Below are 414,707 nucleotides of genomic sequence, written 5' to 3'. Positions count from 1 at the left end.
CCCGCGGCAAACACCGGCCCGGAGAGCCCCGAGCCCCCGGGCCAGCGGCGCCCCGCCCGCGGCAAACACCGGCCCGGAGAGCCCCGAGCCCCCGGGCCAGCGGCGCCCCGCCGCCCGGCAGCCGCCCTCCCTCGCCCGCCGACTGCTGCCGATTTGTCCCCACCGTGATCTCAGTTTGGTGCGCTCAGAACCGAAGCACCCGGCGGCACAGACACCTTCTGACAAGCATCGCGGTGCCCCTTTGTAAAGTTAATTATAATCCCGCCTTGTTCTCTGCTTCTCCCTTTTCTTCATTCGGGGACACTAAGGAGAACTTCAGAGGAAAGCGGCAGCATGTTTCAGCAGGAGAGCTGACAGTGACAATAAGATGAAAAAGTACAGAAAAGGTTGAGGTCTGTGGCTATACAGAAATTACTGCAGGAATTACGCACAGACAGTGCTTTGTTTTCTGTATCCAAAAGTTCTCTGAGGTAATGCAATCCAAAATAGAAAGACATAAGAAAAAAAATTTAAAAATAGAAGCATAGACAACTACACTCTACAGAGAACACAAACCCTACAGGAAGAGATTTCATGAACTCTCATGCTCCACACATGACTTCCCTAAGCAGCCTTGCCTCTTCTGTGTGAACCCTGTGCCAGCCAGGTTTATGACAGTCAGCAGATTCCTTACACCTGAGCCTTGCTCCTTCCCAATCCCATTCACAGATTCAGCTTCTCCTGGTGAAGCACATGTTGTGTACACATCTTTCACCTCAGCTTCAGCACTGACAGGCCCTCCAAGCCAGCCAAGTAACACCTTCCTGTCCCCTGCTGGCAGGAGCCACCAGCACCTTGCTGGGTGATGAAAAGTGGGTTTTTTCACTACAGCATGAGTATTGAAAAGTTGAACTGACCCTCAAAGGAATGCTCTACCCCTATGGATAATCAATGCATACATTCCCTGCATGCACAGGTGCTTTGCTCAATACATGTTTTCTCCCCCAAACCTCAGAGTACTTTTAATTACTAGTGAAGCACGTAAAGCATAATGAGGCAATATAGAACCATTGCTTATTAGAAGCAAAACTAAGGTTCTTATGCTGGACTGTAAAACAAGGTCCAGATCCTCCTCTGAGCTGCATGCAGAGAGATCTACAAACCAGCACGGAGCTCTACTGGAACCATTGGTTTCTTTTCCATTGAGGGCTGGGACCTCAGCTGGAAATTCTCCAGTTCATCTTCCAGGGAAATCACTAGTGAATGTTGCTTGTGAAAGCTTTCAATTTAAGATCATCTGAAAAATATTTCTTGCAGAACCAAACTAAATCATCTTGGGGTGGACCTGTCAAAGAGAAGTTCAGAGCCGGCCCAAATGCCAGCTTCAAGGATGGGGAGTAGCACCACAAGTCTCTCTCTTATCAGTGCTATTTTTGAGGTTTTGTCGTTGGTGAAAACCGTGTGGCCTGTTGCTATGAGAAGATGCCAATGACATGTGCTAAAAAACCTGTAACTGCAAATTAATTTTGCACTTGGAGAGCAGAACACTGTGCATCATCTCACAGCTTTATTCTCTCAGCCTTTGGTCCACACGAGAACAGCTCTGTGGCCTGTGCCCCAGCTAATGGCTCCACCTCCCCCAGAGCATCTGCAGCAAAGCCTAGCAACTAATCAGGATTTCCTACCCCCTTTCCAGTGAACATCCATGCCACTGAGCCCCCTCCTCCTCCAGCATAAGCCCTCCTGTAGCTCCTGCTTGTCAATAACCCTTTTAACCATATGACCAAATTCACACTCTGCTCCGGGACTACCTGTTTTCCCTCTGACTGCTGCAATTTGCATGACTCATTTGCGACATGAAGAGCTAAATTGACTTCCTTTGCCTTTTTTTCTGAATATGAGCAATTATGAGAGAGTCTGAGGCTCATGAAGGAAAGCCCTGCTTACGCAATTACACCTGTGGTGTAGCTGTCAATCCCTGTGGGTACAGCAAGGCAGCGACAGCAGAAACTTTGTAGGAGTATCATGTTTGCTCCAAGCTGTGGCTGCAGAGATACCACTGGGCCAGGAAGGAAAGAGTGAGCACAAAAACAGATTTTTAGCAGGTTTTGCTAGTATCTGGTATTATCACGCTAACAAAAATGCAAACCCTCAGGTGTGGGTTCTCATCTCTTAAGTGCTGTCAGGTTAAGTGGAGCACCTCACATCACTCCCTGGTGCCTCCCCTGCTTGTCTGAGAGAGCTGACAAGGTTCAGCAGGTGGGGAGCTCTTTCTCCTGGGTGGAAACTTCTCACCATACTGCATGCCATGAATAGCAGGGTGGATGGTGGGAATGACGGAGGAAATGCAGCGAAAGGAGGGATTTCAGCCTTTTGGAGTACAGCCAAGGGAAGGTTTATTCCATTACTCACTCGCAGGCCTGTAAAATCCCATTTTGAACATTCCACTGTGCACAGACTGTGTGCACTGTGGTAAGTTTTATTCCGAGAGGGAGGTACTAAATTTCTTTTTCTAATAGAAAAGAGATGGATATATGAAAAGGGGGATTGGGGAAGAAAAATGGTGAGACAACCTTACTTGCTCAGTGTGCCAGGCTAGCCAGTGAGAAGCCAATCTACTTCAAATGCTCCATATTCCTTAAGGTCACACAAAATTCATCCCCAGGTTAGCCTTCAACTTTCAGGAAAAACATACAAAACATATAAAAATATATTTATACACATACATATGGCAGGTGTATGCATGTATTTGCAGCTCCTCCAACTGTAAATCTTTTTCAAAACACGACATAAGTGGCCAACTTCCCATTCCAGATCCAATGGTGATAGATTGAATCCACCCACAGAAACATTCCCTTTTGGTCCACATTTGAAGGTCTAGTAGAGCACTGCTCATCCATTGAGAAACTGAGAGATGTTGAGGCTCAGCGAGGAGGGACCAACCTCAGCTGAGCAGATAAAACAGGTTTTTACCAAAGAGGTTTAAAAAAGAGAGTGAACCAGAACTGAGCATTTCTTTAAACAGAGAAAATGAGACAAAACAGTCATGAATTTATTCTTATCTTCCCTCAGCCGTGCCACAGAAAAGATAGGAGCCTGAAGTTTTAATTTCCTCCTTACTAGAGATACACAAAATTGTAATTTTATGGCAATGTATAGAACTCATGCAAATAGAGTGTAAGATTAATTCAATAACAAAACGTTAAAGAAGTCATTCCTAGGAACAATTTGAAGCCCACAAAGAGGAAACACCAAGAAAACGAGAAATCAAATAAATTACTTTGACCTTTTGAGGCACAAAGTGGAGGCAGACAAGACACCTAAGCACCATTATTCATGAGAAAGGAAATATGCTTTTGTTTCCAATTGCTATCTCCTTTGGATCACCTTGCTTTGCTTAATCTTAGTATGATTTACAGAGAGGAAACTACCACTGGCTTTGCAGACCAGGAATCTGAAGCATGGAATAAATAGGGCAGGCCAAATTCACCAGCATGCCACAACCATGAGGCCCATGTTTCTAAAAAAAATCCCAGAGCAAACAATCAGGAAAGGGAGCATCAGGAATGAATCTTCCATGAAATACCTTCAAGGAGGGTGAAGTCTGTGCTGTTGTAAAATAGGTACAAACAATAGCTAACAGCACAAGGAGAACACTTTCTACCCAAACATGGCATGAAAGGCATCACGAGCTGCTTTTGGACATCCTTCCTGCAGCAGGAATCAGCCTGCAAAAAGGAGTATCAAAATCCAGGCTTGAATTCAAACAGTAAGATGCTTTTCCAAGAACAGCATGTCCTGGAGGCTGATAGGTAGGGAGGCTGACAGCTCATCACACAGCATTTCCCCATTGTGTGGGGGTTTCTGTTTTAATCACAGCCTCCCTGCAGCATCACCTGCTGTGTGATGCTTTAAGGGTCACATGGAGATCCAAGGAGATTCTTAACCCATGGCTAATCACCAGCCTGTGTTTTCTTTGCTTGGAGGAACTGAGCTCAGCTAAAACTAAGCTGAGGGTAACTTTCCCAATCAGTCACAGTCTAATGATTTTTCTCTAAAAATGCTATATATGGCTTGATGCTGCAAACAAGTGCCCTGGATCAATAGTCCTGGCAAGTGAAATTGCCTGTTTGGAAAGCAAGAGGCACGAAGGCTAGATCCCTGGAGAAGAGCCTTTTTTTTTTTTTTCTTCCTTCACTGCCAATTTCTTTTGCTACTTTAACCTTTTCAGCCCAAAACCAAGGTATTTCTGAAAATCCACATCAGCCACAAATTTAGTGCAGGCCCTGGTGTTCCAATTTCCATGGTATATTGCCTTCCCCAGGCCCTAAAGCAGCCTTCTTTAAGAGGCCTTGGAAAGGAGGCACCAAAGCCATCTGTCTCACTTCCATTTTCAGCTAAGCTGGAACTATTACTTCCACAGCTAGTGTTTGCTGTGGAAGATAAATTCTTGGTTGCTGCTGTAGGGATGCATGGTACTCATATATGAGGTCTCCCCCCTAGCAGAAAAGAGGTATAAAACAAATTACTGTACCATTTGTGGTGCCAGCTCTGCACAGGGTGATTTTCACAGCTGCACAAGGTCATCCATCCAGTTCCCTGGATGACCAGCAAAGCCACAGAGTCCCCAAACTGAAAGCAATCAGGCATTTTCTTTTCCATGTCTCCTCAAAGTAGCAGAGGTCAGCTCTGTGCCCTGGCTGGATGCTGGGTTTGGGCTCTAGGGCATAATATTGGGTTTTCACGCAGGCAGAGCAGCTTCCCAATTGCTGGAGAAAGCTCCCGAACTATCTCAGGGGTGAGGCAGGCTAAGGAAAGGAGCTGAGGCCAGCAGAAGAGCCAATCCCCAAATGCCAAAGCAGAAAGTGCTCTTTGAAGAGCTCACTCCAGTTTAAACAAGGCCAGTGCAAAGCCAGAGCAGGGAAAGGCCTTGTCCTCCAGAGGACTGCTCGGCCCACAGAGATGAGCCCCAGCAAACTGGTGTCACGGGGCTGAAGCAATGCCCCCTGGAGCATCAGCCTTCCTGACCCCACTTGTACAGGGAATTCCTGTTAACGGGGCTGGAGCACAGCACTGCACTGAGTGGCACTGTCACCTGATTTCCACCCATCACTGAGCTGTAATCCCCTGCCAACATCCAAAAGGGAAGGGGCAGCCAGCTTCAGTAAACCCCCACATCCCAGTCCTTTACCCTCCTTTTCTATCACTAAATTACCAGGGCTCTCCTGTGTTGAAAATGGACACATTGCACACGTGGGAAAGTCGAGGGCCCAGATTTTTTCCGATCATCATGAAATCAAACAAGTAATACTTTTTTTTTTTTTTTCTACAGAAAATATTTATTTGCAAGAAATGAAAAGCATAACATACTTCACTACATACATATTTAGGCTACAAAAGCAGGTAGTCTGTTCTCCCACAGAATCAGGCAGATGATTTAAAAAGGAAAAACAGCGATTTCTTTCCACCCAATGGACATGCCTGCAGTGTGAACAATCAGGTGGGACTGTATCCAGATGACAGCACTTGTACAAAAATAGACAGGCCACTGAACACAGACACAGAGTTAAACAGACATGGCAAGAAAATAGAGATATCTGCAGTCAGAAGAGGTCCCAGTGAAGTTTACCACGGAGTTTGCGGGGGTGCTTTTGCACTGTCCCTGTCATCTTAGATAGTTTCAAATGTTTGCACAAACCTGTACTGCATTCACATGAACAGAGGGAAAAGGAGAAATCAGCCTAAGTGCCCCAGGGGTGTCACAGCAGAGTGACTTAGTCCTGTTCTGCATGGCACATTGCAATGGAATTTGCCGTAGATACTTCTCTTCAAGAGAGCAACATCAGGTAATTTACCCTTGGAAGGCCTAGTGAATCTCAGGGAAACTGGGATGTACTTGCACCACGCCCTGAGAGGAAACTGCTTCTCCTGGCTAACATCTCACTGTGCCCAAGGGGTGGCTAGGGCATCAGTGCTCCCAGGGGCCACCTTTTACAGCTAATTTATATCACATAAAGTAAAAAAAGGAGGAGAAAAAAAAAAAGGCATTCAAAACCATAATTCTGCAGACCAAAAATGATACCAGAATATAATTTTTTTTTTTTTGTACAAAGCCAGAACTGTTCTCTAGAAAGGCCAGACAGTCTATGCACACACAAAAAATGATACAGTGCAACAACATTCAGTTGACAATTAATCACAGGACAGTCTTCACACAGCAATTCACACAACAATTTTATGAGTGCTCGGTGATGTGGAATGTGAACAGGTTTCAGAGAGAAATGCCTGGACTTTCTGCTGCATGTTTAGGTAAATGCCTTTATTTATCAACACTTATTACATTAGGAAAACTCTGTGTTTTTTATACTTTTTGATCATTCACTATGCACATGTGCACAGATGCACACACACTCACTCTTGTCCTCACTAACTGTACAAATGAAGAAAGCAAGATGCCATTGTATCAGCACCACTGAATTAAAATCTGTTATGGTAAAGTCAGATATGAGCAGAGTTCTGTTAAAAAAAATTCAGTACCTGCCTCTGCTTCCCCCCTCTCTCTCTTCCACTCCCTTCATTATGGATGGCTGCGGGTCAAAAAGATTTTTACCTGCTGTTTAGAGGGTCAAGTGGGATATAACATACAGGTCAGGTATGCACAGACAGGACTGCATAGCATTAAAGAGCAAGGGGAATAGGAGTAAAGCTAGATCTAGCAGGTAACTAAGGAAAGAGGCTTGCACTGCTGATTTATGGAATCAAGAACTAGAAGGTTTCCCTGTGATGCAAGGAGTCCCTTCACCTGCCTTTTCTTTCACCCTTTCTGTAAGACAGGTCTACAAATCCAGCTTTCCCATGTTCTGTTCAACCTCTTTAGTTGCAGCTCTTGGAGGAAGAATCTAGAGATTGGTTGTAGGGCAGACAAGAGACTACTGCTAATAAAGAATATACAAACTCCATTCAGCATCAGATCCAAACAGCATCACAAATGTGTTTCCTGCATGATGCACTTTTTTCTACACAGGAATTTGATTCATACATATATACACACCTTGGTAAAGCAGAAAAAGACCTGACAGAAAAATGAGAAAACCAAATTGCAATTTCCCTCTCAGTCCTGGGGTCTCCAATGGATGCTGGTCACCTAAGCAATGCAGTATTAATTGGGATCAACCTTCAACAAATTCTCTGAATGCCCAATGTCACTTTACTGGCCATGAGAAAGCTACAAGATGGATTGGATCCTTACTTTTTTTTTTGTAAAAATCTTGATTACCACATACATCAGTTCAATCCCCTTTGCAACCCATAAAGTTGTTAAACTTCAACACTAGATAGTGCAAAGCAGCAACACATCATAGCACTACACTATTATATAGGCTGGGACAACTTTTGTGGCTACAAAGTACTGACCTATCATTTCACCTTCAGAATACAAAATGTTCCCTTTTTAATTAGTGACTCAAGAAAGAAATATTTTAGTCACCAAGAGTATAAAAATACTCTGTATTCCTCTGTTCTTAGCTGCGTGGGTTCTGAACAATGGCCTCTTGGCATTAGCTAGAATCTAGAGCCCAAATACTCAGTGGAAATCCCTCCCAACGTAGCAATTAGCATCATTCACTGACTTGACCTACATTCTAAAAGTGTCTAGACAGAATTCACCACTGATAGTTTGGGGGCTGGGAGTGGAGAGGTGGGTTGGTTTCTTTAGCAGGGAAAAAAAAGTTTTTAGATTAATTTTTGGTCTATGTTAGAAGAATCAAGAACACATCAAGACATACTGTTACACAGAGAGATGTGGAGGAAGAGGTCCCCAGTCAGTATAAATCAGACCCCAAGAGCAGTGTGTGAGAACCATGCTGGTTGTATCAGCTGGGATCTGGCCTAAGAACCTCAGCCTAATCCATTAGTCTGTGCTGCTGAAAAATATTGAGTGGTACAGATGAAATGAAAGAAGTGCAGCAAAGAACTATAAATAGCCTGGGGAGAAAAAACCCAACATTATCTACACACTGGTAACAAGGTTAGAAACATCACATGCCCTGTGCTTCAGACTTTTTAAATATACATATATATAAAATAATGCCCTATATTCCTTCATAGCTTATCTCCCTAGAAGCAAAGACATGTCGACAGATCTAGACATGCTTTAAAGCTATAGGCCAAAAGGTAAGTTTACTAGTGTGCATAAAATTGTGCTGATGAGGAACATAATCTTACAGCTGAGGACTCTTTAAGTTTATCACTTAAGTCCTCTATTGGAAATGGAAACCATGCAGCACACAAGGCCTTTGCTCACCCTGTCCATACACACACATATGATTCCACAGCACCAAGTCACTGATCACCAGAAAAAGCACACTGGCAGAATGCTAAGGCCTCAGGTAATAGAGCTGAACTAACTAAAAGCACTTACTGGCATCCTCCCTGAACATGCCTTACTACTGCTGCCCCATGCCCTTCACTCAGAGCACAGAAGCTGCCTCTCCTCTGCATTCCCAACATTCCCACCAGGGTCACCCCCGGATGCTGAGGCTGGCAGTGCAGTGGCACCTTGTCCTGCCTCCTCTGCCCCCTGCCAGGTACAGAACATGGGCACAAACTCCCTCTGGAGACTGTGGGGTCCTTCCCACACAACAGCCTGTGAGCAGGTGACGACAGGGGATTCCTCGGCCCCTAGCAGAGAAACCTGTTCTGTTAAGGCCCCTGAAGAAAAATGATCACAAACATACCAAAGTGAAGCAAAGCTTTTCCTTATTATAAAGTAACATGTAATACAATAAATCCCCAACCAATCTGTGTGCTAGGTCAAGAGATTCCCTAAAGGAGTACCTAAAAATAACTTAAAGGATTACACAAATTAAGATTATAGCAATAGATTATCAAACACTTACAAGAAATCAGTATGGCCATACTGGCTTGGATGAATTAGTACAGAGGCCTGAGCCAGACCATGGCCAGTTTAACATGCTCAGGATGAAAACATGATTATCTTCCAACTAGATTTGTACCAATATGCCCAAATTAAACCAAAAAAAAGGGCAAAGTTTTAATGGTGGCCAGTGCAGTAGGTTTCAGAGAGGACATGCCCTTTTGGTCAGGCAAAATTATCTATCCTGTAAGAGCTGAGAAATAATTCCACTTTGGTTTTCACACAGTGAAGTCAGCCAGCTGTATCTGAAATGGGAGGTGATCCATTTAGCTGGCAATGGGGAGGAGCTCAGGCTGCACAGAGCAAACTGCAAGACTGGTAAGTGCTGTTGTGCTTCACAGCCTGGAGCCTCTTTTGCAAAAGACTTAACCACTTGGTTACCCTCAAAGGCAGCAAACCAAGGGTGCTCTGGGAAGAAAACAAAAAAAAAAAGACCTTTTAAGGAATTTTCTAAACTATGAGTTTGCCCACTTATGCTGACCCCTTGGGGTCAATTCCACCTTTCTCCTATCACTTTGCTGACCTCAAGTGGCTGAGCAATGCAGCCATCCCTTGTGACACTCACAACCAATCACTGTTTATGTGAAGCCTTAAACCATAAAAAAACCCAAACCCACAAAAGTTGTTAATGGATACTGGAATGATTCAAAGAACCCAGCAGGATCACTGTGAAGGGAAACAAGACTTTACAGTGGAGGTTGACCCATGCCAAGATGGTAACACTTGCAAAACAGACTACAACAGCATTTCTCCTCTCATTGTCACCTCAGGTAAAATAATAAGGCACTTGCACAGAAGAATAGGGCATTACCTAGAAAAGCACATCTGTACACCAGAACTCAGTACTAGCTCATGGAGTCAGGCACTTGTTTCACTCTCGCTGATGTGAAACACATTCTTAAAATGGCACAGAGGGGACTGATCCACAGTCCCCTCCAATCCACCAAATCTCTTCCTTTCATTTCACTGAATTTTGATTCAGGTCTGAGGGTGGCAAATAGGATGCCGAAGGAAGAAAATCTAAGGAGAATGAAGAATAAGAAAGAAGCTGGTGTGACAGCTGCTGTAATAAAATACAAATTCAATATATTACAAAATAGAATAGTTGCAGGAAATATCTACTGTACAGAGTAAAAAATTATTGGTAAGGCTAGGTTAGATTTTCCCTCATGTATCATTAGGAAAAAAAAAAAGAAAAAAGAGCTTCAAATTATTTTTTTTTTAATTGACTTCTTCTGGTGAACTGTAAAGTAGCTATGCTAGCCTGCTGAATTAGGGTTTTCACATTAGATCCATCCTCAATGGAGCACAAGTGCCCTTCTGTAGGAACCAGATAAAACCCTGCTCAAATCCTGGACTGAGTTCAACTATGCCCCTGCAAGGACAAATTGTAAGAAGCACAGCTCAGGCAAAGGCACGACCAGGGTACTGAGAGAAAGAGAGAGAGAGAGAGGACACTTGAAGACAACAACAACACAGGACAAGAAGGAAACTAAGCATGAAGAAGAGTACTGGGATCAGACCTTAATGCTGCTCTTGGCTTTCTCAATGAGCTGGGGCCAGTCATTCGCCTCCCCACATGTTCATCTCCCTCCTCTTTCGACAGGTCTCCTGCCTACATAATCAGCTCCTCAGATCAGAGGGTGCCTTGCCATACAGTTAACACAGCATCCACATGAGCTGGGCCTATCTGTACCCAAAGCAGATCACATCTCTGGAAAAGCAGGTAAGAGGAAAGGAAGACACATGGCTTATTTTAGGACAATTCAGGCTTAAGGGGAGGAAATGGGCGTTCAGTGATGTTTCTGTGTCGGATTTCAGGGTCTGCCCAGATCACTTGCAGGGTTAGGAAAGCTCAGTTCTCTTCATGGCAACTGCTTGAACAGAATTTTTCAAAGCTAATAAATACTATTTACAACAGTAACAGGAACATGGCAAGGAAAGGAAAACACAAGACTGGGTCTACACAAGAATTTTCATCAACCAGCTAGAAGCCAATAAATTAAATCCATATGGTCCTCTCAGGAGGCACTTCTGGTTTAAGCCTTACATTGATTTAGTTTGTTGGGAAGGAACTGATTTCAGCTAAATAGATTAGCCCTACGCAGACTAAAGGGCGTCCATCTAAAATACTGCATAAATGTCACAAAACCTGCTTTCTAAACAGATTTAGTTAAACTAGTGTAATTCTCCCACACAGAGTGTGGTAAGACAGTGACTGATCTTCGCTTAAATTCTCAAGGGTAGAAGCAGGGAAGCCTACCAGGACTGCTTTAATGCACAGAGAAACCTACCCTGCTAAGTGATGAAGAAACTGGAGGGCAGAAGAGAACGAGCTGGGGCAGGACAATTCAGCAGCATCATGGACCAGCCCTCTCCTGCCTGTGCTGTGAACTCAGCAGTGTCAGGGCTCTTTCTTGTCCCTTCAGAAGCAGGCTGCACATGTGCTTCTCTGTCCCTCCAAAAGGCTCAAGTGCTGTAGACCAGTAGGCACAGAGCTGTGGGGAGACCCTAAGCACCATCATGCTGCATCTCCTCTCTCTCTCCATTACCTCCTCCCAAGAAACCTATCACCCACGTGCTCCCACTGGTTTCACACAACTCACCCTTCCCCAGAATGTCTTTGTGCTCAGATCAGGCTGCGTGCATGTACAGGCACACGCACCCACCAGTCACTGGCACACTGCTGGCATCATCTGCCATCATAATTCAATCCTGCCCTTGCAGTGGTAGACAGGAAAGGTATAAAAGCAGAGACAGGGACTGTGTGCAACGTGAGGAAGGGAGTTACAAAGACAAGAGATCCCATCTGTAGTCACAGCCTCACCAGTCAATGAAGAAGTTGAACTCCCTCTCTTTTTGTACTTTGGTTCACTGAGGATGACAAGTCAGGGGAACTTTGGTTGAAAATATGTGGGAAAGAGGAAAGTCAAGAAAAAAGGCCTTTTTTTATTTTTAAGAGGTGGCGTTGACTCTTCTATCTATTTCAATTATCTTCAGTGTTTCATTTCCTTCTAGTTCGGAGTTGACTCTGTAGGGAACAAAAAACCAAAGGTTAACACTAATGGTAATTTTTAAAAATACATATCCTGCTTGTTTTGAGTAATGCTAAAGAGCCACTCAGTATTCACCAGGTATGTATTTGTTCAGTTAGCTGAACCTGGTAACATACTGAATTTTACTGAAGTAGTCATCTCTTTGGTTCTAGGCAAGCAAAGGTGCAGCAGAAAGAAGCGCACGTATTTAAACCAGTAATTCTCTCTCTTTTCAGAGGCCTGCAAAACTGACATTTATGCTAAAAAAAAAAAAAAAATCCCTTACATTTATGCCAAAAGTGAGGGAACTCAGTGTAGGAACTTAAGTAGTCAGATAATTTTACATGTCTGTCTCCTGAGACCGAGTCCTGCAAACTTTCCGCAGTAATGCTTTGGTAAGATCACTGCTGTGAAAAACTCCAGCTCTTCATGCCCTAACCTCTTTGAAATTCCAGTGAGTCACAACCTCACACTTCCATACAACTGCCAAAAGCTTATGCCTTTGGGAAGCACACAAGTGCGTGCTTTAAGGAAGTGTGTAGGCCCAACTAACAGGCTTAGGGTTAGGTTTCTGGCAGAAGTACCAAGTTTGGTAGCTGTATTACTACAATTCTATTGCAACCACTTCTCCAGAGCAACAGTGACTGCCTATAGTCTGTCCAGATAAAAACCAAACTCTTACATTATGCCTCATGGTGTCAGCATACTGAGCTGCTAGCCTAGCCTCTGGCCTTCAGGCATGAACAAGAGTGACCCAGAACACCAGTGTGACAAGCAGCCCACCCTGCACTCACCTGTGCTGCTGCAGCCCCAGCAGCACTGATTTCTCTAGCCTCGTCTCATTGGCTATTGTGAACTGCATGATATCATCCTGCTGTGTCCCTGACACAGCTTCCAGGGACAGTGTTGTGAACTTGGAGGTGTCTGTTTGCCTGTCATTGCGATCTGCAAAGGAGATCGGGCTTGATGGCTCCTCCAGTTGGTGAGGCTCTTCATAAATTAGTAGACTCCTTGACCTCACTGCATACAAAAACAGAAGGCAAAATGAGACGAGCAACAGACAGCTCAGAGAACAGCCCTGCTCATTTCAGGAAATGGAAAGGTTAAGGCAGAGCCAAAGCTGCAAAGGCCTTTTCTTTGCATAGTGATTAACTGGCAATTTGATAGGTGAAGAAAGAAACCACAGGAATGGTCCATGTAGGGATCAAAAAGCTCTAAATTATTCAAGAAACAAGAACAAAATTAAATAATAACTTTTGATAATATATTGGTTCATTATGGTTATGTAATACTAAGAGTTTCCCACTCAGTACTTGGACTCTTTGGTAATACTGGCAAAGAAAACAGCAACTGAAATAATTTATGCATTTTAACAGTATGAACATTTGCTACTGAGTAGAAACCCTGCTACCTTTCACAGACCACTACCTTTAGTTCCACAAACAGGCAAAAAACCCCTTTAAACAGAAGTACAAGCAGGATAGTGGGGAAAAGGTTTTGCTCATTTTTATGAAGTCTGCTGCCATCAGCATAGTTTGCCAAGCTATCCTTCTTAGAAAAACACAGGTGTATATATAAAAAATGGCTATTTTAAGGAGCAGAAGTGCAAGAGGTGCTGGAGAAGGGGGTTAGGAATGGGAGTTGAAAACAAGTGCTTAAGTACAACCAAGGAAAGAGCAAGACTGGAACAGCTGTCACTTACCAATGGAATCTGTGTAGGACTCTGGTGAGGAATGCTGCCTGGGCAACACCATCTTTGTAGCAGAAGGATATGGCCCATAGCTCTGAGAGAAGCTGCCAAAAACTACTGCAAAGCACAGCACCACCATCTGGCAAAGGGAGGATGCAGGAGAGGTGAGTGCACTTGACCCACATGCGCACATGAGAACTGATACTTTATCAAAATAAATCATTTGGGGCCATTCTCATCACTACATACCTAGCAAAGGCACCTGCACTATAACAATTCAGTGTTTTAAAGGGCAGTTTCAGTGCTGGGGTTTGTTTTCAATGTCTGCACCATTCTGACCAGCTGCCTTATTTACTCACAAAGTTGAAATGCAGATAAAGCTGCTGTGTGTTTTACAGGTACTGCTGAGGATTTCCAAGGTTGTCTCTGCTGCTGGCCCCAGTCTTGCTTCCAACTGACAGTGAGGCTAGATTGGGAGAACAGCTTAGGCCTTGTAAATGATTTCCATCAATTTACACCACTTTAGGCATAAAGAGAACTTGCTAGCTGAGTGTAACAAGGGAAAAGGAAATGTTTCATTCTACTCATTTTCTTATCTTGACTACTACTACTGAAATAAAATAGAGGTAAATTTACAGCCTTAGTCATATTTTGATTTGGTTCAGCAATTTTATTTTTATTGGTATCAAAAGCACCGAGTCTCAAAGGTCACCCTCATTTTCATTTTACAACCCCAGGCACCATTTCCACCACATAATACTGCAGGAAAGTGGGTGACTTGGAGGAACATTGCTCCTTCTGTCATCACTGCAGCACCCTACATAAAAAGCATAGTCCCAGTCTTCTCCAGAATTCAGTACCCTCCCACAATCATTAATCTTCAGCAATCACAAGTCTCACCTCTCTCAAAATTGTCAAGGCATGAAAAGGAGTTCCCCAAGCTGCGAATTTGCCATTGAGAGGCTTTGCAGAACAAGAGATGTGTCTTTGAGGAGTGGAAAGAGATTCTGATCCCCTTACAATTCCCAGCCTTAGGGACACTCACCATAAGACAGGTCCCTGTTTGTGTGCTAGCTGCCTTACACGAGCGGGACACTTTGCCAGCAACCATGGCTTGGAGTCTCTGCAACTGCTGCAGAAGTGTTCTGGAAAGCAAAGACAGCAAATAAGCATCACACACACTTGGTTAAATAGACTTTTGTTTCAAATTCCACACATAGAAACAATACAGCATTTAGGATAAGGCAGAGATAGTTAAAGTCTTCTCCTTAAAATTACTAGCAAGGAATGTTTTAAATTTTACAAAGTTTTTACATTAGTATTACCACTGGAACTTTCAAGATCTTTTGTTTTTCCCTCAGCTGATGTCCCTGAACAATTACTTCTTTAGTACTTTCAGTAAGTTCTTATAAATAAAAACTGCATTTTCAGTGTTTCTATATAAAATGGCACATTGACAACTGAAACTGCTCTACGTGCAAGTGACCAGCTGAATGTATTATCTGACTCTATATCATGAATTCAGCAGGAGTTTTGCCATAATTTTTAAAGATGCAGAACTGAGCTTCTAACTGCTCTAGTTAGTTATCAAAACCTCCAACTGCTCTAGTTGGTTATACAGTTGGTTATCAAAACCTCCTTTTTCCCAAAAACCTGCTGTTTAGTGGTTCAGAGCACATGCTGGCTGACTTTTGACTTAAAACCAGACATAGGGACAGACTTCATTTCTCATAATCATTTATTAAATAAAACACTCTAATGCTATTTTTTAAATCCTGCAGAGTTGACAAAAATTGCAGATGCTTCAACTGGCTACTCTGACTGGGTCTTTCAGAGGTCTCAACCACAATGTCAATTCTCTTGTGGCTAGAGTCAACAGTCCCAGACCAAAAGAGCCTTTCTGACTGTTTTTTTTGTTTTTTTTTCTTTTTCTGCTGTAGCATCAATTGCTACAGTCAGAATACAAGTAATTTAAATGGAAAATGATTTCAAAGTATGATTGGTACAGAGTTTTCACAGCGGTTTTTTTAACAATCTATGAGCAACCCAAATGCCTGTCCTCAGCACAAATGTCTAATTTTGTATCAAGATGCTAAATTTGCTGTTTGTATCCAAGCTTACTTTTCACTTCTCCTGTAAGTTTCACAGTCTACAGTGGAGGATACCCCATAGAAACTCCAGACGACAGTTTTAGAGGCTGTAACGTCAAAAGCTAAAGCAAGAGGCAAGGTCAGGATGTCAGAGAAAATAGAAGGGGTATTTTAAGACCAAACTGGCTAAAAGCTAATTGTAGGGCAGACCCAGAGGTGCATTCACAGCTCAATATACACTGGTCTGCCTATTTTCATAGATTTTTTTAATCATCAATGCTCATTGCTAATTAGGGTTTAATGAATTCAAGGACTTCAGGAATACATTCTGAAATGAGCACAAGGCATTCTCACAGCACAGATTTATCTGGGCCAGCAGATCCTTCTCAACTTGTTAAGAAAGGATAACTTGCATGCTCTTGAGAGCATGGCTTACTCTGCAACTCAGTATTGAAAAAAGAGAGCGATATGCCCAGCGCAATCCTTTACTCAGTAATACAGAGACCACAGGCAAATTCAGAGATATGAACGGTGTCCACCACATAAATGAGACCACTCTAACTCCCTGCTCCCTTTGGCACCTCTCCCCAGTTCCTCCTGACATCCACTGCATGGCACAAGGTTCACCAGACTTGTGCACATCATTTCCTGGCACAGAGCGCATTGCCCACAGTATTCCCACCAGCTGCCACCAGCTGTGTTAGATAGCAACGCTCTTTCAACCCTGAACTTTCTGTGCTATTTTGGAAGGCTACATCTTTCCCCCATGTCAGGCCTGACTCACTGGGCTCGATGCAGAACAGCTCTGCAGTGAGGAGGAAGGAGCTCTCCTCCTCCTCAGCTCGGGGGCTGGCAGCAGCAGCAGCCTTGAAATGCTGATCATTCTTGCCACTTTTTGTGGAGGCGTCAGTGAGAAAACAGCTAATGGCTGGTGAGGAAATCAACAGAGAAGAGGCAATTCTCCTCATTTTGCTCATCTCTGCCTTTTCATGCTCAATTTAAAAAACCTGTTGGGCAGAGTGGGCCCAGAGAGCTGATTACAAAACAGTCTCTTTGGGAAGTAAGATCAGGCAGGTATTCTGAGGTCTCCTAAACACAGAGGAAGATTCATCCCCCACCTTATTTACCAAATACCTTCACGTAAAATGTCCTTCTTCCCCAAGTCATTTATCTGTTTGAACAGAGCTCCTGGTTTTTTTCTTAATCAACAGCAACTCAGTGTGTGGAGTTGATGGGATACAAGTGCATTTGCAAACTGTGAGCAAGAACCAAGGCACGAACAAGAAACAAGTTTGATCAGAGACAACGTCAGTTTATCCTGCCATTGCCAAAATGGGACACACCTTGGTGCTTTTATTCTCTATTTGAATCTGGAATGGTGGAAGACTGGATTCTGAGGTCAAAAGATTCCCATGCAAAAGCTTGTGACTGGACACATGCATGGGTGATCTGGACCAGGAGAGGCAAAAGGAGCAGATTTCTGCCCTGCAGAAAAGGGACTTTCCTAAACTATGATGCTGCCTCTAAATTGCAGTAGAAAGGCCACAAATGCTTTTAGTGGAATTTACTGCCTGTGGCTAAATCCTAACAGGAGAAAATGCAATCCCAAGACAGCATGCTAAGGGGGTTTGCACTCACAGGGATTATTTTCACTGTGTCTGACACCTTTCCCAGGAATTTTCAATTAGAGGGTCAATTCTGTAGGAGGCGTGAGCGCGCTTTCACGCTTTTCCCTGCCAATGGAAGCACCTCATAGGAAAGCTGTAAAGTGACTGAAGACTCCTGCACTTCCTTACACATACTGCCAGCAAACTTGGTCTGTCTGTGATGTCTTGGTTTTAGTGCATATTCATATATATTCATCCCCAGAAGACACCTTTTCACTACCAAAGTATGGACCAAGTCAAGCCTTCCCTTCTGCTTCCAGTGATACTTTAATTAAGAAGAGAAATCTTGTCACTACAGAACCACCTGGGAAATCTCCTCAAGTCAGTATTTCTGTTCAAAATCCAACATTGATCCAAACAAACAAAAAGCACCAAGCACTTTATCTTAATCAAAAGCTTTAAGAGGATTCTTGTGTGAGGAACAAAACCTAATTCTGATAAGAAGAGAGAAAAATTATTCTGTCTTTTAACTCTACACAGAAGTTCCTTGTCTGTCTGTCCCATCTGTAGAAAAGGGGACAAATTCCAAAGTAACGTTTTATTTAAAATACACTTAAATTCACAGTTTTCCCTCATTTGAATTACAAAGAAAATCCCCAGCAATTTTTCATAAAAGATGTTTCAGTATGAAAACCAATGTCTTGCTGGTCTGAAAGCAAGGAGCTACTCCAGGGCTGCCAAGGTTTGTCAAATATTGTAAGGGTGGCCTGAAATTACGTGCAAGATATCTCATTGCAACTTAAACCTAGATCCTTTACTCCTTGAAAATTATTTGGTAAAATGACTTTATCAGTCTCGAATGAAAGAACAACCAAGCAAATCAGTGCAGTCTGGCAGCTTTGGTGCTGATAAACCCTTTGTGGGTCAGCCTGATGCGCAACTAGATCTTTAGATGACTGGGAGTTGGAGAAATTGAAGAATATACCATTTTTATTTATAAGGCACTGCCTTTAAGTGCTTGTTAGTGCAGCTCTACACAGCTGGCTACTGTTACTCCAGGGCAGCAACTCTGGCAGCCACTTGCATTCATTGTTCACATGTGACACTCTCAATCACATATGCACTAGATATGTCTATCATTTCTCCAGGAAAAGGGATCACCAAGATATTTATTAATTCAGACTCAACAAAAGTGAGAAGCAAAAGCAGTTTTCAACACGTCATACCCAGAAACAGATGTTTCAAAATTGTCTTTAAGCCCAAACAGACCTGGCTCCCAGGCAGACAACACCGGTGTCAAGAGAATGTTTGCAACACTCTGGATCACTGGCAGTCTCTGCCCTTGGTCTCAGTGCCAAAATGTGAATGGGTCAAGCCTTCCTGGTGACTGGGACAACTTAGTTCAATACCCAGCACCAGCTTCTTCTCACACCCTTTGCCTTCTAAGAGAGCAGTGCCCCACATGTTCAGATGCTACTCAAACCAATGGCTCACAGTGGCTATAAGACAAAACAGATAAACGTGCAATAACGTGCTTCCTTAGTTTTGAGAAAACTGCCTAGAAAGGAACTTGGATGGGTTTCTTTTAAGGGATTGAGTCACATGAATTAGGAGAGGTAACATATGCTAGTGTTCTAATACTAAAGCTGACAAAAATGCTGCATTCACCCACTCAGAGTAATGAGAATTAAAAACTCCAGCATCTTGATGCCCAGCCTTCTGCCTTGTCTTTTGAGATGTGTGAATGCCGAGGGAGATGCTTCTGGATGCAATTTTTTGATCACACTTGCACCTTTGACATTACATCTTTTGAAACCCAGATTTTCAGGTTAAGGCTGGCTTTCAAGGAAGAATCTTCTAAATTTTTTCATGTTACTGAGAGTAATGAAGGAACACTTTTATCAGAAAAAAATTCTAGTGTTTCCATGGTTTGGAGCCAGATTTTGAAATGCAAGCAGGGTTTCCCTGAAGTCTTAGGTATCTATCTATGCAAATGTTTTCTATATATAGATTAACATACTCTTAAAATCTGATTGCACATACTGAAAGGAAACTGCTGTTCAATAGTTGTATGTTTTGGAAATTGCCCTTCAGTTCCTCTCAATCCAGCTAGACTATACAAACACGAGAGTGACTAACAGCCATACATGTTCATGAACTTTTAGGTAAGCAACTATAGCCCAATTTTTCAACAAGGTAAAAATCCAACTTTGTCTGCCTCTACACTTGAATGCATCATTTTAACATGCAATCATAGCTCTTATTTTCCTGTTATCTTTCTTCCACTCTTACAATCTTTCACAGTGGGAGAACAGCCCTGATGTTTGTAGATCTACTTTTAGATAATATGTTCAATAATGTCTTCATTTTTTACTGCAATGAACACTCAAAGTTACAGCTAAAGTCAACTAGAGCTCTGCCTTGGGCATATGAAATAAAATATATGTGTGCATAACTGTGCCAGGTACTTTTGAGAAATAAAGGCCTAAACATATAGATTCAGGTGTCTGACACACCAAACTGACACTAAATAGTTTTGACCACCACTGCTCCTAACTTAGGTTCCTGACTGCATGTAGGGGATGAAAGTTCCAGCTATAAGATGCTAGATGCTGTGAAGACAAGTTCTGAAACATGTGAACAGTTTCTGGATGCCATGCCAAGGCTCTGTGCAAATAACAATGAGGAAATGAGACATTTTGAATTCATTGTAGCATGTGGATAATGTACATTAAGCCAGAGCCAGGAACCAATCTCTGAATGAGACAGTTGCACAACTACACAGTAAATATAAAAAGTGGCTTTTTGGAGTTAAGGTGGAAAACTCTATAATATGATATGTTACAAAACTGAGGTTTTATGGATGCAGGCACTTTAACCAATTTCTCAGTACTTCACATGGAAGCTCTAGCAGATTTTAGACACAGTTGGTATCTAAATAGCCAAAACAGCATTGACATGAATTACAAGAATTTCTGTGCAGAAGGATGAACATCTGCTTCTCCGCATGAAATTACAGATCAATATCAATGCTATTGCAGAGGAAAGGAAACCATGCAACTCATCCCACGTGGCCAAAGCATGAAGGATTTGGAGATAATATCACTTACCTAAAACTTTTTAGAGCATTTAGCATGAAAGAATTATGATAAGCAAATAATAGATAAGATGCAACAGGTCCTTTCTGAAAGGATGGACAACACCAAAAAAAGCTGTTCTCATGAGTGCACCTTCAACAGCTCAGAGAAGAAAACAGCTGGCCAAATTTATCTTAACTGGGGAGAATTCCAGGGTTGACAACATGTTGCCCCCAAGGGGATAATCTACAGCTTCACTTCTTCTTAAGAGAAGTTGGTTTCAGTACCTTCTGGGACAGATTCTGGGTGAGACATCCCTTCTCCACACCTACAGAACAGTTCTGGTTCTTTTATGTCAAACCCTGGCCAACAGTATAAGAGACAGAAATGGCTTGGCTCTCTTCAGGCAAGCAGCAGATGTCTTTATGCATGAGCAGTGTGTGGGAGACACTCTCCAGCAAGTCACAGTACTACAGGGTCTGGCTTCATGAAATTAGAGATTGGATCCAGAGATTAGAAACAACACATGCCACTCAATTAGCAATGCACTGCCTGCCAGATCAGCTCTAGGGCCATTTTCCACAATCATGGGTCTAATCCTCAAAACCCAGCCTCCTCCCACACTTCAGTGTCACCATCAGGTTCCTTGGTAATATTCAACCATCACTGCAAATGCCTCTAACTGGGAAGTGTTAAGAGTGGGCTCGTCTAGTACCTACTCACTGGAATTTGCCACACTGAGCATAAGTCAGGATTGACACTGCACACTCTCAGCTGACACTCAATTAAAAGCTTAGCTATTCAACGTTTTCTGCCATGTGTCCTTTGAAAAAGCCACCACTGAGTCACCCATTTCTTCAGAAATGAAGAGACAAGGTGATTTTCCCCTCTAAATGAAGGAAATTCTGGGGTGTGAGATAGTTAGAAGGGTGCACAATAATTGCAAGGGCATCTAGTAGTGCATAAGGAACTAATAATGACTCTCGAGTTTCAGCACTGTGATTTCTGGAAGAGTCATGTCTCAGGTTAAGGATTCCTCGCAAAAATTCACTAAATAAAGAAAATTGGAAGAGCTGGACTGTAGGGGTTTTTTTTTGTTTTGTGTTACTCGTTACATTCCCTTGGGCAGTGGAAGAACTCAGAGAAGAGTGCTGAAAGGTTTCTCAAGCACACAACAGGCTGAGGAGGCAGTTTTAAACATGACATCAAAACGTCTACTTTACATCCCACTGCAGGCACAATAACTGGCCTTCCACATCCTTCTCTGACATAAATCCCATCAGACACAGCTATTGTTCACATTTCAGTTGATCTCTTAACCTCCAGATTTTCACTTTCCATGGTAATATCCCACTGCCAAGTTTTGGTTGATGATCTCCATACCTTACCTGTTAGTGTTCTCCAGGACTTCAACCTTCTTACGCAGCTCACTGTTTTCATTTGAGCAGGTCTCAACTCTGGAGACAGCACAATGAAAGAGAAATATAAACACATCAGTTATTTATTCAACTGACTGTAAAACAAGCTAAACTTGCTTTCACTGAGAGCTCTATGATCTTGCCTACACTTAAAGAAATGTTACACCAGTGAACTTCAGTCGTAACATTTAATCACACTCCATAGTGTGAAACACACAGCAGAAGTTGCATTAGCTGTCTGGCAAATGGAATTCTGAAATGATTCTGAAATCAGAGCCTCAAATTTCAAGTTTATGAGGGCTGATAAGTCACGAGATTAAAGACAGTGCTCCAGACTGTCCCAAGATACTACCCATTTCCAAACCATGCCTGGAAATCCCCAAACTAAAGGAGATTGTCATGTAACATGTAAGAGGTCCAAGTTAAATATGTGACTCCTAAGAAGCCAAACAGGACCATCCTGAATAGCTTCAAAAAGAAAAAAGGGAAAAGGAAATAGCCTTGATATCTGGTATGCATGAGGTGGAATTTCAGAACAAACTCTGAGGAAGTGAGACAGAGTTATACAGAGACAAGAAAAAAATGGAAATTACATCAAGGATATAACCAAAGATGGTACAAGGGTTTTAACAGAACCATCTGGTGAATTGCATAAGAGTAATACTAGAATATTCATCTCCTGGAAGAAAGATTAATTTGGGATATAAATCACTAGCTGGGGGTTTGGCTCCTGCTTGCTAAGGGAAATTGATGGGTCATATGCTATTTTCCTGAGTCCTGCTTATTTTCCCAGGCTGTCCTGACTCACCCACTTCCTATTTCTGTTTTCATCTGTACTAGAAGACAGAATATACTCACTCTGGATTCATCTTTCCCTGAACACTCCCTGTCCACTAGGCCAACACGGTTGCCTGAGGTGAAGGCCAATGCAGCTGGGTCTTGCCTAATTAAAGGTGTGAAGTGTTTGTTGGCACTTTAGCGACCTGCTGCAGGCAGGCACAGTGCTGACCCCGACAAGCAGCTGCCAGGAGCAAGGCCTTTTCTCAGTCACTGCCACGAGATGGCACCTGGCACTCTGTGCACGGAACTGTCCCAGCAGCCACAGCTGGATCCCTTCCCACTCCCACAACTAGTGCTATTGGCCTGCTTGAAACAGGAAGGAGGCTGGCTTACTTTTTTTCCAGACTGTCCATGTATTCTTTCTTTTTTCTTCTACTTTCCTGGGCAGAGATCTAAGGAGAAAGTAGGAAAAACACCAAATATTTGCACAGAAAACAAAAGCATCAGAGACGAATTAAGAAACTGGTAAAAAGCCCCAGTGTTATTAGAGTCAAGCCTCCGTCTTGTTCTCATTTCTGTTCCTGGCAACCAAAGCACTGACTTGATCTATTTCCACATTCTGAAGCAAAGCTCCTCCTTTCAATCACACACACACACACAAAAAAAAAAAAGATCATCCCCCCACTAAACTTAAAATGTAAATCAGATTCCCCTGGAGAGAATATCCTAGGACAAATACCAAAAGATGATCCCATGACCATGTCCTGCATCCAGGAGAGGAAAAGCCCATGAATGTATTAGAAAGCAGCTTTGCAGACAAGGACATAGGGTCCTGATGAACAAGTCAAACATCTGTCAGCAGTGTGTCCCTTTTGGAAAAGCAGCCAACCAACACGGGTCTGCATCAATGAGATTGTAGTTAGCAGGTCCAGAGGAGTAGCTCTTCCCCCTCTGTTCAGTGGCTGCAAAACCACAGCTGAGTGCGGCAGTGCAGTCCGTGGCTCAGAAATAAATCCTCTGGATGTACAGAAGCAGGGCCAGAGGCAGATCTCTGCTATAATAAGCATGCCAGAGCACATGACATTTCAGGAAAGGCAGAAAAAGCTGGGCTTGTTTAGACTGGAGAAGGCCAAGGAGGGAATCTTACTGCTGTCTTCAACTATCTCGTGCAGCAAAGATGATCCCAGAGCTCTCAGAGGCACATAGCAAAATGGCAGAAGGCATCAAATACAAGTTGCAGGAAAGGAAATTCCAATCACACATTAGGGATTCTATTTATTTGTTTCTACCACAAGAGTGGCCTAATTTGGGAACACAATGCCCAGAGACACAGGGGACACATCAACCTTTGGGGAAGTAAAACATGACTGGACAAGACCCTCAGCAGCCTACTCCAAGCTGACCCTGCTTTCCAAGCCAGGGCTTTGTTCACAGGAGATCCTATATATAAATGACTCTGATTCTATGTAAGTGGTACATGAAGTGCACAAGATCATCCAGAAAAATTTGAAAAAAAGCATTACAAGACTAAATTCCAATTTAATGTGTCCAAATTTACGCCTCTATCTGCAAAACCAGTAGCAGAATACAGTAACAATGAAAGGTGTGCTAAAATCCTCTAGAACAAATGAGCTGGCCATGTCTGAAAAAAATTGCATTCCTCCCTATCACTAGGATCTTCCTCATGTCAGAAGGGAAAAAAAAAAAAGATTTGTAGGATATTTGACATCTTCAGTACCATCTTTGGCAAGTCACTGAATTCAGTGATCAGAAGACTAGTGCACTGAAATACACATCATATTTTAAAACAGGAAACAGAAAAGAACACACTCCTCACCATGCGAAGAATACAGAGCTCTTTGCTTTCCATAAGGGTAGGATTGTACTGATTTTAAAATGGAGCCAAGCCACAGCAACTTGATACCCTGCCTGCTAAATACTCTATTGTTAATGGGGTCAGGTAAATACCTACTCTGAGGCACACTCACACTGACAGGCAATTTGATGGATGTGTTTAGGAACAAAGAAAAGCATTTTGTTTAAAGACAACTTTGAGCATGCAACAGTACCACAGACCATTACCGCCAAATTCTGCAGCATTTTTAAAAATGAAGGACAAGTAGGACCCACCCAGCAAAGCTAACTAACATTTACCTTGTTTTTTATTTTCCTGCGGATTTTCTTTAGAACTTTCTCCTCTGCTTTTGTCAGGGGCAGTTTGGTGGGGATTGGGTAGCCCTCTGCTATCAGTGTCCTCTTCTCTTCCTCTGTCAGGATGAGGGGGCCCGTCCCCTGTAATTTCTTCAAGGGTCATGGAAATGAAATGAAACAAAACAGTAAGTGCACACAGTCCTAGAAGAAAAGGTTGTTAGGGAGGAGAGGCAGCAGGTCTTCCACTGCAGAGAGGACAAGGCCTACTGGAACAGCCTCCTGCAACTGGGAATGTGTGGAAGATCCTTCAGGTAACTTCTACTCAGAGTTCGAACCTTTGGGACAGGATTCCCTCGAAATAGTTGTTCTTGGCCCAGCTCTGTACACACTGAGGCCAACAGTAAAACTGCCTTTGGCTCAAACAGGGAAAGAGACACATGAGAAATACTACTGAAAATCCCTCCCTAAAGATCGCCACTTGCTAATGACACGAGGAGAGGACAGATGCAGATCTACCAGAGACAGGGCTGGGCCCTAAGGCAAAACACAGTCCACAACGGGATAAACCTAATAACACCAGTGAACCCTGTCTCAGCTTAGAGGAGAGGCACACACTGTTCCCTGTGGGAACAGAACAGACCAGTGAGCAAGAATTACTGGATCTGCAGTTTTGACCAGAGATGAATTAATCAAAACAACAACAGAAAGTTAGCAAATATCTGTCAAAACCAGTAATTAGAAAAAAAAAAAAAGTTTAAAAAAAAAAAAAAAGAGAGAAAGGAGAGAGACACACATGTAAACGGTGGAGAAAGCCAGCTCAACTTACATGTGGTGCAGTCAGGAGAGGGGAATTGGAGAGCACTGAAGCTGTGCGTGACACAGCCTTAGCCGTGGCCTGGAGCTGGATTGGGCTGGAAGGAGGGAGTGATCGAGCCGGGCTCTGCCCTCCTTCGGAGTCACTGCCATGGCTGCTCGGAGGGGTGGGAGGCAAATGCAGGGGATCCACTGCTACATGGCCAGAGAGACAGAAAGTAATACAAGGGTTTAAGGCGTCGGTTTAAATCACCACGACGGTCCCCACCATCACCACACAGTTTCCAAGACTAGGAGCGTCTGCTAAAAAATGGATCGAGCAAAAGTGGCAACTTGGAAAAGGTTCGGAGCATGCAGGTCTCCAAAGAAGGAATGAAATGCAGCAGCTATCTTTAGGTTTGACAGACAAAACAGGGCTCTGTGCATATGCTCCAGTCACTTCTACCTACACTTCAGCTCCTTCTTCAAATGCTTTGAGGTTCATGTATAATGTAAAGCACGAGTTCCCTGTTCCTGGGAAACCACAATTAACAGAGGGGCTCTGAGCCAGCACACTTTCTCTCCAAAAACAATAGTATTTTCGAACTTTGCTGTGGATTAACCAATTTGCCAGCATTTGCAAGGGAAGGGATTACATCCGAGGAGTTACATGATCAGGAAGGAGAGAAAGGCCTCCTAAGGACATGATCTGGCACAGCTGAGAAGCCACTGACAACCTAGTGACAGCAAAGGCTTCAGTGCACTGATGGAGCAGGAGCAGCACAGGCAGCCACTGCAGGAACCTCTCCCACACTATCTGTCCAGGGCCATAAGATAACCTCAACTGCAGCCAAAAGAACCTGTTCTAGAATTGTCAAAGTGCTGCTCATGATGAAATGGGCCCGGACTGAGAGAAACGGGGCATGTCTCACCTACTCTTATTAAATGGACAATTCAGCAGATGCTCAAAACAGCCATAAGTAAGTCACTTTTTCTGTGAGCTAAATTTACAGCAATTGGATTTTGAAGTAGGAAGATACAGGGCTAATTTTCCACCTTCCACTTCTGTTATGCTTTGCAAATTTGAGTTGAAAAGATCAAATGCGTGGTGAGGGAGGATGGAAGAAAAATACTAATTAAAAAAATCTTTAATACTCTTTTTGTCTTACATGTTAGCTCTTGCAGTTGCCAGATGAAGAAACATATTTGGCAAACAGAAAGGCCCTTAATCCCACAAAGTGAGCAAACAAATCTATACCTGGGTTGAGATACAGCCTCCTTTTATCCACCTGCTACATCATTTGCTTCTCTCCCTAGAGCAGTACTACTTACCCACAGAAATTAATTCACTAGCAGAATATCAAGTGTTTCTAAATGAAATGCAATTATCTGCTCAGATTTCACACCAAATATTTGGCTCTTCTAAAGTTTTCTTGGCTTTAATTGTGTTTAGCTTTCAGGGTAGGGATCTTTGCTTCTCCTTCCACATTAGAGTGTAGTACAAAGAGGTAACGATTGTTCTTAAAACTAATACGCTACAGACAGATTCACCTAACTTTTACTTTTATATAAACTCACATCTTGCTTTTGCAACCGAGGTTAACAGTAAAGTTTCTTATATCTTAACTAAGTCTCCTCAAATTAATTTCTTTTCTATCCTAAATAATCCTATACATGAATAATTCAAGTTCCCTTCAGTACAATTATTAATACCCTACAGAATAAAAAAAAAAAGACCATTTTCTTTGTGAAGAAAAAGGCTGGGGAGGGGGGAAGAAAGAAAGAAAGGAAAAAGAAAGCCCTCACATAAAGACTCAGATAGACTCTGGCTCTTCAATAGCCTGAGTTGAATCGCTATAAAACAACAGCTTCAGCCTAAAAGCTAACATGGTGAATGAGAAATCCAAATATTTTATTAGCACATTTCTTGTACTTTCTGGATGTCAACCCCTATTCTTTCATTTGGTATTTAACAGACCTTCCTTAGAAGAGAGGTTCAGGAACTGATCCACTTCATGGGGCTCCAATTTAATCTCTGGAAGAACTTTCTGAGTCAGTGGTTTCATCTAGAAAAGAGAAATTAACAGCATGAAAACCTGGAGTACACATATTAAAAATTTTAATAGAAGGACACGAGGATTACTTCTCCATAAATGGAGAGGTTTCCTCTCCTGCTCTTTCACAGGCAAAGCTTTAACTGCTTCACACAGTTTGCTAAACCAGGCTACAGAGAATACTGCCCTGACTAGCCCCACTATGGCTTTTCTTACTACTATATTTAGCTAAAATAAAAGATTACGCCTCAGAGATGACATTTCAGACTGAAAGCTAACATGTAACCCACTCAAATTACTTCTCTTAGCAACAGAGCTGCTGCTAGGATTTGCTGGACTGCACGGTCTGTTTGAGCAAGGACAGAAACACCCCCCGGGAGGCAGGGAGAGCCTCTTAAAGGCCATTGTCATCTGGGAGGAAGAGCAAGGTGCTAGACACTGAGCACCAGGTTTTGGGACCCAAGTTCCTTCAACAGTGCTCACAGAGGAGCAGGAAAAGAGACAGTCACTACTGGCTGAAGTTTGGGAGACACCTGGCTTGCCAGGGCTGGCACACCAAGCTGCTGCCCAGAGCCTGTCTGTGTGCTACAGACACAGGCATGAGAAAGCCAGCCTGGCACACCAGCAGGTTAATTGCAGCCAAAATCCCTCTCAGTAACCTGTGTAACTAATCCATGCAATAGCAATGAGCCAGCAGCAAGTCCCAGTAGTCTGCAAATCACCGCATCCCAAGCTACAGCAGGACTATGTCCTGGGAACAGCACATTCAAGCTAGGAGAAAATTATGGGAAACTTGTGCTTAGCTTTTTTCAGTTTCTCATGAAATATTTTCTGTTGCACATATTTCTCATCCACATCCAAGTGGAAACATTTATTTTCAACTCCCTCCAGCCTGGACTGAAGTTGCATCCTGGGGGCTGACAACAGCCATGCTTCTTCCTCCACTGGCTGAGGACCCTGGTGAGCCACCAGCTGCTGCACTTCACTCTTCTCTACCCAACCACAGCCAAACTAATGCTCTTTAGAATGCCCATTGGCTGCTCTAGCTGTGGTCAGAAAAGCATCACAAAGCTCCTTGTAAGGCTGGTTGGGCCGGAAGCAGCAACAGCTTGAAATGCCAAAGCTTCACGTATCTGGCAAAAGTAACTTTGCAGGCAAACAGGGAAACTTTGCAATCAATCCAAACAAGGAGTCTTGTTCTGCTTAGGGGAAGGCACAGCAGCATTAAAGCAAGTTCTTATCAAAGACACTTAGCTTGTCACAGGCTTGATAGAGCAAATGGATTAGTGAGTTCAAGTGCAACTGGTTCATTAGAAACTATTCAAATATTTCTATAAACCCAAGAGCCCCAGGCTTCAGGGCTAGCATAGAAGACAGAATTGCATATCCAACCATTAAGAGCTAAAGATGCAGACAAGCAGCTTGAAACACAAGCTCTTACAGCAATAGTGGGACAACAGCAAAAATTAAAAACCATTAAAGCAGACTGCAGTGTGCACCCTGAGCTGCCAAGCTCTGGCACCATGGGGGCTACACTGGTGTGCAGCCTTAGGAGAACCTGCAGCTAGCTGTGCACAGAGAACAGAGAGTCTGCAGTACCAGGGCATCCGTCTGTAGTTCAGGCTGCTCCCCCTCCAGCGACGTGGCTGTGACGGTGAGACTGACTGAGGGAGCAAGGCCTGATGTCTCACACAGCCCTGGCTCAGTCTTTATTGCAGCTGGAGTAAACTCTGTAGCCAGACACCATTCCTCATTTTCCAGGTCACCTGCCAGGGAAGGAAATCGGATGCCACATGTTTAGATCAGACACAGAAAGAGTACAAATGAAAATAATGTCATTCCTCCTCCACAGAAGGGAAACAAACACAGAAGACATTTTAGTCTATCAACAAAACTCTGCCCTTTCTATTCAGCCCTCAATCAATGCAGATAACCATGCCATTTCAGGGCTGTAACCTAATCCTAGCCCCAGGATACACAGAGGAGCAGCGAGGAAAGACACAGAGCACTAATCACCATACATTGCTGAAAGCTGCTAATGCGTAGCAGAACAAGACCAAACAAGCCACTGGGTACAGCAGCCAGGGAGCCCTGTCCTAAACAGGCTAATGCCCACTGACTCAGTTTTATCCCTCCTTCCGGAGATAGCCTTTAGCCAGACTTCTGCTTCTTCTACTGCTTGCAGCCAGCAAATAGCTCAAATGGTGGGATTATATATTTAAGAACAAAGTATTTGTCACAGCCCAACTTCATGTTTTCTCCCCTCAAGGATTCATTTAGTACACACAAAAGGATACGCACAAGATATAGGCTTTGATGATTTCACAGGAGCACCAGTGCCATGGTGACCATGCTAATTTCCTCCAGAGAGCCTCTGGGAAGTCACAGCACAGAATGTATATTTTATCTGGGAGCAATGAAAGGTGCATCATGTGTTGGCAGAATTATTCCCTAACTCCACTTATTGAAAGCTCACTAGTCAAGAGAAAGCCATGCAACTTTTCTCTAAACAAAGTTGAAGGGTTCACCCAGCATTGCCAAAAACTGGAAGAAGGTCAGCGTGGCAAGTTTAGCTCCCCGTTTCCATTCCATTTCCATTTCCATTCACTGTTTGACTTCCTGAAAAAAGACTTATTTTCCCAGGTCTGAAGTATAATAGAATACCAAGAACTTGGAAAGACTCAACCTTTAAAACATTTCCACAAGGCTATTAACAACCTCTTTTAAAAATACAAAATAAACAAATGCATTTTTGGCAGTTGCAATTCCGCCTTAGAAAACCTCGTATTCCAACTGAAAGACTTTAGTCGTTCCTCTTGCAGGAGAATATCCTATACCAGGTGCACTGCATCCCTCTGCCACGACTAAGCACTAGTTAGAGGCATATCCATTAAACAGAGCAGCCGGAATCTGAAAGCAAATATACAAAAAAGAAAAAAGAAGAGTGCCGATCTTTCTTTCAAAGCTTTCTACTGCCTTCTAACAGATTCTTTACTGCATATACAAAATTAAAACAGAGAGATTAATACATCACTGCAGGGCTGGTAAAAGCAACGGAGCTTTGAATTAACTGTGTGCTGCAGCAACATCCTGGGAGGCAGCCACGGGGCTGTGGCCGTGCCACCAGCATCCTGCAGGGCTGCACAAGACCCTTCATTCACAGCTGACTGTGTCAAGCTGCTGAGAGGCCAACAGAGCTCAGCTGCAAACAGGTAACAAAAATAAGGGTGGGCTCACAGCCTCTGTGCTGTGTGTCCTTGCCATGAGGACCACACACACACAGAGCACACAGGCACTGGGGCAGAAGCTGGGTGCCTGGAAGAAGGGAGAAGAATGTCCATCTCCAGTGCTAGCAATTACTTTGTGGTGGGACCTAACCTCCACCACTGGCAAGGAAGGAGGTAATTTGAGTAAAGACACACCAAGGAATTAAAAATGAAAAATACGTATCCTGTAATCAGAAGCTCAAGAGCAACAAGGCCAGCAGCTCTGCCAGATTTAACTGCAGAGTAAGGGCTAAACACCATATTTAAGCTTCTGGAGAGCTTACTCCCGAAGTTTCCTGGGAAATGCAAAAATGCAAAACTAGAAGTATTTATGAACTGAAAAAAATAGGCAGGCTTGTCTAAATATTAACTCAGGAGAGAGGACATTGCTCTTTTTCAACCATCCCTGAGCCTCTCTACTCACAGACACAAGAGCACAGCCCCCTCCCAGCTTGCTGTGTATGTATCACTCAGGTAAAACCTTTCAAGTGGTATCTGCCTGGAAATCCAGAATCCTTTGGCAAATGCAACTTTCAAATGCCTGTTTGGATAACCTGGGTCAAAACTGGCCCCACACCACCTCCTGCAGAGCCTCAGTTTGCTGCCCCTTGCACCTCTGGGTCGAGCTACCCTTGGGGCAGCACTATTGTGAGGGCTGTGGATAAATGAGAGCTATTAGTGAAGCTATCAGTGAAGAATTAATTACCCCTAATTTTCTCAAATTTGTATCATCATGCAACTAGAAGGGAAATCCAGCCATGGGTGACCAGCAAAACAAGGCATGCCCTCTAAGGCTGAACTTTATGATGTTTATCACCTCTAATCCCCAGACTCATCATGAATATTCAGCTGCTCTAAGACAGCAAGATATTCTGGCCTTTGGCTGGTCATTTCACTCCTCTGGAATCCGTCATTTTACTCCTCTGGAAGCCGACTTTGCTGATTAACCTGACATCCCTGCCATCACCACTTAGATCTGCATAAACTCCTCAGAGTTATTCTAGGCTTTAAGCCAGTCTAACCAGTCCGTAGGGTTACAGATGGTTTCCAGCAACACGCTGCGTTCAGCACTGAGATAGCTCTGAAGAACTGCAGCTGGCATTTTTTGACACTGCCTCTTACAATGCATGGTGACAGCTGTCATTCCAGATGAACAATCCTGTGAAAGGAAGGATGGAGGACTGGTCAAATCTCACCTTGATACTCTTCTCCCTGGCCTTTTCCAAGTTGCTGTTACACATTCCCTACCAGGATCAGGGAGTGTTGTGCTACAGGTTACTTTCCTTAGACACATTCTAGCTTCTGAAGTCACCAACCATCCCTCCTCTCCTCCAAGGGAGCTTCAAGGACATTTCCCACTCTCCTTTCTCCTCTTCCTGAACACAGCAGGTTGAAATTATCTTAAAACCATTCTTAGTTTATTCTTATAATAGCTCCTTAGCATCTTAGTGAAAACTCTGCCAAGCAGCAACCCTTCTCCCAAAGCCCTTGAGAATGTAACACAAAATCAGAAAAACTTAGGCAAAGAGGAGAAGTACACAGAGGTATGGCACACCCTCCAAGACAAGAGTATTTCTGATAGAGGGTTATAGAGAACCATGAGAGAGGTTTCATGGAATAATGAGAACAAGCAAGAACGTACATGTGAAGTATTGAAATGAAAAGGACAACAAGGGCTGGCTCAAGAGATACACTGGAGGGAAAAGGAGGTAGGTGTCTTTTCCAAACCAAGCAAGATGTGCTGTGATAAGAGTAAATGACTGGTGTCAAGAAGTTAGAGGTCTTTATATTTATATTTGACATGATCCAGGAGACACACATGAACTTTTGAGCCACAGTCCAAAACAAGAAGCTGAGACTATAATCTTCATGATGGTACAAATTCTAGACAAAAATGAATAGGGCAAAAGTGCATCCTCAAAGGTGAAACAAAATATGCTGCGAGTCATTCAGATACAGAGAGAAGAAAGCTTAAACAAGAAATTTGGCTTTCCAAATGGCTCAGAAAATACACATCCTAAGTATTGTCACTTTGGCTCTCTTTAAAAATCTCTTCTCAGGCTTCAAAACAGTTCACTGTTGAATAAGTGATCCTGGCTGTCAGTTCCCTCCCCAGCTGAAATTTTCCACAAACCTCAGAACGCCATCATGCAATGTTTAGATGAATAGCATTCCCCTTTACCTACACTTTCGTAAGTCCACGAATACGAGGCATTTTGGCACATGGAACATGTAATTTAGGGAGTCCACACAGTACTTAGCAAAATCCCAGGCAACATTTCTGCCTGGAATGCACTGGTGCTGGTAAACTGCACATGTGAACTGAACATTCAGGTTGCAAAGCACCCAGGTGTTAAGAAATACCTATGAATGTTTAACTCGGTGTCCTTTTGCACACTACGTACACCTAAAAATAGGAATGTTTTAATAAGATGACCAAACAATTTCTCTACAGAACCCATGCTTTATTCAACAAGCCAACAAGCAGAATGCATGGTGCTTTACTAATTGAGAAGATATTCCATGTTTTATTCTTTGCACTGTCTCATGTACAGCCTCACCTCTTTCACCAAATACAATTCAAATTTTGCTCCCACAGGGCTATTTAATTACCTCCTAGGGAAATGCTCCACAACCTGAATTCGTTTATTAATGGAGCTGAAAATTCAAGTGAGACATGGAGAGACTAAGGCTAGAAAGTAACGAGTAATTTAAAATGGCCAACTGGAGACAACTGGAATTGGATTTTTCAGATGATTTAGCCCTGGTTTTGGACTTGATCAAAATCCAGTATTCACTGAGCTTTCAGGTTGGGCCGTGAGCATCTGCCACAGCTACAAGCTAAACATCAGAGTTTTGACTCAGGCATTCAAAAAACCCATTCATCACAGCCATCCAGGGTCTGTGACACATGCTCCTAAGATCTCCTGTGTCCAAGACTAAAATTACATTTCTTCAGAAAGCTTCTGTGTGCTTATTTTGTCATCAAGCTTGTGCCTCTTGTGCAGACTCGTTTAGCATGGATCTTCCACTGCACAGCTCACACACTGTGATGATGATTATCAACAGAAATGTGCTCCTCCAAGCATCACAGCTGTAGCTGTAATCAGGGTGTGTGATTTAGGCACACATGAAAAACCCACTACCAACAACAGCTGTGTTTTTACGTGTCATAATTAATATATACCATTTCTGTGTTGATAAAAGCATTTTAAATATATCTGTATTTATACACAGATATAAAAAAAATCTACATAGTGGCTTAATAAGACCAGGTGCAGCTTTCTAGGATATTCAGACCTCTCAGAAGAACTGCAACGTTTTGCTTCTTTTCTTGTTCCATGAACACAAAGTAGAAAACAAGGTCCAGAAATGCTTACTTCAACTGTATAGTTTTTCTAATATCAGAGTTCCCAGGATGTTTTGTTTTCCTTTTTTTTTATTTCTATACAAATAATTCTTCCATCTTGTCTAACATACCACCCCCTTCCCTGTGAAAAAGTAGATCTTTTCCAACATTGACTAAATTTCACCCTTTCTGACAGATGTACAGAAAAACAGAGCTTAAAAAAATAACTAAAATTGTGTCCCTTGCTCCCCACACTCTTTTCAGCACTCTTCATTAGAGTTTACAGACTTATTGCTGGATAATTAAGTTGCGTATGAATCTACTGTGCATTTTTAAACAAATGAGAGGTGTACTCTGCATCTCACCCTCACTCCTCTCAGGTACAGAGAATGCAAGTATCCATAAAAACAACACGGGTTTCACTTTTTTCCCCTGCAGTAAAAGGTAGGATATAGCACCACTGTGTAAACAACCCACATGAAGTGTGCACGACTGAACCCAATGTTTAAGGGGAATGCAAGCCCATACCACCATAACAGATCTCCATCACAGGAAAAAGATGCAGGCACTAAATGTCATTTCCAACCAGAGTGCAAATAAGACCTCAAGAATCAGCACGGGATATTTCTTTATCTGTATCATGAGAATGAAGAGGCAGCTTTTGCCTCCTCCTTAAAGTTCACTGTTCAAGGGATGGATAAAGTAACTTGGAGAAAAACAAAACTGAAAACCTAAGGAGATCACAGATTATCAGTCAAAGTGCTCTGCACAGGTATCAGAAAATCTGTCTCTGAACAGGGTAATGCAGGAAGTTCCCTAATGAGTCAAGGTGTTCTCCAGCCAAGTGTATTTAAATAGCCTTCCTCTTCAGCTCTGTTACAGATTCAAACAGGCTAACAGGGCTTCTGCATGCTTCTGGTGCACGACAGGCCAGGGCTGTCAGCATGCATCCCAGGGCTGGGTGCACCTGGCTTCTGTACTGCCCTGCCATGGACAGCCGTCTGCAGTCTCAGGCTCAACTCACCTGTTAATGACACACTTGGATGCAGATGGTGCTTGAACTCCACCAAGGGTCCTGTGTGCAAAGCTGGCCTTTGGACAAGTGTTCAGCCCTCACCTGAATCCTCCCTCTGAGGGGAGTGCCTCTATACATGGAGCAGGAGGATCTAGGGGTGCTCACGAGCTCTCCACCACAAAAGAACAGCTGCCAACTGGGAGCCAGTTAACTGCAAAGGGAAAGCAGCTCTTGGAGGGGGCTCACAAGTTGTTAGTGGGGAAAATGACTGCTTGATCTGTCAGAGAAGCACCTCTGCACCATGAGCCCCCAACAGGGGTGCTGATGCTCACATTTTGGTCATGCTGCTGGACGTGCTACTTGCGGGAAAGAAGCTCAGGGTCCCTAGCTTTGCAGTCTGAGCCTTTCCATCCTCCCAAAGGCAAATAGGACCTTCCTGGAGACATAACTGCTTCCCTCTTTATCCCCTGGGTTGGGATGGTTCTCAGTGCCCAGCTCTGGGCTCATATACCGCTCCCTGTCAGACACAAGCCCTGTTTATTACGCCTGAAATGCTGAACTCAAACGCCTCTACCTCTCCCCCTCTCTCCTCTGGGAGGTGAGAGCCCACATTCATCGACAAACAGTTCTTCTTACAGATTTTCCAGATGGCATTTCCCCCTCCCGGCGCGCACACACACGCTCCCACCGCCAATAATGAAACCCAAGCCCTCAGAACTGCTGCGACAAAAGAGATACTGTTTGACTACCAAACATTGGGGTCCTTTTAAAGTGCCAGGAAGGGAAAATTAAATAAAGGGGCAAAGATGAGCAGCAGTGATACACAGTAATTACAATACATAGAAGAAATAGCTTTTTTCATAACAAATGATCATCGTTCATACCGGCATCTCCTCTGTGATTAGCACGGAGCCCATGTAAAACCCACCGATAATTTTCATCACTATCAAAGTTACTAGCATAGAAACAAAGACACATCAGCTTTATATACCTGGGAGTCAGGCACAGACTGAGGTTGTACAGATTTACAGCCTTAAAGTTGGATACCATTAAATGTCCAATATAAGATTATCTTTTTTTTCTTTTAAGGTATGAGAAAGTTATCCACAGAAGCACTGTGGTCAAATAAAATAGTTCTCTCTTTCTCTCTCAGGTCTGAATTTTTCTCCTCACACCCCACACATATGCTGTGAAGGCAGATCTGTATTACAGCTTATATTTTACACATATGAAATGAACTTGATGCTCACAGTACATAACTAAGTGAGCACAAGCTGTCAGTGCAACACCACAAAAAAAACAATGAGATCACTGGTTTCACAAACAGCAGGACTGGAAGTGGGAGGAGTATTCCCTTAATATGCATCATCAGGGAAACTATTCCTGGGAAATCAGTTCCTGTAGTCACTTGACAAAGAGTTTGAAAAAGAAACTGCAAAGGTCCCTGTATTGAACAAGGCATGACAATAGCCGAATGTCCAGAAGTTTCCACCTAGGGGGAATCATCAAAGAAGTGCAGTTCATTTAGACTGTATCCAAGCAGCAATCAAGAGGGAACTTAATTGCAGCCTACAAACACCTAAGGAAAGAGGTTTCAGAGAACAGATGGCACCTTAAAAGAAACAACGGCTATAATGAGATCTCATCTATGTGTAACTGGAAGCTAAAGAAAGCCAGACTGCAAATAAAGCTGACAATTATTACAGTAACCATAAGTAAACGCCCATCTCTAAATCAAAACTAACATTTTCAGACATGCTGCTGCTCAAGTAGGAGTTACAGGGTTGATGCAGAGTGACCTACTGAGACTGTGGGCCTTTAGATACAGAGAAGTTCAAAAATCTCATACTCTGGTGTAAATTTAGTTGTCCTCAATGCTCTCAGGTACCTGGTGTGATTCTTGGGGTGTCCTGTGCAGGGCCAGGAACTAGACTTGATGATCCTCATGGGTCTCTTCCAACTCAGAGTATTCCATGATTCTATGACTTTAACACTGTAGACGGTGACAAGGATTGACTGCTATCTTTCCACATAAAAAAATCATTCAAATACAGCCCACTCCCACTAAATGGCTTTCTCCTCATTTCCCAAATAAATGCATAAAAGAAAAAAAATGACGCCGAAAAAAAGTTGCAGGAATATGCTCTAAAAATTATCAGTATGGCTTTGACAGCAACTTTTGAAAGCACAAGTGAATTTCTTTGTTCATTTCCATTTTCTCCAATGTCAGTGCAGCAGAGATTCCCATTTTCATTGTTCACTGTATTGGGAGAAAACCAGACAGAAGCAGGACATTGCACTGTTCTATATGTAGTCTATATAAAAAAATAAAATTAGGATAGGTAATACAACCTACTGTAAACAATAAAACTCTTCTGACTCACATATACACCACATATACACATGATTCTTATATGTGTGCCTACATATGGATACAAATAAAATCTACGAAGACCAACCTGAACCTCAAGCCCAGAGGTGCCTCTATGCAAAGAGACAGTGCATGACACTGAGTACTGCTTGCAAACTCCATCCCTAAGCAATGGTTTTCCATAGCCCTGCCTGAGATGAGGGCTGGATTTACTGTCGAAGGACTGCATGCACTGGAGAACTGGGAGCCATGTTTCCAAGGTTTTGTTGGGCTCGTTTGGGTTTCTTATTTGTTTGTGTTTTTCAAACCGTGTGCGGAAATGGACTTGAAGTTTAAAAGTTGAAAAAGAAAATTCAAGTTTTAAAAGCACATTACAGAAAAACAACCTCAGCAGTAAAAAACCCAGTAACAATACAGGCTACAGTCTGGGGCCAGCCTCGGTTTTGGCTGGGAGTAAAACAGAAACACACCATTTCAGCAATCAGTCTGTCAAACCTTCCGCCAAGACAAGCCTCTTCAAATCCAGGAGTAACTTCAAAGCATTCCTGAGGAGGAAAGCACCAACAGGAGGGGCAAGTGGAGACTCAGACTAGTCTCAAAAGCAGAGCCCTCGGGGGACTGGGAAAGGAATGCACCCAGCCACCCCAGCACAATCTGAGGAGACACAGCACCCAAACGACTGGTCAGCTGTCCACTGCCTCTGCCCTGCCAGGTCACAAAGTGAAAAGCACCAGAAAAATTAAACACACACCCACCATGAAACACCCCCAGCACTTGAACTCACCTCCGGGCATGAAGAGCCCCACACGGATGGTGCAGGCTCTGCCTTCACACTCCTGATACACACCAGCCCCTCAGTATCACCTGTACTCAGCTGTCACCTATGCATCTCACACGTCCAAAACAAGAGACAGCCATGACCCTAAGGTCTGTGCCCACAGCTAACAAGATCCAGCACGGGAAGGAGCCTACACTCATCTCAAGTCACAAGGAGAATAACCATAGTGCCTGCAGAAACTTGGGTGGTGCCTTGCTCCTGGCTGGCTGACCCACAGCCCTCCCTTTCTAAAAGGCTGTAGAGACTGGAAAACTGAAGACAAACCTGCACCAGCCATAACAGAAAATCAAAGCTTCTATCCCTATTTTTTGACAGCTGTCAGAAATGAATCTGTGCCTCAAAAGATGTGCGATGAGATCTCCCTTACCCATCAGCCCTATTCTCACTCTGTCCTCCTGGCTTCTCCATGTCCTTTCAAGAGCATTTTCCACTCCACAGCCACCCACTGTCCTCCTCCACAGTCTCTCCACAGTTGTTTTAAAAACCCCAGGGCTCAAAACTAGAAAGCAGAAACCTGGTGGGAGAGAGGCAGCAGTGCAGCTGGTGTGGACAGTTTGTAAGCAGGACACAGCTTCCTTTTTCATGCTGCAGCCTCAAGCCCTCCCCAGGCCGTATGCCTTATTCACCAGTTCAGGCAAACAAGTGATCAGTCAGCTGCAAGAAGGCAGGTCACGCCTGTAAATCTCTCTCCCTCGAGTATCTTTAAAGTTTATGCAAAACTGAAACTAAGAACAGATTCTCATCATGGGGAGAAACCAAATAATGCATTAAACGCCAGATGCCTTGTACACATGTGCCTTAAAACGGACACCTTCAGAGAGCCCATACTAGCAACAGGCTGCAAGTATTCAACAAAGTTATTCTGTACAAAGCTGGGGAAAGGGCCTCAGTACTGTGAAGTGAGAAGAGTAAGTGGGGAAAGCCAATGTTTGGACCTTGGCTTTATGGACACTTAAATGCGTTCTCACACTGAACTTAACAGGACTTCTCGGAAAAGTTAAACCCAGGCTTAGGAGTTTCCTGGGTTTTACAGTTCTAGCAGGTTTGGGGTTTTTTTAGAAAAACTTTATATAAAATTTACAATTACAGGAATAGGTCAATTCAGCAGCTGCAGAAATTACGGTAATGGCCAGGCAGTGGCCAGCAAGAAACAGCTCACAGCAGAAATTACTCATTCCCCTGCAGGAAAATGGAGTCAGAGCAACCAATCACTCCACCACAATGGCTGAGAGGAAACATTAGATAACATTTTCAATAAGGTGGTGGGAGACCTGGGGGGAGGTAGGAAAACAAAAGATGGAAATAGACAGCAAAAGGCTTAAACCTGTCCTGAAGATGGTGTGCTGAACAGTACCCTTTCCTCTCAGCCTCCCTGCATGCTGGAGCTCAAAAACCATGCCTCGCCATGGAAAAAGCATGAAAACACTGCAAGAGCTCACCAATCTGCTAATTGGGGTGGGTACTTGGAGAATGCAAGGTTTTGGACATTCCATGTATGTCTCAGCTCCTGCCACTCCACAAAACCCTTCCCAGTTCCCCAGCAGCAGAGGATCATGCTAGAGCATATGGACCTTCTCCTCCTCCAAACTCTGTACTTTCTGGTCCCCAAGAAGACATTGGTGCTCCCAGTATCTGTGTCCTTACTTCACCAAGGGGACTGGCCTTCATCAGAGTTGTCAAAGGCACTGTGTACCTTCACTGTCTAATAGCAGAGCTGCCTTCAATTTCCAGTGTCAAGCCCTGCAGTACTGCCATCCACAAAATCCTCTTTTCCTGCTCTTACAGATTTAAGGAATAAAAATCATCAGGGTGATGGCTCTGAATATCTATCAGACAGCCAGGTTCACTCTAAAAACTGCAATTTCCTTAATAATCTCTCTGAGCTTCACTGTTTTAAAGTCAATAGGTGTGGAAAGGTCGTGAGCAGGATTCTGGGGTTAAAATTAAATAAAATTCCAAACTCCAAGAAAAACTCCTCCTCCTCCTCTCTTATGAAACACTCTGCCGAGTGAACATAAGATGAAATGTTTTCCATTCATTTTCTATTTTTAAACCCACTTGTTAATGTTTCTTGGCTTTTTAAAACATCATTTGACTACAGCTCTATTACAGTGGTCTCAGCAGTATGAATTTCTTCAGGAATTTTCCCCTAAGGAAACTCCCCTCACTTTTAGCCTAATTTGAAGTTTCTCCCTATTAACTTTCAGAAAAGCTTGGTTTCTGATGTTCCTTGTGCTTGTTTTCCCTTCCACAATTAACATCTCCCATATGTGTTAATTTAAAAATATTCACATAAAACATCTAGGAAATACAGGAGTGGAAGACCTTCTATAGATGATGTTTCCCAATAATTTCCAAACATCCTGTCCCACACTGAAAAATACTTCTCACAGGTTTTATTAGTTGCCCCCTTGTAAAATCTCTAAAAGATTTCATCTTGTTCCAACAGAGCACTTTGGACTACAAAACTGTCAGCCTTTGAAGACCTGTCTGGTGGATCTTCACAAACAGCTTCGCTGGTCAATGCTTAGCCACAAGCACTAATCTCTCTCCCTTTTATTGTAATGCAGCTTAACACTCCACTGCTTTGCTCTCTAAAGCTAATGGTGAAGATAAACCAATTATTAGGAGGCAAAGTCTGGCATTGCAATTATTCCTTATAGTTAACAGATATTCTTGCTCCTCCACCAACCACTTCACACCAGAACAAGAAGGTTGAATTTCCTCCTCCTACCATTCCTGCCTTTCCCCTTTTCCCCCTCCAAATGTTTATAACTGCTGAAATTACAGAAAACTGTTACAAATGGTATAGGTTTTCATCATTCTCTATGCATCACCATTTTCCACAGCCACAGTTCCACCAGGAGCATTTCATTACTGCATCATCACAACAAATGAGCATGGGCTCAGTGTGTTGTACCTTCATTGAAGTTGTCCTCAGTCGAGATGTGGGTCAAGGGAGACTGGGGTCGAGAGTCCCCACAGAGGGAATAGCTGTGTTCAGCCTGGATGAGGGGTGCTGGGGATGCTGGAGACAGCTCCACTTCCATTATTTCATTCTTCTCAGACAAGAAGGGATCATTCAAGAGCTGGCCTAGGACATCAGGTGAAAATTCATCCAGGAACTCCGTGAAGTGCTGTGGAGACAAAAAGGCAGGGGAAAGGTTATCTCCTTGCCTTTCTGTCATGCCAGCCACAGGAGAGAACAGATCAGAACAATTCTATATGTGCCCTGGTCATCCGTGCCAGTCAGTAGCAGGATCTACCAGCCCTGTCTAACAACCTCCTCCTCCAATCACTACAAGAGGAAGAGCTACAGCTAGAACAAAAGTCCTCTCAGAGGCATACATTACAACAGAAGAGCCTGTCATTAAACTGCAACAGAAATGGAAAATGGAAGCATGGTACTCATGTCCTGAAGCAGTCTCCTCCAAAGGTACTCACTATAGTGCACCACCAAAAATGGGAAAGCACATTTCCCTCAGACAGTGTGAAAGATCCTGCAGGATCTATCACCTGAACATATTGTGTGTGGAATAGAATATAGAGGGTTAATGCTCACTGAAGCACAGAAGAAAAATGAAACACGTTCCAGCACAGACTTTGACACCACATATGACTATTTTAGCTGAGCAGAACATTTCGTGTGCGCCAGGAAAACGGGTCCATGCACATCCACAGCCAAGCAATTAACACATTTGGTATAAAATGGGTTTCCTGGTTGATTTATGTATATATTTCAGAAGTAGCATTCCACCTAGAGCCCATATCCAGCTTCTAGGCCCCAGAGCTAAAGCTCCTGACAGCTAGTGCTAATTACCACTTTGTCTACTGCACAGAATTCGTTACACCAGCAGCACATTAGATCTGTATGCAGCATTTCTTTGTTTATTATTCAAAATGAGCACAAACGAAACCTTGCAATCTATTTCCTCCAGACTCCAATGCAGTTCCCACCAATAGCTAAAAACTTTGTCTCTTCATCTTCTTTCCAGTGTCAGAAAACTACATCTTTGATGGATGAAAAATCTGCACTGCAACAAATCATTCCTGTTCATCTCATTCACACAATGAATTCTATTTTAGTATAAAAATACTTACACAGTGAATTTTAATGAGATTTTCTGAACAATGAGGCATTATCTACCATCTTATATAGGAATCTTTGTCGGCTGAGGCATGATGCTATAAAAGTCTAAGTTTGTTTGATTTGTTTAGTTTTTGCAAGCAGTATTGATCTTGGCTCTTCACCATGCTCTCTCCTGCAGAAACAAACACTGAAATTCAAGATTCAGCTTCCTGTAGGCTAAATTAGGAATTAAACAAGTCAATATTGTATAAAACCACAAGGGAAGCAGCGTGCTCACACCCTCACGCACTCACATTTCACAGCTCCAGCAGCACCTGTGGCCTTGAAGCCTCATGCTGAAAAGCCTAAGCACAGCCAGCTCTCAGAGCTCCCTGGATGTGCAGGCACCTCTTCCAAATGCTAACTGTACCTTTTTTCAAAATCAGTAGGTCTTGAGTCAATTCTGACCGACACTGAGGAAAAGAAAATATTGACTGAATACAAGGCAGTAAACAGAAGACCACAGCTGCTTTGCTGGAATAGCAAGCTAGCTCTAGAAAAGCCTTTTTGTGCTGGCAAAACAGATTTGTAGCCTCATATTTACTTACTGTAAATGATAACACTAATAAACTCTTAGAGGATTCTGCAAGAAAGTCATGACCACCGTACAAAGCGTCGTTTATTTTAATTTTGATACCCAAGGACTCACTAGCGTCTCACAACCACATGCTTCCCAACAAGGATAAAAGTACAAACTCCACACCCCAATATACAAGGAAAAAAGAAAAAGCATGCACAAGAGTAGTTGAGTATCCTAGTACATCAGTAAAGACACTGAGTAAAACAGGGCAGGAGCTATTAATGTGTAAACAAGGTACAGAAATATTTCCCAGCCATGAAAGAAGTCGAAGATGAACACAGAAAAAAGCAATGCCTTTCTTAGGGACAATGTTTTTTCCCTCCAGTGTACACATTTCATTTCATTTGGAGCAATGGCAAGAGTCAGTTACATTTGTTTACATATTTTCCTAAAGCTGGAGCATTTTCTTCTTTCTAATTCTTGCATGCATTACTCTGACTGATGAGCAGCAGATGCTGGAATGTGGCTGCTACAATATTTGGGTTCTACATGCAGCTACTTTACCACCAGCATCATCCAATTTCTGGATGTCATCCTTGAAAATATCATACCTAGGTGTTGACTTAGTCTGACATTATTTAGATGTTATAACTTAATAGACTGAGCTGAAAGAAACATGGTCACAGGCTACTCAGCTATTTTTTGCAAATTCACCAATAAAGATTTTTTTATTAGCCTTCTATCTATCACTGTTTTGATATGGAATAAAAGCTTATAAAATGTTCTTTTACTTTTCCATTTGACTGAAGTTAGGTCCATCAGATTTTATTTATTTTTTCCTTTCTGAATGGGGAACTTTCCTAAAGCCACTTCAGGAAAAGCAAAGGAGGAAACCAACATTCAACTTCAGAAAACCAGAGAGAAAGAGGACCTTGGGGTGGGGAAGGATGTTCAACATGTTGGTCGATATTTGTGTTTTCTCCTTTTCATGTGCAGCTGCAAAGCAGCAAGCTGTGAGCAAGAAAACAATATGCATTTATAACAGAATTGTCTGACAGAAAAATAAATGGTTGATTTCTAAAATGATTTTTTAGTTTCACTATAATTCTCAAGTTTCTTTTTAATGGTCTGTGATATAACATTGTACATTGGCCAACAGAGACCGCCACAGGTCACACTGTGCAGCTAGTGAACGCAGCAAACAAACAATTTTAGGGATCTAGACTTCTCACTCTGATTTAAAAAATCACAGCCTCCTTGATTTACAGCAATCTTTCATATGTTATATACTTCTCTGCTACAGTGAATGCTTAAGGCCAGATCACTTTTTGTCCTTAAAAAAACAATTGTTTCATTGAAAGTGGCTCCATTTGCTGAGAGAACTAAAGGAGAAAAGGCGTCTGAGCAGCAGCTAAAGCAGTAACCATCTGGAAGCAGCCAGACCTCCAGCTCCCCAAAATTTCCACCTACACCTAAGCTGCTCCTTCTGTCTTTTCAAAGCACATTCTCCCACTGCCAATCCCCCTCCTCCTCCTCCTCTCCTCACTGCTGCCACATGCTCCTCAGCGGTCATCACCCACTTCCATAGCTGGAAAGCCCCAGAATAACCCTCAATTTTGACACAGTAGCAGCCACCCCTGGGCTCAGGAACAGGAAAGGGCAATTTGGGAAGGAAATTGAGATTTTGACCCTTAGAACCTGTATATAAGTTTGCTTCCAAAAGAAAAAAATTCTTTCCCTATGGCTTTCAGCTGGGCATCTTTCACCCAGACAGTTCACCTCTACAAAAACTCAAAAAATAGAGGAAAGAGCACTTGCACTGAGAATCTGCCCTTTTTTTTCTTCTTCTCTCTTTTGTTGTTAATACCACTGTAGACAGCTCAGCTGCCAGGTTCCTGCTATCCTCACACCCACTGGCAGCCCCAGCACTAACTGCAGACATATGTTGATACAAGGAGTCTATCTGAATTATTAAACTATTCTCACCACATAGCAAAGAGATGTGTTCAGCTGAGATTTTAACCTCTGTAAAAAGTCAGGGATTTAGGACAGATGTAGCCTCATCTCTCGCCTCCCCTTCCCCCAGAACTCTGCAAAGACAAACAAAACAGCAGCACTCCTGTTTACATACAGAAAGTGAACTGCAGCCCTGAGGAGCTTCAGCACTCATCTGGGTGGACATTGGCTAATGCCTCTATCCGGGGTGTTTCTGGGGAACACAAACACTTACAGACATCACACTGCAGTAAGCAAACAGAGGAAAGCTCTCACATCCGGGTGCACGGCGGATTTTTGGATAGCTCTTCGAAAGTGTTATTTGGCTGCAGACCAGTTGTGCTGCGGGCTGCAGCTCTCCACAGCATCTGCCTGTTCCTGCCACACAAAGGCCCTTTTCTCCAACTGCCTCAGGGACCAGGGATTTTTTTCCTCCTTGTCTGATCAAATGAAGATCTGGGAAGCAAAACACTCAGGTTTTGCTAGGTGCATAACAGTGCTGGCTTCTCCACCTGAAGCCAAAGGTGAGCAACACTGGCCCAGTTGGTCGTCTGAATTTATTACCATGCCTAAAAACTGAAGTCATCTTCAGAAATTTGACCTTCTAAGAACTCATTAAAAAAGGAATCCAGAGAAGTCAAGAGCCCCAAAAGGCACTTCCCAATTATACTTAAATTGTTAAACAAGTAGCAGGCTTTGCTGAGCCTGGAAAATGCACTGCATCAGCTACAAGTCCCACACACCGATTGTGGCAGCACAATCCCACCTTTTCCAGCAGAGCCATGCCAGAGGGGAGTTGCAGTGAGAGCACCTTTCACACACTGCAAAACAAGCCCAGCTCTCCCAGCAGACCAGGGCAAGGCAGCCGGGGTTACATGCCAGGGTTATAAACCACTCAGGAATTCAAGATCTTACCCTCCAGGGAGTTAGTGGCTCCCTCCTGGCTCACCCCTAAGTCTCCCCATCCTTGAGGGATCAGTCACCCCTCCACAGGAGGAACTGTCAGGTACACAACAGGCACTCCTAAAAAAAGAAATCCCACCCTCCACCTCTAGGTACAAACAGCCTGGGCTTTATGTCTTTATTATACCGTTAAATCATTTGATGCCTACTCAGTAGCTATACTGAAATTTCCTCATATGTGGGAGAATATGAAGAGTAACACGAAACTGGCATTTAAAACCGGCAAAGAGATCCACTGTAAGAGCAGACACAATTGTTTGGTCTCTCACACCAGCATTTACTCATTTTAAGCACTGAAATAAAAATGTGGACAGATCAAAAAAAAAATCCACTAAATGAATAACATACAGGTTGTGTCATCAGCAAAATAAATGCCAGGAAATTCAGAGCTAATAGATTTACATGGTAATTAAGTCTGCACATCTTCTCAACTTGCTCAGGTTACACAGTTGGAAATGCTGAAGTTCATGCTGAGCAAATCTTTTAATCCACTCCATTATATACACATGTATGCACACATTTCCATTGTAAACACTCAAATATTTCCACCCCACAACTAGCAAAGACATGCATTTTTTTAATTTCTCAGGGGGATTTTTCAAGAACCATGCTTACTTCACTGCCTGTCTTCCAAAATATTCTTTCCCTTTATTCTTTAACAACCTCGCACCAAAAAAAAAGGATTTTGTATTTAAAAAGATAACTAAAACCTAAATGAAACTCTTAAGTACACAGGACAAAATATAGGTTAAAAGAAAAAAAAAAAAAAAAAAAAAAAAAAAAAAAAAAAAAAAAAAAAAAGAAGCTCTTGTGCAGCTGAGGCAAGGGTGAGAAACAACCCTCAAGTTCAGTCTTTAAGTCCACTGTCTGCAAGAAGAGAAAAGGATGCTATTGCTCATTCCTAGCCCAAGCCTCCTGGGAATCATGCAAAATAGGAAAATCCTCCTCACACTCCCCTGCCCCTCTCCCAGCACATAGCTCTTGGATCTAGCCTAACTTTTCAACAGGCTGGGTGCCTGTTTTGCTGTCTCCCACCCTCTCCCCAAAAAGCCAAGGGAGGAGTGAGTCACTGGGGCCAGAGCAGTGAGTCAGGGAGCTGGAAGCCCTTCAGAAAGGCTCCCCCCATGTGAGTCCCTGACTGAGACCTCAGAGTACATCACTGTGCTGCAAGTAAGCATTTGGATTAAGCTCTCAGGTCAGGCATAGCTGTCCTTTTGTCTCAGCTCTTCCCCCCGCACTTCCCCATCTTTATTTTTTTTGCCAGCTGAGCAGCAGAAGCACAGAACACTGAACCTCTCCATTACTTGTCCCCATGCCCTTCCCCTCACCCAGTGAGCAGCAGGGTCACAATTCCTTACCCCCAGTGCTGGCAGAGGCTGCAAGTCAGGCCTGACTGACCCACCTGCATCTCACAAGCCTCCAAGCTACCAAGAGCAGGGGCAAACCTCTCCTTGCCTCCTCCAGCCACCATGGCTCACACTACACAGGGAGGGGAGCTCAGCTTCCAAAACTTAGTCACTGGGGTCTCCAATGATTTTTGGCACCCACACAAGATACCTAAAGAGACTTTCATGTACCAAAAGCTGTGTAGTGAAGAAAAGTATGTTTGACTGGGTTTTATTCCCTCCAGCTATGCTCCAGCCATGCAGTGCCAGTAATAAATATTTGCTGTGAGATAATATTAATTTGCTTCGTTACACCCCAGCTACACCTCCAAGCTCTGTGGAAGGAACTTGCACTCATTGCAAGTTTTACATCAAACTAGTGTCTTCCACGTAACTCACAGGGTTAAGCCAAAAAACAAACAATGAAGAAAGTTTTCAGATTGTATACAAATTTTACAGTTCAATGGTGGGCATTTATGGTCTTCTTTGTTGCCCAAGATCTCGGCAGCAGGGATAACACATTTTGGTTTTGCACAGCTGGTTCAACTTACAGTTATTTTTAAAAGAATGTGGTTGCTCCAGTTCCTTCTTGACAGATCCTCAGATAGACATATCTTAACAATACAGGAGAGTTTTACACCATTTGGCCACACTGCACGTGGCTTCATTTAACATCTTCCCTCAATATGAAAATGGGAGGGGATAGAAGCAAACGAAATACATCTCAGGCCTCATCTAACAGCACGCTCTTGATGGGTACAGATGAGCCCTTTGTAAAGGGCACAGCCAGCACAATTCCTGTATTTTGAACAAAACCCACTAGTCTTGCATGCATCTTAGAGATCACAGAGCATCTCAAGTTACGGGAAAGAACCCATAAGGATCATCAAGTCCAGCTCCCAGCTGACTGTAGAATTGTAACAGGAAGGAGGAAAAGATAACCACTGATACTATTAGGAGACCTCAGCAAAACCATAATTTCACATCTAGGTTCCCATTAGTGCAGGGGGCCTCCTGCAGAACACAGATGTTTTTCAGTTCAGCTGCTTCATGTTTAAAGTGTTCTCAACAGCCTCCTCCCTGAGGACCAAATTAGTATCTTTCAAAGGAGGATTTTTCACTAGTCTGACTGGTGTAGGTAGGAAACAACTTCTGCTCAATCAGCAGTGCTTGCTATCCTGACTGACAGGACATCTGACATTTAAACCAAAAATCCTTATTTTTTCCTTCAAAAGTGTTTCTTCTTTGATGGTTGCAAAGTTTAAATGGCAGGGTTCCAGCTTGCAGCAGCCATCATTCTTGCTTTTTCCTAACACTGGCTGCAAACCTACACACCACCCATCAAAATCCTGCTCTTTAATTAAAGCTGTCTGTTATTATAAAATAAGCAAGTCTTCATGATCACTATTGGCAGCTTAAAGACAGATTGGGCATTTTATTTCACAAAAGAGTTAGTAGTCTTTGTTGTACAGATTTAAAGTACTGGGTGGGGGGATTGTTGCTGCATTGTTTGTTTTTTTTTTTTTTTGTTTTTAAGAACAGAAACATAGAAGCAGAGGCTTGAAAAGACACAAATTTAAGCTCCTCAATGTTTATTTAGGCTCTCTTCAATTTTGAAGAGCCAGACTATCAAGTGTCTAAATGCAGACAGCCTGAGTTGATGATGAAATATATAAATTACTTTTTATAAGAACTACCAAAAATTCATACACATAATGGTTGAAATTGCAGATGTGGGTATAGTTTTAAAAAGAAAAAACACACCACGCACATATAACCCTTTCCTGAACTCAAGAAACAGGCGCTTGAGCACAGTGGAAGGAGAAAAAAAAATGGAGTGGTTTTGTGAAACAAATGTAAAGAAATCGCCAGGTCATATTGCCCTACCCAGGATGATGAACTGCCCGACCCTCACAGAGCTCAAGGATCAGCAGCCTTTGGCTACAATGACCTCAGCTGCCACAGGGTTTAGACCCTGCCCAGCAGGACTTGTGTCCCTATCACACAGATATCTACTATGAGGGCAAAAGGAGAAACACACTGGCAAGGACTTTGTGTTCAGTGCTGCTGTCACTGAGGGTTACAAATTAAGTATATAGTGCACTAAAAAAGTTGGTTGTGTGTCAAATACTATTCCAGTGTGTGATCTCACCAGACAGTCAAACAACCAACCAGACTTTCCAAACAAGTCCTTTGCTTTGCCTTCAGTAGAAACATCCTGGGCTTTTATCTGACCTACCTCTCACCCTTCCCACGAGCTTGCACTAAGCCCAGACACCATGGATGCTCGCAGGGCCAGGACTTCACCAACAGCAGGTATCACAGACTTCCCATTCTGACTGCCAAAATGTTTCCAGTTTGCAACTTTGCAGCAAGTTCCATGTCCAAGCTGCCACTGCCCCAGCAAGCTAATGAAGAGCAGTGTGACAGCACTTGATGATGACAACACCAAGAACACCCCTAGCCTCTACATGCTTTTTGAAGCCATGACACTGGAGCTGCTTCAGATGAGCCAGCCCTACCAAATGCATCCCACAGCAAAAAGCCTTGCATTTTAAAGTCACCCCCAGTGGTCCTCTGTACCATGAGACAGAGACCTCAGGACACCCACATTGCACATGTACAGCCTTAACTCTGCAGACATTCAAACAGGAAGCCACAGAAATGGTTTTGGCACCTCATTTTGTATGGACCTGTACTTCCATCAGCACTGGTACTTTGGCACCCTTCCTCTGAGGGAAGACACAATTCACTTTATATCAAAACAGGAGTGTGGGTGGATCACTTGGTTTTTACTCGTGTCAAAGGCAGACAGTTTGTTTTGAAGCCCTGCTGAAATCTGCAGAAAGGAAAAAAGGAGACAGGATATGAAAAAGATCAAATAAATAGACACTTACAAGCATGTGTAGCATGCATCTGGACAAATCATTTTAAGACACCCCACACTTGAGAGCTGGTATTCCAATTTCCTATGACAAGCCTTTTGTCACAGTGCCAGTAAACATTACTTCACTCAGGTTTATAAAAGATAAATAAATAAACCACAAGTGGTACTGGACTAAGGTTCAGGACCCAAGATAGCATTAGATGGATACATCTGTACCATAAGACCAAGTCTTAAACAAAAACAAACTTGTGTGTTTATTTCTCCTTTCTGCTTCCTTCCAGAGATGCAGGAACTTGGGGAACAGATTATCTAGCAAGAGGTATGGTGGCTCTTTCTCCTCATGAGTCCTAGGAATACAGGGGAGATTTCAAACCAGTGTTGCCATCATTTGTCTGTGAACTGATATTTCAGCTTCTTTTTATAGCCCTCTGCCAACTCAGAGCACCCTCCCCGTCATCTCTACCTCCTCTCTGTACCTTCCATTTCCAAGCCTTTGCTCCCAAGCAGGCGAAAGAGAGGCCAAGCTACTCCTCTCCTTGGAGGACATAAAGAAGAGCAGCAGAACTGGGAATGAAGCTGCAAACTGCAGGCAAAGACTCTGGAGGAGCAGAGTCAGAACAGCAAGGAAGCAGAAAGAAAACAACAGGAAGAGTCAAAGTCACAGCACCTGGAAAGGGATAAAATAAACCAGTGACAGATAAGCAGCATATTAAGATTGTGCAAGAACTTCCTCCATCCCCAGCTGTGTATTTTTGCCAAGTGTCATTGACTTTGGTGCACTGCCATTTAAATCTGGACGTATTACAGTGTTTACTCTTGTGAATGCTCTCAACTTTCTCTCATTTGTTCCTCCCCACCTGAAAGGCAGAGTGACCATGACCATCTCACCGTGGCAGGTGAAGAAAAAACACACAGGGAAAACAAACCTGCTTCCCATGAGAACATAAATATTGTATATTTGAGCTACTGAGAGAAAGGAAAAATTACCAAGAATTAACAAAAATCAGAATCTAGAAACCAAGAAAGAGTTAATAGAAAATGCAGTTCAGAAGGAGAAAGATTGCTTCTGAGTTTGTCAGGATCCAGAGGAATGTTAATTATAGATCAGGCCATTGCTTGGCTACAGTTATTGGGGGGAGAAAAAAGGAGATCAAAATGTTTAATTGAATATTCCTGGGAGGGGGTGGTTCTGAATTACTGCTTTTTATAAAAGACCAGATGATACAGCCATCCCACAGGATGGTAATGAAATGACTTTTATCCCAACAATAATGGAAGAGACTATAAAAACAGCTTCTCAAAGTTGGCCATTTTAATTAGTAGACCTAGAAAACTTCCATCTGAAGAGTCTAAATACAGCTTCTAAGGAACTCTTGAAACTATTTTCAGTAGGAGGCAATACTAATGGACTGTAAGAAATCATATGAAAATATTTAAGTGTAAACAAAGCAACCAAAGTAACAGCAAGTTAACCTACCTACCGTTCATTTCTGATGAAGGGAAAAGGGAAGAGAGTAGTAAAGAGCCCAAGAACTTCCAAAAGGAAGAGAAATCAAATTTATGCTTATAATTCTACAATAACTGACAATTAAGCTTTTTAAATTTTATCTCATTCTGAAATAATATTACAAGCTTAATACCCCTTGTGCTGTGAGGCAATTGACTTGGGGCTATACAAAGCCAGAGTGAGATGAAGTCAACAGGCCTCATTCAGTGTGACAAGGAAATCAGAAACCTCCAGATGTGCAACACAAATGAGCTGATTGTGCCACACATTTTCAGTGGGTTCCCACAGGGATCAGTTCTTGGCCCAAGACTCTTTAATATTTTATCAGTGACCTGAGAGGAAAAGCCACCGCCACTGAAGGTTGCAGATAATGCAGTATCAGCAGGGGCAGCAAATAACAAAAAGGTCAGGTCACAAAACCAAAACACAGAGAACTTGGTAAGCAGCCATAAACAAGAGAATATCTTAAGTAAAGCTGAAGGTAAAAAAAGAAAAAAAAAAAAAAAAAAAAAAAAAAAAAAAAATAAAAGTATCTTACGGTGCACACGAAAGGCTCCAAGTCACCCCTGGCACCTGACAATCAGAAGCCAAGAGCCCAGGACTCTGGGAGAGACATGGCTGAAGGAACGTCTGTGGGACAGGTACCTCAAGGCCTGGGTCCTGGGGAGGAATTACTGCAGATGTGTGCTCATGCTCCAAAGGCACCCCTGATGTACTCAGCCAGTCCCGGGGTTTCACACAGTTCCAGTGCAGCCGAGCTCTGGGGACTCCTGCACGGCCATCCCACGCTGTGGGGCCAGCATCCAGAGAACACCAGGGTGGTACCATAGAAAACTTGCCTTTTTTATTTATTTAGGACTTCTTTAGTTTGTACTTGTTCCTTAAATGAGAAACATCTTCCAAATTTAAGAGAAGTGTGTCTGCAAAGCTCAAACCCCCCCCCGTACAGCTTTGTACTGCAGCCTCAGGCCAATCACACAACCTGCTGCACAAATCTGTGTTCCCTGCAAAACCCAGAGCATACAAGTTTGAGGATTTCAGAAGACCAGAGAGGTGTGAAGCACAAATTTCCCCGTGCTCATGCTGGATGCAGCTGCTACTGGCCACAGCCAGGCTCCACTCCTATGCCACCAAATTTCAAAAAAAAAAAAGGAAGTGGAACAACAGGAGAAAGTTCAGAGAATTACAATAATCACTATAGAAAGGGAAATCTTGACTAAAACAAAAAAAGTAAAGAAGAAAAGAAGAAACCAACATGTTCATCTTATCAAAGAGGAAACAAAAGCAGAACATGAATGTTCCTAAGTAATGAAACAGGGAAAAATGCTTAAGAGCATGGCTCCACCAGCTTGCAGCTAAGTTTGCCAGCTGGAGCCAGATCCATTCATTGTGGTTCACAATATTTAAAAAAACGGGAGAACAATCAATCATGAAGGAACAGTATGAATTCTTTGACCCAAGCCATCCTTAATTGAAGACTAGAGGTTACCCTAGAAAGATATGCAGGAATTCAAACAATCTGGGGAAGTTTTATAGCCCTTGATTTACATAAGGTTAAAATAATTAATCGTAATTGTTTCCTTTAGCCTTCTGGCAGCAAAACAAGGCTGTTTTCTGGAGAAAGTGATGCAAACCCGGGGCTGGGAAACCTGCTGATGCAGCTTTGCACTCCTGTATTCCGATAACTCGGTATCCTTATCAGGAAGGCAGCTGGGGCCCTCGGTTCAAGAGCCCAGGTTTAAGAGCAAAGGTTGTCCGTGTCAGACACAATGCCCCTGCTCCAGCTCGGCAAACTTCAAGCGGCCGGCACATCCCCCAGTGCTAGCCCACTGAAAAGCCTTTTCCCCCGTTTATTTTTAGCGTTGATTTTTAAGGCTGGGTTCTCCAGCTCTGCTGCACAAGCGAGTCACCTTCCCTCCCCACACCAGAGCGCTGGTGAGGGCTGCACACATCTCCCAGCTGGGAGAGGGAGCCCCTACCACTTGCCATCACTGCAAGAGCTGCACCTCAGTGAGCTGGAACGAGGTCTCAGAGGAAAGATTTGGCAAGCCTGCATTGGACTTTAGGGTTTCTCTATCAGAGAGACTGAAAACACCAACACACGCACGCAAACTAGCCCCTATTCTTCTGAAACTGAGTCGTTCCTCAGGATCGGAGGGGCGGCTGCAGCCACCCCACAGCACAAGCAAATGGTCGTGACAAACAGTAAGAACTCACAAGCACAGAGCACTGTGATCATTTTCAGAGCCCACATTTGATTTCCACATCCAATAGACGGCCAGTTTCAGTGCTGACTGGAGATCCCCCATGAGTCCAAGCGAGAAGAACGCTGAAGTGCATGTGGAAATTAAAAGAGAGCCTCCATGTGAAGGGATTTGCTTCAAAAGAAGTCATTTAGCAGTTGCTCATTTCAAAGTCTCTTTTAAGTCTTCTAGTCAGTAAAGCTGCATGTGTCTGGGCATCTCTTTCAGGGCCTATAATCGTTTCCAAGTGCCAAGTTTGCAGCAGCAGAAGGCTGCCCATAGCAGAGAAATCAAAGGCAAGTAACTTCATTCTTGCTTTAAATCTGACAAAGTGCACAAACACAAGCGCATAATGTGCAACCCTGTTCAAACAAGGTTACTTGTGCTCTTATTTTACATTAGAAACAAGCTTTATTTTGAAAAAAGTTTTTAAAGCTTTTTTAGTTCGGTAAAGAAAAGCTTTAAAAGCAACCAGCTGACGGAATGAAAGGAGAGGGAGCATTTAAGGAAAGGAGGAATTTCATCCAGTTTTAAAGATTAATTACAAGATTAATGCCAGCCAGCGATGTGAGTTTCTGGCACTAAAGCAGAAGGTTCTCCAGCCAGCACACACACACAGAGCCCTGTGCAGCATCTTCTCCGTCCACGTCTCTCAAACACTAATGCGCAAACAAAGCCGCTTTCACTTGCAGCACTGAAATTTCATTAATTGGATATACTGAGCAAGCGAGTGAGCTGTGCAGTGTGGAAGATGCCTCTCCTGAGACTGCAGAAAGAGCCTGCCAGCGTCCTGGGGACAGAGGCGGCGCAGGGAAGTATCAGACATTGCATAAGCGCAGGCACACGTAATCGCTCATTCCCGCTATCCCGGCCAGCGCCAGCTCAGACCCCTGCAGCCTCGGCCAACATCTATTCCAGCTATTCCGAGGTGGCTGGGTGCCTGAATGGGGAGCAGGGAGGGGAGGCCCAGCCTGGGGGTGTGCCTGGGGAAGGACACAGGACCTGTCCCAGCACCCAGCCACTGCCTCCAGGGGCCCCTCAGCCCCTGCTCGTGCAACCATTACCCAACAGTTGAGAAGCAGGGGGAGCAGGGTGGAAAAAGTGGTTTTTCCAGACTTTGTCAACACATTTTCCCTCTTCTAAGGAAAGAAACATGGCCTGGTGGTTAAAGGGCTGGGCAGGAGCTGCAGACACACACCACCCAGGCCAGCCTGGGGCGCCTGTTCCCTTGAGGCAAAGGCGCCCTTTGCCGTGTGCCCAAGGGCAGAGAGGATACGATACTCTCCAGCCACAAGGGAGGGATCTCAAGGGTAGTGGCATGGAAGATTGCATCACATTCAATGCCAAAATTATCAGGATCATAAGAAAACCAAAGCCAGCTGGAAGACAGAGAAAGCCCCTTGTTGCAGGGCACAGCACCGGACACTTGCAAGAAGGCCAGGAGCAAGAGACACACACACAAGCACTCGGAATTGTTTAGGTTAGAAAATACCTTTGAGACCATCAAGTCCAACCCAGCGCTGCCAAGTCCAACACTGAACCTTGTCTTTAAGTGCCACATCTGCACATCTTTTAAAAATCCCCAGGGATGGTGACTCAATCCCTTCCCTAGACAGCCTGTTCCAGCGCTTGACAACCCTGTTGGTAAAGCAAATTTTCCTATCATCCAATCTATAACCTCCACTGGGGCAATTTGAGGCCATTTCCTCTTGTCCTACCGCTTGTCACTTGGGAGAAGAGACCCACCCCACATTGCTATGACTTCCTTTCAGATAGCAGGGAGCAAGAAGGTCACCCCAGAGCCTCCTTTTCTGCAGACTAAACAATCCCAGCTTCCTCAGCTGCTCCTCATAAGATCTGTGCTCCAGATCCTTCACCACCTCTGCTGCCCTTCTCTGGACTTGCTCCAGCAGCTCACCTTTCCTGTCATGAGGGTGAACACTGGATTCATGATGCCACCTCACCAACACCACGTACAGTACTTTAGGCTCTGAGGGCTACCCAGAGGTAAAGTGCAAGCTCAGGAGCTCAGGAATCAAAACCTGCATTCAAATTGCAGGCACTGTGATTTCTTCCATGCCTGTAAGGCACCTGTGGTACATGGCCACACAAGAGCCCGCTGCCAGGTACCAACCCAGCACAGCCCCCTGCATTACACAGTCCAAACAGAGAGCACCCAAAGGGAGGAAAACTCTCCCGGAGCTAAATGAGTCTGTTTGGCTCTAGGGAAACTCAGGTACAGAGCCAGAAAAATAATCAGGGGAACCTCGTACTGCTTATCAGCAGCGTGTGACTCCAGAGCCAACTAGGACTATATATACATAGATTTATATACATGTGTATGTGTGTGTGTGCTTGTGTGTGTGTCTGTGTGTATTAAATATAGACCACTTTTCTAACACGGCACCGTTGGCTGCGTAACATTTCGGATGAGCATCTGCTACAGACCATCTGGGCTGGGAGGGAGGGAGACCAAAATGCTATGGGACTCTTGAGGAATCTGAAACTTGCAGCGGATTTTACACAGAAAGCTGTTGCGTAAGGGACACGGACAAATGTGTGGTATCAGGAAGGTTCTTTAACTAAAAGAAGGGGGAAAAAAAAGGAAGAGAAGTGATCCTAAAACTGCTGCTTCCTGTGGGGGTTGGAGCTAGCTGTAGATGACAGGACTGACTTCCCACCACCTAAATTCAGCACCATGAAATGAAACCAAATCAAGTTGCCAGGACAGGCATCAGTGTGCCAGAAGATCAAGCACTGAACTGATGTTGCCCCAATGAACTGAAAGTGGTACCTGGCACTCAGCGAGTCAGCAGTGTTTTTTGCTTCCGTCAAAGAAAAAAGCACATCAAAGTCACACAAGTTTTACTTCATTAAACTAACATACAAGAACAAATGGTTCCTATGTAAAGCATTCCCACATCCTTCTAACCAAGACAGCTTCACATTCATAATGCTTATGTGTAGAAAGAACCTCAACCACTTCCCTGGGCCGACTGTTATAACACTTGGCAGCCCCTTCTACAAAATTTTTTCATATTATCCAATCTAAACCTGCCCTGGTACAGGTACTGGTACAGACCATTTCCTATTGCTTGTTACCTGGAAGAACACACTGACTCAACCTCCTTTCAGGATGTTATAGAGAACACTAAGGTCCCCCTTGAGCCTCCTTTTCTCTAGGCTAAACAGCCCAATAACCCCAGCCACTCCTCAGAAGATTTGTACTCCAGATCCTTCAGCAGCTTCTGTTCTCCAGAGACTAGAGCAAAGTTTCATAAAGTAGAAGATTTTACAAATCAAGGCTCACAATAATCACATCTTATGCAGTAACAATAAAAGACTCAGACATGCCAAAACTAAAACCATCAGATTTTCGTCCTCCCCTCTATGCCTCTATTTTTTTTTTCTGGTTGCAAGAGCTGCAAAGTCTAACAAAGGAAACTAAAGACCATGAAATAAGTTCAAGCTTGCAGAGTCCACAAACTTCCCCAGAAAAGCGTTGGGTGTGCAAAAACAGCAAGGGACTTAAAATCACTGCTCTGTTATACCAACAAGTTGTGGTTTCAGATGGCTTTGGAAGATCTGGCCTTCAGCAAGCCAAAATGAGCATGGCTGGCACTAATGTCAAAGAAGAACTCGGTATTTCTGGGATTTCTGTAAGCTGAGTTATTCCTGTGTTGTAACATGTTGCAATCGTGCACACACTGGAGTAGAGAGAAATAGCTCTTCTTTTGGAAAGAGCAGCTATGCCTCTTTTCCCCACTAAATTACCTTTATTTTTCCAATAATGCAATAAAAAATATCTAGTACCATTTCAAAAGGTCCAGCAGGGTATCATTTTGTAAAAGGAACACACTAGACCATTTTACAGAAAGACCTAATAGTTTTGTTCCATGAAAGGGTTCCGTTACACAAGCCTCCAGTTTGAGCTTTATGGGGACAGCCAGGCACACCCAAAAAAGCCTGCAAACAGATGGAGATAATAGAAATTTAATTGGACCGTCCAGCTTTTAGTAGAACTCCTGTATGTGCTGTTCTATAAGCTGCCAGGTGAGTGGGATGGGGGAATAAGTGGAAGAGATCATCAATCTCCCCATCCTGCCTACAGTGCTTCCAACTCCGGTGAGTGTAGCTGCAGTTACACCTACCACCCTATTCACAGGATTTGTTAAACCAGCCAGAAAAGGTCAGGACAGAACATGGAAATAGACTTAAATCAGATTCCCATGCTACTAGCAATTCAAACTGCATATTCCCTAACTAAAATGAAAATACTAAATAAAAGCAGCGACAATCTGATGTGATATGCCTTTAAAGGTTTAGTGCTATAGCCATTCTTACTCAAGCAGATGATTTGTCTGATCCCGATGTAAATCCATTCTTAAAAGTTCAAGCAGTAAGCAAGGATATATGCTGAGAATCAGCTTTCTCTGATGTGTAGAAATTTGTATTCCTGGCTTTTCTGTTGATAAGAGAGAGGCCCTGCACACAGTGCTGTACCTGCAGGAATAAAAGCTGGACAGGATTTTCACACCATATCAGGGTATTGTTAGGCAACACATTGCATTATCAAAAAACACCATGACTCTGCACCTCAAGAGGGGAAACTGGGCCAATAAATAAATAGGCTACAGACCTAACCTAGGGCTGTGAAATGTCTCACTGCTAAGGGATGTCCACGCACATATTCACGTCTCCTCAGATACTCTGAAGTTGGTGTTCTGTTAGAGAAAAAAAATCCAGCACCTAAGAAGGACTAAAGAGAGGGTCCCTACCAGGGGAACACAACACGGATCTTTTAAAGTCTTAAGTGATAAGACAAGAATAAACAAGACCCAAAGACACAACTGGGGAGCACAAGAGGAACGTGCACAGCTCCCCATCTTGCCTTTCAACACTCAAATTCCCACGGCAACGACTCTTTTCTTCCCAAAAACAAGAGCACACTTGTGAAACTGGTGCAGGAATACCATCAGCAAGCCTCCTCTGCTGATATACACAAGCTTCATCCTTAGCAAGATAACCTCTAGCAGCAAAAAGGTCTTGTGGTCATTCACCTTGTTCAGCCTCTGCCAGTGGCGGCAGAAGAGCACATTCGTGAGCCTGTAATGGGCAAAGGCCTGGGGATGTTGGGGATAGTATTTCACCCACAGCCACCCAGAACACCCCAGGTGCTTCTTGTGTAAGATACCTATCTAGCCCAAAGATACCCAAACCCTTCAGTCACTGCCCAAAAACTCAGACAAACAAGTTCTTAGAAAAACGTCCAGAAAAACAGCCCTGGTTTAAGATAACATCGTGCTAGACACCTGCAGGACTATCACTCTCATGCCTTCACCCCTGCCACTCCTGTTCTGAGGAAGGGACAAGGTGCCTAACCTGCCTTTTCCTGGGCAGGGTTAAAAACACCGGTGAGCAAAGCCCAGGCTCCTCTTGCCATGACAGTCCCCAGCAGAGACACGAGAGGGACAACTGGAGGCAGCAGGACGGAAAAGCAACACCGTGCAAAGAAAGAGCAAGTATGTGCCCAGAGCAGCTTCAGGTCTGCCTCAGCCCTAAGCACAAACACAGAGTTGTTTTCCTTGGAAAGAGGCAAGAGCATCCCCATAATTCACCCCACCGACGTCCCAGCCGTGCTCTCACACTTTATATTTAACTACCAGTAACCGACGTGGTTTAACCCCTCCCTGGATTTACATCATCCAGAAAGAAACCACACGGATTCAAGGGGGTTTGGTTAAAAGCTATGCACACACGCAAGGCCCCGTGGTCCCAGGGTCTCAAAAGCCTGACTGTTGTTGCTGACCCCTGCCCCTTCCCCTGCAGATCCAAGGGAAACACAGAGACATTTGTTGTGGAAGCACAGAGCGGGTTCTGTGCAGGCAGGGTGGAAAGCAGAGGTGTGCTCCCCGCCGGAGGGGAGCTGTGCTCCATCTGCCTTTCACACGCATTTCTGAGGCTCTTTCTTCCCGCAGCGCGGCCCGGCCAAGGCCCGTAAAGAGCAGTGAGACATTCGTGAGCAGAGGCAGGAGCAGTCCCAGCAGCAGCCCTCGGCTCTCCCCCGTGCCCTCCCCGGCACAGCCCGGGCCGAGGCAGGCGCTGGCAGGGCTCCAGCCCGCCCGCATCCCACGCCAAGAGCCTGCAGCTGCAGGAATGTCTAGGACCGGGCACACGCAGCTTTTTTTAATTGCATGCCTCTGCCTCCACCGCCTCAGACTGCCCTGGCCGGGTACGTTTTGGGGTCGGCTTCTTTGCCGTCTTTCTCATTTCTTTCCCAAGTTCTACTTTTAAGTGGGTGGGGAAGAGGAGGGGCAAGGGGAGCGATTATAAGGCAGCCTCTTGTGACGGCGTGCTCCTCTGCCTATTCCTGGGCTTTGAAGGGACCCTCTCTGGCCTAAATGACCACAGTCTCATCCTACTCCCATTTTTGGGTAGCGCCCGGGTTTTTTCAAACTCGGAGAAACCATTTCCCTCTATTGATAGTGGTGAGGAAAGCAGGGATCTGAGTCGACACAAACCAGCGTGAACAAAGCTGAAGGAACGCATTTCAGAAAACCCAGCATGCAGGAAGGAGTGTTACAACAATATCAAGCGATGAAACATACTTTGGCAACCTCTCTTTAACAGCTCAAGAGTCTAAATGCTGCTCATATCCAATGGATGACATCTTGAAAACTGAGCAAGTCCTGGCAAAGTCACATGCAAACTACTCAGCTACGCCAGCTCTGTCATTAAAACTCAGACTGAGCACAACAAAGAGGCACCTTCCAACTTGCAAGACTCAATCTGAAGCCATCACACCAGACTACAAATGCAGAAGGAGTTAATAAACATGCAATTTCTTATGGCCTGACCTTCCATCCTACCTGTTTCACCTAAAGGTGCAGTTCAGCCTCTTTCCAGCATCCCACAGCATCACTAGACCACGTAAAAGGCCACCACCAAGAAAATCCTAGTATTGCTGTCTCACTGGAATTCTGAGATCAAAATGTTTAACAACCATAACCTGCAGAGATCCGTGCCCTTCTGCCAGAAACTTTTGGTTTATTCCTCAAATTTAGCAGAAGGCACCATCCTTCCCAGAGGTCACAGTTCTCTCAGAGCGAGCAGCTTGACTCCACATCCGCTGCTCCAACTCTGTCCCACCAAGATGGATTTGTGGATTATTCAAGCTAACAGAGACCACCTTGGCAGAGCAGTACAAGGGAGCTATTCCAGGTTCAGTTATGCCAGCAGCTCTGAAGTGGACAGCCAGAACTCCTAACTATGGTTCATTTCTTGCTCTCCCTCCCACTGGAGACTTCAGCTTTATTTCTACCTGTTTGGTTGATCAAGACTGACCTCATTTAAGAGATCAGCAAGGTTCCCCAACTTTGGAACAGCAGCAGCCCAAGCACTCAGCCCTGTACAACCCAAATTATGCCAGCAAAACTGGGATTTCTTTTTTCTCTCCACCTCTCAGAACTGCATCGTTTACAGCAGCAGCTCACTTCACAGCCTATTTCTTCTTGGAAACGTAAGAGAATGTAGAAGTAGGTATGTAACTCAGCGTTTCCATGCAGAGTCTTACAGTGACATGATTAAAAATCATGCAGTCTTCCTGCATCATCTGGTGTAAGCCTTTGTAAAATGAGACATCATGCTGTAGGTTGTTAAGGCTGCTTTATCTAAATCACACTGCCTTGCACAGATCACTGCTCCCTTTACAGGTGTTACAAATGACAGGATTTGGTGATTTAATTGCAACAATTGGACCATTCTGGCTGAGGTCAGGTGCACAGAACTTCACAGAAGTGAAAAAGGCACTTCCATAAAAAAAGTAAAAAATAAGACCTGTATTTTTGCTGCAGATCTTTGCCAATAACTCTTCATTTTCTAATTATTCCATAAAACACAGTGAGATATGTATATATATTTTCCAGATACGGTAGTGCAAGAAGTGACCTCCTCAAACTAGACCAGCATTTGGCATTGAAAATGCAACAAAAACTCGAGTATTCCCGTAAAGGATCTGCAAATCTACCTAACCCCACATGCCTAAGTCTGGAAAAGAGATACTCTGTCTTCAGCCTCAGTAAGAACTAAATCTGGTAGACAACAGATATCTTTAAGAATTCTTCTTAAATTCACAGAAGGAGCAATTGGAGCTCTATCAAAGACTTCACAAAATTTCTTTGTGTGAAGATGCATTTGAAGTCCAATTTCACTAAATTGTCATGCCATGATCATAGGAAATGAAAAAAAGCAGACTGATCTGGATATGTTGTCCAAGTTTGCACTGTGTAGCTGTACTATCTTGGGGGTGGAACAGCTCTTCCCTAGAGAAGAATGTGTGGTTTGTGTGGTTCCCTATCCTTATGATCTCATGGATTGGCCCCAAACGCCTCGGGCTACAGAGCATCCTGACCAGGACATACTGTTTCTTATAATGTTGCAACAACAAAACTGAAGTGCCGAGTAGACTTCCCAGGAAGAGACAGACTTCCCCAACCCTGAGTCACCGAACGGCTGGAGGTGTCAGAGTCACCATAAATCAGCATAATCCTGCAGGCTATACCGACAGGACTGACACTGCAGGCTCTGGCAGCGCACTAGCAACGCTGCTTCCTCCAAAACATGTGCGTGCTTTTGTTAGAGCGCACACACAGGACTGTTCAACCCTTCCTACTGAAGGGAACATCTGCTTCTGGCATGTCATGTTCCCAAATCCCACCAAAAAAGATTACTCTAGGTAGCCACGTACTTCATGATGGCAACAGATCAGCCTCAAACCGAGCAATCTCATCTCTGGGCCATCCGCCATCCACCAGACACAGAGTACCTGACTTTCTTTTTTACTACCGAAACAAACCAGACATGCTTTAGCAATTGGAAAATAAAATCCAGCTGAAGTTCTTTTGGCCTGACCACTGCAGTGGGTTGGGTTTCTTTTTTCTGGTCTTCCATATATAGTTGTGACAGCAGCAGTAAAACATTCGCTCAGCCGCCCTCCCGCAGCCCAGTCTGTACCCACCCACACCACAGATGGACTCAGAGGTACAAACCCCTCCCTCCCTATTTACACAGCGTCACAAGGCTGGGATGCCTCTTGCTGCAGGCCTGTTGGTGCTCCAGCCCTCCCACAAGATCCCAAACCTGTGTCTCCTGTGCAAGGCAGCACCTGTGCGAAGTCTAAGGAACAGGACGAGCCTTGTACATCTCATATTCCAGAGCAGTGCACTTCTCGTGTTGCCCAAGATCGTTGTGGGATCAGAGCTGGCTAGTAAGTATCAAAAACTCAGAAATTATTTCATTCTCACAGAGTTATCAAGTCACATTTTAAGCACTGCATATACAAGAGTAGATGTAAAATATTTCACACTTCCATGTTTTCTTCTTCACATATGCTTCCATCTAGCAAAATCCCACCGCATTAATGAGCAAGATCTTTACCTTCCTTGCGCTTATGCATAATCCTAACTAAGCAAAACATGCACCTTCCACTTAAATGTCTTTAAGTTATTTAAGCTACATTAGTTAAACATTATCTTGCTAACGTGCCAGTGCCACATTCTGACATATTCTGCTTTGGATGGTGCACTCCCACTCTTTTCCCAAAATACAGAAGCTGTCTCCAAAATACTGCACACCTCCAAGAAAAACAACACACTAGTGGACAGATGACAGTATCTTGCTAAGGCTGAGTACACTACTTCCCATGTTGAAGAGGGAATAAAATTTGGATCTTCTAAGGTTTGCATCACTTCCTGGTAAAGGCACATTTCATCTTCTTTTTTTCCCTGTCTTTAAACCCCACCAAGCCCAACCAGAATCCAAACCAAAGTGGCTGAGCCAGCTTGCACTGCACTTTATCAGTCAGCCTTTGACCAAAGCAAGCAATCCAGACTTCACAGAGGTGCCTCTGACCAGCAGCCCCAGCTTCCCACAGTGGCATCAATAGACACAACTGCATGACGTCTGCCAGGGAAAGATAAAAAATCACAGTCTGCAGATAAACATTCTGCTGCTAAGTCACAGGTTCATCATGCATATACTAGAAATAGGGAATAAGAGGAACCCAGCCTCTTATAGTGATAACTCTTGCTTTAAGCAAGATTAAAGACAGTTTCTGCTTTCTTAAATCTCTTCCTGGTCAGTCAACTAGCCTTTTAATAAAGTTGTAAGCTAGGAGAGCTCCTTGCTGTTTTTAACTCCCAAATTCTGTTAAACTGACTGTTGTCCAGTACATGCCCTGTCCCTTAGTCTGAACCCCCTGAAGAGTTCTCCCAAGATCAATTTGGAAAAGGAAGAGATTCTCCTATTAAAACATACAAAGTAGGAGATGGCAGGTCTGGGTTAGATACAGAAAAATTTAACAATGAGAGCTCCACAACGCCACCAACACCTACCAGATCAGGAAGGTAAGGAGCAGAAGTGACATCCTCCTACACTGTGGTTTCTAGGGCAGGAGTTGCTGAAAGAGCACACATTTCTCAGCTCTTCTACATCTCTCTGCCCCTTCCCTGGATCCCCTCAACAGATCTACTGGCTATATCCTTTTCCAATAAAATAAGGAAACCCTTTTTACTCCCCACAGTGGTTACACTTGTGCCCTTTCATATGAGCCTGTCCACCAGTGTAAGAAACTGTGCACCAGGCTATAGTGGAGAAGACCTAAATGAGGCAGAGCTGTTCATCCCATAAAACTATTTAAAAAATGACATTTTATAACCTTTTTTTAACTCCCTGTCAGAGAGGAATGGAAAAACCCTCTCTTTCCTCCCAACCTTATTTTCTTATCTGGTTTTTAAAGGAACAGCACCAGAACACAAAGACTATTTGCTAAAAAGAAGACTGAGAAGTTAAGAGTGATGTCCAGCCTTTGACTCTACTGCCTGCAGTTACACTAACTATTGGGTCCTAAGGATCCCTGCTCACTCCCTAAATGGGGAACTGTGGGAAATGGATTTGTAGAGTATCTTTAAAGCTTGATAGAAAGTTTACATGCAATACATACTGTGCAACCCTTCTATCAAGGTTTTCTTTTACTATCAAGTAGGTCAAAAAAAAAGCATAATCCAACAGGGAACATCCCTGTCTGGCTTGGCTCAGATTCCTGAAGCGCTGCCACTGACTGGGAACAGGCAGGTTTGCAGGGAGATTCCCAGAAGAAGCCCAAAGGAGCGATGCAACCACGGGCACCACTCCTCAAGCCAAATCAGGGGAAAAATACAGGATGCTGAAGAGCCCAGGTCTTTGCTTGGCCCCTGGCTAAACTAACAAAAGAGGGTTTAAGTGTCTCCGTGTTGCAAACAGCCACGGTGAGGAACCTGAATGTGCTGGCTACATTAATCATGCCCTCGTACTTCAGAGACAAGTAAACACCATGACCTCTCCCTGTTTAGAGACAAGAAAACACCATGACAGCTACCTCCTCCCTGCTGCTACAAAACAGCACCAGGCCATATGTAACCTCAGGGCTACTTCTACACCGGGCCCCTCTCCTCTCCAAAATCCAGAGGGAAAATCAGCTCCTCTATGGGTACAGCTCCAGTCCGAGATATGTCAAATATCTCTGCTTAATGCAAGAGCTCCGAAGCAAAGCATCACACAGACACATTTCAGATTTTGAGGCAGTCACAGCACTGCCTCAAAGCTCACACACAGTGCAGCATCTGCCAGTGACTGAGCTGGTCAAAGAGCAGTCTCCCAGCAGCAGCACAGCCATCTCTCTTTGGTACATGGTGCACACCACTGAAGTCACAGCCTGGGCTGCACACAACTCATTACATTTCCTCATCCCATCTGCCTCCACACTTCTTCACACCCGTGCTTGGTCCAGGTTTTCTCAGGTATTTGCTCACTGACTTCATATCATCTCCACAGAATTCTGACTCCCATTTTTCCCTGTTGCTTGACTAAACTGATGGAATGCAGCCTGCCTGGCTCTAACACCAGGCCTCTTGTTGGAGATCTAAGCAGACATGGGAATTGAGATTTTTGGGACACCTGCTGGAAAGTGCCTTCAGCGGGCTCAATTAAGAGAGGGCACGGAAGTCGAGACCCCTGGAAAGCCTTCTGGCAGTACTCTGAAAAGTCAGGCATGTCTTGTCCTGTGGCTCCACTGCCACAGGTTACCTTTGCACAGCAGGATGACAAAGGCAGTCACAGGAGGAGGACTTGCCCCACAAATTAACTGGTAGGTGCTGAATGACCAGCACTGCTCATTGATTCCATCCCCAGACAGGCTCCAGAGGTGACTCCCTGCAGCACGTAGCTTCAGCCTCTCCTGGTGGAGCCTGACCAGCCTGACAGGATCATCAGGCTGAGGAGCTTCATTCCTTGCCAGACATTCTCCAGAAGGCAGTCCATGCTGAGCAGGTCAGGAAGGGGCCACTTCACGAGTGGAACAGCATTCCCACAAACACCATCACATCACAGACACACTGGGACTTCAGGTCAAAAGAAGGAACACTACTTTAGAGAAGATGGGCACTCCCCTGGTCATTGCCATGTTTCCAATACAGCCTTTGGACACTTTCAAACCACATCTACTGTCCACACTACACCTGAATAAAATATTTTTGCTTCTAGCATATTCCAGAGGAAAAACAATACAGCATTTCCACTATAAAAGGTTATGTCATGCCATGGAAGCAGTTTAAGGCAGTATCTCCTGTCTGCCAGCTACCTAAATACAGAGATGCCAAGGGAGAAAAATTACTTGCCCTTCCCAAATGTCCCAGGCACTGTCCTTCTCCTGTTTCAATATACATGTCAGAATTAAAGACTATTCCCCTGTAAACTATTAGGAGATTGACCCTGGATCACACAGAGGTCTCCAGGCTTGTTAAAATGCTGCAGAAATTATGGACAGGCACGAATGAGGTAAGACCTGCCACAGGCAAGAGATTTTAAGCTTCCTCCAGCTGATGGTGTAGAAAAGTACAGGGTTGTAGTGTGATGCACAGAGGCAGAGGGACAAGAACAATCTTCCACTGTTCAACAATGGGGTAAAAGTTGGTACCATTAGTACAACTGGAACCACATCAGCCACCACCGTCCACTAATTATACCTTTCAAGTCAAAGCTACAAACTTTGCTTTTCTATCTGTATATTTATCCCACCTTCTCACACATCCCCTTTTTTCTCATACCTCACCCTAACTGCCTTGCTTTCTTCTGTTCCTCTGCCCTTCACTTGTCAAGGTTGAAGCCCCTTGGCACACTGACACCAGTCACTTGTGTTTTACCCATTCTGTCCCACACAGAGGCTTGGACAATACCAGGCCACCTTTGGTACTCAGCTTCAAGAGGGAATATACATAAAGGTGAGTTTGTATTTTGGGACTAACACCTTTTTTCTAGCAGAAATCTTACCCTTCTCCATACACCTTGTACATTTTTCTCCTTTTTATGTGCTAAAGGGTGTCATGATAAACACATGCAGCTCAAAAGCAGCTTGAAGCAATCAAAGCACTTACTTAAACTCCACTGAAATCAACAGTTCAGGACAATGACCAAATGCTGTGATGCATGTGATGTATGTTACACCTTGAAGTCAACAGGCCCAGCAATAAAGTTTTATAGCATTTCAAGCTAGAAAGGACTATGAAACCTCCCTAATCTTCCCCATCCTAATCCACTGTTTCCATGAGGTACCCTTATACAGGATGTGATAATTTGTTGAAATATAACTGCCAGAAGAGCATATGGGTGTGCCTCAAAGATTGAGGAATGAACATTTTTCTTGACTCAAGTATATTTTAGCACTTTTTTTGTTACTCTTTCCAAGTCTTGATTTCCAATATGTACTCACCTATCTAATAGGCAGACACATTTTTTTGTTCCTAGTCACTTGAATTTGCTTCCAGACCATGGATGAAAACCTTGAGAAGCCTCCTGTCTGGTACCTTTTCGCAGAATCAAATAAATCTATCCTCTGGCACCAATACTCCGTTTGCAATGACTTTGAGTCAGTCCTTTAATTCCATACACTTTGTAGTACAATCTTTCGACCAATACAATGAAATAAATAGCCAATTGCTTGCAAAATGTCTCCATTTACTACCTTTTTTTTTCATCTCAAAGAATAAAACCAGGTTTGTCTGACTATATCTGCTTTCCATTAAATTCTACATCCCAAGGTTAAATCCTATCTATATTATTGCACTCTGTGACTGCAGAATCCTAAAAGATTCCAAGTATTTTTATATGTCTTTGGTACCAGGATCTCCAGTACATAGTTTTCATTTCCTCCCCTTTACTCCATTAATTGATATTTTCAGATATTTCCTCATGATGTCATGACCCAACAAAAATCAATGTCAACAAGACAAACTTCTCCTCTGGGACCTCTCAGCCTATCTGGATTTCCAGTTATCTAGATTTATTGGTTCATTTTGTAACCTGATTACTGACAGTGGTTAATTTTCATATGACACTAGGAAAGTCCCCTTTCTACCTTTACACTGGCCAACATTGTGTTTTCCCCTTGGATATTCTTTGCTGATTATCACCAGCTTCTCTTTACTTCACACTGGTCCTTTTTTACCCTTCTCTAACCTGCAAGCATTAGATCAGAGAAAAAGAGAAAAGGTACTACCAGAGGACATCAGCAGTTTAAAAAAGGCACAGCATAACGATATCTTAAGATTCCTAATCCTCTTTATAATAATTTTAATTTAAGCACAAAGCTCTGAAGGGATCTTGCTGCGAGTACAGAATTATTCATTATCTGTGTGTTACGAGAACCACAGCTGAAATCAAAGTTTTCACAGACACTCTATTCTGGTACTATTACTGAAAATGATATTACAGTCATCACATGAAACTGAGAAAGATGCCTCAAGAATAGCAATGGGAGCTTAACATAAACTGTTCTGATCACATCACTTCCTCAAACTCCTCCAAACACCTGTCACCTTCAAAGCAATACACATTTAATGTTTGTAATCATTTCTCACAAACATGCTACTTCAACTACTTACTTTTGCTGCTGTTCCTGGAATGCTCCCAAATTAGCCTCTCTTTCAGATATCCAGGTGTCAAGAACTGAAAACTCCTCAAACTGTGACATACTGACACCTGCAAGACCCAGGTTTTTAAGAATCTCCCAAACCATACTCCTCAACACTTTCATAACTGCAGTGGCAGCAGCACTGTTAATTCCCAGCAACAACCCTGGCTCCTTTGCACCCAGACTTCACAGCTTTCTGCTCTCAATAACTGCTTCAAAAGCCTCTCCAGCAGTGCAAATTTCTGCAGACTCTCAAATTTCTTGCTTACAGTTCCAAGCTCCCTTTTCCCTCTCAAATACCTGTGAATTTGAAACAATTTCCTCCTGGCTCCAGTGGCTCCATCCCAGTCACCACACCATGTAATGTCCCTCTGGAGCACTGAAGCCACATCTTAAAACCAAGTAGGGTTTTCCTCCATCCCCAACCAATCTTGTGAGCAAACTGTCCCAAACTCGGTTCTTTTTCATTAAAGCTAAAAAAAAAACGATGTTCTGGACATGAAATGTCTTTAAACGTTTTAGAAAAGTAATCAAGATTTTAACTGCACAATTTTGAAACTCAGTGACACTTTTCATTTTGATTTTGCAGATCTTCCAGTGTTTGTAGTTGAGAAAAAAACCAACATAAATTAAGTTCATCTTTTCCCTGTGGTTTTTCTAACATATTTCTAACAACCCAACAAACAAGCAATGGCAATAGGGAAGCATTCCCAAATCACAAAGCAGACTCCCCCAAGCGTTTTTCTGATGGAAATTTAGCTGAAATTTTGCTCTGAATTAGTACAGCCGAGTGAGAAGTCACAAGTCACCCGGGGCAAGTACAAAACACTACTTTTTCTCTTTTACTCCTTTTGGCAAGCGACAGCACTCACTGAAAGCCACGAAGAGCAAAATGAACTGAATTGAAAAAGAACTGCAAAAGCACTGAGGCTCGAGGAGGAGACAAATTCGACATCCAGGAAGCTCATGCCTTAAAAGCAGTGCCAAAACTCATCCCTGCCACGGCCGTTCCTGATCCCCAGGGAGCAGCACCCACGCACATCTGGAGCCCTCCTGCAGCTGCCAGCTCTCGTCCTCTCCCGGTGAGCCCCGGGTTCAGCCCCCTCTGGAGTGCCCAGACACGCAGGCATCCGTCTGGAGAGGCAAGGGGGAAATGCTCCCCAGTGGGAGGAAGGGCAGATGGCTCAGAGCCAGCACTAATGGACATCCCCAGAGAGCCCTCAGTCCCTGCGGTGCTTCACCAGGGAGCACGCATTACAGCCCTGTGTAGGAAGTGCCAGTTTGCTTTGCTTTCCTTTTTCTACAAAGAACCCTTCTTTATGCCCTTTTTCTAAAAAATACATCTTCCCAGCCTGCCTGAAACCCCACAGGGTTGAGTCACACACCCAGCTGTGCAGGGGGAGGCGCAGAGGAGGAGGGGAAGGGAGCTGCAGCACCAAGGAGCTCAACCAAGACATACCATCAGTGCTGATGACGAGGCCAGTTACACCCATGATGAGAAAGACAGATGTTTTCCAGAAAGTCAGCCACTGCCTCATATTAGGAGTTATGAAAGTGTACAGTTCAGACATCATATTTTCCCTCAGTTTTAATCCTTAGCTAGCCAGGACAGATCCCAGAAAGCCAGGTGTCTGGCTGCAAGAAATACCGCAGTCTTAGTTCTCAGCTCTTAGTCTTGGCCCCTCCTGAAGGCATCACCGTGGCCGTAATATCACAGGCTTTCTAAGGCAACCCTGCCATCACTGCCTCAGCAGTGGTGAGAAAACCCAGGAGAGAAGGTCTCTGCTGCTCCTGAGTTTTGGCTCTGCACACAGACAAATCTCTTCTGTGGGTACTAGACGCTCTATAAATGAAAACACGCATCTTCAGATAACCCCCATAAAATCAAAACACTGCAGGCGGATTATTGAAGCCAACAAAAGAACCTATAGAAGACTGGGGAAAAAAGCAGCCCCGGGATAAGCATTCTCTTGTGCACAGAATTTGCTGCAGGAATGAAAGAACAGAGATCTGCTTGGTATTCAAGGATTGGAGTTGGGGGGTGTTTTTTGTTGGGTGTTTTTCAGGTTTTAGGTCTACAAAAACTCTGCCATGCTATGAACATGAGCTAATGTGGTCTCTCTTCCCACACTCATTGTTTCGGGGTTATCCACAAAAAGGAAATAACATGGGCATGAGGTAGCATAGACAAACAAACCAGTCTGCTGCCCATCTCAATCTGAGCAGCTCAGTGCCTTGAGTCCAGACTGCTGTGAAAGGAAGCACAGCACAGCTCCAGCTAGAAGGGGGCTCAGCTTGTCTCTAGCTCAGTCTTCTGCCCAAACAGGGCCAACACTATGCTACGACCAGCTTACTCATGGCTTTAGCCAGTCAGGCCTTAAAAACTTTCAAGGAAGGAGGTGGTGCAGTCTCCCTGGGCAGCTCTCTCCAGTGCTCAGTTATCCTCACTGTGAAGCCCTCTTTCCTTACCACTCCGAACACCTCTCACTGCTGCTGATGCCCATTTCCTCTCACCCTCCTGCTGTGGTGTAAAGAGCCTGACTCTTTTTCCACTCTTTCCTACAGACCTTCACATCACAGCATCCAAACTTTGGAGAAGAGAAACTAAACTGGGCACTCCTAAGCACAGCAACTGAAAGATGATTCCCTTGCTTCACAAGCCACCATGTGCTTCAAAGAATTTTGCCACAGCTGAGGACTCTGCTCACATCCAAAACCAGGGGCAGCACTCAACATCTTTGGTGCAGAACAAGGGTGAATGAATTTCCTCCTGTCTACTGGAGATCAGCCCATCTCACCCAAAAAAGCACACCCCTCACCTCTGCAGGAAACTTCAGCTGCAGCAAGAGCTCAGACATGAGTGCTGCAAGGTTATCATCAAACAGCCTGGGCTCATCCCAGCAGAGCTGCAGGAGTGCAGTGAGCCCAGCTCCAGGTGAAGCCCATCAGGAATATTGCTCTTTGCCTTTACACTACAGGAGAGGAGGCTCCATCAACTTCTGCCCTGCATCGCTGCTCAGGACACATCCAATCTGGCAAGGAAGGAGGCTTGAAGCTCCCTAAGAGGTTATTAGAGCGGCCTGGTCTCCATTTCTCCCCCCATATGACTGACAGATTGCATGAAAGGACAAAGCCAGCCCCAGCACAGCTGCAGAAGAATGTTTTTCTTTGGCAGAGAGGAGAGAGATGAAGTGGGTGTCACGTTTTTCCATTAAATTTTTGCCTGTCACCACAGCCGAGCCAGATCGCATACAGAAGATTGAAAGCCAGTTAGCAGCAGATGGCAAAAAAAAATAGAAGGTAGTCATTTCCAAGACATAGAGAAGGCACAGAGAGGTCACTGGCAGTATTCAGCTCCACATTTGAATGGATGGCACCTATGGGGACAGCTCTAGCAATTAAGGTCTCTTCTATTTAACCACACTTTACTTTCTCACATTGTCCTCTCTGCTCCCCTACTCACCCTCAGGAGAGGGAATGCTCATTATTTGGTAGAGTATGTGTATCCTTCCTGCACACATTTAGCACTCAACTCAATGCAGTGACTTTTTTTCCTGCAGCTGTGATCTGTGTCTGACAGCGCACAGACAGAGAATGAGGAAAAAATCCCTGCTCTGAAAAGCTCAACATCTCAGACTGAATGTGCACCTCAGCTATGCCTTGTTAAACCCCACCATTTTTCACTTGTCTTCTCTTCTGCCTATCACTTGTTTCCATGAGGTGAAAGGGAAACATATTTGCGGGCAAAATTGTGGCCCTAAGCCAAGCATATTCTTTGCATGCCGTTCCTTTCACTTTTATGAAAGAAAAATAATTTGGCATCCAAGGCAGCCTCCACTTTTCACCAGCACTTGACATCATGGAAGGGTGGTGGGGCCATGGACCAATCCAACATCAGTGCTTCCTGGAACATCACATCTATCTATTTTCTGCTACATACCCATATCCTTCTCAAACAACCCTTTTTCCTTCAACAAACACCTCTTCCAGGCAAACCCTGTTCTTTCCAGCGATATCCAAATAATTGTCTACTGGTATCAAATAAATGCACACATGCACATCAAACTTGCATCTGAGCACAACTCATAAATGGACTCTGACTATTCCCACTGCACATTCCTTTAGCTCAAAATGCAGTTCCACGACCCCTTCCCCAACCAAATATTCCTACCTGCCCTTTCATGTCAGCATCAGTACCTGGGCTGCTACAGGGCAAGCTGTGGCAGGGCAAGTTGATACCCCCTGAAAGCTAATTTCTGGCAAAAAGTCATTTTAAAACTGGACGAGCTCCCAGGCAGCTGCCACAACAGCCTGTGGTTACATCCAGGTGCAGAACTGCACTGTTAGGTCTTGTCACCCACAAAAAAAAAAGCACAGCCAGAAGGTATCTCCATCATTCAGAGAGAGATGAATAGGGAGCAACAGCATGAAAGAATGTACCCTCCTGAAAACAGACACTAAGAGCTCTCCTGTGAGAGCACCCCTCAGGGACATGCCAGGAACCCATTTCTCTTGGAAAAAGGCAAGATGCTCTAGGGAATCAGAGGAGTTAAAGGGAGAACCTTGTAAGCTCAGGGTTGGCAGCCAAGACAGCCTGTGACAGATGCCACCAAGCCAGGTGAGACACTCTGTGCCTGACAGCAATTTCAGCTATCACTAATTGCTAACGTCTCACCCCCAAAATGATCCCTCTCCAAAAGCGAGAGAAGCAGCCTGAGACAGAGGATACAGATGATGAGTGTGTAAACCATGTATTATGAAGTGACTGGAAACCAGCTTTTGGGAATGAGGGGAGGAAGGTGTTCAGGCAGCACTAAGGACAGCAAGGCCTGATGACCAACATTTGGATACAAAATGCACAAAAAAGCAGCACCCATCTCCAAACGCAATCCCAGCAAGAAATCCTGCCTGGTCAGAGACAGGGGGCTACTTTCCAAGGATTGTGTCTTCAAAGCAATCAAGTCTCTCAGAGGGACCTTCTGAGCTGAGGGACCAAGGGAAAATGAGCCCACAGTGACACAGAGCTCCCAGCTCTTTGGAGGGAGGAGTAGCCAGCAAGGCATAGCACACACTGGCCTCCTCTACAGACACAGATAATCCTAAAAAACCGAGACTGCTTTAATAAAAAACTGGTCCCCATCCCAGGATAGGGGAAACTCACTTAGCCCGAGCTAAGAAGGGACTCTTCACATTGCAAACAAAGACCTGCAAAGAGCACAAGTTCCCACCAGCCCTGTAGATAAGCTGAACAACTCCAGACACAGGAAAGCCCTGTCTGGTAACACCATAAGTGAAATTCCTCTAGCCCTGCTGTCGTGCACAACCTGCTCCATGTGTAAGGACTGGCTTTCCAAAGGAAACATTTACAGAGGACAGTGCACATCGGTCATGTCCATTAGGAAAAACAATAAATAGTGGGTTTGTGCATTAAATGCTGGCTCATTCTTATCTACCATGCTTCAAAGTCAGTCCCAGGACAGAGTAACATTTTTTCCAGTTCCTGTCTTCACTGCAGACCAAGCACTTCACTATATAGTTACAGCCAGCAACTTAATACCCCCATTTTTCTAATTTTAACTGTCAGAAAACAGCAGAGTAAAGTTTCAAGGTCTCCTACTTGTGTTTATCTCAGCTTTTAGAGGAACTGTAGATCAGTTAGACCATTACAAGTATGTGATATGTCTCTTGGCAAATTGGAATAGTTTTCTTATTTAAATTTGGGAAGAAAATGGGGATAAAAGGTTTTCAGTGCACAGCACCATGTACAACTAATTTTGCTGTTCAGCAGTTGTGATGTTGACCTTTTTATTGATATGGAAAGTCATTGACAAAATTTAACACTACTCCTTTGTATGAGCTCTGTATACAACTATTTAAAAATCTCACTTTCTCATTTCTCCTCTTTGCTGCAATTTTGGAAAAATCTTTGCAAGTACTGACAGTACAAATATTTTACATAAAGTCAGCTGCAGGTGTATAGAGGAAAAAGAATGAGAGACTTCAGCTTTATGGTTTGCAGGCAACAGACCAAACCCCATGTGCAAATAAACGAAGTAGTTCTCCCCCTACCAAAATGAAACAAAATTTGGATCCAACTATACTGACACCACACAATAAGATACAGCCAGCTCCACATCCACACTCGCTGCAGTAACCACAGCTTTCAATTAAATACGCACAGACTGTAAAAATCAAGCACTGTCATCCATTAAAATAACGACTGCCGTACTCCAAGAGCTCCAGGCACTCCCTGGCAGCTCATCCAGAAGCAGCTTTCCTGCAGAAGTCATTAGATCCACAAAGTACAGCAACTATGGCTTTTCTGGCAGAGGAAATGAGTCACCAGGCAAGCACAGCTGAGGTTCAGAGATTTCTACAGGGGAGGAGAGAAGGCCAGCTCAGTGTTTCCCAAACTCATCTTAGATGACAATCACAACCCTGACCATTAACCTTCACCTTTGGTTTTGCTTTCACAGAGAGACAGAAACTTGGGAACTGTGGCTTGGGAAGCCTCCTCCTCACACGACAACCTACCCTACTCCCCTGTCCCAGGGCTGAGCTGCCCACAGCATTGCCAGCAACATGGAAACAGGATTACAGGGCTCAAACCCCACTCAGACAACAGCAATGGGACATTTCACTAATTCCAATTTTTTTCATGAGTTCCAAGGTCAACAGCCAGGCTCTTTAAAGAATAAGTCATTTCGGCTGCTTGGCATTTGAAGGTACCTTCCAGTTAGCCACTCATCCAGACACCCAGGATATGACATCTAGGAATCAGGTCCTAAATAGCTAAGCCAGCTGCTGTCCCCCCGTACCTGTAGGGCAGCTGCAGCTCTACCTGTGCCACACCACCTTCACATCCATGCTTGCATTTGGCTGCATCTTGCTACAATCTGGAAGCAGCAGCCAATGTGTTAAAACAACCATGAAAACGTAGGGGAGCAGAGGGGGAAATAAAACTGCCTCCTCAATATTACATAAAGAGGTTTTAAATGTCAAAGGCTCCTAAGAAACACCTGCCTTTGAGCCCCTATCCAGCAATGGGACAGGTAGTTGGCATTTCACGGCGTGTTTGTCAGATTTATCCGTCTAGATCAGATCTGGTACTTGCCACAGGAGACAAGTCCCAGCTGAGCCATGTCCAGCCACAGATCGATTCCAGCAGAGCCCCACGGCTCACAGCAGAGCTCTCCCACTTCAAGCCCACCTGTGAGTTTTCCTGTTAGGCAAAGTAACAGCAGCAGCAAGAAGCTGGAGGTTTTGCCACCTGGTCACGCTCCTGCTCCCCTTGGACAATGGCAGGTGTTGTGTTTCCCTTCTGTTTGACCACCAGGAAAAAGCACACAATAACAATAATAACAACAACAACACAGCCTTGCACAGTGCCAGCACACAGCACTACCAACACAGTCACAACAAGCTACAGCACAGATGAAGATTATATAATGCAGACACGTGACACATACCATGAACACGCCTCTGGGAAACCTTTCAGCTTTGCTTTCATGGGAAACTAAACCACTCTGGAAAAAAGAACTGCTATAAAGCTGTCTGGCATCCAGGTGAGTTCTGTGAGCACTTTAACAAGACACCTCCAGGATTGCTGCCTGTCAGCAGCAGAGCTGAGCTCCTCGAGGCCCCACTTTCTCCAGGTACGATGATCTCACTGACAGTGGAGTGAGGGAATGGCTCCTCACACAGCTCCAGGCACTGGTGAAATCATCAGCTGTTAAAGAGAAATGTAAATCCCCAGGAGGTTGGATTTCAGCCCTGGTAATTAAGGCAGGCTGGAACAGTTTAAAATAGAGGTCAAGTTTTTAAGTGTATGCATACTTTCATGCTTGTCTGCTAGTGTCAAATCAACAAGAGCCAGGAACAGCTTTTTTTGGTCACAGAAAGGTTAAATTTTAACTCAAAACACACGAAAGGCAGTTGGCACAGAATTCTCACCCTCCCCAGTCTGTACACACAGGTCTGACTGTGGAATGACACTGATCCTTCTTCCTGCTTGTGAGCTCTCCCCTCAGTCATCACCATCTCCTCCCCCTGCCAGCCCAGCTCCGCTCCCAGGGCTGCATGACTGTCCCGGAGACCTTTCCCAAGCCTGTGGTCTCCTTGGATGCAGACCTGCCCATCCAGCTAAGGGGCACCTCAGGAGTGTGTGAAGAGCAGAAGAAGCTGTAGGACACATGTTCCTTGGCTGTGAGGGTGACAGCACAGGGTGTGGGCACTCCTGCAGAAGGAGCATGGCAAGGATCTCCTCATCAGTCCAATATTTCCAGAAAGCCCCTGCAGTCAATTTACAAACAGCAGAGTAACTGGGTCATACCAGTCCTCCCAGACTGACAGAAGAACAGATGTTTCATCCAGAGAGCTTGTTTCTTTGTTTGGGGTTTTTCAAATGATTCTATGAAGTTCTGGCCAGAGGTAAATAGAGACCTTGTGTTTCATGGTATCAAGCACAGTATTTTTCTCCACATGGCAGGGCACGTTCACAAAAGTAAAAGTTCAACAGGCAGAAGTATTTTGGGGTTTTTTTTTTTCACTTTAAAGAATGTTAATTTCATAAACATTCTTTCCTCCTTTAAAGATTGCAATACCTCACTACACCTACTTAATAGCACTTAGTTGAGCTCTTCTGTTCTGAAACTTCTTCCAGAAGAATTCCAAGAACAACCAAAAAGAGAAAACGATTTCACATTTTTTATTTGGCTTCAAGGGGGGTCTCTGAAGAAATCTTAAACTCTTGAAGAGACCAAATTAGTAAGACAGCAAACACAAACAAATCAATGACAGCGTTACTCCAACAAAGGTCATGAAAGCCCAAGATTTTGCAGATCCAGCTAGGTACTGCCCCTTACAAAATGCTCATCATCATAGCATTTGAAGCTGAAAATCCTCAAGAAAACTCGAAAACAGAAAAGGGAAAAGCATCCCATTTCCATCCACCAGACAAACAGGATGTTTTCTTTATCACGACACACTTCATTGTCAGGCTTCTTGAAATAGGGCAAAAAAAAAAGACACATGTCCATCTCATTGTAGCCACGAGCTGTAGCCCAAGTGTAAGACCTCCTTCAAGGCACTAATTAAAGAACATATGCAAACACTGTGTAAGAAAACAAAAGTTAAGAGTGGCAACTCCATTCTCATCACAAGGATCCAAACAGAGCAAGAGGAAGTATGTCACCAGAGCTGTAAAATCTGAAGGGGAACGCTCTCCAAAGAGCCTCTCATTTCATTCACAACATTCTTGTTGATAAAGGAAAAAAACCCCACAAGAAAACAGCTGTTTGAAGGAAGAGCTCTCCATTGTTAAGTGCTCCTGTTGGCTCTTTTAAAAACCCAAGCCACCATAACATGGTTGCTTTTTCCCCGGATCTACCCAAAGATACAAGATTGTGCAAGAAAGCCCCAAGACTTTCAAAGACAAAGAAGCCAAACACTGTTTCATGACCGTCACGCGTGCAGCAGGCTCGCTTCCTGCTGGAATGGGGCTCGGAGCTTGTGACGGACCCGATCCCGGATCAGTTAGACTACCACATACCACAGAGAGCAAATAAGATTTCCTTGTTTGCCTTACAAGACTAACGCCAAGACCTGCCCAGGGGCAGTGGCTGTGGCATCACCGCTGCTCCCACGGAGAGCTGGGCGCCTCACTCCGGGGCTGCATTTGCACATCATCCTCAAGAGCGAGGAAGAAGCGCGGAGCACGTGGCAGCCCCTGCCAAGCGCCGTCCCTTGGGCACTGCCACATCCCATTGCCATATCCCACTGCCACCGCCACGCTCCTCTGGGTCTCCATCCAAGCACATGCTCGGCAGCCGCACCGAGCGTGGCTGCCCCGTGCCTCGCAGCCCCAGCGGACTGGGGGAGTCTTCCTGCTGCTGTCCCAAGGTGCTGTGGCACGCTTCCACTCGGGATTTACACCTACAGGGGTTTAACAGAGGTGTATCCTGCGCTTGCGAGGAGCCCCCGAGTAACAGCAAACCAGCGGAGCAGAGATAACAAGACGCATTTCCCCTGAACTGTCCTAACTACGCGTTTTGCGCCAGCCAAAATATGGGGATTCCAGCCAAAAAATAAACAACAAAAGCATCGAAACTTGTGTCACTTCCTTCCTGCGCTTGGGGAGAGGGACGGAGCCGGGACAGTCTCCGTCTTGAAGAACGAGACACGGCCGGCGACTCCTGCGCGGCCGCCGGGAGAAGCGGCAGCGCCGAGGGCGGGGGAAGCGGCGACGGACGGAGCGGGGGCTGCGGGACCCCGGTGACCCGCCGCCAGGCTCGGAGGGGAGGGGGTTGAGACCCCCCGGCGCACAGGGGACCCCACGGGCCGCCCGAGGACACCGCGGCCCCGGAGGAGCGGCAGTCACGGTGACAGGGAGCACCTGTCGGCCAAGCCCGCCCGGTGCCGACCCTGGCGCCCGCCGGGACACTCTCGCCCACGGGGAGCCTGAGGAACCCGGCCGCGGCCCCCGAAACGCAGCCACCCACGGCGAAGTGTCAGCCATCCCACCCCCGGCCTCCCGGCGCCGCCAGCAGCCGCCGCCCGCCCCCGCCGCTCCTCACCGTGCGGCTCAGCAGCGTCTCGGGGTCCGCGGGCTCGCACAGCTCGCTCAGCTTGCGGTCCCAGTGCAGCAGCGGCGGCTGCTCCTCGCCGCTCTCGCACACCTCCATGGCGGCCGCAGGCACCCCGCCCGTCGCTCTGTCTGTCTGTCTGTCTGTCGGTCCGTCCGCCGCCGGACCCTGCCCCGGCCCGCGGAGCCGCGCGCTCGCCCCCGCCCCGGCGCGTTCCCCCAGCCGGCGGCAGCGCGCGGGCGGCGGCCGGGCGGGTCACCCCCGCCAGCTGCGCGCCGCGCCCCCGCCCCGCCCCCGCCGCCCCGCCCGCCAATCGGGGGCGAGCAGCGCCGGGCGCGGGCCAATGGGCGCGCGGGCCCTGAGCGGCCGGGGCCGCGGAATGTGGGCGTGGCGCTCGCGGCCAATGGCGCGGCGGAGCGGCGGGCGCCTCAGCCAATAGGACAGCGACAAGACTGCTGCCGGCGCGCGCTGCCCCGCCCCGCCCGGCCCTGAGGGAGGGACCAAGGGCGGCCGGGCGCCGCGCCCGGGATGGCGGGCCCGGAGACGGGACGGGGGCGACAGGGACAGGGGACATGGACGGGGAAGGCAGAGCAGAGAGCAGCTTGGGCAAAGCTTCACAGCGCTGGGCAGCCGCACGGAGGACGCTGCTGCCTGCCTCGGATTGCTCCCAGAGCGCTCAGAGCGGCAGTAAAAATAACCCCAGGCAAGGGGAAATTACGGTATTTTAAGACTTGTATTCTTGCCAAGCCATGGCAACAGTGACATTCCATTGTCCTTTAGAAGTGAAAAGTTGCCAAATATTTAGGATTCAACACGCTGGGCGTTCCTCAGTGGGGCCGGGCGCTGCGGGGTCAGCTCAGCCCTCAGCTCCAGGCGGCCCTGTGCAGCTCCGGCAGTGTCATCTCTCTTTAGACATCAGCTCCTGGGGCAGCCGCTTCTGCCCACCCGCAGAGCCAGCCCCAGTTAGCCAGCCCCGACTGCTGAGGAACACAAAGGCAAAAGGATTGCCCAGCACTTAATAGGCACAACGGCAAAAAAGATAGGGAAAATAGCAGAAAACAACAGGTCATTCCTTTAAAATTTATTAAAGTGCTGGAGCTGATTAGGAAAAATAAATTAAAAATGTAAAAAAAGTTACACTATCTAAGATCTCCTGCAACGAAATGTTATTTTAAGTTAGTCGTTGTGAAAGAAGTCAGTCTGATATTTACCTTCAGCAGCACAGAAATCATCTAAGGCCAAACCTAAAGCCAAATTACTAGTGCCTGAATTGCTGCCTTCCACTTTGGCAAGCCCAACCAGAGGTACAAACTTCTTGTGTCCTGGCACTGCCAGGCACTGTTATCAAAGCAATTCCATTGTGCCAGTCCAGAGATGCAGATTGTGAAATTTTTTAAAGGTCAGTTCCTCATCCAGGAGCCTCCGTGTTTTTGTTGGATGTGTTCTTCCTTTCAAAGCTTGTGATAATCCCTTTAACAAAAGGCTCTCCATCACCCTGCTGGCTCAGATTAGCACCTTCTACAATCACTGCTGTGACTAGATAACTTCTTGGGGCCGGGGCACTCAATGAATGTTTTGCCCGTATGGAAAGTCTAAAGGGAATCCCACGTTTGCCTTGTAAACCAACAAAATGAAAGCCACCTTTGAAGAAGGTGGTCCTGGCTGCGTGAGTGCAGCTTCCTTTGCTGAGCATGATGAGACAAGGACTGGTATTTGACCAAGAGTACTGGGCTGAATTTTTCTCCCCCTAACACATTTCGCAGGCAGAAATATTTATTTAAGGAAGAAGTTGCACATACTTACTTGGGTAAAGCTCTCTTACAAAATTGGGAAAAGCAGTGTGCTGTTTACCCAAGGTACCTAGTGATTTCCACCCTTCTGCACCACATAAAGTTGTGTCCTTCTCCCCTCTGCAATTCCCCAGGAGCTCTCTCTTTATCATTGGTACTGAGCACTGCTGCTGCGTGACACAGAGCTGCTGAGAATTCATAAGTGTGCTGGAAGACTTCTCTGGCCACTGAAATATTTTGACAGACATAATTATCCATTTCTGGAGCTATAATATAAATATAAAAAGACAATATTGGTACCCGGGCATCTTGCCCAGTTACTGACACATTATTAAAATCAGTGTTCACAGCTACACGTAAGTTTTGAGCTTCAACATCTCTGAAACAATTACACAAGACTTTGTAAGGAAATGTGACCAATTTGCTTAGCACAGTGGCAACCAACAGCATAGAGACCACACTGATGTGTTTGTGCTTCCAAGAAGGAAGAGACAAGAGTGGAGGAAACTAATCCTTTCCCAAGAATATTAATTATTCAGCGTGCTGATACAACACATGGGACAGCAGTCTAATGTGCCACATGTTGCTGCCCACAGACTGACACTACACCAGAAAAATCAGGCACTGGGGAAAGCACCTTAAAACCAACAAGAACATGATACAGACACAGCTATTCCAACTTTATCCTGTACTCCTTGAAAGATTTAAATGGTGGATTTCAATAGTTAACAACCTGCTGAAAAAAATCAAGGCTGGTTCTCCATGCTTCATTACTTTTCTCTTAGAGGAGCTATAACAGTGTTAAGTTCCAACTCATGTAATTCTGAAAGCATTTTTGATTTCTTCTTTTGTGCAAGACCCTGTCCTTACCCCACTCTTCTGAAGCGGGTTTGAATTCACTGTACGGCACAGAGGGAGAGTGCAAAAACTGACCAAAAATCTACAAGAACATAAAAGGGTGGGGAGTTATTGTCTGCACCTACAGGGAAGAGGAGAGCTCAGCTTTTGTTTACCGAGAATTCTGTTCCCTTTCTGCAAGGAGCAGAAAGCCCACGCAGAAAACACACATCGAAAACCTACAGAGAAAACCAAACCAGCTGAGAAAGAGGAGGCTGCTAAGGCAGAGCTCCAAACAAACACCACTTACTTAAAATATCAAAGAACAAAGCAAGGAACAGTACAAAGCCTGGCAAAGGAAAGGTACTGTCTCTCTCTCCTTGCAGATCCAGGTTACAGAAGCCACAACTCCTGCAACCACATCATTACTCAGTTCTCGATCAGGTCAGCTGCACAAAGGTTCATTAAATATTTACAGGTGACATTTTTCTGACTTGTGACAACCAGGATCAAGATAACCAACCATTTTCTACAGCTGCCCTGTTCAAATCAGTTTGAGAAACCAACCAGCAAGGAAAGAACAAACAGCAACAGAGCCCACAGGATGAAAACTGCCTGGTTTCTGACCAGCTACCAAAAAAAAAATCTTACCCCTTGAAAGCAACAGAAAACAGCTAGAGATTTCTTCAACAAATTCAGCACCTCTTAAAGAGTGCAAGACACAAATCTCAAGTCTAAGAATATACAGAATAATAACCAGCAATCACTTTCTAATCACAGTAATTACTGGAGATTTTTGTGAAATGGCCAGGTATGGTAATAAGCTGAATTTTTTACATGGGATTAAGCAACAAGCAGAAGAAAGAAATCACACACACACACTGACGCATTTCCCACAAGAGGATGTCTCAGGAGAAACCCTGTGAAAGTTATTTCTTTGTGTGCTGTGCAAAGACTTCACTTGCACTGCCCAGTATCTAGCAATGCACTAACAAAGCAAATTCCTTGTGTAAATGACATCTAAATCACACTGCTGTGCTGAGAAGCTCACCACTGCCAAGATAAACAGACATCAAGTCTTAGTTGGTACATTCAGACACGCTCAACTACTTGGCAAAAAGGCTTCCACCACAGAAATTTCAGAGTTAAAAATAGAAGGTGAGCTTGAGAATAGTAAAGTTTTCTTCCCACAATCCTGGCATCTTACTCCTTTTCTGACATATGAAAAAAGTGGGATGGCCAGCCCTGAAGACAGCCTGTTACTAAACCCACATAATTGGTACACTGACAGAAATACAGGCTCCCTTTATCAGAATCTTCGTTGCTGTTGTACCCAGGGGCTTACCTAAGCTCTGATTCAGCTTTCCTGCCTTTGCAATTCCTGCCCCTCTGCAAGGCCTTTCACCAGCTCCCCACAAGCACTGCTGGTCTTGAACTGAAGCGTGACCTGCGTTTGGGAACACAGACACAGTGCCCCCAACCTCACAGAAGATAACAAGAGGACTATTTTGGTGAAGTGGGACTTGAATTCTTTGGCTGAAGCATCTTCTCCTACTTCTTTTTCATACCTCATAATCCCTGTGGACAGAGCAATTTCTGCAGGTTAATAAGAATTAAAGTTGAAAGCATTCTTTGCTGTGTGACACAGGCACAATGCCATGGTGTCCTCCTCGAAACAGCCACAAAAACAAGCCGAGGAGAAGAGAGTTCCCTACATCTTACAGCAGGCTGACAGAAATAACTGAGTGTACTGGAGCTGCCTCGCAGACCAGAATAGCTCTGCCTCAGAGCTGTCCAGAAAACTCTAAACACTTGGTGAACACGCTGACATTCTAAAAAGAAGTCATCCATACCTATATTTTCTAATTATCCTCATAAATACGTAAAATAAATTCCTTAAGATCAAACACTTCTAAATATCCTGGTTGCTGCAAGCAGCCAGGCTTTGCCTCATCAGGTTTACACAAGATGCTAACACAGACAAGAAAAAGCAGAATGCCATTTTTCAGGGGACAGTGTGGGAAAACACTCATTGCCTAGCTGTAAACAAGGAATCACTGTTTTTCACTCAGGTGATACCATTCTCCCTATTCCGCTTCCCCACAGAGCAAGTACCTGTCCATTAGAACACCAGATGCTACAGGAATGCTGATTTCCCCCAGGATTTTGTCATAAGTGAAATGAATTAGTTACAGATTAACTTGGTCCCAGAGCAGCAGAGCAGTCGTAAGAGATGGACATACAACAAGCCTTTGCTACTGGTTATTTTTGCTGTAACTAAGGCAAAGCAGAACCATTTGGGAAGGCCTGCCCTGCTGCCAAGCTGTGCTGAACAGTGAGCACACGCCTTCCAGTGTGTGCTCAAAGTCAGTGTTTGTTGTCTTTGTAGCAGGTCAATCTTTAAAAGTGTACTAGCTACTTTAAATAGAACTGGAAGGGCAAGAAAACTCAAAGTTCTTGAGCAAATATTTTTCCTTGCTGGCACCTAATCCTAATATCTTGTGTTAGCTCTCCAACTTGAGCCAAGGGCAGAGATTAGCAGGAGCCATTCAGCAGTTGCAGAGTTTTGGCAGTTCTGGCCATGCCATTCTGGTGGTGAAGGGAATCCTTACTGTCACTTCTGTTCAGTCTGGAGTAGAAAGGCAGTTCTCAGGTTCCAAACCATCAGCTCCACCACCGCAGCAGAGTGCAAACGAGGTGACCACTGAACCAACAGAAACTCAGCACATTTGCTCAAAGCCTCCTAGCAGAAAAACTCAAGACAAGCCCCAGCTTTTAACAAACAGGAAAAGTTTGTGTGGACCAAGCACAAACTGTACTTGGATCATTACTGTGCAAGAGCACCATCACAATTCTCACAGCAGTATAGCAGGCTCAGATTAGACAAGTAGTTAAAGGAATTGAAGTCAGGACTTTCTAGTCAAAAAGACAATCTCCTGTGGATAACAACCCATTGATGTAGCTAAGGCTTTGCAAATATATCTAACACCCCAGTATACCAGTGACAGGGGCTTGGATACTTGTTAGAGCTTTAACATCGACCAGAAACAGATGATGAATTGAAAGAATTGAATTTTTTTGTTAGTACAGACAATGTTCACAGGGCATTAAAAAAAGCCAAAATTCTGTAGGGGGAAAAGCTCAAAGGCGATTATTAATGTGTCTTGCATTGGGCTCAGAGAGATGAGATACAAAACCCCAGCAGCTCCGAAGGCAGGAAATTGTCACCTCTAATATTTTTTCCCCTGTTCACATCATTTTCTATTACAGTGGGAACTTCACCTTCTCTTCTTCATGTAGTAGAATCAAACACCTTTTAGCTGATCAACTTCTTATCAATAACACAATAATTCTCACTCTGACAACAAGACGAAGTGAAACAAGTGCCTCTCCCACACTAAGAATCCCGGACCTGGAATGTTTTTCACGCAACTCCCCAGCGGCACAGCCGAGGCCGTCGCTCCTCCAGCTCCTCCTGATGGTAAACCATGGGCACAGCACCCTAACGAAGGACGGTATGGGAATGCTGGGGTCATCCTACACCAAATACCACGGCAAACAAGACCTAAGCAGGGTCTGGTGAAACACAATACCTAGAATCAGCAGAGGGGCAGATGAAAATGCACAAGAGGTCTGCTCTGGACAAATCTCCAGCTGAGCACCAGTCAACGCCAATAGCTCTGCTTTAAACTTGCTGTCCAACTGGTTTAGTGAAGGGAAAACAGGGAATGACACCTATAGAGCAGATAAGGGATGTCAACAGTGAGAGGGGATCAGGCAAGCAGGCCCCACAAGACAGGAGGGAGATTAAGGCAGCCAAGGACAGAAGGTTTGAAAATAGCTGAAGATGCAAAGAGTGGCTCCTATTTACATATCTATCAGCTCAAGAATTGATACAGCTTCCAGGGATATCTTTTCTTTTAAGAAGTAACAAAAGAAAGGAATCCAAAAGATCATAACAGAGAGAAAGCACATGTGAAAACAAAACACACAGAAGTGCTCTCTAGGTTACAAACATTTTATTTATTTCTTAAAGAAACTACAGAAATATACGTGATTGCAGAATTACAAAGCACTGAAAAACCAAAGGAATGAAATGGCCTGGATCCAAGCACTAAGGACATCACACCTTGTCTCTTGTTGAGCCATCACTCAGAAAAATCACATTATCTGAAAAGAAATTAAAAAAACTCATCTTGAGCATAGTTTTGCCTTGTTGCAAGCCTTCACACCATGAAGCTCAGGTATTTGTTTTAAAATAAGCTGCTAAGATGTAGATTTTGGAACAGAATAATAGTTCATGAAACAACAGTGTTCAATACAGGGCTCTTTCTCTACATCCCCTGAAAGCAGACAGTTCAAGGTGATCATACGTACTATGAAACAAGAGTGCTAAAACTGATGAAACACTACTGAACAGACAAAGACACTAGAAACACTTTAAAATAACGGTTTAATTCTTTGCCTACAATCTCTATCAGTTACAGCTTATTTCCTTTCTCTTTTGTCATGTTCAGTCTGCACTACCATGTCAACAGTCTACAGGACTATAGCAAGCTCCTACTTCATCAAGCCTAAGGAATTTCTGAAGCATCTTGAGACTGGGCCTTTTGAACAAGAAACCATTAGGAGAACACTAATTAAAAAATAATTGCTTCACCTTTCCAGTAGTTTATACCACTGCTAGTTTTTAAAGAGGCTGCAGAAACATCCAAGAATATGACTGTTCTTTTTCCTTGTTTTTTCTTCCTTTTCCTCCGTCCTAGTTCTAGACATACTCACAAAACAGAAGTATTTGCTCTACTACTACCCAATTAATTTACCCCTCACTCAAAAGCAACACAGTAGCAGCTCTATCCACAAAAAATGTAGGATGCTCAGGCTATTTAAAGGCTCAAGGAAAATGCTGAGTTCCCTAGCTTTCTTTGTTGTGTCAATCCAAGACACAAGTCTACTCATCCATTCTGTGGCGTAAGCAAATAACACCAACAGTTTGCAACTGCATACTTTCATTTTCTGTGTGCTCACAAAAGCAGTGCCAGAGGAAGCCTTCTGGTACACACTACCCATTCTCTCAAAATCCCTGAGTGGATACTGAGGATGAAGACAAACCAAGCTCCATTTCAGAGCTTGAAATCCACCCCCCCCCCTCCAGCCCCTTTCCCTTTTAAGGGGGCAAGAGGCACCTTGGTGCTTTGCTCCTTACCTGCAATAATCGTTGTGGCCTGTCGTCTCACATTGTTCTTATCTGTATATTCACCATAATCTATCTTCCCTTCAACAAATATTCGAGAACTGAAAAAAAACAGGAATTTGATTTTGGTCAGAGAACTGCACTGCTGTTTCCCACTCTGCAATCATAGAATGGTTTGGGTTAAAATAGGATCCTAAAGGCCCTATGTTCCAACCCCTTGGCCATGGGCAGGAATACCATCCCCTAGATCAGGCTGCTTAAAGCCCCATCCAGCCTGACACTTTGAACACTTCCAGGGATGGGGCATCCACAGCTTCTCTGGGCAGCCTGTGCCTCACTACCTTGACAGTAAGGCTTACATCCATATATCCAACCTAAATTTCCCCTCTTCCACTTGGAGCCCTTGTCTTAACACTACACTTCCTGACGAAAAGGCTGAATCCAGAATCTGATTCAAAGTACCCAGGCTTTTGTATCAGTTGCTTGTAGCAGCTCTGCTAACTTGTTTTATGGCACCTAAGTCTTACTACAGTTCCTGGTCACCACAACCATTCCAGTAATCCATTATTAAGGTATTAAATCCTCACCCACACTTGTTACTCACTTACCCCTTCCTCACATACTGATAGGTGACATCCCTGAGGCCCGGTCTGAAGACAGAGATCCTGTGCCACGTTGTCTTCTGACTGATATCACCTAAGGTATATAGACATAACAGAGCTCGATGTCAAATCCTCTGATACAAGACTCAGAAATTAGTTTCAATACATTGGTATTCTCAAATTATGAGAAGTGATTCGAAAACAGAAGTATACTAGCATCCCATCTCCCACTTCACTCAAGAAATAAATGTTCCACTCATTTGTGTGCAAACAAATCCTTGCACAGCACAGTTCAAATCAAGACATCGCTTTTTCTGGAAGACAGTGCTCATGCTATTAACCCTTTTTCCCCCCCCTCAAACACTCCACACTGAATTTAGAGAATGAGACATCCGTAGATACAAACTGATGACAGAATCAATGAGAAAATAATCTGTTTTTTATTTTTCTCATCCTGAAATACAAGTAAGAGTACAGAACCTGCTATGCCTCTGACAAACCCCACCAGTGACAAACTGCCCACTCAACACACTCTCCTCTCCTCCTGAGAGCAGATCTCTCTTCAGTTTATGCTGCTGGGGATCAGTAAGAGACACACGAATGGACCAGCACCTCTGCTGACCTCAAAGGCACTTTCCTGCACCCCAGAGATTGGCAGGTGTGGTGCTGCTGGCCATGCAGCCATGACATGGGACACATTGCTCATGCAGACTCACCTCCCTGGCCCACTTCACTATCTCCTGTCCGCCACATCTCATTGGTTGCAAGGGAAAATATGGTAACAGGATTTTTTCCTTCCACTTGCCTCATGATAGGGTCCTGTCCAACCCGACCAAGCAGCTGAACACGATTCATGGCTGAAACAAGAGAGCCCAAACACACACAGAGGTGAATTATGATGCATCTAAGCATGGCAAGCCATTAGTCAGCAGCTTTCCTCAAGGATCACAGCTTTCTGTACCTCCTAAGCACTTTTTAAGCTCTTGTAACATTTGGCTTTTTTGGGCCACAGCAGATGGTTGATTGTGGCTGTACTGTCCTTATCACTATGAAATAAATGATTTAAAAAGCCAAAGGTTCTTTAGTCTCAAGTGACACATGGATGTGTCTGTGAAAGAGATGGAATGGAAAGAATAATGTGCATTTATTCATCTTGACTTTTCATTTGTTTCATGATGATAAAACAATGCAGAGCAGTACCTTCGAAACAAAGTTGCATTACTACATTCCATCCTCTGAATGAGGGAGTCAGTTTTTACCCAGGTACCAGGCCTAGGCAGACACATTCTATCCCTTCTCCATGTTCAAGGAGAACTGGAAGAGGTCAGGGAAGCATCCCTTGTGCACAATGAGCACATGAAGTCAATAGTGCAGGCTGAGCAAATCCTGCTGGGGCAGCAGCACACACACAAGGGACCCAGGAGTCTGAGACACAAGCACACAAGACACCTGAGGGCAGGTGTTAGAAACCACACCAAAAGCAGACCCAAACCACTGCCACAGACAAAGTATAACTACCTGCCCTGTAGAAGTGGTAGTCCTTGTCAGGGCTTTTTTCCTTCCCCCTGCAAAGTGCTGCTTCACTTGACAGAGACCAGACAGGGAGCCACTCAAGAGTCCATGTGCTTGAAACACATTCTTAGCTACTACACTGAGGAGCTACTTCTCCCTGCCCTATTTCAGACGTTCTAAGGCTGAGATAAACACAGTGAGTAACAACTAAATTGCATCTCAGGAGTTACTTACATCTTTCAAGTACCAATGAAGTAACCGTATCAGAGTCATGTCTTACGAATTGGCGTAGCACCTGAAGGGACAGAAACGTGAGTTTCCAAGACAAAAACTATGAAAAGCATTCACAGGCCTTTAGACCTCATTTCCTGAACAGTTGCAGAGGTTCTGCAAGTATGTTCTTTTCCAAGTAATTAATGGAGGAATTGAGGAAAGAAATCTGTTCAGCCAAATGAAGCTAGTAAGATCATTTAAAGAACATCTGGCTAAATCAAGGTTAAAGAGCTGCCTAGAAAGAAGTGTGGCCCAAAGGCACACCACCCCCCAGCAATTATTTCTGGGACACGCAGTAACTACTGGTTTTCTGCAATACATAAATAGGAGAGGAGAAGATTTGTAGGCGAGTGTGGATTTTGCTGTTTGAGCTTTAGTCTTTAGAAACAGGTCCGATAGTTCTGCTCCACTTCAGAGATTAACTAGGTGTGCCCAGAAACTACATCCATCCACTGGAATGAGCAGTGGATGCACTGACACCCTTGTTCCCCTGGCAAATCTAGGACACAAAACTCTTCGTACTGCAAGTGGGAAAGCAGTAAAGGAACTGCCATTATTCCAGCACATAGACCATCCTACAAGGAAATAAAACTCCAGAAACACTTCTGCTAGAGGTCCATGCGCAGGAATTGGAAAAAAGGCTCCTTTCCCGTAACACGTGGTCCAGGCCGGTGAGAGAGCTCAGACTTTCCCCCCAAGGGCAGAGCCGGCGCCGAGGCCCCGTCCAGCGGGCACGGCCGGGCGCGGGCTCGGGGCGCCCCGTCCGCCCTTCCCTTCCCGGGGAGCCGCCGCCGGCCTCTCGGCGGGGCGCAGGGGCCGGAGCTGCCGCTGCCCCGCCGCCCCTTCCCCGCCGGGCCCTACCTGCCACGCCGGTCGCCGCCACATGCTGCCGCCGAGCCTGCGGAGGGAAGAGCAGGGCTGAAGCAGCGCCCAGGGAGCCGCGGCCCGGCCCCGCCGCCCGACCCCGCGCCCTCCGCGCCTCCGCCGCGCTGCGGCCGGAACAGGAAAGGGACGGCGGGAGGCTCCGGGCGGAAACACGGCCCCGGAGACAACCAACAAAAGTCCATCACGCCGTCATCGGTTTAAAAAAATGATAAAACCTTTATTCGCACCAATCCATGGGATCTAACAGTTAAAAGCCAGCATGTGCAACACCATAAACCAGTCAAACCTGGGAATAACCGAGGTACCGAGTTCTCCCTCAGAACAGTACGCCGCTCTGCCCGACCAACACAAACCAGCGACGAGGACTCCCAAAGTTAGATTTAGCGGGGAGAGGGGGAAGCGTTTGTGAGACCTCAGATATGAAATACATACCAACATTAACATGGGCAACTCCAGAAAGCTAAAAAAACCCTTTCTAATTGCCCTCATTTTTGCTGAAAGGCTGCAGTTCACAGACAGGCAGCTGCACCACATGCGAGATTCTGCAGGGAAAACAGGTGCAGACAGACCCAGCTACCAACACACTGCAGTTGTCTCCCCTACACAAACAAGGAGTCCTCCCCGACTGACAGAAAACAAGTCAGGCATCAGAGATTAACTAGTCTGTTAGAGCAGTTGCAAAAGTTTTGTTGCTGAAATCCAAAATAATGTTTTTCTTCATCTCCCATTCCTCAACTTGAGCTATTTCCTCTTACTCTGTGTTCCCCCTCAGTGAAACACCACTCCAGCTGCTTCCCAAGCCCCCCAGGAGCGCTGTGTAACTGGCCTGGCTCTGATGTGTAGCTGAAACTGGCTGCCATAGTCTCTGCCTACTTGTTCCTAGAAGGGGCCAGCTGTAGATGCTGTCCCCCTGTACAGTCATTATCACCCCTCCAAAGATATAGTCAGCCCAAGTGTTAAGACCACAAAATCACCAGTAACAGGGCCCAACTCAAGAAAGAGGGAAGTGAGTAAAAAAACCATCATCCTTTCATCATGGCAGAGTTGCACTGAGTCTATAGCTAGGCCAGTTAGACAAGAAATTAGACAGGTAAAAGACTGAGGACAACCTTAAATCACATGATCCAGCACTTATAAGCCAGTCATTCTTTTCTCAGCCAACATCTCATCATAATTAACAGGGGAACAAAAAAAACCCAATAAAAAAATGACAGGGAGACAATATGGGGCATTGGTCTGTGCAGACCCTCTGCTTTCACAGGGCCATTAAACAGTCTTTGGACAACACAAATTCAGTAACCCAGAGTAAAGCTAAACGAGCGACAGCTCTTCCCTCCCACCAGACGCTTGCTCTTCTGCTTAGAAGAGGTTTCAGACTCTTGTAACTTGGCACTTCCTAAGGCTTGGTCCTTCATGAGAGTCTGGGCAAGGCGAGCTGCTTTAAGTTCCCTGCAGGGGGGAGATGGAAGGAAGAAGAAAGAAAGAAAACCATGTCATGCATGAATCCCCATCAGCTACAGAAGCAAACTATGAACAATCTTGCACAAGAGGGTTACTGTAATACTTCAGCACTGCTGGAAGGGGGCAACTTCTTGGCCCAGAGAGTAACATTAAGCTTACTGTAGCTGTCTCTAGAGTTTCTGCTTGAAAAGGTATGAACTCTGAAGAGTTACCAGAAGAAAACTATGTATCAGGTCAGCAACACGCTGGCACCAGAATGAGGAACCCCTAGCTCAGTTTTTCTCCCATTGTTTCAGGTACCTGATAATGGTTTAACTTAGATCAATGTCATCTCATGCAGCACAAATAACCTAAAAAAGGCATATGCTTCTCTTCCAGTTCCTTTTTTCCTTAATATTTGCTGTTCTTCCAGAGCATTCACTCTTCTGTCTACACAGAAAACCTACTCCTCAGCTGACTACTGCGCTTAGAGAGGTTGTGGGGCAGTTCTTAGATCCCAGCGCTTCAAAACAGTACTGCCAACAGCAAGGGAAAAAAGGATATCTGCCACCACCTGATAGTGGGCTAAGCACAGAAGGAAGAGAACTATCTCAGCACATTATCAATTCCTCATCTGCCCACTCCCTGCAGGTTGGAACAGCATTTGGCATCACCAGTGGTTGCAAGAAGCTCACAAGTTCACTGTTGCAATTGAGCCAGCAGCTCCTCCAAGCAAGAGCTGAAGCACAACTGCTGCCTGGGCACTGCAAGTCCCTGTTTAAATCCCCATCATGCCCCCAGCTCCACGCAGAGGGGCTGACCAGGGATATCTGCACGTGCATTCTCCCAGCACTGCCACCCTCCCTCCGAAGCTGGTGACCAGCATTGTTGTGCCCATGCCTTCTCCCCTTCATGCCCAAGCCAGCCCTACCTTTCCAGCATGGCAGTCTTGCATTTCTCCACGTTTAGCTGCTCCTGGAGCTGCACAGCTTTACCACACGAAGGACGGAGAAAGGGGTGTTTGGTGAGAGCTGTGGCAGAAGGCCTCTGCGCTGGATCCGGGTGGATCATGAGCTAGAAGGCAAAGGAGTTCAGAGTTTAACACTCCCATCACGTGCCAGCTGCAAAAGCCACAATCCTGTTCAGACTGCTTCCTCACCTTAAGGAGCTCAAGAAAGCAGTGGGGAAGCTTCTGGGGGATGGGTGGGATGTTGCCTTTACGGATGTGGTGCCACATGGCCCCGTTGTGAGGCAGCGGCGCTGCCCCAGCTGCCAGAGCCACCGTGAGTGCCAGGGCAAAGATGTCTGCCTTGGGCAAGTAGCAGTATTGCTGCAGAGAGAAGGCAGACGTGTTAGAAAGGAACATCTTGCTACACTAAGCAAAGGTGAGCTGGGCTATGAGCTCAAAAAGAAACAGCTAAACAAGGGTGTGTATACGGCACCACCTCAGTGAGCTGTTTTCATCTCTTCAGGAAAAAAAAGATTGGCAGCAGGCAGTACCACTAACCAACAGCATGTTGGACCTTGCAGGCCACGTTGGGATCACTGCAGTAACTCCAGAGGATGGCCTAACACGTGTACCTCCAGCCTTCACCACGAGGCACAAAGCTACCCACGGCCAGCTCAAAACTGAAGGCTGCGCTGATACATAGGCCTAACAGTTCCTAAATCCACTTGCAGCACAGATACTGTCACCTAAACACCTGAACTGAATAGCACATCCAGGAGGCTTGTTCAATACTGATTCCCTTTTCACGTGATGACAGAACTGCAGTCAGTTTAAGAGGTGTGTTGTGCCTCCCACCTCTTGCCACTATTTGTTCTGTGTTTTACAAGGCACCTGTCTGGGTAAATATATTCCTCAATAACCACATCCAGTAGTCTAATCTCAGCTGGATATGCAAATCAAATGTCTTCAAACGGATAAAGGTTTTGTCTCACTGAACCCTCAAGGGGAAGAGTTGCAATAAGCCAATGATAGCTACTTATGAAATATTTACATGTGAAGTAAGTATTAACATGATAAGACCCACACCACTATTGCTCATGATAAAGTGCTAATTTCACAGATTTCACAGCCAGACCAGACAGAAGGAAGAGGAGATAAGGTGAGGAACAAGTTACCCTACAGTTGATCTCTCCCCACTTGCTTTCCCACCCCTTTCTCCCCACTGGCTTGCTCTAGCAGTTGTACCTCTTGCAAAATCTCATTGGCCAAAAAACGCCTGTCTCCTTCCTCCACCTGAGGGTTTGTTATTGATGTCACATGTCCAAGGTCACCTAAGACAAAGAAAAAAATAGCTGAAATACAATGAAGAAAACTGAAGTCATTCTCCAATAAAAGCTTACATTTTATAGGCACCAACAAAGAAATACTGAGTAGGAGAGCAAGCCTGCTCCTAACCCAGGAATCTGCACTTGGAAACAAGCACATGAATATTCTGTGGCTCATCTTCATAGAGGAATTAATTCTGGTGAGTAATTGGGGCATTCATGACTATCCTATCAGTTTTGTGTGCAAGTCTCTTCAGCTGCAGGACACAGCAGTCTCAGGCGGTAATGGACAGCCCTAATCTTAGGCCAGCTGTAAAGTAGGCTAAAACCTACCAATCTTATACACCACACCAGGAGAGGATTCATCTTCACTGTCACTCTCCTCCTGCCCAGCAGGGCCTGAAACTGCCAGCTTGTGACAGATGAAGATATTACCTGCAAGACAGAAGTTTAGCAATAAGGTGATATCAGTAGTCAGGCTGCAGCAGCCTGACAACTGTAAAAATCCCACCTGTCAAAGTAGTTAAGCTTTGCAGCCAGAGAAAGTATGCACATACTTCCCACCCAGTAGTCAGCTTTCTGCCCAGCTCACATTCAGCCACACAGCTGGCATAAGACAGTTGGGTCTTGTGCATAAAATATCTCTGTGAAATCAACTTTCCCCTCCCTCTGCCCTCTAAATTACGAGCATAAATTCAGCGGTAAAAAGGAGCTCCATTCTAAAAACATTAACTATGTGACAGAGGGGGAGCATTTCCCTGGAGGTGACCATCCTGAGCTGCAGAGAGGAAACCTTGTTACTATTTCTGCAGGAACTTAATCCCTCAAGGTAGGTACACACACAAAAGCCGAGTGTTGTGCAAGACAGCAGTAAATAAGGAAGTGCCCATCTTCCCTGGCAGCCCTACTTGCTCCACCAGGATACAGGTGATTCCCATGAGCCAGGATTACAAAGGTCATGAGACAGGAGAAAAATGCTGCCAACTATCAAAGAAGGCTTAGTTTTAGAGCAGCAGTAGCGGCACAAATCAAAATAAAAAATTAAAAAAAAAAAAAAAAAAAAAACACACCAAAAAAAAACCCCACAAAAAACACCATTCACAAGATAAGGGCAAGGTCCTCTTCTCCTTGAAGCACTACAGTCAGTCCACTCAGAAGGATTTGTCACAGGTCCTAACCCCTGAGGGGTCACTAGGAAAACCCTCCACAAAGGAGGAGGGCACTACACTTACTAGGTTTGATATCCAGGTGCACAAGACCAGAGTTGTGGATGTATTTTAGTCCCATGGAGACTTGCAGCAATATTTCCTTCAACTCTCCTTCTGGGAAATACTGCCCAAGCTTTGCATTTTCCAGCAGCACATCTTGGAGGCTCCCACCTAGGGGAAAAGAGTCAGTCTGAGACCTGACAGAGGTTTTATGGAACAGCATGTTAGAAATACCTTAGCTGCCCAGAACACTTGGAGGGTGGCTAGTGACAAACCCCAATCACACCAGCTCTGTGTGCTCTAGTGAGCACACTCGGCCATCACCTTTTGGCTCCAGCCTTTCCACTGCCCTGGAATACTCAGCCTCCTGCTGGACAAGGATGAACTGCAGTTCTACCTCCAGCCTACCAGGAGGGCTGACCTGTTAGTGATGCTAGTGTTGCTGCAAGGGAAGAACAAAAATTGCTTCTGCTGTGCTTAGATGCAGAAAGCATGTATAGGAATGTGGAACGAGGAAATTAAGTTCACACTAGCAGATTTTTGACTGAAAAGCATTAACATTCAACACAGTTTTGCAGGTCTCCATTGAGATGCACCACATATCTCAGAGCTAGAAAATGTTGCCTCTGTCTAAATCAGCTTACTTTTCATCACCTCTCCAAGTCTCAGACGTTCAGCCACCAGAACGCAAGCAATACATCAATCCTGCAGCAATGAGCACTACATTTCATGGTTGCCTCCACCAGATTTGAAAGCAATACTCCAAACAGCTGTCACCACTCTTCATTGAACCCCAGGACTAGAGGTGCAGTCAAAAGATGAACATTACATATGTGCCTTCAGCAGCTTTGGTAGTTAAAGGTATCTTTTCCAATTTCTCTCAAGCAGTGGTATTGCCAAAGGCAAACTCAAGTAGGAGTTTACCACCCTGCCTGCAGCACCCCATTTATATTTTGCCTCATCATTTGCTCCATTCCTCCACAGCTGTCAACTCCTTCCTTCTACTCAGGATGCAAGGTGCCTTCATTTCAACCCATCTCCACTAAGAGGAGGTGCTTGCCAAGATACATGGCCCTTAAGTCAGCAGCTCCTGAGTCATTCATATCAGCTGTTACCTGGACAGTCCCAGCACAACTCTAAGCATCAGAACGGGGAATGCTTTTCCAGGCCAGGCAAAACAGAGAAACAGTTTTCAAATCCCAGAAATACGAAGGTATTCACTGCTTCTAGACCATTATTTAGATGAAGCTATTAGTGGTGCTATTCTATGCCTTACTGGATTCTCCACAGAATGCAACCCCAGAGCAGTTTGCTTTCTTCTGAGCCAAAATATCTCACATTTAAACACAAAAGAAGGCAGCTTTGCCCATGCTGAGGGCTCGGCCTTGAACGCTGTCCAGCTCTTACCATTGCAGTGCTCATTCTGGATAATCATGTGATCGTCCTCCGCCCAGGCTGAGTAGTAGCGCACGACGTGGGGGTGGTGCCCCAGGACAGCGTGAGCATAAACCTCGCGCAGGGCCAGCTGCCTGGGGAGGGACACACACAGCAGAGGTGACAGGCTGCCAGAGGCTGCTGGTTTGCAGCCTGAAAGTCCTGAACCCCTCTGTTCCCCCTTTCTCTCAGGTTTTGACAGACTGACTAGCTCTCACAGCTGCTGAAGTAAAACCTGCCCTTGCTCAAATGCCCTGAGCGGCTGTTACAGAAAATAATTGCCGAGCAAGTCTTTTGTTAAAGAGGTGAAGGCGGCAGCAGCAGCTTCAAAGACTTTGCTTTAGCATACAGGACGCTACAAGCTGGGCAATACAGATAAGAGTAGCACTGGCCATACAGCAAGGCAGGGATAGCTGTATGGCTGTCAAATAAACTTCTCAACAGTCATTGTAAAGAAACTATGCATGGACCCAAAGTGTTCAGGTATGTCATCCTCTCACTTTGCAGTGCATGTGACTTCTTCCCTCCCTAGACATTTATAGCCAGTAGTTGTATAGTGGTATCTTCCCCCACTCTCCCCAGCTGTTACTTGGAAGCACAGCAGCAGCCAATTTTTGCTCATGCCACCCATCAGATACCTTTAAATCCACACTCCCTCCTTCCCATCACACCTCTCAAGAACATGCCCATCATTTCCACTGGCAGTTTTCAGCAAGCACACTCACTCATCCGAGGATCCTGCCAGGGGCCTTTTGGAGCGTTTGATGGCATAAACACATCCATCCAGGCGTTTGATGCACTTGTAGACAGAGCCAAATTCCCCCACACCAATTTTCTCTAGTTCCAGGAACTCCTTCTTGTACCGGGAAACCATATTGCTTGCTTTCAGAGTGTTTCTCTGCAAAGTCACAAAACCAGCAAAGACAAATAGGAGTTGAAAGACCTAACAGCTGTCATTGTTTTAGAGGTGTGTAACTCCTGCTGTCACTGAGCACCCACATTGCTCCCTCTCCCATTCTGGATGTTCATCCAGGCATATGTACAGGTGTGTGGCCAGTTACTGAAATCACCTTTCACTTGTGTTTTTTCTGACCAGTTAAAAGCCACCTTTCCTGGTTGGGCCAAGTTGCACGGCTGTTTGGTTGGTTTCATAAAAGCAGGACTTGTCAGCCACAGAGGTAGAAATTGTACTTAAGGAGAAATTTAGTCTAGTTGGCTGTATTTGCCTAAGCCTCCTTGGGTTACTGCCATGACATCCCAGACCATTTCCTAGACCCACAGCTGATGGAGTCAGTCAGGGATGAACAGTGAGCAACAACAGTGTACTGGCCTAAAGACAAGACTTGAGAAGACCTTACATCTATTGCCTATTTTGAGCTCAGGAGAGGAGCTTGAGGTGTTGGCTTCCTGTGACCCCAGCTATGCAAGAGCCACTTGACCCTGGCAAAGGTAAAGGTTGCCTGCAGCCAAGGGCATTCTGCATCAGTTCAGGCTCCCCAGGTTCAAAGCACCAGCTGTTGGCTAATGGCAGATTAGCTGGTCTCAGTGTATTTGTTTGTATTCCCACTGATATCTCACCCGGAGACACTTTTCCACAAAGGGTTGAAAGCTGGCAGAACAGTTGGAACATAAATATTGCTACAATAATGGCCACTAGGGACCTAGGAGCTGCTGGTACTGCTGGTAGAGTAATGCCTACTGGCAGGGAAAATAAGCAAAGAAGAGATGAACACTGGAGCATGAAGTGAACAACAGGAGTGGACTAAGTGATTTTTCTCCATCCTCCTGCATCCCTTACAGCAACAGCAGCTCATGTTGCAGTGTGGTTTCCACAGAAACCGCTGCTGTAATGTAGTTTATGGTACATGAGCTTACAGAGGAGGTAGGAGTTGGTCCTCACAGCCAGTAAAATGCGGCTCACATGAAACAGCAGCCCTTCCCAACAGGTTGCAGTGCGTAAGGCAGCTATATTTTACACTATCTTAAAAAGCTTGGCAGTAAAAATACCTCCTAGTACACTATTTTATACCTATATTACATACTCAATCTCATTAGCACTCAAGCAGAATAATAGTTCAGTAATTCACAAGTTACTTGAGGCTTTCTTGTAGGTAAAACAATAATTGTGGCAGCCCTGGATGTTGCCTGGTAGCAGATTCGCTCTGCAGGTGTAGTTTTTCCATGGAGACCATTTGCCTGCAATCCCAGTCTCCTCGGCTAGAGGGTACCGTTATCCTTCCATGAGCCTGGCTATTGCACAGCTACAAAGAAAAATTCCATCTTTTCCGAGTTTGTCATCTCGAACAAATGTTAACAAAACAGTCAGCTTAGACCTTTTCCGTCATAGGTATTAATCCTCTGGCACAATGCCACGGTTTATACTCCAATAACAGAATAAATTCCATCAAACACCAAGCTTCTACAAACACCCACTCTGGGAGGAAAATGTAGCAACACTCACCTTTGTAGATATCTCTTGTTTAATCTGGCTTCCTGGATGAGGATCATCCCTGTAACAGAAGATCAGCAAAGTTTGGTGTACAATTTTAATGCAGCAATCCAACTGGATTTTAAATTAAAACATCTTTCAAACAACCTCCAAATCTTGCTTCACAGCCTAATCATGTACTATGTAGCATTGATAAACAAGCTTTTAGCTGAGGTCTTAAAGACTGCAGTCCCAGGTTAGGAATTCCTTGTTTCCATTTAGAAGACCTCCACAAAGCAATGTCAGTACTGCCTGTAAGACAGAGTGGCATTGTCCAGAGGAATCATTGTCCTGGCCTCCTTGTCACTGGTGAAGCTGTAACATAGCACTAAAGAGAGCTGCTGATCCCCTACTTACCTTCCTGAACAAAGGCAATGATTGGTTTTTATTTATATTTGTTACCTTTAGACGTCTGCTAACATTTACTCTACACCAATGAACACTACAGAAGTAGATGATTCATTGTTAGCAAATAACTGCAGATAATGAACATCTCCATTACTTATCTCCTTCCAACAGCCTGATTTCAGTCTGCTGCTAAGCACAGCTCACTTACAGCTCTCCTCTGGCCTTCCGTTTGCCATTAGGATGAAAGAGCATTTGTCGGTAGGACTCTGGTGTAAAGGGATTAATGTTGACAAGAGAAGCTTGGGAAGAGTCATCAGAGTCAGCACGAGGAGTAAATCTCAGGTGTCGGAAGCCTTTGGATGGGACCTTTGTTGCAGATGAAGGGAAAGCTGTCTTTGATAACAGGCTCTGTATTGAGAGGAAAAAAAAGTGGCAAATAAACTAGGAATTTTTTGTTGTTGCCGCTGTTTCAGAATAAAATTATTCTTCTCTTGTAAATTAAGAACTCCACTCCCTTCCTTGGAATAGCTGAATCATGAAATCCCTGTGTCCCTAGTTTAGTCCCCACAGTTTTCATTTTCCACAAAGCAATTCATTCTTTGTTAAGCCCTTTCATATTCTATTCCCTGCTCACTTGGGTGAGGCCTGCAGGGCCATTTTGGCAAGCACAGCCCTCAAAAGGAGCCAGCTGCTCCCCTTTCCCTCCTACAGAGAGGTAGAAATTGCATCATATGTTGCATTAACATGGAAGACCTAGTTCTGCCAGGCATGGACTGTTGCCTCAGTTTGGTCAGGACAGGTTTGTCAGGAGATGAGCTAGAGCACCACCCAAGTTTCCCAGCACTAAGCAGCATTAGGATAGGGGAAGATGCTAGAAATATTTCTTTATATGGCTAGTAGCAAAGCAAAAAGAACCCATTTCTCCTCATGAATGGAAACCAGAGATTCAGAAAGAACCTCTGGATCTTCTATAGTTCACCCTGCCCCAGAACACAGGCCATTGTGTTTCACGCACTAGTCCAGAACCTTGGGCAATGGAAAGCACAGACACCAGTCTTGAGCTGAAGACAAAAATCTACTCACTCTGATTTGAATCCTTCAGTAACCATCAGCTTTTAAAAAAATATGTTTAGTTTTTACTTGTTTCAGCTTCAAGAGGGTGGTATAAGGTCTAAAGGATTATTTAACATCATGCTTTCTTAAAAGCTTTTTAAGAACACAGTCTCCCTGTTGAAGATCAAGGTAGTCTTATATCTTTCCAACCCCACAGTGGTCTCACTATCGTGATCCTGGAGCCACATCTCCACTCACATCCGGTGGCTCTGCAGTTTTAGGCAGGGCTCTGCTCTCTCATCCTTTCTATCACTTTCAATGTTCTAAGGCAAATGCTCCCAGCTTTGGCTACAAGCAGATTTAGGCCCTTTGGAGCCCATCTTTTGCAGCATGCTTGGAAAACAAGACCTTTATCAACCAGGAGAGGAATGAAAAGAAATTGTTGATTTCATGCAATTGCTGCTTGTTGGCTACAACATGATGAACTACAAGCAGCATGTTTTGAATCATCCAGCCAACATTATCTACACAATGCACACCCTGAAAGCAGCCTTCACTACCTGCAGCCCATCTGGTCTGGTAAAGGTTTTTATAGACTTGTATCATGGTTTAACCCCAGCCAGCAACTAAGCCATCTGCTTGTGAACCCTTTGCTCACAATTGCAATGCCTTCCCCAGTGGGACGGGGAGCAGAAACAGGGAAACACAGGTAAAACCTGTGGGTTAAGAAAATGACAATTTAATTATTGTTTAATAACAATTAAATTAACAATTATTATTGCTCTTAAAAGAGACAACAACAAACAAAACCCAAGACAGACAAGTGATTCACCACCTGCTGACTGATGTCCAGCCCATCCCTGGGCCCTAATCAGCCCCTCCTGGCTAATTTCCTTCTGTTTATATGTTGGGCATGACATTCTGTGGTACGAACATTCCTCTGGTTTGTTCCTGGCAGCTGTCCTGGCTGTGGAGCCACACAGCTGCTGGTGCTCCTGCTCACTAGCAGAACATGGGAAACTGAAAACTCCTTGACTTGGGGTAAACACCAGTAGCAACAACCATGTTTTAGCAACACTGTCCTTAAGCCCAAAATCACAGTGCAGTACCAGTTACTAGGAGAAAACTCCATCCAAAGCAAGGACAGATTCTCACCTATGTTAAGGTGAGGTTTAGGGAGATTTCTTATAAAGGGTCACTACTGGAAATTTTTGGACTAATGCCCTTTAGACTGCTTTCCCCTAGAGAGTGGCAGGCCATTCCTCAGTAAATCTTACACACAGTCAATCATATAAGGCCAGAGGATCATCCTTCTCTCCCCATAATCAGGTTTTTGGATGAGAACAGAAGTCAAATCCTAGCTCAGAAACATTAAAGGACTGATCTTCTGCGCACCACTTCAGCAAAGGAGAAAACAATCTATCAGCAGAGCAGGAACATTGAGAGAAGACCAACAGCTACGCTTCACTGCGGGTCTGGACTGCTTGGAGCAATGCACACACCAGAAATTATCTAGGAACAGAGAAGCAGGTGCCAAGCCTCCACCTGTGCTTACTCAAGACAAAAAGCAGCTGTATTACACTCTCTCCAAGAAGTTACACATAAAACAGGGCCTGGGCTCATTCTCCCAAGAAACTGGCTCAGTAGCTAAGCTGCATTTTAGGATAGTGACACAGGTGAAGAGAGGCTAGCTTCCCTCCACAAGCACACACTGGTTTGCTACCTCTTCCATAAGAGATTTGCTACCCTGAGAACAAAGCCCTGCTTTCCTCAGATTCACTGAGCAACTGTTTCACACAAAAGGACAAACTGTGGCACCAGACAACAAGCTGGTTGGAGCTGATTGCACTTGCCAGGCAAAGTACACATCCCAGCCATAACACCATTTCCAATTCTCAAGACAAAACCCACTTGCATTCAGAAATGGCTGAACAGAGCAGCATGTGCAGCTGCCTATCTCCAAGTTCCCCTCAAACAACAAGCCTCTTGAAGGGAAATACATTTATCTTCTACAGAGGTGCTGCAGACCTGCCATTACCTTAGGAGTGTGTGGGCTGTCACAGAGCTGCAGCTTTTTCCAGGTGATGTGCAGAGGTGTCTCAGGCTTACTCCAGCTCTTGCTCACAGATGGGGAAGACGTCAGGGTGGGACTCATCCAGGCTTTTGTCTTGCTCAGGAAAATCTCACTAAGCTTCCTCTGAGGGGTTGTTGGCAGTGGGCTGCTCTCTTGCCATTTCTGGAACTCTGAGCTTCTAGGGGGGCTCAAGCTCAGGGAATCCTCCTCATTCACACTTCTGTCTTCACTCTCTTCACCACAACTGGAAAAGTCCAGTCGCTGAATGAATTCATTGTTGTTGTCCCAGTCATCCATGTTACCACATGAAACGGAGCAGGTGGAGCTGATACTGGCCTGTTTTGTTAGAGGGATAGAGGGAAAGACAGCATTATTTACAGATAAACTATCTTCTTCCTTTCTTCATCAATGGCATCAGTTCCGCTGACCACACTCCTCAATCCCATGTACACAGGAGCCTTGGTCATCCATCAGTGTAATTAGACAGCACTGGTTAATGAAGAGCACCCCAGAATAACCACATACAGAAGCATACAGCTACTGCCCATGTAACAACAGATTCTGCTTTTCGCCTTATTGTCATAAGTTAGATACAACTCAGAAGCCACTGCCTTTCCCAGTAAGCTTCCAAGAGAATTCTTCCATCCACTACTCTCATCACACAAGGAAACATCCCAAAGAATAAAACACATAGCCTCCACTCCCTCTGTTCTACATTAAATTTCTCAACCAGAAGAGGAAAAAAAAATCCATGCTACATACAGCTGTAAAAGCAGAGGGTGCCCCAAGGAGACACCAGATACCCCACAGACAGCCTTGCTCCTGCCCTGGACCATTTATAACCACCCCACACCTGAGCCAATGCTAATAGGAAACATCTGGAGCTTGGCAGCACCTGTTCACTGTTACCTGGTGGATGAGGAATTCTCTCTGGATGTGGATTTTTGGTGCCAACAACCAGCTCTGCAGAGAGTCAGGATTCCCCCTGAGTCTGAGTCATCTCCCTGCTCCTGCATGCTCTCCTGGGGCCTGTAACGGGGGTGATGTTTGCTGACAGCCTGTCTGCTCCATAATCCCATCAAAGATCCAGTCTTTGTGGGCTTTACTTATATGAGTTGTCTTGTGGTGATGGGGCCCTGTGTTTCCTTCTTTAAATCTGAATTTCACTTCCTGCATTTAGGAATGCGTTAGTTTGGGCAAGTGTTGCACCTTAAATGGAGAGGCCACTAGCCTAATTTTAATGTATAGATTTATGAATGTATAATTTATAATACTTCAAGAGAGAGTTAGGAGCCATACACAGGTCTCAGTACAGCTTCCCATTTGAAGTTTCAAGGGAGAGGAGGGAGGAGCTGTGTTGGTGAAGGCAGCCCCAGTGATGGGGTGACTGTTGGTCCCCGGGAGCAGGTCAATGTCTCCCCTCCCTGCACCTCTTTGTAAAAAACAGGAATCTTCTGAGCCTTTGGGAACCTGTGTTTCAAAGTGAGACTAGAGCAAGTTTTAACTAATTGGGAACAAGGTTACAGGAGCCTTTTTTCTTAGCCTTGAGGAGAGCTGCTAGAAGGATGTGCAGAGATTGGAAGTGGCTGCAGCCCATAGGAGATGGGTGTTTGGCAGAAGCAGCACCTACTTTCCTTCGCGCACACATCAAGGGCAATTCCCAGCAGAACACACAGGGTCTGAGGTCTCTGTGCTCTCCTAACCCATTCCTTAAATCAAAAATATGGCCGTACAACTGAAATTGCCTGTGAAGAGTGTGATGAACAGTTCATTTGATACAGAAATTAACTGTACCCAATTCACTAAAACAGCCTCAGGAGGACATGCCAGGAGCCCAGTCGTGGTTGTATCTTGCCAGAGTTTGCAGTATTTCTTGCAGGCACCAAGCTGTTGCTGCTGTGCAGCCTCTCTTAGTCTGAAATGCAGCTGCTGCCTCTCCCTGTGCCTTATCCTGAGCAAGGTCCAGAAGCCTGGCAGTGCCAGCACTGGCTGCTATGACAGGTTTGTCTGCAGCATCTGGCCAGCTGAGACCCTGGACCACTTTACTACTGCCGTGATCTGACTGCATTCATCGGATGTTCATACCTGAAGCATTAGATTGGAATATATTAATTCTGAAGAATTAAGGCTTTTAGTCCCTGTGACTACATGTTTTTAATAACACAGCAAGGAAATTTCTTCAGACTGGTTTTCAATCCCGCCTTAAACACTTTTTAAGCTTTTTTTTTTTTTCCCTTCAGGATTCAGAGGCAGTATTAGAGGCATTTTTCTAAGGAGAGATGTGACATGTAAAGGAGAAAACTCGGACCTGCTGTGTAAAGTAGGCCCAGCTTGTTCATCTTGCATTTTAAAAATAAAAGCTGCCACACTTTCATTTACATTTTTTCTGACAATTTTCTAAACCCTCAGCTGGAGGGAAAAGGTGTTCATTTTCTTTTGAAGTAGAGTTTTTGTATCTAAAAGGATAATTTTCAGTTTCAGTGAAATAATAAAACTGTAGAAAATGTGGCCTTTGTTTTTTGCATGTATCCAACAGTATGTCCTCAGCAGGCCAGGATTGCTGGCCAGAGCCATATCCGTTGCTCTGGTACCACCAGGTCACTTGTCCCATGGGTTTTTTCAGCAAAGCCAGGAGCTCAGAGCATCATGACGTTTCACACATCCCACTGGCAGCCCCTGCTCCTTGTCACTGATTGCTCTTCCCACTGCATCCCTCCCTCGTGCTGGGGCAGTACTGGGACCAGGAACTGCTCTGCACCACAAATAGTTCGTGTGGGTCATGGAGGAATTCTTAGTTGTCATTTGTTTCCTGCCTGGATGGCTGGGGGACAGGCACTTGACATTTGTAGCAGCACTACTGTGGAGATGAAGTTAGAAACGAGCTGTCACTTCAGCGTCACCAACATGCAAAAATATATTCATCCAAATGAAGATTGGCACTGTCTATACAGTTAAAGCAAAGCATGTGGCCAAGTATTTGCAGAATCTGGCTTTTCTTTACACAGTAACAAAATATTGTGCAGGGTTTGTTTCTTTTTTTCTTTGCCAGTCACCTTCTATGAAAAACTCCATCTGCTAAAAACCACCTACTCTGGTCTATAGCTCTGCAAAGTAAACTTGTGCATGGGCTTTGTGAAACAAAATGCCCACTCAGTGTTGAAGCTGTCTGCAATGAAGCTTACAGCAAATGGATGCTAATGTTACCAAAAAAAAGAGAAAAAACGCAAACCTCACTGCTGGGGAAACTGGCTGATGGGTTTCTTAATGGGGTATTGAACACTCAGAACTGCTTAACAGGAAAAAAGTTAGACAATTAGGGCTTTTATGACAATATCTTCCTTTTAATTGTGTCCTGCTTAATTGGGTAATTCAATTAATCAGAAAGACCTAGGGAACCAAATTAATCCTAATGACACTTAATGACATTGGTGGTGGCAGAAGGAGGACGGTAATTACAAAAGGTTGGCTGCCTGCGGATGCCTTGGTCATGCTTGTGTCCCCATCTTTCAATCTCAAGCTGATTCTGTTTGTTCCGCCAAAGCTGTTTCACAACCTTCTGTAGCACATACGTACGCGTATATATATATTGGCGTATATACGTATATACACACACACATGTACCAGCATATACTGGATCAGTGTTCCTCATTCTTTCAGATTTGTCGCTCGCAGCTTCTACCACAGCCATTTGGGGCTCGGGGGAGGGTGCGAGCCGGCCGCGTTGCTGGCTCTGAGGCCGCTGTGCCCAATTCCCGTGGCTTTCCCAGCAGGATGGCTTTAATGGGGCCGAGGGAAGCAGCTGCTCGGCATTGGAGTCGCGGCCGGGCGGGAACAGAAGGCGGGCAGCTGGCGGTGCCCTGTGCGAGGAGGCGAAGCACGGGCAGGCGGACCGCCCCCAGCCCGCCGTGCTCCCGCAGGAGGCGGCAGCGGAGAGCTCGGAGCCGGGAGCTCCGCCGGCTGCCCCGGGCGGCCCCGGCCGCTCCCCGCCCTGCGGCCCCGCCCCACCGGCGACACCCCCGTGCTCCCGCCCCTCGCTTCCCGCCCGCCGCCGGTGCGGCGCGGGGGGTGCGGCCGCCTCGGCTCGGCTCATCTCCGCCCGCCTCGGCTCGGTTCATCTGGGTCCGGCCCGCCGCGGCTCGGCTCGTCTGTGCCCCGCTGCGCTCGGTTCCCCCCGGCTCGGCTCCGCTCGGCCCGGCGCGGCCATGGTGGAGCGCTCGGACGAGGCGCCGCTGCTGTTCTGGGCCGAGGGCCCCGCCGTGTCGGCGCCGCCGCCCGCGGCCGAGCAGGGCAGCGGCGGCGGCGGCGGGCGGCGGCTCGGCGGCGGCTGGAGCGCGCCTCCGTGGGACGGCGAGGGGCCGGCGGAAGCGGCGGGGCCGCCGCGGGCCGAGGCGGAGGAGGATCAGATCGTGGCCGTCTTCGTGGTCACCTTCGACCCCCGCACGGGTGAGCGGCGCCGGGGGCGGGCGGGCCGGGGTGCGGGGGCCGGGCCTGGGGCTCTTGGCGCCGCTGGAGTAAGATGGATGCGGCCGGGACTGGGCATCCCCCGGGGGCCGCTCCCCCCGCATCCCGCCTCCTAGGGACCGCTCCTCCCGCCGCGCTGGGGCAGCGTCGCCGGACCCGGTGTTGAGCGGCCGGCGGGAGCGGGGCTGCCCTCTGCCCCACGGGGGACCGCGGCTCCACCGCGCGGCTGCCAGTGTCGAGACCGGGGGCCGTGGGCATTTGCCGAAAACGGAGCACAAGGGGGATTTCTTTCGGTCTCCATCCCGCCGAGAAGTTCTGGCGGGAGGAAGAGCTCGCGTCTGGTGGCGCTCCGAGAAGAGGGATGGGTGTATCTCTTCCCCCCAGCTGGTCACGGCACGGGCAGTTTGTGGACGGCGATGGGGTATCCCCTGTCCCCCTCACAGATTTAGGCCGAGCCTCTGCCCAGCGCTGCCTGGAGCGCAGCAACCTGTTAGCAGCATCTTGAGAGCATCCTTCCATCTCCGTGGAGTGGCGCAGACCTGCCCGCAGCTATCGCTGATGGATGGCGTTTGTGGCAGGCGTAAATCCGGCAGGCTCGCAGGGCACGATCACCAGCAGCAGCAGCTCGGCTGTGTATTTCTTGGTGACCGATGTGTTTAGAGGCTGGCCTCTGATGGGATCTCTGGGACTCAGCGCTTTGAAGGATTGCTGCGATCCAGGAGGGCAGAGGAGAGGGGAAAGGGAATGTATTTTCCACTTCTCGCTGCCATATCCATCTCTCTCAGTGCTGTTAGACTGTGGTGTTGTACCGCTATTGACAGAGGTTATTAATTTCAAGCCTGTAAATCAGCATTTCAGAAAATGTCTTAACTTTGTTTTCCAATCCTGCTGCTCCCACAGTATCCACAAAACAGGATGTTAGGACACAGATATGAAGTTAGCACCCGTCTTGCACCTGTGAACACAGGTACTACTGTGCAGAGAGGTTCTGATGTCATGAGACATTTTTGGGCCTTTTGGTTCCTAGATCTAGGGTTCAAAGGCAAGAGAGGGAGATTCAGGAGCCCATTTGCATCCGGATGTGAGACCGAGCTTCTCTTTCTTCTCTACACAGGCACATCCTTAGCAAATCCATAGCAGAAGTCAACCAGAGACAGGAAAGAGGTCTGTAAAGCACAGTGAGGTTGGTTCTTTTGTGGGAGGGGAAAGTAACTGACCTACTCACAGGAGGGCCTTGGTAGTGAAGACTGAAGGCCAGTGTTGAACTGAAAATCCTAAGGAAGTAGTGAACAGGATGTAGCCCCTGATGTGATATGCTGTCAGCAATGCCCGCTGTCAGGCAGCATGGCTGTTGTGTCCCACAACACCCAAGGGTTTTGAGAAGTTACCCTTTCATACTGCACCAGAGACAGGTGTCTTCAGTCTAGGGGTCAGAGGCTCTTCACTGATAAAAATCTGAAATGAGATTGGAAGTCATCTTTCCACCGGGAGATGGAAAAATGGAGGTGTTTCTCCTAAGTATCCAAAACATGAAGGAGTCTGGATGACTGCAGCAACAGCAGGTTGTCTTTCAATCCGACAGCATATGCCTTCTATGAAATTGTGAAATTTTCTTGAGAGCTGGCAGAAAGCTGAGCTTTCTCAGGAGTTTTTCTGAACCAGCTGTTGCTTTGAATGAAGTCCAGGGAAAGTTGGGCAACAGCTCTTGTCAAATCTGATGTGCAGTTAATGCTGGGTGTCATCAGCCTTGGAGTAGTCTCTCAAGTCCAGGAAGATTCAGCCTCCTGCCGCTAGCCAGCATGGATGATAGGACTGTGAGCAATATACCAGCAAACATCAGCTTTACAGCTGGGGAGCAAAGTGCCCTACAGAGGGTGTGGACTTGGAAAAAGATCATGAAGTTGCATGATGAACGTGCTAGGGTCAAAAAGAGAATAAGGGCATTACTGGTCAATAGTAGATAGTGTGAAGGATTTCTGTAGTGTTTGCTGTAAAGGATGTTTGGTCTTTGTGTATGATTTAAAGGGAATCATCCAGTTAGTGTCTGAGCTGGAAACCTGCTTGATCCTGCCCAGGAAAAGCACAGCACCTCTGGCAGCTTGCTGAGGCACAGGAACAGCCGAATTTCTGGTGGTGGCTTGTGCATGCAGGTGGTTATGCCAGGCAGTGTCTGCTCAACTACAGGCAAGTAGGTGGGCAAGAGGTCTTTTACTGTAGAAGGCTGAAGTGATGACTCTGCTAATATAGAATGTAACAGCTTCCCTCCTAAATTTATCAGGGCTTGAAGCAGAGCTCAGTGTATAGCAGTTGCATGTGATGAGTTTCCAAAGGTAGGTTATGGGGTTGCCAGGTCACTGTTACAGTTCTGGTGTCCTGTGACTGTCAGTGCTCATGTGAGTGACTGAGGTAAGAGCCAGAGCAGCTTCTGAATCGCTGCTGTCCTCACCTGCAGCATGGTGAACCCTGTGGCACTTGAGAAGGAGCTCTCTTCACTGCTGTTGTGGGGCAGCTGCTAACAGTCACCTTCGTGGAGGTCCCACAGAATCTGTTAGCTGAAAGGGTCTGTAAGTAATGGAGAGACAAAGAGAGAAGAGAGGGAATTAATGTGTTTTGCACATGAAATATTCTGGTTTTCTGTCCCACATTTCTTCCATGCAGGAAACAGAGCAAATGTGATGGTTAGGTTACACTCTGTGCTTCTCTTGTCCTGGCACAAATGGTAGCATTCACAGCTGGGTAAGGAGGGCCAGGTGATGACCCCCAAATGCTGGTGCCAATATCTCATTTGTGAGGATGTGAAAATCCAGTGGAAAGAAAATACAAGGGAAAAAGGAAGAACATCCTTAACTTTGCACACTAGAAAATGAGTGCTGGCTCAGACCTGACCTTAAGGTGGGAGACAACTTCCAGGAGATCAGATCCACAGATCTGACTCTCAGCAAAATCACTAGCCTGCTCTCTAATAGTGGGTGACTCTGACTTGGAAAGTTTCCTGTACTCAGAGAGCTGCTTTCTCTATGGGGAAGGGCAATGCTTCCTGTTTTTCTACAACATTGCTCCCTCCTCCCTCCTCTGGTTTCTGGGGCAGGCTGGCAGTCGTATGGCATCTGGCTGAAGTCTCTCCTTTGTTTGCTCTCCTGTTTCGCCAGACCAACTTTCCGACTTTTTAATCTCTGCGTTTGTTCTCTGACTGCCACGTCGCTCCTGTGTTCACAGGGCAAGGTGGCGTGAGGAACAGCCAGGAGCTCAGGTGCAGGTTGCTCCTGACGGATCCCAGAAAAAAACCAAACCAGCTACGTGATAGGCGAGCTGGTTTTGAGGTCACATGCAGGGTAAAGATCTGTTTCAAGGCATTCTTTCCTTATTGCTGCTACAGAACAGGCATTGTTTGAGCCAAGTCCACCTCAACATCTCTGCAGTGGACACCTCACAGCGGCTAAACTAAGCCAAGCCAACCTTCTTTGCTCTTGATGGCACTCTTGCCTATCGATCTATTAATCTGCAGATAATGACCAGTAAGGGATGCTCTGCGGGGAAGGCTTAAAAGCACATCTGGCCTTAACCACAATTTTGTGGTTATGAGGCAATATTCTCAAGAGCTGACTTCGTCACACTTTCAAGGAAGGGTCTTGCGCCTTTAAAAAGCAAAGCAAAGAGGCGCACACAAACCCCAAACAACAGAAGCCACCGTCTATATATAATCTGCCAGCCCTCCAGGGGAGCGCGCGGGCTGCTATGATGTCACTGGCTCTCTCTGCCAGCCTTTCACACGCCTCAGAGGCCCCGGTGCACAGCAGAGCTCTGTGGTTTGCCTGTGACTGCACAGGGCTGTGCCTGGGGTCACCAGGCTGCCGCTGCTCCCCGGCCAGCCCGGCTCTGCGGGACAGCTCTGCCTGTGCACTGCAAGTGGGCAGTTGGATGCACAACTTCTCCTGTTGCCATGCCTAACGCTGTTGGTTCTTCTGAAGTCCCTGCCAGGCAGGGCTGGGGGAGGTCTACTGAATACAGCATCTATGTGAGAAGAAAAATAGCCTATTTAAATGTCAGTAGCTAAGCCCTATTCCTGTGCAGGCATATACTTGTGCAGTATGAGTAATGAGACAAAAGACAGGCTTCAGAAATGACGCCTCAGATTTAAATATCTCCAAGAGTCTTGGCTGAGTATAAGGCCCTTCCATGTATATGCTGTCCATGCAAGCACAGCTGGAATGCTCATCCCAAAGGGCAGGGAAAGGAGTGAACCAGTAGGAAGCACCTTTGTGCTGCACCCACCATTGCATTATGGTGAAGAATTTTGGTTTGTTTGCCTTGTTTTTAAAACTAAGCCACATGACTTCAAATGCTGTGGGCAGACTGACAGAGAACAGAAACTCGATTTAAAACAAACAGATTTACCCACGTAAATCTGGAGCACATCTCAGTGCAGTGGGAATGTCCAGGTAAGCAGGCTGGGCTCTGATGTGCTGGCATGGGAAAGCGTGAACAATCACCCCTTTTTTGGTCTGTGGTAAACCTGCTGGACTTCATTTGCTTTAGGGACATTTTGTGACTTCTCTGATATCATCTGTTCCAAGATCAGGCTCCTCAGGTGGCCTTTTCCCCTGAACAAGTGCACGCTTTCTGCTTGGGTAGGCAGGTGACAGATGTTTGCTGATCTCCATCTAGCTTGTAGTTTATGTACTTTTTTGTTGGTTATCCTAGCATACACAAACACATTGCAGTACTTGGATCAGTTCAGCCTCCAGATGAAGCTTCAGCTAAGTCTTCCTATCCTAAAGAAATTAGGAGAAATTTCAGGGAAGAGATTACTTGGATGATGGCTTAGGAGTTTCTGTTTGACCAGGCCTGCCAAGCACAGGCAAAGGACAACTCATCCTAAAGAGCAACAGTCTGTCCTTTGGTTCTTTCGGTATGGGATGGATACTTGTATAGACCAAAGCTTATCTGCCATCAGGAAAAAATTTTAGCTGCTCTGTGATTAAGGTTGTCAAGGATAAACCCACAAAATAGCATTAGCTGCAGAAGTGGTCCCAAATGTTCTGCAGTGTCTGTGTGTTGTGCTAAAACAAGTAACATCTGCAAGAGATGTGTGGTGTATTGTATGTCACCTTTCTGTCTGTGACAATTTAGGAGTTCAAGAGTTGTGTTAGGGCACTGTTACAGGTATGCCAAGGTTAGAAAAGCAACAACTTGCTATTGATGATGTATGCATTTTAGAAACGAATACTGTATTCAAGCTTACCCAAATTAATTTTCTTCTCTGCAGGCAACATGGTGGAATGGTGTTTACCCCAAGATATAGATTTGGAAGGTGTGGAATTCAAATCCATGGCAAGCGGGTCCCACAAAATCCAGTCAGATTTCATGTGAGTACATCTGAGCCATATGACTTCTTCCTTTCTCAGTCATGCATCTACACCACCAGCTCTTAATTCAGAACATGCAAGAAAAATACCACCTGGGAAGCTAGGGTCCTACAGATAAACTGTTTCTACCTGAGCCAAAGATACTTTTCAGACACTTTCAGTATCATATGAGCACCAGCTAGCTGCAGTGATCTGCTGTATGACTGCTTTGCCTGTGGAGGCCAACTGGAGCAGGTCAGCTTCTCACTGATGTGCACATTTTAATGTGTACTGGGCAAATGATCTGCACTGCCACTATTTGAGACTATTTGTCAGCAGAGGCCTAGGGTGAAGGGCAAGGAATGGCAGAACTGAAACGGGAAGGATTTTGCAGGAACAGGACTTAGAAAAATGTTCTTAACTCTGCCAGGGCTTTTGGTTCCTTTAACTGTTGTTATAAACAGGTCTCACTCACTTTCTTCTTTGCTAGCTCCTTCAGTGGAAACACATAAGAGAGGAGTTTTCTGCATTCTGCTAACCCAATGTTGCAATGCAGCAGTGTTTAGCAATGAACTGCAGTGTCACAATTCCTTTTGGTCAGGAGTAACAGTTACTTTCTTAAAGGCATGTGAACTGAACCCCTGCAGTCTGATAATCAGTGTGCTTCAACGTGCTGGCACCCAAAATATGACCAGGTAGCTGTACTGTACTCAGAACTGCATTCACTGAAGGCTTCTTCCTTGGAGGAAGGTGACTGACTGAATCATGCATTCTGCTGGTCTTCCTTCCAAGTTACTTATTTGCATTCCTTACCAGCCTGTGACATGGCTGGTAGGGGCTTTAGTGGGAATTCCTGAGAACTCTTGCCTTAAATATTTGTTCTTCCTACTGAGAAGACTGGGGCACCCAAGGCCTGTCCTCAGCCCTTCAGCTAGCAGGACAGGATTTCAGGGAACTCCTTATAGAAGAAAATATGATCTCAAATCCGTAATTTTAGCACTCAGCTACTTTCTTTCCTCTTCTTTCCTTATTTTAATGTTAACCCTTCTGTCAAACCTTTGTCTCCAGTTATTTCCGGAAAGGGCTCTGCTTTGGCCTGGCCTGCTTTGCCAACATGCCTGTGGAGAGTGAGTTAGAGCGTGGAGCCCGCATGAAGTCCGTGGGCATCCTCTCCCCTTCCTACACACTGCTGTATAGGTACATGCACTTCCTGGAGAACCAGGTCAGGTAAGTTCCTTGGGGATGAGCCTGGTCATTTCCCACCTGGGAGAGGTAATGTTCCTTCTCTGGAGAGCAGTTTTAGGCAACTGAGAGTTCAGTGACAATGCTCTGCTGTGATCTCCTTGACTGGCTGTTTCTCCAGAAAGTATTACAGGTTCACAGTGTGAAGGAGACAATGAACTGATTAGCAGCAGTCTGTTCCTTCCTAACAGTCAAATGCTACCCAAACCCTAGTTATTGTAGGCAGACATAGGTGTCACGGAAAGAGTTGAGAGAACAAGAAGTTCCCCTTTTCACTTCTGAAAACCATTTTACTAAGGGCTTCTAATTGTGTAATGGTGATCCTGGCTAGCTGTGTGCTTCAGTTGTGTTGAGTGGATCTAGCAGTGAAAATGGTGATGATAGAAAACTGTTCCTACCTGAGTGTATTTAAAACAGGATCAGTACTGTGCAGGCTCCAGCTCAGTGCCTTTGTCAGTCCTGTGCATGTTCTCTCTGGCTGCACTGAGAGCTGGTAGTCCTGATGTTTCTTTAGCCCTCCAGTGTGACTGAGAGACCCAGGATCCCCTTTAGCTGTGAGAGCAGATGTTTGCTGGGGGCAAGGCACTAAACAAATAGTCTGGAGACACTACAGATCTCCCCGTTTTTCCTTTCTTTTCCAGACACCAGCTGGAGATGCCAGGGCACTACTCCCATCTAGAGGCATTCTATGATGACAAGAAAGGTGTTCTCCCTGATAGCAAGGGCACCCCCAGCTCTCAGCAACCTGTCCACTGGCTGCCTTCCATCCACAGATACATGTACCCAGAGATGAAGGTGAGGCAAGTGCCTGAGGCCTGCAGGAATGGGCAGAGGGCTGCTGCTCCTTGCTGGTGCCTCATACTCCTTTATGTAAGCAGTCACTTCTGTGCTTCGTGGGCTGCTTTAAAAAAGATTTTGTTACTTGGACTGTTGCAAGCTGTGTGCTGGTCTTGCTCCCACATTTAGACTTAGCATGTGTGCATGTGTCCCTGTTTCACCTCTGAGCTGTTTTCTTCCCTTTCGCTCCACCTGCAGATCACACACCCTGCTGGCTGTATGTCTCAGTTCATCAAATTCTTCGGTGAGCAGATCCTCGTCCTCTGGAAGTTTGCCCTGCTGCGCAAGCGCATACTGATATTTTCACCTCCCCCAGTTGGAGTTGTCTGCTATAGAGGTATGTTTCCAGGGACACTGCAGAGCTCTGGTGTAGGCTGAAGCATTGCAGAAAAATGCCTGTGAGTACTGAGGGGACAGACGTCATGCAGGTCTTCAAAATCTATTGTGACTGTGCCTCGTGAAGATCCCGCTCGGTCTGCATTTACACATTTCCTACCAAATGCTTTTCTTCAGGCCTCGTAAGTAAGGACACATCTGGCACTGTCACACTCATTCCTGTCAGCACAGGACAATAAGAGCATTGACTGAATTTGTGGATTCTAGAATGTGCGATTCCTATGGGAGAACTGATTATTTCCTATGCAAAACAGGATGTCTTCACTTGAGCAGTTCTGGTGTTCAGGGGCATTTCAGAGCTCTGACCATTGTTTTCGTAGAGACCTGTGGGAGAACTGGGCAAGTGGGGTTCAAAGTGCCCTTGAGGGAAACCAGAAGCATCTCAGGATGTACTTCTCTTGTCCACAGTGTATTGTTGCTGTTGCCTTGCAAATGTTTCTCTGCCTGGTCTTGGAGGAACTGTCCCAGAGTCCAAACCATTCTTCTACGTGAATGTGGCAGACATAGAAATGCTGGAGACAGAAGTATCATATGTGGCCTGTAAGTATGATGGATTAGGCGTGATGTTTTTAGCTCCAGGCTGCAAAACGTCTTGAGACACCAGACTGTGGAATAGAACTGATGAGAAATAGGCTGTGTGTGGAATGACTAACTATGCAAGCAGGAGAGAACAGTTGGTCTGCTGGGAAAGCAACACACTGCTCTGAAAATCTTCTCTGAATTTGGCAGGTACAACAGAAAAGATCTTTGAGCAGAAACGGGATCTCTATGATGTCTACGTGGACAACCAGAATGTGAAGACGCATCACGAACATCTGCAGCCACTCCTGAAAATTAACAATGCTGACAAGGAGAAGTACCGACGGCTCAATGACCAAAGGTAATCACAGACATCTGGGTGGTCCTGATAGGAGAGGTGGAATACCTTCCTCCTTGTACCTTCCTCCTTGTAGTATTTTCAAAATATCCCACTGGTTCAGCTCATCTCTTGAAGATTCTGGTCATCTCATAAAGCTTTCAGGTTCACAGTAGGTATGTGCAATTAACCTGTCTCCCTTCTCTCAGGCAGATGTTAATGTATTCTCAAGAAGTGGGTGAGGATTGCAGTTCCTGTGAAGAGGACCTTTTCATCTTGTGAGTGGCTACCTCTAATACTTAGCTGGACACTGCTAGTTTTAGGGAGCGTCTTGCACTGATTTTGTGTTGCACTGTTTGGCATATTATGAAACAGGATGTTTGACAAAATTCCATAGTGAGCTTTTTTCCTCCAAGGTTCAAAAAACAGACTGGGTCTTCCTCTTCAGATCATCTTCTTTTCATTCTGAGAAGCCAAAATGTAGTATCCACTGGGGTTGCTTATGTGCTGCGAGGGAGAAGTGAATTTTAGAGATGTAAGAATGTCCTCGCAAACATAAGCACTATAGGATTTTTCTTGCCAGAATATTTGGCTCTGGAAAGGACAATGTTCATGGGAAGTGGGCACTCTACCATGCTGGGGGTTGGTACAGTGTGGAGATAAGACCTGCATGTGAAGGACTGGCCTACTGCTGTGGCTGACTTCATACCTGGCAAACAGAGGAACCAGAACTGGGTGTAGAGTGGGAGGTACAGAATTAGATAAAAACCACATGTATACCACCTCTGAAGCCCTTCACTGCGTGTTGCTATTCACATTCTGCAGCAGCTGAGAAGTAATGGGATGAAACTGTGTCAAGGGCTGTTGGGGCAGAGATCTGACTGCTGAGCTTCACAGGCGTAGCCAGAGCTCTTTCTCAATAGCTTTGCATGTTTCTAGGAAAGCAACAGGTAGGAAGTAGTTCTCACTGCTGTGTTCTGCACCAGCAATGGAGAATTTATTTACCCGCTGGCTTACCGGATGGGTGACAACACTTTCCTCCCCTACATTACGGGAGCTGTAGGTGTGATGTACCTGCTTGGTGACCACAGAACACACTTTAGCTGATAATGTGGCTTCTTCAGAGGGAAATGCCCCCCACAGATGGGAGCACCACTGCCAATTAAAAGTTACTGCTTTATCTTAGTTTATCTGGGTCACCTGTAAAGTGAATGGAAAAGTACTACAGCATCACCTAACAAGGTGGGATCTCTGGCTAAAGGGGCTTAAATGCAGTTCTGGGGCTCTGCTGCCTGTTTGGTAAACAGACTGTCCTTATGGAGGTCCAACACAATTGGTTCCACTGACTTTACCCTATAGGTTTTTCATGGAGCAGAACAACCGCATATTCCAGACGCTGATGGAGGTGTCGGCCAGCCAGGACAAGACACTGACAGCTGACCACGCACGAGGCATGGGCCTGGATCCCCAAGGGGATCGAAGTTTCCTTATGGACCTCCTGGAAGTGTATGGCATTGATGTTATGCTAGTCATTGACAACCCCTGCTGCACTTAAAACAAGGGCAAGAGAGATGGGGAGCAAAGATGACTTTTTAAAGACTACCAGACATTGCTTAGGAGGATCACTGGAACTCACCACAGCCACAGCTATTTAATAACTTTATATGGAGAGTATTTATAATTTTAAAACAAAATGTGATTTTATTTTCTCACACAACTTCCTAGTAAGTACCTGCTCTACAGTTCCTTTGGTTTTGTCTCCCTTTCCCTTTCATTTGTGGTTTTTTGTTTTGTCTAGCTAGGACCAGTGGCACTTTTGCACCAAACCTCACTGTTGCCAGTGATAACTAGGTTTTGGCCTAGCCTGGATACCTGAGGGCTGAAGACTTCAAGAAAGCACTTTGATGACAACCAATGTGAAATGCTATAGCTGAGCTTTCCGACTTGGCTGGAAAATCTTCCTATCAACTCCCCCTTCCACTGGGGGACTGAAGAGGGCTTCAGCACAAGCTGTTAATGGCCCAGTCTCATTAAATAGCTCCTACCGAGTTTATTGGTGGGGACAGTTAAACCAATGATAAGAACCAGGACTCCTTTAAACATTCCTCACCCAACTTTAAGGGGAATTGGAGTAAAGCTACCCTTCCTTGTAAATGGCAGAAGCAAGTTTGGGATCGGGGATGCTACAGGATCTTATGACTTTGCTTACTGGAGCAGCACGGTTTCACTTCCAGCATCTGAGGTGGTCTAAACTGGCAGAGACTGCACCTACCTATCTTATAGCTGCAGAAGAGCACCTTCTCTCCTCAATCCATCCTGCCACCTCCTTTGTTTTTTAGTTGCATCACACCTGCTGCTTTGGTTTAAAATCTTCAAAGCATCAAGATGGCCCTCCATTTAACAGGGACCAACACCACTGAGCCACTTTGCAGTCACTTTGTTCTCCAGCCTCAGCTTGGATGGTGCTGGGCTGGATGGGATAGAATAAGTATGCTTTAATTAATGTCACTAGCCTTTCCTTTGTAGCTGATGTGGCTTGTTGCTCCTTTGCTTTGACACTGTCTGCTAATCCTTCTTTTGTTGAGCCTTCAGAACTGCCTGCTACTATCCCCGGCTTTCTGTGTGAGACAGAGAACAGACCTTTCAGCTGGAACAACTGAAGTTTGCAGGAGATTCCCTCGGAGTTTGGTACTCTTAACTGGCACAGCTGCTAGAAGCAATGTTTAAAAGCAAGTCTGTCTTTTTTCCTGGGCAGAGCTGTACAACCAGATGAAACAGATGTTTTCTCATGCTGCGGAAAGAATAGGTTTCAGTTCTGAAGGACTAGTCATTACCTCCAGAAAGGTTATCCCAGTAAAGAGTAATCCCTTTGCCATGCAAAATCCAGGAATGATACTGTGGCTTCTAGGCCTGACATACTACTTTGTCCCAAATCCTTCAGCCTGTAGCAATATCAGCTTTAAGCTGACTGTTCTTCCTGAACTGTGGCTATAGCTGATTAGTTGCTGCTTCTACCATTACAGATTCCAGCACCCTTGGAAGTTTTCTGTGTGTTGTAGGAATGCAAACTGTAGCTGATATAGCCATCTGTCCTAGCATTTTATAGGATGAGACAGAGCCTGAACCACCAAGATTTCACCCACTCTAAGGCAGGCAAAGCACCTTTTTGAAACAGGTGAAGCAAATGTTCTCCAAGTATACACTCTGTAGATTGTTTCCCTCTGGAAAGGAGGAGGCAATTGTTCCTCCAATTTGCCTGTCTCCAAGCAGTCACTCCCCTGGCTGCTTTTTCAAGACTTTGGATGTTTTTGTACAGAAGAAAATACGCTGTTGTTCATACTGTCAATTGCTCACAACAACTGTAACATCATCATCCTTAGAAGGCTGGGGGAAAGAATATATAAAGAGGTAAAATCAGCTGAGTATCATTTAATGGAAAGACCAGTCTCTTTTCCTTAAGAAATGGCTTTGTTTTTGAACTGAGGCCTTGAAGTATGAAACAGAACTGAAACTAGTCTCTAGCAATTTCTCCTCTCACTTTCTCGACGGTTTGCTACATAGTTTAGCCGTGGTCAGTTGTTAATGACTTTCTATTCTCTTTGTCAGTTTTTTTGCTAAACTAAACAGAAACAAACCTTTGATTTAATATCGAAATTTTAGTCACTGCAGTCAGAGGCTTCCTAACACCCTGCATTAGAGCACTGTTATTTACAGGCTGTTGGAACAGGAGGTCCAGTAGACAGCACTGCCAGAGCCCACTGAGCAGAAGCTCCTGAAATTCCTATTTTACATTTATAAAACCTCTGCTTTCCAGAAATTAGGTCCTCATTAGTTAGCAGTAGTATGGGTGCAGAAGCATCAAAGCAAGCAGATTACTGTAGTAACATCCATGTGCTGCATCCAGTTGGACGGCTGCAGCCTATTTCGGTCTTCCTTGTAATTTTGCTTTTCTACCAAATCTCTCTTGGCAGGCAACTGCTACGAAAGTCAGGACACCATCCCACAGAAAACAGAAAAGGACACTTCTCCCCTAACCCTTCCTTACTTGATTAGCTGCAAAAGTGCTTTCACCTGCACTCATTTTCTAGAAGAAATTCCTTTTATTTTTGTCACATGTGGAAAGTTCTCAAGAAATGGGTAATGGATACATAATAGAAACAAATTGTTACAGCTTGGAACATGAAGGACTGTTCTGTGGAACCAGTTTAACTGAGTTTTATCTTTCCAGGAGATAACATAATTCAAGGTAAAACAGTTATGTGCAAATATTCAAAATCCCCTCCTAGGCACTCGGTGCTTTGTTGCATACTAGCAGTTGGGAGACATTAACTGGGTGTGTTTTGAGTGAAAAGAGGGAGGAAATCGTGGCATAAGATAGGACATTCCTGATTTCTCCTTTGAAGTACTTTGCCTTTACAGTGGTGCCTTCAGTTGCTGTGATCAGAGCCCAGGTTTGAATGGTGGTTACAGTAACCAGGTCTATGCTGCGCCCCAGGTATTCTGCAAAACTCAAGTCCTTGGATAGCCAGTGCAGGCTCTCAGGTGGTACATGCTTGACTTTAACCAGAACTAGAGCTTCCTAACTGCATCTTAACTCAAGCTGCACAAGAGATGTGTAATCAAGCAATGAATTATTAGTGCTTGTACTATCTGCATTGAAGGGCAAAGCTGATGAGAGACATAAAAGCTAGGTTTTCAATCTGAGCAAGCAACACCACTTTAACAGACATTTAAATCATCCAAAAGTCTTCTCGCTGCAAGGTTAGGCCAAGCTGGACAGAGCCAAGTACAATAAAGAACTATAATGGATACTAGGAGAAAGGCACTTTATGGATTCAGAATTCAGATTTGTCTTACAGACATGCTACTACTTTCTTTTCCAGCACATGTAAGGTACTTACTGCAGTGTATCTTATTACCAGTGGTCATGACTGTCACAGGAGCTGAGCTTGCCTGTCCACCATCCTTTTGGGCAGAAGAAAGTTCCATCTACTCTTCAAGAGAAAGTAGCTCCCTGTACAGGTTATTCAGTAAAGCAGGGTTACAGTGATACCCCATTTTAACACCTGTCAAAGTTAATAAGCAAAAGACTGGGAGCAGCTGTGGCCCTCCTGGCTACAGACTATGCAAGGGACAGACATGCTTTGCTCTGGGAGGTGGAAAGACAGTGGCTCCTGGATAGGCAAAGAGCACTCTATCCTAAAGGAAAATTCTAGGTACAAAGCATGTGCACTAATCCAAACGCTCATCCTAGCCATTACTTCTAAGTTAGTTGCTGTCTTCTTCCTACCTTCCCAAAACCAGTGCTGTAGTGATTATGGGAAGAGACAACATAAATGTCTTTTACAAGGGACTGGAATGTATTGACTTAACAGTGTGATCTTTCTAAAGGGTACTAAATGCCTATGAACCAGGATTTTAGATCTTGGTTAATGCAACATGCCATTCAAATGGGAATGTTTAAATGTGGTCAAAATAAACAGGTGCCTTGAGCTGGTCTATCATTAGATTGTTATCCTTCCTTTTTATTTATGTTACAGTATTTTAAGCCCTTCTAGAATGGACTGTAAGTTAAAGCCAAGATAAGTGTTTTCATGAGTGGGACCTAGGATTCTACTCCTCCATCCTATCTTGGAGTTTGTACAAAGAAAACTTTGTGTTGATGTCAGACAGAAACATGAGAACTGAGTCTTTTCCTCAACACTGCAGATAGTGGGTTCAGCCCCTGCCTATTTTATATAGTATCTATCTCACACCTCCCCTCTGAATGTTGCAATTCAGAAGTCTAGAATTACCCTATACTGGAAGAACTCTGAACTGCAGAGGAAGGAGAAAAATTACTTGAATGGTATTTGTACAAGCTATTCAACTTATGCTGATATGAATATTTAAATACCAGCCTGTGTCTCAGATGATCCTTGGTACTTTAACATCACAACAGCATCAGCAATACCAGTTCTGAAGGGATCTCTTGGTTACCCTCAAGCAAGGAATCACACTGCAGTGGGAGCTATGGAAGAGGATTAGTGATTTTCCCTGTAAAATGATACAGATGAACAAGGAGCCAGTTCTCACCATCTCACCCCTTGCTACAACCTAGGCTGGTTGTAATTCTAACAGCTCTGATGTTGTTTGCATCTTGCAGATGTGTGGTTGCTCCCATAGGCCTGTGGCTCTGTAGAGAAACTGCTTACTAAAACATGGGTATTTTTTAATACAATTAAAGCTTACCTTTTTGAAATGGCTGCTGCCTTGTCTTTCCTGCCACTGGAGAAAAAGACACATTGCTGATTTTATTACAGAAACATCAACTTGAGGGAAAGCTCCAGTGGTGAGAACTGCCCTTGACTCTGAGCCAGGGGCTGCAGCACGATGTCCCAGGTGTCTCTGTGGCAAGCAAAAAGAGCAAAGCACAACCACCACGTTCCTTGGAGAGTGACCCAGGGCTGCACTGGGCACTTTTCATGACTGCAAACCAAAAGACAGACAGCATAAACCAGGTCCTATCACCAGCATAACTATGAAAAAGAACTAGCAGCCTTCTAGCCCTTTCAGTCTCAGTCAAGAGTTATGGGACTTTAAAGATCGCTAAATTTAGGTAATTTGCCTCTCCACAGTGTAGATCTGGGAAGAACATTCTGTTTGGTTTCAGCATCAAGCAGAAACCCAACTCTGCTTTCCTTTAAGATGTCTCCAGCAGAGGATGCTGTTGGAGCACAGGCTGCCAGGATTCCAGTCCTTGACAGAGCTTCTGGAAGCCAACTCACTTATTTTGGTGGTAGCAGAGTCAGCAAGTGAATTTAGAGTAGACCACAGCATAATACATTGACTACAAACAATCATATCAGAAAAATAGGGATAATTTTCTTTCTTCCAGTAAGCAAGGCAGAATCATGTGAATTTCTAAGTTAAAATAAGGGCAACAGATAAGCTTGCCTAAGTCAGTAATACTTCCTTTCAACAATTAAAGCAAAGCTTATAAACAAAGGCTCATAAAAGCAACAAAACTAATTATGGTACTGAGGCTCAAGGGGATGGAGGTTGCATATGGAGTGGTGAGCACTGTTTACATTACAGAAGAGCAATCAGACACAATAAATAATAAATGTTATTTGGATGTCCTTACTAGTGTTATACCACTGCAGGAATAAAAGGAGTACTTACAAAAAATAGACTCACTCAGCTTGTTAAAGAGTTTCCAAGTGTACTTCATACAGCTTTGGGTCAATGATGTTTTCCAATTTGCTTCTGTGTAATATACCTAAATTGATCAAAGGAACACATTTCTACTATATAATTACTGCAACTCTGTGCTGTTGAATCTGGCAAGATGAAAAAAATTAACATAAATACCTTATCCAGATATGTACGGGGAATTTTTAAACTTGCTCCGAAGCTTTGTATCACCAATCTCCAGTTTATTTTGTGACAGAGTAGATAACCAACCATCTGTTTTAATGTGGCACTTCCAGTGTTTCATGGAATTCCTTAGCATTACTCCCCCCCCCCAAAATATTTTTTCCAGGATCCCAGGTTTTGCAAGATTTTTTACATGGGTAAAGTAAATGTAAACTCTTAGAATACAAGGACAAGTATACTTAAATTTTACTTTAATATACAATGGCATTACAGCAGTAGCATCTGGCACACAGCACTCATCCTGTAGTGCTGTAAATGGAACGATGATGATTTCTTAGGAGAGGGGGAGAGAAAGATACCATCAAGTTAACATGCACTTTTCAGAATTTTCATTTGCATTTTTAACCCCTTTGACACCAGTCAAATCATACACTTCCAATGGAAGTACCTTGCACATAAAAATAGCCAAAAGGCTTATTAGTCTAGTGGGGTTAATAAAATTAGTTAGGTCTCATGTGCCTCTCTCCATGAAGAGACCCAGGCAAGACTGGTGAAGACTGGCCCCTCTGCCACGAATTCTCACTGTACTGCTGCCTGCAGCAACTGCTCTCTCATCCTGGGATCACAGAAGAACCGGAGTTTGCGGGGTAAGAGCTTCACCTCCACAGGCATAGCTTCATACTCCTCATTATCAATGCCAAAGAATCCCTCAGTGCCCTGTGTGCAGATAACAGTTAAACACCAAACATTATTTCAGCAAGGCTGTAATGCTGATTTTACTAATAAAATACAATTGCATACTTAGCTCACTCTCAAGCAAGATGACCCCCTGCCTCTGCCTTCCAGCCCATTTGCTCTCCACAACACAGGGAGACCCATCCCTCACTGCACAGAATGTATCAAGAATCTGGTGCATAAGATGTTACCTCACTTAGTTACTAATTAGTGATAATTAAACACTAGGAAGCTCTAATGACCCACATTGTTTATACTGAAGGATTCTTTGCTATTGGAACTACAATTATGTGCACTTAGGTCTGCCAGTGGTGACATAAACTAATCTGCAGAAATGCCCCTTAAGTAACTTCTACTAAATCCATGTTACAAACCCCTTTCAGCGTTGTTTTACTGTATTGATCTGAAACATGAGATGCAAAGTAATTTACTGGCCAGGAATTACTCAGCAGTAGAATTTTCTCAAGTGTTCAATGCTGGTAAAGTCACCATGTGATTAAAACCATTCATCAAAATGGCAGGCTGACTTTACCTAAAAACAACTTCAGTGGCTGCTTTGCATGCCCTTGAACTCACAGGAAGGCTGTGCTACATGGGTACTTCAACCAACTCCAAGGGAACTCAGACACCAGAGCAGCCAGCACAGACTAGAGGAACTGGTACAAGTTCTGGCAGTCAGAGGTACAGCAAAGCAGTCCACCTTCATCAACATAACCTGGTGAGGCTCATCTGGGCTGCCTCCAGTTCCTCCACTGGAGCTGGCCCATGGAGTTGAACAGCACTGCTCTGTACCATGCACCCATGTTCTGAAGATCTTAGCAGCAGCTGCAGTATGAACAGCTCATTTTATACCACAACCCTTACTTATGGCCCAGCTGTACTTAGCCCAGCACTGCAGATCATTCTTACAGAATCACAAATCTGCCATGATCTGAATTCAGTGGAAGAATTAGGATGCCGGTTAATCATGACATTGCAATTCATGATTTTTACTTGGAAGCAACAGATTTTTTTGCCTTTCAACACATTCTTTCTCCCTTAAAATAGAATTTTGCTAAATGATAGATCACTTGAGGACAGAAATTATCTATGAGATTGATTTCATGTCCTTGTAAAAACAAGAAATTGTCCTCCCAGGGTTGCAATAACAGCTCAGAGGCAGGAAAAGACAAATCTAAATTACACAGGCACAGCTTTGCCTTTTTTCTCAGCTTCATAATTTTAAAGTTTTGAGGCACTTCCTTATACTGATCTCAGCTCCCCTGCCCTGTCTTAGCCTCCTTTGTCTCTAATATTTATCTTCTTCTTTACAGCACAATGCCTTTGAGGGCAAAATGTACACCTCTTCAATGCTAAGGAGAAGATCTGCATATCACAGCATCACAGAATGGGTATGTTGGAATCAACAGTGGATCATCTGGTCCAACTTCCCTGTTCAAACAGGCTCATCCCAGAGCACATTGCAAAGGATTGTGTCCAGATAATTCTTAAGTATCTCCAGTGAGGGAGACTCCACAACCTCTCCGTGCAGCCTGTTCCTGTGCCTGGTTACCTGCACAGTAAAGAAATTCTTCCTCATGTTCAGGTGGGAACTCCTGTTTATATACAATACACACAGTTAAGAGGCCCTTTAACCACCATGCCTGTCTTCATAATAGATCTGCTACTATTTCCTGGCAGAACAGAACTCCCCCTTCAGGTTTACAGACCACTTTGGGAACTGCAGTCTGTCCGTCCTGGCAAGGGACTCATTGTCAGCACTGTGCAACTGAGTGTCTCACTTGCAGTGTAATCAATCTCCCAGATTTAGAGTAAGAATTTATTGAAGTGCAGCATCAACAGGTACAAGAAACAAAGTGAAAAGAGTTTTTCAGCTCTCTCAGTTTCTCACCTCTGGAAGCTGCAAGATGCATCTGCTGGCTTGGATGTGCTGACTCCCTTCAAGGCACATGTGTGGATCACGCATCTTTTGACTTCTGTCCAAACCAAAAGAGAGGTGAGGTAAGGACATGCTTCTCTCAGAAACAGCCTTCTTCAGGGATGACATTTGGTTGTGGTAAATCACTATGTATTTGGTAATCCTAGAGGTTTTATATATATACACACACACACAAATATTTGTGGGTTTAACGATGAAAAAGTAGAAGACTCCTTTCCTCTTCTGCTTGCAGTCAATGCATATCAGAATGCACCAACAGCCTCCAACCAGTTTCTGCTCTGAGGCTCACTGAATATATCTGAACATAGAGCAGTTTTGTGCTCTTCACTTCTGTGCTGAACTGTGCACTTCCTGCATCTCCTGGTATCTCATGCACCTAAACATACTAGCAACCTAAACAAGCTAGGCCAAAAAAACTTATAAAATATAATATATAAATATAAAATTATAGTTAATCAAACCATTAAATTACTATCTAAAAACAAACAAAACCCTCACATTTTTCATATCAACACCAATCTGCATGACATTTCTTATCAGCTGCTTCTGTTATCACTCACGAAGAAACCCCCATCATTTTATCCATTCCAAATAACATATCCAGTTTTGACAGTTTCTCTCTTCTGGTGCCTGTGAGATTCTTATTCATGTACTGTACTTAGATAAGTGCTGTTTCCTTTCCTGCTTCTGCTGATGTCGAAAGGGAGCACAAGGAATGCAGTTTCCTGTCTTGAAATGCTGGTGTTGCAAGTGCCACGTGGTTTTTTTGAAGACTTAGGCTGCTGTCCTGTCACAGGCTCAGCTGTTAAGAGAACAGCGAGTTGTGATTCCAATTGCCCCGAGTGAGCACAAGCTCTGGGCTGTGCTGACCTTCCTCTGGCCTCCTGACTGAGCACACACACCACCTTCTGACTGACCACTGGCAAAGGGCACCCTGCACCCCACACAGCCACCTCAGTTTGGGCCCCTCTACAGAGAGACAGCAACACACAAATAGCAACGACAACAGCACATAATTACAACTCTCAAGCACGGCAGAATTATCACAGATATTTATTTCTCTGACAGGCAATGCCTGCTGTCCCCAAATCTCCATCTCTAGACTGATATGAAGGAAGGGTGTATTTAAATACTGCCTAGGAAAAGAACTCAAAAAAGCATGTCAGAATCTCCCTGTACACCAAGTCTTCTACACCTCGAGGAAGGCAGCGCCTCTAAAGTCACAGAAAATCCCACAGAAGGAACATGAGAAAAAAGGGTTGAAACAGGAGATGAAAATCAAAGACAAAGGAAGAAAAACGAAGGAAAGGGCAGGGAAGGACGGCAGCAATATTAACTGTGGAAAGTTTGGTTTTAATCAAATATGTATATACTAAAAGATTGATGAGTGACTGTGAGGGAATTAAACATCCTCCAGCAATATAAATTATAAATCATTGATGGCATGCAATCCTGTCAGTTTATACAGTGCTGTACAAACAAGCAGCAAGATTCCCCATTTAAAGTTTAACCTGCTTGGAGTTTATCATGCAAGGTCCTAGATACTAGATACATACAAGCCATACTCTGGTGAGTGAGCAGATTTTTTTGGTCAATGAAGGCACACTATAGAGATGTAATTGTGGGGTCAGGGTATAAACTCAAAAGAGCCAAGAGATGGAATTAAAGATCAATCAAAGGAGAGCACTGGTAGAAGCAAGTAAGATACAACTCCAATTGAAGTGACTGCCCTTCTAGCGGTCCAGCATAAAAAAAATCGTAATTGATTTCCCTTAGACTCTGCTCTTCACTCAAGACCACAGAAAGAAGTCTAACAAGACTAGATTTCTTGAAATGGGAACAAGACCAAGAAATCTAACAGCAAGTTTCCACTGATTGTTGCATCTCACTCTATGCTGAGCGAGAACCTCATCAAAAATACAAGCAGAGAGAGAACCACATCACTTCCTGCACATAAGACACAACTGGAACCTCATTTTCACACCCAGAAGCTGCCAATGTTAAATGATTCAGAGTAAGACCTCTAACAAAAAGCTCCCAGTTTTCTGCACTGTAGATGATAACTGTACTCATGCCCTGGAGTGACACTCTCCATAGTTTCATATATAGAATCTAAACTGGCTACCGGGAGGTGGATAACTGATGCCACACTTTCCATGCCTCCTCTCCTTCCCTGCAGCACTTCTTAGCAAGCACTCCATTGTAAACAACTCTTCTTCCCCCACATTATCGAAACACCAGCTCTGTGGCTGCTATGCATGCTCTTGTTCACACAAATCTGATCCACAGCCAGAGGGCACTTTTATATGCCTGGGATGACCTCCTCCTTTCCTGGAAATCCAACAGCAGCTGCCCTCCAGCACACTGATGCACCCCCACACCTCCCCAGACACAAACTGCCTGAGTCTCCATGGTAGTTTCCTGCCGGATGTGTGGTTTTCTCTGTGTGACCTATCAGTTCTCACCAGCTCATGTCAGTGCCCTCTCCAATAGAAAACCCCCTTGATATCTGCATTGATAAGGTATTTCCCCTAAAAAGCTTTTTCAACCCCCCAAATTCTGGTATTTAAACTATGCACTAAAAAAGAAGAAAAAAGAAAGAGCTGTTTCACACATTTCCAAAGACAAACCCTGTTGGTGCTAGGCAATGGGGGCCCTCTGATAATGGGCTTAACTCAAATCCAGCTGGCAAAGGCACAGCAGGACCTCTGAACACCCTGATTCTGCCTTGAAAAAACAGGGCACCTTTTTTCTGCTGTAACTGCTCTCTGTACAACTAACCATCCCCTCCCACTGCTCCACCACCCCCCCACCCCTCTTTGTCTTTCTTTGTCACCTACAGGCTTTCTGGCACTATTTAATCAAAAGAGCTTGTTTCTCTGAACTTTGCTTGAACAGCTCAAAGCTTTCAGTACTGCCTCTAATTAGCTCTCAACAGCAGGGCAATGGTAATGCTCCTTAGAGGCTTTTTCTGCACGACACTGTAACTGCAGTCAGAAAATGTGCCACACTACTGCAGGAAGCATGTCCCGTCAACACAGGAGATATTATTTACAGTGGGAATACACTTCAATATGCCTCCCTCAAGTCACACAAGCTCATCTACATTTTTCTGCTAGCAAAGTGTTCAAGAAGCCAGAATTGCATCTCCTTTCTCTCTCTCCTTTACAAGACCAGACTCCCCTTGCTTCTAATAGGAAAGCCACCTCCTCCTTTCCCTCCGTAGCCTTCAAAGCAAACATATCAGTCCCAAGCAATCAGGGTCCACATGTTCATGCAATTTAAAAGCAGCTGCAAGTGGCAACCTGACTTACAGTGTATGCATAAGTCAAAAGATTCTATTCCCACTGAGGCTTCCAGGATGCTCAAATAAGGGGCATTAGTATCATAAATTAGTATCTTGCAGGAATTACTAGGGTGATGACAAGCAGCTAAAACTGCACTGAAATCCTCCTATGGATTTCACTAGAGGGAGCTCGAAGACTGAGACAACAGCAAATTAAAAGGTAAAATGGAGAGGAGCTCCCTTGGATTTAGCAGGAAAATCTGCTGCTGATCAAACCTGCACTGAAGACACAATGTATTAGTGAGTGGGACTGTGAAGAGCTGGGAAAGGTAGCTCTGATTTGTGTCTCGTGAGAGCAGGAGGAACAAACACATTGCAAGAAAACATCACAAGCACAGAGGAAGCAGTAACATTCACTTTGTCCACACGGTGCTGCTTCATACCTGCAGCCTTCTAATTCCACATACTAGCAGGACCAATACATTTGCTTAAAGTCCCTGTTTAAATTCACATCTTCCAAAGTTCTTCCAGCTCAGATTTAATTTCTCACAACAGTTAGGAGGCAAGGAAGCTCTTTTCTTAGAAGAGGGCCTGTCTAACCACAGCTCAAGAATTCCCAGGTACCACTAGTGCAAACATACCAGCTCTGTGACCCACCTCTCAGTCCACTGAGCAGCTAGGGCTAAAAGATTCTGGGGTAAGTCTGCACAGCTGCCCACAGAACTCAGTAATGACAGCAATACCCAAGCAGTACTGACTTACAGCACAGAGGAAAAGACACAAGGTATAGCAAACTCAGAAGCTAGAAAGAACCCCAGGTTCTGAATACCAGCACGCCAAGTTCTGGAGTTCTGCCTTGTTTACAGAAACAGAAGATGAGTATGAATTTTAAAGAACAAAAGTATTAGTCCCCATGAAGCAGTACAGACTGGTATGCATTGCAGTCCTCTGCTGAATTCTGCAGCACAACATGAGAGAAAACCAGCACACTTTTCAGAGATCCTGTCCCCTTTTTGCAGCCTTCCCATACTCACCCTCTGTGAACAAACTGCCCTTTGCTGACACTCTCTGCTTCGATGCAAATGTCCATGAAGTCCTCAGTGCGCTGTGCAAAAAGAGATTCAGAAATCAAGCAGTTAACATTTGAAAATGCCACACCCATGATACTGCAATACGTTCACACAATGGCCAGTCCTTTGTCCCACAAAAGGAGGCAGAAGATGCATTTCTGCATTCCATACTTTATTCAAATCTCAACTTATTTGAATTAGAAATTACAGATAGTATTTTCCCATTAATAAATATTCAATAAATACCATGAGAAGCAAAATAATGAGTCACACGTTTGGCTTCTTCTACATTTAAAGAAAATAGCAGATCTCTTAGGTTTACTTATTTAATTGCTATTCAATGGGTTTTGCATGAATTTAAGCAATACTACAATGATACAAGATTTGGCCACCAAGCACCACAGTAAGAGAATTTTAAACAATACAAATTGGAAATCAAAGTGCCCTTGATAACAATCCTTTAAACCCCTTACTTAGCTTCTTTCATATTTACAGCCTGCCCTAAACTGAGTATACAGTACAGCTTTTTTTCCAGGAAAGCAACTTTGATTAAGATGCAACTTATTTTTTTATTTATATTAATATTTCCGTCTTGGAAAATGTCCTAGTGCAGATGTAATCAAAATGACAAATGTAAAAATAAATGCACCTATTAGTGTAACTTGGTTTATTCCTTTGCTGTTCTGCAGAGGCACTGCCTGAGCTGTATGGCTTTATCAGCTTCTCTTCATCAGGGCAGCCTCTGCATGAAAGTGAGGTGAGAGACAGGGACAGGAGTGGCTGGCAGCACTCAGCAGAGAGCTGCTGTTCAGCTTTGAGGGCTACAGGGACAATGGTTTCAAGAGAGGGACTTTAACACAGTTATAAGGGATCCACAGTTGTAGAAAAAGAGATGCAGTATCAAGATGCTTCCAAGTCTAGAAACAGGAAAGTACAGCTGGTCTAACATGAACTTGTCCATTTTTCTAGGCTATGCAAGAGACCTGAGAACCCTACATCACTTCCTTCTTTTCAGAACCAATATTAAAGTGCATCTTGAAGGCCTAAGGGAGACAAAACAAACAAAACAATAGAAAGAGCAAAGGGCTGGTTTGTGGAAATCAGACTCTTTCTCTGTTCTTGGTAGGTCTGTTTTTACTTTACATCACTGGCTCCAATCCAGTTCAACAACCAAAACTCTTGTGTTTAAGTGTCACCTAGAAACCACTAAAAAAAACCCCCAAGTACAAGACTTCGTCTAGCTTCTACCATTACTAGGATACTGACAAACCACGACAAAGAAGAAACTAAGTTCATGTGATATATTCTCAGGAGAAACCAGGACAATATTTAAAAAACTATATTGGCCTGTTTGGGTTTTTTTGGCTTGATCCTACAAGGTAACATATCAATGTAACTCATGTTTCCGTGTTCTTAAAGACCCTGATTTTAAGAAAGAAATATGTTGCATTAAGTTCAACACCTCCTCTTAACCCAGGTATAGTGGCAAGGCTTTCCTGCAGCCTTGAGGAGGAAATGAAGGGAAGCTCACAAGTACAGGATGACTGTGTTAGCATTTTCCTGTACAATTAAAGATTGACATCTATCCAAACAGCTTTCAGAGCAGTAAAATTGCACCAAAACGCAGGCATAAGCCAAAGACAGGTTCTAAAACAGTGAATGAACAGCATGAACATGCTGAGAAGGTTATGACAGGAACAGTTTTCCTTTCCTGCCTTGTTTCTATTCTTTCAACCACCTGCACTTCCTTTCCTTCAAATCAGTGTAGCCCCTGTCCTTTCCCTAATACAAATTATATTTAACTCCAACTCTGCAAGTCTAAAAAAGAGAAAAATCAAAAATTCCAGCCAGACATTTCAGGCCCAGCTTTCTTCTAGTGCCATTGATAAAAGAGAAGAACTCTCACATAGGTGAAAAGGGAAAGGAATGCTTCTTGGTGCTTTGTTTACTTATGGGAAATCCTAAAACTTCTGTTTGGCTCCTGAAATCTTGTACAAATTCTTTCTGATCCTCCTGTATCCCAGTTTTACACTGGTCTCCAGTGCTTTTACACTGCCTCTGAAACTTGCCCATTCCTGGATTCAATTATGGACCTCTTCTTGCATGAGGTAGTAAATGTTATTTATGTAGACACAAGAATGGGAGTTTAGCAAGACAGGACACTTTTGTGGGCAGGCAGCATTTGGAATCCAATTATGTTATGGTCTTACTGTTAGATCAAGCTGCCTGTTCTGAGTTGCAATGCAAAGCTCAATGGTGGACAGCTTCAGTTCTTCCCAGTCCTCTGGGGCTACCTCCTTGGGGCAACCTGCATATCAGGAAGAGAAGGTATCAATCATTAAGTGGAATTTAATTACACAGATCACTATGAAGCAGATGCCAGACACAAAAATCAGTCTGAGCCATTTTGGCTACTTAGTTTTGTTTCTCTAAAATGTCAAAATCTTAAAAAATTAAAAGGGAGCTTGGGAGTACGGAAGAAAAAAAAATACAATCAGCATTTACACAGTAGCAGACAAGATTGTCAAGCACAGTGTATCACAGCCCTGTGAGTCCTATGTCCAGGGATTAACAGATCTCCTGGGCTGGTGACAGGAATATTTAGAAAACCCATGAAATGCTAGTACCAAAAAACCAGGAATCCAATGTTCAGGTGGCTGTGGTAACACATTTTCTACAGGAGGCAACTCCACAGTTCAGTTCTCATATTCAGGTCACTTGGTTCATGCTCCTGCACGAATCACCTCTGACAGCCAAGGAGGAGGAATGAGGACTTTGCACCAGACTGTGCAAAATACCCAATCTCCTTCTCCTGTGGCCTGCCATGTTCAGTGCCCAGACAACAGCCCAGCCCAAGAGAGGCTCAGAGAACACCAAGGTTATGGTACAGAAAGAATTATGGTACAGAAAGTACATATACTAAGAGAAATTTAGGGCTTCTGCGCGGCCCAAATTTTACCATTCTATTTAAAGGAACTTTTGTTGCTCTGTGTCAGCAATTCTCCCCACCCTGGAAAACAAGGGCTGCTCCTCTGTCCCCAGCTCACTAAGAAGCCATTCTGCTGGAAGATTTCAAGAAGTTCACCCAAGTATCCTCTATGGATGCCTCCACTACAATGGCAACTGTGAGTCCAGGGAATGCCCTGGGCTCTTCACAAATGAGTATTTGTTTATGAGACCACAAACACTGGCAGGACTACTCTGTCCATTTCTGCCACTATCTTGACAAAAATCATAGTTTAAATAAATAAAAAGGAAACGAACAAAAAAATAAAAGTAATAAAAAGAGAGTAGTAAAGTAGACATGCCCTCCACACAACACACCCCTGGATCTGGTTAGAGGAATAGAGCCTGCAGGTGAGTTAATGCCAGAACACACCCAGCCCACCTTTTGGAGAAAACCAGTACGATCGAAGTCGTCTGTAAAGCCTCACATGCAAAGGAGGTCTGGATTTGTCCTCTGGCTCTTCTGGAGGTCTCTCAGTTGGACCCAGGTACATGAGAGCAGCTTGATGTTTCTGAGGCCACTCCTTGGATTGACATGGAAAGAAAAGACAGAAGATAAAGGGCATTACCCGTTTATTCTGTCTAGTCCTGTAGCCTATTTATTGTGCACTCAGATGTAGCCCAGCAGAGCTACTCCCCCACCGCCTCAGCCTACTTTATGGCTCTCCAGTCTCCAGGTTCGTTGGTGACATGACATTTCCGCAGTTTCAAAAAGATTAGCCACACTTCCCAAATACACTAATCTAATCCTTCCCTGCACAGAAGTGAGAGTATTCTCCCCTCTGTGAACAGAGGGTGAAGAGATGTTTCCTTTGCTGGTGATGTGTGGCAGGGTGACACAGCTGTTTCTGGCTGGAGGGAACAACCCAAACCAGCCAGGTCAACAGTAATGTCTGAAAGCTCCGTTGGTTCCTGCACGGCACAAAGGCAACCTCAAAGAGCAACTGCTCAGCAGGATCCAGTGCAAACAGACAAAGACCACAGTGCTCTGTGCAGCCAAGGGGCACTAAAACAGGCCTTTGTTCTCTAGCGACTCAAACAATCCAGACCTGACCTGATAGTCAGGTGCTTCTAAATAGCAACACAACAGCTCCCAAGGCAAGTCACATGAGCTTTATAAAGCATATTAAAAAAAATAAAGAAAAAAAAGAAGAAAAGTACTAACACATTATTCTTGGCAATATTTCAGATTCCAATACTAGGGCTACAGAAGAACCTTTTGAAATATCTCCAGATGCTGACAAAGTTTATTTCCTGTCATTGTTTTGAAAATAATTTCCAAAAGGCTCCAAACATAGGACTTGGGGAGAGAATAGTTTAATTTGTTTTCCAATCTATATACTAAAACAACACAGCCAAGAGCCCACGTGAACTCAGTACAATTATTTTTCTACGTACAAAACTTCAGAAGTAGTTTTGGATCATATAGCACAGGTTGTTAAACTAATTCACCTCACACCCTGAGAGCAAGGAAAGACTCCACTCTCATACTGACACAATAAGCAGGAAAAACAGAAGTTGTATCATAGGGCAGCAGACAAAAAATAAATATTAATGATTAAATGGAAAAGCAGCAATGCTGTGGTAATTCAACCCTGTATATTTTAGAAGAGATGATAACACTCATAACAGCGCCCCTACCAATATCAGAGGTGGTATTTCCCATTACATTTTTTTCCCCTCTACAGGTCATCCTGTTTCAAAACACACCCACAGTAAAAACAGAAAATATGAAGTGTGGAGCAGCAAACACAAGCCAGGAAGAGATTAAGCTCAACAGGCTGGAGCCACTTCTTGTAGAAATTAACAAAACGATAACATAAGAGGCACATAAAGCAATGAATACCACAATTAGGTGAGATCAGTTACAAAGTTTTCTATCTAAATGGCTGAAGAAGCAGGCACTTCTCTTTAACCTTCAGCAGGTTAAACAGATCTTTTTAATGCACAATTAATAGCTCACCAGAGAAATCCACTATCACCACCCCCAGCTGAGCCTAAGGACTCAAAAGAAGTGAGAAAGGAGGTGGACAGAAATGAAGAACAGGTTTCTACCTAAAATGCCAGCACACAAAAGCATAACCTCAAATTTTCTGGGGATAAGGGTGGGAACCCACCCCAACTTTCCTGGATACATTACTATTAAGCCCTCCTTTACAAGAGTTTCCTATAAAGGAAACATTGGCACTGTCACAGACAGCATGGCTAGACTGCACTATCTGATCTACTGTACCAGCTCCTGTGTGTTTTCACTGCCTTTCATGAGGTTCCTTATATGCTCAGAGAGCAGGAAAACCACGTGAATGAAAATGCCTTACCTTTCATGCCGGTCAAATTTTAATCTTTCCAGGATCAATTTTAAGCAACAGAAAAGTTTAAGGTGAGATAAAAGCTATCCATCTTCGTGTTCATTTTACTACATAAGGGAGCTTGATAATCAATGTGCAAGAGCAGTCTAATTATAGACCCTTCTGCCAGATGAATAAATCAGAGAGAAATGTTATTACAGACTGTTGAGAAAGGGTGGCTGAGCACTTTGGTGCTCAGTACTTCACCACTGCTGCTCACCAGTTTCACAGGGGGTTATTGGCTTTCCCCAGTGATCTTGCAGCAAAAAAAGTTAATTTTCTAGAAAGTATTTCTCTTCCCCTTCCTCTCTTTAGAAGTAAGTCTATCAATTGGTAGGCTTTTTAATGAGATTTAGTCCTATTCTATATTGTTAGCAGAATGCTTCACAAAAGCTAGCAGATAGATGATACGAAGCCAAGTCAGTCTGTTCATTTCCCAACCAAAAACACTTTCCTCACAATTAATATTTACCTTAAATGTACTGAAAAAATGAGCTGCTTTGGTTTTCAGAGGCCCAAGGTACCAGTACCTGAAAAAAGAACAGAAACAGAACTTCTAACATATTCAGAGGTCAATACTGGGAAAGGGAGAAACCTTGCACGAAGACAGAGCACACAGACTTGTCTGCTACTGAGTTAGTGCTCCCTGACAACCTTTAGATTTTGATACTCTAAGATACTCCCTACACATCACCAGCAGCCTAGCAGTGACATCCCTATCCTGAGTTACACATCACCAAAATGCAGTGTATAATCTTCACTATGGGCAGCAGGACATCTCACTATCAGAATTTTACTTTGTTATGTGAGACAACTGGGGATGATTTAAAGGGCTGTGGTCTAACAGCTGGTGGTGTGAATCTCCACAATATGCAATACAGCATATTTCCAAAGGTTGGAGGAAACAAACAAAAAACCAAAAGCTTCAGTGACTAAAGAACCAGTAAACATTCATTAGTCCCAAAGGATTCTTATATCAAAATCAGGGTTTACAAAATAAAAATCCTTCCAGCCACACAGCACTGCATAGAATCTAAAGATGTGACTGTATTTAGGCAGGCTTAGCATAAATTTTTATCACCGTTTTTCATCAGTGAGAGTCAACAAAGCACATTAAACACCACCAGGTCAAGAGTACTGCAGATCTGAGGATCTCATTAACCATTAAGGCATGCAATTGTGCCACCAATCCCCTCAAGCCACGAAACAGTCTGTAAAACAGTAACCTAAAACAGCACCATGTCTCCAGCAGCACAGTCCTTAGCAGAGGTATAGTCAGAGACATTTCTGGAACTCTGTTCCACGGCTTAACTCCCTTTGAGTTCTTTTCAGTTTACGATCAGCTGCACTGGAACACACCAAATGTTTTTAGTCCAATAACTCATCTCTCACAGGGAGCAAAAGTGGAAGAAGTGGGAAAGTATAAGAACAGGACAAGCACATGAGGATTTTGTTCCAAGCAGACTCTGAGCATCTGTTCATTTGTTGCTGAAGTGCTGGACGTGTTTCTCTGCATTCAAAAACATCTATGGAAGGAAGCAAGGCTTGAGGATGCTTGTGTGCCTCATGTACCAAAGGTGCTGTCATGCCTCCAGCACTGAGTCCAAAGGACTCTAACAAAAGGGAAGTGCCGCAGGGAAAAATGTGAAGGCTGACAACAGGAGAAAACCAGGCAGGAAGCCCAGCAGGAGTGCAGAGCAGAGAGAAGTGCACTTCCTTGAACTGGGGGCTGCAATTAACAGGAGAGCCTGCAGCACAGCTGAGTCAGCATCTACACAGCCTACTAAGCATGTCCCTGCCTTCTCAGGGACAAACAACCTGACCATTTACTGCATCTCTCCCATCCCACATCACCTCTCAAACATTTGCCCGACAGACTCCAGAGGTCTGCTACCTCTTCCTTCCTGTTAAAGACAGCTCATTCACCAAGCACATGGTTATTTACTTACAGCTGCATTTCCTCCACAAGAGTTCGAGGAGTGAGCTGCTTTGGCTCTGCTGCGTTTTCAGCAGATAATGCCTGTCATTTGATACACAGACAGCGACATGTTAAATGTCCATTTGGAGAAAGCCCAATAATTATGACTTTAGCATTCAGAGAACAGCCATCAGATAGCACAGTCCATGCCATTTCTGGCAGGAACCTAAAGGGAATTTCTACTGCATCTGATGTCCCTTGCTGGAATTGAGTTTCAGAGTATGCACGCAGCTTTTCATTGGCAGATGATGAAAAACAATGGCCAATTACTTTACTTAAGACTTTACTCAAGGGAGAGATTTTCCCCGTTACAATCTGAATAAAGTTCCAGAAGTAGATATCACAAAGCAAGAAGCAAGTATATACTTAAAAGAACGGGCCAGCACCAAATAAGTTTTATTTCAAATTACAAGAATCCTGATATATCTTACACTCTCATGTGTAATGCAAGACCTACCAAGAGTGGGTGCCTCTGCTGTCAGATGCCTACACTCAAAAAAAAAAGACTTACTTGAGAGAGGGGAGTGTGTCTTTTTAGGCAACAGATGCTAAAAAGGGTACAGTTTCAAAAAACAGTATTTTCTTACTTGCTAACTTTAACTCCTGCATCTCTGTAAGATCCCCATCGTAAACCAGAGACTGCAAACACAGGCTGCTCCTTTTCTCCCTGTAAAGAAAAATAAACATTGCAAAATTGCTTTCTCTTACCTTGTTTCCAACTTTATTTTCTGAAGTTGGGAAAATAGCATTTCTACTTAAAAATTCTGTTAAATTTCTACAGAGAAATTTAACAGAAGAGGTATGACAAAGAGCTAACAGCAATAAAGCCTAGCAGAATTTGAGCATTGTACATGCCATCTGCTCCAAGAAGGAATATAAGAAGCGAAGTTTTGAACAGGTAGCCTGAGTTTGACTACACACCCAGCAATGGCCTTTTCATTTTGTGGATTTGACTGTTAGCCAAAAGCAAGGAGCTCTGCACAGTGACACAATGCTCTTGCTGCAGAAACGTCCATTCTACAACTGAACAGAAAAATAATATTCAGAAACCATATGAGGCATAGTCAAAGGTTTTCCCATTTTGTATTTTTCAGTTTGTCAAAGAAAGCTATTAACTTCACAATACACATGAATGCATCAAATCAGCAGACAGCTACTGCTATCTCTCACCATTGCTATAGAAATATTACTGTAATAAGTTTTGTATTCATCAATACTCTCTGAGTCTCAAAGAAACGTGATGTTGTGGCATTCCAGTGTTTTCTTCTGTTTAGATTGTCTGATGCCACATGGCAGAGAAATTATTGCCAGCAGAATTGCTGATATCAAACTAAAATTCTTAACATGAATACACAGTGGAAAACCAGTCCATGTAAACATAAAACCATGAGAACAGAGAAGTTTAAGGAATGTTGGGCTCCAAACAAGTAGATGCTTTCACCTTGATCTGCAAGACATCAAGTGGAACTGTCTCTCCTTTCAAAATGGCCAATGTAGCATTAGTAATATGTCTGCAAAACAAACAGAAAAAAAAAAAAACAAAACAAAAACAAAGAAAAACAAACAGGAAGAAAGGAAATGAGTAAGCTTTAAAACTACTTTTTTTTTTTTTTTTTTTTTTTTTTTTTAGCAAATTCCACTGAGTCCAGGTAGGGGTTTTTTTCAGCAAAAGTAAAAAACCCCAGGGAAATGTGCTGCACTTCACTGAAACCAGAAAGCAAAACGGGTTGTTGCAACACATGACAAAACCTAACAAACAGCAAAATACACAAAAAGCAAAAGGAAATTATCAGCCTAAGCTTTTGAGATATTCCTCCTTTTTGAGCTAACCTGACAGGTCAGAGGCCAACTGTGTTACCTCCTGTTTCAGATGCTTAACACACTAAGGACCCAAATCATGATTTTAGTGGTACCAAGTATTACAGCCTGGGAGAGAATGGGACAGCTTGGCTGGTCTCAACTCACATGTCTGAGATTGAACTGCACTAATATGTGCCAATTTATTTTGAAGCTTTTAATCAATGTAAATTTACCTATCAGCAGTGCTCATATCATTTAGGTCTCCATTATGTTGTGGACAGTAGCCAGGGCACTTTTTCATTTCAAGCTGTAAAGATTTTGGAACCAAAATGTCTAAGTTCACTAAATAGTCTATGTTCAAACCTTGAAGCTTTTACTTGACTGAATCCCATTTCTTGTTTCCACACTGCATACATTTCCAGTGTCTCAGCTGGACAAGGAAAAAATGCAGTTTTCAGATCTGGCCCAATATTCATGTGAATCAGTGGGAGAAACTGCCCTTGGTTTCATCAGGATTACTATACTGAGACAGATAAGGAAGCTGTTCTTCACACGTCCCATCTTCTCTCCCAGCTCTTATCTTTATCTAAGACCTTCACAGTTCCTACACTCCAAAGTAAGAGAGTGCTGAAGGAACCAAAGCCCAAATATTTCTTTGAAAAATATCACTTCTGCACTTCTTAACTCAGGTTCTGTTACTGGTGCGGGTTGTTAAGCAGTCTATTGACCAAATTATCTTCAACTTCACCAGTGTGCTGCAGTCCCACCTGCACAGCTCATTACCTTGGGACAAGAAGATCATCCATTTCAAACAGCCTCTTTAGAACCCAAACATAAATTATTATTTTGATCTTAGCCGCTGATTACAGCCTTGTCCACCTTTCTGAGCTTCAAAGAACTCTGGTAGTTTAATACAGGATGTTATGCCAGTTGGCTTGTGAGTTTTATGTATGATGGATACCAGCAAGGGTTCCAAAAAGAACAATGTTAATGAGTTACTGGGAGAGTAAGAGTGAAAAGATTTCAGGATCAAGAAGAAATATATTTATTATTATCAGAGGAGAAGGGAAAAATTGAAAAGAAATGAAGTGTGGGGAAAAGAAAGATTATTTGACTCTCTTTTCTCTTCTTAAGTGGACAAAACAGTCCTGCAATAAACTGAACCGCAGGCAACAGATACCACCAGACTGCATCATATCCAGGATGCTGAAGGTAAGAATTGGGTCGTTGGACTACTGCCAGCATCAGTCCCATCACAGGGAAAAGTCAGTCCTACCCTGCAAAAGTCAGTAATGGGATCCAACCTTTCCCAAACTGTTGTATGCCTTATTTTGCAGGTCTTAACCAATCTATATGTGGACCGGTTTCTAGGATTCTTAGACTGGAAAAGGGTCAGAAAGAGGACTTATTTTTGGCTTATTTTGTCATATCCTTGCTATATCCTTGTCATACCCTTTGTGCTATTCCGAAGAGGCTGATCCTTTTAATCTCTTTTCCTTTTTAAACTCTGAGCATCACACGATCACAGGGAAATTAGCCACAGCAAATGATTTCTAATAATACATACATTTCCTTCTTTTAAGTTTTAGTCAGTTTTTGGAAGTCATTAACTCAGGCAAGTCCAGAGAATCATCAGGCTCTGCCCAGAGACTGCCAACTTCTATGTAACACAGAAGAAAAAGAAAAACATCAAGCTACCAAGAAGCACTGCTCCTTGAAAACAAACAATGTTTCAGAAACATGTCATACTTACTGGACTTGGTTCGTGCTCTCAGGATACAGTGTGTGGCTCAAACTGCAAGTTTTTCCAAGGGGTATGAATCCTATAGGAATCTTACTGAAGGCAGCCTGGACACGTAAGGAGAGTAAATTAACATTTGCATGAAGCTTCCTGTGTGGACATCACAGCTGTGTCTGGCATCACCCCTTTGGCACTGAGCAGCCAGGCACTTCCTCACACAATGACTCAGAACATGGCACCCAAATCTGTGAAGCCACCACTGCCAACTGGGTACAAAGGAGCTCTCTGTAATCATTAGGAGCATTGTTACATGCATTTTGGCAGGCACATCCCAACTAATGCATGGATTCTGTCAGCAATCTGCCATCTTTCTTAATACTGATGGCGGCATCACAGGCTCTGAATCCCATTTACCACTGCAGAAATCTCCCTCTGACAGAGTAACCTTGCATAGCAAAGAGATTTTCTCACTTGAGGAAAGGAAATTAATTGATTCCTCTGCCATCCAAATCATGAAGCAGCAGAAGGTTTGATTTTTGGAAGTCACCAACCATGTTATTTTTCTGTACTGCTGTTCCGCAGAAGGGCTTGTTGAAGGAGCAAGTTATTATCCTGTACTTCATTTTAAACCTTGCTTCTTGAAGCATGTCAGCAAACCAGTGTAAACTACCCCACACCCCAGTGCCCCACAGCCCTCCTGGGCAATGCTGCCAGCAGCACCAGGACACAGCCAACGTGCAGCCACTCAGGAATTCCTGTCTCACCGCACACCCAGCCGCTCTCCCCCACTGTGTCCCTGTCACCTGCAAGTCCTCTCAAACGCCCTGCTCCCATTTCCTTCAGCACTGCTTTACAGGGTGCAGATGAGAGGCTGTTTGCAGCTCCTGCAGTCAAGTTCCTCTCCCCTGGCTGCTAGGAACAGGGCTTCTGGAATACCTTGCACAGGCTCTTATGCAGGCAACAGTGGTGTGACACCCCCGAGAGAAAAGGGAAGCAGGGCACAGAGAGAGGGAGCTCGAGTGCAGATCTCTGCTCCTAGGACAGAGTGACAGGAAGGACAAGAACTCCTTGGCCAAAGACATTAAGTGACAGAGTGGCAATCCTACAATGCAGTATCCCATCCATAACTGTGCTGGATGCAGAATTTCCTACACTACTGGTAAAATGATCCAAACTGCATCAAGATAAGAAGCCAAAAAAATTAAGATAAACTAGCCAGTAAAGCTTCTAAACTTTTCTTCCACTGTTGTCAGATTATAAAAGTCTCAGGATCCAACTATAATAATATTAGATTTAAAACAATGATGTCTCAGAATTGATATAACTAACCTTCCTTTAAAAATATTGACTTGGTTGCAGAGTTCCCCTTGTCACATTCAGACAAAGCAAATGCCTAAACAGATAGAATTCTAGCTGCCAAGGGTATCATCATAATCTTGTCTGGATCATTTAATTGAGTTTTTGCCAGCTCCTGCCAGAAGGTTTTGGGAACAATGATTCCCTCCTTTCTTCAATAACACTGTCCTCCCACTTTAAAAAGAAAAATCTCTCTCATTTTCATTCAGAGTGATCCACCTTGAGAGGTTAAAATTTGCTTTGTACAGCCATCTGCACAGGCAGGTATGCACTGCTTGAAGAAATAGCAATGCCATCCCAAAGCAGTAGGAGTGTGACCATAACTGAATTTGGTTTCAGGCCTGTACAAATACAAGAAAAACATGTACTTTTGCCCAATGCTTCAGCCAAACAAAGTGGCATGCACAGCTGGTCCATGGGTCTTTGAAAATTGAGCATTTGGCTTCTCCACAATCCCTGCTCTGACGCTGGAAAATTCCCAAAGCCACGGCTTGGGAGTCACTGCACTCCCTCAGAAAGGGAACAAAGAACAACAGGCAGCATTGCAGGCCAGCAGCCCAGCTGGATTGTTGCACAGCAAGCTGGCTCCAGAGTAGTAAGCAATGCATTTGCTGGAGGCAGCTGAGGCCAAGAGATCACAGTCACTCCAAGAAATAAACACAATTTTTAAAGTGACACCTTCTCACCTCATCTGCTCTACGGAGAAGTCCAGTTACAACCTGAAAAACATGGGAAATGCTCAGCTCCAAGAATTTAATTTTTCAGTTACAGTAAAAAGCTACAAAATTTTTACCACATGTACTCTTTGAGAAGATTTAAGGAGTAGCTACTCTTTTACAGAAGGTGCTACAGTTGTTTACATGGGAAAGGAGGAATTTTCAGCCTGCAAACATGTTGGAAACAGTAGGTTTATGAGTGTGCCTGGATACATGCTGGCACCAAAACCAATGCCACTGTAAATGTTTTAACACTGAATGATGCTCTGCATAATGCAAAACCAGCACTGGTCACTGCAATTAACAAAAGGCCAGAACAAACCTGCAGATGTATTCTGATCACTTTCTCTGATCATTGGTCAGAGAATGAATGCAAGGTCATTGCATTCATTTAGCCATTCTCTTATGAAATCAACAGTTAGCAACCAGGAACTGCTTGAATAAAATACAGTCTTGAAAAAGAGTATCCCCCAGTTCTGCTCCTGTCATTAATCATTTTGACAATAGGCATTTATTAAATATGTTCCATGCTTTGTTATCATTCCCACGTAATGTTTAAATTATCTGATTCCCACTTAGCAAAATAGGCATTCCTCTTGGGGAGTATATAAAAAGGAAGGAACTTTGAAAATCAAACCATTACAACTACATAACACAGAAGGAAAAAGTTAGAATCATGTCCCTCCAAAGAGTCTGCGCATCCTAGAATAAAGTTCTGGAAGACAGTTATGTCACACACTCTTTCTGCCCCCACTCCCATCATCTCTTTAAGACTAATACCAATGAGCAGAGTGTTCTGTCCCCAGAATATTGTAATATTTACTGAAAAAATAGATATTAAACTGGACAGATCTCTAGGAACTCTTGTTATCATGCTGCTACATTGCACAGATTCAAATCTTCATGGCCTCAGCCCAACTATGACTCTCAACAAACCAGACTCATGCAATACCTCTTGGACTGTGCCATCTCCTCCTGCAATAATGATCAGATCCGTGTTTTCCATTAATTCCAGAAGCTTTTTTGCTTGTCCCTCATAATCAGTCTGAAGAAACAGAGATTCAAATATGAGGACTCAAATTACTATTTTTAGTGTATCTCTTTTGTAGAAAAAATAATCATCTATCCATCTGGTTAGTAGTTATTTTTATACAAGCACACAGTACTGTATATTATTTACATTCAGGGATTGTTTTTTCAACTTATAAAGCCAGTTTGATGCATAATATAATATGTGCAAGTGAACAGACACACACAGAGGTTAAATGAAGTATCAAAGCAAATGTTACTCAACAGATCTAGAATACCACAGCAATCATCTTCTTTCCAGTAATATTACACTGAAACAAATCCAGAAGCCAACCACATGTAGAAAAGCTCACAGTATCTTTAACAGCCAAAGTGCTCAAGGGCATCTCCTGAAACACAACATCAACGACATAAAAGGCCACTGCCTCACAGCCACTGCCAATGGATTTAGCAGTAAAGAGTACTGACTTTTTAAACCATCAAAACTGTTTTCTACAAAAGTGAAGTCTTTTACAGAAGCATCTCAGCCTCACTTCCTTGCCCAGCCCTGTTTTGCCAACATGTCAGGTCTGATGCTACCAAGCATCAGTTTTAAGTCTTGCAAAATAGTTCATTCTCTTAGGGTGGGAATAGGTATTTTTAATGATCAGAGAAAAGGATTAATAAAGCCAGCATTTTAATACTAAACCTTGTGGAAAAGATTACAAGACAGAAAGATGCATATCAGAGTACTTTGCTGTTAGGAGACACTGACTATTATGCAATCCACATATCACAGCCTCAAAAAAATTGCAGACAGATCAGAATCCCTTCAATGCCTCCTTGCTCTTCTCTTTCCAATGAAAACCTGTTTGTTAATTCACATCATTTACAGCTCAGCTTTCTGCTTTCATGGTGGGCACACTGAATTATCTGGAGAGCCACAGAAATAATTTCAGTGTAAAGACAGAGGCGATTTTTAAAATTAATCTGAACAGTTCAACTGCATGTCAAAATTCCTCACTTTTCAACTGAAGCTTCAAGTTGAGGCAGAAATGACAAACTCAACAGCAATGGGCACGCACCACTAGCCAGCACTCAAATATTTAGAGAGTTTTCTCTCAAACATGAATTATAGAAGGGCTGCTTTAGACAGACAAACAAGCATATGTACTGCTTTAGCTGAAAATTAAAATCTCACTACACTGTTTGAAAACTAACTGTGAATTAAAGTGATTAGGTATTGGCTTAATATCTCAGTATTTATTTCTTCTTGTAAGATGTCTAAGGGACAACTGAGAATTCCAAATGCATACAGATTTGAATTTCAATTCTTCAGGAGGAGAAGGAAGAGCAGTCAATATTTCTATAGTAGCAGAACCTATCAGTTCTTACCTTAACCACAGTTACATCCAAGCCAGATAAGTGCAAAATTGGTGCAGCATTCTTTTCAAAAAGGTTCCCAGCTTTGCTAGAAACAACAGGGTAAAAACTGTTTAATGAGTCTTGTGGCTAAAAAAAAAAAATTAAAAAGGAAAGAAATAAATGAATAGCAAAAAGGAAATCTACTTAAAACCGAGCATTCAATCTCCACAATCAGTCATTCAACCTGACAATCAGGAAAGATGAGATTTCATGTGGTTCAAATGTATTACACTTCTAGTCTTATATCTCAGATGTCAGAGTTTTGTCACAGTTTTAATAAACGCACAAGATGCTATCTAACTTTTGCCAAAAATAATTTAAAAAACTCATTAAAACAAATGAAGATCTCCAGACAGAAATTTATGAGAAAATAAATGACTTATAAAGCATTAGCCTTTACAACCACAAGGAAGGCCCATGTAGGCTGTAAGAAATATTTTAAAAATCCCAATTATTTATTACTACATGTTATGAAATAAGGTTAGAAGCAAACCTCTATATGACCTTTTTTTGTTATAGGACTGACAATTTTATGCCTGTCACTGCATAATAAAATAATTATATCACTAACTATAAATTGTTTACAAGTAGAAACATGAGATTTGACTAATACTATGCATTTTTCAGACTCACAAAAGCATGAGTCCAAGCACCTCCACGTCAGCTATAATATCCCCCTCATATTGGAAGTAACAACTCTCTGCCCCTCCACAAAATGCAACTATTCCAAAGCTTAGCTGATCAGCAGAAACAGATACACATCACATCCAAGATTATGGTTTGTCTGCTAATGAGCACGTAAAAATAGCAGCCAACCTCTTCCAGGAGTCTTGCTCCATGCCCATAATTAGCCTCTCAGTTTGTGGGCACATCCCTTTCAAGGGCAGGTTCCCACAAAAGTAAGATCACTTCTTGCCAACTTTAAGTCTCGAAGCAATCAAGGTCATCTCTTGTTTCTTTAGTTTTTGAGGACAGAAATATACCACAGGCAAAAGTCTGGAAGGAATACAAAGGAATTCTACATACAAAGAAAAGACAAAGGCCGAAACACAGGATTAAAAAAAAAATTAAATATATATGTTTAGAAATCATTCTTCCACCTCAAGCAACTAATTCGACTTCTCATCCCTATAGTTTTGGTGAAATAAAGTTTGGCATAGTTACATAGCACCAGCTTGGCATCAGAGGGAGGCAAAAATGAGCTCAAAAACCTGGCTGGCTTTTATAGTGGATAGCAGAGCAGAAATGCAGATAGAGTGGCTCAAATGAGAATGCTGAGAAGAGGGAATTTTACCCTTTGCAAGCTGCTGGGTTGAGGAAGACTGTTGCTTTCTTCAGTGGCATAGTGGCAGGGATCAGCTGGTTGCCAAAAGCCTAAGTAAAAGAAAAAGAGCAGGGCTCGGTTTATCTTTTAAACACACCACTAAAACAGTTCAAAATAATGGACCTCTACAAATGTCATGAGGCTTTCAAACCTCACGACATTCAAATGACTTCCATCTTCAGCCATTATACAGGTCTTTCATTCAAAGACCTGCACTCTTAGCAGCAGCTCACATCACGGTCGTAAGTACTCTTTAGCTCATTTTTACAATTCCACCACCATTTCGATTTTGTCAACCTCTGGTTTTCTGCAATGGGCAGAGATCCAGGGAGCTCTCCTTGACTCCAAGGTTACTGGATTTCCTTTCTTCCTTATGTAATTCTCATACACCTGCCTGCCACCTTCTTTCTGCATTCTTTCCAACTTCTGAACTTTAATTCCTCTATCTCTTCTACTCATTTTAGTATTTTCTATGCTTCAGTTTTTGAAGACAGGAAAGATAATTACAAGAGAATCTGCCTTGACCTATAAGCAAGTCCACTGCTTCTTACACTTTTTTTTAAACTAATCTCTCTCTATAAAAATCATTCAATTCCTCTTCAACTTTTAATCCAGCTCTGAAGAGGTGTCTCAATTTTAAATTCTTTGAGAGTTCCTCCACAAAGCCTCTTGCACTTTGTACCTATTTCCAAGGCTGTTCAGCACAGACAAGGAAATGCAAAATCTCCACACATGTTCCATCTGCTCTGTAAGCCTCTAGCAGGCCACTTAAAGGCATCCCCATTAACACACCAAATCAAACTGGATTGAACACAAGGAATTCAGCAATACCATCCAGAAGCCCCAGAAAGAGTATGAACCAACGACTACTGTGCTGAACACAGCTCAGTCAACTGTCCCTGGCTTTTTTTCCCCCTTCACTTTGGAAGTTAACCCCCAGCAGGAATTTTCACATTGAAAGTGGTGATACTGTACACAAAGAACAGTACATTTTAGTGGTTATTAGCTGTTCAAACTTATTATTAGTTCCACTTGCAAACTTTGCTCAGGAAACCTCAATTTAAAGAAGGGTACAGCTGGCTGTGCTGCTTGAAACATGTGAATTTCTTCTTCAGGACAGAAAAAGTATGAGAGAAGTTGTTGAGAGTAAGAAATCTTCAAAGAAAGTGAAACAAATCAACAGCTCTTAAGCTTTACCCAAAGATCAGCTGGAAAACAGACCAACTTATTATATTGCAATTGTTGGGTGGGAATTGGGGAATAGGGGACCTCTAGCATGTTACAGCTGTTAGAAACAACTAATTATTTGCTTAGGGGGCATAATATGATGTATTTGCATGCCCCAAACAATCTAACAAGGCTCTAAACAACCCAACAAGGCTCATAAAGATTTTATTAGTAGTGAAATAATTGCTTCTTTATGTAATATACTTGGACATTTCTAAAGCAAATGCTGTTTTGTAAGACAGGAAATAAAAAAAAATAATAATGCAATATTCTAGAAGTCTTCCAGAGCAGAACCATAAGTAAAGACAACTAATAGTCATAAGATAAAAATGGTTATCAAACATATACATGAAGGTATAATTTCATTAAGTCAATGCCTTTTTCACTTTCTTGTCAAGTGCACAGTTCTAGGTATTGTATTTCTGGACTTCTAAAATGACAATCACTATTTAACAACTATGAAAAACCCTTTCATACAAAGCTTTTATAGTGCTTTATGAATACCACCAAAGAAACTACATCCTATTACAGAAAACTACCCTTTGAGTGAACTGAAATTCCTCTCAGTGAATTGTTTGCCAGCCAAACAGCACCTCTTTAATAACACATGCCCAGAGTTCAGCAACAAGGTCAATCAGCAAGACTGATTTGCCAAGGAACTCCAAGTTAGCCGATACTGACTTATTCCAGAGACAGAGGTGTAAAATGTTAAAAATATTATTAATGGGTTCCTTCTTATAGAATCTTTCCATAATCGTTTGCCAATTCAGGGCTGTCACCATAAACTGGTATTTAAATTCAGACACACATGGCAGAATCTTTTCAGGAGATACTGCTGTGGTGGATACTTTCTCAGCAAGGCAGCTTCCTCATCAATTTGGTAACCTAACAGGATTAAAAACCAAAAAATCCATGTAAAAATGGTAAGAACTTCACACACACTTCATTCAGACTAAACTTTTTCTTTGATAAGTTTGCCTCTATTTTTTTCCAATACTCATCTACAGCACTATAAAAACAAGTAGCATTTTCCAAACAATTTTAGACTGTTATTATTCTGAAGAACATACCAGACACTTAATGCCTTAATGCAGTACTGCTGTGTGTTTTCAAGCACTATTTGGCACTGACACATCAGCGAGAATGGGAATTGCAGCAAGAATTGATTACGAAGCTTTCTGGTTCATTCCCTTCTAATGCAGGAGACTTCTGCAGGACATTTTCCCAGGCTTTAACCACTAAAATCGTAGGAAGCTATACTGACATTTGTATTTTCATTTGTAAGAATAAGCCATAATGGAATAGAACCTGTCACTTAATAACTGGATTTAAGAAATTGGAAATTCAGGACTTCCACAACTGAACTATCTGCTGGTACCAGTCTTGTCCTCGGCACTTACACCTTTTTGATAATACACGTGAACCACTTCATCAGCTCCTTTTAAAAAAATTGGTTTAATTTGGTCAGTATGCTATTAACAGCTATTTTTTATTATATAAAAAATGTGAAATTTGTTATTATGCAGTAAAAATGAATATTGAAAACATAAGACTCTGAGATTACAAGTATTGTTTACGAAAGCAGTATTTTCAGGGAAAGATTTTCCTTGTTTTTTCCTGAGCAGTGAGTTCGCTTACATCTATTCTGGCATGAAGATCCATTGCACAAGACAAGTTGCTATGAAAATCTTTCAACAGCAGACAGGCTGAAATTGAGATAATTCAGGTGCACAACACTACTGAGAAAAATAATTTTCACCATTCTACTCAGGCCCCAGTACGAAGCAATGATGGGAGCAGTGTTACACCCTGCAAAATGTCAAAGATCTGTCATGAAGAAGCAGGTTTAGAACAAACTTTATTTGTGGGAGGTAAAAAACTCTTAAAATCCCACAGAAGTGATGTCATCCATGGGCAGCAGCACTTACACCTCCAGAAGACTGCTTATTAAGGACATGATTTCCTTGTGGGAATATTAGAGTATGAGATTTTGTTGACTGCTGTTCGCCCATGCAGGCCACAAACTATGAAATGCAACAGTCAGTTCCCTAAGAGGGCAACTCTCCCCACCCTGAACAGTGGCCTTCTTGTCACTGATCAGCAACCAGGCTGCCCCCATTAAGTTCCCAGCAGAGGGGTCCCAAAAGAGCTGAGTCAGTCAGTCATCACAGCTGGCATCCCTGATAAAAGTCACTCAGGGTTAAACAGACAAGGGCAAGTCTCTGCAGCTGAGCACTGACACCAAGCAGTTTGTGCTGATTCTGCCCAGACTACACCCCCCCGGGGGGCTGGGAGTTCACCCTTATCAACAAATCATCTTCCTACCAGAACTTTACAGGCACAGAGCAATTGCATGTGCAGCAGTGGAGGTCTGGGTAGCTCCAGCAGTGCCTAAGATCACCCCAAGGATAACGCTGCACTCCCCTACAGCAGCAGCCAGGACACGCAAGGGGCAGTACTCCCTGTGCACCCCTGGGCATCAAGGGAAAGAACACAGATGGCATCTTTATGAGGCTTGTCACGTAGGAAAGGACTGCTGGGAAAATCTCAGGAGCCCTGCACAACCAAGATAAGAGGGAGATTTTAATCTGATTTTATTACTTTAAAAGGCATTACCTGGGCTTCTTGGCATGCAGCTCTTCGTAGCAGGTTATCGCTATCAGGTAAGACAGAAAAAAGAGGAGGCATTATATTGTGTAAGTTTAAAACAATTTGCTCATTTTTAAAATGTAGGTACATACCCCTTTTACACACAGCTTGACAACACTGAAAAAGAAAAAAACCCAAAACATTTTAAGGACAACACACCCTCATTTATGCACACATGATTTTTCTTGGGTTTTTTTGTTTGTTTGTTTTGAATGTGCACACAAACATTATTTCTAAAGAAAAGCAGAAAACAAAGACCAGGATGCCAAGTGTGCTGAGATTACATAAACTCTGCACACTACGTAACTGTGATTTATTTGTTAAATTGCTACGTAACTGTACTCCAGAGCTCAGGTGTGGGTTTTTCCAATGTTCTCACTGCCTGGCGTTTACACTGAAGGTACTTACCATTCTGGCAGTGTAGAAGGGTTCCAGAGAGGACTCAAGTCTTTCTGCATTACACCCGTGAACTCCTCTCTCCATCAGTTTGCAAGCCAAACACACATAAATAAATGCAGCACCTTCCACCCACCTAGGTCTGAGCATGGCCCAAAGCAGCACCTCGAGGAGGTGAAAAACACTCATCTCATGAAGTGAAGTGTAGAAACAAAAGAGAGATAATCAGTGTAAGGTATGTCACAGACGGTCTTTTAAGAAATACATTCCTGGCTTGTCATAGCAAGCCAGGTATATAGACAGCAAGCCTCAGAGAGACAGCTACTGAGTGAGGAATGAGTGTCTATTCCTTCCTCAGCCCCAAAAATGCCCTATTTCTCCTTGCAGACAAAATGGCAAGTACTGCTCTGCTGTGCCCAGAGTCTTGCCTGTACCCCAGGTACCAACACCATCCGTCCTTCAGCTTGTCCTTGCTAGTTCCTGGCAAGACTATGTATTTTTGTCTGAAAACATCACATACAAAAAAACCCACTTACAGGCAGGACACCAAAACAAACACTGTATCAACAGAAAGGATTAAAGGTCAACCAGACAAAAACAGGTGACTGGGAGAACAGCACACTTCTGCCCCAAAGTGTGGCTCACCAGGCTAAACCCTGCCATGGAAATGGCAGAAGGCAAGGCAAGGCCAAACCCAGGTGCCATCTATTTGATTCCACTGGTTTACAGTATTTATCTGACACTGGAACTACATAAGCTGCTCTTTTTGGCATCACCAAGAGATGCTGCAACGCCATAAAATGAGAAGTACGGTGACTGCAGGTGAGATATAAAACTGGGTTCTGAGAAAATAACTACGGTATAAAAGCCACAGATTTATTCCTGGTATAATGAAGAGACAAAGGAAGAGTTCAAGCATGGAAAAAGAAAATATGTGAACAATACCTCATCAGGATAACAAGTACCTCGAATATCTGCAAAAAAAAATTCCTCAGAGGCATGCTGTCATATTTGCTCCTTAAAACCAAAGGAGTAGATAATTTGTATTAAGCTGCAATATCACTTAGAGGAGCGACAGCCTTGGGTTTGATTGCAGTAGTATGATGGAAATGCACCAGGTAAAATAACTCTGCAAAGGCTGGTGTTCCAAGCTTTACAACAGCAGTGTCCCAGCTAACTCTAGCTCAATTAAGGCAGTGTGACAGGCTGAGTCCACACTGTGCAACTGAGGGCATGAGCCCTTATGCATTTCCCCCCCTCGGTGACTACGTGTGGCCAAAGCAAACAAAATAATAACTGGGATTTCAATACATAAAGTTGAAATATTACAGGATATCAAGGAGCCCCCACTGTCAAATGATGGCCACGCAGTTGATGTCTTTGAGAAGTGCTGTCCTAACCTTCTGAACAAATCCCAGCCAAACCCACATTAGCTGTTTATTCCACACTGATGCTATTTTGTTCAGAAGTCAAGCTCTAGCACACAGATGGCCAGTCTGTTTTCCTGGTGCCCCCAGCTTTATGCTGCAGTGTTAATTGCCTTTAAAACGAAGTCCAGCAACACTTTTGCTAGCAAATGCTAGCAAAAGGCACTGCGCTCTCTCTCTCAACCTCAAAGATCCTCAAAACAACTGTCAAGAATTCACCTCAATGAGTCTTACCCATAAAAATTAAGCTTGACAGTTTAGACGCCAACATTTATGCTGATTTTCCCCTGCACTGAAACACTTAAAGAAACAGCAGAAGCCTACTTCAACACTTACCATTTTGGTGTCAAAGGAAAAGTTTCAATTTTGAGAGAAGAATTGTTTACCATCCAGCAATTTCCAGGTGATTTGTCTCACTTCTCCAGCAGCACAGCACCCAGAATCTCGCATCATCCCAGTCATACTCATAGGATTTCCACTTCATTCAACTGGGACATTTCAAAGTGATCAGAGTTTGTCAAGGACGCCCCAAGTTTCGTTTAAAAATGCCAGGTAACAGCACTTTTTTTTATTTCCTTAAAATATTATGTCAACACTTAACTAGCTTCAAACCCCAGAAAAAAACAGCTCAAGTGCATTGACAGGGATGCATCTGTAAGAACAGCAGCCCTCCTCCTGCATCACAGCTGTTACATTCACTCACCTCACATGGCTCACCTAAAGTACCCCAAGTGGGCCTGCAAGTCCTCTGCAGGTCATAACAATCAATAAATAGAGCTAGAAAAATGTGAAAACCAGCTAAAAGGTAACTTCTTAAAGCCTTCTGCCTCAGCATGTATTCATTCTCAAAAAATGACTGCTCACCACCTCTCAGAGAAGATGAGACTTTAATAATAAATGTGAGATTTTGCTGATTTTTTTTTTGTACTTTATTGTCTACAGTTAGGTAGTAAGAAAGCCTTTTCAACAATGCTCAAACATGAGCAGGCGGAGGCTGAGGGAAATTGCTCCACTGCCTTAAAGAACACACAGAGATTTCTTCTGACTTGCACCATATCCACAGCAAACTAAAAATCAATTTTTACTTTACGTTTCCCCTAAGGGCTTATCTACACAATTCGGCCTTAAAGTCAAGCAGACAGGCAGTGTTGCATCTGCTGGCCCACTCAGGGCTGTCTTCCTGCTGTGAGAATTAAGCATCACACAGCTTACAGCTGGGCCAACTTGCTAAAGCAGTAAAAAATTGGGAACCGGAGAGGAACAAACAGTGGCAGCAGGGTATGGAAGAAAGAGGCTGTCCTAGGCTGAACCCACAGACAGAACATTCCCAGCAAAGCCTCCAGGCCGGCAGCCACAGCAGCACAGGCTCTGCGGAGAACAGAGCAGGCTCACACCAAAGAATGGAACCAACACAGAAAGGACACAAGAGCGGCTGTGCAGAGCTCCCCACGCCCCAGCCGTGCCAGGCTGCCAGCACACAACACTCTGAGAACACAACATCCCTGTGAGACGCCTGGACAGGGCTCTTCTGATCTCTCTGCAACACCCCGAGGGCAGGACAGCTGGCCACTGCTCCTGTCCTGAACATTCTCGGCTGGAATAGGGCATTAACATTCTTAAACATAACACAAGATCCACACAACTTAGTATGGATGCTCCTGAAGATGAGGCTGAGTCCTGTGCCCAAGTGTCAGCAGAAGCCAGGGTGGAAGGGACAGTTCCCATGAGGAAAGGTCACCCAGGGCAGCAATGAATGCCACAAGCAGAAGACAATGAAGTTGAAATGAAGCTGTTTGAGGCTCCCAGCTGGCAGTAAGGGTCTGTGTTAGAGCCAGCCAAAGCAACTCCTCTAAAGGTGATCACACTACAAATGTAAAAAGAAGCTCAGGATCCCATTCCAAAATGGGCTGTCAGCATTAAATCTAAGACTATTAAATATATTCAAATATGAAGAAGCCTAAAAACTTTAAAGTTCAGTGTCTTCATCAAAACACAGAGTTTTCTGAGGAGAAACTTGACCAAAGCTGTGCACACAGGATCAATCCTCAGGAGCTGTATCAGAACTCCTGAAAAAGATTTTATCTTAGCAGAGAGCTTTTTTGGCTGCTTCTAATACAGCAAGAGCACAGAATCCTCTTTACTGGATATTAGAATTTACTTCCATCTTGGCCTTGGAAGGGCATGAAAGACAAATCTGAGGTTTCATCAGCTTTACCTGAGACTCAGAATCTGCACTCTGTTTTTTTGACAAAGTTTTGATGAAATAAAGTCAGCTGCTCAGGAAGTATATGCAGAAAGGTGACAAAGTGAGTTATCAGCTGGCAAACACACAGAGACTAACATTCAAATTGTAGATAACAGCACCACTCAGGATTACTGGCAGGCAGTCAAAGGCTCAGGTGCTTTGCCAGCATTTTCTACTGAGAATGTCAATACTTTAACAACATACAGAGTAAAACTAAGTACGTGATGAGTCCACTACCTCAGCAGAATATCCAGGGTCTCCATCCTGACATGGTGATGATCACTTATGCAGTGACATCACTGTAACAGTCTGGTCAAATCTGACAACCAGTTCAGATGATGTCCATCATGCTAGAGATTCAATTTCTGCTGATTTTACAGAGCTGGTAACTCACTGCACCACCTGGGCATGCAAAGAACAGCTGCAGCTCAGTGCAGGAAAGGTGACTCAGGACATAAAGTTGAGAGGGGATCCCAGACTTGGGGAAAATTTTAAACCATATGGTAAAGAACAATCTTTTTTGTAACCAACCTCACCTGTGTATGTTAAGCAGATGTATGTTACTGAGTATGAGCGCACATCTGACAATCTGCATATCCTGCAAGCTTTGATCTAGAATATTAAATTAAGTGTCCCTTCAACCTGCAGCATGATATGCTATAGATTAAAATGAGCCTATTATAAATATGAGCCTAAATATATAAATTCATGCAATCCACAGAAATTAAAGACAACTTCACACATAGCAACACCGAGTTACCCTCCTACTTCTCACACAGCACAAGAGTATTTGCTATCCTAAATGCAAGACAATGGATTTTTAAAATATATTCTTTCATGACAACAAGACGAATTTTAAGAATGGAAATGGGGTTCTAGTTAACAGTAGTTCAACTTGACATAACTTCTATCATTGGACACATTAAAAACCTCTGCCACCTCCTGACTGACACCCCTGTTGAAGAGGTACCTCCTGTACTATCACATACTTAGAAGGGCTGAATAACACATCAGGGAGGGGGAAAAGCTCAGTGTTTCCTCCTTTTATTCTTCCTGCTCATCCAAAACTCCTTGCTTTCAAATCAGCCAGTATCTGAACAAACACCTCTCAAACGGAAAGGCTAATGCACCGATCCAGAAACTAAATGCTGCAGGAAGAAAGTACCAGGACTAAGCAGCTCCTCAACCTTTTCAGTTATTGCCATTCACAGTCTTTAGCCATGATCCACTGCAATCCAGTGCCTCTCTTCCCTTTACAGCCTAGGGAGCACAAGAGCATCCAGACCAGGCTAAACAGCACAGTCTTCAGGGTGTGCAAGGGGGACTGCCACGTCCATTTCCAGGCAGGAAAGAGGCACTGGGAACAGGCCTGGAAAAGGTAACATTCTTCTTGTCCATATAGTACCCTCCAAAGTCCTAAGGAAGTACTTCAGAGCTCTTCTGTCCCTGTGAGCTTGTAGAGACTGACTACAGAAGAGCTGCCATTTGTCTGCAGGACAGATTGTTATTTACAGTAGCTCCACTTAATGCAGGCATCATGGCTGCTGCATCCAAAAGAAGAAGGAACCTTGAGAAGTCAAAAAAGCAAATCACCTTCTCCTCGCAAGAGAAATATTTCAGAAAATCCACAAGGACAGAAAGAGGGATGCAGGATGGCAAACAAAAATCTTCTTTGGCTGCAAATGAACGACCGACATCTCAGCTACTTCCAAGAAGTGAGAGGCTAATCTGAACCAATTCTGTGCTAAAGCAAGGCCCTTCATCAGGAACTCGTGATGCCAGAAACCAAAGCACAAGACCTCACCACGCTTCAAATGTGTTCTCGAAGGGCAAGTATGAGTCTAGCCAGGTATGGCTCATGCACAGCAATTGAGCCTCCGATGTGGATAACAACTAGCCCCAGCGCCAACACAGCCCCTTACAAATCCTTCATTAACCCCTCCCGCCGCTGCCCGTGGCAATCTGGGCATGGGGCAAAAGGCACCTCTGCTCCCCAGCACAACTGGGACACAAAGAAACTGGGAAGAGGGAATGTACAGACACACACCAAAAGCCATCCTCACAAGCTGCAGAGAGGGATCCTGGCTACTCCCTGCTGTCCACCTGCCACAAGGTAATGTCCTCACCGTTCACAGAGTATCACAAAGGGCTGTTGAGACCACCCTTGAATTCTTTTTTACGCTCTTGCCATCAGGCTCTTGTTGTTCCTTGTTTTTCTCTAACCTGGATAAAACAACTCTCCACAGAGAATGGCCCAGAAATTGCTGAACAGTTGTCAATGTTTCCAAACAGTGTTTAAAACTCTGAAGGCAGTAGCTAAGGCCTACATCAAAGTCTCACTGAGCCGTCTGTCATCACAGGATTTCCTACCTTGCATTTCCAGTGTCTCCTAAGGAAATGCTGTATTTTCCTTCACAGATAAAAGGGAAATTGGAGAATGGGAAATGTAAAATTCTTCTGCCCCCAGTACATCACATGGCTTAAAGCACCATGCCTACACTTGGGGCAAACCACCCCCACACACTGAAATTTAGATACCAAAGAGTCCCTTTTTGGTTGTTTGCCTTTCATATTTTCCGCCTTATTCCCCATCTCATCACCTGTGGCACACTCCACATTCTCTGTGATCCAAACACAATTTCACCATTACCACACAAGAAATCAATGTACATCTGAAACCAGCAGCACATGGGCACAACAACTCTCAGACACGACACAAAGGGAACACTGAGCCTCAGTGCTTCAGGTAAGAAGCAAGCAACTAAAGCAGATGTAGCAGGCAAAACAAAGGCTGATTTAATGCCAAAGTCCCTAAGCAAAAGGATGTGAAGAAACAGACCAAAAAACAACATAAACAAATTTATTTTCCTAACTTTCCACTGAGGCTTTGGCAGCATTGCAATGTAAGCAGAAAAGAGCACTGTTAAAAACCTGACTAAACAATTAAATATCTTTAGGACAGTGATAATAAACAGCGGAACCAAAAGCAACAATTTTTAAGAATAATTTGGTTACACCTGCTTTTCAGTCAAACGCACTAACCATAATCTCGAAGGTGAAGGATTAAAACATAAACTCATCTTTTTAAAAAACACGAATGAGGATTTTACTTACTGCAAGGGACATTTACTCCACAGACAGGCAGCGGGAATGACACCACTATACACACGAGATCCAAGTCATGGGAGGAGCAGCTGAGGGGGTGACAACAGCAAAGACCACACCAAGGAGGGACAGCACAAGGCTGCCGGCGCCAGGCCAAGAGAAAGAGACGAGGACTCCTGCTACAGCAAAAAGGAGGTGGGGAAACCCACCACGTTGGGATGGGCCACACTCAGCACATCCTGCAGGCCTGGTTCCATCCATCCTTATAATACAGGCTAAAGGCAGGCAAGCTGAAGTCACACGTATGTCTCACGACATCCTTTTCCAGGTTCGAGGACAGAAAAGCTCCTCTCCAGGAGGCCCCAGCACTGCTCATGCCAGCCGGACATTCCCTCAGTTTAAACCTCCCGCCTGAACCCGCTCCAGTCCTACAACACGGCCGACGTGGGGAGGCAGGAAAAGGCGCCGAGCTTCCCACGCCCAGAGCTGCTGAGGCGAGGAGCCCCATCCCGTCCGGCTGCCGAGGCCTCCCGGAGCCGATCCCCATTTCAGGCGCTCCCCCTCCCGTCTCCCGGCCCAGCCGGCATTACCAGTGCTTGCCATAGAGCCAGTGTCCGCCCCAGCCCAGCAGGCAGGCGCCGAAGGTGGATTTCTTCCAGTGCCGCCGGAGCGCGGCCAGCACCTTGGCCATGGCGCCCCGCGGCCGCGCCCCGCTGCCGTGCCCGGGCGGAAACCGCTCCCGCGGCCGCGGCGTTCCGCGCTCGCAGCGGGCACGGCCGGACGGCAGCAGCCCCGGGAAAGGGGTTCCCGCTCTCCGAGCCCACAGTCCCGCCGCTGGCTCCAGCCATTGCCGCGGGCTCCCCTTGCCTCGCAGCGCCGACGCTGCCCGGAGCACCGGGAGAGGGAGCGTGGCAGAGAACACAAGTGAATAGGTCTTTTTTCCGCGTCGATAAAACTGTCCGCGGTGTTGCCCCTTCCCGCACCAAAAAAACCCCCCCAAACCTGCCAAAACCACCAAACCCAAACCAAGCAAACAAAACGCAACGGCAACAAACCCAAAGAAAATCAAAACATAACTCACAAGTCAAACAAAATCACAAACAAACAGACTCACCAAGTCAAACAAAATCACAAACAAACGAACAACAAACAACGAAAATATTCCAGAATACGCAGTTAGGAGAAATGTTGTCCGGGAGGTAGCTGGGGGCTGCTGTTGTCATAAATGCATATTATAAAGTTGGCTTTTCACAAGATGTGTGCTATATGATTAATAACTTTGTGGTAAGGATGTAAGTTTTTATTTCTGCTGTTAGTAAAGAAAATTAGGCAGAGTGGTAGCAGTGATATAGTATGTTTAAACTGTCTGTTTGGCTGGGATAACATCCAGTGAACATGTGAAGACCCTGCTATTGATACACCAGCTCTCAGCATCTCCCAGCTGAAGAAAACACGGACCAAGGCCCAATCTGGAGGTGATAATGAAGACACAGCCAAGAAACACACAGCTCTAAAAAGGCGGACCCAAGGAGGGGCCATGAAAAACAGTTCCTGGAATATGGAAACTAATTTATGGAAAAATATGAATATTCAACAGATTGAAACTATAGAAATGGTATTTAAAGAATGTCTCTGATCTAGCAGGGTGTGGACTTGGCTGAGTGCCAAGTCACCCCCATATACTTTGCTTTTTTCTATCTCCTAATTGTCTTCTTTTCTATTAAACCTATTTCTTAAGATTTACATAGAAAGTGAACCTTGTTTTTCACACTGTTTAAGCCTAACCATCGGGATGGCCCTAAGAACCTGAAGAAATGTCTCCAATCACATATGGAAAACACTGATATCACGAGGGTGCCATGCAGCCACGAACATCCTGCCAGAAGGTGGAAACATAACCAAGAGGCAAGATCTGACCTCATCATGGAAAAACCTTTGGGATAAACTAGTGGTGGTGCCTCTCCTAGCATTAGGTTGTAACTAGTTTTCTGTATAACTATTTTTCACAAGGTAACCCACCCAGTTGATCAAGGGAAGCCTTGATTTTGGATTTCGGTAAAGCTTTTTGTCAGGAAAATCCACAAGCGCCAGAAGTTTATGTCCAAAAGGAGACAGAATCCTGCAACATTATTCGAATAAAGGGAGAGAGTCCACTGGGGCACACAACCATGGAGTTTTCTCTCCCGAGGTTTCCGAGGGCGCAGCCTCCTTTTATCCTAAACTCCCAGGCACATGTTGCCCTTTTCCTTTTCCCACTGGCTGAGGTATTAGGAAGGTACACCCTTCCCAAACTGCCTGCAACGTATCCTCCCTTGAACCTATCATTTTACCCCACAGTTCCAAAGCTCAAGCTTCTGCAGACCCTTGTTTGTTTCAGGAGCCAAACTCTCTGAGCTCAAACCTGCCCAAAGTCAGTAGAGACATTAAGACCCATTTCAAAGACGTTAAAGACCCACACCTTCACCCATCCAATTGTTATTAAAGAAATTAGCATTCCTCTCAATCCCTCCTCTTCTTATTTCTCAATTTGCCTTTACAAACCCTAGTTATTATTAACTTAACCCTTTTCAACAACCTGAAACACATAAAACACTCCCTCCTGACTTTTCCACCTCTGGTCCACGCACCAGGCCAGTAAATTCAGAGAATAAAGTAGATAATGACAGTTCATATTTGCCTAATTATCACCAAAGGTCCTTGTCCCTGGCTGCTGGATAGTGGAGGTCTCCCATCCTTTTCTTCCAGCTGAGAAGTCCAAATCTCCAGGGCTTTGGAGAACTTGACAGGTCCACCCATGTCCAGCTGTCCTGGCTGCTGTTCCTGCAGTCCTGGATGGATGTTCTGAGCAGCACAGTCCAAAGGCAGCGTCTGTGCTAACTGGACTTCCTATTCAGGGAACCCCAAATGACCTCAAGCAATCCCTGAGGTTCTGCACCCTCAGCTCTCAGGGAGGAGCAGCCTGTGCCCCCCCACAGAAGCCCATCATAACCAGGCTGGTAGCAGCAGGAATGCAAAGCAGACTCTCTCTCCCAGCCTGGTCCCTCCATTCATCATCTTCTCAAGGAGTTGGCTCCTCAGCAGCAGGATCTGAGCAAGACAGAGAACTCACCTGGCTCATGGTAGCCCTTCAATTTTGTTGCACCCAGTCAGTACAGAGTCTTAAACTGGGTTAAAAAAAAAAAAAAAAAAGGCAATTAATATTGTTACACAGAGAAAATGTACAAAACAGCAACTCAGTGGACACAAGCCAACTTCCTGTTCATGTCTCGTTCTTCCTGGCCTCCCCCAACCCTGTACAATGTGTTTGAAGGAAGGGGCAAAGGCAGCTATGTAGGTAACACACACTGTGGGAATTCACCTATCCACACCCACATTCACCAATGGTGGTTGAATAAAATGCACCTGCTCATCTTTCCCACTTAGCAAAAGAACATTTGGATAATTGCTCCCCCTTTGGCATCAAATTCAAATGAGAGAAGTTCCCGTGTCTACTGGGAAACACACTTTATAGTTCAGCAAGGGCTCCAGTGCGGTGAGCCCCTGGTACAATAGCAGATCCTGACACCCTTACCAATCCATTTCTAATGTTCTTTTTACAGATGGCACCTTGATTCCTTCCCAGTCACTGTCCTGGTGGCCTCCCCCTTCCCTTTGGTCCGGGGGTTCCTTGCACTTTTCCCCAAAGTTTCTCATGACACATGAGGGAGGGAGAACAGCCACAGAGATTTCACAAAAGTGCCAAGTTATTCAGACAGACCCCATCCTATAAGAAAGGAAGAGGGATATTGGCCATTCCTAATGATCTTTTGGCTAAATAAGTGATGTGAGGGAGCAGTGCTGCTTTTGTAGACCACTCTTGACAGGGACCTCAGTTTGCAGACTCAGGAGAAAAAGGATGCACTCCAGCAGGGACCAGCAGGTCAGGGCAATGAAGGTAACACTGGACAGATTATTTTTTTTTCTATTGTTTTTTCCCTCTTACAAAATGCCATTTTAGCAATTCAAAAACATCCAAGTCAATAAAATGGCTTTTTCTTCTTTTTTTGTAAAAAGCTTCTCCAAATCCTTCTGCTTAAGAGTGTCAGGATGGGATATGAGTTGTAACATAAGGTGACTGCTTGAGGCCAAATTTGGGATTCTGGGTATGCAAAAGTCTGTTCTGCAAAAATCAACATGATGCAGAAGATGGTCCAGAACACATTCTGCTGTTAGTGCTAAGAAAAGCTGATTAAACCCTCTGGATTTGTTTCCTTACTATGTTTTGGGTTTCCTTTTCCCTTTGTTTTGTAGAGCATAAGATCTGGGATTTTTTTTTCTTGAAGTAAGAAAATTAAATTATCTTCTTCTGATGAATATTTCAGGCATAACCTCATACAGTAGCCATTGCTTCCCACTTAAATATTCCAGGTTCATCTGTCCAGTGCATCTCAGTGTGCTGAGTACATGCACTTGATGCAATGCTGAATATTCCAGGTGGTGTGGAGTGATTAAACGTCCCACTTTTCTTTTGATGTTTGTCCTACTTTTTTAGAGGATTCAGGTGGTATGGCCAACTGCTAACAGCAATGATAGCCACAGATATTAGTACTCTCATCCTTTTCTTCACTTATGAAAAGATTGTGTGCTGATAAATGCTTTTCAAATTCATAATTCTCATGCGGTGTCACAAATAATTTACAAACATCTCTAACTTCCTATTTTGCAACCAAGTCTACTGAGTACAGTTATGTTCATTAACGATGTTTCCAAAACAAACTTGAATTTTTAAAATAAAGCCTGTTTAGTATTCCAATACATGTTCAGAGCAATGAAAAAAAATGCTGAAATGTAACCCATCAGAGTTAGTATAAGTGAGAACTCTTACCTCAGTTGCTAGTTGTCTTCAGCATCCCTAGCAGAGGGACTTGACCCTGCTTTGGACAGGGTGGTTGGACAGGGTGAGGTCCAGAGGTCCCATCCCATCTCCCCTACTGGGACTGTGTGGCACTATCTGAGATTTTAGGTTGGTGATTTTTGATGTGGGGCTTTTTGAAGAGAGCTGCCCTTAGGAGAAAGAGACAGTGCAGACAGCACCAACAGATTGTGCGCTGGTCTTTTTATTTGGCTTAACATAGAATGCAGCGTCCATTCTGAAATTCCTCCTGGCAAACACGTATGTCCTAGTTTTTGGCTGTGGCTGTCTGATCACCCCCAAGGTAGATCACACCTGCCATGCTGCTGCATGTACCAGGTACTTCTCTTTTAGCTGTCCTAGTTTTCTGCATGTCAGATCAATAGAAGCAGGTATTAGAGTGTGTGCAATGGAAAATGAGAGGAAAAAGGACTGATCTTGAGCATCCACTAGATTATGCACTGTAGTAATTTTTTAGGCCAAGTAAAATTCCTGCTCTCTTTTTCATAACACTGTTCAGAGGAGGCTGGAATGGATGGTTTTGTTTTCTTGTGATTGCTAGGTGTTTTTTGTAACATACAGACTAATTCAAAAAGCTTCTCTGTAACTTTTAATACTTGACTGGGGACATGTCACCTAAAATTATCTCACAAGTTGTATATGAAGACAGGTGAACACCTCATCCTGGTTACTCATGTCTGACTCTTTTATGATGAGTAATTTTTTATTATCCTGTCTGTATCATCAGTTCCAAGCCTGCTAGCAGAAGCTTCAGATACATGACCATGCTTCAAGCACATACTTATTCGTTACTTTGGAAAAGTCACATCCTCATCATCTCAGTGCTCAGCCACAGAATGTAAAGGAGCCAGTGGAGAGGTTTTTGTCTACTGCTTGGAAATGCCCTACAATTGATAAGGACAGAAAATCATTTAGTCTCCATTTCTGTTCAACACAATCTGTGCCCATGTTTGCATAAAAAGGTGACCTCCCCAGTCCAGTGTAGTCCTCCTGTCATCCTTACAGCAGTGGAGAATTGGGACGCCTCAGCCTGCTGGTTATTCTGGCATTTGAGACTTGTTTATCGATGGTCTGAGGGTATGGAACAGCAGCGCTGTCAGCACATCCCATGCCATCATGGCAATTCTGTCTCTTCAGGTGCTTTCTTACAAGTAAAATGCAAATAGCTACTTGTGTGCAAAGAGACCAAATTTACCACTCTGCAGGAGCTGTGTGTTTACTGCAGCGATGCAAGTGCGTGTTCCTGCCAGAGCGAGGCAGCGTTGGCTGTCAGAGCCCGCCTGCGCCCCCCGCTTTTCACATGATTAATATCCCTGTGGCCAGAGTGACAGGGAAGAGCATCCTCACACAGCCTTCAGGCTTTTGTGCAGCTGACAAGGAGAAAAATGGAATCTAAATATTTCCATGTCTCTGACGCAGCAAGGGAGATTATAATTTGTTTTGTTTTGATGCTACAACAGCTGAACACCAAGTGTGGTTTAAACTTGAGGGAGAGTCCTTTTCCTTGGCAGATGTGAGCAGCACTAACTGGATTCCTCTCCAGAGCAGGCCGTGGGATGAGAGCTCCAGCCTTTCAGGCACATCCATCTCTGACTTTTCTTAACCACAAGTCACAGGCATAGGCTTGGCTGCAGACAGAGCTCTTTTTCTTCCTATCCAGGAGGGTCTCTGGGCCAGCTGAAATCTCTGGTGGGCTTCCCAGTCTGTGTGTCTCTACTTCTGTTCTCCTGGTTTTGTGTCCAGGGCCTGAAGCTCCTCCTCCACACTGTGTCCCAGGTCCCACTCTAGTCTACCCATGCCAATGATTTATGTAAGAGAGAGGAGCACTGCAGCCACTGAAGCTAATCAGAGAAAGTTCCTGCCTGTGAGAGCAGAGAAAGTTCATGATGGATTCTCTTGCCCTCATTTCCAGCTCTGCCTGGAGGTGTGATTCCCTGGGGCAGTCATGTCTGCAGTCAGTGCCTGCTCCACTGGTTTAGAGAAAGAACTGAATCACATTGGCAGGGTTTTTGGTTGGGTAACTCAGAGAAACTCTGCACAAGAATAATTTCTCCCTTCTTCCCCCTCCTTGCTCTTCCTTGGCTCTTCTGTAAGCAGAACATGACCTGAGCTTCACTCTCCTTAGAAGGAAATTCAGGAGCATGCCTAGCGTATTTATATGGGAAAACCCACCACCTTTACACCCTGCCCCCTTTTCCCACAGCCAAGCTATTACACAGAAATATTCCCTGATTCTCTGAGTTTATTAAGCCTTTTTCCAAGGGAATTAATAGAGATATTCACAGCTTTTGAGCAGCAGCAGAAACCCATTAAGTTGCTCTGTGGCAGTCTTGTCAGGAACTTGTTCCTTTAGCAGAGACATGTTTCAGAAGGCTCTACAGTCACTCCCAAACCATTTGGATTTAGTAAATGCAGGTGCCACTGAGGCATTAGTGTGAGGAGGCCTGGACCCCAAGCTTTGAGTGTAGTTAGTTCTCCTCTGGGTCTGCTCCCAATGGGGGAACAAGGCCAGTGCCCTGGGACTGGGATCTATCCATTCAACCAGCAGCATAAGCCCCTGCACAGAAATGTCTAGCAGCTCCTGTGCTAAGCCTACCCTCTGCTTCTCAGTGAAGGTCTCAGTGAGAGCTACATCAAAGACATCAATTTTGTTGCTGGTACAGGTTCCTACCCTCAAGAAAGTCCTGCTGGCTGAGGCTGAGGTCACCCATCTCTGAGCTCATGCTGTTACCATGCTACTGCTTCATATTAGAGGACTCAGCACAGAAAATAGTAGGATAGCAGGAGGGACACAGAAGGAGAAAGCCCAAACGCACAGTGCAGACCTGCCTGCAGGATGTGCATTCTCCTCTAAGCAGTGCCTATTTGGAAGGGATGTAACTTCCACCCGGCAGGCTGGAGGCACCAAACCTCTCCTGGCCTTACATCTGCAGGCAGGTGCCGTCACTTCTGCACTGAATCTGAGTGAGGGATGTAACCCATGAGACTCCTCACTCAGGCATTATGCTTTTGGCAGAGATTAATGCTCATTGTTTAACAAAAGAAATAAGTCATATCCTCTCCTTTTATCCCCGTTGTACAGCTGGATGAGAGAGGAGGAAATTAAGGTTTTTACACTGTTTCTTGATTTCAGCGCATCCACAAATATCACATATACTTACCTATAGTCACACTGAGATACTGCCTACCCAAAAATCCAGCTGCTGCTATATACCAAAATCCAGCTGCTGCTATATACCATCCTGGTTATATCCCATAGCCAGATGATCTCGTATTCAGAAGAGCTCCTGAAAACTAATAATATATCTGCAGCAATGGTTCATTTTTCATTGAAGCAGTGACATCCTAATCTATGGACCAGATGGAGTGGGGCCCTGGGCAATTGTAATCAAAGAGCAACAGCCATAGTTTCAAAGAATGAGATTCCCTGTTGGTTTTCTATTAAATGCTTCTATTTTCATTTTCTTTTGACTCAATTGTGTGCATCACCATGGCCCACTGAACACATCTGGCTGACATCTTAGATCACATATCCAGCACATTACTGTGTTTGCTCAAAGTTTCACTCCTTCCAAAGTCAGTAGCAATGCTCTGTGACAACGACTTGTTTTATCCTTGTCCTTAGGTGGAGTTTGGAGATCAACAGAAGCAGTTGCAGTCAAAGGCAGGAGAAAATCCATCAATGTAATGATGAACCACTCCCATTCCTTTTCACCAACCAAATACCTTTGCTGCTGTAGAAGGCAGAAGATCAATTTTTCTTGGATGCTGGAGTGCAAATATAACCACTTAGAAAAAGTGTAATCCCACTGAGTTATATAAATTGGTCTAATTCAGTCCCTGCCAAAAGACACATTCTGCACCTTATACGGACAAGGATCTTTGCTCACAAATTGTAACTGGCTGCTTTATCAGTCTGTGAAGTAGAAGTCTTAATGTCTTCAGATGTTGAGGAGCACATAATTGTATTTTGTCTTTTTATTTTCTCCCTGTAAATTAGTTAAATTAGAATAAAATCTGATATTCTGCTTTCTCATAGCTTTCAACTCTTTAAAGGTAATCACTTTTGCTGTGAGAAACAAGTTGCTGGAGTTACAGATCTTGACGTATATACTGCTTCCAAAGGTTTGGGAATACATTAGAGGGCTCTTCCAAACATTTCCTTTACAAACTTTGTAGCATTTTCAGCAAATGCACTTCAACAAGCTCTGTGGCTAATTTGGTTTTGAACAGTTTCATATTGCATTTATCTTCCAGAAAGTTACAAAGTGATATGGTTTTATAAATTGGTTTTGCTGTTTTCATGTTGTTAATTGACATGCTAATTATGACTGACACATGCATTGCTTTTAAATCTCATGTTGTTTCTTTCTCTGCATACAGTGCATATTCTTTGAATTCCTATCGCATTGTGATCTGGTGTCAGTTCAAAGACTGGCTTTGCTTTTCAAGCTGTTTAGACATTCTTTTCACTTAATATGCTGCTTTAAGGATCTATGATAAGATGTTGCTGAGGGCTGTGTGAGACTCTGGGACTTGACTAGGCTGGATTAGAACAGCCATGTATTTTACATTAAATGAAAGTGGTTTGAACCACAGAAACAAGCCAATACTTGTTATCCACGCCCTCCAAATGCACAGGCATTATTGACTCCATTTATATGACATCTTCGCTTGCTTTGTTTTCTTGCTTTCCATAGCTAAGAACAGATGGGAAGAGTAATTTAAATACCGAGTACCATAAGGTAACTGGAGTAAAGTAAATTAAGGAAATACCGTAAGTGAGAGAATGAAGTGTTAAACCCCTAACAGGAGATTTACAATTAAGAATTAACAGAGAAGATAAGCTTTGCCAAGAAACAGAAATCACTTCACAGAGTGAATCTTGCAGAGTATGGGCAGGGCTCTGCCATTACAAATACCTGGAGGATCCTAGGTCATAGAAAAGAGGAGACTCAAGATGTCAAACACGTAAAACAGTGTATGGATTTATGCACACTGTAGCAAGCAACCTAAGTTGGGATAATGTCCACTCCATGATGAAAGAGGCAAGGAATACCAGACTTGACTTTGCTTCACAAACCTATGTGAATACCAACAGAAGAAATGCATAGGATGGGTAATGAAAACAAGGACAGCACCACATGCTTAGATGAAAATTATACATAGTGAAAATGTACAACATAGCAGCCAAAGACGAAATGATCTAACTGGAAATAAATCAGACATTTCTTTTTTAACTGTTATACAGTAGCATATGTGTTGCCAGAAATACTTTTGAAAGATACTTGCAGGAGAGTCACACGTAGCAGAAAGTAAATATAGAATCAGAACGGACAGTGATAAGCTTATTAAGCACAAAGAAGTATGTGAACAAAACTGGAAAATAAATGGGCAATACACTGGAAAAGGCATAATTTGTTATATTGACCCAGAAAAAAACCTCAATTCCCTTAGCATTGTGCTATGTGCTCCCTGCTGATCTTATCTTTAGGAAAGATACTCTTAAATCAGAGGCAAAGAGGGGATATTGGTAGGACCACTGAATGGAGGATGTTAGAACCATCACATTCATTTCTGTAGGAACAAAGCACAGTTTCCTCTAGGAGCAGGACAAAACTAAGCAAATAAAACAGAAAATTCTACATAATGCAAATAATGCTGGAATAAATAACATAACATAAAAACTGGAACGAGTATGTCACGGGTGAGATGACAGGGGAGAGCCTGTCCACATAGATGAGGAAAATATGGAAAGATTCATTGGGAAGGCTGCTAACATTTGCCCCTAATCTGGCTGCTTGCAGCAACCACCTGGAGCACTGCTGCTCGCTGATGTTTAATGGATGTGCAGTGTCAATATTAATACAGAGTCTGAGAAACTGAAGGGGTTTATATGGGGAGTCTATTCCAATGGTTCACAGGACAAGAGTTAACCTATGCATTCATTTCTCCAAGGACACTATTAGTGGTCCTGCAAAGCTTTGCTCAAAGCTGCAAAGCAATGACTTCTGTGCCACAAATGCCAATGAAATGTGATATTGGTGTGTTCTAGTAAATAAAGAGATTTGGGTTTTTTCACAGAAAATGGTGTCTGCTGAAATTGGCCATGTCACACTACTGAGATTGCCAAGCCAGTTCATCCTGGGAATTTCTACTTGCAGTTAAATACACAGCTGGCAGGCATTTGGGGGCCTAGAGCTACTCTCAGCTATCTGTTTGAAAATGCAGTAGGTACAGCTTAGAATTACATGTTATGTGTAATGATCTGACTTTGAAAAACAACAAATCTACTATCCAAAGTTTTGCCCAACCTTTAAAAGAAGACAGACTGAGATTGCCAGAGATATGACTACAGAGAGACTACAGAGAAAATAAATGCTATTAGCAGAATTGCTTTTAAAATTCTGTAGAAACTCTCATTATTTAGGACCAAAATGGATCCGTGAAAGTCCTTAAAGAGACTGAAAAATTTAAGTGAAGAGCCAGGAAAATGACCAGACAATTCCACAGACTGTTAAAGGCACTAAGGAAGCTGGTGAAATTCACTAAATATACCAAAACAAACAAGAGATTTAGATGGTTCAGTGGAGGGCAAGCTGCAGAGCTGTGCATCTGCTTGTGACTGTTCCCATCACTTCACTAAAAGAGAGGGACACAAGCAGCTGTGCACTCAGTGGAGTTTGTCACCTGGAGCACACAGCTGGTTGTGTGAACACACCTAGATCCAAGAAGCGAGGGAGGAAGGGGATGGTGAGCCTGTTGTTTCAGCCACGACAGCTGGGCAGCCTCAGGATCTGCAGGTTCATGGGTATGTGAATGCTTTGTCCTCAGTCAACCCTGCAGATCCAAGAAGCAGCAGATTCCTTGCACTAATACTGATCCTGAAATGTCACTAAGCATTGATTTAGAAAGGAATGCGTGGCTTTAAGGTTACAGCTTTGATGGCCAAAGCCCATCCCTGTCACTGCTGTGCTGTCAGGCTTTAGTGGCCATCACACACGGGTAGTGGGAGCCAGACAAGATGTAGGGCACAGCTCTTAAAAGCCAGGAACAGTGTGATCACTTGGAGCTCACCATTCACAGCCCGTGGGACGTCTGCTGGGTCCCACCTCAGCCACTACATCCTGGGCTGTGGGAACCATAGCTGCCTGTCCATTCACACCCTGGGCAAGGCTTTGTCCTACAGCCTCACGATGGATGGGAGAGCCTGGACCAAGCATCAGTCACCAGTAATCTCACTGTAACGAAATGAGTATCCCGGTAATTTGGGAACAATTGTATCTTAGGTTCATAGCCATAGATATATTCCCTCACCAAGTTTATTTACTCCATGACATAGTTATGACATCTTAAACAGAAATCACCCTCAAGGTATCATGTAATTATCTTCTCATCATTCTGCAAATCTGTTTCATATTACCAATAATCTTATTACTACAACTGCGACATTCATTAAGCAAATGGAGAACAATAAAAATACATACAGTAATAGCAATCAAATTAGGTTTGAATCTCGCAGTGAGTGATGGATAATTCTGGATCAGATAGTTCTCATAGATTTGTTTCCCCATTATTTTCTAAAAAGGTTTAAATGCCTCAAAAAAATTAATTTAGAAGGTTCTCTTCTATAATCTGTCCATTTTATGTGACCTGGTCACCACAAAGTGGCACAGTCAGGACCAGAATTGGTTGCAGAAGCTTCCCCACGTGAGCAGGGAGACCTCTCAGCAGAGACAACATTGCTGGGCTCCCATGGCAAACACCAGTCCCTGCACAGGTCAGGTGAACTCTGTGACAGTGATCCAACACCTTTTGGCTATGTCAGATGCTTCCAGGTGACATCCTGAATGGGCTCACATGGGACTGGGAAGCCATCGCTTTCTTCTTGACACATAGTGGCTTCTGATGTTGCAACGAGCAAAGCAAAACCACAGACTTGTTCTGAGACATGCATATTTAAAAGATTTGGGGCTTGATCCTCAGCTCAGGGGAGTAAATGGAAATGCATTCATGGAGTGCAGATGGGTAGATTTCCAAGCTGTTTTTGCCTATCAGCTGTGCCAGTTTATATTTAGGTCTGTTACACCTGCACTGAGCCACTTGAACATGTATCAAAACAATTCCCATCCCTAGCTGTGATCTGTACCCTCTAGTCCAACGACAGATCATCATTTGTCTCACTGGTAAAATAACTGCTGAGGAATATAAGTGATTTTTTTTCCATCTGCAAATGCACAAAAATATATTTGGAACATTTTATGGGTACATTGCACACCTGATGGATACATTTATGACTGTTTCTTCTCTGGGTACATCAAAAAATCCTCAGCCAACTTCACTGTTTTTATCAACTCTACTCTTTTATTTTATGTTCATTCTGGCCTGGATTTTTTTTTATTATTATTATTTTTTCTGAGCATCACAGATGAGTTTGTGACCACTTTGGTATGCTCTGCCAAATGGTCATAGAAGAAATCTAGCCTCTGAAGTACAGTATGTCCCATTAAATCAGTGAGGGGATAGTGTGATATATGCTTATGTGATACATGCAAATTGCTGTGTGGGAGGGGGCCAAGGCAGAGAGAGGTGCCTGGATTTGGTTTGGCTCAGGAGAGGCCACTGGTCATTGCCTTTTTGTGCTGGCCCAATGCCTTCCTAGTTTGTATTCCTCCAAATAATTAAAATCCTTTTTTGTTTTAATATGCATGTTTGCATTTACCTCAGTGATTCAGTACCACTACTAGAAATATAATAGAAATACAGCTATGCCCAAGGACATTTTTTAGCAAAATGGGCAAAGTGATAATAAATAAGAGTTTTTAAAAACATAAAACTTTCCTGGATCCATAAAGAAAGAATAAAATGGGAAGCTGGAGCACAATATCCCGCCCCTGATGGTATGACAACCTATAAATCTCTTGTCCTTTTCCCACTTATGTTGTGTGACCCTCCCATCTGGGCTGTACTTGCCCAGTCATAGACTGTGCTCCTGTAGAGAAATACATCCCAGATGATGTATGCAGCCAGTTTTAGGAGGACTGAGGCAGGTTTCAGAGGCTCCCACTATGCTGTTCAAAGAGACACAAGTCTTGTGGTGTGTGTATAAAGGAACAAGAGGTCAAAGGGAATAAGCTCTCTGGCCAGCTCCCCCCTAACTTACATCCTGTACACACACTGCCAGTGTTTGTTCTGCTGCAATCCTATCTGGGCTCATCAGGAAATGCAAAAATGCAGTCAGCTTTATAAGAAAAAGTGATGCATGCCCCTGGTGTAGTGTTTGCTACGTGTTGGGAGCCACCTGCCAGCCCAGTACTCTGCCTGGCTGGAGGTTCCACTGAGGACCCTGCTGCATCCTCCTCCTGTCTCCTCTGTCTGGACCTGCTGAGGGAGGAGCTTCTGATCTCCAACACCCTCACACAGTTTGATGTGGGCTCCCCAGCATGCAGAATTTGTAGGAGATCCTTTTCCAGCCAGCCCTCCTGGGCTGCAGGAGGGAGCCAGGACAGAGCAATACTTTGTCAGTTCTCACTATGGTTTGCAAATTTGGAAATGACTCACGAGGAACTGGAAATCAGTAACGTGGCTCCTCCTGGCCATTCTCTTGTGGATGGAAGCTGAGCTGTAGACCTTGGGAACTGAGTTTGCCCTCAACCTCCTTGGATCTCTGCAAGCAGAGGGCGTGTGTTTCCCGAGCTGGCAGGAGTGAATGTGACAGCAAAGGAGAAATGAGAGAGGAAGGAGAACAAAGGGCTCTGCACAGAGATGACACCCTTGAGGGCAGAGCTGGCAAGCTGAGACCTTGGTCTATTTGCACCAGCGTTGCTACTTGTGGCTGAATGCAGACAACAGTGAGGCAGTAAAATGCCTTTTATTTAAGGTGCTGACACCTCAGGAGAAAATGAGAAAAAGAGAGGTGCTAAAAGAAAAATACATTGCTTTTCATTCTTCTATCCTTTCACTTCTTCCTTAAATTTTATAGGATGAACTCACTCAATTTAAGTACTTGTCAGCAAAGGTCTGACAGGACAATCAAGAGCCATCCACTGTGCCAGCTGGGAGCATTTCCAGGGGCCAGGTGCCTGAAGGGAGAGCACTGCTTCCCTCCTCCCCTGTCCCCTCCCCACCAGGCAGTGAACCTGCTGCACAACCTCCTGCATTCCCATTAGCAAGTCCCACGAGCCCCTGGGCTGCAGGAGAACATTCTGTGTTCAGGAAGGGATGAACATGCTCCTAATAAATGTGCAGCTTGAATCCAGCTCTGCAGAGAAGTTGTGGGGCTGGGGAAAATTAATTTGTTACTGGCAAAGTGGCAAGAAAAGGGACTGTTTTATACAGACTGGGACTATGCCACCTGGCATTTGAGCAGCACTACCTCAGTCGATTTCACAATAAGCTCTTGCAGATGTTAGCATCCATCCTGCTTACTCGTGGGCAAAGCAAGGCTGGCAGGTGGGTTGCAAGGTTTCCTGCAAGGCCGTTCTGGATGGTGCTGTTACAGCTGGAGGAGGGGGGAAAGCCTGGCTGACTGCCTGTCCTGAGATACAGCTTTCCTCAGGGCATCTTCCCATCTCTGCAGATGTGTTTCAACTTGCCAGGTGTACCTTGGGAACATTCAGATCTTGACTCAGACAAGGTAAATCTCTGTTCCAACCGTGAGTGATCCCATATCATCGTCCCTGGTGGGCTCCTCTTTGGGACTCAGACCCAGAGCAGAGATCTCAGCAAGGACAAAGCCTCCCAGATGAAAGGAAGAGCCGATGGGACACACTTTTGGCAGTCCCAGCAATGACAGCTGCGAGGAGCAAAGGTGTCACCCAGGACACAGAGCTGCCACTGCCACCTGCGTCCCCTGACTTGGCTGGGCCTCCCGGGAAGCTGCGCATCTTTATTGTAAAAGCTGAGCTCTGAACATAATATTTTTAGTCTGGTTTCCTTAGGAAATGAAGGTTCTGTCGTTTCATGTCTGCCCATCTGTCCTCATCAAACTTTGGATCCACTGGTTATTTGCAAACAAGTTTGGTGGAGCATAAGAGGTTTCAAAAATATTTAGGTTTCTATTTGTGAAAATCGGTAGCTGGGAAGAGACAAAGAAGTGCAAGGTAATGCATGAATCTCTGTCTGACAGAGGGGAAGGAAGGGACGACTCAGAAGTCACCTGTTCTGTCTGAAAGCTCTTTATGAACCTCAGCACATGGTATTTCTTGCTGCAAATACAGTGGGTAGAGAATTCCCAAAAGGAATGAGTTAGGTTAAATGAAGCAGCAGCCTGTCAGAAACACCCCAAATGTGAAACTGAGAACTTGAAGCTTTGTTCAATGCACGGCACGACACGTTCGCTCAGCCTCCTTTGCTCTGACAGGTTTGCAGGAAGCTTGTAAGAAAGCATAACGGAAAAGAAGGAAATCTGCACCACTGTGAAGGTGGTTATTTGGGGTTGTTTCATGTTTTACCCACTGAGGGCCTTGTGTACCTGCATGTGTGTGCTCACTTTATTTAGTCATTAGAAGGCATTGAAATACAAGTGGCTTTCTGTGCATTGTGGTTTCAAATATATATGGCCAGCTCCAAGTGCCAACTGCTGCTATGAAGACTTTGCCTTTGTGTTTTATTCCCTTCTCTCACCCTCTGCCTGCCTCTGCTTTTCCAAATCACATGCTCCTTATGGCAGGGTTTATTATTTCTCCCTTTATGTTCCTGGCATGCTTTTTGAGTATTGCTGTGAACAGTTAGCAAAAGCCAAAGCAGGATACCTAACACCTTCAGTCCTCCTGTTTAATACCTCCTGAAATACCCACCATCACCTCTGACTGAAAGGGCTGTCTCCAGGGAACTGAGCAGGGGAGAGATGGTGGCCCAAAGCTTGGACTCTGTGACCTCTCTCCAAGCGTATCTGCTGGCAGAAGAGCTCTGCTGCTGCTGGGCATGCCCTTGGGCCACCAGCTCATTTCCTGGTACAGAGCTGAGCTCTGTGAGGGGGCTTTGCTATCACAGGCAATGCAGGCTTCACTCTGAGCAGCCTGCTCTCGGTGAGGTCTGTTTTGAATTTCAGAGCTGAGAAGGCCAAGGGTTTATCTCAGGACAGGAAGAAATAGCAGGGAATTAAACAGTCAAAGGAGAAGTGCAGTTTCTTACAAAGAAGTGGTCAGTGGTCAGTATTTGCAAGTCAATAGCAGATGCAGGGTAGCAGAGACAGTGTTTGAGGCATGCTGGGGATGCTGGGGCAAGTCAGGGGCCTGCATGGTGAGCTCTGGGATGGCAGCAGCCTCTGTCACTCCTGGCTGGCCACAGGCTCACGGCTTTGTTTGGCCTGGGTTAGCAGGCTGATAAAATCAGAGCTGAGCTGGCATAGTTCTTCCTCTTCTGTCTCATGCAAATGAACAAGACCACTCTCCCTCTGAGCAGGGAGGGAGCAAAAATTTTAGTAAATGTAGCTTGTTAGGTGGTCTGGTTTTGGTCTCTGCAGGAAAAGAACTCAGCCGTGACTCTTTAGAGGGCCCCTGGGGAAGAGCCTGGTAATGTAACAGAATAATGAGTGTCGAGCTATGAAAGCATTTCATTAACCAGCATCCTCACCCCATGCAGCCCCAGTCTGCTGCAGTTACCATGTGTGTCTGACAAGAAAGGTCACCGTGAGATTATCCTGCCTCTGAAACAGAGCGTTTGCACTCCAGCGAGGGGGTCCTCACTCCTGGGTGGGCACAAAACATTAGCAGATACTCAAAGCAAAGGGAAAGCTGAACTTTGGGATGCTCCTCAGGGGCACAGTGGGCGATTTCTCTGCTCTGAAGAACTGGAGTTGTTGCTGCCTCTCCCTCTGTTCAATCTGCTGAGGCCCCACTGTCTTGCGGATGAAGCTGACAAGTGATTTCTTTCTCCTAAACCGAATTCTCAAAATTTGCACTATTTCCCTTCCTAATTCACTAGTTTTTTCCCTTCATGACCGGCTGGAATCTTGAATAGATGACGTTCATTTGAAACAGGAGTTGGACCACAAGAGATGAGCACTCCTCCTACACCTCCCAAACTGAGCTGCCAAATCCAGGTGCCCAGAACTGGAGAGGGAGTATCTGCTGACACAGACAGCCTCAGCCCTTGCCTTTCTGACTGATACAAGGGCACAGCAAACCCCTGCTCTTCCATGGGTGGCTTGTGTGATTTGGGGTTATTGACATCCCTGTGTTCATTTGCTCCGTGGTGAACTACAGTTAATGAGTTTTCCCTTCTCTAGCTGCCTGCTTTGTCTAGCTGCATTGCAGGCTTCTGTGTGACCCTGTGGCTCTCGTGTATAAACAGATTGATACAACAGAAAAAGTGTTTAAAGAAAACCTCTGAAATAACAGGTTTTGGACTTGGCTGAGTGCCGTACTTTCCTTTTTTTTTTTTTTTTTAATCTTCTAATTATCATGTTTTCTATTAAACCTATTTCTTAAAATTTACATAGAAAAAAAAAAAAACAAACAAAAAACCAAAAAACACAAAAAAAAACCCCAAAAACAAAAAACAAAACAAACAAAAAACCACCTTGTTTTTCACAATGTATGAATCTTTCTTGAAAGTCAGGCCACTTTCTTTCCGAAATGCAAGCCCTTCCATGACAGCATCTCTAGCTCAACCTTCAAGGACCAGCTGGCTTTTTAGGTTCTCGTTCTTCTTCCCCCTTCGCTGTACAAGCTCCGAGCAGCTGAGCCCTCTGCCCCCGCGGCCGCGCCGCTGAGGCTTCCCGTGCCCTCGCTGCCACAGGAGAGGGCACCTGCTTTCTCCCTTGCCACAAAGCAGGCTCTGCACGGATGAAGCCCCTTTCCCTTGCTGATGGCAGAGAGCAAAGACCCGAGCAGCTCTGACCACCGGCATCGCTGCCAAACGTGCGCGGTGTCACCGAGGAGATGAGGATGGGCTGGGCGGGCGGCTGCGCTCACGGGCGGGAGCGGGCAAGGAAGGGAGATGCTTCGTCCAAAAGGTTTTGACAGCTCGTGGTTACAGCTGGATATGCCACTGTAACACCTCTGTTCCCTTCATTTGCTTTCTGCACCCCCGGCCAGCTCTTCCCGCTCTCTGCTTTGCCCCGCAGGCAATACGAGTGGGTTCTTTTGAAACGTGGCAAAAATAGGCACATTCTTGGAGTTCTGTGTTTAGTGTATTACCAAGATTTCTCCCTTCCTCAGCCATTAGTGCCAAGGAAGAGGTCAAGAAATTTATGCCAGCACTGATGGAGTTTTTGACAGAGCATTGTCTTTTACAGTTCTCCATTCTGATTCTTCATTTGGTTCCTTACTACCGCTGGTGTTTTAGACAGGACCAAACACCAGTTTTTTTCAGGAGGGTCTCCATCCTGAAAATTGCAGAAGACTCTCTGGTTTGCTACAACTCATAGTCTGTCACGACAAAAACTGTCAGCTTGGGAAGAACCATCAGGTGCCCCCTAATTTTTGACGGTCAGGTCTTTATAGGTACAATGCCTAAATCAGGCAAAAAGAGTAAACACAGACAATTTTGATATTTAACACCATAACCAACAAAATAATCAGGTTGAAAAATACCTTGCCATCATTTAAAAACAATTTTAGTTCTAGATTAATTAATTTAAAACTCAATAATTTAAAAAAATAATATTTGTGCTTTTCTCTTTGATCCACTTTTTTGCTTTTCTTCTGCTAGGACAGTTGCGAGCACTTTTGTCTATTTCTTTTAATGTCCTTTTTATACATTTGAGGTAGTTTTGATACTTTTCCATTTGTTGTGAGTACTCTGAATGTTGGGTGTTCAGCCTGGGACATCTGCAGCCCGACTCTGGCCGCACACTCCAAGCCCTCCAGAAAATTTGTGTCTGATGCATGATTGTCTGCTGCACTGTTGTCAGCCTGAGGATACAAGGGCAGTGAGGAAGCACTAATATCAGTGCAGTGTTGTGCCTGCCAGGTTTCCTGAAGCCTTTACAGCTTTACACTGGAAACCCAACAGGCTCCAACCCATATTCAGTTTTAGTTGTTTATTTGCTGGGGGAAGGTGGGAGTTAAACTCCTCTGATGTCTCTATACATTTCAATCAAATCACAGACTTCAACACATTAAGTGGCTCCAAAAAGAAATTAATGGTGTTAGAGTACATGCAGTACCCTAACATCAAGGCTCCAGCAGGAATCAATCCCTTCTATGACAGACAGAAAACCTCCTCATAACGTCATGTTGAGATCCTGCTTGTGTTTGTAATGTTTTGTACAGTGATTCTGATCAGAAGCCATCTAATCTTTCTTATCGTTAGTTTTCAAAGAGCATTTCCAGTACCCTGTAACTCAGAGGCCACCCACAGCCCAGTTTTGCTCTTTGTCCTCCATCCTTCTGTGAGGATGGGGATGGTGACAGGTGTCCAGTCCTGCTCCTGACACAAGCAGACACAACCTCTTAAAACACACAACATGTTTTTTTTTATTTGTTTAATCAGTTTACATTCCACAACTGACAGTTTACTTATTTATTTTTTAATTTTCCATGAACAAGTTGTTTAGTTAGTTACCAGACAAGATTTTAATCGATGGAAATACAGTATTCTGTGCCAATCTGAATAAAACCAAAACAAATCAAAACAAAAGGGAAATTGTAAGATGTAGCCAGTTTTTTTTGGCAAAGTCCTGTGATGCTTTCTGCAAATCTTGTCTTTCAAAGCTATAGGGGCTTGTTCATTCTCCCTATTAGTTCCCTGATCTCAACCCTGCCACTAAAATGTCCCTTCAGGGCCACAGTCCTGCAAACACTTATGCACGTACACAAACACCTGTGTGTCTGCAGATTAGCACCTTGGATTAACAGAACAAGAAATCTGGGGGTGTTTCATGTTTAAACAAATTCTGTTCACCTCTGCTGCAACAAGTTACAGGAAGAAATGGAAAAGTACAATACACTTGATGTCACATTACTTGTGAAATTAGCCACCACACTCACATCTCACCAGAACAGCCTAACAAAATAGTCAGTGGTTGTTGATGTATTAGTTAGCACCGATGGCCACAGGAGCCACTTCGCCTCTATCAGCAGCACAGAGGTCCCAACCTCACAGGACATGTCACTCTCTATTACTTCTGACAACTGGATGTTACTACCCAAAAGTCATAAAACTCTGTGTGTATTGGCTAAAAAATGCTCTACTTGTTTGAGCAGCTGCATACACAGTTCAAACATCCTTTACAATCAGAAATGGACATGGTTTTGGACTTTTCAAAATATGTTAAAGTTTTATATATTTCAACATATTTCCCAGTCTAGCAAAGCACTTAGGCATGTGCCTAGCTTTAAGCATGACAGTTGCATCCTTAATGGGAAATTTATGCTTGAAATTAGGCAAGTGCTTTGTGGGATCAAAGCTCTGTAGCAGCGCTCTGAAGAAATCAGGATCCTGAGTGTCCTAATCCTGGCTTTCACGTTTACAGCCACTGCAGATTTGAGTAAACCCAGCTACAGTCTGGATTTTCAAAAGTGCTGAAAAGAGAAGGCTCCATCCGCAGCTGGTAGAACTTGTGAAGGGGCATCAAACCACTAAATACAAGATGTTTCCCAGGCTTTTGGCTTCCCATCTTCAAAATGGCTATAATACATACCTGCCTCAGACATGTCTGATGGGACTCATACTTGTAAAATTTTCTATAGAGAAAATATGCCAGATAAATATGATGTATTGCTGCATTTCTCTGAATATGCCTGAGTATTGTGGCATTCTAGGTCTTTCTTAATCCAGCTTTGATGTGTGTACTGCACTTAGAGGAAACATAAACAGCTGGCCAAGATGTACCCGCATGACAAATGTCCTGTACCAGTCATATTATTTTACTTGGAATGTCCTAGGAAAGTGCTGACATAGTTCAATTTGCAGGCATTTAAGTGAATTATTATCCTAAGCCTCCCAAACTGTCAATTAGAAACAGTGATGACTGCAACTTTCATCATCATCAAAGGATGATTATGGGAATTATTTCATTTCTTCTGAGCAAGAAAAAAAATTATAAGGAAAAAAGGACCAATGAGAAAGTCATGAAAGGGAAACCCTCCAAAAACTTTTGGCCAGTGTGGTAGCATGTGGTTAGGCTGAGTATTACTTGGGGCAGAAGAAATCCTGAAGAGCAAATATCCTAATGAGATTTACCTACAGTGGATGATGGGAAGTACAGCGTGTCTGGTTTCTCCCTGCCCCTGCTACCCAATGCTCATGCCCTCGCAGGGGAGTGTTTTGCATACCCACACACATTTCCCATGGGCACTGGTGGGAGAGTGAGAGTCAGACCCATGAGCTGAACTGGCTGAGAGGTTCATGAGCAACAAGGGAGCTTGCAGGGGAAGGTGGCACTGGAGCTCTGATGGCCTGAGAGCCCCACTCATTCTCCTGCCTTACCACCAGGATCACCCCAGTGCCAGGCATTGCCCTATCCCATGGAGCCTGGCAGTCGCTCCCTGCGGCAGGGTCACAGGAGTGGTTATGGCTTTCATTAGGAGGTCACATGGGGTTTTTTGGAGAGAAACTGGAAAGTTATCCGAGAAGATAATCCAAGTGTGTCATGGGGATGAGAGGTCAGGCAGCCCCCACCTTGGCAAGCCACACCTTGGCAAAGTGAACCCAGCAGGGAGGAGAATGTGCATGGCTGGATGCGAGGACTGTTGTAAAGAACAGGAATCAAAGATAAACTGGTATGGAGTCACCCCTTAGAACCTCCTCCCATGTGATGTTGTGCATTGACTTTATCACCTTTTAAAACGAGGTTTTCTTTGACATTAAAACTCTGCAAAATCCTCGTGGGGCACAGTGAGTCAACAGTTTAAAGAGGAACCTTTGAGAGTCCCACATCCCAGTACCTTCCTCATCCCTTTCACAGAGAGGGAGGGCAGAAGAGTGATGAGAATTTAGGAACATTCTGAAAACCTTGAGGAAAATGGCTGCATCCTTAAATTTGAGATATTCTCAAGCTCCTCCTCATTTCCAGAGTTCACTCTTAAAGCCTTTATTTCTTTTTCACAGACATCTCAAATAACAAAACAGTCACATATGCAAGAGCTGGTATGGAATGAAATTTAGAGAAAAATGTCTTTACAGGAAGCATGTCTGTATTCTCACACATGGGAAGAAGAGAGGGAAACAGAGATATATATCTTACTCCTCAAAACAGGGAAAGGGAGAACAGGAGAAGAATGTCAGGATGATACACTACAGCTTGGGCAAGGTAGTACCATGCTGAAAAATAACATTTGATCCCTGGAACTCAGCTGTATCTTCAGCTTTCTAACTAAAGTCTTTCCTTAAGTACTAGTACACAGTATTGAATCTTCATTTAACAGTTTCCTGCAGGTCAGCTGAAGTCCCTCTTGTCAAAATCTTAACAGTCTTTTTAAAAATATAGTTGTTCTGAGAGATGGGTGAAGATTGTCAAGTCACTAACTTAAATTTAGCTGTAGAAACACATAGCAGTGACAATACATTGGCACAAGATCCAAGTTCACTTAGCCTTAGAGTTTTCCGAAATCAGTTTAATTTTCCCACTCCTCTGACTGTATTTATTTTATTCAGGTAATATATGGGACTATACAAAAGTTCTAAAGTTCTAATACTAGATTAAATTGCTGGTCCCTCTAGACAGACTCACTATCAATAAGCAGTTCCAAATTTTAGCTCTGAGAGATTGTCACCATAAGATGGAGATGTAAATTCAGCCTTGTCAAAGCAGCTTTCTGAATCATACAGCCACAGTTCATCTGCTTGTCAAGCCCTCAGTTTGGTTTTTCTGAGGACAACTATAATCCCAACAATAAGGGATGAAATTGCAATCTCTTTAATCTCCATGTAAGCTGTTTGTAAAGCAGTTATTAACATTGAAAAAAAGAATATGAAACTATCCAGACTGTGTCCTGGAGGAGAATTTTTTTTTATTATTATTACTATCAGCTACTTGACTTTTTTGGGCCAGTTTGGGGACAAAGCAAGAAAAGTAACCTTTGAAGAGCTCAGCTGTTCAAACATTTAAGATGTAAATTCACTCTTTGAACTGCTTCAGCAATGCCCAGGACTGGCAGAGAAAGGTGAAGAGTTCAAACCAAAGATCTCTGACCTCCAGCACTGGGACCAGCCAGTCACCTGTGCCTGGAGGCCACCACAAGGCACTCACCTCAAATGCTGTTTCCGAGGGTTGGGACAAGCCCTATCCTTTGTAGTCATGTTGTAGTTTGGGAGGGGAAGGCTGTTGTGAACATCTTTTGTTCCAACAGGCTTTCACAATTAAAAGCTGTGTTTTACAGGTGAGCTCAGGCCATGCACTCGAAGCACACAGACATGGCTGATCTCCATATGGATGTTCTTCTGCACCTGATTCACCTCACCAGGATTTAAGATCTTTTAAGATCTTGGGATCACCCAAGACAGGTGAGTGGTCATTGCATGAAGCAAGAAGGAGCTCCTAAAGCTTAGATGTCAGTTTTGCTTGGTCACCACCTGTAAGCAACTGTCTCTCTTCACTACCTGTACAAGAAACCAAGGGAGATGAGCCCATTAACATCATGAACTCAGTTAAGTGTCTAAAGTTAATGGGGACAAAGGCAGGTTAAAAATCCTGGCGTTTTGGTGGCTCAGTGTCATCCACAAAATTGCTCCTCCCAAATGTACAGCTAAAGAGAAAAACAGCATCTGTACAAAGGGCCTCCTAATAAAGGACAAGAGAATCAATTGAGAGAGCTAATGCTGAACAGAAACTCTACCATTGCTTTTTCAGTCCATTCCTCTTCCTTAAAAAAGCCCTTGAGACCCAGTCCTTTGACTGGATGTACGTGTGTGGATGTGCGTGCCACTGACTAAAGTGTGGTACCCCTCCTCAACTGGTGCAATGGCAAAATGAGGATTTTCCTGGGAAATAGTAATTTTTAGTTTGTTTTGGTTTAAATCTGAGATACATGAGGATTGTGAAAAAGAAACAGTCCTTTGCCTGAAATTCTGTACATCGATCTCAGGTTATTTCAGGCAATCATGAAGATACAGACATTTTTCATACATTTACAAATATATATACAAATATACACATATGTACAAGTATATGTGTGTCAGCCTACGGGCTGGATTTAATAATGCTTTATTCCAGCCACACACACAAGTATAATGTTTGGGTTTTTTTACAAAAAGAGATTGGTAGAAAGTTGGAGTGACTTAGCAGTGACTTTTCCTTCATCTATGCAAAAGATCCTTAAGTGGGCTGACATAGAAGTGCAGCCCTCTTACCTAAGTCCCCTCATCACATATACACATAAATAGGACTCAGTTTTACATCTGCTAATAAAACAAATTTCTCCTTGATCCCAATGACTTTTAGTCAAAGAGAATTTTACTTGAGAAATAACTGGAAGTTCAAGCCCATTTTAGACACAGTTTACAGTTTTGAAAGCTGTAAAGTCTGTCATACTAAGCCTCAAAATGCTTTAAAGTAATTTAAGTTACTGCAGAAAAATACTTTCAAAAGTTCCCAAATATGTTTTTCTGTGTAAGTAGGGAAATTTTGTCCTGCAAAAGATCAAACCACAAATACATAGATATAAACACTCTAAGTGATGAAAATTGCCAAATAAAAATAGTAACAGTTTAAATTAGATATCTGTGATTGCTGTTGGTGCCCAGGAGTTATAAATAATTCAGTATACTCTACTGAACAGTCTAAGGATGCACTTTTGTTGTTCTGATTACTCAAATCTTTTTTCGTATGATCTATATTGTTAATGAATAACTCTTTGTAAAAAAAAAACAAAAAAAAAACAAAAAACACCAGCCTTATACTCTACAGCCAGAAGAAAACTCTTTGTGAGATAAAACATCATGAGAGCTTAAGCAAATTAGGAGTGTGTAAATTTTTTAAAAAATATATAGGCACCGAAAGCATTTAGTGTTTCACTCACTGTCTAAAGAGGAATCGGATGCTGAAGCTGTTTGGTGTATTGGGCCCCAGGAGACTAAAGCCATGACTGATTCACACTCCTTGGAGTCTACATCGTTTTGAAACTGGGGCAAAACCCACAGGTTTTTGAAGGCTCTACTCTTTATCTCACCTAGTGCAGAACTGCTGTTGCTGCTTGAGTATTTCTGACCCGCTGGCATAGTAACAAGGCCACTTGAAGGAACTGCCTTTACAGAGATATTCCTGTGTCCTGCTGCCACGGGTAGGGCACAGACCCACGGGATGTGAAGCTCCCTGCTGTGCCCAAGAGCTTTAACCACAGTCCTCATACTGCCAACAGCCCACAGAAGCCCTCTGCAGACTCAGGAGTGTCCTGCCATGGCACTGCCTCTTGGCACAGTGGGATTGTTAAACTAGGGATCATAAACATTTCTGATTTGGAGGGGATACACTGGCATATCTTCCTTAAATATCCAAATACTTCTTGATGGAAAATACCAAATTTTATCCCAGTTGTATTTCCATCATGCATCTCCAGCAGAGAGTCTGCATATGATCTGCACGCACAACCTAACAGGGACACAGATGCTATGTGAATAGCATTGCAACTCCTGAGTTAAGTAGAAAAGAACAGAGAACAATTATGCTGCATTTTGCTATGTATTTTCTCTCTATGTAGGACACATGTTTTACAGGTTCCTGGCATCCACATCATGTGCGATGTGCACGTGTGTGTTTAAGGAAAGAAGGGAGTGAGGGTGCCTATGTGCACACACCCTATGCAAGAAAACCTTGGAAGTCACTTTTTGCCACTGTGCAGGAGTGTTAATCAATGACGGAAAAATGTGAAAGGGCAGTCCATGAAGGGTCTGACAATTCCTGCTGCTGATGCTGAGGTTAACATTGGATTATCCTCACAGAATTCTACCCATTTTGAAGTAGCTGCTGTTGGGTCTCCTTTTTTACACTCTCCCACTTTTCCCTGGAGATAACCTATCTAAGACTGGTATTTTCATTGAAAGTCTTCCCTGAATAAGGGAAGGTCAATTGATCTGTGATTCTGGAGTGCTTTACTAGAGGTGACCAGAATTTAATTTCCCTCTTGTAGCCTATATTGAGTCAGTCGTCCAGACTCTTTCTCAAGTTAAATCCTAAACTTCTGCAAGGTGTACTGCAATTAAATTGACAGCACTGTGTCAGGCTCCAGTTCTCCAACTGATGTCAACATGGAGCTTGTCAGAGCCCCCTGGCACCAGCAGCATTTGTTGTCAAAATACCGCAATCTGTAAATATGGCTCTGAAGAAGGCTGTATGATTGGGGTGTTAGTGGGGCAAGCAGGATGGAAACCCTAAGCTGAACTGGAGGGATGGCAGGGAGGGAGGGGAGGTAGCATCTGATGACTCTCTTTCTAAAGCCAAAAAATAGATGCTGTGAGTGTGCAAGCACACATTTAATTTCCAGTGTTAGCTAAGACAGCACTACAATATTTTCTAAGGCACCTGAGCTTTCTATGAACCTAACAGACTATGGAATAGTTGCAATATATTCCTGGCTATGACTGGAAACAGTGGATTATATGTTTTGAGCCAAGCCCTGATTTTTTAGTTTTTACCTTAAACTAGAAGAATCAAGATTTTACAGATCTGGCCTGGAGTTAGCAATCAAATTTTAGGCTTTTTTGAACTTCAGTTCCTGACCTTGGAAATTCATCTGTCACTAATCTTTACATGCTGTTTGTGTTTCATGCCTGTTTTTTACTTTTTGTCTGTTGTTGGTACCTGGCAATCATTCAGAGCTGTCTGTTTTTCACCTTGAGTCTTCCCTTGCTGGCTGGATGAGCACAGTGGTGTGGACCATGAAGGAGTGGGAAACCTGGGGGCTAGAAAATGCAGTGGTGGTTCGTGTGAATGTGCCTGAGCACTCCTGTAGCCCTTCTAGGCCTATGTAGAGACACACAGAAGAAAAAGCCCAAATGATGCATGTCTTTATTTAAACTATACTTGGTAACATATAATTTTCCCTTCATTTCACTGCTGGCAGTTAGCGTGGTGCTCAAGAATTAAGGACAGATTACAGTGATTTTCTTCTGAGCTCTGCTTATCAGTGAGGCTCCAGGGATGAGCCTGATTCAGAGGTGCTACACAGTGGGTGAATGGACAGTCATGGAGACAGTCTTCCAGGAAGGCTTGGGAATCTGAGATAGCCACTGCACATCAACCCCCTCCTTCACCAACTTTGCTTTATTCACCATCCATTGAACTGCACAGCTAACATGCCATAGTTAAAAATGGTCCCAAATGACTTGCATGCACAGGAAAGCGAATACCTGCACTTTCACAATTCACTCTTGAGAGGATGAGGATCCTCTCTTTAGAGGACTCTGAGGATGCTTTTCCCCCCCTTTCATTTGTTATTGCAGCTGGAATAACATTTTAAAAAGTAATGACAATTTTTCAAAAGCAGTATTTCAAAGAAATTGTTCTGGTCACTGGTGGCTTGTGATCCACTTGTGACTGTCCCTGGGGTAGAAGAAAAAGAAGTGGAGGGACTGTACTATTTAGATGAGGAAAGATCAGTTGTGTGTTTGGAGAGAGGAAAAAAGGATTGATGATATATATACAGGCAGCTAATACGGGTCAGGAAATTCAAGACACAAACAGCTTTAGCTTGAGGAAGGAGATGTCCTATAGGGTATACAGGATACAGGGCACATGTGCTGCTGCCACATAACCCCTTCACATGTGCAGCATCCCAGCAGGGACAGACAGCAGAACCCCTGCAGCTGGCTCGTTACAGTCACAGGGCAACACAACTGAGTCACGACACACAAAACCTCAGCCTGCAGATCGCAGTGGATTGAGCCAATTCATCCTGCATCCTTAGGATGGGCATTTTAGGATATCTGCATTCACTGCACTCCAGTGGCTCTGTGGTCCCTGGAGCATAGAGATGTGCTGTCCTGCAAGTGCAACGTGAAAGGCTACTTGTGGGAAAGAGCCTCCCAAATATGGATCCTGCATTCCCACCTCACAGAAAGGGGGACCAAGAGCGTACTGGTTGCTCAGGCTAGGACAGAGTGTCACTTTATCTACAGGGGAAGGACAGGAAAAGAGCGTGGGCTGGTCTCTGCAGGAAGCTGAATGTCACCCAGGAAAGCACATTCTTGACTTTAAGCATGTGAATAGTCAACCAAAGTTAAAGGGATTAGTCACATGCTCCAAGTAAAGCACATGCTCAGGCCCTTGGCCAGAGCAGATCTGAGGGACAGGGTCAAGCCCCTTAATGCTAGGACCACTGATAACAGATTTCTAATTAGCTGCTCCTCCAACTAGGAAACCATGCACTAGTCAAAAAGCTTCAATCTCTGTTCAGAAAGACACTTCAAAACCTCCCCCAAAATGCAGAAACTCAGAGTAGCTGTGGGTGTGCTTCAGCTCAGGAGAGGTGGAGACACTAACCATCACAAATTTGCATGTGGATGTATTCTGGATCAACCCTGATCTAAAGGCAAGTCTGAGCACACAGAAGGCGTGGTGGGGCTGTGACCCCTGTTCAGGGGGATGGAAGCACATGGGACTCCTCCCAGTTCTTTGAAAAGTATGGAGGGAAATTCACAATCTTCCAAAGGGGTTCTGTCCTTACTTAAAGCAATAAGAGAACTGATGTTTGGACAAATGGCCTTTTTGGGGATTGAGCTGGAGATTGAGGTGACATGCTGCTTCACATGCTGCTTCAGACATTCCCATCACCTTTAAGATGCCTCACAGCCACACAGGCCTTATGGACCCTATGCTAGAGCAAATGGAAAATCACAGAATGGCCCAAAGATTCAGGGTGAACACTTTCCTGCTGTAAATAAAAATAACCATAACCCTCTTCCACCACTGCCACACACAGACAGACACACGGGCTTATATACAGCTTGTAAATCAACACCATCAGAGAATACTTCATCAAGGCAAAACTTTTTATGCCAGCAGAAAAAAGGGAAACCTTTGAAAATCCATCAAACGGCAAAATTACTTCTATTTCTTTAAATCTTACTGCTATACCTCTTTCAAAACTGTATCTGTAGAATACACCCTGGTTCACCTGTGTCACTCCAGATATCTGTATTTACATGAAACACCTTTCCTATCACATTCAGCACTGCAGAGGAGGAAGAAAGTTTGTATTCAAAGCTGTTTTAATTAAACAGCTGTAATTTTCCTAATAATTTCTTACCAAGAAGCTGGGGTTTTTTTCCAAATTTTTCATGCTTTGAAGAAATGAACAATTTTTATAGGTCTTTTTGGTTTCCACTCATTGGCTCTCTGCATTCATTTAGCTCTCCAAGGCTGTTTTTGTTTTATATTCCCTTTTTCTGTTCAATGGTAATTCATCAACCTTACCAAGTAGGCACTTGCACAGTCAAATTATTTCAAAACTTTTCAAAACCACTCTATTTGAAAACCTTCCCAGAAAAAAATAAATAAACCAATCTGCTTAAAAAGGAAGTTTCTTCAAAAGACTTGTATTTTCAACTCGAATAAATAAGTAATTTCTATGGTCACATCTAATGGAAAATGAAATTGTGGAACTTCATTTGACATGGATGGCACTTCAGTGGAAAAGCACTGACTTAGCAGCTGGCATTGACATATTTGGGGAATCTGCAGACAACAGAAGACAAAAGCTAGGTAGTTGAGCAAGAATGGAAGAAACCCAAATCTACTCTACTCCAACATGCCCTCCAGAAACGTCATTTCTTTGAGCACTGTTAATACAACTACATCTGTAAGAATTATTGGTTAGCTGGATATTTTTAATCCAAGCAATACTGTTTTTTGCCAGCTGTGCAAATGGCATGACCTGGAAATTACTGCCTACATTTCTGTGCAGCAGGCACAGGCTCCTTCTCCTGGTGAGATATTTTAGATGGAGAGGATGACTTCCTATTGACTAATGAGGACTATATCATGCAGCTATCATGTAAGAAATGATTGCTGGTACTATCCCTGAATTAAGAGCATGTTGGGTTGGACTGATTTTGGGGAGACCTTTTTTCTTTGCCCTGTCTCCCTTTGCCTGCATATTTTGTCAGTGGTGCCCTCACTCTTGCATATGGCAATTCAGTCATCCTTCTTCAGAGTCCTGTTGGCTACGCCCTTGGCCCTTTTTCCCTACCTTCCCCTCAGCCACTGGTACCCTGCAAGGACCCGCTGTCCTCACAGCCAAAATATTCTTCTTCCTCTAATGGCATTCACCCACCTCTCCAGACTTAGCTGTTCATTTAGCTCAGGGATCTATGACCTGAACAATGGGAAGAGCAGAGGGAAGGAAAAAGGAGACAATAGGAAGAGGAGTAGCAGGAAAAAGAGAAAGACCAAAAAAAGAGAGAGAGTTCCATTTGCAGATTCACAGTTATATCATACAATGCTTAAGCTCATGGGAAATGGATCTCTGTTCTTTGCATCTGACCCTTTCACATCCATCTGTACACAGTTCTCCCAGATGGAGAGAGGAGATGTCCAGTGAACCGGGGCAGTTTCCAAAGACAAGATGCGGGAAGGTCTTATTTGGCATACATTAACACAATGAGAGGCATCTCTTACTTCTTTTCTACAGAAATTAGCTCCCTTTTCCTCCTCCACAATGGCTTTTCCCCAATTGTCTCAAACATCCAAACTGGAAACTTGATGAGATCCCATTCCAGCAAATCCCTGGGAAGAACAGCTATCCAGCCTCCCCCCACCTCCCTTCTCCTTGGTCAGTCTTCCCCTGGATCCACCATCCTGAACTCTCAGGAGCTCCATGAAAAAAAACCTTCTGAAATCCACCAGAGAAGACGTGCTGTCTCAGACCTGACGGCTTTCCTCACGCTTCTGCCGTTGCAGTGCCTCAGTCTTGGGCCACAAACACAGCATGGATGGTTGAGTGGACAATCACATTGCAATGTTTTAAATTTTTCTTTTTTGTTAAAAAAAAAAAATAAATAAAGTAAGAGGGAAGAAAAAGTTATACACACATGTATCACAGCATTTTCAAAAGGCCTTCTCCTGCATTTACACTAGCAGTTCAGCCTCAGTTGTAAGCCTGGATGTAAGGCAGCTGGAAGATTAAAACCACATTGTTGGCAAGTCCGCTGAGATGTCCTCTTGGAGATTTTTATTGTTTTCTGGTTTTACTTTCTTAGATGTTTCTTATTATTATTAATAATTATTATTATTTTCACTTGTTTGCTTCTCTCTAAAGTTTGGCAGGCAAAGAGAAAATGCTTTTTTACTTTCCTCACACATTCTGTCCATTTTGTTTTCTGCTTTTTAAGGAGGGAAAAAAACCAACAAAACCCCAAAACCAATGACATGACAGGCTTCTGTCATTTTGTTTTAAGAAAGAAAAAGAACGTGGGTGGGTTTCTGCTAACGGTCTTGAGGAGGTACGTTGTTGAAGTGGCTCAAATACTTCATTTGTTCCTTTGCTTGCTGTTTGCATTTTCCCTTCTGGCTGCAATGGACGTGCTTTTTGTGTCACCCTCCCCCACGCCTCTGCCCCCACCATGTCCTGTACAGATTCTGCTTCCAGATTTCCCACATGGATCCCCTGTTCCCTTTCCCAAATGGCAGTAGGTAGGTGCAACTGTAGGTTCATTTGACCTCTAAGGTATGATGCTGAAGTTAAGAGTTGGATGGAAGAGCCACGTGAGAGAAAAGCTTTCCCATCACTGTGAGAAAGAACAAAGCAACACAGAGTCCAGTGGAGATGTGAGTGCCATGTTGGACTCAGCTCTACCTTGGCACTGGCATTAATTTGAGATTTTATATATATATATAATTATATATACATATATATGCATGTATAGGCATACATAGGCATATATATATATGTCTGTGTGTGTGTGTATTTGTTTGCTATTTGTTTTAGCACACTGTCCCGTTCTCAGGTCTAGATTTGGGGCAGTTGGTCCTGGGGACAGGTTGGACAGAAGGGGCCAGAGTGCAGAAGAAGCCAGAGATGAGAGTGAGGCCCAGGCCCCCCCACGCACAGAACATGGACCAGCCGTAGCCGTGGCTGATGTCGTCGGGAAGTCCGTACAGGTAGCGGGGGTAGCGGGAGAGCTCAAAGTTGATTCCAGCCACGCACGTGCACAGTGAAATGATGCAGAACGTTCCTGGAGGAGAACGGGAAGGGGAGAAGGAGGGAGGAAGAAAACAAAGAGAAGTTAGAAGAGTGACAGACATACGCCTTTCCAAGCTGCCCGAAAAGAGCTGGTGCAAGCAGTAAGGAAGTGCCTAAGGGAAGATGTTTGTATAGAGAGTGGCTTCGTCTGGAGGCTCCATGGGGAAAGAACTGAGTGCTACCAGAGCCTTGAATATTGATCTCCTGCTGAACAGAGCTGTATGGAGAAACCTCAACAAGAACACTTTTTCATTATGAGCACTCCCTTGGGAACCAGAATGCTCCGTGGAACCATTGATTTTTCTGAAACTTTTCTTTAGACAAATACAGAGTGAATAATCTTGTTTTGACATTTTGGGGAGGGAAAATAACCTTGAATTTTTTGTCTCATTCCAATTTTTCAGTGATAGACTTTATAGAATATTACAATATACTTGACATATCCTGGCTCTGTTGAAATGTACATTTGAACTTGTGTGGGAGATTTTCTTCGTGCTTTCCTTATATCAAAAACCAGAATTTTCCACTATACAGTCTCCTTTTAAATATCACTTTAGAAGTCTTTAAATCCTTCACAAAACTTGGATTCTGCCCTCTGCATGACTCCAGTTTCAATCTAGATGCCCTCTGCCATGGTGCTAAAATCTTCAAAATATCCTGCTCTTGTTTTCCATCTCTGCGGGAATATTTCATTTCTTATTTCTTCCTGAGAACACTGAGAGGACAAACTTCATAACTCTGTCAGGTGGTGTTATGGAAAGACACACATATCAGATGAGCCTGAACCTTATCCCACCCAGATGAGTCTAATTTTGATCTTTGGCCTCCAGCTTCACCAAAGCTAAACTCTGAGCTCCTGAAATGTCACAATTGCCACCCACACACCAAATAATGGATAGATACAGATGCTACACACCTGCCACAAGAGATAACGACTCAAGTCAGCATGAAGTTAGCACTTTATTTTTCCTCTGTAATTCCTCCCTTTGTGGGCCTCTGAATTGCCTGCAGAGCCCTGAGCTTAGAAGGCAGGACTCATGCTACAGCACACCCACAGTCAGTCCTGCATGTCTTCCCTCTGTTCATGCATGGATCAGCAACATGTGACGTGTGTTAACAGCGCAGCACATTCTGCATCTGTTCACTTGCAGCTGCTGGTGAGGAATCTCCTTTTCTTCCTGGTCCCATCCCTAAACCAGCACAATCTTCCAAAGCAGTCGCAGTCAGCCTAGTTTCTGTGACACGCTCTTGTCTTCAGGTGCCCTTGCTTCCTTCTACTCCTTCCTGCCCCTGGCTCTGCCTCTTTTCTGCCACACTTTTGCTGTTGTTTCTCTGCTGCTTTGCTCTTTTTAATTACAGTTGTATTGAATAAATGAATTTGACACTCCCCAGTCGGAACACAGAGGTAAGATTATTTGGTGAATTTACATGGAATTTGGTTCAGAAACTGGGAGCATTGCAGGAACATACAAACATCACCAAAATGTGTGAATTTTCCACTATTCCCCATCTCCTTTATTTAGTAGGAACCTCACATAGACATTGAATCTACAAATCTCTATCATGGACCTGCTGTAAGATGATTGTTATGGTCCTCTCTCTATTCCCTCTTCTGATCACTGCTGTGCATATTTGGATGGTCTTTTCTCCACTGTATTTTGGAAAGTCACTTGTAGATAGTCTTCTGCTGTAAAGGTCAGGTGCCTTGACCTAATGCCACGTACAGCTGCCAGATGGCCCAGGATATTCATAAATGCTCAAATAAAGAGAGTGCCACCGGGTACCAGTGAGGACCAGCAAGCTGCTGCAGTAGGTACCATGCCTATTTCATTCAAAATAGCCTTCTTGCTTCCCACCAGCACCCCATCAGTCTGCAATCGGTGATCCGGATTCTTGCAAAAGCCTTGTGAGATCCCAGGCTCTGGAGTTGTCCTATAGTACTTCAAAGCACAGAGTAGGATAAATGGAGAGATCTCCCTCTCACAATCCATTAGTCAAAAATCAGGTTGGTTGATTAGAAACTACATGTTCTTTCCATGTTTTACTATGTTACGTGGGTTATTCAGTAATATGAAGGTGTCTGCCAAGAATGCAGTTGTTCCTTGTGTTCTGCGTCAGAATGACTAAGTACATTGTGGGATCAGGGGCAATAAAAGATGCCTCAGAGGCACTGTGCTCTGAACTGAGCTCTGTGGCTCATTTCAAATGGTTGTGGTCAGAAAATGACAGGGAAGGCCTTTCTTTGCTAGTAAGAACATGGTCATTTCAGCTCTCTCAATATATATAAGACTGTTAGGAGACGTGAGTGGGTAAATGTGTGGCCAGACTGAAGCTGCATTTGCTAAGGTTAAAAGGGAAGGAAATAACTTTGGATTTCAAACACTCCTGTCCTTTCATGCTTTGTCTTGGCTATTTTGATTACAAGCTCTCCAGTGCAATGAGTGTCGCTTACTCTCTGTATTTGAACAGAGCCCAATATATTGGGACTCCACCTTGCTGAGGGTGTTCTGCCCCTTAACAAAGGAACAGCAAAGAGCAAGTAACAACACTAGAGAACTAAGCAAAGCACAAGCATGAGACTTCTCTAAAAAAACCTGCCCCCTTTCTGGAGAATGTGCTAACCCTTGATGACAAAGACTGACTGCCATGCTCAATGTCACAGAGTGCAGAGAATGGTCCTCAGCCTGTCAACCCCCTGTGCTTCTGCAGGATGTCTTTTACAACACAGAGTTATCTGTCTCTCTAGTGCTGTTCATTGCAGACACAAAAAATGCCATTTTACCCCATCTAGAAAAACTTTTATGGCCATTCTATGAGTCCTATGTGTTGCTTGTGCTCAGCCAAGCAAGGAAGTTCCTGCTTATCGTTAATCTGGCCTCTCACCAGGAAGACTACTGATGAAAACCAAGTAAGATTCCTACCTCATGACTGTTCAGTAGCTTTCCCTCATGAACTAGCAATCATAACACAAAAGATCATGCTTTCAAATTGCACAGCTGTTGGCTATTGTAGTGAAAGTCATGGGTAAAAGGGATGCAGAACCTGAGCTTACCAGTGGAAATGAAGCCTCTGCTAGTCCAGGTAAGACATGGAGCTGAGGTGACAGGAGAAGGGAGGCCGTCACTCCTGCCCATGACACTGCACTACAGACACAGTGCTTCAGAGGCAGCAGCACTGCAGGAAGTCATGACCATTCCCAACCCTATGATCCTTTTTTTACCCAGAAATCACTGAACCCTTATGCAGTTTCCTCTTAAGTTTTTGCTGTCAGTGAGATAAAATCCTACATGTGCACTAATGCCCCAGATCCCCTGGAAACCCATTGACACAAACTTTAATTTGTCAAAACACTCCCCGTAGCTGTGGTCCAAGCAGATGGCCAGACCTGAAGGCTGGTGGTCCAGCCATGGCCCTGATGCACAAACTGTGAATGACAGGTGGCAGTGAGGGTTTGCTGGTACATGAGCTGCACAGGAAGATAAAGGCCATCTCCTTCAGCAGCTGGGGGGAGCAGAACTCGCAAAGTCCTTTATGCTGGGATTTACACATTATCCTCCTATGTGACACCCAATGAATGACACAAGGCAACAGTGGGATTTTTGACAGGTAATTCACGTGTCATTGCAAAATGCTTCAATCAGGTGAGAGACGAAATTTCATGTAAAGCTGTGTCTGTGCCACAGAGACTGCTGTTTGACATGCAGCCAAACCTCCATCCTGACGCCTTGTCAGGTAGCCTCCCTTCATCTTGGCCTGCTTCTGACAGTGCCTGTCCTGCTAATAGGCTGATGATCATCAGTGGTTTGAGAACCTGAGCTATTAACTATCTCTTGGTTATCTTGGTTGCCTGTCTTTCTTCTATATTACAGAATAATATTAAACATTACACTGAATGTCCCTTTCATTTAGATTAGAAAGCTTTTTAGGACAGAGATGAACTTATTTGCTATATATGTATAAAAGATTGGGGTCTTACCATCCTTGCTGCAGGAGCAGACATCATCTGAACAGGGATGACAGAGAGAGCTAATATCAGTGTTGGTCAAAGCCTAATACCATGTGGATTATGAGTCAGAGCCTTTTGCTGTAGCTGTTTTCAAGCATGATTATATCAAGCAGTGCCATGGGCCTCTGCTGCAAGGAATTAATTTTTTCTTTTTTGTAAATGTCCCTTTCTTTCCAGTCAGCCCAGCTGTGTGCTGGGGTCTGCAATGCCTCCACAGTTTTTAAACCTCACCTCCAGGGGAGACCAAAAATGCTTGTGAGTGAACTGATTTAAACACAAACAGGCTCAAATCATCCATACCAAATCTGTTTGAATTCTCCCTAACGCTAGTATCCTCTTGAACCATGTCAGAAGCCACATCCTTCACCCACAGACCTGCTCGACTTCCACAGTGATGGAGCTTGAGGGATTTCCCAAGGTCTACAGTGTTTTGTGAGACAAGAACTGGTGCCTTTCTTTGAAACATTGCAGATTAAGATGAGCCTTCATGGTGCTAGGGCACAAACAGACCCTGTTGCCAGGACCTTCATCTAAACATCCTCGTCCTTATTATTAGGAAGGAGGTGTCTGACAGGAACCTGAAGGAGACATCACCAATGTGAAGGCATGGGAAACCCAAAAAGCCAGTAATTAAAATGATCTGGGCACCAAGCCCATCTCTGAGACCCTCCTCTTACAGATCATTTGTCTCATGATTTGGAAATCACTTCTTTCACAGCTGACAGAATGATGTTCATTCTCTCCCTTCCCCCCCCCCCCCCCAACAGATAGAAATGACTCACAAACTGTGCTGTCAGATGTACAAAGTAAACAACCTCAAAACCTGACTCTTCTTGCCTTCTGTTATTTTAAAAAGCATATAGAAATGTCAAGTATTACTTATAAATTAGTAGATAAAAAGAGAATTGCAAAGGTATGGATTTTAAGATGTCCTTTGAAACCTTGCAGTTTTCAAATAAGTGTAAATCTCTGCCTTTTAAAGTATTTCTAGTAGCTTCTTGTGGCCACTAATGTCTTTGAAAGGAGTGCTGTTTACTTAATTATCATCACTTTCTTTTATTACAGGGCTATGGTAGAAAAAAAAAATTCTCACAAGTGAAACATTATCTTGACTTTCTCTCTGCCCTGCTAGCTTTTACTATTTTCAAGGTACATCAAACAAACAAATAAAATTAGGTCTGATCCTAAAGAGGAGTGTGTAGCATTAACTATTTAAATTACATACCAATCAAATGAAATTATGAAAGAATACACCAAATTCCCTCCCAATACAATGATGACAAAAGGCTTTTGGAGGGAGGGAGCAGCTTTGCAGTAAACTCCTTCTGTGCACGGATTAAACGCCTCAGCAGCATGCAGCTCTTGAGAACATTTTATTGCTCTGTGCATACACGCACAGAATATAAATTATTGCTTAATTATGTACTGTTCCAGCAGAAGCAGCTTGCAGCATCACCAATAGGCTGCAGAAGAGCAAGGGGTTTACTGGAAAATTGTCCTTATGAAAAAAGTGGAGATGAAAGGATAAATCTGACTGGGTGATGGAGATTTAGTGCAGTGTCCTTGTGAGATTACATCCCCACCTGGGCTGGGACTTAATGCATTTTTTATCTTATACCATGGACTAGATAAACTGCAGGGTCTGTCGTGATATTGCATTATAACCACTCTGAGAATGTGGTTTGCATTTGGCCCTTGGCCTCCTGCCTCACAAGGTGTCAGAGGCGCCCAGCGCACGCCAGAGCTGTGCTCCTGCTGTGTGTCACCTCCCCTGTGTGCCTGTCTAGGGACTGCTGATGGACAGGCTGTAATGTCTTATGGCACCAGAGGATTAAGTGTCCTCAGCCACAACCCCAAACCTTAATGGGGACCATGCTTAGGCTTGTATAAATCAGTATCTCATATACAGGAACAATGTCACAGCAGCTGAGGGCTGAGCTCCAGTTTGCTCTGCTGATACAAGTATCAGCCCATATTTCATGCTGCAGATTTGCACATGGTGATATTTCTGTGATCATATCCCTTGAGGCTTGGGACTGCACAGGGAGTGGACATCCATGCTGTGCACAGCTGCAGCCCGTGAGCTACAGCAATGAGCAAGCACTCTCTGAAGCTGTGAGTTGGCACGTAAGGCAAAAGCAACACTACTTAGCTAAAAGCTCGGTGGTTTGATGGACTGGGGAGAGAAGAAAGCTTTCAGATCAAAGCCTGAGTGAATAAACTTGGGAGTACTTTAGCAATGGTGATTCCTATGACCCAACCAAAATAACCTAGCAATAATAAAGTGGGTTGACTACAGCCATTAAGCAAACGTAATGGGTCATGAACTTGCAGCCACAACACAGGAGACAGCAAAAATTGTGCCAGTTGTAGTACTGTGATATTATTCTGATTTTACTGGAGCATCAAGGAAAGAAAGGGCCTCAGTGTCAAAATGAAGAAAAATTCTAATCCAAAGTTAGGAAAATTATCCCATCCGTGTGCTGGCAAGCACCATGCTTGGCAACATACAGAGGCTCCTGGCAGGTTCCTTCATCCTCACAGCATGACCCAGCAGAGGCCAAAAGATCAAACAGAAAGAGGCACTAGAGGTCTGAACAAACTCATGTGACTCCATCACACCTCAGATTTGCCTCAGATGATGACACATAAGTTTAGTATCAAGTTGTATCTCAGGCAGGTGCTTCCCCCCCTAGGCAATTGCAGGCTAAAGGGAAACCTGTGGAGTCAGGTTGGGTTTGCCTTGTCACAGGACATGTTCTGTAGCATGAGGAATCTGAGCACCCCATTGCATTTGGCCTTTTACTAATGAGGTCATTACGCCTCTAAGTAAGACTTCCAGTCAAAAAATTGGACATCTCTCAAAAAAGAATTCGTATAACCCTTCTTTTGCAGGAAATCCTAAATTGCTGAAAAGGCTAGCGATAGATGTTCTTCAATACAACTGAGAGTGGAGAACAGGTACAGCACAAGTAAATTCAATGAAGTCTTCTTCCATATTGCCTACTGTGTGCCATTATAAATACTTCTAGAAGGAATACTTTCTGCTCTAAAAGGATAGTTAGTCACATGCCTTTTTAATCCTTTTGTTTGCTAGCAGTACTACAGAAGCCACTGGGAGCTTGGGGTAATGGTGGTGACTACCATTTGGATATTTTCCCCTTTAGGTGCTGGAGAAAAGCCTATCCATTCGTTTTTGTCAAGTCACCAAAGGACTCTTTGCTTGTACAGCTTTCAGGATCTTTACTGCAAAAGTCTCTGGGCTCTATTACTGTTTTCCTGAGTTGACCTGTTATGGACAGAAAAATCCTTTTTGTATGTGCTGATACAGTTACTGAGATAGAATAGTCAGAAATCAAAATTAGATGCAATTTTGTCTGGTCAACAAAAAGCACTTAGTGCAGGGCACCCATATGAAGTTACATCATCCACATAAATGCTTGCAAGCAACAAACTAGACTGACCCTGTACAGCCTGAAAGGATCATGCTGAAATCTTCTTTCCTGATGCAGAGGAAATACCTGTTCATCCTCTGTAGCCCACACAAGTACATTGGCATGACGGATCTTTGTATGCCCTGAAGAGCCAGGCTGGGCAGAAATGAGGAAGGCCCTACTCATTTATACTTTTTTCTAGGTCCAGTTGTTTTTTAAATGCAGTTTCCAGTGTCCAGTTGGACTCTGTCCAGGTAGATTAGACCAAGTGAGCGTGGCAGTGATTTGCCCAAGGGGAATGTTGTTTTCTAAGCTGACAACCTGAGGAGCCAAGAAAGTGAGTCTAAATCTTGCTTCAGCCTCTGCATTTAACAAAAATATCTGCCACACAAAGAAATTTCCTCCCCATTCCCTGTGTAAGGTTTTCCTTCTGTCTAGCAAATCATGCCAGTATTAATCTTCTTTCTGTTGTTTGTGCAGTCTTTCCTCTTTTATGCCAGGCATGCAAACAACTCAGCAAAATTTCCTTTTAAAAACACCAACCCAATAATAAATGCCAGTTTTGTTTTCATTGTCTTCCTTTGGGTTTGGTGCATCCTGCCATTGGAATTCAGAAGCCAGCAACAGATCAAAGACCTAGTGACATTATTAAAGGATATGGAACAACCACTGAATTTTAAAACACACAGAACTTGTTTTCCAGGGCTGTGGGTGGGAAAGCATTTTGTATTTCTACAGAATCTGTCTCCTCTGCTTTATTTCTACTTTCTTTTACCTTCTGTCAGCCCCTGAAAGACCTATTGACATCCCTGAGAAGCAACTTGATTGCATGCCCTTCATGGACTACACTAAGTTGTCTGTTCTCATAACTTTAGAAGATACTGATGCTTCTGCCAGTACCTCCCATCCTGGTGAGGGAGAAATTACAAGTCAGTGTAGCTGACTTAAAATGAACACACAGAGGAATATGAACAGTTCTTCTTGCTGAAAAACCAGACAGAGCTGACTCCTTAATTTACTGCACACCAAGTTCAGGGAGATGGATTTGAGCTAGGACAGAAAAACAATTAATTTAGAGGTGTGCATACACTACTTGCCCTGTCTTTTGCTCCAGACTATAAGATCTCTGCACCTCATTAAAGAAGCTTTTTCTCTCCTTCTTCTAAGTGCCAGTGCCCTCCTGTGATCAGGTACAAGGCTGGTGGAATTGTGTTGGTATTTCTTCCCCCACAGTCTGCAAGTGCACATCTAGGAGCATCAGGAATAAGCCACAGGGAAAAAAACAACCCACAACATGTTTGAAGGTTGACTTTGAAGTCAGCTGATAATGTTTCCATGGAGATCAAATGCTATGGAGTTGACAATGAATTCTCTTGTTGAGCCTTTCCTTCCAGGGGAAAAAAAGCCCCAAAGAACAATACTTCTAAATGACTACACTCTGCACTACAGTTGTGTTATTGACTTGCAAAAAACACATCAATATCCCACCCCTGTTTTCTTATGGAGGTGTTAACTCTTACGCCTCAACATTTCAATGCCAGTTGTGCCAGTATTCACCTAGAGAATCAGATATATTCCTGAGGAACTGGTGAAAAAAGACATCTAGTGAAAATAATATTCTATGAGAAAAAAGATATTATTCTGCATTTGAACTTTTATCTGGACTCATTACTGCTGTAAATGAGAGTTATGATTCCCCTTGAGGAGTATTATAACATGAAATTATAAAAGAATATTTCAGTTGCTATTATGCAGTGACGCACAGATGTCTGTACTACAAAAGTGGGTGATGTTTCATATTTCCAGAGAGTCTCCTATTTCCTTTTCAAAACAAGTGCCAGCATAAATAAATAAATGCAAAATGTGTTGCTGGTGCATCAGAGAGCAGAGAGAAGTACTAGAAAATGTAACATGGACCCTCAGCTCTGCCTTTTGAGCCTTGTCCTGCCATCAGCTGAACAACTTCTTTCTACGCGGGAAATGCTCAACAGGCCATTTTGGCATTAAATAAACCCCAAAAGATGGCAAAGTGGATGTATGTCTGCCTGGGTGATTTCTCAAATTTATTTTTTTTTCAGTGAAAATAAGAAATGAGATAGCATTCAAAAGGCAAGTGGTAACAGTTGCTAAAGGCAGATTACTAATGGTTCACTGGTCTGGTTGAAGGAACACTTCCAGTTCTACCCCCATATCAGGACGTGTGTATGTACAGTGAACCCGTATCCATCCATACATGTCTGGACATGTATCTATCAGTATCCTGGTTTTGAAAGACATAAAGAAAAAAAAGCCTCACTTCAGACTCCAGAAACTTGGCCTAAAATGGGACCAAGGAACATGACCTTCAACCAGGTCTGTGAAAGACACCACACACTGTGCAGGGAGAGATGTTTTAAAGGAATCATAGGATTGGTTAGATTGGAAAAGATCTCTAAGATCATCAAGTCCACATGTTAACCCAGCACTGCCAAATTCACCACTAATCCATGTTCCTAAGTGCCACATCTACACATCTCTTGAATGCCTCCAGGGATGGTAACCCCTTCTCTGGGCAGACTGTTCCAATCCTTGACCACCCTTTTGGTGCAGAGGATTTTCCTATTATCCAATCTAAAGCTTCCCTGGTACAATTTGAGACCATTTCCTCTTGTTCTATCGCTTGTTACTTGGGGAAGAGACCAATCCCTTCATAGCCACAATTTCCTGTCAGATAGTTGTAAAGAGGAATAAAGTCTCCCCTGAGCCTGCTTTTCTCCACAGTTAAGAACCCAAATATCCTAGTTCACTCCCCAGAAAGAGGGACAAATCCTTAAAAGCAACGAAAAAGGAAATTTTTAGAAACAGGTTGACTCTTATTTCCTGAATATGAATGCTCTTGGCCTTGTTACATTATTTCCTGATTGGTGCAAAGCCTGAGTGACTGCTCTGAGTTCTGCTTCTCCTCACAGGTCCAAAAAGATCCTCATCAGCTCCTTTTCTGCCCCCCACAACACCATTGTCATGTGTTTGAGGGTTTCAAACAATCAAGAGCCTTTGAGAGGTTTAAACATTTAAAGCCTATTAACACTGTACATTAACTCAAGCTTGTTCCGACTCAAAGTCTTAAATCACTTTAGAGCATAATGCAAATTTAACCAAAAGCACAAGTAAGAGCCAGAGTGTTCAGGTGTGTGGTGAGGGAGGCATGGCAGAGGGGAAAATCATTTTGTTGTGCTGAGGCTGGTGTCAAAGACTTTCATAACCCATTTATGGCATCTCTTGATGCAAACCAGCCTTTGTCTCCATCTGGAGGTCAATCCACTTAAATAAGTTCTCAGCGGTCTGTAGGGAGTTTTGCCAAATTTTTAAGCTCCTCTGCAGTTATCATTAATTTACTACCTCCTAGAGAAATAAAACATGATTAGTATCTCATTTTTTTCCAGTCTTCCAACTTTTTTTGAATTATAAATACTCTTTAAAATGGCCAAAGGTATTATGCCTTTGGGAAAACTATATTGATCCCAAGCTTCACAGTTTGTGTTCCAGTAACATACTGCAGATCTTGCTGTTTCTAAAGATCACATGCTGCTGTTTAAGATCTGTCTGCACACACTTGTGTGCACGGATGTGCATTTACACTTGCCTTTCCATAGGGAAAAAAATAATTGATGCAAACTTTCTGAAACTATTGCTTTTTTTGGAAGAAGCACAAGAAACTGAATTCTTTCAAAGAATAATGTTGTCTAAATGAAAAAAAAAAATAGATATGATCACAGGAAATACCTTCCATATTCAGTGTTGTGGTTGATCATGTCACCATAAGTAACAATTTTGAAGAATGGGTAGAGATCTTGATTATTAAGGAAAAATAGAAAACCTAGTTGCCCTGTGGGAGAATATCATATTTCTCAATGAATTCCAAAGAATTGCTCTTACTTTCTCCCTTCGTTGATCTTTCTCTTTGCTTCCTCTTTGCTGCTACTATGAAGGTACTTCATAACTGCCTAGAAGATGTCAGCCACAGAGCTTTGCTTTACACTTGCTGCATTAAATTGCTCCATTTTTGGTCAAATTATTCACCAACGGAACGATTATTTTGAGACAGCGGGACCACAGTTGTGTAGAATAAACACCCTTATTTTCTACTGTTGCGTGCTATTTTCACAGCACAGTGAGTTAAATTTGAGACTCAAATGATCAAGAGCTGGTAATGATCCACAGCTGCAAATATACAGATGCCTTGGTTGTCATCTCCTGAACCATGCACAGCACAGGCAGAGGAAGCACAGCACAGAGGCTTGGGGATGTGGAAGACAAGACTCTGTGGAGGTGGGAGTGAGAGAGGATATGGATGTGTACAGCACAGCTACACCATCAGCAGCGCTGCACTGGCTCCCAGGCCCTGTTTTGCAGCCACATTTCCTGATGGGGTTGGCATGCCAGCCTGGCCATCAGCTCCTGGGCACAGCAAGTCGTGCTGTGACAGCTGATGGCACTGGCACAGAGCGTGGCCTCATCCCTGCTGGCACCTTGCCACAGCCCCGCATGAAGCGTGGCACAGCTGGGGCATGAGAAGGTGACCCAGTCTGAATGGTCAATCCATCCTCTGGCTGGGAGGATAATAAAGCACTTTGTTGCCTTATCCCTGGACTGAGGAAAGGAACATTTGGGAGGCATTTCTGAGAAGGCTGGAAATTACTTATTAGAAGATGTTTCTCCTTAGTTTAGAATTAAAAAAAGAACACATTCATAACATACATAAGTGGGTTTTTATTTATTTAATAAACATTCTATCTTGCATATCTGAAATAAAGCATTACATTGTGCCAACACACCTGCATAACTTAATTTTTTATTCCTTCTCACACGTATTTCCTGCCTGCTTATCTTTACTGCAGCAACCAGCATTGGAAAGAATAGGTGGTCACCTCTGCTGTGGGAAAGATTTGAAGATTTTCTAACCCTGATCTAGGTCCTCTGAGTATAGATGGGCTACAGAGAGTAATGTCTCTGCAGCCCTCTTAGAGAGGGTCAGAAGAAACCCAAATCAGTGGGAAAAGTGGAACTAGCAAATAGCACTTGAAAGCCCCAGACTGGCAGATCATCACTGGTGAGGAGGGAGGAGGAGAGGATGAAAGAGATTCCTGATGTTTTTGAAAGCAAATGCTAGAACAAAAAATCAGGCCAGAAGAACTCCATGGTACATGTGTACAGCATGACTTCCAGGCCTTTCAGCACCAATAGAAAAGGAAGTTTCAGACTCCCAAGCAAAGCTCCAAGCCCAGTACTTTATGCAAAAATATCACTAGGCAAAGACAAGAAATGAGATGCTATACGAGACTTCTGATCATTTTCTTACAGATCTGCATGGTGAAGCCAAACCACATACGAGGGCATTTAACAGCTGGAATAATTTCCAAATAGACTAATTAGAGACTGAATTATTAATGGTAAAATTTCTAATTGGCTCAAAGCAAGGTTACAGCAAGAAACTCACTTGACTTTGCAAAGAATAATGAATATTTGCAAGGCTAGTAAAATTACATGCTTCTCTAAGGAAATTGTTAGCAAATGGGGAAAAAACCCTAAAGTCATCCTAAAGTGTATATCAAGAGACAAAACTGGCAGAGACCTAATAAGAGTGAAGAGAACAGGTAAAACCGTAAACAAGCGCAGAGATGATTTATTGCCTTCATTTGCAGTAAATTTGGAACAAAATGAGACAACACAGAAGTCTCTCTCTAAAGGCGGCCTTGTTAGGCATGCAGTAAAACCCCTAACTATTTCACTGAAATGTGTTCTCAGTACAAATTACAGACTTACAAAAGGAAAATACATGGATGTGCAGCTGAAGGACAGAGCTGTGATAAGGATGATAAAACGTCATTCTTTGTCAGTCTTTTAATACATTTACAAAGGCAAGTGATGTAGCTTTGGCCAGGGATAATTGTATGCTGAAGCGAGTACCAGAACATGATATTGGAAGTGCCATTTTGTATTTCCAGCTAGGACGACAGACAGCAGTTCAGCAGGGAGGTGCACAAGGTGGGAAGGGGGAGGATGAAATCACTGCCAAAACACTGGATCGTGCCACCAGGAGGCAGGCATCCCACTTTCCCCACAGCAGGCACTGATGAGGAGGAAAACGGCTTTGAAGCATTTAGGTATGCCCTGCCCTCAAATTAGAAATAATGCAAACCATATGATATTTCAAAATAGCTGACTGAAATCAGCTGACCTGGGAAAACATCAGGCTATCAGAGATTGTCTTTAAAAGATGATTTTATAAAGCAAGTACAGTAACAGAAGATGTGGTGAGGTTGCAGTCATGCAAACCTAGCAGAATCTGAGATGCTGAAACAAGAAAATCATATGAATGAATGTGCTGGACAGCAGGTAGAAGAACCTAGGGTTAGATGGATCAGCTTGTTTGCTGATCATGATACAGGAAATATTCACAAACAATTTGACAGAGAATTGAAAGAAGGGATTCCTGGAGACTATAGAATTTGCCTTGGTAGAGTCAGCAGTGTGCAAATTCGTAGCATCTCAGCTCTTTGGAGCTGGAACTAAAACTGACATTTGACCTTGACAATATTGGCTAAATTAGATGTTGAGAGAGTGAAGACACCAACCAAAAGAACTGACAGGTTTGCCATGATAAGAAATCCAAACAAGTCAAGGATTCAAAAGAACTGCTCAAAGCCAGAAAATGTGAGCACTACTTCCTGGTAACTGATTAGGTGGCCTCATCTAGACTTGAAAAAGTGAACATAGTTTTGGTGCAAATAAATTTTCTTTGGTCAAAACACAACATATGAAATATTCCACATGCATTTCCTCAGGAAGATGTTTAACTGCATTCCTGTCCTGTACTTTATGAGCATGAAAGCATCACATTTCCTATAGGACTCTGACATTTGGAAGTAGTGTTACAGATGCTCTTAAGGTTCCAGAAATTGTTATAAAATTTAAAAATTACTGGTTAAAGCTTTTACTGGTGCACAGATTTTTGGTAATTTGCATGAACAGAAAACACAAGAACCTACAAGAAGATGTGCTTGGAGTCATGCATAATTTGAGTGTGACCCACTTCTGTAATAGAATTAAACAGTCTCCGGTAAGATGAATAAAATGAACTAATAATAGTGAAATTTAAGAGCACAATTCCAAATGGAGAAACTCTCAAAAAGGAAAACTCTCCCACCCTGCAAGGTAAAATGATACTGACAATACTGGAATGTAATGACTACAGATAGTGTAATTCTGTGTACAGGAGGCTGTGCAACAGTACCATCATGCAAAATGAGATAAAAAGTGCTAAACATAATTTACAGTATCCATCTGGCTCTGTAGAATATGAGGGACTGAAAAAGCCACAACATACTGTGGTCAGGCAAACACTGTCATTCAAGATAAGAAATCCAGTAGAAACTGTACAATAAACACCAAAAATTATGGAAAAGAACTGTGGAAGCCGTAAGGGATATGTGATTGCTGTTGATACAGATACATTTGGACTAAACAGAAAATATGAATTATTAATTTTTAGCTTGTTACAAAACATGCAGAATAGCAGTGTAAAACAGACTCTAAATCACAGTTTACATGTCTTGGATTCCGGATGAGCTAAAAACCCAATAATGGCCTGCATTTCTTAAATTACTTGTTTCAGCAATTTGCTTGAGAAATTAGATCAAGCAAAGTAAACCAAGTCCTTATGAGGCACTGCCACATGGGTTAGCAAGAGGACTGTTTGGTAAATATAATAAAGAACCAGAGGTCCAAGCAAACCACGTCTGGTCTTATTAGATTATTATAGCACACGTCTCAGTGCTCTGTTGGGATTTCCTGTTCAAAGAATTATGGGCAGTAAGGGACAAACCCCTTAGATATGTTAAGCTGGCAATGTTTAAGCATTGCAGAAGAGCTATTTGTCTAGAAATAAAAACAGAACAAATGCTACAAACATAGCCAATACAAGTGGTGTTGAAAATGGAAGGGAAGGTTAGATTAGTCTGATTCTGTGGCTACCAACTGAACAGTCTCCTCTCAGCTGCAATGAGATCAGATGGCAGAAACCTTCCAAAGCAGTTTTCCCATTATTGGACCTGAGAAAAATTTAGGCAAATTAAGAGGCCCTCTGACTCCATGCATTTTAAGAAACAGTACAGTAATATGTTGACAGCATTTATGGCATGACAGAAGCAACAGTTTTGATTTCAAACACCATCCAGCAATAAAAAAGTTTAAATTAAAAGACTCACTGGCTGTACAAGGAATGACTGTGTAACATGTGACACAGTCTGAAAACATTAATAGCTACTGACTTTTAGATTAGATGGCTCTAGTTGTGTATTTTATTAACTGACTGCTTCAGTTTGTAGATGTTACTTTATGCCCATTTACTGTTAAAAGAAATCAGTATAGCAGTTGCTATTGACTTGTGCAAAACAAGTAAGAGAGTAACCTTTGGGTAATACTGATCCACGTGTCTGTGCTGAAGCAGAAAATAAATTTGATCTCCTCCCAGCACATCTTTATTTATAATATTACACATCTTGACAGAATTTGTCAGATAAAATAATCTGGTACCTCTCGTTTCAATTAGTTTCAGGTTCCAACTGCTGGATCTGGTTATTATTTTGTCTATGAAAAGAGCATGCTACTATCAGAGGGTTTCTCACTACATAGGTACTTCCACTCTCTGTTCAAGTCAATTACAAACCTTCTGGTAAACAGTTTCAAGCAATTGGCATTTTGTGGCATGCTGCCTTTTTCTTGTTTTTCAAACCACAAGTCATTTTTGTAGCTGTTCTGCAATCCTCACCCATTCTTCCCACATCCTCCTTTAGCATCAACACCTGATTAGGATGCCCAGAAATAGTTTTGCTTAGCCCAGAGATAACCCCACCTCGTGGTCTCATTGCATATTCCATAAAAAATAACACATTTAGCAGCTACATTGCTCTGAGAGCTCCTGTGCAGCTGGATGATCCCAGCATCCACGATTCCAGAGACCTTTTTAGAAGCCACTGCTCTCTGAGAGCTAGAGGCTTGTTCCATGGGGATGAGTGAAGCTGTTCCCAATTGCATGACCTTGGCTCTGTCTCCACTGAAATGTGTGTTGTTTGAGCACGCCAAAAGATGGCTTTGGAAGCTGTGGGTGACCCATTCCACTGCACACAGTTAAAACTGAATCTTTTTTCACATGAAAACTTTATCAGCCATCTTTCAAATTACTTATAAATAACATTGAGCCAAAAGGTAATCTCTGCAGCTGCACTGGAAACCAACCCATATATAATGACAATTTCTGAATAGTAAACAAGACATAGCTAATTTCCAATAAATTTACTTTTTCTGTATTTATTTAGTATACTCTTAATGTTTTAACCTGAATGTTGTGCTGTAGTAAGTTAAATACCACACAGATATCTGAGCAGATTAGGGCAAAATGGCCCCTGTGGAAATTAAGCTTTTAAATAAATAAGAAACACCAAGCTCATCTGGCAAGCCATCACCTACAATGTTTTAACACCCACAGCAAACCATCTACAGACATCCCCATGAAGACCAGTGTGTGCTTGCACACAGATTTCAAATGTGTTTGTGGGCACAGAGAGAACTGATGTCTAATGTCACCAGTACAACATCACTAGAACATAAATACTTGTTACTGCAGCACTAAACTCCTCTTCTGGGACTACAGAATCTTTCCTCTATGTCACACACTGATCTGTGTCACACCACAGTACAGATAAACAGATGATAAAATGCACTGGAGTGATGATCTGCCTGGAGGGCAAAGACCCAGCTAAACAAAAATCACCAGCAGAGAAAAGAAGAGAAAACAGAAGTAGCAGTGTTGACTTCGAGACATTCACCCAAGTGCTGTGTTTTGGACTTGACTCTCACCCTTCAATGCCTTGAAATTTACTGGTAACAGTAGTAAGGAAGGCTGGTACATTACATGGGAAATGTTGGGTGACTGAGGGCTGGTGTAGTAGGAACGGGAAGAAGTTCAAAGGCACAGAGTTTCAGGGCATGTACCTGGGGAATCATAAACAAAACATCTGCTGTAAATTGGGAGAGCATCAGTAGGAAAGCACAAAGGTGGAGAAAGGCCTGTGTGTCTCATCCAGCAGCAGGATGGCTGTGGGCCTCCAATGTGATGCAGCATGAAAAAGGCAAATACAACCACAAAATATTTCAGGCAAGGAATTACCAGCAGGGGAAGGAAACCATCACACCACTTACACAATGCATTGATTAGACCTTGTTAGAGAATGGTCCTTCTCATCCATATTTGAGAAAGGCAACTACAAAGAGGAACAGGTAGCAGAAAGGGCTGCTGGATTGACAGTTGTTCTTACAGAGAGAAGTCTACCAAGAAAGTATATGTAAAGTGGGAAAAAGAAAATAGAGAATGCTCTTCATAGGTACAGCAAAGAAAGAGAGATGTAAACTAAAGGTTACATTTGACTCAAGAACAACTGGTGAGTAATAAATACAGATTATAACTCTCAGCACAATTTCTAAGTATCAAAGTGTCCCACTGTGAAATAGGATAGTGGTGGGAATAACATCTGCACAATCTTTGGATTTTTATTACTGAGCTTACTAAATTACAGTGTTACTTCCAACGAGGGTGTACTGTACTAAAACACTCAGATTATCCTTTCGACAACCATGAGTTACAGACACTCCAGACAAGTTCTGTGATGCAAGTTAAATGTGGAAGCCAAAACTATGGCTGTGTGATCCCTGATATGCACCAGAAGGAGCTCGGAATGAAACCAAGCCCAGATCAAGCAAAGAACTCTGAAAACATATTTTCAGTGACTTAGAAAAGGAGGGACATGTGGAAAGAGGGAAAATGAGAACAATGAGAAACATGCATTTCTTCAAACACCACCATCCTTACCTCCCATGAGGAAGAGAAGCCCTGCCACATACTGCATAAGGCCTCGATCCCAACAGCACCCCAGCACGCCGATAATCCATCCAAAGAGGATGATGGCCACAGCCATGCCCATGAAGCCAGCTGTCATCCTGCGCAGATCTGCAGTGAGGAAGCCAGAAAAACAACATGAGTGGGAACAGTGATAAATCAGCATCATCAGGGGTCCATAACAGTCTTAATCCAAAATGCTACTGATCTGCAAGGGCTTCAGTGTGTGTTGGTATGGGATGATTTAAGTAAGGATGATTCAGAGCAAGGACAAACCATAAATTAAGTCACTAACTTGGACTGGGGAGAGAGAGAGCAGGTGACAATTTTACCACACAATGGAGCTCAGTGCAGATGCACCCAAGTGACTTGTGACAGCTTTCTCAGGAGCTAGAAGTTGTAAAATGGCCTCAGTGCAATGTTGTGCTTAATAACTCCAGTCTCTGGGCACCAGCACATCTGTTTACATCTTGCCTTTCCATCTCTGTCCATTACTCCTCATCACCCTGCTCAAACTGATCAGCAAAGCAGGTTCTGTGCTTTGTGCCAGAGAATTCACAGACATGAGAATTCACCTCAGTTGTGACCCTCTATGTGATTTTGGCCAAGTCACTGAGCCCCTTTGGGCCATAGCACCCAGTGGTGGTAGGAGTAAGAGGCAGTACAGTGAGGCACACCGATACTCTGGTGTCAGACATCATTAGATGCACTCCAGATACACGGCTGGGACAGAGGACACACCATTGTCCTCCCCTGTACCCAGATGGTGACCTTGCCAGATGATTTTTGGTGAGGACGTTTTTGACTGCTCCAGGGAGCACTAAGAGTAGGAGGAGGGCAGGGCGCTGGAGCAAAACATTTCCTCTCTTCTAGTGGGCACTGAGTACATCTTATGTGGGTGATGGGGGCTGATCTGAATTTATTTCATAAATAAAGGAAAAGGGTCCCCAAGTCCTAATGAAAGGAATCCTTAAATAAAGACCTGGCTATGTTGTGTATTTGCCTTCTGCAAAAAGGATGGGATTTATTATGAGACTGCTGGGAAACCTCTTCCTGCATGTGCTAGAAAAAAAAATCCTTCACAGTTGGTTTGGATGTGAAATCTGGGCAGTGAGACCACCTGGCAACTGAAAGAGCAAGGACTATGTGAGCTAAAGAGCATCTTCACACTCTCAGATAAAGAAACAGATGGGGGCATCTTCACTAACATTTGATTATTCCCTGTCCCCCCTTCATGCACACATAAAAAGTTTAAGTACTGATATGTCAAGAGTATATGTACAGAGAAAATTCCAGCCAAGTCAACTCTAAACATTTGCTTCCTTCTTGAAACATGTTTTTTTGCACAGCAATGATTTTACTTTTTTTTTCTTTCTCTCTCTCTCTCTTTTTTTTTTTTTTTTTTTTTTTTTTAAGAAACAGAATGCTTATGACAGAGGAGAAAGATTTGAAAACTGTGAATCATCCACCAGTCTCTGTGGCAGCTTTTCTCCTTGGCTGGCCTTTGACTATGTTTCAGTTTCTGTTATTTTTTATGCTTTTTCCACAGCGGATAAAACGACCAGCAATACCCACAGCGCAGATTCAATGAATTCTGTGAAAAGTGACAAATTACCATCATCAAAGATTTATAAAACTTCAAATCCAAAATGCTAAGTGCCCACAAAGTCTATCGGTATACTGGTACAGAATGATTGAAGGCACTTTTCTCAGGTCCACATTCATTATAGCGCTTTGTATGCAAGATCAAATTGCAGAACAACCTCTCCCTTGCAGCTATAACTCCTTCCTGTAGATTGTCACTGATTTTCCAAGGAGTCTCTCTGACAATGTAAAGATAACCAGGTCTTCCATCCACCAGTAACCAGGCCCTTTTAACAAGATACACATCTTAAAATACGTACTTTTATTATAGGTTTTGTGACTGTCCCACCACATTTGAGTATGTTCAAGGAGCTCTAGTACAGAAAAAAAAAAAAAGCATTTCCTGCAGAAACTTGTACCTCCCCCAGGCAATGTCTCTGCTCCTTGGGAATTTCTCAGAGTGCTTTCTAAAAGAAGCAGCAGGTGTTAGTAAGCATCTTTGATGGCCAAGTGTCCTCCTACTTTTTCAGTCCATGAGGGCCTGGGATCAGTTTGACAATGAAAACATAGTATCTTTACTGTTCCTTATATCATCTTCCACAACAGCACAGCACATCTCTCAAGGTGCAGCACAGCTCTTTGTGTCAGTCCTGCAAACCCCTTGCAATTTAATTTGTGACTGCTGACTCCAAGTAACACCATTTTCCTGTCCTAATATACCATACCAACAACCTGCTTCTAATGAGCTCAAATTAAATAGCTTTACTCAGCTACAAGACGTCCAGAGCCCCTCAGATTTACCCCAGTGCCTGGCTAATGGGCCCAGTTTTCACAGGCCCCAGAGTGGATCACAAGCATCCTCACATCATGTATGCCAAACTCAGGAATGGTGTTCGTCCTGCTAAAATCTCTGTGAATTTTGCCATTAAATGGAAGACTTATAGGAACAGGACCAAGATTTCTAGGCCAAATTTTGACATTTTTTTCCCTCAACCTCTTTTGATGGAGCCTGAAATTCGCTTTCTAACACAGCGAAATTCAAGTTGAAGTTCTTAATGAAATCTTAGTTCTCATTAAGTTCAGTGAGCTTAGTTTAAGATTGTCACTGCTTAGGCCAGTTGCAAATCTGCTCCTCACAAGTCCATCCACCAGGTATTATCTGAAACAAATAAAATATAAACTTTCTTTTCTATTTAAAACTATTTGGCTTTTGTCCTGCCATAATATTCCTTGAGGAGAGCTTGAGGGGAGCCCTTGCAAATGGCAGTTTTGGGAAAGGGGATTTTAAAGTTGGTTTCAATATCAGCCTGCACTTGTCCAACAGCATCTTCCTGGCGCTCCTCACCTGTCAGTGCCCACATGAAGCTGAGGTCAGTGCTGGGATCAGGTCTATTCAAAGTGATTCTTTTGTGGAAAAGTACTTAATGGATGTAAATGAAACATCCACCTCAGGCTATTTAGAGGAATAGGAGCCTATATTCCCTAGATTCAGATCTCTATTAATGGGGTTGTTTTTGATTACTGTTTGTTGGTGTGGTGCTTGACATGGAAAGGACAGAAGAAAAGCAAAGATTTGCATTGTGTACTCGAGGCAATATCTAAATTCGTTCTGCTAATTTAGGATGGAGGGAATGACATATAAATAAACAATAGCTCATCAGTACAAATTGATGGGGTTTTGTCTGAGTTTGATTGGCACTAATAAGACCCTTCCTGAATGCATCCTGCAAAGGTAAAAAGGGTCATGCTGTCATGTAACACCCCTTTATGATGTTTGAGCACATTCTGGGTTTAGTTTATTTTTCTGAAATTGCTTTTATTTATTTTTAGACTATGAAATTATTAGTTCTCTACATTCTTTCACTTTTTGAAAACTTCTCTGAGTAATAGGACCTCAGGGTCACGGCATGACAACACCAATCAACTGAAGGAGTGACTATGCCAGCAAAATGCATTGTTGAATCTTATCCAGCCAAATGGGAGGTGCAACAGCAAACAAACTTATCTCAGTGCATTCATGTGCATTGCTTAGCTGGTCCTGCAGCTGATCCTCTCCTGGGTACCCATCCCAAGTCCTCACACAAAGTGCATAGATTGCAGGGACACTGAATTCCCCTTCTCCACCATCTAGCCAACCAAACCTTTAGAAATGTAGCTACAAGGTGAAAGTAAGGAAGGTATTACATTGCTTATTCCATAACCTATAACACAGAAATTAATTTTTAACACTTTGCCTATATGATTACTTCTTTCAATTATTTACTGTGTGGACATAGATATCAGCATCATTTATGGGTGAAAATACAAAATTATCTTTCCAGACATTTTTTAGAAACTTTCTTCATCCCTTTTTCTTTTTAATGTAGACTAAAAGCTATGTGTGAATATCTTCTCTTCAGGAGACTTTTCATATCTAGAACAGCTACAGGTGCTGCTGCTGCATGTAAAAGGCAGGGAACTCAATCCTGACTCAAAAGCAATGCGAATCATCAAGCAAGGAATACAGGTATCATGTTTGTGAAGGCTGGGAACAACAAACTTCTTGACTGATAACATTGGAGAAGGGACAAAGAATGGAGTAATCCAAGTCCCATGATAGAAGCTGAAATGATAAAGTTGAAAGCCACAAGCATTGTGAATCACGATGAAAAGAAAAACATTAGCATTTTAGACAACATCCTTAAAATACAGACAGATTCTCATAAACCAACATGCATTTTTGTTTTCTGCTGGGAATATTAACTCTATAGGTTTCCTGAAGATATAGAAAGGCAGAGAAGCTGATTAAGAGTGATTTATTTCCAAGCAACATGTGATGGAAGGTTCTCTCCGTCAGTTTGCAAATGCCCCTGCCCTTCCTTTCACCCTGATATCTGTCCATCTGTATTTGTTATGAGCAATAAAGTAATTCATGCTGGTTATCACATCATGGAAGAAGTTTCACACCCCAGCAGCTGCAAACATAACATGTTCTGATTCAGCTTTGCTTTTTAAAAATTTCAATATGCTTTTTTGACTTCTTATCTTCCACTCTCTTCCTTGAAATTGCAAGTCATCTTTCCAAAGCAAGGGCTCAGTCTTTCTGTAGATACTTATCTTCCTTTCCACACAATTTAACAATACCTCCAAAAAACCAGAGATTGCTTTCCTCACAAGACATACAGGAAGGACTGCATGAGACTCTTCTGAAAGGTGGGGAGACCAAGTCAAGGATAGTCAACATGCCCCCAGCTACATGGAAAGTCTGTGGGGAGTGTGTAATTAAATCTGTATTAGCAGGATTTCTGGACAGCCCTTGAACCACACAGCACTGCTTTTGCTTTCAGAACTGCTTGTTCCCAAGTGTTTGCAAGCAAATCAAAGTACAGTGTTGTTATCAGACTCTCAGAAAGTACAATATTGCTGCAAATAATATTTCAGATAATCCATCTTCCATGTCCTCCTTCCTCCTCCCAATAGAGGAAGGTCTGAAGGGACTAAGCACCCTGAAGTCTGTATCAAGAATGTCTAGAATAGCTTAGAAGATATTCTGGGTACAACACAGTTCTTTCCTGAGGTGTCCCAACAAATGGGAAAATTGTAAAGGAAATCACAAATGCATTTCTGTGCCCCTCTAGGAACAGATGTCAGGATATAGTAACGTCACAAGTAGAAATAGACTAGAGATGGCGTAATTCTTTAGCATAATCCTTCACTGCAGGTCACTGTGATCTATACCCTCCTGTACTAAATCCCCTCTGATTTGTCTTTACCAGGGATCAAGAACATTTGTACTTGAAAAGAGTCAAAATCTCTCATTTTTCTTCCTTTTCCAAACAAATGTATGTATTGGAAATTGTTCAAGAACTGCACACAGCCCTAGAGCACAATTTACCAGATTTCACTGAGCTTTGTTTAAATTACTTCTCTTACAAAGAATCAACAGCACAGAGGTATCTTTTCCTGGCATAATCCCTTCTCTTATCTCACCCTGAAACTTCAGTGGGGGGCAAGATAGAATTGGACAGACATGTCTTTTATTGAATGTCAGCCCTAGCAACTCCAAGGTACAATGGACAAGTGAGTGTTAATGCAGGTGATTCTGAGTGGCATCTTCTGCTTCTCACTATTCTCTCTGCAGAGCTAAAAACTATATTTTGGATGAAGCTGGCAAATAGAGGGCAAGGGTTTTAATCTTTTCTTTGCACTTCAGGTAAGAAGAGATAAAAAAAGAAATATGTATTAGTCTACCTGAGATTCTGTTAAAATCTCTTGAGTGCCTTTCACTGAATCATGTGGCAACTCAGTCTTCAGTTTAAAGATTACTCTAATGCAATCTCAGTGAGTACAACCCACTTCAACCAAAGTAACAGTAGATTATATTTATATGTAAGTATCTGCACCAGAGAGACTCAGAAATATGCATGTCACAAACATACACTAAAACACAGCTCTCTCAAAGCTGAGAGAAAGAAGAGCAGAAGACCCTCAGCAGTTCTTTCCAGAAGGGAAACCAGCTCCATCAAGGATAAAGGGAGCCTTCATATCCCAAGAGGTACAATGGCCTTTTTAGGACAAATGCATAATTTCTCCTAAACCACAAAATCCCATCATCTTCTGCTGACTAGAGATTGTTATTTGTGTGATAAATTGTTAAGTGTTTGATTGCCAGCAAAGTCTGAACCCACTGATAAGGAAAAGCTGATAGGAAGCTTTGCAAGCTGGCTGTGGTTTGTGCTGGTTAACATGTCCATCAGGATGAGGTGTATGGAGGGTGGACATCATGAGATTGATTTTCTTCATGTCAGGACAGGCCACCTATATGGATTTCCTCCACCAGAGTTCTTAAGTGTTCTTACATTTATTTAAGACAGAAGCAATCACAAAAGGAAGGTGCCAGCTATGCATGGCTGGCACTTCAGTCTCCCTTCCTTCATAAGAAATCCCACAATTTCAGAGTCAGCTGAATAGTTCGTCAAGGGAGGAATGAAGTCATGTCTTCTACAAAGGCTGGCACCTTCAGAGGTTTATGCTGGCAAATAGTAAACCCCACATGACACTGCAATTTCTTATCTCTGGTGAACTGTCATAAAGCACCAGAGGAAAGGGTCATCTACTGGAGCTACTGTCTGAAAGAAATTCCTCCACTATTTGGAGAAAAATTACAGGGGCCTAAGAAATTCTGCACTGGCTGCAAGCATTGTCTGGAGCTCAAATAACAAGTTCTGATTTTATTCTTGGCTTTTCCTCATGTAGAGCATCGGAGAGGCAAAAGAAACCCTGTAGATGATAAGGGAGGGATTTAAGAAGGCGCTAGAGAAGGAAGGAAACAAGGCTCGTTAAACTACAGGGCAGAAAAGGGTGAGAAAAAGTGTCTCATGAGGGTGAAAAGATGGATTTGTCTTCAAGAGACTTCATGATATGGATATAGAGAGTTCAAAGCATAAAGGGGACATTTCTATAGAAGGAATTTAACGTGTCTGAAGCAGTTCTACCATAGAAGGCACAAGACATGTTCTGGGAGAAAGATGGCTGTGAATACCATCCCATAGAAGGGTTCAGCCTTTTGCTCCAATCCTACTTTCCTTTATAAAAAAAGAAACTTTGGTCAGAGAAGAAAAAGGATATTTTTTTTTGTATCTGTTGTGCTGCTACTCAGCTCTGAGTGACAGCAGAGTAGGAAGAAAATAAAAGCTTTGCCCTCACAACCCCTGACCTAGTGGGCCAGAGTAGCTGAGCCTCCACCAAAGCATCCTTCAACTCAACTTTGCTCTGTCATACCCTATTCTACCTTACCTACTCCACACCATTCCCTATCCTTCCCTGGTTCTGGTGAGGAGATTTTATTGGAAAGAACCTGAAGCTGATAATTTATATTTCTTCAGTGATATTCAAGAGCTGATCTTAGAAAGTCTTTTTCTCTCCAGATTTACTATCTGTGATTTCAGCATTGCAATATATCATTGTCTAGGAATATTTCCAAGCTTGGGTCCCAGCAGAGTACACTTGCATTTTTTCCTAGTCAACCCTTTCATCCCTCTTTTCACTCTCTCCTCAGAAACAGGGAAGTCTGAGGCACCTGCAATTTTGGCCACTCTTCTTCTTATTCATAACTTTAATCCTTCCTGCTCCTGCTAGGCGAGACCACACAAAGCAAACATTTCTCAGTTGTGACCAAGCTAAGAGGCTTTTCATTACACAGCTTCCATGGATTATGCAGGTGTTGAAAACCTGAGGCATTTAAAATAAAGTGGCTTTTGCCCAATTTCAATGAGGACTTTGGGACTTTATGACATCACAGCTGTGCCTTTTTCATTTTCCTTCTTTCCTGTACTTTTGAAAAACCCAATTAATACACACTTCTTTATGCTGGTCATCTCTTATTGGGAGTGAGCTCTACCTGGAGCCACCAAAGCCCAAGTATGATCTTGATGGGGAGGAAGGACAACACAGTCCCTCAGCACCACATTAGCCTGACTAGAGGGATCCTTCCTGGAGGATGTGAGGTGCTATTTCCCTGCTCCCAGCACCTCCACCCCTGGTGATAGTGGGAGAGGGCAGGTGGAAAGCCCATTTCTAAATGGAAGTTTCCCTAGTTTCCCTGCATTCTCCAACGGTCTGGAAGAAATCTGTGATGGGCTCTGGGTTCAGAGCAAAGGTGACTCCCTTTCATTGTAAAGTGCTTTCAGTGCTGGTGAGAAGTGCTGCTCTGACACCACTAAGACTGAACACTCCGTTTGTGCCCCCACAAGGCACAGTGCCCAGGAGGCAATGCAGAGCAGGGCACCAGGGCCAGCTTCACCACACAGCCCTGCTGCCAGGTGTCACAGGCACCTAGAGACACCTTGGGGGCAAGGTACTGAGCACTGGTGAAGAGCCCAGGGAGCTCTGCTTTCCCTGAAATCAGTGGGAGGGTTGGGCACTCCAAAGCTTTCCTCTGAAAATCAGACTTTCTCCTGTCTCCCAAGGGGGTTCTGGAAGCCAGTTTACCACTTTTTCTTCATAGGCACTCAGGTAATAATGACATACAGTAATATTTTTATTAACATAATCTGGACAAAGAAAGCCCTATAACCAATTCTATGGATTAGTTGCTTTATTATTTACTTAACAGAATTGCCCTTCTGCTGCGAGCAGACTCTGCCCTGTTACAGTCTGCTTTTTATAGGCTGGTCACCATCACAGTATCTACATATCCACAAATCACATGGGATTTTATTAAGATTTAATCTTCTGTTATTATCTCTTGAGCCACTTCTTGTAAAGGTGGATAAGGCTCATCAGGGCCAGAAAGAAGGAGAAGAAAATCCAGAACCAGTTTTTTTCTTTCCTTTTTCTTTCAGTGAGGAAATAGGAGTGGACAAAAACAGATGGATAATTGACAAGAGTGATGAGAAAAATTAAAGGAAAGTTTACATTAAAGATGAGAAATGGAGTGTGACAAGAAGCGAAAAACATAGTTTATGCATGACTCCAGTATCAGACAGTGTTAAGTGTCTTTTGTTAAAAGCAGATTACCCTAAGCTTCTCCCAAAGATAAATGAAGTTGGAGACATGCAGCAATATAACAGAGGAGGAGCAGGAGGGGCAATACAGAAAGAGAGAGACTTGGTAAAAGCACCTTTTTTTATCTTCTTCTCTTTGCATTTGACTTCCTTCCTCTGCTGCCTGTCCCAGCATCAAAGCTTTGCTCACAATCAGCAGCAACTAAAATATTATGCAAAATGTTTTCCTTCCTTTTCATCCCCTGCCCCAACCACTGCATGAGCCTGAGCATAATCCCAGCACAAAGCATTCAGAGCAGCACGTTTGATAAATAGCCAGCATGAAAAAGGCTGGAGGTGGAGGGATGGTATCTCTGCTTTATCAGTGCCCCAGCACTCTGCTCAAACACACTCATTCCACAGATCCCAGCATCAAACATTTCATTCAGGAACTCTGAAAGATGTATTCTTGTTTTTAAAAAAGACTATTTAATGCAAGCGAGGCTGGGCTGAGGGGTAGGAAGAAAGGAAGGAGGATGGAGGAGAAGGAGAGAAGAAGTAAAGAAAGACATTTAGAGCTGTGAAAAAACACTGTCCCTTATGGAGAAATTTTGATTTTGAAGTTTACTCTTCTATTAACATTTAAATTGAAAGGCGTTTCTTCCAAGCTTCACATATGAAACCAGAAAATCTGCATTTAAATAGATACCATTTAAATGTGGGGGAAAATATATATCAGCATTGAATGCTTTCCCATTTGTCTGAAAAGAACTTCTCTTATAGATGATTATTAATTTTTTTTTCTTTTTTCTTTGTGTGTGCTAAAAAGAGAAATTGGAAGTACATTAAAATTCTGCTTGGCACAAAGGAGAGGTGGGGGATGGTTGCTTGCTTGACCAACCCCCTATTTCTGAGCTCAGATTTTCTCCAGGAGGGCTGCTGGAGCCTGCAGGAGGCAGTCCAGCCTGCTACCAGGGTCATGACCAAGAGGGGCTTCTCCTGCCTGGCCCTGGAGACTCTGCACTCATGACCACGTGGCTCCAACTCCTACTGCAATGCCCATCTCACTGGGGATGTCACCAGGTCCCCATTCCCAGCAGGAGAATCAAAATTGCTGTAGTTTTGTTAGACACCTCTACGGCTTCAGGACACCATCTAAAACAGGGATACACACTTCCTCAAAAACCACAGAAAGTCAGGCTTTCTGTGCCTCAGTTCTCATAAACTGGAAAATTCTCACCTTACTAGGTAATTTTGAGAATTAATACATTAAAGACTGCCAGCTAGGTTCTCTGTATTGGTAGAGAGATTAGAGGCCCTAAAAAGGCCTTGGACAGACAAAAAAACCTGCCATATAGGTATTTTTTTCAGTGGTGATTTGGAATTCATTCCAATAAAATAAAAAAAAAGCAGAGAGATGTAAATAAGCAAAACAGTAGCTCTCACCTAACTACAGGCATCTATAAACTTCAGGAGAACAACTGGAAATCATGACTCTTATGAGGCCGAGTGGTATCATGGAATAAAGAACCCACAATCTCCCACTTTGACACTGGGTTTTCATCAGACCAAATTTTCGCAGCATTGATCTCATCTCTAGCCACTGGATTGGTGTAAGTAAACATCTGTTGTCACTCAACACTCAAATGAACTTGGCCGAGTTGCTCCCATTGCCTCTCCCTCTCCCAGCTTGCTGGAATCCCACAAAGAACAGCCTCATTCTTCATGGGGTCTCCAGCTGATTTTTTTCTCCTATGCAGATAGCAAGCACTTTCTGAAAATATATATGTAACAAGGAGAAATGTTTAGTAGAGAAAGCAGGTGCCTGGAAAATGGATTCCCATTTGTTCTTCCCTGCCCCTCTCCAAAACCCAATCACTTCTGTGTTAATAAGCTCGCTGACTATAATGTGGTACTAACCTTTCACAACTGATGCCAATGACATTTTGACAGTTCCACATATGGGCCTGCCAAAAGCAGAAGGAAAATAAATTTGCAATTTGGTAAAAAGCTGGGTGAGCAGCCAAAGCAGCTTGGGGGAAGGAGAAGAAAACTGCCAAAGAGCCAAACAAAAACCCACCGCACAGATGTTACACACAGCAAAAAGGAAAAGCACATCCACAGCTGGAGTACTCCAGCAAATATGTTCTTGGAAAAAAAGCCTTAGGCACCTATTAAGCCCAGTCTAGTTTGAGATGCCTCCCGATTCTTCTCACATGGCAAATTTAGAAGTCTTTCCCAGCAGAAGGGAAATGGGACACAGCCTTCGATCTATACAAACTATCTGGTTAACATCAGATACCACAGGACTCAGCAGTTGCTCTAAGAAGGAATCTTCAGTATTTCCACCAATCTGATCAGCTGTAGGGAAACAACTATTTTCTAACACTGTTTTGTGGGGTATCTTTGAATTTACTTTTCAAAGTATCACTGCACAAAACATCACTGACAGTTCACAGATTGACTCAACTTCTTGGTGCCTGTATCAGACCCCATCTTCTTTCAACTTACATATATTAAATCTCATAATATTAGGCTAAAAAAAAAACTTCCAGAAAAAGGTCCAATCATCATGTGACAAAATGAAGAAAAGAAGAATGTTGCACTCAGCAGTTTGTTCAAGTGGTTAATTAACCCCCTGTTTGGAGAGGCAATTTATTCTTTCAGCTGAATAGGTCCAGTTTCTGCTGCCAAGCAGTTACTGATAGGTGGCGAGGTAAGTGGTGCTATGATCAGTCTCCTTCCTTCTGATTCCCATTTCAGCAACACTGAAATAACTTTTCTCCTGAAATTAGAGGACTATGGTTTTTATGATGGTGCACTCATGCCTTGGTGGAATATGTGGAGGTGCATTTGCTGTATTTGTGTATGTGAATATTCATGTGTTATAATGGTACAGCTGCTGTACAGGGCTAACCAGAGATGCAAAATTACCCCTAGAAGATAACAGTTTATTGAATTTTCCTTAGGACATCGTAGGTCTTCTTGGAACACCAGACAGAGAGGCATCACAAGGGTCTAGACAAGCACACGGCAGCCTTCAACTGAGAGGAAATGGAGCACACTCTCTCCATATTCAGAAACACAGAGCCAAACATGGAGCCCAAAAGAGTTCTAACAAACCCTAAAATACTCCCTAAGCAAGGGCAGTGGGATCCACTGGTAAGCAGCTGCTGGTGAAGGCGGGCTGACACTGAAAGCACAACTTCAGAAAGCTAAATCTTTGCACAGGCTGAGGACAGTGAGCCCGATGAAAATGTCAGATAGACTCTTTTCGAAACGTTTTCCCTGAAGCATTTTTGTGTTGAAGAAATAACTGCAGGGCAGCTGCTGGACCACTGTATTAACCATGCCCATAGAGAGTGCGAACTCTAAGACCTTTTCAAAGTAATGTCACTTGATAGGCAGGGGACTGTGGCAAAGGTTGGACTGCATGTAGGTGTTTGAAGCGACTGCAAGATACAGGTGACTGCTTCCAGTGTGACATTTGTATGGGGTTACACCTGATGGAATTGGGAGGATGATGGAGGTCAGAAGTGCAGAGTGTCCAGAAGCTGTGACAGAGAGCATGCTGGATTTCACTATGTTGAGCTTGATTTGAAGCCATTTACCTGGGAAACAGCATGGAGCTGCTTCCAAAGCTAGTATACATAGCTCTGACTGATTCTGGCAACACATTCCTTCACCTAAAAGAGCTGGTAGAATCCAGCTTGGCATGTGAGACTACCTGGCCTCATCAAAATAAAAAAAAAAAATAAAAATAAAATAAAAAAAAAAAAAAAAAAAAAAAGTGAGAACTTAGTCATTATTTGGCCACAGCACTGCAAGCAGCTAGGGTTTCCACCCATGGCAGGGGACAGAGTGAGCCCTTACCTTGTTCTGGCAATGCTGCTGACACAGAACAGTCTGTAGGTTCTTAGCCAAAGCTTTCTCCTAAAGTCAGCTTGTTTTCAGATTTGCAGAGGGTCTCCCTGTCCCAGCACCCAGTTCCAACTCCCCAGAGGGCTTCATGTCCTGCCCTCATTTCCCATGTTGCTATTCAAGCTTTTTCAGGAAAGATCTGTACTTGCACAGGCTTCCCTGACGGCAGCAGCAGTAGAAGCACTGGTTAGAAGCAGATTTTTCTTCGGCTCACGTCAGCAGTCCTGCTGCTGATAATAATTTCACAAGCCCACACCAAACTGGAGCAACTGTGGGAGATTTTCTGAGAAATGACCTCATGCTAAAGGAAATTGTCCAGTCTAAACAGCCTCCGTGCAGTGACTGACAGGGTAGGAGACTGAACAATGTTGGAGCTGTATGTGGTCTCACAGGACCTGTTACCTTTTCATGGAAAGCACCCCTTGATGTTTGCTAGGGAGAGCAGTGAGTGCTGCTAATGTTGCAGAGTCCTGTGAGCAGCACTCTGGCTCGGTCTGACACAGTGAGAGGTGTGAGGCCATGAGACATGGCTTGAGGTCTCTGAAGGGACCGATAGTTACGTGGCAAACAGGATGGAAGTGCCCAAATTCCTGAGGATACCAGTATATATTCTAGCAAATTATCTAAGATCACCTAAACCAACAAACAATTGTCGCAGCGAGGGTGGCTGCAACCAGTCTTTTGAGTTCCCTGACTTCAGGGCAGATGCAGCACAGAGAAAGGAGTGGGCTACAATGGAGTGCCCCAAAGGAAAATTTACTTTAGTGGGAAATAAAATACGGACTATGCCAAAAAGCTGAGCACAAATATAGGGACGAACTCCAAAGATCAGAAACAAGCGAGGAGTAACGATATATAGACTTGGGATGGATCATTCTAGAAATGTTACCAAATATGGAACAAAAGCAAGCAATAGGGGAACTGAACGTGGATTCATTAACACAGTGACCCTAAAGGCTCCTGGGAGGATATCTCCATCTTACCCTGAGTTAGATGAATTCCTCCCGGAGCTTGAAGCCAAGGCCTGGCCTGCCAGAGGTGAAGTCTGGCTGATCTTGTGTCTCAGGCAGGCTGACACCCATAGACAATTCCCCCACACCACCACCAACAGACCCTGGTGGTGTTGCTTCATACCATGTGTTTTTCAACTATCATCCCAAATTGTGGATTACTGTTGTTGTCATATACTCAACACTCCTGAAACCAAAAGTCCCTGTACACTTCTGTCTCTGAAGTCTGCAGAATGCACAGCAACGTGAGGACAAATGTGACCATCCCCCATCTACCTCATCAGCCAGGAGCAGGGCTGATTATGTGTTTGGAGACAGGCAAGAAGAGAGACAGGGAAAGTGGTGACAGTTATAAATGTTTTGCCACCTGAATGTGACATTAATGTATGTATGCAGTGTGTTCACAATGTTAGGAATTTGTGCACAACCCTAATAAATACCATATTTGACAGCAGTTTCACAAAACCACTCAATGAGCAAGAAGAACATGCCATGAGACAGAGTTTTATGGTGAAAAAAGAGAGATATCCCTGTATTAGTCAGATCCTCAACTTAGTGGAAATCTAGAGCAATTCCAATGAGCTCCATATAAAGTTTAATTACTCAAAACCATATTGAAATGACCAGAGAGATAAGTGATAAAAGCCTGCTCCATAAAACACATTTCATTTCTATTCCCCAGAAGAGAGCCTTAGTAAGCTTCTGAGTTAGTGTTGTGGTTTAGGTTTACTTATCCAAGTCATGGCACCATTTGTGTGGTGGTTTTACATTTGCCAAATTTGTTTGCTAACTGAGAGATAGGATTTTTGGGAGAAAAAGGCAAAAGCAGGCTCAACTTAGAAGCAAAACCAGATAGATTTTATTAACATTCACTAAGAGAAGAAAAATTAGAAAAGGAAAGAAAAAACCAACACAAATTAATTTCTAAAACCAACCCCTTCTCCCACTACAAACTGTTCATTTTCTACAAACAGTGTAAAGAAGCAGACCTTAGAATTCCAGGTCAATACTATTTATAAAACAATCTTTCATTCAGTCTTCAAGAGAGAGAAGTCACTCCTGTGGTTTGGCAACTTTCACCAAAAGCAGCCCGCCCAGAAGAATCTGCATTTGTGAACCTTCCCATATCATGTAGCCTTTCCCATGACTACCTATGGGCCATGGACTTCACAAAACTGGGGTAGTACCTTTTAAAAATGAGCTGTTTCAAAAAAACAAAAGACCTTTTTTCAACTCAAGGAACAGAGATAGTCTTAAAACTTTTTCTCAGGCAGAGTGAAGATAGTCTTCTCATCTCTTTCTGTTCAACCGCTCATGAGGGCACAAAAAAGTTCACTCAGTTCATCACAGATACCCTTGCTCAAATCCACAAATCATCTCCCCAGTTTATATCCCCAAAATCCATACAAGATTTTCAGCCTAGAACTAAGGCAACTCGTCATCTCTACTACTTAAAAGTCACTCTTCCTTTACTGACTTTGAGATCTCCATATTGTCCCTTTGCATGTTTCCAATTTGGCCTTTTCTTTCATCTCCAAGAAGGGTAAGGATTTAAAGTTTCAATCTGTGTAAGGAAGGAGTTAAAACTTGCCCAGGCCTGTAGTGGTCAGGCATCTCTGCTGCCAAATGTTTCAAAGCCATGCCCTGGAGGAGGAGGCTGATGGATATATTGTTTGCCACCCCTGGATCTGATGGTGTGAGCCGCTGGCAGCTGCTCTGTACGGCCTAGTGTAGAATGGAGGAGGGAGAGATCCCATCCTTCTCCCCGGGCCAGGGGTGCCGGCAGCCAGGGGTGCCGGGGCACAGTCCTGCCATGACTGGCCCTGATCCCCACAGCGGCCCCAGACACACGGCCGGCCCTGCCGGACTGCAGCCTGCCTCCTCTGGGACAGCGGCTCTGGAGTGCCAGCCCTGCCGGACTGCAGCCTGCCTCCTCTGGGACAGCGGCTCTGGAGTGCCAGCCCTGCCGGACTGCAGCCTGCCTCCTCTGGGACAGCGGCTCTGGAGTGCCAGCCCTGCCGGACTGCAGCCTGCCTCCTCTGGGACAGCGGCTCTGGAGTGCCAGCCCTGCCGGACTGCAGCCTGCCTCCTCTGGGACAGCGGCTCTGGAGTGCCAGCCCTGCCGGACTGCAGCCTGCCTCCTCTGGGACAGCGGCTCTGGAGTGCCAGCCCTGCCGGACTGCAGCCTGCCTCCTCTGGGACAGCGGCTCTGGAGTGCCAGCCCTGCCGGACTGCAGCCTGCCTCCTCTGGGACAGCGGCTCCCGCAGTGCCAGCCCTGCCGGACTGCAGCCTGCCTCCTCTGGGACAGCGGCTCTGGAGTCCCGGCCAGCCCTGCCGGACTGCAGCCTGCCTCCTCTGGGACAGCGGCTCTGGAGTGCCAGCCCTGCCGGACTGCAGCCTGCCTCCTCTGGGACAGCGGCTCTGGAGTGCCAGCCCTGCCGGACTGCAGCCTGCCTCCTCTGGGACAGCGGCTCTGGAGTCCCGGCCAGCCCTGCCGGACTGCAGCCTGCCTCCTCTGGGACAGCGGCTCTGGAGTCCCGGCCAGCCCTGCCGGACTGCAGCCTGCCTCCTCTGGGACAGCGGCTCTGGAGTGCCAGCCCTGCCGGACTGCAGCCTGCCTCCTCTGGGACAGCGGCTCTGGAGTGCCAGCCCTGCCGGACTGCAGCCTGCCTCCTCTGGGACAGCGGCTCTGGAGTGCCAGCCCTGCCGGACTGCAGCCTGCCTCCTCTGGGACAGCGGCTCTGGAGTCCCGGCCAGCCCTGCCGGACTGCAGCCTGCCTCCTCTGGGACAGCGGCTCTGGAGTCCCGGCCAGCCCTGCCGGACTGCAGCCTGCCTCCTCTGGGACAGCGGCTCTGGAGTGCCAGCCCTGCCGGACTGCAGCCTGCCTCCTCTGGGACAGCGGCTCTGGAGTCTAGTCCAGCCCTGCCGGACTGCAGCCTGCCTCCTCTGGGACAGCGGCTCTGGAGTGCCAGCCCTGCCGGACTGCAGCCTGCCTCCTCTGGGACAGCGGCTCTGGAGTCCCGGCCAGCCCTGCCGGACTGCAGCCTGCCTCCTCTGGGACAGCGGCTCTGGAGTGCCAGCCCTGCCGGACTGCAGCCTGCCTCCTCTGGGACAGCGGCTCTGGAGTGCCAGCCCTGCCGGACTGCAGCCTGCCTCCTCTGGGACAGCGGCTCTGGAGTGCCAGCCCTGCCGGACTGCAGCCTGCCTCCTCTGGGACAGCGGCTCTGGAGTGCCAGCCCTGCCGGACTGCAGCCTGCCTCCTCTGGGACAGCGGCTCTGGAGTCCCGGCCAGCCCTGCCGGACTGCAGCCTGCCTCCTCTGGGACAGCGGCTCTGGAGTGCCAGCCCTGCCGGACTGCAGCCTGCCTCCTCTGGGACAGCGGCTCTGGAGTGCCAGCCCTGCCGGACTGCAGCCTGCCTCCTCTGGGACAGCGGCTCTGGAGTCCCGGCCAGCCCTGCCGGACTGCAGCCTGCCTCCTCTGGGACAGCGGCTCTGGAGTCTAGTCCAGCCCTGCCGGACTGCAGCCTGCCTCCTCTGGGACAGCGGCTCTGGAGTGCCAGCCCTGCCGGACTGCAGCCTGCCTCCTCTGGGACAGCGGCTCTGGAGTGCCAGCCCTGCCGGACTGCAGCCTGCCTCCTCTGGGACAGCGGCTCTGGAGTCCCGGCCAGCCCTGCCGGACTGCAGCCTGCCTCCTCTGGGACAGCGGCTCTGGAGTGCCAGCCCTGCCGGACTGCAGCCTGCCTCCTCTGGGACAGCGGCTCTGGAGTGCCAGCCCTGCCGGACTGCAGCCTGCCTCCTCTGGGACAGCGGCTCTGGAGTCCCGGCCAGCCCTGCCGGACTGCAGCCTGCCTCCTCTGGGACAGCGGCTCTGGAGTGCCAGCCCTGCCGGACTGCAGCCTGCCTCCTCTGGGACAGCGGCTCTGGAGTGCCAGCCCTGCCGGACTGCAGCCTGCCTCCTCTGGGACAGCGGCTCTGGAGTGCCAGCCCTGCCGGACTGCAGCCTGCCTCCTCTGGGACAGCGGCTCTGGAGTGCCAGCCCTGCCGGACTGCAGCCTGCCTCCTCTGGGACAGCGGCTCTGGAGTCCCGGCCAGCCCTGCCGGACTGCAGCCTGCCTCCTCTGGGACAGCGGCTCTGGAGTCCCGGCCAGCCCTGCCGGACTGCAGCCTGCCTCCTCTGGGACAGCGGCTCTGGAGTGCCAGCCCTGCCGGACTGCAGCCTGCCTCCTCTGGGACAGCGGCTCTGGAGTGCCAGCCCTGCCGGACTGCAGCCTGCCTCCTCTGGGACAGCGGCTCTGGAGTCCCGGCCAGCCCTGCCGGACTGCAGCCTGCCTCCTCTGGGACAGCGGCTCTGGAGTGCCAGCCCTGCCGGACTGCAGCCTGCCTCCTCTGGGACAGCGGCTCTGGAGTCCCGGCCAGCCCCATCACCCATGGGCAGCCAGGGCCTAAGCTGGGATCTCCTCAGCTGCCCATGCCCTGCTCACCGGACGGGGGAGAAAGAGGAAGTCTCCAACTCAGCTTCAGCTTTTACATGGGTACTACCAAAAGTCACTTTTCGTTTTCTGAATGGTCAGAACTGCATGTGAAATCTAAAACCTGCCCCCTTATAGGTCCCTGTCCTTTCCATAGAATTTTAAGGTCCTAGCAGAGAGATACTGTTTCAACCCATGACAGTTAGACCAATGGATGAATGGCATTGCAACATCTCCATCTCAAGGATTCTTTTTTCGGGGGCAAGGAACAGTTGTCCTGTTTCTTTCACTGGATGATGATCTGGTGGCTGCACTCCAAGCACAAGTACATCATACTACATGACTTGCCTCATGTGGTCACCTTAAAGGCCAAGTCTGTGATACTGATGTAGATCAGAGATGTTTTTAACACAAGTGGGAAATCTGACTGGAAAACTACCCTGGCCAATTTCCTCACACTGCCCAAGGGTTGTGGTGCTGCACATGTCCTGGCTGAGTGCTTTCCTCTCTGGGGGACAGCCTCACATCTCCTTGTCAGCAGAGCACCGCAAAAGCAGTGACACGTGTCTTTGCAGTTACCTGCTAGATTCTGCCTTTCTATTGGTTTTGAGATGTTACAAAAGAGGGAACATTAAGTGTCACTTAAAAATGTTGATGTAGTCCATATAACAAATCCAAAAGGTCTCATATGAGCATTTTCTTCTAATAAAGCTTCTGACTTTTCATTTCAAACAGCCTTTTTAAAAATTGCACCTACATTTAAAAGGAAAAAGATTCAAGTGTTAAGACAACTAAAGCACCTCAGATCAGCCAAAACTCTATTGGCTCCTCCAAAATAAACTGTTGTTCATTTTGCAGAAAAACTTTTAAAAAGCCACCTGCAGCTCTGCCATCATGCTGTTTTATTCACTTTGCCTTTCCAGCCAGAAAGGCATTTTATTTCAATAGCCCTGTCCATCAGTGCAGCACCTGAGCAGTAGCAGAGGGCTAATAATATCCCTGGCAAGAAAGCTAAACTGGGAAGTCAAGCTTTGACAGCAGTGGTAAAACCAGAATTGATCCTCAAATATTTTGTTTTCGAGATGACAGATGGTTCCATTTTTGTGCCTCCACACGAGTGACTCAATTGATTTGGGATCTGAAATCCTTGTAGCACATTTTCTCACTTTTAAGAAGCATCTTGGTTCATCTGTATTGGCTGGTTTGCTCACTTCCTAATGGGTCTCCCTAGATCTGATAAAGGATTTGAAGCTATGGTGGGTACATATGTGAAGGAGGGGAAGCAAATGGAGGGAAGGGCCCATTGTGCATTGCTAACAGTCACACATTTCCAAAAAGCTGTGGTTGGGAGATCCCTAATTCACTTAACCTCTTTGATCTCCTTATGCAGTACGAGATGCTGAAAGGGAAAGAAAAGATTGCAAGCAGCTCTGCTACGTTTGCACATCAAAACACGCGCTTCAACCTAGTATAGAGCAGCAGACAGATATTGTAAACACACTTGTGAGAGATGGAAAAAACAGCTTTTGATTGGGAAAGAAGAGCTTTCTTCCTGGTTGTGTAGTACTCGTGTATGTGCAATAAAAAAAAAAAAACAACCCAGAAAACTCAAACTGTTTCAGGAAGCTGTGTACACGGGGGCCAGGATTCACTTCTACTGCATTCCACCAGGCTACAGGCAGGATTTAGCTCCCTTTTTCCCTTGGTAATTAGCAGCACAGTACAAGGCAGATAGTTGCTCCTCAGACAATGACCCACACCATAAAAGAGCCTATTCTGCCCAATGCCCACCAAAACATGAGATGCATTTTATCAGGGTCTAGAACCCCATTCCCTTTTCCTTCAACTGAGACCTGTCTATCTAGAGAGCCAAGATACAAGTCCAATGCATGCCAATATCTGTATTTCAAGACAATAACACCCTTCCCTCTACAGCTGCCAACCTGCCACCTCCAACCATCTCTGCACCTTCCCCTCTATCTGTCCCTCCATCCCCATCTCTGGTGCAAATCCCTCCTTTTCTCAAGCTGTCCTTCTCTGCTTGTCTTCATTTTGCACTGTCTTTCACTTCTCCTTTCTTAACACACACCTCCCTTTCCTTCCTAACATCCCCCTATAATTTCCTCACATCTCCTTTCTCTTTCTCACAAGGCTGACACATCTTAACATCCTCCCTGTGACTTTTAAGACATGTGAAAAGCTGTAGCCAGGTATTAGATTCCTTATCAGGTCAAAAGAAAATATTAGGGAAGTCAGTGGACAGATGCAATGATTATGGTTCAGTGTGGACAAATGACATCAGTCTCTATGCTTCCAGATGGGATTTAAATTGTTGGTAAAATGCATCATCATTGATTTTCCACATCCTCCCTTTGTGGCATCTCTCCAGGGCTAAGGTAAGAGAGTTTGGATACCTTATCTTTGCATTTCTTATCTCAATGCAGTTGCTTTCTCTTATATATGAAGTCAGCTATGAATATCAGGAATTTGTGCAGTTAGATATTGTCCTCTACTATTTTTATTGCTAAGTTACTGGTACTCTTAACTGTAATAGCACTTGATGCTTTGCTTAGCAATTTTTTTACTGTGCTTGCTTTTATTTTTTTTTATGTTTTAAATCACACCTAGTGAGGTATAAGAAAGCCCAAGAGAAGCCTACCTTCTGATATTTCTAGAGGCTTGATGTCCTGAAGTACTAACTTTGCATCACTCCTCCTAATTTAACATTTTTAGGACATGTTCACTGTGTTCCTGCGGTGTCACACTCGTGACTTCGGCTTTTCACCTCTGAACAGTGTTCCCATCTAGGACCCGACACATGAGCCTCTCTCTCAACACGGGGTGCAGAGGATACTCAGATGAGTCTCAGTGTCTCTGTGCAGGCTCTGTTCTCCCAGAGGCAGTGCTCCAGCCACATGGAGCCATCCCCAAGGCACCGTGGTCTTCCGGCATATCCCTGCCAATGGGATCTCCTCTTTCAGGGAAGGGGCGTCCCTGTTGCCAGCAAGTGCCTGCAGACCACTGTCCTGCTGCGTTGAACAAGCCACAAAGGAAACACAGCAACAGCTTAGGCTCCTTTGTCTGCAAATCTAAGTGACCCAAGTCTGGCACAGACCCCGATCACCACAGCATCTAGACATCATTACCAACTTAGCTTAATTACATCCTAATTTCTTTACAAAGAGCCTATGAGCAAGATTTCAATTAATTTTAACTATATATAAGTTTAACGTGTCTGTATCATTCCATTACGATGATCTGGGACAAGACAAAGATAAACATAGATGTTAACATTCTATAAAGTATGAGATTCTTAATTAATTTTAACAAAAAATTAATTATCAAGTTATTTATAATGCTCATAAAATTCATTTTCTACTCACAGAATGTACTATCTGTACATTTGGTATAGATTTGTTCTGTTTCTCAAACAAAACCGAGATTCTCAACCCCTTTTGATCTAATCTGGTTTTACTATGGAGCATAATCAGCAATTCTTATTAAAAGGAGCTTTGGAACCCTCAAATCAAAAACCCATCTAAGTGCACAGTCTCGTTAATTTATTCAGTGAACATTTTTATTATCATGTGAAGAGCAAAATAAGGTTTGGCTCAGGCAGGAGCCTGTTAGACTGAACCAGAAACTCATCTTTCTGGGAGTAACAGCGGGAGATCCACCATGCCCTTAGTATGAAGCTCCTTTAATGTCAAGCTCTGCTCTGGCCCAAACAAAGTCACTCTATTCCCAGGACAGGACTTGAAGCTCTACAGGCACATCATTAAGTAGGCGTTTTCAAGCAAAGAATTCCACATGATAAATCAGAAGATGCATCAGTCTGTGGAAGAGGATGCGTCCTGGGTCGAGACTTTGGATTCATTTATTAAGAGGGCAGCTCAGCTTTGGAACTGCCAGGTCAGGGTTTGCTTGCCATTAAAGCTGCCCAGTTTGCTGGCTGTTAATTTTAAACATGACTGCATAAGCAGCCAGGTTTTCTGGCCACAGAGCTGTCACTTGTAGAGATGCTCGGAGACCAGGGGTGGCATCTCGAGGGCCGCACCCAGGGACAGCCATTCCCCACATTAAGGGCAGAGTCTGACTATGCCCACCGGCAAATACATTTATGGGTACGTTTGTCAAGCTGTGGGCATGTTTTTTAGTCCATCCCCTGCCCCCACAGATGATTCTGAAAAAGCCCAAGGGGTTTGCTCCAGAGGAGCTAGACTTCTCTCTCTGGCACATGGCAAACGCAGCTGTACCACTGGGCTTGGTGCACCGAGAAGCCCCAAGGCTGAATCTCCTTCAATCCTCCTCAGACAGGCTCTGGGGTCAGAGGCTGGCTGCAGCCATGCCAGCTGCCATCCCTATAATCAGGGCCCTTAGCAGGTTGCTATGGAAGTTTCCTCTCTCTGGAGAAGGTGTCAGGGGAGACAGGAAATTAAAGAGGAGGAAGGGAAAATGCAGGTGGACTGGTGGAAAAACACTGTCTGTTGAAACTCCCCCCAGAGCATTATTTCCTTGGCTAGAGCAGTCCACACACTTTGTAGGCAGGACTGTGTATTTTGTCTCCAGAGGAATGCTTGCCTTGGCATGACTAATACAACAAGCAAACCCAGCACAGCAGAAATGTCACAAAAGTCTCTCCCACACAGGACCTGTGATTACCATAAGTGAGTATTCTTAACCTGCTGCACCCTTAATGGATAGCTAAGGAAAGATGGGAAGGAGGAGAAAATTATGCTGAATTCTAGCATGTTCCTGACTCTCGGTAAAAACATGGCTTCTGGGGAAAAAAATAAGTTGGAAGCATCAGGCAAGTTCAATTCCCTTTCTACTGCTGATTCCCAGCTTCCAAGTACTGGAAAGAAACAGAGCAAATCCCTCACAAAACCATATCTCCTGATTGGGAAGAAAATGCAAACAGACCGAGGGAGAGCTTTAGTTCCCAATCCACAGTGACTGCTGTACCAGTGGGTAGAAACCAGCTGGGGAATGAGACTGGGAACGAAAAGTCTTTAAATGGTTTTTGCTCCTCCAGAGTTGCAGAGAGTGAGAATCCATAGTCTAGGTAAATCTGGATGTAAAACAAGCAGGGACCCAGCTGGAATCAGTTTAGTGATATAAAGACACATAGTCTTAATTAAGAGAATTGTGATTTGCCAATGAAATCTCAGCAGGGCGTCTGTCTGCCTGATCAAAGACTCGACTTTCTGATGGAATCTTAAGGGCATGAGCCATGAAATTACTTTTTGAAAAGGGAACATGCAGCACAAAGAGGCAGAGCGAGAGGGGAGGAGGTAGAGGGGAGAACAGAGGGAGGTTGGGAGGGATGGGGAGCAGATTGGATCTCCAAGAGATGCTACTGGGAGCCTCCATTACCTGCCTCCATTACCTCCCTCCTAACAAAGCTGGAGAGGGGCAGGCTGGGGGAAAAAATGATGTCAAACTACCAGCAGAGTCAGCACCTAAAATCATTACCCAGCCCACTGAATAAAGACACATTCCTAACTTGCCTTTCTTTCTTGTGTGTTTTGGGGTTTGTTTTCTGTTGTTTGTTTGAGGGGGTTGCTTGTTTGTTTGGCAGCAACACAACACATGTCCCTCCATTTTCTTGCAGAAGAATGAAACAATAAGAATATTTGCTCTGAAAGATATCAAGCTTTTCAGTATACATGGGAAGAGTTTTGGATCAAGTCCCAAAGTAGGAAAATCCTGCATGATCTGGAATTATAGTGCTGTGGAGCCATAGAACACTGAAAGCTCCCTAAATCAAGACACAAAGTTGACAGAAGAGACACAATCCACCAGCTTCATTTATCATGTCTGTACCACATAAGCATTCCCACAGCACTCAATAAAGTTTCCAAATCCCATCTCCTCACGTAGCTACATGGAATTAACCCAGAAAAGACTCTGTTTATGAAAGTCTAGCAAGGCATCCAGAGGACACGACATTTACAAACACCTTACACAGGTCTTCTCTGACATTTAAATGTGTATCTTTTAAAAAAGCTCTCTCATCACCAGACTAAAACCCAATTTAGTGGTTACAGAAACTATTATATCAGAAAAAGCCAACTGTCACCTTGTCATACCATCCTCCTCAAAAATGAGGTCAGGCAACATCATGAACCTAATAAATCTCAATTGGTATGCTGATGCCATGCCACCATCTAAATTAAAAGAGAAAATAAGCAATCAAGCCCTATGAATTTCTAGCTGTGCTAAAATATCTGGAAGAAAGCAATGGAATCGGTAAAATAAAAATAATAAAATAAAGATTAAAGCAGTGAGAGAAAACACTCCATTTTCAAGCATCTCAAATCATTTGGGTAGCAAAAAGCCTGCAGGTTTCTGACAAGTGGCTGCACAGCACAGAGGGCAGCTCTGATCCCAGCCTGGTGGAAGGAACATGGTGCCTCCACTGCTCCCCAGTTCACTTGGTCCTTAATGATGCTGTTAGATCTACAAGGAAAACAAATCTCAGCATCATTCCCTGAGTCAGCTTTAAAGCTCTGCTTCAGGACTGTATAGCCTTCAAGCAAAACTGCAGGTTGAGCAAATAAGTGGATCAGAGAATTCAAACATTTACCTTAATTACCCTATTTAGACATGGGGGTGCCACCCTTCATGCCCCACTCAGAAAGTGTGAGTCATCCCAGTAACTGGGTAAGGTATGGTCAGCTGAGCAGCAGCTTCTTCATGAGAACACCTGCTTCATGAGCCAGATGGGAGCTGCCACAAACCAGAAGTGGACCTTCTGGTCATGAGTGCTTTGCCTGCAGTGGTGGAACAACTTCTGAAATTTGCACTGGTGAAAGAAATATTTTCCTTGCTGCTTTTTGCCCCACAACATCTGCTATCATGAGGCCCTTCTCTGCAAAGCTTCACCACTATGGGATGAAAGAGCCTCCTTCACCACAGCTGTGGCCACCAGCTCCCTTTCACTCAACCAGCTTTTCTCACTTCTCAATCTTTTCAGAGCCCAAGGAAGTGGATTTATTCTCTTGCCTTTTTTCCCTCTCCTCTGCCACTCTGTGGCCAAATGTTCCTGTACTTGAAAGTTTTAAAAAGCAAGTTTATATAAGAAATACAGCTCAAAGTATAAAGGAAGGCGTTTTCCAGGAGCATATAAAAAAAAATAGGTTGGTTCTAAGGAGGATTAACAGCCATTTCATATGTACCCTCTTCAAAACACTTTCTTCTCACTATTAGAACAGGCTTCACAGCAAAGCAGCAGTTTACAAGCTTGGGTTTTCCAAGTAGGTTCTATGCTGTGCTTGAGGGGCTAATTAAAAGCACCAAAATACACTATTAATTTGTGCATCCTTAGTCATAAACTACTGGCTCTGCTGTTCATCCCCAAGCATGCTTAAGATCCAGAGGAAAATACCACAATATAACTCCACCAAGTTCTCAGTTACTTACACTTCATTTTTTGAGCCAAAGAGCAGCGAGTGGCTTCTCAGGGTCAGGAGAAAATCTAAGCTTCCAGTTGCCTTGATAAACAAAATTTCTTGTGCCTGGGACTTCATGTTTTCTCAAGGTTTCTGACTCAGCAGTGCCCAGAACCAGCTGTTGAGCCGCCACCTACATCTGCGTGTGCGTATATGGCAACTGCACACATATAGTTGTTGATCCTAAAATATGTACACTACACAGTCTTTGAAAATTTCTTTGAAAGGCTTCCTTTAGAATAGTCTTCTGTATTTCCTTGAGAAACATAAGGGGCCAGAGTCTTGTAATGCCACACTAAGTGCCTTTTATCACTACAGGATCAGATCAGGAGGAGGATAGTTTTCTAGTCATGGAAAAATATGAATACCAAGGAGAGGTGAGTCCTGCTCCTGGACTTCAGCCCTCCACCCCAGAAAGTGCACATCCACCCTTCTTTCCTTCCCCCCATCCCATAGTATGAGTCCTGTCACCTATTCAGGTGCTACAGCTACATCAGACCAAATGAAAACAACAGGAATGAGGTACTCCTGCTCTTCCCAAACCATGTTTTTTACTGCTCTCCTCGTGGTGTATTCTTTCAGAGCATTTCTGCTTTCTCAGAAGAACTCAATGAGTTCGGTCAGCAATTTCTCCTTTTAAGAATAAGGGTTGCTTCTAGAGAAGGTGAGATCAACAGTCACTCCCTATGTGCAGGTTCTAGCTCTCTTGCAGTTCATTCTTGTTTTGCTCATCAAGAGATTCCCTCTCCCACCCCATTATTAGGACATAATGAAAAAGTCCTAATCCCTCCCTCCCCACAAACACTCTGCTTAAAATCAGTGCTCATTGCAGTTGGTACCGAGATCTCAAAGGGCATTAATTATTCTGGGCTTCACCTCAGAGCTGTTGAGTACTGATAGTACTGATACTGATGGTTTGCCTGGGCTTAGTGTCTAAATAGCTGATAATTACAGTCCGAGAAGAGCAAGGAGCATGCTGTCTTTCTGCCACAGCCGTCTGTCTATCTGGTTTGCTAGGCATCTGTCTGCCTGTCTCTAGGCAATTGTTCCTATTTCTACTTGACTTTCTTCTCCGTCTCTGTCCTTTATTTTGCTTTTCAGTCTCTCTTTTTCATGGGATTTTTTTTCAGAGTTCTGACATCTTTGATCTCTTGTCGACGAAGAACACAGCTACAAGTTCAGAGATCCAAACATTGTATAACCCCTCCAGAAGCAGGGGTGATGTGCTCACTCAGGATGTGTCAGGTGAAACGTCAGAAACAATTAGAGAAGGAGAGAGACTTTCCAGCCCCCAAGGGAACTATCCTGTCTGCATTCTGTGCTTCACCTCCTGGCTCTGCGGGAATGGGAGCACGGAGCTGCCGCAGCACCCATCCAGAGAGACTAGTGGGAAAAGATAGAAACATGCAGGGAAGATGTTAAAGGTTTGGGAGGATAAAGCAGGGGGGGCGGTGTCCTGCAAGGGAAACCATCTACCTTCCTCTTTAGCTATGACAAGATGCTGTCATCCCTGTGCATCTGAGAAAAATGTGTCCCCAGCAGAGACAGTTTTCATATAACCTCACTGTGTTACTGTGACCATCTGCTCCCCCATCCTTGCCAGGCTCCCATGGACCAAGAGGATCACCATACTGACCAGGGAGTAAGGCACTGAAATAGAAGCACAGTGTTACAAGCCAGAAGGGTGATGCAGGAATTTGGGTCGTGCTCAGTACACTGGAAACACAGAAGGATAAAAAGAGCACAGAGGCGTACTGGTAATGTGGGCCAAAACCCAGGGCTGGCATACTGGTTTGCAGACCATGGTGAGAATGCATGGAGCCTCTGATGTCTCCAGAGCCTGCTGGGTACAAGGGAGAGAGGGAAGGGTTGCCACACCTGCCACTCTGTCACACCATCTGAAGAGTCACAGGCCACCTGGGACTGCTAGGGTGTGTTGTTTGTACATGCCAGAGCTCCCTACTAGGACTGCCGTGCGCTGAGGGCTTTTCTAGTAAAGGAGCTTACAGAGCCAAAAGGAGAAGAAGAAACACTTGCAGATGGTTTGTCTCCTGACACAGACTGATACAAATCCAGGAGACTGATAGTTAAGCCTCTTGCACTTGTCCTTCATCTCATTTTTTCCTGTGCTTTGATCTGTGGGAATAGATGACTGCCAAACAACAGAGGCTGGAGAAAAGTAAAGGTCCAAGCTCTTACAGATGCTGGCCTAGTGTTAGAGCTTCATGTCCTGGCTGCTGTTTTCCAGCCCATGGCTGTTTTTAAAAAAATGGATGGGGAAAGAGAAAGCCCTTCCAACTCCAGCTTGATAGGCTTTCTCTATAGGTCATGCACCCCTGTCCAGAGGTGGGATGGAGGCTGCATTTGCCTGGATAATTGTTGCAGTGTCACAGACAGTAATTCCTTGTTTGCTAACTCCAATCAGGGTATCTGGGATATGAGAGATGTTTAATCACGTTCTTGTCACAACACTCTGGTTCTTTACTAAGGCTGTGATAATATGGATCATGTCTTCTAAGTCTACCAGGGAAAACAGCCCCAGAGCCACCTGTATCTCCATCCTACCTGGCATTAAAGACTTCACCTCAAATTCAGACCTGAATCTGCACCTCGAGGGAATATGGGCTTAACCTGATGCTGACGAATGCATATACAGCAGCATTACTGCTGTGGTCTAAGACACCTCAATTATATCCTCCACTGTTCTGGTTTAACTAGCTCTCAGTCAGCCTACAGCAAATATTGCATATTTGAAAACCACCTTTAAAATGTGTGTGGTGTGTGTGTTCAGATATGATTTTCTCCTGTTGATACTGAAAGATATTCAGTTTGAAAGTCTCCTTCAATCGACACTGTACCTAAGAGGACAAGGACAAGTTCCTTGGGAAGCACAGATCTCTGTATTCCTAGGTCATCTGGAGAAGAAAACTGCCTGGCATCTTAAAATTTTGAATGGTTCAACCTTTAATAGCAGTGAATGCAAAACAAAGCGAGCCTGACGCCATTTTCTCCAGTGATGTGCCATGGCTTATTAGGAAAGGGTTATAAGCTGCTTTCCAGTGAACTTGTTCTCAGACAGATAAGCTGACTAGTGGGAAATCAATCACTATGAATTTTGATAGCAGCGCCTGCTGAAGTAATTACTTCAAACATCAATAATGCTGCTCACCTGCCTGTGCAGTTTTCAGTCATGCTGAAGGTTAGATTAATGCCAGAGAGCTCCTGGGGACTTTTGTTTGTTTTGTTTATGTTCTCCCTATCTTTTTCCATCTATTTCCTTAAATATTTTTATTAAGCACCGATTTAATTGAAATGTCACTTTGTCCATTCCTCTCCTTCTCTGTCTTCTCGCCCAAGTTATCAACAAGAGTTTTCTCGTATCAGTGAAATTGTCTCTGCAATTCTGTGTGTATGGGAGCTGCTGCTGATCCCTCCTGGCAGACTTACTGAGCGTTGAAAGCTCACGTCACATCTCTCATCAGCTGTTTGTGCCTGTGTTTAAGTTAATATGTATTTAGAGAGGTCAAAAACACTTCAGTGCCAGATGCTCTTAGAATCATGGAACAGTTTAGGTTGAAAAAGACCTCTAAGGTCACTGAGCCCAACTGTTCGGCTAGCACCATCAAGCCCACCATTAAACCATGTCCTTAAGTGCCATCTTTACACAGCTCCAGGAATGGCAACTCCACTGCTTCCCTAAGCAGCCCAGTCCAATATTTGACAACTATTTTGTTAAAGACATTTTTCTTATATCCAATCTAAAACCTCCCCTGGAACAACTTGAGGCCATCTCCCCTTGTCCTAACACTTGCTCCTTTGGAGCAGAGCCCAGGTTCTGTGTTTCATTCAGGCAGTGGTAGAGAGCAATAAGGTGCCCCATGACCCTGCTACCTTTGGCCTCATCTCATCGATTCAGCCTGTCCAGATCTTTCTGCAAAGCCTTTTTACCCTCCAGCAGATCAACACACCCATCCATCTTGCTGCCACCTGACTGAGAGAGCACTCACCCAGATAACTGATCATGATATTACACAGGGCTGGCCCCAGCTGAGCCCTGGGGAACAGCGCAAGTGACCGGCCACAAGGTGGATGTAGCACCATTCACCACAACTCTCTAGGCCTGATCATCCAGACAGCTTTTACCTCCCAAAAAGGGCACCTGACCAAGCCATGAGCAGCCGATTTCTCCAGGAGGATGTTGTGGGAAGTGATATCAAAGGCTTCAACTAAAATCTAGTAGTCAGCATCCAAAGTCTTTTCCTCATCTACTAACTGAAGATCCTCACCCTGGCCTGCATACAATGTGATTTTAGTTCCCACACAGATAAGCTTGTCAGTTCAGGTTTTGCCACACAGACTGGGTGCACTGATAATTCATAACTTAAAGCACATCTTACCAAAATGTTAAGGTGATACAATATCACCTAAATGTCCCTATCCCAAAATGAATTCCCTTTGGAAGCAACAAGAGAATGGTTGGTAAAATGTGTGTGCATCCTTGTACATTCAGCATATCGTAAATTAAAGAGGGTATTAGTCCAAAGAGAAATTAATTATTTCATCCAGTTACTAAACGCCATGACAAAATTATAACATTATCCAAAATGTGTATCATTTTCATTTTAAATACAATGAATGATCTGAGTTTTGGACTACTGTGCTTCACAGACTGCAACCTCCTCCATTTGCCACATCTCCTAAGCCCCTGGATATCTCCTGCTGCCTTATGCTAAATATCCTCCAGGTCTCCCACTGCTGCCACTTTTATACCCAAATTTCACGCAGCCCCAGAAGTTCTGCTCTCTCTGCTGGAGCAGCAATATATTTATTACTGTATTATTATTGTATTTCAGCTCGCAGCTATAGTAAATTCCATCCTGCTGTAACCCCTACCTCCATCTACCATTAGACAGGCTGGGATTCCCACAGACTTGGCAAATTTGATAGATTTGTTTATCAGCTCATCAGAACTGATGCGTGCATGGACTTACTGCCTGACTGAAACCGAAAGCTGGCAGGGATGTGCCAGGGGGTGCTTTTCTCACTTTCCTCTCCTGATCTTTCTCCATCCAGCGTGGAGAGCAAACAACAGTGATACTCTGGGAAGCATTAATTTGCATTTGGGTTTCATTCCAAAAAACAGCCCACTCCTCTCCAATTAAACATTCTGGAAGCTCCTTTTATTGTCCATTATACTGAGCTAATACAGCTAATATCTAGCTTATATAGATGTCCTTTGTTTATAGCAGTGATTGAATACACATCACAGATTTCATCAGAGAAAGTCCTCCACAGACCCGATTTCAGATCCAAAGTGTCCAGCTGATGATTGCCCATATAAATTAAAGCAAGGAAAGAATGAAAAGCAAGTGCTTTCCTGTCTGAAGGACAATTTCCACTCCCAGCAGAATATGGCATCCATCACTTTAGTACCACTTAGCCAATCACCACAGACACAGTAAGAAGGAAAGAGCAGGGCAGGGAAGAATACTCAAAACAATGAATAATCAAGATTTTTTCATGTAGGCTTCTTACTTACCACTTAGCTGGAGGTAGCCAAAAGCAAAAGTAAAAACTGCACCTTTAGCTAAATTCTAGTCCCATTATCTTAATACAGCTTTACTGAAGTCAGGTAACTGAGAACTGAATTTGGTCTGTACTGTTTATAATGACAAGTCAATCTTTGCTGACCTCCTGTGAAAATATCCATTCAGTTTATGAATAGCAAAGTGCTTTTAGTTGACCTGACACTGTTTATCCCATTGTCATCAGAACTCCCCCAGAATTAACTGTTGGAAGAAATGAGGACATCTCTGCAAAGAGGAACTTAAGTAGAAGAAAGAAGCTTTTGGTGGCTGAGAAGAGGATTTCAACACTACCCAGACAGGTAACAGCAGGTCACCAGAATGGTTCCTAACTCTGATTTTACCAAAGATTTTACACTACACCAAAATACATTTAGGATCTTTAAAACATTCTTCTCTGTATTTGAAGTAGCAGGGAAATTGCATAGTAAAAGACTTGAGATTCATTTAGTACTTCACATAAACATGTTTAGAAGGGATCTATGAAAATGAGGGAGGAGGAGGTAATTAAACCTCCAAACAATGCCATTTATTTATTTTGATCAAGAGTGAAGAATTTGATAAAGACTTTCAGTTCAACATGGTGAACCTGTAAATGAGCACAAAGACAAGAAATGAAACTTGCTGCTGAAAAATGTAAGGTACCAGAAGGAATTATTAGAACTCATTGCACACATTACTTCTAAATTATCTATGAACTCCACGGACAGTTCAGTGTGCAACAAAGGCGGTCTTCAGGACAAATTAAATATCAAGCTGTATGAAGAAAAGAGGAAAGAAAAACATTGAAATATGATAGCTTCTTTACAGTAATCCATGATATCTATGTAGGGAAAGAATTTAGTTTAAAAATTGGAAGGGTATGATTGGAAGGAGAAGAATGAGGGAGTCAGTTACAGAAAGAGCAACTGTTACAAGTCTGGAAACACTGAGGGAAAAAAAGACTATAATGACTGTTCAGAAGAGTCCATTCCATAGGGAAGAATTGTATGAGAACAAGAAATGGTGAAGAAAAGTTAAATTAAGAGATTCTATTTCTCTCTTCTTCCTATGAGAAGATAAATAAATCATTGGATTGAAAAATGACAGTTTCCTGGAAACCAACTATCATGACCAGATTACAATCAATAAGGGCAACAAAAGTTCAGCAACTGCAAGGAATACTTACATACCCATACCCACATGCATACAAAGTACACAGCTATCAACAAATGGTCTTAAGGCTTCAAGAGAAAGTATTTGAAGAAAATTTCAGTGAAACTGAGAAAGGACCAAAGATTAGAGAGGTAACACAACTGAAAAGTAGCAGTACTTTATATAAAAAGAGTTAATTAACTAGTCAAAATGCTGGTATCACAGTGAAAAGCTTACAACTCTGGATAAGAAAACAATGCTTGGTTTGATGGCAAATAAAGCAGTAATTAGAAATTAAAGCAGCATATGGCAAAATGTAAGGCAGCAGTTACAGGTGGCAGTCAATAGCAATGAAAATGGAGTTGCGTAAGTAACTGATGAGTGAATCTGAAGAAATTAGGGAAAAATACTTGCTTGACAAAGTTACAAATAATAAAATCATAGAATCATTGAGGCTGGAAAAGACCTCCAAGATTACTGACTCCATCCCTTGACTGAACCCCAGCATACCAACTACACCACAGCTCTAAGTCCAGTAATTTCTTGAACACTTCCAGGGCTGGTGACTCCAACAACTCCCTGGGCAGCCTGTTTCAATGCCTGACCACCCTGTTAGTGAAAACTTTTTCCTGATATCCAGTCTAAAAATTCCCTGGTGCCGTTTGAAGCTATGTCCTCTTGTTCTGTCACTAGTTGTAAGGGAGAAGAGGCTGGCCTCTCTATTCCTTGGGCTTCTACAGGCCAAACATGCAATACCCATAATTCTTGAAAGCCTGACTTAGAAACATCCCTCAGCACCATGATGTTAATTTTTAATACACTGTAGAATGTTGAGGAATTTGGTAGGACTGGGGTAATCTTAATGTTGAGTCAACAGTCAAAAAGGTCAGAGGAAGGGAGGGTTCTCAGCTTGACAATACTCTCAGGAAAGGTAATAGAAATGCTGAGTCAGTGTTAAATATATATATATAACATTATCAGTAAAATTCATGGCAAGAAACACAGGATTATGGGGATGAAGTATTTTTAAAGCAATAGAGTTTCATACTCTAATTAAATTACAAACTCTGTTGACAAAGGTAAGAGAATATCCTACAGAAATTTGGGCTTTTGTAGAGTTTGTGACTTATTATCTCATAGTAGTGTGATTTAAATTGCATTATACCTTGACAATAAAGTGCCTATTCAATGAATTGAGGACTGTCTGAGGAATCTCAAAAAGGAACAAAGAACAGAATCATCATTCATTAGGAGGATTTGGGGTAAGGTTCTGCATATATCATGAGTAAACGAACGTGATTTTACATCTCATCACCGATGTAGAAATAAATGCAAAAGACTTGAGGTGAACTTTGCAAAGACTGGTAGAGAAGAAGAAATATTAAATAAAGTGGATCCCTTCTAAATCATACCTGTTCAAACTGAATACATTTTAATTCAGCCAAATAGAGAGTAATATGTTAAGGACCAAGGAATGCAGACAATATCTATGAAGCAAGACACTGCAAGTGGAAAAGTAGGGACCTTGAGGAAGATTAAGGTTCACTGTGGATAAGCAGATCTATAGAAAAATGGGTGAATGAAAGCCTGTAAAGTGAAACATCTTCAAATGAGAAATGAGGCACAAATTACGCTGCAAGTGTTTAACTACTGGAACAAACTATGAAGAGAAGCAGTAACTTCTCCATCTCTCAGACTCCTCACATCAAGAGCTGATGCCTTTTTGGAAAATGTGCTTTCACCAAATACAAATTATTAGCCTCCATACAAATGGAAGTCAATGAAATTAAATAGCCTGTGTTCTATAAAAGGTCCTGCCATTACAATGTCTTCTATCTTCTGGCCCTAAGGTCTTTGGATTTGCAAAAGAAGGCTTTTCAGTGAACCAAAAAAGTAGCAACATAAAAACTGCAAATAGCAGAGACTTTCAAGCCCAGAATATAGAAACTTTTTCCCCCACACTCTGCTGACTGACTATTCTATAAGCTGCTTCATTCTTGGTCTCAACAAGGACACTACCTGCAAATCACTGCTATTCTCACTCTGGACTTCCAAAAAATCTGCTGTTTCTGTGCAAATCCTAACCTTCTGTAGCCTGCCGTGACTCAGGGCTGAAGTAAACTGAGCTTGGGTTTGGTTGTTTTGTTTTGGGCAAGAAAGGAGCGCAGTGGGAAGGCACAGGAGAAGGACTGCTGCTCTCATGACTATAGGGTAAAGAGCCTGTACCCTCACAGCTCTCTGGCCTTTGGAAAGGTGCTGAGACTATGGGCCACCTGATGCAGTTCAGTGGGAAACAGGAGCCATGGGGCTACTGGGAGAGCACATCTGTCCCACAGAAGAGGTCTCAGGATGACGCCAGGCATAGTCCCATATCTAGAAGAGCTAATGGACCCTCGCTAGCTGCGGATGCACATCTCAGAGCAACTTTCCCAAACAGTTCTGCTGATGTTCAAGGAGTGGTTCCTGCAGGGGTTCTCTAACCAATTTGGCCAAAGAGGTTCAGACTGAGTTAAGAGGAAGAAGTAGCTCTAACTCTCATTCTCTCTCAGTGTTAGTATGTAAATAGTTTCCTTAGAAAACTACCTGAGTAGGAAAAAAATCATACCTGTACTAAACCCCCCAAAAATACAGTGGCCCAAGAGGGAGCGGAGAACTGTAAATGCCTAGAAACAAACTCTGACAACATACAGTAAATACAATCATTCAAAAAAAAAACCAAATTAGGCTATTTAAATGCCGTTTTGACACCTAGAATTCAAGCTATAAGGCACTGAGACATGCAGATCTTTGGCACACACGCTAAAAGGATGTCTTGTTTGCCCTCACACCTGACAAGAGAGATAACAGAGTTATCTGTTGTCAGCTGTGAGAGCAAAGAGAGGGCAGTATGAAGAGGAGTGGGCAAGAGGAAGGGTGGGGCTGCAGTGAGTGTCTGAGGCTGGTGTGGTTTATCATGACAACTTGCACTGCCATATTCTGTTGCACCAGGTCCACTGGTATTGCACTCATGAGCACGAGACAGCCGGAATTGAGGAGTCCTATCTCATGGTGTTAGTGGTGAAGTAAACCAATCCATTCCCATGACTCCATCCTGCCAAGTCATGGGCTGTTTGCAGTAATGGAAAGAGAGTTGTGAGAGGACACTGGAGGAATGTAATCATGTCTTTGAGTCTGAATCCTTGCATCAAAGCAGGCAGTTTGTCAACTACAGTATGAATAACACCCAAGTTTTGTCTTATGACAAAATTAACTTGTTCTGGTTTAGAATACTGGGTATATGCATATACACACAAACACATATGTGTGTGTATATATATATATATGCACATTTTTATTATTCTCAGTGTGTACATATAAATAAATATACATATACAGGGAATAGTAGGACCCTGGTGATGCACAACACCAGAGAAAGAACCTGTGATATCTGGACAAGGAAGAAAAGTCCATGAAAAAAACACAAATTGGTAAGAAAGAGAAATGTGGAAGAGAAAAAGGGAGACACTGGTTATGTGTCTAAAGACATAACCAGAGAGCCTGAGAAAAGTCAGGAAGGATATGTAAGGGAAAAGGGTGTAGAAAGGGCTTTTTTGCTGAAGCAGAACATGGGGAAACAGAGGCAAAAGAAAAGTACAGAAGGGGCCAAACATAATGAAATGTCAGAGAAATAAAATAACAAACATCAGAGGGGAATTCACAGATTAAAAGATAGGAAGGGAAGAGGACATTTTCCCCTCCATGCTCACTAGTTATGCTTCTCCCTCTCATGTCCTTTATTCTCTCTCGTGCACTTTTTTTTATTTTTACCAGTTCCTTATAGATTTCTCTTAGAAGCATTAATCTGCACACATTCCCTCACTGTACCTCTGCCCCTCCACTTCTCTCCCTCACCAGCACACAAAGATGGTAAGAGAGAAGACCTCTCACCTCTACTTCTCCCCAGCGTGAGCTTTTGTCAGCTTATGAACCACTGCCAGGTACATGATGAGAAGACAGGACAATTTACCATCAAATAGAAAGTCTCATTCTGACACACCCAAAGTTTGTTTCCATCAGAATATGTTCCCCAGGGGATGGAGTTTTACAAATCATATCCAGTGTAATATTAATTTTTTACTTCAAGCTGACATGCTGTCTGTTAGGTGTTTTTCCTAACTAGACTATTCTACTGGGAAGAAAATTAACTCTTAATATGCATTTTTCTTGTACTCTGACAGGTTCCTTTTCTCACTCTCTTTCAGTCTCCCTCATGTATTCCTTCCATCTGCCATCCTCATCCTTTCCCCCGATGGTTGCATCCCACTTTCACCTTTCTTATTCCTACCTTCCTTATTTTTCTTCACTACTCTTTTTCCCTTCTTCCATCCTGCCTCTTTCCCCTGATTTTCCCATTCTATACTTTCCTTCTTTTCCGTTTACCTTATTTTTCTATTTTGCCAGTTTTTCTTACTCCCTTCTCCTGTCCCATTCCCTTACACCCAGAAAATAAAGTTCTAGGTAGTTCTGCAGACACAGAGCCATAAGAAGAGTCAGCCAACCTATTTAGAAACCCAGCCAGTCAGCCCCATAGAGCAATCAGCATCACATGCTATTCTGTAGGCTGGTAATTTCAGCTCCCATAGAACTAAGGGAATCAGAATAAAAATCAGCACCCTCTGGAAGCAGGGATTCAGCATCTTTGGGAACTTAATTCAAGAATCTGACCAGGCCTACACAGTGCTACAGGCTTTGAGATGAATGTGCAAGAGACTGCCCTTAAACTTCAGTAGTTGTCTTGTCAAACCCTGCTGTATGGTCCTATAATCAGTGGGAAGAGAGGGGGGAACAGTTCCAAAGAATGAATTATTCCATTATGAATAGTTGTCTTGAGGTGGCTGTCAAGAAATCCTCAAAACTAGCCTCAATTAATAGCCTAACTTTCAGACAATAAAAGCTATGTAACATGAAACACCTAAAACAGGGGAGAAAATAGAAAGGGAAGTCTTCATGAGGGTAGAAAAATGGTAGAAAGTGGAGGAAAATCAAGAAAGATGAGAAAGCTACCTTGCTTACTAGTAGACAGACCAAAAAAAAAAAAAAAAAAAAAAGACTTTGCTAAATCAGCAGTATATAGAGGGCCAGAGTTGCAGACAAGCTGAAGAGCTCCCATTGATTTCTCCCACATTTCAACTGCTCAGCGTTTCTAGAAGGCAGAACCCTAACACCTCTCCTGAGCTGGGGACTCATCTAAGAGACTTGCCTTTCACAGCTACTGCTCTGGCCATGTCAGCCCCAAAATGCTGACTTCATTACATTTTGCATGGAGCTGTGGAGAAGAGCGGAGTGAAAGAACAGAGAATTAACGCTAACGCGTCTCGCAGGAAAGCGGTCAATAGCTGAGAAATCTGTCGCCGGCTATTTCCCTCACACCCTTTTCCACAGTATAATTTAATCTCCTGACAGCACAGCCTGTCAAGCCCCGGGAGGGAGTGCGTGTGGACACACAGGCTGCTGAGGCAGCGGCAGCTCAGCTCTGTGGAGATGTACATGGCAAACTGCCTCTCGCCAAGGAGAAGCACATGAGTCTTTTTGAGGGGCTAAAAGCAGTTCTGCCTTCTGCAGCTGCTGGGAATTGGCCATGTCATGTGTTTATCCACTCTGTATGAAGACATGGGATTTAAATCATCATGGAGTGAGGTGCTGCTTAGCCAGTGGTACTGTCTGCTCAGGTTCCTGCTCAAAGCTTCTCTTCAAGGCAGGTTACACAAAGAGCATGTAGGAGAAAGGGTGAAAGGTAGGAGATGGAAATTTTGATGAAATTAAGCACGGAGGAGGCCAACATAAACCTGCAGCATAGGATAATAACAGTTCTGTGAATAATCAAAGCTTTCTATGTCCAGGACATCCCAAGCCACTGCAAAACTGGTGGGTTTTACAGATGGCTTAGTCCCCGGCCAGGATCTTCACTGCTTTTCAGAATTAAGGGACCCAATACACTAAAAAAGTAATGCAGTGTTAAAAATGTTGACTCTGATTTAGAAACAGCATAACTGCATGCTGACTGCACCAAGACTTCTGGTTATGCACAAAACGTTTGTGGCTTGCAGCCTCCAAAACTCCAGATCCTGGCTTGAGGGTGGCTGGGAGGAGAGGTCAATGGAGAAAACTCCTTCAGTTGTTTTGGTCTACAGAGTATTTGCTGCACAGTACCTGGGGTGTTAAGAATCAAACCTCTGGAGAAATAAAAAAATGTATCTATAGAAAGAAAAGCAAGTAATTTCCAGAATACTTTCATAGATAAAAAAGGATATAAAATGGAATCTATAGTATAGAGGTTTTTGGTTTTTTTTTTTTTTTTTTACTTTTCTGGATTTTTTTCATGGGTTTTGTTTTTCTGTTTGTTTTCTGGGTTTTATTTTACTTCACTTGTGTAAAGCAGCTTCAAAATAGCCTGTGAGCCAGTAGATCAGTAGAGCCCTTCGTCCAGGAATGCTTTTAGTTTGGTTCCCATGCTTAGTCTCTAAACTATGCTGCCTTTTCACTGGTCTCTGACAAGTGAGAGCATTGTGACTTTTAAGCTGAGATTAGGACATCCCCACAACAGACCCTCAGTCCTGGTGTTCACTTTCTTTGTTGGCACTGGTCAACCTGGAATTTAATAGCAGTCACTTATATGATTGATAAGGAGTTCTGGAAATCTGATTTTACCCTAATGAGAAGGCAGTTTCCATTTCCTGAAACAAGTTAGTGTGTAGAAGTGTGTGCTATTCCTACCTTAGCCTTCATGATCAAAGACATATGACTTTTCTGTAATTGTATGTTAGCCTCATCCTGTGAGGATGAGGCTAACATATCTTCTCACATTTTTTCCATTCAGTACTAGAATCTGCACTGGAGAAGCTTTAGAAAACAAAACAATTACACTATTTGAGAGTCCTGGATGCCTCTGCTCTGTGGCCACATATCATCTATTAAGTTAACCTGTAACCTTACATTTTACTGTTAACATTTGAAAGATTCATCTGGCATTTCTTTCTTTTAATTCAGTGTTAATAAGTTTAAACAGGAAATGTCAGTCTCAGTTAGGGAGAACCTGGGTTTGAAGGAAATGCAGTGTCTGGAAAATGTCCCAAAGGAAGGAACAAAGATGGGGCATTAAGTATTTGCCTCACAAGTAGGGGGCATTCAAAGAAGCCAAGATACACACAGAATCACAGAATAGTTTGAGTCAGAAAAGACCTCTGAGATCATCAAGTCCAACCAATAACCCAGCACTGACAAGTCCACCGCTTAATCATGTCCCTAAGTGCCACATCTACATGGCTTTTAAATACCTCGAGGGTTCCACCACTTCACTGGACAGTCTGTTCAAGTGCCTGACAACTCTCTAAGTGAAGAAATTTTTCCTAATATTCAATCTAAACCTCCCATGGTGCAACTTCAGGCCATTCCCTCTTGTCCTATCCCTCATTACTTGGGAGAAGAGACCAATCCTCACCTCACTACATCCTCTTTTCAGGCAGTTGTAGAGAGCAATAAGGTCTTCCCTGAGCCTCTTCTTCTCCAGGCTAAACAACCCAAGTTCCTTCAGCTGCTCCTAATTAAGAACTTAAAATACATCTATTACAATTTATATTGCATTTACCTTAATATATATTTCAGAGGACATGGTGAGTACAAACAATAGCAGTAATTTCACTATTAAATATAGATTTCTGAAAAAAAACCCCAAAAACAAACCAGGCACCACCTATGAGAAAGTATGAGTGGGAAGAGGAAAAAAGAGATAGTGTTTGGGCTGGATCATTGCTGGGTGAAAGGAGACAAACCAATGCTTGTGTATATGGAATTTAGTGTTACGTGCCCAATTTCCAACCCCCCCCTCCCATTTTACCTTTTTTCTCCATTTTAAGATGAACGATGATGCTCCTCAAAGCTGTTGTCAGTGGAGAGGCTGAGTAAAACAAAACCCCTTTGACTCTACGTCACACTGTACCTTTCCATCCAATAAAAACTACAGGTGGTGGGCCATCTTCTCAAGCCTCTTGTGACACAAGGACTGACATGGCAGAAAAAGACCTCTCCCCATCCCTCATTCAGATCAGGGGGAGGAATGTGAGGAGACAGAAAGAGAAAAGATGACAGAAAGTGGAGCAGAGATAGGAAAAAGGCATAGACAGAAAACAGGGTAATAGAGTGACAAAGCTATTATTCTCAGTTTTAGAGAACTTCACCCTCAGGAAATTAGGTAATTTGGGGCTTTTCAACAAAATGATTAAGGAAAGGTAAGAACTATTACCTAATATAATTTATTTTATAGAGAAAACTGAAAAAGATAAATAAGATGGCTAAAAAGGAAAATCAAAAAGGTATGTGCACAAGGTGACCTTTGTACAGCTGGATCACAGAGGACGCTAGTCCTGGAGCCCACTGCACAATATCATTTTATATTAAACTAAAAGAGGAGATATTTAGATTAGATTATCAGGAAGAATTTTTTTACTGTGAGGATAGTGAGGCACTAAAATATGTTGTCCAAAAAAGTTGTGGATGCTTCATCCCTGGAAGTGCTCAAAGCCAGGTTGGATGGGACCTCAGCAACCTGGTCTAGTGCAAGGTGTCCCTGCCCACAGCAGAGGTGCTGGAAACTTGTTGGTTTTTAAAGTCCCTCCAGCCCAAACCATTCTATGACTCTGATCGTGAGACACAGACCTCAAAATGCTCTACACACAAGGTGCCCACCTAAAACATGCAGAGGAAGTGCAAAAGGCAAGCAATCAGTGGTGGAGAGTAAGAGAAATTCTCCAGATGGAACACAAGTGAGTGCACACCTATCGGCATGTGTTTTTTTCTACCATGTGTACTTAAGCAAATATTTAGGAACAATGGGATGAAAATTAGCATAATAAAGAACAGAATGATTTCCATGGAAGCTGCTCTGATTCTGAAGACTGACTGACCCAGGCAAAAGCTTCTTTGCTTCCACATGAACATTTAAGCTTGACTGAAGACTGTATTTGAGGAAACAAGAGTGAAATATATTATCTAGGAAAGGGACATGCAGTGATCACTGCACCTTAGAGAGGAACCTCTTGCTAGTTCAGCTCTTGTAGGCACCATCTCCCTCTCCTCCTCCTTTCATACACAGGCTCATGAATGATGCTATTAATCAGCACCAAGTCCCCAGAGCACCTCCTGCTCTGGAATGCCACTGATGAGCAGATGGGATTTTTGGCAAGAAATGACCTGGCACGAAAATGAACAAAGAGTACTAGAAGGGAGGGACAACTGCCTGGAGCTCCTAATTTAAAAGAATAGAGGAAAAGAGATTTATCTTCTCTGCTGATAGCACATTCCAACGTACAGTCATATAAGGAATTATCAGAAGCCACCTGTGCACATCAACACAGGCCAATTCCTTTCCTTAACAGTCTGGTATATCTATATTTGTGTGGGTATATCTAACGGGTAATGCTAGCAGCTACCTACAGTGGTTCAATTCAGGTTAACTAAAAAATGTTGACTCAGTGTCTTGGCTGAGCTCTGCAGCTCACACTGATGTCCGGGCAGATGCTGTGCTAAGAACTCACCTGGCTATTTTAAACTAGCAGGGCCACAAGTGTCTGAAGTGCAGCAATGTCAGCCTAGAAGAAAGACCTAACCCAAAGTCTTTTGAAGCCTGTTGCTCATTGCTCTTCCACATATCCTTTTGTTCAGAAAATAACAGACAGGCTTCCCCTGACACCCATGAAATTCATATACAGAAGGTGTGAGCTCATATTCTTCAGTCATAAAATGGGCAAAACATCTCAGGAAGTTTTCCCACATTAAGCATTGCAGGAAATACATCATTGTAAGTAAAGAGAAGATTGAGATCTGACAGGTCAGGGAACACTTCGTTTTAATTCTGTAGGTCTCACTGGTGGTAATGGAAGCTGGGGAGATACGTCCCAGGTTACATTCTGCAACTCTGGAGTGCTACAGTGCTGAAAATCACCATTACACATCTTGGATTCAAATATGAATACAATACTTAAAACATCAAAAAAGACTATTTATTTCTGACATATTTTCCTTTCCATTCTCCTTTTTTTTACAAAACCTTATGTCTTCTTGCATTTACTGAATTATAAACACACAGCAGAACACAGAGTTATTCTGTCAACAAAGCAGTGTGTGTGCAGCCTAGAAGACAAGCACTTGCTCAGGGATCATTAGTGAATGGAGAGGGAAATCCTTTCCTGTCCCACGCTCTCACTTCACATACACTTTGAAGAGACACATGGTGCATCATCCAGTGATGCACATTGCACATAAATACTTCTTTCTATAGCTCATGCCATACAAGGCTCAAGAAACACTTTACAAACATTAACAAATTAAGCTGTGTCTCTATAACATCAGGGTTATCACCTCTCTTGATTTTATCATAAGTGTGTCAACTTTACTTGTTCTACTCTATTTTACATGAAGCCCTAACTCTCAAAAGTCAAATGATGTGCAAGATCCATAGCTACATAACTGGGCAGCAGCTGGCAAAACTCCAGTCTTCTGATTCAGAAATCTGAAAGTAATTGAAAAAGTTTCCACTTGAAGGGGGTGGGGGGAAGTCTTGCTTCTTGAGTAAATTCTCTTACTGCATGGCTGGCTTCTGATTTCTAATTCTTGAGCTGGTAAATTCAAGCATTTCTCCATTAATGGGCAAGTAGTCTTATCCCTAGCTGGCAGATGACAAAATTACAAGGTGGCACTAAACCTGGCTACAGTATAAGTGAGTATTCAAGGTAGTTAAATTCCTGTTACATACTGCGGTGTTGAGCTGCGCCTGTAAAAAGGGCAAATGATGCATTTAAGAACAAAACATGAGCAAAGTCTGGAGCAAAATCCAACTGTCTTACTCTTAGCCCAGTGTTTCAACATCCAAGCATCCTCATCTAAACTCTGAATTCAGAAAAAAGCCCTCCCGTTTTTAAATAAAAATCTACAAGCCTCCCTGCAGAGATATTTGAGGAAAGAAAAACCTAGTAAAAAGCACTGGAGTCACTCATACTTAATTAGGGACCTGAAGAGAAAAAGGAGTACATTTTAGAAGATTTTGAAGGTATTGCCTCCTGTTCAGATTGCAATAAACTAGGGATGATTTCCTAGCCCTAGCAGCAGCAATAACAGGAGCAACACTTCTAGACCCACATGATGCAAACCAGCTCAAAAGACAGCAGAAAACAACAGGATTAGGGACATTCGCAGGAGCTAAGGAGTTAAGCAGATTTCACTCCCATTCATTACACATTCTTAAAAAGTCGTTACAGAGACATCTCTAGCATATCTGGGACCCAGAGAGCTTTTGTTTGGCTTGTAGTGTGTGACCACTGAACAGGGGGATAAGAGTTGTCCCAGGCACTGAGGAGTTTGCACATCATTCCCAGTGAGTACATTCCCAGGCTAAGTCCCTGACTTTTCACGGACAATACCTTGCTGTAAAAAACAAAACAAAAATCACACATTCTCCTCTGATCTATCCTGCTGTCCCCCTCTGTTCCACCTCCCCCTGGATGCAACTGAAAGCTGGACACCTGGAGGAACAGAACAAATGGCTTACACCACCCAAACATGAAGGAAAAGAAAGAGCAAAACAAAAATTTGACAAATGCAAAAAGTAAAGAAGCTCTCTTCTAAAAAAAACTTTAGAAATAAAGAACCTTTGCAGGCAGTTTAATTTCAACATCTATCTAAAGGGAGCAAGAGGAATGAGGTGTTAAGGTCCATAAAGTAGGTTATAAACAGTTCCACAAGTGCAACACCATATATTGTAACATGCAATTTTATAGAGGCCTTCACATGAAAACAAAACCACTGGGTAGTTGAGGCTCTCTCACATGCCTACAAAAGTCAGGAAAGAAGAGATGGTACCAAGAATTGATAAACTTCAGAGGACAAAGAAAGCACCAGAGAAAAGGAGCTAGTAAACATTTTATTTTAAAGCATGGTTTTGTTTCATAAATAATTTGGTGGATCACCTAAATTTATTTCCAGGTTAAACAAACTGAGTAAGGCTTCTGTAAGCTCTCTTCAAGGTATAGCTGTTAAGAAATGGAAAATACCCCCCTTGAGTAATAACTAATCGAGCCAGGGAACAGGGAGGCATTTTAGGAACAAAACACCTTACACAAATCAGTAGCCATCTCTTAGATGTTCTCTTCTGTTCTCTTTTAACCCTGGGGAAGAGAAGAGTTGAAAGAGATAAAGAAAACAGAAACAAAATTATAATAATGCTTTGCCCTTCCTTGCATCTGTCAGGATGAGAGTGAAAGCTTTTCTTGGAACGTGAAGGTCAGGCAAGACAGCTACAACACACGGGTGTGCATGTCCAGGAAACCAGAGGTCTTTCAGACTTCCCATGAGCTTGGCCTCACGTGCCCTGCATTGATCTGCTAGCACTTCCACACATAAAAATTGATCAGATTGAATCCATCCATGCTCACCCAAGGGATTCTGCCTCTATGCCACTTCTGTTTGCTCCCAGACCAGCAGATAATGTGAGCACACTTGTCAGAGCAACAGTGTGGGCACTATGGCAGAGCTCACTGCCATTGGCCCTTTGAACTGGATGTTGACAGCTCCCACCTCCTCACAAACCAGAGCTGAATCCATGAGAAAAAGCACTGAACTTACACCAGATAAGGAGGACCTTCCTGATCGGTGAAAAACTTCATGGATGAGCACAGACTGCCCCTCCCAAACAACCTATAGCTTCCTGGGACACGACCACTATCCCCAGCACCACACATATGGTCAACTGGAACAAGTGGAGCAGGTTAATGAGGGGGCACAAATCATCCATGCATGTAAGGAATAAAATCTGCCCTGCAAATGAACTGTTTCACAGTCTGAATCCCTTTCTGAGAGGGTAAGTTTATCTTTCCACAATGGGAGACAAGTCTTTCTTCTTTTTGTCTTCCTTTCAGCTTCTCTTTTTTTCCTCCAGTAGCTGTTGTGTGGGCCACATTCCTGTCTACTGCAAAATCCTCTGAGTGCAAAACAGAAGGCTGCAGCAGAAATACAATTGGGCACTGAGTGCCAATTCCCTCATTTTCCTCCTCAAGTTCTTTCTCTCCATAAGTCAAGCTCTTGCTCCCTGCTTCCACACATGCGAGGAGCCTGGCACAGCACCCTTCTGTATGAAAGCAACATTTTGTTAAAGCATCCTAAATTCTAAGTGAATTCCTACTCCAGCTTTTACCCTAACACTATTCTCTTTGTCCTAAATCATGTAGCTTTTCCCTAGGTAGTTCCAAAATAACAACACTTCCTAACTGTACCATATGGCTGACAAGGGACAGCCAGCCATAGGTCACACTCAGACAAATTCCAGCAAAGGCTTATTCTCTGCAAAGAAACATTTGAGCACCTTTTATTAACACTGCTGTTTGCATTAAGCTATGGAGTCACAAGCTCAAATAACAGGAAACATTTGCCAAGGAGACAAAGGAAAAAGCCAACAGCCTAGTTAAGGTCCAAATCCCCACTGTTTTAGTCTGGGTTCTGGTTTTAAAGCCTTCACTACCCTTCACTATATAAACTGCTTAGCTTTATCTAACTAACAACCCTACTATTAAGATTTCTTTACTTCTGACCACCTGGTTCAGTACTCCCAAATGCACTTATATAGGAAGAGGCAACTGTACAATTAAAAATGCATCATTTTGTTGTTCATATTATTTAATCTTTCACAGATCCCAGTTCTCAATATCCTATAGAGGGTAAATCATCATGTCCCAAGAGCCCATATGAACAGACCCAAGAAGCTTATTCACTTGAAACCTTGTTTATCTCCTGTTCTGATGATTAACGCTGTGAGCAAGGAGGGACTGATGCAATCTGGGTTAAAACCAGTATTCATTAAGTGACAGTAATGACCTTCACGCTTCCAACAGAAGCAGACAGATGCTGTGGGTCAGGCTGTTGCTTTCCTCACATCTTTTATTTCAAATGAGATAATGGTGCTGAAAAGCACTGTGCTAGCAGCCTTAGAGATAGATGTCCACCATGTGCATAGACAGGTAACTCAGGAAAGCAGCGGTGGTGATAAAACATCTGAAAAACCTGACCAAGGGGGTCAGAGTTTGAGGGGAATTCAGCGTGCTTAGTCTCCAGGAAGCTGAAAAGTGGTACAGCAGTCTTGAGATGTATGAAAAGAAACTGTGGAAAGGCAAGCAGTAAGCAGTTCTCCTTGTTTGACAGGGAACAGGTCAAGAAACAAGTTTAAATTGATTGTACTGAGCAGGACACAGGTTAGACCTTAGGACACTGTCTCCAGTGAGGGTTCACCATGGGAGCAGACAGCCTAGGCTGACTGCAGAACTTTGGGGGCAGAACAAGCCATGCAAACATCTGGCAGAACAGGTGTGAGTGTGGCTGGTTCTGCCTCCACACAAGGCAATCCTGCCTGGCCAGCAGAGATGTGATTCAGGCCTTTTTCCAGTGACTCTCAGATGTCAGCATTATAACCTTGGCATTGCCAGTGTGCTTGTACTCTCAACTGGCAATGCCAACACCAAAGTTTATGGGCTTTCTCCCTGCCCATGCCTTTCAGTGGATGGCTGTACTGCCCAAAGTGCCAGCAGAAGTGCTATGCAGTGCAATTTGCACTTCTCTTGCTAGCATCAGTCTATTTGCAAAGGAACTGAGATCAACTAGTGCAGGGCATTTCAAGTAATCATTAAAAAAGGGCTGAAACACACAAGAAGTAAAAGAAATCACTTCCAAAAATCTAAACAACATCCATACTGTAGTGCTCCATGCCTTCCTGTGTTTTAAAGACCTGGTCCAGACATGTCCATCAAAGAGGCCAAATACTAGCTCATTATGTAATAAGAGAGTATTAAAGGACACCCAGGCTCCAGAGGCATGCACAGCACATGTACAGCTGAGAAACTGCCACAAAGTTCTCCACGTGTGTCTATGGCTTTATCATAACCCTGGCTACTCCAGATAGCTCTGAACTGCACTTGGTGGCTATGGACCAGAAAAGCTATGCCAGTCTCACCAAAGTGAAAAATGCCTCTGTTTTCACCAACGTCACCATAATCTCTGCTGTGATTGCCACTGCTGGGCCTCAATGCCCCTAGAAACAGAGTGGAATAATCTCTGTGATCTCTAGCCCTAACACCAGGTTCTGCCTTCTGAACAGAGTGTGTTGGAAGAAACAGGAGAAAAACAGAAAGATGTTGGTGTCAATGACAATGGTCTCCTTGCTGCAAATGATGAAAAATAAAGATGGCATTGACACATCATGACAACAGTGATGATTATATTGCCTGGAGTTAAACAGATGAGGGAATAAATCAGTCTTCTGTCACTGACAGGATGACAAAAGGAGTTTGTAGAGGATGTAAGTAGCACTCAATTTTCCATTTTGACTATTTCTCCTCTTCCAAGTTTCCCCACCTCTGCAGTTGTGAGTGCTAAGAGAAGTGGTAACCATTCAAGGATACGCTGACCAAGCTACTTTGCTGGACTTGCTCCCAAATCCCTCATTCATCCACTATATCTTAAAAGGCAGCTACTAAGCCACTGGTCTAACGAAGACATTATTGCTATTAAAGCAGGGTCTTTGGCACTGTGGTGCAAATTAGCATAACAGCATCACACCCTGTGGGGGCATTAAAACAATTGCTTTTATCATTTTAGTTTAGGTCTTCAGAGATTGAAGCCTCTGATTGTGAAATTGCTCTCAAAAGTCTCATTGAAGTCATCCTGCTGTATCTTATTAGGATGAACCAAACTCCAAAGAGCACATCCATGATTTTCTTTAGATAAAACTGAAAAGATCCAGCATGTCCTAGGTCTCATAAAACATCAACACATTTACAGCTACCTTGGTTTTTCATTTATGTAAATACTTTTTATCACAAAATTATAATCTGGTTAGTTACAGTGACTTTCTTAGGGAAAACAACAGTATATAAGTGGTTGGTCCTGCACTCTGTAAACTGCCTAAAATGCAAACCGAAATTATTCTTGTACACAACTGCAAGAGAGTAAGTTATAAATCAGCAATTTTTCAGTTGCTGAATAGCCATATATTATGCCTACACATGCTGTCATTAATTTTTTGCAAAGAATAGGAATTCCCTCACCTTCATGCATGAATGTCAGGATCCCTGGTACCCTGTGTTCCCTGCTTACAGAAGGAACCAATGCTGTGGAAATGCCCTAACCACACTATACAACTGGGGCAGGAGTCCCAGCCCCTCCTCTTTCTGGCCCCCTTTAATTACCTGCAAGTAGACTGCATGGTCTGGGAATAAACCAGACAAAGGCACAGAGATGTGAGTTAGCTCTGTCTGTATATAGATGCAGGCAGGAGGGGTAACCATGACTCCAGCACATGGCCCTGCTTCCAGACCAAGAATCTGCACGCATGCTCGGCATCCTTTTGTTACATACACAGCTCAAAACAAGGTTTCCACTGCCCTGTCAGTTGTGTAGAGGACCCTCCTTTTCCATGCAGAACATGGGTCTGCTGGTGGAGCAGCCAAGAAATGTTTAAGCACAGAAGTTCACTTTGCTGGATGACACCAGTCTTAACTGCCTTCCCAAGACTCACTAAACCTTTTCTAGGCTACTCTTCCAGCCTGGAAAGTCCTGCCCAGAGGTGGGATATCCACCAAGCATCTTCCTGTTTTCCTGGGTCTGTGCAGCCCCAAGTACTGGCTCATCCCTGAGTAACAGGTCCTGGGCAGGACAGACCAGCAAGCTTGGTCAAAGCACCCAAGCTAGTTCTGTAGTAGCTTTTGAGAGTAGAAACTAATATGGTCTGTGGTTTTCCATACCTAGAATTGTCATTAAATGAAGGATCAGGGAGTTTACAATATACAGTCAGCACTGATATACCGGTGCAACTAGAAGAGCAAGGTTTTGCTACTCTTCTCATGACTATTTCAGCTGCAAACACCTCAAAACAGCTGGTTCTTTTTCAGGCCAGACCAATCCAAAAGAGATTCAGACCTTTCAGTGTAAGGATTTCTCTTGAAGTCTGGTCTTTGGATCTTACTGAGTTCAAGTGGTTAAGAAGAGCAGTCATTGCATTTCTGACTCTGGCTTGGGGACTCCCTTTGCACTGCAGTGCTCCACTTCTCAGTGCTGGAGTGAATATTGCTTCTGTTTCTGGCTTTTCAGTGAGTCTCCCAAAACCACTGAACTCTAGCTGTGACCTTACCAGACAGGGTGGCAAACTCCAGCACACAGTTTCTCCAGAGACATGCCACAAACCATGTGTGTCTTGCTGAGCATCAGCTGCTTGTTTACAAAGAGCTGCCTGATCATAATTCCCCACCTAAAAATACATTACATGCCCTCTTAAAATTACTTTTTCTTCAGTAGGCAGTTGCCACTGCTGTCACAGGGAAATAATGTGTTTTCCAACATCTGGAGGTGTTTGTGCAAGATGGCAAATTGGAAGGAGAAGGGCACAAGCAACTCTTTTTATATTAAAATATGGGAAGGAGACAGCAAAGACCTGTAGTGCAGTAGCTGGAAGGGGCTGATGTTATGAATTACACCTTGTCCAAGACAAATAACAAGTCCTGTGGTAGTCCAGCTGAAGTGGGACACAACAGGATTTGTGTTACAAAAGATTGAATGCCATTTCCACTCTAATTTGAGTGTCTGGATGAGAATGTAACACTGGGTGCTTTCTATGGTGGTAGGCAGGTGATACAAAGTCACTTTCATGCTGCTTTCTGTGCTTTCCTCTTGCCTTGTGTTTATATAACTGAAATAAAATGTTTTCCTGTTTTGACTGTGCCAAATAAACCATGAGCAGCTCCGCTTTGCATGGTTATCTTGCAGCCCTAAGAACCAGACTGCAAAAGAGCCATACAGTATGTCCTGCCCCTTTCTTCTGCCATCCTGATCCTACCTGAGAAGCTTCCTTAAGGTTCTACAGCTCAGAATAGCAGCAGGCCTATTACCCAACACTGTTAGCATACCTCCGTGACCTAAAATCCACAATCAAAACAGCAAATACTGGCCTGTGGTGTCAGCTCTCCAGCTACTGTGATGACAGCTCAGAATGAGCTGACACCACACACAGCCTTGATATGAAGGTAGACTAAAATATGAGGCGGGAAGTGAGAATATCAAAAGGAAACATGAGAGGATGCTATGCATGGCAAGGTTCTTTGAAAATAAGCTGAAAGACTGATGGCGAAATAAGAAAAGTTTTCAGCTTCCCACTGTGAGACTTCTCTGTTTTGCCCTCTGATAGGGGCTCAGTAGGGACTGACCCAAGCTGGGTAATTTCCATCCCACCACCTGCACAGCTCTCTCCTAGAGCCTGAAAAATGATCCTTATGATAGCCTTGCAAAAATAATGACAAACAACTGCAACTCAGATGAAGCAGCAAAATGCCGAATTCCTGCAAAGTGTGGTGGGCAGCACTAATGGGGAAATGGGATTTGCAAAAAGAAGGCAAACAGAGAAGACCATGGGTAGGGAGCTGAATGTGGCAGGTGACTCAGGTAGAAGAAGTGAAAGAAGGCATGTGGCATCTAAAAATGAAGAAAAAAGAGCTGGGTAGGAGGCAGGAGGAAAAGGGCAAGGCTGATGCAGCCACACAGACTGATTCATTCCAATGGCAGCTACAGTGGCACAAGCCTGAGCCTTAATGGAGTGGTGAGTCAGCCCTTCATAATTAGCCCTAATTAGCAACCTAGTGAACACAGGAGAGTGGGAGAAATAGCAGAGCAAGTTCTGTCCTATATGCACTGATGCAAATCCGTAACGCTTAGTTCTAAAATTCATCTTATCAAAGTTTTGTTCAGAAAGACTAAATAAACCAAATGCTGTATAGGCAAAGGGCTTTTTGAACCACATGGAGAATCCTAAAAGTTTACCATTTTCCTTTTGCAGTACAGCCATTTTCAGATCTTCAGGATTAATATCATGGGGGTTTTCATATTTCCAGTAGTTTTTCAGGACACATCACAAGCAGAAAGGAAGTTATTTCTCATGGCACAAAACAGCCACTAAAAAACAGCCTCTAACTATTTTTCATTCAATACAACCTATTTACTTGACAACTTAAATGTATCAATACAAGTTGAGAACTATATTTCTTCGAAGACAGATTTTAGTGTGGAATTTTCATCAACAGCTATTTACAGAAAAGTCATGGCCCTGTGAGTCAGGACACTGGCCTCTGGGAACCTGAGTTCACATTTTAACTGAACACAAGTTTGATAATTTAATTCTCAGCCAAAAATCCCATGAATACATTTCACAAACACACGTCCTTATCCAATGTGAATAGCAACTTCTCCACAAGATCTAGGAGTGGAGCACAGAAACATTTACTACAAGTAAAATTGCTTGGGAGATTTAATATGTCTGCAATAGGGCCTTTCATCTGTCTACCACATGGTAGCATATCATTGGTATCACCTCTGTTCCCATGTTAGTTTAATGAGAGCTAAACACAGTCATGATATGCTTGTCATAGAAGAAAAGCCTTTCATCCCTAACGAGTGACAAGGGCACTCAATGTCTATGAACCCTTGTGGAAACTGAACTACAGCCCATGTTCTACTATGAGCAGTAATGGGAGACAGGTTGGGTTACACCAGAGAGAGACTCTTCATGCCTCCAAGTGTTGGCTGCATGTGTGGAGCCCCAGTGGGTCTGAAACTTCTAAAAGCAGCTGGATCCACAGCTTGTCCAAGTGGAATAACTCTCCTGACACTGCTCCCTTCCCCACTACCCCCAAGCACAAGAATATCCCAGAGACCGAAGTGGCTGCACTCCTGGTGGAGGTGACGTGGCCGACACACAGAGCATCGTGCCTCACCTAATGACCCTTCTGGGTTCAGGCTGCCCCTACATCCAAACCATGCATAAGCAGCAAGCCAGGAAACACCTTCCTATGTGTTCGCTCTGCATTGTGTGGCAACAGAGGCAAGGCAAGGATCTCTCAGCCACTGAACTCACAAGGTAAAATGGGAGCCTTCCCAAACTGCTCCACCCATGCTGACAGACCCCAAATGACACCCACCAGCTGCAAAGCTAAGTCCAAACTTCTCTTAGAAGTGGAAGACTGGAGTAAACATGACACTGAAGTAAACGAGGAATTTATCTTGCGGAAAAGGGAAAAAGTCAGCACAGAACAACATGTTTCTTTCTGTCAAGCTCATCAGCACCAGGAAGGTAACTGTCCCATAGCTGCTACCCAAAGGTATTTCTCTCATAGCTGTAAGTAAAACTCAGTACCCTATTTTGGATGACAGTTTTTTATATTAAAAAAAGAAAAATAAGAAAAAAAAAAAAAAAACCTCATTCTAGAGAAAAGAAATGAACAGAGAAACAGCAAAAAAGGCAAGTGAAGGTGCAAGATAGAGCAAGGATTTATTGTTTCAGTGCCACACTTCCCATTTGGAAGGACAAAAAAGTGGAGAGAAACTTTTTTAAAAAGTCGTCTATCAATTATTCTTTCTGACTTAGAGCCTTCAAAAATCAAAAATCAAATGGGTTCAATGGTGCAGGACACCTGCTGAGCCAGAGACCATCATGCCAAACTGACCTCCAAATGTACAGGTTATTTACAAACTAATGGAGGCAGCAAGCAATTCCACTGCTGCAAGGACTCTTTCCAGCAAGAGGCAGATCAGGAGACATCACAGGCTGATTTAATAGATCATCGAAGGCCAGTGATTGAATTTCCACATCAGACATCAATCTTGCTCCTCGGTCAGTCTTTATTACATAGAAACAGTTATAGAAGGACCTCTGTGAAGAAGCCAGAGAAAAACCTGCATTTCAAAGAAGTGAGTGAGTCAAGGTGGAAAAATTATATCTGTGATTCACCAGAGAAGAAAACTGCTCATTTCAGTCTGGAGGAATTACTGACTAACCTAAGCAGAAGGAGAAGCAAGAGATTGGGGTGGCAAGGGGATTAGTGTTTAACTGCTCTTTGGATTTTTATTGATGTATCAATAATTTCCTTTTACTTTACTAAAGGCTCACTGGAGTCTTCGGAAGGACTTGTAATGGGATCTCCTGTTGGAGAAAAAGTAAACCTAATTCCATCTCAAACCAGTCTTCCTTCTTTCTAATTCTCCTCATTAAAACAAGAACAGATGTCAACAACAAATTCATGTCTGTCTCTTAAAAATTACTTATTTCCTGCTTGGGCCCCAAGCCTGGAGATAACAAATGTTCTCCACTGCTGCCGGACAGTGAAGCTCAGAGGAAGGCCTTGGGGAGATTAGACACCAAATGTCATTAGTCCTGATTATCTCCCCACCACCGAGAGCTTCTGCGAGAAGGTTGGAACTGGGATTCCTGGCGGTGGGTAGGAAAAGGCAGAATGGGAATGCAAAAAATGAAGATCTCAAACAGATCAAGGAAATCTTTCCTCAACCCAAATTTTGTTAGGGCTGGAGCTAGTCCCATCAAATCTGGTGAAAGAGGAAAATTAGAGTCATTTGAGGAAATGGTAGAAAGAGCAAAACTTTGAAGACTTCTTTTTCTGACCTTCTATATTTCACCTTTGTGTACAGCAATTTTCTTCTCTCCTTGGTCTTTTAGAGCTAGGGCCTGGAGAATGATTTAAACAATGTGTATTCATGCTGTGTGCTACCAATGAGGTATTGAAATACTCTCTCACAGATGTGGAACTGTGGAGAGCAAAAGAGGTGAAGCAGGTTTGGAGGTAGCATTTGGCTGAAGCAGTGGGCGCAGAGCCTGGGCCTGGCTGTCGGCAAAGTTCAGTTTCAGGAGGGCTGAAGGCTGAGATGAGAAGTCCTTTTCTGTGGGATGCTGCATGCTAAAGAAATGATGGCAGAGTGGTATTTGGAGGGACCCTGGTCACAAGTCAGTAACCAGGTCTCTACACCCATCTGTGGCATTCAAGTACCAAGAGCAAAACTAGAGTATTCTGTGGCAAAAGAGGAAGCATAGAAAGGTCTAACAGTAGAGATGTCTAAATGGGAAAATAAAATAAAAAACCTATTTTACACTAACAGCACAAAATAGAAAAAAATACACAAAAAATACATGTGGTTAAAAAAAAAAAAAAAAGAAACCAATCTGAAACAAACTGAACACTTCTAGAAAATTTCTAGTTGGAAATCTAGAGAAAAGGATGAACCTGTTCCACCTCCCTCCCTCCTCTTTCCCCAAACACATCCGACAAGAAGACACAGGTAACAGACATTGTCAGTTCCTGATTCACACCATCATTTTTGATGGAGAGAAATTAGAAATTCACTTCTCACCCACCTCCACCCACCCACTGGAGCTGAAAATGATAGTTGAAATCAAAATTATATTTCCCTTTTAGTCTCCAGGGGAGTGCAGAGTTTTGGGGGTGGGAAGAGCAATTTTACATAGTCTTTTCATTATTTTTACTTTTTTCCCTTTTTCTTTCTATTTTTTTAAAATTTTTTTGGACCAAGTGTGAGACAAAAAAAAAAAAAAAAAAAAAAAAAAAAAGTGCTGTATTTGTTTGGTTGAGTTGTGAAAGGTGTGAAAATAACCATTTCTTGAGATAAGTAAAGAGCTGCTTCCCCCCTTTCCATCAAAGCTACTACACCCACAGCCCATGAAGAGCAGAAACCAGTGAGAACTGGGATTTGGGAGCATGAAGAGCAGGAATACCCTGTTTTTAATTCAGAAGTCGTCTCCAGCAGGCTTTTGCCTCGCTTGTCTCTGCTGGTCTCCATGACAACAGCAGCCCAGCAGAAGCATCCTCCTCCTGCCGGCTCCAACACAGATGAATTCAACCAGGGGTCAAAAGCAGCCTGGCTTTCACGGAAGCAAGAAAATGTGCTGTCTTCCTTCTTTTCCACTGCCAGCCTCTTTTGTGATTGTTTTTTTCTCTTTTGTGCACCGGGGTGGGGGCTAACCTGTCACACTTGTTTTTCCTCAGAAAACAACAGAAAGAAATGTGTTTTCTTTTCAGTTGTCTCTCAATCAGACAGCCTGATCAGCCATATTGCATGTGGGTCGGGAAGCTCGGGACACAGACATGCCAACAGAAAGCCAGGCTGGGATAGTGGCCTCCAGCCCAGATGGTTGGACACACATGTCATGAGATATGCTGTGGGAGGGCTGCTCAAGCAGCCCCCACACCGGATGGATAAAAAAAGCAGGGGCTGCACCGCTGAGCAATTTTAATAATTGCTGCATTGTTTTTTGTTGTCTCGTTCCTTAAATAGCTTGTTTGAAAACCCAGGAAGCTCAACTGACATCATCCAAATTGACACGACAAATTTGTTACTCTCTACACTCTCTCTGCATTTCTTCTACTTAAAATGTTTCAGATACCTGGTGAAAGAGCAAAAGCACCACCGGAAAACCTACTCCATGGACGAGTCAGTTGTGCAGTGGAGAGCAGAGACCTTCATTGAGCAAAAAGTCCCACACTACTTGGACAATACTCAGAAAGAAAGCATTAGCCAAAATCAGAATCAGTTTGCAGAAAGAAATGAACCATTTTCACTGAATATTTTATCTGGAGCTAAAAATTCTCCCAATTATTTTTCTGATTTCTTTGGGTTCAACAATAAGCTTTATGTAAGGCTACAGAGACATAAAGATAAATTGTTAAATGGCTCAGTATTTTCTGAACACATCTGTTACCACAGGGTACTCATGAATATTAATACAAGGGAACGACATTAGTCCTACATGCAAAACATATCACCCTGTGCTGAGTGGTGTTTAACATCTTGCTTAATCTGAAAGCATCCTGGAGGAGAGGAGGGTGGCTAAACTGCACCCTTGCTTCTCCACACCTTCCTCCTCACTTTGTCTTTTACAAACTCACCAGCCCTCTCAATCCCTACCACAGCCTCTTGCAAATTTTAGACAAGGCTAGCACCAGGAGATATGTCTAGGTCTGCCTTGGCTCCAAGGCCAAGCTGTTTGCTGTCCCACCCTTCTGTTGCAGGGGTGGGCAGGAGGAGCTGGTGTTGCTGCTTGGAGTCAGGAGCACTTCAGGCCAACAAAGTGTCACCCATCTGCGTGATGGGGAACCACCCCTGGGCAGCAGCAGACTGAAAACTGAGACAAACATTTTCAACACTGTCACCACTCATGATGCTGCGTGAGGCTCTGCTGCCAGGAAGTGTGGTATCTGACAGTATCCTGGGATCTGGTTCCTTGCTGGAGAGCAAAGCATTTAAATGCTTCTGAAATGTCTTATGTCCTCTCTCCAGGCTGGGAGGTGCCACCAGCTGCCTCTCTCCATGCTCTCATTACCTTCAGATGTGTCCCAGAGAGGACACTGCTTTCCAACACCAGAAAGCGAAGACATCTCTCAGAAGTACAAATGTGGTCTTTAGGTGGCTGCGGGCCCTTCCCACTCTTGCTCCATTCCCACTCACGCCACCTGCTCCCAAACTTGTTTTCACATGTCACAACCACTCCTACTCTGCTTCCACAGGCCCCATGTAGTCTTCCTCAGCTTCCACCTGCCTCCCCCTTGCTTCCTTTCCATCTCCACTCACTCGACCCACTCCTGTTCCACTTCCATGCGTCATTCCACTTCTGGCATGGGGAAGGGCTGACAGCCTTAATGCTATGCTATTACAGACTTCCCCCACTCCTTTCCCTCTTCCCAACCTTGCACCTATTTATATTGATGATAAACTTCCATCTCCCCTTCAGTACTCCCCTGATGGCCTAAAAAGCATAACTACTAATTTTGATTACCCATTTGGTCTCTGTTTCACAAGCAACCCTCATGGTAAACTGCAAGAATGTTTTGGAAAAGGTTTTAAAAAGCCAGTATTTCCTTAGCCCAGAGGTCACCACTGCATGAAGCCCTTAGTTACATTACAGCATTAAAGACAGACAACCCCAGAGCTAGCATGGGTTTTCAGGATTGGGGAAGCACTGTGGTGCTTCCAGAGAAAGTAAAACACAGCTTTGTTTCCTCAAGATAACCAATATCGAACAAAGCCAAGGTGGGATGAAAGGGAACACAAAGGATAAGAGGGACTGTGATGAGCTGACAAGACTTATTCCTTCCCTATACAGCTACATTGAGGTACACTCTCTCACATCTGTGGATTCTGACTGACATCCAGCACACCAGTTAATAACCCCCAGAACAGCAAAGCCCTGGATGTTTGGTCAGTAAAGCTTTCACTCATAGGCATCCTCAAGCTATAATGGAAACAGATGTCAATTTACCTTGGGAGGTTTTATTGTAAGAGACACTTGAGATGTCCTGAGAGGGTGTACTGAAAGACAGGAATGCACACAAACACACACACTGTCACCTTTTACTTTTAAATAATCACAGTGGTGTGGTGGAGGTTTTAAATCATCCTGCTGTTGAAGGGAGAGGTGCACTGACTGGAATGAGGTTGACCCAGGAGATGAATTTAGAATTAGAAGCCAAGAATAATACGTCTGTTCTTCTGATTTTCAAAGTAAAAAAACAAGGTGGAGAGTGAAGAGAGACTGGAAGAGAAGTAGAGTATATAATTGCTTAATTAACAGGATTTTCTCCACTGATTATAATCACTTTCAAATTAAAGAGAGTTTAACTGCATCATAACCAATTTTTTTTTTTTTTTTTTTTTTTTTTATTAGACAAGAGCCAGCAGCATCCAGAAGACCAGTGCAAGGATGGAGCTCCAGAGATAGAGCTCTCATTAGTGACCTGGGGCCAAATTGTCACAGCTGGCCTAACCTGGCAGGATTCCAGTGAAGTCAGCAGATTAAATACAACCTCAAGACTCATTCGCCTACTGTGCTGTGGAAGAGTGGAATGCAAATCTTATCTGGGTTGTTTGGCAGCATGCAAGAATGTTCAATCAAACTGCAGAAAGGATTTCAGCAATTATTTTGGAAAAAGATGCTCAATAAGCCGTACACTATTGTGCTGTGAGATGGGAGAACAGGACATGCTCTGCAAGGCAACAGCCCAAACTTCATGAGATGAAAATTTCATGCTATGCTCTAAACTGCAGAATTTTCATGCATGTTTCTTTACTGCTGCAGACTGGTATTTGGGCATCCAAACCTTGGACTGATTGCATATTCAGCCATCATTTATTTGTGTAAGTGAAACATGCCACAAATTTGCATTCATTACCTTTCAAGCTTAGTTTGCTATTTTTTTTTTCATTTCAACCACAAGCAGGCAAAACTAACAAACTTTTCATAAGCATTGTCTTTTTGAAATTTCACCTTAGCTATGGCAAAATTAAAACATATTGCAAAAAACAGCAGCATGTTGCACCAAATCTCTGAACATTTCAAGTGGAGAACACCCTTGGAGACAGATGATAACCACAAAAGGGGCAGTATATAAACTACTTTGCTTGTCCTGGTTAATTTTTTTCCTTATGATAACTGCAGAAAGATCCAGTGATAGCTCTTTTCCAACCAAGGAGAGGAACTGGGCACTTTAAATTAAAATTTTTATGAGTGAAATGGACTTTGATCACTTACATGTGGAATGACCTTCTACTGCAAAATGAAGAGCCATCTTTAACTAATGAACTGATGGCTCCCTGCAGAGAACATAATGCCATATCCTGCACTATACCGGATCTTTCTCTTCCTTTGAGGAACTATCATAAATATTATCAACTTCCCAGCAGAATAGAAAATGACCTTAGACAACTACACTTATATTTCTCAGTATTTTACCATAAAAATACACCTGTATGCATAATTTCTTCAATAAATCCACAATATTCTTATATTTGAAAAAGAAGACTACACAAGGACACACAAAGCAGAGTGTAAATATGCAAATTTTACATACAAATTTTTACCTATAGCTCTGGCATCTACAAGCACTGACTTGGGCATATCTAACATACATTCCCACTTCTGAAACATACACCTTACTTTAACAAGCAGTAAATAATGATGGCAAATGTTCACCATGCTTATTCAGTAATACATTTTCCCTCCTGCCTCTTCCCCCATGCACACACCTGTAGGGCACTGTTGTGATCTCATAGCTGTGAGTTAGCATCATGCTGTGTGAGCCACAGCCACGTGCAGATGGGACATTACATTCCTGTCATGCCATGCAAGGGTCCTGCACCCTTTACTAAAACATGCACGTGCAAAAAATCCCCAGGGATTCAAAGAAAGGCACTGCAAATAAGAAATCTCTTCAGGTTACCCAAGCCATTCTCTGCTAGTATAGCATAACTCCCTCGAGATCACTTCCTATTTACATTGTAGATGACAAAGGCACATCTGACTGTACACAGAGATGCAAAGTATTTCTGAGGAGCACTGAAAGCCCAAACACATCAAAAAGCCAAGTGCACGTATCAGTCTCCACAGAAGGCAACATACAGAAATACAGCATGTATTGTCTCACATAAAGCATTTCCCCCCAGAAAAAGAGATATAATGAATGTCTGACCCTGGTCTCCCTGGGGAGCTGAAATGACATCTCCAGCTGCCTGTTTATCACCTCCAGTCCTTGACAGTACTGGCAAGACCATCCATATTGCTGACACTTTCCTCCGCCCTCACCTCACTGCCACCCTCGCTTGCTATGGCTGGGTAGTCCTGCTAATGTTGCCATTTACAAGAACAGCTGAGACAGTAGTGCTGATAAAGCATTCCTAAATCGCCATTATCGATTCCACAGGCGTACTGAAAGCCGGGGGGTGCTCACAATTTGTCTGTGTACTTGTGAGAAGGAGGAAGAGCTGCAGAGCGCAGAGCCGCCTCCCTCTGTGCCGATATGCCCGGCTCCCTGCGTCTCCCGAGCACACACCATCCCCAGGCTGGCCCTGGATGCTGAACACGTCTGCCAAACCCATCAGCAACTTGGCCCTCTGCCATAAATCAATAAGTTCTCTTTCGAATTCTACCTTCCAAAAATATTTACTGTACATAATTTAATATAATACTCTCTGGATAAAGAGCTGACATGTTTAATTACCGGCTCAAGTGTTTTTCTTCTAGAGAATACTGTACATCCAGCCTGGAACATGGACAAGCACAGCAAAATTTTAATCTGTTGTGAGCATGGGGAGGGAGAAATTTCAGCCTAGAGACTCCCCCCTGACAGTGTCCACCCCTCCTAGGGTGAGTTTGGCCCGAGGAGGGAGCAGCATCCTGCCCGCACAGCTGGAACAGGCTCTGCCTTGCCAACACATGCAGGATTTTCAGGAAGAGAAGAGGTGATGAAAAGAAAGCTCATGTCTCAATCAGCTCAGCAGATCACTGTTGCCATTGATTCGACGGTATGACCACTTATTCTGGAGGGACTTCTTGACCAAAACACACTGTCAAAATCGTATATCACCCACTACGGCTTTGTTGTTTCAAATATCCAGGACCCTCGTTGATGGGTCAGCCTAATCACACAGAAGAAATCCATCATTTCTTCCTCACAAATTTTAGACTGCGGTTCTGCTTGAAAACAGTATTTTTATATTTAAACCCTCATTTCCCCTTAGTTTTTATCTTCCATCTCAGCATGTACATACTGCCATTTGTGAAATGTGGCATCCTTGTCAAATGCAATGCCTCCCCTCCCACACTCAAAATGCAAACCTAGAGACTACCACCAGCAACCGTGGCTTGGGTTTAGCCCTTCTGCAGTCTCCTCACGAACAAGCAACGCAGCTGGGGAGTTTAAATTTCAAGATCAGGTTCTTTGATCACTCATCCTATGCTGCCTGCTCTAAATTGCATAATCTCAGTAAATCACACTCTGAAGGCATGGTGGGAACCAGGTATGAACTGCTGAATGCAGGTGCAGGAAGAGAAGGTTGCTTGTGAGAACACTTGTAGGAGCCTCAACAAATACAGTTCACACATACTTTTGCAGACTTTAACTTCCGAATATCCAAAAGCTCCAAAACTTAAGAAAACTCGGCAGTGCACACAAATATAAATTATATCACATTCGCTTTTGTGGGAACGAAAATATCCCATTTTGCTAGTGCAGCTGAGAAGTTCCTAGCGACCTCTGCCAACTGCTTTGCTTTGATGACCAGATGGAATCGCAGCTCTGCATCAAAAGCCAGAAGCAAAGTCAACTTTGTCCTAGTACGTTAAGAGAAGATGTCCTTTTTTTTTCCTGTGTGATACATGCCAGCAAAGATCCCACTTGTCGCACATTTTCGTGAAGAGGTCCAAGTGATCAAGGTGTGAGTGAAGCAGCTTCTCTCTATGTATACTTTTGTTATTAATATTGCTGTTGCTACTGTGTGTTTCTTATTCCATTGCTGCTGTCTTTCAGTAAATTGTTATCTCAATCCATAGAGTGCCTTTGTCTCTCTCTTGCCAAAGGAGGCGGGGGAAGAGGAGTGGCTTATTTGGAGTTTAATTTCCAGCTGGTGTTAATCCACCACAATCCCTCATTTGAAACAGAACCCAAATTTCATCTTGTTCTCAGAGGAATCTTTTGAACTAACCCTCAGTGACATCTGATCGCAGTTAAAGCTTGGTGATCACTTCTAAATGCAAATCAAAACATACTTCCAAAGTAGCAGACATGTACTTTGAGCAGAAAGGTATTAACTTAGACTCCAAATGTTTTCACAGTAGGAGCTTTATCAGATTTGCTGACAAATTTGCTCCGTCTCTCAATAATGCAGATACATTCCCAACAAAGACTGAATTTTTCTTGGTTAGTTGGTTGATTGAGGGGTTTTGGCACCAAGGCTGGTCTTGGTTGGTAAGATTGTTCACTAGCTTGAACATGGCCTAAACCTAATTGGAAATAAAAGTGCCCTGCCTCCCTTGCCTCTGAGGAGAGCAGAGTGTCCTGGCACAGTGCTGTGGTGGATCCGGCACCTTGTGATGCTGCATTGGGTGTAATGCTGTCATATGTGACATCCCGTGGTGACGACAACATGCATGCCCACAGCTCACAAAGCTGTGAAAAGGATTCACTACATAGCTCTTGAAACGCAAGGAATATGAAAGAATTTGGAAGCCCTTCTGCTAAAGACAGTCTGAAACCTTCAGAACAGCATAGCTGTGGAATGGATAGAGAAGCTTATGCTACGTGCACCTCCAGTCATGCACCATGCAATTTCTCTATGTGTAATAACAGATCACTCTTGACAGTGCACCTCAGTCTTCATCTGCTGCACTTTCTGCTTTTCTTGTCCCCAGACACCCTTACGCAGAGACTGCCTATCATGCCAAATTTACTGCTAGTGACAAACATCTCACATGTAAAAATAGCCCTGAACCAAATATCTTTTTTATGGCCAATTCCATAGGGCTAAGAGAATACAAATTAAGAACAAACATTTGGATTTCACAGCTGAAGTAAAAATCTTCCTAATCTGTGCACTGTATAAATCTGGTGCTCCTTTAAGCTACATTCAAATGTTTAGTCTCCAGCTCACCTCTAATGACCAGTTCTAGATAGAAACCATAGATTTGTTTGGTTTGTGACTTAACAACAGTCACTGGAAGCAGAGTGAGGGTTTTGCTGTATTAAGAGGTCTGAATCAGGCACTACATCAGCTTATGAAACAGATTTAAGATGCAGCCAATGTATTTACCACTGCATTCGTGTATCCTTGTCTCTGGTCTCTCTAGAAAAGAAGAGGGCTCTACTCTTCCATAACATACTGCATACCAGCTCCCTGCTTTTCACACAGGCTAACTCCTACTCTCCCCAGGAATAGCTTATCAGAGTCTCCAGCATTGTTTAGCTGGCTATAAACCAGCAAGCAAGTTCTGTCTCCATGGTGAATGATTCTTTGTCATCTTCTCCTCAAAGCTTTCTAATTAGACATCCTGCAATTTGCAGCTTTTCTATAACATATTTGCAGTGGGGTAGGCGGCTGTGTGCGTAGAGAATAAAAATTAAAATATGGCAGTGAATTGGCAGTCTGTAAATAATTGCAATAAATAAACAAATTTTTAATTTTTTTGTTAATGAGACAGGGACTGCATCTTCCTTTCATGCAAGCAGCTGGTCATTTTATTCCTTCATCCTTAAATCCCCAAACCAATCTGTCATAACAAACAACACCAGTTTCCTCCTATTCTCAGCATTACGGGATGACACGTCCCATTTTGGAGGTCCATTCCACAGTCTGGGGCTGAAGCAAAGGATGGATGTAAAGAAAGTGAGACCACAATAAAAAATGCTCCATTTAATAAAACATTCACCTCCAATTTTGAGTTTCTTCTCTAGTCAAGACCTGATCAAAATTTGTTAGCATTTACCAGTCATCTATCTGGCTTTTCCTTTGTGAAATGTGCTGCTGATTTCATCCCTTTGGACCGGCATTTACCTCACAAAAGCAACCTTTACAGCAGGTATTACTTATCAGACCATAGAAACATGCCAAAAAAAAAAAAAAAAAAAAAACCCCAACAAAACAAAACAAAAAAAAAAAAACCACTATAAAAAAATCCCACATTGAAAGGGGTGGGGCAGGGGGACAGAGGAGAAAAGGAAAAAACAGGTCTAGTGATTCAAATTACTGCTTTTCCCACCAAAGATCCACATAGCTTAAATTCTTATGGCTGTGTCCTTGCCCTTCTCATGACCACTGGGCCACCTAGAACTTGGAGTCCTGGATACTGGTGCAGTCTCCTCTGAGAAGGCTCCTGGGCTGCACCAAGAGAGTAAAGACTGCACTGTCTGGCAGACCTCCCTGGGAATCCTCAAGCAGGGAACTACTTCAAAACCTAGACCCTTCTCATATCACAAACTCAATCCTGACAGAACAATACTTTCTACTAAGTGTACTTTCCATTGGAGTATTCACTCCTTATTCAAGCAGTGAGTAAGCTCTCTACTTCTGCCTTCTAACCTTCTAAATAAAATATTCATATACAAAATAATGTGTTTTTACATGATACATAGGCTTAGATGTACATCACTCTCTCAAGCTTTTTTGATATTGCTAGGAATGCTGCAAAGAAAAACTGAAATTTCATCTGTGTCTGACTCGTTCCCTGGCTGAAGTTGTAAACCACTGCGTCTAATAATGCAATCAACTCCACAGAAATATATAGCATTGTCACAAAGACAGGCTTACGATTTCAATTTAGGAATAATTAGAGGGAACAGATGTGAATGTCAAGAGTATCTGTGTCTGCAAATTCTTCCAATAATGCGTCTGATGACCACAAAATGTTTTATGAGGTTCAAGCCTCATCCACAGCTAATGGCTCCCAGTTAATAGAAGCAGTCAAAGGGCAAAGAAAGGAGAGAGGGCGTTCATGAATATTTATGAAGCAAAATAAGCAGCCAAGATATTCCCTTTTAACAGGCTTCATTACTTTTTTCACTCTCCTGATGAAGTAACAGTATTAAAATACAGGCATTTGAGTGTTTCTTGTCCGCCACTCACAATCAGACTCATAAAATCATTTGAACATACATATATTTCTATCTGCAAATGGAAACAAGAAAAATCAGACAGTCTATTGTTTTTAAACTATTTTATTGCTTGAGGACAGGACCAGATTGACAGACAGCCTTCTTCTGTGCCTTGTTCTACAAGCTGCTGGGTGTCTCCTGAAAACACTTGAGCCCTCTCAGAGCCACAAACAGAAAATGAGAGCTGAGCTTTCCTGAAAGATGTTCAGCAGTTGGCAGGATTACTTTCTTCATCCTCAAACCAGAGGCAGTCTGGGAAGGCTTCACCAACACGGCTTGTGTCTGTGCCCTTGGGCAGCATGGCTAACTTCTAACAGAAGGCTAATTCCTTGTCAGCCTTGGTTACTCCTTAACAGTTCTGCTGAGAAAACTGATGCGAATGGGCCTGTATGTCTATAGGCATGGAAAAACTTAGGGGAATCAAGGCCTAACAATCCTTATTACATTTGCCTATCATTAGCAATGATTTACTACTCCACGCAGATTGGAGCTGCCTGGAACCACACCAGCCTGCTTGTCTGAAGCAGTAGGTTAACACCAGCAAACAGCTCTACAGCTGGACTTTGTTAATCTCCTAGAGTCCCTGAATGCCACAGGTTACGGGAGGACTCCCTTCACCCAGGTATGATGCCAGGCAGACATCAGCATATTGGAAGGCAGAAAGTGATGGATATAGGAGTGGACAGGCCCTCTGTGTGCTGGGTTTATTCACAGCACTGTCATAGTTCACCACAGACTGCTGGCAAAAACTGCAAACACATCAAACCAGGCATGAAGCTCTGAGTTCCTGCCCAGGTCTGCAGAACCTGTGCCGTCAGAGAAGTGTGCTTGCAGAAAACACACTCCATGTACCACCAGAAGATACAGAAATGTACCTAAATTCAAACCCCAGTACACAGAGGTGGGTTACGATTGTAACTGCAGCACATCTTGTCCTCTCTCCTGCTCCCTGCAGCACACTCAACACGGAAATGGCACTGCAAAAAACAAAGTTTTGCAAAACCTCAAAGAATAATACTCAGACACACTAATTGAGACAACCTACAGAGAACCTTGGGCTGAAGTTCAATCCCAAGACCTTGGGAGATGAAGGCTCCAACCAGCCCTTCTCTGCCTCCCAAGCAGCCTTGATCCTGAAAACCTGTGGGAAAATGAAGGTAACACAAGCTCCGTATGCCCAGCTATATCCTTGCAAGCTCTAAGGATCAAACAGAGAATATTTAACAGTATTAAAAGCCTCTGTATCTCGAGCTTCAAAAATAACTCTTAGTTGGGTCTGATTCCAGACTTTTAAATTCGAAAATGTGCTGAGTCGGGAGGCTCTCAAACTAAGCCCCTTGATAGCACCATATAAAATCCCCATATCCTGACACTTGGTTAGTCCTACCAACTCTGTTCGATGAAAGAAGGCAAAAAGGAAGACAGAAAAGGGGACAAAGACCATAGTATCTTCTCTTGGTGTCTTTCAGTGTCTTGGTTACCATGATGAAGTCCAAGTGGGAATATTTACGCACATTTCCCCAGAGACTGCTGCCTAGAATGGTGTGTCAGTGATGTAGAAGGTTTGAAATGGCAGCTTGAGAAGACACTGATTTTTTTTCAGAACTCAGCAGCACATGCACACAACCTACTGACACAGCCTGGGCAGCTCCTCCATACACCAAGCCTTGAGAAGCTCCCAAAACCATGGTGCCCGTAGACATATGTCTCAGGTCAAGGCCAAGCTCCTCACTAACTTCTTTAGCCTCCAAGCTCTTCAACCGTTCAGGAGGCTGAAACATGGTTTGCTTGGGTTTCTTTCCGATGGACATGTCTAACTACAAAAAATTTAGATTCTTCTCATCAAAAAAGTCTACGAGTAATGCAAACTTCTATGAGAAAATAAAACTTTAAAATGTAGGTTTGGATCAAACGCTTGTCTACATGTTCTAGGTTTTGGCTAATGATTTGTAAACAGAGATATACTCTTGTAAGAAAATGTTGAAAACAAGAAAAAAAGCATAGTTCAGGCCAAAATTAAATTTCATATTAAAAAAAATCTCTTGATAGGTAATTTTTCTACCCATCTCTACCCAAAATTGTATGCATCAGATATGCCATTTTGGCACCTCTTCCACAAGGGGATAAAATGGTACATCTTTTTAGCACTTTCCTGGGGCAGCTTCTCAAGCAGCTTTCAACATCTACAGCCATATACCCTACTGTTCACACCTTCTGCTGGTAAATCTTTCAGTCTTGATGCTCTCAAATTATCAATGTCTTTACCTTGTCATAAGTATACACAGTCCATTTAACAGCTCTTGGCCTCTTATCCTTACCTGCACATGTAAACCACATTAATTCTGGATTTTTAGCGAAGAGTAGACAATTAATGGATATTCTAGAATTAAGTATGGATCAACCCAGCTATGCCATTTTAACACCCTGCTGTTAAATGTGCAATGCCTCAGCAAGACATATACCCTGAAAAATCTGATAGAAGCCTGTATGGCAGAAGCAGAACTGTCCTTCCTGCAGTAGGAAAGTGTTCCTTCTTCCTTTAAAACTCCCTTTAGTACATTGTATTTGCTGAATGTAATTTTTTGTGTTTGAAACAATGAATTTTATCTTTGTCTTGCATTAACATAATAAGCATGAGACTCGTGTGATATCTGTGCAGCTATTTTTAATTTATTTCAATAGAAAGGAACTAGGTTTTCATTCGGCACTTATCCTCATACACAAGAGATATTTTTTTCCGTATATTCCTCACATCTGAAAGCCAGTGCAATCCTAATAATCAGATTATATCACTTATTTGTCTAACATACAACTTTTTGCCAAGATGAGAGGAATAAGCAACAACCTTTGCTTCAGCATAAATTGGGATAGATTTGGCATTCAAGGCTCACATCTGTTACACTACACTCAATACTGCAATATTGCAAAATGTACTTAAGTCATCAATGGATTCTGAAATATATACACACATGGTCTAAACTGGAGTTTATCCATAAAGTATTGTTCCCAATGACTGGAAATATTTGGGGTCAAGTAAAGTTGAAAGCTATTAGTCACTTCTAAGCTACTGATTCCAGTCTGCTCCCTCTGACACCTAGCTGCAAGCAATGGTGGCTTCTCAAGTACTTGTGCAATTTTCTGTATGGATCGCAAAACTGTCCAGAACCTTTTAATGCCTTTAGTAAAAGTTTTGCTAAATGTATTCAAATTGCTGCTTTAATTAAATTTTCAACATACAAAGAAAAACTTAAGTTTGCATTTAGAGTTGCAGGGGCACAACTTCTGGGTTTTGACAGTACTGGAGCTCATTAGGAAACAAATTATTTCCCAGATTAATAGGATACTGGATCCCACACTGCTACAATTTCATTTCTGAAAGATTTTTACAATGCTCAAGCCTAACAGAATTCTTTCCATAGGGGTATATGTTAATTTTAAAAAGGAACGGAAGAGTGGAGGAATTTTAAATATAAACTAACAGTCTGCTCTGGTGATTGCATCTCTGTGTTGGAGCATAAAATTTAAAATTGAAACTGAGCAGAAAATTACTATATAGGCAGAAATGAAAACAGCTAACACCTCATTAACAGAGGAAACTTGCATAGTGGTCAAAAATATGAGGACTGACAAATCAAAACTATCATTTTAATCTCCAAAGGTTATTTTAAGTACCGAAGTAAGTACACTTGTTTCATTATTACTTTTAAACACAGAGACAAATTATCTGGAACAGCTCTGTGATATAATACTGCCCCATGATTTTTCCCTGATCAGACCCTTTTAACTTCTCTGTTTGTAAGGAAATCCCATCCTTATTTTGACAAAACCCATTATTCTCTTTAGCATGAAATTCTACGTATTTAAGCGGAATTCTCTCTAGGACACAATTCAAGAAAACCTATTTGGAGATGCAGAAACTGTCTGTGGGAAATCTAAGGTCAAAAGTTTCTGCTGGAGCTTTCTAGATGATGTATCAAAGATATTCCCCAAATAGATGTCAGAGTTTCCTTTCAGAACTCCTTAACTTTATCAGAGACTGTTCCCATTAGCTCCTTTAGAAATCTGAGACATCTAGACAAAAGTGCCGGAAAAGCATTTCCCTACTTAGCTTCTTATTCACAAACCCTTTTATAAACCTAACCTGACACTTGAGGCTCCAGCAGCTGTTTTACTTCATGAAGAGGGTCATGGCACCTGGAAGGGCTTCACAGACCAGCGCAGAGGAGAGTGGCTAACCACAGTCACCATCATCTGTGACTTCTCCTAACTGGACAGGCATGGGGGCTGTAGTAGAGAGTCCTCCCAGCAGAGAAGATTGCTACATGATTTAGGAAGTGAAGAATCTCACATTAACCATTAGACAGCTGGCTAACACAGAAATCACAGCCCACACTGGTCACCTCTCAAGCCACCAACTTCCCTTTTCAAAGTAGTCAACTGAGAATCTGGCACAAACCCAGACTCATGGCAGGGTACTGGATGCTCTTTGGTGCCCTTTGGACCAACACACAGCATGAAGACAGGAGCTGCTGAACACTGGGGGGATGGGCAGGCCTGGTGTATTTCTGTTCTCCCGGTTTTCACTGTCCTGTAAGGTTGTAGGTATGTACAGGGACATCCTTGTCCTTGTACAAGGTACAAGGGGAATATATAGAGAGATGATATCTTTTGTTTAGGCTAACTGATACAGTTGGAAAAAACAGAGAGACCAGCTCCGAGTTTGAAAAACCTTTCTGTCTTGCTTTCCAGCAATGCCAGTTGAGCTACTATAAGATATTCTCTCCCTATAAAACTTGGCCTTACTTATGTGCTTTAGACAATCATGACTACAAAAATCCTAGCACTGTTTACTTTAACCACTCTGAAATGACCCAGGGTCCTTCCTCTTTGGTCTCAGAGGTTAATTTTTTGTCAAACTCCACAGACTGTGTGGGTGCATTCCTCCCTCACCCAAGCTGTTGTTGTTAGTAATGAAACCATACAGCATGCAGATGACTCCAGTATGTATTATCTTCCTTTTAACCAAAATAAATAGCACTGTTCCCAGATTTTTGAACATAGGCTTGCAGAAGGAAGGAAACACACCAAAGACTTCCCACTAACACATCAGGTTTTCTACCAACCTGTTAATCCCACATGATCTCACAACCCACTGCCATAACAGGCACCTTTGCCTTCCCCAGCCATCCATTCCCTTCACTGTCCTCTCCCTCATGGCAGGAGACAAGATTGAGAACTGAACCCACATGAATTTAGTATGTCTTTGGGCCACCAATAGCAAAATAATGAAGTAAGAAAGAGTGGTCCCTATATCCATTTGATGCTGTATGGATTACATCCCATCTCATCAGACGTATCTATTATGGTGCCATTATCCATTATGTCAATACTTGCCTGTGCCATGGTTAAATCCCAGCCAACAACCAAGCCCCACACAGCCATTCACTCACTGCCCCCACCAGTGGGTGCAGGAAGAGAACAGGAAGGATAAAAGCTGGAAAACACATGGGTTGAGAAAAAAAAAATTAATAGGGAAAGCAAAAGCCGCACACACAAGCAAAGCAAAACAAGTAATTAGTTCTTTGCTTTGCTTCCCATGAGCAGGCAGGAGTTCAGCCATCCCCAGGAGAGCAGAGCTCCATCAAATGTAACTGTGACTTGGGAAGACAAACACCATCACTCCCAACATGCCCCTTTCCTCCTTCTTCCCCCCACTTTATACACTGAGAGTGATGCCATACAGTATGGAATATCCCTTTGGTCAGTTTGGGTCACTTCTTCCAGCTGTGTCACATCCCAGCCTCCAACTTCCATACCAGTGTGACCCTATGAAAAGCAGAAAAGGCCTTGGCTCTGGGTAAGCACTACTCAGCAATATCCAAAACATCTCTATATTATCAACCCGGCAGCACAAATCCAAAACACAGCCCCATACCAACCACTGGGAAGAAAATTAACTCTACCCCAGCCAAAAGCTGCACAGTGACAATTAGTGGTGTTTAGTTATCCAGCCACATAATTAGAATAAGCTTCAATTCATGTAAAATGAACCTGCTTACTTATTAATAACACTGTCAGGTCATTGTACACATCAGAGACTCCTCATTAAGTTTGAGTCCATTTCAATTTCTCTGTCCTTCTCTAAGTTTTTTTTTCCACAGTACTGACAGCAGCTACTCAAGGGACCTCACTGTAATCTCCAAGATAACAGCGCCACACCTACACAATTACACCACTGAGTAGCAGCGGGAGGCTCACAGGATGCAACTTCTGCACACCAGAGCCATCACTCACATATTTGTTAGTGCAGGTCTGCCCACATTTAGAGCTGAACACAAACCACATCCCTGTTAGAGCCTGTCTCTTTGTGGAATTGCAAGTTGTGCTTTCACCTGCTGCAATACACCAGATGCATATGCATGTACATGCACAGCCTGTGGAATGGGAAAAATTATTATTAATATTATTTCACTCTTAATGCCTTAGCAAAAGTTCACACACTGGATCTATGAAGACATATAAGCATTAATGTGCCTGATCAATCAACAGATCAATAGCTCAACTGATCATCTGTCACCTTTAATGCTTTCAGGATTATATCTCAAGACAAAAGACAGACGGTTCTTTCAAAAGCCTTACAAAAAGGCAGATGTATCAGCTGTTTCTCTGGTCTATTATCAGTATTAACAATCACAGGATCCTTGTAAGCTTCTTCTTGTCTTCTGCATCTTTTAATTTCTAGCAACATTCAGTTGCTGCATAGAAATAGATGTATTTGCATCATTTGCTACAAACACCAAGGATTTGAATGAAGCCACAGTTAGGTCTATGAATGATGCTCAACCCATGTTTCATTGCTTTTTATAGTAGGTCCTCCAGTAAACTGAGTTCTTTAGCTAGATTTGACCAGAAAGCAATCAAACACTGGTGCTTTCTAAACTATCTCACATCACTCCAAACATCAGTCAGTCCGGCTGTTACAGGAACAGAGTCTAGATTCTCAGATCCTCCTCTTTTTTATGCAATTACTTGCCATTGAATTTGGAAAAACTATCCAGCCTTGCTCTGTCCAATCACTGAGCTTATGGAACGGATGTGCTGTAGCACACTAGGCATGGCAGGCATTGCTAACCAGCATCAGTGAAGGCGCATGTGAAAGCCTCCTGTCTGGCTTACAGGAGAATCTGAACAAAGCCTTGCGAGTGCTGAAGGCATTAATCCTTCCAGTTTCAGGCAGACAAGAGGCTACCTATGCTGCCATCTCACCCAAAAGAGGAGGCACAGAGACAGAGTGCAGCCCATACATGCTGCCTGCGGCACAGAAAAGTCAAAGCTCCTACAGCCTTCTGTACCTATAAAGGGTCCTGGCTCTGGAAAACAAAGCAAAAACAACGATTTGAAGACCCCTTTCCAAGGGCAAGACATGCTCTGGGGAAGCTCAGAGAGTCAAGAAACTGGAGGATCTGCAGAGGGCAAGGGGTCAAAGCAGCAGGAGCTGTTATCACAGACAGTGATATATGATCCTTGATTCATGGTGAATGAAGAGTGCTTGGGGCAGAAGCTGGCACTTCTCCAGTGCCAGAAGAAAATTGAAACATGAAGAAGCGATGGCAGGTCCATCCATCATATCTGGATTTCTAACCACCCCACTCACAGTGGAAGGTCCCTGGTAAAAGAGGCATACCATGTTTCAAGTGAAAACATTCAGTGACAAGGATCCTTACAACACAAACTACTGACTCTTTAAGTTGGGATCACATCTTGACACTGAAGATCAGGCAGACAAGACACCACAGGAAAGAGTTAAAGTAGTGTGGTTAATTTCTAGGAAAGTTATCTTATAAACAGAAAATAGAAAGGACAGCAAGGAATCCTCTCCAATGAAACTCTCCTACTCCTGCCAAAACAGTTACAGGTTTTGTTTTTCAGGAATTCATTTAGCCTGAATAAACTTACTGCAGAATTGGCCAGATGCTTGGGTCAGCAAAAACTGGTGCATCTCCCCTGATTTCTGGGTGCCAAAACTCAGCACAGGGTACACTTAGAGTGCCAGACATTCATCATTACTGACATAATACATCACTGCTCATGAAAGTAAAGGTTTTAGTGGTGCTTCAAGACCCACCCAGCTACAGTACATTTATCTTGCCTGCTGTTCAGTTGTTCTCTGTCTCCTTGAAATTAATGTGCAGATTTGTAAAGCTATTGTTGTAATAATACAGTAAGTACTTACTTCTGGAAAAAGTTACACTTCTTTCATTTATCTCACAACACACATAGACACTCAGAGCGTATGCAATCAGTTTGTAGATGTCTTGTGACCTAGCTGGCTGAAAGGTGCTCTATGAGTATCATAAATCATTCTTTATCTGCCTTAGCTCTTTTTATAAATATCACATCTTGGCTTTGTATGTCTTAAATGCTTTGGACCATTTCTTTTGTTTAGGTGGTAAAAACAGCTATAAGAATTTGTTTATGAACAGAGAAAGGACAGGTATTAATATTTCTGTGCTGTGCCTGAAAGCACAGTCCCCACAGGGGCTGAATTTCCAATCTTTTGTACGAAAGCCATCAACAACCTTTTTCACTGGGCTACCTGGGACATTGTTTAAAGCTCAGTGCACACGAGAAATTCCATGTAAATTATTCACCTGAGGGTATCAACATAAACCCATGATTATAATAGAAACATATTGACATAAAAAAGGCTAATTAACTGCTTCCTTTCTGCCAGCTGCACACTGTGCCCATCATGCTCAGCACCTTCTGGGCTGCTGCAGACACACCAGCAAATACCCTCCTTCCATGGAGCTCAGCACAACAGCTGCTTAAAGGTGTGCACAGAAGCACAGAGGAACAGAAGTGTGAGGGAATAAGTACTCCACAAGCAAAGGTGTAGAGAGTTCAAAGTGTATCCCTTCGCTTCATGTGGAGCAAAGCTCTCTTGATGCATGCAACCATTTCTGAAAAATCAGAAATGACTTCATAATGTTTTTATTCCTCAGTATAAAGTGCCACTGAACTGCTGTAGTCGTATGCAGCATGTTAGGGGCTGATAAGAATAACAGCGTGTGGGGAATTTAGTCCTTCATTTCTCACAGAGGAAGACAGACTTTGTGGCATTTCTTGCTGAAGAACAACCCAAAAGAAGGCTGTGAACTCACAGCATTTGGAGGTTAAAGTCAGACAATTCACCCAAGAAGTTGCACATTCTGATTAGAGAGTCTTAAGGTGTTAAGTAAAAACCAGTACCCTTCCATGAACGCAACTGAAATAAACTCTGAATTACCAAAGTAATTCTCAAGCTGTACAGGGCTTGATTGCATTGTAGAGTGATTTGCACTCCCACACTGTGAGTATCAAAAGCAGGTGTAAAATGCCTGCAGTGGAGAAATAGAGGATGCTGATTAAGGGCATTTTATACACACACTGCCCTGAACTTAACAGATATGAAAGTGTGCAACAAAGTAAAGAGGAAAAATTCAGTCTCCAGAACTCAAAATACACATCCTTTGTGGCTATCGAGCCCTTTATACTTGCAGTTGTCCTGCTATTAATGATTCTTCTTACAATGCACTAGAGAAAAGTCCATAACAAAATCCGTTCTAAGTCCCAGAAAGACCTGGACTACCTGAAGCCCATTTTCAGCCTATCTTGTTCATTCCCAGTTTTGCAGTTTATAGTCTCTACAGTGTTCTTTGACTCGTCTTTTTTCTATGTTACGCACCACAGAAGATGAGCACCCCTTCAGTGTTTTCTCTGTAACTGTTCTGCATCCACAGCATCATCTTCCACCCAGAGAACCTTTATGTAGCCAGGAAGGTGATGTAAGAAGGAGCAGCTGCATGGGTCAGGTCAGTGGCAATGGGACAGTAAGTTTTTCATTCAGGATCACCAGCAAGAATCCAAATGATCTCAACATAAAATGAAAGTTGTTCCCTTTAATGACTTTTTGGTCAACTGTGAAAAAGGAGTTCGCAGTTTCACAACAGACTGAAATATCATAGAAAATAAATAATACAATATATATACAGAAAACAGCGTACTCATGTGACACCAACACTACCACACAATAACAAAGCCAGGTCTGAAAACCAAACTACTAACTTCTCACCTTTTATCTTCTAGGTAAGGATGCAGGTGCTCTGGTGGGAGGCAGAAACATACATTTCTGTCGTCTCTGCTGTCCTCATTCAGCACTAAAGCATGGGACTCAGTGTCTGGGAATGTAAAGCCTATACCAAAGCCACCACACAACAGGGGAAGAAATTATGGAAATCAGGGTACCAGCAAGAGAGATTATCTGCTTGTTCCTTCCACAGTTGCAGTCCAAGGAGGAGCATAAAATGCTTCTCTCTAACATCAGGTCCTGCTGACTTAGCATGAAGATGGACAGACACAGTTCTAGGGTAAAGCTCTTTATGTGTCAGAGAGCACCAAAACCAAAAAGAGTAATTTGTAAGCAGCCAGCACGCCTACAAAGCTAGCTCATTTCACATTTTTATATTCTACACACTCATCGTAGAGATAACACTTTTCCCTCTGGCTAGAAATGAAAACATCTTTTTTCTCTTTTATTTCACTGGCTCTGAGAAAAAAGCAGCATGAGAAAGATAATGCTATGGCAAATGCACAGTGAAAATGCTCAGAGTTAACAAAAAACTTTGGCTAGGAATGGGAGATAAGGCTAAGGGCAATGACCTTCTTTTTGCTCCTAAAAATGTAGAACAAAGGTTAGCTGTTCTACTAACCCTGCTCACTGTTATTTTTTGACTCCTCATGGCCCAAAGAAGGCCCTGAAGCAAAAAAATTGCCTCAAATCCTATGGCCTATTTGAGGTGCATTCTTTGAGAACCTCTTTCTTTCATCAGATACAAAGCAGTCAATGAATGAAGACAGCTGTCCCTGAAGAAATGAGAGCACCCAGCCACACACTGGGTTCAAGGTGCTCGGGGCACTCCAGCAGCCATTGGCAAAAATTAGGGAATTTATTTCTCCTGTTACATCCCATCACATTAACCACTGCATGCTCAGTTGGAATGCTGCAAAGAAGAAGGCCAGAGCTTAATTTCATTAGCCAGCACTGACTAAAATTCCAATAAAATAGGACAGGAGAATAATGCTGGAAGGCATACTGATCTGTCACTATCCTAACATAACCCACATTGTAGTTGACCGTAAAAAAGAAAAAATATCTCATACAGCAACTTCCCCTAGGCCTCCAGACTAATTCTGACTGCTGTGGCCATTCTGAATTGATTTTTTTTTATCTTATTAAAAAAGCAACAGTGATATCTGCTTCCTCTGTGTCAGAACTCTGCTTGATATTGGCGACTTGCTTTCAAACTCCAAACAGCTTTTGTGCAAGAAGCTTGCTTGCCTCTTTTCTTCTTCAATGTCTGTCTATAAATGAAATTGTAAGGCTGGCAGAACTGGACTGAAAAAAAAGAACCAATAAACCTTGATAATTTTCTGCTAGAAGAAACAATTTGAGCCAAAATGACACTCAAATCAGGAAAAAACATCCACTTTGATAAGCTGGTAATTAAACAGAAGCTGTTGAGGCATTGTGATCAGTCAACCATGCTGGCCAAGATGTTACTGTCAAGTAGGACAGAAAGTTTTAAAAGGCAAATTTTACTCATCGCCCTCTTAGAAGATGCCACAGACACTCCACTAGAGAGGAGAGGTCATGTACAGAAAACCAGGAAGGATCCTGGTCTTACAGTAGAATCCAAAACACAAGGACCATGCCAATAGAATGAAAAAGCTGACGCAGAGAAATGTTTTTAGTACTTTATTGATTTTTTCACATGTCTGGTGATGTGTGAGCTGAAGGATAACTGACTTGGAATCCGTCAGACAGAGCATTAAGTATTTCCAATGTCCCAGGGCAATAAGCCATCAGCTGGAGCAATCATAAAGCTGAAGACTTGAGAAAGGATGGATTTACATGGTATGTTTTGTGAGGACCAGAACTGGCCCTGAAAGACTCTTGGGAGCGATTATGTGCCAGAGGAGTGGAAGGAAAGGACAGTACAGTAATCTGTGCACAGGAACAGGTTTGAAATCACATCAGCTCAGCCTATGGAAACTGAGGAAAGGCAGGTGGGACAGTTCATGAGATTCAGGCCTGTGAAAAGAACCAACTCACATTTATTAAGCTGTCAAGCTTTGCAGAGCTCTCCCAAACCACTAGGTTTGCGAATGCTGCTGAAGCTGTTGCTACCAGTCCCTTTGTCTCCTTCCTCAGTGCCAGTCCCCAACATGAACAAGGTACATGTGAGGAGCCTCTGGTCCAGGGCTGAATTCCCTGCTTGGGAAGGGAGCTCTGCTGGCCTGCACACAGGCCCTCATATCTGCCAGAGAGGAGAGTGAGACTGAGAGGAGCCACTCATTGGTGTTGTTTTAGCATGTGCAACCATGAAAGAAGCAGCCACAAAGCCCTAGTGGCACAACTGACAAAGAATGCCAAAATCCAGCCTTATTCCATTTTTTCCTCCTTCCCTGAATGTCTAGCCCTTCCATGCCCAAAAGAGATCTGGCATGCAAATCACTCATTAGTATGCACACCAGAGATCCCCTAGTCCTAAAAAGTTTGAGTGAAAAACAGATGCATGGCAAAGGCAACCCCTGTGACATTACAAGTTCAGTGTGTGGCTATCCGGATATCTCAGTTATAACCTATCAGACTGATAGAGATCAGCATTTTTTTAAAGTTAAAGAAACTTAAATGGCTCAAGCTAAAAATATAAAAATCCTACTCCTTGTAACAATATTAAGGCTCACAAAGTCTATGTATGCAACAGAGACCATCACAACTGTTCTATTCCCTAGTTAATACAAAACACCAAGGGTACAAGGAAAGGTTTTTCACAATGCCCAAACAATGGAAAAATAATAAAAAAAAAGCCCACAGCAATCATTAACAAAATTAACCAATGATATTTGAAATCACTAGAAATTTATATTGCCTCCAATGGATACTGGATTAGACTTTTGGAGATCACTGATGGATTACAGGGAGCAGATAGGCAGATAGCAAATAGAGAGGGAACAGGAAAAAAATGCATAAGGTGCTTCAAAGCTACAAGGTTCAGTTCAAGTTTCAGACCCTTCCAAACACACAGGGATTTGAATCTCTAAAATTTAACTTCAAATTCATAATCTAAACTTCTCCAAAACCTCCAATAATTGTTTTGATTTAAGGTTTGTATTTAGTCAAATGAACTTCACAACTGGTAGTTTCCTTGTTGCTCTAAATAGTCTGAAACATTAACCACCAATAATATTTTTATTATCACAACCACAGTTTCTTTCAGAGCAGGGAGAGTTGCTCACTCTTTGAGCTTAGATAAGCCACAGACTTTCTTGAGTGTTGGCTGCTAAACAATTGATTATTATCCTGTGGGCTTTGCCCATCCTTTCTTTTATGGAGGCTCACTGTGTGCCTGCACAGATGATAGGATGTATATTTTGCAGCGTGCTGTTTTAGCACATGGCTCAGCATGCAAAGCACACGCTCTCCAGTCTGACTGTCAGTGTTCCCAGCATCAGGACATAGATAAATAGCTCTCAGGATAGGGCTTATTAGGCTCCACTGAATAGCCAGGAGGAGCAATAAGATTTGGTGAAGTGAAAGTATTCACCAGGTGGAAAATGCTACTCACTGGATTTGAGCAAGGACACATGTTGCTCTCAAAATACTTCCTAGTAGCCATTAAAAAAAAAAAAAAAAAAAAAAAAAAGAAGGTAGAAACCCACATATGAATTAGTTCTCTCTGGTTTCATCTTCACTGAAGGGAAGGCACATTCTGCAGCACACCTCCAAGTCCTGGGATCCACTTAAGTGGGGAAACCACTTAAGGCCTGTCATTCCCATTTGCCTGGGTTTACTGTCCAAGGAAACCGGAACAAGCTGGGAAATGGCATCTGCTCAAGCACTACCCCGACAAACAGCTGTAACACCAACAAAGTTCTTACTGCAAACAGCTGTGAAGAATTCCCAGTCCCACTGTTTAGATAAGTGGGACCATATCCTATTATTTTTATATTGAGCCCTTTGTCTATACCCCAGAGGCCTGAAAGTGGCCCAACTGCACATCTTGATTCCTAAGATGCACAGCCGAACACTTGAATTCACTGACTACACTGGAAAGCGTAAGTGGAAAACAAAGGTGATGACCAGGCATCAGGGTACACTGTGGCACTACAGCTCAGAGCTGCTTCCTGATGGAAAGCTATTTCCATGTCTGGATTTATAGAGAGGAGTTTTCTGATACTTCCACTGAATTTGAGAATCTCTCATGCTCCACTAAGTAAATTGGCATGGCACAGAACTAACTTAGTAGAGGCAGAATTGTTCTACAGAATATTTTTGTGTGTTTGTTGTTCTGTTTTAAACCTTCTCAGGATTACTCTAACTAGATTGAGGAGGAACTTCTGCATAAAGCATTTCTCTGGACAGCCCATGTTTGCAGGGCAAGTGAGGCTAGAAATTTCATTCTGGAAGCACCTTCAACAGCAGGGACATGGGGGGTCAAGGAATTTGCCTTCAGAAAAAGCTCTACCCAAATGGAGCCAGAACAGAGAGCTGGCTCCTGACAGGGAGGGATAAATAACAGCTTGGAGAGAGTTGAAGGAAACAGAGTGTCAGGTCAGAAAGTGGAATCAGTGAAAAGACTGTGAAGCGACACAAAAGCTGCCAGGCTGGAGGCCATGTCATCATCACCTTCTACCACACCCCAGCAGAGGGGGCACGGCTGGCGCCCGGGCAGAGATGGCACCCGACGTCCCCAGGGACAGGAACAGAGTGAGAGGGAGCCTTCCCTGCCTCCCCTCCTCACTGCCCTAGTCAAGGGGTGGTGTCAGGACTGTAACCAGCCCTCTGACACCAGAGCTCAGTGAAGCACTGCATTCATTCCCAGAGGAGCCCTTGCCCTGCTGCTGCCAGCGCAGAGACAAGTTCACAGCATCTTTACTGAGACAGGGAACCGTGGTTTTTATACTAACTGCTGTCCCTACTTTGGGCTTTTTATCTTTTTACGGCTGATGCCTGCCCTTGATGAGACTAGAAGTCCCATATTTACATGAAAATGGTTTCATTTCAGGAATTATTAAGTGTGTTTAAATATTAAACAGTCAATAACTGCCAAAGCAAGACAAATATTCATTTAAGATGTAAATAGAAAAAAAGGTTTCAAGTCAGCAAAAGCCAATGAGACATGAGATCCCACTCAGGGGAGTGCACAGACCTGACAGCACCAGAACAGATGTCCCTTTCCAGAAGAATTGTTTCAACTTCTGTTGGCACTTTAGGACTTCTTTATGGTTTTTGTTTTGATTGCAGCCCCACTTCAAGTTTACCTTCTTTTAGGAAATAAAATAGTAATAGAATGGCGCACATACAAATGCATTTCACCCCCTGCCAAGTCCTGAGGGGATTTAGAAACAGCATAAAAGTCATCCCAAGCCAAAATCTTCAAATGTCCAGTGCTTTATGGACGCACAGGAAGCAGCAGAGGAGCACTGAACTGGACAGGTTTTGCCCCACCCTTGCCAGCCCCAAATTTGATGTAGCGTGGCAGGAGGGCACCTGCAGGCTGTGCCCAGCCTCTGCTGCCTTTGCAATGATGCAGTCAATACCAGGCAGCACTGAACATCCCACAGCTGATGTGGAAATGTTGCTGAGCATAATACCATTGCTGAAAGAAAAATCAACACTTTCTGTGTTGCTTTGCCTGTAGTGGCATGCTCACGGTGCCTGCTTTCCACTGCTCCGCCCATCAATATGGCACAGCTACCCTTTAAATGGCAACCACGAGTATTCATGCCTTACGTTGCACTTGCCTGCAGCCAGGTTTCCTTGAGAATGTAGGGGAGGTCTCAAAGGGAAAGATGCTGTACAGAGAAATGTCATGCCAGAGAAAATACATTCCATGAAGGCAGTCATCTCAGAAGAGGAGTATGGTTAGCACACAACCTGGACAAATTGCAGGAGATCCACAGCAAGACGCAGGTCACAGCAGCAGCTGGGACACAACGTCAGGGTAAGGAGCAGGAGAAAGGCCCAGAGGGTCTGATTGAAACCCCACAGGATTGAATTCAGAGGACTTAGGCTCAGGTTCATGCTTAACAAATCCTCCCAAGGCTTGATTTCCACACTAGTGAGGTCTGCATGATTTTACATAGTTATGCTGAAGAGTGCATGAGTCATAACACCTGCAGAAGGTGCCTAGAGGTTCTCTCTTAGGTGTCTGTAAAGCACATATTTAAACTGCATTTCCTAAATCATAAACAAATACATAAGGCTTCCTGATTTACATTCAAGGTGGGTTTTTTTTAACATGAAGGTCACCTTGAAAGCTGCAGTGCAAAGAGAGAACTCATTTTATCTCTCGCATCACGGTCCTGCTTCTGCCTGCCATAGCAAAAGATCCTCACCACATGAAAAACTCATCTTTAATTCTTATTCAAAATGGACCTGCCATAGATTTTGAATACACAGCCATGATTCAAGAGCACCTGTTTGGCCACATCAAAGAGCTGTCTGGGTAGGAAAGTGAAAGATCCCTCGGCACTTTGCTTACTTTTGAAGTAACTTTTGAGAGGCAATATGGTTTTGGAGATATGATGGTGGCTCTAGCAATCAGAAGACCTGGATTCTATTCCTGGCTCTGTCACTGACCTGATGAATGACTCATGACAAATGACTTCCACACATCAGCCAAGTTTCAGAGAGCAAGTGTGAGACTCACACCATCTCGTTTTCCCCCAAACTGTCCCTTCACAGTCCCAGCTTCCCACACATTTGCAGCACAGTCATGACCTCTGTTATGCCTCATGATACCGTACACAAGCTTAGCAACCACCTCTTGGCATGCCAGCCTGCTGTGCCTGGGGTGCAGTACCCCAAAGCAGAAGGGAAGGTTCAGTCCTTCAAGTTAGTTTTATCAAAAGCACTACTTCAGCTCTCTCTCTGTGAATTAAAGCCAGAGACATCCAAGGAGACTTTATTCCTGGAACAACTCATGGGCTATCATCAGCAGTACACACTCATTGTTCACCTGTATACATCTCACAGAGATACGGAAAGTCAAGAAGTCCACTTCCAGTTATGTACCTCTATTTTTCCTTCTGCCACTTCCATTGACATGAAAAATCCTACAGCACAAGGATAACATTTTCATTTTCCATGGTCTGCACAGAAAAAAAGAGGCTCCAGCTCTCCCAAGGACGCCAAGTACTTCCATACCTTCATGACTACAGATTCATTTTCCCACCCAGCAGATCCTTCCTGCACAAAACCATCTCTGCAACCACTGAAGTACATCACTAGTGATCTCACTTCCAAGGGCTGGCACTGATATTTGCTGAAGGACATTTAAAAAGTATTTTACTGTCATGGGCTTATGCATCTTCTAACACATATCTCAATAAGAATATATCAGTAAGACGGGAGCGCCATAATCTTTGACTGAAAAATCCTGTTAAAATCCTGAAAAATCCAATTGTTAAATACTATGATTATTTCATCAGTTACTCTAACAGAGGAAAATATGTACTATCACTAGGAGTCACTAGGGGACTCTCTGCCCAGCCTGGCATCTGACTCTTTTCTGTAAACAAAGACTGCCTACCATATTAATTTTTGTTTACCTTTCAAAACTGAGAGGTAGAACTGTAATCCATCCATTTTTTGAAATTTTTTTTGCACCAAAAAGTGCTACAAGGAAACATGACTAACTGTACAATTTAAATTAGGTTTCCATGCATAAATTCATTAATGTTGCTTTTCATTCAGCATCACTTGTAATCAGCAGAATTCCCAGTGGTAGAAGGGCAATGGAGATTCCCTCTTGTTCCAAGGGGAGGAAGAGCCCACAGCAAGCAGCAAATGACCAGCCCTTTCTGAAAGCAATTTTCATCTTTGTGTAATGTGCAGGATGTAACCAAAGTGATACTTCTGCTTCTTAAAAATACACTTTAGTTCAAGTTGCTTTATGCAAAGTGTCCCCACAGCCCCTGGATGGTAACAAGAGAGGAAAACACATAGCACCAAGTCATCAGCACTATAAATAGCAAATACACAGGGGAAGACAGGGGATAACAGAACACAGAACAGGTGGCAGGAGAAGAAAATCTCAAAGGGAACATCAACTGTCAGTGGAAAAACCCTCACAAGGTTTCTCCCACCAGTACTTTTGTTCTACATGTAATAACAGAAATGCCAGCAAAGTAGAGGATATCACTGGATGGGCACTTTACGTAGAGAGCGATGACAGTGCGCCTGAGCTGTCTAAAAACTACATGATAAAGAGGCAGAAAAGGGAAACAGAAGAAAAGAGCCATCTGACAGAAGAAATACTGGGGTTAAGAGATAACAAGTCCAATATCACAGAGGAAGCCTGTTTCAGAGGCAGGAGTTTGAGATCAAGGCAGTGCCCTCGCCTGGACAGTGCCCTGCCATAAGAGAAGCTGATTGTCTCTGAGTGTCCTTCAGCAGTGGGGAACTAGGAAACTGGAACAAGCTGAGGAAGAGAGTTCAGTTGGCTTCGCCCAAAAAATGTCTGCATCCAGAAGGCAAAGAAAGTGAGAATTTTCTTTCCTTTTAATGAAGGACATAACTTGAAGCAAAACTCAAGAGTAAATACTTTGACAGGAAAGAGCCTAAGCCCTATAATTGAGGGGCTGGATTAACCATTCACACAGGCTTCTCTTAAATCCTTGTTATGTGATTCTTATTTCTGATAGTAACTTTTTTCCCCACAGTTTTTACCAACCTAAATAATCTTTAGTATTTGAAAATTGGGAAACGTAGTTCTGTCATCTTGGCTTTAAAGTATGGTCTTTATTCTGTATTCTTGTGGACCCTTGATCCCACTAAGATTCATTCACAAGGAATCAAATAGCAAGAAAACACTATCCCAAGCTTTATTCCTCGAGATTGCTATGGGAGGACTGCTCAGTCCATGCTCCTGCCAGCCCAAGGAGCCAGGAGCTCCTCAAAGTTGGAGCTTGAGGTCCTCCCCAAGCTCACTCTGTGCAGACATTTGTGCCTCTGCCTGTGAAGTGTGTACCAGCAAGGTTCCCAGAGCTCTGTTTCACTGCTTCCTATTTCATAATCTTCCAATTTTGCAATGCTGCCAATCCCAACTGATCACAGACTATCCTCAGTGATTTGCAGATTTATGTGGAGAAGCTGCAGGCTGCTCAGTGCATGAATCCTGAACCCTGACCTTGGGAATGGCAAAAAAATCCAACAGTAACTCTGTCAATATTTCAGGTCAATAACATAGCAGAGGTTGTGGTCTTTTGGAGAGCACAGCCATGAGCAATGAGCAAAAGCTTCCATGGCTGGGTTATTTTGGAGGGTAAGGATATGGTTAACAATTTACAAAGACCTGTAACCAGGTTAGCTGTGCATGCCAATGAGAAAAGAGAAGAGCAGCCACCAAAATGTGAGAGCACTGTAGATCTTCCCCCAGCAAGGCATCACTCCCCTCCAACAAGCTCAGGGCTTAAGATTCCTTACTTAGAGGCAAGTAAAACACAAGCACTGAAGAGATAGGCATGACAGAAAGGAGAATGGAGGATTACATGGCTCTAGCAAAGCCACAGGGAACCCATACACATGAAAGTGAAATGAACAATTCACCAAAAAAAAGTGCTGTGGATATAGGGTCTTGTTGTCATCCCCTTCACTGCTAGCTATTGATTTTACAGTATTTGTAAGATTTATTCCCTTTTATTTTCACCAGGGGAAATTAGGCTGTCAGGATCTGTTAACCCAAAACAAGCCATTATCCCCTCTCATGATTATCACCTTCCAGGGCTGGCTGCAAAGGCTCCCAGGCTCTGTGTGACAGGGAATGAGGCTGCTGGCTTTTACACATCCCTCACAGCCACCCTGCCTGCCCCACTCAGGGTGCAGCTGCATCCAGCTGACCAGCCAGCAGAGGACAGAGCCTCACATTCACACACTCAAACGCAATACGGGTTTCTCCATTTACTTTTTTTACAGGGTCTGTATCTGGTCGCCTTCATGAGAAAGAAGCAGAATATCAAATGAGATAATCTCAAAGCCACAGGGACAAAGCATCCAAAAATAGAGGAACTAGTTAGCTAAACACCAGAACAGTGCTCTCACCACATTTTGTTTGAGAAGCGTGCAGACTCGTTAGTGGCAGTTTCTGAGCAGACTGGGGACTTGAGTCTGCATCTGACCTCAGTTGAGGCACTATTGTGGAGAACAGCCATCCTCAGGGGCTGTGGTAATTCTCCTAATAAAATCTCTGCTCTACACATTCAGCATGGGATTTTCAAAACCCCTTAAAGTGGTCAAATAAAAATTAGTCGCTGTTGGATCAAGGCCCTGTGCTGTTCCCCATTGGCGACAATTTCCATAACAAAATGCATCTCTCTAACTCCAGCTTCCTCAGCACCAGTCACACTAAATAGGAGTTGTGAAGTACAGACCTGGAAATAGGATTCATGCCCTCTTGACTTCTAGTGCTGAGTGCATTTCCCCAGGCAACAAGGGCATTTTGACTGGTGGAATAGCAGGCGCTATGGGACACACTTTTCTTACCTTGAGTTTTTCAAGCCACATGAAAAACAGCCTGTGCTTTTAAAGCTCTTTTGAGGCCCACCCAGTTGACTGCAGAGTGAAGTTAATTCACTCACGTACAGTGCCTCATTTCTGAGAGGCACACTTAAGCCCAGGAAAAACACTCCACTGTACAGGCTCAGTATGTGATTTTCAGTGTTAATAGTGTGGTAAAATCAAACTCAATTTCCTTTGGAAAAAGGCCACACATCATTCTCCAGTGAGGAGCATTACTGCCTTAAATCACAACTTTCGAACATCTGCCATTACTGCTGAAAAACAGCTTAAGAAAACCATCACCACCTAAAAGACATACCCTCCTCTTATATTTTCTCAGGAATTAGAAACTAACTTAGCTCTTATTTGAAAGGATGGGATAGGAAAGAAAAGAAAAAATGAAAAACTTTTCTTTCAGACCAGAAAGCAAGTATGGCAAATGTTTGCCAAATACAGAATGCCTCTCAGGCTCAGTCTGAAAACCAGATTTCAAAATTTAAAGTACCTTGCTAATCTTTAATGCAATACTAACTGCACCAGTCCCAGCTAAAAATACTCATTCTCTAGCATTTCTGTCACTTAAAATTCCCAGTGGATATGGGAAGAGTGAATGTGGGAAGTACATCAAGGCAGGTGTGCGTTGGTCATTGCTCTGCTAAGTGAAGAACAGCCAGCTTCCTCCTAACAGCTGGTTACCAGACCTGGCCCTGCAAGCGAGAGCCCAGCTTGGGACCCAACCACTGCAGCCAGGCCATAACTCCTTGGGAAGGGCTGAGCTGCACCATCTGCAGCTGGCTCGTACCTTGCCACGGGGGCATCTGCATTCCTCTGATGTTCAGCCTCGCTCTGCAGAGACACACATGCAAGAAGCAAAAATAGAGACTGTACACCCTGTGGATGTGGTTCCAGTTTTCCCTCCCGACAGCAAATGGGGATCAGCCCTCTAAGTTCTGGCCAAAGGCAAGTATGTTGCCAAGCAAGCTGCTGAGATAGTCTGTTTCCATGCATGATACCAAGGGACAGGGAGGCAGGATTAAAAATAAACCTTGTAGAGCAAGCTCTGATCATGCATTTGAGGTTCTATGAGCTGTGAGCATTACAGCCATGCTCATGGATTAGAATTTGACTGCTCCTGCAAAGAAAACAGTGTCCTGGAGTCACTTGTAAGGAGGCACTCCCAGAGCAGCCCTGATGGTGCACAGAGTGTGTAAAAGCCCAGCTGGGAACCGAAGGCTCAGCCAGCACCTCAAAGCCACTTTGTCTTGGGGATGTTTGAGCTAGGCCTAATATGTTGTGGAGCTTGTAAAGTGCTCTGGGGAGAAAGGAAAGGAACAGTCTCTGACACACCATTCCTCATTTAATTCCCTCAGGAGTGGGATGGTGCCAGGGCTGGCCAGAGTAATTAAGCACACCATCTGGGCCTCTGAATCTCATGTATGAATAGACTAAGCCTGGATCTAGTTAACCCTTCTGCGACCAGTCACACACTGAGAGAAATTACACAAGAGGAAGAACAAAAATTTGAAGTTAGCACAAAGAGTGCAGCTGTAGAGCCTTACACAGGTGCACTCAGCACCGCCAGGCTGAAATAGACACTCTTCAGTCCAGCCATGGGAAAGAGTAATTGATCCAAGGATGGACAGGGTGCCATCTGAAAATGATCGGCCACAACACTAAAAACAATGGTTGTGATCTTTCAGACTTGTCAGTGAAGGCAACCAACCCTTTCCAGAGAGAGAAATTTAAAAAGCCAACAAAAGTGACCCTGTCAGCAAGAGATGGGGACTAGCTGGATCACAGCTGTCTCTACTGAAGGATTTCCCAGGTTCAGATGTTGCAAGTCAGGACAGGAGCCAGTGTCCAGATGGTGCACTGCAGATAGAAAGCAGCAGAAGTCCTCACAAGAAAAACCCTGAGTAAAGGCAGCAAATGGGCCTCCTTGGACAGAGATCATCACGGAAAAAAAAACAAAACAAAACAAAACAAAACAAAAAACAAAACAAAAAAAAAAAAAAAAAAAAAAAAAAAAAAAAAAAAAAAAAACACCAACACCTTAGCGGCTTCTGAAGATGCTTTGGAAGCTCTCACAGTATTTTGCTTCACTGCAGTCAGAGAAATAAAATTTGCTTTAATTACCTTAGGCAGAAATTAGGTTACTGCACATCATCAACCCCTAATTTATTTTATTCTACTGACTTACACTCTTTAAATTCCTAAAAGGCCGAACTTCAGGTAACCCCAGAAGGAGCAGCATCTCATCACCCAGATAACAGAGGTGGTCATCAGGAAAACCTCAGCTAGAGAAAAGATCAGAGGTGCTGAAAGATTTGTTTATTACAACAAATACATTTGGTCACTGCAAGATTTTCCCAATGGCTGGATTCAAGAAACTGGAGAAGGCAGTCAGAGATCTTGTACATCTCAGATTATGCAAAGATTCACAAATGAGGATATGACATTGGTCATGTTAAGAGACTATGGAAGGACTAAACAATAGACAGGTAACATTCAGGACTGAGGTGAGAAAGATTAAGTTCTGGCATAAAACTCTAGAGAGTCCAATCTGTGATGTGAACTGGCCTCACATGTGCAAACACTGCAGCTCATTCCAGCAATAACAGGCCAACTCAGTTTAAAAACCCACCTGTAAACAGCCCTGCCTGAACCAGAACAGTTTTAAGGCTTAAGGAACAACTCTTTGCTACACTTGGAAAAACGCTTCACTGAAAAGCACCTTGGCACTGCACGAAACCACAAACATCCCTGTGGAAAATGAGGCACATGATAAGCACAAAGAGCTCTGAACCAGCTGAGAAAGCCCACTGCCCTGTCACTGCCTACCTTCAGACAAGCAGCAACAGACAAGCAGAGAAAAGCAAACTGACCAGTTCATAAACACACTCATGAAATCTCCAGGCTGTGCTATACGACTTTCTGGCTAATCAAATATTCCTCAGTGATTCTGGAAAAGGTGTTGTAATAAAATACAGGATTTATGCTCTGTTACCACACCTTGTATTCAAGCAGCTTTGGAAGCCAGGGAGCAGTTTCCCCCAAGGATCTCAAGGAACACAGCCTACATATGCAAAGGAAGAGGAGAGATGAGTACCATCTTGTTTCCTTTTTACTGCCAGGGCACGCAAAAAATACATTCCTTTATTTCAAGAAGCCATGAAGCTGCACCTTACTCCTTTACAGTCTTGTTCCTTAAATATGTGCTCTGCAGTCTTCGACATGCTTGAGTGCCTTGATGAAAGCAAAGAAGGAAAAGATGGAGCCATGAGCAAGGGAACCAGTAAATGATGTGCAGTGCAGACACTGCCATGGTTGCAAGGCAGAAGTACAGCCTGATGGATAAAGCAAACAGCGGCAGAAACGTACATTCTCCATTTTGCTACTGGCTTCCAAACTGGCTATGGAGTATCCCATCTCCTTCACCTGTTAAAGGAGAGTAATAATGCTAACTTAGCACAGGGAAGAACAAAGATGAGCTATCTCATGTCCTTGGAGAGTGCTTTGAGAACTTGAAATGGAAGGTATTATAAACCACCATGCCACTGTTTGCCACAAAGGATCATACAGATGAATTTGAATAGCAACAAGTATCCTTGTACATTGTCTTTGTGTGGTACATCCATGGAATGCCAGGATCTGTTTAGATCGGTTTTATTTCAGTAACACAAGAAGGGAGATTTAGTGGTAGCATAGGAGGAACAAATGAAATCCCAAGGCCTTGCTTCATTGCCAGCTCTTCCTCTGAAAGTCCTATTTATTGCATTTTCCCTGCAGCAACAAAACCACAGCAGCACTAGCTATTACTGTTTCCATATACAAACCATATTAGACAGAATTTACAATATTAGCTGTCAAATAATATCCTTCCCTCTACCACCCACTCCTTAATATACAGCCACTGATGTGAGAAAATGAAAATTTGGGTATTGGGAAGGGGGGCATGTCTTCCGGCAGGGATATTATCTGCAGGGCATGCCAGGAAGAAACTCAGAATTGCAAAGGAAATATAAAAGGGCAAAATATGAGGTATTTTGTGTGGAGATGACTGCGCTTGAATTTTCTAAGGTATGTGCTGTTACCCTGCTACCAACTGCCTCTTTCAAGTGATGTGAAAAGCTGTGATCTTCACCTGTATTCCTGCAAGAAACTGATTGCTCAAACAACGCACAATTAAAAACGGGGTTTTTTTTGTTCAACAAAACATAATAACACATTTTACTTTTACATAAGTGCTTTCAGCTTGGGATCTCAAAATAATTTTGACTTCTATTATCATCATCACAACACAGCAAAAAGCTGCAGTCCCTTTTTATCAAGAGGACAGCTGAGACATGAAGATGCTGTGTGAGCAGGTCATGGTGACAGAGGGTAGGATTAGGATGGGAATCCAAGAAGCCTGACTCACAGAGCCATGAAAAAGCAGGACCTCATCGCTCATCCTCCATGTGTGTAGCCTAAATCAACCACATCCCCCAGCCCTGTCTGCTGTCACAAACACACCAGCTCCAGAGCAAGCACAGCCTGCCTTGGACACACACCTCAAAACAAGCACAACACATCCACCCTCTCTTGTGCGCAACCACGTGCTGAGAACTCCCCTAGGACAACTGAATGACCCAAACAGCTCCACTGTCACCTGCAACAAAGAGGATCACCTCTGGCCTCTCAACAAAGATGTCCTGTTCCACACATCAAAAGGGAGACCAAGCTGATAGCCCAGCAATCCTGGTGAAGCTCTTTCATATACAGCACCATACTAAAGCAGTTCATTTAAAAAGAAAACCAGATTGACACCACACAGAACCATTCACTGGGACGCTACCGGATCAAAATGGTGGCGCTGTGAAGTCCCTTTTGCACTGATGTACAGGACCATAGATGGCACAAGGCAGCAAGGGATCAGGATAGATTCTGATCTATCCCCCAGCCACTTGCCCTGAAGATAAACCTGCTGTCAGCCACTGAGAATCCTCTCACCACTAAAATTAGGAGGGGGAAAAAAAAAAGAAAAAGAAAAAGTCTGGCCAGTGACTTGCCGTCACTGTTTGCAGCTCCGTACATGTCCATCCTTTCACCAATACCAGACGACATGGACATGCTTGGGAAGGAAAAAGCTGGTACCTTCAAAATGCAAAGCTTCTGTACATGAACACACACAGTGAAAGCACACCTCTGGTTGTGCTGACAGCTTTGATGCTCTCCCAAATTGCTTCTGCAAATGCAATTGTTCATCTTCTGTCAAAACACAAGGAAATAAGTTTGCTCTTTGGTGGCAGTTTCTTAATGGGGAAGAGGAATTAACATCAGCCTTCAATACAGAATAAAGGTCCACTTCATCATCACAGTCAATTCCACCCAGGACTATGGGGTCTGAGCATCCACCTGCTCTCAACAGGAGGGAAGGAGACTGGACTACAGTTGTACTGTGGGATTAAATTAAAAAGTTGGGTGAGTTAAAGGAGACAATCTAATATTTTGTATCTTAACCACCCATCCAGATAACATCAGTGACAAGATTATTTTCAGCTTGGGAACATTAAATTGGAAGGAACTTCAAGCACTAAATTCAAGTTTATGAAGGGTCAACATGCGACAGTCTCTGTTAAAAACTTACAAATGTACACAGAAGTCAGTGTTGTTAAAACAAGAGGAAGCTAACTTTTAATTTTACTGATAACTCTTAACAACAGCCCTTAAAATAAGTCCAAAAATAGATGTAAAGTTTAAAAAGGAAATTTTCATTTAGAAATTAAGTTTTCTTCAATATTTCTGTGGGGGGAAAAAGAAAGAAAACCCCTTTAAATTATAGCTTACAGGAGTTTCTACTAATATATGATGCTATTAAACTTAATTTGCTTACCAAGGCATCTGTTTATGGAGGTGGGTTGAGGGGGAGGAGGGTTTGTCTGGGATTTTTTTGTATTTTGGTGGGTTTTTTTTTTCCCTAAATGAGCTGCAGGATGCTGTGGTGTGGGCAGAAGCAGCACCTTTAGTTACTAGAAAGTTGCTGCCTGTCCATGAAGCTTTACACGAGCCAACCATCAGAGGGAAGTACTTTGCTTCAGGAATGTGCAGAATCTGGCACTTTTCCTTGCTGAATTTCATCTGATTGGTGATTGCCAAGTCCCCTAATTTGTCAAGGTCTCTCTGCAGGGCCTCCTTGATCTCCAGGGAATCCATAGTTCCTCCCATAGTTTGTACTGTCAGCAAACGTGCTCAGTATCTCTTCCAGTCCTGCATCCAAGTCATTAATGAAGCTGTTGAAGAGCACAGGGCTGAGGATGGAGCCCTGCAGAGCCCCACTGCTGACAGGTCCCCATTCACAGTAACCCTTGGTGCCCGACTCATGAGGCAGTGCTCACCCAGTGTGTGGTGTGTTGATCCAGCCGGGTGCTCACCCAGAGCATCCAGCCACCAAACAGGAGGAGGAAAATGGCCCAGCCCGGGCCAACCAGGCAGTTATTCCCCCAAGCAACAAACCAAACCCTTTCCCTCCATGCTGGACACAATACCAGTACTCCTTTCATTTGAAGGAGCAATATCACAGGGGGAAGTGGATCCAGTATTAGCATGCTCATCTCTGCAAAAAGGGTGGGGATACCTGCCAAGGACACAGGAACTGGGGTCAGAGGAAATTAAGCCATAGGGTGCAACTACAAGTCACAGCATGGCTATTGCCCCAGCAATATCTGGTGTGCTTACAGCCCTGGGTTGCTCAGTTTTAAGTAGCTATATTTTACATTTTCCTGCAAAGATTTTCTTTTTCCCTCTGTCCATTTGCCACAGTTATACAGCACTTCACATTGTAAGATGCCAGCATAACGAGTGACACCACCCCCTCAAGAAAACGTCCCTGATGTTTTCTACTCCATGTACAGTCTCTGAATATCACAGTAATAAGTGCTTTGTAAAGGGCAATAAATAGAATCTACAGATTTTGACATCTGCTAGCATAACAGGCACTTTTCAAAGATGAGGAACATCAAAATGTTCAGCAAATTGCCAGTGTCTCAAAACCTAATCCCCTAAAACAGAACCTGATGCAAGAAAGGCATATACTTTTGAGAGCTATTATCACTCGCAAATCCCTTCTTTTGACCAAGGCAAAGATACTGAGCTCATGGATCTTTTATAAAATACAATTTCACTAAAAGGTTTTCTTGTGACAATTTCAAAGCCATTACAGGTGCAAAGTCCCTTACAGAAATTACTGGCCTAGACTGAAAGACTCAATTCTTAAAGTGAATCATTATTTAATTTTTTAAGCATCAGTTTCTCTTTGTGTACCAACAAAAATGCTTTATAAAATATTCAAAGGCTTGTAAAATCATACAACGAAGACATTTTGACTTAAGCAATGGTTAACATTGCTAAATGACAACAAAGTATTTATTCATCCGTAAAACGTGGATAACATCTTGGGACAAACACGCAGTGATATTTTCTCAGGCACCAGTCACAAAGCACAATATTAATCTAACTTGGAACTAAGTACTAAATGTACTCAACACAACAAAGCAAAGCACCACCCACAAATTTTGCAGCTCTTATAATTGCTCTCATCCTTGTTCTGTCAGCCATTGCATGGGACAGTTTCAGAAACAAGACCAAAATTAAGAAATATTTAAAGCTAGTCTGTGTGTAGGAAAATTTCTCCCTGGAGTTCCAGGTGATCCTGATATGCCAGCTGAAATAAACAACTTCCACTCCTCATTGCAGAGGGAAAAAAAAAAAACAAAAAAAAAACACACCACAAAAGCATCTATAGATTTACCCTTTTACTGCATCAACTGCAGACCACCAGTACAGTGACTCTTGATGTTGCCACTGAAATTTTGGTAAATAGCCATCAGATCTGAACATCACCAAGACACTTCCTGACATGTCTACAAACTGTGGTCGTATGGCTGCCTGTGCACTCAGGTGGAAACTGATGACTCATTTTCATAATTTTCATCACAGATAGGAAGAACAGTGACTTCCTTCGAAAAAATCAAGGGTGTGAAACTGGAGAACAAATATGATCTGGTTCAATCCAAGCCCCAGGAAATAAATAGCTAAGGAGTTCATAAACTGCATTCTGCCCATGGAATAAGCACATTCTTTTTAAGAGGGAAAAAGTACCTTTCATCACAGCTCAGAACCCTGAAGGTGATATGTAAAGGGATAACAACCTCAGTTTTGAGTTCTGTTTCTTACTTTTTATGAACTAGGATTTTTTACAATGCATTTACATTTTACAAAGTATTTTACAGCTGATTTCTTACATGCAAAGCCTGGTTATTTTCTGGAAGATGTTATAATGACTTGCGAAAGTGTGGAAGGTTATTTATCATAAGTCTAAAGCCAGGGAAACTCTAACAGTCATTGGTGAATGGGATTGCAATCAGGCTCTTAAAAACTTTGGGGAATTAGCAGTTGCAGTTATGATGTGTGGGTTCAGCTGTGTGATGAAGCCTGCTGATTTTCTTTACTTTATAATATCAGCATTTGAAGGAGAGTAATCCATTTTTAAAGATTCTGCCTCTTCAGTTGTATAAATCCGTTATAACCTGCTGCTGGCCCGCTGGATCATGTACTTGATCCTGACACAGGCTGAACTCTGGACATGCACCAGTGTCCTTCAAGAAGATCAGAAGTTCTATTTCTCATCTTTTTAGAACTGCTTTGAACTACCACAGGCAAGTTTAAACATTCTATTGACAGTAGACCCAAAAGGTTTGTAGGACAGTGAAAAAGCAGCACTGCAAAGGAAGGACACAGAATTGCCAACATCCAGAGATGCCAAAAGGCTAACATCACCCAAGATGACAGATACTGCGTTTTCTGCTGCAAAACTTGACCAGATAGTAAAAAAAAGAGTATCTACGTTGCAACGTAAGATTTAGGCTATCACTACTTTCCAAAATCTTTATAATTGCTTCTTCCTGATTGCCTGCTTTTTGTCTTCAATGCAGGAAACACTTTCTCAAGCCTCAAACCAATGAAAGGAAGTTCTTTTGTTTGGATCTGTCTTGCTTTCCTAGCATTACCAAGGCACAAGTTTAAATAAACTGTATCTTTTCTGAGCTGCAGTTTGCTAATGTCCTTGTTTTCCCCACCAGAGACGTTACACACAGCTCAGATTTAGTAGAGGCAGCAAGTCCAACTCTCTAAAAATCACATCTCTCTGCTGAACCACAGACATGCAGCACAATAAAAAGAATCATTGGGACATACAACAGAACAGAGTTTCTTCAAAGCTTTTTGACTCTGTAGGTAAAATACACATTTTGAGCAGCAACTGAGAAAGTTTGGGACTGGGGAGTGAGAAGCAGTGGATACCAGAGGGATGAAGAAGGCTGGGAATGAGATGAAAGCTATTTGGATACGGTGAAACAAGGGGTCAAGAGAGAAGAAAAGAGTTTGAGGAAATCTCTTTATTTTGTATATATTCAGCTCTTCCTTGGCCTTTTCCCCCTATCCCCATCCTCTGTGACAAAGCACGTTTTCTAGTTTAACCTGAGCCCCCTAACCTTCTGCTTCCAACCCACCTCTACCACAAAGTCTCCTCCTCAGCCTTTTACCCCACACAAATCTCTTTTCACTCTCTGCTGCTAGAAAGGGCTTGAGAGGAGGAAAGGGCAGGGCTGGCCATCACACCACTCTCCAGGGGCCAGAGATTCTGCTCCACTCATGCCAGGAATGGCGCTGGAGCAGGAGTGCTGTGATTTTTTCTTACTATAGGACACAACATCTCAAAGCAGTTGTCATCCCAACTCCCAGTGTCCCTTCCCTGGCTTCCCAAACAGTCTGAAACCAGCAAAGCTCTGCTTATTGTGGTGACTTCTTAGAGCAAATGATCTGCTCTGCTTTGGGGCTGCTGGAGCAGACTGCCAGGAAGGACAGCAGCCTGGTGACAGAGGGCTAGAAGATGTCACTGGAATAAAGTATGGCAAGGCAGGGGCTGGAAGTGCAGAGCCACGAGGAGCTCCTAAAAGGCATTGCAAGGCAGAGGCAGGATGGAAGAGCTTCTCACCATTTCTCAAGAAAATCAGGCCAGCTGCCATCTCAGCCAGCCTGTCCTCTCCCTGGGTCACCTCTGGACAGCCTGGTTCGCTATGGATTCATAACTCTGGCTTTGAGGGAAATGCTGCTTCTGCAAAGCACCTCATGCTGCTGGGTGGGCCTAATGCCAAGCACAGGTTGTCAGATACATCCCAACCACTGGGCTCACAAAGTAACATATCCTGAAAGAATGCCAAACCAGAGACATCTCCACAATGGGGACTATACAGCACAGCAGATACATGGACAACATACTGAAACAGAATAAATCCAACAAACTGCATCTGGACTACAAGGAATCTCTTGGAAAACAGCTATTTACTGCTCTGATTGAGCCTGACCACACAGTGCTGTGAAGCAAACTCTGCCTAAGATAAAGATACATAAACAGAGCTTGTTGTGAGCAATGAAAAGGCAAGAAAAGGTAGAAAGAAAATAGGTAACTTTTCCAGAAGCTCTACCAACGTTTTGGTGTGTCTAGGGACAAAATATCAAGTGCCATATTCCAGAACTGGGGTCTAGGGATCAACTGCCGTCTTATCACAGAGTAGGTGGCACCAGCCATGTTGTCAGATTAGCTTTTAACTGCTCCTTCCAGCTCTACAATTGGTTTGTTTTATGAGAATGTGTGAAATGTCTGAACTATATGGGACTCAGTTTCCTTAGCTCCAAAATACAGCAATTGTTTCTCTTCATTGGGACTCTGAATTTCTGTCACTCTGTAGCCTGCTCTCCCAGTTTTACCCCATACATAGATCAGGCAGCCTAAGCTCTAACTGCTACCCTCTGATGAAGGTTCAGATTTCTGATCACGCTGCTACTGCCAGAACAGTAGAGGAGAGCTTGGAAAAAATGAGAAAAAGCAGAAGCTCTCAAACTGAGCGTCTGGGTGACCATCTTCACGAAGGGAGAACATCAGTAGTGGAAGAGGAGAATGAAACCAAAGATGAAGAAGAAGACTGAAGACAGGTGTTGAAAGACAAAAGAACCGTGAAGAGATGAGGAGATAGAACATAGGATAGAGGGTAAAAAAAACCCAAACAACAACAAAACACAAAGAGAGAAGGAGGAGCACAGAAGGAGGAGTTACCTCCTGAATTGAAAGTAAGAGTGTGACCACTGTGACCAGCCTACTTCATGTCAGTGCATTTACCATGAGCATCTGTGAAGTGTGTGCAGGTAATTTTTAATATGGAAGGTACTCCCCTTAAAGGGATACCTCTCTTAAAGGACTAAGCACAAGACAAAAAGGACTCACAGTTTCAGAACTAGTTCTCTGGATGCCCCTGAGCTAATCACATAACTTCTGTACCTCTACCTTTGCAGCAATTGGATAAAATCTCATTATCCTCACAAGGGGTTAGTGAGCCCAACTTCAACTTTTTGTTTCAGAGGAACCTGGGGGCCAGTTCTTGGCTTTAAACTTGTTTCAGAATAGCAAGAATGAGTTGACCTGTATTAAAAATCAAGGGACCTACTTTTTCCAGACTTAATACAGTCATACAATTAGATGGCCTGAAAATTAAACAGATTAGCCCTAGGTAGCGCTAACAGATGGCATGGCAGGGCACACACATGGCCGAGCAGCAAGGCACCACTTGGTCATCTCCCTGCTCTGCTGTTAAACTTGTGGTGCTCCAAAGTTGTATTCAGCAATGGGCATTGGCCCCAGTTTGCTCCACTGGCAAAGTCATCTTTGACTGGAAACAGGACGAAGACTGAAGCCTTGCACTTGTCATGCAAAATAACACATCTCAAAAGCCACCCTGGGACTTCTTGTTATGGTTCCTGCTAAAGGGATTGTAAAGTGAAATCAATTAATACCAGAAACAGCAAAGAAACTCAAAGAGACAAGGAGCAATTAAAAATGCCTGTCAGAAAGGGGCAGGGAAGGAAAAAACAACTTAAGTCATCATTAAAGGGTTGCAAGAACAAAAAGAAAGGATCACAAATCCCCTTCAAAAGGGGACTGCAGACAATTTTCCAAAACGTTTGTTGAGAAGACATCGTCTGTACATTGCTGGGGTAGCCCTGGAACCAACAGTGGCTGAAGGAAGGGAGCACCTCCTCTCCGGCCAGGATGGCCTGGTGGCCCAGCAGTACAAGAAACAAATATTCAAAGCAAGCTTTGCCACCTCTCAATTTTCCTCTGCAAACCCTGCCCTCCTCTCTACCTGTACCCCAGCAGAATAACAGAGCACAACAAGCCCGGCCAGAAGCAGATTCATCACCAGCTTTCAGGGCAAACAAGATGATAGGTTTTCACTTGACTCTGAAGCAGCAATACTGTGGGCATGGGGTACACAGGCAGCCCCTGCGACTGAAGAGCGCCGATTTTCCCTTCGAAAGAGGTTTTGCGCGTTGCCTGCAGCAGAGCAAGTGCAGTGCCATCTCGTGGTGCTTTGGGGTGACTCAAGGCAGGTAAAACGCCGGGCTAACCAACAAAAGACGGAGATGGGGCTCACCACACTGCGTTTGTGCTGGGGCCGGAGCAGTCACACCCAGGACCGTGGGCAAAACGCTAGTAACAATCCCTGCCTTTCCCATCAGCAGCGGCTCCAGGCTCCAAAAACAACTGGTTTCAACAAGATTTTATTCTTCCTGTTCAGACAACTCACCAGACACGCACCGAGCAATCACAGCTTCCATTTCACACACAGATCCCCACAGGGACCAGGACAAATGACACAAATTTGGGCTGCAACATGAAGTGGAAATACTTGACAACACAGGGCAGGAGGTGTTTATCCCAGACAGCAAGTGATGCTCTTCTCATTGCCCACCTGCCATAAAACCCAGTGCTGCAGTGTGGCACAGCATTAAAGGCATCTCTAATCAGTTCTGATTAAAGCCCAGGATCACATGCACAATCCAAAGCCCTAAAACTGCACGCGTAATGTGGAGAAACCGTTTCTTTTTTAAGGCCAGCACTTTTCTCATCTGAGATTGTGAAGATCCAGGGAGTTAATACAAACCAGCAGCAAAAAGGGAACAAAGACCTTGTGTATAAACAGCTCATCAGTACACAGAAAGACAGCTATGTGAAAGCAAAAGGAAGCAGACCTGTGCATCTTATTAAATTTCATACAGCAAAAGTAGTTTTAGGATATGTTGGTTCCATAGATTTCGCAGAAAAACCAAGATTTTCCTCCTCAAGACCAACACTGGATGAATCGGTACACATATGGTTTAGTTATGCATTGTTATTTTAAGCTACTGGAATAGCACTGAATCCCAAATTAACATGGCCTTAGAGCCATTTCCACTCCACACAGAAACCTGAATTCTAAATCACAATTAGCAAATGGAGCTCATTGCTGCCCCTAAGGTGAAAGCCTCACAAACATTTACAGCCTGCACCATGTCCAGTTGTGCTGTTGGGAAAACACACCTGCCTGCTCAGCACCATCCCTTACAGCAAGCCAGCAGACCTCCCTTCCAGAGAGCAAAGGTAACATTAACTCCAGTTAATGGAGTTAGCTTGACCAGTGAAGGTAAAGAACAAGCCTCAAAAGCAGGAAAAGTTTTCTTTGGTTATCTGCAACTTGGCTATGAATTCTCCAGGAAAAAAAAAATTAACTCTGTCTCCACATTTCCTCCTTTCCCTGCATATGCCTAAATGATCTTTCCTAGGCAGATGTTACTTTCTTCCCCTGCCCCATGCTCAGCCCAAACACGGCTCCAAGAAAGCTTTAGGGATAGGAAGAGCAAGCCCACTTGACTCTACAAAAGGCTGTATAGATGCATTGATCATCTCTTAATCCCTTCATATGTTCTTCACTCTCAACTCTCTCATTAATACATTTAATTACTGTTTCAATGTCAAATATCCATCTGCCAATAAAACAGTCAATCAAAAATCTGTAACTGAGATTTGAAAAATCTCAAAAGGGAAATAAACATGAAATAACAGGCAGAACAGGTATATACTTAATAAGGAAAATCCTAAGCTAACATTTTAAATGACCTTCTAAAGAGACCATATTTTTTTTGTCCCTTTTATAAAAGAGGCAGAGACAAGAGAAAGCAAGAATCTCAAAATGGATGGAGGAATGAGGTTGACCAAACTCCCTCAGTGCATACAGCAGCTCACCAGCACCGCTACACACACTGTGTGAGGGATCTCCACATGATCTTGAGCTTACCAGATTGAAAATGCTACATCAGCTCTCACACAGAGCTGTGGGACTTCTAGGGTAAGGATTCCCTACATTTAGTGGGAGTTCTGCTGGGAAGAGATGCAAAGCCTGATGTACCTCACGGGGCAAACAATCAGCAACAGGTTAGAAAAAGAACCCATACAACCTCTGAGCCTCAGTAGGTTTGCAGCCAGAGGAGGGAGAAGAGAAAGTTGTAATGACTTTTATTACAGTTATTCTCCTCCTTACTCAAAGCTATAAAAACACCAGAGAGGATGAGGATGGCGGCAAAGATTGCCAAGCTGCTTACAGCAGTTTTAGAAGGTGCCTAAATCAGGCTCAGGGCTTTAGCACCTCTCAACAATAGCTTAAAAATCTACAGAGTGCAATAAAATACAGAACATAGAGCAAATCCTCTTCTGTATGCACAATCTGATCTTTTATTGCACACTGTCCCTCCACTTAATTTGCATACACATGTGCCATATTAACAACTACATATGTGCACACAAAGGTTTATAGATACACATATACATAATGCTGACATTATTTCAAAACTTGAGTGAGAAGCACTGCAGATAGCAAGAATACCATGAAGTTAAATCAGGTAGAGCTTGTTTCAATATCGCTCACCAGAGAAAAATAGTTCAGATGACTCCCAACAGAAAACAGACAGTATGGAATATCTACAGATTTTGCCAGGAGTTTATCCTAAGCACAACTCAGATTTATGGACCAAGTCTCCTGGTGACCTACAAGACACAGATTAGCTACTAACAACCCAGATACATGCCAGATCTACAGGGTGGAGTTCCTGTTCTGCAACCTTCAGACAGCGTTTTGCTCATGGCACAGAGGAAGGACGTGATGCTGGAGTGAGGGCAGTGCCTTGCCCTAAAAGGCTCTGTGGCTTTGCCCCCTGTGAAGGTTGGAGGATATGGACTGGAAAACACCTCAAGTAAATATGTCCCTTCATATTTATTAGTCAAAAAGGAAAGTGTGGAACAGACATAGCTTCAAGAAGAAGATTAAATTAATTGTTTGCCTGGCAGAGGTTACACAGAGGGCTAAACTGATTTTTTTGTATGTCTCCTACTGGCTCATAGGCATGAAAGTAAACGTCTTGGTTTAGGAGGAGTAAGTGGCTGTAATCCTTTACTGAAAGTGGTTCCATTATGTGGGCTCAACATTTCATTTAATTTAAAACTGTCACATTCAGGTACGGGTCTTTATGCCTTTTCCCTTGTTCATCTCATTAGATATCCCAGTGAAAAACTCTGTGCAGAGATGGCAAAACAACACCAGTTCAGAGACCCACATACACAAGCAGACCTGCCCTGGCACAGCAAAGCCACCTCCCTTGCTCTCACACCACTGCCACATTGCACATCACATGGACTGTGGGCCTCTCCAATAATCTGAGCTGGGAAACTGATCCAGAAGAAAAATAAGGATTTTTTTTTTCCCTCCTCTGTGGGTCCTTATGAAGGGGAATCAGCTCTCTGATCCAGGTGACTGTACAGGCACCCAAGGTTTGGCCTGGCAGTGAGGAGTGAGGAGATGGCAGAGAGGAAGGAAAAGTGGCAGGAAACAGCACACTACAGATAGAAATATGCACATCACAGGACATCAAGTGACAACATCACAAACTGCACAGTATCTCTGTTCCATATGAAGTAGACTTCATAGACTACTTCCAAAACTTTATACTATCATATATTCTCTGTGTGCTCCACGATAAAAAAAAGGTCTTTTTAGAACAATACAAAGAGCTTTCTAAAGTGCTGCTAGAACTGTGTTACTCATTTTTTTCAGCACAAGCACCAGGTGCCTTAGTTACAACCACCCCATCCACAGAGGGCTCAGAGGGAGCTGTTAAAACTGGAGGGAAAAGAAAATAAAAAATGGACATAAAAATAGCTCTCATATCTAAAAATAACTTAAGTCTTATCTCAGACTTTCTGAAAGCTGTAGGAGAGAGTTTTTCCCACAAGAAAAGAGGGTGACTTCCCACACACAACTCCCATCCTAAGCTTTGCATGGCTGCAAGTTACCTGACTTTCACCACATCCTATCATTTTTCCAAAGGATCAAGCATAAAATTATGACCATTCTAGGACATGTTAACTACCTGGTACTAAAAAAAAAAAAAAAAAAAAAAAAAAAAAAAAAAAAAAAAAAAAAAAAACCCCGAACAAAAAAAACCACCACCAAAATAAAACAAAAAAACACCACCAAAAAAGAAAAAAGAAACACCCCACCCCACCCCCCAAAAAAAATCATAGTACAAGAGGAATCCTTATTCTGTCAAGCTAATTATTTTTTATTTAGTGTCAGTATTTAATTTTTTAAGATGCTGGAATACTCTCAGAAAAAATAAATTACTGAACAGAAGCCAGCTGACATACGTATTTAATTGGTATCACATGACTTCTCAGTTTAATATCACCTCTACATCTGTGAGGGGACATTCATGTGCATCTAATCTACAACTGCTGCCAAGAAACGTTGAAAGAGTAATTTTCTCTGTTTATGTAGGTCCTATGTTGTGTTATCTTTTCCAGCTCCAAAACAAGCAGAAGGAGCATCTGCTAACTGAAAAAAAAACCCCAAAAAACCAAACCAATTCCCAGGGCAGAGAAGACATTATCCAACATTGTGCAGGTGTTTCAAATAAGGTAATAAAGCCAGGTTAATTTTACACCTATTGGAAACAAAGACTTTTGGAAAAACATTTTAAGTGACACTGTCCCACATATACTTCATGGCATAATGGGAAAGGATGGGAATGTTATTTATATACCTAAAGAAAGTTGACAAATACCAGAAAATATATATTTAAAAAAAAGTTAAATTGTAGTTTTCATGCCAAAAATCTGGCTCCACTTATTAGCTCTTTCACAGACATTTATACAGGTGTTTCAAAGCTCCCTTTACATCCAAAAGCCAGAATTTCATTAGGGCCCAGAAAGCTGCTCTTCAGAGCTTTTCTCTCCAGCTGTCCAGCCATAATCCAAAATTCAGTCTCAAGCGTTTTTACCACCACTGTGTATTACATTCATCTAGGAAAGAAATCAGACTGAAGAATTTGCTAGCAGTTTACCACTGGGATGAAGCTGACCCTTATTTTTGTTCTTTCAAGACTGCATTACTAGTGAGGGAAAAAAAAAAACCAAACCACTGCTTGCTGCCTCTATTGGATTTTCCTCTTTTGAACAGTTGATAAACACAGCTCTATTCCCATGTTCTTCCAAAGCCTTAAATGCCAGTGTAATTGCAGTTTGGTTTCTGCTATGTCCACGCATAGGTATTACTATCTGTCCATTGCCCAGATTTCCTGAAGTACCTGTGACAGTAGAAGAGCAACTGATAGAAACACCAAGATGCAGTCAGGCATATAACCTCCTCTCCAAGACATACACACGAAACATCTTCCTAAAAACATCACCTCTTCTTGCAAGAGTTGACGCAATTATATCCTGAAACCATCATGCCTAAAATAACAGTATCAGGAGTATTTGGGTGCTGTTCATAGATTATACTCAGATCATGCTCACATTAGGACTGTGCATGGTTAAGCACTTGCTTCTGCCTTTATATTCACAGCTCGATTTTTCCAGCTTCTCTTTAGGGAAGTTTTCAATGAAATGGCAGATCCTGCAGTGAAACATGAAAGCGGCAAAACTTGGATCTCTTATTGGTATGCCATGGAAGCTTTCACAGAGGATGTTTCCCACTGTCACGCTTCATGCGCTGCCTCTACACGATGGGCTGTGTTTGTGTCTGGCAGGGTCATAACTGGGCTCTCCCTGCTGCCATACACTGAACGGCTGCAGCTTGCTGCCAAGTCCTACCAGGCCCTGAGACCACAGAGCTTCCCCCTGCACACAGGACAGGACTCATCACACCACCCGCCCATTTCACAAGCACAGCCACAACTTCAGCTTGAAGTTAGGGCAGTCCTGGAAACTGCAGAGTATTGAAGTTCTTCAGTCTTGGAGTTCCCTCAGCAGAAAAAACGCGCATTACCACCAAATACTCTTTCTATTCGACAAAATAAGAACAGACTTTTTAAATGTTATTTTACATTTTATATTTTATGAAAAATACCTTAAGCAAATGTAGAGCAAATTGTTTAGATATTTTAATAATTAGAGCAAATTTAGCTCTCCAGCTCCAGTTCTGACCAACATCCTGAAGAGCTGTGCTTACATATCTGACAGCAGAATTCAGTCCCTACTATTCAGAAGCCTAGATCAAAACACAGGGTTAAGATACAGGGTTTGAACCTAAGGCATGCTCTTAGAGACAGATTTCTTCGGTAATAATGTCAGAAAATTAAACTGAACCAACTTCATAAGTATTTAATAATATTAATGCTAGAGAATTATGTTTAATCAACGAGCTCCACTCAGAAAATAACTACAGTTTATGGACTTTCCCATATATATTCACTCAGCAGATTGGAATTCTGCTTCAGGTTGAACTTCTTTTCATTCTACTCAGCCTTCCCCAGTAATGTTCATCTACACTTCTGCATTATTTACAGGACCTTCATTTACGTAGTATTTAAATTCCTTGTAATAACATCAATCAGGGAAGCAGCATTTATCCCGATTCTACAGAAAACAGCTGAGGTGCTGCAGCTACACGGATTGCACACAGCCACATCAGCAGGCATCAGCGATGAAATCTGAACTTGAGACTAAAATCAAGCCTGCACACTGCCTCTCCTTCCAGTTCATTTCTAGGAAGGTAAATCTTTTTCATGATCCTGCTTCCCTGGTATCCTGATTGCCAGCAAGGTATGTTACCAGCATGGTTAAAGACAAGTGGATCTGATAGCAACAGTATCTGTCCAGCTTATCAAGTGGTAGCAATTGACCCCATAACCTCAGGGTGGAACATAAGCTAAAGTTCGTCATCCTTGAAAACTGAATAAAATTACAGAACCAGCAGCTGAACCCTATGGCCACCACCATATTTCTGCTACACCACTATCTCTGTTCAACAAAGGTCAAAGCCAATCCAACCGAAAAAGAAGGAAACGGGCCCACTTTCAGAATGCCCAGATTGCTGGACATTTGCTGGAGTGATGGAAGAGAAATGAAGGAGTCAGACTGACTTCCCAGTGCTAAACCAGTGGTTGGCAGAGGAATCAACCCTTTCTAATCCCATCATAAGCAACGGGCCAGGCACACAAGGAGTGGCTTCTGGGGTAGAAGAGATAAAATAACCCCAGAGCAGCTTCTAGGACTACTCTAACTCCTGCCAGGCTACCAAATCATTTTCCCATGCTATTTCCTGGTAGGAGCTTATGAGCTGCACTTTTCCAATTCACCGGTGCCTTTGGTAGGAGTGAAGCTGGTCGCATGCACTGCACTGCCTACTTTGAGCAGTGGCAAACACAAGCACCACAGATGGTTGTGACAGCTCCAACAGGGATGTGGCAGTGCATGGTACCTCTCTTGCAGAGTGTTAATGAGCCTGACAGGGAGCAGGGCCGCAGCACAACAAAACGAGATTTTGTCCAGAGAAATCCCCCAAGGTCCACAGGTGTCAGTGCTGAAGGAAGTAGCTCAGAGGCATGAACCCAACCCCTTAGGCTGCCAGATGTTGCCTGAACAGAGATGTAATGTGCAGCATCTAGGGTTTTGGAGTTTTTTAGTGAATAGAACCAACTAATCAAGGAGCCCTCTCCAAGGTGCTTCCTACGAGCACTTCAGTGCTTGCTGTGCTGCCCTTTTTGGCATGGAGAAGACACCCTTCTAAACACTGCATGATACAAGCAGGGAGGTGATGGGCATGCTAGGAACTCAGCTGCAAGAGAGGAGAACCAGCAGAGAAGCAGGAACTGCTCCAGCACACAAGCCATGGCAGAAAAGAGGGCTATCTCTCCTCAGAAATCATATGCATTTCCTTACCACTTTTTAAGCAGAGACTTGCATGAAGCCGAGTAATTGCTGTTTTACACGACTTTCAGTAATGTCAGATAAAAAGAGATAATAAACGCATTTTCTTCCTCTTCTCTTTATTCCCTGACTCATTCTTCCTTGCTGTCTCCTGCACTTTGACACTCCATCCTTTGCAACCAATTTTCACTCCCTTCACTGATTATTTTTAGCTCGTGCTACTGAACCTGTCCTTCCTCCTCTTTTTCGCACTGTCCTTTCCCCTCTGCCTCACTCTACATAGTCCCTGGCTCCTTTTCTGTCCTTTGCCATCCTTCCCTCCTCTTATCTCTGCTTTACCTCTACACTGCACAGAAGTACAAATCCTTTCCTCTCTCATGCTTCTACTGGTCTTTCTAGGAGATGCTTTTAAAAATGAAGGATGTATGTAATTATCTGAGCAAATGAATAAAACCTAGGACACTTTTGGCAGGTGCACCTCTTGGGCAAAAGTCACCTCCTCTCATTCAGTAATGTGCTGAATGCTGCAGAGTGACCCAGATGTGGGGACACTTCAAGGCCTGCCCCTCTCCCACTATATCATGTACATCCATAATACTGTAAGACATCAGCTAATCCACCTGACTAGAAATCAGGGTCTTTACAGTGTTCTGGTAAACCTCTCCTTTGAAGCAAAAAGCAAGAATTTCATTCCTTTTTCAGAACATTTCTTGCTTTGCATTATTAATAACATTTGGCATGTTATAGCCCTCAGGTAACTAATCCTTACAACCACTTCTCGCCTCCAGCCTGTCAGGTAGGGAAGCGTTATCATTTCAATTTTAGCATTACAGACACCCAGAAATAGCAACTGAGCTGGTAAAAACCACTGGAAGAGGAAAGTCAGAGCCAGGGAAGAAGCCAGAAATGCCTATTTCCCAAAATGATTATTCCATCCTACTCTCTGGGGAAGAAGGTGGCACTAATAGCACCTTATTAGCATATGTGTTGGAAAGCTCAGTGGGAGGTACGGTATGCTATACTCCCCTGGGGAAAGGCAAGAAGGTGACCTAGAAGAGGGATTTAAAGGCTCTGACAGGCCTGATATATGGCAATCTAGAAACAGCCTAATTGGAGAAGGCGGCTTAAGGGTAAATCCATTGCAGGGATCGGGAGAAGCTGAAACTCGCTATTAAACTCAGAAATAGAAACACTGGAGCATCACGCAGAGGTGGCAGAGGCAGCCGGGCACAGACTTGCTCAGCTCCCGGTGTTTGGGAGATCCTCAGGGCTGGCACAAGCCTCAGGGAGCCACTTCTGCTGCCCCAGCTGCAGGGTGAGGCTTCCACTGAGCTTTCCACTGCACTGCACCACGTGGCACGAATAGAATTTGTTTTGCTCAGGGGATCCCACACCGTACCCCCAGCATAAAATAAATACACGTCATTCCGGATTCAGGATAGTGCTGTTATCTTGACCACCTCAGAACAAAATCCCAAAAAAAGGTAAAAATATAAGTCTGAAATAAAATCTGTGCAGCCCCTGTCAGCTCTTCAGAGCATCTGCTTGTTTACACATGCTATTACAGCTTGCTGGAAAGTATGTAAAAAAATTATTATGTTTTAAAGTGTGGAGCCTTTTAACTCAGCATTACTCAAATTATAAAAAATTTCTGTTGAAACATCTTTTTAGATAGATAATTAGATTTTTGACAAAAAAGATGTGGAAAACATTCTCTTTCCTTGAGAAAAAAAACGGTTTTGTTGGAGAAAAAAGTGTTGATGACTTTTCAGTATCTATCTGAAGTTTGGGAGGTTTTGGGAATCTGTAATTATAAAAGAGCAAGACACAAAAGAGATTTGCCTGAACACTATAAAAGCATTGCTGGGAAATGCCAACAAGCTCCTTTTTTCTTCCTTTTTTTTTTTTTTTCCCCCAGGACTTTTAATGAAAAAACATTCTCCAATCACTCTTATTATTCATAGCTGGAACAGTCATAACTTGATTCATTTAAACAAGCAGCTCCAGTTCATGCTTTCTCTCGTACATGATGTTATACTACCCACTTATTTTATTCATGCAAACAAGTTCTGTTCTACTACACTAACACAAAATGAATAAACTGAATTCTGCCTTGCACATCAAAGCAACTATGAGATAATCTATTTCTGATAACCAACCTTCCTGCAAAAAGCACCCACCCTGTATTTTAGAACAAAGGTTTGATTTAAAGGATTTCGCAATTGGATTGTATTTTAAGCAAATTCAATAGGAATGCCAAAGCAGGTAGATAACACTGCTGCTCTTTCCACATATAATTTTCTGTCTACAGATTCCCTCTTTACAGCTCTTTCATCCCCTATCTCATTGCTAACAATCTGTGTGGAACTGAGGAACAAAACCCTGGTATCAGATTTTTTTTTAATGAATAATAAGAGTTTGTTAAAAAAAGAAAAAAAAGGTAATCTTAAAGGTGTGTTTCACATAAAATCAGCTTATATATGGCATTTAGAAAGCTGGGGCGGGAGAATTTTCTATTGAAATGTATTAATTAATTTTTTTTTTCTTCTCCTTGCTAATGTAGTGCTTCTGGAAGTTGCCAGATTGCAAGCTCTAGAGGCATAAGTCCTATTTATTCACAAAATAGGTCAAAAATAGTCATTGAAGCAAACACTTTCCCACACACACATCTCAGCCAAGAATGCACTGGAGTTTGTGCAGATTCAGTGGTGCCAGTTTTCTGTGCTCAGCTGCTAGCAAAGATTTACTCTGCTTAATTGTGCTATGGACATGTCCCTCCTGTGAACTACATTTGCATGTCAAATCTTTAAAGAGACATCACATTTTAAAGGCTTTTCATTCATTTTTTACCTGATTTACCTGGAGGCTCAACTTCCCCTATGAACATAAAGGTACCAGCCTTCTGCCCTTCATAAATTCCAAAGCTGTCAGCAGTTTCTGAGTTGCTGGGGTTTTTGTACAGAAGAGGTGTATGTGAAAAAAAGAGAAAGAAGATATCCTACTGCTCTTTCTGGTGCACACACCTTGAAAAGGCAGAAGAAATAGTATGGTCATCTAGGAACCCAAGTTTCTCTGTAAGAATTCTTAAGAATTAGTGGCATCCTCTGCAGTTGAAAGCAAAGACAACCTTCTTTAGAAGATAGTCATTTCTATCAGTCCTCAAAACAAAACTACTCAGCTCATCCAGCATTCCACACTCATCTGCTCTGTCTCTTTATATACATACACTGACATTCAATAACTATAAACTTAGCTTGGCTGTGAAATCACAGCAAGAAACGCTGAAATGTAGAAAGAAAGAATGCAGTTCTGTGTTTTAAAAAGCCTATCTGAAAGAAATGTTCACAATAAAGAAATTAAAAGGGAAGTGATAACACGCCAGAAATTGGAACTCTCCTTCAAAGAGTACGTGTGTCAAAACTGGAGGCACCTTCTCTACAAAGATCACGTCAGTGACAAACACCCTCATCTGTACCATGACAAAAATGCAAGGCCTTTCTGCCTTCTGTGAGATAACTTGGGCCTCAGCAAGCTGGCAGGGAGTGAGGCAGGGATTACAAAACAGCACAGGACCACACTGTGCTGCTCTCCTCCCCTGCTTGGTGAGCTGTCAGTCTTCGAAGAAGACTGGTGAAAAGCCAGAAAGATCTCTCATGACATTATAAAGGCCCAGAAACAGTTTACAATGAACAGGTTTGAATGAGGAGCATAATTTTATCTTTTATAGTAATTCCATGAGCGTGTCTTTTTCAACAGCACTAACCAGAGCTCCTGGCCAAAACTCTCAGACAGATGAGACGCTTTCTAGTTGCAAACAAGTAAAAAAGGATGGTAGCCCTTCATGACATGACACTTTCATTCCTTAAGTACTTCCTTCAGTACTGCTGACTCATAATTTAAAAGCCTCAAAAAGTGCAGCCATTCCAAGATCCTGCCCCCAAGTATCCCTGAGCCAAATCCAATATGCATGGCATAGTCATGCCCTTGCCTGTTTCCACCAGCCAAACTGTATCTTATGAGATTTTAAAAATAACAGGGAGGGAAAATAAATCTGCTTTTCATGAAACGTTTTAATATACTCACACATGGTAGGTGCTCCATACCTGCCACTCAGGTGCAGCAGTTTTACTACCAGTTCTCTTTTCCAGCTTGCTAAAAAACACTGCACAAAGCCACTCTTCTCTCCTGAAATCTGATGAGAGGGCTAAAGCTGCAACATCAGATAAAAAAGGCGGCTCAAGCCTGCTTTTTAAATTTCAAGAAAAGGCTCAGAAACTCTCCTCAGAATCCAGCTACTGGGATTTATCTCAAGCAAAGTTATCCTGAGCCTACTCCCTCTTTCTCCCTATTAAAACTCTCCCCCTTTCACAAGCCAGTAGAATCCAGATAACCCCTCCCAGCCATGTAAATACTTGCAAAAAGTACAGAATGGTGATGGCAAACACTGCCAAGGAACTGTTGTTGTGTAGTTTAGCGTGGGTGAAAATTTGCCGTACTGAAGTCCCCGGTTTATTTACGCAGCAAAAAGAGCTCCTGGGGAGGCAGCTTGCAAGCACAGTTAAAATGAACAAGAACTCATCTCAGCTGCGGCCAGGAGGGAGCTTACCTGCCAGACTGAGACCAGCACAGTCTCCTGATTGACTCAGCTCTTGGCCTCTCTTCTCAGACTGTTACAAGGTGCCAACTGCATAGGTAGCTGTGTGAAACAGTTGTGAAGCTCACAGAAAGAGCAGGGAGAGCACCTGTCTCTCCACACTGAGGAACTTGCTCCTTCTGTCTGAGCACAGGATAAAACTCACATTTGTTCCCATTAACAGCATTTCTATGTCAATCTTAAGACACTCATTAAGGGCACTACAACTTGAATAGGCATGGAGAAATTGTGCAATGTGTCAACACACGTGATGGAAGTTACAGATACCACCCAGTTCTCAGGATATCTACTTGCATTGGGTACCGCGGTTCTCAGTGCAGAAAACAGTGTTTACAGTTAGCATTAATAACAACCAAATGCTTATATTTACCTCTTGCATACATGAGACTTACAGGCGACATGAGTTCGCCCTCAGTCCAGTTTATATACAAGAGTGTGTGTGCTAAAGCTATAAGGGAGACAGTAAGCCAGGGGTCACTGCAAAGAGACAGGTTCTATCAGGAATGAAGACACAAGGCTGTAGTCCTTGGAGCGGGGGGAGCATTTATTATCTACACTTCATCTTGAGCAACCACACCACACAGAAGAAAAAGCCTTTCAGTTCTTGCTCGAAGCAACAGAATAACAGCAACACAGTCCTGTAATGAGCAGAGCACTGAGGACCAAACATCAAGAATGCTCTTGGTATGACTATCATCCCTCAAAATAGACGGGATTTAGGACTCAAGAGGATCTGCTGCAGCACAAGTGTAAGAAGAGAGGCAGCTTCTTTCTGCATGGAATAGTGTAAGTAACTTCAGTGGGAAAAACAACCCCTTTATCTGGAAGATGGGACATGAACTGTGAGAACAACCCAAGCTGATATTCTTAGATATCAGCATGGTTCTGCTCTCATCACCCTGTGAGAAACCATATGAAAATAACTGTAGGATGAAAAGGGAGTACTGAAGAATAGACAAAAGAGAAGTTATCCTGCAGAATACTTATGGCCTAGGAAAAGGTAGACAACTGCAACATAAGGAGATCACTGGGAACTGGTCAAAGATTTAATCAGACGTTTTAAGGCTCTTGTCACTATGAGAGAGGCAACATCAGCCTGTGCCCAGAACCTCTGAGTTTGTAGCTAAAAATTTCTGCCTGAACAGACTAGAAATGCCTCAGCCAGACTGTTTTTTAAGAACACTCAACCCCCACACACTTCCAAAATTGAACTGATATGTGTGGATAAGGAGCTATACTTCTAAATTTATCTCTAGCCACTTAACTAATTCCAAATAAAACACCTTTGATATTTTGTGCAAGCAGTCTGTTTAAATCAAGTGGCCTGAAGAAACTCCTGACTACAAGATTAATCCCTTGGGCACTCCCTGGCTACGAGTTGTTGGTTTTTATGCTTATGCATTCTTCATGGAATGTTAATGTAAAACAAGATCTGTCTTCATTTACCAAAGGGTTAACAAAAACCTCAATAATTAAATTAGCAGCAATCAGCTAAGGAACTCCCCAGTGCCAAGTCTAGTACACATCAATTCCTTTTCTCTTCCAGAATAATGGGTCAGGAGAGAAAACTTCCAACTGCCCCCTGCAGGGCTGTGGCAGGCACAAATGTATATGTGCACTGCCCCATCTCTCGCCTTCCATCCACAGCTTGATTCCAGCTCCATGTGGCTGATACATAAAATGGGCCAACCCCCTTCTGATTTTCCTGCTTTCTCCAGGGCTGAATCTGGCCTAATAGGACAACAGCAACAAGTTGGTTAGAAAGTGAGACTTTAAGTGTTTTAAAAGATCCAAATACATGTCCCAAAAAATTAGAAGTTATATGTAAGGTCAGGAGAGCACTTATGACAGCTTTCAAAATCCTCCCAACCTCTCTGACAAACACTTTCTTTTCAGCATTCCCAACAGGTGAAACTGCTGGAACAGACTGTCTCCAATGGTCACTGTTCTTTCTATCCAAGCCCCTCTCCTCCATATCTTAAAATGCTAGTTAAGACCCTTGAGGTGGCAATAACCACAAGGCTAGAGCAGCCACAGAAATGCCTCCTACACTCTTCAGATGATGGGTAATCTGTCTTGTTCAGATTCTCATTAAAGGCATGTCATAAACTGGGAAACAGAGCTTTCAAGAGAGTCACATCCACGCTGGAGAGACATCCTTGACAAGAACAGAGCACAGCACTTAGTGAATAACATCACCAAGATGTTCTTGGTCAACAATTAAGGGAATCATGCTGCACCCTGAGCAATCATGCAGCCAGTGAAATATAACAGAGCAGGATGCACTCCCAGAGGAGGAGGGCAGATGCTTCTGTCCCCAGAGAAGGAAAGATGTGAGGTTTTTTTCCAACCAGAGATCCATGGCTCACTGCTGCTGAGGGCTTCCCAAAGACATACTGCATCAGCACATTTGTCCATCAGTCAGGTTCTGCTACTGCCCAAAATAGTCTGGTTTATTTGTGAGCAGCCACAGCTGGAACCAGGGGTATTTGCAAAGCTTGTGCCATTATGTCGTAATCCTGGCAGTAAAAAGCATCCACAGCGATTATGAAAATAATTTGGGTTTGTGATGCACGTTTATAAAGCTCAGTACATGCTATTTGTTTTGCACTAGGGAGTGTATGTTCGTTACTGAAAATACGAAGGTGAAAAATTCTTGGTTGAATTCAGCATTTACAAGCTGATTTAAATTTTGTAACAAATATTTATACTACAGGGATTTGGAAATTAGCAAGAATCGACAGCAATAATCAATACTGGCTGACAAAATCCACCTTGCCACATACTTAGAGCATGTTGAGAAAGTGAAGCCTTAAATTTGTTCCTGAGGGAGTGTGAGGTGACACATGACACAGTAACAGCAAACGAATACAATCTTTGTCATCAATATTTTTAATGTAGACTGAAAAACACAAGTATTTTTCAATATTAACTGCATCAGAACAGTAGTGCAAGCACATAAAGAGTGAATTATCTGTGCATTACTATTAATAAATAAATTCTATGTACTGTTAATAAATACCTTAATAGCATTCAGCTATAATGCTGATATTCCTCATATACTAGAACAGTGACAGCTGTGTCTGAATTTTATTCTGTGATTCAGCTAGAATACCAACTAACTAGTGATTTTCTTCTCTTTTGTAAGAAGAATGTAACAAAAGATATCCCTGTGATAAAACTAGCACAAGGTTAAGGAAATGACATCAAAAGATGACAAAAGTAATTCCATAATGCAGATAGTGTCCTCATAGCTAGGTTTTGCAGCAAGCGCATTTCAAAAGCTCTCTACAATTAACACACCTCTAAAACTGAGGTTCATTAACTCAGACAAATTTTCCTAACTAAGAAATAATTTGAACAAAATTAAATTCAAAGCCTGGCTTGCTGTACCACCTGCTCTGTTGTGACACTGCAGTAGTGGAGTTTCTGCAGCTCTAAAGATAGAGTTGTGCAGTCAGAGCCTGAGAGCTGCCAAAGCAGCACAGGAAGCACCTGAGCAGCCCCAGGCAGGAGTGAGGACAGAGCAACTGCTGCCCACAGGATCCTGAGCAAGGGAATGGGGCTGGCATTGCATTGTGTGCAACATTACAAGAGACGTTTCTGAATGAGATCTAATCAAATTGTTGAAGAACAAACCTGCCACAGGAGCTCAGCTGTTAAAAAACCCACAGGTCAAACTCTGCTGATTTTGGCTGGGATTGAGTTAATTTTCTCTATAGTAGCTATTATGGTGCTTTGTTTTAGATTTGTGCTGGAAACAGCACCGAAAACACGAGGATGTTTTAGCTACTGCAGTGCTAAAACAGCTCCTTTTTTTATTCTTGGCTACACCTCACCAGCAAGTGGCCTGAGGGTGCACAAGAAGCTGGGAGGGCACACAGACAGCACAGCTGACCCCAAGTGACCAAAAGGTTCCCACTCCCTCCCAGAGAAATCAGGAGCTCATGTTGGGCAAAAGCATTGAGAGAATTTCCTGAAAAATGGCCCAGCCCAGGTGCTGCAGGTGTTTTCAGCGATGTGGAGTCTGCCCTTCTACAGCAGAAATAGAGATGGAGAGAGGACAGGAGGGAAACAGCAAAGATGAGTGTACAGACACATTTCATCCACATAATATTAGTTCAAAAGAACCACCTTATTATTATTTCTAGTAGCAAATTGCTGACCCTGTCTCCCTTAGAATAGACTTCTTTCAGTTGAAAAAGACCCTTATCTGATGGATAAATACCCAATACTCAAGTAAGATTGGGGTGATAAAGCAAATGAAAGCACAGGAGCAGGGCTGTCAGGAAGCAGTAAGAGAATTTAATAACCATATTGTCTCTTATAGGAAGCATCCATAATGACTTTTTAAGGGGAGGATTTTAGAGTCTGGCTGCTGTGAATTTTGCATGTTAACTTCTAAATCCTATTAAGGAGTTCGAGAGGAATTTGTTTGTTTCTTTAATTGCTATGGATTAGAAGTCAATAATAGAGAAAAACAAACTGAGTACTAGTTCATGCTAGAGCTTGGAGAAAAGACAACAGATGAGTATGATTTGTAAATGTATAAATTTGAAAATTCAACTCATTGGAAGTATATGCTATTTTGTGTAATTACAATCGTCAATCTTCTTGTGAAAGACAAGCTGTTTTTTCTATGTTTGGTCTACAAGGAGTTCTGAAAATAAGCAGTCATCTTTTTCTAAAATTTCTGGATTATCCCAGCTTTCTCTAATGTGCTCTCAAAAAAATGAAACTCAAACTCATTTTTGTACAATGGTGTGACTCAGTGATGACACTGTCAAACATTTTGCTGGGCACATAAAACATCCATGCAAACTCAAGCCAGTAAAGTCTGTCTTTACTGAATAAACAAGACTTTACCTGCAGTACAGTCATGTTCCCTTGGTAGCTGAACTGAGGTTTTGTATTACTCAGTTTGAAACAGGCCTCTGCTAGTAATCGTGGTGATCTGAAAGAGACTGTTTCAGGACTGAAAGTGGAGAAAGGGGACAGAATTATATTGCATGGCCCAATAGGAAGTTCCGAGTCCTGGCTAAGAGCTCATACCAGGTAGGCTGCTACCTGGAGTAGTAGTGCCACATTCCAGCAGCAACTGCTGTCACCAAATGTCCTCACTTTTCCTGCAAACCCCACTACAGGCCATCACAATACTGTAGATTCTTAGAATCACACAACAGTTTGGGCTGGAAGACTGAAACTATCTTTGAAGGCCATTGAATCCAATCTCTCTTCCACTGTATCAGGTTGCTCAGAGCTCAAGCTTGAGAGCTTGAACTGGTTTCTCAACCCACCCTTGAGAGTTTCCAGAGATTAGGCATCATCACTTCTCTGGGCAAATCCGTGCCAGTGTTTTACCATGCTTCCTGTAAAAATCTTCTTTATAACTGTATCTAGCCTAAATTGACATTCTTGTAGTTTAAAACCATCATCCCTTGTGCCACCACAACAGGACCCACTAAAAAAGTTGTCACCTTCCTTATAAGCCCCCTTTAGGTACTGAAAGACTGCAATGAGGTCTCTCCAAAGCTTTCTCCTCTCCAGGCTGAACAATCCCAGCTATCTCAGGCTGTCTTCACAGATAAGGTGTTCCATGTCTTTAATATCGCTGTGGCCCTCTGGAATTGCTCCAACAGGTCCTCTCTGTGCTAAGGAACCTGGAACATTATTTCATATGCTGTCCCCAATAACCCTCTGTGAGGCATTCTAGCAAGCAAATACAGAAGGTTCTATGTGCTTCTGGTTGAACATTGTCTGCCCAGCTCCAGCTGGTAGTTTAAATAGTTTGTACCAAGAATTATGTTGAGATCTTTCCCCATTCATCTCACTGAGAAGTCATCTCTTCCACCTCACCTCTCCCTCAGATCAAAGGAATCTCAATCGCTTTTCTCGTTTACAGTCACCACAGGCAAAGGTAAGGAAAAGAATTCTCAATATGACATACAGTTGCACAAATAACTAAAATTTCTCTCATGTAGGGATACCTGGCACCAGCCTCATTGCTTAAAAAAAAAACAAAAAAAAACCACACCAAAATCAGGCAAAAAAAATCATCTGGGAAATGATCCCACAGATACACAGAGAAAGAACAGGGATATGCAGATCTCAATAATTTACATTTAGAAATAATAAAACAATCATGCATTCGGGAAGTCTGGGGGGGATAAAAGCAGGAAAGGTAAAGAAAAAATTCAAAGTATTTTTTGAAAGCTGTGAGGGAAAGGGAATTCTAACTAATGAATGACCCACTCCCCCAGACGGATACTCAGGCTCATGCTGCAAGAATATCCTTTCAAATAATCCTTTCCTGAAGGACTCAAGGTTTTGCAATTCAATATACAGATGTAGCTGTAATTATGACTACTCATCTCTAGGCAAACTTAGCTTTCAGAGGGTCCTTTGACTTATGTTGCCATTTGCCACAAGCCTCCCAAAGCTAGTTCCACCATTGGAATTGCCCAGAACGTTTCCATCCATCATGTTTTGTGCTGGTTCATCTGCTCTGGGAACAAAACATGGAATTTTGAAGATCTATTTGTAGCTTTCGGGGTCATTTGGGATCCCAAGTAGCTCAGTTGCTTTTAGAAATCAACACAGTATGGTAACTCATTTCAAAATTATAGTTCTCTTGCTTTGGGAACACCAGTATTCACTGTTTGTGTGGAGGAATCTTTCCACACACAGAGCAAAAAATATCTAGTATATATCCAGTACTAGGGTGCAATTTTGCACACAGCCTTTTCTCCATAAGTTGGTTTCCAGCCAAAATTCTTTCCCTCCACTGAGAAAGCAACATCTTCACTAGAAATCTCAGACCTAACTAGCACAGAAATAAGAAATACAGCCCAATCTGCTAAAGAGACACCTTTGCTGGGTAACTGCCTATACTGGGAGGAAATGCTGCACATAACCACAGCCAGATGCCGACAATCTTACTCAGTCTCCTGAGGAATGCTGAGCACTTCCCACTGCCAATCAGGCCCTTTCAAGCATACTTAATGTCAGATACCTCAAATTCCAGTAGCTCAATTCATTTCCCTCTGAAAAAGCCCACACTTTTATAAGTAACTATCTCCCTGATGTCACAGCTATGCTCAGACAGAACTACTTTCTATCAAAGCTGAGGCACACCTTCCTCTGTTTGCTTTTCAATGGCTGCCTAAAGGTCATATTCTTCTCCACAGCTACTAATTCTGCATGTGCAACAGAGGGTATAAAATATATTTATGAGGTTTTGGTCTCTTCTTTGTAAATACAGTCTGGAATTCTAGTACATGCACCATCTCTTAGCATTGAAGAGCTCACGGACATGGGAAAAATAACATCCTGCTGTCTTCCCACTTCAAGACCCAGGGCTCACCAAAATGTAACGACTTAGAAATGGATGGAAAGCAATGCCACTGCCATAGACAACAGAATTTACAAAAGAATTAATAAATGACTATCACTCCTCTAGCCTCAGGACTTTTCTGGGTAAATTATTACTCTTTAAAGCAGTGCACTGTGAGTAAGCTGCCTGACTCCCATTAACATTAGTAGCAGTGGCATAGCATAAGCTTTATGTGCCAGTTCTGAGGATTAATCACAAAGTTGTATCTGTAGGGCACTCGCTTTGAACTCAGCAAATCTGCAACAGAACAACTTTCCTCTGTCAGACTCTTCTTTGAAGAAAAATCACAAGGAAGTGGGTGGGCTGCCGGCTAAGCCACTTCTTAACCCACCAGCACTTCCCCCATAACTCCAACAAAACACTAAAGCAACAAGTGAGAGCATTAAATAGCTCTCCCTTGCTGCATTTCCAGTAATGTTACCCAAGGTAGGGGAGCAAGCAGGGGATTTTTTTTATTTAGCAGAAGAAAAAAGGATAAAAGAAATCACATCGAATTAATGCAGCAAATGCACCATCAAGATAAGACTGGGGTTTTTTAAATACAGGATGAAAGCTGGAACACTTGAGAATAATTTCCATGTATGGATTTGGAGATCTAAAAATAGCACCTCATTTAACACAGAAAAGAGACAGTAACTGACCCTAAAATAGATGGTGATGAATACATTCAACATCAAATTTTCTCTATTTTCTCTTCCTTTCTATGCTTGCTGGCACCTTTTCCACAGCCCATCCCTTGTCATTTCCCTAAAGAGGGAGGAGAGGCAATAATTTCTGAGCAGCCTCAGAGCAGCTTCAGCAGAGCAGGACAGCCACGATGGATAAGGCTTCACAGGAGAGCGGCTCCGTCAACTCGGGTCTTGTTATTGTTGGCCTGAGGTGCTGGGATTTTGTCTCAAGTCATGCCACAGTGACAAAGATCCACCTCTTTTGGCTTCCACGTGATGTTGCTCCAGAAGCTTTCAGACCGCCCCTTTCTGCAGCTCTTCTGCTCTCTACTGCAGTACAAAATGACCCACACAGAGGCACCAACAGGAAAAAGGGGATACAGGGATACAGCCAGACCTCAGCCTTCTCATCGCAGTGGCTGGAGAATGGCCCAAGGCCCCTCTGCAGCACTGCAGCTGCACCTTTAGCCCACTGCTTGGGCTTCAGCTTACAGAAAGCTACAAAAGCTACAATCACCGACTCTGTGTTAACACCATTTCTCCCCCTTCAAGACTAAACAAGGCCTCCTCTACAAAGTTCTTCCTCTCCAGTAAAATCTGCTGGTGCAACAAGTTCTTGGGATCATCTCTGTCAGGCCTAATTACAACACATTTGCATTAGGGGCCAAAGTGCTTCTAGACAGCTCTTAGAAGGGATGCATATAAATGCACCAGATTTTCTGCCACCAAACCAGTAACTGGCCAAAGCTGAGAACTTGAAGAACAAGACCATGAGTAGAACTCATACCTTACTTACCAATGCTGAACTCCTTCAGCAAAACACGGCACTGAAGCAAGAAGCATTCTGACCTGAGCACAGCCCTGGGAACCAAACTGCATGGTTGCATCTGCCATAGTGCTGCATCTTGGGAATGACATGACAATACTGCAGGAGAAGGCTTGAGACACAACAACAAAGCTGTCTGAAGTCAAGAGAGAGCTCTGCACCAACAAGGGGTCGGCTCTTGCTAGAGCAATAGTTTGTACACAGGATTAAGCACAGTGGCGTGGCTGCAATTGGGAAACATGCCCAGTAATTGTCTGCAGTACACCTAGGTTTAGATGGTGCTTTCAGGTCTCTTGCTTGCATGAGCAATACATCATTTCAGCCTTCCCCCACACACACACCCAAATAAAAAGAAAACTCAACTCATTGCAGGAACCAATGTTCTGTTCCTTCTGCCTGGCCCACCAGAGCAGCCATGTCTTTAGACACATCTCACTTTTACTGGTGAGTCCAGCATTATAGGAAGAGAAACAAAACACAGTGAATTCAGGACAACTGAAACATCTGTTTTCCACTCCTTCATAAAAAAAACCCCAGAAGGATTCAACTGTCAGCTATTTATAGTTACTAGCAGCAATATTTCATTTATACTACTTACTATCCTGTGACATTTGTTGCATATCCACCCCTGACATTCACATTCGTACAGCAGTGTCTACAATAAAGTCTTCATAATTTGGTACTCTCAGCAGTCAGAACAACTACCAAAACTATTTTCTTGACCATTCTACATACTGACAGACATTTCAGAAATACATCACCAAGACCTCTGTTTTGATACTGCAATGCAACAGCGGGCAAGATTTTCATTACATAGCACTCTGTCAGGAAACAAGTGCAGTGAATCTCACTCACTGCCCTCAAACCATACCTGTAAGACTTGTTGGGGTAAATGCACTGGTGTGACAACATCCCACATGGTTGATTGAATGTTCTAATGACACCCAAGTGAACACATCATCCCACTTCCCAGGCTTCTCTGTAAGTCAGGAAACAAGATGTGCTGTATTACTGGACATGTGATCTGGTGCCAATGAACCCCACTGATGTTGACTAACACCAACCTGTTGATAGCCTCATCTTCACATCACCTGCAGCTCTGCCCTGGATGCTGTGGCCGCGGACATACATATGCTCAAAGCTCCGTGGAATTGCAGCCAGTATCCTGGACTGGTCAATAACAAAATAACAAACCTAGCCCAAACCAAACAGTTGGAATTTTCCACACTCATGCCTCAAGGCACATTTACCTGTTGTGTAATCCTCAGGTCTGTACAAACAGACCCCATGACTCTGATAGGGTCAGTATAAATAATGTGCAGGCAAGACCTCTCTTCTCTGTGGCTTGGTACTTTGGTTTTCGGAGCTGCTTGCTAGCTCAGCTGGCAAACGTTAAGAAAAAGTAAAAACACACTTTTAATAGCTGGCTTTGTTTTGTCATTCAGTTGAAATTAAGAGATTGATCTCTATTGATCTGTGGAAAGGCTCCATCTTTCTGTTGCTTATCAGAGTTGTGCCAAGAGCTTGACATACACAAAACACAAACAGAAGTAAATTTCAAAAAGTAATGAGCGAGCAATGGCAAACTCATGCCAGTCTCATTCACCATCAGATCTCACTACAAAAGGAAAGTGACAGAGGCAACAGCTTCTGGTTATTGTCTCAGCACTGCTAGCAATGTCAGGAATTTGTTTGATTTTCACATAAATCTAATGCATCCACATCCCTGAATAATAAACAGAGCAGAGAAGTTCTCTCTATACACAGAAGAGCATCTAGGCATCGCATTTTTATTTCCCCCAGCAACTCTTCCATTACGCGCTGTTTTCTCTTTTAGCTTCTCCCCTGGTGTTTACACATATCACCTTAGCTCCCTTATTCATATTCTTAAAGGCACCACTGAAAGCTCATCCAATTCCATTCCCAGCTCTCGGAAAACCAAACCAAAAACTACACAGAGCCTCCCAGGCATACAAAGAGTTCCTCTCTGCACTCACCACTCCCCAAGGCTGTAAGATTCTTGCTCCTACACCAGGGAATGTTTTCTCTACTCATGCCTACAGCACAGGAATAAAAGACTTGGAAATCAACAGTACCCTTCCAACTACCAACCATACCACTAAATAGCCACCACCAGATGTTTTTCCCTTTCTATCAAGATCAAAATGAAGGCAGCTGTCAAAACAGATGGCTTTCTGTCCCAAACTAGCTCCCCTCAATCCCACCAAAATGGGATTGCTGTGTGGACTGAAGCCCTCTGCAGATTACTTAGAGGCACATGAGCATCCTATCCGTGTCCTCAACTGATGTTCCTTCTGCCAACTTCACAGACAGCTTTTCAATTCCTACAGGCCATCACTGCCTGGGGATTGGCTCTCCATGGTCCTTCACTCAGCTAATACATCTTCTGAGGACTGTGCCAGCAGGTTTAGGAGCCACCCTAGACCTTCCTACCAGATCTTAGCCCTACAACAATATTGACTATACCGTCTCTAAGCACTGCTTTGGTACAGTTACAGATCAACTCATCTGCCCTATGAGGAAAGGACAGCAAAACACTCATCATGAATCCAACACGCCAGTGACAAATGGCCTCTCTTCTCTGGCTTGTAAAATACTGAGGCTCCCCAGTTGTGATTTAAAAAAAAAAAAAAAAAAAAAAAAAAACCACCACAAATAACCTTACCTTGCACTTGTCATCTGACTGCCAAAAAGTGGATATTCATTAACCCCTGGAACTCTGCTCTTACTTGCATAGAGGATTGGTTCCAATTGAAAGCTGATACCAGAACTGTTAATCAGATAACCCTATGTACTAGCAGCCAAAGAATCACATCAAATGATTTAATCCATCCATGCATCACACAGATTTTCAAAGTGCTCCTGCCTGTACAACCCTTTGTCTTGTCAAAAAGCTTCACCTAGCAGAGCTGTCAATTCAGCCTTTCAGAGAACTACAGATTCCTCCTGGAAAACTGGGCAGACACTCTGAAATACTAATCCTATTGCTATATCAAGCGAGTTTTTCATGCATTTCTCTGCCTCGTTCCTTGTTACAAAAGCCTTCCATTCTCAATTCCTTCCAAATGAACTATCTGGTCCTCTGTGGCAGTGATGACACCATGGACTTTACTACTTCATCAGCTAAAGTCAGTACAGAGGAGCAGTGCCCCAGCAAAGGGCTAAGCGTCAGAGCCAAGGCTTATTTACTGAATAACAACCCTGCTTTCATGTAGAGACCTAAACACCAATGAACTACAGCAGAAATAATCAACACATTGGTCCTGGTACACTGAATTCAATGAGGGATGAGGATATTCCTGAAACAAGCCAAAGACCATTCAGCCCAGGTTTATGTGGAATAAATCACAGGTAGCTCTAATGTAACCTCTGGTAGCAGATGGTCCACAGCCAGTAATCATGATCAGGACTACTCTTGTCAATTAATCATTTCCTGATCCATGCCATTTTGGGAAGAGGAGCAGAGCTGGCTGTGGCCAATCTACTGGCCAAAGAGGATTTGTCACCCATAACAGGTTCTGCCCAGGCCATATCAGGAAGGCCATTTTTATATCATATGCCTATAGCTATCCTTTCAGCGTACATTTCTTTCAGATTTTATGTCTCTGTAACAGGACTGATTATTATTTCTCAATATGTACTAATTTGATTATTTTTCAAAGGAAATTATGGTTAAGATTACTTGCAGGTAAAACTGAGTACCAGTATGTTATTTGTGCTGTATCAGTTGCTGTAAAATCAGCAAGGAGACTGATGTAGAATGCAACTTACACGTGGCAGAAAAACCTCAGCACCTACACATACTGTAATGGACAACCTTTGATCCTTGCTCCTCATATCTCCAAGGACCTGGGTTTTAGCAGATTCTAAGGAATCCCCACTTTGTTATATCTAATCCACTAGCAACTTTTGAAAGTAGTTTTGCTATTTTTATAGGCAAAAATGTATATTTGGATACTGGCTTTGGCCAGTGAATTTTCACTTGAAAATTATAATATTTCTTTAAATAGCTTTAGAAAGAAAACATTATTGATATTTGGTTTTTCAAAGCTTTTCTAGGAGATAGGCTGCCTAATCCCTGGCACTACAGGACACAGCATTGTCTAACACTTACAGCAGTGGGAGTCTAAAGACCAGAGTTCTGTTTCTGGCTCTCCCACTCACTCTGACATTCACCAAGTCAACTCACTTCTCTGTAACTCTTTCTGTGAAATGGGTGTACTTGGGTTGTATTCCTCTTTTGGTACTCTGTTTAAGTCCAAAGGATACTAAGTAAAAAACATTTCCTAAGTGTTTCAAGACACTAGGGTGGGAGGTGCACTATACACCATCAGCAGCAGCATTAACAGAAAAGTTTAATTGTGGGATCTGTGCATTTTCATTAAAATGCCAAAAACTCCCAGATCTCAAGAAGCCTTTTCTTTTCCTGATAGCTCTTCAATATTTAGCACCCAGATGCTGATCTCACACCATCTTCATCTTAGAGTATCTGTTCTTGTTTCAGCAGAATTATTATTTTGGCACAAATACAAGCCAACCAAACTCTTAGTCCCCATTCTATAGCTCCCTGCTGAATAGGATCTTTCACTATATGGATTCATGTCTCTACTGAATACCTCAGTGGAAGAAAAAAGATTAAGCCTTGCCTCAACAGTTTAACGCTTTTCTTCCATTGGCAACACCATCAGGCATGAGAGTAACTTCTAAGAAATGGCATTACATCATGCCCAAATACATGATTATAACATGCTGCAAAATGGATTCTACGAGGAAGACTGATTTGGTGTATGCCTCTGATGATGAGTAAAGACCAGCTGGTACTGAACTAATGCATTGCTGAAAATTGTATCAGATTAAGCCAGTAATTCAGCCACCTCCATGTCCTCTCCCATAAAATTTTAATAAACCCAATCTTATGGGAAAAAAGAAAAGACAGGGGCCCCTACTGAATTATTTATAACCTTAGTTACATATGGCAAAGGAGCCCCTCTTAGGTGAGCAATTGATTTTCTTCTCTGACAATATCTAGGTAAGAACCAGGTTCGGGGAGTGGGGGAAAAACCAAAATACACAAGGATGCAAAACACAAGCCAGAAAAGACAAAGTTGATGAAGGCAGAGATGAGGGAGACTTTGTATTTATGAAAGAGATATTGATCAGTTGCACACACCAGTAGCAGACAGACTCAAATTAGCTGTCATAATTCCAGTGATGCAGAGGGACACACAGGCTCAAGCTCCATTAAGTATAACCTACATCCAGAGCAGTCAGATGAGATTTGCAAGACTGAACTCTGAATTCCCACAGGAAATACCTGCAGTTGATTTATATTCCTGATTTCTTATTCCCCCACCAACTGTGCAATCAGTTCCTGGAGGTGGGTAGGGAATAATTGAACAGCTAAACTGTGATTCACCCAGCCAATTAAGGAGCCTTGGGATGGGCCCTAGACAAATCCTTCATCTTCATCTGGTCTTCTTGGACCAGAACTACATTCAGCTCTGATAACATGGCCCAGATCACAATGACCCAGTTAACACTAAGAATCTGAGGCTGTAAAGCCGCATTACGGTTTCTGCACATTAATATTGACAAATTTTGTTATTTTTAAAAGCAGGAGGATGTCCTGATTGTACATGGGGATGAGGTTTATTCTGTAATTCAATGTCCAAAGAGCATCACTGCAAAACAGTAATTAAAAGGGCAACCACTGCCTAGTAGCTATTGACATAAAACTCACCTTCATGTTTCAGCCTGCAGTTTCTGATAGGTCAGAGCCAGGTTGCTTGATTCCAAGTTTCTTTCCCTCTCTCTAGTCCTGGCTGCTGTGATGTTCCCTTGGGGATGGTGCATGGCTTTGTGAACAAACCACACTAAGCTCATTTCCAAAATGTTCCACTTAGGTCTATCTTCTTGCACTGAAGCAAGGAAGCACTTAACTCCTCATTAGTAACTCTGTATGTGGCATGTAATCACCTTGAAATATTTAACTGCTGGATTTCATCTCACTAACATTGTGGGGTGGGGCATCAGACCCGGGTATAAACAAACTGGGACATAAATCATCATAAACCAGGCATTAAATTGGTATATAAATCAAAAATTATAGAAGTCAGATGAATGAGACCCATTAGAGCCTCCTGTTTGTTCTTTCCTCTCCTTTCACCCTAAGAATGCACAAGGCATCATTCTTGATTAGCCAAGAGACAGAAGAACGCCCATCTCTCCCCCTCTGTGTCTCTCAAGAGGGAGAGAAGGGAAACAGAGAGCTCTGTATGCATATTAATAAAGCTGTATTTTGACTGGCTGAATGACTGGAAATTATTAGCAATGGTATGTTTTACCTGTCAACATCTCCACACTGCAACAGGCAAAAAGTCTCTAATACTTCTTTGCAAAAAAATCCCTGGTGGGACTGAAGGGGGTTTGCTCTCAATTTTCCTGCACTCAGAACAGCTCAGTAAATACCTTAAGACTCTTTTCAACAATGAAGATAAAAATGTCTTCTTTTCTCCTTTGTAACAGTGTGAGACAATGCAAAACATGGCCTGAGCCACAGTGAATCGAAGTGCCTGCCCTTACAAATACAACAAAACAAAATCAAAAATCCCAAAACCTATCAACATGAAGGCCACTGAAGCCAAGCATGCCAAGCTAGGAAATACAGAAATGGGACCCTTTGAAAGGATCAGGATGAAAGGTGAGAAAACAAGAAATTCCTCAGCAAAGAGCAATTAGACCAGAGATCAGTCAGGTGGCCACACCTTCTCCTCCCTCTCACACAAGCACTTCCCTCTTCACTTACCCTAAAACCCCTCAGTGATGGTAAGTCACTCCAAGAAATTTCTTTAAAGGTGGTCCCTAGCCGTGTTTTCCTCATTTACTCCCACCCAGTGTGAGTTGGGCGGCCATTTGAAGTTCGGTTACATAGTGTGGAGCTCTTAGAGTTACTCTGAAAGTCAGAGGGAGCTATACTCTGGAAATACATAAAACCCAAGCTTTCTTTATACCAAACTGGACACCCAAAAACAATCAAACAAGTCATCTTTGATTGTCAGGCCTAAAATGAAAGTCATAGCCAACCACAAGATGTTATTAGATATTAATATATTTATATTTACATGCCCTTCCTCAAGACAATGACTAGAAACGTGACAAAATCCATTAAGTGGTTAACTCCATCATAGGATCAGGAGTTGTATCATCTGCAACTAAAAAGTCCAACAACCATACATTCAGCAATTGAAAAGAAACTAAAAGAGGCATCACAGAACATCCCAAATGTATGGAAGAAGGCAAGAGTATGTGATTACAGTTATTAAAGACTCAGTAGTGAAATGAGTGTGCTTAGAGGAGATAAATTAAGGCCAAGTATGCAGGCTAAACTGGGTCATCTCCTAACTTTACATGCTTGTATTTTCAACCTTAAAAATGCTCATTTGATTTTAAGTGAACTTTAAGCAAACAACAAACTGTAAACCCAAAAATTCTAGCGTGGGATTTCGTACTGATGCAGAAGAGTGGCAAGAGGGTCACCAACAAAGTAAGACTATCCTGATTCACCTGTGAGCTCCGTTATGTGAGCTGGGGAGGAACCTGCTGGCCAAGGGAGCAGGATGAGACCTCCCCTCTGCCAGTGGTTCACAGCCACATTAGCAGTACATTACAGTAGGACCTCTGTCTTGTGCACTCTGAACAGGGCTTTGGAGGGGATCCTATACTTTCCTGTTTGTTCCCCACTTCAACACACAACAGAGTTTGACCATTTTTGCACCTTCTATCCAAAATTATTCCAGTCCACCACTCCAAACCTTTTTCCCAGCTGCAATGCTCAGCAATCTCTCATCTCACCTCTCCCAACTCTCTGGCACTGTTTTATCCCTTTCCTTGTCCTCATTTTCTGCCTTCCTAAATCTTATCCGTATTTGCTATTCAGGCACCCCTGTCATCTCAGGACTGGAGAGTCTACTGACCTTCTCCCTTACTCTACCCCTGCTCTTCTGCCTGTAAGAAACAAACAAAAAGTAGTATGCAGTTGGGAAAGTTATTCATCAGTGTAAGTATTAAGGTCACAGGCATATTAGCAGATCTTAAGATGAAGCCTAGCAGAAGGCAATAAAATCCCTTACAGATTTCAAAATAGGTCTTAGACTTCAATGCCAAAAAAAAAATTGTATCTTAGCTTGAAATTGCAGGATATGAAAACCCTACAGCAGGGAGAGAGGGAAATAAGAAGGTCTGTCACTACCACCTGGTCATTAGCTGTGTGAACAGTGAATGCTTTGAAGATCCAACAAGAAGAGACCTCCAGGCATGTGAGCACCTGCTGCCTGACTAACCTCTGGGATAGCTGCCCTGTCTGTTGTCACAACCAATGCACTAAGGAATGACATCATACTGTCAGCCAAATGGCACTGACCAGCAGGACGGGGCCATACTTCAGGGTCTACTCCCATCTGCAGGCCCAGGCAGCTAATTAAAAATGAAGCAGGATTTCCTTGTGGAGGCACATACAGGAGACAGTGAAAGAAAGGAGCAAGAAAAGTGGGATGCTGCCTATTCAGACACTGTTTTCAGCAGTAGCGTGAAAAAAAAACCAAAGCAAAAATTTCCTGAGCTCAGCCCATTTATTAAAAATGCATTAATTAAATATTTATTGCTGCTTATAACAGCAGATGGGGCCATGTCCATAAGCCTGATGGTGTTACCAAGGCATTGTCAAGCTATCAACTGAGCAAATGTCAACTTCATGTTCCTTGGAATGAGCAGGCTTGGAAGTCTGTAGGAATTAGAAGTCTAGACATGGCAGAAATTCAGAGTACAGATATTTTCCTGAGTGTTGATTGTTGCTGGATAATTTTCCAGTAGTTTTACTGGTTATAAGGAAGTATTTGAGCTCTTCGTAGCCTCCTGCAAAATTCAGAGCATTAAGGCAAATAAAATCCACTCAGCTTTCAGGATAGATGCTGTATGTATTAAAATATTACCACTCTGTACACCCTGTAGAAATTACTCATTTCCTCCAATACTTGTTCTTCTCAGAATGTGCCAGGCTATTATTACTTTTGACTTTGGAATTCATTTTTTATGCAAATGGCTTTTAGACCACCACAAACACAGGAGTGCAGCAGTTTCAGAGTGCAGTTGGAGTGTTATCATTCCAATACAAAGCATTATGATGGTTGTTTTGACAATGCAGCTCTCTGATAATTGAATTAATGATGATTTAAAGTGCTGATACTTTTAATTCAGAGCCTATGTCCTGTGGTCCTGCAGCAGAAACATGGGGGTAGAAGACAGGCAAAGGAGATCCTACAGTACCAGACAAGGACTATTTCAAAAAGCCCAGGAAATTCTAAACACTTAGGAAGCATCAGCTACCTGTTTATGAACTGCTTCACTCTCAAGCAGTCTGGTGACACAATTTCTAAGCTGTGCAGGAAAAAATCAGTTTCCATAGCAATTCCAGCCACTTCCTGCCCAGATGCAGCACTCCTCACATTCCTGGACACAAAACACAGCTGCTGTAGAAGACTGGCTGAGGAGGCTGTGGCAAGCTGGGGAAGAACAGACAAATTCCCTCTTTTGTAGCAGTGTTAAAGCCAAAGTACAAAATCAGGTTTGTGACCTATAGGGAGGAAGGAAAAATAAAGAGACACTAGACCCAACTATCTGACTCACACAATAGGCTCTGTGAATCAGCAAAACAAGAGCTTTTGGAGACCAGGAAGAAAATTTTCATCTCTCTTCTGATGTGGAGACTTTTATGCTCTATAACACAAGCCACTGGGAGCTCTGCCAAAGGCTGCAAGTGCCATACAGCAATTGTCCCATTTTCAGCTACCAAGGCAGGAGAAAAGGAAAAGAGAGTCTTATACTTGTTCTCTGAGAGAAAAACAAATCTCACTCTGCAAGAACACACACCAGAAAACTTGCTTGTTTGCAGCACTTTAAAGCCACAGTAGTTTCTTCATCTGCTGTGGAGAGAAGATGGCTCTTTTACATGAAGCAGTTAATTCTCAAAGTATAGCGTAAGATGAGTGTAGAGCCTGGGTTGAATATAACCCACAAAAAAAAAAAAAAAAAAAGAAAAAAAAAAAGAAAAGTAGAACAAAACAAACACATCCACACAAAGCCAAACAGGGATGAAAGCAAAATGACCTTACTACAGTCCTTCAGGTGGTTAAAAAACACAAGTAAAAAAACCCAGCATCAGCCCAACACGTGTTTGATGTTCTCCAAAGAGTAACTCAGTAGACTGAGCACTCCCTGGTCTTTGAGTGTCTTATCCCTCAGTGGCTTAAGGGAACAGATGTGTTGGCTCCTGGAAGATGCTAAACTGAATATAGCAAGTCCCCTCATCACTTCAGAGGTACTGCCATTTTCGTTACAAACACAACCTTTGAACTGCTTTGCCATAATATACTAGATAATGGTTTCCTGAAAATTCTGGGACAAGGAAAAAAAAAGAATTAACATCAACATAGCCTCCCTTTTATTGTCAGCTTCCTTAAAGCACAAGCATCCTGTTGAAATGCTTATTCTATCACCTGAAAACACTTCTCACCCTTCCCAATGCCTGCACAGTATTCTACAGTTCAAACCCCTGCCATGAGCACATTCCCATGCTTTGTGAACAAATCTGTAGCACAATGAAAGTGAACCTACAGGAACAGCACAAACCACATGGAACAACGTGTGAATAAATAAAGACCTGCTCACATCTTCTTGGCTTTTTACTGCAATAATACACCTCCACTTCTAGGAGCATCAATGATGTTGATCTCGTTTTTCATAAAAAAAAAAAAATGGATCAGGTTTTGCACTCAAAGCCAGGGTCAAAGTGTGACAAGGTAAATGCCTAATAGTGACTCTATCGTATCACTATGTCAGCATCTTACTTAAAGACAGTTACTTGTGCTCAAAGTTGTTGGACACAGCTTTCCTCTGATTCTCTCCCCCTCTCAGCTCATATGGAGACTTGTTTTGTCTAATTAGATGAACATTTATCTCCTGACAGGGAAGAGCTGACATTACCACAATCATCCTTCCCTCCAACCCTGTTTAACCAGAGATAGTTGAGAGGAAGTGATTGAGGAGAAGACAAGTCCTATTTCCTCAGCTCATAGTGCCATAGGCAATCAATTTGGAGCAAAAGTTCCATCTTGAAAATGTCAAAGGGAACGAAAAAAAGATAAAATCAAAAATTGGTAAAGTCAGCTCCAACCATTCCTCTAGGGCCAGCTGCTCCTTCAGGTTCTTCCAGCATAGCTAACAGCACAGCTAGAGGAGTATCTGCTTTGTGTGCTGAATGGTGTCATGGGGTCCTCAGCCTCAAATTAATTGTCCCTCACCCACTCCCACCATTCAAGAGAAACTGCTGGAGCATCAGTCCTGCCCACCAGTCCAAAAAAAAGCAGTCTGCAGTCCATGATGGGAGCCCTCTCTCTTCCGACCTCCAACCCTCTGAACACGCAAACCAACATGCTTTCACAGGTACCACAGTTGGCTGTCCATACACAGGAAAAACAAAATACACAACCGAAACACAAATACAGCAAATTACAACAGTGGCTTCAGCCTGGAAGAGGCATTTTGGTTTACTAGGGTGACCCAATAGTCTGCTTTTACCTTTGCAGTTCTTATGAAGTTCTCCAAGATGCCATTTTGCCCCTGTGTTTCTTCAGGAAATACTATTTTTCCCCCCCATCTCATGCCAAAGATCTGAAAAATAATCCATGGCAAGATAAAGAAGACAGGCAGGCCTAAGCCCTTCTTTTGCCACTTGTCACAGTATTCACTAAAAGGAATAGGAAAATATTCAAAGAATAATAATGACCAGGTTGACTTGGAAATATCCGATTGACCAGTGCTGAAATAAAGTAGCTGTGTCCTGAAACTACTCCAGAGGCATGGAGCAGGGTCAGTTGCTAAGGCAGGGGCTAAAGTCACAGGGATTTTCTGAAGAGATTTACCCTACATGGTGCTATTGCAATACAAAGGGAGAAAAATCCCCTCAACAAAACCACAACCTGAAGATTGCTACTGGCCTCACCTTTTAAAATAGGTAACTGTTCCTACACAGGAAATACTCATACAGATTTAGCTTATTCTTAAATGCAGTGACCTCCAGAATTCCACCCAGTGGGATTACCCCATATATCAAAGCACTCTGTTGCACCAACTATTCTGGAGAAGAGAGCTTCAGCAAAGTATTTCTCTTCTCCTCTGTCTTTAGATAGGTGAATGCAGACATCAGTTCTATCTACGTCTCTCTATGTTTATCTGACTTCTGAAACTGGCAAAAATTTTTGTGTCAGAAATACAATCCCACACCTACACACTCAATAAATCCTCTGCAGGGAGGGGACAAGTAGCCTCACCCTGAGCGTGCCTCAGACCACACCAGACACAAATGTGTGAGCAGTGTCTAGGCTGCACCTTTGGAGACTGACAAACGTCCCACCAACACACAAGGCTCAGGAACTTCCTGATCCAAGTTGGATCAATGGAGGCACACAACCTTAGATCACCAGGTAGATAACTCTTTCTTTGAGCCATTGCTGAGATAAAGATTAATTTTAGAAAAAAAAAACTTTGAACAGTGAGATTCCCAGTACATGGTTGCAGAAAAGTCATTGTTACTCACAACAGTGGCAAAACCACACATACAAAAAAAGCATAAACCAAAGCCCCTTCCCATTGCCCTATGAGCCCTAACAGAAGATGACTTGGGTGGTGGGTGCACTTCTTTTTTTTGGTCATAGATGAGCACTGTTATGTTTAACATGAAACTAACACCAGCAGAGAAAAGAGGTGCTAAGAGAAACCTGAACCGAACTGAACCCCTTCTGATCTTCTCATTTCCAATTAGCATAACACAGTATTTTGCAAGACCAGCCTCTTCCAACCTGCAGAGAGGCATAAGGCAAATTATTCCTTTTCTTTGTCATGTCACAAAAATGAGTCTTTATCCACAGAGACACATTAAAAAATCAACAGGCATTTAGCAAGACCCTCTAGAATGTTCTTCATTCTTTACCAGAATGGACCAGGAAGGTCTACAAGCACCAATGAATCTCAGACCATGCTGAACCTCACCCATGCAGGAAATCACCTACACCATTGAACTTTCGTCTCCTCAGAGCTTATAAAAGGACCTTCTAAAAGGAAAACAAGAGCTACACAGGGGAGGAGTGAAACACACTGAAAGCCACGGGAAGACCAGAGGTCTCTCAACCAGAATCAGTATTGCCTCAATCCCTGCCACCTTCAAGGAGGTTTAACTGCTTCCACCAAAACAGAGCTGCTCAGGACACTCACTGGGCCCCATAACAATGTAGTAACAAGAGCAGTTGCAGTGGTAGCCTCCCTTGTGAAATTCTACCTCTTGCATTTTATCAGTAAAAAACTCTTTTCCACCTCCAAGATGTGAAAGAGACAAGATTCCAGGTCAGCCAATACATCCCAAGGCAATTCCATCCCTGTCACATCTTGTCACTTCAGCAGATGTTACAGCTTGGTGACCACCGGCTACAATTACCACTGAGGGCTAGCTGAACTCCTTCCTTGTGCCTTAAAGGGTGCAGCAATTCTCTTTCAAGATCTTCAAAGGAGAGTGATACCACACTCACACAGGAGCTGCTGGCAGCAGGACATATTCTACATTAAGAGCCAGCAATGAATTCTCCTGGAAGCAGGAAACTCAGCAGCAGCAGCAATGGCATGAGAATGTGCTCACGTACAGAGCATTCCACTGAATTAAAAAATAGGGCATTGATTTTGTTATTCATTTCTGTATTTAACTCAATATTAATCTCTGCATACAAATGCCTTTTCCCCACTGCCACATTCGCGTGCCTCGGCAGAATTTCCAGTCAGCAGCAGAAACAGAGACGTAGGTCCTAAGAACAAATCGATCCGTCTGCTGCACAGACAAACTGTTTGTGAGATGAGGGCTCTGAGCGGGCCGTCACTCAAAGCTCTGCTCTGATTTATCAGGGAGCACCTCCCGCCTGCACACGGGGAGAAGGGTGAGCAAAGGCAGCAACACTTACGCAAGGCGTGCCACTCATCCTGGCGGATCGTCTTGGTGATGTTGTAGGTAAGGTTCTTGGGGATGGTGGCTGAGGAGTAGTGGTACTTGATGTACGAGCACCGCTCAATTGCTCCTGGGAAAGGCAAAACGCAGAAAGGTGGGGTTAAATTAATGTAACATGTCCTGCCAGTTATATGCCAGAGAGGTTTGACAACCGAAAGCAAAACAATCCCTACCCATCCCTGCCCACTGTGACAACAGTGCACACTCTCTGGCCCATGACACATAAGCTCAGATCCAAACTTATGATACAGGAAGTTTGTCTTCCACACATTCCAGGCATCTTCCAGGTTGGCCTGAAGTAGCTGCTAGTGCCTACTTCCACCACGAGACATCTGTGTGGCAAATTACCCCTCCTTTCATGTCTTCTCTGAACTATGAGCTAGAAACTGCCATGCAGTTAGTGTATAGAAACTATACATTCATGTCTTAGCTTTTCATGCAGTCATGATCATGACCAAATGCCCATACTCTAAAAAATACACAAACACCTTCCATCTTTCCTTAAATAATAAAAAAACCACCACAGAAAAATTATACATATAGACAGTGAACAATTTCCTGACCCTTTCCATCCCACAGCAGAAGGACATGTGACAGACTACACTGCCTCTTGAAGGTACTCAGACACTTTTTACCACACATTCAGAGACAGAATTCATTGGCATCCCTGAACAACGAGGCTCAGATGGCAACATCAGTGGTTGAAATGGGCAATTTTTTCCTCTGTATTTTCCTCAGGATTTCACCTATGTTCCATGGAAAAAAACACCATGTGCTGCTTCTGATGCCTTCTGGTCGCATCATTACACTCTTTTTACAAATACTTTCCTTACTGTACCATAATTGTCCCACCAGGATCTGATGTCCTGGCATCTCTCTGCATAGTTAGTGTCCTTAGAAGAAAGCATCTGGTGTAGTCTGATGCTTTCCATGAATTACAGCCTAGCCAAATTCCACATCTGATCAGAAACCTGTAACAGTAGAACTGCTCTTGTACTGATAAAAGCCAGACAGGTTTCCTACATTGCTTTTGCCAGCATTCTCAGCTAATATTGGCTTTATTAGACTTTCTCACTAAGCTGTCAGAGTCAAAGCCCACGGAAGTCATTTTCCCACTAACATTCTGTTATTTTGGCTCAGGCTTTTGATAACTAAATGGGCATCCTTAATGTGGCTGGCCACGCTGTTTGCTACTAGCTACCACTAGTCAGAGAGGCAGCTATGCTGGAAATGCTTTTATGTATTAAAAATACATTAAGATGAGCACTCAATAGAATAAATTAAATGAAGCAATGAATTATATAAATAATAAAGAGTGCTATATACAAGGAGGCAGGTGGAGGACACTTACTGCCAGCCTGAACTGAAAAGGCAAACCCATTAGCTTTATATCGACAGTTCCACAAGGTAAAATATGCTTTTAAACCACTACAAATATCAATTTCTACTAAGGGTTATAAGATACTACTTGGCATGAACTTAGATCACAGACCATGAATTCACAGCATGAAGAAAACCCATGAAACAAGTTATTAATTACATTACAGTCTACCAGCATCTTCTACAGATAGTGCAGTATAAACATTTGAGGTCCTCATTGTTTGCTTCTTTTAAGTATTCTTCACATTCTGCCTTTGACAGCAATTAGATTAGACAAAGCCAAATATTATAGGGGGAAAAGGCAAAATATTTACATATGTATCCGCCTGCCCTGACAGCGTGATGGGCTTCTGTGTGAGTCTGCACCATCTGGGCACCAAACGTACGCCCAGAATTAAAGTTTCAAACTAAGAATAGTATTTAAATAAAAATACAGCTAGTGTGCAAAGAGCTTTAAAAAAATCCCCAAATCACAACCTTGCCTTCTTATAGGTTTTGCTATCCCCTTTTGCTCAGCTGCTTTCATAGATTAGAAGCATCAGCAAGAAAACAACAAATGCTTATTTGTGAGAAAATTAATCTTTAATTATCAGATATCTGCCCAAACAAGAGATTTATATAGAATAGTAGAAAGGGACACAGAGCCAAGATACAAAATAAAAGCTTGCAGAAGGAAGGGAGAAAAAATCCTGTTCTATTTGCATCTCTTCTGGAACCAAAAAGGCTAATTTTTAATAAGGTCCATCAGATATCTAATTCTGCAAAGACTTTTGGTGGTAATGCAGCTAGTTGTTCAATAGCACTTTTATCATCAAAGCCTAAAGCAGAAAGTTTATTGGCTGAATTCAGTTCATCACTTGACCACACCTATAATTTTGGGCTTATGCTTATTTATCCATGCCCCTAATGAGACTTAAGCACACAAAAATAGCTTTGGGACCACTGTCAACCAGAGTGGGGAAACAGGGCATGGTACAGCACTTGGCACAGCAGGTCACAGAGGGCACTGAAGCCCTGCCAGCTCTACCAGGGAGCAATGGTGTCCACTCAGCAGAAGCAGGCAGTATCTTACTGAGAAACTCAAGATTTTCATGGCCCAAAATGACAATGCTTGTGATTACTTGGCATTTAAACATGAACCACCTATTTAAACCCACTCTCACAAGTGTAGGAGAGTGACTATACTGAGTCAATGACACTACATCAGTATATATCTAACTAGAGGTGAGAATAAGCTTTTGAACTTAAGAAAAAGACTTTCAATTGTCTGGACACAGCAATAAAAATTAGGAGAAGGGTGATTTTATGGGCAGTGATGATTTCATACTTCTGATATTTCCCTATTTGTCCCACAGAAGAGAACAATGTTCAAAATGCCCAGAGATCCAAGCCCTGGAGGTCCCTGTGAGAGCAAAAGCAGCAAGGATCAGAACTACTACTCTGCTGGAAAACCTTCTCAGAAAAATGCTACAAAATCCTATCTTCAGAAGAATTACTAGCTATGCTCGCTCCAGTCTTTGGGGTAGGAAACAAAGCAAGCTTTCCTTTCCATACCCTCAATAGGGTATGGAAACTGCAATTTATGGAGCATCTCCAGCCTCCAGCACAAACTTACACCAAACACAACTGCAGCTTTGCTCTGCACTTTGCTCCAATAACTGGGAACAGTATTTATAGAGCAAAGCAGTGAGTGGGGTTTTTTTAGCTAGGAGCTGCCACAGCTAGAGTTATAGCTGGCCACAAGAAACACAAAAACCACCACAAAGCTGCTCCAGGGACAGATGCAGTACATCCTATATTTCTCTAACCAAAGGGAAATGCTTGCTGATAAACCAAACGAGAAGTGGCTGCCATTTTCCAATAGAGTGCTAAGAAAAGTATCAGCAGAAGGATGCAACTAGAACCATGCAGAGCAAACCTCTGCCTCATCATCACAAGCACAGATGCTCAGGGGGATTCAGCAGCTGTTAACTGTGGCTGGCAACCCCCTGCTCCTGAAAAGATCAGATGACAAACAAATTGGAGATAAGGAAACTAGAGATCCTAAGTGTTCACAGCATCAAACCTGCACCTCCTCTTACTGACTCTCTTAGCAGCTCAGTTCCCTTCCCATACCTGCTGATCATTGCTCCATATTATCACCTTATATTTTTAATACTTCCTCTTCTTTCCATTACAAGAAAAGCTTTTAACCTAGGCCACAGCAGAAATATCACATGAAAACACTGGGTTTTTTTCAATTCAATTTACAGAGCTTTACTAACATCCTGATGTTAGCCCAGCTGCTAGAGAAACTCAGCTACCACTGCATTACTGGAGCTCTAAACACCATCCCAGTAAAGGCCTCAAACTGTTTGGTAATGCAGGAAGTGATAGAACCATTATCTCACTCTAAATAAAAGAGGGTTAACATCAGTTAAGGTCATAGTGCTGGTGTCCAGACTCTGTTTTTCTGGTAGGTAAACACACAACTTTTTCAGAACTTTTGGACCAGTGATATTATCTTCATCATCACCGTGCCCCCACTACTCCCCTAAACATAATATTTCAACTCCTCCAAACTGCTCCAAGGAACAGTTTTTACTATGGTAAAAGAACAGAATGGTAATTCAAAACGTCACCTAGGTATTGGTTAGTTCTGTCCTAAATTTTGGATCTCAGAAGCACCCAGAGACATTTACACTGGTCAGTTGACTTCTGCAAAGATGGTTGCCAAGTTTCATGAGCTTACCATGTCAGTGTGATTATATAGTTGAGTATTCTGCATAATACCGATCAACACATCAGAGAGCTGGGAACAGAAAGTTGTCCTTGACATTGTTTTTCATCAAACTTGTAACCTGTGAGAGCAGTCAGGTGACAGTAACAACACTTCAGATCCAGCCCAAGATGGCACAGAGTTACTTCCGTGGGTTATCTCAGTACTCCCCTCCTGTCTTGAGGACTAGACTATTTCACACTTCCCTCCTGGCTCAGCTTTCAGGGCTGCAGATTGTACAATCATCCTTAAAGGTTCAACTACAGATTAACTCAATGCCTGTGAATAAGTTGCCTTTGGTAGCTAGAGGAGTTGCAGATAGAGACAAAATTTTCTCCCACACTAAGATTCTTTGCAGCAGTCCCTGGGTTAGAGCAATAAAGAATCACAGATGCAGGGAGCCAACAGCTCACATACTCTGGATGAACTATGGTGTAGCCATTCCAGACTCCACAATCCAGGACTGAGAGTCACTTGGCATTCTGCAGCATGCAGAGATCTGTACCAGAGGGTACCCATTCTTCTCTTACAATATGCATATTGGTTTCTAAGAAGGATCCAGCTGTAAAACTAGTATTTGTTTTACTACATTTCCTGTCAAAGCTTTTGATATTATGAGCTTCCCTGAAAAGACTGGTGTGGATATTCCGAGCCTTTGCTACCTCCAGGCAGCTTTTCCTTCATCTGTGTTGCAGATACCCCTGGATGAACTGTTTTGTAGCTAGCAATTCCACAAAAATTCACCCTGTGTGCTAGTACTAATTTTCACAAATCTGTTTGAGAATTACTACACAAACATTTCCTAGTAAAAGGAATCTTAGCCTCTGGCTTGCAAACTGCACTCACTAAATATATTTGTTCTTCATGATGAGAAACTGCCTTCAGTATGACAGATTGCCTTAATCCCATGGTTTGGTTACTGTTCCCTCACTGGGTAACTATCTCCATAGCAAACAAAGAGATGTAGATTGGTCATTTAGTCTCTAATGGTTACACATTATCTTCAGAAATCTGTAAAGCAGAGGAAGTTCATAGTGGGTTGTTTTTCTTAGCATAGTATTTCAGGAAGGTTTCCAGAGGCTACAATCAGTTAGGACCAACATTTGGTTACAAAAAGCAATTCCATGTGGCATATGTATCTATTATTGTCTTAAAAGTCTTCCCTTACCTGGAAAAGTTCACTGTTTATTTGTGTTAGCATTTTTTCATCCTTCAAACTAGCCTTGGCAACTCAGGCTGGTGCAATTTCAGAATTATCACCCTCAGATGTATGTGCTGCCCTCGGTTACTATAATAATTTCTTATGAGTCATCAAAACTCATCTGGAGGTACCTTAATATAAGCAAGACTCTTGCAGTTTCAGCATGAATTAACTGGTCAAATTAAACCTTGCAGGAGGATGGAAGGAGAAATTAAGTTCTACTTTGACCAGCTGCTATGACATAACTGCAATCAGATTGCAATCATGCAATCAGATATGCTGACTAGATAATGAACTCAGGATGACTTTTTTTAATGAAATCAGATACTTATTAGAAAATATTGCAACACCTTTAACAGGATTTTTTTGTTACTTCTACTAGTTACAACCATGAAAGTACTGGTTACATATTTTTTCCAGATCTATAAATAGATTAATGCCAAAAATGTAGGAACACTATTCTTCTGCACTAACTGCAGAATTATTTATGTTAAAATGGTTCTCTACATGTCCAATGCCCTGCTCAAAAGAGGCACAACTGCAAAGCTAAAATCAGATTCAAGGATAGTTCATGTTGCTCAGGACCTCATCCAATCAAGACTTAAATGCCTCCAAGAATGGAGGTACACATCCTTGAGCACCTATTCCAACATCTGACCACCCCTAATACCTAATCAAAAATTCCATTGGTGCCATATGAATATTTTGAATAATAGAATAGCTCAGAGTAAAGGGCTAAAAATCTAGGAAGAATATGCAAGAAGCACCACCATAATCAACATGTTTGGTGAATATTCATGAACTTATATGCATAAATAGAAGTCAATGTTCTAATTAATGGAGCTCAACATAGAATTTCATTTGCAGCATGGGCCAAACTATTAGAACAAGGGATGACGTTTCTTCCTAACTGGCCTGGCATCCTCCTGCACTGATGATGTTCAGCTTGAGCTGCTAGTAGGGCTTGTTGCTACCTGTCCTAGACAACATGAAACAATTCCTGGTTCTCACTGCTGCTTGCTGTGAGCTGTCAGGAAACTGGGCTGATGCATTCCTTCAGTTGATGAGCTGGAGTTTCTGTCTGGTGGGTTGAAGACGCAGTTGCTAGCCTCTAGCTGCTGCCCCTGTGAGTGGATAGAGGTGCACAGTCAGGTTCTACCCACCTTCCAGACATCTGAGTAAAATCAGAGAGGGATCTGATCCAGTGCCCTTTCGCACTCACAGTCAGACCCAAGGGTCACATACTGGGAGAGACAATGAACGTGTCCATAGGAACATGTGACATGGACCAGGAGTGCACTTTCGAAAATCACCTGATCACGTCTAGTTACTGTGCTTTGGTTCGGAAGACAATGTGCTGCGACATGATGCCCCTTCTTCACAAATAAAACTAAATCAGAAGATGTGCTAATAGAAATTCAACTAAAGGTACAAGAGAAGAGCCAGTTTGAAGTAACACCCCCTCCTTGAAAACACAAAGTGAGCACTAGGTCCTAAGCAGAAACCGTTTCTTTTAAATTCAGTCCCACCATACCACACCAGGAAAGAAAAACAGCAAAAATTTCAGGTCACCAGAAAAGTTTTGTATAGCTGCAAAACTGTATTCATCTGTAACTTATTTTGGTGCCTTTAAAGAATAACTTAAATCTGTATTTTAATTGAAAGTTCGAAAAACATATTTTGAAGATTCTACAGCATTTTTCTAAATTTCATAGGTTTTTTCCAGCGGAAGCCACCAGCAGCCTTAGATTAAGTTTCACAAGTGGTTCTGTTCCCTCTCATACTTTTTGCTTCAGCAACAATTTTCTATATTAAACAACAATTTCCTAACTGTGTTTACGTGTAACTATAAATGTACTTACAAGCACATAACACACCTATAGACTCCCTGTGGGGTAAAATGTAGAAAGTCTGCAGTGCAGCCTGTTGGGCTGCCAGTGGCAAATGGATATTTCAATATGCAATCTTATTTAGACTTGCTTTTTACATGTAGATGCCTTTACTGACCACCAAAAGTGGAATGAACACAGAACTTCAGGAAAACAGAAGATTGCAGCATCCTCTGTTTTACCTGAAGGAAAAGCTTGCCTGTATCCAGAGTTGAGAGCCACTGAAAGGATGATACAGAAAATAAATCATTTGTCCACAAAATGGCACATACCCAGCAAATACATTAACAGAAAGCACAGCTTAAAGATTTTCATTAGGAAAGAGAGCAAACATTTTTTCAGAGTGAGAAGCAGAACCGTGATGAGCTTTTTTCCTTCCATTTTTCTTCTAAGCTCATCTCACTTAACTTCCAAATAGACTCTCTCAGAGCCTCTAGTTTAGTGAAACTTGTTAGGCAATGCTCAGCTGGCAAAATAGTCTTGTAAAAACTTAGGAGGAAGATGGTTGAAAGGATCCAACATACTGTGCTATCCATACAGAAATGGGGTAATAGACAACAGTGTGCCATTCCCATTCTTTCCAAGTCATGTGGGATGAAAACTTGCCAGCTCCCTTCCAGTACTGACCCACTATATCTCTAGAGATATCGAAAAAATCATATACACCACACATAAAAAGGAAGTCACCCCTAAAGATAATGGGTCTCCAGACACACAACAGCTTTCTTGTGTATGGGCTTTATGTGACCAGATTTCACAGAGCAACTCCCACATATTTCAGATTGTTACACTTACATTTCAATTTCTGTTTCCACAACAAAATGTCTATTTTTTCTTTTCAGCCACTGTGTGAGCAAAGACAGAGGTGCAGAAGACGTGTACACATACTGAGCAGACAGCAACATTTTCAGAGTAGAGAAAAAAATAAAGTGCTTGAGAAGCTTTTGCCAGGCCTGTTCCTCACATGCTCTCTGGATAGCCCAGCAAATAGCAGCTTACTTAAAGCCACCAGCTGGCAGAAGATAAATATTCCACCCATGATAAGAAAAGAATCCAAGTATGAGACCAAGAGCTGAATTTGCATTGGAAAGTGATGAGCTCACACTTTCTCTCCAGGGACCAAGGAAAGGGGGCTGGCAAGGAAGCAGGAGCAAGAAGAAGGTTATGAAACACTTTTTTACTTCAGCTATTAATAACAGTCTCCAAGCCACAGGGCACTTGAGAAGAGGAAGGCATCTCCTTGCTTCTATTAATCTTTTTGTCCACCTATTTGCTTTGGGCTGGCCACAGGGGAGAGGGAAGCAGAGCACAAATGAAAAGTTAAGGAGGTTAAAAGGGCTGAAAAATATTTGCTCCTACATGTTTGGAGGCAGAAATTAAATGATCAGTAAAAAGTCAGTGAGACAGCAATTACCAGTAAAAACTCACTGATGACCCAACAGCTCATGGAACAAAGCAATATCTCAGCACTGCTGTCTAGGCAAAGAAAAAGCACAGCTAATGCTATTCCATGGTCAGGTTTCTTCTATATCAAAGTACACACTATGATTCTCATAGTAGGATGTTCCCATGAAGCTTGGCGTTTCATGAACCAGCCTCAAAACCTATTTCAAAGGGATGTCTAAGAAGCAGGGTCCCAGATTGCCAGGAAGAAAATAAGGGTGGATCCACTGATAACATTTATTCTGCTGTGTGTGATCACATGCAGTGAAGTCTAAGGATGCCTATCTCTCTACCTCGGGAAGCTATTTCACATGCTGCTTTGCAATGTAAATGTGGCTTTCTAGACACATTTAGTCCTTTTCTTAAAGTGAGAGGAACACAAGCTCTTCTCTGTACCCCCTGTTAGTTTACAGCAAGCACTACAAATAGCTGAGCTGGAGAAACCATTTAGCTTTCTTGTAGCACTTCAACCTCATGTTTAAACAGCAGAAATCACAACATGACAGAATCATTCAGATGCTTGCATGCAACATTGAGGAAATAAGGCTGAGATCTAACACAGACAAATCTCTCAAAGATCCCACTTACAGGGGATCTTACACTTACATTCAGCACAACAGCAGTCTCTTAAAAAAAAAAATCCCCTAAACAAAAGGACTTATATGAGCTATGAAACAAATTTATGGTATCATCTTCACATAGGCTTTGTCCTGCAACTAGGCGCAGGGGTCGCAGGCAGAGTTTCACGACTTGAACTAGAACATGATAAGTTAAGGTGAGGAGAAAGGAGAGGGAAGAATAAAGTTTGTGGCAGGAGTCGTATGGTAGGGATTTGTAGAATTAAACTGAGGAGACAGTTTTTCCCTTAGAGTCAAAAAGCATTTAGCATATAAGCTGAAATTAGGAGGCATTTTTCTAACTCGCATGCTATATACAAAAGGTGAATTATCTTGCCTTAAATTTGGGAAGTACAACCCGGTTAGCGTAGATCCAGTTTTGCACATTTTAAATTAAAGGTAACTAGAAGAAATCACAGTATTTGAAATTATCTCAGTTCCAAAAGCAGAAATACCAGCAGGCAACTAGCCTGTAAAAGAAATAAGTGAGGAAAAAATCCAGCATCAGCTTTGCAACCAGGCTGGGCTTTTTCCCCATAAGCAGATTCTAGCATGGATAGACCAGAAAGAAGACACCCTGCTATTCCTATGAACTGTTCTCTCCTCATCCTGGGCTGATGAGACAAATTATCTCCATCCATCGAGGACTCTATTGAGACTTTAAAACTCTGAAAACAGAAGACTTTGGACATATTCTCTCTTTGGTAGAAAGATTCCATTCTTAAATACATCCTTATATTCTAGATTTTCTAAAATCCATTAATCTTTTTATATGCTGTCCCTATTCTAGTTATTTCAAGGAAAAAAAAAAATAGGGCACTGTGGTTGGAATAAAGAAATTTTCAAGACATCACTTCATACATAAGAAAGTATTTCCAAGACAAGGATCCCCTGCAGTTATTAAATGTATGTGCAGAGTAAAGCTAACAGATGAGATCATCCCTAAGTGAGCGGAGTTTCTTCCTGCAAGTACATAATATATCTTGCCTCAAACTCTACCAACTGAATAGCTACTTAGATCACATAGTCTGACAGACAAAAGCTACTAGAACTACCTTGAAATAAACATTGAGAGTTTTTTTTCCTGGTGAGTAGAGACCATTAAATTACACAGGCAGTATGTATAATGTCTCTCCAAAGCAAGGAACTGCTTCATGTTTGACCATGCTCTTTCCCTGTAAATTCATTCTCTGGATTGTCCTTGTTCAAATCATTAACTGGTGAACCACCATCACTAAATTGCAAAGATACTCCACCTTCCTTTGCAAAGGAGTACACATAATTGTAAAGGAGTACACATTCAGAGGGACAAAAGACTGCACAGCTCACTGCCCTTCCCTTGCAAGACTGTTTGCTGCACTACTATAACTGGACTTACTATTGTACATGAGGGCTTGATTCAAATAAAAGCCTTGAGAAATTGAATGTTATGCAGATATTTTAAAAGGTGTCCTTGAATAGTCAAACAAACTCACAGACAACTAGAGGGAAAAAGGAAAGGAAGATAAAGATGGTGGTAAGAAGATCAGACAACTGTACTGTGAAAACCAAGATGAGCAAAAGCACAATTTGGTCATTCTAAAGCCTATGAACCACAGATATTGTTAATCTCTCTGCTGCTGTCTGAAATCATAAGTGGTTTCTTCTGCCAGAAGGAAATTATTCTTGAAGAAGTATTTGAAATAGGAAAAGTTCGTGGATGTGATCAAAAAGTATTTTTCCAATTGACTGGACTGTGCCCTTAGTTATCCGGTGATGAGTTTTGCAATACCATCATATGCCCCTGCGTACAGAAGGCTTAGGCATTGAGCCCCTCTTCACAAATGCTCCACTAACTCATTTCTGCTGCATCAGGTTCTTGCTGCACTCAAATGTACTTCAGTCAACAACTTTGGGCAAGAATCTCAACATTGCTCTGCACCAAATGACAACTCTGCACCAAATGTCTCACAGCATGATGAAAATACTGGAAGGATAAATGCCCTCGCATGGGGTTAGAGGAAACCAGAATCTGAGGAGGGACCAGCTTCTCTCCAGCCCCAAACTTCCCTTTGCTTTTTCCCAGTACAAATCTGCACGGATCAGAGTACGCCAATAGCTGCCATCTATGGGAAGATTGGCAGTGATAAGACCTGTTGCCAGCACCATTTTGAATGAGGAATTAAGCTATTCTAGTCAAGTCTCAAAGGTATTTAGTACCCAAGCACTTTAGCTAAGATTCATTATATTTCTCTTAAGACATGCATATGATGTGCTTTAATGAAGAAATAAAAAACAGCAGAAGCTAGCCCAACTTATATAACAGAGCAGTAGAATAGAGTAGGGCAAAGCCCTAAAAATTTAAAAGGATCTAATATTTTTATCCATGCCAAATAAAGCTAGATTGTCACAAAATCAAGTGACCCAAGCTCAGGCCCAGAGCTGGTGTATATTTAACTGTAGGGTTAAATTAAAGTGTAGGGTTTTTCATCCCATCTACTGCAGGGCCAGTGCAAATTGGAGGGAGGACTGGAATTTGCTTTAGGACAGTATTGTGACACTATGTTCTCTCGCCTATATCATCCTCTTGTCTTTCAATAAATGTCATCTACCACTTTTTGCACCTTCCCATCTGAAATGTCAAATCAAATCAGAAGGTCACAATAGGAAGATCTCCTACTCATTGCAATGTAAGATGTTCTGACCAGGACAAGCTGGACTAAATATTTCTGCTGCCTGTCAAGAAAAATGTATAAAAGGAAAGACACAATTCAAAATGCACTGAGCAGCATTAGATAACAGAACTCCATGGATGGCAGCAATAAGCACTGTCTGAGAGATGAGCACTGCACATCTGAACACCTCTGTCACCACCCAACATATCCCACCATCCCTGTGCTTGAAATGCCAGGTAAAGCCCACTGGGGTTTATAGCCTGAAGTGTTATTCAGCCCTTTACAATTCGAGAACCTGCTTTATGATCCTCATCCTGACGGAGGAGGAGGGAACCATATCCCAAAAGATCCCTCACCATACATGGGACCAAAGAAGAGCTCTCCTCCAAGCACCACTAAAAAAGGTGTAGAACAGGCCTTTAAGACCACACTGGTGAAATTCAGATTTAGAGAGAAGAGGCTATGGAAACAGGCATTTATTCAGACACTGTCAGCTCAGGACTTACCTTTTTTACTCTATACTCCTAGTCTGAGCTTTATTAAAGGCTTGTGTCTCAGTAGCCTCCAATAACACCCAACAGGACAAATGCTATCCCATTACAGTGAACAGAATCTGTGCCCTGAGAGACTTCTGCTGATCCTGTTTAGTACCTCCTGTGCTCATATAATTAATTTTGTATAATATATAAAGATAAGTCTTGAACTGCAATATTTGATTTTAGAAATTAAAAACTCCATGATTCAGCATCCTATGTGCTTCTGGACACATTTTTATCTGTACAACTAATTCTAAACCAAACTGTTAATATATGTGTTGTATTCTATGAATGCTTCACTTTCTATTTTAGTTACTACTCTAAAACTACCTTGCATAGTCTATTTCTCTATAATATCTGAAACTATTTATTAAACACAGTATTGCTGCCCAGCATTAATTTACATACTATTCTCTTCCCAAAAGAGCATGAGTTCTCTTCAGCATGAGGCTTGAAGCATGAGGCTTCAGTTCACTGAGCACAGGATGAGGTGAAAAAGATCCAGGATGATTCTAAACATGCCTCCACTGGACCATCAGCCACTCTGATGGAAAGGATGAAGACAACATGCCAACCTAACAGAAAACACATTCACTGGAAAACATCCAAACCTTTAAGAAAATATGCCATTAGCTTAATATTCTTGTCTCCTAGGGTTCTGCTATATCAGGTTTAATTACAGAAATTGTGACAAAAATCATAGTAAAGAGATACAGCTGCAAGCTTATCTTGCCCAGAGATTCCACCCACCAGGGTAAGAGGCAAATGCAGCACCAGGAAGACACTGCAGAACAAGCTCAGTGAGTTGTACATGCGAATCAGTTTCTTCAAAAATATTTCTAAGTACAGCCTACCCTAAAGGGAACAAGAGATTAAGGTGGCAGGCACAAGGCTGAGATTCAGGAGGCACTCCCAGGACAAGGAGACTTAGGAAGGAGAAGCAAAATGCCCATCTCATACTGCAGTAGAAATACAGTAAGGGTGCACAAGTGCCAGACTCACTGGCAGCACAGTCAATACCCCAAACTGAACACCCAAGTCTGTTGTATGACTTTACTGGAATCAGCTAAATATGACACTTACGTGTCCTCCTCAGGCAACTGACCAGCCTGATCACGCCTGGAGAAAAGAACACCCAAGTTTAGATGCTTAACAGAAGAGATTACAGAGTTTATGCTTGTAGCTACACAGCTGGGCAACAGGCATAAAACAAAGGAAAAAGGAGCTAGTAGCAAAGAGCTCTAAAAGGAGTGAGAAATAAATGACCAAGCATCCCAGTTTCTGGAATTGATACCATTATCAAATACGTTTATATAACTCATTTGCGAATGTGATAGATTTTACGCTTTAAACATTAAACAGCTTTTCTGAATGTAGCCAAAGCTGATGTAGGATACACAGAGAACCACTCTCATTACAGGGACACAGTTCAAGTAAAATACTCCAATCCTGGAATATCAGTAAGTGCTCTCAAATGTTCAGGAATGTGACTTCATCCACACAAAAGAGAAGCCTTTGCCAGGAGGACAGGCAAAGGCAAGACTGGATATTGATACTTCAAAATGGACTAAAGAAAAGCTACTTGGGAAAGACAGAATTATAGAATAGGTTGGGTTGGAAAGCACCCTAAAGACCACTCAACACTTACCCCTTGCCACAGGAAGGGACACCTTTCACTAGGATCAGGTTGCTCAAAGCCACATCCAACCTGTCTTCAAACTCATCCAGTTCCAGAGCTTTAATATTTTTCTGAGATTTAATAAGCATCTTTCCAAAAGAAGAGCAAGTGGTCTAGAATTGTAGAGAATGGCAGAAATTTCCAGGAATTATTTCCCACATCCCAGCAAAAATCTTTCCTACTCGAAAATAACCAAGTTATCTTAAGAAATTAAAAATAACAGTATTCATGTGTTACTCTATAGACTTTCAACTATTAAATAAAGATTTTACACGAAATTACATGACAATAACTTGTTTTAAAGAAGAATATGAAGTACTCTTGACATATAAGTCATGGTATTTAAGAACACTGAGGTTGTCTTGAAAAGCAGGGAGCAAAAGAAAACACCTTAGTTTTCGGTTTAGATTTCCTACAGACTTGTTGACATTTACTGTAATCCAGCAGTGCTGTGGCAATGACTAGGAACTTGAGTTTTGGACCAGATTGCAATGAGCCCAGGCACTGTGTGACTGTAAAACTAATACTGTCCCAGACCCAACTGTTTCCATTTGATAAAAATTTCAAGTGCTTCTACCTGTCTCCAATATCACACCTATAAGCTGATTTTGTACTGGAGTAGAGAGATGTACTTAAACAGTAAAAAATCATAGCTAGATATACTAATAACATTCAAAAACCAAGAAAAGACATAACCAATTGGAGAGATCTTATGATGCTCACACTGTATATGTTGCCGGCAAGAGTTGTTACTTGAAGCCAAGCCCGCAATTTTATTATTCATATTATACAAGGGCAAAAAAAACCAGAGTCTGAAATAGTCCTAGTTGTTTAAAAGATCTTGTACTCCGAAAGGAGGTAAGAACAAGTAGACTCCCGAGGTCCCGCAAGGAAACAGGACATATGCAGTAACCTGGATATTGCCAATGTGGCAACCTTTAAGCCTCAACTCATGCTTCTCTGATTTTGTCCAATTAGGATAATTTAAGCCTGAGGCTTTGATCATTCTGGAGCCCTGGTTCCATGCCGTGAAGTACAAAAACAGTAAAGAGGTTTACTTCAAACAGTTGCACATGACCCGTGGCAACAACGTAACACTTGAATCACTTCAGCACTGGACAGCTCCGCAGCTTCTCACCACCGACACCGTAGAGGCAAATACGCTGACCTGGACATGAAGCTGGGAATGATTTCCCTTCAGCTTTTTCTCCTAATCCTATAAAGTGAAACTGAGAAATACAATGCAGCCATTGTGCACAACAGTTGAAGGATGTCAGTCTCACTTTTAATAGGAGAAAAGCAGACTCATATCACCGCAGATACTCCTACTAGAAGAATATTTATGAGGAGATTTTTAAATCGTGTTTATGCTATGCTAGATAGTCAGTTACTTATCTCTATCTGGAGAACGCTGATGCCTGCTGGATCCTCAGCCCAGAGCTAAAAAGGACAGGGATAATCACTCAAGTGCCTTGTCAGAAATGGAACCATCGTACTTGCAGCAACTTGCACACTTGCAGCTGTGCTGCATCTGGATGCAGTCAGGCATAGTGAACTGCATTGCTCTGCCACATCACTTAAAAGCATGACGGGAGGTTCTGACAAGTATCTTTTATTAGGGTTAGGGCTATGCTGCTCCCATCAGTCAGAAGAAAAGTGGAAGCACTGTCCTGCCAGAGTCCACAGCTTGTCTTGGCAAGCAGGCTCAGACTCCCGTGCCATGAACTACCTGGTTGGAAGAACTGCAGCTTGTTTCAATATTAAAAATAAATATCCCTTTCACTGGTTTAACCTTTGGTCCCTTAACCCTGCAGTTCATCTCCATGAACTGCAGTCACAACTCATAAGTATTTAGGGAGAGACAGTAGCTTCTCCCTATCGCAGACAAGGAAGCGTGAACTGCACTATTTAGCATGAACCCACACCAGATGATAATGAAATGAATTAGCAATAAAAATTTATTTCATGTATAAAAACCTTTTAAAAGAGAAATAAGCCAAGCTCCAAATTACCATTAAAATTAACTTCCATTGATGCTCTGCCAGTGCTGCTGAACAAATGTTCTTTGCAGAAGCCGAGTGGATTGATGATTGAGTGGTATCAATTAACATGAACTGTTGTGCTAGTTGCTTCATCTGGAGATCAAAGCATTTAGTTTAAAGAGAACAGAAAAATGCAGCACCACTAAGGTTTCCCCCTTCTGTATTTCCCTCCATTTCCAATACCTAGTCTCTGGCATGACTAGCATTCTTTCCCAACTCTCTGTATTTAAGTAACCATCAACCATAAAGACAAAACAAAAATTCCATCTTCTAGGAATTAAAGCTCTAAACAGAATGGTTCACAGACAACGGAACACTGAAGTGCTGTATTACAAAGCTATCGCACAACTAACTCTGGCTGAGTGAAGTTCAGGTGACTGAATGCTGCTTGTGCTGGTTTCTGTCCCTGTGGCTCCCTGGCAAGACGACAAATCTCTCTTCAAGGTGGCTGCCTGTTTTTTCATACATTTTCAAGTGACACTACTGAGTCTTTCAGCCCTCTTCCTTGTCAAATATCAATTTGATATTGCTAGTGTGATACTTACATCTTCCTCACCTTATAAACCACCCAATTTTGTTGATCCATGCCAGTGAGCTGCAGCTGGAGGCATCTAAGCAGTGAGCGAGTTGTGACAATAGTGAAGGAGTATAAAGAAGGGGAAAATTACATATTGAAAGAATTCTGACTGCCCCAGAAACTCACACACATTCTGTCAGGTCACTCAAAACACTCCCAGTCAGCAGTCTAGACTGAATTAAATGTCTGGGGAACAGTGCAGAAACTATTTTGTGCTCAGTCATCATCTGAGTGTTCTGCCTTCAGCCCAGGCAGGGTAGGACAGGTACATAGCTCTGTCTCAAGGCTCGGCCTCAGCAGTTTCTCTGTACTGACTGCAAGGCTCACTGTGATAACCAAATTCAACTAAGTAGTCTACCTGGCTCTCAAAGCAGGCAAATTCACTACAACACAGTCCAACCGTGGGATGTTGGCAAACACACCTGTCAAAGCCATGGGAAACAGATACATGAGATTTGTTCATATTAATGAGAGTTATGCCTGAAAGGAATGGACAGCTTAACACCTAAAGTACATCCATAGCTTTTCTTCGCTCTTTAGGGGCAAAGAAGGATCTACTCCGGCAGCTCTAGCCAAACATGACTTAACTTGGCTCTAGCACGCTCTCCCTGCTAAACCCCAAAATACCCTGTAGAGGCAAACAAATAACAGCAGGTATGCAAAGGAGTTAAGGAACTGACACAGGCCATATTCCCTTCTCAGTTTTGAGATGAGGTGGAAAGTCAGCAGAAAAAAGCCCATGCTGATGGCAAGAGCTGCAAAGATGACTCACATCAACAGAGCAAGACTATCAGCTGTGAGAAGGCAAAGATTAAGACTGAGGCTAAACCTGAAAAAAAAAAACCCAAAGGTGCAGTCCCATATTTTGAAGTCTCCCAAGAACAAGGGCCTGAATTTTACTTCTTCATATGTATCTTATGACATTTGTGGCTGGGATTATACACAGCAGTTGCTTGCAATAGCAGAAGACTATACTGATTCAGCAGCTCTTCCTAGTCCTGCATAGAGGTGTCAGGAGAAGACAGTAAAAATTATCTGTATTTCTTGGTCATACACTGGAAAAAAAAACACAAGAGTAATTAAATATTTTAATTTGCCTCTCTTAAGTTCTGGCACTATGACCTCATCACATTATTTGAAGTGCTCTCTAGTCAGCTAACATTTTTATTAAGAATAAACCACCTCTAGCCTCCATTCCCCTTTAACCACCCTTACCCACCCATAAGACTTGCTCAGCACAGCCATTGAAAGTGTTCTGAACAGCACCAGAGCTTTGCTGCCTCGTACAACAGAGCAGCAGGGAATACTTTAATTAGTGTCTTCTTCTGAAGGGTAAAAAAATATTCTGGAATTACTTTGCCTGGTAACAAACTGCATCTTTCACACTATTGGAGAACTGAAACTGATTCCTGCTTCATTACTTTCCTTAGTTTAATGTTTTTGTTGCTTTGTTTTACAGATTTGCTTCTATCATGATGGAAGCTACACAAAATATTGCAAAAGCAATGGAGAAGGGAGTGTCAATATTAAGGGAAATTAAGTTTTCACTTATCCTACTAAAATAAGTTAGTCAAGGTGGGTGGCAACAACCCCAGTGGAAAAAATCTTACCAAGTACTTTATTTCTCCAAATTATCTTTGCCTCCTTCAGAGGGTGGCTTGGTTCATTGGCTCTGAACTCAGAGTGAAACAGAGGTCACTTCTACCTTTCAAAACAGGTATGGCTCATACAAACACACCAGCACCAGAAGTATTTATGTGGGTCAGGTTCTGGAGCTATTTATTCCCCTGCCAAGCTGGGCATCCAGTCACCAGCAATTACAGAAACAATTAAATACATGTTTTCCTGCTGTGCAATGAAGCACATTTCAATAACATTCTTGTGCATTTATTCAAGTGTTTTCCACTGGAAGATCTCCAGAACGATAAACATTCATCAATCACCACAAAACTACATGAAAACTACATCAAATAGATGACCACAGTCAGAGTTAGAGGCCATTTTGTATCAGGTCAAAATCATGCTGCTCTACTGACACACAGCCAATTTGCTGTGAGCCATTCCAGCCCCAGAATTACCTTTCTTGCAAGAAAACACTTTGACAAATACATGGGTGCTGTTGGCCAATCACCCCAAAAGCTTTGGCCAAGAGAAGAAAGAACAGATCCAAGCATCCATGAACTGATAATCCTCAGCTAACTTAGCAGCTGAGCCAGACCACAGATCATCAGCAGAAGTGACCTTCAGGCACCTCTAAGCAAAGCTTGTGGGCCAGGGGGGAGGAAGGAAGGGCACAGACAGATCCCACATTTTCCCACAGGCCATGGAATCACAGACATACAGCTCAGCTAGCTGAGTCACCCACACCTCAGGAAAAAATGACAGAAACCTTTGCCATGGCAGCAGGTGGCTCTCACTGCCCACACCTGACACAAAAGGCTCTCAGTGAACAGCCCAGAGCACTAGACTCGACTGGAGTTAACAGAAGCCCAGAACATACACTCAAGAGGTAGTCTGTATTGAAATAAGGTTTTTGACATGAGTTTTGCAATAAAGGTACGATTTTTCTTGGAAAATCATACTAGCAGAAAATCCAGTACACTGTGTTACAAGCAAACCACTTGATACTAATATAGCTTATTTTTGTTCCAGAACAAGAACAAGCTATTCTATTGGAAAACCTGGAGCTGAAATAGGAAAACTCAGACACCAACATGTTTTACAATTAGAGAAATTGCTAGCACATCACTAGGCTGCTTCAATTTCATACCCATGTAGAAGAAAAGACTCGAAATATAGTTTACAGAGAATTTTCACTGGAGAGTACTGCTGTGTCTTATGCTCAATCAGAAGAATATAGAAGTTTGGGTACTTTCATTTGTATACATGAATATTTGCACATATGCATGTTTTAATTAAGCCTTATTAATGTACTTAGTCTATTTTCTCACTATAATTATACAGTTATGCAGAAAAACATTCAAAAGCCTAGATGACTCAGGAGTTTGACAGCAAGATATGAACTGCCAAATTTAGTCAACAGTACAAACCCAGCTACTCAGCTTAAGTCAGTAATCTGGAGCAGACAGTCATTTAAATACAACTCTGACAAGTTTTATCCTTTTTTCTTTGTTAATTGTCTGCTAACAGGCTGCAAATAAAATGTGAAATTTATTCATTATTCAAAATGATTCATAAGTGTCTTCCCTGACTAACCCTCGGCCTACAAATATCTTAAGCTATGGCTGTCACAACTAAGTAAACAATTTGCAATTCATGGTGTAACTTATGTAATGAATTTCTTCACCTTATGTAACCAGCTTGAGCAGTTTAAAGAGCTGACAAACACAGCATACATTTTTAATTGCACACTCCCTGTTAACAGTTGGGTGGTTAGAGGAATCACCCTCCCAGGAAATATACAGTGCCATACGATTTAGGTTGCAAATATCAAATCTTTTGCTTGAGAACATGCTTTGAAACTCACTTTCTTTGCCCACACCAAATGAAGTAGGCAAGCCTTCAAGCTATAAATGCTTTTCCACACATCCTTATGCTGTTGTAGTAGTAGTATTTAAAAGTTTCCAATTTAGGAATGATTTTGTAAAATTCAGAAAAGGACTATTTATTCCATCCTCTCTACAGTACTGCATGTGGTAAGATCTGGAAAATGCACGTTTACACAGAAGCTGCTGCATTCTTCCTAGAGCCACAAAGTGTGCCCATAAGCTCTGCATCAAGGGTTGGATCACACTAACATGGGCCATGTCCTCCTCTGCTCTCTTCCCAGTGCTGCACTCCACTTCAGGAGTTAAAAACTAAATATATGAAACTACACTGCAGACAATGGCTTAAAGCAGTTCCTCAAACAAATTAAAAGCTTCAGGCAACGCGAGTTCACCATTTGTCTCAGAATCCAATTCCAGAGTTTATCACCACATTCAATTCTGTCTTGTACTGAACCACAATTTTACATTTTAGTCCATTATTAATCATTTTTTCTATACATTTCTCCAAGGTTTGCTGTTACTAAAGCCACAGAGAGTTTGATGATCTCCTGTATTTCCCTCCATTTTTTGTACCAAAGTACAAGCCAGATTTCTGTATCATTTATAGGGCTCTTAGAACCCATTTAATTGTGTGTTAAGTCAGAAAGAGGGTGACTTTAACAGGGCTACTATTGAACACGAATAAAGCTCTGAAATCTGGCCCTACTGATTTAGCTTTGAAAAAAAGAACCGACTCCTAAGCCCATCATCCCAGTGTCCCAGTTTTTCGCATTCTTTGATTTCCCCCAGTATTACTTTGATAGAAAAGTGAAATATTTCTGTGCAGCCAGGCAATAGCTACCAACAGCTCTGGAGTACTCTGATGCTTTGCCCCACTTATAACACACACTAAAATCATGTCAGTTTAATATCCGTTCTGACACAGGTTACAACTCCTATTTTTCACTAAAAGGAAATATTCCTAGACAAGCCTCTGCCAAACAGCAACAAGAGCTTTACAAGAGCCCAGGCATGAAATAGTCCCTTATGAGGGACTTGTCATCACATCTGTGAAATATTTCTTGACAACGAGTATAGGTCAGTGGTGAACTGGATCCCAGGACAGTGTCTTAAATTATAAAACCACTTTTCATAATCAAGTAATCAAAGTCCTCCATGTTGTTTGGCTTGTTTGTTTTTTCTAATTTCTGCCAACTTCCAGTACTATACTTCTACAGAAACATTCCAATGTAGCAATTAGAAAAGAAGAATCACATTATGCCAACTTTAATGATGTTTAAAATGTAATTGAAATTTAATGGACAAAAAAAAAATATGAGTGTACCTTGAACTATCAAAAAAAATCCAATCTAGAAAGTCTGGTACTACCTTTCCACAGCTATGTTCTCATTTTTCAGCCAGCTCTCACCCCTGGTACTCTGTCTGTCCTCAAGATTTTTCTTTACCAGTGGTAACAAGTTCCCGATGATTTCCCCTGGAGGTATAAACAGCCTGTGTACTTCCCCTGTCAACACACACATATACTTGTATTTCCTTCCTTCCTGCCCATGTTCCACTGCTATTTTAGTCTATTATTCTGTCTAGAAAAATTTTACAGCTATTCATATTACTGGGCTTTCCTAATAAAAATACCCCTGTGCAATCTGCCATCACTGTGCCTGTGCCACTTAAGATAAATGTAAACACACAAAATAAAGCTGAAAAGGCACATGGGCCTCATATCTTTTGGATATACAAGAGTCACACAGATATGAAACCCAAAAGCAGTTATTGCCGTTCTTCAGAGGAGGATTTATTAGGCTGTTTCCTGAAGAAAACCCCCACAGCATAGACCATGTTCCCACCAACCTCAACTCCAGCAGTATATCCTAGGCAAATGATCTTTTTAGACAAGACTATAGCACTTACAAAGAGAAGCATCAAATTTTGCATTCTGAGCCAACTGCAGAGCAGTAACCTTTTGTATTTTACCAGCACTTCCCACAGTATTTTATCTGTTAACACTCAGCTCCAAGAACGTAGCAATTAAACTCATGGAGGGCAGCTGAAAACACACCCTGAATATCTGAGTCTTGATCAATAACCAGAACAAAATTAAAATTACGCCAACATCTGTCAATCACAATGTGTTCTATAAATCTCAATTTTTTTAGAACTAAAATGATTTTTTTGCACATTTGGACTGGATGTTGTCAAACAACGAACAGAATAAAATTCAAATATCAATGAGAGTATTAAAATTTAGACCTTAGACATAAATCCCACCTGAAAGAGACACCCTTTATGGTACTTTTGCCATTAATAATATTCCTCTCAGCAACACCAGGTACAAAGTAACAGTTACCCCCTAAAATCTCACACAATGTGATACATATCACAATAAAATTAATTTAATATAATCTCTTATAATACATAAAATGTCAATTCAATTAGACTGCCACCATTACAGCTTCTTGGTAATAGTTTGCTCTACAAGAGTCTGACCTAATACTCTTCCCTTTTGTTACTCCAGGGGGGAAAAAAGTGGTGATACTGCACTGTGTAAGGGACCATAAGAAGGTAAGAAGGCTGTCAGAGCCACTGGTTTCAGCCTATTGAAACTCACGGACCTATAAAGTATCTCAAATGGAGGTATGGATCCCTGAATAATGAATTTAAGCCTAATGACAATAGCCTCACTTTTCTCATTATCTTTCACAAACCCATAGAAATAGTTCCTGGACCATTGGTCGAAGACCATTACTTTAGGGCAGAGAAGAATTACATGCTGACACTCTCAGTACTGCTGACTGAGTCATAAGGTGAATAATTACACACTCTGCAGCAAAGCACAAACTCCTGGGGCTGGCCAGTCCAAGGCTCTGTGCCAGCACACAGGGACCTGCGTGAGCCAAGCTCTGTAAGCAGAGCCAGTGCAAGAAAGGAAACTACACACAGCTGTTAAACTGCACACAGCACTATCCACCGGGTAATGACTTAAACAAGGTTGCAGCTTGAGAGCTTTTAACTACCATCCTCTCTTGCAAGTCACCAACCCCACACATTAAAAACCCCAAACTGAAAACACAACAATAAAGAACTGGAAGAGTCCTAGTAACTCAATTGAATCCATTTCTCCTGACCTCTTTGGCCCCTAAACCTTTTGTGGGAAAGTGTTGATAAATTCTCTGTTGCTTAAATCTATTTTCACTTACTCTTAAGTAAGCATAGACAAACATACATGAGGCACTTTTCCCCTTCTTGCTCATTCACCAGCTCCACAGGCCCAGTCACACCAAGTCTCGATCCCCTGCAGACCCACAAGCACAGAGCCATTGGTCCTGCCAGGGCTGCAACAGCTTCAGGGGGAGCTCTCAGATCCCAAGCCACGGCCTCCCTAGACTGAAAACAAAGAAGCTGAACATCCAGCCTGCATGGGGACAACCTCACAAGCCATCGGTTTTCCTACCAGGATCACACACAGCTGCTCTGCAAGCCAAGCCTGGCTCACCCAGCTTGAGCACTGGCACTCCCCAGCTGGATGTCACTACCTTAGGTGGCTCAGGGAAGAAACCCTAAAGTCCCCCCAAACCAACAGCCAAATGTTCCCCAGGCCATGGGAAGAACCAGAAAAAAAAAAAAAAAAAAAAAAAAAAAAAAAAAAAAAAAAAAAAAAAAAAACTAAAGATGCCACGTCATCCTACAACTAATGTGGTATTTGTTTTCTCGTGCTGCACAAGCCATGAGGACATGGGGGAGGTACCTGCAGCACCAGCAGCAGGTCCCCTGTCACCGCCCAGACCTGGGAAGCTCCCCATCTGAGGGAAATACCACTTCTGTACCACAGAGTTACACTCCAGGGCTCAGGTCCCTTACACAAGGGACCTCAGCAGCTGCTGCCTTTGCTCACACAATCTGCCTGTGAGAAGAACTGTATCCAGTCCAGGAGATCACCAAAGCCCCTAGCTTGCTGGTCTGGGGCACAGAGGCCACAGGGTCCCCACCCCACAGGGGCACCCCAGCACAGCTCCGAGCAGCCTCAGGAGGGGCCAGGTGCAGAAAAGCAGGCTCTGCCTGCACCCCGCCATGCACATACCTCGCTCAAATGGGAAGAGCCTCACAAGGGGCACAGACACACAAGGCAGAGCAGAAGGCTGGAAATGGAGCCCATCATCACAGCAATGAGCACTCCAGGACCATGGCACCCCTCGAAGTGTAAATCACCCCCTCAGAGCAGGGCTCGGGGAAGAGGCAGCCCCGAGGCTGAGCTGAAATGGCTCCCGGGCCGGGTGTGGGGACCCGGGCGGAGCCCAGCGGGGCAGTGAGGGCCCGCGATTGCCCCCAGCTGCCGCCGCCTGTGCTGAGGAGAGCTGGGCTGCCTCCAGAGCCTTGTGCCGAGAGGGGCTGTGTAGAGTCCCCTCGGCCACTCGGTGTGATGGCCGGGGTCTGGCCTTGGCAGGACTCTTTGGCTACCCCTCCTGCCTGAGGGGATACTTCCAATGTGCTCTGTACACAGTGGTTTTTCGGTTCTGCCCTCCCTCCATGACCTTGGCCCTGTGGTTCCTTCCCCCTCGGTGTGTCCCCACGGGCCTCAGGTCAATGCCCTTTGTCCCTAAGGCGAGACAGAGCTGCAGTCCGCCCTCTGGCCCCTCGCCCTGTCTCTCGTCGCCTTCTCCTCCCACCTGGGCTCGGGGCAGGGGGAGGAAATAAACTTAACTGAGGAGACTTGGCTCGTCTGTTTCCCGGCCGGCACCTGCACCTCCCTGGACGCGATGAACACTTGCCACACGAAGGAAGAGGGCTGTCTTCCCCGCAGAGACACGGAGGAGCCGTGCCCCGCTCAGGGGCCGCGCACAGTGCGGGTCGCTGCTGAGGGATCGCCGCTGCTGCAAACGGCGTCCAGCGAGGCTCTGGCCCCGCCATGGCCAGCCTCGGGTGAAGTGTGCTGTTTCCTTTTCCCTCGAGATAACTGCTAGCTGATAAAAGGCAAACAAATTCCCTCATAAATTTTCCTAGGGTTATTTACAATGTCGTTTCAGAATAAGTGATTAACAACTAGGGGCCTTATGCATCTCCCCTTCCAGCAGTAAACAGCCACTGAAATAAATGAGTTGTCAAGCAAAGAACAAGAGAAAAGGGCACAAAATTTCCACCCCTGCACCAGTGCTTGGATGACACTTGTGCTTCTGTCTCTTACTTGCCTTACTCCTCCGAAATCCCTGGCATAGGCATCCTTTTGCTCATGGTCTTGGATTTTTTTCTGCACCCCACCCACAATGCTGAAGCAGCGCCCAGGCAGGTGTAATGCCCGCCAAAAATGACCTCCGGAAATATTTAGCAAGCAAGGACCAAAGGTCTGATCCAGAGACTCCGTCTTTGGATGTAAACAGTTCACTGTGCTGCAGATGAACAAAATTAAAGCAGTCTGAAGTTTACTTGGGGAAGAAACCAACATTAACAGTACACGAATCTCATCCCTGAGTGTGTGAGGGCTGCTGCTATGGGCTACACTCAGAAGAGAAGCTGGGTCTCTGGCATTGAAGAAATTTGTGAATCAGCACAATGGAAGAACAAAAAACCGACCTTTGTTCTCCTTACCTGTGTGGCGAGGTAGCTGATGGGTAAGCTCACCAGATTTTCATGGGTTTAGACTAGACATTAAAGTAACATATTTGAAAGATTGGGCTAAATTAACAAGATTCCTGAAGCTTGTGCACTCACTGGGAGTGTAATATGGAAGTCATAATCACATAGGAATAGATTAATATGCAGATTTGATGTGTTGGGTTAGAAGAGGTCATTTGAATGACTGGTGCATACACAAATATTGTTTTGGAAGAAACAGAATATATGGTAGAGGAAATCTGTCTGAGACAGGTGAACAGGTAATGTCTAGTTCACCTCTCCTCTAGAGCAGGCTGATTCCATGCAGCACATCCTCCCAAGTTTTGCCTCCAGGACCTGTTACCTACCTCTGTAGATACTTCACTGACAACACAGTACTATATGTTTTAATGGCACATTGTTCTTTGTAGTTTTCAGACTATTTTGTCACTTCCTTCTGGGTAATTTCTTATTATATACCCCTTTAAATCATGCAAAGTAATTCTTCTCCTCTTAGCATTAACACCCACCAAATATTTGTAGTCTCTTTGTGCATGCCCGCCTTCATCATCTTACCAACATTAAGCACACCTTATCTTTCAACCTAAATCAATCCTGAAGCTAACCTGATAATTTTTGTTGTTTTTCTTTGAACTTCCCTCTATTGCTATTAAAGTTTTGTTCAAGGCTTGATGTGATAGTTTTAGATGCATATGCATCAGAAGTGTATAGAATTAATCTATTACCACCCTGAACTGCAACATAATGCTACCGTATATGTAATGCAAACACTGGCTTGCAGATTCATATAGAATGTCCTATCATGAGTTTCTAAGCTGATCTCCAGTTTTTTGATTCTTTTTGAGAGTCATGAGTTCCAGATTATTTTCATATCTTGCTTTTTCCATTGGTAGAGACACAGGTTCTGAAAAATCTCAATAGAAGGAGCACCAGAATAAAGTATAATAATCAGAAAAGAAGTTTCCAATGTATTTTTCAAAGTCTCCATGACATTTTGCCCTTAAGAAAAAATTGGCTTGGCTGAATTCTTGTTTAGTCTCCATGTGTACAGTGATTACTGCTGGAACAGCAAAGGACCACCAAATCCCACAATCACAAAATCCTGAGCCCATTGCAGAGCATCATCCATCACTATACACAGCTCTTATGGCCCTGGATTATGTGTAGCTGCACTCACATGGTGAAGGAAGCTCAGTGACAGGATCACAAGAAGACACATCTGTTCTTGCTGGCAGATGGACAGGAGATTCAGAAGACAGAGGGAAAACAGTACTGGAGAAAGGGACTCAGTCACCCAACTCATACGTGTGACAAATGAACGAGTATACAGAGGAGGTCTGAGATCCCCCAGACATCCCCCAGAGGCCCGAGCTTGCCTTGTTGATAAGGTGTAAGTCTCCTGTCTTACCTGGACTGATTGCTGCCCACTCACTGTGTCAAGGCTCCCTAAAAAAGCCTGTAACTTGTGTGTTCCTGCTGCAAGAGGCCACAATTGCTGCAGACTAGAAATAACACACCAACTTGAAAGGACAAGAATAATGATAACAAAATGGGACTAAGGAAAGGAGCAGAAATAAAAAGAGTAGAGAAGAGCATGGATCAAAGGAGCAGGAAGAAAAGTAGCATAGAGGCTGAGAAGAAAGATTGTGACACCCCCAGACTGTCACAACCCAGGGTGGCAGACTGCATCAGGCCATTAAGAGCACAATTTTGTGTCACACACAAAAATAATCCAAAGCAGGTCCTGGCAGCTTCCAAAGAGACAACCTCTGCATTTCAAACACACAACAGGACCCCAGACTGTGCCACAGTAGGTTAGCTGGTGTTTGAAGGCAATAGCCAACAGCCATTTCTGATGAGACAAAACCTGGCCACACATCTCTTCAAGAAGCCAACAAAGATCTCACTTTTGTCCAGACAGAAACTAAGTAATTCTGTTAGCATTGTGACTGCAATATTCCTTTCTCTAATAGCACACTCTTTACTAAGAGATTTCAAATGCCATACAAAAGAGGGATTTCCATTGCCTCTAACAGGCAAGTTGGCTGAGGTGCAGAGGGTGAAGTTGCTTCCTAAGATGAATAGCACAGATCAGGAAATTGAGACTGGCCACCTCTCCTCTTCTCCAGTGTGCTACTTGCAAAGCAATGCCTCCTATAAGCATGATCTCTTTCTCTCTCTGCTTAAAGGGCATCACTTCTTCAAACTGATTATGCTTCCTTATGTTTCTTACAGATACCTTGGTGACAGGAAAAAAGCCAGGTGACATCCAGTCTTCCCTTTAACATTCATCATAAGACATGAGGTAAGTGTGGTTAAGGGGAAGGACCAGAGCCCTCCCAAGCAGAGAGATACCTCACTTACCCTGCACCCAGCCAGCTCCGCTCTCCTTGCCTGTCTACTCAGCATGCTAAGTACATGACAAGTGGATTAAAATAACATTTTAGACAAGACCTAACACTCATTAAAAAGAAGGGAGATCTCAAAGCAAGATCAAACTACATTATCACCTCAACCTAAAGAAATGGGAGATGGCAGCTTGCCACAGAGACTGCTGTCACAGTGGGTATCAGGCTGCCACACATGTACATTAGATACACAAACGCACATGTCAACAAGCTCAGGAGGGTGTTCAGTATCATGTGTCATACTCCATGAGGTACCGTGCTCAACAAGGAGAGCTATAGGGCTGGAAACCCCAAATCTGACTTCATGTTCCATTGACCAGCTGATCCCTTTGCAGGGCAGAGTCCCAGAACCATCACCCCCACTCCTTCCCCTTTTTAATCCCATACACACATTTTGCTTTGGAAGATGGTCATGAAGGTGAGAGGAAGGAAGGCAAAAGGGATTTCTCCCAGGCCTACTATCACAGGAGCTTACCAGTGGATTTGTCTGGGAAATACTTGGTTAAAATGAAATGCATTTTTGGTGGAGAAAAGCATTGCATAAAACCAACTCCATATTAGGGCATCTGCTCTTCGGATCATCCTGTTCTGGCTTGCTTTACAGATAGCACACATTAACCAGCTAATGATGAAGAGTCAGCCTAGCTATGGATGAATGGCTTGGATTAATCTCTTTTGTCTTGTGTATGATAAACACCAAGTTGTCAGCTAAATCCTGTCTATAGAAACTTTATTAAGGATGATTATGCATGAGTCAGAAAGGACACAGCTTGACTTTCAGATCCCAATTTGAGTTTAAGGGCTGGCTGGTTAGAAACATCACCTTGAAAACCAAGTAAATTTGATCTGGATGCCACTGAAGAGAATAAATACAGAGTCTGGTGATGTCATTTTTCTCCAAAGTCACTTTTCTGTCTGCAGCAGAATTTTACCTTTATTTGAACAAAGACCTTTATTTTGACTTTTCTTGTCTTCATACTTTATAAACTATGTAAGAAGAAAAAGAAAGCAAAAGACAAGAAAATGGAAAACATAATTGTCAGTTTGGGGCAATGACATTCTTAGCTGTGACACTGTATAGCTGCAGAGGAGAGAAACCAATAAAAGTTATTTATAGGGATTTTAAGTTGAGTAGATAAAGGTCAAGATGTTTACCTGGCCCATTACTAGAGTCAATGGGGTGGAGGATGTTTTAAAAGAACCAAAGGGGGATGAAATATTTACATATCCATACTAAAATTACACGTTATGAAAATTTAATGCATTTAATTTTCAACTTATTTTTGCCTTTTTTCACATTCAAGTGCAAGTGCAAGATCAAGCTAGCAAAAGTTAAGATGCCTTTTTAGTAAAGCAAGATTCACCATAAATAGTTTGGAAAATGAGAAAAATCAGGAAAAAATTAAATTTGAATTAGGCAGAATAAAATTTTTAAAGCTTTCAGTAAATGTTAAGACAAAAAAATCATTTTATGTCAACCCAAAATGTTTTGGCAAAACAATAAAGAAATGCTTTGATTTTTAACTGGATCAATTTTTCCTTAAGAAATATTCCCTAAAAAAAATGAAGTCTATTTTTAGAATATTAGAAATTGTCATAGTTTTCACAATTATATCTGTCATGATGAAAAACATTTACTTTTTCCCTGCTTTGTTTCCCTTGACCCTTCCTTGCCTTCTGACACCATAGTTATTATTTTGTCACCGTGCTTGACAAAAATTCACAAAACCCTTTGATTCTCCCTCACATTGATAAGTTTACTATTTATGAAAAGAATTGGACCAGCTCTGCAATGGCAATAATTCAACCATGTCATAGAGACATCATCCTTCTCTTTTCTGTATGTCTGATTACATTGACCTGAGGCTTTATTCAGAATCATAATACTGGAGACAAGAGTCTCCATTTCTCTTCATTCCCTAGGCAGACCATTACTAGAGCTTTTCAGAAGGAAAGCATCCTTTCACAGCTAAGGCATAAGACTAGGGGTCAAGAGTTTTGGGCACACTTCCAGCTCTAGCTCAGATTTTTGGAGGATTGAAGACAAGGCACCTGAGTTTCTTGGGGAAAAAAAAAAAAAAAAAGGGAATCTCAATGATTCTTTCACTGTTTAGATTTAACACTTTGAGGCAGTCATTTTCCTCAGGACAGTAGTCAACTCAGATACACAGTTCTTAATCAAGGACTAGGCCTTCTGCTGGGCCCCTTGATAGAAATCTCATCCTGAAGCTCAGCTTTAATGTTTTGAGGTGAATTTTAATGCACCCATGACTGCAGGACTACACACAGCTGTGTGAGCCCGAGTGCAGGCACAGAGTAAAGCTTTCCCCCACTGTAGGGAAAGGCAGACAGAGATGATTAAGTAACAGCAAAGAGTTGGCCTCCAAGAAGGCACTTCCCAGTGCTGTTTCCCTAGAGCTGTGCAGAGACATTGAAAGCATGGTTCAGCTGCCACTGCTTGGGGAGAGGAGAGTGAGGGAGCAGAGGAAGCTCTGGGGGTTTAGCAGCAGGCAGTAGTCAACACACACTTACCAAGATAAATGAATAAATAAAGCAAAATCAAAATTAAATTTCTGAGTTACTAAAACAGGGGCTTTCAGCTGACTCAAATTAAATGTCTGCTTTGGTGTTTCAGTTGTGAGAAAAATCCGCTATTTTGAATTTCCGGGTCAGTTCTCGCAAGCCTTTCCTAGACTGAAAATCTGCTGCCTGTAGCTTAAAGCAAAATGGACCAACTGTTCTCTCTCTTCCTGGGCCACGGCTCTGGTTCTGCACCTCAGCCCATCTGTACCCCAACAAAGCAGAGTACCTCTGGCTAGTCACAGCAAGTCTGATGGTTCTCTGTGGCTCAAAAAGTCCTGGCAGAGAGCATTCCTATTTGTCCAGAGTGTGATATTCTGTGCAGAACAAGGCTGAGTGTGTTGTATTGGCACACTGGGTAAAAACTGATGTCCTGGCCACAGCCTGGGCTGCTGGTCTCTGCTTTGCCTCAGCAGAGGTGAGGGCAAAGGCTTTCAAAAAGGCTTTCTGTCACCTTGGTATCTTCTGAAGATGGGGGCTGTCTGGGGAGTATGACTGTCCCATGTGTAATTCAGAGCAACCCCAGAGACTGCTCTAATTTATGCAGACCTGAAATACCTTTTACAGCTATTTTACAGATTGTGTTATTCTCATTCTATTGAAAGTGAATAAGCAGAAAACTTAAAGTCTGCTTTCCTTGTGCTTTTGGTGAGGTTTCAGTCCAACTGTACTGACCCTGCCTATGCCTAGGACTTCCCAAAAAAAGCACCATTTGGGATGGTGGTTTAGTCATGCAGACAACTGTCTGCTTATAATTGACTGAGACCAATACATTTCACGTAAGCCACTTATGGTAATGACTTTTGGTCACTAGTGATGTGAGCAAGGTCAAGTTAAAACCCATGGGTGAGAGACTGCATAGTCCTTTTCGAGTCCCTGAGGACATCCGTTCTCCAGTGATGATAACTGAAGTAGCAGGGTGGATTGCCGGGAAAACTTAATTTGCAAGCAAGAAAATATCTTGAAGCTTGTGCAGGGCTGTCAGCAAAGTGACTCTGCTGGGCTGGAAATATTCTGAGCAAATATGATAAGGTAAAACTGGCCAGCGCCAAGGCCTCAGCACCATATCACTCCCAGAGCTCTATTTTAAGGAATTGAGAGAGATTTAACTTGTGTAGAAAAGTTAATTTCTCCCCACAGACAGAAACTGTCTATCCCAAAAGCAAAACAAGCACCAAGTAATTTTAATTTATTTTTTCCCTTTTACCTGCATCCCCTTATTTTAACTATTTACGTAACTTGCTTCCTCTTCCGAAATGAAACAAGGTCTGAACTGCATGTTGCATAATGCCAGGACAGTAGGAAACAAAAACTGACCATCCATGACCTGAATCATAACTAAATTACTCCAATCATAAAGCAAAAAGTTCAGCTCATCAGTGTTTAAGGGATTCTTCCCTCCCTTTGATTTTATGCAAAGCAGAACCATTCATCTTCTCCGGAGGCCACCAACTCCTCAAGCAGCAGCCCAGAACCTGGTCCTGCAAAGAAGGTGCCAAGGGTAGGAGATGTAAGAGCTCAGGAACTAAATATGGAGCCCAAAAGTGCTTGTTCTCTTGTTAATTGAGAGGGGCTGGGCAGTGAACACTTCAGAAGTTTTGGCCACTAAGTGTATATTCCCTGCAAATTGTATCCTGTGATTACCTGCAGGCTATGGAAAAAAAAAAATACAAATTAAGTTCTTGCTTTTTAATTGAAATATGGCAAATCTCTGGTTTTTAAATAGACTGTTTTCCTATGTGGTATAACACCTACGTAGCATTTTTTGAATGACATGATGCAGCATGTTTGTGTTTAAAACAACAATAATAACAATCTTATCTCAAGCCCTCAGGATGCTGGGGGGTTCAGCGTTGGGTGAAATGTCACCCTTGCAGAGGATAGGCTGAGGAATTTGTGTGCAGTGGTAGCTTGTGATCTGAGCACAGGGGTTTAGAAAAGGGCTGCATTTCATGACCTACAAAAGAGAAAAAAATGAGATTTACATTCCAAATGTGCTGAGCAGCCCTTTCCCTTTAGTTATTAGAGGCACTCGGCATAATTCATAATCGCCTGATGCCAGGGGGAGGGAGGAGGTGCCCACTGCCATTCAACATCAAAATCTCCCCAGGAACAGCAGTAACAGAGTTCTGCTCTTATTTATATCATGACAAAAAAAGGCTGGCAGGAAGATACCAGCAAATATCAGAATAAATAATTCAGTAAGTGTAACAGAAGGTCACAAAGGCTAACAAACGTTTCTGTTTCTTCTCCTTTTCTCTCTCCCCATCTTTTATGTACATACTCTTTCTTTTCCCTCCCAAATTTCCCTGGGTTTGTGCAATATTTCTCTCCCTTTTTTTCCTTATGTACACAAAATTATGGCTTAAAATGCAGCTTTCCTATTTCTCTGCTTTCTAGCCTCTGTTGTGCTGCTGATGGTTTTCCTGCATCTGTCCTTCCTTTCTAAATTTCCCTTGTGTTCTTTCCCTCTTCTACTGCCTGCTCCTGTCATCACCCTCCACATCCCTTCTTGTGGGACAACTGGCCATGCTGACTTGCCGGGATAAACTCAGTTCTGAGTTATGTAACAGTAAAATGCTGCTGATGTTGGTAAAATCCTCTTGGCTTGGTCTTGGAGCAGCAGCAGAATGTGGCCTGGCATTAAGAGCACTCCTAGGCTGCATTGCTGTGCCACCAGATCCTCCCAAAGCTTTGAAGTGGGTGCATTTATGGCTTTGTGGACTTACACACATAAAATACTCCAAGTCTTGCTCTACATTCAGGAAAACCAGAGAACTCTTTGACTGACTGGTAACATCTGAGGTCTTTGTGTCCGGTACTCATTTTCCAGAGCCACCACTTCCATGTAATGTTCAATCATAAATTATGAGTGCAGAAGGCAGCTCTGTGGTCACTCACTCAGATGCCCAGTAGAGGCCACGGGACTGTCTGGAATTCATTTCTGTTCAAGAAACACAATCTAAGTTTTCAAGGTTTTCAATGGAGAATTTGCCACCTCCAAGAAGAAACTGTTCCTTGGGTTAATATATTCCCCACTAACTGGCCTTATATCTCATTTGAATTCAGCTGGTTTAACCTCAGCTTTCCGCCTGTGATGAACTTGGTATCTGCCTGCTAGATACAGTCTTGTCTGCGCAGGTTCTCTTTCCATATGCAGCTTTATAGCCTATGATGAAGCCATCCCTCAGTCCCCTCTTTGTTGAGCTTGGCTGGTTGAGCTCCCTAAGTCTTGCATTATCAAACGTGCTCTCCTCAACCATTTCCACAGAGCTACCTGGTTTACATTATTATTTAGCATTCCCCAAACTATTATTAGTATACTTTATGGATCACTTTGTCATGTTTTCCCCTAGTTCTTTAATTAAAATGATAGCTAGCCTAGCTAATGCAAAAAGCTGTTACCTGTAACATCCTGTGAAATCTTTTATGTTTATAGGAAATCTTATTTTAAACTCCATAATTTACTCAGCTTTTTGATCCATTTAATGTGCATCATGTTGATTTCTGTAGTTTATTAATAAAAATGTCATCTGGTACCCTGTCAAGTGCCTAAAAAAAGAGAAGGAACATTCAATCAACACTAGCGCCTTTATCAACAAAAATTACTTTAATGAGATCTATTGTTAGAAATCCATTTCAATTAGCATTATTGAGTATATCTGTATTTAATTCTTTATTAATTTATTCATTAATTACATTAGCTGATACATTACTTCTCCTAGTTTTGTAATATTTAGACTTTTCAAGGGTTTCAATAATATCAGCTTTCTTCTAGGTTGTTGATATGTCACCAGTATCCTGGCAAATTCTAAAAATCACCATTTATATGAATTAAGTCTGGACATTTCCTTAGCCTGGTCTTTTAAAATGCTTGGAATCAAATTATTCAGATCAATTAAATTAAAATGACTGAATTTATTAACTGTTTTGTCAGTATAAAGTACTGCTGGGGAAGAAAGTATTCTGTTGTCATCACATGGCAAGAATATCTTATCTAGAATTTTCCCAAAAGAGAAATAAAAATTATTATTAATTAAACATTCTTAAAGATATCCTTGATTTCCACAGGTTTTCTTAATCATTTCCATTTAGCAGAAGACAAATACTATTGTTAGCATTTCTATCATTAATATTCTTTGCTATTACAGAGCATATAATAATAATTTACTTGGAGTGTCTGGTTTTTAATAGCTTTTGGAGCTTTGCTTCCTGTATCAACACAGCTACCTATAGTTTTCCTTCTTGTGCTTCATCTCCTACCTAGCTGTTATCATTCCAAGGTTTTAATTTCCAGATGTTTCAGTATGTTGCCCTTTCTTCTTCCTGTACGTGAGAAAAGGCCCATTCACAATTTTTATTTCCTGCTATTTTTACTTCCCCTCATAGCAAAGCTATTGTAGTTTTTAACAATACTGTCTTCTTTCTCAGAGAGAGCACTATGGTTTTTTGCAGACATGTAGTAGAATGTTGTCGATAAGCTCCCAATTACCTGTCAAGATTGCTTAGATTTTATCTCCAAATTAATTTGCTCCTCCATTATTTTCAGCTTTGTGAAATTTTACACAGTTCTTTCTCCTTTTGCTTTCAGCCTTCGGGGCTTTATTTTGTTTAGTACACTTTGCAGTTCAGTGAGATCCATTTCTCAACCGGCAAATACCTACAACTCTTGGATATTTACCTGCCTCTGCACACACAGCTGCAGACACGCAGAGCAGGGAAATGCTCATGCAGAAGGTATAGGAAATGTGCTGGATCCACTCTTCCAATGCCAGATCAGCACAGAAAGATTTCACAAGCCAAATTTGGCATCATGTCACCATACAGCCTGACAACCCCTGTGCTGTTAGCACCGTGTTTTCCCCAAGAGTCGGCAGCCTGGCATTAGCTTAAATTCCCTGTACACAACTACAGAGTCATCAAAGTGTACTGAAAGCTCTGAATCTGTGCTGAAAGGAACAATTTAAGTGAGTTAGGCAGCATGATTCAAGTCACCCCTAGATATGCAAGGCTCTGCTACCCATGGGTAAAGCAGGCAAGTTTTCTAAGCAAATCCATTCCCAGCACAGGGGCTTAGTAATCAGTGAAAGCTGCTGGCTCGCTCCCATCCCAACTGTGGTTCACTGCTGCTCAGAGGTCAGCTCTGCAGGCACTTGATAAAGCTTCAATTAAGTGCTCTTCTTGCAGCACTCGCTGATTTACGCATCTCGTGCCCGCACCGGCCATTTTGCTGAATAAGCCCGCGTGACGGCAGGGACCGCACACACACAGGTGCCCAACTGCCCCTGCCTACAGCACAGCTGAGCTCCTCAGGCTTGGGCTTCACCAGGAACCTTGAAATAAATAACAATATTCAAATGAGTGCTCAAAAGGAGGGGAGAAAGAGAACTGCGGAGCCCATAGTACAAATATTACTACAGATGCTTCAGCTGGGTAATTAATAATACATGGCACATCTATTCCAGACAGTTTCTGAGCTGTTATTTCCTAGCAGAGTTGTGCATGTTTGTGTTTAGATGCTACTGTGATGGGATGGTATAAAAATTTCAGTGACATGGACACCATGGTATGCTTCTCTAGCCTGTGTAATAGCCTGAAAGACCAGCACCCCCCTTAAAAGGTTATGATGGAAAGGCCTGACCTTACCTGCTTGTAAATGGGGGTCACACTTATCTGCAGTGAGCAGCTTTTATCGACGCCTCACACTCACGTTCAATTGCTTGGGCTACAAGTCAAAATGGAAAGTGACTCATAATGATTGCAAATCCCTCTGGGAAATATGAAAAAGTAACAAGCCTAAGACGATGGAAATTGTTTGGTCGACACAATGTGCATCAAGGAAGATCTAGGTTATTTATTTGTGAGTGAGATTGGTTGAAAGGGAACGTTTACATTTGCCACTTTCACAGAAAAAATGAGTTCTGCAAGAGACCACAATGTCAGAGGTGTAGTGGATTATTCAACTGAAGACGTACATTTTTATTTTTAAAGGTTGTTATAGGAATTGATATAAAGTTTTGGAATATTTTTCTTTGGACTTTTTTTGGCCAGTCATTCAGAGTAGCAACCTCAAAAAATTCACTCAAATATTTATCAGCCCTGGCACAAAATCTTCCTCTTTGCCAGGAGCATAGTAAAGAAACAAATGAACATAATTTTACTCTCTCCTCAGGAAAAGAAAATACATATCCCAGCCAAACAGGCAAATGGAACTTCGCAAGACTGAATTGTTGACATGCTTTTCTTATGCCAACAAACAAAACGTTGACTGCAAGTGTTACATGGCACTTGCCTTGTATATAGGTCATTTTCTCTAGGCAAACCTCCTGCTCCACTCAAGATAATATTTCAGGAGACTCATACGGCAGTGAACCTATGCAAGGAGGAGTGATTAGTAAGTCCCTGGGAGGTTTGGTTTAGAAGGCCTTTCTCCATTTTTTTCTTTAAGACTTTTCACAAGCAAAAATCAGTGCTGGGCAAAATCTGTGTCCCACTGAAGTCAAAGGCATGCTTGCTTCCAACTTCAGCAGGCCTGACTTAGCTCCTCTGGACTTAAAAGCAGTTTTGCTTGAGCAAGAACAGAGTAAAAGCTATGTGTGATCTTCAGCACGTTGCCCTGGGCTAACTCCAGGGAACACAATCTTCTCAAAGCCCAGCTGCAGACATGAGAACTTATTTAAGACTACTTTAAAATGCAAATTACACTGGTGTGCTCATCATATGCCTATGGATCCACTAACATGAAAATATGCACAGTCCAGAAATATCCATGATCTAACTTAACTGTGAGCACCAGAATGCTGTGAGTTAAGAGTGAAAATCCCATATAAGGGTCCATCCTGAACTTATACAACAATGTACAGTCTGTCAGTCTATCTGATTTGTCATGCTTTTCTAGGTTTAAGTCTGAACCCCTAACCTCATTTTAGTGCAGATTTTCTGCAGACTCACTGACAGAACAAATGACAGGTACCTGTGAATTGCAAGGATATAAAAAATGTCCAAAGGTCTATGGCCAGAGCTGGTACAGTGAATGATTACTATCACCAATTACTTCTTGGCACTGCATTTTGCAGAAGCAATCTGATCAATGATTATTTAAGGTAGCAAGGAAAAAAATAGTAAAATGGCACCCCAATTACTCTCACTTAATGATTCTGGCAACCTGAGTTTGTTTTGCCGTGTTGGTGCGACCCACAGTGCCAGACCCATGGCAATGTCCCAAGGATTACAGGAAGGACAGAGTTATCCAGGTGCTTGTGGAAACGACCATCAGCAAAGCAGGAGCAGTTCCCCACAGGCAGCAGGAGCCCACACAGATGGAGCGTTGCAGGAGGTCACAGTCTGCACAAGGAGGGGGCATATGCCACGTGCCACAGGGCACAGGAGGTAACAGGCCATGCAAAGGGAGGCTGTCAAACCAGACTTCCTCCACAAATCACCCCACAGTGATGGCTGTGGAAGATCTGCATTGCCAAACATAAGCCTGCAAGGAGACAAGGCCAGCAAGAGGATTTTGGTGCTGCCTGGAGGCTATGACCCATCTGTGATCTGTAACCCTGTCTCATTTTCCCCTTCCCGTGCTTCTTGGTGCAAGGTGAAGCTGCAGAGACCAAAGACTCCTGGAGATTTTGTCCCCAGCCTGAACCTGTTTAAAGGGTTAATTCCAAAAGGCTCCTGGATCCTCTGACATACTCCTCTGTACACATGCTTCATGTTAGTCACAGCTTCCTAGCAAAGCTGTGTGCTCTGATTCACGACAGACTCTTCGTCTGAAAAAGGGACATGTTCAGTTATCTGTCTTAGTCCTGATGGAAACGAGCTGATGCCTGCTGTATTTCATGAGAGCTATGTCCCATCTAATTTTAAATGTCACTTGTGATAGCTGGTTTTTCTTCCCCAAATAACTTTTGCAGCCCTGCAGTTGAAGTCATCTGAAACCACAGGATTGGAGTTTGAATGGTCCCTGATATTATCAGTGAGCCGAGCCATTGCTCTGCACCTCAGCCACCATTTTCCCTTTCCATCCTTAACTGAGATGTACGTGCAAATCCAAAGGAAACATTCTGTCAAATGTGGTGAAGCTATCAAACACACTGCTTCTCTTCCACGGCAGAAGGACCCTGCCTAACACCAAGGGAATATCTAGGTAACTACAGCCAGTAGAGGGATTTAGGGCTTTCACAAGGCGTGACAAAGCTGTCGTTAAAGAAATAGAGCAGTCCTGGGATCTTGAAAAAATGCAAAGACAATAGTGTAAACAATGACAACATGTTTGATAATAAGTTATTCCCAGCATACCACAGTATGCTCTTGAGCTTCCTGAATTCACTGCCATCTGCAATGCTCCTCTCCCCTTGGAGGAATTGCTGCACTATCCAGAAGCTCAATTACACAAACTTATTCAGAGTCCCTTATGAGGTTTGGGTTATAAGGCTCATGCTGTATATTGATTTGTCTTCTCCTCCTCCCTGCTCACCTCGGGGCCTCATTTCCCATTTTGTGTACATTGGTTTCCTGGATTGTAGAGGGAATTGTCTCAAGGTCATACCAAGATGCTTCAGTATGGCTCAGCTATGAAAAATGTATGTAGCCAAAAATATTGTTTAAAAGCAATAGACTGAATATATAATGCCTGTGGCCTGAAGGAGCCCTGATGTATTTAAGATACAGGGATATAGAGGCAGACTTTTAAAAACTGCCTGTACTCCACCAGTTAAAAGGAGGAGAACAAATGAAACTGTGATCTGTCAAGTGATCCTTCATCACTCCCAGCGCAGGCCCATAATCCTTTGGTTGTGATTATGCAAAAGAATATTACATTGATCCTGTAAAATATCTCTGATTGGATCAATGTTATTTTCTCTCGCATTGACAAGGTCTTACCAGAGAATGACTATAATTCCACTGCTAACACTGTCTTAGTGAAATCCCCCAATAAATCCTCCAAGCAGCACTGTTAGTAATACCTTTATTAGACTAACTAAACAAGATATTTATATGCAGGGCTTTCCAGAAGACTCTGGCTCCTGCTTCAGTTTCTGGAGGAAAACTTGATCAAAAGCTTCTGCTGGAAGAATTGCCCCCAAGGAGGCAAGGACAGAAAGGGCAGGTGAAATTGCACTTTCAAGCTGAAAAAGGAAAGGTTGATCACAGGTTTGCCCTTGTCCTGCCCCTACTACAGTAAGGACCCAAATGCATCTTTGTCAGAAAAATCTCACTGTGAGTCTGGTTCACAGGCAGCATTGAAGTTCAGGCTCTTCCCACACATTCCACAAACATGCCAACAGCTTGCTAAAGAAGCCAAAGGGAAAACATGGTCATTATGTACCTTTCATCACTTCAATATTTGTTCAAGGACAGATCCTGGCCTTCACACTCAACAAAAGGCCTGCTCCCCTTGCAGCCATTGCTGTCTTTCCTTACCAGTACTTCCATTCTCTTACACTCTTCCCCGTCTCTCTTTGCATAAGTTTCCTCTAACTTTGCCACCATTTTCTTTTCTCCCCAACTCCAAGCTTTCAGTCCCAGTGTTTTCATTCTCCCTATGACCTCCCCTTCATTAGTGAATTTGAATTTTCACCTTCTGGCTTGAAAGGCGAAGCCAAATGACTGTGATCACCTTGCAAAGTCATTTTTCCAGGCTGCCTGAGGGCTCAGCCATCCACTGCATCTCTGCTTTGCCTTGGTTCCCTTCAATAAAGTTATTTAATCCATGAGAGCTACAAATTTATTTCAGACTTATCTTCCTAAACCTTTAATTAGAGCCACAAGAAGCATGGAAAAACAAAGTAGTGCTTCTAATATAAAGCTGGAGCACAACTGAAAGACCAGTATATACAGCCATACATCAATTAGCAGATGAAAATAATACAAAGACAATATATAAACAGAAAAATCTAAAACAAAAAACCAGCATGGCAGACAATAGGCCTTCTTAAATTATTTGAAACCAGACTGGCCTTCCAGGCTCTTACATGTTTCATGTGAAAACCTTCCCCATATCTTTACAGTGATATACTAAAATGTCAGAGGAGTCACTTCTCAGCTCGAGGCCCTTAGAAACAAAGGAAAAATAATTGATATATTATCTTTGAAAAGGAGCAGCCTCATGGTAAAAGAAACAGTTTAAGACCATAGAGAGAACTCCTGACCTATTTCTTCTACTCACATCCAGTTTTTTACATGTTGCCTCTATCTTTCGGTTAAGTACGTGTGCACCAGATGCCTATACAATGATGTCAGCTTTGAACACCATTGTCATAGTTCTGATGTAAAGTGAAACTTTCTCAAATTAAAACTTAAGTTCAGGACCACTGACCTGCATTTTAGCACAGACCAAAACCCCAGAAAGAAAGCATTGAAATGAATGGAGAAATGTTCATATTTGGTCCCCAAGTATTAGAACCAAGTCCTACCCTGGTGTAAAGTGCCACAAAGATAGATATAATTGGGAAAATTTGTGCCTTCTGAGAGCTAAACAATTGGATCACATTTCAAAACATAGATTCTAAAGACATGCAATGAAACATTATCACAAGCCGCCTGAAGAGCCTTAGTCCTCAGAGGAGATATTTCAGTGCATAGCTCTTGTGCCCAAGATGAACATTCAAATAACTTAATTTTGTCAATGTAGGTGACAGGTACAATGTACCATCCAACCATAGCAATCAACCATATCCAGTCATAGCAGGCCATCTCAAATTTCAGGTTCAAGAACTCCCAAAATGCCATTAATTACATCCAAAGGAAGAAGACTCTTTAAGGGAGCCATGCCCTTCCAGTCATCCTAATGCCACCAGCCACAACTACACCCTGGTAACACAGCCAAATGGACATCAAGACCCCTCAGATGGAAGCAAGGCTGGCAGCAGGTGAAGCAGAGCTTGAGTTGAAGATTTGCCTATACCTCAGCACTGCGGGCAGCTTTCCACTAAAGGAAGTCCTGCTTCTTTCCCCTTTCTCTCCCTTTGTACTTGTGTTCTTAGGAGGACTTTGGTGCTGAAGTGTTCACCTGCTCCTGCTCCAGCTGATTCTTCATTCAAAGGCATTGACAATGCGATTAGTTGCTGTGTCACAGGCTGGATGCTAACAATAACTGATGAACACGAGGGGAAAGGTGTGCCACAAGTCCTGGTAAGGCACAGAAGGCAGGGGACACCAGTAAGAACAGCACAGGGGATGAGAAGGAAAGACTGGGGGAGAAGCAGAGGCCATCCCTGTAGTGCCATCACTGTCACTGTGAGGGAGACCTTACACTGACATAGATCTTTCCTCCTTCCAACCAAGCAAGTAGCCTCTCCCTTCTTCCCTGGAAGACACTTAAACAAATTGCCACACTCTTCCCAATGATACCTTCTGTTTAAAAAAAATGTTTGAAACAAGTCCCCACGCTTCCTCCAAATGGAATTTTCCAGGCCCAGAGGCCATGACACTATATAGGCCAATTCTGAAGCCACTTCACCACTGATAGACATGAACCATTTGGAGTGGTCCATATGAGATTTGGTCCTGCTCCCGTCCCCACAAAGTTGATGCCCTGGGAGTCTGTGACTACCTTTCCCATCAGGATCATTGAGTTTAGAATGAATAGCATTTGAACTGGACACTCCTCAGGACACTGTGTAGAAAGGATTCCTCTTTCTTCTTGGACCCAATTTCCATTATTTCATGGAAAAAGGATGGCTGAAGTCTACACAAATAAGCCAAGAAAACCACTTATCTCTGCCCTTGTTCCAAACTCTCAGCAGTGTATAGTGGCTTAGCATAGCTCACATTCACACAGCTCAGCACACAGATACAGGACCTCACATCCAGCTGTTCCCACATATGTAGAGGCAATGCCAGAAGCCTCCAGCCTCCCCTCAACTTGGTGTCTGCCATCACCCTTTCCAGTTCACTCAAAGCAGAACGGGGCCTGTTCATCAGGCGGCAGTCATTCCTCAACGGAAATAGAAAACAGAAATCCCTTCTCTGATCCACCATAGATACAGCCCTGCTTCTACAGGTGCTTGGGCAGGGGGCCGACTAACAGTTCTTTTCAGTAATGCAGAAGGCAGCTTTGCTACTGGGAGTGTCAGACAACGTTCTCTGAACTTCCAGACAGGAGGAGCATCCACATTTATCTTGCTCTATGCTGATGTAATCATGCTTCCACCTTTCCTGGGAGCTGAACTATAGTCCCAAAGTGCTATCCTAGATGACGTTTTCCTACCTTTGGTGCTGTGGAGCCTTTATGTTCTCTGTAAGACTGTGCTCAAGAATTTCTTTGAGGATTGTGGTCTCCTGTTTCACACGCAAGTGAACAAGGCCCATAGTGGGTCGTTTAGTCCTTGTAAGGTGGTGGCTCCTTTCCCAAAATCCATCCCAATATAAGGAAAGTCACCCACCATCGTCTCATGATAATTTAAATATGTGCAAAGAAGAGTTTAATTCCACTGCTGCCAGCCATTCTGAACATTTAAATATAGTACGGAAATTCTTTTTTATTTTATATAAACTGTTTTAATGAAGAAGCTGAAGGCTCTGCATTGTCCTGGCTTATGAATATAAATAGCTGAGAATCTAACAGGCCATTGTTGTTGTTGTTGTTGTTGTTGTTGAGCTAAGGCAATCTGAAATGAAAGCACATGAGGGAGCCAGGAAACAAAGACCCTACTAACCATATTATTTCAAGGAAAGGTAAAGTACACATGAAGTGCTCAGAGTCCTCGTCTCTAGTCCTTCCTGGATGTGTGGGGTGTCACAGGAATGAAACAAAGTGTGGCTCAGATCTAAGTGAGAGACGAAGCAGCTGGGATAGTGCAGCTGGATTTGCCTTAAGTCCCTTTCCTCTCACCAGACACCTGTGGCTGGTGTCAGGCAGCTCAGTGACAAACACTCTGTCCATCAGGTCCTGCTTGATACAGAGCTGAATACACTCTTTCATAGGAAAAAAAAAAAAAAAAAAAAAAAAAAAAAAAAAAAAAAAAAAAAAAGAAAAATATAAAGAGGAATTAACGGTAAGAGTAAATTAATCCTTCACAGTCTTATGGATGTTTCACAAGCCCACAGTACTGGAAAGGACTCTGTTCATTTTTCTTGCATAGTAGGCAATATATCATAGAATCATAGAAACATTAAAGTTAGAAAAGGCCTTTAAGGTCATCAAATCATTCTAGTTGGGCTTTGCCCCTTCTAATTTCTTTCTCCCATAAACTGATTACATCCTTGTAGTCATCCTGAGCTGCCTGCCTCTTTCTCCAAAAGTCAGTCTCTCCTTCCAACACACCACTAACTCTTGTGTCTTTACTGCCACATAGATCTCCAATCTCTACCTCCACTGCTTCAGCAAACCAAAGGGCCTTGCTAGCACACTGTCCCTAAAAACATTGGTATGCCACCCTCAAGCTTATCTCTAGCAAGCCTGGCTTTACCTCCTTCCCCCTTCAAATGTAGCTTAAAGTTCTTTCAATGAGCTCTGCTAACTTCTGTGCAAAGATGCTACTGGCCCCCCTACTTCAGGAATTCTACTGTTGCCATCATCTTGATATTTCCCCTCTCAGCACTTTTTGCCTTCCCTCGGTCAGTTCCTTAAACACTCAGTAAATTGTGTACTAATTACATTAACATTGCAACAAACCATTTCCTTAGGGGCAGAATATAAAATCCTTTACCAAAATCCTGATAATTTAAGTCTAAGGCATTTCCTTATCTTAAACCCCAGTTATCTTCCTAGAAAAATATATCAGGGTAGCTTGGCACACTTCAAATAGGAAAACATATGTTGCATGTTTATTTCATTTTCCCCTGTGCATTTTATTAATCTCTCCTTTAGAACTTACTTTAAACACTGCTTGGTATTATTATGATCAAACTAAAAGGTCCACTGTGGCCCAGACAACTTTTGCTCCTTTCTTTAAATATAGATTTGCTACTTTTCATTCCTAATGTAGCACCCTAATTAGACAGATTTATTGAAAATCCTTTTTACTGGACCTGCAATGTCACATCTTTCAGAATACTGAGATGGATATTGTCCAACTTCCCAATTTGGGCCCATTAAGTTATTTGAGTTTTTCCATTTCCCCTGTTCCTGTTAGCTGGCTCCTTTGCCTCTCTGATCATGATAACATTCCTCCCTTTCTCTTTAAACATTACAGAATATCATATCAATAAAACTGGACAGTCTTGGGAACTGGTAAATAGAAAGGGGACGAAATTTAACATAAAATATGTAATTAGGGATCAACAGTGATAAATTTCTTTCCAGTGTGAATTGTTGTCTTGCAGAACTTTTGCATTGTTGAGTAACTGTCCTCTGTATAAAATGGAGATAATTTCAGTCTTCAAATTCCTATATGTTTAAAAAACAAGAACAGTATTCAAATACTCTCTTATTGAGTGCCACTCAAGTATCTAAGACAAAGAAATATGATTAGATTATCAGCTACCATAAATCCTCACCTCTTCAAAATCAATCTAGTGACCCTAATCTACACCTGTAAGATCTGAAAAAGTTTTTCTTTTGTTTGTGCTTGTTTCTGTTACAACATTTATGCCATTAAATGACCATTAGGCAGAAGGAAAAAATATCTACACTATAAAGGCTCTTTTGCATATTCAAAGGTAGGCACTGATTAATACAGACACAGACACAGAGACAAGAATCATACATTCATATTAAGGCGAAAAGATCTTTTCAAATAGCTTTTGTTATCCAATAAAATTAGCATAGCTGTTTCATCTTATTAGAAAGTCTATAAATACATTTAGGAAGTTTTTTTCTAAAGTCTGCGGTTAAAACTCAAAATCAACCAAAGCTTTCAGAATTAAATAACAGCTGCAATGAGAAACTCCATGTCTTTCACTTGATCTGGTGGGATATTTAACATTGCTGTGTACACAGGACATCCTAGAACTCCTTTTCCTTAAATGCCCACAGCTATGCAAATACCATTCTCCACACACACACCACTTTGTGGAAAATATCCTGAATTAATACTGGATATTTATTTATCTTGGAGGTTCAAGCTGAGATTGGAGTATTGGCTGTTACAAGCACTGGACAAATTTGCTGAACTCTACTGGGGGGAGCCATGCTTACACCTCTGTAAGGTCACACAGGATAAACTCAGAGCAGGAAGGCAGAGCAAGTTACAGGAGAGTCACAGTGGTAGTGACTTCTCTGCCCTTTAAGCCGTATGTTTTAGTGTCTCCTCTGTTCAGTGTACAACTCTGTTTGACCCAATCAGACACCAAAAAGGCAGGGCTTCATACTGAATCCTGTGTTTTCCCCCCATCTTTCTCCACCACCTGGAAAATCCCCTGGACACTTTCAACAAGCACCAGGCACCTCTTCACTCTAAGCTGTCTTGGCCTTTCTGTCACCTCAGATCATCCCTATCAAGGACTTCTTGCCTGCCCTTATTCTTTTATCATCCTCTTTATCTTTCCTTTCCTTTCTCTATCTATAGATGTTATCCATGCTGCATTCTTCCATTCACAGACCTTTTGCCTTGCATTCCCCTAGCTATTCCTGCCCTCTACCCCAAATGCCAGCTGATCCATACCAGCAGGCCTCTGCTATGTGTCACACAGCAGGGCATCTCTAGTGGGAACCCTCCTGCCTGGCTAGATTTCTCCACTATAAATGCATTGTTCCCCCATTCAGTTCTGCTCATTTCCTAGGCTTACTACTCCAGCTCAGCACAGTTAAATCTCAGACTCACAGTCACAATCACCTCTTTGCCACATTTGGCTCACTCCTCAGACCCTCCTGTCTCCTCCAGCCCCCACTTCAGCTGTCACACAGGATTTCACCTGGTTCTTCCATGAGAAAATGACAGACCATGATCTTCTTCTTCCAGCAGCTTTGCCTGCTGTTTTCCTCTTCCCCTCCTACAACTCCTTCCCCATTCTTCTCTCCTATAGATTAAAAACCTCCTATGTGACTCCCTTTCTTTTATTTGCCACTGAGCCAATCTTACCCTACCTCCTGCCTTTCCTTATGGCTGCTCTTGTCCTCTTGTTCTCTCTTTGCCTTGACCTCTCACACCTCTCTGCCTCTTAACTCTCATAACACAAATACCATTCAGTCTCTTTCCTCTTAAAATATTCTCATCTTAAAACACTCTTTCATCTTAAAACATTTATTTTCCTCTATAAATACCATGTCTTTTCCTCTCCTCCCTTCCTCACCAACCTCTCTGAATATGCCAGCTACAAAAGTAGCCTGGGGTCCTCCCCACTAGTTCCTCTCCCTTGCAACCACTGCTAAAATCTTTACCTAATGCACTGGGCAACCTTCAGCACAGAGTCTGAATACTCTGTTCTCACCTGCTGCAGCACACTGTCTGCCTGCAGTAGTCTCTTGTGCTGTTTAAACCTGAAGCGGTGTCTCTCTTCAGCTACCATGGAGTTACTCACTTCTGTTGCATCACCTTTGAATCTGATCCTTTTGCACGCCCTTCAGAGGACACTTTTCTTCTCCCAGATCTGCTGGGGTTCATGGGGCTTTTCTCTTTCTATATTTCACTCCTTGATAATTTCAAGTGCAAACACAGATTCCGCTCTGATCTCCATGTAGCAATGTCCAGGCTCACTCCTCTAACACAAACTTGTCTCCCTAGGTCCATACCCACAATATCTCTAATATTTCCTCATGCTCACACATAAAACAAACTCAGCTTGTTGTAATTAAAACAGAGTTCCTAATGGTCTTCTTCTGTCTTTACTAGACCATCACAGATAATGCTTTTATTTTTCTTGTTGTTCTGGTCAAGAACTGGAGCAACATTTTAATCTCATATCTCTCATCATGCATATAGACCCAGGCAATATCTAAGGTTTGCATATTCTTTCACCATCCAGGCTCTCATCTCACCTCGTGCCTTTATTACTACAATATTTCTTTTTCTGACCTTTACAAATGTGAACTTGGCCTCCATGTATCCATTTAGAAATGTAATTTTCCTAACACATCACTCTGACCACGTCATTTCTCTTAGCAGCTGTAGACTGCTGTCCCCATATCTATCTCATTAGTATAATCTACTTGTCTTCATTAAAGAAAATGTCAACTTCTTCCTACAGCAAACCAAAGAGGTCAATCCCCATCACCTACTTATGAATATTTCCAGCAAACATGACCCATGATTTTTCTGGTGCCATTCCTCAATCTTTGGAAGATCACCCTGTAAACATCCGCACTTCTTATTCATTATCTTTCTTTACAACTTCTGTAGGATTCCCACATTTTGTGATGCTCACAGGGATGTGGTTTGCCTCCTGGTGTTCTGAAGCCACTACCACTCACGCTGAACATAATTACTTTGTAGTCTCATTGTACTCTCTCATAAGGCTGCATTCACTGCCAATGTTTAAAGTGCAGCCACATGTCAAAAGGACAGGGACATTTTTCTGATCCATGATTTCTGATCCGTGATTAAGGCTCATAAATCTGAGGGTAGAACATGAACTGGCATCAATAATAGTGAACGAAATCCCTATTATACTGCTACTGAGCTGAGGTATGAGAGATTTAGTCCCTTGCCTCAGGTCATAAAGAAAGACTATGGCAGAGCTTGGACTGAATTCTGGCTTTGTAAGCCCCTGCCCTAACTGCAGTACTACCTTTCTTTCATCTATTTTGGTACTTATCTACAAAGGATTATGATTTCAGCAGGCTCAGCTGGGCAGTTCTGAATATTTATTTATAAAAGAATTAGGTCTAATGAGAAAGAAAATGGAGAAATTTCCATTTTTGTACTCAGATTTCTCTCCTGCAGGGAAAATATGTTAGTTTATATTCTTTTCTTTTACATGGATTCTATTCCAAATTATCTGTTAAGGGAACCTGGATTCCAGAATCCATAGTATTTATTTATTTATATCTTAAAAACTAACATCATCTCATTCCTTTCTTTTGGTCCTAAAGAGGTAAATGTGTAGTTAAGAGTTCCAGCAGCAGTTTTTGAGCAATGAGCCATTAAGTAAGTCACATTATAAATGACTGCCATTATTTCTGCTAAACCTACAAAACATAAAGGCTTCTTATCTACTGGTTCTGCAATAGTTAATGAACTCATTCCTCTCTTGAAGCTTTTTTAAATGCACAGAAATACTTTTTCAATGAGAAAAAGCAATATTAATATGGATTTTTATTGTGGGAGATGACAAAATAGTTCAGGCTGTTTTATCTCTATTAAAGTAAAATTATCTTTCACATTTTTATTTTTACAGTGAATAGAACACAACTGCACTCATATTAAATCTTTCCTCCACAGCTTTTACAAATTTTTAGCAGTACACAGAAAGGATAAAAATGCTGAGATTTCTCAAAAGGATTTGGATGTTCAATTAAACGAACAGGAATTAAGCATGCAGTCCTGCAGGCAGCTCTGCAAATATCAGTTTCTCTTGAGAAGGCCACAATCCCGTCATTTTTACTCAGGCAAAATTTCCATTTGTCTTCACTGGCAAATTTGTTTGAAAGCCAACAGCTTGATTGAAATTTGCCCTTTAAAAAGTCATTATTAAAACCAGTTGCTGTTCTGTTAAATTACATATATGTTCTTCATATTTTTAGCAGATATATATTATCAAACTAATTATCTCAGATGTGTCAGAGGAATGTGTCAGGTTCTCATTACTCGTGGCAAAGAAACTTTTTAATGAATTGCTATTTAAATTTGACGCAATTAAAATATTAAATTGCTTATTCAAAATACGATGGGCCAAATCCTCCTGGAACTCATATGCATGAACCAGTGATTTGATCCACTAAAGGATTTTAGAAAATCCCTGAACAAGAGGATGGCTTTGCTGTATCTCGGTTGTTTGACTTCCAGTCTTACATCAACAGACTAAGTATAATTTCAGCATCAAAAACTGCAAAACTGAATACCTGGATAGCCTAAGATTCAACTCCAGTGCTGTCTACTGCCTGAATTTAAGTGGATGCCTTCAGCAGAACTCCAGCTGTGACAGGAGGGAGCACAGACCTTGCACTGGCCTTTCTACCCAGGGACAATTTTAACCTCAAAGGAAACACTAAAGGCCTGAACTTGCTGCATCACTATGTTCAATAAAACATTTACTATTGACTTCTCTAGGATCAGAATCAAGACTTCAATAAAGTCCCTTTTTTTAATGAGTCCATTTGGAAAACAGTTGAGATTTCAAGCACAGATTTTAAATGAAGCATTTGAGTCTTTAATGTATAAAGGATACATGAAAAAAATGGCTGTCCTAATTTACCTGTAAAACCATTGCACTTTAAAAGTCAAATCTAGAGCATTGCCAGGTATTGCAAGAATTTTAACAAAAATAAATCATTTTGCTCCTAGGTATAGCTGCAAGTAGCCTCTCTTCAGTAGCCTCTTTTCATTTGTGTATAAATAATCCCTAGTGATGGCTGGAGTAGCCCTGTTAAGCCTTTCTTCCTCAGTTATGCCATGCATCTGACAAACCAAACCAGAGAATGCTTTCATCCCAGAAATCTTGAATATTATTTCAGGTGGAGGTTGGCTGCACAGGAATTACAAAGGTTTTATGGTTGGTTTTGGTTTTTTTCAGTGGGGGCACAGGCCAAGTGTACTCACAATAAAATGTTTTAAAAATAGGATTTACTATGATTTCCACAGATCTCAGGGAAAGAAGGAAGGTAAAAGGAGGGTTGAAACGATAAGGTCACTGTAAATTCTGGGCGTTTTAAAATAAAAATTGGATTCCAATAGCAGGCAGCAGAGCCCCATCCAGTCAGGTGTAACTGGCAGCCCTCCAAAGGCAAGATGAGAGGTCCTCTGAGTGGTAATTGTCTAAATGGAGCAGACTCTGGTTATTGTGCAACTTCTTCATCTACTTTATTGTACCTTTATAATTAAATGATGTAATTCTCTTTCTCGTTCTCCTCTCAACTACTGCATGAAAACATCTGAGCAACATTGCCATAGGATGCAGGCAGACTCTGTGGATTGCCATAGGATGGAGGCAGACTCTGTGGCTCCCTATTTTTTTCTGGCTCTCTACAAGTTGTATACAAGGAGTTGTGAGGCGCTGGTTGCCAAAGCAGGACATAAACTCTGCCTTATCCCAGACACCCACTTGCATTCCAGCTCTCTGCTTGCTTAGTGCTGGAGTTGGTTGGCTCACTCAGAGCTGTTGCTTGGGTGAGGGATTGCTGCTTTTCTAGGAACTCCATGGCAAACAGTGGATCTACCAGGACAGGGTGAGCACTGTGCTCAAAGGGGCCTCCAGCAGCAAGGCTACTCCGTTTGTGGAGGAGACTGGACAAACACCTGAGAACGGAAGAATTTTTGAATATTGTGCTGAACAAGCCAGAGCCAGCATCTCCTCATTCTGCAAGGCTTCACGGATCAGGAGTGAAACTCTGGTCCTGGCATGCTAAAAGATGTGAAAGCAGAATCAGAGGAACAGCTCTGTTAGCTCCTTCTTTTTCACTGGTCCCTCTGTACCAGAGTGCTTTCCCCCAGTCCAAGTAATCCACTCCCAGAAATATAGATTATTCAGCTGAGGAAAAGTTAGCAAGACTGAGACCTCAGTTTGCATGTTCAACTCCAGTAATTTCTTTACTGATTGTAATTTCTGTTGTTTCTGATTTGATTTTTTTTTTCATGATGACAAAGAGAAGAAATGAACTGCCTAATTTTGTTGCAGCTTTAGAATACTCCTTAGGTCTTTGGTCTCATGCTTGTCTGCCTCTCCCTGGGTATTCTTACTTGTGACAATCTCTTTTAATTCACTGCCTATTTACCTAATTGCATTATTTTGAAATATGCACATGGGTTCTATGAAAATACAGAAAAAAAGTATAGGAGAAATAAAAATAGGACCAAGTATATTTTATATATATAGTATATCTTTTATATATTTATTACTATCTATTATATCTATATGTAAGAAACTTGAAGCAACAGATTTCCAATTTTTCCAGCAGAATCCAACATAAAGATCTTGATTTATTTCTCAGAAAGTAAAAATTAATAAATAGGAAATAAACAGAATAGAATTACCGAGGTGACCCAACACGTTCAGGAACAAAACTGGTTTTTAAAATCACTGGTATCAGAATATTGCCAAGTACCACAGTTCCTGATCCTGCCACAAGCCATTGCCTATAGCTTGTATTAATTTCAGCAGAGTTCATAAGCAGAATAACTGCAGGGTATTTGCAAAGCTAGTTAGGCTCGTAATGACCATTTTTTGATATACTTTGATAGACAAATCTCAATAGACCATGTTCAATACTGGAAGTTTTGCCTAGGGAAAAATGTAGGATGTGTTTTAAACTAAATGGATCACAGATCCTGTCCAGATTTAAAAACAAACAAAGAAAAACCCAAAACACTTAATAAAATTTACATTCAATTATATATAATATTACACACAATATTTGCATTAGTTTATCCATTTCTGGAAGAGGTGTATTACATTAAATTAACAGAGGAAAGAGACCAACAACATCCTCTTTTATTAGGTATTTGCCCTGGATCTCATAGAGAGTGGTTTCATCTGTGCAAGGATATGTGCCCCAGTCACGTTCTTTGAACACTACCCACGGAGAATATCTGCAGCCCCTCACACCTGCACACTACATACTCTGTCACACACTCATCCCTGCAACTTCTAACTCCCAAAAAAGTATCTGTCATGGGAGTGAAAACTACTTTTAGTTTTTTCTTTAGTGATAGATCCTGTAGGTATGAACCTGGAATACCTGCCTTGCTCTTGAGCTCTTCTCAACATTGGACAGCAATAACAATTACTTCACTTTCATCATATAAGTGAGGATCAAAAAGGAAATATTTTTATTTCTGAGCAAGTCAAACACTTTATTTTATGGAATTGCCATTATACTTTCTTTTTTCTGTGTTTTGGTCTAGAAGTGCCAAAGGAACACACACCTCTATAGCATTTGTGAGTGGCTTCATCATTGCTGAGAGCTATAGTATATAGAGATCCTCACCCCAGAAAGGCCATCAGATGAACTAAAATGCTGCTCTTCAATGTTATGAGTCTCCCTCCCTTAACACTTCTCTCATCCTACATTGAAGTTTGTCAGCAGTGTATCAGAAAACATTTAGAGCAGGCGAGGAGTGACACACCCAGATATTTGCACATAGGTCCTTTATGTGCACAAATTGCTCTCCTGACCTGGGGCAGGGACTCAGTGAATGGCGCTCTGGCCATCTGCAGACGCACACATCCAGGAGTGTGTGAGCAGGGACACTCACTGCGGCTGAGCCCAGGGAATCCCTGGCTACCAGCTGGGTGCTGTATATTTGGAGTTAGTTCACTCCACACACTCACACACACTCATTCACACATACATGAACACAAGCAGACTACAGCAAGATCTTTCAAAGACCACCTTCTCCTGCATGTAACCACCTCGTTTGGTTTGTCATGTTTTCCCCATGGTCAACAGCTAGCAGAGCTGCCATTACACATCACCCAGCACCACGCAATTTCAGCTGGTTCTGGCAGGAGAAATGTACATTCCTGATCCCAGGACAAGGCAGATGGAGAAAGAGGAAAGATTTCCCCTTGTTTCAGGTTGAAAATCCGCTCTAATAACCACAACTCCATTTGCAAAGGTGAGCTCTGTTGACATGTTTGCCCGCTGTCAAGGTTGAATTTGTTTATGCCCCGAGCACAGCAGGCACACGTGGCAGAGCAGTCCAGCTCACCCCAGCCAGCCCAGAACACACCATCCTCACCTAGCTGGAGAACAGGAATCACTCCCTTGGCACTGAAACCAGGGTGTCTGGGTGCTGACAGGCTTTTGACATGTCCACTTGCCCTTTACAAAAGACACTAATCTATTTCCTAGGATTTGTTAAATAGCAGCTGGATATGAAGGGCCCTTAGCAACACAGGCAGGATCCCAAGCAGTGATCCAGGTACGCCACCTGTTTGGACTGGTTTGGCACAAGTATCTGCCATGTTACTCACATCCAATTCTCACTCGTAAAACATATGGAACAAAACATGTACATGGGCAAGCATGTGGGAGAACATCCCTCCTGAATAAGTAGCTTTAAGCAATAATTCCACTTGTAATGTCTGAGGAGGGAATTAATGAAGGCTATGAAGAGAGTTTGGGATAGAGGACACTCTTGGAAGACAAGTATTTTGGAAGATGGCACTGTGTGAGAAGATGGCACTGTGTGAGAAGCAATGATTTCACTACAATGGAAATAAACCAATGGGGAATCTTCTGATTGCAACAGAAGAACCATGAGAAGGAAATGTTTTGTAGTGCAGAGTAACCATGCTAGGGATAGCAAAGCTGCCCTCATCCTTTAGTGAAACTCTCATCCTTTACTGAAACCCTCATCACCCTTCAAAAACACACATCTTCTGTAGGGGTTTATGCATGTGGCCTCATGCTATGCTTCAGATCAAAGAAACATTTGGGGCAAAATGACCATCACCTTGAACCACTACCCCGGGAGAAAAATTAAGACAAAAGACTAGACAAAAAATAGCACAAAAATGCTACAGGTGAACAGATGCATCTCTACCCCAAGAGAAAATTAATCCTTTCTAATAAATTCATGTAACATTTTGTAGATGTTGAAAATTTTCCAAAGCATAGCTCATTGTAAACAGCAAGCTAGGTCTCCTCCTGCTCTTTAGCATGTCTCTTTGTTTACTCTCCATTTGAGGATAGAAAAAGCCTACATGTGAGCACTGCAAATGGTGTATTTCAGGATGGATGGGGCATTCAGAAAGGCAATGATGAAACACAGACATATGTAGCCTCCAATAAAATACTATGTACTTTGTCTGAGCCACCAGGGTCAAACAAATTAAAAACAATTTTAAAAAATCCAGTGTCGGCTTTATGAATACTTCCTATTGTGTGTGGAAATAATCTGACACCATGGTGATGAGAAGACTATATCAAGATTAGAGAGAGGCACGAAAAAGATATTTTTGGGTGTGTGCTTTCTCAGCCCCATTGCCTTCTCGCTCCCAAACCCCATGCCTCAGGAGTAGAGATCCTGTGGGAAATTGCCCTGGCAGTGCTTCTGGAAGCAATGCCCAGCCAGGCCAGTTCACCCATTGCAAGGAGAGGTACTTGGCTAGAGATGCCAGCTCCCATCTGTGAGCCCAAATGGCTCTGCTCAGCCCCTGCTCATCTCCGGAGAGGTTGGCATGTTTGTCTGGTAAAATAACAGCCCTTACCTTTGGCAATCAGCTCCTCCAGCTCCTGGTCGAATCCTTGTCGGTGGCATTTCCTCCAGAGCCCCATATTGGTGGAGTTGTACTGTCTGTTGCACTCGTCCACTGCGCTCATAGCAAAGATCTGCCTCCTGTTTCTTGCCAAGAGGAGTTTCCCTTCCCAGCGGTCCAACCTAGACCTGCTGGCCCTGAGAGGCAGGTTGTTATTGGAGTTATAAATGAAGCCAGGATCATTTCTCTTTGTGGTGATGCTCTTGCACCTCTCTCTGTGCTTCCTGGCATCAGTTTCGTACCAATGGTCAGAGCAGATTGCCACAGCCAGCATGCCAAGGGCACACAGAGCTAAAGAGAGGCCAGCATAGAGCAGTAACCTTCCAGCAGCCATGCCTCAGCTTCACAGAAACACCATGGACATCTTCACAACAGGCAAAGCCGTTGGCGTGAGACCACACAAAAACCACCGGAGCAGCTGCTAGGTGTCACTCGGCATGGGCTGCTTCAAACATCCCCAACTCCCGTGGCTCACATCCACGCTGCAGAGGGATGCTGAGAGCACTACAAAGTTCTGCCCTGGAGGCAGTCTTGGAGTCTCATCTGCCTCTTCTCCTCTGCAGAGGAGACCTGGTGAGGAGAAACACAGCCTTTCACCAGTGACCCCCTCACCACAAACACTCGAGTGACAGGGGCTGAAGGGAGGAAACTCCCTGAAGAGACCTGATGGCTGATCAGTCCATTAATCTCTTTCAATCTGGCCTGCTCAGAAATCCAGAAGAGATGGCTTTCACATCAGCAAGCTCGCTAAAGCATCATTACAGGACAGAAAAGTTCAACAGCCTGACATCTCCCACTTGCAAGCAGCCAGTTGTCCCGGTTTCAGGAATGGGTGGCTTGCCTTTTCTTTGTCAGTGGCTCAGCAAAAGCATCATCGTCTGGATGGTCGGTCACTTGCTTGGGTTTAAAGCGGGGTCGAAAGGGAGGGAGCAAGAGGGGGGAGCAATCTGTTGTTGTTGTCGCTGCTGCCGCTGCTACTGCTGCTGCTGCTGTTTGAAATCGTGGTTGAAACCTCCCCTCCCCGGCTGGCTCTGGGAACGCGGGCACGCACGGGTCTCTCCCTCAGCAGACTTCGCTGACAGCCGCTGGCATCTCGGCTTGGGAGACACCCCGGCTTCTCTCTGCCAGCCTTGCCATTCACTCTCCCGCTTTTGTCGTGGCTGCTGTCATCCGGGCAGCCGAACGCCGCGGTTCCTCCCTTGCCCGGCGCGCCCGGGCAGCGCTCCGGCAGCTCCCGGCTCCGGGCCGGGCACAGGCGGCGGGAGCAGCCGCAGCCCGGCAGGAGCCGCGCACCGCCCGCTAGGCAGCGCGGGGGGCTGCCCTCGGCCCCGGCATCCTTCTGCCACACACACGCGCGCTGCTGCCCCCCCTTCCGCCGGCAGCTGAAAGGCTTCCTCCGTCCGCGGCGCTGGGATGTGTTGTGCACAGTTTTCCTAACACGACGGCACGTTAGCCATCTGCAAGATGAAGGCAGGCAGGGCTACGGCTGGCGGAGAGGATGCTGAGGAGCGGGGAGGGGAGGGAGGTCGGGGGAAACCGAACCAAAACAAACCGGGGCGGAGGGGCGGAGGGGCGGAGGTGGGGGGGAGCTACACACCTTTTACACGGGGAGAGGAAAGCAGCCCCTAACTGTTGTCAACAGCTTTCGGGTTGCACCATTTCTCTGCCATATGGCCCGATCTCCTCGTCGGAGCTGAGATTTTTTAGCTCAGCCGCTTCGTATGAATCGTATCCCCGGTATCAGTAGTTATATATTCAGGCATATTTTTTTTTCTCTCCTTAAATTTTCACTCCCTTTCTCTTTAATGGGAATAACTCACCCATCTTGTAGAGATCAAGTGCAACAGAAGGCGAGCTGGAGTCCCCAAGCTTTAGAAATCTCATTTCACCGTTTTTAACCCAAATAATAGCAAATCCAATCTTCTGTACACCTGGGAATCTTTCCTTGTTCAAACACCGAGCCCTGCAGCCTTGGCCGAAGCCTACAGACCGAGCATACAGAGCGCTGAGCCAAAAGCCAGTGATGTCACCCATGCAACGTGAGACTCATTTCTTATTTCTCTATCCTCCTTAAAGATAAACTGCACCACTTCCCAGGCAGGAAATGTCGAAGCCTTACTCTCTTAAGAGGGGAAAATGTAAAACCTGGATTTAACCGGATCCTAATCATTCTTGATCACAAGCCTTTACATTATGTCAACCAAATCCAAAACAAGCAGAGCTGTTTCTCACTGCACCAAAAAAAAAAAAAAATCCCAACCTGCTGCATAATAGAGAGAGTGAGCTTGAAAGAAACCCTGGATTCCAAATTCTGTGTGATCCAGAAAGCTGAGGCCTCCAGACTCTGAGCTGTACTGTTTAAGAAAGAAAGACACAAAGTCATTTGCCTTGCACCAAAAAGGGCTGGATGTTGGCACATCCTGATCTGCAAGTACCACAGCATCCTGGAGCTGACAGAGGAACCAAGTTAGCCCATCCAATATTTGGCTCCCACTGACTCCACAGCATGAAAGGCAAACAATGCAGTTGTTGCCTACTGCACAAAAAAGTCCACAGCCCAATGCCTCCCCACAGATGTATGCTGCAAAAATCTACATCCCAGCTGATCCTACTAGCTTTTGGCCCCTGAATCCCAAGCTGTGTCATCTGAATTGAAAATAAGCACAGCCTCTCTGTGGCTGATGACAACCCTTGGCCCCAAGAGGGAAGTCCTGTGATTTTGCTAGCTTTTAACCCTGGCCACCCAAATTATACTTGCTCCAGTGGGGAGAGCAGATGTAGTAGCTCTTTGTGTATCAGAAATACATACCTGGATTGTCTTCTGGAATACAGCTGCACCAGAAAAAATTAACCTCTATGGCGGATCATAACAATTTTTGCTACCAAATCAGATTGTATTATTGAAAAAAAACAAGACAACCTGGCAAAACCAGGGCCCATATCAACTGGGACTTGACTTGCAGCTGTGGAAGAGTATCTGTGTCATTAAACCATTTTGGTGTTAAATATACTGTATTCTCTAACCTCCTTGGATTATGAAACTGGAAAAGAAGTCAGTCATCCAAACCATAAAGGTTACAATCATCTGCATCTACTGAACTATTGGTCTATTGCAAAATTTCAATGTTGTGTCATGAATATTCACGACATTATATCTGGAAATACAAAGGAATGGAAATATAATGGAGTATCTGGAAAGCTCTAGGTAAAGTTAAGAGTTTTACTAAAAAGAGGGATTAGTTTAATTTTTTTTGCAGTAACTTCCCTTTGTTGGTGATAATAACAGACAATATTTAAGGATCTCAGGTTTTTTTAAAAATAGTTCAGCACAGATGGATCCACTTCTATAAATGGATTTTTCAAGTAACTACATGTCAGTAGATAAAAAGAATTAGTGGGCCTGGAGCAGCCATACTTGTTGTCTGTTCAGAGATAAAATTTAAAATTTGGTGGCCAAAAAGCTGTTGAGTTCTATAAGAAGATGATGAACAGGTTTCTCATATCACACCCACACAGACACAAAAGTGCACCTAGATTTCTTTGTCAATTTTTAGCATCAAGTCCCAAGCTGAAGGATGAGAACAGGGAACATGCCTAATTTTACCAACCATTTTTTTTGGCTGATAGTTGGATTTTTTGTTTAAGCACAAGAGCCTACTATATTTATTCTCTATTCAGATTGGACTGGAAAACAAAACCCTTTTTTTTGTCTAAACATCCAGTTTAGACAGAACTGCAAGACTGGGACTAAGAGCAGAATGGAGGACCCAGCTACTAGAACTGTTTTTCCTCATGGTGCTGGCCAAAGATATGTGAGAAGATGGGAAAATCATATAATGGAATCACACCTACATTTCTTTCTTGTTAAACATGAGAATTACAGTCCAAAGAACCAAGATTTGGTCAGACCCAGGGAGGTCCAGGTGCCAGGTTTTCCTATTACACTCCAAGACACCAAGACAGTTTGGGGCAGGAGGACTTTTGTACCTGGAGAAGCCAGACTTGTTCCCTCTTCTCACTCTTAAGCATGGGTTTGAAAGCCAAAAATTGACATTCAGTTCCAGGTTTTATATTTTTCTCTGAAAAGGCATTTCAGTGGCAGTTTCTATGCTTTTTTTTTTTTTTTTTTTTTTTTTTTTTTTTTTGCTTGCATTTGTAGCTTTATCAGATGCAGTCTATATCGTTCTGCAAGTCACCTTAAAAATATAACTGTAAATGAAAATGTTGGATTCTAGATTGTTTAATCTTAGAATTAAACATTTTTCTCCTTCGTCTCCCATTTTTTTTTTCAGGAGGGGAGAATATTGCTTTCTGCAGGCATGAGGAACCTTCCCTATGTGTCTAACCAGGATTGTTACAGACAGCCCCTTCTCACAACAAACAGATCATTATTAAATTCTCTTCCTCCCACCCCACCCCCGCCTCACCACAGGGGGAAAAAACCAATCCTTGTCGATCTTCCGATGAATGTAAGCTGGGAGAAAGACATTAAAAAAGAAAATCACAACCCCTCCACGCACACTTGGACACACGACATGGAAACCGCTCCTGACAGTGAATTAAGGGCATCTCGGCACAGGCAGCTAATTACTGGCTCTTAAATGAATCAGGGAGTGAAAATGCAGTTTCAGCGACGAATTGAAAGCCGAGGCTTTCTGTTCTGCGGGTTAGGATTTCAGTGATCCAGGGAGAGAGCTGTAGCACACGGGTGCACAGGAAAAATGTCTGAAGGCACGGGACAGAGGAGCGGAGCCCGGCGAGTGTGCTCCGAGCCCATTCCTGGGGACAAGGCGTGCGCTGCCTGCTGACCTCAGTGCGGATGCTGTCCTACAGCTAGGGCCGGTGTCCTCTCCACTCCCTCCCGGCATCGCTTCCCGAGCATCCTCCGGCGCCCACGGCCCGCCGCCTCCCCGGGGAACTCCCGACACAAAGGCAAGGCGAGCGCCGGTACCAAGGTACACAGAGGGGTCTGGGGCTAGGAGCGGGGAAGGGCAGAGTGAATGGGCAGGGTGAATGCACAACCAATTGCAATTTGCTTTTCTTTGTCGGTTTGTTTTTGAGGGAAGGTCTTTTTTTTGTTTGTTTGTTTTGAGAGGTCTTTTCTACATCAAAATGACCTCCACCATATTTTTCTTCCGCCTTTTTTTTTTTTTTTTTTTTTTTTTTTTTTAGTTTAAAGAAGAATTCAGTGCCATCTAGTGAGGGAGGGGACCGAGCAAGCCGAGGTGCTGCCCATTCCCAGGGATCTATATTTCTAATTCAGTTATTCAACGGGGAGTGATGACCCTTAGTATTTCCCTGCTCTCTCTGTGATCTTCAGCTCCCCAGAGGTGGTGTTTCATTTACATGGGCTCCAGCCTTCATTCTTTGTAAAGAATCACCTACTGAAGTCAGAGGAACTCATGCTAGTGTTGTATCACCTGAAGCACTACTGGCTCTGGAGGCAGTTCACTGCCCTAATTACAGGATTTCAAACATGAGACAGTAATCAAACCAAACACAGATATAACAAATTATGTCTACTAATATTTTTTATCATTCCAGTGCACCTTGAATACTGGTCTCCGTGCATCCTCAGCATGTCAGCCCTTCTAATAACACAGCCATGAAAGATGCTACCATAAAAGCATCTTATGGTAACTCCCACAAACACCTGACCCATCATTCAAACAGATTTTGGGTGTTCAGGTGACTCAGAACCAAGCAGAGGCTCTATAAAGAACGATATGAACAACAAAACACCATATAGAAGTTTGTAATCTAAACCCCAGGCATTAACCAGTTGTCAATGTCCCTTCCTTTTTTTTTTTTTTTAAAAAAAAAAGAGTTTTTCAAAGGGAAGCATCAGTCAGCTGCATAAACATGGGCTAGCCACAGACACATACACACACAGAGACACAGAGAACAGGCACACAGCTGTCTACACACTCGTGTAGCTGTGCACACACTGATATCTAGCTGCACGCAACAGCACCTAGCTGGATGTCCTCTGCCCTCTCCACTGGCAACTCCCCAAAGAGATTAGTTTTGCTCTCTCTCTAAATATAAATAAATAAAAATTTTTAAAAAGCATTTGGATTGCAAAGTTAAGCAAGTTAGTGAATGCCAGATTTAAGATGACCTATGGAACATTAATTTGCACAGCATGCAAACACACTATGATACAATCTTTAATAACATGATTTTTGTTTCCATGGGCCTCCCATTTTTTTACAGTGCAAAGGATGAATGTTGCTCGCTTAATGAACACTATTCAAAATTTCTCCTATCCTTATCATCCAATGTGTTGTGCATGTACTATTTATTGCAGAGCATCCCGATCTTGCATTGCATACACAATGATTAATTTCCTCATGGGCTTTTCTATAGTGGTGCTCTAATTGTTGTGTTGGAGGGCTGGGAGTTTTTTACAAACATCAAGGAACTTATCTTCACAGCTCCCTGCTGAGGGACAGAGATAAAAGGCAGTATTTTCAAACATGTCGGTGTATTTTGGGTACTCTATTAAAGGAACTTATAACCTAAACTTCCAGAGTACTTAGCACCTTCTTTCCTCAGAGAACAGCTCACAGCCCCTTTTGCTCTAGGCAGAGTCGGCAGTATTTCCACAAATTAGTTATGGGTGACTGAAACTGGATACACAGAAAATGGGGACCACATGGACAGAATTTGAGAAGAAAGTAATTTTTTTGAGTCACCAAGCTTCATAACAGTAACTCTCACAAAGCGTGAAACAAAATTCAATTTTTAATTTCAATTTAAATGCCCATGACCATGTTTCTTCTTACCCATCCTCATCTGCTAGGCTCACTACTCAGCCTCCACACTGCCACCATCTCAGGACTGCAGAGTCCTGGTCCATCTGTCATCTACCATGAATGAAAACAGAATCTGGGCAGAAAGCAGGATGCGATCTTGTGTTTTACCTCATGACCACAAGTCACAAGTGAACTGCAGTCCACGGGCAATATTTATTCTGGTGTTTGCTTGGAGTCTTGATTTACTGACCTGAGGTTGTGATGAACAGGGGAAGCACACAGAAGCTGAGGGAGAATTGATCAGGGGTCAAGAGCTGAATGGAATGTACCATCAAAAGAACAGATTTGGTTTTGGAGGAAGCAAAATGAATTGCTGGGCATAAGGCAGGAGGACAGGTAGGTGAGAAGTCCTATATCATATTTTTCTATAAAGCAGAGGGAAGGGCTGACACTAAATGGCCTCACACAGAGACCAATAAAAGACAGTACAGAGATAAAAAGAACCACAGTATGATGTTGTTTTTCCAAAGACAAAACAAAACAAAAGGCTGTTGGCATTTCACTAAAATTGCTTTCTCCTGTTAAAACTTACTCTTCATTATTTAGCTGTCAACTGTCAAAACCACATCACTGTTAACAACCTAAGGCTGCACTGTGGACATGGCTATGTATAATAATCACTGCTTCTCATCAGAACATCTCCAGGAATGTTTTTAAGCTCAGGCAAAACAAGGATGAACTACCTTAAACAAAACTTTCCCCCCAACTGCCCAGTATGGACATCATGCTTGGAAAATGTCAGTCCAAGCAGTTGAAATTTAGCAGAGCTACAAGGTACTGAGAACAAAGCCAGGTAGGCAAACTCAGCCTACTGAGAACATTATTCCTGAACCCCTGCACTGCCTCCATGCAGCCCTAGTGTCCATGGGCACTGTGGTAAACTGAAGAAGGACTGGGGAGGTATTGCTTCACCTCTGAAGGCATTGCCAACAGCTTTCATTTTTTCAGCCAGGTGGTAGGACCTAAACATAGATCATGCCCACGTTTAAGATGTTGAATTCCAAAGTAAAATACTCGGGAAAGCCATTCCTGTCTCTTGAGTCCTGGGTAAACACTCGAGTGCTTCCAACAACAGAGGAGAAACAAGAATGTTTTAAAGGAAAAGGAAAGGCCTAAGCTGCACAGGTGTAAGCCTCTACTGAACGAAAGTTCTGCTGGGAGACAAATCAGTTGAAGCTCAAGGGCAATATTTAGCCCTCAAGGCTATTTCAAATTCATCTCCCTACAACAGAAGACAGATCTTAGCCCCAGATTTCACAAGTAGAGATCCAGATCCAATCTGCTGCTCTCTGAGATCACAGCAGACACTCAGATCTCACTCCTGCTTACTGTGTTCCCAGCTTGGTCACCAACATCTCCATATTCTACAGCTTCTTCTGATCTGAGCTGGACAGGCTTCCACATGTTTCCCCAAAAGCTTTGCTATGAGGAATGCTGTTTCACTCAAGCCCATCTCTGCTTCCCTGTTTACCTTTTGGATACGTCAAGCCCAGCCTCCTACCCAAAATCCTGCTACGGGAAAAACCCATTGCCTGCTGCAGTGAGGAAGGTGACATTGCTCTGAATGCAGGAGCTGTACAGCAAGGTCACTTGCTGCCTAAAGCCAGCTACAAAAGCAAGATGGTTCTCAACATCACCACCATTGGGCTCTGCTGAAAACAGGAGATATCACTTCATTAAAATTCATAGATCTTGTGACTCTTATAGAAATAGCAAGAAGAATCCAGGATGGCAGAGATGAGATATTAGGGCCAAAGAGTACTGACTGAGAGCAAAACCTCAGATCTCTCTCTGCCAAAAATAAGCATATTTGGTAAGAAACGGCTTTTATTCTTAAAGTTACATCTAACACATTGATCTTCAATATATTAAAGCCTGATTAATTCTGTTTTTTCTGTACTGCATAAATAGATAGTTCATACAGGCAGCACAACGTAAAGGTGCATCTGTGGTACTATTAGTTTGCTTGACATGGCAAGTCACACTGTACAACCTTTCCTAAACTTCTGACAGATTTCAGAATACGTTGTTCATTCTCAGAGATATTTTTTCTATCAGCACTGTTTTGTGAACGAATCCAGTGAAAGACAGTGCCACAGCCTTTGTAGATGGATAATGTGGTGCCTCATGGTGAGTGTATCACACCTGTGATTGGCTCTCAGCTACCAATTAAATTCATTGCTTCTTTTAGTAACAAAAGAAGAACAATGATTAATTAAAAATCAGAATTCATAGATCATAAGAAACCATCACAAAAGCAACTGGAGAGAAAACCAGTAAGCAAAACAAAAACCAGCACTTGCTTGGAAAAACTATATTCTCTAAAAGCATTCCTTCATTTTGGAACTAGACTCAGAAGCAAGACTTCAGTCTTCATCTATTCTATTTGGCTGTGAAGTCCCAGGAAGTAGATTCATTTAAATAATTTTTTTCTAAAAGGTGCAATAAATATATTGGGTGCTGCTGTAAAAGCAGCTGACATCTAGGATGATAATTGTGAGAATTATCACAATTTGTGTCTCTATTTAGACACAAACATGCTGCCATCTTTGACATTTTTTCATTTACTTCTCTTCTTTTATAATCACTAAGCATGTTGGCATCAAAATAAAGTAGCTGGTTCTTCAGAGTTCATCCATTTGTGCAGTTCATTTCCCCACCTCAAGCTTTAGAACTGTGATATCACAAGTACACCTTCAGTACCTTCAGTACTCTGAAGTTGTTCTAGTGAAAACTGCTGGGCCATGAAAGACAGACATTTATTCCCCTTTGCTGCAAAGGCCTCCAGTAAGTACCCATCAAACAAGAAACCATGGGGAGTTCCAAGCTTCAGTGACTATATCCTGTTTGCCCATGATAAAGAAACTGGCCTGCAAGAGCTTACTTGTTTTCAGTTTCCAGGACTAAGGAACAAAATTTCCCAAGGACGGAAAACAAACAAACAAACAAACAAGCCACCACCAAAATTTTGGACTCACAGACATAAAATAAAGATTTTTTTTCTCAGGAAAAAGGGAAAAAAATGGCCAGAAAGCATGTGTGGGTGCACGACTTACTCTGCCTGGGTTCTAGCAAGGTCAGAGAGAAAGAACTGAACCAAAAAAAGCCTCAGCAGAATGCTTCTATAGGCTGAAGGAAGTGAGGCTGAGAAGTGCATGCAGGATTGATTATGAGTCTCTAGACAGGCAAATTCTAAAGCAGAGAGCAGCTCTGGTTACATAACTAACAGCAGCCTCATGTCACCCACCAGGACTGCAGCGAAGAGCTCCAAACTAAAACCAAAACCATTATCTGCTTCCATAACTCTGCCTTCAAAAGACTCTCTGAGGAAAGGTTGATCAACGATGTTTAGGTCTACAAAGAGCACTACTGAAATGACTGGGTACATGGGAGTCCAGCCAGAGCTTGGAAAAATCTGCTGACTTAAAAATCAAGGCAGCCAGAGTGGCTATCCAGAGCGCTCCCAAAGACCTAACAACGGATCCTGTGATCAGCACTGGCCAAGATTTCCTAAGACAAGAGGGCTCCTAAACCAGGAAAACATGGAGAGAAATCTGCATTGAAATGCATCATAGAGGTCAAGAGGGATATACAAAACCAAAGTCTGCTGAAACTCAGGGGAGCCACCAGCTCACAAACCCAAGAGGTCTAGATCCAAGACAGTATCTTGAAAAGAGTTCAGCTTGAAGAAACAGAAATGTGAACTCAAACAGACCCAACTAATCTCCTTGAATTTTATGCTTAAGAGATTGATGTATTCCTGAAAATTCTATTGCTGGAACATTTTTATTCACTCTGTTTTCACACTTGGTCAAACAGAATTAGAGATTAACAGCTTTTTGACCCCATTTGAAAACCTTGGTGGATGTCCTTTCAGATGAGTGTTGCAAGAAATGATGGAACAGAAACTAGTAGAGCTTTTATCAGCAGTGAGCCAGATGTCTCTATTATGTCTTCTCTTTTGCTGATTCTGTCATTTTAATTTTTTTCTTTTTTTTTTCTCCCCTCTGCAATCCTCTGTTCCAGCCAAAAAAGATGTGTCTTTGTTACTGTTGCCTTTAAAAGTTTTATGTGCATGTTGTTAGTAAAGTAACAACAGCACATCTGTAGTATGTTTTTCACAAGGGGAAGCTGAAGCATTTTCTAAGAATCAATTAATCTTCACAACACATTTCTGAAGCAGACATTATTTTCCCCAGTTTACAAAGGGATGAAATGGCAGATAGGTTAATTAACTCCCTTAAGGTCATCCAGTGAGTTAGCAATGGAGCTGCAAAAAAAACCCCAAGATTCAACAATTCCCAGTCCCAAACCCTTCATCTAACCACCAAGAAATACCCTCTCTCTTCAGTCTTAAGTACTTCATTGAAATCTATCACTGATTATTAATTGCTGAACTACAAATTAGTCAGTCTAAATAACCAACACGGAAGTGTGTGGAGATCCACAGCATCCTTTGCCTGCTCAGCTTTGTGCAGCTATGCCGGACAGCTCATCTTCCATTACAAATGGATGTGTTACAGTTCTCCTGCAGAACTGCCAATATCATTTCAGGCATCACTCCTGCCTGAAATGCACTGCACAAAAGACAAATGGCACTGGCTGTCTTTCCCCAGGAGGAGGGAAGGCTGCCTCCACAGCCCGGCTGTTGGGGAAAGCAATAAACTCAAGATGCCAACTGGCTTTGAAAAATAATTTGTTTTTCTCTTATGCTGCATCTCCCTCCCAAGTGTTCCCAGTGTTAGATGGCTGGAGTGGCAGTATTTAATAGCAACATCTTTGTGGATTCCACTCTGGCATTAGTTTGATGAGTTACTTTAAAGTCAAAATATCCTTCAAATGCCCACCCAAAGTCTCTCAGTCTCTTAACACTACACATTCTCTCCAGAGGGATTTGCAACTCAGATATCTCTGTGGCTCAGCACGAATCGCTATGCAACAAAATACAGTTGAAGTTTGCCAATTAATCATGAACACATAATGAATAACTAACGATTTCTAAACATGTATGTCGCCAGTGCAACTTTTCAGCATTACATACTCTTCCATGTAATGCTCAGAGGGTCCTTCTACGTACTCAGATGATTTTGTTCCCTTATGCCAGTATTTATCACAAGAAAATGTTAGAGATCATGTTACAGCACAATAGTTCTAAGCATAAGACTTAGGAATGAAGGTGATCACTTTGTCATGCAGGTACTGCTGAAATGCCTCATTTCCAAGATCAAATGATACAAGTTCAGACTCTTCTTTCCTCTAAATGTCAATAAACAAGCACCAATGAGCAAACTGTCACCATGATCTTTTTTTCCTTCTGGATATGGCTTTACCTTCTCAGGACAAACAATGGATCAAGTATTGCATTTTGTCAAAAATTTGCCTTAAAGCTGTCATTTTGTTATAACTAAAATACATAGACAAGACAAATTAACTAGATAAACAATTCCAGCTCACTATTGATCAAATAATATAACTCCAGATAAAATTACTGTAAACTATTTGTAACAAGGTCTTTATTGTACTTTATCATGAGATCTCTTCCTCTTTTTTTTTTTTTTTTTTTTTTTTTTTGGCTGGTATATGTTCTATGAATGTCTCTCCACTGTCGTCATTTCTTTCCCCCACAACAAGTCCCTGTACAGAGAATGCCCACATTGTCTTCTACCCCATGTCAACTCACTCTCTTTTAACTCCTCTCTGGTGTTTTCAGTTTTTTCACTCACCCATCTCCCACTGCTTTTCTTGTAAATAATCGCTAACAAGTCTTAACACTTTGCTCTGCTTGCAACAAAAAGCTCAGGAGGATCTAAGAATATGTCCATCCAACTCAGCTCATCACAAACCCATCCATTCCTGCAGTCAGTCTCTGCTGCATCTTTCCATTCCCTTAGCGTGCCAAGTCTCATTTGGACTGGGAAGACCTCTGGGTGGGGATGTTAAGTTTACATTCCCTGGCAGGATATAGGGACACAGAGACCCAGACAAGGTGAGCAAGGTTTTTGGGTCCATGGATTGCAAACCAGATCATTGTCTGTCGCTGCAAATCTGCGGATGTGTTGAGCTGTCCTTTTGTTGACTGATGTGACCCTGATTTTCGGTCCTGAGTGTCTGTACACTGCCTTACTGGCACGCTAACCCTGGCTGGGTGCTCTGCAAGCAATTCTCCTCATAACCACAGCAACAACGGTGCTACAGTGACATAAATAGGCTCTTGTAAGCTCACATTTTTACTTTGATTTAATAATAATAGCAAGGCTGACAGGAGAAACAACTGAGCAAAAAGGCAGAAAATTTTAACTAATGCAGTCCTTTTCATATTTGTAATTCCACTACACCAAAAAGGCCATGCTGGAGCCTGCAAGTATAGGTAGCAACAATAGTTTGAGGCAAAGAGGAAGATGTTTCCCAGTGGTCTATATGCCAGTTTTCAGAGTGTGGCTAACATGTAAGTAAAATATTTTCATTTATGCAGAGGAATGAGATTGAACTGATGTCAGGACTGAATCAGGCAAGATGATTTACCAAAATTGACTATGAAAATACTTTGCCCCAATCCTTTAACACAAACAAAGAAATTTGAAGATTGAGAAGGTAAGAGTGCATATGAAACCATCATCATTTTTTCAGAGATAGTAACTTGTTCCAACTAACCCTGTTGAGGAGGGGGGCAATGGAGTGGAGATGGCTGCAGAGAATCAGGCTGCTTATCCCTCCAGTGTACCAGAATTGTGCTCAGTTTGAAGCTGTCCTCAAGAGACAGAAGCCACATCTCATTACACTTTCCAAAAACCCCTTTTCTATCATAGAAGTTATTCCAGTCTGCATGGAAGAAGTATTTTTGAACTCCTAATGTTTAAACAACTTAATCACGGAACAAAAAGGGGATGGTTGTTTAGGAGCCAGCAATCATAATTTGATTATAGCAAGGACAGTTGTTATAACAAGGACAAAAGACAGTCCCAGTCAGGGAAATTGTCTCTCTCTCTCCCCCTGCCCCCCTCTCTGTCTCTCTCACGCACACACAGACACTTCAGAAAGACCTTCTCCATCAAGATGGGAGAAATGACGAGAAAATTGCGATTCAAAAATAGAGATAGAAATGTAAATGAGAATACTTATGATCTTACTCCATAAAGTCATGATTGCTTAATTAACAAAATGGCCAAGTTTTGGCTGAAGGACAACTTTGTCTCAGCAGCAGGGTGAAGGAAGCACTCAGAAGTTAAAAGCATGGTATAGAACAATGTAGAAAGACAAAAATACAGAGGGAAATGTTCTTTTAATACAAAAAATGAAGACTACAGAAAAAGCATAAATGGTGTGACTACAGACAGTAAAATGAGGGGTGCAACAATGCTAATGTGTATGTCTAGAGATGGTAAAATAGCACAGGAGGGGCAGAAATGCTAAAAACCTCGGTTTCCTTCTTAGAAAGATTAAGGAAGAGACATTATTCTTACCTTGTAGGAAAAAAAAAATTAAAAAGAAGCACTTTTCTGTCCATTAGTCAGTAATGGAAACGGTAGGCAAGATCTACTAGAGAAAACATTTTAAAATTCGGATATCTAGAGAACAGTGTTTGAATAACTGACTAAAGAAATTCCATGAATGTTAATTCTTAATAATCACAGAATCCTACAAAGGCTTGGGTCAGAAGGGACCTTAAATATCATCTAGTCCCAATCCCTCCCTGCCATGGGCAGGGAAACCTTCCACTAGATCAGGAATATAAAGGAAATTAGAGGATCATGCCAATATTCAAAAAGGACAAGAAAGGGGACTGGGTTGCCCAGGCCATGAGGCTGCTCTGCCTGTGACAAGCATGGAAAAGGTGACAGAAAATTAATCAAGGAAGGATGACAGAATAACAATTTGTTCAATGCTTGGCAGAATCTGCTCTTCTAGAAAACAGGGCAAGCCAGACAAACCCAATTTCCTCCTTCGATGGCATTACACGTTTGGCATATAAATGCAATCACATAATTGTCATTTACTCAGATGTTTGCACAGAGTCTGATTTAGCACCTTCTGGCACTGATTAAAAATTAGCATAAATCAAGCACTGGGAAAGCTCATGTCTAGTGGGATTGGCTGTGGCCAGAGGGGTGCCAGGGGAAGCACAGCAGGGTCAGGGCCCCATCCCAACACCCCAGGCACTCCCCTGGGCACACATCCCACTCCAGCTTTGGGCCACGAGGGTGAATGACCAACTCACTGCTTTCACCAGTACCAGGAGACCAAGAGGCCATTTGTGCTGGAAAACTGAGATTGCACGGGTAAAATTGCCAAGGCAGATATATCTATGCAGCCGAATAACCATCTTTGAAAACAAGCAACAGGAGGGAAGCAAAAGTTAGGAGGGTAAGAACTGGCAAGAAGCACAGGAGATGTACTCCCTGAATTTGGAGCAGAGAAGCAATCTCTCAAAGTGGTTTGAAAACACAGTGAACAACAAAGATTTGTAGCTCCTAAACTCTCCCTTTCATCTCCTTTCAGTAGAACTAGATTTTGACATTGGTCCCAGTTTGCAGCCTGGTCAAGGCCATGAGGGAACACACCCGGCTTTCAGCTCTTCATGTAAACTCATGCCTTCTCCTAAGAGTAAAGCCAGCTTGGTTTTATTAACCTGAACACATATTCCTATGGAGCGAGGCTGCTGACTGGCCGAGTCAGCACGGACATCTCACACCACCTTTCCTCGGTAAAATCAAAGAATAAGGGCTCTCTGTAGACTTGTCATCAGCTTTTAATGAGGATAACCGCTTTTCTCGTTTCATTATTAGATTAAGCATGTAACCCCAAAGCTGCTTACAAGAGGAAGGGAAACGAGAGAGAGGAGGTGACAATGAAAACGTTCTTGACACAGGAGGATGTGACCCTCTCGCGGTGTGCGGCACTTTGGGTTGTGCTGTGCGGAGAGCAATGATCCTTGTGGGTCACTTCCAACTCAGGCTATTCTGTGATTCCACGACTCCACGACCGCGGGACAGCACCCGACGAGCCGCCACCGAGCGCGGGGAAGGACACACAGCAGAGGGAGGAAGAGGAGCGGGAAGATCCCTCCCGGGCCGATCCCTCCCCTGTCCCGATCCCTCCCCTGTCCGGATCCCTCCCCGGCCGATCCCTCCCCTGTCCCGATCCCTCCCCTGTCCCGATCCCTCCCCTGTCCGGATCCCTCCCCGGCCGATCCCTCCCCTGTCCCGATCCCTCCCCTGTCCCGATCCCTCCCCTGTCCCGATCCCTCCCCGGCCGGATCCCGCCCCTGTCCCGATCCCTCCCCCTGTCCCGATCCCTCCCCTGTCCCGATCCCTCCCCTGTCCCGATCCCTCCCTGGCCGATCCCTCCCCTGTCCCGATCCCTCCCCTGTCCCGATCCCTCCCCGGGCCGATCCCTCCTGGGCCGATCCCTCCCCTGGCCGATCCCTCCCCTGTCCCGATCCCTCCCCGGGCCGATCCCTCCTGGGCCGATCCCTCCCCTGGCCGATCCCTCCCCTGTCCCGATCCCTCCCTTGGCCGATCCCTCCCCTGTCCCGATCCCTCCCCTGTCCCGATCCCTCCCCTGTCCCGATCCCTCCCCTGTCCCGATCCCTCCCCGGCCGGATCCCGCCCCTGTCCCGATCCCTCCCTGGCCGATCCCTCCCCTGTCCCGATCCCTCCCCTGTCCCGATCCCTCCCCTGTCCCGATCCCTCCCCGGCCGGATCCCGCCCCTGTCCCGATCCCTCCCCTGTCC

The 414,707-nt window shown here is 43.3% G+C and overlaps 4 protein-coding genes across 6 annotated transcripts; 1 reads left to right on the top strand and 3 right to left on the bottom strand.

Moving 5' to 3' along the window:
- Positions 1–5,290: 5,290 nt before the first annotated feature.
- CREB3L2 (cAMP responsive element binding protein 3 like 2) lies at positions 5,291–79,886 on the bottom strand. 2 transcript variants are annotated; one of them, XM_066319711.1, is made up of 12 exons: positions 79,652–79,886; positions 41,368–41,584; positions 29,208–29,374; positions 27,533–27,620; positions 25,589–25,770; positions 24,766–24,912; positions 23,005–23,063; positions 21,802–21,870; positions 14,685–14,784; positions 13,652–13,778; positions 12,744–12,969; positions 5,291–11,945 (listed from the first exon to the last, which is right to left on the bottom strand). In XM_066319711.1, the coding sequence occupies exons 1-12, from the start codon at positions 79,757–79,759 to the stop codon at positions 11,870–11,872; spliced, it is 1,566 nt and encodes a 521-aa protein (XP_066175808.1). In that variant the 5' UTR covers positions 79,760–79,886; the 3' UTR covers positions 5,291–11,869. The 2 variants fall into 2 exon arrangements, with proteins under 2 accessions (XP_066175808.1, XP_066175809.1); XM_066319712.1 differs by having other exon boundaries at positions 25,589–25,767.
- A 6,405-nt stretch (positions 79,887–86,291) lies between these two features.
- On the bottom strand, positions 86,292–103,870 carry WEE2 (WEE2 oocyte meiosis inhibiting kinase). Of its 2 annotated transcripts, XM_066319708.1 has the most exons (17): positions 103,835–103,870; positions 103,037–103,408; positions 100,154–100,353; positions 99,571–99,619; positions 97,835–98,007; positions 97,083–97,204; positions 95,700–95,846; positions 94,801–94,902; positions 94,388–94,473; positions 93,353–93,523; positions 93,125–93,267; positions 90,730–90,766; positions 89,830–89,890; positions 88,800–88,940; positions 88,090–88,177; positions 87,494–87,582; positions 86,292–86,457 (listed from the first exon to the last, which is right to left on the bottom strand). In XM_066319708.1, exons 2-17 carry the CDS (start codon positions 103,367–103,369, stop codon positions 86,411–86,413), a joined length of 1,989 nt encoding a protein of 662 aa, XP_066175805.1. In that variant the 5' UTR covers positions 103,370–103,408; positions 103,835–103,870; the 3' UTR covers positions 86,292–86,410. The 2 variants fall into 2 exon arrangements, with proteins under 2 accessions (XP_066175805.1, XP_066175806.1); XM_066319709.1 differs by lacking the exons at positions 86,292–86,457; positions 87,494–87,582; positions 88,090–88,177; ... (1 more) ...; positions 89,830–89,890; positions 90,730–90,766 and adding an exon at positions 91,084–92,202.
- Positions 103,871–107,250: 3,380 nt separating this feature from the next.
- On the top strand, positions 107,251–122,450 carry DENND11 (DENN domain containing 11). The gene is made up of 9 exons (XM_066319710.1): positions 107,251–107,515; positions 112,800–112,899; positions 113,947–114,105; positions 114,762–114,915; positions 115,156–115,294; positions 115,762–115,893; positions 116,083–116,233; positions 116,419–116,487; positions 117,569–122,450. The coding sequence occupies exons 1-9, from the start codon at positions 107,275–107,277 to the stop codon at positions 117,762–117,764; spliced, it is 1,341 nt and encodes a 446-aa protein (XP_066175807.1). The 5' UTR covers positions 107,251–107,274; the 3' UTR covers positions 117,765–122,450.
- Positions 122,451–123,802: 1,352 nt separating this feature from the next.
- Positions 123,803–398,511, bottom strand: AGK (acylglycerol kinase). The gene is given in 20 exon segments (XM_066319713.1): positions 123,803–124,285; positions 126,195–126,279; positions 130,563–130,633; positions 132,809–132,906; positions 133,987–134,128; positions 136,425–136,482; positions 138,518–138,597; positions 139,372–139,441; positions 141,484–141,578; positions 143,514–143,546; positions 144,496–144,588; positions 145,947–146,022; positions 147,271–147,350; positions 151,144–151,183; positions 158,940–159,056; positions 159,058–159,115; positions 165,035–165,043; positions 209,675–209,812; positions 342,997–343,110; positions 398,112–398,511. Coding segments are annotated over 20 exon segments (1,977 nt in total). The 5' UTR covers positions 398,494–398,511; the 3' UTR covers positions 123,803–124,147.
- Positions 398,512–414,707: the final 16,196 nt, after the last annotated feature.

The sequence above is a fragment of the Sylvia atricapilla genome, chromosome 5 (assembly GCF_009819655.1).
Source record: "Sylvia atricapilla isolate bSylAtr1 chromosome 5, bSylAtr1.pri, whole genome shotgun sequence".
Classification (NCBI taxonomy): domain Eukaryota; kingdom Metazoa; phylum Chordata; class Aves; order Passeriformes; family Sylviidae; genus Sylvia; species Sylvia atricapilla.
Note: the sequence above shows the minus strand (reverse complement) of the source record. Positions and strands in the feature narration are given on the sequence as shown.

What these genes read in the sequence shown, in the direction of transcription:
- CREB3L2 (XM_066319711.1), bottom strand. Translation starts at nt 79,759, where the DNA reads ATGGAGGTGTGCGAGAGCGGCGAGGAGCAGCCGCCGCTGCTGCACTGG. An exon ending in ATGGACAGTCTGGAAAAAAA is followed by an intron (nt 21,871 to 23,004) that starts GTAAGCCAGCCT and finishes TGCTGTCTCCAG; the next exon opens with AGTTGAGACCTGCTCAAATG. An exon ending in CTGGGGCTGCAGCAGCACAG is followed by an intron (nt 11,946 to 12,743) that starts GTGAGTGCAGGG and finishes TGTTCCCTACAG; the next exon opens with AGTCAACTCCGAACTAGAAG.
- DENND11 (XM_066319710.1), top strand. Translation starts at nt 107,275, where the DNA reads ATGGTGGAGCGCTCGGACGAGGCGCCGCTGCTGTTCTGGGCCGAGGGC. An exon ending in CACCTTCGACCCCCGCACGG is followed by an intron (nt 107,516 to 112,799) that starts GTGAGCGGCGCC and finishes TCTTCTCTGCAG; the next exon opens with GCAACATGGTGGAATGGTGT. An exon ending in CGACGGCTCAATGACCAAAG is followed by an intron (nt 116,234 to 116,418) that starts GTAATCACAGAC and finishes CCCTTCTCTCAG; the next exon opens with GCAGATGTTAATGTATTCTC.
- WEE2 (XM_066319708.1), bottom strand. Translation starts at nt 103,369, where the DNA reads ATGGATGACTGGGACAACAACAATGAATTCATTCAGCGACTGGACTTT. An exon ending in CCAGAATGAGCACTGCAATG is followed by an intron (nt 95,847 to 97,082) that starts GTAAGAGCTGGA and finishes CTTTTCCCCTAG; the next exon opens with GTGGGAGCCTCCAAGATGTG. An exon ending in CCAATGAGATTTTGCAAGAG is followed by an intron (nt 93,524 to 94,387) that starts GTACAACTGCTA and finishes TTCTCTCTGCAG; the next exon opens with CAATACTGCTACTTGCCCAA.